At 52.3% G+C, this 544,026-nt stretch overlaps 155 protein-coding genes and 2 non-coding genes across 157 annotated transcripts; 86 read left to right on the top strand and 71 right to left on the bottom strand.

The window, feature by feature from the left end:
* Positions 1-1,440: 1,440 nt before the first annotated feature.
* On the top strand, positions 1,441-3,144 carry UHO2_06040 (putative ZWF1 - glucose-6-phosphate dehydrogenase; the record flags this gene model as incomplete). Its single annotated transcript, XM_041557754.1, has 3 exons — positions 1,441-1,489; positions 1,599-1,633; positions 1,720-3,144. The coding sequence occupies 3 exons, from the start codon at positions 1,441-1,443 to the stop codon at positions 3,142-3,144; spliced, it is 1,509 nt and encodes a 502-aa protein (XP_041413688.1).
* A 625-nt stretch (positions 3,145-3,769) lies between these two features.
* UHO2_06039 (uncharacterized protein) lies at positions 3,770-7,693 on the top strand (the record flags this gene model as incomplete). Its single annotated transcript, XM_041557753.1, has 1 exon — positions 3,770-7,693. One exon carries the CDS (start codon positions 3,770-3,772, stop codon positions 7,691-7,693), a length of 3,924 nt encoding a protein of 1,307 aa, XP_041413687.1.
* A 147-nt stretch (positions 7,694-7,840) lies between these two features.
* On the bottom strand, positions 7,841-19,819 carry UHO2_06038 (uncharacterized protein; the record flags this gene model as incomplete). Its single annotated transcript, XM_041557752.1, has 2 exons — positions 7,841-19,650; positions 19,738-19,819. 2 exons carry the CDS (start codon positions 19,817-19,819, stop codon positions 7,841-7,843), a joined length of 11,892 nt encoding a protein of 3,963 aa, XP_041413686.1.
* A 1,118-nt stretch (positions 19,820-20,937) lies between these two features.
* UHO2_06037 (uncharacterized protein) lies at positions 20,938-24,795 on the top strand (the record flags this gene model as incomplete). Its single annotated transcript, XM_041557751.1, has 1 exon — positions 20,938-24,795. The coding sequence occupies one exon, from the start codon at positions 20,938-20,940 to the stop codon at positions 24,793-24,795; it is 3,858 nt and encodes a 1,285-aa protein (XP_041413685.1).
* Positions 24,796-25,242: 447 nt separating this feature from the next.
* UHO2_06036 (uncharacterized protein) lies at positions 25,243-26,370 on the top strand (the record flags this gene model as incomplete). Its single annotated transcript, XM_041557750.1, has 1 exon — positions 25,243-26,370. One exon carries the CDS (start codon positions 25,243-25,245, stop codon positions 26,368-26,370), a length of 1,128 nt encoding a protein of 375 aa, XP_041413684.1.
* A 330-nt stretch (positions 26,371-26,700) lies between these two features.
* On the top strand, positions 26,701-27,560 carry UHO2_06035 (uncharacterized protein; the record flags this gene model as incomplete). The annotated part of the gene is made up of 3 exons (XM_041557749.1): positions 26,701-27,154; positions 27,232-27,356; positions 27,456-27,560. The coding sequence occupies 3 exons, from the start codon at positions 26,701-26,703 to the stop codon at positions 27,558-27,560; spliced, it is 684 nt and encodes a 227-aa protein (XP_041413683.1).
* Positions 27,561-27,698: 138 nt separating this feature from the next.
* UHO2_06034 (uncharacterized protein) lies at positions 27,699-29,072 on the bottom strand (the record flags this gene model as incomplete). The annotated part of the gene is made up of 1 exon (XM_041557748.1): positions 27,699-29,072. The coding sequence occupies one exon, from the start codon at positions 29,070-29,072 to the stop codon at positions 27,699-27,701; it is 1,374 nt and encodes a 457-aa protein (XP_041413682.1).
* Positions 29,073-29,671: 599 nt separating this feature from the next.
* On the top strand, positions 29,672-30,373 carry UHO2_06033 (uncharacterized protein; the record flags this gene model as incomplete). The annotated part of the gene is made up of 1 exon (XM_041557747.1): positions 29,672-30,373. The coding sequence occupies one exon, from the start codon at positions 29,672-29,674 to the stop codon at positions 30,371-30,373; it is 702 nt and encodes a 233-aa protein (XP_041413681.1).
* Positions 30,374-30,569: 196 nt separating this feature from the next.
* On the bottom strand, positions 30,570-33,836 carry UHO2_06032 (uncharacterized protein; the record flags this gene model as incomplete). The annotated part of the gene is made up of 1 exon (XM_041557746.1): positions 30,570-33,836. The coding sequence occupies one exon, from the start codon at positions 33,834-33,836 to the stop codon at positions 30,570-30,572; it is 3,267 nt and encodes a 1,088-aa protein (XP_041413680.1).
* Positions 33,837-37,276: 3,440 nt separating this feature from the next.
* UHO2_06031 (uncharacterized protein) lies at positions 37,277-39,385 on the top strand (the record flags this gene model as incomplete). Its single annotated transcript, XM_041557745.1, has 1 exon — positions 37,277-39,385. The coding sequence occupies one exon, from the start codon at positions 37,277-37,279 to the stop codon at positions 39,383-39,385; it is 2,109 nt and encodes a 702-aa protein (XP_041413679.1).
* A 112-nt stretch (positions 39,386-39,497) lies between these two features.
* Positions 39,498-40,922, bottom strand: UHO2_06030 (uncharacterized protein; the record flags this gene model as incomplete). The annotated part of the gene is made up of 1 exon (XM_041557744.1): positions 39,498-40,922. One exon carries the CDS (start codon positions 40,920-40,922, stop codon positions 39,498-39,500), a length of 1,425 nt encoding a protein of 474 aa, XP_041413678.1.
* A 428-nt stretch (positions 40,923-41,350) lies between these two features.
* UHO2_06029 (uncharacterized protein) lies at positions 41,351-43,348 on the bottom strand (the record flags this gene model as incomplete). The annotated part of the gene is made up of 1 exon (XM_041557743.1): positions 41,351-43,348. One exon carries the CDS (start codon positions 43,346-43,348, stop codon positions 41,351-41,353), a length of 1,998 nt encoding a protein of 665 aa, XP_041413677.1.
* A 461-nt stretch (positions 43,349-43,809) lies between these two features.
* UHO2_06028 (uncharacterized protein) lies at positions 43,810-45,126 on the top strand (the record flags this gene model as incomplete). The annotated part of the gene is made up of 1 exon (XM_041557742.1): positions 43,810-45,126. One exon carries the CDS (start codon positions 43,810-43,812, stop codon positions 45,124-45,126), a length of 1,317 nt encoding a protein of 438 aa, XP_041413676.1.
* A 154-nt stretch (positions 45,127-45,280) lies between these two features.
* UHO2_06027 (uncharacterized protein) lies at positions 45,281-47,353 on the bottom strand (the record flags this gene model as incomplete). The annotated part of the gene is made up of 1 exon (XM_041557741.1): positions 45,281-47,353. The coding sequence occupies one exon, from the start codon at positions 47,351-47,353 to the stop codon at positions 45,281-45,283; it is 2,073 nt and encodes a 690-aa protein (XP_041413675.1).
* A 16,992-nt stretch (positions 47,354-64,345) lies between these two features.
* UHO2_06026 (putative arginase) lies at positions 64,346-65,314 on the bottom strand (the record flags this gene model as incomplete). The annotated part of the gene is made up of 1 exon (XM_041557740.1): positions 64,346-65,314. The coding sequence occupies one exon, from the start codon at positions 65,312-65,314 to the stop codon at positions 64,346-64,348; it is 969 nt and encodes a 322-aa protein (XP_041413674.1).
* Positions 65,315-66,179: 865 nt separating this feature from the next.
* UHO2_06025 (putative ATP-dependent RNA helicase) lies at positions 66,180-68,131 on the top strand (the record flags this gene model as incomplete). Its single annotated transcript, XM_041557739.1, has 5 exons — positions 66,180-66,202; positions 66,385-66,478; positions 66,673-66,775; positions 66,949-67,478; positions 67,586-68,131. The coding sequence occupies 5 exons, from the start codon at positions 66,180-66,182 to the stop codon at positions 68,129-68,131; spliced, it is 1,296 nt and encodes a 431-aa protein (XP_041413673.1).
* Positions 68,132-68,784: 653 nt separating this feature from the next.
* UHO2_06024 (uncharacterized protein) lies at positions 68,785-69,462 on the top strand (the record flags this gene model as incomplete). Its single annotated transcript, XM_041557738.1, has 1 exon — positions 68,785-69,462. The coding sequence occupies one exon, from the start codon at positions 68,785-68,787 to the stop codon at positions 69,460-69,462; it is 678 nt and encodes a 225-aa protein (XP_041413672.1).
* Positions 69,463-69,546: 84 nt separating this feature from the next.
* On the bottom strand, positions 69,547-75,147 carry UHO2_06023 (uncharacterized protein; the record flags this gene model as incomplete). The annotated part of the gene is made up of 1 exon (XM_041557737.1): positions 69,547-75,147. One exon carries the CDS (start codon positions 75,145-75,147, stop codon positions 69,547-69,549), a length of 5,601 nt encoding a protein of 1,866 aa, XP_041413671.1.
* An 841-nt stretch (positions 75,148-75,988) lies between these two features.
* Positions 75,989-77,474, top strand: UHO2_06022 (putative 40S ribosomal protein S26; the record flags this gene model as incomplete). The annotated part of the gene is made up of 3 exons (XM_041557736.1): positions 75,989-76,014; positions 77,040-77,194; positions 77,287-77,474. The coding sequence occupies 3 exons, from the start codon at positions 75,989-75,991 to the stop codon at positions 77,472-77,474; spliced, it is 369 nt and encodes a 122-aa protein (XP_041413670.1).
* Positions 77,475-78,049: 575 nt separating this feature from the next.
* Positions 78,050-82,756, bottom strand: UHO2_06021 (related to cleavage and polyadenylation specificity factor, 160 kDa subunit; the record flags this gene model as incomplete). Its single annotated transcript, XM_041557735.1, has 1 exon — positions 78,050-82,756. One exon carries the CDS (start codon positions 82,754-82,756, stop codon positions 78,050-78,052), a length of 4,707 nt encoding a protein of 1,568 aa, XP_041413669.1.
* Positions 82,757-83,426: 670 nt separating this feature from the next.
* UHO2_06020 (uncharacterized protein) lies at positions 83,427-85,085 on the top strand (the record flags this gene model as incomplete). The annotated part of the gene is made up of 1 exon (XM_041557734.1): positions 83,427-85,085. The coding sequence occupies one exon, from the start codon at positions 83,427-83,429 to the stop codon at positions 85,083-85,085; it is 1,659 nt and encodes a 552-aa protein (XP_041413668.1).
* Positions 85,086-85,246: 161 nt separating this feature from the next.
* On the bottom strand, positions 85,247-86,379 carry UHO2_06019 (uncharacterized protein; the record flags this gene model as incomplete). The annotated part of the gene is made up of 2 exons (XM_041557733.1): positions 85,247-85,444; positions 85,705-86,379. 2 exons carry the CDS (start codon positions 86,377-86,379, stop codon positions 85,247-85,249), a joined length of 873 nt encoding a protein of 290 aa, XP_041413667.1.
* Positions 86,380-88,117: 1,738 nt separating this feature from the next.
* Positions 88,118-91,642, top strand: UHO2_06018 (uncharacterized protein; the record flags this gene model as incomplete). Its single annotated transcript, XM_041557732.1, has 1 exon — positions 88,118-91,642. The coding sequence occupies one exon, from the start codon at positions 88,118-88,120 to the stop codon at positions 91,640-91,642; it is 3,525 nt and encodes a 1,174-aa protein (XP_041413666.1).
* Positions 91,643-92,211: 569 nt separating this feature from the next.
* On the top strand, positions 92,212-92,704 carry UHO2_06017 (putative GRX1 - glutaredoxin; the record flags this gene model as incomplete). Its single annotated transcript, XM_041557731.1, has 2 exons — positions 92,212-92,394; positions 92,576-92,704. 2 exons carry the CDS (start codon positions 92,212-92,214, stop codon positions 92,702-92,704), a joined length of 312 nt encoding a protein of 103 aa, XP_041413665.1.
* An 84-nt stretch (positions 92,705-92,788) lies between these two features.
* Positions 92,789-93,274, bottom strand: UHO2_06016 (uncharacterized protein; the record flags this gene model as incomplete). Its single annotated transcript, XM_041557730.1, has 1 exon — positions 92,789-93,274. The coding sequence occupies one exon, from the start codon at positions 93,272-93,274 to the stop codon at positions 92,789-92,791; it is 486 nt and encodes a 161-aa protein (XP_041413664.1).
* Positions 93,275-95,096: 1,822 nt separating this feature from the next.
* Positions 95,097-98,414, top strand: UHO2_06015 (uncharacterized protein; the record flags this gene model as incomplete). The annotated part of the gene is made up of 2 exons (XM_041557729.1): positions 95,097-96,830; positions 96,921-98,414. 2 exons carry the CDS (start codon positions 95,097-95,099, stop codon positions 98,412-98,414), a joined length of 3,228 nt encoding a protein of 1,075 aa, XP_041413663.1.
* A 347-nt stretch (positions 98,415-98,761) lies between these two features.
* UHO2_06014 (uncharacterized protein) lies at positions 98,762-102,208 on the bottom strand (the record flags this gene model as incomplete). Its single annotated transcript, XM_041557728.1, has 1 exon — positions 98,762-102,208. The coding sequence occupies one exon, from the start codon at positions 102,206-102,208 to the stop codon at positions 98,762-98,764; it is 3,447 nt and encodes a 1,148-aa protein (XP_041413662.1).
* Positions 102,209-102,717: 509 nt separating this feature from the next.
* On the top strand, positions 102,718-104,700 carry UHO2_06013 (uncharacterized protein; the record flags this gene model as incomplete). The annotated part of the gene is made up of 1 exon (XM_041557727.1): positions 102,718-104,700. One exon carries the CDS (start codon positions 102,718-102,720, stop codon positions 104,698-104,700), a length of 1,983 nt encoding a protein of 660 aa, XP_041413661.1.
* Positions 104,701-107,580: 2,880 nt separating this feature from the next.
* UHO2_06012 (uncharacterized protein) lies at positions 107,581-108,534 on the bottom strand (the record flags this gene model as incomplete). Its single annotated transcript, XM_041557726.1, has 1 exon — positions 107,581-108,534. One exon carries the CDS (start codon positions 108,532-108,534, stop codon positions 107,581-107,583), a length of 954 nt encoding a protein of 317 aa, XP_041413660.1.
* A 334-nt stretch (positions 108,535-108,868) lies between these two features.
* Positions 108,869-111,667, top strand: UHO2_06011 (uncharacterized protein; the record flags this gene model as incomplete). The annotated part of the gene is made up of 1 exon (XM_041557725.1): positions 108,869-111,667. The coding sequence occupies one exon, from the start codon at positions 108,869-108,871 to the stop codon at positions 111,665-111,667; it is 2,799 nt and encodes a 932-aa protein (XP_041413659.1).
* Positions 111,668-111,836: 169 nt separating this feature from the next.
* UHO2_06010 (uncharacterized protein) lies at positions 111,837-114,230 on the bottom strand (the record flags this gene model as incomplete). Its single annotated transcript, XM_041557724.1, has 1 exon — positions 111,837-114,230. The coding sequence occupies one exon, from the start codon at positions 114,228-114,230 to the stop codon at positions 111,837-111,839; it is 2,394 nt and encodes a 797-aa protein (XP_041413658.1).
* A 1,050-nt stretch (positions 114,231-115,280) lies between these two features.
* Positions 115,281-117,513, top strand: UHO2_06009 (putative protein kinase Ukc1p; the record flags this gene model as incomplete). The annotated part of the gene is made up of 2 exons (XM_041557723.1): positions 115,281-115,491; positions 115,604-117,513. 2 exons carry the CDS (start codon positions 115,281-115,283, stop codon positions 117,511-117,513), a joined length of 2,121 nt encoding a protein of 706 aa, XP_041413657.1.
* Positions 117,514-117,769: 256 nt separating this feature from the next.
* Positions 117,770-119,848, bottom strand: UHO2_06008 (uncharacterized protein; the record flags this gene model as incomplete). Its single annotated transcript, XM_041557722.1, has 1 exon — positions 117,770-119,848. The coding sequence occupies one exon, from the start codon at positions 119,846-119,848 to the stop codon at positions 117,770-117,772; it is 2,079 nt and encodes a 692-aa protein (XP_041413656.1).
* A 971-nt stretch (positions 119,849-120,819) lies between these two features.
* UHO2_06007 (uncharacterized protein) lies at positions 120,820-123,291 on the bottom strand (the record flags this gene model as incomplete). The annotated part of the gene is made up of 1 exon (XM_041557721.1): positions 120,820-123,291. One exon carries the CDS (start codon positions 123,289-123,291, stop codon positions 120,820-120,822), a length of 2,472 nt encoding a protein of 823 aa, XP_041413655.1.
* Positions 123,292-123,972: 681 nt separating this feature from the next.
* Positions 123,973-124,479, top strand: UHO2_06006 (uncharacterized protein; the record flags this gene model as incomplete). The annotated part of the gene is made up of 1 exon (XM_041557720.1): positions 123,973-124,479. The coding sequence occupies one exon, from the start codon at positions 123,973-123,975 to the stop codon at positions 124,477-124,479; it is 507 nt and encodes a 168-aa protein (XP_041413654.1).
* Positions 124,480-124,846: 367 nt separating this feature from the next.
* UHO2_06005 (uncharacterized protein) lies at positions 124,847-131,152 on the bottom strand (the record flags this gene model as incomplete). Its single annotated transcript, XM_041557719.1, has 1 exon — positions 124,847-131,152. One exon carries the CDS (start codon positions 131,150-131,152, stop codon positions 124,847-124,849), a length of 6,306 nt encoding a protein of 2,101 aa, XP_041413653.1.
* A 629-nt stretch (positions 131,153-131,781) lies between these two features.
* UHO2_06004 (related to ARG82 - dual-specificity inositol polyphosphate kinase required for regulation of phosphate-and nitrogen-responsive genes) lies at positions 131,782-132,882 on the bottom strand (the record flags this gene model as incomplete). The annotated part of the gene is made up of 2 exons (XM_041557718.1): positions 131,782-132,309; positions 132,397-132,882. The coding sequence occupies 2 exons, from the start codon at positions 132,880-132,882 to the stop codon at positions 131,782-131,784; spliced, it is 1,014 nt and encodes a 337-aa protein (XP_041413652.1).
* Positions 132,883-133,161: 279 nt separating this feature from the next.
* On the top strand, positions 133,162-133,881 carry UHO2_06003 (uncharacterized protein; the record flags this gene model as incomplete). The annotated part of the gene is made up of 1 exon (XM_041557717.1): positions 133,162-133,881. One exon carries the CDS (start codon positions 133,162-133,164, stop codon positions 133,879-133,881), a length of 720 nt encoding a protein of 239 aa, XP_041413651.1.
* Positions 133,882-134,032: 151 nt separating this feature from the next.
* On the bottom strand, positions 134,033-136,615 carry UHO2_06002 (uncharacterized protein; the record flags this gene model as incomplete). The annotated part of the gene is made up of 1 exon (XM_041557716.1): positions 134,033-136,615. The coding sequence occupies one exon, from the start codon at positions 136,613-136,615 to the stop codon at positions 134,033-134,035; it is 2,583 nt and encodes an 860-aa protein (XP_041413650.1).
* A 5,832-nt stretch (positions 136,616-142,447) lies between these two features.
* UHO2_06001 (uncharacterized protein) lies at positions 142,448-143,851 on the bottom strand (the record flags this gene model as incomplete). The annotated part of the gene is made up of 2 exons (XM_041557715.1): positions 142,448-143,129; positions 143,187-143,851. The coding sequence occupies 2 exons, from the start codon at positions 143,849-143,851 to the stop codon at positions 142,448-142,450; spliced, it is 1,347 nt and encodes a 448-aa protein (XP_041413649.1).
* Positions 143,852-144,616: 765 nt separating this feature from the next.
* On the top strand, positions 144,617-145,252 carry UHO2_06000 (uncharacterized protein; the record flags this gene model as incomplete). Its single annotated transcript, XM_041557714.1, has 2 exons — positions 144,617-144,637; positions 144,743-145,252. The coding sequence occupies 2 exons, from the start codon at positions 144,617-144,619 to the stop codon at positions 145,250-145,252; spliced, it is 531 nt and encodes a 176-aa protein (XP_041413648.1).
* An 875-nt stretch (positions 145,253-146,127) lies between these two features.
* Positions 146,128-150,225, top strand: UHO2_05999 (uncharacterized protein; the record flags this gene model as incomplete). The annotated part of the gene is made up of 1 exon (XM_041557713.1): positions 146,128-150,225. One exon carries the CDS (start codon positions 146,128-146,130, stop codon positions 150,223-150,225), a length of 4,098 nt encoding a protein of 1,365 aa, XP_041413647.1.
* Positions 150,226-151,213: 988 nt separating this feature from the next.
* On the top strand, positions 151,214-153,641 carry UHO2_05998 (putative Transketolase; the record flags this gene model as incomplete). The annotated part of the gene is made up of 4 exons (XM_041557712.1): positions 151,214-151,262; positions 151,411-151,504; positions 151,614-151,678; positions 151,786-153,641. 4 exons carry the CDS (start codon positions 151,214-151,216, stop codon positions 153,639-153,641), a joined length of 2,064 nt encoding a protein of 687 aa, XP_041413646.1.
* A 1,031-nt stretch (positions 153,642-154,672) lies between these two features.
* UHO2_05997 (uncharacterized protein) lies at positions 154,673-155,188 on the top strand (the record flags this gene model as incomplete). Its single annotated transcript, XM_041557711.1, has 1 exon — positions 154,673-155,188. The coding sequence occupies one exon, from the start codon at positions 154,673-154,675 to the stop codon at positions 155,186-155,188; it is 516 nt and encodes a 171-aa protein (XP_041413645.1).
* A 21,949-nt stretch (positions 155,189-177,137) lies between these two features.
* UHO2_05996 (uncharacterized protein) lies at positions 177,138-180,191 on the top strand (the record flags this gene model as incomplete). Its single annotated transcript, XM_041557710.1, has 4 exons — positions 177,138-177,559; positions 177,626-178,742; positions 178,901-179,163; positions 179,249-180,191. 4 exons carry the CDS (start codon positions 177,138-177,140, stop codon positions 180,189-180,191), a joined length of 2,745 nt encoding a protein of 914 aa, XP_041413644.1.
* Positions 180,192-180,947: 756 nt separating this feature from the next.
* UHO2_05995 (uncharacterized protein) lies at positions 180,948-183,914 on the bottom strand (the record flags this gene model as incomplete). The annotated part of the gene is made up of 10 exons (XM_041557709.1): positions 180,948-181,109; positions 181,220-181,391; positions 181,463-181,512; positions 181,603-181,823; positions 181,891-181,925; positions 181,999-182,150; positions 182,243-182,626; positions 182,733-182,904; positions 183,060-183,459; positions 183,536-183,914. 10 exons carry the CDS (start codon positions 183,912-183,914, stop codon positions 180,948-180,950), a joined length of 2,127 nt encoding a protein of 708 aa, XP_041413643.1.
* Positions 183,915-184,591: 677 nt separating this feature from the next.
* On the top strand, positions 184,592-185,855 carry UHO2_05994 (uncharacterized protein; the record flags this gene model as incomplete). The annotated part of the gene is made up of 5 exons (XM_041557708.1): positions 184,592-184,646; positions 184,718-184,864; positions 184,972-185,030; positions 185,102-185,672; positions 185,770-185,855. 5 exons carry the CDS (start codon positions 184,592-184,594, stop codon positions 185,853-185,855), a joined length of 918 nt encoding a protein of 305 aa, XP_041413642.1.
* Positions 185,856-186,058: 203 nt separating this feature from the next.
* Positions 186,059-188,347, bottom strand: UHO2_05993 (uncharacterized protein; the record flags this gene model as incomplete). The annotated part of the gene is made up of 1 exon (XM_041557707.1): positions 186,059-188,347. The coding sequence occupies one exon, from the start codon at positions 188,345-188,347 to the stop codon at positions 186,059-186,061; it is 2,289 nt and encodes a 762-aa protein (XP_041413641.1).
* Positions 188,348-189,459: 1,112 nt separating this feature from the next.
* UHO2_05992 (putative mfs-multidrug-resistance transporter) lies at positions 189,460-191,342 on the top strand (the record flags this gene model as incomplete). The annotated part of the gene is made up of 2 exons (XM_041557706.1): positions 189,460-189,583; positions 189,814-191,342. 2 exons carry the CDS (start codon positions 189,460-189,462, stop codon positions 191,340-191,342), a joined length of 1,653 nt encoding a protein of 550 aa, XP_041413640.1.
* Positions 191,343-192,227: 885 nt separating this feature from the next.
* UHO2_05991 (putative OSM1 - fumarate reductase) lies at positions 192,228-194,231 on the top strand (the record flags this gene model as incomplete). Its single annotated transcript, XM_041557705.1, has 2 exons — positions 192,228-192,326; positions 192,456-194,231. The coding sequence occupies 2 exons, from the start codon at positions 192,228-192,230 to the stop codon at positions 194,229-194,231; spliced, it is 1,875 nt and encodes a 624-aa protein (XP_041413639.1).
* A 429-nt stretch (positions 194,232-194,660) lies between these two features.
* Positions 194,661-195,512, bottom strand: UHO2_05990 (uncharacterized protein; the record flags this gene model as incomplete). The annotated part of the gene is made up of 1 exon (XM_041557704.1): positions 194,661-195,512. The coding sequence occupies one exon, from the start codon at positions 195,510-195,512 to the stop codon at positions 194,661-194,663; it is 852 nt and encodes a 283-aa protein (XP_041413638.1).
* A 393-nt stretch (positions 195,513-195,905) lies between these two features.
* On the top strand, positions 195,906-197,009 carry UHO2_05989 (putative enoyl-CoA hydratase precursor, mitochondrial; the record flags this gene model as incomplete). The annotated part of the gene is made up of 3 exons (XM_041557703.1): positions 195,906-196,369; positions 196,489-196,784; positions 196,876-197,009. 3 exons carry the CDS (start codon positions 195,906-195,908, stop codon positions 197,007-197,009), a joined length of 894 nt encoding a protein of 297 aa, XP_041413637.1.
* Positions 197,010-197,420: 411 nt separating this feature from the next.
* Positions 197,421-197,768, top strand: UHO2_05988 (uncharacterized protein; the record flags this gene model as incomplete). Its single annotated transcript, XM_041557702.1, has 1 exon — positions 197,421-197,768. The coding sequence occupies one exon, from the start codon at positions 197,421-197,423 to the stop codon at positions 197,766-197,768; it is 348 nt and encodes a 115-aa protein (XP_041413636.1).
* A 1,098-nt stretch (positions 197,769-198,866) lies between these two features.
* On the bottom strand, positions 198,867-199,304 carry UHO2_05987 (uncharacterized protein; the record flags this gene model as incomplete). Its single annotated transcript, XM_041557701.1, has 1 exon — positions 198,867-199,304. One exon carries the CDS (start codon positions 199,302-199,304, stop codon positions 198,867-198,869), a length of 438 nt encoding a protein of 145 aa, XP_041413635.1.
* Positions 199,305-199,760: 456 nt separating this feature from the next.
* UHO2_05986 (uncharacterized protein) lies at positions 199,761-200,048 on the bottom strand (the record flags this gene model as incomplete). The annotated part of the gene is made up of 1 exon (XM_041557700.1): positions 199,761-200,048. The coding sequence occupies one exon, from the start codon at positions 200,046-200,048 to the stop codon at positions 199,761-199,763; it is 288 nt and encodes a 95-aa protein (XP_041413634.1).
* Positions 200,049-202,994: 2,946 nt separating this feature from the next.
* On the bottom strand, positions 202,995-206,699 carry UHO2_05985 (uncharacterized protein; the record flags this gene model as incomplete). Its single annotated transcript, XM_041557699.1, has 1 exon — positions 202,995-206,699. One exon carries the CDS (start codon positions 206,697-206,699, stop codon positions 202,995-202,997), a length of 3,705 nt encoding a protein of 1,234 aa, XP_041413633.1.
* A 533-nt stretch (positions 206,700-207,232) lies between these two features.
* On the top strand, positions 207,233-208,777 carry UHO2_05984 (uncharacterized protein; the record flags this gene model as incomplete). Its single annotated transcript, XM_041557698.1, has 1 exon — positions 207,233-208,777. The coding sequence occupies one exon, from the start codon at positions 207,233-207,235 to the stop codon at positions 208,775-208,777; it is 1,545 nt and encodes a 514-aa protein (XP_041413632.1).
* Positions 208,778-208,797: 20 nt separating this feature from the next.
* On the bottom strand, positions 208,798-210,261 carry UHO2_05983 (uncharacterized protein; the record flags this gene model as incomplete). The annotated part of the gene is made up of 1 exon (XM_041557697.1): positions 208,798-210,261. The coding sequence occupies one exon, from the start codon at positions 210,259-210,261 to the stop codon at positions 208,798-208,800; it is 1,464 nt and encodes a 487-aa protein (XP_041413631.1).
* A 383-nt stretch (positions 210,262-210,644) lies between these two features.
* On the top strand, positions 210,645-211,535 carry UHO2_05982 (uncharacterized protein; the record flags this gene model as incomplete). The annotated part of the gene is made up of 1 exon (XM_041557696.1): positions 210,645-211,535. One exon carries the CDS (start codon positions 210,645-210,647, stop codon positions 211,533-211,535), a length of 891 nt encoding a protein of 296 aa, XP_041413630.1.
* Positions 211,536-212,092: 557 nt separating this feature from the next.
* On the bottom strand, positions 212,093-213,208 carry UHO2_05981 (uncharacterized protein; the record flags this gene model as incomplete). Its single annotated transcript, XM_041557695.1, has 1 exon — positions 212,093-213,208. The coding sequence occupies one exon, from the start codon at positions 213,206-213,208 to the stop codon at positions 212,093-212,095; it is 1,116 nt and encodes a 371-aa protein (XP_041413629.1).
* Positions 213,209-214,530: 1,322 nt separating this feature from the next.
* Positions 214,531-216,618, bottom strand: UHO2_05980 (uncharacterized protein; the record flags this gene model as incomplete). Its single annotated transcript, XM_041557694.1, has 1 exon — positions 214,531-216,618. One exon carries the CDS (start codon positions 216,616-216,618, stop codon positions 214,531-214,533), a length of 2,088 nt encoding a protein of 695 aa, XP_041413628.1.
* Positions 216,619-217,038: 420 nt separating this feature from the next.
* UHO2_05979 (uncharacterized protein) lies at positions 217,039-218,169 on the top strand (the record flags this gene model as incomplete). The annotated part of the gene is made up of 2 exons (XM_041557693.1): positions 217,039-217,405; positions 217,538-218,169. 2 exons carry the CDS (start codon positions 217,039-217,041, stop codon positions 218,167-218,169), a joined length of 999 nt encoding a protein of 332 aa, XP_041413627.1.
* A 1,399-nt stretch (positions 218,170-219,568) lies between these two features.
* Positions 219,569-220,894, bottom strand: UHO2_05978 (putative LEU5 - mitochondrial coenzyme A transporter- member of the mitochondrial carrier (MCF) family; the record flags this gene model as incomplete). Its single annotated transcript, XM_041557692.1, has 1 exon — positions 219,569-220,894. One exon carries the CDS (start codon positions 220,892-220,894, stop codon positions 219,569-219,571), a length of 1,326 nt encoding a protein of 441 aa, XP_041413626.1.
* An 876-nt stretch (positions 220,895-221,770) lies between these two features.
* tRNA-Met(CAT) lies at positions 221,771-221,899 on the bottom strand. Its single transcript has one exon. It is a non-coding gene; the product is annotated as a tRNA-Met (tRNA).
* A 174-nt stretch (positions 221,900-222,073) lies between these two features.
* UHO2_05977 (putative PCM1 - phosphoacetylglucosamine mutase) lies at positions 222,074-223,750 on the bottom strand (the record flags this gene model as incomplete). Its single annotated transcript, XM_041557691.1, has 1 exon — positions 222,074-223,750. One exon carries the CDS (start codon positions 223,748-223,750, stop codon positions 222,074-222,076), a length of 1,677 nt encoding a protein of 558 aa, XP_041413625.1.
* Positions 223,751-224,453: 703 nt separating this feature from the next.
* Positions 224,454-225,173, top strand: UHO2_05976 (putative ORM1 - unfolded protein response protein; the record flags this gene model as incomplete). Its single annotated transcript, XM_041557690.1, has 1 exon — positions 224,454-225,173. One exon carries the CDS (start codon positions 224,454-224,456, stop codon positions 225,171-225,173), a length of 720 nt encoding a protein of 239 aa, XP_041413624.1.
* An 819-nt stretch (positions 225,174-225,992) lies between these two features.
* UHO2_05975 (uncharacterized protein) lies at positions 225,993-228,890 on the top strand (the record flags this gene model as incomplete). The annotated part of the gene is made up of 1 exon (XM_041557689.1): positions 225,993-228,890. The coding sequence occupies one exon, from the start codon at positions 225,993-225,995 to the stop codon at positions 228,888-228,890; it is 2,898 nt and encodes a 965-aa protein (XP_041413623.1).
* Positions 228,891-229,577: 687 nt separating this feature from the next.
* UHO2_05974 (uncharacterized protein) lies at positions 229,578-229,901 on the top strand (the record flags this gene model as incomplete). Its single annotated transcript, XM_041557688.1, has 1 exon — positions 229,578-229,901. The coding sequence occupies one exon, from the start codon at positions 229,578-229,580 to the stop codon at positions 229,899-229,901; it is 324 nt and encodes a 107-aa protein (XP_041413622.1).
* Positions 229,902-230,149: 248 nt separating this feature from the next.
* On the bottom strand, positions 230,150-231,182 carry UHO2_05973 (putative ODC2 - Mitochondrial 2-oxodicarboxylate carrier; the record flags this gene model as incomplete). The annotated part of the gene is made up of 2 exons (XM_041557687.1): positions 230,150-230,885; positions 230,980-231,182. 2 exons carry the CDS (start codon positions 231,180-231,182, stop codon positions 230,150-230,152), a joined length of 939 nt encoding a protein of 312 aa, XP_041413621.1.
* A 642-nt stretch (positions 231,183-231,824) lies between these two features.
* Positions 231,825-233,993, bottom strand: UHO2_05972 (uncharacterized protein; the record flags this gene model as incomplete). The annotated part of the gene is made up of 1 exon (XM_041557686.1): positions 231,825-233,993. The coding sequence occupies one exon, from the start codon at positions 233,991-233,993 to the stop codon at positions 231,825-231,827; it is 2,169 nt and encodes a 722-aa protein (XP_041413620.1).
* A 5,380-nt stretch (positions 233,994-239,373) lies between these two features.
* Positions 239,374-244,188, top strand: UHO2_05971 (uncharacterized protein; the record flags this gene model as incomplete). The annotated part of the gene is made up of 1 exon (XM_041557685.1): positions 239,374-244,188. The coding sequence occupies one exon, from the start codon at positions 239,374-239,376 to the stop codon at positions 244,186-244,188; it is 4,815 nt and encodes a 1,604-aa protein (XP_041413619.1).
* A 138-nt stretch (positions 244,189-244,326) lies between these two features.
* On the bottom strand, positions 244,327-245,137 carry UHO2_05970 (uncharacterized protein; the record flags this gene model as incomplete). The annotated part of the gene is made up of 2 exons (XM_041557684.1): positions 244,327-244,990; positions 245,094-245,137. 2 exons carry the CDS (start codon positions 245,135-245,137, stop codon positions 244,327-244,329), a joined length of 708 nt encoding a protein of 235 aa, XP_041413618.1.
* Positions 245,138-245,728: 591 nt separating this feature from the next.
* On the top strand, positions 245,729-248,698 carry UHO2_05969 (uncharacterized protein; the record flags this gene model as incomplete). Its single annotated transcript, XM_041557683.1, has 1 exon — positions 245,729-248,698. One exon carries the CDS (start codon positions 245,729-245,731, stop codon positions 248,696-248,698), a length of 2,970 nt encoding a protein of 989 aa, XP_041413617.1.
* A 49-nt stretch (positions 248,699-248,747) lies between these two features.
* On the bottom strand, positions 248,748-250,445 carry UHO2_05968 (uncharacterized protein; the record flags this gene model as incomplete). The annotated part of the gene is made up of 1 exon (XM_041557682.1): positions 248,748-250,445. One exon carries the CDS (start codon positions 250,443-250,445, stop codon positions 248,748-248,750), a length of 1,698 nt encoding a protein of 565 aa, XP_041413616.1.
* A 673-nt stretch (positions 250,446-251,118) lies between these two features.
* Positions 251,119-252,774, top strand: UHO2_05967 (related to UPF0396 protein UM04995; the record flags this gene model as incomplete). The annotated part of the gene is made up of 1 exon (XM_041557681.1): positions 251,119-252,774. The coding sequence occupies one exon, from the start codon at positions 251,119-251,121 to the stop codon at positions 252,772-252,774; it is 1,656 nt and encodes a 551-aa protein (XP_041413615.1).
* Positions 252,775-252,858: 84 nt separating this feature from the next.
* Positions 252,859-255,168, bottom strand: UHO2_05966 (uncharacterized protein; the record flags this gene model as incomplete). The annotated part of the gene is made up of 1 exon (XM_041557680.1): positions 252,859-255,168. One exon carries the CDS (start codon positions 255,166-255,168, stop codon positions 252,859-252,861), a length of 2,310 nt encoding a protein of 769 aa, XP_041413614.1.
* A 461-nt stretch (positions 255,169-255,629) lies between these two features.
* UHO2_05965 (uncharacterized protein) lies at positions 255,630-259,871 on the bottom strand (the record flags this gene model as incomplete). Its single annotated transcript, XM_041557679.1, has 6 exons — positions 255,630-256,757; positions 256,848-257,600; positions 257,641-257,704; positions 257,815-258,808; positions 258,839-259,278; positions 259,339-259,871. 6 exons carry the CDS (start codon positions 259,869-259,871, stop codon positions 255,630-255,632), a joined length of 3,912 nt encoding a protein of 1,303 aa, XP_041413613.1.
* A 503-nt stretch (positions 259,872-260,374) lies between these two features.
* UHO2_05964 (uncharacterized protein) lies at positions 260,375-262,981 on the top strand (the record flags this gene model as incomplete). Its single annotated transcript, XM_041557678.1, has 1 exon — positions 260,375-262,981. One exon carries the CDS (start codon positions 260,375-260,377, stop codon positions 262,979-262,981), a length of 2,607 nt encoding a protein of 868 aa, XP_041413612.1.
* Positions 262,982-265,704: 2,723 nt separating this feature from the next.
* Positions 265,705-268,659, top strand: UHO2_05963 (uncharacterized protein; the record flags this gene model as incomplete). Its single annotated transcript, XM_041557677.1, has 1 exon — positions 265,705-268,659. One exon carries the CDS (start codon positions 265,705-265,707, stop codon positions 268,657-268,659), a length of 2,955 nt encoding a protein of 984 aa, XP_041413611.1.
* Positions 268,660-268,917: 258 nt separating this feature from the next.
* On the bottom strand, positions 268,918-271,509 carry UHO2_05962 (uncharacterized protein; the record flags this gene model as incomplete). Its single annotated transcript, XM_041557676.1, has 1 exon — positions 268,918-271,509. The coding sequence occupies one exon, from the start codon at positions 271,507-271,509 to the stop codon at positions 268,918-268,920; it is 2,592 nt and encodes an 863-aa protein (XP_041413610.1).
* A 4,566-nt stretch (positions 271,510-276,075) lies between these two features.
* On the bottom strand, positions 276,076-277,918 carry UHO2_05961 (related to PPM1 ### carboxyl methyltransferase; the record flags this gene model as incomplete). Its single annotated transcript, XM_041557675.1, has 4 exons — positions 276,076-276,166; positions 276,297-276,460; positions 276,539-277,123; positions 277,211-277,918. The coding sequence occupies 4 exons, from the start codon at positions 277,916-277,918 to the stop codon at positions 276,076-276,078; spliced, it is 1,548 nt and encodes a 515-aa protein (XP_041413609.1).
* A 934-nt stretch (positions 277,919-278,852) lies between these two features.
* Positions 278,853-279,824, top strand: UHO2_05960 (uncharacterized protein; the record flags this gene model as incomplete). The annotated part of the gene is made up of 1 exon (XM_041557674.1): positions 278,853-279,824. One exon carries the CDS (start codon positions 278,853-278,855, stop codon positions 279,822-279,824), a length of 972 nt encoding a protein of 323 aa, XP_041413608.1.
* A 642-nt stretch (positions 279,825-280,466) lies between these two features.
* Positions 280,467-280,921, bottom strand: UHO2_05959 (putative hydrophobin 2; the record flags this gene model as incomplete). Its single annotated transcript, XM_041557673.1, has 2 exons — positions 280,467-280,691; positions 280,793-280,921. The coding sequence occupies 2 exons, from the start codon at positions 280,919-280,921 to the stop codon at positions 280,467-280,469; spliced, it is 354 nt and encodes a 117-aa protein (XP_041413607.1).
* A 1,835-nt stretch (positions 280,922-282,756) lies between these two features.
* Positions 282,757-284,203, bottom strand: UHO2_05958 (uncharacterized protein; the record flags this gene model as incomplete). Its single annotated transcript, XM_041557672.1, has 3 exons — positions 282,757-282,878; positions 283,419-283,632; positions 284,078-284,203. The coding sequence occupies 3 exons, from the start codon at positions 284,201-284,203 to the stop codon at positions 282,757-282,759; spliced, it is 462 nt and encodes a 153-aa protein (XP_041413606.1).
* Positions 284,204-284,845: 642 nt separating this feature from the next.
* Positions 284,846-288,619, top strand: UHO2_05957 (uncharacterized protein; the record flags this gene model as incomplete). Its single annotated transcript, XM_041557671.1, has 1 exon — positions 284,846-288,619. The coding sequence occupies one exon, from the start codon at positions 284,846-284,848 to the stop codon at positions 288,617-288,619; it is 3,774 nt and encodes a 1,257-aa protein (XP_041413605.1).
* A 143-nt stretch (positions 288,620-288,762) lies between these two features.
* Positions 288,763-295,341, bottom strand: UHO2_05956 (uncharacterized protein; the record flags this gene model as incomplete). Its single annotated transcript, XM_041557670.1, has 1 exon — positions 288,763-295,341. One exon carries the CDS (start codon positions 295,339-295,341, stop codon positions 288,763-288,765), a length of 6,579 nt encoding a protein of 2,192 aa, XP_041413604.1.
* Positions 295,342-295,917: 576 nt separating this feature from the next.
* Positions 295,918-296,462, top strand: UHO2_05955 (uncharacterized protein; the record flags this gene model as incomplete). Its single annotated transcript, XM_041557669.1, has 2 exons — positions 295,918-296,022; positions 296,190-296,462. The coding sequence occupies 2 exons, from the start codon at positions 295,918-295,920 to the stop codon at positions 296,460-296,462; spliced, it is 378 nt and encodes a 125-aa protein (XP_041413603.1).
* An 885-nt stretch (positions 296,463-297,347) lies between these two features.
* Positions 297,348-299,804, top strand: UHO2_05954 (uncharacterized protein; the record flags this gene model as incomplete). Its single annotated transcript, XM_041557668.1, has 1 exon — positions 297,348-299,804. One exon carries the CDS (start codon positions 297,348-297,350, stop codon positions 299,802-299,804), a length of 2,457 nt encoding a protein of 818 aa, XP_041413602.1.
* Positions 299,805-300,095: 291 nt separating this feature from the next.
* On the bottom strand, positions 300,096-301,232 carry UHO2_05953 (uncharacterized protein; the record flags this gene model as incomplete). The annotated part of the gene is made up of 1 exon (XM_041557667.1): positions 300,096-301,232. One exon carries the CDS (start codon positions 301,230-301,232, stop codon positions 300,096-300,098), a length of 1,137 nt encoding a protein of 378 aa, XP_041413601.1.
* Positions 301,233-301,757: 525 nt separating this feature from the next.
* Positions 301,758-302,632, top strand: UHO2_05952 (uncharacterized protein; the record flags this gene model as incomplete). The annotated part of the gene is made up of 2 exons (XM_041557666.1): positions 301,758-301,772; positions 301,898-302,632. 2 exons carry the CDS (start codon positions 301,758-301,760, stop codon positions 302,630-302,632), a joined length of 750 nt encoding a protein of 249 aa, XP_041413600.1.
* Positions 302,633-302,949: 317 nt separating this feature from the next.
* UHO2_05951 (uncharacterized protein) lies at positions 302,950-306,486 on the bottom strand (the record flags this gene model as incomplete). Its single annotated transcript, XM_041557665.1, has 1 exon — positions 302,950-306,486. The coding sequence occupies one exon, from the start codon at positions 306,484-306,486 to the stop codon at positions 302,950-302,952; it is 3,537 nt and encodes a 1,178-aa protein (XP_041413599.1).
* A 1,115-nt stretch (positions 306,487-307,601) lies between these two features.
* Positions 307,602-308,750, bottom strand: UHO2_05950 (uncharacterized protein; the record flags this gene model as incomplete). Its single annotated transcript, XM_041557664.1, has 1 exon — positions 307,602-308,750. One exon carries the CDS (start codon positions 308,748-308,750, stop codon positions 307,602-307,604), a length of 1,149 nt encoding a protein of 382 aa, XP_041413598.1.
* Positions 308,751-309,078: 328 nt separating this feature from the next.
* Positions 309,079-312,705, bottom strand: UHO2_05949 (uncharacterized protein; the record flags this gene model as incomplete). The annotated part of the gene is made up of 1 exon (XM_041557663.1): positions 309,079-312,705. One exon carries the CDS (start codon positions 312,703-312,705, stop codon positions 309,079-309,081), a length of 3,627 nt encoding a protein of 1,208 aa, XP_041413597.1.
* An 8,256-nt stretch (positions 312,706-320,961) lies between these two features.
* Positions 320,962-321,528, top strand: UHO2_05948 (uncharacterized protein; the record flags this gene model as incomplete). The annotated part of the gene is made up of 1 exon (XM_041557662.1): positions 320,962-321,528. One exon carries the CDS (start codon positions 320,962-320,964, stop codon positions 321,526-321,528), a length of 567 nt encoding a protein of 188 aa, XP_041413596.1.
* Positions 321,529-323,740: 2,212 nt separating this feature from the next.
* Positions 323,741-329,002, bottom strand: UHO2_05947 (uncharacterized protein; the record flags this gene model as incomplete). Its single annotated transcript, XM_041557661.1, has 1 exon — positions 323,741-329,002. One exon carries the CDS (start codon positions 329,000-329,002, stop codon positions 323,741-323,743), a length of 5,262 nt encoding a protein of 1,753 aa, XP_041413595.1.
* A 3,326-nt stretch (positions 329,003-332,328) lies between these two features.
* Positions 332,329-333,894, top strand: UHO2_05946 (uncharacterized protein; the record flags this gene model as incomplete). The annotated part of the gene is made up of 1 exon (XM_041557660.1): positions 332,329-333,894. One exon carries the CDS (start codon positions 332,329-332,331, stop codon positions 333,892-333,894), a length of 1,566 nt encoding a protein of 521 aa, XP_041413594.1.
* A 230-nt stretch (positions 333,895-334,124) lies between these two features.
* UHO2_05945 (uncharacterized protein) lies at positions 334,125-334,536 on the bottom strand (the record flags this gene model as incomplete). Its single annotated transcript, XM_041557659.1, has 2 exons — positions 334,125-334,175; positions 334,291-334,536. The coding sequence occupies 2 exons, from the start codon at positions 334,534-334,536 to the stop codon at positions 334,125-334,127; spliced, it is 297 nt and encodes a 98-aa protein (XP_041413593.1).
* Positions 334,537-335,003: 467 nt separating this feature from the next.
* Positions 335,004-337,954, top strand: UHO2_05944 (uncharacterized protein; the record flags this gene model as incomplete). The annotated part of the gene is made up of 4 exons (XM_041557658.1): positions 335,004-335,144; positions 335,233-335,410; positions 335,489-335,604; positions 336,134-337,954. The coding sequence occupies 4 exons, from the start codon at positions 335,004-335,006 to the stop codon at positions 337,952-337,954; spliced, it is 2,256 nt and encodes a 751-aa protein (XP_041413592.1).
* Positions 337,955-338,112: 158 nt separating this feature from the next.
* Positions 338,113-339,552, bottom strand: UHO2_05943 (uncharacterized protein; the record flags this gene model as incomplete). Its single annotated transcript, XM_041557657.1, has 1 exon — positions 338,113-339,552. The coding sequence occupies one exon, from the start codon at positions 339,550-339,552 to the stop codon at positions 338,113-338,115; it is 1,440 nt and encodes a 479-aa protein (XP_041413591.1).
* Positions 339,553-341,004: 1,452 nt separating this feature from the next.
* UHO2_05942 (putative SAM2 - S-adenosylmethionine synthetase 2) lies at positions 341,005-342,530 on the top strand (the record flags this gene model as incomplete). The annotated part of the gene is made up of 3 exons (XM_041557656.1): positions 341,005-341,054; positions 341,190-341,250; positions 341,472-342,530. 3 exons carry the CDS (start codon positions 341,005-341,007, stop codon positions 342,528-342,530), a joined length of 1,170 nt encoding a protein of 389 aa, XP_041413590.1.
* A 1,253-nt stretch (positions 342,531-343,783) lies between these two features.
* Positions 343,784-344,539, top strand: UHO2_05941 (uncharacterized protein; the record flags this gene model as incomplete). The annotated part of the gene is made up of 1 exon (XM_041557655.1): positions 343,784-344,539. The coding sequence occupies one exon, from the start codon at positions 343,784-343,786 to the stop codon at positions 344,537-344,539; it is 756 nt and encodes a 251-aa protein (XP_041413589.1).
* A 581-nt stretch (positions 344,540-345,120) lies between these two features.
* Positions 345,121-346,197, bottom strand: UHO2_05940 (uncharacterized protein; the record flags this gene model as incomplete). Its single annotated transcript, XM_041557654.1, has 1 exon — positions 345,121-346,197. The coding sequence occupies one exon, from the start codon at positions 346,195-346,197 to the stop codon at positions 345,121-345,123; it is 1,077 nt and encodes a 358-aa protein (XP_041413588.1).
* A 1,165-nt stretch (positions 346,198-347,362) lies between these two features.
* UHO2_05939 (related to PKH1 - ser/thr protein kinases) lies at positions 347,363-352,435 on the top strand (the record flags this gene model as incomplete). The annotated part of the gene is made up of 1 exon (XM_041557653.1): positions 347,363-352,435. The coding sequence occupies one exon, from the start codon at positions 347,363-347,365 to the stop codon at positions 352,433-352,435; it is 5,073 nt and encodes a 1,690-aa protein (XP_041413587.1).
* A 6,388-nt stretch (positions 352,436-358,823) lies between these two features.
* Positions 358,824-361,853, top strand: UHO2_05938 (uncharacterized protein; the record flags this gene model as incomplete). The annotated part of the gene is made up of 1 exon (XM_041557652.1): positions 358,824-361,853. One exon carries the CDS (start codon positions 358,824-358,826, stop codon positions 361,851-361,853), a length of 3,030 nt encoding a protein of 1,009 aa, XP_041413586.1.
* Positions 361,854-362,639: 786 nt separating this feature from the next.
* UHO2_05937 (putative monosaccharide transporter) lies at positions 362,640-364,277 on the top strand (the record flags this gene model as incomplete). Its single annotated transcript, XM_041557651.1, has 1 exon — positions 362,640-364,277. One exon carries the CDS (start codon positions 362,640-362,642, stop codon positions 364,275-364,277), a length of 1,638 nt encoding a protein of 545 aa, XP_041413585.1.
* Positions 364,278-365,044: 767 nt separating this feature from the next.
* On the bottom strand, positions 365,045-368,810 carry UHO2_05936 (uncharacterized protein; the record flags this gene model as incomplete). Its single annotated transcript, XM_041557650.1, has 2 exons — positions 365,045-366,272; positions 366,388-368,810. 2 exons carry the CDS (start codon positions 368,808-368,810, stop codon positions 365,045-365,047), a joined length of 3,651 nt encoding a protein of 1,216 aa, XP_041413584.1.
* Positions 368,811-369,369: 559 nt separating this feature from the next.
* UHO2_05935 (uncharacterized protein) lies at positions 369,370-371,136 on the top strand (the record flags this gene model as incomplete). The annotated part of the gene is made up of 1 exon (XM_041557649.1): positions 369,370-371,136. The coding sequence occupies one exon, from the start codon at positions 369,370-369,372 to the stop codon at positions 371,134-371,136; it is 1,767 nt and encodes a 588-aa protein (XP_041413583.1).
* Positions 371,137-371,516: 380 nt separating this feature from the next.
* UHO2_05934 (uncharacterized protein) lies at positions 371,517-373,595 on the top strand (the record flags this gene model as incomplete). Its single annotated transcript, XM_041557648.1, has 1 exon — positions 371,517-373,595. One exon carries the CDS (start codon positions 371,517-371,519, stop codon positions 373,593-373,595), a length of 2,079 nt encoding a protein of 692 aa, XP_041413582.1.
* A 66-nt stretch (positions 373,596-373,661) lies between these two features.
* Positions 373,662-377,987, bottom strand: UHO2_05933 (uncharacterized protein; the record flags this gene model as incomplete). Its single annotated transcript, XM_041557647.1, has 1 exon — positions 373,662-377,987. One exon carries the CDS (start codon positions 377,985-377,987, stop codon positions 373,662-373,664), a length of 4,326 nt encoding a protein of 1,441 aa, XP_041413581.1.
* A 2,606-nt stretch (positions 377,988-380,593) lies between these two features.
* On the bottom strand, positions 380,594-385,272 carry UHO2_05932 (uncharacterized protein; the record flags this gene model as incomplete). Its single annotated transcript, XM_041557646.1, has 7 exons — positions 380,594-381,147; positions 381,217-382,391; positions 382,419-383,315; positions 383,406-384,004; positions 384,100-384,117; positions 384,304-384,477; positions 384,562-385,272. The coding sequence occupies 7 exons, from the start codon at positions 385,270-385,272 to the stop codon at positions 380,594-380,596; spliced, it is 4,128 nt and encodes a 1,375-aa protein (XP_041413580.1).
* Positions 385,273-386,381: 1,109 nt separating this feature from the next.
* On the top strand, positions 386,382-387,794 carry UHO2_05931 (uncharacterized protein; the record flags this gene model as incomplete). The annotated part of the gene is made up of 1 exon (XM_041557645.1): positions 386,382-387,794. One exon carries the CDS (start codon positions 386,382-386,384, stop codon positions 387,792-387,794), a length of 1,413 nt encoding a protein of 470 aa, XP_041413579.1.
* Positions 387,795-388,276: 482 nt separating this feature from the next.
* Positions 388,277-391,483, top strand: UHO2_05930 (uncharacterized protein; the record flags this gene model as incomplete). Its single annotated transcript, XM_041557644.1, has 1 exon — positions 388,277-391,483. One exon carries the CDS (start codon positions 388,277-388,279, stop codon positions 391,481-391,483), a length of 3,207 nt encoding a protein of 1,068 aa, XP_041413578.1.
* A 5,630-nt stretch (positions 391,484-397,113) lies between these two features.
* On the bottom strand, positions 397,114-401,340 carry UHO2_05929 (uncharacterized protein; the record flags this gene model as incomplete). The annotated part of the gene is made up of 6 exons (XM_041557643.1): positions 397,114-398,476; positions 398,564-399,247; positions 399,359-399,644; positions 399,732-400,241; positions 400,341-400,747; positions 400,808-401,340. 6 exons carry the CDS (start codon positions 401,338-401,340, stop codon positions 397,114-397,116), a joined length of 3,783 nt encoding a protein of 1,260 aa, XP_041413577.1.
* A 726-nt stretch (positions 401,341-402,066) lies between these two features.
* UHO2_05928 (uncharacterized protein) lies at positions 402,067-403,728 on the bottom strand (the record flags this gene model as incomplete). Its single annotated transcript, XM_041557642.1, has 1 exon — positions 402,067-403,728. The coding sequence occupies one exon, from the start codon at positions 403,726-403,728 to the stop codon at positions 402,067-402,069; it is 1,662 nt and encodes a 553-aa protein (XP_041413576.1).
* A 532-nt stretch (positions 403,729-404,260) lies between these two features.
* On the top strand, positions 404,261-405,244 carry UHO2_05927 (putative PHB2 - prohibitin; the record flags this gene model as incomplete). The annotated part of the gene is made up of 1 exon (XM_041557641.1): positions 404,261-405,244. One exon carries the CDS (start codon positions 404,261-404,263, stop codon positions 405,242-405,244), a length of 984 nt encoding a protein of 327 aa, XP_041413575.1.
* A 909-nt stretch (positions 405,245-406,153) lies between these two features.
* UHO2_05926 (putative ribosomal protein L10a.e, cytosolic) lies at positions 406,154-406,857 on the bottom strand (the record flags this gene model as incomplete). The annotated part of the gene is made up of 2 exons (XM_041557640.1): positions 406,154-406,781; positions 406,805-406,857. The coding sequence occupies 2 exons, from the start codon at positions 406,855-406,857 to the stop codon at positions 406,154-406,156; spliced, it is 681 nt and encodes a 226-aa protein (XP_041413574.1).
* A 499-nt stretch (positions 406,858-407,356) lies between these two features.
* UHO2_05925 (uncharacterized protein) lies at positions 407,357-408,490 on the top strand (the record flags this gene model as incomplete). Its single annotated transcript, XM_041557639.1, has 1 exon — positions 407,357-408,490. One exon carries the CDS (start codon positions 407,357-407,359, stop codon positions 408,488-408,490), a length of 1,134 nt encoding a protein of 377 aa, XP_041413573.1.
* Positions 408,491-408,688: 198 nt separating this feature from the next.
* UHO2_05924 (uncharacterized protein) lies at positions 408,689-410,791 on the bottom strand (the record flags this gene model as incomplete). Its single annotated transcript, XM_041557638.1, has 1 exon — positions 408,689-410,791. One exon carries the CDS (start codon positions 410,789-410,791, stop codon positions 408,689-408,691), a length of 2,103 nt encoding a protein of 700 aa, XP_041413572.1.
* Positions 410,792-411,612: 821 nt separating this feature from the next.
* UHO2_05923 (uncharacterized protein) lies at positions 411,613-413,311 on the bottom strand (the record flags this gene model as incomplete). The annotated part of the gene is made up of 4 exons (XM_041557637.1): positions 411,613-412,261; positions 412,451-412,846; positions 412,965-413,143; positions 413,264-413,311. The coding sequence occupies 4 exons, from the start codon at positions 413,309-413,311 to the stop codon at positions 411,613-411,615; spliced, it is 1,272 nt and encodes a 423-aa protein (XP_041413571.1).
* A 3,069-nt stretch (positions 413,312-416,380) lies between these two features.
* Positions 416,381-418,204, bottom strand: UHO2_05922 (putative AGP3 - Protein of the amino-acid permease family; the record flags this gene model as incomplete). The annotated part of the gene is made up of 2 exons (XM_041557636.1): positions 416,381-416,528; positions 416,616-418,204. 2 exons carry the CDS (start codon positions 418,202-418,204, stop codon positions 416,381-416,383), a joined length of 1,737 nt encoding a protein of 578 aa, XP_041413570.1.
* A 1,202-nt stretch (positions 418,205-419,406) lies between these two features.
* UHO2_05921 (uncharacterized protein) lies at positions 419,407-423,954 on the bottom strand (the record flags this gene model as incomplete). Its single annotated transcript, XM_041557635.1, has 8 exons — positions 419,407-420,434; positions 420,536-421,624; positions 421,675-421,693; positions 421,782-421,958; positions 422,013-422,143; positions 422,221-422,287; positions 422,385-422,568; positions 422,675-423,954. 8 exons carry the CDS (start codon positions 423,952-423,954, stop codon positions 419,407-419,409), a joined length of 3,975 nt encoding a protein of 1,324 aa, XP_041413569.1.
* A 901-nt stretch (positions 423,955-424,855) lies between these two features.
* UHO2_05920 (uncharacterized protein) lies at positions 424,856-425,977 on the top strand (the record flags this gene model as incomplete). The annotated part of the gene is made up of 1 exon (XM_041557634.1): positions 424,856-425,977. The coding sequence occupies one exon, from the start codon at positions 424,856-424,858 to the stop codon at positions 425,975-425,977; it is 1,122 nt and encodes a 373-aa protein (XP_041413568.1).
* Positions 425,978-426,747: 770 nt separating this feature from the next.
* UHO2_05919 (uncharacterized protein) lies at positions 426,748-428,271 on the bottom strand (the record flags this gene model as incomplete). The annotated part of the gene is made up of 1 exon (XM_041557633.1): positions 426,748-428,271. The coding sequence occupies one exon, from the start codon at positions 428,269-428,271 to the stop codon at positions 426,748-426,750; it is 1,524 nt and encodes a 507-aa protein (XP_041413567.1).
* Positions 428,272-430,361: 2,090 nt separating this feature from the next.
* On the bottom strand, positions 430,362-431,693 carry UHO2_05918 (K, P-type ATPase (mediates high-affinity potassium or sodium uptake); the record flags this gene model as incomplete). Its single annotated transcript, XM_041557632.1, has 4 exons — positions 430,362-430,766; positions 430,841-430,902; positions 430,983-431,384; positions 431,435-431,693. The coding sequence occupies 4 exons, from the start codon at positions 431,691-431,693 to the stop codon at positions 430,362-430,364; spliced, it is 1,128 nt and encodes a 375-aa protein (XP_041413566.1).
* A 351-nt stretch (positions 431,694-432,044) lies between these two features.
* UHO2_10213 lies at positions 432,045-432,159 on the top strand. Its single transcript, XR_005960721.1, has one exon. It is a non-coding gene; the product is annotated as a ribosomal RNA (ribosomal RNA).
* Positions 432,160-432,393: 234 nt separating this feature from the next.
* On the top strand, positions 432,394-433,962 carry UHO2_05917 (uncharacterized protein; the record flags this gene model as incomplete). The annotated part of the gene is made up of 1 exon (XM_041557631.1): positions 432,394-433,962. One exon carries the CDS (start codon positions 432,394-432,396, stop codon positions 433,960-433,962), a length of 1,569 nt encoding a protein of 522 aa, XP_041413565.1.
* A 231-nt stretch (positions 433,963-434,193) lies between these two features.
* UHO2_05916 (uncharacterized protein) lies at positions 434,194-434,557 on the bottom strand (the record flags this gene model as incomplete). Its single annotated transcript, XM_041557630.1, has 2 exons — positions 434,194-434,275; positions 434,358-434,557. The coding sequence occupies 2 exons, from the start codon at positions 434,555-434,557 to the stop codon at positions 434,194-434,196; spliced, it is 282 nt and encodes a 93-aa protein (XP_041413564.1).
* Positions 434,558-435,267: 710 nt separating this feature from the next.
* Positions 435,268-437,301, bottom strand: UHO2_05915 (uncharacterized protein; the record flags this gene model as incomplete). The annotated part of the gene is made up of 6 exons (XM_041557629.1): positions 435,268-436,046; positions 436,205-436,267; positions 436,349-436,598; positions 436,701-436,816; positions 436,938-437,148; positions 437,260-437,301. 6 exons carry the CDS (start codon positions 437,299-437,301, stop codon positions 435,268-435,270), a joined length of 1,461 nt encoding a protein of 486 aa, XP_041413563.1.
* Positions 437,302-438,552: 1,251 nt separating this feature from the next.
* On the top strand, positions 438,553-439,572 carry UHO2_05914 (putative 40S ribosomal protein S7; the record flags this gene model as incomplete). Its single annotated transcript, XM_041557628.1, has 2 exons — positions 438,553-438,797; positions 439,230-439,572. 2 exons carry the CDS (start codon positions 438,553-438,555, stop codon positions 439,570-439,572), a joined length of 588 nt encoding a protein of 195 aa, XP_041413562.1.
* Positions 439,573-441,433: 1,861 nt separating this feature from the next.
* UHO2_05913 (uncharacterized protein) lies at positions 441,434-446,092 on the top strand (the record flags this gene model as incomplete). The annotated part of the gene is made up of 1 exon (XM_041557627.1): positions 441,434-446,092. The coding sequence occupies one exon, from the start codon at positions 441,434-441,436 to the stop codon at positions 446,090-446,092; it is 4,659 nt and encodes a 1,552-aa protein (XP_041413561.1).
* Positions 446,093-446,561: 469 nt separating this feature from the next.
* On the top strand, positions 446,562-447,842 carry UHO2_05912 (uncharacterized protein; the record flags this gene model as incomplete). Its single annotated transcript, XM_041557626.1, has 3 exons — positions 446,562-447,582; positions 447,663-447,707; positions 447,784-447,842. 3 exons carry the CDS (start codon positions 446,562-446,564, stop codon positions 447,840-447,842), a joined length of 1,125 nt encoding a protein of 374 aa, XP_041413560.1.
* Positions 447,843-448,372: 530 nt separating this feature from the next.
* Positions 448,373-448,663, top strand: UHO2_05911 (uncharacterized protein; the record flags this gene model as incomplete). The annotated part of the gene is made up of 1 exon (XM_041557625.1): positions 448,373-448,663. The coding sequence occupies one exon, from the start codon at positions 448,373-448,375 to the stop codon at positions 448,661-448,663; it is 291 nt and encodes a 96-aa protein (XP_041413559.1).
* A 792-nt stretch (positions 448,664-449,455) lies between these two features.
* On the top strand, positions 449,456-449,854 carry UHO2_05910 (uncharacterized protein; the record flags this gene model as incomplete). Its single annotated transcript, XM_041557624.1, has 1 exon — positions 449,456-449,854. One exon carries the CDS (start codon positions 449,456-449,458, stop codon positions 449,852-449,854), a length of 399 nt encoding a protein of 132 aa, XP_041413558.1.
* Positions 449,855-452,071: 2,217 nt separating this feature from the next.
* Positions 452,072-452,443, top strand: UHO2_05909 (uncharacterized protein; the record flags this gene model as incomplete). Its single annotated transcript, XM_041557623.1, has 1 exon — positions 452,072-452,443. One exon carries the CDS (start codon positions 452,072-452,074, stop codon positions 452,441-452,443), a length of 372 nt encoding a protein of 123 aa, XP_041413557.1.
* A 58-nt stretch (positions 452,444-452,501) lies between these two features.
* UHO2_05908 (uncharacterized protein) lies at positions 452,502-454,133 on the bottom strand (the record flags this gene model as incomplete). The annotated part of the gene is made up of 1 exon (XM_041557622.1): positions 452,502-454,133. The coding sequence occupies one exon, from the start codon at positions 454,131-454,133 to the stop codon at positions 452,502-452,504; it is 1,632 nt and encodes a 543-aa protein (XP_041413556.1).
* Positions 454,134-455,001: 868 nt separating this feature from the next.
* On the top strand, positions 455,002-460,548 carry UHO2_05907 (uncharacterized protein; the record flags this gene model as incomplete). Its single annotated transcript, XM_041557621.1, has 1 exon — positions 455,002-460,548. One exon carries the CDS (start codon positions 455,002-455,004, stop codon positions 460,546-460,548), a length of 5,547 nt encoding a protein of 1,848 aa, XP_041413555.1.
* A 2,312-nt stretch (positions 460,549-462,860) lies between these two features.
* Positions 462,861-463,406, top strand: UHO2_05906 (uncharacterized protein; the record flags this gene model as incomplete). Its single annotated transcript, XM_041557620.1, has 1 exon — positions 462,861-463,406. One exon carries the CDS (start codon positions 462,861-462,863, stop codon positions 463,404-463,406), a length of 546 nt encoding a protein of 181 aa, XP_041413554.1.
* An 801-nt stretch (positions 463,407-464,207) lies between these two features.
* On the top strand, positions 464,208-466,101 carry UHO2_05905 (uncharacterized protein; the record flags this gene model as incomplete). The annotated part of the gene is made up of 2 exons (XM_041557619.1): positions 464,208-465,187; positions 465,612-466,101. The coding sequence occupies 2 exons, from the start codon at positions 464,208-464,210 to the stop codon at positions 466,099-466,101; spliced, it is 1,470 nt and encodes a 489-aa protein (XP_041413553.1).
* A 1,588-nt stretch (positions 466,102-467,689) lies between these two features.
* Positions 467,690-469,224, bottom strand: UHO2_05904 (uncharacterized protein; the record flags this gene model as incomplete). Its single annotated transcript, XM_041557618.1, has 4 exons — positions 467,690-467,971; positions 468,067-468,135; positions 468,230-468,492; positions 468,885-469,224. 4 exons carry the CDS (start codon positions 469,222-469,224, stop codon positions 467,690-467,692), a joined length of 954 nt encoding a protein of 317 aa, XP_041413552.1.
* A 594-nt stretch (positions 469,225-469,818) lies between these two features.
* Positions 469,819-470,646, top strand: UHO2_05903 (uncharacterized protein; the record flags this gene model as incomplete). The annotated part of the gene is made up of 5 exons (XM_041557617.1): positions 469,819-469,915; positions 469,992-470,186; positions 470,262-470,317; positions 470,403-470,514; positions 470,621-470,646. 5 exons carry the CDS (start codon positions 469,819-469,821, stop codon positions 470,644-470,646), a joined length of 486 nt encoding a protein of 161 aa, XP_041413551.1.
* A 112-nt stretch (positions 470,647-470,758) lies between these two features.
* UHO2_05902 (uncharacterized protein) lies at positions 470,759-473,722 on the bottom strand (the record flags this gene model as incomplete). The annotated part of the gene is made up of 1 exon (XM_041557616.1): positions 470,759-473,722. One exon carries the CDS (start codon positions 473,720-473,722, stop codon positions 470,759-470,761), a length of 2,964 nt encoding a protein of 987 aa, XP_041413550.1.
* Positions 473,723-474,248: 526 nt separating this feature from the next.
* On the top strand, positions 474,249-475,859 carry UHO2_05901 (uncharacterized protein; the record flags this gene model as incomplete). The annotated part of the gene is made up of 1 exon (XM_041557615.1): positions 474,249-475,859. The coding sequence occupies one exon, from the start codon at positions 474,249-474,251 to the stop codon at positions 475,857-475,859; it is 1,611 nt and encodes a 536-aa protein (XP_041413549.1).
* Positions 475,860-476,070: 211 nt separating this feature from the next.
* On the bottom strand, positions 476,071-479,181 carry UHO2_05900 (uncharacterized protein; the record flags this gene model as incomplete). The annotated part of the gene is made up of 1 exon (XM_041557614.1): positions 476,071-479,181. The coding sequence occupies one exon, from the start codon at positions 479,179-479,181 to the stop codon at positions 476,071-476,073; it is 3,111 nt and encodes a 1,036-aa protein (XP_041413548.1).
* Positions 479,182-480,055: 874 nt separating this feature from the next.
* Positions 480,056-485,410, bottom strand: UHO2_05899 (uncharacterized protein; the record flags this gene model as incomplete). Its single annotated transcript, XM_041557613.1, has 1 exon — positions 480,056-485,410. One exon carries the CDS (start codon positions 485,408-485,410, stop codon positions 480,056-480,058), a length of 5,355 nt encoding a protein of 1,784 aa, XP_041413547.1.
* Positions 485,411-486,585: 1,175 nt separating this feature from the next.
* On the top strand, positions 486,586-488,940 carry UHO2_05898 (uncharacterized protein; the record flags this gene model as incomplete). The annotated part of the gene is made up of 1 exon (XM_041557612.1): positions 486,586-488,940. One exon carries the CDS (start codon positions 486,586-486,588, stop codon positions 488,938-488,940), a length of 2,355 nt encoding a protein of 784 aa, XP_041413546.1.
* Positions 488,941-489,699: 759 nt separating this feature from the next.
* On the top strand, positions 489,700-490,665 carry UHO2_05897 (uncharacterized protein; the record flags this gene model as incomplete). The annotated part of the gene is made up of 2 exons (XM_041557611.1): positions 489,700-490,167; positions 490,243-490,665. 2 exons carry the CDS (start codon positions 489,700-489,702, stop codon positions 490,663-490,665), a joined length of 891 nt encoding a protein of 296 aa, XP_041413545.1.
* A 6,369-nt stretch (positions 490,666-497,034) lies between these two features.
* On the top strand, positions 497,035-499,983 carry UHO2_05896 (uncharacterized protein; the record flags this gene model as incomplete). The annotated part of the gene is made up of 1 exon (XM_041557610.1): positions 497,035-499,983. The coding sequence occupies one exon, from the start codon at positions 497,035-497,037 to the stop codon at positions 499,981-499,983; it is 2,949 nt and encodes a 982-aa protein (XP_041413544.1).
* Positions 499,984-501,395: 1,412 nt separating this feature from the next.
* On the top strand, positions 501,396-505,742 carry UHO2_05895 (uncharacterized protein; the record flags this gene model as incomplete). Its single annotated transcript, XM_041557609.1, has 1 exon — positions 501,396-505,742. One exon carries the CDS (start codon positions 501,396-501,398, stop codon positions 505,740-505,742), a length of 4,347 nt encoding a protein of 1,448 aa, XP_041413543.1.
* Positions 505,743-506,242: 500 nt separating this feature from the next.
* On the top strand, positions 506,243-506,883 carry UHO2_05894 (uncharacterized protein; the record flags this gene model as incomplete). Its single annotated transcript, XM_041557608.1, has 3 exons — positions 506,243-506,293; positions 506,386-506,722; positions 506,837-506,883. 3 exons carry the CDS (start codon positions 506,243-506,245, stop codon positions 506,881-506,883), a joined length of 435 nt encoding a protein of 144 aa, XP_041413542.1.
* A 1,083-nt stretch (positions 506,884-507,966) lies between these two features.
* On the top strand, positions 507,967-510,003 carry UHO2_05893 (putative 5-aminolevulinic acid synthase; the record flags this gene model as incomplete). The annotated part of the gene is made up of 1 exon (XM_041557607.1): positions 507,967-510,003. The coding sequence occupies one exon, from the start codon at positions 507,967-507,969 to the stop codon at positions 510,001-510,003; it is 2,037 nt and encodes a 678-aa protein (XP_041413541.1).
* A 676-nt stretch (positions 510,004-510,679) lies between these two features.
* UHO2_05892 (uncharacterized protein) lies at positions 510,680-511,496 on the top strand (the record flags this gene model as incomplete). Its single annotated transcript, XM_041557606.1, has 2 exons — positions 510,680-511,107; positions 511,367-511,496. The coding sequence occupies 2 exons, from the start codon at positions 510,680-510,682 to the stop codon at positions 511,494-511,496; spliced, it is 558 nt and encodes a 185-aa protein (XP_041413540.1).
* A 419-nt stretch (positions 511,497-511,915) lies between these two features.
* On the bottom strand, positions 511,916-513,517 carry UHO2_05891 (uncharacterized protein; the record flags this gene model as incomplete). Its single annotated transcript, XM_041557605.1, has 1 exon — positions 511,916-513,517. The coding sequence occupies one exon, from the start codon at positions 513,515-513,517 to the stop codon at positions 511,916-511,918; it is 1,602 nt and encodes a 533-aa protein (XP_041413539.1).
* A 6,452-nt stretch (positions 513,518-519,969) lies between these two features.
* UHO2_05890 (uncharacterized protein) lies at positions 519,970-520,647 on the top strand (the record flags this gene model as incomplete). Its single annotated transcript, XM_041557604.1, has 1 exon — positions 519,970-520,647. The coding sequence occupies one exon, from the start codon at positions 519,970-519,972 to the stop codon at positions 520,645-520,647; it is 678 nt and encodes a 225-aa protein (XP_041413538.1).
* Positions 520,648-522,340: 1,693 nt separating this feature from the next.
* UHO2_05889 (uncharacterized protein) lies at positions 522,341-527,620 on the top strand (the record flags this gene model as incomplete). Its single annotated transcript, XM_041557603.1, has 1 exon — positions 522,341-527,620. The coding sequence occupies one exon, from the start codon at positions 522,341-522,343 to the stop codon at positions 527,618-527,620; it is 5,280 nt and encodes a 1,759-aa protein (XP_041413537.1).
* Positions 527,621-528,327: 707 nt separating this feature from the next.
* Positions 528,328-530,517, top strand: UHO2_05888 (putative CDC46 - cell division control protein; the record flags this gene model as incomplete). Its single annotated transcript, XM_041557602.1, has 1 exon — positions 528,328-530,517. One exon carries the CDS (start codon positions 528,328-528,330, stop codon positions 530,515-530,517), a length of 2,190 nt encoding a protein of 729 aa, XP_041413536.1.
* A 407-nt stretch (positions 530,518-530,924) lies between these two features.
* Positions 530,925-532,827, top strand: UHO2_05887 (uncharacterized protein; the record flags this gene model as incomplete). The annotated part of the gene is made up of 3 exons (XM_041557601.1): positions 530,925-531,233; positions 531,318-531,521; positions 532,651-532,827. The coding sequence occupies 3 exons, from the start codon at positions 530,925-530,927 to the stop codon at positions 532,825-532,827; spliced, it is 690 nt and encodes a 229-aa protein (XP_041413535.1).
* A 222-nt stretch (positions 532,828-533,049) lies between these two features.
* Positions 533,050-537,693, top strand: UHO2_05886 (uncharacterized protein; the record flags this gene model as incomplete). The annotated part of the gene is made up of 1 exon (XM_041557600.1): positions 533,050-537,693. The coding sequence occupies one exon, from the start codon at positions 533,050-533,052 to the stop codon at positions 537,691-537,693; it is 4,644 nt and encodes a 1,547-aa protein (XP_041413534.1).
* Between the last annotated feature and the right edge of the window lie 6,333 nt (positions 537,694-544,026).

Below are 544,026 nucleotides of genomic sequence, written 5' to 3'. Positions count from 1 at the left end.
CCCCTGCATGGCCCCTTGCTTTGTCCCTGCCTGCTCCCGTCTGGCTGACAGGTTAGCATGCCCCGGTCCCATCCACAGGGTAGACGCACGAAACACACAAGACTTAGGCATTTCGTTGTTCCATTAGAACCACCTCGAACAACTTTGCGCTGGCACAATGATGGTCTCTATCATTTGGAAGCCAGAGCGGGTGAGCGAGTTCAGCCATCGTAGGTCTAATCGGCTAGGCCACGACTAAGCCACGACTACGCCAAAGGCAGTTGCCATTGGCTCAAACTTGGTATCGGTGGCGCAGCGGTCTGACCTTTCGACTTGCCGGATAATTATTGGCCTGCAACAGCGATCGAGCAGGCGAGTCAAGCGCTTGACAAGGAGAAGCAGGATAATTTTTGCCGACGTTTTGAGACGCTCTAACAGAGATTTGATTTCAAGAAATCCGGAACTTCGAAGCCGGGGCCGCACACTGGGCTCGCTGCCTGATTAATCATGAAGAGACCTTGCTTGCCCTGCCAGTCAGCTGTGGCTTCCCGATCTGGCTGCCATCTCCAGATGAGTTGGTAAAATCAGCCGGTACCGTCGACTAGGTGCTGGCTTGAGCCGATCTTGACAGCGTCGCAATTCGAGAGCCTCTCACAACGCAATGCAACGTCTGGCACTGTCGAAGGAAGCTAGCTCAAAGTGGAGGAAGAGGAGCGCACTTTTGTGTGTGAATTAAAGATCTAACAAATATTCTCTGCGTTTGCATGCATTGAGCGGTCTCTTATCCATCGATTGGAGACTCGCACAGACACACCACTGCGAGACACAAAGGGCTCTTGCTCGTTGCACTTTCAAATTGTGCTCTTTGTGGATGGGAAAGATAGACAGAAATAGGTACTTGCTAGCTCGATAATCAGGTTCACTCTGTCAACAGACGCGAACAGGACCGTGCCTGATCAGTGCCTGATCAGATCGGGCAACCCGATGGAAAAGCCGAACCCGATCTTGGAAAAGCCGAGGAAATAATCTGCAGTGACGACAACTCGCTCTGAAAAAAAGAGTGAGCATGTGTCACTGTGACTGTAGGCCCGTGCGCAGGTGGAGTTGTTATTGTTGCCGTTGTGGCTGCTGCACTGTGACTCTTCGCAAATGTTCCGGGAGCCATGGCAATCCTTATGTCCGTCGCCCATGTTTCTTCTTTGCCACACTTCCATCATCCAAACACATCCGTGATCACTCGCAACTGTCGCAATCACCTCGGTCGCAATCATCTCGGTCGCAACCAATACAGGCTATCTACCCTCGACCCGAACCAAGGATCCCTTATCTGGACGCACTAGTTCTTGCGGCTCCTCTGGTCAAGCCTAATCATCTTCCCCATCGTCTTACGTTTTCAGTACTTGTCTGTCCCTGCAAACCCTACTAGGCACGTTCCATTGGATACCGAACCCATAAGCAATCATGCCTTCCTCCAACGCCCCCGCTTTCGACAATGATACCATCATCGTAGGTGAGTAACGCATCGCTGATGCATCACAGCTCAGTCAAGCCGATGCTGGCAGATAATATGTACTGACACTCTTTCTTTCCGTCATATTTTCTGTGCTCGCCCACCGCAGTCCTCGGTGCCTCGGGAGACTTGGCAAAGAAGAAGGTATGTCTACTCTCATCATCTCGATCACCGCCACATTCGACATGAGCTGACTTTTTTGTTGCTTCTTGCTATCCTTTCCCAAACAGACCTTCCCTGCCCTCTTCAACCTTTTCCGTCTTGGTCTCCTCCCCCAGACCACCCACATTATCGGCTATGCCAGAACAAAGATGGACAAGGACACCTTTGCAGACAAGGTCACTGGTCACCTCAAGAACGTCGATGATGACAAGGGCAAGCAGGATGTCAAAGACTTCCTCGAGATCTGCCAGTACATCTCTGGTCAGTACGACGAGGATGCCCCTTTCCAGAACCTTAACAAGGAGATGGAGCGCATCGAGGGCGAGATGAAGCACGATCACCCCAGCCGTCTTTTCTACATGGCATTGCCTCCCAACGTCTTCACTGTCGTTGCAAAGGGTCTCAAGAAGAACTGCTATTCCGAAAAGGGAAACAACCGTATCGTCATCGAGAAGCCCTTTGGCAAGGACCTTGAGAGCAGCCGAGAGATGATTGGTGCCCTCAAGGGTCTCTGGAAGGAGGAGGAGACTTTCCGTATCGACCACTACCTCGGAAAAGAGATGGTCAAGAACTTGCTCATCATGCGTTTCGGCAACCCCTTGATCGATGCTGGCCTCAACAACAAGCTTGTCGACAACGTTCAGATCACCTTCAAAGAGCCTTTCGGTACTGAAGGCCGAGGCGGCTACTTTGACGAATTCGGCATTATCCGTGATATTCAGCAGAACCACTTGTCCCAGGTCCTCTCCTTGCTTGCCATGGAACGACCCAAGTCTTTCTCTGCAGAAGACATCCGTGACGAAAAGGTAAAAGTTCTCAAGTCGGTTCCCGCGATTGAAGAGAAAGACGTTCTTATCGGCCAATACACTGCTGCCAACGGCAAGCCAGGCTACAAGGACGACGACACTGTGCCCAAGGACAGCAACTGCCCCACTTTCGCCGCACTTGCACTGTATGTCAACAACGAGCGATGGAAGGGTGTCCCCTTTATCCTCAAGGCAGGTAAGGCCCTCGACGAGGCCAAGGTGGCCATTCGCGTTCAGTTCAAGGACACACCACAGGGTCTCTTCCACAACATTCCCCGTAACGAGCTTGTCATCCGCATTCAGCCAGACGAGGCCGTCTACCTCAAGATGAACGCCAAGAAGCCCGGTCTCGAGATGGCTACTCTCCCTGCCGACCTGGACCTCACCTACAAGGAACGCTTCTCCGAGGTCCGCATTCCTGAGGCTTACGAGGCTCTCATCCTCGACGCACTCAACGGTGACCACTCCAACTTTGTCCGTGACGACGAGCTGGACGTCTCTTGGGCCATCTTCACTCCTCTCCTCCACGCCATTGACGCTGGTAAGATCAAGAACGAACCTTACGAGTACGGCAGCCGTGGTCCCGCTTCGCTCAACGACTTCATTGCTCGCTATGGCTACCAGCGAACCAACGACTCTTACGAATGGCCCACCACCAACATCAAGAAGGTCCAAGGAAAGATGTAAAATTGTAGCCTCATCTCCCAATTGGGTAAGCCGAGCATGTTGGAGGACAAGTTGATTCGTAACCAGCTTGGAACTCCATAGTACCGCAACACTTCCCTGCCATGCTTGTGCTTTACTTTCAAAACAGCCATCAAAACAGCCATCTGCAGTTTCAATGTACCATCTGACAGAATCGAGTGGTTCTAGACTGTGGCCTGGAGACTGTGAGGAGGGAATAAGGCAAGCAAGGTGCGAGACATTGCTCTCTTCCGTTTCGAAGCGGAAGCAGCTGGTGCCCACTCGCGCTCTTGGACAACCGTCATGGACTGTCACCTGACCTTTTTCCACAGTCTCCGCTTATGTCGACGCGGGCGGTCTAACAGCAGAGCTTTATTTCGCCTGTTTGCAAGCTGAGTCAGACAATGACGAGAGGAAATTCCTCCGGGATGCAAAGGCTGAGTTGGTGGAGCAACTGCCGACACGACTCTTTGCTGCTGAGTTCTTTCTGCCCGAGAGCCTGCTTTCGTCCATTCAGCTTCCTACCTTCACTCCCACCACAAGCAAAAGCGACGCTGATCCCATCAGCTCGCACAAAAGATGCCTCTTGGCATGTCGCAAAACGAGCAACTCAGGATAAGGCGTCCCCATGAGTTCCCCGCGTAGACCGGCCCGACGACAACCTCGAAAGCCGCCAACGCTTTCACATGACCTGCATCGCCCAGAAGCAGATCCAGAAGAGGTGTTCGAAGTACAATCCATTTCAGACGATAGTAGCGCTGCTTCTATAGCTGAGCCTCCAAAGATGACCTCAAGAACAAAAGCAGCTGCCCCAACCCGGCGCACGGGCCCGAGTGCTAAGGCTGCAAAGCAGCCACTTTCGCAGCATGTCATCGAGGTGTCCACAGACGGCTCTGTGGGGCATCAGGATGATACACACCAAGATATGCACCTCGAATTTGAGGATGTGCAAGTCGCCGATACCTACAATGCTGCCGATGCTTCCCAAGATGACGACGAAGGTCTCGACATGGAAGATGTCGATCTGGACCAAGATCAGTCAGCTCAGGACCTGCAAGACATGTACGCAGCCGCCTATCGAGACATCCAAGCCAAGTACGGTGATGGAACAACTGAGGATGATGGCGAACGAGTTGATGATGATGATGATGATGATGATGACGGTGCTGGCAACGATGCCTCAGGGTCCAAGGCTATCCCGATCTTCAAGGATGGCAAGGGCCAGCATCGCGGTGTCGAGATCTCAATGGGAAGCCGCAGTTTCAAGCAGGCCGACACGCCCAAACAGAAGTCCAACAACTTTCTCACGCCTCGCGATCGACAGAACCGTATCACGGCACACAAGCTTCTGGTTCTCTCCATGCTCGCACATGCACGAGTTCGCAACAAGTGGTGCAACGACGAAGACCTTCGCGACACTCTGGCAGAATCGGTTCCAGACTATCTTGTCACTAAGCTGCGGTCGATTCATCCTAAGAAGGTTACAGAGCAACGCGAGAGGATACGCATGTTCGAGAGCTTTCTCTCCGACCTGGTCCGGTGGTGGTCTCAAAGGTTTCGCCTAGACCCGACAATGGTAGCCGACTCAGCTTTGCGACAGCCAGACCAAGATATTGCAACAGGTGTCATCCCGGGTGCAGGGAGACGGGTCGATGGTTGGATCGTGGAGACCGCAGCTGAGCGAGAACAGAGGCATCGCCGCGAGCGAAGGGAGCAACAACGCTACAAGGAAGCTAAAGAGCCTCAGAGTAAGAGCGCTGCCGAGGCTGATGGACGGAGTAAGAGCAAAGGCAAGGCACGGGCAATAGATCAGAACAGCTCTTCTGCTCTCAAGCCGCCAAGTAAAGCAATGGAGATCACCATCTTTGCCCCAGGATCGGCCGTTCGTCCGATCTATCTACGACTTTTGCCAGCATCCGAGCAGATTGACTCCCCAGCAGGGCTGAAGCAGCGCGCTCAGGAACGATCAGGCTCGAGAGAGACGAGCGCACAGCTCTTTTGTGCCCTGTGTCGATCCATGGGCATACCCGCAAGACTCGTAGTGAGTCCCCAACCACTGTCATGGAGTGTGGGTGCCAGCAAGCTCGCCAACACTGCCCAACCAGGCAGCCAAGCCGAGAAGAAGCCTAACCCGTTGCGAGCTAAGAATAAGGGTTCAGGGTCGCGCCGATTCACCTCTAAGCCGGTACATGAGTTCACATCGGACGAGGACGGTAACTATAGCGCATCAGGTGCGTCATCGGCTGCACGTAGCAAACGCTCGCAACGTTCCATCAGCGTCGACTCGCTGTCTTCCGCCGAGGAAGCGACGGCGAGTGATGTAAGTCATGGCAAACACAATAGTTCTCCCAGGGGTCGTCCAGCAGCAAGAGACACGGAGGATCTAGCCAAGAAGGCTGTGCTAGGTGCCAAGGCGAACTCGAACGCTGCGGGCAAGCCAAGTCCTCGGGGCAAGCGCAACCAACCGATCACAGTAGATGATTCTGCCTCAGATGCGTCTTCCAGTCGATCTGCTCCCAATGCTCAGACAAAGGCCGGCAAACAGACCAACGCCAGCCCTTCGACACGCGCCAAGGGGAAGGCAAGGCAGTCCGAAGCAATCAATGTCGATGATGTGGCAAGCAACGGTAATGAAGACGAGGATGAAGATTATCGTCCCGAAAAATGGAAGAATCTCCAGGCCCCGCTCAAGGTCGAACACAAGGTCAAGCTGCGGTCCTTCCGTCCCAAACAGCTCAAGGACTCTGAGATTGCCGGCGAAGACACCACAGCCGATCCAGTCGACCTGCAGGCGCCTCCAACGATGTGGGTCGAAGTCTTCTCCAAGCCTTATCAAAAATGGATCACCGTCGACCCTGTTCGATCTCTTGTGCGTCCATCTGGCAACCGACACATGGAGCCACCTGCCTTCGATCGTCAGAACAAGCTCATCTACGTCGTCGCCTTTGAGGAGGACGGGTATGCTCGAGACGTTACTGCACGATACACAAAGACGCTCAATTCCCGAGTTTCTCGCTTGCGGCCGCCAACACGTGCGAAGGGAGAGCAAGATTGGTGGAGTAAGGTAGGGCGTGCCATTCATCGCCCACAGAAGCTGGATCGTGATGCGATGGAGGACGCCGAACTGCAAGACAACAGCTCCCGTGAGCCCATGCCCTCATCCATGAACGGCTTCAAAGACCACCCCATTTACTTCCTCGAAAAGTTTCTCAAGAGAGACGAGGTTATCTTCCCTCGACGTCAGATTGCCACTTTCCAAGGCACACGCGTGTTCTCCAAGTCCGACGTCCTCACACTGCGGTCTTCACGTCAGTGGTACAACGAGGGCCGGGTCGTGAAAGACGGTGAAGTCGCGCTCAAGTTTGTCAAAGCACGCGGCTATACCCTTGCAAACAAACGAGCTGAGGAACAGGCTAGACTCGAAGGTCGCGAGGTTGCCCAGGAAGGTCTTTACGCTGAGTTTCAGACCAAGCTGTACGAGCCGCCACCTGTCGGATCGGATGGCACCATCCCCACCAACGGGTTCGGAAACATCGACCTCTTCGTTCCATCGATGCTTCCCGCCGGAGCAGTCCACCTTCCGTTCTCTGGTGTAGCAAAAGTAGCAAAGAAGCTCGGCGTTCCGTACGCAGAAGCAATCACGGGTTTCGAGTTCCGCAAACAGCGCGGTATGCCCAAAATCACCGGCGTCGTGGTTGCACAGCAGAATGCAGAGCTCGTGCAAGAAGCTTTCTGGCAGCAGGAGCAGCAAGATGCGTTGAAGCAGCAGACCAAGAAGATGGAGAGTGCAATGAAAAATTGGAGGAAGCTGATTAATGCTGTTCGTATTGCGAAACGTGTTAAGGAGCAATATGGAGACAAGATTGGTTCAAGTTCGAAGAAGACAGATGTATCGCAGAAGAAAGCTGCAGAAGAGCAGAAGACTGATGAACAGGCAGAGAGGAGCCGCTTCTTCGCGCCAAAAGAGAACACAGCGCCTCAAGAAGATGCCTCAAATGCAGCTTCCACAGAGGATGCTGTTGGTGGCGAGGACTTGAACATTGACATGCATCCCGAAAAGGAACCCAAGGTTGCTGTTGAATCCGCTCCATCAACCGCACCCTCGACTCGAGGCAAACGTAAAATCGTCTCGCTCGCTCAGCTAGCCTCCAATGCGGGCCGAGATGCTAACGACGACGAGTCCGACTCTAGTGTTAGCCCAACTCGTGCCACTCGACCTCCGGCAGGCAAGCGTCAACGCAGGTTGCCACAGAAAGTGGAAGTGCAAGAACCGACCAGTGTCAAGCGACCCAGACGCTCGACTGCATGGGCAAAACCCAGGATGGAAGCGCAACAGACAGAGATGCCTCAGCGAAGAAGCTCGCGTCGATCAGGCAGACAGCAGTATGTCAAGTCAGCCACTGACGATGAGATTGAACTAGAAGAGCAAGTCAAGCCCGAAGAAGTGCAGCCGGAAGTAGAGACCTCATGGGCTGATGAGAAAGGAAAGCAAAATACTCCCCGTCGAAGCAGTCGTAGGATCACAGTGAAGCTTTCTACGAGCAAGAAGTGATGTTCCGGTTCAAAAGGCTCTCCGTCCTGTTGGCACCTGCAATCTAACTTGTCACGATCACCAGACTTGACAAACATCATGCTATGATAGCGGGAAACATGAAACATCCTATTGTACACCATATCAAAACATCTGCATGGACTGCGCCTACAACCATGGAGCCCACGTAGGATCCTGCAACGCCAACTTGGACGGGTTGCTAGCCGAATTAATCAGATCCAACACAACCGAGCTTACTGGCGTTGTCGCCACCACACCTACGGGCGTAGTACCGTTGGCTCCGGTCTGCAACTTGTCAAGTTCATGTCTACAGCTGATTAATTTTGCCCTCTTTACGATCTCCAGCACATTCGTCAGAACGACTTCTTTTGGCGCCTCCGTGACGAGCGTCGGTGCAGCCGCAGATCCACCTTGAGCTTGCGCCTGTGCTTGAGCCTGTCTCTGCGCTCCTTGCAACCAGAAGTTCATCTCGTCACGAACAAATATCCCGAGGTATTCTTCCAGGTTTCGTTCAGGTTCGGTGAGTGTGCGACCGAGAGCCATGAGTGCAGATGTGAGTACGCCTTCGATGCCAACCGGTCCGATGAAGTTTTGAAGGTTGGGACTCAGACGGAAAGGTGTTGGGTCTGTCGACTTGAATTGGGGTGCGGTGGGGTTGAACGTGGGAACGACGTCCGACATTGCCACTTGACCAGAGGAGCGACTGATGTGGATCCGGTTCGGAAGACGGTTCGAGACAAAGAGACAGTAGGTGACGAAGGATGACGCCGCGGTTTGCAGTGTGAACTGCTTGCGAAGCATGTATAGATCCGATGCAGAAGGCATGGATCGGGTGAGGTAGCGAGATAAGACCGTGTCGGGGACGTACTTGGTCGAGATCTCTTCCATAAGGTCCATGCGGAGGTTGGTGAAGTCGACGTTGCCTCTTGTCGGTGCGCTCGCTCCAGCATTCGGTCCCAAGTTACCGCCATCCCAAGTACTCCTCATCTTCTCAACCCAAGCAATTACCGGATCGTCCTTTCCAATTCCAATCTCCTCACAATGCCTCTCATAGATATCCTGTAGGCTGACGAAACTCGAATCATGGTCAATCAACCTCACCTGCGGAGCCAACGGCAAGGCCAACGGAACATGGAAAGCCAACCCTCTCTTCCTCGTCTCCTTCCTCCTCTCCAAGATCCTATTGAAGAACCTGAGCAACTGGAAAATCCTCTCTTCCCTCCTACAGTACCTTCCACTAGGCAACTGCACTGCAAATGAATGCGTAGTACCCTTGTTACTCAAAATCGTCAGCCTCCTAGTACACATACCGGACGATCTGACCATCTCGAACACTGGCATAAACCTAGCGATCTTCACAAAGTCCGAATTGTTATCCTCCAACTTGAGATACTGACCAGGTACTTCGACCTCGTCAAACTTCTGATGCTGGAACTCAACCAGGTAGTGCGAACAATGCTCGAGATGCTGCTTGCTGGGTCTGCGGTCCAAGCTGGTTTCGTATCGGTCTCGCCAGCGTTGAAGCTTAGAGACGTAATCGCGAAGGGTGGGTTTGGATTTGACAAAGTCTTCCTCGAACGAGGTCTTAAGTGGACCAGGTGGCAGGTTCTCGGCGAAACGAATGACGTTGGCTTGAGAAGAGGCTGGGAGGACACCAGAGTCGTTAGGTGAGACGGCACGCTGGATGTACTGCTGAAGAGCGTCGTTGAGGAGGGCGTTGGTGAGACGATAGATGTCTTCCTCGTTGGTGGGCTTGAAACGCTGCTGAATCTGCTCGGCGATGTTTTCCATCGTGAGCGTGAGCAGAGGGAAGGCGGTCTTGAGGATGTTGAGGATCTCATCGACGTACTCCCATGGCTGTCGGGGCATGTTGGCTGCTGCAGCGGTGGCGGCAGCCGCTCCTGGTGCTGCGGGTGCTCCTGGCGCAGCGGCTGGAGTAGCCGAAGTGGGTGCAGACATCTTGTTGGCTTCCGAGCCAGCAGCTGAAGTACCTCCAGGTGCGGGAGTAGCACTGTCTGCCTTTGCAGGACTGCCTGTAGCCTGTGCTTCCGTTCCAGCAGGCTTGCTTGCATCTGCGGCGCCAGCAGTTGCGGCCTTGCCATTGGTAGCGGCCGCAGCCTGTTGCTGACGAGCCGCCTGCTGAGCTGCACGCTGCGCAGCCATGATCGACTGCCTCTTCATCGCCACAAAATCCTCCTTGGTCGTACGCAAGTAGAAGTACAACGACTGCGGGAAGGTCTTTGCGATCGACATGAGGATCTTTCGTGCAAATCGAGCCTCTTTGTGACTAAGACTCTGCAACAGCTGCGGGATGAAAGTGATCCAGTACCAAATAGGTGCATCGCCTTTGAATCCTTCAAACGCCGACCAAACGGTTCCCTTGCTGTCATCGTACGACAACAACCAAAGCACGCGAATGAGCACCTTGCGCACCTTGGCATTCTTGTACAGACCCGCCGCTTGCAAGTAGCAGCTGACTGCATTACCAGCAGCCGACAACTCGTTGGGCCTGTCACGGAACAGTCGGTCATTGTATCGGCCCCACTCTGTCCACGCCTTGGCCAAGTTGAGATCCATTTGAATCGCCGTAGCAAACGCATGGTTCGCCTCGTCATTGAGCCCAAGACGAGACATGAACATACCTTTGAGCGTAAAGAACTCAGCCTTCTGCGGAGCTGCGAAGAACATCAAGTTGGTGTTATTGATCACATCCAAACCCTGGGTGAGCTCGTTCGGGTTCTGGAAGTGGCATTTGGCCTGTTCGCGCAGCTTGAGGAACGCTTCCTGGATCTCAATATTGGGCAAGGTGTAGATCTTGGTGAGCGACGAGATGCAGACGTCGTTGAGGTAGTGCTTGCGTGCGACGTGGGCGAAACGGTTGATGATCCAGGCTGTTTCGTGGTAGCCACGGTAGGCGTATGAGTTGGTGGATGCGTTCTGTCCATCGCGCTGCTGAATGACGGGGACGAGCGGCAAATATGCTTTGTTGATGGCGCCAAACACGTGCTGCCTCCAAGCGACCAGGTCGGACCAGGCATTGATATCGTCCCACAAGTTGGGGAGACGTTCGCGCCAAGTCTGCATCTGAGCCTTTAGCTCAGCAGAGCGCTGATCAAGGTTCGTAGCGTTGGTGTTGGCGAGACTGGCGAAGATGGTGCTGGCCTCTTGCAACTCGACAAACTGCTGGAAGATCTGGAGCAGCGGCACGTGTGCGACAGTGACAGCTGTGGGCAACGAATGCCACTTCTTGAGCGTGAGCTGGATCGCCTCGTCGCAGATGCGGCCGAACTCGGCAGGCTTGTCTTGCCCTGACTGCGACTTGAGCAAAGCCATATAGGCCTCGAACACACGCCGTCGTGGAGTTGCACTGCTCGATAGACTCTCGAGTGCCTGCTCCAATGTCTCCCGCTCTGCAGTCCAGTCATACAGCCTCCAAGCGCACTCGAGCAACAAGTCGTTGTCGCCCTCCATCTTGGCAAGGTCGGTGAGGATATCCCACTGCTGCAGCTTTTGAGCGCAGAACACCCATTGATCCTCCCACAGGTGGTACTCGGCTTCGGTGAAGTTGAGCACACCGGAGCGCGCCTTAATCTGAGCCGTCTCGTACTGCACCTGAGCCTGGTTCCACATGCCAATCTGCTCGAAGGAGATGGCACTGTTGGTCTCGGCGTAGACGCATCGTCGGCGCCAGAGGCCGTAAAACATGTCTTCCTCCGATAGCTCGGCGTAGAGCTCGGTGAGGGCATCCTGGCCTGCTTCGCGAATCGCATCGTCTTGGCGGGGAAGAGAGCGGAGCAGGTTTTGCAATAATTCGATCGAGGTGTGCCAAGCATTGAAGTTACGGCCCAAGTACTTGACAACGTGAGGAGGCAACTCGAGCTGCGGCTTGCAGGCAAGCGCACCTTCAAGCAGAGTCTGAACAACATTGGGTCGCTTGCTCACCTGTCGCAGGTTGTACTCGCGAGTTAGCACGCCAATGAGTGCGCGTGTGATGTCGTCGTGGTCCTTGCGGGTCATCGAGCGCCAAGCAGCTGCAAAGAAGGATACGAAGATCTGGTGAGCAAGATCGCGGTCCGTGTACAGAAGCGCACGGATCGACGAAATCATGTCGCCGACCTGAAGAGCCTTGAGCGTTGGTACGAAGCTGCTTCCACCCTTGGCGAGCTGAATTGAGCTGTTCGTCAGCAGAGGGAAGTGGGTGTCGACAGAACCAAGCATGAGGTCAAGCACTTGACTGATCCAGTAGTGTTCTGCGAGGTACTCCCAGCTCTGATGTCCAAGCAAGTACTGCAGACGGCCTGCAGCGCTGCGAACGAGTGTGCGGTCAAAGATGTCAATGAACTTCTGTCGCACTTGGGCATCCTTGTGACGACATCCAAGCAAGAAGGCGTTCTCGAGTCGCACCGTCAACTCAGTTCGGGCAAAGGCGGGCGTTGTGTAGATGGCGTGGATGAGATCAAGGTAATCGCGAAGCAACTGATCGTTGTCGCGGGACTCGAACGACATCATCTTGAGCAAGATACCTGCCTTCTCCTTGACGGTTGGGAACGTCTCGCGCTGCTCCAAGATCCACTTGGACATGCTCGACAGCAAGAAACGGCAAAGCTCAAGCGAGGAAGAACGCTCGACCAGCTGGACGAGAGCTGAAAGCAGCCAGCGTCGCTGATCACCAAGGTTCGAGATCCGACGCTTGAGCAGCTCAAGAACAAGCATAAGCAACTTGAGGTTGGAGTCGTTGGCTGGCTCAGGTGCAGTGGCAGCGAGATGTTCCTTGGTCAACTTGCTCAGGGCTTTGCTGAGGGCGGGAAGGTGTGCATCGATCTTCTCAGGCTTGCTCTGACTCCAAGCATCGAGCATGCTGAATACGCTGTACAGATGCTGGCTCTGCTTGAGACCGTCGGCGATGAGGCTGTCGGCAAACTTGCGGAATGCGGCCAACTCGTCGGTGGCCTCGGCGTCTTTGACGTCCTTCCTGGCAGAAGCGTCCTCCTCCTCGGACTTCTTGTCGTCGCCAGTGTCCATCTCCGCTTCGCCATCAGCATCCTCCTCGGGCGGTGGATCAGGGATAACGCGGAATATGCGCTCAAGCACAGGCTTCTGTGCTTCAACGAGCGAGACCTCGTCGGTAGCGGCACTCTTTTCGAGCAGCTTCTGCAGCTGGGGTACGTGAGGAGCAATGTAGGCGTCGGTCTTGTCCTCAACAACGATCTGAAGCGCGCGCAAGGCGTTGCAGATGACAGGCGTGTTCTGCTCGTTGATCTCAGTGTGAATGAGAGGACGCTGGAAAATTGAGAGTCGCACCTGAACGTCGGACCAGTAAGGAGCCTTGAGGATCTCAGAGAGCAGGTTGGCTGCCTTGGAGACGATGCCTGCCTTCGAGATGGGCTCCATCGAGAGCGAGACGAAGCGCACGAGGAAGCCAACTGTCATCTCGCGCAAGTTCATGGGCATGAGGTACTCGTGATCGGCAGTCGACAAAGCAGCGTCGACGGTGGCAGCGGCAGTGGACGGCGTCGCAGTGGTGGTGGCAGCCGCGGGCGCAGCATGCGAGGAGCTCTTTGATGCAGCTGGTGATGCTGAGATGCCCGACTCGTCGATGCGGACCTTCTTGACCGTCGCGGCTTCTTCAGGTGCGTCGAGACCACGCTTGGCAGTGCTGGCGGCGGGAGCGCCCTCCCCTTCAATCTTGCTGTCAGTGTTGGCCTCCTCGGTCAAAGGCTGCTGGGATTGAACATGCTCTTGACGACGCTTCTCCCACTTGTGTAGCAATTCGACAAGGTCGACGGCCAGCATCCTCGACTCGACATTGACGTTGGCAACGAGACCGAGCTTGGTAAGGTTGCTAACGATGTGAGGGATAAACATCTCACGGCTGCTGTAGAAAAGATCGGCATGACGCACGAGCAAAGTAAGGATGGCGAAAAGCTGGCTGACGTTGTGGCCCTCATCGACGAGCTGTCGCTTGGTCCACTTGGCCCACTGTGGCGGCTGACCGTTCTCGCTAACACCGGCACGCTTGGGCAGTGCTGGAACCAGAATGTCGAGCGCCTTCTTGACCATGCTTCGGCCCTCGGACTGATGAGCACGGAGCAAGCCGAAGTAGACTTGGCCGACGATCTTGATAGGACTCTCAAAGACTTCGAGGAAGCGGGCGATGAAGATGTAAGCGACATTCTTGACCGTGACGTCCTCGGCTGTGAGGTTAGCCCAGCCGAACTTGATCGTGTCCTTCTTCAGCTGGCCGTTGGGAGCGAGGTGGTCGGAGCAGTGCTCCAGAATCATGGTCGACATGTGGAGTAGCTCGATGCGGAGTGCGTCGTCCGAGCAAAGCTCGTTGGCCTGCTTGGGGTTCTGGAACGGCTTCCACATGCGATTGACGATCTGCGTAACAAGGTCTGCGTCAATGACCTCGACATCATCGGCTTCGGCCGGCTGTGCGGCGGGTGCGGGCGCAGGTGCGGAAGAGTCCTTAGTCTCACTCTCCTTCGATGCATCGGTCGAAGAGACTGTCGTCGGAGCAGCAGCAGCGGCGCTGGCACTCTCAGATGCTGCCGTCGGCTTGGTGGAAGCTTCACTAGCAGCGGCCTCGGTCTTCCTGTCATCACTGGCGGCATCCTTCATCTCCACATCGCCATCTTTCTGAACAGCCGCAGTCATCGTGGAAGCAGCGCTTGCAGTCGGCGTGCTGCTGGCGGCAGGCTTGTCAGCAACCGTGGCTGCGGCGGGCTTTGGCGAAGAAGCTGGCGTGCTGGCCGGATGAGGTCCATAGGAAGCAAGCAGCATCGGGTTGATGAGGACGCGAAGTGCCTGCGTCTTAAGCGTCTGACTGGTATCCTTGTCCTCGAAGAGCGTAAGGAAACGCGAGAACATCTGCTTCTTGAACTTGTTGGACGCCTTGATGCAGAGGTGCTCGTAGATGAAGCGAGTCGCAAAGGTGAGGTCAAATGCAATCTTGTACGTGTAGGCGTCAAGAAGAGCAATGTAGGCCTCAACGTGCGGTTCGAGGCGAAGGTACGAGAGGAAAAGCTCGATGAGCTGCTTGGTCTCGCTGATGCTGCGTGTGACGGCAGGAGTTGTAGCGGTGCCAGCAGGAGTGGCTGGAGCTGCAACGGCGTTATTGGCGCCGTTGTTTGCTTCCTCGCGCCTGCGCTTGCTGCTGGCAGGGCTGTTCCAGAGGGCGATAAGCTTCTCGAAAATATCTTTGTTCGTCACCAGCCATTTGGGGTCGCGCTCGACCAGTTGCTGGACGATCGAGACACCGGCCTGTACCTGTGCAGCTGTTGCTTCGTTGGTGAAGAGCGGGAAGAGCAGCTTCTCGCGTCCAGCAGTGACCTGACTGCGAAGTTCGGGTCCATCGTCCGATGCTAGTGAGAGCTTGACCACGCGTAAGAACTTGGGGTTGCTAAGCTTGTCGCCTTCGAAGAAATAAGTGACGGCCTTCTCCGCAAAGCGGTTCAGGAAGAGCGTCAGCGGCTTGGTGAAGGGTGTAGGACCGGCGCGTCGCAGCTGTGACTCGATCTCGGCGACGGTGGTGGTGAGACGCGGAAGGAACTGGAACGACGCTTCGGGTAGCAATCGAAATACATTGACGATGGCTACCAGCGTCTTGATCTGCTCGTTGTCACGGAGCGAGCCAGCAGCTGCGCGGTGCAGGACAGCAGGCTCGGCAAGACTGGTGAGGTGGTCAAGCAACTTGGTGCCGATTTCGACCTTGAAGTAGTTGGTAAGCAGCTGCAGCAACCTTGCAAGACCTTCGAGACCGGACGCAGTGAGACGGTGGCGGTCGGCAAGGGTCATGAGGATGGGTCGTAGACCGCTCTGCAGCAAGTCCTTGGGCAGCTTGCTCTGTTGGCTCAACACGGTTTTCAACGACTCGTAGGCCACCTGGACCACCTCTTCGCTGCGCGAGTACAAGCTCTTGAAGTAGACCGAGATGATCTTCATGCGCATCTGCGTGTGCTTGGCGGAAAGGAAGTCACCGCAGGCCATTGCGGACGACAGCAATCGAATAGCCACCACACGCAGCTTGATGACAGCGATCATGTTCTTGTACTGAGACGTGCGTCCGATCAAAGCCTGATCATCGGCATCAGCGAGGGCCAAGGCTTCGGTCAAGACACGGTACAGCTCCTCGTTGAACTCGGGCAGAGGTGGTGTTAAGTTGAGCGCGAAGGTGATGGCATCAATGTGGCCGATCTGCATGCCGAAAGGCAATGCACGCAGAGGCTTGGTGAAGATGGGCTGGAGCAGACGATCCTTCTGCGGCGTCAACAGCTCTGTGACGCTGCACTTGCGCAATTCTGCTAGGAGCTTGAACGCTGTCTGCGTCGTGGTGCGGACGGTCGCGTTCGAGCTTGAGAGCTCTGGCACCAAGATACCAATAAGGTAGGTAAGGTGGCTTGGTCTCTCGGGGAGAGGAGGCTCGGGCTTGCCGTCAGCAGCAGGTGCTTTAACCGTGTAGGCCTGTCGAATGACCTGGAGCAGTGTCTCGCTGACCTCGTCAATGTTGCCGGGTGGGTCGTTGGGCATGTCCTTGAGCATGAAGAGGAGGGCACGCACGATCTCGAGTTGATGGTCGCGAACCCAGATCTGACCCAGGTCTGCACGACGCACAAGCGTATCAACACCGAGCCAGCCACCCGTCTTTCGCTGCCACAGCTGTTCGTAGCATTGAGAGCAGAACTTGCTGGCGAACGAGTGCATGACGATGTGGCCGAGGTCTGGTCGTGTAGCAGGTGCCTTCTCACATGCAGTGAGAAAGTCGCGGATGATCTGGAGCTGCAACTCGATGAGCGGCGCAGGATCGTTGCCGGCTTCATTCAGCGCCAAAGCGTTAGTGAGGCCTTCGAGCAAGGAAGTGGTCATGGGCCATAAGTGACGACTAGATCCACCTGACGAGGAAGGCATCTCGCGCTTGATCTCAGCATGGAAGACGTGCTTGCAGATGCCAAACAGGTACTGGACTGCCTCATCTTTCAAGTCGTCGGAGCGCGTGGCGTCAAAGAGACCTTTGATGAGCTTGCCAAAGACCGTCTCGCGATCGGCATCCATGAGGGAGCCATCAAGGAAGAGAGCAGCCGTGTGCCGCAATAGCTCGAATGCGTGCTTGCGATAGTAAGGATCGGTGCGTCGGATGTTTGCCAACGCCAGCTCTGTGACAGGCGTGAGTGTGATTGATTGCGATTTGCCTTCGAAGTGGACAGGGAAGGTGGGACCCTTGTGCGAGGTGTACGACAGTCTTGGTGGGTTCTGCAGCAGTTTGCGGTTACGTCCGCCCATCTTACCGAGGATGCGCATGGTTGTGTGCGAGTGCTGGTGGTTGTGAGGGAGGGGCTGCAGGTGCTGCCACAGGGCCGACATGATATCTTGTGCGTACGGAGCCATGATAGGATCGAGGAACTCTTGCGTCAAGTTGTCGATGCAAAGCTCGAGTGTACGGAGACCCTGGCTGACGAGCTCGGTGGATGATTGGAGCGCCAGAACTAGCGGCTTCATCAGGTAGCCTAGGTATGGCAGCAGGACACTAAGTCGGACTGGCACCGTCAAGCAGAGGTCGACAAAGACCTCGCGTCTGCTTGGCTCGGCAGCGTTGAGTAACGCATTAAGGTTCTCGAGCAGGACCGGAAGAAGGGGAAGCACGTCCTTGTAGAGAAGCTCGAAACGACCACCGCCGATACTGCGGAAGAGGGCACGTAGGAGCAAGAAATAGTTGGTCGGCTCATCGGCCTTGCTGGCAAGCTTCATGGACTCCATAATAAGGTGGCTGAGGTGAGGCTGCAGGACCACCTCGTTCTCTTCGGGGAAGATGGTGACGGCCATGAAGGCCATCTTGAAGAGACGAAGGCTGATGGATGCATGCTTCTTGTCGGATTTGCCAAGCTCCTCAAGACGATCAACGAGGAAGCGCAAGAGGATGCCAACAAAGCGCTTGGAGACTGCATCGTTGCTGAGCAAGTTCTGCGGGATGCCGAGCAATGTGGGCGAGTTGAGCATCTCTTGGAAGAGGAAGGGCATGTGTGTTGTGAAGGCCTCGTGGAAGACTTGCGGTTCCAGATCGATAAAGATTGTGGTGAAGAGATCGAGCACTTCTTTTTCCTCCCTGCCATCACGATCCTCGTGGAGCGACCAGCACTTGACACCATCGACGAGCAGCTTGCCTGCAACAGCACCATCCGGATGGGCGGCGTTGCGATGACGCAGGACGGGGATGAGGGTCTTGAAGCCGAAGAGAATGTTGCGGAAGAGGAAGCGGGCGTCCTTGAGCGGATCACCGGCTGTGTCAAGCATGGTGGCTGCGGCTTGGATAGGCTTGCCGCGTTCGATGGCGACGGCATCGACAGCACGCTGGGCTTCTGCTGATGCATGGTCCGAGTGCTCCTTGATCTGTCGGATGCGGTCCATATCGGAACGGAGACGATGCAAGCTGGAGAGCTTTTCGACGAAGACGTCGAGGATCGAGGCAAGCGTCTGCGTGGCGCCTTCGGGATGCTTTGTGAGGATGGTCTCGACAAGATTGAGGAGCAGCTTGACACACATGGTCTGAATGCTAGGCGCCAAGGTGGGGTCGTGAAGGATCTGCGAGTGGATATGAACGACACGGACCAGCTGAGCAGGCGAGAGCTCTTGACGGACGTGGTGGACAAGATCGGCAAGCATGCTGATGGCGAGGGGACGCTGCGTCTCGTGTGATGTGACGCCGGTGCCGATGAGGAGGCGCTCGTCCAAAAGGGTATCAATCTGGCCAACGAATTGAGCGCGGTACTCGGTGGAAAGGACGTGTCTTGTGGCGACGAGGAGCTCCTTGCGTGTTGCCGATGCTTCGGGCGGACAGTCTGTGAGCAGACGAACGCTGATCTCGGGGAGGACATGAGCAAAAGGACGCATGACGGGCGCAGATCCACGCAAAACGTAAGCGAGGAAGGACATGGTCTTGACCTGGGCCACGATCATGTCAGTGTAGAGTGATCTGTTCTTGATGCCTGGTGCGACACCGACAAAGATATCGGCCTTAGCCTTGGCAGCCTCATGAGCCTCGCGCTGCGGTTTGGCCTGTAGCGAGAGACAGCTCTCGATGATGAGTGGCACAAATACATTGATGGCCTGTGCAACAACGGTGCGATAGCTCTGAAAGATGAGGACTATAACGATAGGGCACTCTGTCAAGACCTTGAAGCTGGACATAGATTTGGGCAGCGTCTTTGAGGCTGGCGCAGCTGCGGAAGAGGTAGTGGCTGACGAGGCGCCCGGAGTGCATGATGATGTTGCACCTGTTGAGGCAGTGGTGGTTGTGTTGGTCGAGTCTGATGCATTGGTGGCTGATGGTGTAGTGGCTGATGGTGTGGTGGCTGATGGTGTGGTGGCAGAGGTGGAGACTGCATCTGTTGATGCTGTGGTGGCAGTAGTTGAAGCCGGTGCGATGGTTGCAACGTTTGTGTCGTCTGTTGCTGATGCTGTCGTTGCAGCGGCTGGTGCAGGCGAGGCGGTGGTGGAGCCGGAAGCACCGGTCGCTGCGGGTGCTTGGAGCTGCGAAGCTTCGGATTCGAACGCCTGCTCAACAGTGTTCTTCATGTTGGTGTAAAGCTCCTTGACGAGCTCGAGGAAGGGCTGTACCTGATCCTGTAATACGGCTTTGAAAGAGCGGTGAAGGTCGATAATGACTTTGAGTGCAAGAACGGCATTCTCTTCGTTATCTTGGCCGAGAACTTTGAGCATGGCGGTCATGAGGGGGTCGGCGTAGGGTTTAAGGATCTCTTGTTGAGGCAGACGATGTGTCGTCTCGAGGACAATATGGCGAAGACGCTGCTCTGGGGCCTCTGCCGTGAAGCTGCACGGTGCCGATTCGAGCAGAGAGACAAATGCTGGAACGACGTGTTTCAGGAAGAGGGCATAGTCGAAGTTCTGGAAGAGATCGAGCAATTCTTTGAGATCGAATGCAATTGCGAGCTTTGCCTTGACATCTGAGAGTGCAAATGATTACAGGAAAGCGATGGTCAGTTTCGATGGATCAGAACAAGTATAGTTTCTAGTCGAAGCTAGATGCATACCTGTCGACTTGTCCGAGAGCTTGCTGGCGAGCTGCTCAATGTCGGGCATGGAACGCCTTGATGGCGTGTCTGTCGACGCCATGGTAAGCAAGCTCTTCTATCGAGTGGAAGTGGCCGCGACGGTGAGATTGATGGTGTATTGAAGGCGATACGAGGGCTAGCCCTGGACAGGCTTCACTGCGGTTGCAACTGATGTGTGGGATTAGGAAGCAACTGGCTGCGATATGCTGAGCATGCAATCCTTTCAATGGTCCAGTGGTAACGCTTCCTGGCGTGTCCGAATGCGATTCCTTGAGGCGACGAAGGTGGTCTAAGAAGCCGATTGCTCATCAAAGGTGAATGCGAACTCCGCTCCGAAAGGGCGAAGAGTGAGCTTTCGGATGGATCCAATGGCAGTTGGCGTTGGTGGCTTTGAGCTGATGATCGAGCCTTTGTGGGATGTGCCGACCAGAGGGTATGGATCGTTGCAGGGTCGGTCCAGTGAGAAGCGAGTATGGAGAAGGAGCGGATCTCAAGATTGGATCACCAAAACGCCAATCCCGAGCGCGGAAATCGGCCCTAACCCATGGAGCCCTCTCGTCACGTGATCTGAAATATTATTACTTCCCCCCCCCCCCCCCCCTTTTTTTTTTTTTCTTAGTCAGCCTGACATAATGGCGTTTCCATTTCCATAGAGGCGGTCTAACATTCACTCTTCGCTTTAGTTCATTTGGCAAGCTGGTATGTGCGTGCGTGTCGCTGAAGGGACGAGAGAAACAGAGGGCCACAGCTCAATCGACTGATCATCACCACCACCATCACCATCATCACCATCATTACCATCCTCGCGGACCCTTCTTCGACACACCAATAGCCACCTGCTCGTCACTTGGAGCGCCGAAAACTGTCAAATTGTTTCAACGTAAAGCCGCTGGTCGCCTTTCGTAGCAGGCCTTCAAAACACTTTGGCATCCCGGTCAGGCACTCGAATATCTCGCCTCCTTGAATCGACGTCAGGCATGCATTCATAGCTCTGCCTTCCTGGGCTCTACCACCCTCCTTCGCAACGATCACACGGCTTCGACGGAATCCACAGCGACTAGGATCGATGCAAATCGCTACGACTAGGACACTTTTGCAGCTCTTGATTTCATCCTCCTCCTCCTCTTCACAGCCCTCCGTCGGAACGCGGACAGGAGCTCTGCTAGCTGATACAGCACGATGGCGAGCCTCTTACTCCGTCTCTTCCACTCGGACTACTTCTCACCTCATCTCGCCCTCTCCTATCTCCGCACCTACTCGGACAACATTGGCATCACATACTACCTCGTCAGCCAGCTCGAGTCTGCCTTCCCTTCGCACCAGGTCGAATTCTACTGGCCGCAGCTCTGTCATCTGCTCATCACAAAGCCATCCGAGTCAAGAGCGTTAGAATGCTTCATCCTACGACGATGCAACCAGTCCGTCCACGTCGCCCTTCTCACCCTTTGGTACTTCCAGGCAGCGCTCTCAGATCTCTCGTCTAACCCACACACCGCCTCCTTCCACATCTGCCACCGTGTCTTCAACCAGTGCCAGCGCATCCTCTTCGAAGATCCTCTCTCTTGTACAAACTCCGTCTATGCGCTCGGTGCAGCTGCAGCCGCCCACAATGCTGCCGGACCTTCCAACTCCCACTTTCTTCATTCGGGCCTTCAGGGCTTGTTGGCCGCTGCCACCAGCTTTGGCCGCCAGAAGGTCTCACCGCACTCTCCGCTCAGCAACATTGTCGGCATCGGCTCCGTGATGGCCAGTGTGCCAGGTATGCCTAAACTCGCCTCCATCACGGGTAGCATTGCAATTGAACAGGCACGTCAACCTGCTGGCGCAATGCAGGATGCGCTTGCCATTCGTGGCGCTGCAGCTGACAACGACGACGACGACGACGACGACATCGTTCAAGACGATGCAGAGCACTATGGAGAGAGTCATGACCGAGCAGAGGAAGATGAGGTAGATAGCTCCGATAACGACTCGCTGAACGAGAAGACCTCGCGCAACAGACAGGAAGCAGCAACAGCAACCTCAACCAAAGCGCAAGATGCTCAGCCAAGTCAATCTAGTTTATCTTCGCTCGCTGGGTCTTTAGTCAAGATGGCTTCTTCCGTCTCAATGTCCCGCGCAGAGACGGCTCCAATTCCACCACCCAAGGACAATCCGGTGTCGCCAGCTCAGAGAGGTGCTATTGTTCCAGCATCCACATCCGACAGGGAGATCACCTCAGGTGGTTCGCTACCTGCAGCTGACACGCCAAAGAAAATCGAGAACCCTTTCGCAACCTTCGCCGCAGGATTCAATGCCGGCTTCAACGACTTCAGGGGCAAAGCAGCTGCTGCTGTCGGCGAAGTATTCGGACAAGCGCAGGAAACAATCGCCAACACCAGCTCGTCAGCGTCTTCTACTGCAGCGAAGAACAAGTCAAATGCAGCCATTTCGCCTCCACCCTGGTCTCCGCAGAAGCCCCGCCAGCTCAATTCGTTCCGTCAGCAAGCCGCCACTTCACGCTCCGTTCCCAACTTGGTCTTGACACGTGGCAGCATCTCTTCTGCTTTCGCTTCGTCAGCCACACTTGACCAGTCAGCAGCCAAGACCGAGGCAATCCTGACGCTGTACAATCCCGAAGCTCGACGCAGCCTTCTTCGCTCCAACTACTGCAAGGTGCAGACGCAGTTCTTGCTATCTTTGCAGGATATCTCGGCTCGCTTGCTTCTGCTTCCCAAACCAGCCAGACTTTCGGCACTTCGAGCCGAGCTGACTGCACTCAACCACAAGCTCCCTTCCGACGTCTGCTTCCCGCTCTGGTGCACCGCCGACGACAAGGATGTTGTATCTTCTTCAGCCCAAAAGCAGTCGGATGGCAAGGCCCAACCTCGTCGTCACCATCGTGTCATCCGCATCAACCCAAGCGAAGCCGTCGTGCTCAACTCAGCAGATCGCGTACCCTTCTTGCTTCATGTCGAAGTGCTCAACAACGATCTCGACTTTGATCCCGATCGCAGACAGAACCGCGAGACATTGCGCCGTCTCGTCACGGAGGAAGATGTCCGTCGACGCAAGGTCGCTGCCTCGTCAGGGCGATCTTCCTTTGTGCAATCAGCTCAAGAGCATGCAAGGACCGACTCCGAGCACGACACAGAGACGCGTACCGGTACACTCGACGCAGCTGCTGCCCAGCAAGCACATGTTTTGGCTTCGGATGACGATCCAAACGCACTGACCAGGACCAGCACACCAAAGCCAATATCGCAGCCACTCACGCCCACTGTGGAGCAGGGAGATGGCATCGGTGAAGCTGTGCCAAAATTTGTTGCAAAAGACGTCAACGACAAGGACCTTGCCCAGGCGGGGGAGGAAGAGATCGATCTCACAGAGCAAATGTACGGATCGGATCTGGCTGGATTTGGTGGCGAGCGCGTTTCGTCTTCTTCAGATGACGAAGAGGAGGACCTTGCCTCACGCAATCGCATGCACGATGCGGCCGCATGGACTTCTGCTCCTGTTGGCTCTGGTTCTGCTTCCCGCAGCTCCGCAGGCAAGGGAATCAATGGCGATACCGACCAGCTCGCAGCAGGCCATCGTCCTATGAAGGAGTTCTCTCTCGACGAGTACGCCCAACGCATGCGCACGGCAGCTATCATGCTCTCTCAGCTCAACAAGTCCACTAACGCCTCCAAAGCACAGGCCATCGTCAACTATGGCCCCAACCTCAGCTCAAACGCTCAAGGCGGCTGGAGTTCGTGGATTGTCCCCACCAATTGGTACGGCTCGTCGAATTCCGCTGCACCTGCGAATGGCACAGGTGGAGGAGCTGGCGACAAGTCCGAGGTCGGCCAAGGATCTGCTGGTGTCACAACACATGTACGAACCAGTATTGACCCAAGACGAGCGGTGGCAGGCATGCCGATGGGCGGTGGTGGCGGAGCCGGTCAGAGCTCACGGCTCGTGCACGCAGAGACCGAAGCCATCCGCAAGAGGATCATGGAAGAGATGATGGCGCTGGAGGAAGAGCGTATGCGTCGTATGAAGACTGGTGGACGCAACGTTACCGCTTCCCGCCAACGCGCTCGTTCCAAACAGGGTCAGATGCCCGAAGACGAAGAAGAAGCCGTCCTTCGCGCTGTCAACAAAGACGACCCATCAGCTGCCATGTTTAGTGAGTCCTGGGCTGCCAAGAAGCAACGCATCCGTGCTTCCTCCCCCTACGGCCATCTTTCCAACTGGGACGTATTTTCTGTCATCGTCAAGACCGGAGCTGATCTTCGACAGGAACAACTCGCAGTACAGCTCATCAACGAGTTCGGCCGTATCTGGAAGGAGACTGACAACAGGTGCTGGGTTCGATACTTCCGCATCCTTGTCACTTCCGAGAACAGTGGCTTAATGGAGACCATCACCGATGCTGTTTCTGTGCATTCGATCAAAAAGGAAGCCTACTCGCGTATGTCGGAAGAAGACAAGTCTGCAGGCTATACACTGTATGACTACTTCCTGTCCGCTCATGGGCCTTCTACTTGCGCATCCTTTAACCGCGCTCGGGAGAGATTCATGGAGTCATTAGCAGGGTATAGTATCATCAGCTACCTGCTTCAGATCAAAGACCGACACAACGGAAACATTCTCGTTGACGGAGATGGTCGCTTGATTCATATCGATTTTGGTTTCATGCTCGGCATCAGCCCCGGAGGAGTTGGGTTTGAAGCTGCACCGTTCAAAATGCCTCAAGAGTATATTGATATCCTCGGCGGACTCGAGAGTGCTAAGTTCGAAGAGTTCAAAGTGTTGATGCGCCAAGGTTTCAGGGATGTTAGGAAGCATGCGGAGAGGATCATTATGCTGGTTGAGCTGATGGCGAAGGATTCGAAGCTGCCTTGTTTCGCGTTGGGTGATTTGACAGCGACGAACCTGAGGGATCGGTTCCAGTTGGCGTTGAGTCAGACGCAGTGCGACGAGTTCGTGGATAAGTTGATCTTGTCCAGTGCTGGAAGCGCTTTTACGAGATTGTACGATATGTATCAGAGATTGACCGAGGGCGTGCTCTAATTGTCGCCGCTCCTTCATCTCGGACGATACAATGCAAAGGGTTCTTACAAGAGCGAGATCAGAAGCTTGTGCTTCATATGCGTTGACATGTCTGGCAGAGCAAGGTGTGTATCGAGGTGAGAGCGTTGCATCACGTGATCAGCCATGAAGGCCTGCGCCTCTGGTTCGTCGATATTTGCCCTTGCACGGGTCTTTGCCTGCAAATCCACTTATTTTGTTCGTGTTAGGTTATACCTTTTTAGTTTTGTTTCGTGCGATTGAGTCCAGACGGGACGCGAAAAAAATGCGTTCGGTGAAAGCCCGGCTTCTTACCCGGAGAAGCGCCCTGTCCAACAACAAGGGTCCGAAGGATCACTGCATCCACTTGCCCGTTCCTTCCCTCATCATCGATCATTGCCAACACTCTCGCACACTGCTTGAACCTCGTTTCGAGCGAGTCGTATCACCATGCACAACAACACGATCAAGATCGTCTCCTCCATCGACGTCGAATCGCACATTCTCCCGCGCATCACCCTCTCTTCCCTGCTCCGTTCTCAAGCGATTGCATTGCACTCCCTCCTCCGCTCTTCATCCTTCACCTCAACCCCATCGCAATGTCCACCACGTCTCTCACTCACCGCGCCCGACTACACACAATTGTTTATGCCAGCCCGCATCTCCTCTTCTCCCGGCAGCGTGATCAAATGTGTTTCCGTTCCCAAACCTTCTTCTTCTTCCGCACGCTCCGGCATTCCGGGCGTCAACCTGCTTTTCGACGATGACACGGGCAGACTCAGCCATGTAGTCAACAGCACCTGTCTCACAGCGCTTCGCACGGCTGCTGGCTCACTTCTGAGCTCAGTACTAGCATTAGGCAAGGTGAAGGACCAAGTGAAAAGTATACTTGTGTTCGGTGATGGAGCGCAAACTGTGTTTCACATTTGGTTGCATCTGCGCTACTTTCCATCTATCAAGCAAGTGACGGTGGTTGTAGGTCAACATCGAAACCTCACTGCAGAAGATGTTAGAGTGAAAGAGGACAAGTTGCAAGCACAGCTATCCGCACTGCTACACAATCGATCGCTTTCGAAATGCAGCCTCACTTTCCTCAGGGCCGACTCGGAGAAATCACAGGTCGAAACAGCGTTGGGAACAGCATCGATCATCTGCACTTGCACCCCCTCAACAGTTCCTCTATTTGATCACTCCTCAGTAGTATCTCCCATTAGAACACACATCTGCGCAGTGGGATCATACAAGCCAACCATGTGCGAACTTCCACCAGAAGTCGTCAGATCAGCTTCCAGCCAAGGATCCCTGATGGTGGACAGTAAAGAGGCATGCAGCCATGAAGCCGGATGTCTGATTCAAGCTGGACTTCAGGTCGAAGAAGGAAGTGTAGAGCTGGGCACACTGCTGCCTGATCCGACAGTGGGAGAAGAGGAGGCGTATTTGGAGAGATTGGAGAAGCAACAGTGGAAAGAGGCGGAGGTGAGTGTGTTCAAATCCGTCGGAGTCGGCTTGCAGGATGTTGAGGCGACAAAGTTAGTTGTGAGATTGAGCGAAGGGTTTGGTGTTGATGTTCCCTTTTAGCACTTAACCATGAGATGACACGTATGAGGGTGTACCGTTGTCGGATGAGATAGGGGCGTTGGTGGGTGATGTTGAGCGTTGGTGGGAGTTGACGGGTGGCGACGCCGAGTGAAGTTTGCGGTCGTGTTAGAGCATGAACACGTCATGTGATTTCCCTGGCGAAACTTGCGTACATGTGAGATCGGACTAGAAGTCACATGCTTTTTTCACAGTGGGTGTTAGACCGAAATCTCAAACAAGGCGTTGAGCAGTGCGCACCAAACTCAACCTTGACCACCATCATCATCTTTCCCTTCTGCCATCCCTCCTGCAACATTAGCTCTGTCCAGGATGTCAACCATCGCACCACCACCACCCACAGCACCAGGCGCAGCCTCCACCTCAACCCAACCCCAACCATCAATATCACCCGTCCAATCAGCGACCCTGCGTCTATCCACCGTTCAATATGTAATCGGCTCCTCCCCAAACCCTTCCTCCAACAATAGCGCTATCCTCCAACGGCTAACATCAGCCATTTCAGCACTAGAAACGATCAAATCCAAGTCCGGCAAACCACTGACCCGCCTAGTCGATGATTGGGACTCTTATGCCGACCTTCTTCACCCATTAGACCCTTCTGTTAGAAGCGGAAGGGAAGAGGTGTGGGATGCGAAAGAGCAAGCGACCTATCTTTTGACGCAGTATGATGAGCTGAAGGAAGTGCTGAGGGACTTGACAAAGATGGAAACATTGTTGGAGCAGGGAAAAGTGTTGGATGGTGAATCGAGTCGGATGCTCTCTCGTAAGTCTGCTTTCTTCGCATTGTGTTCTGTGCTGGAGAGAGTTGCTAAAACTTTCGATCTGTATGGTGTAATGTAGGAGCGATAACAATCGAACAAAGACAAAAGCTCCAAGCATTGCAAAAGGAGGTCCGATCACAAGATCAAAGATCAAAAACAATCCAACAAAGAGTGCTGAACTTGGTCAGCGATTGGAGCCATTACGTGAGTCTCGATGCTCCCTCTCTTCTCTCACCTTGGTAGTTGCGGTTGATGTGCTGACAAACATCGTATATTGGACATCGAAACTATGGCAATCAACAGACAAGTACAGTGTCACAAGCATTCACACTGCTCGATCAAGATCTTTTACATCTTGAACGTGCAGTCTTGGCCTTGGAGCGCGAATGCAATCGCGACACCGAATAGATTCAGCAGACTTTGATTATACCCGCCAATACCAACATATCAGCCAGACAAACGGGGATTCGGATAACTTGTGAATGCTTGATTAAACATAAGACTGCGGTGACAAAGCGGAACTTGAGAACCAAGCCAGAGGGGAAGTTAGTCGGTAGCATTACCCGCAATCCCACTCGCGTTCCCCGTAGCAGGATTCAGCGAATCACTTTCGCCATCCAACAAGGAATACTGCTTCATCAAGACACATTCGCCTCCATGTTCCAAATCGATGTTGTACGAATAGAAATATCCTTCGCTGGTAACCACCATGACATGTGGAGTTGTGCTGCTTAACGCAACTACACTACTTACCCCCGGAGTTGGCAATTTGAGGAAAGCGAAATCTCTAGACGGTTCCCACATTTCCGTTAGACTATTCGGCAAATATCCTCCAACTGAACCTGTGATCCCCCTGCCCAGAGCCATACTTCTTCGCCTTAAGGTTCCTGATATCCCGCCACTGGAGGAAGAAGGTTTACGTCTACCCATAAACGCTTCGTAACCCCCGGCCCTACCTCCACTAGTAGCAGACCCTGGAGGAGAGGAAGAATCCGAATTGCCATCAAACGAACTTAAGCTTGGAGAATGATTCCCATTGCCCGCACTCCCTATCATCCCTCCGGCACCTTTGGACCCAGCAAGCTTGAAAATATGCACGGTCTCCGTATCGCTCGATACGGCCAACAAGGTACTAACTGCATTGAAGTTCAAACTGTAAATCCTTGCGGCGTAACTTCCTCTTCTAAACTGATGCAACTTTTGAGCCGCAGGAAGGGAGAAGACGCGGATTACCGTCCCTTTATCGCTTGCTGTTGCGAGTAGTGTTCCTGTGGAATTGAGCGCAAGAGCGGAAATCGGAGTCTTGTGCGCTTGGATAACGTTTGTCACGGACAATGATAACAAATCGAAGATGAGCACATCCCCTGCTGCTCCCCGGCCTTGCCCCGCACCACTAGAGCTGGAAGTGTTGGCGAAGGGAGAAGTCGGACTAGCCACGGGTGAAGGATATGCCAAGAAACAGTTCTCTGAGCTCGGGGAGAGTGCGCAGATTGCCATAGGGTTAGGACTGGTTTCGATGGTGTGGAGGAGCTTCATATTGCTTATGTCATAGATGTAGATCTCCTGCTCCAGTACGACTACTAGGCGTCTCCTGTTCAACTTGACTCCCAAGATTGCGGTGGGGAAAAGCAACTCGCAGATGACGGATTGCCGTTTAGTGTTGACGATCTGCAACCGACGCGGAGAAGCATTGGATTTCGGGTCGGAGTCAGAGGTGGCTACTAGCGCAACAAGGGAAGTGCAAAAGAGCATCTCGACGAGCGAAATAGGACCGGAATGGTTGGTATACACTCGACCAAAAGGTTCACAGTTGGTGATGGAGTATCCATCTCGTGTGCCGACTGCTACGCAGGAGTGGTCTTGGTTGAAGTTGACCGAGAGAAGGGCGTTTGAGGATTTGGTTGGGAGTGAAGTTGACATGGAGGCAGAGGTGCTGCGGTTTGCGAGCTTGTGAGCGAGGAAGGCCAGGTGGGTAGTGTGTCGAAGGGATGGATGCTGTGATGAAGCTCCTCGCAGATTAGAAGCGTGTGATGCGTGCAGAAATCCTTGTAGTGACCGAGTAGATGCCAGGGCGTTCGTAGGCGTGGGATAGGATGTGAGCTGAAGATGAGAGTGCTGAGGATGAGAGTGCTGAGGATGGAAGCGGAGTTATCCAAAGGTCGCTCACCAACAGCAACGATATAAAGTGGAGCACGACACTGCCCTGTTCTAAGGAGGCTCGTGCTCTGTCCTTTCCCTTGCGCACGCACACGCAACACAAGCATTTTCTTCCCGATCCCATTCTGTTAATTTGCTAAACCCTAACACGCAACACAAAGCAGACGCTCAGCCCTCAGTCCCGATCTGTCGATTCAATTGGCGATCCGCACTCATTTTTATCCCGATTCTATTCTCTATTCTGTTAAATTGCTAACACCTAACACCTCCCTCCTCGAGCTCGGAAGGCGGGCGACCCTTCCAACACTGCCAGCACCTCGAACAAGCCTTGCTTCCTCAGACACACATCTCCCAACACCATAATGGCTGCCGATCCCCCACCACCTCAGCAAACGAGGGCCCGCCTGTCTTTCGATCAATTCCAATTCCTCTGTCAATCCTACTTGGACCGTCGAGATAGCCTTCGCTCTACACCCTCAGCATCCGAAGCGCGGACACTCTCCTGGCTGACCTACGCACAAGATTGGACCTACCTTGCACCTATCCACGCGAATTCACCAGCCTTCTATTCTACTGCATGTCTCCATCGCTCCTTTCCCCTTCTTACCTTTCCTACTGCCGCTCGTGACCAGGAGGAAGTTCTCGAAGAACCTACACTCGACCCTTCAGAAGCAAATCCAGATATAAGAGAACTAGTAACCATCACTCAGTCCATTACCTGGTCTTCCGTCTGGCAGCTACCCATTTTGTATTTCTACGCAAGCGATTCCTCAGGTCAGCCATTGGGTCTGCAGCAGATTAAGGAGGTAAATATAATCTATACCAGGGGAACCTTGCCAAGCCAGGGAGGGGAGGTGGTGGGTGGAGGTGTGAGTGTTGCAGATCATCCCAGGAATGGCTTGCCTGTGTTCTACTTGCATCCTTGTGAGACCGAAGGTGCGCTGTCCATCCTTCTGATACAGGAGCAAGGTGAGGGGGGAATGCAGCAACGGCAGGAAGGATGGAGATACATGGCAGCATTTATAAGTCTGTGCGCTTCTGCTGTTGAGATGCGTGCTTCCTGACTCCAAAACCATCTCGTAGAGCTCATTATACCCCGCAGAGCACATTCAATAGTATACCCGCATGCAATCCTACTCATAACCAACCTTGTCAACAGTCACAGACTCAAAGAAATTGGTCGCAACGAGGATGGACATAGTCCCATAATACTAAAATACAGTACACTACACAGTTCTACAAAAGAGTGTATGCAAAAGATTACCACAAACCAGAGCGCTTCTTAGTGGCACTTCTCCCCAAACTAGCAGTCCACTTCTTCTCCCCTTCCCCTCCCTTTAGCACACCGGTGGACCAGAGCTGAGGCTGCGAGATCTCGACCTGACTAGCGCCAAACATCTTAGTCAAATCTTTCCTTCCCCTGACCTTTGTCATCTCCATCTCTGCCTCATCCCAACTTTGCTCAGACTCATCGCTAAGTTCGATGAAGGAAGCCAACTTTTCCTGCTGTGCTACCTTTGCATCAGCTGTTCTTCGGAGCGAAGAGTTGGATTGCAGTGTTCCCAGGGCGGACTTGGGAAATTCAAAGGCGTTTGCAACCAACGCTTCCAGTGTCTTTACTTCTCCTGAGTCCTTGCTGTCAGTCTCGGTGGAGGTGGGAGGCCAGTCGGAGACGCCGGTGATAGAGATGAGCATCTTACGGAAGCCAAGGCTTGAGCGAGATCTGCCTTCGTCTCTGGCTGTTGGGAAGAGAGTTGAGCCTTTCGCAGCTTGAGTTGCGACGGCGGTGGTTGAGCAGGAGGAATGGGTAGTGCAAGTGATGTTCGAAGTGATTGATGCGATACTTGGTCGACGCATGTCCATCGAAGGTCGCTTGGCGGCCGAGACAATGCGGTCTTTCCATGCGGCGGGAAGTTCTGCTGCTGTCAAAGCTTCAGCGGAGGACAAACGGGCACGATCGGACTCAGACTTGCCGGAGGAGCGGCGCATACGACCCAACACATTTGGCTTCGAGGATGACTCAGACATCTTACGTTTGCCCCTGATTGATGACTCAGGCGTGTCGGGGATGGCTGAGATTCCGAGTCGACCTGAAAGCTTGCCCTTGAGTGTCGTCGATTTTGTCATACCTGCCGAAGAAGGGAGAGGGGCAAGTGGAGCGTCGGAGAGAAGCCAAGGCGAGGGCTGCAAATCCAGTCGCTTACAAACATGAGTCCGAGCGTAGACTGGGATCTTCAGCATCGGGACGTCTGGGCTGGAGGCAACTATCTCGCCAATGCCTGGAAGATAGGTCGTACCGTCCGCTCTCTGGATCCTCTCGTTCAAAGGGATGGGCTCGACGCTGACATTGTCGATTACTTGCTCGGCTGATGCGGCATTTGAAGTTGCTGCCATCCAGTCACCCAGCAGACGATCAGGGAACCCTTCCTTGACCTGCTGCTCCTTAGGCGCAGCAGCAACGACGGCATCGAGGCTACCAAGTCGTGCTGGAAGCTGCGGGTGCTCAGCAGCCTCTTTTCTCCTCCTGCTAGCCTGTCGGAGGACAGAAGCGCGGGGCTTTCCCTCGACCGTCTCCTGAGGTAGTGGTGGCAGAGGCATGGCATTCATGCGAAGGGGGCTGCGAGGAGGCTTCACCAGCTGCGCCTCACCCTGGGAGAAGCTGGGCTGAGGCGTTTCGCAGTCCTCACCTTGCTGCTGAGGCAAAGGAGGAAGAGGCATCGAGTTCATCCTGAACGGACTCCTAGGAGACTTGACCGGACCCTGCACCTTCTCGTTGCAATAGCTGCTAGCAATGGATGAGCGAGTGCTGATCACGGTGTCAGCCGACTCTCGGCGCTTCATGCCCGGAGCGGCAAGGTGAGAGCTGTACAACAGCGAAGATCCGTGGGAGGCGATCGAGATGTCTACCGATGCGGTGGAGTCTGTTGAGAGGTAGCTTGCTGCACTTGCGCGACGTTCGCCAGCTGAATCGGTGAAAAAGGACATGTCATTGCTAGGGGTAGAATGGCCCATGTCAGCCATGGTGCTCATGGATGCATCGTCGGTGTCTTCGCCGAAGAGTGCTGCAGAGTCTGAGCATTGCGTCGAAGTAAAGTCGCCGTTGGAGGTGGCATTGCGAAGTGCAGGGTGAGGGAAAGAAGGAACAGTGAGGCTGCTCATTCGGCTAGGCATTGATGGCAGGCCTAGGCCTCTATTCGAAGCGCAGGCGGCAACAGCAGCAGCAGAAGCTTGTTCTCTCTCCTCCTTGCCGAGAGATCTGAGAGTTGCAATGCATGCTTCGTGCATCGCCACCTGCTCCAACAAAGAGTCGCACGCCTTCTCCTCTTTTGCCGCTCCGGGTAGTACCAAGGATACATCTTGAATACCAAGGCCCATGATCTCGACCTCGGGTGCAGCCGTCAGGTTGACAGGAGACAACAAAGGGCTACCATCAGGTGTCAGATACTCCTCACCCATCGAGTGTCTCACAGTACCCTGTGATTCATATTCATCGCCATCCTCTTCGTCACTCGAGCACCTCGCAAGCTCCTCCTCAAGCCAAGTAGCCTCTTCGTTGAGTGTAGGGCTATCAGCCTTGCAGAGCTTCGACTCGTAGACCCTTTTCCTGTTCGACATGGGAAAGGCCAAGTCTGTGATCGAGATGGGACCACGCATCTGAACAGGCGCAGCAGCGTAACTCCCGCTGACAAAGGTGTGCCAGTCGATGCTATCGTCGTCTGACAGACAAGGAGACACTTCGATCCGGTTGTGCGTGTTTGCGATCGTGGCGATACCTCTAGCGTTGGTTGCGTAGAGAGTCCCACGGATGGGCTCTGTGGACGAGCAGAGTCTCAGATGCATGCTTTCTTCAGCAATGCTTTGCTTGAGTCCACTCGATCGACCGCGGTATGATGGGTTGGCAAGTGTCTTGCTTCGAGGACGACTTGCTTCGAGTTTGGCGGTGAGCTCATCGAGTTCGGCGAAAAAGGACATGCGAATCGTTGGTGGGTTAGCGGTCTTCTTGATGCTGGTCGTGTTGGGTGTCTCTTTGGAAAGCATGGGGTCCAGAAGGCTGACGTCGCTTCGAGCACGGCGGTGCATGGGAGTGGAGACGCTAATTCGGCGAGCATGCTTGATTATTGTAACCACTGCAGTCTCTAGGCCTTCATGCGCAAGTGTTACACCGGACGAAGAAGTTCCTGCTTCAGAGCTTAACAGCACAGGTGAAGAGGCAGTGTACGTGGTAGAAGGTGCTAGCTCGGATGAGATCATGGGTGGAGAGTTGCCAGTGATGCTGTTCGCTGGTCGAGCTGGTTTGTGTGTAGATGGAACCGCGGTGGTGGTGGTGGTGGTGGAGGAGGATAAGGAGGAGGAGGAGGAGGAGGAGGAGGAGGAGGATAAGGAGGAGGAGGAGGATAAGGAGGAGGAGGAGGATAAGGAGGAGGAGGAGGAGGAGGAGGAGGAGGCAGACTGAAAGCGTCTCGCACGATCAGCCACACTGACTGCGCTGATCATCGAGGTGCGCTTGACTGGTGATTTTGCGGACATGTTGGATGTGCTCGCTGAATTGCTGATGGCAAAGCGAGAAGGACGAGCTGGTGTTGGTGCGACGTCTGCTGTCGATGGTGACATTCTATGTTGATGGTCTGATGAAAATGTTGGTAGTAGCAAGGAGATAACAAGGATGTCGTCGGGTTCTGTTTTGACCTCTCGAAAGTCTTGAAAGAGTAGGATGGCTTTATGTCGCTAGAACGAGGTGTAGCTGATGGGTCCGGAGGGTCTGCAGAGCTGTTTGCTATGAGGAGAGGTGAGCATGTTGGCTTTGCATTTGCTGCTTGGGGCCGAAGGGACCGTGCGGAGGGGCTTCTAGAGGGAATAGAAGTGGTAACTCATCAGTACCTTACTCCTTGTTCGGCATCGGTGTCCATTCAAAACAATATGAGCAGACACATGGTCGCACGCTGGAAAGGCAACTAGGCGCCAAGAGGACAACAAGATGGTGCTGAGAGAACAAAGCAGCTTGTATAAAGAGAATGCCAAGCTTCTGCCGATGCCACCATTCTCCATCAAAGAACGCGCCATGGTATACCAAAAAGTGGCAAAAAGCGATCCAGGAGTCTCGCTTCCAGGAACCGAGGGCACAGCGGTAGTCGCTACTGTGCGGACAAAGCGAACAGCAGAGGTATTGGCGAAGCAGACCAATGCTAAGCGGGATTATAGCGTGTGAGCCGCTGAGGCCCAAACTTTGTCCATGCGTTTGCGACTTTTGTCTCTGCTACGGCAACGATGTAGCTGTCCGCGAGAGTTGGACTCTCGGAACCGCAACACTCCCATTTCTTCCGGCGCTTTGTGTCCTCCAGGATGCCCTGACCTCCACCAAGGCGTGCCAAGTATCTTTTCCAGGAACGGTGGCAAGACATCGAAGAGGGGACTGAGATGAACGTGTGCGATCTCCAGGGCAGGGGCTCGCGTTTAGATTCACAATAGAACTTGCCTAGAGTGCTACGTTTGCAGATACCTTGTGGTCTGTTTGCTCAAAGGTGGGGTAGATCGCTTTGTTGAGCCGGAAAGGGCGAGCCAGAGAGAGCTATACCGCTCGGGCCGACTGGTATGGTGTTTGCTGAGAATGGAACACCAAGACGAAAGGGTGAAGATGGGCGAAAAGGAAAGGTTGACTTTCATTCTATCACAATGCTCACTTGTTTATGTACTCTCCGCCTATGTTTGCACAAGAGGGTATGCTCTCTTCGAGCCTGTCTGACGAGGCTTTGACAGGCAACGGATGAGCTTTGCTGAAGAAACACGAAGGTCTTGGTCTTAAACGACTGGCAGCTGTCAGGGCGCTCAGCCGAGATGGAATGCGATCTCATCAAAACGTCAGCGCGACCTGCCACTTACAACAGCCCACCCTTTCCCGCCAAGCGGCATGAGCGGGGGGGAGGCATAGCGGCTGCGGAAAGGAGGATCTCGAAAGAGAGAGGGATAGAGTGTACTGTACTGTCGAAGGTGTCTGCCTGAGTCACTGCGATGCGACGCAATGCCATGTCTTGCCATGCCGTCCAGGAGCAAGTTCGTGGCAGACTTTCCCTAGCAAGGGATGGCGCACTTCTGATCAGCTTTGGCATGATGTTTGCAGCCACACCAATCTTTTTTCGATGAGTTCGCTTAGATGTAAGTGTAGGAGACGTACATTAGCCGCTCTATCCGCATGAACTACATCGAGCTGCCTTGGTAGTGAGGGCTTGTTCTTCTGGTTCCCTTGCTCTCCGCTGAGGTCATAGAGACAAACGTTTTGTGCCTGAAGGAGAAATGCATGGTTTCTTGAGACCTCAAAGTTACTGAGTGAAGGTGGCTTCGATCGCAAGCAAGCGCTGCCTGTTGCAAGCAGTTGCAGAGCGTGTGACAGCGTCGGGAACGCTCTTGGGCGGACACTTTTCTTCGTTAGTGCCCGTCTCTGGGCGGCCACTGACTATGTCCGTATCAAAGGAACATCACCATCACTTGGCAGTGGTACTGCTGCGTGTGTAGATACTTGGTGGGACATACCCGCTGTGTTGCACTTGATCACAGTGGCAGCATTCTTCGGCCCACAGTGAGCGGCTGAACGCGATGGAGAGGCCCGTCGCCACACGGGACACGACGCGAAGCTATGTCACTCTCTTTCTGCAAGGTCAAGAGTTGGGCTCAAGACGTGTTCCTCGCCAACTTTGTGAGCCGATCGAATGGACTAAGATCTCTCCGGATGCCAAACTCAAAGCTTTGCAATCGTTCGGCAAGAGGTTCAACTAGAACTGTCATCGAGCGAGCATGCTTAAAGCCGGTCAGGGATCGTGCAAGCAGGGACCGAGGGTGGGAGGAACAGGTGAACCTTGCACGCGCACAGGTAAGACAAGGCACGCACACATATGCGATGCATCGAACCAACAATCAAGTCTCCTGTTCACACGACCGTCAGGGGGCTGGAGAGGATGAGTGCAAGCAGGCGGGCGAGGGGCAGACGATAGAATCAGACTCCTGCGGATGTCAGTCGGAAATGAAAAGGAAGAACATCATGGCCTCTTTGTCAGGCGGATTTCAAGCTCAAGTCCCTCAACTTTGGTGCTGTCCCCGCCTCCTCTGCTTCTCGATAATAGGACCATATCACGAGCCACCTTGCTGTTTGGCACATACGACAGGCTGTGGGTGTGCTGTTCTCGATGAGACACGGTGCTGTTGATGAGCAACAAACCAACTGAGAGCAAACGACGCGCAAAGAGGGGCGAGGATGCGTGGGAAGAGCAACACGCTCTATCGCGTCCTCTACCATCCCTTACAGAAGCCACGAAGGGCCAAGGCGCAAAGGGGTCTCCTTATCCTTAAGCATCCTCAGAATTGCAGAGTGACAGAGAGCGGAAGAGAGGGGGGTGGTTAATGTCCAAGTGAGGAGAACTTGCACCTCCTGACATCTCGCCTAACCAACCGCAAAGTGACACTTTTCCTTTCCGCACCCTCTCAGTGTTTTGTCTTTGGCTGTTTCCAGCCCGCTTCCAAGCTGTACCGCCGCATAGCGCTGATAGTGGCCATGGCACCAAGGAGAGAAAAAGCAGCATTCTTGCTACCATCCATCGCCAGAAACCGCCTTGTCACCGACCTCTTCGTCTGTCCAGAAATGTGAGTGTTAGATCTGTCTGCTCTGGATCGGCTGGATCGGCTGGATCGGGCCCGGGGGTCGGACACGATTGACTTCCGAGATGCGAGATTTCTCGCTGAAAAAGTGGAAATAAGTCTTGCATTTTCTCAAAAAGTCGCTGACGAGTTACCGAAATTTTCCAAGGAAAGTTTGCCTTTCTCAATCAATCAACACCTCGTCCTACTCAGCCTTCATCGTCCTACTCAGCCTTCATCATCCTACTTGCCCTTCACTCACTTCTGCACCATAACCTCAACGATCACTTTCAGCAGCGAACTCCCGGTACCGCAACAGTGCAGTTCTGTGGCATATAGCACAAATGCCAGACGCCTTCTTCCAAAAGAAGCGCAAGCGCTCCACCGGCGGAGCCTTATCCTCCTCCTCCTCTACCGCCGCTGGTTCATCAAGTCGCGCTGGTCCATCACGCGCCAAACCCTCCTCCAAGTCTTCCTCTCGTATGCGCAAAGGCGGCAAACATGCAGCTTCCGACTCGGACGATTCGGACGACAACACTCCAGGCGGAGGTATCGACGAAATGGACCTCACTCACAACTACAACCTTGCCTTGAATAGTGATGAGGAAGCCGAAGCTGCCGAAACACCCGCCGAGGCACGCGTCCGTCTAGCTAAGATGTACCTTCAGGGGCTCTCCTCGAATAACAATGCAGCTACAGCAGGCGGCCAAGGAGGTGGAGATGACTTTTTCGAATCTGCCCAAGCACCCACTTTCGGCCTAGCAGACGCCGCACAAGCAGATAAAGACAACATCGCAGCTCGACTTGAGAAAGATGTTGCTGAACAGAGTGGCAGGCTTCATATTTTCCTTGCGAATCGTGTTGCACCACCACATCTCCCCTCCAACGTGGAGGAAGAGCAAGTTGAGGAGAGCAGTGCAGGAGGGCGGTACGAAAACTCAATACTAGCAGTCCGTGGGCACCGACTCAGTGTTACATCAGCAGTCGCTTCCTCGGACGCAAAGTGGCTTTTCACAGCGAGCAAAGACGGGACTATCATACGCTGGCGCTTGAAAGATGGAAAACTCATCCGCATCCTCCCCAAACGTTCAAAACACCTCGACGAAAACGGCGACCCAATCCCACCCACCTCGTCCAACAAAAGCAAGTCTTCTGGCGCAGCACGTCGTCGTGCCCGTCTTACCAAATCCTCTTCCACCAACAACCACAACACATATGTCGCAGTCGGAGCAGACGCCGGTCACACCGACGAAATTTGGTCCCTCTCCCTCTCTTCCGACAACACCTACCTTGCTTCTGGTGGGAAAGATAAGCGAGTTTGCATCTGGTCTACCTCCCCTTCCGCCTCCAATCCTGAAAAGTTCTTAAAGTCCTTGGGTGGGCACAAGGATAGCATCACAGCCCTCTCCTTCCGTTGGGGCTCACATGAGCTATACACTGCTTCCCTCGATCGAACTTTGAAGCTGTACGACGTTTCACAGCTGAGCTATATCGAGACGCTTTTCGGTCATCAAGAGTCGATCCTCTCGCTTTCCTGCTTATCCGCCGAGACGGCTGTGTCGGCAGGTGGAAGGGACCGCACTTGTCGATACTGGAAAATCCGAGATGAATCGCAACTCGTCTTCCGTGCAGGAATCAAATCTAAACTTCGACAAGTTTTGGAAGGTGGAGAGCTGAACCAGGAGGAGGCAGGCAAAATGTCAAATCCGCACGAGGCGATGGAAGGAAGCGTAGAGGTGGTCAGTATGATCGATACACATCATTTCTTGTCTGGAGGAGACAGCGGCAATATCTCATTATGGAACTTGGGCAAGAAGAAACCCATCTTCTCAGTGCCAGTTGCACACGGATTCCAAACAACACTGAGCGAGACAGAAGGAGAAATCAGAACTCCAAGATGGATCACCTCTTTAGCCGCTCTTGCCTACTCAGACCTCTTCGTATCCGGTAGTTGGGACGGCCAAGTGAAACTTTGGGGTCTGACAAGCCAAGGAGGACAAGTGAAAGGGTTTAGACAGTTATTCTCACTGCCTATTCCAGGAGTCATCAACTCGCTCCAACTTGTCTCTCCACCGCTCACCTCAGTTCGTGTGGACGAGGAGACAGGTACAGTGCGAACCACAGCAATCGCAAAGGCAGAGTGGAAGAGGAAACAAGGTCTCAACACAAACCTCACTTCTCAAACCAATTCCAAAGAGTTCGAGGAGGAAGAAAAAGCAGTAGACGACAAAAAACTAGACAAACTACAAGCGACAAAAGACAACTCTCCACCAATCCTGATCATCGGTGTTGGACAAGAGCATAAATTTGGACGTTGGATCAATCTCGGTTCTAGTGACCAAGGAAAAGTTAGCAACGGAGCTGTGGTGATTCCTTTATCGCTTACAAGGACTGTTCAACATGAGTCCCAAGGCAACGGGAATGGTCGAAAGGCTGAATTCAAACTCGTCTGACCACTCTCTTTGATCACTCCTCCAGATTCGCAATAGCGTAGCATTGCATATCATACACACACACGCTTTTCCATGTGATCCAAATCGAGTAAGATGGAGAAAGGATGGACAGCTACGAAATGAAAACCTTGCGCAATTCTTCACTCCTACACTTGTCGCCTGTTCTAGGACACTTTACTTGCGCTTCGCCACCTTCGCCTCCACCGCCTCCACCGGCTGCCTCAAGAAGTTCAATGAGCGTACTCTGAGCATAAACTCTGCCATTACTCAGTGCCAACGGTGGATCGTTTTCATCCATAATCCTACCACTCTTTGAACAAACCAAGGTCGAATTCTGATGATGACTCCAAGGAACCTCGCTCGCTAGCTTTCCCAAGCCGGCTTGATCGCAGATGGGACAATCGACATTGCCGCCACCTCCTCCCTCCTCTGCTCCGTCTTTCAAGTGGGTGTAGCATTGTGGAAGTTTCAACGAGCTTAAGCCTGCGCTTAGTGCAATATGAAGTATAGGCTGCGGTGGGAGGGAATGGATTTGTAGAGCAGCAGCTCTAAAACTCTCCCGTAGCATACTCCATCGGTTGAGCGAATAAAGATCTGCATAAGGCCAAGAGTTGGGACCGCAAGCTAAAAGACCGATTGCTCTTGAAACTTCTCGCCGAATTGCTTCGGATGCTAGTTTTTCGTATTCTGCTTCTTTCTCATCTCCTCCTCCCGCTCCTGTTGGGGTTTTTGCTGTAACCAATGGCAGTAGGTGTCGTCTAGCATAGCTGATCGCCTCCTTGAGCGACTCGCCACTCCTATTCCTCGTCAATTCCACAAACTCTTGTAGACGAAGATTAAACTCCAAAGGAGTCCTAATCTTTCGTAAAGACGCTTTGTTCTCACTACACCATGCCAGCGCTAATCCGCAACTTGGTTTGCCCACCTCGCCCGCTCCCCGCAGCTCCATCCCACTCTTCAACGCCCGCTCCCAAGCCGGGGGACATAACGAATCCTCAATCTTGGCCACCTGCTCAAACAGACTTATATCCACCAGATCCTCAACCCCTCTACTCTTTACCAACTCCTCCGCTGCACCTCTGTATCCTCGACGCAGCATATAATCGACAATCATTCGATACAGCCTAGTCTTACTCCATTCGGAAAACTCGGGCGAGTCAGTATCGGAGATCTTGTGGAGAGCTTGTAGGTGGTCTGTACGAGATTGTGCCATTCGAAGCGAAGATTTGGCTTGGTGGGAGAGTGGTTCGAGTTTCCGTTTGAGACCTTTCAGACGGCCCAGGACCGCATCAAGGTTCTTTTCGAGCTCAGATGCCGATGCTGACTTGGATGTATCGCTGAATGTGGTGGTAGCGAACAGCAGTTCTCGTTCAATCAAACGCTGTTGAGTCTTTTGTTGTCTACGGAGCTCGTCGAATGGTACACGAGCGAATGGTGCTTCTAGTAGCAAAATGCCGTCTAGGTTTGGTGCATTACCTCCGGTAACCGCTTGTTCGGCGGAAGGAGGGGTGGGATCGACAGCCATTGCTTCTGCCATCGTCAACAACGCTCTGCTATGCTAGCTTGGATTCTCGTTGTAATTGGGCCAGATCAGTGGCTGATCGTGATGATGCCGGTATGAAGTGAGACAGCGCTAAGAAGGCGGTGATAGGTACGAGTTGTTGCAGATGGTGATGAGCGATGATGATGATGATGATGGTGGTGGTGGTAGAGAGCGATGCTTGTATGCGCCTGCTGCGCCTCCGCTTTGGCCAAGTTGAGCGGCATCAAGTCACGTGCATCAAGTCAAGTGCATCAAGTCACGTGCATCACGTCAGTCGGAATGATTTTCTCTGCCAAGATATGCTGCCTCGACTTAACACTCAAAGTGGAGGCTTTTTCAGCGTCCTTCTCCCTCGCACTCACACTCGATGTATATACACCATGACATCCAGAGCATTGCGTTCAATAATCAATCTAGTGCAGTCAGAGTAGAGCAGCAGTAGCGTTCGCAGCCTCGCCCGGGACCCAAGCTTTCACTTGAATGCCAGCCTCCTCACATGCTTTCCTACCCTTCTCAGCCCAATACTCGGGCGTGTTTCCGTGTTCTACGTTTGCCCCCTTCTGCTTCTCATTGAGCGCCGTCGTTGGCTCGCCATACCCTTTGATGCCGCCAGCACGAATGAAGCTGCTGACATTGGACTGATAGCGGAGGACAGAGAGGACCCCGATCGTCTGCAGTAGCACATCGTCTAGTCTGCTTTCTGGGATTGGTTTCTTCTTTTTCTCCTCTGATTTGGGTTGGATCTCCTGATCTCCACCATTGGTCGTGGAAGAAGGAGGAGCTTTCATTTCGGGGATAGAGAGATCAGAAGCATACTCCAGCTCGCCCTCACTCCCCTTCTCCTCCGCATCAGATGGCAGTTGTTGTAAAATGAACTTGCGCATCATAGCAGCATCCTTCTCCCCGAACTCCGGAATGACCAACTGATTATAAGGTTGCAACCTCGCCTTCGTCACACTATCATCCACTAACACGGTATTATGCTGTCCCCAAGGCCCCAATTTCTCCGCTTCCAGCGCTGCTTCTAGTGCTGCTGAAATCTTCTCCCTCTCCTTCTCCTTCGCCTCTACCTGCTTGTGCTTGTTATGCTTCCCTTCATACTTGTTCCCACCACCACCACCACCACCACCACCACCACCAGCAGGAGAAGTAGGAGCCACATCGTCTGGTCTCTCCCTATCCAGCCTATCCCTATACTCCGCAAGCAGCCTCGCCGGACTAGGCCTTTGGCTCGCAAATGCATTTAGCTCGGCCCAGACAATCTCTAAATCCTTTATACTTTCGGCCTTGAGTGCGAAGAAACGATTGGGTACGAGGGTGTCTCGTGCCCAAACGCGTTTCAGTTGGGATCGGATGCTGGGGTCGAATGAAGCTTTGACCATGCTATCGACGTTGAGGGGCTGGGCGGAGGACCAGACTACAACTTCTGCTTGACCGGAGGATTGAGGTTCGGAGCGGGTTGACCAGAAGTGTGAGCCGTGTGGTTTATCCCGCTTCCCCTCTCCCTCCGATCCTTGGTTGGGATGAGCAGGGGTAAAGGAAGGAGTTCCAAGACAGTAACGCAAGAAACAAAAGAGGTAAGGTCGAGGAACAGCTCGTACGGAATCCACTGCTCTACCATTACCCCTTTTCGCCCTGAATACCAGCGTTCCATTCAGATCCAAAATCACCAGTAGCTTTCGAGCCCCAGCTTCGGCATCGGAGAGGAGGGTGGAAGGCTGGCTTGCTGTCAGGATATAGCTATCACGAGGATAGGATCGGATCGAAGCTTGAAGGATTCGAGGGGGTGTCATCCTGACGTCGGAACTGTTCAAGGAGTTGAGGTTGTCGTTGTTGCGTGTGTAAGGAGAGTAGCGTGAGTTGGAATGATACTCTCGTTGTTGTGTTTGCTGGTAGTAGTTGGCAGGAGGCGGAGGATAGGAAGAAAGGTGTTGATTATATACATATTGCGAATGCTGCGCAGCTTGACGCATTTTCTTGGGTGCTTCTGGCGCACCCTTTATTGCGCTACCTGCGCCAGCTCCGTGTCGGTGCGGAGTTTGCGCTTCCCACCCATTGTTTGCTCTGCACCCTCCTCCGCTGCCACTCCCGTTTGGCCCTCCAGGATTGCGGTGACTGTGCGGATAGCCTTGTGCTCGGCCATAATAGGGATGCTCATAACGCTGCTGCTGTGAGGGATAGTATGCGGCCGGATAAGACTCGTAATACCCGCCACTGCCGTATCCTCCATAAGCGCAATCATCCTGATACTGCGATCCATAGCTGACATACCCATAGCCAGCGTATGGTTGGCTCTGATATTGTTGCGGGCGAGAATCTTGACCTCTCACCGCCTGTCTATGTCTGCTACTACCCGAAGCATATCCTCCGCTTTGATGTTGTTGATGTTGGTGGTGAGGGGTTCGATATGGACTTGACATGGCTACTTTTACCATTCTGATAGCGGCTCTGGTTGGGAGGGCGAAGGCAAGTGCCATGCGTCTGCTCTCTGCTGATGGTTGTTCTTCGCTCGAGTCACTCTTGCAGGTAGGGGAGGCGAAGGAAGTCAAGAAGCGCAACAACAAACTCTACTAACTCTCGCACTCTGCGCACAAATCTAATCCGAGTTCCGAACAATTGTGGAGCAAAATTCCAGCCTAACTCACACGGCCGTAAAGATGAGGATCAGTCAGACGATAGAGAAGACGATAGGCACGTCGTGTTAGATTATGGGTCGGCAAGATAGCTCAGATGGGCACGCCATGTCACGTGCAGCAAAGACGAAACGCGTCTTTCAAATGTCACTATTCTTAGCATTGTTCAGCACCTTGACCATCAGCACCACCATCACCTCCACATCCATATCTCCACATCCATATCTCCACATCCATATCTCGCAAAGATGCGTCAACGAAGACCATCCCCGCCATCAACCTCCTCCTCCGTCTCACCACCTACTTCACCATCTACTTCGCCACGTCGTACCCACACGAAGATACGATTGCGTAGCAGCATCGACGGCCCAGAACCAGCAGTGATTGGAGGGATTGGCAAGTTATTACGCCTAGTTCTCTATGCTGCTGTTTTGGCTTTGATTGTACCCTACATCCACGGATTTCTCTTCGGTAGCACGGAGGTAGGGATAGATGGAGGCAATGCGGCCAAGGCGGGGTCCAATGTTAGTGTTGGAGGACCAAAAGCTGTTGTTAAAGGAGCGAAGGGTGTGCTGGAGCAAGTTACGGAGCAAGTTGATGTGTCCAACTTGAAACACGACGATTACCTTGCTTCCACAGCTAAACATGCTAAGCAAGTCTCGAATCCTTCTCCCACCACTGTCATCGCTAAACCTCTTCCACAGAAGCAACAAGCTCAGAAAGCAGCCCGGCCTAAACCTCCCACTCGACGAAGCCAGCACCACAATGAAGAGGAAGAGGAGTACATCCACCCATCACCCCCTTCCAACAGCCCCAACTTGATCTCAACCCTCCTATCGATGCTTTCAGCGATCTATGGCCTAACTCTATCACTTTTACATATCACCTCCATCCCCTTTCGCCTTCTATTCTCCCTTGTCTTATCACTTCTTACCTCCATCTACGGCTACTCGCGCTTAGCGCTATCACACACCCTTCGACCAGTCGTAACCCTGCTGGCTCCACTAACCTATCTCGTATCCGGGATAGTGTACGTGTTTATCCAAACTCCAGCACAACTTATCGGTGCAGTTCTCGCCGAGCTTTATCCGGTTTACATCTTTTTGGGAGCAGCAACAGCCGTGGGGTTAGCAATGGGTCTTGTTGCAGCTGCAGTATTGTACATCACTGCGATTGTTTTTGTTGATCGTGTACCCAAGCAGCAACGAGAACAGGCGAGGTTGGTGGAAGCGAACAAAGGCAAGCACAGGATGAGGGGCGAGCGTGAGCAGGATGACCTTGTGTTTGCAAGAGGAAAAGGTCAAAGCGAATGTGGTTTGCGAGAATCTACTCCACCAAGCGAACGATATCAGAGGTATACGAACAATCCACAACTTTCCCATATTCCCCAATACTCAAGTGGAGGAGGGGGATACTTTGCAAGCAATCCACAAGGGTACGCTTCTTCGCCGCTAGTCTCCCCAACAACTCCTTATCGAACAGGCAGAAGTGACAGCGAGGCAAGAAAAGGCAGTTACTCTTCCTATTCTGCACCCACTTCTTCCTTACAGGCTGGTGTCGCTTAGTACAATGGTGCAATGGTTTACTCAGTCTAATCAAACTCGATCTTGTGTGTGTGAGCAAAGTGCGATTGTTACTTGCATGCTAGAAAGAAAGAAAAAAAATAGAGTTACAAGATGAGAACCAAAGAGCCTTGTCAAGTACGAGAGCTGAGAGCGATCACTCATCACGATCGTCATCGTCATGATCGATGATACGAGTGCGTCGTCTGCGGACACTGTTATCCGTACTACCGCCCAAGTTTCTCTCCGTATCCGTGTCCTCTTCATCCTCCACATCCACATCACTGCTGCTCTCGCTATGCATCACTTCATCTTCCCCTTCACTATCACTATCACCGCCATTATCCTCGTCATCATCCTCGTCATCATCCTCGTCATCATCCTCGTCATCATCATCATCATCAACAACCCTTTTACCACCCCTTCGACCCCTATGCTCGATACTTGAACCTCTCCTTCCCCCCATCTCATCCTCTCCTTCACCATCGCTACTGCTAAGAATCTCAATCGGTGCAGCCTGTCGACCCCTCCTCGGCCCTGGCAGGAAATGATCCCCCTCCTCGCTATCCTCATCACTAACACCATTCACATCGCTCCCACTATCACTGGCACCACGGGTCTCATCCTCCTCATCATCCCTCACAATAAAGTCGTCCATCTCTTCGTCTTGCTCATCCTCTTCCTCCTCCTCATCTTCCGTTTGCACAACCTCGGCTCTCCCTCCACCTGCACTTCTCCTCAACTCCCTATCCCGCTCCGTATAGTCTTGGGCAATATGCTCATCATCATCCGAGTCAATATACGTGATGCCGGAAAAGTCATCCGGCACCTCCAACCTATGCCTCGCTCCGCCTCTGTTCACATGCTCCGAGGGTCCATGTCTGTCCTGGAACCTCCTCAACCTCTCTGCCAGTGGCGCATTTCCCCTCGATTGCCTCCGAATCGCTTCTGGGTCCGGACGGTACTCGCCACCTAAGCTATCCAGATCACTATCAAATTCACCAACGTCATCCCAGCCGCGCCTCCTCAAATCTTCATAATCCGACTGACTATCATACTCAATAGCACAGGAAGGATTACTACAGGTACCATCAAAGATCTCGGATGCACAACTACCACACCTCGCCACACCATCCACTTGATCGAAAATGATCCTTCTCGGTCCATCCTGATCAAAGATGTCTTGCCATACCTTTGCTCCCTTCGGCAGATCTTGCGCCTTGGACCGTGCCTTGTCGTCAAGGTTCAAGGTGGCAGCGCTAGACTCAGCAAGATCTGCGTCGAGATTGTTAGCCTCTTTGCTGAGCTTCAAGCCGGCGTCGACCTTCTCGAGCATATCTCTCACCAAGTAGACCTCGACAGGTGGACAGGCCAACTCGGTTCGACAAGAGGGACAAATTTTTTTGCGTTTGAGCGTACGGGCGCGTTGATAGCGTACGATGGCTTCCTCTGACCATCCTGCAGTTGGATCAGGCTCGCTGGCGAGCGGCTTGGTGAACCAAGAGCAAAGACAGTTGATGCAAAAGACATGGCCGCAAGGTGCTAGCACGCAAGGACGGAAGGCAGGTTCAATGCAAATATGGCAGGTGCACTGATTGCGAAGATCCTTGAAGATGGTGTGCTGAGCAGTGATGAGCTCGGTGTGCTCTTTGGCTTTTGCCTTGGTTTGGGCAAGTTGAAGTTCGAGTTGGCGGATGCGGAGTTGGAGTGAAGCGGCATCGGTAACATTTGAGGAGGTGGAAGCAGCTGCGTTTACTTGAGCTTGCGGCGTCTGCTCCGACTCGAAGGCGGTGGTGAAGGATGCGGAGCTGGGCTGCGATTCGATCTGAGAGTCTTGAGTGCCAGCTCTCCTGCTTCTTCGGCGAGTTGTCAGAACTGAATCGACCTTGGTGGTGCTGGTACTCGCATCAGCAGATGTGGTTTCGGCGATGGTCACTGCTGCTGCTGCTGGCTTCACATCTTGATCCTCGTCGTCACCAAAGAGTTGGCGGGCAAGGTCAGCAGGACGTTTGCGGGCAGGCGATGCTTGTGCTGTATCTGCTTTCCGCTTCGAGCTGTTGCGACGCGGGCTTGGAGAGGATAGATCGACCACTACGCTGTTCGATACGGGGTGGGATTGCTTTTCAGCGCCATCGTCATGGGTCGAAGAGGTCAAAGGGGAGACCGGTTTAGCAGGTGGACCGGCTTTGGAGGAGTGAGATGCAGTTTGCTGGTCTTTGCTAGGGGCCATCTTTCTCGCTGGCTCATCCGTTGCCGGGTGAGGCGTGAGAGAGTTGCGGCCTGTTGGGATGCGATGATGGTAATCAAGATACAGGTCAGTCAAAGTAGATCGGGGGAGAGCTTTGGGTGGTCAAAGCGTGTGAATTCGCAATGGTACGCAATGAGCCGATCGATCAACAAGGACGCTGAATACCACTGCGTTGGGTGTTGGGGATGAATTGCAGTCGCTCTCCTGTGCTTGTATGCGGCTTTGGTGCGACCGGACGAGGATGTGGTGGAAGCCGGAAGATGAACTGGAGAAGGAAGGTGTGGATGGAGCGGAGGATGCGTGGCTCTCTATATAAACAAGAAGCACCTCGATGAAGGCTTGGTGGGCTGAGCTGTTCTCCTTCAGAGTGGGCGCTTGTGCCTGTGCGTTGGCTTGGCTTGACTGGCTTGAATGATGAAGAACGAGGCAGATTGCCAGTGTCTGCTAGGGTCGATATGAAATGGCGGCTGAAAGCTTTGTCGTGTGCAGAAAGCGAAATGTTGATGATGATGAGGGAGATGACACTTTGTAATTCTAGCCTCGGAGAGGGAGAGAGAGAGAGAGATTGTGAGAGGGAAAGAGTGAGAGGGAAAGAGTGAGAGAGGGAAAGAGTGAGAGATTGTGAGAGATTGTGAGAGGGTGATGGGTTGGAGATTGCGATCTAGTCCGATCTAGGAATAATGTAGATCAGATCTGTAGAGGATCGGGCGGAGCAGATTCAGTCGGCGATCAGGAAAAATAGATCTGATCGGGATCAGGTAATGCAAATCAGACAGGGAATCGGGCTGAGCCGATACAAGAGAGAGATCGGATGCATCCCGTCTGGACTCAATCGCACGAAACAAGAATCAGAAAAACTAAGTGGATTGCGGACAAGGACCCGTGAAGTCCTCGAAGCTCGACAAGGAGGCTCCCGGCCCACCACTAGCTGCAGTGTTGCCTGTGCAGCAGACAGCAGTCACAGCAGAGGGGCCAGAGGCTCCACCCAGCCTAGAGGACTGGGTCCTGCCAAGAGGGGCCCACAGGGACAAGGGGTCCCCACTGTCATGGGCCTGGATGCGCAGGAAGCAGAAAGGCCCGTAAGTTCATATGAAGGGAGTGCAGGAATCGAGGAATTGGGTAGATTGTGGGAATTACAGAAGAATTCAGTGAGATCAGTAGTAGACACAGTTCTATGACAGATCTCATCGAGATCTGCACAAACAAAGCCGATATCATGAATTCTGCCAGAATTGGTAGTAAGCATGATTGTATGGCAGATTCCACAGAGATCAGTGACAAGGATGTTTGTATGATGATTTCACATGTGAGGAGGACCAAGCTCACAAGTGAGGAGGACCAAGCTCTGCCAAGACGGGGACCAAGCTCAGGAACATGCAGCTGGTTACCACTCAGGGGGGCTCACAAGATAAGGGTCAGGAGAACCATTGCCAGTCGAAGGAAGAGGAGCTGTGTAGAGGACACTGGCAAGCAAGTCATGAGGAGGAGGAGCAGTGTTGAAGGAGTCGACACAGCTCAAGAAGGACAGGAGTGACAAGCAAGCAGGGCTCAAGGAGGAGGAGGCGCCTCATCGGGGGCCCCTGGATAGTACTCGACGAAGAAGGTACTCTCTGGAGAGAGAGAGAGCTGGAGCAGTGTCGCAGGCGACGCTGCAAAGATGTATAAAAGCATGCCTCCTTGTCATCAGTGGACGAGTGGATCCTCATCCACTCTACACACCATAACTAGTATTACTTCAGAAGCATAAGTATTCATTAGTTCAGTCAGCATAGTAGTAATCAATAGATTGCTCCTCATTGTAGTGCATGTGTCATATCACCACTCACTGATGTCTGAAGGTGGTTCATAGCAAACCAGTGGTCCAGATAAAGATAGAACCAAAGGCAGTAGTCCACTGCAGTCTGGGGATCACCTCAAGCGATAGTTGACACACTGGACACTTGTGTTGATGCCACCAGTACCCACACTCACACCAGACCTTTGGTGTCATCATCAAGTTCACCACCAAAGTATTGATATTGATCATGCCAGGCTACCTCTGGATGGAGTGTCCACAGCAGTTAGTCGAAATCTGCAATAGCATTACTACAACTACAGATTCGAGCGAGAAAAATGATAGAGACAGCTCTATTGCATATCACACCAAGAATCATAATACCACTAGTGTTGTCGCATAACTCGACAGAATCGGTAATAGTATCGATACTACTACCGATCTCAGGTTTCAGGCACGTGACCGCTGACACCCACCAGGTCGAGTAGAGGGCAGCAGCAACCATTGCGCATTGCTCAGTAGCCGAGCGGTCAATGTATCGGCGATAGCAGTCTGAGTTCCACCAACTGAGGAGCTTGATGGTGTCTGCATCAACACCCTGCAATGCTGCCCAAGTGGCCGCTCCCAAATGGAAGGAGTGTCCCATGTACTGAGATGTGTCCCGTGTACTGAGATGTGTCCTGTGTACTGAGATGTGTCCAGCCCGAGGCAAGAGAGTGCCGAGCAAAGGTGCTGGAGGAAGGTCAAATGAGTGAGGGGTTTGTACCCATCATGCAGCCCAAAGAGGGGAGCATCAGGCCTATGGATGGTAGGACAGAGGAGGCAGAGTGCAGCATATGGGCACTCCACCCTGCCAACTTTGGGGACCATGATGGGGGTCCCAAGCCTGAAGGGGTTGGTCTTGGATGCCAGGAGGAGGAGTATGGTGTAGTCAGCTTGCCATGTGATGGACCTGACCAGCAACTGAGTCAGCAATGGCTGGTTCCAGGCAACCTTGCCACATTGAAGGAAACAGGCAAAGGAGACAGCAAAGGCTGCAGCAATGACCTGATGGTCCCAGCCACTAAGGGGCATGGTCTGGAGCTGCTTGAGTATGGCCCAGAGAAGGGGGAGGGTGATGGGGAGCTTGGATGCAGCTGGGTGAAGGCCATGTGTGTGCTTGATGCCTGAGACCACTCTTTCCAACTGGCCATGAGTGAAACCATTGAGGTTGAAACCAAGGTCAACATGCCAGGACCACAGGGCATCAAGCTCATGCTTGATGCTGTGGAAAGGGTGGGACTGTGCCATGTCACAAGCCCACTCAGTGAGGAGCAAGTCCAAGGCTGGAAAGGGGGGGGGGGGGGGTACTTGGTCCAAAGCAGAGGTGGACAAAGGCCTGGTAGCAGGTGGGGACACCAGTGCTTCACTTGTGGCTGGATTCAGCAAGACCTCACCAGATGTAGGAGGCTGTGAGTGCTGAGCAGCCAGTGGCAGTAATGAAGGCTTGGGGTGCTTTGTGGGGGCAAGGGAGAAGAGGAGCTGATGTGCCAGTGGGAAGCACTGCTGTATAGCACAGAAACAGTGGCAAGAGAGAAGGTCAGCCAGGTGGTTGTCCTCCAAAGCCACACAAACTGGTTGGAGGGTGATTTGCTGCAGGAAACAGAGTCCAAAGATCTCGTGGAGCAGTGTCTGAGTGAGAGGGTCCCTGGAATGGCCAGTTCAAAGTCCTGACTCCACATTGGTGTTGTCAATGTGGAGGACAACGAGGTGTGGACTGCTCCAAAGGGGGGAGAAGGCATGCAGCACCTCCAGAACAGTGAGGGCTTCTAGGAAACAGATGTCCTTGGAGCAGTGGCAATGAGGGACCTCTCAGGAGAAGGCTGCAGTAGGGGTCTGCATGAGCCTGAGATGAGCCCCATAACCCCGTTTGGATGCATCAGTCCAGACATACTCAACTGTGAGCAGCAAGGGTTGTAGTAAGGAGTGACTGGGCCAAGCATGGAGGGTGGACCACCACCATTTGAGCTCTTGTGCTGCTGGATGAGAGAGGTGACAAAGAGACAGGGGGTGGCAGTGAGCAGCCTTGGAGGCATTGTACAATCTGCACAGGTACACTTTGCCATGGGGGACCATGAGGGAAACAAACTGGAGAAGGCTGGCAATATGCTGCCAGTTGATGAGGCAGGCTGAGCATCAGGCCAAGAGGTGGTTGATGGTGTCTAGGATGTGGGAGTGGCACTCAATGGTAATCCCAACACACTGTCAGACAGTGTCGACCTCGATGCCAAGGATCTCCAACTTGGTGCAGTCCCAGAAGGTTTTCTGGGGTGCCAGTTGGAGGCCAAGAGCTGAGCATGCCAAGGCGAGCACATGCAGAGGCTTGCCAAGGTGGTTGGTACTGGGATGGCTCCAAAGAAGTTGTCCAGATAATGGTTGACAGGATGTTGCATTGTTGACTGCAGGATCCAGTGCAAGGCCTCTGCAAAGAGGCTGAAGTTCCAAGGAGAGCTTCAGCCCCCAAAGGTGAGGCCCAGCTCCATGTAGAACCAGCTGTTGAAAGTAAAGCCAAGCAGGTGAGCATTGTCAAGAGTGGTGACAACATGCCGAAATGCATCAGTCAGGTTGCTCTTCCAGAGGCAACAGCCCTGATTGTCCCACACAAACTCTAGGACTGTGGTGAGGGAGGTATCACAGGGACGGCTGGCCTGCGCAAGAGAGTGCGCCAAATGATCAGCAGCAGCTATGGTAATGTCGTGTAACGGAGCAGTATATGAAGGGTGCGCAGAAGATCAACATATGAAGGGTGCGCCAGATTGATCAGAGCCAAAAACCATCGGGGATCAACAAGATTAATTGGGTTGGTGTCATGGGCCTGGATGCTCAAGAAGCAGGAGGGTCATGGGTTCATATGGAAGGAGCACAGGTATCGAAGACCTAGTCGATACCAGTAGAGAGCATGGTCGTAGTGCAGTCTCCATGGAGACCATGGACTCCTATGGACTCACATGCAAAGGAGAACCGAGCCACATGCGAGGAGGACCAGGCACAGCCACAAGGAGGACCAAGCTCAAGGAGCAGGCACAGCCACGAAGAGGACCAAGCTCAGATGGTTACCACTCAGGGGCTCAAGAGACAAGAGTCCTAGGACACTGGCAAGCAGGTCCTGAGGAAGAGGAGCAGTGTCGAGGGAGTCGACACCAGGTCATGAGGAGGAGGAGCAGTGTCGAAGGAGTCGACACCACTCAAGAGGCACAGGGGTGCCAAGCAGGAGAGGCCCCTGAGCAGTACTTGATGAAGAGGGTACTCTCTGGAGAGAGAGCAGGAGCAGCATCGCTGGCGATGTTGTGAAGAGGTATATAACCATGCTTTCTCATCATCATAGGTCGAGTGGATCCTCATCCACTCTACTCACCATAACTAGTTATCACTTCAGCATAAGTATATATTAGTTTCAGTCAGCATAGCAGCAATCCATCAAAGGTTGCTCCTCATCGTAGTGTGTGTGTTGTATCACCACTACCTGACGTCCGAAGGCACCCATAGCAGGTTAGCGGTCCAGATCAAGATAGAACCGAAGGCAGTAGTCCACTGCGGTCCGGGGATCACTTCAAGCATCAAGTCAACACACTGGACACTCGTGTTGACGCCACCAACCTTATCACCAACACCATCAACCTCATTATCATCGACATCACCAATCTCATTACCAACACCATCAACCTCATCATCAACAACACTCACACCAGACCTTGGTGTCATCATAACATTGATATTGATCGTGCCGAGCTACCCCTGAACAGAGTGTCCACAGAGGTCAGCCGAAACCTACGATAGTATATACAACGAACACCACCTGTTGTCACTGCACAACTTGATAGTCACCGATACCGAGACAATAGCTGTCGCACAGTTTGATAGTCACCGAGTATCTCGACAGACTGACCTGGGTTTCAGGTGTGAGACCCCTGACATTAGAGTGGATCGTTCAAGCAGCTCCTCACGATCACCATGATGGACCCAGACCTCAACAATAAGCTCGATAGACTACTCACTCTATTGGAAGCACAGCTAGAGCTTACCAGACAGGGTCATCAAGAGGAACGATTACAACGAGCTCAACTGAGCAGGGAGGAGACAATGGACCTCTCTCACTCAGAAGACCAAGCAGGAGGAGGAGATGAGTCTATGATAGGAGACCCACATACTCCTACTCCAGCTCCACAACCAAGACGATCAGTCTCATTCAACCTAGATGAGCAGGAGGACATCAACTATGAGAAGTATGCTTCACCTACTGGGCCAAGATATGTCAAGACTAAGGTGGACCCCTACAGCAGGACTAGGACGGACCCTTACCCCCTGGACCATGAGGAGGACACCAGCATCATGGCAGAGCTTAACCGGTCAAAGCCCATCGCCACCCCCTTCCCAAAGTTCAATCCCCGAGACATGGAGATCTTCATTCTAGAAGCCGAAGCATGGTTTAAGTTCAACCAGGTGTATGAGCAGACTAGGATGATCAACCACATGGGTGCTCAACTGGAAGGGACAGCAAGAGAGTGGTGGACCTCCAAGCTCCATATTGATAGAGCTAGAGAAGGAAGGTTGTTCAATGATTGGCACTACTTCACAGAGCGACTGTCAGAACAGTTCAACCCACGCAATGCTAGGATGGAGGCATACAACAAGCTGTTGGCTCTCAGACTCACAAGTGATGCTCCTGGTGCCGCCACACGTCATGTAGAGCGGTTCAGAGACTTGGAGGGACAGGTCAACCTAGATGATAACGAGCTAGTAATTGATCTCTTCAGAGGAAGTCTCACTCGTAGCATACAGGAGAAGTTCGAGAGGAATCCACCTGGGAAGAGATGGGAGTGGTATCGAGAGGTTGAGGAGATCGATCAACAGAGGATGCTACTACAGCAGTCCTCGGCTAGACACTCACTCCCAAATGCCACGTCACCTCCACTAAGAACTGGGTCTTGGCCAAATCAAAGTTCGATCCCCATCCAACAACCCACTCAACCTTATCCAGCTCGATCACCATCACAAGCAACTACACAAGCAACTATACAAAACCTAAACTGACCCCTTCCTCATCATCCCACCCAACCCTCGAAGCAAGGAAGCCCTGCTCCATCAGGTATCAACACCTGTCATGTATGCAAGGGTATCGGCCATTGGGCCAGAGACTGCCCCAGCAGGAGGGTAGACCCTCTTAGCTCTCGACCCATGGGACCAAAGGTTATGGTCACCACAGCAGACCCCTTTGAGGAGGCCACCGACTCAGGAGATGGCCACACAGGCAGTACTGAGATGGGTGACCCCGAGGCCATGGACCTCAGCTCATACCAGCAACCCATGGACCTCGACCATGAGGAGGAGGAGCATGATGATGATGACGATGAGGGAAACGTCAGTGGGGTGATGCACTGATGGCATGCATTGCTCTACAAACGTCCTCACCATCACTCTGTATATATCAAGATTGTCAAGTATGTTTCTCTACCAGTGGAGGCAAAGCAGTACTGGAGCTCTCTGGAATGGTTCAAGACCATCCTGCTTGGATACTAGCTGATACCGGTGCTGGTTTGTCCATAGTCTCAGATTCTTTCATTAGTAAGTACCAAATACCCACAAAACCCATAAAAACAAGATCGATCCATGGTGTCACCGGGCACCAACTCTCCATCAATAGTTCTGTGAGCATGCAGGTATCTATTGGTACACACAATCTGGGTGTGGTCGAAGCTTCAGTGGCCGACACTGCAGACTATGACCTCATCCTGGGGTTCACTGAGCTACGGAGGCTCAAACCCACCATACAATGGGATACGGGCCAGCTAGAGTTCAAGACTCAGGAGCAGGACCGACCCCCAAGAAGACCCCCTGAAGCAGTAAGAGCAGGGGACCTAACCATGAGGAGACCAACCCTTCATGGTAACGAGTTTGTCTCAGCAGAGCGCATACTACGAGCAGCTCTGGAAGATGGACCCATAGGGTTCATGCTGTTGGAGGAGCCACCATCATCACTCCCAGCCTTTGGTTTTGTACCTACAGGCGCAGACAAAGGAGTCGAGATGGAGGTGGAGGTAGACAAGGTGGTGATGGCTGCAGACATACCAAAGCCATACCAACACCTGCGAGATGTGTTTGATGAGGTGGAAGCAGACAAGCTGCCCCATCATACCGAGCATGATCTCCACCTCGAGTTGATAGAAGGAGGTAAGCCACCTCAAGGGCCCCTATACCTTAAGGGACCCAAGGAGATGTCTGAGTTGAGGAGATACTTGGATGAGAACCTCGAGAAGGGGTTCATAAGACCATCAAAGAGCCCGGCACGATCACCAGTGCTCTTCGTACCAAAGAAGGATGGAGGTCTCAGACTCTGTGTGGACTACAGAGGTCTCAACGAGATCACTGTCAAGAACAGGGCACCATTGCCCCTCATCAAGGAGCAGCTGTTCTTACTCAGGAAGGCAAGGATCTATACCAAGCTAGACCTTAGAGCAGCATACAACCTCATCCGGATTGCTAAAGGAGATGAATGGAAGACAGCTTTTGGCACTCAGTTGGGACTCTATGAGTACCTAGTGATGCCCTTTGGCCTAGCCAATGCTCCAGCTCACTTCCAGTCATTCATCAATGACATCTTCCGAGACATCATTGGGATATATGTGGTAGTATACCTAGATGACTTCCTGATCTTCAGTGACACTGAAGAAGCACATGTGAAGCATGTCACTGAGGTCCTCACTCGCTTAAGGAGCAACAGGCTCTTTGCTAAGCTGTCGAAGTGTGAGTTCCACACCAAGACAGTCGAGTTCCTGGGGTACATCATCAAGCCAACGGGCATGGGCATAGAGATGGACCCAGAAAAGGTGTGCACTGTCAAGGAGTGGCCAATGCCGGAGTCAATCCATGACATCCAGAGGTTCCTGGGTTTTGCCAACTTCTATCGAAGGTTCATAGCCCACTTTGCTTGCATAGCCAAGCCCTTGACAGCACTGGTAAAGCCTATAGAACGGTTCAAGAAGTTCGAGCTACCAGAGGAGGCCCAACAGGCCTTCCACAAGCTCATCCAGGCCTTCACATCAGCAGGAGTGCTTCAGCACTTCGACTACCACCTTCCAACAAGGTTGGAGACTGATGCAAGTGACTTTGCTATAGCAGGAGTACTCAAGCAGGAGCATGAAGGATGATGGCATCCAGTGGCCTTCTACTCTAGGAAGATGTCTTCTGCCGAGAAGAACTATGAAATCCATGACAAGGAGCTCCTAGCTGTGGTTGCCTGCCTTACTCAGTGGCGACACATGCTAGCTGGACTACCGAACCAACTGGTCATCCTCACTGACCATGAAGCCCTCAAGTACTTCAAGTCACAGAGACGCATCACAGGTCAACAGGCTCGATGGGCCATACTACTAGCAGACTTCGACTTCATATTGCAGTATCGACCAGGAGACAAAGGTGGTGAACCCAATGCTCTCACCAGAAGGACAGACATGCAACCAGCTGGTGAAGAGCAGGATCACAATGTGAGGCAACTACTGCCTCCTCGAGTGTTCAAGGAGACAGCAGACCATGACTCGACCCTGGTGGCCCCTATGCTCTCGATGGAGTCCATAGCATCAAAAGGTCTCAGAGACCTGGTCAAGATCTTCCAGCCCTTAGACCAAGAGCTACAGGAGATACATAGGAAGAAGCCCTTCGAACTCAAGGACGACCTATGGTACAGTGGAGGAAGGTTGGTTATCCCCAAAGTGATCATGCCAGGGAGGACCAACAACCGACACTCAAGGAGTGCCAAAGAGGTAGATGGACAGTCTCTCTCTGTAGAGCATCTGCGATTCATGGTGATGACCCAATGCCATGATGGTATCACTGCTGGACACGTAGGAAGAGATGCTACCATCAAGGCAGCTCAACGACATTACTGGTGGCCAAACATGACAGCTTGGATTGCAGACTATGTAGCAAGTTGTCCTGTATGTGCTAGGTACAAAGCTCCTCGTCACCGTCCATATGGTTTGCTACAGCCACTAGCAACACCAGACAGGCCCTGGGGCTCCATATCCCTCGACTTCATTGAAGGACTACCACCATCGAAGAAGTATGACTCCAAGACCTATGACTCTATCCTAGTCATCGTCGACAGGTTAACCAAGTTTGCTATACTAGCTCCAACCCATAAGACAGTCATGGCCAAACAGACTGCAGTATTGCTATATGGACACATGGTTAGACTCTTTGGATATCCAGATCACATGGTCTCGGACCGAGGCAGGCAGTTCATATCAGGAGCATGGAAGGCATTTGCAGAGCAAATGGGTGTGAAGCACTCACTTAGCACAGCTTACCATCCTCAAACTGATGGTCAGACAGAGAGAGTCAATCAGGTCATAGAGCAATACCTCAGGATGTACTGCAACTATGAGCAGAATGACTGGGCCAACCTGCTGGACACTGCGGCCTTTGTATACAACAACACGGTCCACAACAGCATTGGTGTCTCACCATTCTTTGCATGCTATGGATGGAACCCCAAAGCTCATCCTGACATCCCTCAATGACTAGGAGTCAATGATCCAGGTCGCTTCGAGTACCTCATGGATGGAAAGGAGCGTTGCAAGTACCTCCAGGAGCAGATCAGAGAGGCACAACGTAGATCAGTAAACCAGTATAACAGGAAGCACAAGGACATCGAGTTTAAGGTGGGTGATATGGTCTATATCAACCATCGAAACTGGAAGACAAGGAGACCCACACCCAAGTTAGACACCCGGTTTGCAGGACCCTACCCAGTTCAGGAACGGGTAGGACACCAAGCTTATCGAATCACATTGCCAGCAAACCTTAGGGTGCATGATGTGTTCCATGTCTCCATGCTCGAGCCAGCAAGAACAAGTTCTCTTCCTCAACGTGCTGAACAGCCCACCATACCATCACTTCCAGATGAGGACCTCGACTTCGAAGTCGAAGCACTCATCGACAAGCGTTCACACAATGGGACTACAGAGTACAAGGTGTTGTGGAGAGGGTACTCAGAAGAAGCTGCTTCATGGGAACCAGTAGAGAACCTCAACTGTCCCGACCTCATCCAGGAGTATGAGGTGTCGGAGGGGGGACGAGTGAGTAGACAAAGTAGAGAAAGGAGGAGAGAACAGGAGGAGTAGAGAGAGGAAGAGGAAGGAGGATGATGTGAGAGAAGGAGGAAGGATGATGTTGGCGATGTTGTCGAGGAGGAGGAGGAGGAGGAGTCAGCATGGACCAGACCAGAGCATGCCTCGACGGAGCTCGGCTCTTAAGAGGGGAGTAGTGTCATGGGCCTGGATGCTCAAGAAGCAGGAGGGTCATGGGTTCATATGGAAGGAGCACAGGTATCGAAGACCTAGTCGATACCAGTAGAGAGCATGGTCGTAGTGCAGTCTCCATGGAGACCATGGACTCCTATGGACTCACATGCAAAGGAGAACCGAGCCACATGCGAGGAGGACCAGGCACAGCCACAAGGAGGACCAAGCTCAAGGAGCAGGCACAGCCACGAAGAGGACCAAGCTCAGATGGTTACCACTCAGGGGCTCAAGAGACAAGAGTCCTAGGACACTGGCAAGCAGGTCCTGAGGAAGAGGAGCAGTGTCGAGGGAGTCGACACCAGGTCATGAGGAGGAGGAGCAGTGTCGAAGGAGTCGACACCACTCAAGAGGCACAGGGGTGCCAAGCAGGAGAGGCCCCTGAGCAGTACTTGATGAAGAGGGTACTTGTCAGGGGTCTCGCGCCTGAAACCCAGGTCGGTTCGTCGAGATACTCGGTGACTATCAAACTGTGTGACAGCTATTGTCTCGGTATCGGTGACTATCAAGTTGTGCAGTGACAGCGGGTGGCGTTCGTTGTATATACTATCGTAGGTTTCGGCTGACCTCTGTGGACACTCCGTTCAGGGGTAGCTCGGCACGATCGATATCAATGTTATGATGACACCAAGGTCTGGTGTGAGTGTTGATGATGATGAGGTTGATGGTGTTGGTGATGGGATTGGTGATGTCGATGATAATGAGGTTGATGGTGTTGGTGATAAGGTTGGTGGCGTCAACACGAGTGTCCAATATGTTGACTTGATGCTTGAAGTGATCCCCGGACCGCAGTGGACTACTGCCTTCGGTTCTATCTATATCCGGACCGCTAACCTGCTATGGGCGCCTTCGGACGTCAGGTAGTGGTGATACAACACACACACTACGATGAGGAGCAACCTTGATAGATTGCTGCTATGCTGACTGTAACTAATGAGTACTTGTGTTTCTAAAGTATTGACTAGTTGTATGGTGAGTAGAGTGGATGGGGATCCACTCGACCTATGATGATGAGAAAGCATGGTTATATACCTCTTCACAGCATTGCCAGCGATGCTGCTCCTGCTCTCTCTCCAGAGAGTACCTTCTTCATCGAGTACTGCTCAGGGGCCTCTCCTGCTTGGCACCCCTGTGCCTCTTGTCGACACTGCTCCTCTTCCTCATGACCTGGTGTCGACTCCTTCGACACTGCTCCCCCTCCTTTGATCAGTGACAGTTCCTTTGGCTCTTGTCTCTCGAGCCCCTGAGTGGTAACCATCTGCATGCTCCTTGAGCTTGGTCCTCTTCGTGGCCGTGCTTGGCCCTCCTTTGCATGTGAGTCCATAGGAGTCCATGGTCTCCATGGAGACTGCACTACGACCATGCTCTCTACTGGTGTCGACTAGGTCTTCGATACCTGTGCTCCTTCCATATGAACCCATGACCCTCCTGCTTCTTGAGCATCCAGGCCCATGACAGTACTCTCTGGAGAGAGAGCAGGAGCAGCATCGCTGGCGATGTTGTGAAGAGGTATATAACCATGCTTTCTCATCATCATAGGTCGAGTGGATCCTCATCCACTCTACTCACCATAACTAGTTATCACTTCAGCATAAGTATATATTAGTTTCAGTCAGCATAGCAGCAATCCATCAAAGGTTGCTCCTCATCGTAGTGTGTGTGTTGTATCACCACTACCTGACATCCGAAGGCACCCATAGCAGGTTAGCAGTCCGGATCAAGATAGAACCGAAGGCAGTAGTCCACTGCGGTCCGGGGATCACTTCAAGCATCAAGTCAACACACTGGACACTCGTGTTGATGCCACCAACCTTATCACCAACACCATCAACCTCATTATCATCGACATCACCAATCTCATTACCAACACCATCAACCTCATCATCAACAACACTCACACCAGACCTTGGTGTCATCATAACATTGATATTGATCGTGCCAAGCTACCCCTGAACGGAGTGTCCACAGAGGTCAGCCGAAACCTACGATAGTATATACAACGAACACCACCTGTTGTCACTGCACAACTTGATAGTCACCGATACCGAGACAATAGCTGTCGCACAGTTTGATAGTCACCGAGTATCTCGACAGACCGACCTGGGTTTCAGGCGCGAGACCCCTGACAGTTGGCAGCACACATGAATTACGAGATCGATCGAACCCTGGGAATCCAGATCGATCTCATGGGATCAGTCAGAGTCAGCCAGATCAGCATGCTTCAACTAGTCGGCTGATCTGAACAAGTACTCGGAGCTGTGCCAACATCGGAGTCAGCCAGATCAGCATGCCTCAACTAGTTGGCCAATCCAAACAAGTATTCAGAGCTGTGCCGATGTCGGAGTCAGCCGGATCAGCATGCTTCAACTAGTCAGCCAATCCAAACAAGTATTTGGAGCTGTGCCAATGTCAGAGTCAGTCAGATCAGCATGCTTCAACTAGTTGGCCGATCCAAACAAGTTGAGATGGAACTGTGCCAACATGACCACATGACCAGGGGGTATGGTCACAAGGTTCAAAGGGAATTCACACAATTAAGTTGAGAGGGAGCTGTGCCAAAAGGGGGCATCACACATCAGACAGAAGGAGAGCATGTAGGCAAGAGGGCAGTGTTGCATAACCCTTATGCTGAGCAAACGGTAGGAGCACAGTATCGAAGGGGTTGGTGCCAGTAGGGCAAGGCAATGCCTAACAGGGGACAAAGGCCCCTCAAGAGGAGCAGGATGTCAGGGGTCTCGCGCCTGAAACCTGTCATGGGCCTGGATGCTCAAGAAGCAGGAGGGTCATGGGTTCATATGGAAGGAGCACAGGTATCGAAGATCTAGTCGAGATCAGTAGAGAGCGTAGTGCAGTCTCCATGGAGACCATGGACTCCTATGGACTCACATGCGAAGGAGGGCCAAGCACAGCCACGAGGAGGACCAAGCTCAAGGAGCAGGCACAGCCACGAAGAGGACCAAGCTCAAGGAGCATGCAGATGGTTACCACTCAGGGGCTCGAGAGACAAGAGCCAAAGGAACTGTCACTGATCAAAGGAGGAGGAGCAGTGTCGAAGGAGTCGACACCAGGTCATGAGGAGGAGGAGCAGTGTCGAAGGGTTGACATCAGGTCATGAGGAGGAGGAGCAGTGTCGAAGGTGTCGACACAGCTCAAGAGGCACAGGGGTGCCAAGCAGGAGAGGCCCCTGAGCAGTACTCGATGAAGAAGGTACTCTCTGGAGAGAGAGCAGGAGCAGCATCACTGGCGATGCTGAGAAGAGGTATATAACCATGCTTTCTCATCATCAATAGGTCGAGTGGATCCTCATCCACTCTACTCACCATAACTAGTTATCACTTCAGCATAAGTATATATTAGTTTCAGTCAGCATAGCAGCAATCCATCAAAGGTTGCTCCTCATCGTAGTGTGTGTGTTGTATCACCACTACCTGACGTCCGAAGGCGCCCATAGCAGGTTAGCAGTCCGGATCAAGATAGAACTGAAGGCAGTAGTCCACTGTGGTCCGGGGATCACTTCAAGCATCAAGTCAACACACTGGACACTCGTGTTGACGCCACCAACCTTATCACCAACACCATCAACCTCATTATCATTGACATCACCAATCTCATCACCAACACCATCAACCTCATTATCATTGACATCACCAATCTCATCACCAACACCATCAACCTCATCATCATCAACACTCACACCAGACCTTGGTGTCATCATAACATTGATATTGATCGTGCCGAGCTACCCCTGAACGGAGTGTCCACAGAGGTCAGCCGAAACCTACAATAGTATATACAACAAACGCCACCTGCTGTCACTGCACAACTTGATAGTCACCGATACCAAGACAATAGCTGTCGCACAGTTTGATAGTCACCGAGTATCTCGACAGACCGACCTGGGTTTCAGGCGCGAGACCCCTGACACATAGTAGTAATCAACAGATTGCTCCTCATCAAAGTGCATGTGTTGTATCACTGTTTCCTGATGTCCGAAGGTGGTTCATAGCAACCAGTGGTCCAGATAACCATAGAACTGAAGGCAGATGTCCACTGCAGCCTGGGGATCACTTCAAGTGTTAGTCGACACACTGGACACTCATGTTGGCATCAACAATCCATACTCACACCAGACCATTGGTGTCAATATCAAGCTCACTTAGAGTCATATTATAGTTTGATCATGCCGAGCTACCTCTGGATGGAGTGTCCACAGCAGTTAGTTGAAATCTGTCATAATGATAATACAACTACAGATTCTAATGAGAAAGGTGACAGAGAAGGCTCTGTTGCATATTTCACTAAGAATCGAAATACCATTAGTGCTGTCGCATAACTCGACAGAATCGGTGATAGTACTGATACTACTACTGATCTCAGGTTTCAGGTGCGCGACCGCTGACAGTACTCACCGATGCATGTGGGAGGGACTGGTAGGTGTTGGACAGGAGGGGGGGCCAACAGTGCAGCAGGGTCATCTGTGGAAGGGGCTCAGAGTGTGGGGGCCAGTTGTGATGTTGGGAGAGCACTCATGACCATGTGGATGGCTGAGACAATCTCATCCTGTAGGAACTGACAAAGCTCACCAATACCAGCAGAAAAATTGGAGTGGGTCATGAAGTTGTGGGAGGTGTCTGCCAACAGCACAGGAGGGGCCAAGAGCACAGGGTCAAGAACTGGGGTGGTGGCAGATTGTGCTATGATAGGATTTGGTGCCAGGTCCATGGGAATGGGGGGTGCAACACTGCAAAGGAAGGGAGAGGAGTTGGGGCTGGGAACCCCAAGAATGAGGAGGTGTCTGGGTACTGCAAGGGTGGCTGAGAAGGTGCCCAGGAGGGGGTGTGTGCCATTTGAGGCCTCCCAGTTCAGCAGTCAAGGCACAAAGCAGTGACCTGGTCAGGAAAGCACTGGTGAACAAAAGAAGAGAGTGGTTTGGAATGTCTGCAGGAGTGGCAGTGTCATTCCTTGTTAGCCATCATAACACCAGGTGGCAAAAAGTACAGTTGTCAGAAGGAGATGGTCCAAGGCTGGGCCATGGTGTCACTAGGCAGGATCAGGAGCAAGGGGCTCTGGCCAAGATACCACAGGACCCAAGAAAAACAAACCAGGCAGCTAATAGTGCACCTGGCTTGGTGATGATGGAGATGATGGTAGCTAAGAGAGGAGTGACAAAACAGAGAGTCTTGGTGAAGAGTGTCTCTGCTCTGCTCTTCATAGAGCAGAGCAAAAAAAATTCGATTGTTTTGAGTCCAGCCCAGATGCGCACGCCTTCATGAATGATCACGTGATGCAACCATGTCCCACTCGTTGCTACACACTGTCATTAGGTAGGATACGCCCACAGTCGGGCATGTGCCAGACGTTTGTATATAAGTCTAGCAGGGAGCTCGAGGCTCGCGCCACATTCACTTCTAGCATGTCAATATAGTATAGTGTTTTGCTCTTTAGCTTGAACACCGTACTTTGGCTGATATCTCCCGATCATCGTCGCCGAGTGTCTCCTTTATTATAACAGGTGATGGCTTGCAAGCAAGGCAAAGTGTCTGAGCTCAGACTCTCTGACTAAGTCTGCTCCTGCTTTTGTCACTTTTCTCAGAAAAGGGATGGAGACTTTGGCTCGACTTTGCTCAGATCGCAAATCATCATGATCATCATCATTATCATCGTCTATGCCGCACTCATCCATACTCCTGTCGAAGAGCGTTGCGAGCGTTGCGAGCGTTGCGAGCGCAAGAGACGGTAGCAGTGTGAAATGAATGCGAGGCCAGGCTTGAGTCAAGGCTATGCTGGTTGCGTTGAAAGATGATCGTAGCTTGTCTATATTACAGATGCACACGACAAAGATAAGACAAAGAGCTGCATAGATGCCTAAAGAAGAGTCTCGCCCATTGCAGCACGGATGAGCGAGCATCCAACTGCGATCGTCTGCTGTGCATCGCCGTCTTGGAGCAAAGAAGGGTTGACTTCCATCAAGTCGAGCGCAACCATACAACCCGTCTCGTAGAGAGCTTCGCAGATGTAGTGACCTTCACGGAAAGTCAAGCCACCTCGAACGGGTGTACCTGTGCTGGGCGCGACACTGGGGTCAAGGGCATCGACATCGAACGAGAGGTGGATCGGACGCTCACGCTTGCCTGGTGCGCCGTTGAGGTGATCGAGGGCCATTTCGACGACCTTGCCGATGCCATACTTGTCGATGTGGTGCATGCTGAAGGCCTTGATGTTGTGCTCCTTGAGGATCTTGCGCTCGCCGGCATCAATGTCTCGCAAGCCGATGTACACCAAGCTGTCAGGACGCAAGAGAGGCTTCTTGGGGACCCACGAGTTGAAGGGCTCCACATCCGTTCCTTGCAGCCCGAGCAAGAACGAGACAGGGCAGCCGTGCAGATTTCCCGATTCAGTGGTCTCGGGCGTGTTGATATCGGCGTGAGCATCGATCCAGATGAGTGCTGCCTCAGGATGAGCGCGCAATGAGCCGGTCACCGTGCCGAGTGCCAGACTGTGGTCACCGCCGAGAGTCAAGGGGAGCTTGCCCTGCTTAGCGTGCCGCTCGACGGTCTCGGCAACCTCGTTTGTGACAGCCGAAACAGTGCGGGGAAGCTTCATGTTGCCAATGTCGCTATCGTGTTCGAGCAGCTCGTTGTGGTGGTCGAACGAGTGGTGTCCCTCAAAGTCGACCTTCCAACCAAGCGATTCGAGCTGCTTGCAGATACCAGCCGAGACGAGCGAGACAGGGCCTGTGTCGACACCCTTACGCCTTTGCCCGCCCGAGAAGGGGCAGCCGACGATGGCGACCGTCTTTTCCTGAAGGTATCGTTCGTGAAGTGTCCTTGCCATTGTGAGCGTACGAGGATCGGGAGTTTTGCTTGAGGGAGGCATGTGCGGTGATGGTGGTGAAGGAGCAAGATGGAGTTGCTCTTTTCAAGTAATTCGCACTCTTGCTCAGTCAGTCAGGTGACCTCAAAACGATGGCTTTCCGGACCTTGCTTTTCTCCTCCTTCATTGCCGGCAAAGGCAGAAGCTGAGCTGGAGTAAAGGAGGCTTCCAACAAGAATGCTGGCCTTCGGCTAATAGTCCGGAAATCAAACCGGATGGCGGCTCAAGCTTGTCCTCTTGGCTTTCCGCCCAAGAAGCCGAGGGCGGGCATCGTCCAAGTTCTCAAGCCGATGTGGTCTAATCGGGGGCTGCCCTTTTTCTCGCTTGATTTTCGCCGCCTTGATTTTCGCCGCCATGATTTTCGCCGCCTTGATTTTCGCCTCCATTTTGCACTTTCAACAGGAGGCGAGCCGGCAAGTCTCTCGTACGAGAACAGCCGAGATCGAGTTCAAAATGCGCTTGACCGACGCGATCACTCGGCGTGAAATGGCGGTGTAAAAGCGCAGGCAATTGAGCAGTGTGTTGGATAACTTGGTGCGCAGGACGCGTCCGGAAGAAAACAAAGTGCGCTTTTGACAGTTCGAAGCGCGTTTCTTCCCTCTTGGCTCAGTCCATCCATTTCTAACATCGATCATCCTCCTCACCACCACCACCACCACCACCATTACCACCACCACCATTACCACCACCGTCGTCACCTTTTCTCATTACCCGCGCACTCGTTTCTTTCTCCACACAGGTTTCAGTCTCTTGTTTATTCTCGTCTCTCGTGCATATACCACCACCTACCAACAAGCAACAAGCAACAACCAGTACTACAGCCATCATGTCTGCCATCGACAACGAAGAGTGAGTGTTCCTCTTCTCGGCCCTCTACACGCGCCAATTTCTCTCAGCCAAGCCAGCAATTCGCAACTGCAATTGACCTTCAATGAATCAATGCATAACTAACCTTGTCCGCTATCCGACCACCTCTTGGCTGTCCATCGCCGCGATGCCTCTTCTTTCCCCTTCATCCATCGGTGACATAGTCTTATCGACTACGAGGAGGAGGTCGCCGTCGCCCCTTCTTCCACTACCAACGCTGCCGCTGCTGCCACTGCGGATGCCGACAAAGACAAAAAGGCAAGCATCATCTTTTTCTCCACTTGGCGTCCCAATCGATGATCCACAAGGATAGCCTCGCTCAACTTTAACGACATCCCCATTCTTCAACGCACTGCAACTACCGCTACGAAACGATCTCCTGTCCACGCACGTCAACGCGCTCGTGTCATTCGCACCTTTGCTGCCGATACCCGCCTCTTGGCGCAAAACAGGGATCCTACGTCGGTATCCACTCTACAGGTTTCCGTGATTTCCTCCTCAAGCCCGAGCTTCTTCGTGCCATCTCCGATCTCGGTTTCGAGCACCCCTCCGAAGGTGAGTCTCCGCCTTTGCATTCATCCCAAAGTACAGCAAGCAACATGTTTCACTCACTCACACAATTACACACCCCCTCAACCCCTCAACCCCTCAACCGCTGTCCTCCATAATCAACCCCCCCTCCCCTTGCCACTTTCGATTGGCCACACTTTTCCCTTCCGAGCACATAGTCCAGCAGGAATGCATCCCTCAGTCCATTCTCGGCATGGACGTCGTCTGCCAGGCCAAATCCGGTATGGGTAAGACGGCCGTCTTTGTCCTTGCTACCCTTCAACAGATCGAGCCTGTTGACGGTGAAGTTTCCGTCCTTGTTCTCTGCCACACCCGAGAGCTCGCCTACCAGATCCGCAACGAGTACCACCGTTTCACCAAGTACATGCCCGATGTCCGCACCGGCGTCATCTACGGTGGTACCCCGGTTGCCGAGAACCAGGCGATGCTCAAGGACAAGTCCAAGTGCCCTCACATCCTTGTCGGTACCCCTGGTCGTATGAACGCTCTCGTTCGTGACAAGAGCTTGAAGGTCTCTGGCGTCAAGCACTTTGTCATTGACGAATGTGACAAGATCCTGGAGCAGGTCGATATGCGCAGGGACGTTCAGGACATCTTCAGGGCCACTCCTCACCACAAGCAGGTGATGATGTTCTCTGCTACCCTTGCCAAAGAAGTTCGTCCCACTTGCAAGAAGTTCATGCAGAACGTGAGTCCACTCTGGAATCCTTGCTTGTCAATCGACCCCAACATACGACTTGATCACGCTCACACACCTTCTCTACATCCTTGCCTTGCTTGTTTTCACTGGTGCAGCCCCTCGAAATCTACGTCGACGACGAAACCAAGCTGACCCTGCACGGTCTTCAACAGCACTACGTCCGCCTCGAAGAATCGGCCAAGAACCGCAAACTCAACGATCTGCTCGACTCGCTCGAATTCAACCAAGTGATCATCTTTGTCAAATCCATTTCGCGCGCTAACGAACTGGACAAGCTTCTGCGCGAATGCAACTTCCCTTCCATCTGCATCCACGGTGGTCTTGGACAAGAGGAACGTATCAAGCGCTACCAACAGTTCAAGAACTTCGAGAAGCGTATTCTCGTCGCCACTGACATCTTTGGTCGTGGTATCGATGTCGAGCGTGTCAACGTTTCCATCTCGTACGACACTCCTAGCGATGCTGATAGCTACTTGCACAGAGTTGGTAGGGCTGGTCGTTTTGGTACCAAGGGTTTGGCCATCATGTTTGTTAGCAGCGATGAGGATGCAGAGGTGTTGAAGCAGATTCAGAGCAGGTTCGAGGTGGCCGTTCCTGAGTTGCCAGAGACTATCGAGGCCAGTTCTTACATGAACGCTTAAACGCCGCCCAATCCAATATGCTTTGCTGGGCTCTTTGAAATACAAAACAACCTCGCCAGCCGACGATGATTACGAGCTTGCAATCCAACAGACCTGTGTGTCAAACAGACCTGTGTGTGTGCGTTGTAGAAGCAGATAGCAAAGTGTCTGACCTGTTGATGAGAAACAGCAAGCAACAAAACTCGCAAGTTCCGCCACAGAAAGGCAGGTTTTCTTTTCTCCCGTCCAGACTCAACCGCACGAGAGACTGAAAATTGACTAAAAATAATGTGCAGATAAACTGCGTGGATTGCAGGCAAAGAGCCGTGAGGTCCTCGAAGCTCGACAAGCAGGCTCCCAGCCGGCCGTAACAGGGGCACAGGGAGGGCAAAGAATCGACTAACCAGGTTATCGTGTACCTGGCTTTGGAGAAGGAGATGGCAGTGAAGAGCAGAGCGGAGAGAGAGCAATGCGATGGCTGAGTCCAGTCCAGACAGGCACGCCTTTTCGATGAAATCACGTGATGCAAACTTGGACCCTTTCTCACCATCATCTCGACCTATTCCATCTGCTACTCGTCATCGACTTACTCGACCATCTTGCTCACTTCTGCAACACTCGACCGACTTTGATAGCATCTCTGACCCAACAAGCCCGCCCAAAAGCGAGAGACAATGTCATTGACAGCAAAAAGCAACGAACAATTCTCCCAAAAATCCTATTGGGAAGAACGATATTCCAGTCAAAGCGAACCTCATTTCGATTGGTTTAAAACTTACTCGGACCTTGAACCGCTATTGGAGGAGCTGATACCTGACCGATCATCCCGGATCCTAATGCTCGGCTGCGGCAATAGTACTCTATCCCCTTCAATGCACGATGCTGGCTATACTTGCATCGTGAACATCGATTATTCCTCAACCCTAATCTCTCGCATGTCTTGTCGATACCCAGAACAAAAGTGGCTCACGGTCGACATTACAGAACTTACCCGCCCTCAAAACCTATCTCTGCTTGGAGGCGAAGGGAGCTTTGATATAGCGTTGGATAAAGGTACAATGGATGCACTTATGGCTGAAGGAAAGGGTTCCTCACCGTGGAGCCCGGGGGAAAAAGTGGTGCAAGATGTGAGCAAGATGTTAGAAGGGGTGGATAGGCTTTTGAAACAAGGTGGCAGCATGGTTTATATTACTTTCGGCCAGCCGCATTTCAGGAGAAAGTATCTCGAGGCGATCGAGGGGTGGAAAGTGGAAACAAGAACGTTAGGGGAGATGTTTCATTACTTTGTATACGTTGCTACTAAGCTTCCCCGCTCACAACAGGAGCAAGAGGAGAAGAAGAACGAGGCATAATCAATCAGAACCACTCATAGAGACACATGGTCACCAAATCAGTCTGTGATTGCAGTGTATCAACAAAGAATGTAATGCTTGCATCTATCGACGAGACAATTGACCCGGACGTCTCTGTTGAACAGCTTCAACTGCAGCTCTGCAACTAATCACATCTGCTAATGAGGAGCAAGACGTGCTTCCATCCCCTCTACTTGCCTCTCTCCCACTTCCACTGCTATCAGCTCGCTCCACCTGCTCCTCTCTTGTCCCCCTTCGACCGCTTTCCTTTCCGCCGTTCCAAGTGGTCCTCGTAGTCTGTCCGGCCGCGATCGACCTAGTTCTAGTAGGCTGCTGTAGCCTTTGTTTGCGAGGACTGAGCCAACCTCTCTCCCTCCTACTTTGTCTTAATTCATCCACCTTTTTCGCTGCTGCACGGTGCGTGTTGGGGGAAAGCAAAGAAAGTGGTGTGTGAGAGACTCCTGATGATCCACCAGCTAGGTTTAGGGAGGAGGTGAAACCCTTTTGTCCTGCAATGCGTTGCCCTCTGGGTTGCGGTCCGCGTTGCGGTAGATCGACGATCACCCTCGGCGCAACTACCGTTCTTCTCTCTTCTGCTGGTTGTGCGCCCGTAGAAGTGGCGATAGGAAGCCTTGACTGCTTGGTCGGAGGAGGGCAAGCGGTAGTGTCAGGCTCGATCGAAGTCGCATTGGTCACCGAACCACCCAACAGCGAATCAACAAACGAATCTCGACCAGAGCTAAGACTAGCGTTCGTAGAAGCTGATACATCCGCTTCCTCTACCATGCGTCTCCTCGTTGAGACCGACGGTGAAGCAGCAATGAGTTCTGCCTCTGTCGCTTTTCTCTTCCCCTTCCCCTTCCCCTTCCCCTTATCGCCTCTTTGTTCCTCCTGCGATGGGCGCGGACTTGATACCAAGCCAGCAAAACTTCCACTCAGCCTCGAAATCAGTCGACCTGCTTTTCTAATCACTCCATCATCGCCCTGACTCGGGGTTGCAGGTGAAGGTGAAACGGGTAATTCAGGATACAACCTTTCCGCTTGCTGCCGGCAAGAAGCCTGTGCAGCATTCTGTGTGGCACGTTTGAGCAAGCCAACAGCGGGAGTCGAGTGCATGCCCATGCGAAAGGGTGTTCCAAAACTGACCCTCCCTTTTGCTCCCTGCGGAGGAGGAGCAGTGGCGGCGGTTATGTTTGCTGTGAGACTCCAGTCTAGATCGCCACTTGGAAGAGTCTCTTCCCCCCCTTCCCTCCTCTCCTCCAAGTGATGCGATTGGAAGGCATCAGGGTACTTAGCTTCGACCTTGCGCAAGTATTTACGCTGAAGTGCTTGCAACCTATACTCCAACTTCTCCACAGACCACTCGTGTATGCGAAGAGAAGAAGGGATGTGCAGCTCGCTAAGCAACGCAGAAGCAGCTCCTTCTAAGTTGGTCGAGAGGAGCGCGTCGACATATCGACGAGCTTTATCCGTACGCGAAGCACTATGCTCTCCCATTTGAGCCGAGGTTTTGATGGAACAAGTAAAGTACTTTTCTAACCTCGCCCAATCGCTCGTATCCCAGGAGCGAGGGTCCAATGTTCCAATCGAGATTTCAGCAATGCTAGAAGATCGGCGGCGCGAGCGTGTGCTACGATCCCGAGTACCGACGGGAAGAGCATGAGGCTCTTTTCTCTTGCCCAGCATCCTTCCACTGACGCTTGCTGAGGTTTGCACTGGTGTACCTCTAAACCCACCCGGTAAGAAAGGTGTAGCTGGCGACCTCACCCCGATACTCCCTCCAATAAGAGATCCGGATTCGGCCCTCTCATCCTCCCTAGCAAGCGATAATTCTGCATCCATAAGTAACGTCGTTAGATCCCTACCTCCCTCCCCCTCTTCCTCCTCCTCCTCTTCCTCCTCCTCCTCTTGCCTCCGTCGATCGGCATCACGTATAGCATCAACAACCCTCCTCATCCTACCCTCCGTCACCTCCCCCATCTCCCCCCCTCCCGCAATATATCCTTCATCAACATATTTATGGAACAACTTCAATATAGCCGTTGCCCTCGCCGCAGCCCTGGGGTCCAATGAAGAGATCTCGACAATAGGAGTAGAGGTTGGTTGGTTGAGCTTCATCACCCGACTCCTCGAGTGGGATGCATCTCCGGTAACGTCAAGCTGAGAGGTGGAAGGATGATGAGGTTGACGAAGGGAAAGAGTATGGATCAGAGCTGAATCGGTTTCGTCGAATACACTGTGGGTTGTTGAAAAGCGATCGCGAGAGTCACGGACTACTGCTTCTACTACGTAACCTTCCTCCTCCTCTTCGTCTGATTCGGAGTTGCAATGAGCAGAGGGAGAAGTAGAAGGAGAAATAATCACAGCTTCTTGAAGTGATGCTGAATTTGGCTCTTCTTCGTCCAGTTGCGAAGATTCGTCTTTTTCCTCCTCGCTGCCCTCTTCTTCGTTGTCGCTCTCTTCTTCCTGTTCGTCATGATTATCATGATCTTCGGCTTCAGAGCGACCCTGTTCGACAGCGGAATTGGAAGACGAGGAGAGATCATCCGCTTCCTCTTCCTCTTCCTCGTCACTCTCCTCTTCAGCAGCGGGTGTGGCGATAGTGCTGGAACGGTTTGTCTTGGTACCTCTGCCCGTTTCTACATCTTCCCACTCGCCGTCACTCTTCCCCTCCTCTTTTCGGGAAAGATCTGGTTCGGAATCAGTACTCAAAGATAACCTCCTCGACCTATCCACCAGCGTATTTCTACTACCACCCTTGCTTTCATACTTCTTTCGCATCTCCTCCTCATCCTCCCCTTCACCCAGATCCGCGATGGAAGACAGAGCAGAGAGCTCAGACGAAACAGATTCAGAATGCCGCATGCCCAAACTCTCCACAGAGACATTGCTAGTGGAGAATTCGATCTCGACATCTTCAGATTCTTCCCCAGCGGCGAAGCTAGCTTGAGGTTCACGAGGAAGAGCATCGATGAGGACGACCGGGTGAGGAGGTGAGATGATAGGATCACCGTGAATGGCGGGGAAGGCACGAATGGCTTCGACGAACTGGAGTGAAGTGCGGACGGGTGAATCGGCATCCGCAAAGGAAACGGTTTGCTGTTCATCATGCTGGTCAATGGGGTCTTGATGGCTGGCGGATTGGTCAGCAACGTGCGATTCGTCAAAAATGAGAGAATCGTCGACGACAGAGACGTCATGAGCTACTTGAGATTCCTCAGCAGCTCCCTCGTTATCTTTTCCCAGGTCTGAGCTGTCGAAAGAGGCCTCTGCTTCAGACAGATCTGTGCTGGCCATGGAGCTCTCTCCTGCCGCTTCTGATCGGAGGGAAGGATGGATTTGCTGCGACGCGTCGACTTGTAGCGACTCGTCCACACCTTGGTCGGATGCTTCGCTGTGGTCTGAGCTTGCCATTGACTCGTCTACAATGACTGATGTCTCTGCTGCTTCTTGGCGGGACTCGTCAAGTTCTTCGCCCGGGTTGCTGAGGGTCGAACTCGCCATGGACTCGTCTGCCACTTGGTGCGAGACATCTACGTCTCCTGACTCATCTGCGTGAGTGCTAGCGTGGCTGGTCATGGAGCTGTCCATGCTTTGGTCCGCGTCCAGGGAAGCAGAAGCAGAAGCATGCATCTGTGACTCGTCCGCTGCATGCGAGGCTTCGGGTCCCTCCTCCTCCTCCTCCTCCTCGCTAACCTCGTTCGATTGAGAGACATTCACCGCGTTTTCTGCTACATCGCGTGTCGTATCAGCGCGGGCCGAGTCGTTGAAGTCTGCGGTCTCGTTGGGTTCGCTATCGAGAGTTTGGCCGCTATCGAGGGTTTGGCCGGCGAGCGAGACGTCCGCTGCGACTTGCTGTCCTTCAGCCTCTTCGGATTCATGGTCCTCGCTTTCGTCTGTGTGGTCAGGGTTTGCGTCCATACTGGCGACCACGCTGGTGTTGTGAGTTGTCGCCTCGTCCTCCTCGTCCTGATCTTCAGCTTCGCTATCCACTGTGGCGCTAGCATCAAGGCTCTGCTCTCCCACGCTGGCGTCCATACTCTGAACCGGACCTTCAGCTAGCACCTTCTCGTTCACCATCCGTATCGAAGCCTTCACCTCGACCTGCTCTTTGCGCAATGCCGACTCGTCAGCAAAGCTTGGTGAGATGTCGCTCATACTTGCAATCTCCCGCAGTACCCCCTCCTCTTGCACGGCTGTGGCATCTTGTGCGACAAGTGGCCCCGCTTCATCATCAGACTCGGAGGCAAAGCCTTCATCGTCAAAAGGCAAAAAGGGAGATGCTGTTGCACCTTCCTCCTCTTCTGCGTCATCGAATGAAACTTGGCCCTCAGCAGCAGCTGCTGTACGACCGGACATATGGGCATACAAAGATCTCTGACCGCCCGAAGAGGTATCCGAACCATTACTATCCCTTCTCTGCCCCGCCGCCGCAGTCGGAAGAGGAGTAGAATGGGTAAGCGACATACTGGCATCCCCTTTAGCCCTTGCAACACGGGCGTGCTGCTTTGCGCTGGGTGTCCCCTCATGGTAGACGATGAAAGTATCTGGACCAGTCAACAGCAACGGATCATCTCCTGGCGAATCCGGCAGCGAAGGATGATCTCTTGTCAAATCAGCCACTACTGGAGGTTGAGCTGAACTTCTAGCAACCGACACTCTCCCTCCTCTTCTGCTCCTACTTATTCTGCTGAGACTGGTGAGTTGAGAAGTGGAGCTTTTGATAGATTCATCCGACACCCCCTCCCCATCTTCCTCCACCACCATCGAAGAAGCACGAGAAGGAGCAGATACCGAAGGAGTCTTCGATCGTGGCCTAGACCCCACACTCGACTGCCGTCTAGTTCGCGGAGGATCGGGCTGGAGGTACGTAAACTTAATCGGCGAGGGAGGCAGGGGTTGATCCCACCCATTCTCCTTAATCTCGCGGATGAAGGTTGCGTCTGGTCCACCACGTCTAATCCCAACCAACTGGATCTCTTCCTCCTCCTCCTCCTCCTCTTCTTCTTCTTCTTCTGATTCGACTTCAGAAAGAGCATTTAGTCTCGTGGGAGTGCGATCAGTGGACGATCCTTTGAATACATCATCTTCGTCCTCATGCGTATCTTGATTATTGCTGGAAAGCAAGCGACGGTTGCTTGGCGTAGCAGGGCCATCCCGTAAAACTTTCGCCGGAGAAGCTCTGGCTGGCGAAAGGATAGCATTACGGATACGCGATGGCGAAGGAGAAACAGGTTCGCGTGGCAGCGCTGCAAGAGTATGCTTCCCCGGACCGGCGGGAGTGGTGGTTAGAGCTTCCGATGAGCTAGGCGGAGTAGGCAGACCACCAGGAGCGTTTAGGTTTGCTTGCATAAGTTTTGCGACGTCCGTGCTGAAAGATGGAGCAGGAGCTGATTTTGGAAGCTCTTGTGTCTGCTCTCGTGGAAGCGGTTTATTGAGCGAAGCGATAGCCGAACGCTTGAATGGACTCGGAAGAATGCTGCTTGAGGCAGCTGGAAAGCCAAGTGTTGGATCGGGTAAGTTGTAGAGGAAAGTATTCGAGATTAGAGGTGAGGAGGGTGGTTCGGAGGGTTGCAGAGAAAGCGAGGATTCGCGGTAGGGAGAGACGTTTTCGTCGTTGATGATGGTTGGTCGACTTGTTAGAGCTGCTCGCCTGGATGGGGCTCTCTTTGTTGGTGAGGCCATGTTGGGAGTGGTGCTGTACGCAGGCGACGTAGCCTTGGATGCTGCAACAGGATGTGCGCGTTACTAATACTCTGATGGCTGCAAAGATACCTCTTGCAAGATGGTGTTCTAATGAAAGGTTGCGGTCTTGGGATGAACTGGTTGAAGTGTTGATGTGTTGATCTGCGAACCAAATGCGACGAGATGAAGTCCACACGGAAGAAAGCGCGTGTCGATCCAGGTGAGGTCTGATGGCTACTGTGTCGGATAAGCGTTTTGCGCAGCAAAGCGGGAGATGAAGTGCGCGGTTGTCACTGACCAGTGCAAAGCTAGAGGGAAGTTGGAAGTTGCGGATGTCTATGAGATGGATGATGGTGAATCAGATTGAGGATGACAACAAGACCCTTTACACGAATGATGAGAATCCTGATCTGAGCACTGTTACACAGAAAAACACACAAAAGCACTGATGCACAGACCCATCACAACCTTGTGCGCAAACAGGTCAACGCGAGACCCTGTTTTCGAGCGCGGGTTCTATCACGTGCTGTTGCGGCCCTATCTCCCGATTATCCATAAATCGATCCAAGATCAGATCTGTCAGATCTACATTTGCGCAACATCGGTATATGCTTTAAAGCCAAAACTACAACAGGCACGTGACTGTATTTCATCGGCCGAAGTGGGTGTTAGACTGTGCTGTCGAGGCAGCAGGACAACAGTGTCTGTCTGAGCTCCAGCGACGAAGAATGGCAGAGAGACCGACAGACAGCACGCGGGACCGAGAGAAGGCGCAGTGGGTCAAGATTGTCAATCGCGCTCCTCACCACCTTCTTGATCTTCATCATCAAGACCATCCAAAATGACTAAGAAGAGACGATCCGGCGGGTAAGTTATTCGACACTCCTACACAATGCACAACAACACAGCAGCAGCAACACGCATCAACAACAGCACCATGCAATCAACGTCAGAGCCATACATACAGCACGCCAGTCAACAGAAGCCAGTCAACAGAAGCCAAGTCGCACCAGCAAAGCACGTATATCTGACACGAAACAGCAAACCGCTTTCAGCATCCACGACAGCTCTCGATCTGATGACACGGAAGAGCACATCGGAAAGACGCTCTTCATCATCCGCGACGCCCGCAGACCTACGACACAGTAACAAGATCGGCGGTCTTGCAGTGTCTATTCCATCTAGATTCAAGACGCATTAACCCATCTGCGATCACCCCTGGAACCAAAGGACCTACACCCATGTTCCACTGCCCGCTGCCTGGAGCAGATTGCAATGGAGAACTACAGACGAGAGATGAGTGGAAAGCGAAATGAAAGAATAGTGAAGGCCCAAGGTACAGGCAAGGCGCCGGACTCGATGATGTAATGCCACGGCAGAAGCGAACAGAGTCCGACTCTGCGCTATTGATGTCGGAAGCTTGTCTCGACGGCATTGCAGAGCTGAGATGCAGCTTCGTTGACCGCAACGGTCATGCCAAGTCTCGTTCTCTCTCCGTCCCTGTTCTCACCTTGTCTGTTCAGCCGCCGCGTATCTTGGCCGACAAGTGCTATCCATCTCGTGACCAGTCCAGGCGCACCCCATCACGTCCTATCCCTCACACGACACAATCAGCACGCTCCGACTTCGAACCCCTACAACTCAATCAACACCAAGCCATTCATTGGCAACCCGCGACTCTACCTCACCTTACCTCCAACAAACTGTCAACTCCCACTTGTCTCTGCCTTGGCTGCATATCCGCGGCTTTGTCTCTGCTCCGACGTTGATTGCATCACTACAGTTGTTGTCGTGCTGCTTCCTGCTTGTTCTCCGCTCCACGCTTTCCTCTCGGCGCGTGCAAATCTGCTCACACGCTCCCCAACCTCTACTTCTACTTTGTGTGATCATAGCCGCAACAAGTCCGGCCGAGGCCACGTAACTTTCGTGCGATGCTCCAACTGCTCGCGCGCTGTCCCCAAGGACAAGGCTATCAAGCGATTCACCGTTCGTAACATTGTCGAAGCCGCTGCCATCCGTGATCTTTCTGAAGCCTCGGTCTACCAGGGTAAGCATCCCCCCCCCTTTATCTCGCTTTCCTTCTTTGCCTTTACTAACGTGACATTATCTTTCCTGTACTTGATTGTTGGAATTTGGCAGAGTACGCTCTTCCCAAGTTGTACATCAAGGTGGTATACTGTGTTTCGTGCGCCATTCACGCTCACATTGTTCGTGTGAGGTCTCGTGAGGGTCGTCGTAACCGTTTGCCTCCTCCTCGTGTTCGCTTCAACAAGGACGGAAAGAAGGTCAACCCTGCAGTTGCTCAACTCCAGGCCAACAAGGCCTAAAGTATGCCAACATAAAGCATATCTTTCTGGTGCGCTTTCAGTTGTAGCATTCATGTATCATTGATAAGCTTCTTTCTCACCTCCTCGGGGGAAAGGGAGAAGTGGAAAAAGGTGTCTTAGCCACCGAACGCTTTGGTGAAACACTAAAATCCCGCACACAATAGCACACATCCTAAATGCCATTCTCTTGTAAAACCCATGCGCTACCCAACATACTGTCTCTGCCTCGTTCCAACGCCAGCTTGTCTCGATGGAGAAGGAGTAACACTGAGCGATGGAGTGGAATTCTTAGTGTGCCTTGGACCATGGATTGTCTGCCGCACTTGGTAGCTTTCCGGACAGTCTCAGGCAGGAGCCTCTCTTTCATCCCTTCCTTGTCCCCGCACGAGTATTGTGTTGCAGCAAGGAGTCAACTGAGAGCAGCAATCTTGTCAACATCTCTAGACTCGCTTCAGCGTCGAAGCTCATCCCGCTTTACCAAACAAAACTGACGCACTCACAAACACACTAACAGATCATGATGCTCGCCGTCATCGTATTCGACAACAGACACTCTGCAATGATGATGATGAAGCCTATACCTGCTCAAAGCCAACTCGCAATCTAAGCAAATCCTTCAATACCAACTGCACTCTCTTGTGCTCCGATTGCAACCGCAGCTGTTCTTGCTTCTCGAAATCTTCCTGCTCCTCCTCTTCCTCTTTCTCCTGCTGCTCAGCCTCCTGCTGCTCAGTCTCCTCAGTATTCTCTTGCGCTTCTTGCGCAGTCTCTTCATCCCCATCTTGTGTCTTCAGGCGGACCTTGTTGCCTAAATCTTCTCCTCTCTTCCGCTTAGCTTGGTCGGACTTGACGACATCCAATGCATCAAACAAACCTGCTAACGTCCTAACCGCCTCTCCCATCTTGGGTCTACTTAACCCTTTAAAGGCATCTAGTAATCTTGCGTCCAAAACACCTTTGTAGAGTGGACGGGAAACAAAGTCGTTCCTGACCTGTCGAAAAGCTCTTGGATTGAGTGCAGCGGTGTGTAAAACACTCCTTACCAACTGACCTTGTAAAAGATGCAACCTCTTGGCAACTTTTTCTTCTACGCTTGCTAGACTGTCCAATGAACCATTCGACTTGGAAAGTAAGAGTTTATTCCTGAGTTGTTCTCTTCCTCTCAACTCGGAATCACTCAACCATCTACCTGGTGCAGAAAGAGAGCAAGTAGTAGAAGAAGGAGTAGAATACTCTGTCCTTAACAATAACCTTTGCCCTCCCAACGATGTAGGAGAAGAAGGATTATACTCGTACAACCTAATCACCCCGGAATCTTGGCCAAAGCCACTAAAGCCTCCCAATGCAACACCACTAGTGGAAACAAGGGAAAGCTTATCATTATATACCAAAAACTCACCCAAATTTGCACAATGTCCATCCAATGCACTGCCAAGATCGACAAAACGATACGGATCTTCCTGGAAAGCCAAAAACCACAAACCCTTCTTTGCATCAGACAAGAGGACAAAGTTCTTCACCACCCTTATACTTGTGATGTAGAAAGGACAATCCAAAAACGCCACCGAAATCAACCACTCTTCCTTCTCCAATGCCCTCACATACAACTTTTGCCCACTGGTGCTTAGTAGAAATCCATGCAACTCAGCCAATGCTGTCACTGGAGCATTCGATCCATCTCGACAGATCAGTTTGAGTCGAAGATCTCTACCAACTTGAAAACGCCGAGAGGAAACAACTTGGATGATCTCGAACAAGTAGACTGATCCTTTGCAAGTGCGATCTTCTCCATGGTAAGTAGTCGTTCCTACAGCAATGAACTGTTTGCGACCAGTGGCGGAGGAGGGCGAATCGAGAGTAACGGTCGTGAGCGAGGTTACCGTTTCGGATTGATCGAATTCGTAACCATCGATGGCGGTGCAGGCGTCTTCGGCGATAAACAGTTCGATAGAGCCGCGGTTGTTAAAGGTGGGATGCGAGTTGGTGAGGTTTGAGATGACCGAGGAGGCGGAAGGGATTGCTTCTCCTTCATCATCGAATAGGATAAAAGGGTGGGGGTTGACCGAGGAAGCGATCACTGTGGAGGTTGCAGGATGAGTTGTGATGTGTGTGTATTGTCGACCTGTTCGTACTACGCTCGAGATCCAGGAAGTACTGCTATATAGGCCGCGGGGATGTCGTCCAAGATAAAGAGAGCCTGATCGAGTGCAGTATGCATACTCACCACTCCATTTCCCTTCGGAAGTACGGATGGGGAAGAGAGATGTGAGATCCCCATCATCCCAATCGAGTAGTCTATATCCCCCAGCTTCAGTCCAACACAATATACTCGCTTGAACCTCCCTGCCCCCTCCCAATACCACTATCGCATTCTCCCCCACCCCTTCCTCCGCCTCTCTGATTGGAACATAGCAAGGCCTCAACTGAACCATCCCACCCCAAACACCACCCACAGGTGCATTCAGCACCTCCACCAGTACCTTATTAAACATCAAACCTCCCTCGGCACCCCAAGCACCCTTATAAACCGTCAAAAAATCATCACTCGTAAGCGAAACGACACTCAACGTATCTCCCACGTGACACAACCTCGCAGAGGTAAGCTCGGCAACTTGTTCCCGGGCGAGCTCGGTGTGGGGGGTTCTTTCCAACCGTAATCGCTGCGGTTGGGCGGAAAGGGAGGTGTTTTGCCATACGAGGGTAAGGTTTGGGAGAGCAAAGATCCGCATGATGGAGTCGTGCGTCAGAATGAAGAGGTATGCTGGGGCGGATGCTACTGTTACGTAGCTGGCAGTTGGGGCTGTGGCGGTGGCTGGGTCTGGAAGATCTTCGTCGTAGTCTACATCTTCGTCGTAGTCTACTTCTTCGTCGTCGTTCGGGAGTGAAGAGTCTGGGCGTGATGCGGAGGTGGCTTTGGACGTAGGCTCTTTATGGTTTGCAGACACTACGGTGCCGGCGAATGTAGATGCAAAGTTCGGTTGTAGAGCGCTCTGCATGTGACCGTAGCTGTCTCTAAAGACGTTGGCGGAGAGCAGAGAAGCGCTGTTGAGCGCAAGGGGTAGGGTGAGAGGTTCGAACTTGCGCTGTGTGAGATGGTAGTTGTAGACCAGCGTTTCGCCGCTAGTGGTGTGGAGGACTAGGTACTGTTCTGCGTCGATGCTCGCGTGTTGGATCGCATCGACTGCGACCTCGTCGAGAAGCTGGAGCGAATCAGCAGACAGCACCTGAACACTGTTCGCAGTGATACGTGCTACTTGGTTCCCACCTAGCAAAGCCCCTGCGCACAGCGTCGCACCTCCGAACTCTACTACATTCGACCAGGTAGCTTGCCCTTGCCTCGAAGTCGGAGCATAAACATCCGCTGGAGCGGTAAACGCAATCGACGAGTCCCGTTCATAATTGGTCGCAATCATTCTCACGCCCTCTGCAATCTTTTGGACAACAAAGACATTCGAAAAGCTCTGCTGCCTCTCCTCCCCGCCCTCGGCAACTAACTTAGTGCGGTCTTGTGGAGTGTATCTCGGATCCAAATAAACAATGCCAGCCTGATTACCGGATCCACAAGCACCGACCAACCCGTATCGCTTCCCACGGCTCGATTCATCCGCTGTCAGCTTTCTTCTTGCTATACTGTGCAGTCCACCATGGGAGCGAATCTCGTCGACCTTTCGAAGGGTGAGAACTGTCTTGTCCTTGTTGCCACCCCTCATCTGTACATTAGCGCTATTGACAGCGTCGGAGCTGCCGTAGAGATCGTCATCCAGGTCAAGATCCATATCGTTTGCCGCGGGTTCAGGTTTTGAGGCTTGTGCAGCGGCTTCTTGGTCGGAAAGGGGCTTGTTAACGGGTACGAGGTTGTATAGGGTCGAATCGCCCGCCATTGATGCTGCGAACAGATAGCCTGCACCATTCGAAAGTTGCGAATCATGAGGTGAGAAAGCGAGACACGAGACAGGTGAACCAGTCGCAGGCACCAACTCTTCTGTTCGGGCGAAAGACTGTTGCATCCGCTCCAATCGGAAACCTTGAATGTTTCGACCGTCCATCTGGCAGGTAAACGTATAGACATCTCCATGGACGAGTGTCAACACACCCTCCGTCTCTGCGGTAAATACCAACTGCGAGCCTTGCAAATCAGCGATCTCTGGCAAATCCAGCAAGGATTCAGGCTGGATAGCGGAAACCAAGTTAAACCAACCATTAAGCGCGGTAGCTACCACCCTTCCACTCTGATCGACGTGCAAGATGGAGGACATACACACGACCAATACTCCACCTAGTGTTTGAGGACAGGGTAGCATGTACAAGCAGTCATACGGCAGCGAGGAACTAGTCGTGAGGACAGGATGCATGGATCGCAATGTGGCATCGTCAAATGAATAGGATGCCGAGCCTAGCATGGCGCCATCCAAACTCGCTGCTAGATCCAAGGTGAACAAATAGACGGAAAAGTTATCCTTCCGTTCGGCCAACAAGCCAGTGCAAGTCGGCGAATGAGCGAAGAGTAGGGCTACCGTTGGTTTCTGGAATCCGGGCAAAAAGCAAAAGTCTTTGAGATTTCTAATCTTCGGATCGACCTCCCGCATTGTCAGTACGAAGGAAGGGGAGTACGGCAAAGACTCGATCTGCACCGCTGCTTGCATCGCTGCTTTATCCTCGCCTGCAAAGTCGAGATTGAGATCGAGATGGAGACCATGATCGAACTCGAACTCTGCCGCATCGCGGTAGAAGGGCAATATGGCCAGCGCATCGTGCGGGAGCAACAAGGCAGCACATCGCGAGAGAGGGTCGATGTTGAGATTGGGTTGGAAAAGGTGTGGGATACCGTTGAGGAGTTGGGGAGCACGTTCGTAGGTGTGGATTGAGACAGTTTCGAGGTCGTCGGTGGTATGGTTCCATTCCAGCAGGGCGAGTTTAGCGTCGGTGAAGGAAACGAGGAGACGATCACGAGAGTCTTTACTGGTGGAGAGAGTTTGAATGCGTTGTAGGCCGGTGACTGTACCGAAGAGGGAGTGCTTGCGGATGAGGACCAGTCTGTGTGATGTGGAATCTGGGGAGGAGTGGCCATTGCTGGGGTTCGCACTGGCAGAGGGTCGTTCGTAGACGTCGTAAATGGAAAGAAGATCGTCTCGTGCAGTGACGAGTTGTGTGCGTAGACGACCTCGATGTTGATATGACTGTTGTACTTTGGATGGTGCGGGGCTATGGTAGTGGAGGTGGAGCAAGACCGCGTGGCTGCAGCCACCGGGGGTTATCTCTTGCTGATGATATCCGCTCGCCATGACGTCTATCTAGTGAGGGTGTCGAGTTACACCGAGTTACACCGAGTTACACCGAGTTACACCGAGGCCCTGAGGCTCCTATGATTGGTGCGAGTTGCAAAGTGATCTCCTTAGAAGGACGTGGGAGGGCGAAAAGGGCTCTGACGTCGAGTGGGAAAGCAAGAAAGCAGGAATGGCAGATGGTGTTGGCAAAGCGCACGACCATTCTCGCTTGTCTGTTTGACAGCAGCGACAGACTTGTCACTTCCGAATTCCGAATTCCGAATTCCGAATTCCAACATCCGAATTCCGACATCCGATCATAGTAAAGCGACCGTTTACCACAAAAAGTGAAAAAGAAGAAATAAAAGGGGGGGAAAATCAACCCAAAAAATCAACCCAAAATTCAACCCAAAATTCAGGAAGAAAAACAGTTTACTGCTGTCGCTGATCCGTCTGGATTGGAGACTTGGTGAGAGATGGTCGTCTTTCGAAATCCTTGCATTGTCATGTCGGTCCTTTCTTCAACGACACCAAGCCATTCGCCGCACCACACCAGCAGATCACCAAGGTAGGCTCTGATCATCTTTGACACAGCAAAGCATAGACGGAAAAGACACGACCGGCCTGGAAGAGGGAGTGGAGATAGCACGCGCCTAGACTTGTACACCAATCCGAACCGACGGGAGCAATGTTGGACGATGAAGAAGCCATCGACTATGGAGAGGATGAGGTGAGCCTAATGTTGGACGAAGAGGCGACGCTGGCAGAAGTCGTGTCAGAAGCAGCGACACGGGCAAAGAAAGCAGAATTCGAGGCAGAAGCGGCTCAAGAGGATACATGGGCACCTGCTGTCGACGAGTCCGCTGCTGCAGCTGAGGAAGCGACCGAGGACAAGCCCCAAGAAGCAACTGTCGAGGACAAGGAATCTGGAAAGCATGAGGATGCGGCCACTTGCACCTCAACAACAGACAACAAGGATCCACCTGGTGACGCCCGGGACAATCGCACAAAAGACCACAGAGACGACCTCGCCCCCGGCTGGAGAACCATCGAATCGCGCTCCGGCAATGGCGAGGTATACTACTACAACGAGCGCACTGGCGAAAGTAGTTGGACAAAGCCTACCGTCGCCAGCGAGTCTCGCAGTCCTTCCAGCCAAGGATGCAAGAAGAACAAGAAGAACGCATCTTCCGACTCCAAAGCCGCTCCAGGCGGAGCCAATCAGCAGGGCAAGAAGAAGAACAAGAAGAAAAGGAAAGGCAAGCAGGCTCGAGATGCTGAAAAGGCAAAGAACGCGGCTGCTGCAAGTGAGCAACAGCGCGAGCAAGGTGGATGTGGAAGCGAGGGTAGGAGACAGGGGGAGCAAGGCGGAAAGAAGAAGGGCGACTGTTCAGAGGCCGAGAGGGAGGCCCAAGGTCTCAGCATCAAAGGTTCTGCTCAGCGCAAGACGGAGCCTGGTCAAAAGGATGATGGTCAGTCAGCAAGGCAAGAGGGCAACCAAGGCTCGAATGGCGGGCAGCAAAGACAAGGCGACCAGGGAGGAAAGCGCAAGAGAGGCAACAATCCTGCATCGGACAACGCTAAAGGCAGAGGCAAGGGCGACTCGAAACAGACATGCCAGGCTGACTCGAACAGCAGAGGGAATGCGAACGGCGCTGGTTCTGCTGATTCTAAGCGACAGAAAAGGGATGGGGACGAGGGTGAGAAAGGTACAGCAGTGCCGAGGAGCAACTGGTCGGAAGACGCGCCCCGAGATCGACGAGTAGGTGATAGCTGGCGTCCTGGTGGAGGCGACAGTAGTCGAGGAGCCTCAAGACATGGAGACGATTTAAGATGGAGTAGCGACCGACGTGATCGTGATGGGGCTCCAGGATCTGATCGACGACGCGATGCCGATACGCGGGAGAGAGATAAGAGTGACAGGAGAGTTAGGAGAGACGAGCGCAATTGCGACAAGGGCCGTGATGGGGAGGAGGAACGTGATAGGGAACGTAGTCGTGACCAAGATCGTCGACCAGCACCTCGAAATCAAGGATCAGGTCGGAGCTCGGAGAAGGCGACAAAAAACGTCGACTCGGATTCGCAGAAGAACAACGAGGCAAGAAAAGGAAACGCCAACGCCAACGCCAACGGCAACGGCAACGGCAACGGCAACGGCAACGGCAACGGTCGAGATGGACGTGGCAAAGAAGATGGAAGGAATCGTCAAGCGCAAGGACAACAGCAGCAACATAGACAACGCCGATCAAAAGGACAACCGAGCGAGTTGAGCTCGATCAACTCGACCAACTCGCAGAACAAGCGACAGTGGGGCGGTAACTCGGGCAATTCAGGTGCTTCGACATGAGAGAGGCGCGACTTGGTTCTGATGATCGCATCACAAGGATAGACACTGGCAAATGTCGTGTGCAGTTACAATAGAAGTCTATATTGTCACCCAAGGATATGATGTCTGAGCGATGGTATTGCGCGTGGATGCTGGTTTCTCGTATCGATGAGCGAGCTAGGTCATACGAGCCAACCGGAGAAGATAGTGTTACTTGTAGCCTTGGTTTTGATCTCTGGCTGGGCCTCGGATGGATCTCGAGGCCATTGCAAGAGGAAGCGATCGACAAAGGGTCGTATCAACTTTGCTGTCAGTGAGGAGCTCTTGACTCTAGCGAAGGATTCGACATAGATGAGCTTGGGCGAGCGTAGGCCCAGTATCTGCCAGAGTGTGAGCGGTGATGGAGAGAACGGTGTTAGGATCGACTGAGCTTTTCTTTTTCTTTTTCTTTTTCTTTTTCCTTTTCTTTTTCCTTTTCTTTTTCTTTTTCTTTTTCTTTTTCTTTTTCTTTTTTCTTTTTCTTTTTCTTTTTTCTTTTTCTTTTTCTTTTTCCTTTTCTTTTTCTTTTTCCTTTTCTTTTTCTTTTTTCTTTTTCTTTTTCTTTTTCTTTTTCTCTCTCTCTTTTTTTGGGCAGACTTACTCTCAAGAGATAGACAGCGACGACGATAGGCACGCAAGTCGCTGGTCCATTCATAAGGATGAGATCCGCAAGAATTGGCTTTGCTGGGCGGCCCTTTTGGGAGGATGGGAAAGGTCTGAGCAGTGGTCGGAGGGCGAGATGGTCGGCGCAGAATGCAACGCTTCTGGCGAGGGTCAAGGGCGTGGTGAGCAAGCTTTGGCCTACTCTTCTTGCGCGAGGGATTTGTATCACTTTCGCTGAGCTTGGCCCATCTTGCCGCTTGTCCGGTGAAGTTGAGCAGAGGCGACGCTCCAGATCCTTGGCTTTATCCACACTGAATCGATCGCCAGAAGAGACAAGGTAGATGCGCTGTGGATATCGATCGGTCGGAAGTGCCGATAGGAGTTGCAGCAGCTCAGCAGTGTGTCCGCCTGATCCGAGAAAGACTGCCACGCTGTGCTGAACAGAGGTCTTTGCTTGCTCACGTGAACGCCGAGCTCCTCGGCTCTTGCGTGAGGGCAAGATGGACGATAACCGGAGCAGAAGGATGGCTGCAATTGCAAAAAGGCACAAGACCAGTCGAAAGGATCGCAATCCTGGGACCAGATCGAGCACAACGCTGGCCGGGAGCATCTGGTGGAGAGGCCGTTGCAAGTAGAGCTTGCCTGCTTGGTACTTTGCTGCAATTTCCTCCATCCTAGTCCATCACTGCTGTGTCAGAGAAAGGTTGCTTGTTCATCGTTGTGCTCGAGTGTCAGCTGCTAGCGACTTTCCTTTCTTACTTTATCGGGAGTCGGAGCTGTGTTCGCCGGCAGCAAAAGTGTCGATGAATGTGGATGAACTGATTGTTAAGTTGATGCCATGTTACAGAAGTTAGGGCAAGTGAGACGAGGTGGCATTCAGGCACAGAGTTGCAAGCAGACAGATGTTCAGACGGCAGCCGCTGGAGACCAAAGCAAACATGATGCACGCTGAGCCAATGTCCAGGCTTGACGGGCAGCAAACACTGGCAAAGAGAAATGGCGCGCGCAGCTTGGCTTTCAAAGCCTGCTTTTTTCTTTTCTTTTTTCTTTTTTCTTTTTTCTTTTTTCTTTTTTCTTTTTTCTTTTTTCTTTTTTCTTTTTTTCCTTCCTGGCAATTACGACTTGTTTCGAGTCGGATGTCTCGGATGCTGACCTTCTCTGACCGGCAAATCGGCGGTGGGCGAAACACGAGCAAGACCAAGGACAGCTCTGCTCATTCAAATACTGTCTCCAAATTGGGAGCAGTTGCTCTTGGCGTTTTTTTGAAATTGATTACATACGCAATCTCATCTCGGCGCCGCCCGTTACTCTCTCACAGTCGGCATCTCACTGGCGGCAATTCCGAGAGGATTCGGCCTCGCCTTCTGCCGCCATTCAACTCTCCCTCTCTCTCAGTCAGAGTTGAGCTGACCATCAGGACTGTCCCCACCCCATCCACGCTCTCGACTATATCCGACCGCCTCTTTCCCACCAGAGGGTTTTTTGGGTTTCGGATACGCCGACGGTTTACAGAGAGTCGCAGCGAAATTGTATTGCAGCGAAATTGTATTGCAGCGAAATTGTATTGCAGCGAAATTGTATTGCAGCGAAATTGTATTGCAGCGAAATTGTATTGCTTCCTCCGCCTCTCCATCTCGAAACTTACAGAGGGTGATTGTGATTACCTTTTTGCGCCGCTCGCTTACGACACTGTTCTATTCTCTAACACCTGCTGCTCTGCTGCCCACTCCTCACTCGCAGAGAGACTGTCAGTCTAGACTCTTTTCCCACTCCACCGCCAACAGCAGCAGCGCGCAAAAGCAACTTGAGAGGAGAGGAGAGCCGAGCCGAGCTGAGCCGAGCTGAGCGGAGCTGAGCGGAGCTGAGCCGATAGGATAGGATAGGATAGGATAGGATACAGTCGTACGATACGATAGGCTGCTCGCATCACCACAGCGGCATCTCTTGGCTAAGCAGCCTCGACCTTGCCAGCTTACCAACTACGCTTCTCTCTCCCGCCCCTCACCATACTCGGCCACTGATATCGCACGATCTTTGCCACCAACAGGGCATCCTCTAACGAGAAGCACCATCCCACACCACATCTACCAACAATTTGGTGCAGCGAAGCGCTAGGCTTGTTCTCAACCCTCCTCTACCACCAGTCAGCTTATCCTACAGTCGCTGCTTTCCATCTAGACGTCCCACGCAAGCCAGCTATCAGCATCACCACCAGCAGCCCTCTTGAATTGGCAACAGTCGTCGCTCTTCTTCCTTCACCACATCAGCAACTCAGATACAACTTGCAACGTCTCAACACTCGTTGATACACAACAGAATCTCAATACGTTGGCGCTCGTCGCCTTCTTCAGCCCCTCATTTCCTCACATACCGGCCACTCGCCTTGTAACCACGAGCATGTTGCAACCACAATGAGCCCAGCATCAACACAACACTTGCAACACGCCTGCACTAGCAGCGGCAGTTCCAGCCCTTGTGGTCAAGCCCACGCTAGCTCCTCCATTCGCAGTCGTCATCATAGTCCAGTTTCACCAACTGCTCCTGCCTCTCACGACTACCACATGGCCGCTCCTCGACAATCATCACAACGCTCGGAAACAACCATGCCTCACTCCTCCGCAGAACTCGAAAGGACACAAGTCTCGCAATACACCGACATGCCATCCTCACAACCTAATACAACAGAATCAGCTACTCGACAACTTCAGCCACAACAACAAGCACAACAACAGCACAAGTCGATCGCATCTCGATCTCCAAGTGCACAACAACAACGGCAACCACAACAAATGCGTCTGCCCACTGCGCCACAACGTCGACGTGCTCCTGAACTTGCTACCGTGTTGTTGACCCTTGCCACTTGTCATGTTTGTCAACGCCCTCTACACGATCCTGTCACTCTTCCATGCGGCCATTCTTCTTGTCTTCAATGTATCAAGGATCGTCTTTTGCCCAAGTCGATCCCGCCTGAGGAACAGGTCAAGCCCCTTCCCTGTCTCAGCCATCTTCCTCCACGACTTCCTCTCAGTCCCATGACAGTAGCTTGCCCCGCCCATGGCTGCCCACGCTCTGCCATTGGTCGCGGCATTGGTGCATGGGCTGGTCACCAGCCTAGGTACGGCCTTATCCCTACCTACACCGAGAGACTCCCCGTCGGTTCGGAAGACGTCGGTCCCGGAGCACCCCCAGCCGATGGCTTCGTCATGGGCGTCGCTGATCACCCACTTCGACTCACCGTCATTGGCCCTCAGACACGATCCAAGGCTCATCTCTTCGCCCTTCCACCACACGGCGTTGACTCCAACTCAGCAACCGCAGCTGGCCAACAACAGATGGCTGCCACTCGGCTACCTTCCCTCGCTACCTGCAATTTGCTTCGCCCTGACGTTACACTCAGCAAAGCCGTTGCCATCTTGATGCACTATGCTTCCTCCCCACTGCCCCGCCCTCCTCGGCAACGTCGTGGTGCAGCTGGCTCAAGCCGACCCTCTTCCAGCAGCAGCTCGAGCTCACAATACTCTCGCCCCGGCGCAGCACGCGATACCAACGATCAGTCGGCTTACTCGGCCCGAGCACGCGGCGCAGTGCCCAGTCGTCGTTCTTTGCAATCTCGACCTACCTCTCGCCGTCTCGCAGCCACTGCCCCTTCCTCCGCTGCTGCCTCTTCCCGCAGGTATCACCCATCAGGAATGTCGCAAGCTGGCATGGGCATTTTTGGCAGAAACGAGTCGGACTTGGAAAGTGGTACTGTTGGTGGAGTTCGTGCTGCTTACGAATCCGACGACCAACACATTCCTGCTGACGGCACTTTCTTCGATGACAGCGACGACGATCCTAGCACTGACACGGCACATCAAAGGTCCACCCCTCATGGCCGTACTCACTCTATGCACATTCAGGTGGACCGCGACCAAGACAAAGAATGCTGGACCCTTCACGCCGGCACTGACGAAGAGCACACCGAAGAGGAGGACGATCGACTTTGGCCTGATCATGTTGGCGGAGCCTTCTCTCGCCCTCCCCTCTCTGCTGCTGCAATTCGCCGACGTGACAAAGCTCGACTGAAACGACGCCGCGGCCGAGGCAGTGATGACAGCACTTTGAGCGCCGCAGCATCCTTCAGGAAAGGCAATGCAGCTCACACCAAAGGCAAAGTCGCTAAACGAGATCCTTCGCATTCGGTCGAAGAGGCAGTTGGATGTCATGTCGATTCGGCTGTCAGTCATGGTTTGCATGGCGAGCATGCTTCTGAAGCTTTGGTTGACGCCGTCCGTCGACGTCGTGCTCAGCAAGCGCTTGCAAGTAACAGCAACGCCAGCAAAGTCGAGTCCGATGCTGATGCAGACGACGCCATCGCTCGCAACCGCAACATTGAAGCCAAGCACAGTCTTGCGCTCTCTTCTAGAGTTGGCGTCAATGGCGAGCCTCTTATCCAGACCGTAGCCACGCTTCACTCTGAGCTGGCTGAGGTGCTCGAATGTCAGCTCTGCTACTTGCTTCTCTACGATCCTCTCACCACCCCATGTGGTCACACCTTCTGCAAGTCGTGCTTCGCCCGCAGTCTCGACCACGCTGACAGGTGTCCCCTGTGCCGTGCCGACATGCCCAACTTCTCCTTTTTCCAGGATCACCGACCCAACACTGCACTGCTCAAGATTCTCACTTCGGATACAGCTACCTTCTCGGATGAGGATGGAATGCACTCGGACTCGACACAGGAGGCCAAGCATGTTGCCCCCAATACCTACGCAGGCATTTCGATTGCCATGGGTTCAGGAGGCGATGCTGCAAAGCATGTTGACAATGCTTCTCGACGTGCTGGCTACATGATTGATGATGATCCAGAGACAGCACCCCATCACTATGGCTTCAAGCGTCTCTACGAGCAACGCAAAGCCGCGATCCAGCAGGAAGAGCGGGAAGCTCGTTTGTCGACACCAATCTTTGTTTGCACTCTTGCCTTCCCTGGCATGCCCACCATCTTGCACATCTTCGAGCCTCGATACCGTCTTATGGTTCGTCGTTGTCTCGAGAGCGGCAACCCACGATTCGGCATGGTGCTGCCTTGGAGAAACAACGGCGGCACCGAAGAGTACGGAACCATGCTCGAGATCAAGTCGGTGCAGATGCTCGCCGATGGACGAAGCATGCTCGAGACCGTTGGATCGTACCGCTTCCGTTTGTTGGAGAAGGGATCGCTTGATGGATACACCGTGGGCCGCGTCGAGCGAGTTGACGACATTTCGCTCGAAGAAGAGGCAGAGCTCGAACGTTCAGTGCTCATGCGCCGTGCAGAGCTGGACAAGAAGAAAGCTGCTAAAGCAGTTGAGCCTCCTCCTTCTCAGCCCATGTCTTGTTCTTCCTCTGCTCCCGTTCGCACCGTGCCTAGCGGTAGCAATGAGGCTGAAGAGCAGCAAGCTTCGTTGACACGACCCGAGATGTTGCGTGCCGAAAGGGATGTTCTTTCTATCTACCAATCCGACCCTTCTGCTCCTCAGCACCAGGACGACTGGCACCCTGAGGATCCTGATGCGAACACTCCTGCCGCTGACACTGCCACCAATAACAGCAACACTGCCCCTGAAGAGCAGGAGCAGGAGCAAGAAGAAGAAGGAATGTTACCTTTCAAACCAGTACCTGCGGAACCATCGATCGAAGAACTCACCGCAATCTGCACTTCCTTCATCGAAACCCTTCGTTCAGGTTCGGCTCCTTGGCTTCTCTCCCGTCTCAACCACACCTACGGCCCGATGCCTTCCGCTGACCAAGTTGAGAGGCTAGGTTACTGGATGGCTCTAGTTATGCCAATTGACGAACATGAGAAGGCCAAATTGCTTCCCATCAGAAGTCGAAGATTGAGGCTCTGCTTGGTGGTGCATTGGATCGAACAGTTGAGGCAGAGTTGGTGGTTCAATAGCGGATGCACTGTTTCCTAAATACATATACACGGTTGAGATTATACCTTTGCTATCATATATCACACACACACATACACACACAGACGGTTTCTTTAGTTTGTTTCTCTTCTATCATTGTTCTTGTCTTTTCTGGATCTTTTCTGGATCTCGGTGCAATTTATGTTTTGGAATCGATTGTTCTTTTGTGGATTGAGAGAAATGGCTATGCTGTTTGTGCTGAAAACATCGACTACTTGGACTTGGTCGGCTGAGATTGAGATTGATTGGGTGTTAGTGTCGGTGGCAAAGTATTGGCCTAATTCAATCGGCCGTAAAACTCTGCCTGCTCGGTGTTTTTGATCAACGCTCTGCACACATTCCGGCACTTTATCAGTGTCGTATTCCAGCCTCCACATTATTACGTCATCCATCCCACTTGCACAAATCTTAAGCGCTTCCTCTCTCTATTCCTTCCTTGACTCCCTTCCACGACATGATCAATATCCCTTGACACTCGACAGTGTCCATCAACCGACAAAATAGGCGCTCTAATCTCAGCTCTTTCATCCAGTCCTTCCAACTGGCCTACGCTAGAAGAATCTAGGAAAATGGCAGCTAAACAAGCAGCTGAAAAGTTCATCTCGGAACACCTTGTCGCTGTTTTCAGCAAGAGTTACTGTCCTTATTGCTCCCAGGCCAAATCACTGATCGATAAGCAATTAGGTCTCGACAAGAGTCAGGTTGGTGTGTTGGAATTGGACCAAATGGGTTCTGAAGGGAGTGATATTCAGGTATGTATCCAACCCTTTTTCATCCGAACAACTTGTCACTTGGGCACCCTGTCAGCTCCCACCGCTATTCAACGTAGAAAGAGAAAGAGAGAGAGAGAGAGAGAAAGAGCTCCTTGCTTCCAGCTCTGCGCTCACATACTAACAATCTCGCTCCTTTCTGCTGCTGTGGATCGATGTACAGGCTTACTTGATGGAAAAAACCTCGCAGCGTACAGTTCCGAACATCTTTATCAACCAGAAACACCTAGGTGGTTGCTCCGACCTATTGGACGCTCAGAAGAGTGGAAAGCTGCAACAACTTCTCAAGTAACCCCCCCCCGGCATCCGTCTTGTTTGCCTGGTGCAGTCTTTCGCCTCTGTCTATGCATCTCCTGTGCAATTGAACCAAACCCAATCAACTTGAATCGCAGTGTGAGAGAACGCACCTCTTGAAAAGCTCGCTACAGGAATCCAACTCGGCGCCTACAGTCGGCGTTATGTTGTCGAAGCGAGCTCCAAACATCTCACAGTCAACGAGATCATCCGGAGTGGAGCCAAGTCGCTTCTCAACGTAACCACAATCCAACCCATACTCGTCAGAGATGATTATACATGAGGTCGTATGCCAATTTGGGTGCGGCAGTGGTCTTGGAAGTGCCTGACCTCGGCTTGCGTATGGACGTTGCCCTGGGTTTCTTATCTCCTGTGACCGAATCTCGCAGTTCCAGCAGGTGACCTGCTTCCCTGTCACGGCGTTTGACTGATTCTGGCTCTGGGTAGGTCGTAGGTGGCGCTGTTGATAGCCGCCTTGATTGTGGGTTGTAAAGCAAGTGACTAGCGTCACATTATCGACCTCTCGCTCCTTGAGCTGCGCCGACTCTTCGTAGTTGCGCAATCCCATGGCTGCTGTGTCAAACAAACGGTCGAGCTCTGCATTGGATGCATCGGTGCAGTTACTTGCCTTGTTGAGGGCGATTGATTCCCACATGGATTTGTTTTATCTACACAGCCTTATATATCCACACTATGGTGCAGAGCATGACGGGAAACAATGACAGGTAAACCTCCTTCCTCCTCGGATGTCTGTTAGTTAGTATGCCGGCCCCTTTTACCCGACCACCGGTCTAACGCGAGTCGGTATCCCTCTAACATGCTTCCGGTGGGGAGAGGAGGCTCGTGTAAGACCAACAGGCAGCGCCCAAGCCCTTACCTCGAGCCCGTTTCAGAGTCGGTCTTGTCGGCGAGTGTTGAAGGTCTGACGGCTAACGAACTAGCAAATCGCCACCTGGCTGTAGGGGGAGACGGCTCATGTGGACACTAAGCATGCATTTCAGCATGCTATATAGTCATTGTGTTTGTTTGTCGAAACAAAAGGGACACAGGTAAAGCCCTTACCGATGACCTGTTACCGTAGTAGCCATCCTGGAGGCTTGCCAGTGCTGTCGAAGGGCTAAAATGGCATCCTTGCGCCCGGTTGCAATTGTCGCTCAGTTGCTCCCACTCTTCCGTCATGCATGAGGTATCAGGTGGCTGGTGCAGGACGACAATCACCCGCTATGGGCGTCAATCAGATGCTTTGCAAGCTACGATCGCCGGTCAAAGCAATGATCGGGGCGCTTCGATTGCCAAGCCGACTAGCATGTTATTTGCTGCTTGAGCCGATAGCATCTTTCCCATTCCTTTGCAAGATCTCGCTTTGGCCTTCGTCCATGTTGCAGACCGGAGCCAAAACTTCGGGAAGAGGTCCGTGACCACGACGACGATTGCAAGTTTAAAAGCATCCCGACCTATTCGGCACAGCGATTCTCATCTTTGACGACGTCGATCGTAGCTCAAGAAATCATCACCACGTTTGATAACGCATCTTCATCTTTTGCCCATGCTTGATCAAGTCCTTCATGTCGATCACAGTTGGTGTGGTCATGCGCTTTGCCAAAGATCGACGCTGGGTTACGCTGATATTATGGGCGATCGGACCCCTTCCACATGCACCACATGTTTCATATCTTTGCATGTCGGTAGGTCTCTTCCGTCCGTGCTTGGACCTCAGCGTTGTCACGAAAACGACGCTACGGGCATAACCCAGACCGCATGTCGCGGAAGCTTGGGAAAGTCAACAAAGCTTTCAACCCGAAAAGTCTTCTTCGTCCATGGATGCATGCAGGTCATCGTCAAGAGACAATAATCAAGAGCCTATCTTCTCACGACGACGGCGAAAGGCATGTGAACTTTGCAATGATTGCCGCTGCCGCAGCCCAAGGCAAGCCCTGTTTGCAGGACCTTACGATCTATCACACTTTGGAAGGGCCATGGCAAACCTCGAAAATAGTCTGTCCTCCCCGGTGGCGGTGCTGCAAGGCATGTGTACAAGACTACAAAGAATGGCTTTTCATGCTTCTGACGATGAAAACTTACCAAACCCTCTGCCCAAGGCAGCAAGCGAGGAGGTCGAAGCTGCAATCTCTCCGCCTCACTCGTATCGACGCAAATCATCAGCTGCACCTCCCGAAAGCAAGAAGCTCTCTGATCTCTATATAGAGACCTAGGTCGCGGAAGAGGAGGATCCGGTTATCGCTCCTCCAGCACCATCACTCCTCTCCCCCTCTCCTCCTTTCCCTCTCTCCTTCCCTTCTTCCTCCATATCACGGTCTCTACAACATCATCGACTCCCGACTACACTCTATTCTGCCGTTGTCCGTCTCGCATCCATCCATCTCTCAAACATGCCAAACATCTTCGCATCGCCTCACCTATCACACATGTGGGAGCTTCCTGACTTTCCTTTGGCTGACAATGCGACAGCACAACAAGTCATGACCTTGATGGACTCCCTAGCGCTCAAAATCCACCCAGAAGGATACTGGCATCTCTCCTGGGTCACCAGCGTCAGCAACGTCATCATCTTTCTGTTTATCGCCATGGCGATGCGTATTTACAGATCGCAAAAGAGTCCAGTGCCTTTGTGGCTGTTTAAGCTCGAACAGCGGCCGTACAAGGTTTGGCGTCGTCGAAAGAGCAATTCGAATCCCAACAGAAAGGCTCGCTTCTGGAAACCCTTCAGATCGAGCATTGCCAACGCCACCTCTGCTGCCGAAAAGGCCACCGCCACGACCGACGCTTCAAACACAGACAGGGGTGAAGAGAGCGAAACACGAATGGGCTCCTTCATCACCGCCTCATGCGTCAACTGTCATCTCGTCCTCACCAGCGGTTACGTTCTACTTTTCTTCGTCCGTGTCATCGAAGGATACGTGACACGCGATGCATCCGACTCACCACCGCTCATCGAACCATTCATGATCGACGCAGCGATGCAAGCGGCCATTTTCTCAACCGCCTACTTTGCTGCCCTTGGCTACATTGCCATTCTGCTACCCAACATACCACCCTGGATCTGGAACAACACTGTCATCAGCGTCTATGCTACGACTATACTTGTTGGTCTCGTCTGCCTCATCAGTATCGCTGCTTCTGCCAGCAAGATCAATTATTACCGAACTTTGGCCTACAATGATCTCTTTACACTACCTTCGCTGTTCAACTCTATCAGCACTGTCGAGGGGACAATCAATTCAGCAGCAATTCAGATCGCAAGGGTGGCCTACAAGGAAGCAATGGATCAAAGAGTATGGTTATTAGGTGCACATGGACTTGTATCTATTGGCGGAATTCTCCTTTCGCTGGCATACCTGCTGATCTTTGTGACGCTGACCAAGGAAGTTGCTGGAGAGCTGGTGCAACTTCGTCATGAGCCGCCACAAGGTCGTGGGCATGCGCTATCTTCGCAAGTTGGGAATAATGTTGTCACAACATGGCCTTCAGCTGCAGTTCCATACAGTGCACCTGCTTGGCAACCTAATACTTTCCTAGCTCAACCAAATCGGTTTAGCTTACCCCTCAGAATGGCAGTTAGAACTCCTCCTCCTACTCCAGCACCGAAGGGACCTCTTCCTTTGCCGCCTGCTCGGACGCCAACCAGCTCAACTTGGCGATTTTCGGCTTCTGATTCTATCGGTCATGACACCCGAGAAGTGATTGCTCATGCATCAATACCGATGTTGCGAGCGAAATCTTCCATGTCTTCCATTACAGAGTACGGAATAGCAACTAGGACAAGAGGCAGCGTTCAGCAGCATACAGTTGTACGAGAGGCATCTCAAACAAGCTTTCCACCTACCCTTGAGCAGTTTCGCGAGGATTCAAATCAAGCCATTCTCGACAGAACGCATTGCACTAGCTATGCGCATTCATCATCACACTCTATCGAAGAAGATGAAGAGTTACATTTGGGTCCACGCATTCGCCTTGACTCGCAACCAACACCTTGGGTGATCGACACACTTCATGAGGACTTAGCTTCGAACGAAGGATACGTCGCTGTCTGTCGCTTCCTCTTCAACTGCATTATTGACCATTTGGCTTTAACGCTACAGTGTTTCGCTTTTGGCGTATATTCTGTAAGTTCCGCCCGATTACCTTTGCGCCTCCTTCTTTTGCCTTCTCTAAGCTAAGCTCAGGTTTTTGTTTGTGTTGAAACATTGGTGCAGATATATCTGTGCATAATCTTCAGCAAAGATTACCCCTACGACGCCCAAAAAGCTTCTATGCAAGCCGCTCGAGTCAACATGGTTTTCTCATGTTCCTTCACCTTGCTTTATCTCGTTAACTCGTTGAATCTTTTTGCGCCATTCTTGTTGTTTCCCGCGAGCCAGGTAAAGTTGGCGACTATGTTGGCTTCCTTAACTTCTCCCAATGCTAGGCTGCATTTGGATGGGTCAGGCGAGAGAAGAAAGATAGGTACCAAGAAAGCAAAGATTGGCAACAATCGAAATTCCACCAGATTGGATAGAAAGGAGTCGAGTAAGCAGTTGTTGACCTCGGGTGGCAAGGTGAGAAGTGATACATATTCAGAGAGGCAATATCGAAATCCGGATCCTTTGCCTACTCATCCTTATTCTGCTGGCTATCATCCTAGTAACAATCATGCTACGATGCAACATTCTGTGGGGGGATTGGCCAGTATGCAGGCGATCAAACGGGTCGAAGAAGAAGAAGAAGGTGATGTTGTAGCGATCAAGGCGAGTAGTGCTCCCGTGAAAAAGATCGTTGCTGCTGTAAAGATCTTCCATCCTCGTCCCACCTCTCCGAGTAGCACTGAGACTTTACCCAAACCAACCGAGGACCAAGGGCAAGCAAATGGTTTAGGGCTCTTCTCGACCATCGTCAAACACACACCTTTTTCTTCGCTCCTAACCGGCTGCAATCGACCTTCTTCTTTCCCCTTCGCCACTCAAACCACTCCTGAGCCAAACCCCACATATCCAAAATCATCCACGGAGGTAACGCGACGTCCAACTAAAGGTCGCCAACTAGTCCTCGACTCGCTCATCTCTTCCCACGCACTTCCCATTCAGGGGTTTTACTGTCACCATTCCACAGCCTCGTCCAACACCAAGGGTGTTGGTGTCAACATGTTGCAGGTAAACGAAATGGTGGAACTAGGACTCACACCTTCTCGCTATGAAGCTACACTTGCATGTCAAAATTCAAAACAACAGGAGGTCCAAGAAGAACTTGAATGCCTACCCTCAACCACCCCCACCTCAAGAGGAGTTTGGATGGGAAAAGAATCCAACCAACGTAGACAAAAGTTTAGACAGCAATTGCGAGGACAAGTGGTACAAGAATCTCAGATCCTTTCTCCACTTTCACCGACCTGTTTAAATGTTAAAGATGACGAGCAAGAATCGGTGGAAGAGGGAGCAAGAGGAAGAAGTTCTTCCTGTTTAACAAGGGGTCCCATCTCTCCTAAAACGCCGACTACTCCCAACCCAATTCAAGAAGAAAAAGACAGAGAGCAAGGTGAAACACATATCTCGCTCCCACTTTCACCTTTCCCCCCTAGCGAGGAGAGTGAAAGAAGCACTTCCAGCGACAATGCTTTTTTGAGAGCATACAAAGCGGCTGACAGTGTTGGTGGGAACAAGGACGAGGAAGAGGAGGAAGAGGAGGAGGAGGGAACATTTGGCGGTAGTTTCTAAAGCCCATTCTTTCATCTGCTCCTTTTTTTTTTTATTTATGTACACATGTAGTTCGGTTTGGTTTATACATTCATTTCCTGCATTTCTTGCTGAGAGTGTGCTTTCATGAGGCTTGGTTTCTATCACTGTTTGCATTGCAATCGTTAAATTGTTCCTGGCAGTAGCATCTTGGCAAGTTGCACTCTCACCCCTGTCTTTTGTTCTTGAAAAGACATCCGAGAGCACTAGCCAAGCCAACAACACTCGAGAGAAGGACACTGGTGCCCAACGTTTCTCGTCTGCTCGCAGTCGATACCTTGGTGCGGATGATATAAATTGGCATGACATTTACTGGCTGTGAGCTTGAGCTAGAAGGAGGTGTAAGGATTGCCTCCACCGCCATTATTCTGACCTCTGGGCCCACTTGGAGCACCCGCTCCGGGGTTAGGTATAGGTGGACGAGCAGGTAAAGTGCTGGCAGGGTGCATTCTCTGTCCTTGGCCTTGTTGTTGGTGTTGTTGATGGGTCGAATAGCCATGTCGCGCTTGTTGGTGCTGGTGTTGGTTTGGATGAGCGAATCTTCCCCCTCCACCACCGCCTCCTGCTTGGGGTTGGTTTGGGTATGCAAGGCGACCAGTACCACCTAAACCCCCACTTGCGCCGTAAGAAGGGTTCGCTGGACCGGTAGGATAAGCTCTACCCTGACCCTGAGGAGGTGTGGGGTAGGGTACAGCTGAACCACCCGTCCCTGGTCTCTGCTGTTGCTGTTGCGCATCCCATCCATCCCCCACACCACCAGCACCATTTGGATAGGCTCTTCCAAAAGCCGGTGGTCTAGTTTGCATCCCCATGCCCACTCCACCCACTCCTTGTATCGGCCTCGCCCCGCCCATCTGCACCGGCATCTGTTGCGGCATCTGTTGCTGCACCTGTTGCTGCACCTGTTGCTGCACCTGTTGCACCTGCTGTTGAGGCTGAGGGGCGGGCTTCCACTCCCTCCTAACCCTATCAATCTCCTTACTATGTTCGTACTTGGGCAAGGTCGCCTTATCAGCTGGCCAAGGTTTCGTCCAGAACCATTCATGCTCCAACGCTCCTTGCGCAGTCAATCTCTTCTTCGGATCGAGTACCAACAACTTATCAATCAAATCCGCACATCCAGGTCCAGCATCATAAACGTTCCTAAACATCTCCTTGACCTTTCTCGGATACTCTCCAAAATCGTGTTGTCCTTTCACCTCCGGATGCGGATCCGGCCTCCCTGTCGGATCAGCATCTTTCACACCTGGCAAGCTACGCCAGCCTGGAAAAGAGGATTCGTTCGGACTGCCACACAGCTCGGCTATAAGCTGCAACTGGTTTATCTCGCTAGTCCCCTTAAAGAGCGGTTTCCCCATAATCATCTCTGCCAAGATACAGCCTATACCCCACATATCAATCGGAGGACCATACTTTTTCTCCCCAGCCAACAACTCCGGAGGTCTATACCACCTCGTAACCACCATATTGGTATACTTTTGCATCCCACCCTGCCACCCTTTCCCCGTCCAACTCTTCCCGGGATCTCGATAGGGTCGAGCCAAACCAAAATCGGCAATTTGCAACTGACCACTGTTATTAATCAGCAGATTCGCCGCTTTCATATCCCGATGGAGAATCCGATTCTTATGCAAATACAGAGTCCCTTCGAGAAGTTGCTTCATGTAGAGCTTAATCTGACTATGTTCCAACCTAATCGAGGGGTTTTCCAACATCCCGTTCAAATCGTGATCCATATACGGTTCGACCATATAGACATCACCTAATTTCCCTCTCTCTCCACTCGGACGGTAAGCCATATCGATAACCGGCACTATACTTGGATGCTTGAGTTTCTTAAGAAGCTTGATCTCGCGAAGAGCGGTAATGGGCAGTCCGTCTTTCGCGTCATGGATGGTAACCTTTTTAAGTGCGACTTGAGTGCCAGTGAGGATTTGTCGTCCTTTGAGAACTTGGCCGAAGGTTCCTTGGCCGAGTTTGATGGATATTTCATAGTCGTCGAGTGAGGAGCATCCAATGAACTTGCGTTGGTTGAGTGGGATCGGTGCCGGGCGGTTCTTCCTTCTCTCTCGTCCACTCAGAATCTTCTCATCGGAAGAGGTAGAGGTGGAGGAGGGTTTGCGTGGTAGACAAGAAAGTCGAACAGAAGGACAATCAACATGATCTAGTGCTTCGCACATAAGTTGATAGTTCGAATCCGCCGATTGCACTGCTGTCGTGGATAGGGTGGAGGTAGTACCCGCCAACTCTGATCCCATCCTCAAAGGCAGTACGGGGGACTGCATAGTACTACTAGCAGCAGGAGGATGGGGGAGAGGTGCACCAGGCGCAACATTATCCTTATCCTCAATCGGTTTCTCCATTTCCTTTCCAGGGGAGAGCAGGGTTGGAGGAACAATGGCAGAAAAGTTCGGTTTCCGTTTAAGTAGTCCTGCTGGTGGAGAGTTTCCTCTTGCTCCAGAGGGCGAGCGAGGTCTTTTCACCCCACCACCACCACCTTGCTCAGCGATGAGAGGGGGAGGGGGTTCAGTACGACCCATTCTAGAAGGTGGGCGTTGATCAGCATTGCCATTCGAATGGGGAGCGGCGGGGTCGGCGGTGGATTGGTGGCTGGTGGAAGATTTGGTGTGTGGTGGAGTGGGTGACCATCCAGCATACCTTTGTTCAGGTCGAGTTGTAGTGGATGGTGGAGAAGCTTCTCTTTCCCAGCCATTCCGGTTGTACGAGTGCCGATCACGATGGTCTCTGTGCCATTGCCTTTCCCGGTCACTTCTGGGGTCGGAGCGATCCCAACCTCTATCTCGATCACCGCTGCGCCAATCGCTACTACTCCAGCCTCGATTTGGTTCGGCATGCCATCCATCTTCAGCTCGATCTCTTCCACGTGAGCGCTCGTGATCCCTCGGATGGTTGGTGCGAGATGGCAGATTTCCATTTGCCCCTCCGCCTGCGCGATGGTCGTCACGAGAATAACGTGAATCTTGAGCTGGGTACGAATCTCGACTGCTGCGAGGAGGAGAAGGACTGCGAGGATAGTATGATGCAGCTGCAGAAGACGATGGCGCTGGTGGTGGTGGTGGTGGTGGTTGCGATTTTGGCGGTGAAGCTGACCTCGGTTGGTAAGATTGGTATTGGTCTCTACGACGATGGCGATCATTGCTTGCGGCAGAAGGAGTTCGCGATGGATGCAGTGGAGTTTTTGGTGGCGGTGGATTGAATCCAGAGCCGAATGCAGATGCTCCTCCAGCCTGCTGCGCTGGCTGTGCGCTACTGTTGTCATCGATTGCTCCTTCTTCTTCCTCATCATCATCCCCAACTGCTGTTGCTGTTGCTGTTGCTGTTGCTGTTGCTGTTGCTGTTGCTGTTGCTGGAGCAGGTGCTGGTGGTTGAGCACTACCCGTGCTGGTGCCAGCACTACTTGGATGCTGTGGAGCTTGTGGGCGCTGATGTCCAGCCCTAACGGTATCCTTGACACTCGAGCTGTTCCTCTGTACAACCGGTTCCTTCCCCACCTCACCTTGGGCCGGTGCGGGTGCAGTTTTCGGCGGCAGTCGATGGGCATACGCCGTATGCGGTTCTCTATCCAGCTTCACCGGTGGCTTATTGCTCTCCTTTCCCGGCGTGTCGCGGGGGGAAGGTGTTGGGCCAGCTAATGCAGAAGCAGAAGCAGCACGACTTGCAGCGCCAGCTATACGAATCCCCCCTGGCACGTCGGCGGGCCTGCTACTGCTCGACGACGAAGGTGGGTCCCGATTCGAAGACGGTGGTGGCGGCATGATGTCGCAATGTCGCAAGGAGGGTTAGAGGCTGGTCATGAGTGCGTGCTGAATGAATGCCGTTGGTTCCAGTCGTTGGTTCCAGTCGTTGGTTCCAGTCGTTGGCGACGACTGATGCTGAGCTGCTGTGCGTGAGCTGCTGTGCGTGAGCTGCTGTGCGTGAGCTGCTGTGCGTGAGCTGCTGTGCGTGAGCTGCTGTGCGTGAGCTGCTTGTGAACGAGGGTAAAAGGTCGACAGCGAGCGAAGAAGGAAGAGAATGGAGATGGAAGTGTGAAGTGTAGCATCGACATGGCAAAGAGGAGCAGTTTCCATGACATTTCAATGACATTTTTTTTTTCGGAAGACGGAGATTGCACCCGCATTTTTGCTCAATGTTAGACCCTGTTTTCTAACAAAGTTGCTCGAAAATTCAGCCCAGGTGGAGTCGAACGCTTAACTTTCTCCGACTCAGCCTGGCCAAGGTTCCCTTAGATCTTGCACTACCATCACCCACATACCACTTTTCCGCCATGTCGTCCACCCCTTCATCCTCCTCCGCACCGCCCGGAAAGCTATCCCGCACAGAGTTCCGGCGGCTAAAAGACCTCGAGGAAGACCGAAAAGCAGGTCGAGCACCCGCCGAACTCGACGAAGATGGAAACATCATCAATCCCCATGTTCCTTCTTACATGGCTCAGGCACCCTGGTATATGGATACCGGCTCAAAATCCCTAAAGCACCAAAAGAAGCCTGTCGACCCCAACGCACACAAGGCATCCATCAACGATTGGTACAACCGCGGCTCCTCCTCCTCCTCCTCTACCTCCCTTCCCGCTCCGAACAAGTTCCGAAAGGGAGCATGCGAAAATTGTGGTTCGCTGACCCATAAAACTCGAGACTGTCTCGAACGGCCGCGCAAAAAGGGTGCCAAAAAACTCGGCAAGACTCTAGCAGGCGATCATATCCTCTCCGAACCTCAAGGGTTAGACTACGCAGCAAAACGTGATCGATGGAACGGATACGACCCCTCGGAGCACAAGAAAGTCATTGAAGAATTCGAAGCAATCGAACAAGAACGTCGACGCCTCAAAGAAGAGCAAATCGATCATCAAACATCCTCCGACCTCAAACACGCCCAAAAACTAGCCCAGAAACCAAGCAAATCCACCCATAACCACAACAACGGCAACAGAGATGCTCTTGATTTCAGCTCGGACGAATCGGATTCCTCCAACGAAGACAAATACGCCGATAAAGCAGATGCTGTCGGTCAAAAAGTTGACAACCGCATGACAATCCGCAACCTACGCATCCGAGAAGACAGAGCTAAGTATCTCTACAATCTCGATGTCAACTCTGCATATTACGATCCGAAAACGAGAACCATGCGGGAGGCTCCCAACCCGAATATCAGGCCGGAAGATGCTGAGTATGCGGGGGACAACTTTGCTCGTGCTCAAGGTTCCCAAGCTGGTTCTCTAGCCAATCTTCAACTCTTCTCGTGGCAGGCCGAGACGAGGGCGGCAGTAGGGGGAACGGATGTTAATTTGCAAGCGAACCCAACAGCGAATGAAAGACAGTATAGAGAATTTAAACAGAGAAGAGATCAATTGAAACAGGATATGAGAGGCAGTATACTGGACAAGTACGGGGGTGAGCAACATTTCGATGCGCCACCGGAGGAACTGCTCAAGGGGCAGACCGAGGTCTATGTCGAGTACAACCAACAAGGTAAACTAGTAAACGCACTTGCAACGAGGGGGGTGGTGAAGAGTAAATGGCAAGAAGACAAAACAGAGAATAATCACAAGCAGGTTTGGGGAAGTTGGTATGATATCGAACGAGGCGAATGGGGTTATGGGTGTTGTAGAAGTTGTGTTTGCAACAGTTACTGTACTGGCGACGCTGGAATCGCTGCTGCACAAGCCAGTTCTACCGTCCCTTCCATTTCGAAGAAAGAAGAGAAGCTGGCTGAGAAGGATGAAAACGAAAAAGAGTCGAGAAACAAACGTACCCGCTCTCGATCCCATTGCACATCCTCTCGCCTCTCCTACTCAAATTCCGACTCGGACTCATCCTCCTCCAACTCTCGCCACCATGGTCGACATCACAAACATCCTTCTTGCAAACCTCACAACCGTCGCTCAAAATCGCGTTCCCCCCCTACATGCTTCATCTCCCGAAAACACCTAGGCTCCGGAGCCGTCTCCTCCCGTCTCGACAAAGACAAACTGGATAGAGCGATTTTAGCGGAACGTGCGAAAAACGATCCCGCTCTCGCTTCCCAGCTGCAAGCTGAAAGACAAAAACGCTTCGATGCTCTACCAGATTGGGCCAAAGAGGCTGAAATCATCAACTCCAAAGTCTACCGAAACCCAAAGGTCGACCCGGATAGAGGCGACCTAGATGTAACAGAAGAACAGTTGGAAGCTTACAGGTTGGTCAACAGACAAGGTCGGGCTGGACTAAGTGAGGATCCGATGGCCAACTACAGGGATGAGGAGGATGAATGATTTCAGTCTTAACTTGTGCGGGATGATGTTTGGTTGAGCGCATTCTTGGAGATATGCAAACTCGAACCAGTGCGACGGAGTACGAGTGATGCTGATTTGATGCAGTTCGACTTTCAATGAGTAGAAATACAGATGAGGTATGCAAATGTATGCTTTCAGTGCAACATCAATCCCTGCAAAGGCGAGCGACGAAGAAAGTCGGAAAAAGTGATCAACGTCAGTATCTTCAATAACCTCTCCTAGATGACGACTAGTCTCAACAAGCCTCCGACCAACGACGAAAAGTTTTGGCAGAGCAGTGATGCATCCATCATCCCTCCTTCTAGCCGCGGTCAGTAGCTCAGCTTGCAAAGCCCGCAGCAGAGCCTCTCTGAAATGGAATAAGCGTCTCAGATCTCTGTTCTGATGTATATCTGCGCAATGGGCCCAATCAAGTTCCCTTGCTAAGTTTATAATAGAGGCGAGCACGACCTCCTTAACGCACGTCAATTATCCAACTCTTTCCACCTTAAACCGTTGGTGTGTGTGTCTCCCTTGTTCCGAGCAAGAAGCCAAAGCGAGGGGAGTCTAGGCGGTTCGCCCCTTGATGCGGCGCAGCATCAAGACATATATGCAAGGGGAAACAATGTGACAAAGCAAAGCAGCAACAGAGAACCGAAAACAAAACCAAAAGAACCAAGTGGGGAGCAATAGGTCTTTCTAATTGCCTATTCCCTTATCCCTCCCCTTTCGGAGGGAAAGGAGGGGATAAGACGGCGGTCACCTATAAAAGCATCCCGCACCACCTCCCACTCCCTAGAGAGAGGGGAAAGTGGGGAATGCTCCAACGTCAGGGTCGCCAGAGCAGAAGTATGAATTGGCAGTCGTGGCAGTCGCTGTTGGGCAGACGTTCTTATCATCGGTTGTTCGGTCCGGTCGCAGTCGTGAAGAGGCTAGTCCAGTCGATTCGAATCACCACAAGGCAAAGAGGGGAGTTCTGCCGCTTGAGCGCATCATTGTGTTCGCAAACGACGACGCAAACACACAACCACAAGCAAAGAAAACAAACGCAAAGAGCTGGCTTCAAAGCCGAGTCACCATGCATCCTTTTTCTCTGATGTAATCGCGAGTATGCGTATTCCGTTGTCGTTGCAGACGATGTCCAAGTTCACCGTGGTGGTCTTTCCCCAAAGACTTGCTGAAAGCCCGCAAATGGTTTCTTATCACACAGTAGCAGCAATCGGCGCATCTTGGGGTTTCAACAAACACCCGCTGATCTTGAGCTCGGCTTGGGGTTGCGCTAATCACGAGATCTTCATCGAGGGTCGGGTATCGCTTGAACGTTCTTCACTAACTGATCGCTTTCGTCCTCGTACTTCAATGTGGGAATCGGGAATCGGGCCGCACTTGATCACGGGTCGAGCGCTCAGTCGGAGCACTGCAAGTCGGTAGCGGAATGCGGGTTGGTCGTGAGTGAGACAGTCGGTCAAAAAGCACGCCAGTCGTTGGGTCGGAAAAGTTGAACAGCCGATCAAAGCATAGCATCCACCATAGTCGACCCCAGGCTCTCCAAAATGACCTTACATTTATCGATCGGTCCGAGCCAGAACAGCCAACTATAGCAAAACACCAGCTTGACAAACAACAGTCTTCATCATCATCATCATCATCATCATCATCATCATCATCATCATCATCATCATACTCTCCAATCTATGTCGATCTATCTTGATCTTCTCTCTCTGTAACATGGTCGTCGTGGTGGTCATACATCGGTCGGCGAGTCGATAGTCGTGGTTCAGTGTGACACAAAAGCAAGCTTTCCTATCCTAGTTTTTTCATCACCCATCAATCCAACCAAACCGTGAAACCCTCTCTCATCATCAAGAAGGTGCTCCCGGCGCTGAATCAATAAAAGCTTCAAGAAACTTAAAAAGACGGAAAGGAGGATTTTGAGGAACACCAAACACGCACACGGCTCTGACTCGACGAGCGGTCAACCCTTCCCCAAGGATCTCGACGAAGGAGATCCGGATCAAAGGCCAACCCCGCAGCATACTTAGCCTGCTGGTTAAGCAGGCACCCATTGTAAATCTCACTAGGGTTGCGGTCCACGCCACCAATCGGGGCTACCATTACGGCGAAGCTGCCCAATCGACGACGGGATCTCGCCTCGCTGTGAGGTGACCGTCTCCCCATGCTTCCCCCCATTTGTGTGTTGATCTTGATCTAGACAAATGTAGTTTGGGGGGAGGGAAGAATGCGGGGGGGGGGCTTGGTCTCTAGCTTTGTTTTTCTTTTTTCGGTCCTCGAATCTCTGCTGCTGCTGCTGCTGCGACAAGGGCAATCCGCAACTTAGACTCCCGCTACCGCCTCGATATCAGATCCTGCCCAGCCCATCGGTTCGACAGGATGCAGCGATACAAGGATTTGCGAAAGAGCGGATAAGGACAAGGTGCGCCAAGGAAACTCTTGGTACGGTGCTCGTATAGTGCGTTTTTCAAGTCATCAACGACGCTTGCAACTCTCAAGAGAAAACGTGCTGCTGTCTCTGTGCAAAGTCACTGCCAAGACGGAGAGTGACGAGCTTCGTCGCAACCCAACCGAATGCCGGTCTGGAAGGGAGAATGTGCGGAAACTGCTGTGCTAGGTGGATGTGGTAGTGGAAAAGAGACGACTCACCTTTTGTTGTGTGGTAAGGCATGTTGATGCGGATCCAGAATGCTGAGCGCTGGGAGTCGGTTTTGATTGGTCGATAAGTGCCAGGGTCAGTTGGTGGTGTTGCTAAGAGGGCAAGAGCGATTGAGACCAGCGATGGTGAGCGCAAGGTGCGGTGCCGTGGGAGGGAGTTGGCTGACGTTCAGTATCCATTGCGATAGATCGGTTCGAGGTTGTGGTTGGCTAGTACAAGACACTAGCAGAAAGCTTAAAGCGTCCGCCAGTAACCTGAATATCAAACGTCGCTGGAGCGAAGAAAGTATTATGCCATCTCCTAACCAACCTCATCGCCTCAACCGCTGTTTGACACCTAACCAAAAACGCGGTCGTAGTAGCATCCGGATGCCATTTGGGCAACTTGAACACGCCGCCCAACACTGCATCATGACTTCCGCCATAACCCTTCTTATCTATTTCCCAGCCGGCATAACTTTCCCTCTTCCCTCTCCATCGATCTTGCGGTTTTAAATCATACCTGACCGCTAACCTCTCCTCTAGTCTCGCTTCGGTTGTCTCTTGCGGGATATTGTTCAACAAGACGAGCTTGCCACCTTCATACTCTATCAAGTCCAGTGGGAGTTGATATTCTTGCGGCCAGCTGGCGTAGGTCCTTTGAAGGAGTCTAACGCGGTCATCAGGTGTGTATAGAGAAGCAGATAGCTGTTTGCCTCCCAATATACGACCATGTACATGAGACTCGTAATCATGAGAGTGAATGGGGGAAGAGAAGGAAACAATGGCTTTGGAGGAAGGACTAAGGGACCTGGTATAGATGTATTCGATACGGGAGACGTCGTTAAATGTTTTTTGACCGAAGGCGAGGGAACGGAGGTCGGTGGGGGTGGCGGTGGTGGGAAGGTTGGAGACCAGGACGTATTTGGCGCATTTGAGGCGACGAACGTAGTTGCGATACTTTTCGGCTTTCTTTAAATCGACAAAGGTGGCGGGGAGTCGTTGACCGACGGAGGCGAGGGGTGTGGTGCTGAAGGTTGCGGAGGTGGAGGTGGTGGAGGGGTTGGGAGAGGGGATGGGAGAGGGGTTGGGAGAGGGGGAGTGGAGGGTGAGGCGAGATGTGGATGCGAAAGCGCTGGTGGTGAGGCGGCAAGGGCGCAGAATTGGCGGCCTGAGAAACGCCATCTTGATGATGATGGCGGCGACGAGTCAAGTGATGAGGAGAAGGGAGAGGCGAGGATGAGATGGTGGAGCAAAGGGAAAAAAGGGGTGAAAGCTGACGATGAGATAGCGGTGGCGAAGTCGGACGAAATTTCGATCTCCGATCTTTTATGCCCGATTGCCCCGATGCTAAATGACCCGATTTCCCCGATCCCTCTCCCCCCGATCCCCCTCCCCTCCCCGATCCAAAAGCCTCGCACGTGATTGGATCAAAACATCGTACAGAAGAACAACACAAGAGACTCACACTTGGCACTTGCTCTCACCTCAACACCATCAACAAAGATACTTTGCCAAAATGACTGCTGGTGGTTCAGGTATTCCTATGCGATCAGGTATACCGAGACCTGGCACCTCAACGTCGGCGGCGTCCATCTCTGGCAATGCTGAATCTGCCATCCCTCGCCCTTCATCTCGCATGTCCGGTGCTGCCTCTAATCCTCCCCGTCAGGCATCCGGTCCTATGGGGGCATACCGTTCCACCACCACTGCAGGCCGAAGCTCCACCGGTAGCAACTCCGGCGCTCCTCCGCCCTCCTCCGCCGCACCCTCCACCCACACCTACGGCGGTCTAGCTGGTCGAATCAGCACCCTCCAACCTCGACGTCCACTCGATCCAAATCCATCCAACCACCTCCTCTACTCTAATTGTGGCGCTGACGACGCTTCCAGCCAATCTATCCTCCTCGATACATCCCTCGGCATGGGTCTGGGTCACAAGCGAACCCTCTCAGCCGCCGGCTTCACCGCCGATGATAGCAACGTTTCTTTCTCCGCTTCCGCCATCAAACGTCGCCATCTGCGCAAACTTTCCATGGATGGAAGGTCGCCTCTTCTCCTCCAAGCGGAACTTCACCCCGCCTCAACGCCTCGCCCGGAATCGCCCGCATACGAAGTCGCCCTTCTCCGCACCCACTACGACCAACAACTCCTCTCTGAATCCCTGAAATACAAGAAGCTAGAAAAAGACTTTGAATCCAAATGCAAAGAACTGGATCGCTTCAACCGCCAACGCATCGAACTTCTCGACGAATGGGATAAACATCAGCAATCCACTTGCACCAAAGAAGCAGAGTTCAACACCAAACGTCAACTTCTCGAGGATCAAGTGGCTCGACTTGGAAGCCTCAATTCCGAACTCACGCACAAACTTGATGAAGCGACATGCAACTCTGCTTTGGAGCTTTCGCAGTTAAGAGAAAAAGTTACAATCTTGGAATCCGATTTGGGCAAGACCAAAGCTGAAGCGCAATCAGCCGAGGTTAGGGCCAAGGTGTTGGAGGATGATTTGGGAGCAAGTAAGGCAGAGTTGGATGATTTGAGGCAAGCACTCGAAGATGAGCAACGAATGAGGCTAGCAGAGAGAGATCAATCCAGATTTGGAGGAGAAGAGGGGAGCAAGATTGCAGAGGAGTTGGCGAGGCAAACTTGGCATCTGCGGAAGCTAGAGGCTGAAAATGCGCATTTGGTGGCTGAAAACGGTCGATTATGCCACCAGGCAGCCAACGTCGAACTTTTAAAAGAGGAGAAAAGATCGCTGGAAGCGAAACTGCGGACGCTTGATTCGCTACGAGACCAACTCGCTGCTGCCGAGTCAAAGATCGAGGAATCACGGCAAAGAGAGAAGGAATGGGATGCGTTGCTTAGGACTGGTAAAGAGGGGGATGTCGAGGCAGCTTTTAGTGCTGCTGCTGCTCATGTCGATTCTGCTCTTCCCACGATTTCTCCTCCTGAAGTTGTGGATCGGAATACGCTTCCGAACTATCTCTCCGCATTACGAGGCACGGTGACGGGGTTGGAAGCTAGGTGTCGAGCGCTCACTACCACCGTCGAGAAACTGCGAAAGCGCAACGGTGAATTGCAAGAAGAAGCAAAAGACGTCGACAGTCACTCGCGCCAATCTCAAACGGAACTCATCTCGCTTCAAACTTTGCTCGCTCGAGCGCAAAAAGCCGAGTCGAGAATGCAGGATGAAACGACTCGCCTCAAGACGATCCTCGCCTCTTATGAGGAGGAAGAGAAGAATCATACCGATTCCACTTGCTACTCTGCTGCACATACCCAAAGGATTGCCTTGCTTGAGGGGGAACTTGAGCAGGTGCGATCGGAACATGCAAAGCTGGTGGAGGAATTCGAGACTGTTAGTAAAGCACTTTGTGAGAAAGAAGGCAACGTTGATGGTGGTGAGCATCTCCAGTCGAAAATGGATGCATTGTTGAGCGAGAAAGCAGTGCTAGAAGGCAAAGTGGCTCAGCTGACAGCAGGCACGGCGCAAATGGCTAAAGAACTCGAAGGGCTGAGTAAGGAGAATGAGAGCTTATGGCTCAGAGTTGGTCGAGGAGAATTCGATCAACAACGTCAACGCTGTCTCGTCCTCTCTCAGAATCCAGTGAGTCTCGATCTGGATTTGAGGAGAAAGACATTGGATGCTCTCAAACTTGAAAACACGGCTCTGCTTGCCCGAGTCTCGCAACTCTCGACGCAACTAGCAACCAACCCTACGACCAAGGCTACTACCACCAACCCTACCACCACCTCAACCAACTGCGATCAAGCCCTCATCCCGCAATCAGTCGTTCACAACCTCCGCTCGGACCTGACAGCACTACAAGTTTCGATGGCAGCCAAAGAAAAAGCAATGCTTCGCCTCAAACAAGTCTTCTCGGCGAAAGCAAAGGAATTCCGGGAAGCAATCGAATCTCTATTCGGCTACAAAGTTAAGTTTTTAGAAAACGGAAAGGTGAAAGTGACCTCTACTTTCAACCGATCCAAGAATTCGACTAGTCTCATCTTTGAAAGCGAAGGAGGAGATGTGGGCAAGATGAAATTGATGGGGGAGGCGGTCAAGTCACCGGGATTGGTCAATTTGAAGGGGTTGAAAGAATATTGGTTGCATCCCAACGGGATTAGGCAGAGCGTTCCGTGCTTTTTGGCAGCACTCAACTTGGAGCTCTATGAGGGATGTACGATGGCGGTTAGGGGGGTCAAGTTCGACGGCGAGGGGGAGGAGGGGGAGGAGGGGGAGGAGGGGGAGGAGGGGGAGGAGGGGGAGGAGGGGGAGGAGGGGGAGGAGGGGGAGGAGGGGGAGGAGGAGTAAAGATGCAGAGTAGGTTGAGGAGCAGGGTGAGGGGAGAGGGGATGGATTCAGTTGTTCTCGGTTGGAAAGGGTTGTACATACAATACGAAATGCTTCCCCTTGATGGCGATGGCTTATAATTCTATTGTATTCATCAAACATGGTTTTGGTATTGCGTGGAAGAGGATTGTTACAGGAGGTGGATCTGTTTAGCGCACAACTCGACGACTGAACGATATCCTAGCCATTCAGCTTCTTGTTTTACTTGATGAAGGCGACACGTCAACTGCAATTTGAGTGCTGTCAGTGCGCAACCTGGCTCGTTTCTACAGGCTGAACTGGATTCGGTAGTATGAGCGATGCTTGCCACTTGCAAGCGATAGGGCAGTTTACGAGTGCGAAGAATGTCCAAGATGTCAGAATAGAGCTCGGCATTGCGGTCTAGGAAGATTCGAGAGGGCGTAATGACGCCTGACGATTCCTCATGTGTTGTTGCAGTGGGAGCATTTGCCTTGGACCAAGAGGAAGCATCCGACAGATCGCTCGTTCGGCGAGTCGAAGTACCAGAGTCAATCTGAGACGTTGAGGAGGAGGTGACGAGGGAGCTACTGCTGCTGTTGGTGGATAGAGGGTCGGGTAATGCAAGTGATCCCACGCTCGAGGTGAGGTTGGAAGCGTGCGTCGGACTGGCCTCTTGGTCAACGGTGGTAACAGAGACACAAGTGGGGGAGTCGAAGCTGCTTTCTTGGGAGCCTATACATTGATGTCTTGTGCCTCGGTCTACTCTTTTGCGGCGGGTAAGGTGAGTACCTGCACACAGGGCTGCCTCGGAAGTGTTCTTGTCAGTCATCTCTCTGTGGGGAGAGAGGTGGTCGATGAAGCGCGGATCATCACCAGGTGCTCCGAGTAGAGTAGTGAAGAGTGTGACAAACTTTGTGCCACCGACATTCAGCTCGATCTTTGCACGGGAAGAAGTGCACTGCATACGTTGGGGAACAAGTTGTTCTGCCTTATCCAGCGAAGCCTGCTTGTTCTGCGAGCGGACAGACTCGATGGACTGCTTAGGCGACAGGCTTTGCTTTTCGCTGCTGGCTGAACTTCCGGCCGATGAGGTCAAAGACGGCCTACCGACCTCGACGGAAGACTTTGCTGAGCTGTCGGCAAAGATGTGCTGCTTGGAAGCAAGGGGTGGAGGAGGCGGAGGCAAGGTCTGCGGAGGAGGTTTCTGCGGTGGAAGACGTTGTGGTTTGTGCAGGCTACCTCTCGGTGGTGAGTCAGGAAGACTGTTTTCAACCCGAGCGATACGACCGCAGCTCTCAAGGCTGCTGTGATCATCGACTGTACTTGGCGGGGTGCTCAACATGACTTCCCATGCGCAGCGTTGAGTGTATGCAGCCGACTTGACGCTTACTGCTGCTTGGACTTGAGAGGGAGGCGAGGGCAGCTTTGGTCTACGAGAAGCATCAAATCGGAGGGTAGATAAAGATTGCGACTTTCTCAGGCTGTCTTTGCCATTTTTCAGCTCGACTTGTTCAGAGAGAGAGTAGTAGGGTGGGGGATCGATGCAGCTTACCGTGCCATTCGCCGACTGAAGCGCGACACTGCTCGAAGCTTGCCGATGATGAGAGATGGCGTGCTCCTCAGGAGTCTTGGGCAGACTCTTGTTCTTCTCTGCTAACTTGAAACGAGGCTTGACTGCGGCACCCTTGAGACCGAGAATGAGATCTTTGTCGGCTGGAATGGGGCCTCGCGACTTGTTGTTCAACATCTGGTGGGAGCCAAATGAGAGCTCCGAGGGTGAGGGACGATGACCAAAAACGGCTTGACGAGGGTGTGGACTCGTGCCATCACTAGTGGAAGGACGATGGACTTGCTTGTCACGCTGCCTGCTAGACGGTTTATCAAGCTGCTGAAGAGGGGGCGGCAGACCTTGGTTGTTGATACTGTCGGCGGTGAGACTGGCAAAAGAGTTGCGACTGTGACGCCTGCCCTTGAACAAACGACTTGCCGTACCAATGGCTGCCAGACGCGCTCGGTGAGGAACTCCGGCCAGAGCTTTGGGAGCCAGATCAATCTTCTCTTCGTCCTCCGAGTCATCGTCGAACTGACTCTTGAAAGGGTTGGGAGAGGCAAGTGGTGGAGGAAAGGGAGCGGATTGGGATGGTACATTGTTCCGAGAAGCCAAAGTGCTGCTCCTGCTACGAACCATTGCGTCTTGGAAGGAGCAGTCGTCAGTCGCCGGAGAGACCAACGAGTCGGCAGCAGCTTGGTATGGCGACTGGCAGGTAACGTCGAGGTTGACGAAGGTGGCGCCAAGCTGCGAGGCGTGGGCGTTGCAAGATGAATGGCTGCTGGTGCTTGCGCTGCGTGATCGCTGGCTGGCTTGGTGATAGGAGGGGTCTGACTCGACACTGGCGTGGCTGGATGCTGTGTAGCTACTGGAAGCAAAAGGGTGTGCCACAAGACGAGAATCACGCACGAGCTTGGGCGAATTGTAGGTCGGCCTGGGAGGATTGAAGGATTTTGCGGTGCTTGTGCTGGATGAGGAGAGGGCAGAGAGACGGGATGAGAAGGAAGACGACATGTTTGCCAGGGACGATGAGCGTGCGATCAAGATTGGCGACAAAGGATCTGTGCAGAGATTCAAGGTGAGCAGAGAGGGGCCGAGGAGAGCTTTTAAAGCAAGTGGCGGAAGTGAAGGAGGGAGGAGCATTCGGGATGGCAGGTCACAGCGGCACTTTGGCTGGCTTGCTTGCTTTGCACATATGAAATGCCATCTTCTGCAGGAGTAAGCAGCACTCGACAAAAGGAATGTGGAAGCGGATGCAGTAAGAAGCCGTTTGTCTTGATTCAAGAATAGCAATCCCAACTGCGCCCTGCGATCAGATAGGCTGAGATGAGAGACAGTCCTCACACCATGGCGAGCCAAGCCCGAAAAGGCGGAGAATGCAACCCCTTTGTTGCAGGCAGAGACTATTGTGAGCAACAAAGCTTCAAGGGGCACCTAATTCGGCCTTCATCTCGCCTCCAGCACAACCAGAGGTTACCACGCCTAGTGCAGACCGAGATTGGAAAGGGTGGCAATCCAGACCTTTGCGTGGGCGACAGTCGACCACAATGCCAGAGAATGTGGGCGGCAACGTGTGGCTACAGAAGCATTCCAAGCACAATCGAGAGCTGTCAAATAACGAAAACAAAGGGAGCTCAAATCGGGCTATAAAGGGAGTCCCGATCGGGCACCAAATCGGGCCCCCCGCTCCTTGGCCTCGAATGGACACTTTCTCGTGCGAATAGATGCCGCACGAGAGAAGCTCGGATTGCTAGGGTCGCTTGGTCACTTTGTACGACTTACTCGAACCAGCTTTGCCTCTAGATCCTTGCCGCAATCTACTTGGTTACTTCCTTACGACATGCATGTAGCCTGCGCATGTAACACGGTGGCTCAGTGATGCTTCTTCGCCTTTTCTTCCTCGACTCAGCCATTGTTACCACGATAGCGCCACCTTTTCGACCTTTGCAATCCATTTGATCCGCTTCCTTTCCCTCCCACCTCGCACCTCGCACCTCGCACCCACCTCGTCCTTCATCTCGAAGCCTTTTGCACGTCAATCTCTTGCCTTTCCCCTTAACAGCGATGGCATACCAGAACGGCGTGCCCCAGTCGCGCCGCTCGCCTCTTCCACAGGCCCGTGCGCTGCCACAAGTGCAACAACCCACCAACCAGATGGCTTACGGTGCACAATACGCTGCTCCCATGGGCTACGGCATGAACCTCGCCTCCAACCAAGGCCCTGTAGGATACGGCTTCAGTGCTGCTGGTCAAGGTGGATTCGCTCAAAGTCAAGGTTCGTTGTCATCATCTTGCTCGCTCTCTCTCGCTCTCTCTCTCTCTCTCTTTCTTTCTTTGTGTGCACAATAGTGGCTGACTCTCTCGTTGCCTTGCTCCTGCCCACCCAGCCTACGCACAGCAAGCTTCCGCTGCTCACCACTACCAAGCGCCTCCTCATCTTCAGGCACAGATCTACCAAGCTGCCATTGCCGCACAGGCACAGGCTCCCCCCTCCCAACTACAGCATCCCGCCATGTCTCAAGCTGCTCAGCTTCAACAGCAGCAGATCGCCGCTTCTCAACAACAGCAGCAGATCGTTGCTTCTCAACAACAGCAGCAAGCTCTTCAAGCTCCTTACCAATCACGCGCTCAAAGTGCTTCCCCCATCAACAGATCCCCCTCTCCCTCTGCTCGTCCAATCAACGCTGCTCCGAGATCTCCGCAATACGCTCAAGCGCAAACCTACTCCCAGCAACAGCAACAGCAACAACAACAACAACAGCAACAACAACAGCAACAGCAACAACAGCAACAACAGCAACAACAACCGCAGCAATATTACCAACAGCAGCAGCAATACTCTCAAGCCGGCGGCTCCACCTCCCCAAACCCCACCAACGAAAAACCAGCCGACTATGTCTACTTTGAACGTTGCACCAACGGGATGCAAAAATCCACCATCGAAGCAGCCACGGGTGCCAAGCTCAAACTGGAAAACTTCTACAAGGTCTACGTAGAACAGGCTGTAGAACGTATCAAGCGTGCTGCTGAGCTCGAAGATCGTCTGAGCAACCCTGCTGACGGAGTTCATCTCTCGGACGAGCGTAAAGCACGTCAGCTTGCACAACTTGGTCGGAGAGAGTCGAATTTCCTACGGCTCAGAAGAACTCGATTGGGTTTGGACGACTTCCGTACTGTCAAAGTGATTGGTAAAGGCGCATTTGGTGAAGTTCGATTGGTGCAGAAAACCGATACTGGCAAAATCTACGCCATGAAAACCTTACGAAAGAGCGAAATGTTTAAGAAGGATCAACTGGCACATGTTCGTGCCGAAAGGGATGTTCTTGCCGAGAGTAACTCGCCTTGGGTAGTGCAGCTGTTCTACTCTTTCCAAGACACGGCTTACTTGTATCTCTTGATGGAGTTTTTACCCGGTGGAGATTTGATGACAATGTTGATCAAGTACGATACCTTTTCCGAGGATGTTACGAGGTTTTATATGGCCGAATGTGTCTTGGCTTTGGAAGGCATTCACAAGTTGGGCTTTATTCATCGAGATATCAAACCCGACAACATCCTCATTGATGCCAAAGGACACATCAAGCTTTCTGATTTCGGTCTTTCCACTGGATTCTATAAGCAGCATGATTCGGCCTACTATCAGCGTCTGTTCGAAGGCACTTCAGCTCAAAACCCAGCTCAAACCGGAAGGAACTCGGTGGCGGTCAACTCGATCAACCTCACACTCTCTTCCAAAGACACAATCGCTACCTGGAAAGCTAACCGTCGTAAACTGGCTTACTCCACCGTTGGAACGCCGGACTACATCGCACCGGAGATCTTCCTGCAGCAGGGATATGGCAATGAATGTGATTGGTGGTCTCTGGGAGCTATCATGTTCGAATGTTTATGTGGCTATCCACCTTTCTGTTCGGAAAACGCACACGATACATATCGCAAGATCTTAGCTTGGAGGGAAACACTTCAATTCCCAGATGACATCCATCTTAGTCCCGAAGCAGAAGATATGATTAGAAGGTTGATTACAGCTCCAGAGGATAGATTGGGCACCAACTCGGCCAGCGAGATCAAAGAGCATCCTTTCTTTGCCGGTGTTGATTGGTCTAGTATCAGGCAGATCGATGCACCATTTATTCCACAGTTGAAAAGTGTTACTGATACGAGTTATTTCCCTACAGAGGATTATCAGGATGTTCCTGAAACTCCGCAGGGTGCAGATGTGGGAGTCGGAAGTAAGGACTTGGCCTTTTTGGGTTATACCTATAGACGCTATGAGAGTAATGAGACTAGTCTCTAGGGAGGAGAAGCAAGAGCAAGGAATGGGGAACGGGGGACGAGCAAAGAGCAACGTGGGTTGTGTTAGATGCATGCAGTTTCAAAGACTTTCTTCTCGACGCAGACCTTGCTGCTCGTGTGTATATGTGTGAGTCTGTTCAAGCGGAGCCAAAGAGAGCAAGGAAAAGATGCAATTGTCCATGTTTTGTGTCCATGTTTTGTGTCCATGTTTGGTGTTCAAGATGGATGCAAAGAAGCAAGAAGGAGTTGGTCGTTTTTCATAACATCAAGCTAGCCGAACCCAAAAGCAGCGACAAGACAACACTCGCCATTGTCGCTATGCATACCGCCCTACCATTCAACGTAGTACCCGCACCTACCTCTCCACCACGGACACTGCTACCACCATCACCACCACCATCACCACCACCATGAATAGCACTAGTATTCCGCTCGAACCCTTGCATACCTTTCATATAATCGTGCAAGACTAACTCTGCTCCCAATTCAGCCAATCCATAAGTAACACTCATCAAGTGTGCACTAAAACTAAGCGGAGGAACACTTGCATCTATAACCCTAACATTCCTCGTTCCATATACACGAAGATTGCTATCAACAACTCCTCCTTGATCCCTTGGTAACATGGAACATGTCGAAGATGGGTGGAACTCGGTACTGACAGCACTTCTGATCCATTTTTCCCACTGTTCGTCTGAACTGACATCTGTTCCCGGTGTGGTTTCGGAGGAGGTGAAATTGGAAAGCGGAGGTGTTGTAGCTAGACGACGAGCGAGTTTGAAACCTTGTCGAAGAATTGTCATATCAGCAGGGTTGCTAAGATATGCAGGATCGATTATAGGCGGTGCGAAGGGGTTGGTGGAATTGATAATAATAGAACCGCGAGAGAGAGGATGTTGAAGAGCAGCTTGTACTTGCATTGTGCCGAAGGAGAGTGCGAAGAGAAGCTCAATCGGACCTATGTGCTTGGGGAAGAATTGTTCAACTTGGGCAGTGTAGGTAGCCTTGTAGCCTGCTTTGACAACCGATGGTGCATGGTAAGCTTGGATGCTCTCCTCTCTAAGAGATCTGATTTGGTCGATGATGCTCTTCCATTCGGATTGATTAAAGAGAGTGGATGGTGGAACGTAAGCTATAGCACTGTTGACGTATGAATCGGTAATTGCATCTCCAGTGAGTTTGGTAGGCGGCATTTCTGATCCGGCAGAAGGAGAAAATACAACTCCGGTAGAGAGGTGGTCCTGTAAGTGGTAGCCTACTCCGGGAAGATCGACGACTAGTGGGATACCGAGGTTGGAGAGAAGAGAGGCATCTGCGATACCAGAGAGTTGGAGGATTTGAGGATCGTTTACTGCTCCACCGGCAAGAATGACCTCCTTCCTCGCATAGACGGTTTGTTGAGCTGCTTCAGGGTTGGCAGCAAACTGAACACCGGATGCAACAGCATCACCCTGGCTTGTACTGTTGAAAATAAGTTTGGTAACGAGATGGCCTGTCAATACATCGAGATTACTCCTTTCCACCACTGGATCTAAGTAGGCAGTTCTGGAAAAGCTTCGGGTAGAGTTGATCGGATTGATATTACTGGTAGCCAGAAAAGATCCCCAGCTTTGACCAGCATAAGGGTTAGCATTGCTTTCAATGCCAACGTTCTCTGCACTATGCAAAAACGCAGAAACTTGCGGATAGGTTCGCTGAGGAAAAGACACATGCACAGGTCCATGAATACCATGACTATCTTGAACCCATTCAACACCTGTAGCCCTAATAGTCGCTTGATTGGGGGGTGTAAAAACCTCACTTTTCTTCATAGCCTCCAACATACTTGCCCACCGCCACCTCTCTCCCTGGGTATCCCCTATCAAGGCAGCCCAAACATCCTGCTCTACCTCACTGTGCCGAACATAATAAAGCCCATTAATCGCACTGCTGCCACCGAGAACTTTGCCGCGAGGCCAGGGAGTACTGCGACCAGACAAGCCGGCTTGAGGACTGGTTATAAATTGCCAGTCGTATTCCGTGCCGACTGAGGAATCGTACAGGTTTGCAGAAGGTACAACCAATTTGTGATTTGTAGAGTAGCCGGAGGAGCCAGCTTCGATAACAGCAACTGAGATTGATGCGTTTGAGGAAAGTCGGTTGGCAAGCACTAAGCCTGAAAGCCCACCGCCGACAATGATGTAGTCGTAGCTCCCATTGACGAGGCGGGCGGGCGAGGCGAGTAGGGTGCGCTTGAAGAGTGTGTAGTCGATAGATGGGGGAGCGGGGATTGTGGCGGATAGGGCGGTTGAGGCAGCGAGTAGGGCGAGTGTGGTTGCTGCTGATGGCGATTTCATCGTGCCAGTTTCTGCTCGATGTCGTCGTCCACGGGTTGTGTGTGAGGGAGAAGAGAGGGGGAACAAGATAGAGCCGACCTGACGAGAGACGTTGAATACGAAGCTCATGTATATGCCTGAGAAAGCGTTGCAGGGGAACCAAGGGTTAGGCCCATCAAGCAGATGCTGATATACAGTTTGAACACAGAAGCTTTCGTCTCATCCTCAGGAACATCGAGAAGCAGTGACACCCGCCTCGAAGTTTTCTCACAACACATTCTTCTACACAGAAGACACTGTTGAGATTGGCGAAAGCCTTCTTGCACGGAAGAGCGACAGCGACAGGCACGGACAAAGTTAACTCTAGCACTAAAGCTGACTTGTGCGAGATAGCAAGAGCTTGGAGCAAAGTAGAGTGTGTGGTGGATATGGATGCCAAGTGAGTTGCAACTCAGTTTTCCATGTCAGCAGTGCAGATTCTAATTCGATGCCAAGATTTCTTTTGTTTTTTTTGAGGCTTGGCAATAGTCGCATCACCACAGCTACAGCACAGCACAGCACGGAGAAGGAAAAAACAAAAAAAAAGGAAAAAGAAAACAGAAAAAAGAAAAAAGAGAAAAGAAAAAAGAGAAAAGAAAAAAGAAAAAAGAAAAAAGAAAAAAAAGAAAAAAGAAAAAAAAAAAAAAAAAAAAAAAAAAAAAAAAGAGAAAAATACCCGCGTTCACTGCGGAAATTATCCAATCAAAGAGGCTTTTCTTTCCGCCACCTGTACGAGGGAAAGTGATCAAGTCTGTCGGATCTTCTATTGGCCTGTTCGGGTTGAATAGAAGAACACCGCGGTGCATTGCATGGAGAGCCGGTTGGCATCATCGCCGTCCGAACTTTGCCCCAACAATAGATCATCAACACACAGCACCAATACCACTTGCACACGCATCGAGGAATGTTGATGAAATAGATCGCATACTTGTAAACACGCCAGGACCAAGCGGCTAGAAATCATATCCAGGAACCTTAAACGCACTAGCATATGCAAAGTAGTTCTGCATCAACCTCGCAATCGTCTCGGGCGCACCGATGGATACGAGGGTATAGGAAACCTTTGCCAACCCCTCAGACTTGATCAATTTGAAAAGACACTTTGCGACGGCGCCCGGAAAACTTGCCTCCATATACCACCGATGATGGTAAGCAGTCAATCGAATCGCAGTCCACAGACTCCTGCGAACATCCCCGGCCTCGGTGTAAATCTCGAGTAGCCTCAGGTAGGCTTTTGCGGAAAACTTGAGATCGACACAGTGTTGGAATGCATCTCTAGCTTCATCTTTGTGCAGAAGCCGAAGAGCGAGTTCTCCGAGGATTTCCCATTCCGTTCCTGTCTTGCGGTAGGCGAGGTTTTGCGTGCGGAAATGCGCGATTTCAGCACGCCAGATTGTATAGACACGTAGATCTTCGTAGAGAACCATGAAGAGATTGTCCAGCCATCGTTCGCAGAGACGTTTGTCGCGGAATGACGAGAATTCGCCAGTGTTCTTTTGGTTTTGGCGAGCTTCGGCGATTGCGATCGATGCATCGTGTTCGCCGTTCACAATGGCCCCAGGCGGAGGCGTTTTGTTGCCGTTTGCATTGCAGCTGTGCAGATCAGAGGGGAGCAGGCCCGTGGTCCTCGTCGAGGTTTCCGTGCCCTCGTGACTGGATGATGCCAGCGCCGGTTTTTCCAGAGGTGGTGCTTCGACTTGGATTGAAGTTGAAGTGCAATCTTGGCTTTGCGATTCATCGGTAGTGGGCAAGCAGGGTTGGTGCATTGCTTTCATGTAGTCTTCCAGTTCTTGCTTTTCTCGTTCGTGATCAGATTCCGTCGAGATTTTGATGGTGGGAATGGATTGGGAAGAGGCCTTGGCGGCCGAGTTGATGCCTAGCTGCGACTTTTGTGAAACAGCAGCAGCACCAGCACCAGCACCAGCACCATTGCAAGGCTCCTGAATCTCGCTGCTGTCCATCTCATCTTGGCTTTGTTCTTCCGAATCTTGCGCTTCACTGTCGAGTTCCTTGGCGCCAGCTGAAGCAGCAACTGGCGGCGGCGGTGTCGAGGAAGCCAGCGGAGGCGAGTCATGGGGAGCTACAGCACGAATCGAAGCGTCATCATCTTGAGCGACATCAGTGGCAGCAGCCTTCTGCGCCCTATACTCTTCCTCCATGACAAACACCTTGGATCGATACTTGAGCAGCTCATCCCAACCAATCGAGCTGACCAATCGTCCGAGCAGCGCATACGCTTTTGCGAAAGTTCCTCGCAATGCAGGTGCTGGCAATCGCAAGAGCGCAACATCCGCCTCGTTATCACGTGCACTCTCTTCATCCACCAGTCCACTCTCCGTGATAAAAGCCTTGACGGGCAAATGGCTTCGTGCTGGGGTGGGCATCCTGTGCAAATCCCTCTCGTTGTAGGTAAACATAGGACAGGAGTTGAGTGTGTACAAGGCCGACTGCCACTGCTCCAAGTCGATGTAGCATTCCGTGAGTTTAGCCCATGTAACAAACTCTGAGGGTGCACAGTTGACAGCTTGCTTAGCCACCTTGAGCGCCCATTCGAACTTGCCTTTGCAACGCAACAAGTCGACTTGAGCATGCAAGAGCGCGTACGACTGAGGCGTCTCCTTGATAGCAGTGTGCATCACTTGAACTGCCTTGATCTCTTGGTTCATGCCGATGTACGACTGGGCTACCAGAGCGCCAACTTCCGCTTCTCTCGCCCATAGCTTCTCGAACAGGTTAACAGCCTGCTCGTATCGAGATGCTTCGCCAAAGTACTTCAAGATAGCGGCAGTGAGATGGTTGGAAACGACGGTGGCCACTTGAATCTCGGGATCGGAACCAAGCTGCCATCCTTTGAAGAAGAGGTTCTCCGCTGCCTGAAGGAAACGGTGCTCTGCATCTGGACTCGAGATTGGGTCGAGTTTGCGATAGCCAGCGAGTCGATAGTTGGCATCATCTGCATATAGTATAGCACGCAGAAGAGCTGACAGGTAGACCTCTTGCCAGATTTCCGGTGTCGTTTCGTGACGCTCGCCACGAAGATCAACGAGGTAAGCATCGACACTGCCTGGAATGCGCACCTCTACACGTACATCGACGCGAGAGAAGGCGTTGAAGCAGCAATAGGCGCCGCTCTTGAGCTTGTAAGCCGCTTTGCTGGAGAAGAAGCCTGGATTCTGGTCGAGCTCGTAGGTGAGGCTGTTGATGTAGGCGGCAAGGGCGGCAGAAGAGGAAGCATCGACACCCGAGACGTAGTGGTAGGAACCCATGTCGCGTGTTCTGGCGCTGGTGCCTGTAGACTTGATCACATGCACAAGATCCGGTGGGCCGAGCTCGCGGAAAGAGGCGAGCGTCTCTGTTCTCGATAGCAGAGATTCGCCGAGCTCCACCTCGAAGAACTCGGGCTGCGAGAGGAAAGTGTCACCCATGATGTCGGGCCGTCTAGAGTATAGAGATGCTGCCTATGTGTCGACGCTCTATTGGGACTCGCAACCAGGGGCGGCTATGCAGACTCTTTCAGCGTTCAACGTTCTTGTCCAAGAGGGGAGATGGCCAAGCGCGCGGGTTGCGGTGTCAGGCTGCGATTGAGCCAGGACGATGTGGTTTTGAGATCTGTGTCGACTCTGCTGTTATTCTAGGCAAGTGTCTGATGGTTGGGATGATGAGGAATGGAAGCAAGGATATCCTCTGGGCGTGTGTGTGTGTGTGTGCGAGTGAAAGACTGACAGGTTTCTTGGCTCGACCGCAGCCGAAATTCCAAGCGTGTCCACGTGAGACAGCAACCTCGTCCATTTCCATTTCCATTTTCTTTTTCTTTTTCTTTTTCTTTTTCTTTTTCTTTTTCTTTTTCTTTTTCTTTTTCTTTTTCTTTTTCTTTTTCTTTTTCTTTTTCTTTTTCTTTTTCTATTTTATTATGCGGTGGAATGTTAGACCGTGTCTGTAATCATGTGATCTCCCCAAGACTTAACACCTTTTTTTTTTTACCTTTTTTTGTTTTTTTGTTTTTGCGTTGGCTGACGTCTTCTTGGCCTTGTCACCATGCCACCGTACTACCGTACCTTCTGCCACCACCTTATCTATCCTCTCCTCACTCATACATCTCCGGCACAATGTCTTGGACGATGGTCTCCTCCCTCATTCGCAGCGCCATTGCTGGACCATCCCGCCTACCCATCAACGCCGTCACTTGCATCTCCCCCTCGATGCGCGCCTTTTCCACATGCCAACCTTGCTTGGTGACTCTGCAACAAAACCTTCGTGGTGCACGCAAAGCCCATCGACCAGCGGTCAACAAAGTGCCTGCTCTGGAATCGAAACCTTTCGTCAAGGGAGTTTGCAGCAAAATCTTCACCACAAAACCCAAGAAACCCAATTCGGCTATTCGCAAAGTCGCCCGTGTCAAACTCTCCAACGGTCGTTCGGTAGCCGCTTACATTCCGGGTGAAGGTCACAACTTGCAGGAACACTCGGTCGTCTTGGTCCGTGGTGGTCGTGTACAGGATTGTCCAGGTATAAGATATCATTTGGTCAGAGGTGCTCAGGATTTGGCCGGTGTTGCAGGTCGTCAAACCTCCAGGTCAAAGTACGGCTCCAAGAAGCCCAAGGCTGCTCCTTGATCCAGCCTCTCACTCGCTTCCGCCTTGTCGATATTGCTTGGATCAGCAGCTTCCTACTTTTAGCTTCCTCACCATCAATCCAGCCTAATGCTCTCAGCTCAGTCCAGTCATCCACTTGGCTTTCAAAAGCATTACATTCATTCACATTCATTCACATTCAGTCCCAGCCATCACACATTCACACATTCACACAGAGGACGTCACTTGTGGAAAACAAAACTGTCTATTGCCGCTGAAAAGTTTGGTCGAGAGGGCTTGGGTATACAAACATGGTCATCAGCCCTCTCATGTCGCCGCATTCGCAACAATCCTTCCAACTCCATCACCTTGCAGCCACACACCTACAGTTAGGTTTTCAAGTGTGACTCTACTTACGGTCCTTATAATCGACCCTGCCAATGTTCTTGAGCTTCTTCTCGCGCTCCACGTCCTCTCGCACAATCTTCTCGATCTCGTACGTGATGCAGCGCACCCACAAATCCCTCTCCGTCTTGCAACGTGCCCGCATTGCGATGTATTTGTGCCTCTTGTCCTCCAGCGCTGGCACACTAGCACTCGAGCCTGCCGTCTCTGTCCTTCCTGCTGCTGATGAACTTCTCTGCGCAGCAGCCTTCCCTTTCTTGGTCGTAAGACTGCCCACGCTAGGGTCCGCTGGCGTATTGACCCTCTCGGGACGATAACGAATCACAAAGGTACAATCCTCGTCATCGTCCACCGAAAAGAGTCCATCAGCATAGACTCTCGGCACGCGATGACGCTTGCCGCTGTTAGACCCGCCGCCAAAGAGCCCAGATACCGCTTGCGCTGGCTCCGATCGTCCATTCTTGAGCATGTCTTCGCTCAACTTGCCGCTGTAGACGTATGCATCGCGCAAATGGATCACTGTCTCCTGTCGACGATGGAAGATACCGTTGTTCTGTCTCGCTCGCGATGTTCTGACGGAACGGACCAACTTGAAGCAGAGTAGCCGACCAGCGATCAGAACATAGTCACGCGCCTTGAAAGCGCTGTAGCTGCTCTTCTTATGGAAGAGCCGTCCAGATCGAATGATGTTGCGACAACCTTCGATCTGACACCAGTTCCAAACATTGCCAAGGATGGGCGATAGCTTCTGCTCCTCAACGCCGTCGAAGCTGTGAGCCATGGTCTTGCGCCCTGAAAGCTGCTTGTTGAGTTCGGTCATATCGATACCCGAGGCTTGCATGAGCTCGATCGCATCGGCTCTCTCCCTACGTCGCCAGTACTTGACGAGATCCGAGATGCACTCCACCCACTCTCGGGCAACAGTTGCGCTAAACGCTTCCAGTCGAACGCTTTTGCCGTTCGTGAGCGTGATCTCGATCTGACGCGCTCGTTGCAGATCAATGCTCTCCTTTGCGCCGTCCTTGGCGCCTTCCTTTGCCTCATTTTTGGCACGTTCAAGCCCTTCTTGTCCACCAATGTCGACAATTGTGTCTTGCTCGTCCTTGAAGCCCGACTGTTTGTCATCGCCTTGAGCTGCAGCCGAATCCCCTTGGCCCTTTGAGATCAAGGATGTCATACCTTTAGACACAGGACGGCGGACATCATCCTCGCCTGGGCAGCGTTCGGGGCCTTTGCCGACCGTCTTGATAGTGTGGATCGTTTTCAGGTCGATAAATCCATCCGAGCCTCGGATCTGCTCAAACTGCCTACGTCTCTCGAAAGACTGGTAGGCGTCGATCTGAGCTTGCAAATCTTCCTCAGTCTCGGCTGCGTAGCTGATGAGCTCCATAACATTCTGGCGGAGAGTTTCCACATCTTCGTCACGACGCGCGGCCGTGTTGTTGCCGACAACCTTGGCGAGAGCGCGTGCAAAGCCGCTTCTTGAGTCAAGCGCAGCAGCTTTGCCCTTGTTGTTTTTGTCCTGAGTTGAGCTGCTTGGCTTAGGCACTCGCAGACACAAGGTCTCTTTCATCTTGTCCGCCAGAACACGGTCTGGTGTGAAGGCTCGAGAGGCGCGGCAGACGTAGAGGTGACCATCGTAGGTCGTCAAGTATAGACGGGTGGGTTTGCCCGACACTTGTCTGAGACGCCACAGGTATCCTTCCACAGCAGGTGGTTCCTGCATGTACTGACCAGGCGAAACTAGGACCGAAGTCGGATAATGCGCTGCTGCTCTTAGCTCCAAGATGGAAGGATGCTTGTAGTCCCTCAGCAGTGCACCGCAAAGAACAGCCCAGTGGCAAGGCTCGTTCTCGACGGTCCGCTCGTTAATGACCCAGTCCAGCTCTGTTCCTCGACGCCAAGCAAGCTCGAGCCTGAGACCACTTTGTCGAGAAAGCTCCATGAGATCATGCCACTGCGGGATGCCGCAGAATAGCTTCCAGGTCATGGCGATGACGTTGTCGCGGTTGATGAGCTTGAAGCCCTCACCACCTTCCTGGGATTGTCCGATCGAGCTGAGTGCAAACAGGCCACCTTTCTCGGCGCTCAGCTGACTGCCAGGTGTATTCATCGTCGACTGAGCTCGTTCCACTGGCATGCTTTCAGGAATTGGGATCTTGACCTTCAGACCGAAAGATGGCACGTGGATCTCGAGCGACTCAGGGATCAGGCCGCCCAGCTCCCTCCACAGCTCCCACATCCAATCAGCTGCAGCCGAACGAGCTCGACAGTCAAAGAGCACGATGTCGGTTCCCTGCCTGCGGAGATGAATCCTTCTTTCATTATGCTGCGCCGAATAGAGTTTCCAAGGCTGGAAGGTAAGGCAGAAGATGCGGTCGATGGGCGAGTACAGCGAGACAAAGGTGGAGCCGCGCGAAAGGGGGATGGTCAAGCGGAGCTTGAGACGGTCGCCGTGACCGCGCAGCTTACTTGTTAGCGACGAGTCTGCGTAGAGCTCGAGCTTGCCCATTCTGAAGACTACAATGAACTCTCGCCATTCTTCTTCGCGGATCGAGTACTTGCGCGCTTGCAGTTCGTCGAAATCAGTTGGAAGATCTTGATGCGGCGTCCAGGCGACCTTGACGAGCATGCGATCTTTCTTGATCACACTTCGGCTGGCGATGATGCTGGCCTCGCTCGACTGCCCTTCACTGATGGGGGTGGAGTTGCCAGTGGAGAGTGGAGCTTGGATTACGTTGGGCTGTGGTCTGGTGAGGACTTCCTCGGGAGGCTTTGGCTCTGCGTTGCCCGGAGCGGTAGGAAGCACTTCTGCAAAAGGTGTGGCGTTGTCTTTGGCTTTGCCGGCGAAGAGCGAGGCTGTAAATCGCCCCTGAAGCGGAGTCCGTGTCGAGCCAGTCTCGAACTTGACTGTCTTTTTTCGAGCGGGGCTGCTGGCGAGGCCAACAGATTTGAAGAAGCCCGAGGCCTTGGGAGCGGGGTCGAGCCTCTCATTGGGCGGGCTCGAGTCAATGGGAAAGGGGCCTTGCTCCAACAAGGGCATCGCGTTTGGCGAGACAAGCTCTCGTGTCGGTGTCATACGGAGAGGCGATGCCACAGGTCGGACTGCAACAGCATGGTCGCTTGCAGCGTCCGACATGACATCGGGTCTTTCTCCTAAATCGCTCTTGCGTCGTAGCAGCTGATGAACCAGCTCTGGATTGTTGGCCTCGACCGAGGCTGGAGGAGCTGGGTGCGAGAGCGCATCGCTCCTCGTCATGGTAGGCGCCATACGGGAAGCCAGGCTCGAAGCTCGAGGCGCAAAGCCGTTGATGTGTGACGATGGGTGTAGAGAGGCGTAGACGGACTGAGATGCAGTCGAAGACTTGTCAGACTCGACTAGGCTTGTTGATCTTGCACGAATCTTGAAGTCCGAGTCAGCGGGTGCCTTCAACGATCCGTTCTGCTCTGGTGTTTTGTTCGGCAGATCGTCAGCTAAGCGAGAAGAGGACTTGTCTGCAGCCTTGCTTTCGAGCTTCGAGGAGGGACTGCTCTTGCGATCGAAAGTGCGCGTCTTCAAGCCGGTGCTGAGCTCCCCTGTCAAGGAGGCCATCTTGGACACGATCTCGCTCCAGCCTTGACGGGCTTCGATGGCGAGAGGCGTCGCCTCATCCGGATGGACCGCCTGAATTGAGGCGAGCGACTCATCGATGCTGAGCTTTCGGCGCGTGGGCGTCTCGCTGCCGGACTTGTCCTTCCGCATCTGCGATGATGGCTCTGTCGAAGAATGCTCGCGTGAGCGAGTAGCCTTGTCCATGGCAGATGCATGCTGATGATCTGTCCCTGCTTGGGCCTGCGCCTGTGCCTCCGAGGCCTTGTGGTCCGAAATGTCTTGAGCCTCCTGCGCAAGCAATGTAATGACGCCATCTGGGCTTTGCTTCAGATGCTGGACTTTGGCAGCATGCTCTTCGGCCCACTTTTGATCGGAGTGCTGGGCGTCAGCGTCTGGTGAGTGTGCACTGTCAGTTGAGCTCTGATGGTTACCACACGAGCAAGGTTGTGATTGTTGCAGCTCAGCGCGGCGTACGTTGACGACATCCCAGAATCGCTTGCCGACTTGGAAGCTCTCACCGACCCACTTTGAACCGCCGGTACTCGTGCCGACAGCGCCTGGCGGCACGCCTCGAGCATGTACTGACGAGATTGTATCCGCAAGAGAAATTTCGGTACCGCTGGCAGAGATACGAGGCGAAGGATCTCGATGCATGGACGCATGGCTTGCCGATCGAGTCGGACGGCGACGTCGGACGACAAAAGGAGACGCAGTCTTTCGTGCGCGGATGGAAGTCGGAGAGCTTGGACTGAATGGATGGCGAATGGAATTGGTGCGTGTAGGACCAAACTGAGTATGCAAGTTTCGATTCTGTATCGAGTCGGTGCGCTTCGGGACGCTTCGGAAGCTACCGCCGGCCAGGAACTTTCGTGCAAAGGTCGAAGGGGCACCAGCCGAAAGGCCGAAGCTGCCCTCAGTGCCGACGGTGTTGAAAGTGCCAGCGGTAGATGCTCTACTCATTCGGCTCTGACGTGAAAAGTCACGATGGTGACTGTCAACAGCTCGCGGCAAGTGAGTGGTTGCCGGATTGGTGGAGCGACGTGCTGCGCTCGGCTCCCCACTGAAAGTCAGAGAGCGCTTGGTTGGCAGGCCCCTTGGGACAATGTTGCGCCAAGGCGCTGTGAGACTGTGCTGGTTGTCCTCCGTCTCCATGGCCGTGAGTGGGTCGGCCAAGGTGGCTGATCCGTTGGCCAGACTCTCGTTGGCTGCATGCGTGCCGTTCACTCCGTTTGTGGACTGCTCCCAGGCGGGATGTAGGAGATCCTGACGTTGAAGATGTGCAGAGGCGCCATGATTGGGTCCAGCTGGATACGACTCGGAGCGGCTAGTGAAAGAGGATTGATGTCGCAAATGAGGGGCACCACCATCCCGGCCAACTTGCTGACCGTTACGAATGATGATGGTAGTGTCATTGCTGCTGTTTAGATCTCTGCGCTCGTTTTGCAAAGCTGGAGCTTGGTGATCCGGATGGGAGGTGTTTGGCTGCGGGGACATTGCTTGTGCTTCCGAGGCGTAGTTGGGCCGAGAATTTGGCTCACTGGATGACTGCACGTGGTGGGGAGTGTCTGAATCGTTGAATGCCTCTTCGATCTGATCGAGTGGAAGCTCAAGGATGGGCAAGGCTTGTGACAAAGTGCCGTTCGTAGCAGCGGCTGTGGCAGAGAATTTGGAGCCTTCGGAGCCTGTCCTGCGCTGTTGAGGCAAAGCTGCAAGACGTAGGTTTTCTGCGCTCCGTGCGTCTCTGAGAGTTGTCCTCTCGCTTTGCACATTTGATTTGAGGATGGAAGGAGGAGGATGGAGGTTGGAGCTGGCTGCAGCGGTAATGGGAAAGGATCGATTGAGCAGGGCAAACCTCTTCTTGGAAGGGCTGACGGAGCGTGAAGGCGAGGAAGAGGAGTGGGTTGCTGTGGAAGGGTCAAGATCAAAGATGGTCCGTCCCCGCTGGGCGGGCTCGGAGTCGCTAAGGGCGGAAGGGGGTATAGACTGTGCGCTAGCAAAGGAGGCATTAGAAAGCACTGAAGCGGACGATGGATCGCTGTCGACGAGACGAGGCTTCCTCAGTGTGGATGGTGAAGAAGGTGGCGACAAGGCTTGGCGCTGTTCATGTGCTGGAGGTTGTGTTGGGCTGCAAGTGCTGAAGGGGTGCGTAGATGTATGCAAGGGAGGAGCTGGCCTTGCAGGTTGTGACTGCACTGGCGGCAAGGAGGCATAGTCTGCTGCCGCTATATCGTGGGCTTGCTCAGGAGGATGCGGACTGAACGCAGATTTGTCGTGGGCTGAAGATGTGGGTAGATCGGTCAGGCCGTCGTGGATGATGGCCAGTGCCAGTGCTTTGGCAGTGGATGCAGGGACGATAGTAGGGCCGAGATAGTAACGTACGGTGGCATGATTGGACCGAGTGACGAATCTGGTCGAGTGGGCAGGATGATTGGTGGGCACACTGGCGGTGGAATTGGAATGCTGGAGGATGGGCTGGCATTTGAGACAGCATGGTCTAGAGGGTGGCATCCGGACTGAAGAAGAGGTGGTATTGTTCGTAAAGGTAGTGGTCGTAAAGGTAGTGGCCGTAAAGGTAGTGTTGTTGGACTGCTGTGCTGCTCGAGAGGATGAGGCCTGCCTTGTTGGGGTGGACTGCTCAGCAAACTGTAATGGTGGCTGTAAAGGCTCCAAGGCATGGTCGAGATGGTGTTGCTGTGGGCTGGCGACGACGACGACCATGGTGAGGGAGCCAGAGCTAGCTGCGTAGAAACCTTTCGAGCCGCTGTTGCCACAACGTTAGGCCTCTTTCCTAGCTTATCGACGATACGGATAAACGGTCATGCTGGGATGGTGATGGTGAGTGATGAGAACGGCTCAGCCGAACAAGTGTTAGCAAGGTGTTTTTAGGCGAAAATCCTCGAAATCTGCCAAAATTGTATGCATTCGGCTCTTCCGATGCTTTCCCACGCCAACGCCAACTCCTAAGCCTAACTGTTGCATGAGCACATGACTGATGAAGAAAGGCTGTGCATGTATCGACTGCTATCAGACTGCTATCAGGCTAGTCGTCGGGATGGCCGACGTTTTCCTATTGGGCCCAACGCTTCGGTCCATCCGATGAGCGTATCAGGCCGAAGACCTCGGCTGTCCGACGACCGTATCAAAGAGAGATAAGCGTCTGAGCTCTGTTGGCATTGTTTTGAGTTAGTATTGATGGTTATACATATCCTTCCTCCTCGGCATACGTAATACAACGGCTCATCCGACAATGCTCAATCATCTCTCACTCTATCTCGGCCGAGTAAGGCTTGCACACAGCGGGCAAGGGCGCAAGTTGAACTTGGAAGCTATGATACAAAACATACCAGCTATGGCGCCTTGATCTGCTCGAGCCTCTCTAGCTGTCTACGGGCCAAGTCGAGCATGGTGCTGAGTCCAAGCAAAACGCCTTGATCGGGGCCTTGATCGGGGCCTTGATCGTCAACCAGGGTGGCGTGTGCGAAATCGATCAGTCGCACTTGAGGTCGTCTGCCTTTTGATATCTCGCTCTTGTCTGCTGAGAGGCTCTGTCTAAGATGTCCTGCCTCTCCTTCGTAGACAATGAGCAGCGAGGCGCCTCGCATCCGCACTTGCACTTCTGAAAAGATGGCATGGATCTCGTCCAGGTCGTTTAGGATGTGGTCTCGCAGCATTCTTGCCACCAGCTCGGTCGGCAGGCTCGGAAGACGTCGACCATCCATACTGCTTCCTTTCAGAGCCTTCTCGGCTTGCTGCGCATCCCCATCTTCTGGACAGGCAAGGACCATCCGCATTCCCAGTTCCAGATGCTCGGGCTTGATTGTCTTGCCAAACGTCTTGGGTATGCTGTGATAGCTTTGCGATTCGGCATCAAATGTCTAAAGGCAGTGGGCAAGGGTAGAAGAGGAGGTAAGCAGCCGAAGCTCCTATCTTCTCGCAGCTGGATTTCATAGGGTCATGCTTACCTGCCATCCTGTCAATCGAATGCCATGCGAGCCGCTAGTTGTGCTTGCCGCCGCCTTCTCCATCCTCTGCCGCTTTTCTTCGCTTGCCTCTTCGTCCCAGAGCTGCGTGCCCAGCTTGATGTCGCACACATTCGGCTTCTCGTATCCAAAGGTCAGGTTTTCCATCACGATCCTGGGCCGCTCATCCCTCCCGTTCGTGGACAGAGTTGAACCAGACTGGCGACCGATATAATCTTGCCAGCTACCTAGGCATTCTGGCATCACCTTGAGCAGCCTCTCCAGCAGCCTCGCCTGTCGAGAGTCAAGTGCTGCTTTCCCTGCCACCGCCTGCTTGACTTGCTCATAGAATTGCAGTTCGCGTGGTAAGCAGTCCTTGATCACCAATCGCCCTCCTTCCAGGCTCTGTACACCACCAGCATGTCCGGCAACCTGATTTGTTAGTGGAGCCAGTTCGGCACCCTTTGCGCTCGTCCTTGCGTCCTCCATCTTCTGCTCCAGCCTCTAATTGGAAAAGCGGTGGTGGTGAGCATGTTTCAAGCCAAGGTGCACTTCTTCTTTCAAGTGTTGGGCCCTTGGTTTCCTTTCCATCCTCCACTTTGCAGATTTCAGGGTCTTGCGTATCGGCACTCGGAAACCGGCACTCGGAAACCGGCACTCGGAAACCGGCACTCGGAAATCGGCAACGCAATCAGTTCTTGCACTTCTACAGCCACAACGCAAGCTCCTCTTCGAGTCCATATCAGCGCACCGCACATTCGACTCGCCATGGCCATCATACAAGACGCATACGTCTCCGAGGAGATTCATCAACTCAAGGTAGAGGCGAATGGAAAGTTTACTGCCAAGCACTACGATGCCGCACTATCCACTTACCTTGACCTCTTGGCCAAGCTTCCACCACGAGAAGGTACATCGGATCCCGAACCTTGCACTTCAGCGTCAGAAGTACACGCAACAGAAGGAACCACGTCGAATGACAAGAGCTCAGAAGAGACCGATGCAGCATCACCAACTCGATCAAGTCCAGTAGCTGAGACAGAAGAACAGGAGCAGATTCGTCTCTTCCGTTCGGTCATCTACGCAAACATCGCAGCGACACATCTTCGTCTCGAGCAGTACCGCGATGCAGTCAAAGCATGCAACCAATCTTTGCTCGACCAGCCAAACTACGTCAAAGCGCTCTACCGGCGAGCACAAGCAAACGAGCAAATCGGTGGTTGGTCTGCCTACTCTTCTGCTGTGCAAGACAACAAACTTCTTCTCACTCTCCCTGATCTTCCAGCACCTACCAAACCACAAGTTGTGGCAGCGATAGAGAGGTTAGAAGCCAAAACTCAGGAGGCTGCAGAAAAGGAGAAGGACGAAATGATCTCCAAGTTGAAGGGCTTAGGCGATAGCATCCTGGGTAACTTTGGTTGGAGTACGAACAACTTCAATTTTACCCAACAGCCTGGTGGCGGATATTCAATCAACTTCGCTCCTTAACCTTCAGCCCTTCATTCTTCTCCTTGATCTGCTCTTGCTCGGGGCATCTTGTATTTGTACGAGTGATTCATCTTTACACACTGCATCAAGCATACGACGTTTGATGATCTTGTCGTTTGGAATGAGATGTGCCACTTTGTGAAGACCAAGATCAGTTGTTCATCAGAGACTTGATGCGCTCTTCTGCCGCTCTTGCACGCTTCTCTCGCTCGATTCGAAGGCGCATTTCGGGTGTCAGACCTTGCTGTTCATCCCTCTGCTGCAGCAATGTTCTAGGAGCAACATTGGTGCCACCAAGACGGTTTGTCGTTTGGTGCGAGCTCTTCGACTCAATCGTCTCCGCCTTGCCCACTTGGTCCTCCGATTGAACAGGCGTGAAAGTCGCTTTTTCAGCAGCCTTGTTGGCACGTTCTCGAGCTTTCTCACGCATCGCTGCACGTCGATCTTTCTGCTTAGCATTCTGGTGGTCTTGCATCTCGTCTGTCAAGGCGCTTGGCACGCGGGCTCCTCCGGATGTCATTCCTCCCCAGTCGTATCGGTCAGGGTGCTCGGCCATCATCCGTCGGAAGACGTTGCGCACTTCTTTGGTGTTGCAAAAATCGTAGGCTGTCCGGTGAGGCATTTCTGCAGAGGCCTCGTCTTGCCTCTTATCAGCGGCAGAGAAACGCTTTCGAAGCTCGCCTAGACGCTCCGTGGGGAGTGTAGGATTTGCATCCTTCTCTTTGAGCAGGTAGTGAGTTACATCTTCACTTCCAGCTTCTGCTGCCAGCTGTAGGATCGTTGTTGGCATCAACCTCGAAGCTGGAGCTGAAGGACCTGCTTCATTCATCTCCTGTTCCAGCAGCCAGTCTGGCAGTCTTGTATCCATTTTCCCATCCAGTATATCCTCCTCGTTCTTGCTCAAGAATGTCATGAGTGCTTCTGTTCGGTTCTTGCGTACCATCTCGACGAGTCGCGACCACTTGTTGCGTTCCGCCTGCTCCTCTTCCGTCAGCCGAGCCGGCTTGGCAGCCTTCTCTGCTCGGCTCTTGTCCAGAGCTGCAGCTCGTTCTCTCGCTTTCTCCTCTCGACGCTTGGCTTCAGCTTCCTTGCGAGACTTGTGATTGATCTGCTGGAGCGCTTCTTCTTGCTCAGCTGCCAATTGCTCTTGCGATTTGTGCTCGACCTTGACCTTGGTGAGTTCAAGGAAGCATCGCACTGTCTCGCCGATCGTTGGACGTCGTGTAGGGAATGGCAGAGATGCGAGCCGTCCATCGTTGCGTGCCACTTCGAGTGGGCTGCCCCGATTAGCTTTGGCGCCTTCCCAGGACCAAAGCAATCCACGCGCTGCTCGAGCTCCAGCTCGAATCCAGATTTTTTCACTGCGCGAGATGAGTTCTCGCCAACCAGGCGTGTCGAGCAGGCCACGCACATCATCACCAAGTGCAGCTTCATTGTATCGTCGCAATTGAGCACCAGCAGACTTTGCGAAACGTCCGGTAGCGTCTTGAGCCGCTTGTCCACCTCCCTGCTTTCGTCGAGTGGTATATCGGTGGAATGCTTTGTGCGCCAAAAGAATCAAGGACCGGTCTTCTCTAGCACCAGTTTGTTTTCGACCTTGCAAGGTGATCACATGCGGGTTGAGTGCAATGACTGAGGTTGCAAAATGTCCTCCGCCGAGCAGAAGTACCGTCCACATGCGGAGTGGAGGATCAGGGTTGGGATTGCGGCTGATGGTGGATGCAGACATGGTCTCATCGGAAGATTCACCGTCTTCAGAGCCTGAAGTAGCTTCATCGTACTCGTCGCTGCTGCCAGCGCCTTCCGACTTGACTGCTGTAGAAAGTCCTGGAATGAAGCCTTGACCGTCCAGAACGGTCATCATGACGGACTTTGCTGCCTCTTGTACTTCCTTTGACTTTATGCGCTTCCCCTTCCATGCTGATTGCTTTGAGCCTTTGCGTGTGATGCGACCGGCTTGCATGGAGGCGATACAGGCTGCATACCAGTCGTTGATGGAGGATGAAGGCGACAGGGTTGGGGCTGAGGATGTTCCTGGATCGGGGAAGACATTTCGATGGAATCCGAGTTGAGTCTGAGGCAGCTTGTCCGTGTCGGGCGCGCTGTCCTTGGAGACGAACCACAACAGAGGCGCACGCAGCTGAAAAGCATCTAGCGCATCAGCTTCCGCATCCTCCGAAGCAGCAGTAGACGCAGAGCTGCCAGCTTGAAGCGATGTTCGAGCCAGAATCTTGGTGACGAGGTCTGTCTTGACGGCGGTAGAGCGAGACTGCTGTGCGTCTTCGTCTGATTCGACTTCGCTAGCTGACTCAACCTCTTCCGAAAGACGTTCAAACGATTGCTCCGAAACGAGCACGGAGCCGTTCTGAACATTGAGTTGAACATTGTATCTGTGCCAATCAGATCGGAAATGTGCTCGTTGCGCTGTGACAGATGGGAAAGGTGGACAGCCTGGACAGAGCGAGCAAGGAGGCACACGAAGATGCGAAGGGTTGCGCACTTGGCTCTGGTCGTCCGACTGCGTTTGGTCCTGCGATACTAAAGACTGTGAAGGAGCATTGCTGGGTGCGAGTAACTGAGAGGCTTCCGCTTCCTCTATGCGTGATCGAAGCTTGAGTGTGTTGTGCAAAGCTGGAGGTAGGTCGAAAGCATAAAGGGGCCTGACGAGGGAAGGGTGCTTTGCCAGACGAGCATTCTCGTCCTTCTTGGCCGGGTTGACCTCCGCTTGCGACATGATGTATCTCCCGTAGCCAGGTTGTGAGGGTCGTAGAGACAGGATCGACTTTGCTAGGCCACGAAGGCACGTCGAGCTGCGTCGGGAGAGTATGGTTGTAGCTGCAACGAAGTCTGTCCCTTCCACCTGCGCTCTGTAGAGGAATGTCTGGGAAGATAGAGAGAGGATTGTTGATAGAGATGATTGTTGATAGAGAGGATTGTTGATGGAGATGATTGTTGATAGAGAGGATTGTTGATGGAGAGGATTCAAGACAGACGTCGACTCAGCCATACTTGTGCACAGACGACATTTTGAATGACGTTTAGTTGAAGATTACAGGTAAAACGCGACTGTTTAGGAGCTACTAGCAAGCTCAACCTTTCAGGCATATAACGGTTGTTATGTTTTAATTGATAGGTGCTACAATGTGAACATATATATACTTGACTGCTATCTTCAGCCCATACTAGATCATAATGAACTATTCTTCATATCACCCCTGTGTTGTCACCTCCTGAGCGTTGCCATCTCATGAGTGTTATTGTTGAAGTACTTATATATCCCACATGCATATCGATGCATGTTGACATGCAGTTCTGACTCACCAGTGTCTCGCTTGTGCTCTGCAAACCACATGATTTGGTTTAGGATGCCGACACATCTTCAACTCCCCCCCTTGACGGCATCGTCAATCCTATTAGGCATGTGATCCGAGATGTGGCCAAGCCCTTTAATGGCTTCGTGAGGATGTCCGTGACATTGTCTGTTGTCCCGGCGAAATCGATTTTGACTTCTCCTTCCTGAACATGGTCTCTGACGAAGTGGTACCTTGTGTCAATGTGCTTCAACTTCCAGTGCTTGGTGGGGTCTTTGCTTACCTGGATACATCCTTGACTGTCTGTCCACAATGTTGGTGGATGGGCCTCAACTCCCAGGTCCCTGAGAAGGTATGAGAAGAAAAGAGCCTCTCTCATTGCCTCCAAAGCAGCTACGAATTCGGCCTCGACTGCTGACAATGCCATGCACTTTTGAACATGTGATCTCCAGCTAACCAGGCACCCATACATGTATGTTACTCCCCCTGATGTGCTTCTTCATCCATTCATTGGGTCCGATGCCCAATTTGCATCAGTATACATAATGATTTGCTGTCCCGAGTGTTTGTTCGCTTCATCTCCGAAGAGTAGCTTATATTCGCTGGTTTGATTGAGGTACTTCACCAAATGTAATGCTGCCTTCCATGCATTGCTCGTTGGGCTCGACATGTATCTTGCTAGTGTTCCTATGGTGAATGATATGTTGGGCTGTGCTGTGTTAGATACCCATAAAAGCTGTCCAACTAATTCTTGGTACTGTTTTGCTGCCAATGAGTTGCACTTGTCACCACCCGTAACACCCGTCAGGCTCTGCATCAGTACCCATGACTTCAGATCAGTTGTTTGTAGCCACTTTCTCACCATAGCCTTAATGTAAGCCATTAGATCGAGTGTCATCCTTCTCCATATTCTGTCTTGATCTATCCTTATGCCTAAGAACTCCTTCACAGGTCCTTTATCTTCCATTCCCCATTTTGCCATTATCTCATCCTTAGTGCAGCTTACCTCCATATGACTGGGTGATGTTATAAGCATGTCATCTACATAGGCTGTGATGATTGTCATGCTATCACCTGTTCCTCTTGAGTATAGGCATGGAGCGCTTGGCATGCAATAGAAACCTATCTTTCGTAGGTGTGAGTCTAGCTCCATATTCCATTCTCTACCCAATTGCTTTAATCCATATAGGCCTTTCATTAGCTTCAGGGCCTTTCCAGGGGGTACCTTCATTCCAAGCAGTGGCTTTAAGAAGATACTATGATGTAATGTCAAGTTCAGGTATGCCTGTTTAACATCGACACAATCTACTTCCCAGTCTCATACAGTTGCCATGGCTAGAACTCCTCAAATTGACTGGATAGGTGCTACAGGGGTGAAAACTTCTGTGTAATCAATACCCTCTCTTTGAGTGAAGCCCCGTGCCACTAACCTTGTGTCATGGGCCTGGATGCTCAATAAGCAGGAGGGTCACTGGTTCATATGGAAGGAGCACAGGTATCGAAGATCTAGTCGATACCAGTAGAGAGCATGGTCGTAGTGCAGTCTCCATGGAGACCATGGACTCCTATGGACTCACATGCAAAGGAGGGCCAAGCACAGCCACGAGGAGGACCAAGCTCAAGGAGCAGGCACAGCCACAAAGAGGACCAAGCTCAAGGAGCATGCAGATGGTTACCACTCAGGGGCTTGAGAGACAAGAGCCAAAGGAACTGTCACTGATCAAAGGAGAAGGAGCAGTGTCGAAGGAGTCGACACCAGGTCATGAGGAGGAGGAGCAGTGTCAAAGGAATCGACACCATTCAGGAGGCACAGGGGTGCCAAACAAGCAGCAGGATAGCAAGGAGGAGGAGCAGTGTCGAAGGAGTTGACACAGCTCAAGAGGCACAGGGGTGCCAAGCAGGAGAGGCCCCTGAGCAGTACTCGATGAAGAAGGTACTCTCTGGAGAGAGAGCAGGAGCAGCATCACTGGCGAAGCTGTGAAGAGGTATATAACCATGCTTTCTCATCATCATAGGTCGAGTGGATCCTCATCCACTCTACTCACCATAACTAGTTATCACTTCAGCATAAGTATATATTAGTTTCAGTCAGCATAGCAGCAATCTATCAAGGTTGCTCCTCATCATAGTGTGTGTGTTGTATCACCACTACCTGACATCCAAAGGCGCCCATAGCAGGTTAGCGGTCCGGATATAGATAGAACCAAAGGCAGTAGTCCACTGCGATCTGGGGATCACTTCAAGCGTCAAAGTCAACACACTGGACACTCGTGTTGATGCCACCAACCTTATCACCAACACCATCAACCTCATTATCATCAACACTCACCAACCTTATCACCAACGCCATCAACCTCATCATCATCAACCCTCACACCAGACCTTGGTGTCATCATAACCGAAGCATTGATATTGATTGTGCCGAGCTACCCCTGAATGGAGTGTCCACAGAGGTCAGCCGAAACCTATGATAGTATATACAATGAATGCCACCTGCTGTCACTGTGCAACTTGATAGTCACCGATACCAAGACAATAGCTGTCACACAGTTTGATAGTCACCGAGTATCTCGACAGACCGACCTGGGTTTCAGGCGCGAGACCCCTGACACCTTGCTTTGAACTTGGTCGGGATTAGGTTGGCATCCATCTTTATCTTTAGTACCCAACATGTGTCAACGGTGTTCATACCCTTCGGGAGATCAGTGACTTCCCATGTGCCCATGGCCTTAAGCCCATCCAGCTCCTTATGCATCACTTCTTCCCAATGTTTCTTATCTTCTCTGGATAGCACCTCACTAACGGTTGGGTCCAGGTTCTTTCTTTCATTGTTATTGGTCACCATAAATCCATAAAGTTTATTATCATTCCATCTATCAGCAATGGTATTGTGTTCAATTGCTTCCTTGGCAACTTCGTCTGAGGTCTGTCCTCCATCTGTTTCATCGACATTATCCATGTCCATGTATTCCTGCAATGCTTCCTCTTCCCTCTCGTCAAAAAGGTTCTCATCTGTGTACCTCAGATCGCCAAAGTCTTCCTCATTTGTTAACGCTGGTGGCAGCTGTGTAGTCACTGGTTGCCACTCCATCCTATCAGACCAGCATTTGGTCTCCATGAACTTTGCCAAATTGCTCCAGAATATATTTGGTCTATAATCTGGGCTGTAGAAAAGCCAGCCTCTTCTCTCCAAACTATATCCTAGGAATATGGATGCTACAGCCCGTTGGTCAAGCTTCTTATTGTCTCTTTTAGCTTTAGGAATATTTACCCATGATAAACATCTGAACACACATAGAAGCTTCATAAGCCGTTCCGGCGATCTCCCAAACATAGCCTGATATGGGACCTCACCATCTATACTTGGGGTGAGATTCATCTTGAATGCCGCAGCCCATATTGCATACAGCCAGAACCTCTTCGGCAATCATCTCTGCATGAGTAGGGCCTGCATCTTCTCACTTATGCTCCTGTTCATCCTTTCTACACGTCTGTTCTGTCTGCTATCATATCCTACTGTCATTTGCCACTCTATGCCTTTATCATGTGCCCATTCATGGGCATCGTTGCTCCTCCATTCAGTACCTTGTTCAGACCATATTGCTTTTAAACTCTTTCCTGCCTGTGTTTCTAGGTATGCAATTATTGATTTTAGCTCCTTAAAAGCATGGCTCTTTCATAATAGAGGTCATATGTACATGTACTTGCTGTGGTCATCAATCAAGACCAAAGTGCACATGTACTCTGTTGCATGCGATGAATTGACTATCAAGTTGATATGAATGAGGTCAAGCAGAGAGATGGACCTTTCTCTGCCACCCTGACCCATTCGAGCTGCTGTGCTTTTAGCTCAGATGCAATGCTCACATGTCAAAGCAGCATTTGGATTTAGGTTTGCTGGGTGGTCACCTTTTAGATGGTTGATGATGGCTCTCATTTTGTCTTGGCCCAGATGGCCTAGACACTCATGCCATAATTGTTGTTCAGATATCTTGACTTTGTTCTCAATATGCTCAAAATCTTCATCAACACCTTCAAATAATGATGCTGATGTGATCATTGCATTTTCCTGCCATGTGTTGCCTCGGAACTCCAAAAGTCCTTGCTCGTGATTCTTGGTCATCTTGAGTAACATGCCATTTGCTAGGTATATTTGCCCTCTGGTTGAATCTAGTATCACTCGTGCTCCTTCATCTGTCAGAGAATTTGTTGACAATAGGTTAACATTGAGATGCTGAACATACAATACATTTTGGAGAAGAACATCTCTGGTGTTTGTTGATATGCTAGCATCTCCTATAGCAGTCACTTCCAGAACCTCGCTTCCAGCAGTGAGTATGCACTTTCGGCAGGTCCTCAGACCAATGAGCATGCTATAGTCATTTACCATGTGATAGCTGGCACCTGAGTCTAAGATCCAATGAGAAGTCTCTTTTGAATCTAAAGTGCTTGGCCAACTATGTGTGAGGGAGCACCAGATCTCCTATTTGAGCCTGGCAAGGGGAGAATTTTCTGGTATAGTCACTGATGCATCGCATTGACTGATCCCATGTCCAGGTCTTTTGCAGACCCAACATCGAAGCCTTCTGTCAGGGGTCTCGCGCCTGAAACCCAGGTCGGTCTGTCGAGATACTCGGTGACTATCAAACTGTGCGACAGCTATTGTCTCGGTATCAGTGACTATCAAGTTGTGCAGTGACAACAGGTGGTGTTCGTTGTATATACTATCGTAGGTTTCGGCTGACCTCTGTGGACACTCCGTTCAGGGGTAGCTCGGCACGATCAATATCAATGTTATGATGACACCAAGGTCTGGTGTGAGTGTTGATGATGATGAGGTTGATGGTGTTGGTGATGAGATTGGTGATGTCGATGATAATGAGGTTGATGGTGTTGGTGATGAGATTGGTGATGTCGATGATAATGAGGTTGATGGTGTTGGTGATAAGGTTGGTGGCGTCAACACGAGTGTCCAGTGTGTTGACTTGATGCTTGAAGTGATCCCCGGACCGCAGTGGACTACTGCCTTCGGTTCTATCTTGATCCGGACCGCTAACCTGCTATGGGCGCCTTCGGATGTCAGGTAGTGGTGATACAACACACACACTACGATGAGGAGCAACCTTTGATGGATTGCTGCTATGCTGACTGAAACTAATATATACTTATGCTGAAGTGATAACTAGTTATGGTGAGTAGAGTGGATGAGGATCCACTCGACCTATGATGATGAGAAAGCATGGTTATATACCTCTTCACAACATCGCCAGCGATGCTGCTCCTGCTCTCTCTCCAGAGAGTACCCTCTTCATCGAGTACTGCTCAGGGGCCTCTCCTGCTTGGCACCCCTGTGCCTCTTGAGTGGTGTCGACTCCTTCGACACTGCTCCTCCTCCTCATGACCTGGTGTCGACTCCTTCGACACTGCTCCTCTTCCTCAGGACCTGCTTGCCAGTGTCCTAGGACTCTTGTCTCTCGAGCCCCTGAGTGGTAACCATCTGAGCTTGGTCCTCTTCGTGGCTGTGCCTGCTCCTTGAGCTTGGTCCTCCTTGTGGCTGTGCCTGGTCCTCCTCGCATGTGGCTCGGTTCTCCTTTGCATGTGAGTCCATAGGAGTCCATGGTCTCCATGGAGACTGCACTACGACCATGCTCTCTACTGGTATCAACTAGGTCTTCGATACCTGTGCTCCTTCCATATGAACCCATGACCCTCCTGCTTCTTGAGCATCCAGGCCCATGACACCTTCGGGGTCTGGTGGCGACCTTGGCACTGGTGCTGTTGGCATCCTTCTCATCCTTCTCATCATCTCTGGGTGTCTCATTCTGGTCATCGCTGCCAGCAACTCTGGCACTAGCTTGGCAGGGATCAACCCTCAAAGTGGGGTTGTTCTCGATCGCCGATTGCCAGATGGATAGGGTGGTGGTGAGGGCACTGAAACTAAGCTGGCTTATGGTAGCAACAGTTTCTTTGTACATTGGGTGTCAGATGGTGCACTTTTGTAGATTTGAAAACAGGGTGTCATCAGCAAATGGCTTTCCCAGTAAGCTGCTCTCTGTTTGGATGGTTCTTATTTCTTGGATGAGCTTTTGTATGTCTGAGTTGTACATCCTGAGTTCTCCTAGCTGAGTGATCAATGCAATATGACGAGATATGGTGGTGGCCTCATTGGTGAGTCCATTTTCAATCTTCTTCCATACATTATTGAATGTATGTTGTTCCCTGATGATGTCAAGAATCAGGTAATTTATGTTAAACTCTCCAGTGGTATCGATGGTACTGCATAGTGCATTCGTTAAGGCATCATTGAATGTGCAATTCCACTTGGGATGTTTCTTGTCATATGCTCCATCAAGATGCTTCATAGCATGGGGGACACATTGTAGGAAAGACTTGATATGGGTGCTCCAACTATAGTAGTTGTGTGATGTGAGTTTTGGAACTGGCTCAAGTAGCTTCACTAGGGTATGAAAGTTGTATTGCTTGCCATCATTGTCGTGGTCTGAGTCAGAGTCAGTTTCTTCATCAGCATTGTCATCGATCACCTTGGTGTCTGACTCATTGGTGGCCTCATTATCAGTGACACGTGGTTGTGTTGTCTTGCCCTTTCTTCCTCCTTTGACCTTGCTTGCTACAGCTTGAGCTCCGGTTTCTTGTACCATGTTATTGATGGTCCCAGCTAGCTCAGTCGGTAGAGCTTCAGACTCTTAATCAGTTGAAGATTACAGGTAAAATGTGACTGTTTAGGAGCTACTAGCAAGCTCAACCTTTCAGGCATATAATGGTTGTTATGTTTTAATTGATAGGTGCTACAATGTGAACATATATATACTTGACTGCTATCTTCAGCCCATACTAGATCATAATGAACTATTCTTCATATCACCCCTGTGTTGTCACCTCCTGAGCATTGCCATCTCATGAGTGTTATTGTTGAAGTACTTATATATCCCACATGCATATCAATGCATGTTGACATGCAGTTCTGACTCACCGGTGTCTCGCTTGTGCTCCGCGAACCACGTGATTCGGTTTAGGATGCCGACGCATCTTCAACTCGTTTGGTCCTGTCAATTCTTCTTGAAATGTCCGCAAATTGACGTGACTGACGTCGCTGCGTGGAGGCGAAGCACAAATCTGAGTTTTAGCAACCCAAACAAGAGCCCGATCGATGTCAAGATCCGATTCCCGAGCGAAAAGCGATGCGAGATGACCAAAGCTGACATAATCCCCCCCCCCCCCCCTTGTCGGCTCCTTGGCTTCATCAAGAACGGTTTGTTTACCTGCACCTCCGGCCATTCCCGGCAACAAGCACGTCTCAACAAGGCTTCCAGCAACACTTTGGCTTTCGGGACCTCGTCTGCAGTATTCACCATCATCATCTGACAAAGTGCACAAGGCAGCAAGCCTTGGCGAGATCGATTGAGATGGCAGTAACTAACGAGCAGGTAAGCAGTTCCACAGCATCGATATGCTTATCGCAAGTCGAGAGGCATGACAGAACTGATCAACCCATTGCCTTATCATGTCGGCCCTTGCTTTCGCTCTTGCAGTTCCTTGCGGAGCTGAGAAAGCTCTTCGAGCAGAGCACCTCGAATCACTCGGTCTACATTACCTCGAAAAAGGCACCAGCATCAGCAGCAAGAGATGACGACGTTGACATGACACCCTCATCTTCGTCTGGCCTCTCGGATGCTATTCTTTTCAGGGCTACCAACGGTGTCTCGGGGAGCGGCAAGGTCAAGATCAGCACCTTAGTCGCCGCTAGCAAACTTGCATCTTTCCAGAGCGCATACCTGCCATTGTTAAGAACGCAACTTTCAGCTGGACTCAAGAAGCGTGACAAGGCTAAGGAGAGGAAGATGGACAAGGCAAGGGAGCAGAGCCGAAAGAAGCTCGTGCAAGTGGTGGATGGCAAGGAGAAGGTCATCACCAACAAGATTGGCAGTAAGCGAGGGGCAGGTCGACGTAAAAGACAACGTGCACTCAAGAAGGGCCTTGCACTACGCAAAGAGAAGGCGAAAGAGGCGAAGCGAAAGCTTCAATCGGCCAAAGCAGCATGATCGAGCACAGTCAGCTTCTGTCATTCATCTCTGTAGAACACGGGCCCCAGGAGCACGCCAATGTGCCACAGCATCGCAGCATTCATACGACTTCACGCCGCCCAGGTAATCACAGACGGGTTAAGTGCAAGAGACCTTACTCCAAAGCCTTGTGACTTGCGAAAAGGCACCAGCCGTGTCCGTCTCTGTCTTTATGCAATACTTGCTCAGTCGGGCCTTTCCTGATTGTTGCCACAAATTGTAATGCAGACAAGTGCTCGAATCAGGCTAGAGCTAGTTTTGATGCTATAGCTGGAATGCTCACCAGCCATCTGATCGTTGAGATAGCTAAGGTATGATCCATGAGCCATCTTGCGCGTCCACCCAACTTATGATTGTCAAGACGCAGTTTCCTAACATTTCCAAGATAATAATTGCGAAAACGAGAGAGCTGAACTGCAACAAAGCGACGGGAACTAGGTTGTACCCGATCTTTAGTGAGATCGGGGCTCTGCCCGATCTCTTTCGTATCCGCTTACGTCAACTCGCATCATCATTTGGGATACTTTCCTTCAGCATCGGCGTGATTACAAAGGCTGACACTCAAATGAACCCTCACGTCTCAGTTCGTTTACAAAGCTCGGTTCTTATCGCAAGCTCACTTTCTCCCTCTGCACACCATCATCCCCGCCTGCTCGCCATCGACATCCTCACAGCCAAAGCCTCAGCTCGGTCTTGTTTCTCCATAGCCTCTGGCAACAACGGCGAAACCGGGCAGGCCTCCTTGACCCCTCTCCCAACAACCTCCACATTCAGCATCAGCATTACAGTCTGGTCGCTCCTATCCTTCTCTCGCCGATCTAGCTTGATGTCTTGAGAATCTCCTCTTGGCGACCATGAGCTCGTCGCACAAGCCCTTCCCTCAGGGCCCAGCCGCCAACGAGGATGATGACGGCGACGACGACGAGTGGCAGTCTATGCCCGTTGAAGAGTCCAAACCATCCTCCTCAGCATCTATACCCCTCAGCGCCTACTCCAACCCTTACGACCTTCCCTACGGTGACGAGCAAGAGGATGACTCAGATCCGGACGACCCGCGCAGATTCTGCTCACTGCCTTCTCGCTCATCTGCCCGCAATCAGTCCAAGCGTACTGGCAGCGCCATACTCTACAAAAACAATCAGGCCAAATCTCAATACCTTACTGACAGAAGCTCTTCCTCGTCCAAAGCAGCCAATTCCCGCTCCCACAACACCGCCACCAACGCAACCGGCAAGCTTCTCGATATTGACGACGCAAGAGGCTACGACTGGCGTTCAAAAGCAAACCAAGACGATGATAGCGACGAGGAGAAGGGATACACTCAGCTCAGACTCGATGAGGATCAAGAGGCCGAAGAGCTTCATGCTGCCACTGAGTATCTCTTTCAGGACGGCAACCGCCACGACCCATATGGCGACAATACTGCTGCTACGCCCCTCAATCAGATGAAAACGACCAAGCAGCTCCTCTCCGAAGGCCAGAAGATTGCCTATGTAGGTCTCTGCAGCTTGATAGCAACCGAGATGGTCCGTCAGATGCGCAGAGTACCCGGCAAGAACCTCGAAGAAGCAAAGCAAAGCATCGAGAGCTGGAAGCTCAAGGTCATCGCTCGTCTCTACCAGCACATGGACATCGAAAGCTCGGAGCAAAATATGATTGAATCTTTGGCTGAACACGGCGTCCTCGCAACCGACCTCGCCCCATCTCTCATAACCACTCAGACCATCGACAACCCCGACTTTGACCCTGAAGCGCTCAGGGAAAAGCAACAAGAGGAACAGGAGAAGCAACAACAACAGAGAGAACAAGAGGCTCAAGCCAAGGCGAACCGATCAGTTTCCTCCAAATCCACGAATCCCGACGATTCCGACACGCCAGACACTGCATATTCAATATCAAAAGTATCGGCTGCTCCCTCAGCTCGCAACCAAGACCAGGAGAAGGAAGCAGATCAAGATGACCAAGAAGATTACCAAGACCAAGATGCCGATGGTGACTTAGGCGCCACGGTCCGCAAGCCTCCGAAGCCCTCCTCGCAACCCCGGACAGATCCCGAAAAGCGACTAAAGCCAGCAGTATCGAGTAGCAGAGTTTCTTTCATGGACGACGAAGGGTTCGACATTGGGATGCAGCTGGAAGAGTCAGACGATGCCAAGAAGCCGGCGCAAACTGACGAGCAAGGCGACATAGGTTCCGGTCTGGCCCGTGCCAGCCGCGGAGGATGCACTGCTGCGTCCAAACCCTCACGGCCATCTTCGATAACATCCACGGCCACCGTGATTGCTGATCCCAACACCGCCGCTCAGCTTGAGAATGCTGTCGATGCTGTTGACGGCTGTGCGGTGCTTCCAGACGCGGAAATAGGTCCAGGCTCGGTTACGACGACTCTAGGCCTCACAAAGGAGCCTCAGACCATGGAGCCACCACCGGGCGCACTTGATGGTGTCACGACCAGTATCAGCAGCGCCGATGCTACCATCACGCTTGATCTGCGATGGACCGTCCTCTGCGATCTCTTCCTCGTCCTCACCGCTGATAGTGTCTATGATGCCCGTTCGCGTGTTCTTCTCGAGCGCGTTGCATCCTATCTCGAGCTCACCTGGATGGATGTCACTCAGTTCGAGAAGCGTATCACCGATGCGCTCGAAATCGAAGAAGGCGTCGAGACCCTTAGCGACGAGTCGGCCGTCAAGCGACGCATGCTCATGGCTCGCAAGAAGCGCATGGTCATGATGGGTTTGGCTACTGTCGGCGGTGGCCTGGTCATTGGTCTTTCGGCTGGTCTCCTGGCACCCGTGATTGGTGCCGGAATGGGCGCTGCACTAGGAGCCGTCGGTATCAGCGGCACGAGCGGCTTCTTGGGCGGTGTGGGAGGAGCCGCTCTTATAACCTCGACGGGAACTGTTGGTGGGATGAGTCTTGCTGGACGTGGTATGAGTCGTCGAACTCGTAGCGTCAAGACATTCGAGTTCAAGCCGATCCACAACAACAAGCGTGTCAACGCCATCGTTACCGTGTCCGGCTTCATGAGCGGCGCACAGGATGATGTGCGACTGCCATTCAGTATCATCGACAGCGTCATGGGCGATGCCTTCAGTGTCCTTTGGGAGCCTGACATGATGCAGGAGATGGGTAATGCGCTGGGCCTTCTCTGGAACGAGACTATTGTCCAGGGTGTCCAGCAGGCTTTAGCTTTGACCGTCGCCGGTGCCGGTGCTATGCTTAGCGCGTTAGCCTGGCCACTCTGGCTCACAAAGCTCGGCTATCTGATCGACAACCCTTGGTCGAATGCTTTGGATCGAGCTCAAGCGGCTGGTCTGATTCTTGCGGATACCCTGTCGAAGCGACAGCTCGGTGTTCGTCCGATAACACTTGTAGGTTTCAGTCTCGGTGCCAGGGTCATCTTCTACGCCTTGGTCGAGCTGAGCCGCATCAAGGCCTATGGTATCGTCCAGAATGTCTACATCATGGGAACACCGGTGACCGCCAAAGACGAAACGTGGAAGGAGGCGAGAAGTGTCGTCTCGGGACGATTCGTCAGTGCTTTTTCGCGAACGGACTGGATTCTGGGCTACCTGCATCGAGCTGCCTCTGGTGGTCTGCGCAGTATTGCAGGTCTTCATCCTGTTGAGAGGGTGCAAGATATTGAGAATGTTGATGTCACACACGTTGTGCCGGGACACCTTGGCTATCGACCTCTGATGCCGCTTGTCCTTGGCGAGCTTGGCTTCCGCACGACAGCAGACTACTTTGACGAACCCGAGGATCTTAATAGCATCCCTGAAAGGCAAGTGGTTCACGCCGAAAAGGCAGATGATCTGGAACTCAAGACGATCGCGACCAAGACAGGAGGATTCGGCAAGATCTTCCGACGCAAAGGCACGAGCAGTCAGAGCGCGACAGGAGTCGGCTCCAATTCGGCTGCTGGATCATCGTCAGCCGTAGCGGCAGCAACAGGCCGTGCTGAATACGATGAGTACGAGGACGATGAGCTGCCACCTAGGGTCGAACACAGTGCTGCACCTGCAGCAGAGGTCGTCGAAGCTAAGCAGAACCAAGATGAGATCGTGCAACAGGCTGCGTCTCGTGTTGAGGCGGTGCGAGCGTCGCATGAGGGTTCTGGTCGTGCTGCAACACCAGAGGTGGATCGTCCGAGCTGGATGAGTGCGCATTTTGACACCGAGGCGATTCTACGGGAACTGCGAGAGTCTGGGATTGAAGTGAAGGAGCTAGAGAGTTCGCTACCTCCCTTGCCGCTTGCTGCCAACACGAAAGGATCCGCAAGTACTGCCACTTTGAATCATAACCAGGATGAGATTGCAAAGGCTTCTACACCAGCACTGCCAACTGAGGAGGACAAGAAAGAGGACTACGCGCACACGCCGTCCACATTCGCAGCGCAAGATGATTTAGGCACACCGGTGTTGCAGAACGGTGGCGTTTCTCTCACATTTGCGTCGTATGACGAGGATGACATCCAGCCTGCTGCCAGCACCGTGGCGACGGCGCCAACGCTCAACGGAGGACAGCAGAACGAACCTGAGCTGGCAGAGTGCAGTTTGCCATCAACAGCAGCCAAGAACCTAGCGGAGGGATTCAAGACAGGCACCAGGGCGACTGTAGCTCTGGGAAGCGGCGCGTCTGCACTGCGGGACGAAGGTTGGAGACCTGCCGAGGAAGGATGGGGCATAGCTCGACCAGACTCGTCGTACGATGTTTCGATGGGGACCAAGAGGGTGATGCATTCACTGCCTCCAAGTCTGGCAGTAGGAAGACGCTTGGACTTTTCGAGTGCGCTTGGCACGGCGCCAGGTACTTCTCTTTCGGACCGCAACCTGTCTGATCTCACTGCCGGTGCCAAGCCGTCGCCATCAGACGAGCGAAGCCAGCGACGAGCTGGAGACAGCGGTCTGGGTGGTGAAGCAGATCCGTGGGCTGAGAACCCATGGTGAGTCTGGCTCGTTCAATGCGATCACCGAAGTTTGCGGTGCTTGATCTTTTTTTTCTTTTTTCTTTTTTCTTTTTTCTTTTTTCTTTTTTTTTTTTCACATTTGATACTGTTTGTCGTCTTAGTGCAACGGATAGTTTTGTCATGCAATTGCAAGCGAGCTGAACTGCAACATGCGAAGAACAGGGTATGACATTCGATGCGAACGCTTTGCTGTGCGATTGCAAGTGCAGCTCACTGTCTGCATCTGGGCTGAGAATCACTGCAAACTGACGGCAGCGGAAAGCACAGTGACGTGTTGCGAAACCGAAAGAAAAGATCCTCCGAGATTGGTTGGCTAGAGCATGCCAAGACAGTTTGTACCTCAACCTGCAACCCGGAATCTGTCTGAGATGTAGGGTCGACAGCCGTTGCCTTACTGGAAGCGAATGGCTTTGGTTGCTGCAGGTCTGACTATGCTCGACATCGTCTCGATCCGAGATGGCGTTGCTCTCTTTATATATTTTTGTTGCCTCGACGGAGCATGTTAGATTAATCAGGCATCAATGAGGCACCGAAGCCCAAAGTGTCCTTGCTCATCGAGAGCTGAGACTGGTCAGGGTTACGTAAGCAAAACAGCATTATTGGCAATACAAATGTGGACAATTTCGAATCTTGCACCTTGAATTCCAGTTTGAAATCAGAGTCAGACGTATGACGGTGCGGTACAGCCCAGGCAAAGCGCCAGCCCAGGCAGAGCACCAGTCAAGAGACGCTGCGAATTTGGTTGAATTCCTTCCTGCCCCAATGATCTGGTTCGAAAAAGTGGCCCGTTCGCAAGCCATAGCCGCAAAACAAGTGGCGGTTGGATTGGCCAACACTCTTGCTTGTGTCTCGTCTGCTCTCCTCTTCTTCTTTCTTCACCATCATCCTTTTCCCATCTTTCCCATCTTTCCCATCTTTCCCATCTTTCCCCTTCCCCTTCCCCTTCATCCTCACACAGATTATTCAACATGTCCTTCACCAAGGCTGCTAGCGACGAGAAGGCCATTGCCACCATCCGTAGGTTTATCTTTTTCTTCTTGGTCCTGAACAGCTCTGCCTGCTTTCGGTCGGTGCGCAGTAGCTTGGCAGCAAAGCTCCTCGATAGTGTGCTAAATCGACTGACATACTCTCCTACTCCCGCTTCGGTTCATTTTCAATTGGATAGGTGTCTTGGCCGCCGATGTGGTCGCCAAGTCCAACTCGGGTCACCCTGGTGCTCCCATGGGCATGGCCCCTATGGCTCACACCCTCTTCTCTCGGTAAGTTCCTGCTCTCTTCCAGTCTCTCTGCTCGAGATCTGCGCTGAAACCAACAGTCCACTGAACTTGAGATCTCGCCTCCTTTTGCTAAATGCCTTGTATTGCACAGATTCATCAACGTCAACCCCGCTCACTCCAAGTGGATCAACCGTGACCGATTTGTTCTCTCCAACGGTAAGTATCTTGCTCTGAGAAGCTGCATGAGGATGGTAGTCTGAATCCCGAGCAGCTCAACTGACACTGTGCACCTTCTCTTCATCTCGGTTGTCACTTGTTTGCAGGCCACGCTTGTGCTCTTATCTACATCCTCAACCATCTCCTCGGCTACAAGGACATGCCCATGGAGCAGCTCAAGCAGTTCCGTCAGATCGACTCCAAGACCCCCGGTCACCCCGAGGCCGGTCACACCGATGGTATCGAAGTCACCACTGGTCCTCTTGGTCAGGGTTTCGCCAACTCGGTCGGTCTCGCTATCGCCCAGGCTAACCTTGCCGCCACCTTCAACAAGGACGGCTTCCCCCTTTTCACCAACCACACTTACATGTTCACTGGTGACGGCTGCTTGCAGGAGGGTATCTCCTCCGAGGCCGCCTCCCTCGCTGGTCACCTTAAGCTTGGAAACTTGATTGCCCTCTACGATGACAACCACATCTCCATCGACGGTGACACTGCTTGCTCCTTCACCGAGGACGTTGAGCAGCGTTTCCTCTCCTACGGCTGGCACGTCTCCCACGTCCTTGACGGCGACAAGGACCTCGAGGGTCTCCACAAGGCCATCTCTGAGGCCAGGAAAGTCACTGACAAGCCCTCAATCATTCGTGTCAAGACCACCATCGGTTTCGGCTCCAAGCAGCAGGGTCTCGCCGCTACCCACGGTGCCCCCCTCAAGGCCGACGACATCGAGGCTGTCAAGACCAAGTTCGGCATGGACCCCAAGCAGAACTTTGTCGTTCCCGAGGACGTCTACGCCGCCTACAAGGACATTGCTGACCGTGGTGCCAAGGCCGACAAGGAATGGACCGACATGTTCAAGGCTTACGGCGACAAGTACCCCGAGGAGCACGCCGAGATCGCCCGCCGTATTGCCGGCAAGCTTCCCCAGGGCTGGGAAAAGTCTCTCCCAACCTACAAGCCCAGCGATGCTGCTGTCGCCTCGCGAAAGCTCTCTGAGACCGTTCTCGGCAAGGTCGCTGACGTCGTTCCCGAGCTCCTTGGTGGTTCCGCCGATCTGACCGGTTCCAACTTGACTCGATGGGGCAACGCTGTCGACTTCCAGCATCCCAGCACCCAGCTTGGTGACTACTCGGGCAAGTACATCCGATACGGTGTCCGTGAGCACGCTATGGGTGCCATCTTGAACGGTCTCGCCGCCTACGGCATGCACATCCCCACCGCCGGTACTTTCCTCAACTTTGTCTCGTACGCCATCGGTGCAGTCCGTCTTTCCGCCCTCTCGCACCACCGTGTCATCTGGGTCGCTACCCACGACTCGATCGGTCTTGGTGAGGACGGCCCCACCCACCAGCCTATCGAGACTGCCATCGCTCTCCGTGCCATCCCTAACCTCATGTTCTGGCGCCCTGCCGACGGTAACGAGGTCTCTGGTGCTTACCTTGTTGCCATTGAGAGCAAGTCGACCCCCTCCGTTCTTGCCCTCACCCGTCAGAACTTGCCCCAGCTCGAGGGCTCTTCCATTGAGAAGGCTAGCAAGGGTGGTTACGTTGTTGTCGAGAACGAGTCCGCCGACATCACCCTCGTCGCTTCCGGTTCCGAGGTTGCTCTCTGTAACGAGGCCGCTGCCAAGCTCGGCGAGAAGGGCATCAAGGTCCGTGTTGTTTCCATTCCATGCTTCTCGGTCTTTGATGCTCAACCCATCGACTACCGTCTCTCGGTCCTTCCCTCGGGCAAGCCCATCCTTTCGGTCGAGGCTTACTCGACTCTCGGCTGGTCCAAGTACTCGCACGCCCAGCACGGTATCAACACCTTCGGTGCTTCCGCCCCTGCCAAGGAGCTCTTTAAGAAGTTCAAGATGACTGGCGACGATGTTGCTGCCAAGGCCGAGCACGTTGTTAAGGTCTTCCAGGGCCAGAAGCTCGTCAGCCCTGTTGAACTCGAGGCTCAGCTTCTTAAGTACTAAATGCAGTGCAATCTCTTCTCTCTCTCTTTTACGTCCCGCTCCTAGATCGATCAATCTGATTGCCTCTCTCATCTCATGATACTATTCCCTCTTACCCTGTGATCTCTCGTGCAACGTTGTAATGTCGAAAATCAGATTCTAGTTACCAACATCTGGCCTACCTGTGATTGTATAATGCATCCTTTGCCCTGCTTAGTTACGAGCCTAGGTGTGGTGTTGCTACGACCAAGATAGCCTGCTTTGGCCCTTTTGGTCTGCACAAAGTCTTGGTCAGTTCCTTCTTCCCCTTCTTTTTGTTGGATCGAGTGGCACACGGCTGACTATGCTCGCTCCTCGACTCGCGTCCATAGACCGTGTATCCAGGCCACATCTCATAACCGTTGCCTTGTCAATGCTTCATAACCATTATCATGCCAACATACTTCCTACATGCCTTGATGTCAATCCTCGATAGACTGCATATGCTCCCACGAGCTTTGCGTCTATCTCATCTCCGTTGGCACTTGGCATTATTCTGGCCTAACGGTGCGGAATACTAAGATCTAACATGTCCTTCTTTAGAAATACCGACGTATCTTCAACTATGCGTCTACCCTGTGGACGATACAGAAACATGACGGGGCAATGAAAGGGGTGATGCAGCGGTAGTGATGAGACCCCTATGTTTTCCTACTCGGCATGTAGGATAGTGCCAAGTATTCGGCATAATATGGACATCCCGACAACCGGCCTAATACGTGCCGATATACTCACAGGCCTAAGAATAAGAGGATCACAAAGCATGCATGCAGCTTGGAAAGAGCGCAACGGTGGGCTCTTGTGTCAACTTGAGTGGAAGAGTTGCTTATCAACGACGTCGATCGAGCAGAACACGAATGAAGTTGTACGTGGCAAGCTTCAAGCTTTGCTGACAACAAATTTGACCAACTCTGCCCACGAAACAACTGCCCGATAGCCTTATAACGAGAGTGCCTCTACACAAACCACCCGTCCCTTGCAACTTTCTGTAACACGTACAAAGTTCGTCAGACATGAGGTCTCTTGGTACACTCAGCATCACGATCGCCTTGCTCGGCCTCATCGTCTTCTTGACAAGTACTACTAAGGCCACCACTTTTCCCTTCGAACAATTCGACGATCATCCATCCCAATATGCCCATTACGAAGATCTAGAACGTGGACAATTCAAAAAGGCTTCCATTCTTAAACCCTTCAACGAGGAACAAATAAAACAAATAGAACAAATTTACAATGACAGGCCTTCATACAAAGGCATGCCCATCATCTTTTCCAGTCCAGAAGGCTACAGGCTTAAAAGTCTCCAGGAAGCCTTCGCTGCCTTCCCGACGGTGCATTTGTCTGGGCGTCACGATATAGGTCAAGACTCGCTGACTATTCGTAAACACTACTTGGATGCCTCAGAGATTGTCAAAGCGAGTCCAGATGTCCACGAATATACCCGCGATGTCATGGCCGCTCTAAAGACTTTTGGCGAACCGGCAGCGATTGTCGCCTACGGTCACAAGCTTAGCGACACTAAAGATTAAGCTGGTGGGTCAACCAAGATGCCTCCTGACTGGGAAGAGGTGTGGAAATCGTCTCCAGCAGAAGACGGCATCACGGTCCAAAAGGCTCGAGAGCTTCTTAATGAGAATCGTCTTCTCAAGTTCAAGTCCGTAAACAATCGTGCCGAAATCGGCATCCGCCTACTTCCAGATGGGACGGTGGAGCAGAAATGGCTCAAGAGCCTCGAGCCTGTTTTCCATGTCTAAGCAGGGGCTAAGCTACATACAGCGTTGAGCTCAGCCAAGATGTCCAGCCACATTCCGAGTCTCGCGCACACAGCGGTCCTGTTTTAGACTCGTTTTGAAAGAGAGATCCCATCACGATGCTCTAGAACTCTCTGTCGACACGCATCGCAGGCTTGCACATTTTTCACATCTGCAACTCACCTGTTTCCTCAGTCAACTAGAGTAACGCCTGACTCCTGCCAGATCTGTGTGAGGCTAGCATAGTGGTTTGAGAGACCTACCTTCTGAGTGTTGGAGCAAATAGCGTGGTCGCTTGTCACTTGCGACACAGACTTGATTGGTAGGATGCGGTTATTATTACGTGTGTTGACAACGAACGGTACAGTCCCTGCCCAAAGTTTGGGGACAGGGTCCAATAGACAATAAATCAACCGTCCAATAGCATACCTTCCATCTGCTTGGAGGAGTGATCTCTCATAAGTGTCAGACTGAGCAAAACACACAGTGAGCAAGCTCAAAAGAAGAGCTTTCGATTGCAGTGAGTTTCGGAGCCGACTAATACTTGAGCGGACCTCCATGCTTAGTAAGCACTTGATCTCACGTTACAATCTTCTTGGCCGCTCTGACAAGCTTATCAACTTTCTTGACAGGTATGCATCAATCAATCATAGGATGTATTGTGGACTTGTTTGCATGTCCCCTGAAGTGTTCGAGAATCTTGCCATTTGACTCCAGCAAACACAAGCTTTCCAGTGGAACTACAGCAACTCAGATAGGATGTCTCTCAACAGAGTGCAAGAGATCCTTTTGGTGGCTCTGTATAGAGGCCATTCTGGAAATGGAGGTGGTGAACATGATGCTGCATTGCAATGTGGCTGCAGTGTTGGGAGCATTGTTGCATACACCAATCACACAGTTGCTGGCCTCCTTGAGATGAATAATGAGGTCATGCAGTTTGCATTGGAGGAAGAGAGAAAGCATGCTGCTGCCTGGGTGTGCAATACAACTGGGGTTGAAGAGTGGGGTAAAGGCTGGCTTGTGGTTGATGGCACACATGTCCCTCTTGCCTGGAAGCCTGGAGTGTGCAGTCAAGAGCACTTCTGCTACAAAGGCTTCCATAACATGAATGTAGCATTGGTGATCCTGCCACACTCACTCCAGATTGTCAAATTGGTTGTTGGCCAGCCTGGCAGTGTTCAGGATTTGAAAGCTTGGGCCTCAGGAAGCAACATCATCAAGAAGCCTTGCCTGTACCTTGACAAAGGTGAGTTCATCTGGGTTGATGGCAGATATGGCCATTCTGCCATCACAGTTGGACCATTCTCTCACATTGCCACCAACAAGAGTCAAGACCTTTGATACTTCAACTACATGCTCTCTCAAGTCCAAGTACAAGTTGAAAATGCCATTGCATACCTGAAGAACCACTTCCAGTGTCTTACAGGCTATTGTGGTAACATCTACTGTGTCAAGGACTGCATCACTGCTGCACAGATGATCCATGCCTGCATTGTTGCACACACCTTTATGAGTCAATATGACTGTCCTGCCAATATTGCTGACCTGCTGTTGCCCTCTTTCTCTGAGGATGAGGTGCATGAAGTTGCACAAGGCCTCCAACTTGATGTCACAGATGCCCAAGATCTCAGGAGAACAAGATGCTCAAATCAGCAGGAATACAAACTCAATCTTGCCACTGCAACACAAGGAATGTCACAGTATGCACTGTCAAGACATTGAAGTTCTGCTGCACATGATCTTTGAGAGGAAATGTTCCAGGCACTATTCAGATCCACTGGCCACAATGAGGAAGACACTACTGCATTGTCTCAACATCATGAGAAGACTACTGTGGACTACAATGCCATGACTCAAAGCGCTTCAGCTCGGAGACAGGCGCGAGCCTTGACGCAACCATTCTCAATCTGACAATTCTGTCTTCTAGCAGCAGTGACATCATACTCAGACTCTTCCGATCGCCAGTTATCGGGACCAAACATCTTCACATTGTATCAGTGGTGAGAGCCTCGAGCTCTCCCTTTGATATATATGCAAAGTGTCAGTGCATCCACATGTGGGAGCATCATCCTTGATGATGAAGTATGACAACGAGCGGGACCCAGTATCCGATTCCTCACTTAGATCGGCTCTGCCCGATCTTCAGGGTCGTGCTGGATCGTTACCTTCAGCAGATATCAGTTAGAGCACAGTATTCAAGCTATTGAGCAGAAACATTATACTATATTGACCTAAAGGAATGTGGTAGCAGCTTTGGGCTCTCCGCTTGATATATATTGTTGAAGATGGCGATCCAGAAGATCCAATTGGGGAGCAGATGGACCCAAGCTAATCGGAGAGAGAATAGATCTGATTTAATCAGGAATCAGACACAGCCAATCAGAGAGAAAGGATGGATGCTATTGGGTCCCACCCGTTGTTGCACTCTGACATTGAGGGTGATACTCCCATGTATGGGATGAACCAGCACTTTGTATATATGTCAAGCAGAGTGCTTGAGGCTCTTGCCATGTTCTTCTCTCAGTCAATTGAGTATATTTGTTTCTGTCTACAAACTAGCAGTGACATCATACTTGGACTCCACCCAATTGCCAGTATTGGGACCAAAATGTCTTCAGTTTTTATCAGGTTATGAGCCCAAATAGCCAATATGCTATCATTAAGAAGATATATTATCAACATGTCAAACCACAACTACTCAGCATATGAAGACTTTGTCCAGGATGCCAAGGAAATCATCCATTGCCTCCCAATTAAGCTTCAGAGCCAATTCTGCAGGATGATCAAAAATAATGTGTACAGCACAATGGAGGAGCCAAAGGACAGACAAATCTTCACTTACACCAGTGGGACAAACAGAAAGCAGGTAGTGACACTGCTCACTATCCTAATTGAGTGTGCTAGTCACCTCTACTTTGTGACTCATGAACTAGGCCCATTTCATGATCACTTCAACCTTGGGAAGCAAATGAGAGCACACATCAACTTCATCATTGCAAACCAAGAGAGCAACACCTCACAAATCTTAGACCTCAAGATCAAGAGCAACAAGCCCAGTACCATGACTGGTACAGGCAATGAGCCCTACTATCATGCAACAGATATCAGTCAACATGACACTCATGATGCCATGTCACCAGGCAGCAAGGCACAACACACTGAGATGTCCAAGAAACCTCTGTGCAGCTGAGAAGCAACATCTGACATACCTCTCCATGGTAGAGAAGCAACACCCACTGCAACACTGGAGCTGACACAGCTAATGAACCACCACCTCAAGGTGTTGACCCACCTTAGCAACAAATTGAGGTGGGATGAAAAAGATCTACTTGACCCTAAAAGAGTTTTGGTTCATGCATGGCAATGACAATTACATGAGAAGCTATCCATTGTCCCATTTGCATGTGATGTACTTGACCACAAGGTAACAACATTCACTGATGTGGACTCCTTGCTGCACTCCATCATCATGGGTAGCTTCTCCCCATGACTACAGTCAGAATACTTCTCTAAATGAGGCAATCAACCCATTGAGATTGCAGTTGACCTTTTCGACTGGGCCATTGACCAGTGCACAATGCACTCAGACTCCAAGGAATACAAACTCCTCAAGGCAACATATGACCTCACATGGGACCAAGTAGGAAGTCAAGCATATGACTTCCTCACAAGGTGGGAGGCACACATCTCTGAGCTACATGCCTACATGACTGAGCCCTGGACACTGGCTCATCAATACAAGACCCTGAAGTGTGTGCTCCCTGGTGATAGGAATGCACTCTTCAACTTGATTTTTGTACTTTATGAAACATTAATTGATGAGCATACAACCTCAAGTGTCACCAATGTCCTGTGCAAGTGCTACAAGTTAGCAGCTGACAGTGCCCCTGCCCACATCTCAAATACCACTGCCAATGTTGATCTGAGTGCTTTACGAGCCACCACACTCATAAACTGCTGGGTATGTGGTGATGACAGACATCCAGCAAACCAATGCCCCAATGAAATTGCATATGAGAAATGGAAGAAAGACAGGGTTAAGGTACCTCTGAAGAACTGGGCAAACACTTGTATTGTATTGCCACTTGATCAACCTCGAGATGAATAGGATAGGGTGCCAGAACTTGCATTCATTACTGACCTCAAGCCAGCACCCCCATATGTACCACCTGGCCTGATACCATTTGTATTCAACTCTGGCACATCATGTGTCATGGTCAACTTGGAACAGTATGGAAAAGGCTGGTGTGATGCCAATGATTCCATCACCATCACCACTGCTGATGGAGGGAAGCTTCCAGTCCTGAAAATAGGAGGTACCATCAGCCTACTCAGTCTCAGCCCAATGACAAAACAATGGGAACAGATGACTTACAACAACTGTCTCTTAGTCCCTGGATTGGTGACAAACCTCATTGGCACCAAAATGGTCATGCAGGCAAAGGGAAAAGTGACCTTCGAAGACAAGTAGGTCACTGTCCAAGATTGCCATGGCTGCACCATAGGAGTACTGATAAGCAGCAATGGGTACCTGGCTGCTGGAATGATCCTTTGGGACAACACAATGCCTAAACCCAAAGTGTCACTAGCCTTCACAGGAACATGACAGTGGCAGACACATTCAAGCAAAGATGAAGCCAAAGCCAACCTCTGGCACCATTGGCTTGGCCACCCAGGACATGATGCCACCCTGCATACATGTTTGGAAACCACCACCCATGACATACCCACAACACCAGTGACACAATGTGAAGCAGTCTGCAACATGTGCATATGCAGCAAGGTGACAGCAAGAACCACACCACACCCTCAGCATGTTGAGCAACTGCTCGCCCTCATCTCCATGGACATCATGGGACTGCTACACAAGAACACCTGGTTTTCTTATGTCCTCACCATCCATGATGCATTCTCCAGGATAATCTGGGTCTGGGGACTGCACGATAAAGCCCAAGCAGCCACTGAGGTGTCACACTGGGTCTCCGAGACTCACCAACCCACTCAACAGCAACCTACCAGCATAGCAAGAAGGCATGACATCAATGAGATCTGGGTTGACCAAGGTGAACTCTGGACGACATCCTTCTGAGACCTCTGCTTGTCCTCTGGCATCAAGATCACCACATCCCCAATGCAACAACACACCAACAATGCCTTTGCCGAGTGCACCATCCAAAGACTGCAGAAGATCGCATGCTGCATGTTGTTTGATGCCAACATTGCCAAGAGATGGTGGCCATATGCAATCTCACAAGCAGCTTACATTCACAATTGTCTTGCTGGAGTAACACAAGGTGGCAAAACACTGTATGAGCTCTTCCATGCCAAGGTCCCAAGTCTCCAACATATCTGTCACTTCAGATGCACCACTTATGTCATTCTGCATGGCAACACAAGAACCACATGGCTCCAGGACAACCTATCTATATCTGGACCACTGACCTGCTTTGGGCTGCCTTCGGACATCAGGTAGTGGTGATACAACACACACACTACAATGAGGAGCAACCTTGATAGATTGCTGCTATGCTGACTGGAACTAATATATACTTATGCTGAAGTGATAACTAGTTATGGTGTATGTAGAGTGGATGAGGATCCACTCAACCTTTGATGATGAGAAGGTATGGTTATATACCTCTTCACAGCATCGCCAGTGACGCTGCTCCTGCTCTCTCTCTCTCCAGAGAGTACCTTCTTCATCGAGTGCTGTACAAGGGGCCCCTCTAGCACCACTCCTGTCCTCCTTGAGCTATCCTGCTTGCTTGGCACCCCTGTGCCTCTGTGTCGACTCCTTCGACACTGCTCCTCCTCCTCAGGACCTGCTTGCCAGTTCCCTATACACTGCTCCTTCTCCTTTGACTGGTGACAGTTCCTTTGACTCTTGTCTCTCGAGCCCCTGAGTGGTAACCGTCTGCATGCTCCTTGAGCTTGGTCCTCTTCTGCATGTGAGTCCATAGGGGTCCATGGTCTCCATGGAGACTGCACTATGACCATGCTCTCTACTGGTATCGACTAGATCTCTGATACCTGTGCTCCTTCCATATGAACCAGTGACCCTCCTGCTTCTTGAGCATTCAGGCCCATGACATCTGGCTCCTGGCCCTTGATCGCATTGTCATCATCAAGGACATCCACTTCTCAGAGCTCGAGCATCTGGACGAGAGTGCTCCTCCCTCTCACACACCTGTCCTAACTGGTGACAACCAACTCCTACAGACATACCACTGGTTACCAGATGGTGACCCTCCACACAACTCTGGCAATGAGGATGATCTCCCCCTCTCCTTGCCTCCCTTTTCCCAACAGAGAGAGGCCAGCCCTGTAGCTGATGACAGTGATGCTCCCCACCCCTGCCCTGAGTGGGATTGCATCATGTTGGAGATCCAAGCAGCTGGAGAGATCACCACTGATATGGATGGCATTTGCACTGATCTCAATGCTCAGCTCAACGACACGTCAGCCGAAGGGGGCACTAGCACAGACCTAGATATCTCTAATGCCATTTCTCCACTCGAATTCCCCCGCCTTGGCCTATACGACAACTGCATGTTGTCTTCACTGGACCCACTAACCCTGCTCAACTTCACGGCCTTCGCTACAAGATGTGCTGACAAGCCAGCAATGACATATCTTGGACATTACCTGGATCAAATGGCATTTGCAACTACAGTAATGAATGGCACAGCCCTAACTGCCAGCAGTCAGCAACTTCATAGCACTGATGGCATCCTCCTGGAACCATCATTGTTATCAGAAGTGCAAAGTTGAGACAACTGGACCAAATGGAAGGAAGCAATGATAGTGGAGATGGCCAGCATGCAAAAGATGGATGTCTTCGAGCTAGTTGACCTTCCTGCTGACAGTAAACTCATTGGTGTATGGTGGGTATACAAACTGAAGCTCAACACCCAATGACATGCCACACAATACAAGGTGAGACTTGTGGCTCAAGGCTATGCACAATGACCTGGTCTAGATTACAACCAAACCTTCAGCCCAGTTGTCCACCTCCAAACCATACAAATCCTGCTCACTCTTGCCCACAGATACAAGCTCCACATTGCTCAACTCAATGTGAGTACCACATTCCTGAATGGGAAAATAGACAAGGTTGTTCACTTACAAATCCCTCCAACATTTGAGTCATGCAAGAATAGTGGCAAGTGCTATTGCCTCAAGAAAGCCCTCTATGGACTCAAGCAGGCAGGTCACCTTTGGCACACTGCATTGTACAAGCAACTCAGAGCATTCAGCTTCAAGCAATGTCACACAGAGCCATGTGTCTGTGTACAAGGAATCAGAGACACAATGGTGATACTCACTGTATACATGGATGATCTACTTGTCATTGAAGTGACACAACCCTGCATTGAATCAGTCAGACAACAGCTGTCCAGCATGTTCAGCATCACAGACCAAGGGAACATTTCCCACATCATAGGAATGAATGTTGAATATGATTGAGAAGCCCACACACTCTCAATTGATCAAAGTGGGTATATCAAAGGCACCCTAGAGAAATTTGGTATGGAAGGTACACAGATGGTCCAATTGCCTGCTGTAGAAGGAATCAACACAATGGGACCACAGCTAAGTGGGACAGCTAGCACAGAAGAGACAAGATACTATGCCTCCCTAGTCAGCTCACTACTTTGGGTCACACAAGGAACATGTCCTGACATAGTGTTCACAGTCAGTCGATGTGCTTGATTTGTTGCCAACCCATCAGACAAGCATCTACACACAGCCAAACAGATACTCAGGTACCTAAAAGGAACCATCAATGTTTGTCTGATTGCAAAAGAAACAAGCAATAGACAAACACTAACAGGATGGGCTGACTCCAACTGGGCAGGATTGCAAGACAATTGCTGATCAACATCAGGGTACATATTTGTGGTTAATGGTCTCATTTGCAGTTGGTCTTCATGCCTCCAACCAACCATAGCAAATAGCTCAGTGGAGGTGGAATATGTTGCATTGGCAGCTGTGGCAAGGGAAATGCTGTGGACATCCATGTTCCTGGGTGAGCTGGATCAATTGCTAACAAAGATGCCAGCGATCCACATCACAGAAGTGACTACCACACTGCACTCATACAACAGGGACCTTGTTCTTGACCCAACCATCCCAAAGCTGTATAGTGACTCCTCAGGTGTGTGCACAATCACAAATGACCCACAACATTTCAAGAGAATGAAGCACATTGACATTGTGCATTTCTTCCTATGGGACGAAGTGGCAGATGGCCATCTTACAATTGCATTGATACAAAGCAGCGAGAACCTTGCTGACATCTTGACAAAACCACTTACAGCACCGATGCTCGTGCATCTTCGACAACTTTTTGGTTTGAAGACACCAAAAGAGCATTCTGGATCGAGAGGTGTTGAAGATGGCGATCCAGCAGATCCAATTGGGGAGCAGATGGACCCAAGCTAATCGGAGAGAGAATAGATCTGATTTAATCGGGAATCAGACACAGCCGATCAGAGAGAAAGGATGGACGCTATTGGGTCCCACCCGTTGTTGCACTCTGACATTGAGGGTGATACTCCCATGTATGGGATGAACCAGCACTTTGTATATATGTCAAGCAGAGTGCTCGAGGCTCTCGCCATGTTCTTCTCTCAGTCAATTGAGTATATTTGTTTCTGTCTACAAACTAGCAGTGACATCATACTCGGACTTCACCCGATCGCCAGTATCGGGACCAAAACGTCTTCAGTTTTTATCATATATACATAGTAGCGGCACATGCCAATCCTTCTTAATGACGGAGTATGACAACGAGTGGGACTAAGTGGTACCCGATTCCTTACCAAATCGGCTCTATGTCATCTTTTTGCATTTTACTGAATCGTTTACCTTCAGCAGCCAAGTGTCATCTTTTATTAGCGTGATCACAAAAAAGCTGTTGCACGTGCGAGATTTGCCCAAACCTAGACACTGAGTCACTTTTATTTTTTGAGCAGCTCTGCATTGTGACACAAGTGTGTTTGAGCGAGAATTATAAACATCTGGTAACATTTGGCCAAAAACGTCGTGCGCTTACTTTTCGTCGTCCATCCAAGTGTCTTCATCCGGTCTCGTTCAAGCAGGTTTTTAATGATTATAATCGCAGTCGTTTGTGTTTTCCAAGCAATACGAGCAGCAAAAAGTCAGATCCGGAAATCATTGACTTATTGATCTCCTTAATATCATTGTAATTAAGCATTGTGGTCACTAAAATCCCTTTTACAGTATTTTTTACAATCCTTAGTCGAATGCGTAGTTGGATCTGTTGAAATAATAGAAGGAGGAAGGGTCTCGACGCTTGACGGTCGATATTGCTATCAGAGATCGAATACATCTTAGTCCCGCTCATTGTCACGCTTCAACATTAAGTAGGATACTCCCTTATTCGGCATGTGCCACAAAGATGTATATATATCGAGCTGAGAGCACTAGGCTCTCACCACGTTTCTTTAGTCATTTGAGTATAGTGTTTCTGCCCTAATTGTTTCAGTACTGACTGACGTCGACCGCTGAGTGACGACTGATGAAAGATGTGACACTTAGCGAAGCTTATCAGGAGATATCAGTCTAAACACAGTGTTCAAGCTATTGAGCAAAACACTATACTATATTGACCTAAAGGAAGAACATTGTGGTAACCTCGAGCTCTCTGCTCAATATCTATATACAGTAGTGGCACATGTACAACGTTGGGAGCATTCCACTTAATGACCAAGTATGACAACGAGCGGCACCCAGCAGTCCCCAATTCCTGCTATATCAGCTCCGCCTGATCTCCGATAATATCGGCTTTCCCGATTCCTTACCAGATTGGTTCTACCCGATCCCTAGTCACATCGACTTATGTCACTTTTAGAGTCCTGCTGGATCGTTATCTTCAGGCTTTACTGCGTACGCAGGTGTCACAAAGTATGCCAAGGTGGGAGCATTTCTTTCAATGATAAAGTGTCACAACGAGCGGGACCAAGTAGCGCCAGATCATTTTACTGCATCGCCTTTGCCCGATTCCTGATCAAACTAGCTCTACGTCATTCTTTAGCATCTTACTGGATCGTAATCTTCAGCAGATCGCTATCTTCAGCAGGATCTGAGTCACAATCCGGCAAAAAAAAGTCTCTGACAAAAATTGGACCGAGTTAAGTTATATGGCTTTTGAGAAGCGACAGTGTTGGATTTTCCAACTTTGCAAAAGTTTGCCGACACTTCATTTCAAAGCGCATTTTGATATTTCAGCAGATAAGAAACTGCTGAAGGTAACGATCCAGCAAAGAAATTAAAAGATGACATAGAGCCGTTAGATAAGGGATCAGGCAAAGGCGATGCAGTAAAAAGATCGGGTGCTGCTTGGTCCCGCTCGTTGTCATACTTGGTCATTAAGTGGAATGCTCCCAACGTTGTACATGTGCCACTACTGTATATAGATATTGAGCAGAGAGCTCGAGGTTACCACTATGTTCTTCCTTTAGGTCAATATAGTATAATGTTTCTGCTCAATAGCTTTAACACTGTGCTCTGACTGTCGTCGACCGTTGAACGTCGACACCCGTCTTGAGGTATGTCAAGCTACTCAATGCCAGGCCAACAAAGTGGTGCTAGCTCAAGGCATCAAGAAGGTCCAAGTCAATCAAGGCAAACTTTGGACAACATCCTTCTGCAACCTTTGCCCATCAACCGGCATCATGGTTACTGCCTCACCCACACAACAGCACACCGATAATGCATTTGCCAAAGGCACTATCCAGATCATTCAGAAGATCACACAATGCTCGATGTTTGATGCTAACTGTCACAGGGTCTGCGCAGGAAGCATGCGCAGAATGATCTGAAGCAAGCATCGGGTGTCGACAATCTGATCAGGTTAGTGGTGTGTATAATTTGCGAGATCAACCAAGATCTGGGGTTCTGAATAGTCTCATGAGGAATGATCAGAACAAGCCTATTCAGTATTTTTTACCAAGCATGTGTCAACAAAGCACCATTGGTACAGAATGGGTCATTTGTCACAATGAAGTGATGGGAGGATCAGGAAAGGAGGTTCCCAGCATTAAAAGGCAAGGGAAGCATACAGGAAACAATTGCATGTGAGGAAGAGGACCAAGCTCAGTATCACACAGATGGTTACCACTCAGGGGGATGTGCATACAGCCACATAGAGCCAGCCACAAGGGTGACCACATGATCAGGGAGCATGACAATAAGGTCCAGCATGTGATCAAGGGATTCACAAGATAAGGGATGAGAAGATGGTTGCTGGTGAGAGGGAGAGCTGGGGTAAGGAGAACAGGGATTAACCATTAGGAGGAGGAGCAGTGTCGAAGAGGTTGACATGCATCACCAGGAGAAGAGGAGCATAGAGGCGAGGGGGCAGTGTTGAACAAACCAACACACTGTCCAGGCAGTAGAAGAGTAGCATTGAAGGAATCAGCACACAGCTCAAGGAGAAGAGGAGTAGTGTCAGAAGGAGGCAATAACCCTCTTCAGAAGGAGCAGGAGAGGTGTTGCAGGCGACACCAAACAAACACATAAATACTCTCATTTCACCATAGCATATGAGTGGATCCTCATCCACTCTACTTTACACTTACTTCTCTTACTTAGTTATGATTCACATCATTGCAATAGCAGGGTTTTGCAACGACCTCTCAATTGTATATGTTGCATCACCATTGGAAGTCCACTGTAGGCAGTGTTATCTAACACTTGCAGTCCAGTCAATCACTGAAGGCAGTGTCTAACACCTGCAGTCCAGTACCTCCTGTCATCTGTAGGTAATAACCTTATTGCAGTCCAGGTGATGACAAGAGCATCAAGCAAGCAGCACTATGAATGCTCATGCTGTATCAGGGAGTTGTATCTTATACTATTCCCAATCAATGTGTTATGGATGTGCCACATAGCCTCTGAACAGAGTGTTCAAGGCAGTCAGTTGAAACCTACCAGAACCCAGTCATCTGGTCACAATCATCAAAAACTACCAAACAAAGCTTACTTGGTTGATCTCATCAATATCATCCAGAAACACCAACCCTGGTTTCAGGCGCATGACCGCTTACACTAACATTGGTGAACAATGGTGGCCCTATGCCATATCACAGGCAGCATATGTCCACAACTGACTTGCTGGGACAACACAAGGAAACAAGACACCCTTCGAGATCTTCTATGGCAGGATCCCTGACCTCCACAATGTCCACCACTTTGGTTGTGTTGTGTACATTGTACTATGCAGCAATACCAAGACTACTTGGCTCCACAACAACCCAATGGTGAGCAAGCATGTATATCCACATGCCCTCTGAGGTACCTACCTAGGCTATTCAAGTGCAGCCCACACAATCAAAGGGCACCAAGTCTGGTTGCTGGAACTTGATCACATTGTCATAATCAAAAACATCCACTTCTCAGAACTTGAACCCCAAATGAAGGCACTCCTCCCTCACATACACCAGTCTTATCTGGTGAGAACAAGCTGCTGCAATCATACAGCTGGTTACCCATAAGCAATGCTTTGTTGGATTCTGGTGACAATGATGGTACCACCCTTTCCTTGCCACCCTTCTCTAGACAGCAAGAAGCCACTCTACCCACAATGGCAAAAGTGAATCAACATCCTATCCAGAATGGGACCAAACCATATCCAAAATCTGAGAGGCCAGCAAGATTGTCATCAATATGGATGCTATTTGTGCTGACCTTCATGGACAGCTAGACAAAGCAATAGCCAAAGGGGCATCAGCACAAACCTAGAAGGCCCCAACAACACCTCTCAATTCGAGTCTCCTCAGTTTGGCTCCTACAACGAGTAAACACTGTCAAGACCCAAAGCACCAAATAGTGAGACATCATGCCAGCGGTCGCACACCTGAAACCCGAAATCTATTGTAAAGGTCGATTAAAATCAACCTTAGCGAAATCTATTGTAGAAGCCTTCTATTATCTTTCTCACTGGAATCAGTTGTAGAAGCTCCTTGGGATCTTTCTTGCTTGGATAGATTGTAACTAAAGGTTATCATGAATTTTGACTACCACTGTGGACACTCTGTCCAGAGGTAGTGCAGCACAACCAATGTCCAGATGGACTCCTTGGACAATACCAAAGTATGGTGTGAATACATTTGTCTCAACACAAGCATCCAGAGTGTTGATAGTTGGATGAGTTGAGTGATACCTGGGCTGCAGTGGAGTATTGCCTTCAGGGTGAAATCGAGAGAGCCAGACCACAGTATGAGACTGCCTTCGGTGTCAATCAATATCCGGATGTCATGGGCCTGAATGCTCAAGAAGCAGGAGGGTCACTGGTTCATATGGAAGGAGCACAGGTATCAGAGATCTAGTCGATACCAGTGGAGAGCATGGTCATAGTGCAGTCTCCATGGAGACCATGGACTTCTACAGACTCACATGCAAAGGAGGACCAGGCCCATATGTGAGGAGGGCCAGGCACAGCCATGAAGAGGACCAAGCTCAAGGAGCATGCAGATGGTTACCACTCAGGGGCTCGAGAGACAAGAGTCAAAGGAACCGTCACTGGTCAAAGGAGAAGGAGCAGTGTTTAGGAGACTGGTGTCATGGGCCTGGATGCTCAAGAAGCAGGAGGGTCACGGGTTCATATGGAAGGAGCACAGGTATCGAAGATCTAGTCGAGATCAGTAGAGAGCATGGTCGAAGTGCAGTCTCCATGGAGACCATGGACTCCTACGGACTCACATGCAAAGGAGGGCCAAGCACAGCCATGAGGAGGACCAAGCTCAAGGAGCAGGCACAGCCACAAAGAGGACCAAGCTCAAGGAGCATGCAGATGGTTACCACTCAGGGGCTCAAGAGACAAGAGCCAAAGGAACTGTCACTGATCAAAGGAGAAGGAGCAGTGTCGAAGGAGTCGACACCAGGTCATGAGGAGGAGGAGCAGTGTCAAAGGAGTCGACACAGCTCAAGAGGCACAGGGGTGCCAAGCAGGAGAGGCCCCTGAGCAGTACTCGATGAAGAAGGTACCCTCTGGAGAGAGAGCAGGAGCAGCATCGCTGGCAATGCTGAGAAGAGGTATATAACCATGCTTTCTCATCATCATAGGTCGAGTGGATCCTCATCCACTCTACTCACCATAACTAGTTATCACTTCAGCATAAGTATATATTAGTTTCAGTCAGCATAGCAGCAATCTATCAAGGTTGCTCCTCATCATAGTGTGTGTGTTGTATCACCACTACCTGACGTCTGAAGGCGCCTATAGCAGGTTAGCGGTCTGGATCAAAATAGAACCGAAGGCAGTAGTCCACTGCAGTCCGGGGATCACTTCAAGCATCAAGTCAACACACTGGACACTCGTGTTGACGCCACCAACCTTACCACCAACACCATCAACCTCATTATCATCAACACTCACCAACCTTATCACCAATGTCATCAACCTCATCATCATCAACACTCACACCAGACCTTGGTGTCATCATAACCGAAGCATTGATATTGATCGTGCCAAGCTACCCCTGAATGGTGTGTCCACAGAGGTCAGCCCAAACCTATGATAGTATATCCAACAAATGCCACCTGCTGTCACTGCGCAACTTGATAGTCACCAATACTGAGACAATAGCTGTCGCACAGTTTGATAGTCACCGAGTATCTCGACAGACTGACCTGGGTTTCAGGTGTGAGACCCCTGACATTAGAGTGGATCGTTCAAGCAGCTCCTCACGATCACCATGACGGACCCAGACCTCAACAATAAGCTCGATAGACTACTCACTCTATTGGAAGCACAGCTAGAGCTTACCAGACAGGGTCATCGAGAGGAACGATTACAATGAGCTCAACTGAGCAGGGAGGAGACAATGGACCTCTCTCACTCAGAAGACCAAGCAGGAGGAGGAGATGAGTCTATGATAGGAGACCCACATACTCCTACTCCGGCTCCACAACCAAGACAATCAGTCTCATTCAACCTGGATGAGCAGGAGGACATCAACTACGAGAAGTATGCTTCACCTACTGGGCCAAGATATGTCAAGACTAAGCTGGACCCCTACAGCAGGACCAGGATGGACCCTTACCCCCTGGACCAAGAGGAGGACTTTAGCATCATGGCAGAGCTTAACCAGTCAAAGCCCATTGCCACCCCCTTTCCAAAGTTCAATCCCTGAGACATGGAGATCTTCATTCTAGAAGCTGAAGCATGGTTTAAGTTCAACCAGGTGTATGAGCAGACTAGGATGATCAACCACATGGGTGCTCAACTAGAAGGGACAGCAAGAGAGTGGTGGACCTCCAAGCTCTGTATTGATAGAGCTAGAGAAGGAAGGTTGTTCAATGATTGGCACTACTTCACAGAGCGACTGTCAGAGCAGTTCAACCCATGCAACGCTAGGATGGAGGCATACAACAAGTTGTTGGCTCTCAGACTCACAAGTGATGCTCCTGGTGCTGCCACACATCATGTAGAGCGGTTCAGAGACTTGGAGGGACAGGTCAACCTAGATGACAATGAGCTAGTGATTGATCTCTTCAGAGGGAGTCTCACTCGCAGCATACAGGAGAAGTTCGAGAGGAATCCACCTGGGAAGAGATGGGAGTGGTATCAAGAGGTCGAGGAGATCGATCGACAGAGGATGTTACTACAGCAGTCCTCGGCTAGACACTCACTTCCAAATGCCACGTCACCTCCACTAAGAACTGGGTCTTGGCCAAATCAAAGTTCGATCCCCATCCATCAACCCACTCAACCTTATCCAGCTCGATCACCAGCACAAGCAACTACACAAGCAACTATACAAAACCTAAACTGACCAACTAACTGACCCCTTCCTCATCATCCCACCCAACCCTCGAAGCAAGGAAGCCCTGCTCCATCAGGTATCAACACCTGTCATGTATGCAAGGGTATCAGCCATTGGGCCAGAGACTGCCCCAGCAGGAGGGTAGACCCTCTTAGCTCTCGACCCATGGGACCAAAGGTTATGGTCACCACAGCAGACCCCTTCGAGGAGGCCACCGACTCAAGAGATGGCCACACAGGCAGCACTGAGATGGGTGACCCTGAGGCCATGGACCTCAGCTCATACCAGCAACCCATGGACCCTGATCACGAGGAGGAGCATGATGATGATGACGATGAGGGAAACGTCAGTGGGGTGATGCACTGATGGCATGCATTGCTCTACAAACCTCCTCGCCATCACTCTGTATATATCAAGATTGTCAAGTATGTTTCTCTACCAGTGGAGGCAAAGCAGTACTGGAGCTCTCTGGAATGGTTCAAGACCATCCTGCTCGGATACTAGCTGATACCGGTGCTGGTTTGTCCATAGTCTCAGGTTCTTTCATTAGTAAGTACCAAATACCCACAAAACCCATAAAAACAAGATCGATCCATGGTGTCACTGGGCACCAACTCTCCATCAATAGTTCTGCAAGCATGCAGGTAACTATTGGTACACACAATCTGGGTGTGGTCGAAGCTTCAGTGGCCGACACTGCTGACTATGACCTCATCCTGGGGTTCACTGAGCTATGGAGGCTCAAACCCACCATACAATGGGATACAGGCCAGCTGGAGTTCAAGACTCAGGAGCAGGACTGACCCCCAAGGAGACCCCCTGAAGCAGCAAGAGCAGGGGACCTAACCATGAGGAGACCAACCCTTCATGGTAACAAGTTTGTCTCAGCAGAGCACATACTATGAGCAGCTCTGGAAGATGGACCCATAGGGTTCATGCTGTTGGAGGAGCCACCATCATCACTCCTGGCCTTTGGTTTTGTACCTACAGATGCAGACAAAGGAGTCAAGATGGAGGTGGAGGTAGACAAGGTGGTGACGGCTGCAGACATACCAAAGCCATACCAACACCTGTGAGATGTGTTTGATGAGGTGGAAGCAGACAAGCTGCCCCATCATACTGAGCATGATCTCCACCTCGAGTTGATAGAAGGAGGTAAGCCACCTCAGGGGCCCCTATACCTTAAGGGACCCAAGGAGATGTCCGAGTTGAGGAGGTACTTGGATGAGAACCTCGAGAAGGGGTTCATAAGACCATCGAAGAGCCCAGCATGATCACCAGTGCTCTTCATACCAAAGAAGGATGGAGGTCTCAGACTCTGTGTGGACTACAGAGGTCTCAACGAGATCACTGTCAAGAACAGGGCACCATTGCCCCTCATCGAGGAGCAGCTGTTCTTACTCAGGAAGGCAAGGATCTATACCAAGCTAGACCTTAGAGCAGCATACAACCTCATCCGGATTGCTAAAGGAGATGAATGGAAGACAGCTTTTGGCACTCAGTTGGGACTCTATGAGTACCTAGTGATGCCCTTTGGCCTAGCCAATGCTCCAGCTCACTTCCAGTCATTCATCAATGACATCTTCTGAGACATCATTGGAGTATATGTAGTGGTATACCTAGATGACTTCCTGATCTTCAGTGACACTGAGGAGGTACATGTGAAGCATGTCACCAAGGTCCTCACTCAATTAAGGAGCAACAGGCTCTTTGCTAAGCTGTCGAAGTGTGAGTTCCACACCAAGACAGTCAAGTTCCTGGGGTACATCATCAAGCCAATGGGCATAGAGATGGACCCAGAAAAGGTGTGCACTGTCAAGGAGTGGCCAATGCCAGAGTCAATCCATGACATCCAGAGGTTCCTGGGTTTTGCCAACTTCTATCGAAGGTTCATAGCCCACTTTGCTCGAATAGCCAAGCCCTTGACAGCACTGGTAAAGCCTATAGAACGGTTCAAGAAGTTCGAGCTACCAGAGGAGGCCCAACAGGCCTTCCACAAGCTCATCCAGGCCTTCACATCAGCAGGAGTGCTTCAGCACTTTGACTACCACCTTCCAACAAGGTTGGAAACTGATGCAAGTGACTTTGCTATAGCAGGAGTACTCAAGCAGGAGCATGAAGGACGATGGCATCCAGTGGCCTTCTACTCTAGGAAGATGTCTTCTGCCAAGAAGAACTATGAAATCCATGACAAGGAGCTCCTAGCTGTGGTCGCCTGCCTCACTCAGTGGTGACACATGCTAGCTGGACTACCGAGCCAACTGGTCATCCTCACTGACCATGAAGCCCTCAAGTACTTCAAGTCACAGAGACACATCACAGGTCGACAGGCTCGATGGGCAATACTACTAGCAGACTTCGACTTCATATTGCAGTATCGACCAGGAGACAAAGGTGGTGAACCCAATGCTCTCACCAGAAGGACAGACATGCAACCAGCTGGTGAAGAGCAAGATCACAATGTGAGGCAACTACTGCCTCCTCAAGTGTTCAGGGAGACAGCAGACCATGACTCAACCCTAGTGGCCCCTATGCTCTCAATGGAGTCCATAGCATCAAAAGGTCTCAGAGACCTGGTCAAGATCTTCCAGGCCTTAGACCAAGAGCTACAGGAGATACATAGGAAGAAGCCCTTTGAGGTCAAGGACGACCTATGGTACAGTGGAGGAAGGTTGGTTATCCCCAAAGTGATCATGCCAGGGAGGACCAACAACTGACACTCAAGGAGTGCCAAAGAGGTAGATGGACAGTCTCTCTCTGTAGAGCATCTGCGATTCATGGTGATGACCCAATGCCATGATGGTACTACTGCTGGACACATAGGAAGAGATGCTACCATCAAGGCAGCTCAACAACATTACTGGTGGCCAAACATGACAGCTTGGATTGCAGACTATGTAGCAAGTTGTCCTGTATGTGCTAGGTACAAAGCTCCTCGTCACCGTCCATATGGTTTGCTACAGCCACTAGCAACACCAGACAGGCCCTGGGGCTCCATATCCCTCGACTTCATCGAAGGACTACCACCATCGAAGAAGTATGACTCCAAGACCTATGACTCTATCTTAGTCATTGTCGACAGGTTAAACAAGTTTGCCATATTAGCTCCAACCCATAAGACAGTCACAGCCAAACAGACTGCAGTGTTGCTATATGGACACATGGTTAGACTCTTCAGATACCCAGATCACATGGTCTTGGACCGAGGCAGGCAGTTCATATCAGGAGCATGGAAGGCATTTGCAGAGCAAATGGGTGTGAAGCACTCACTTAGCATGGCTTACCATCCTCAAACTGATGGTCAGACAGAGAGGGTCAATCAGGTCATCGAGCAGTACCTAAGGATGTACTGCAACTATGAGCAGAATGACTGGGCCAACCTGCTGGACACTGCAGCCTTTGTCTACAACAACACAGTCCACAACAGCATTGGTGTCTCACCATTCTTTGCATGCTATGGATGGAACCCCAAAGCTCATCCTGACATCCCTCAACAACTAGGAGTCAATGATCCAGGTTGCTTCGAGTACCTCATGGATGGAAAGGAGCATTGCAAGTACCTCCAGGAGCAGATCAGAGAGGCACAATGTAGATCAGTAGACCAGTATAACAGGAAGCACAAGGACATCGAGTTTAAGGTGGGTGATATGGTCTATATCAACCATCGAAACTGGAAGACAAGGAGACCCACACCCAAGTTAGATACCTGGTTTGCAGGACCCTACCCAGTTCAGGAACGGGTAGGACGCTGAGCTTATCGAATCACATTGCCAGCAAACCTTAGGGTGCATGATGTGTTCCATGTCTCCATGCTCAAGCCAGCAAAAACAAGTTCTCTTCCTCAACGTGCTGAACAGCCCACCATACCATCACTTCCAGATGAGGACCTCAACTTCGAAGTCGAAGCACTCATTGACAAATGTTCACACAATGGGACTACAGAGTACAAAGTGTTGTGGAGAGGGTACTCAGAAGAAGCTGCTTCATGGGAACCAGTAGAGAACCTCAACTGCCCCGACCTCATCCAGGAGTATGAGGTGTCGGAGGGGGGACGAGCGAGTAGACAAAGTAGAGAAAGGAGGAGAGAACAGGAGGAGTAGAGAGAGGAAGAGGAAGGATGATGTTGGCGATGTTGTCGAGGAGGAGGAGGAGGAGGAGTCAGCATGAACCAGACCAGAGCATGCCTCGACGGAGCTCGGCTCTTAAGAGGGGGGTAGTGTCATGGGCCTGGATGCTCAAGAAGCAGGAGGGTCACTGGTTCATATGGAAGGAGCACAGGTATCAAAGACCTAGTCGATACCAGTAGAGAGCATGGTCGTAGTGCAGTCTACATGGAGACCATGGACTCCTATGGACTCACATGCAAAGGAGAACCGAGCCACATGCGAGGAGGGCCAGGCACAGCCACAAGGAGGACCAAGCTCAAGGAGCAGGCACAGCCACAAAGAGGACCAAGCTCAGATGGTTACCACTCAGGGGCTTGAGAGACAAGAGTCATAGGACACTGGCAAGCAGGTCATGAGGAGGAGGAGCAGTGTCAAAGGAGTTGACACCAGGTCATGAGGAGGAGGAGCAGTGTTGAAGGAGTCGACACCACTCAAGAGGCACAGGGGTGCCAAGCAGGAGAGGCCCCTGAGCAGTACTCGATGAAGAAGGCACTCTCTGGAGAGAGACCAGGAGCAGCATCACTGACAATGCTGTGAAGAGGTATATAACCATGCTTTCTCATCATCATAGGTCGAGTGGATCCTCATCCACTCTACTCACCATAACTAGTTATCACTTCAGCATAAGTATATATTAGTTTCAGTCAGCATAGCAGCAATCTATCAAGGTTGCTCCTCATCGTAGTGTGTGTGTTGTATCACCACTACCTGATGTCTGAAGGCGCCTATAGCAGGTTAGCGGTCTGGATCAAGATAGAACTGAAGGCAGTAGTCCACTGTGGTCCGGGGATCACTTCAAGCATCAAGTCAACACACTGGACACTCGTGTTGACGCCACCAACCTTATCACCAACACCATCAACCTCATTATCATCAATACCCCCCAACCTTATCACCAACGTCATCAACCTCATCATCATCAACACTCACACCAGACCTTGGTGTCATCATAACATTGATATTGATCATGCCGAGCTACCCCTGAACGGAGTGTCCACAGAGGTCAGCTGAAACCTATGATAGTATATACAATGAATGCCACCTGCTGTCACTGCACAACTTGATAGTCACCAATACCGAGACAATAGCTGTCGCACAGTTTGATAGTCACCGAGTATCTCGACAGACCGACCTGGGTTTCAGGCGCGAGACCCCTGACACAGTGTTCCTCAACACCTGCAGTCCAGTCCCTTACTGTAGGTGGTGTTTGCTCGACATCTGTGGTCCAGTCAGTTATTGTAGGTGGTGTCCAACACCTGCAGTCCAGTAACTCCCATCCTCTGTAGGTGATAAGCATATCATGGTCCAGACAATGTTTAGAGAGCATTAGCAACAGTACTACAAACACTCATACTGTAAAGTAGAGTGTACTACTCTCCCTTCAGAGAATAATGGACATGCCATGCAACCTCTGAACAGAGTGTTCAAGGTGGTCAGCCAAGACCTACCAGTACAAAGCCATCTGGTTACATTAGTTGAAACATCCTGAGTAGATCTTACTTGATTGACCTCACCAATACCAATCGGAAACACCCAATCTGGTTTCTGGCATGCGACCGCTTACACCCAACACCCGCAACGTTGCGACGATGGCGTGCACTGCCTCCAAGTGTGCAACGGCGAGCACTGCCATCAAGTGTGCACAGGGGGTCGGCATCACCTGCAATGTCCTCCCCCCAGTCAGGCACACCATCGACATCCTATACCTGGCCACCACTGCCATCAAGCATGCTTCCTCTTGCTGCCCTCCCCAGGGGCCTTGTCAACATGCCACCTGACTCTGCTGCCAACCTCCTTCTCTCTCTGCTCACAGGTCCACCTCCTCCTCCCCAACCAAACACCCTCTGCAAGTTGCCCATCTTCAATGAGGCCAACTTCCCAGCTTCGGTGGGCTCCCTTCAGCTCTGCATCTGGTTGCAGTTCCTGGCCTTCTATCCCAACCAGGCTTTTGCTGACCAGCTTTGTGGTGCACTGTGTCACAGTGCCAAGCTCAGCTATGAAGGTCCTCTCTGCTCTGCCACCAGGCTCAACATCCCCAACCTGCCTTTGGACAACCACAACATTTTCCACCTCCATCAGGAAATCACAGCACATCTTTGGGAAAGTCACCTATGGGAGGTGCCCCATCCCCAGGTGACAGGACTCATTTGCTCTCCACTTGGTGTCATCCCGAAGCCCAACAGCAACAAGTGACACACCATTTACCACTTGTCACACCCTTGCCAACCTGGGTCCTGGCTGCTGTCCATCAACAGTGGCATCCAACCATCCTATGTTGCCATCCATTATGACAACCTGGATGCCATCATGGACTTCATCCACAAGCACCCCAGCACCTCCCTCTGGAAAGCAGACCTTGAAGATGCCTTCCAGCATGTCATTGTGGCTGAGTCTGACATGCACCCCATGGGCATCCATTTTGACAGTGTCTACTACCAAGAATGCACTCTTGCATTTGGTGCTCGCTCCTTGCCTTTCCTCTTCAACCTGTTTGCCAAGTTCCTGCACTGGCTTGTCACCTTTGCCTTACAGTTGGTGACTGCCCACTCACCCCTCTCCCATTCTGGTGTCTCCCACTATCTCAACAACTTCTTTGGGGCCTCAGACACCACCACTGACCCTGCCACCCCTGTCCAGCTCCTCAGTCTCACAGCCACAGCACTTGGGTTCAAGATTAGTGCCAAGAAGACCTGGTGGGCTGCAACCAGGCTTGAGATTCTGGGTATCGAACTTGACATGGTGGCCCAGATGGCTTCAATCACTGCCCCATGCTGCCAACACATCCTCCAGCTGTGCTTGCACATTGTGGCACATGGCTGCACCTCACTGCTGGAGCTGCAGCAGGTGGCAGGCCACTTACAGTTTGTCACCTGTGTTGCACCTCATGGCTGTGCCTTCTTGTGTCACATCTATGATGTGGTGCAAGCCCACTTCAAGGCCCCCTTCAGCCATTGCATCAGCAAGAACATGCAGGCTGAGCTCCTTTGGTGGGTCGCCACTCTCACCTCCTGGGACAATGTCTCACTGCTTCAACCCTCACCTCTAATGGTGGAGCACATATGGACTGATGCTTCAAAATGTAGCATTGGTGCTCATTTGGGTTGCATGGACAGTCCCTCTGCTGCCTTCTCTCATGAGCTCCCCTGCTGCCACCAGTGGAAGGACAACCACTTCCTGGAGGCTCTGGCAGTCTTGGAGGCCCTCTGTCAGTTCTCCCCACTCTGGACTGGTCATCATCGTGTTGTCATCCACATTGACAACAAGAACGTGGAATACAGCCTCCACAAGGGCTCCATTTGTGACCCTCAGACCCAGGTTCTTTTCTGGGAGATCTTTGCCCTCTGCCTGCACCTCCACATCGACCTGGTTCTGGTGTGCATGAGCTCAGAGGACAACATTCTTGCTGATGCTCTCTCTCACTGACAGTTCGCTTTCATCCAGCACCACTTCCCCATTGTGTCATCACTGCTCCAGTTCAACACCACTTGGTCCCCTTGGCCTTTGTTGCAGCATCTGGTCTCTCTTGCCAGGCTGCCTCCCTGCTCTGGTCTGGGCTCACCCACACCACCTGTGCCCATTCCACCACTGTGTACAACAACTTCAGCACCTTTGCAGCCTCTCTCTGCATCACCAACCCACTTCTGGCCTTGCCAAACATGCTCATTGAATGGGTCACCCACCACCATGCCTCAAACAAGTCCCTCAACACCATCAAATGGGACTTCTACATGCTCAAGTCTTGGCACATCGACCTTGGCCTCCCCATCAAGGCCTTCAACTCCCCCCGACTCAAGTGTGTGGTTCAAGGTTTCAAGCAAGTTGTTGGGGACCCCCTCCTGGTCACCAAGCTGCCAATCACTCTACCACTCTTGTGACAGCTCATTTGCACTCTCCCCACAGTCTGCCCCTCCCAGCATAACTGCCACATGTTCTGTGCCACCTTCTGCCTCACCTTCACCTGCCTCCTTCGGGCAGGTGAACTCACATGGGAGGCCTTTGGACCCAACACCCTTACTGTGTCTTCCATCACCTTCGCTGCTGACCACTTGCACACAACCATCATGCTGCTGGCCAGCAAGACAGACCCTTTTTGGCAAGGTGCCACCCTCCTTGTGCCTGCTGTTCCCCTCAGCACCTGTGCAGTGGCCAGCCTCCAGCTCATTTGTCACCACTGCACCCTGCAGGAGCCCCTCTTTGTGCTTGAGGGTGGCCAGCCCTTCAGTTGTGGCTCCTTCATCACCATGCTCTGGCACTGCCTGGGGGCCTGCAGGGTGGTGCTGTCCTCATACTCAGGCCATTCTTTCTGATGAGGTGCTGCCACATGGGCAGCAGCCAATGGGGCTGATGCCAACACTATCTGCGCCCTTGGCCACTGGTGCAGTGATTGCTTCTGACACTATGTTGATTGGTCTACAGCAGAGCATGCTGCCACCTCCAGGGTGGCCCTCTACTCAAACACCTCTGCTGTCCTACACCTCAACATCCCAGCCTGGCAGGATCTGTAGCCTGACTTTCTCTCTGGGTTCACCTGCATCTATGCCCCAGCCTCAGCTCGTGACTGTCACACCTTACAGTATGCCACTTGCATACAGTGTGGCCATGGCTGGGAGCTCACCAGCGACTCTCCCACGAGTTAGGCAATCTCACATTTCCCATGTCTCCAGTCCCGCATGTGGTGCGTGCACCTGGCAACCAAACACTGAAACCGGAAACACCAAATCTGGTTTCAGGCGCGCGGCCGCTTACAATGGTCTCAAGCAGGCAGATCGACTTTGGCATGCTGCGCTCGATGGGCAGCTACAAGCATTTGGGTTCAAATGATGCCGTGCGGAACCATGCGTCTACGTACGGGGAATCAAAGACACCATGGTGATGCTCGCAGTCTACGTGGACGACCTAGTTGTTGTTGGGGCAACATCGTTGCCAACCCATCAAACAAGCACCTAGTTGCTGCCAAGCGGGTTGTTAAATACTTAAAGGGAACCATCGACATGAGTCTATCTGCGAGCAAGACTAGTAATGGACAGATGCTAACAGGTTGGACAGACTCTGACTGGGCGGGGTCATGAGACTGTCAACGCTCAACGACAGGATATGTCTTGACCATTAATGGATTCATATGCAGTTGGTCCTCAAGGTGAAGTGTGGCCTTGAGCAGGATCAAGCAGTGCTCGATCTCTCAGGGTATCGGCTCATATTTCCATCAACATCTTGCTGGATCGTATCCTTCAGCAGACCTTTCCTCCAGGACCGTACAGAAGTTGCGATCTGAAGTGATGAAATGAAAATTGAGCGTGTGCGTGCACAACAAGATCAACCGCAGTGACCACCCAGCATAAAATGCGCGATCGTTTGTGAGTGTAAAGGCCACCAGGCCCTTCGTATCAAGGTTGAGATGAGGCTTGTGAAGGCTTGAGCCATCCTGACATGTATGTGCAATGCTCGCTCATATGAAGAAACACGAAGGATGCTGACGACTGCCATTGAAGCTCGTTCTGCTCGGACCATTACTCAGAAGCAATTGACAGGCAATGGACTGGTTCAGAAGAGGTTAGCATTGAGACGATACTTGTTACATCAAAGATTCCAAGGACGCCGGTGATATTCAATAGCCAGGTCTGTGATGTCCGGATTCAGGTTGGAAACAGGAGGTATTGGTCGCCGTTGAGTCGACTTAACGTCGTCGGCTGCGAAGTGTGCGATCAACCAAAGAGATATACCGCTTGAAGAGAGCTCCAGCTGTTTGTGGCACAGCATAGATCGGAAGGACGGGTGGAGCGGAACGGATTGCGAGTCAGCTTGCAGCACTGCGCATCGCTACAGGCGATCGTTGCATTACCTTTACTTACCTGGACTGCTTCGAGTAGGTCTGTTCGGGCGACAACGGCATCTTGCGGCTGCATGACGAAAGATCCGACTGACACGGCTCGTGAATCCCGGTCGGTAGACTTGTTGGTACTTGAATAGCTTGGTGGGCTTGGTCTGTCGCGCCTCATCGAGACAATCGTAGACTCCTCCAGACTGAGGTGTAGCAAAGGGAAGGCCGTCAGCACTGCATCCGCCGAAGTCTCGTCAGAGATGTACCGACTTACCAAAGAAGACCAAAGTAAGAGCTTCCTGCTGGGAAGAGCGACCTGTCAATCTGCTCATCAGCCAAGTGTGAGCAACCGAGACCATGCGAAACAGTAAGCAAAGCGAAGCGGTTGGCACACAATTGTCTCCCAAGCTTTACCTTGAGCTGGCCGTTTTGAAGCACGAGAAGGATACAGCCGAGAGGCTTGCCTGGTCGCGCGTTGACATCGTTTGCGATGGTCGCAATCTGCAAGGATCGCCTGAGGCTCGCAATCTGGCGCACAAATTCTTCAGAGGCCGAAGAGAACGGCTGATTGACGATACTAGGAAAGAGGTCCTGTGCCTGATCCCCGAAGCCAAGGGCGTATCCCCGTATCCGAACTACAACAGGAGGAGAGCTGGTCAGCCGTTGGGACTCTGTTCACGCTGACGTGCGGAAAGTACTTACATTTGTACTCGACTTGAAGACTCAATCGCTGTAGACTGAGGGAGAAGGACAGACGTCGCATGAACATGTCTGGTCAAATGGAAGGTGTAAGGACACAAACATACGTACGGGGCTGCTGGAGAAAGAAGAGCCTCGATTGAGGGCGTGTCTGGCTGACCTGGTCTCAGCACATGGTGCAACGTAAGCGTTGTGGCCTTCAGGTCGTGAGTGCCGGAGCAGGCAGTGTCTGCAGCAGCACTCGCAATGTGGTACATGCACACCTGTAATTTCGTCGGACCGAGGCGGGCTTCAAGGCAGTCAGATCGACATCCGTGTAGAGGCAAGGAGTCGGCGGACTTTGTGTGCAACTTACCCGAGTCCCATCTGAGAAGGTAGACACTGTACGTTCTGTGAGGTCGTCATTTGACAAAAGAATATTTGCGTGTCCGAGATCACTGCGGGAACCAGTGAAAGAAAGCTCCATCTTGCGTCCGCTAGGTAGCAACTTTGCTGCATCCTTGTTCTGGAACACTGATGACGTTGAGCAGTGCACGCAGCAAGCGAAGCTCCAATCTGTTTTGCGATTCGCTCTCCCACATACACTGCACCGAAAGCCCAGAAAGGTATGTTTAAGGTCGTTCAGAGGGAGCAGGCTGGCTGCTGATGAGGTGGCGCTGGTGCTAGGCTTGCCCGCATGGTTGCGCATTCGCGTTGTGTTGAGCGTCAAGGAGATTTCTGTGAGCGAGCCGTTTTGACGCTGATTAGCCAAGAAAAGAAAGGAAAAAAGGGAAAGCCAGAGCTCCGAGTTGAGCATCAAGTCCGAGTCAGGTGACAGGCTAGTATGCTAATGCTGGATTACGTACGGCGATGCGGCTGATGGTGCAGACCCCCACGAAGAAGATCTTGACCGTTGCGACCGAATTGTCGACAACGCGGCACGGCCTGCCGAGATCACCGAACAGATGATAGATCCTAAGTGGAGTAGCGGCAATGCTGGCCATCTGCAATCTCTCGAACATTGTGGCATCTGAAGATACGGATGAAGCAAATTGTGAAGTTCTGAACGCTGTTTTCCTCTAGATCGATTTGTGAGGAGGAGGGTGACATACCTGCGGATCTATTATGTGTGTAATGTCGTCAACGATTTGCACTCCGGACAGCCAATGGAAGCGGATACAGGCTACACTTACATATCTGCTACGAGTCGTTCTGGTTCTGACGAGCCATGTACTTTCGCTCGGTCGAGCAGAAGAGCGGTGATTGCGCCAAGCTTGCTGGTCCCTGTTGGATCGCCGATAGACGGGCATTGTGGATCGCAGTGACGCATCTCATCGATTGATGAGGCCCAAAAGAAGCAACGAATCTTCGGGTTGCCAACTTCTCTATTCTGTTGAAGTTTGTCGTTTCGCTCGAGAACAGGATGTTGGGTGTCTTGCTTGTGCCGGACTTTCTTGCCAGTGATAGCATCATAGAAGTCCCAGGGACTGGCACGAGAGCAGGGCAATCGACTTGCAGCACAGGAGCTACACGTCCAGCCAGCTCTATTGCAAGACCTCTTGAGCTTCTTGCATTGTACACAAGTTGGTGTCACTAGTGTTGAGATGTGCCGGCGTCAGCAAGCGTTGTCCGAGACAAGTCTGTATTCCGCAAGAGGGGGGATTCTTACCTAGAAGGAGATCAGGGTTGGTGGGATGAAGGTGAATTGCATCGCGAGAAATGCGATCCTCGATAACGTTAGCTGTGTCTGGAGACGCACGACGGATGACGACGTCGAGAAAGGGAGAGAAGCGCAAGGTCGGAGCGATAAGCGCCCTTGCTCTTGCGCTCTTGGATGACTTTTTGGTCGCTGTATCAGGCACGACGTCACTTGACGGTTTGAGGCCTGTGGAGCAGGCATTCAGGTGTTCGCGAGACTTGACCTGCTGCTGCCTTGGCAGTGACGCGTTGGCGGAGCTACGCAACTTGTGCGACTTGGACTGACGTCGAGAGATCTTGGCTCGGGATGAGTCTGACGCAGATGGCGCCTCGTTTCTTTTACGCTTCATAGTTAGGTAGTCGAAGAGCGGAGATAGCGAAAGCGCTGTGGATCACAAAGCATTTTCGGTGATGCTGATGAAGGAGAAGAAGAAGAAGAAAGAGAGAACAAAAAGAAAAAACAACAATTGGACAGCTTGCAAAAGAGTGGGGGAACTGGAGGCGCTGTCCCGCGGAAGGCGTAACGCCGTTGCCGCTTAAGGCGTCACGCTGCCGCCGTACCGACAAGATTGACCGTGAGGTGGACCGTGCGCGTTGGACCGTGAGGTGGACCGTGCGCGTTGGACCGTGAGGTGGACCGTGCGTTGGACCCTGAAATTGGCAGCAACTCCCGAGAGCCGAGCCAGACTGGAATCGGCTCGGAACTTGGAAGTCTGTGTATCTCCGGACATTAGCGACCTTCTGTCTTTGTGACATGACACACCCATTGCTTTCGAGCCTCTCGTTTGGAAGCAAACCTCGAAAGGGGCCCAATCTGGCAAGTAGCATCGCTTGCAGCAGGGTGTCAGCTTCGTTGTTGCCACATCTGCTTTCAACTCAGCCCAATCTGTATACCACACCGAGCAAGTCGTGAATGCTTGCACCACTAACGACTGCACTCACCATCTTCGTCACCGTGTTGGCTTACTTGACGTCTCGCAACTTCATCAGTCGGGCTTCGCAGTCGTCGTCGTCGGTCCTGTCCAACATGGTGAACGCGACAAAGGCGCCGGTCTACTTCATCAGCCATGGTGGCCCACCAAGTACGTAGCAAGCAAGTCATTCTCACCATGGACATGATCGGAACTGACTTGAGCTCTTTATCCGCATACAGCTATGTTCGAGCACACACACCCCGCCTACCAGCACTGGCTAGAGTGGGGTAAGGAGGTGCGCACACTCCATGATCAAGGCGTTATTCGAGGACTTGTCTTTGTCAGTGCCCACTGGCAGGCTGAGGATCTCAGTGAGGGTGTCTACCGTACGTTCTATCCCTCTACTCACTTGAGTCGCGTGCACCACGCACTTGAATCCCACACCTGAGCAATCTGACTGACAGTGAACCTCTGCTTGTCTTCACCACGATAGTCAATGTCGATGAGAAGAATCCGCTCGTCTACGACTTTTATGGCTTCCCGGATCACTTTGTACGTCCTACCCTTCTTCGCGTGTCGACCTGTCATCTTTGCTGACTATCCATCCCTGTCTGCCTTTCCAGTACAAGCAAAAAGTCGAGTCTTCGAACCCTTCGAACCTTTCAGCTCTCGTTCTTGAACACCTTCGCGATAGTGGCCTTCCTGTATATCCAGTCAATCGCGGCATCGATCATGGCGTGTGGTGTCCTCTCAAAGTGGCTTTCCAGAGGCCTTACCTCGAAGACCTTTGCCCCGAGCAGTGCAAGTCGCAGCGAGCCTCGATTGATACTCCTTCGATTCTTCCTTCCACTTTGTCGCTCACGCAGGTCTCTCTACCGGCCTCGGACTCCTCGATGGACTCGCTCAAACTTGGCGCATCGCTGCGAGGGCTTCGTGAGCAGGGGTTCGCCATCGTTGGTGGTGGCATGTCTGTCCACAACCTGCATGACATGATGAGGTCCTTCGCATCAGCAGATGGTAGGGGACTGGGCAAGTTGCAGCCAAACTCTTACTCCGTCACCTTCCTCAAGGCGCTTGACGAGGCCATGACCGTTCCATCGGCAGCAAGAGATGAAGACAAGTGGAGCAACGCATTGAAGCTTGAACAGAGAAGCGACTTCCTCTCGGCTCATCCCACACCAGAACACTTTTTGCGTACGTGTCGTGAAACGCAACCCTTGAGTTTGCTAGACACAGATAACAGAGCTGACATGCATTTCGCCTCTCTTGATGGACACTTTCTCCTCGACAGCTGCGCTCGTAGCACTTGGTGCTGCTCATGCTGACGAGCAAGGCAAGCTTACCTTTGCCCATGACGAAGGTCCCATGGGCTGGTGAGTGCTTCCATTCTGGCTTCGGGACCACTTTTTTTTTTTTTTTTTTTTTTTTTTTTTTTTTTTTTTTTTTTTGGTTTTTTTTCTTCTTCAATCTGCAAAGCTGACACACAAATTCGACTGGAACGTTTTCAACACTCTATGGTTACAGGAACATGTACAAGTGGGGATGAATGAGCATGGTCCTCAGTTGTCAACTTGTCAACATCAGCCCCGTGGCTCCTTCTGCAGAGCCAGTTTGGCTTGTCTGCGATCTTCTTCTTCCTTCTTGTCTCTCTCCGCCTGATCATGCAATCCAGCGGCAGCACTCTTTGCATTCTCTGCACTTCCACCTTTTCCAACTCTGTTTTTGCCGAATTGAACAATCTTCTTGCAACGTGCACGAATGTCTAATGCCGTTTCGATGAGAGCGAGTCCCCGGTAGAAGTAGACGTAAGACCACCAAGCACGCAGGTAGTCTTTCCACAGCGATAGTGAGGTGAGTAAGCTGGCTTTGCCGCTCTTTCGACGTTCTCTGAGTTGCTTGAGGTCGTCGCGGTAGACTGCTTTGGCGCAGAGACGAGCTGCGATCAGGAAAGGGCGGGTGGGGCCGTGCGTTGTATGCAAGCTTGCGTCTAGAGAGCGAGTCAAGTCGTTGAGCTTGAGTACCATGAGCATACGACGAGGTAGACGGCGAAGGAGCTCCATGATGGAAACAAAGAGGCCTTCCTTCTCCATGACTGTCTTGCGGATGTGTTCTTGCTCATCGTCAGTGAGGTTGCTTCCGCCGTCGATCTCAAGGAGACTTCCTGCCCTGTGGCGGTCCTTGACACCGAGAGGGTTCTTGGGATCGCTGCCTTCCAGACCAGCCCTGCCGGTGATGGCACTTTCCAAGATGGGGTAGAGATCATCGTCGATATCAGCAATGAGCTTAGCATATCGGCGTCGCTCTGCTGTGACTTGAGGGCTGGAACGCTGAAGTAGCGAGAGCCAAAACCTAGCGTAGTTGGCCCGAAGCTCTTCGTCAATGTCAAAGTACAGTCCGTGGTCGAGAAGGACGACTTCAAAGTTGTATCGCGATCGGCTACCAGGCTGAGCGGGACGAATAAGGACATTTCCGCCATGTGGATCTGCGTGGAAGAAGCCATGAAGGTAAAGCATCTGCGAAAAGACACGAGAGAGCTCCTGGCTGACACGGTTGCGGTCGATGTTGTGCTCTGCGAGGTAGCGAAGATCATCTGGACGACGACCGTCGATGAACTCCATGGCCATGACACGCTTGAAGACGTACCTGACCTTTGGAATGTAGACCGAGGTAGTAGGATAGTGGGCAAAGTCGTCATCAGCCCTCTTTGCGTTCTGAGCTTCGTGTCGAAAGTCCATCTCGAGGGGCATGTTCTCGTTCATCTCGTCGGCAAGCCACTCGAAGCTGAAGTCGGGAAAAAGTCGTTTGACCCATTTGACGAGCACGGTGACGGTCTGCATATCGACTCGAGAAAAGCGTTCAACATGAGGGTGCATCATCTTGATGGCAAGTGGCTCTCCTGTTTTGCGATCGACTGCACGGTGGACCTGCGCTAAGGAGGCAACACCGATAGGCTTGGGATCGATCTCGCTGAAGGCCTCGTCGAAGCTCATGCCAGTCTCGGTTCTGAACATGGCCTCGAGCTCGGGAAGTGGCGTTGGAGTGTTCTGGTCTTGAAGCGGGCGCAGCGTTTGTGTCCATTCGACGGGCAGCAGGATGACGGCGGAAAGATGTTGACCAAGTTTGACGTAGAGACCACCGTTGGTCTGCAACGCTTCTAGAATGCGGTGAGCCGAACGTAAATGACATTGTCGCAGCTCTTCCGCTTCTTGTTGGCGCGATTTGAACTTCTTGCCAAGGGTGGAGCGGTAGTCCCAAACACAGAGAGCGACAGCCTTGGCGATAGTAGTGGAGCGCGTCAGAGCCAAGAATGCGAAGTTGGTACCGTTCGCCTGCGCCTTCTGAGCCTCTCGTACATTTCTTTCCATCTCATCGTGAGGAAGCTGCAGGCCGTTGATCGGCGCTCGTGGACCGTCGAGATGGATGCTGTCTCCAAATTGATAACCGATAACACCGACGACAATCGCGACCAAGGCGACAAGTGCGACACGCTTACTGTTGCGACGGAACTTTGCATGTGCTGCGGCAGTCTCGTGTGGGTTGGGGATAGCAGGCTGATCAAAGCTGATCGCCTTTGGCTGAGGTCGTACAGGTGGATATTGCTTTCGGAATGGCCTTGCGTCGGATGACTTTGGCTTCACCTCTTGGCTCGCTGAAGCATCTTGCGACAAAGTAGGTCGGCGCTCTTCTGGAGTGTTGAGAAGGCGAGTGGATGTGGAGAAGGCGCTGACGTGATGAGCAATGCTTGTGCGTGGTGACCAAGTCGTGCGGACGGATTGGGGGACGGGTTGTGCGGGCGGCAGTGATCGAGCGAGTTGCGAACGCGAGAGTGTCGCCCTTGCGACAGCAACAGTTATTCCTGACCGCAACATAATAGATCCAAAGAGCGTATCGACGGCCGCCACCCGGTGCTCTTGAGCAAGTAGGAAATCAAACGCGCTCCTTACGATGACGGGCGTCCAATGAGCATGGTACGTTTTGCCGGCTAGATTTGCAGGGTCGTGCTGCTCGAGGATGGCGAGAGCCAGAACCTACTGGACTGAACTTGAGATTGCCCAGGGAGGTGTTGCGAAAGCAGTTGTTGTTGTTGTTGTTGTTATTGTTGTTGTAGTAGTAACAAGTAATCAAGAAGAAACCGGCAAGAGATGGAGTGTCAATCCGGTCTGCTGCTAACTTTAGCGTGCTTGAGTGGAGAATCGCAGTCTCCGAACCAACTCGAAGGGACAAAAGGCAAGCAAATACGCACGAAAAAACGACGTGAAAAACACAGCTTGTTTCCAGCTGTCATGTTAGCAAAGCGATCTTAACAGAGCTTTTTCTCCCGATCATCGCAATACATCTTCCGATTCCGCAAGATTCGCGATGTCGGACGAAGAAATCCGAAGGCCGACTTTGGCATTTGTTTTACCGGCGGAAATGGTTGGTATACCTCGTCATCAGGGCAACTCGCAGCCAGGCACTTGACACAAGCAGTGCTGGAAGCCTGTGATAGAAGCCGACGTAGGCCGTGTTGGAAGGGATCAGATCTCTTCTCCACGCTGCGACGGATGCAGGAGTGCATGTGTGTAGTGACAGCATAGCCGGTGTCCTAGATGGTAGCCTGTCAAAGACTTGCACCATGCCCGCAGTCAAACGCACTCCATATCCTTGTAGCCGCCGTCGCTCCTTATAGTTACCGTCGGAAACTTGTACCAAGCATCCCTACCTCGCCATACCTTGGAGAGCTCCTGGTCTATATATATTCAAGCTGCCTTGTCGGCGCCGACATGACCTTCCAGATCAACTCTATATCAACTATCTAATCACACCTGGCCCCAGGTGCATGCATGATGACTTGCACCTATGTCAAGACATGCCCGATCAACGTCAAAGAAGTATCTCAGCAGCTTATCCTAGCACTTTCTGCCTAGGTTCACACGTTCATACTCTGTCAAGTCAACTCTCTTCTCTTTCCACCAGACGCCGATCCAAAAAAACCAACACGATGGACAAGTCAAGGACATCCTCGGCACCGGCACAGGCTCTTCTCCCAACTCCAAGCCGACAAGATGAGTTTGATACAAGATCGCATTCGTCGCAAGACGAAACATACCAACAGTCTCCGCCAGGTAAGTTGATCGCCGCTCTGTTGCAAATGCATCTCTCGGAATGAGGTTGGTTCCAAAGTGCATCTGGTGGAAGCAGGTCCAAGCCCACCTTGATCTTTCTTCCCCACATTTGTTCATTCAGCTGACATTCAAACCCCGCTCTTGTGATTGCTTTCGCACCTTGGGCACTGCTCTGAGCACAGTGAGATCACGAGGTTCCTCGAGCATCTCGTTCCAATGTGGCCCTACAGAAACAAGTTCACGCGACCTCAAAGCTGCCCAAGACCATCGTACCGAGAAATTGGCGCAAGTTGCGAAGAAGGAGGAGGAGGAGGAGGAGACCGATTCAAACCTCGTCACTTGGGGCAGCCCTGACTCGCAAGAGAATCCACGTAACTGGTCAAAACGCCATCGATGGGCGGTGACGGTACTCGTATCTAGCTACACCTTGCTCAGTCCACTAGCGTCATCCATGATTGCTCCAGCACTTGCTCTGATCAGTCAAGAGTTCGGTGTCAGGTCGAGCGTCGAGCAGAGCATGATGCTGTCCACATTTGTGCTTGCTTTTGCTTTTGGTCCGATGGTACTTGCTCCGCTTACCGAGATGTTTGGACGCAGAATCGTGCTGCAGACGTCCAACGTCATGTTTATTGCTTTCAATTTGGGCTGCGGAGCGAGCCAAAGTTCAGCACAGCTTACGGTGCTTCGCTTCTTTGCTGGACTCGGCGGATCGGCGCCATTAGCTGTCGGCGGTGGTACGATCGCGGACCTGTTCGAGCCAGAAGAACGTGGAAGTGCAATGGGACTCTATAGCTTGGCGCCGTTACTTGGACCAGCGATCGGCCCGATTGTTGGCGGCTGGATCGTTCAAGAACTCAAGCAATGGAGGTGGATCTTCTGGATCTCTTCCATGTACGGCGGTCTGACGGCCTTGATTGGTGTCTTGCTGCTTCCAGAGACTTACCCACCCGAGATCCTCAAACGCAAGGCACGCAAGCTCAGAAAAGAGACGGGCAACCAAGAACTTTGCACGGCATACGAGAAGCAGGATGCTTCTGCATGGTATGAAAAGTTACGCCACAACATGGTGCGACCTTTCGTACTGCTGGCAACACAGCCGATCATTCAGGTCTTGGCCATCTACATGGCCATCTTGTATGGATGCATGTACATTCTGCTCACCGTATTCGCCGAGACGTTTGGGAAGATGTACAAGGAAAGACCGGCAATCGCATCACTCAACTACATCTCCTTGGCGATCGGCTTCACACTAGGTGGGCAGATCGGAGGAAGGGTTGTCGACTACTCATATCGCACCTTGACCGCTCGTAGACCAGACAAGAAAGGAGAACCGGAGTTCAAGTTGCCATTACTGATGGCGACCTCGGTGGTCTTCCCGGCTGGTCTGCTGATCTACGGCTGGACAGCAGAATACAAGACACACTGGATCGGCCCGAACATCGGAGCAGCACTGTTCGCAACAGGTGCGATGGGGACTTTCTTGGTCTGTCAGAGTTACCTGGTCGATGTACTGCCGCTGTACGCAGCTTCAGTGCTGGCGGCGGCAGTGTTTGTGCGGAGTTTGGGTGGATTTGCGTTCCCCTTGTTCGCGCCCTCCATGTACAGGGCATTGGGACAGGGATGGGGCAACACGGTGCTGGCATTGGTGTCGGCACTGATCGGCATCCCCTCGCCATATGTGCTGTATAAGTTTGGATACTATCTGCGAGCCAAGAGTAGATACGCAGCGGGTGATCGCAACGCGGCTAGCATCAAGTGATACTCCTCACTCGTGACTATGTGGAAGGATTGTTTCGCATTTGACTGTACAATAGACATGATCAGAATGACATTGTTGATGCTCATGCCTACATGAATAGACAGACGCCGTTGTCCAATCCTTCTCAGACGGATGCAGTATGTCGCTCTGATAGCTTTCATCGTGTTCGACGCAAGTTGCGAGACGGCGGACAAATGGCGAGCGTTGTGTTTGTTACGTGCGAGAAAAGGTGTCGCCTGGGGGGCCTTGCCACAGCATACACACAGGCCTTGCAGCGTTCTGTGTATACGTGTAGGGATGATAAAAACTATGTCGGCTATCTGTTAATCGGCATCCCGATGCCAGTCGCGATAGTCGATCGGGATATCAGGAGTGAGCCAAAAAAAAAAAAAAAAAAAAAAAAAAGTGTGAGATCGGAGTAGAAGTCACATGCTTTCACTGAGAGGCTTGGTTTTGAATTGAAATGGCTAATTAGTTGGTCTGTGCCTCCAAGGGAACTGTAATTTAGGCTATTCAGCTCTCAGGGTCCTCTATTTCAAATCGAATGTGGGGAAACCCCGCTTTTTCCTTTTTTTTTCTAATCGCTCGATTCTGGTTGGCGCGCGCGTGAAACACTGCTTGTCCCCACACAGACTGGAGACAAACTCTCTCAGGCCGTCCGCTCTCCTAGCCGCTCAGCTCTCGAACCCTTATAAACGCCAGTCCAGCTCAGCCCTTCTTGTCGCTACCGATACACCACACATACCTACCTGCCCCACCACCACCTGTTGTGCCGCCTTTACCTTCCTTCTTCACTGTAGGCTCTCGTTTCGATTCTCTGCTTCGATCGTCTCTAGCATCTACCCCAGCTTATTCCCAGAGCACAACACATCACTTTTGCACACCATGTCTCGCGTCATTGTCGTCGGTGGTGGTCTCTCCGGTCTTAGTGCCGCTCACACTCTTTACGAGCGAGGTGCCAACGTCCTCGTTCTCGACAAGAACGTAAGTTCCTTCTTTCCTCGCCTTACCTGTTTTGTACTATCATCTTACACTCTAGACAGGACATGCTGACATCTTTTCAAACTCCTATCTGCCTGCTTCGATCTTTCCCTTTTGATACTTGCTTCGCAGCCTTTCTTCGGTGGAAACTCCACCAAGGCTACCTCCGGTATCAACGGTGCCGGAACGACGACACAGTCCGAGCAGGGCATTCCTGACTCTGCCAAGACCTTCTTCGAAGATACAAAGAAGTCCGCCCGTGACCTTGCACGAGATGACTTGATCAAGGTCTTGACCGGCAAGTCTGGTGAAGCTGTCAATTGGCTTATGGACCGTTTTGCTCTTGACCTTTCCAAGGTTTCCCGTCTTGGCGGTCACTCGCAGCCTCGTACTCACCGTGGTGGCGCTCAGTTCCCTGGTATGACCATCACCTATGCACAGATGGAGAAGCTCGAGGATCTTGCCGAGGCTGAGCCTGATCGTGTTCAGATTCTCCGCAAGGCTCGTGTTACCAAGCTCCTTCACCAGAACGGTGAGGTCACTGGTGTCGAGTACGAGTACCAGGGCCAGACTCACAAAGAGAATGGTCCTGTGATTCTTGCCACTGGCGGTTACGCTGCTGATTTCGACGATGTTAACTCGCTTCTCAAAAAGTATCGCCCCGATCTTGTTCACTTGCCCACCACCAACGGTGATCACTGCACTGGTGACGGTCAGAAGATGGTTGCTTCCATCGGCGGCCGTCTTATTGACCTCGAGAAAGTTCAGGTTCACCCTACCGGTCTCGTTGACCCTAAGGACCCAGATGCCAAGGTCAAGTTCCTTGCCGCCGAGGCTCTTCGTGGTTGCGGTGGTCTGCTCATTGACAACGAGGGCAACCGTTTCGCCGATGAGCTCGGTCACCGTGACTACGTGACTGGTCGTATGTGGGACAACAACAAGTTCCCCGTCCGTCTCATCCTCAACGAACAGGCTTCCAAGGAGATCGAGTGGCACTGCAAGCACTATGCCGGTCGTGGTCTCATGAAGCGATTCGACAGCGCTCACGACCTCGCCAAGGAGATGGCTATCCCCACCGACAAGCTGCAGAGCACTTTCCAGGACTACGAGGCCATTGCCAAGGGCGAGAAAAAGTGTCCTTGGGGTAAGAAGTTCTTCTCCAACTCGGACCTTCGAATGGACCAGGCGTTTTACGTTGCTCTTATGACCCCTGTCCTTCACTACACCATGGGTGGTCTTGAGATCGACCCCGAATCTCGCGTCGTTGACAACCAGGGCAAGTCCATCCCTGGTCTTTTCGCCTGCGGTGAGATTGCTGGCGGTGTTCACGGTGCCAACCGTCTTGGTGGTTCGTCTTTGCTCGGATGTGTCGTTTTCGGTCGTGTTGCTGGTGATTCTGCTTCCAGCTACTTGCTCCGTAACCTCGCTACTGGCAAAGCTACCGCTCGTCTCGGTCAGATCTCGAACCATCTCGAGACACGTGTTCGTGCGGATGCCAACACTAAGACCATCACTCTTGAGTTTGGTTTCGCTGATGGCGCTTCTTCGGCTGGCGGTGCTCAGCAGCAGAACTCGGCTATGCCCCAGGCAGTCGCCCAGGGACAGCCGGCTCAGACCGACAAAGCTGCCCAGCAGTCCGGTAACGCAGCTACTGCCCAGCAGACGATCGAGGAGAAGGAGTACACCATGGAGGAAGTTGCCAAGCACACTGCTGAGCATGACGTCTGGGTTGTGGTTGAGGGTCAGGTTCTCAACGTTTCCGGTTTCTTGGATGACCACCCTGGTGGAAAGAAGGCTTTGATGCTCTACGCTGGTCGTGATGCTACCGAGGAGTTCCTCATGCTTCACGACCGAAAGGTGATTCAGAAGTACGCTGCTGATACCGTTATTGGCCGTGTTAAGGCTTGACCGTTCCCCCCCCCTTTCCCCGTTGAGATTATTGTTATTCTTACCATTCCCTTTGACGAGAAGATTTGAAAATTCCAAAAAGCTTTCTCTTGATTTCCTTGGCCCAAGTGGCAAGTATCTGCCCTTTCTGCCGTTTCCTAACGTCTGTGTCGCTCGTGTTGAGATTGTGATCATGTTGACGATGAGTACCAAGTTGAGCTGAGTGACGATGGTCTTAAGCTGACCTACCATTTCGCAGAGACAAGCCTAGGTGTGAAAAGGGACAGAACTCAAGACGCTTCAGACTGAGGCGGACAAACACGACGGACAAGGTATGGTTTGAAAGCGACAAAGCTCAGTTGGAGAAGTTAGTGTAAGCCAAAGCAATTGAACCACTTGAAAAGTAAAGTACAACCGACGCTTGCAACAGACATGACATGCAAGAAAGGCCTACAGAGAGAAGCCCAAGTGATTCTCCTTCTGTCTATCTTTCTCGAGTTTTTGTTCCAACTTTGCAAACTCGTCCAAGGCAATCTCATCCTGTGGATCCAAAACCTGTTGCACGCCCTGCACTTCGGGTATGTAATGCTTCAACATCCTCTCGATCCCCGATTTCAAGGTAACCGTTGACGAGTCACAACCTCTGCAACTTCCTTTCAACTTAACTTTTACAATCCCATCTGTATCCTCACCGAAACCTCTGTATTCCAAATCACCACCGTCTTCTTGGATTGCCGGACGAACACGGGTGTCGAGTAGCTCTTTGATCATTGCCACAACTTCCGAGTCTGTGTCGAGGATCACAGTGTCGCTGCTACCGTGGGATGATTCTGAGTCGGCGAATAGGGGGTGGCCGGCGGTGAAAAATTCCATAATGCAAGAGTAGATTTCGGGTTTGAGAGTCGACCACTGATGTGAGGCGTCTTTGGAGACTGTGATGAAATCCGGGCCGTAAAAGACCGAGACGATTCCGGGGATGGAGAAGAGTTTTTTAGCGAGGGGTGAGGCCATGGAGGATCGGGTGTCGAGGAATTCGTGCGTTCCTGATTCCATCACTTGACGACCGGGAAGGAACTTTAGTGAGTCTTCGTTCGGGGTTGATTCGGTTTGGATGAACATGGTTCGCTTTTGCACTGTGAGAGGGGTGATGGTGCCGGTGCGAAGGGATGGTGTGAGAGAGGAGGTGAGCATTGGGCGAGAGAGTGGGGCGATGCGGGGGACGGTGCGGCTGGTAGAGGCAAAGGCGGCGGTGCGAAGTGCCGCTCGAAGCATTGTGGTTGTTGTTCTCGATGCGACCGTCATGGTATGGTCGATGGTTCTGGTAGTCGATGATGGTGTGTGATAGGCAGGCTTGTGAGGTGGAGAAGAAAGTGAAACAAAGTGGCGAACAGGCGGTTTTGTCATAACTACTCAGCTACTTTCCAAAAATCGCGGATTTAACCTTCTGGGAATTTGTCAGCATTTGTCAGCATTTGTCAGCATTATAAATTATGAGAGAGCTCCAATTCCAACGATTTTCACGGGTTTTTGGGTCCGGTTGAACAGCTCTCCGAATGAGCCGGGCAGCAACCAGCTAACAGCCGCTCAGACCACCTCTCACACCGCTTCTCTCACACCATCATCACCTTGGCCCACACACACACACACACACACACACACACACACACACACACACACTGCTATATACACCCCAAGATGCTAGCCTCAACCATCCGCACAGCCCTCGGCACCACCTTTCCTCGCACTGCACTCTCCTCCACCCGATCCCTCTCCACCTCTCTGCCGCATCTATCCTCTGCTGCTGCTGCTTGGAAGGAATACCAAAACATCCTCGTCTCCTCCCCTGCCGCCGGTGTTACACTGATCACCCTCAACCGACCCAAAGCACTCAACGCTCTCAACTCTGCTCTCTTCCACGAACTCAACGAAGCAACCGAGATCGCAGACAATGATCCTTCCATCTCTGCCATCGTCCTCACCGGTTCCGAAAAGGCCTTCGCAGCAGGCGCAGACATCAAAGAGATGAAAGACAAGCAATACGCAGATGCTTACAAAACCAACTTTTTGGGTCATTGGACCAAATTGGCTCAGGTTAGAAAGCCGATTATTGCGGCTGTGAGCGGCTTTGCGCTTGGTGGAGGTTGCGAGTTGGCGATGATGTGAGTTTTGTCAAGCTCCTTCTTCCCTTTTCTTTGCTCAAGCTTGTGTTTCGCTGGAAAGCTGACTTCTCTCCCTCTCTCTCTCTCTCATTTGTTTTCTGGCGGTGATGGGATTTCAGGTGCGACATCATCCTAGCCTCGCCAACAGCTAACTTTGGTCAACCCGAGATCAACCTCGGCGTCATCCCCGGTGCTGGTGGTACTCAACGTTTGACCAAAGCCGTAGGGAAGTCGACTGCGATGGAAATGGTTTTGACCGGACGCAGCCTTAGCGCTGATGATGCCGAACGTCGGTGTTTGATCTCCCGTGTTGTTAGAGAGGGTAGTGTTGTTGATGAGGCTGTCAAAGTTGCTAGTACTATCGCAAAGAAAGGCCAGATCGCTGTTCAGGCTGCTAAGGAGGGTGTCAATGCTTGTAAGTAATGCCCAACCAAACGTTCGCTGGCAAGTGGTGATAAGGGAAGAGATTCGGCTGACTAGATATACTTTTGTTTTTGCTTGGACAGCGTTCGAATTGAACCTGCAAGAAGGAACTCGATTCGAACGACGTCTTTTCCAGAGTCTCTTTGCTACCAAGGATCAGAAGGAAGGTATGGCTGCTTTTGCTGAAAAGCGTAAGGCTCAGTTTACGCACGAGTAAGCCCATATCCATAGCCATAGCCATACCCCATACCTACTATCTCTACCAACACTTGTTCTCATTAGCGCCAATACCGTGTGCATTCTTCGCACCCAAACGGACTGTGTCATTTCTCGTGCGGGTTTGGAGCCTTTTATTTTTTGGCCCCGGTTCAAGTGTTGGACCCTGCGCTGCACGGACCATGTTGAATTGCGCAGCAGAGTGGGTCATAGCCTTGATTGGAGGCAGGAGCTGAGTGTGAGACAGCTCTTGCTTCCACGTTCCGCCTGGCCGGCTGAGTTCTATCTGCTTGTCCTAAACGCGGAATGCAAAGTATATAACCAGCATCCGCCCTCCCCTCCATCTCCCAACTCAACACGTCAGCTTTCATCATCCGACTCTCATCATCACTTCAAGCTTGCAACAGCAAGAATGTCGAAAGCACGCTCAAACTCGAACTCGTCGACCTCTTCCACTGGCTCAGACACCTATGCCAACGCTTCAGTCTTCCGTTGCTCACCACACTACAAGTCTGACCAACTAGACGATCTTTCTCACGGATCCACAACCAAAGCTCGTCATTGGTCCCGTGGTAAGAAGAACCTAGGCGAAGGTCGGTCTCATTTCGAAGCTAGACTTTACGATAATGGTCAGATTAAGTTGTCTAGGCAAGAGGTCAGAGTTTCGTTGAAGAAGAATATGGATTTACCTACAAAGATCAAGAAGAATCATAGTCCACAACAGGCTGCAAGGGTTGTGGGTGCTGTCGATAGGCAGTAGAGTAGATTCTCGTTAACCTTCTGGCTTGTTGCTGTTATGTCAAGGTCTCGTCAAATCGTATCGAATCTGTTTGGTTTCTTGGTTGTTCTTTCGAAGTTCATGTATCATCGTCCCGTTTCGTCAGTCGAGTCCCGTTAGTGATGCAATCGTATCACATTTCCAGCAATTTAAGATCACAATTAGTATATGGCGTTATTGGGGCCATGATCAGGCTCCCTTACTACAGTTGTATGCTTCTTGTAATGCTTGGTATTTGTCATAGTGTGAACCTAAATGACAAATGCATATATATACCTTGCTGCCTTTCTGATCACATTTGAGCAGAATGAGTCACTTCCCTCATACCCCTATGTTGCTGCTTCACAAGGTGCCCTATGAACTGTTGCTATGGCAACCTTCATATGTTTCATTGTGTTTCTTGCTTATGCAGGCACTTGGTACTATGGTGTCTCAGCTGCAGCTCATGCATCCCTCTTGGGATGCTGACACATCTTCAACTCCCCCTCTCAGTGGGATCTCCAGTCCTATCATCCTAGCTAATTGTGAAGTATTAAGACCCTGTAAAGGCTTTGTTAAAATATCTGCAACATTGTTTGCCATTCTGATGAATTCAATCACCACATTGCCTTCTTGCACATGGTCACAAACAAAGTGATAACATGTGTCAATGTGTTTTAACTTCCAGTGTTTAGCTGGGTCTTTACTTACCTGGATACATCCTTGACTATCTGTGTAGAGTGTTGGCCAGGCATCCATGATTTCCAAATCCCAAAGCAAGTATGAGAAGAATAACACTTCTCATACTGCTTCAGAGGCTGTGACAAATTCTGCCTCAACCACAGACAATGCCACACATTTCTGGACATGAGACTTCCAGCTGACTGGACATCCATATATGTATGTTATTGCTCCTGAGGTGCTTCTCCATCCATTCATGGGGTCTGACACCCAATTTGCATTGGTATACATCATTACTGGTTTATCCACATGTTTGCCTGACCCTCCTCCTAAGTGCAATTGGTACCTGCTCATCTGATTTAAGTACTTTACCATGTGAATTGCCACCTTCCATGTGCTGTCAATCAGGCTCAACATGTATCATGCCAATGTACCCACAGCAAAGGCAATATCTGGTTGAGCAGTGTTGGAGACCCACAATAGTTGGCCAACCAACTCTTGATACCTCTTCACTTGTTGAGGGTTGCATTTCTTGCCTCCAGCGACGTTTGCCACACTCAACATAGGTATCCAGGATTTCTTGTTTGCTCCTCCTAACCATTTGTTTACCATTGCTTTGACATATGCCATTAAATCCAGGGATATCCTCCTCATTCTTCTGTCATGTGTGATTTTGATACCCAGGAACTCCTTGATTTCCCTGTTGTCTTCCATTTCCCATTTGCCCATGATTTCTTGTTTGGTGTGGTCAACTTCATTACAACTGGGTGACATTATCAGCATGTCATCTACATATGCTGTAATAATTGTGATCTTGTTGCCTGTCCCTCTTGAGTATAAGCATGGTGTGCTTGGCATACAGTGAAATCTGATTGTCTGGAGATGTGAATCCAGTTCAATGTTCCATTCACAGCCCAATTGTTTCAGACCATACAGACCTTTCACTACCTTTAATGCTTTTCCAGGTGATACTTTGTTTCCAATTGGGGGCTTGAGATATACATCAAGGTGTATGGTAGAGTTCAAGTATGCTTGTTTGACATCAATAGAATCTATTTCCCAATCTCATACTGCTGCAATGGCAATCACCCCTTGAATGGATTGAATGGGTGCTACTGGTGTGAAGACCTCTGTGTAGGCAATGCCCTCACATTGGGTGAAGCCTCATGCCACAAGCCTGGCTTTGAATTTTGTTGGTATGAGGTTTGCATCAGTCTTGATCTTGAGGACCCAATGCATGTTGATGATGTTTGCACCCTCTGGAAGGTCAGCAATCTCCCACATGCCCATTGCCTCCAATCCATCCAGTTCCTTTCACATAGCCTCCTCCCAATGTTTCCTATCCTCTCCACTCAATGCTTCACACACAGTCAGATCCAAGTTCTTTCTCTGTTCCAGGCATGTTGCCACAAGTCCAAAGAGTTCATTGTCAATTTGGGTTTCAGTGACTGGTTCATGTTCCACCATCTTTGCTGTTCCTCCACTTAAACTCTCTTCTGAAGCTAGTTCCATATCCATGTATTCCTTTAGTGGCTCCTCATCTGCTTCATTGAATAGATTTTCCTCAGTGTACCCTAAGTTTTCAAAATCTTCTTCAGTCATCATTGCTGGAGGTGTCTTTGTGTCAACTGGTCACCACTCTGTTCTGTCTGACCAACACTTTGACTCCATGAACTTTGCTGAATTACTCCAGAATATGTTCAGATTGTAATCTTGGCTGTAGAAAAGCCAGCCCTTTCTCTCTAGGCTGTATCCCAAGAAGATGGATAAGATGGCTTGCTGATCCAGCTTTTTGTTGTCTCGCTTGACCTTGGGTACATTCACCCATGCCAAGCATCCAAATACTTGTAAGAGGCTTATGAATTGCTCCAGCAACTTTCCAAACATTGCTTGGTAAGGGAACTCATTGTTGATGCTTGGAGTGAGATTCATCTTGAAAGCTGCTGCTCGGATCACATATGGCCAGAATCTCTTTGGCAGTCTCCTTTGTGTCAAGAGCATCCACATCCTTTTGCCCAGGCTCCTGTTCATTCACTCCACTTGCCCATTTTGTCTGCTATTGTACCCTATGGTGGTTTGCCACTCTATACCCCTTTCTAGTGACCATTCTAATGCATCATTGCTTTTCCCCTCAGTCCCTTGATCAGATCAGATTGCCTTTAGCTTCCAATCCATCTGTGTTTCCAGGAACAAAACAATCCTTTTGAGTTGTGCAAACATGTGGCTCTTTTGCAACAATGGCTGTGCATGCACATACTTGCTATGATCAATGACTAGCACCAGTGTGCATGTATACTCTGTCACATGGGATGAGTCTATTATCAGATTGATGTGAATAAGGTCTAGGGGCCCCACAGCTCTTTTGCTGCTACCCTGCCCCATCCAGGTGACCATACTTTTGGATTGTATGCACTGCTCACATTTCAGAGCAGTGTCTGGGTCCAGATCCACAATGTGTTTGTCCTTCAGTTTGTCTATGATTGCCTTTGACTTGTCTCAGCCTGGGTGTCCTAGGCATTCATGCCATAATTGTTGTTTTGAAATTTTTGGCTCATTCTTAATATGTTCAAACTCCTCATCAACACCTTCAAACAATGGTGTTGATGTGATCATTGCACTCTCTTGCCATGTATTGCCTCAGAACTCCAAAAGTCCTTGCTTGCAATTCTTTGCAACCTTAAGTGTCATGCTGTTTATCAAATAGATTAGTCCACCAGTATTATCCAATATCACTTGTGCTCCATCATCTGTCAATGAATTTGTTGACAGGAGGTTGACATTGAGATGCTTGACATACAATATGTTTTGTAAGGGAATGTCCCTGTAATCTGTTGATATGTTAATGTCTCCTATAGCTGTCACCTCCAGAACCTCATTTCTGGCAGTGATTAAACACTTTTGGCAGGTTCTTGGGTGGATGAGCATATCATAAGAATTTACCATATGATAGCTCACACCCAAGTCCAAGATCCAATGCACTGTTTCTTTTGCATTCAGAGGTTCTTGCCACTTCGACATGTGAGTGATGGAGCACCATGCTTCCTATTTAGGTTTAGCAAGGGGGGAATCTTTGGGGATGGTGACCAAAGCATCACACTGACTGATACCATGTCCTGTCTGTTTGCAGATCCAGCATTGGATTCAATGTGGTCTGCTTGTGTTCTTCAGGTTTGTGTCACTGCTACCAGTTTCAGGTTCCCCAGTCTGATTGTCTTGATCATCATTGCTGGTGGTCCTGGCACTGGCCTGTCACGGGTTGACCTTTTGCATGGGGATGCTCTCAATGGCTGTCTGGTGAATGCTCAATGCAGTGGTGAGAGTGTTGAAATTGATCTGGTGAATGGTGGTGACTGTCTCTTTGTACACCAGATGCTGGATCATGCATTTCTGCAATGCCAAGAACAATGTGTCATTGGTGAATGGCTTCCTGAGAAGACTGCTTTCCATTTGAATGGTCCAGATCTCTTGAATTAGCTTCCTTGCATCAGAGTGGAACATCTTTATGTTGCCAAGCTGTGAGATGAGCATGAGTCTATGAGATGCCTTGGTAGCTTCATTTGTGAGTCCATCTTCAATCTTTCTCCACACTTGATGAAAGGTAAGATACTCTTTGATTACATCTAGAACAAGGTAGTTGACATTGTGTTCTCTGGTAGTGTCAATTGTTCCATGGAGTGCATTGGTCAAAGCATCATTGAGGGAGTGACTCCATTTCAGGTGCTTCTTGTCATATGTTCCCTCGAGGTGTTTCATTGCATGAGGCATGGATCAGAGGAAAGACTTCACATGGGCACTCCAGCTGTAGTAGCTGTGTGATGTGAGCTTCAGTATGGGTTTGAGAAGCTTTGCGAGGGTACGAAAGTTATATCGCTTGTAACCATCATCAAAATCTGAGTCAGAGTTGGCTCCTTTGTCAGCTTTGTTGTCAATGGCCTCTGGCTCATTCTCATTTGTGGTGTCATTGTCAGCTTGTACCTGGGTGGTCTTGCCTTTCCTGCCTCCTTTGGTCTTTGTGCTGGTGCCAACCTGGGTTTTGGTGTCTTCTACCATTATTGTTGATGGGCTTTGATTAGCTCAGTTGGTAGCTTCTTCAGACTCTTAATCAATTTAAGATAACAAATAGTATACAGCATTATTGGGGCCATGATCAGGCTCCCTTACTACAGTTGTATGCTTCTTGTAATGCTTGGTATTTGTCATAGTGTGAACCTAAATGACAAATGCATATATATACCTTGCTGCCACTCTGATCACATTCGAGCAGAATGAGTCACTTCCCTTGTACCCCTATGTTGCTGCTTCACAAGGTGCCCTATGAACTGTTGCTATGGCAACCTTCATATGTTTCATTGTGTTTCTTGCTTATGCAGGTGCTTGGTACTATGGTGTCTCAGCTGCAGCTCATGCATCCCTCTTGGGATGCCGACGCATCTTCAACTCCAGCCCACTCTCAATCCAGTTGCATGTTTCGCATCACATGTCTGTGCTTTCGAATGGCGACAAGATGCTTTGTATTGCCTCCTGCTTCGACGCTACTCAGCTACGACCTCATTCCAACTCGGCATAAAAGCCACTAGCATTCAACCTAATCAACAACATCTCCACACTCTCCACCCCGCCTTCCCCACCTTCGGCAGCGCTCCTAGCGAAAAAATCAGCAGAATCAGCATCCAAGATTTTCAAATCTTGCAACTCCTCTTGCGCCATCCGCTGTTTTTCCACTTCTACATGTTTTTTCCTCTTGCTCCAGCCTTCCCCTTCCCTTTCTCCGCTTGGTTGGCTATCCGGATGAGTAGAAGATGATGCATTTCTATCCTTGAGTAGAAGGAGCGCTTGGATTAGGGTTTGGATCCGCTTTTGGAAATAGCGATGCAGGTTATGCAAGTCCTTGTAGGTCGCTTGTTCGATCTTCCGGTGTGCGCACCTCTGAAGATCGACGCAGAGTTGCGTGAAGTCGAGGATGGATTGGAGGAGCGAGTTAATGATGGCGAGGAGGGGGGATTGTGTTGTTTTGAGGAAACAAGTTGAAAGCATACGGTCGAGGATTCGTTCGTGATATCGAGCGAGAGAGAAGACGTCTTTTAGTTCCAAAGAGCAGGTGGAGAGTGCTGTTCGTTCTTCCTCTTCTAGCGGTTCTTCGTTTAGGTCTGCATCCCCTTCCTCCCCTTCCCCTCCCTCCCTTTTTGCATAAGGGTCAGCAGGGGAGGCGGCAGAGATAAGTTCCTCACCAACCTCCATCTTAACTCTCTCCAACCTCCGCATAAACCCAAGCCAATTTGCCTCTATCCCCACTTCATTTACAAATGCACCCCAAGTATCCAAAAAACAAGCTGCTTCCCATCGGAACCTCTCCATCAGCGCCCTACTCCTGCCATCAAATGTCAAAGCAGCCGAGGTGGATTTAAAGGTACAGTTGAATGCTGTACGCATTGCCACTTTACACCTTTTAATCCTCAACAACAAATTCCATAATCGCTGATACCGTGATTGCGCCACCTGCGTGAGTAGCGGAGAGATGAGGGCGGGAGGGTGGAAGGATAAAGTGAGCCAGTCTAGCGCGTCGATTGAAGATGGGTCTGTATATGTTGCTTTTCCTTTCTTCCCGCCTTTGTTTTGGGCAGTGCGAGTGGAAGCAGATCGCGGTTCGACGATGGCGAATGATAATCGCTCGTCTAGGTCTTTAAATGCAAGTGACACCGCGTCTTCCTTTGCTCGAACAGATCCGCTACTGGTGCGAGAGAGGCGATCTTCATGAGCCTGACGCATACCTGAGACTGTCTCAATGACGGCTGTGTTTAATGCGGAAGAGAGAAGCGAGTCGTTTGGTGGCCAGACTCCTTCTGCTGTTAAGCGTCGGTTCATTGCTACTACTGCTTTCCCACCGCCACCCTCGCCGGCGCCGTCTTCGAGCGCGGACCCATGATCTACATCGAACAAGCTAGAGACGACTTGACGTTCGAAATGAATGCTTCCGAGGAGGAGGAACCGCTTGCAGGTCTCCAGGTAGGTTCCCAGACCGAGGTCTTGGAAAAAGACGCTGATGAGGGACATGTTGATGAGCCGTGCCCAGGATTCAAATGGTGCAACGAGGCTGGATTGGGTTACTCTGTCGAATGAGTTCTGAGAGATGGAATGCGAGGTGTTGGAAGCGCACGCGGCGGTGGCGAGGTAGATGAGCAGAGAGGACTGCTCGTCGTCAGTTGGAGGAGTGCTGGTGTCGAATGTCGGCTTAGGTTGCAGGTCTGGGAGTGCTGAAGCAGAATCTGTGGGGTCGGTGATGCCGGGTAGAGCAGTGAAAAGCTGCGACATTCGTTCGAACTGATCTTGGGTCGAAGTGGCCGGCTCCATACTGTTGATCGTTGCTGTCTGTGAGATTGTCGCAGCAGCAGCACTTGGTTGATGATCGAGTAAGACGCTGGAGCTGAGAGGCGAACCATCCACGCCTACCCCAACACCGCTTACTTTCCGCCCCCGCCTTCTCCACCTAGCAATCTCACGCTTGAACTGCGTAATGTGCTCCTCGACCGCATTCACCTGCTCGCGGCTCTCTGGAGAGGACCACGTCCAAGTCGGCAACTCCACAGCCTTCCTTTTGCTCTCTTCTACCCGCAAAGACCACTGGCTCACAAGCGGATGATCTTCCGGAGCAGCCTTTTTGAGCAACCTCAACGCCCTACCTGCCTCCAAAAACGCTCTCGCATGTCGGAAAGCCAAAAAGCTGGGCACTGCAGAGGGCTTCAACGTATATCCTACATCCTCTTCTCCCCTTTCATCCAATGACCAGTCCACCAGTGCGCCACTCCAGGGTATAGAGATGTTAGCACCACTTGAGTTCGATCCAGCTTTGAGCGCTGCAGGTCTGTCATCCAGCTCTCCAGTCCGGTCAGACTGGAATCCAGGAAAGCCAATCCATCTCGCCACCTGTTGACGCCAAGTCAAACTCGTTCGATCCAACAAATACGCCAGCACCGCCGAAGGCAATGCATCGGCACCAGACGCAAGCGAAGCAGCAAGATGCGCATGCAGATGCGAAAGGGTCGCATGCGTCGACCCTAACCATGTCAGCGGGCGGAAGGGTGGAAATCGAGGCTGGCCACAGGAAAGGAGATTGCCGAGCGTCTTGAGAACAGCATAGCACGGTTCGAGCTCTGCGTACGCATTCAACATAGCCAGTGAGGTGGTATGGTGCGACGTGATGCGGCTTGTGAGGGTGGAAGTTTGAGATGTGAGTTGGCCCTTGAACCACGTTACGACGACATCGAGTGCGGCTACTAGAGCAGGAGCTTCGTTGCAAAGTCCAGCTGCAGAGCGATGGATGGTAAGAATGCGGTCATCGATACGACGCAAGAGCGCGCCAATGTCGAGGAAAGGACGGACGATGCTGTCTGATGCAGCTTCGCTCCAGCCCATGATGCGTTCTGAGCCGATCCATGGTTTCAGCATTGCTGTTGGAAGTGGCGGCTGCTCGTCGACGTGTTCGCCCGCAGCAGTGAGCGAGGCGTTGAGTGCGGATTGCTCTTTGACGAGTTTGCGTAGTCGACGCACTTCTTTGCGGTGCTGCAGCGTCGCAGACCAGACGAAGGATGCTGTGTCCGGATGCCATTGAAAGTGGTCGGATGACGTGCCTGTCGTGGCTGTGACGACGAGCGAGCGTAATACTTGGTGGGACGGATGCACGGGAGCCAGATGCTGGTCTGCAGATTGTTCTGGTTCGTTGATAGCTCTCTCGTGGATCGCTTCGAGCAGTGTTGTCCTTGGATGCGTGCTGGTGCCTTCTCCAAGGGCGAGGTCTAGCACTCGCTGCTTAGCGGACGAGCCTCTGAACTTGACCGTCGCGGGTTGAGCAGGCTGTTGAGAGTCATCGTCCCAAATGGAAGAGTCGAGCGTGTCCGAACTCGAACTAGACACAGATCTGCGTAGGGGACGTTTTGATGTTCCGGGAGAAGAGACAATGTCGACATCGCTATTAGAGAGACGGTCGAGGGTCGGGAACGGCGACGGCTGGGCTTTTGAGTTTGCTTGCTCGTCCTCGTACTGATAAGTAATGTCTCGTCTGGTGAATGAGTCGAGCACTGGGTCCAATCCTGGCCGACGATCGAGATGTAGTGGTTCGACACGGAGCGTGCTAAATGAAGCGATCGGTGATGAGGAAAGGAATGTTGAGGAGACGAGCTGATCGCGCAGCTTTGTTGAATCCAGGTTGAGAGGAGCAAGTGGTGGCACGTGTAACACGTCCAACCGCTCGAATGACATGATGCTGGCTAGGCTGATCCGATCTGGCCGACTGATCGAACGATTTTGGCTATGAGAGGCAATGCATGGTCGTCAGTTGTGCTGGTATGATGATGGCGTAGTCAGCGAGGCAGTTATTGATGGATGCGAAGCAACTCGAGGATAGTTGAGGTTCGACGCGGAACTCGGAAAGTCAAAAAAGTGTTGGTCTCGAACTTCTGAAAAGTGTTATCGTGCGAATGGAGACGTGCGCATTTTTCCAATGGCGAGCGAAGGGATCACGTGACCAGCACTCGTCCGGGTTAGGCGATTTAACATTCCTTTTTTTTCTCTCAATTTCTCAGCCTCCTTTTCCAACAACAATTTTCTCGCGTTGTCAAGGGCAATAAAAGGGCGATAAAGTCACGGTTGAGTAATTTACGCGCTCAACGCGTCAAAAACCGCGTTTCTCAAGATCGGCGATTTGATAATCTGTGACAGCTGAACACAAACATTTCTTCTTGTCCTCCTCGTCTCGCTCCTTGCATCCTCCTCATCGACTGAGCTACCTCACAATGCCAGTCCCAATCGAGCGTCTCGCTCCACCACCCTCTATGGACTCCTTCAATGACGACCTCGCCAAAACCTTCCTCGTCCCCCTTGGCTCCCGTTCCTACAGCAAACAATTCGCTCAACTGTACGACTACCGTCTAGCCTATCTCAAAAAACGCATCCTTCCACGCGCCCATTCCCGCTGGATCACCAACTTGGACTCATTCTTTCAATCTCAATCCCAACCTGGCTCCGAACTTGACCCTTCCCCCTCCTCCTCCTCCTCTGCACGGGGTAGAATGCGAATGGAAGATCCACCGAAACTCGTCGACCGTATCCTCGACATCCGGCAAGGCGAGATCTGTTATGTCGTCGGAAACATCTATTGCGCAATGCCACTCAAACCTGACGTGTTGGAGGATTTGACGCGGGAACAGTGGCTTGCTCCGCAACCGGTGCGGGCGAAGTTTGTGGATTATGCCAAGGATGAGCTGTTTATTGAGGATCAGAGTGGAAGGGTTAAACTGGTGGGGGAGGCGATAAGGGGTGGCACTGCCTTAAGGGAGATGTTGATCACCGGGGTGGTGGCTGCTGTCTTGGGGACGGAGACGAGAGCGGGGGATTTCGATGTGGTGGATGCTGTGTTTGCTTCCCTTCCCTCTCCTGCTAAGGCAGCGAGCAGTGGGAGGGATGGGAAAGCAAAAGGGGAGAGTGGGGGGACGGATCAATGGGTAGTGCTGATCAGTGGCTTATCCCTTGGTGGGGGAGAGAGCGAACTGGATTCTGAACTCTCTCTGCAACTCTTAGTCGAGTATCTGACGGGTGAACTCGGGTCGGATTCGGATCGCAGTTCCACATCCTCCATCGTAGCAGCCATTATCGCAGGCAACTCTTTAGCCCCTCAGACGCGAAACGAAGATGAAGAATCATGCAAACCCAAACGTTACGGTCAGGACCAACCGACGTTCTCCTCCGCACCTACTCTAGCTCTCGATCAGCTGCTTACGGATCTTTGTAGCGCTATGCCAGTCCACCTGCTCCCTGGTGAAAAAGATCCTGCTTCAGTAGCAATCCCTCAACAACCCATCCATTTCGCACTACTCCCCAGAGCGGGTAGATTCGATTCGCTACACAGACATACGAACCCAGCATGGCTCAGGATCGGCGGTAAAAAGCTACTTGGCACAGCGGGGCAGAACATCGATGACATTTTCAAATACGTACAGCAAGCCGACGACGGTAGGTTGGAGATGGCCGCCCGAACCCTCGAATGGGGCCATTTAGCTCCTACTGCACCCGACACGCTGTGGTGCTATCCGTTTAAAAGTACGGATCCGTTCGTGTTAAAGGAAAGACCAGATGTGATGTTCGTTGGGAACCAGCCAAAGTATGCCAGCGCAGTGTATAGGTATGACGATGACGAGGCGGACGAGAATTCGCAGGAAAATGCGCAGGATAAGGGCTGTAGAGTAGTCCTAATTCCGCAATTTGCAAAGACGAAACAAGTGGTTTTGCTCAACCTCGCTTCGTTAGAGACGAAGCTGGTTTGCGTCGAAACGCCGCTGTAGGACCTCTGCTCAGCTGAAATTCAACGTTTCAAACAGCGTTCCTCAGAGGTGTGTTTGTGTTCCGTGCGAATTGCATTCATGGTATTGCGATCGAGGCGGAGGTGGAGGGGGGGACCAACATCGCTTATCCGCTCCCAAACGTTTCTCTGTCTTCGTAGAGCATTTCCTGCGTCGACTAGGGCACTTTGTTCGCCTTGATCGCAGATGTCGAGGTTTGTATACTGACCTCCTGCGTTATTGATTAGGTCTCGGAGTGCGTCCCATTCGTCCAACACTACGGCTGCCAATACGGTTGGGTGGATGATTGGGACGTTTAAGCTTGCATCTGATTCGCTTTGCAAATCCTCAAGTGTTGCGTCTAGGCCTGCGGCTAGACCTCCTGTCGGGTCCGTTGGAGCGAGAGGGGTAGATGGTTGTGGGTAGAATGGATAGGCATCCGATAGCAGATGTCGGAATTCCAAACACCTGTTGTAGGCGGTTTGGATCGTAAGCCGTCTGAACTTGTCGTTTTTGCTAGGACGAGCGGGTGCGAGACCCTCGCTGAGTTCAAGTGCCGATAGATCCGACCAGACTTGGCCGAGTGTAGGGATAATCTCCTCCTCCATCATTCTCCCCAGTGCAGGAGGCTGAGTAGAGAGGCCGGTCCCTACTTCCGAGTTGGTTGTTGCTGAAGTCGTGGGCTCCGACCCTGGTGGGGGCGGTCCAAAATGTCTCCTCGGTCTCTGCAACAGTCTCCTCAACACTCTACTATCCCTACTAATATCGCCATAATCCTTTGGAGCGCTCCACACCAACCACTCCAACTCGGCCAGCGTCCTTATCTGATCCGCCTCTTCAAAGGCCAAATTTGTATCTACAATCCTCAACACCTTCACCTTCCTAAATATCGGTGCTGAAAAGCCTGCTACAAAGCTATGCGGATTGATACTAGTCAACCTCACAGGCTGACAGGCCGAACCGTAGGTATGGGCTGCATGCAAACTCAACAGTTCCCCCGCCAGCGCTACATCTTGCAGCTTGCGACAGGAACGGAGAATTGTGCGGACCGATGTGTGGATATGCTCCCGCATATCTGTGATATAGCCTGCTTCGTTGTAACAAGGTGGGGAGAGGGCGGTGATTAGGTCGGAAGAGGAAGAATCGGGACCGACCCAGAGCCGGCGGACATGACGGGCGAGTTTGGGGTTTGACTTGACGAGGGAGGCGAAGGAATGGATGGCGTTCGAGGAGACGAGGGTGATGGTGGAGTAGATAAAGGGGGAGAGGTGGGAGGTGTAGTATTTGGAGAGGAGGAGCAAGGTTAGTTTTTGACGAGGTTGGAAGGAGGTCGATGCTGCGAATTCGAGGATGGAGGTGATTAGTTCTTGTGGGAGGGGTGAGGCGAGGGATCGGAGTCGAGAGGCAGCTTGATCGGTGACGGTGCAAGCTGTGGAGGTTGCAGCGCCGCCGCCGGGGGAGCTGAGCTTTGTTGGTGCGGGCACCATGCTTGCCATGTTTTAAGCTGCAGGATACTATGGCGACATCCCTACTGCTGTCGATCGCGAAAGCTGTTATCAAGGCAAAGGTGTTGGTTGGTTGTATGGTGGCAAGCCAGAGTTTGTCAGATGCCAGAAGCATTGCAAATAAGACTCGCTTTCCTCCACTTGTCCGTTTCCCGAATTCCGATTCCCGCTTTCCTCGGCTATATCCCTTAGAATCGGGCATTCCCGATCCAAAAGTCCGGCTCAGGGTTCAGACACATTCTCAAACTCAGCCTGCCACCTTCATTGCCACCTTGCCCACTTGCCACCATCACCACCATCTCCATTCCTCCTCCCAAACTACATCGTACTCGCCGCACGCAGCACCCCTCCCTCTCCTTGCCGCCATGGCAGACCGTAAAGCGCTCAACCACTACTATCCACCCGACTTCGATCCATCCAAAATCCCACGTCGTAAACAAAGCAAAGATGCACAACAAACTGTTCGTCTCATGGCTCCCTTCTCAATGCGCTGCCTCCTCTGTGGCGAGTACATCTACAAAGGCAAAAAATTCAACGCTCGAAAAGAGCTCGTTCTTGGAGAAGACTATTACGGGATCAAAATCTTTCGGTTTTATATCAAGTGCACACAATGTTCGGCTGAAATCACGTTCAAAACCGATCCTAAAAATGCCGACTATGTTGCCGAACACGGCGCGAGCCGCAACTTCATCCCGACCAAAGATGACGGTGGAGGAGAGGAGAAGGGGGAGAGTGGAAGACTGTTGACGGAGGAAGAAAAGTTGGAGAGCAAGTTGGAAAAGATGCAAGCCGATCCGATGAAACAGTTGGAAGAGAGGACGATGGATAGTAGGAGGGAGATGGAGATTCTGGATGCGCTGCAGGATATAAGGACGAGGAATGCGAGGTTGGAGAGGGTGGATGCTGAGGCTGTGTTGGCGAGCTTGCATGGTGGTGGTGGTGGTGGTGGTCTGAGAAAAGCGGAGCGTGGAGCGGGAGGAGGCGAAGAGGGGAACTTGGAAGAGAAGGAGAGGCGGAAGGCAGAAGAAGAGGATGAAGAGTTGGTGAACAAGTACTTTGGTAAAGCGTTGGACTCAAACGGCGGCGATAGTAGATTGAAGGTGAAAAGGAAGCTGGAGAATGAGACCGAGGCTGAACCTGATGTGCATACTTTGTTGGCGATGAAAGGTGCGGCGGTTGCGACGGCACCGACACCATCGTCAAAGAAGAAGAAGAACGGACGTAATGCACTTGGCCTTGTTCGAAAGAAGAAGTAAGCCTTGTACTCTGGCTCAGCATTGCATCAATATACGCCTGACGATCTCTCGCAATGGAGTCGTTTCCTGTTGCTCGCATCACTCATGCTTGCTGGAAGATGAGTCTGAACAACGAGCTGATCGTGTCTGCTTGCATCCCAGCTCCCTCCTCGCTTTTCCACAGCGAGACTCGCTCTTCTCACACCACAAGCAAACATCAAACGCAGGATGAACGAACAACGAAACAAAGGAACGAGATCAACACCAAGCACCAAGCACGAAATTCGAAAACGAGTGTATAACAGCAACCAAAAAGGGAGGGGACCTAAACAAAGAATGTGTACAGCATAGTCATGGAAAACCAAAAGCAAACCGAAAACCTAAAAGAACCAATGTCGAGGAGGAGAGGAGGGATGCGAGACCAAGGTGCGACCATATCAGAGAGTGTGTGTGTTGTGCTGGTGGTGGGAGGAGTGGAGTGGGGGGGGGCAAGTATGTGCGACTGAACAAAGCTACAACGTTGACAAGGTGAAGGGGGTTCAGCTTGAGTCCTGCATACTTGCCAAAGAGTGTTTCTACTATCGCTCGCTATCTTGCTCTCTCAAATGCCAACCCGACTCTTCATCGGACAGTAGGCCTCTCCTACTACCACCTCTACTACTCGCCCTGGCACCTCCACCGCCCGCGGCGGCAGCCGACGCAAGGGGCCCGCCTGCCACCCTATCCTCGCTATCCACCGAAAGCGGTCTACCAGCGATCTGACTTTCCTCATCTTGGCTTCTTTCCGCCATTCCGCCGTAAGCTGTACCTCTTCTACCCCTACTACCTAGCGAGATTGGAGCGGTGGATGCGCTCGATTCCATTTCTGGATCTGCATAGGCTGCTCCTCTTCTGCCCCCCCGACCACTGCTGCCTCTACCTGAACTTGAAGCGGCGGAAGTAGTAGGGCTACGTCGACCGGTATCGCGGTAACTAGTCGCACCCAAAGCTGCAGCGCGAGGAGGGGAAGAGGGGGAAATGGCGGCTTGACGTTGGGTTTGTTTTGCTTGTTGAGCGTAGTTGTACGCGCGTCTACCCCATTCAAAGTGAGGTTCGTTCAGACTCTCTTGATCGAGTAGGAGGAAGATGTAGAGGCCGTAGAAAGTTTCGATGACGAATAGAAACGCTTGTACACCAAAGGTGGCGTAGGCGAATCCAACCGCATAGTTGATAAGATCGCAAACATGGTTGAAATCCTCAGGCTTCTCATAATGCCAGTATGAATCAAACTGACAGTTTTCCTTTCCCCTAAGATCGCAGGCATATGCTAGTGCACCTGATATCCAGAGAACGCACATTGCGAATTGGAGCAGCAGCTCGATCTTTACCATGAACAAGGAGTAAAGGAAATCGCCGTAGTTGATAAACGGCATCAAAGGGAGGAAGATGTTGTATCCGAAATAGATCATCGGAGTCAAGAGGCCGAGGACGATGAGGAAGATCAGAGATCCCCATGAAGGTCGGATAATGGGATCATGAGAGTTGTAGTAATCGACGACGAGAATGCAGATGATTGCGGTGGCGAGGGAGAGGAGGCAGACGAGACCGGTGACGAGGAATCGGACGACTAGCATTAGGTTTGGATGGGGAGCGGGGGGCAGTTTGGCGGAGGTGGGTTGGGAGACTGTTAGGGAACGACGGGTTGGCATACGCATGGTGGAAGAGGCAAGCGAGTTGACGCTGGGCGTGTCAACTAGCTGGGAGAGAAGGTGGTAAACCGGATCAGCGTTGAAAGAAGGGAGAAGAGGAGATTAGGGACGGTCTCGAGGGTAAGGGATATACGGACGGATGGATGGATGAAGACAGGAGGGAGGGAGGAAAGATGATTACGACGAGCACAAGTACAACGAAGCTCTCAACCTACGGACCAAAGGGGGGTTGGGGGGGGGGGGGGGGGGGCTCACGAAGAGGGCAGGGATGTATCATCCACCGTTGGGCAAAGCGGAGCGGGGAATCGCACCTCGCTCTCATCATCGACAAGGGCTCGACCACCAGCCTGCACTTGGGCCGTAGAGGGGAAGCGGGGAAATCGCCCTCTACCTTCGCTCAGCCGTTTCAACCAACTCAGTTGGACCATCCATCCAACCCATCCATCCATCCAACCCATCCAACCAACCATCCAATTGAAAAGAGCTGGGCGTTTGGCTTGGGTCTCTCGCTTAGCATCCGTTGTTGCAGTCTGATTGCAGAGGAGATGGAGCTAAGCGAGGTTTATTCGAAAACAAAAAGAAAAAGAAAAAAGAAAAAGAAAAAGAAAAGGAAAAAGAAAAAGAAAAAGAAAAAGAAAAGAAAAGGAAAAGGAAAAGGAAAAGGAAAAGGAAAAGGAAAAGGAAAAGGAAAAGGAAAAGGAAAAGGAAAAGGAAAAAGAAAAAGAAAAAGAAAAAAGAAAAGAAAAAGAAAAAGAAAAAAGAAAAGAAAAGAAAAAAGATTTTCAATCAACCCAAGCACACACACACTCGAAGCAGTCCGAGCGCACAATTCGACAGACATCAGCCTTGGCGCTGGAAGTGAGAGGGTGCGATTTGGCTATGCAAGAGAAGGATTCTGCTCCCGCAATTCCCAAATTCTGCAACGCTCCTTCCTCTTCCTCTCCCCTTACAACATTTGCTCTTGGGCCTCCTTTCTATGGTGCAAGTGGATGAGATTGTGGACCGTGCTAATACAAGATCAGGCTCGTGCGCGATTGAGCTTGGCTAAGCGAGTAGCTGCGAGCATGGGGGTGAATGCGAGAGACACCTCTCGTGCGAGATTCGTACGCCTCTCTCGCCTTTTGGCGGCGCTTGTGTTTTCGTATCCAAGTGATCCGATGTGATCGGGTTGGAGTTGGGCCCGATTCAATCACTTCCCTTGCCTTGGTCGACGAGGTGTCGCCCATGAGACACAAACAAACCCATATCGCACTCAAACCAACATTCATGGTAGCATCTGTTTCAACAACTGAACCATCTATAAAAGCTTGGCGAAAGGGGGAAGGGGGTTAGGGCAAAGCATCAAAATCACCCAAACTATCCACAACATAATCCGGCACAGTCTTTGCCCCCACACCCTGTATCTCGTCCAAGCTACTGATCCCGGTAAGCACCAAGAGACTTGCGATGCCACCTTGCTTGGCAAATTCGATATCCGTGTCCAACCTGTCCCCGACCATGATGGCTCTTTTCGGATCGAAATGTTTGGTTGCGATGATGCAGTCTAGCATCGGTTTGTGCGGCTTGCCCACAATCGTTGGTGTTCTTTTCGTCGAAAAGACTAGTGGGGCGGAGAGAGATCCTGCACCTGGCCAAGGTCCACCTTTGGCTGGGAATGTCGAATCGTCGTTGGTCAAGATGAAATGACAACCACCACCCGAACAGTTTGCTTCGACGGGCCCGTCAAACCCGGGCCTGGTGAGGTGTTTGAACGCTTTAGCGAGTTTCAGATAGGACATGTGCATGTCGAATCCGCACACCACTGCTCCAACCTTTGGATCGATAGCGTCTTCGGTTTGGAGAGAGGTAAAGTCTAGGGCTGGTAAGAACTTGTTATCCTCGGCATTCGTTCCTCCGCAGTGCTGGATGCCGAGAGCGTCGAGTTCTTCTTCAATTCCATGCATGCCGATTACATATACCTTCCGGTCCGAGGGGAACTTGAGCACCTTTTGAAGATAGACAGCAGAGGCGTATGAAGAGGAAAAGACTTGATCGATATCAGCTTGAATGCGTAAACTCGCAAACTTCTCGAGGTATGTAGCCCGAGATTTGGCCGCATTGTTGGTGACAAAGATGATCTCTTTCCCACGGCAACCAAGTTTTTCGAGGACGGAAACGACTCCGGGGATCGTTTCGTCGCCTGACCAAAGAACTCCGTCGCAGTCGAATAGGAAGGTGTCGTATGCCGAGAGGAGAGATTCGTAGTCGGCGGTATTTTGGAGGTGTTTGTATCCAGTAGCGGCGTTGCTTTCGTTGGTGGCAGCAGTAGCCACGGCGGCGGTCGAGCCACCAACAACAGCAGCAGTAGCAGGGATTGTGGCCCCTTGTTTTCCCTCGTCTGTCAGCTGTGTAGCAGCAATTCTATCCGCATGTCTTTCTACCGCATGTCTTTCTACCGCATGTCTTTCTATCGCATCTCCGTTCACCTCCTCCTTCTTCCCCGTCCGACTTCCATCCTCAGCAATACCGCCAATCCTTAGAAGTGTATCCCAATAGGTCTTAAAATCCCATTCATAATTATACCTCCCTCCTGCGAACTCTGCATCCAATTGCTCTTTCGGCACGTACTCTGTCAGATTCGCATTGAACTTGATCTTTTCCTTCGTCACCGGGTCCAAGAACGGCGTGACTGCGCTGAAGAAAGCATTGATGAACCAAGGCACGTTCACTATAAACGCCTTGCCCAATCTCTCGACATAGTGATTCTGCAGAATGTTGGCCACTGTCCTCGCCGTCGAAAGCGAAGGGTTCGATTGCGAAGTAGCAGATTTGTAGTCGATCACGATTGCATAGTTCTCCACACCTTGAGGCATCATATCGATCGCCCGCTCCAAAGTGTATACGAGGTAACGGACCTGATCGTTAGAGGGACAAGTGTTCTCACGAGCAGGGCGAAGGTATATGAGGGGACGACCTTCGTTGTCGAACCCAGAAACGACCTGTTTGCCTGTTTCAGCCTCGTGTGCTACACTTGATGGGGGAATCAAATCGGGTTTGAATGAGCGGCGCCATTCGAGCGTGGACTGCAAGCGTTTCTTGGCGTTCTGGAGATCACCTTTTGCAGCGCGGAGGTAGCGTTGGTAGAGATTGTATTCAGAGAGCCATTTGTTTTCCCAAGGCGCATAGTCGGAGCGAGGGGGGTTGGTGGAGGCGAAGGAACGAATGAAGGTTTCGAGCTCGGTAAGTTTCGTTTGTTGGTCAGAGGTGAGGGTGGGCAGTGGTTTGGGCGTGCATCCGGGAGCAGGGGTGGTGAGGATGGAAGAGGTTTTAGGGGGGAGTGGTTGCGAGGAGGAGGAGGAAGAGGGGGAGGAGGAATCGACGGTGGAGATGGATTGGGAGGAAGGGGTGCGTGACAGTCTGCCTAGGAAGCGCGACATTGCGAGTCGATGCCGCGCTGGTACTTGAGATTAGGCTCGAGTAGGACAAGGAGGGAGGGATGGAGCAGAAGTGCCTATGGTGGTGGTGGTGATGACGATGGTGAGAAGTCCCCCACTTTGATGATGCTGTGTCAGATATAATCTCTGCGTTTGCGAAGGATCGATTAAGCAAGGGTCAATGCTCAGCTTACTCGGCCGGGAAATGTGTGGCAGATCGGGACACATATCGGCGATTCCACCTGGATCTCCACGGCAAGCTGAGCTGCTGCAGGGACCAAGACAAAAAGACACTCCGCTCATCTCAGTTAGGGTAATCCATCGACATGATCACCAACAACCATCATCGGTAGAAGACATCTAAGTCGAGCATTCATATCCCATCACCAACCTCGCACAACCCGCTTTTATCCGCGGGCAAGGATGACAGACACCGACACAGGCAACCTGATCCACGACCTCCTCTCGGACTTCATCCCCTACCCTTTATTCCGCATCCTCGCCGGCTTCTCAAATCTAATCTACCGTCTCCTCGGTTCCTCAAACGATCCATCATCTTGGTCCTCCACTCTTCTTCCACCTCTCGTCACGCTATGTCTCGCCTACTTTGCACTCCTCGCAGCATATCGGACGGTGAGAAACATGCTTTCGTTGGCATGGTTCGGGATGAAATGGGGAGCGATCATCGGTGGCGCAATTGCGGTGTGGGCTTGGTGGACTGAGAATGGGGATGCGGTGAATAGTACCGGTGTTAATCAGGGAAGGGGAAATGCCGGGTTGATTGGTCAACGTAAGTACAAATTCTTCGGCTGAGTGGGTCTGAGAGAGGACAGAGGCTGATTCTGTTGCGTGATGGGAGGAAAACAGTGTTTGGGGGCAAACGCTGACGAGAAGATCTTGCTTCATTCGAATTGCTACGCAGTGCAAGGCTTGAGTCCAATGTTTAATACGCTCTACACTCAACTTCCGGGGTTAGCAGGCGGTGCCGGTGGTGCTTCGCCGTATAACAAGCGCCGAACGAACAGGAGAAGAGGCAATACGAGATCTCGCACAGGCAACAATCAAGACTCCTTCTCCCTCGATCCTACCGCGGATCTTCCGGATGATTTGGGAGCGGGTTTTGGCGCATTCGCTGATATGTTCGGTCGCAATTCCCGCTCCACTACCTCTGATACTGATTCTGGGGTTGATTTCTCCTCGCTCCTCCGCACGCTAGTGACCGAAGGGCAGAGACAAGGAATTGACGCGCTCTCAGCGCTTCGTGCTGCCGGAAGGGTTCAAGAGGAGCTACGCAGGTTCCAGGCAGATCCAACAGGGTGGTTTGATGGTGTTAGTGACCGCTTTCGCACCTCTAACCCCCAAGTAGGAGGTGCTGGGGCTGACAATATAAGATCAAATACAAGAGCGAGAACGAGAGCTGCTAGAGGTGGTGCAAACGTAGCAGACGACAATTCATGGTGGGCTAATGTTGCTGCTGGAGTAGAAGGATTCTTCAAAGCTGATCCAGACGCTGCGCCTCAAGCTGGTGCTCGTCAAAGACCTACTCACACATAACCAGCCATTATCTGCATGGCGTATCTTTTACTGTGCGAATGTACATCTATTACAACGCGATCAGTCGTTGCTGGTTTCACAGATCTCTTCCAAGCCTGGAACTTTATCTGTTCGAACTGCCAACCGTTTGGCGATTGCCATTGCTACCTTTTGCACTGATTCCACGTCTTCTCGTGTCCACCCAGCTCGCAAGGCCCCACGCATATGCCAAAGCACCTCAACCCTGCAATTCTGTGTTATCAGTGCAGCTAGAACGACCAACTCTGTCTCTCTCCAATCTATCACCTCTTCATTGCTCAGGTTGAATCCGTAGTTGATTTCGAGGGTGAGGAATTTGAGATCTTGCATGTTCTCGCCCATTTTCCTGTCTAGGATGTCGGGTAGGTTGTGTTTGTAGATCCTATCCAAAGCTACGCGGGCTGGGTGGGTGAGGGAGGAGATGGGTTGGGAAACAGTTGAAGAGCGGATGAAATCGGATGATGTTAGCAGGGGTTCGTTGTTTTCGCGAAGGAAGGAAAGTAGGGCGAAGATGGTGTCTAGGGATGGAGGGATGCCGAATAGAACCGAGCCTTTTACGAGGCTTTCTTGGATTCGACGCTGAACGAACTTGGATTCTACAGGATCGCTGGGAGTAGAAGAGGTTTGAGATTTGCATAGGGCAAGTTTGTAGAGAGATACGATCGATTCCGGTCCATGGTGACAAGATACAAGCGCGCAAGTAAGAACAATCAGCCAAGTAGGTGAATCGCGAATCGCAGGGGAAAGCTGGGTGCGGAAATGGAGGATCTCTTCCGAAGTTATGTTTGGCGGGACCAATGCGGTTGGTATGGATGGGGCCATTTTGGTTCTGCGCTCCGGACAGGTGGCGTCCTTGGAGATAGTTGGCGGCAGTATGTCAATGACTGAAGGATGCAAGGTAGATGAGAAAGCGAGTTGGCCACTCGATAGAGGAGGCTACAAAACATGAGTATATATACCTTATCACCGCCGCTTACACTCGCTGTGTTGCTCGAGAGGAGTCGTGTTTCCTTTCCCACATAACTCTCTAGACCGTCTGTCCAGTGACAACCCGCTTTCATAGCCGTTGCCATGTCAACGCAAAGCTCGGCGCCATCCCTCGAGAGTAAGCGGCGCACGTTCTCACGAACTTGGCCCCTATCTCGGTTGCGCCAACATGCTGCAAAGTGCGACTTATCTTCAGCTAGGCAAAGATCAAGGGTTGAAAAGCTGCACTTTCAGAGGCTTCGATTCGGGTGCTTTTGCAAGCCGACTGCAAACATGAGCATCAACCCTTGCACTCGCCGCTACTCACACCATCTCCTCACATCAGCAATCACAGCTCTTGACACGCTTACGATGATGGCATGCATAGGATGTCTGTTTGTTCTTATTGTGCTATTCAAATCCCCATCTGTCGCTTCATCCCCAACCAAACTGCAAAGCTTATACTTGTCATTGGAACCACCTTGAGAAAGCCAATGGTCAAGCCCACGTAAAAGCCTCTGCAACCACTGGTTTTATAAATCCATCCTGCTGTTTCCCACATTCCCAACATGGCGCCTGGTCTAATTATGCCTCCTACCTGTTGTCTTCTTCTTATCACTTCAAATGGATATGCTGCTGTTTGTGAGAGCGCACCTGCGAGAGCTCCCGCTGAGAGATCGACAAGAGTTTTGCTCGGCCAATACCACTGTCTTCTACTTCCCCAAGTATCTGCTGATGGTTCTGAAGACGGGAACAAATCCTGGAGAAGAGTTTTACATCGGCCAAAAACAAGGAAAGATGTTCCAGCATAAGGGATCATTCCCATTACAGTTACGCTAAAGCCTCGGTAGAATTTGAGGATGGGATGTTTGGATAGCAGTTTATTTCCTGCTGGTACGGCGGATGATGGGAGGTGTGGATCTGTTGCGCGAAGGGCAGATTGCAAAGTGCTGGTTGAACTTGAGCCTGATACAGCTGCGGTGGCGGAGGTGGAAAGGTAGGCTTGCTGTGTCATCCTTGCCGCTCTTTTGCGGGCGTCACTACTGAATGGTGCTTCGGTTGCTCCTTCTCGATAGATCATTGCTATAATCCTCCTCAACCCGCCCTTCTGCCTCTTTCGCTTTGTTTCAAATGCCAATCTAACCCTGATCAATTCCAAGGGATAGGTGAGGAACACTGACAAGACACCACTTGCTGAGCCTGCCAAGAACAACCTCGCTGAGGTCTCCATCTCCTTGGTAGGCATTAGGTAGAAATGCAACTTGTCATAAGCCATGTACTTGATGGCCGCATAAGGAAAGATTCGCATCAACGTCGCACTGTGTCCTTGAAACAAAGCGCAAGGTCCATCGGATCGAACAATGTCTCGTCCTGCTTGGAAGACGCCTAGCCACTTGCCCGAGTACTTTTGAAACTCGGGGTTCTGGGCTTGAAAGAGGATCTTGACTCGATCGAGCGGGGCGATGGCGGATTTGGCGACACAACCGGCAATCCCGCCTGCGAAGCCTGAGCGCAGAACGTAGTTCCATGAGGTTTTGTCGGTGGTCTCGCCCAGAAAGGAGCGTGGTTGGGGGAGAGACGCTGCGGATGCTGAAGGTGCGAGGGATGGTGGAGAGGTGGATATTGAGAATGCTTCTTGAGTGTGGTCGTATGCTGCCGCCTGTGGCTGTTGGTTTGGATGGGAGAGAAGGGTGGAATTGGTCTCACACAATAGTGGATGTGTGGGACGTGGTGCTGCCATCCTGGGCGAGCTACTCTGTGATGGATGCAGTCCGCTCCTGCTACCCTGACTGGGTCAGAATACGGCTTCCAATCGATCTCAAGGGAACCCGAGTCGTGATGATCCAATGCTAGTAGAGACTTGATATGGTCCTGAAGCGTGTGAGCGGTGCCGAGGAGGTGCTCAGTTGTTCCGGGTCGTGCCAAGTTGATGACCGTGTCAAAGCCGAAGAAGGTCCTGGCATTCGGGTGTGGTGTTCTTCCAGCGGGCTGCTGAGTCGCGGGTGCAGCTGATCGTTGTTGTGCGACGGTCGTTATTCGAAGCCTGTCTCGTCTGCCGTCGACAGTCGAGCTGTATGTGTTGGTGGAGAGAAGGCTGAGTCAAAAGAGTCAAGATCTTGTGTGTGTGTGTGTGGAGAGAGAGAGAGAGGTGTTTTCAACGGGAAATTTGATTGCCATTTCCCGCGCCTTTCAACGGTCACTTATCGCCCTTTTATCGCGCGTGACAACGCGTGAAAATTTGTTGGCAAGGAAAGAATGTTAAATCGACTACCTCGAGTGAGCCTTGGTCACCTGCCCCTTGGCTCACCATTGAAAAATGCTCATCTATCCATTCGCACGATAGTGCGCAAAAGGGGAAAAACAGAAAAGCCGAAAGATGCGATCTCACATTGCCCATTTATGAGAAACAGATTTCTTGGCACGTGATAGCCTGAACCTGACAAAACACACCCGCACGCCTCAACTATGCCCCATGCCCCCCTCACTATGCAATACCATATGATTATTACATACCCGACTCATGCATGAGGTCTGATGACCACTCTCGCCCAGAAGAAAAGCAAACGCGCCATCATCGCCAACAGTCTGCAACCGCTCCGTCGACTGCGACAAAAAGTGTCCTCGGCGAGAGTCGAACTCGCGATCTTAGGATATCTGAACGCATTGCTGCAATTCGTAGGTTGATTCCTGCTAAACAGGATCGTTGGTATGAGACCTACGCCCTAACCAACTAGGCCACGAAGACAGTATTTCCCACGCAGCTTTGGCATTGCAAACATGTTGGGGTGTGCTGTTTTGTCTCGAATTTGTCCATCTTTGTGCTTTTCACTTGGTCTCGTCGAGCTGATTCAGAGGATGTTTGAGGTGGATAAAGAGAATGATATTGCAACACGAAACAGAGAGGATAGCAGGTTGCTTTTTAGATGGAGCCATAATCACTAACCAACTTGGCTACGCCATTGGCTAGCGGTGCAAGTTCAGAGTTGATGGCACATTCAGCGTAGACGCGGACACAATCTTCGGTTCCAGAAGGTCTAACAAAACTCCTAGCATCTTTATACTTGCCCACCAATTCATCTATCCTCTCCTGCAGTCCTGCTGGACTGATCAACCTGCGCTCTGCATCTTGGGTTTTGAAGAGGAACCTATCTTTGACGCTGACTTTGAGGATTTTATTGGGTAGATCTTGGTATGCTGCATCCCATTCCACCGGTCCCCACTGTCGAGACCTGAGGATTACTTCGACGAGCAGCATGTCTGAGATTGCGTCTCCCACGGTTTGGTTAATCAGATCGATCAGAGCCGAGAGTTGGTCGAGTGCCGTTTGTGCTGCAGGAGAGCAAGGCGTGCAATCGCGAATCTTTCGTTGGGCAGAGGGAGAGAAGAGGATCGTTCCGTGTCCGTTTGCTTCGAAATATACACCAATGTCGAAAGATTCGGCTGCATGGTGTAGATGTTTTACACCGGTAGGGGTGCAAGTTACAGGGACACGCTGTTGGAGGTATTTTGTAGAGGAGCCGTTGGCGTAGGCGGTTTGAACACACCCTAGTTCGAGATTGATTCCTGCTGCTTTGACCAACTCGGATAGATATCCAGCGGCTAGGGAGGCGATTTTATCTCCATCCAACAACCTAAATGAATCCTTTGCACCAGGGGGTCCGGTGAGGTAATAGTATACGATACGATCTGCGTCTCCATCGAATGAACATAGACGTTGACCGGGGTGGAGGTTTTCTTTTTCGAAACCGATGGGCAGACTTTGGTTAGTTTTGACATAGTCTGCACCACATCCGTTGTTCAACGCTCCGGGAGTGGTGGTGTTTGTGCGGAGAGGACGGAATGCGATTTGATCTTCAGGAAGGTACTTGATGAGATTGGTGAGCGCGTACGCGCCAACACCGTTAGCACAATCGACTACGAGAGGTGGAAGGTCTGATTTGGCTGGAACTAGCTTCAAAAATGCCGCGGCCAACTTTTTGTAATAACCTTGCTCGGTAGCTTCACCATAACTATCGGGCGTTCCTTGGGTGTTTAAACATCTTACCAAGTAATGCAGCTGAGGAGTCGTCTTCAACCCAGCATCGGTGGTTTGTGCACCCATAGCGCTCAAGCCGTCGACAATCGCCTCGACCAAAGACTTGCAGCTAGGCCTGGTATCGTATGCGACCATAACACTTGCTGGTTGAGTAAGGTCGATCTTGAAATGCGACACCAGCTTCTCTAGGGCAGCAATGAGATCTTGGTCGGTGACGGCGTTGGCGATGGTGGTGCAGAAGGGTTCCCAACTGGATTCAAGCATTTCTCCTCTTGGATCGACCATTTTGACACCATTATCGTGTTCAGGGTTGTGGGAAGCGGTGACCATAAGACCGATGCTTTTGCCTTTGAGTTTTTTGGAGCGGAGAGCACCTATGAGTCCGATGCGGAAGCAGGTGGAATCAAGCATGTCGGCGCGAGTACGGAGACCGGCGGTACCGTAGGTGAAGGTTTGGTTGATGGGTTTCGGGTGCGATTGGGAAGCGGTGGTGATGAGCTGGATGGGCAGGCCTTCACCGAGGTGGGCGCTTGCGGCGGAGAGGGTGGTTGGGAGAGTCATTGTTGCGTAGAGGCAGTGAAGATGGCTGTTGGGGGGGAGGGAAGGCAACGGTTGCGCTGATCAGTATGGAAAACAGGTGTGTGTGTGTGTTGTTCTCGCTTGGGCCTCTTTTTTATTTATTTTTCTTCTCTCGATGAACTGGCGTCGGTATTATATTTGTGTGTTAGATTTTGATGAGCAATCGGATCGGACCGGACCAGATCGGACCAGATCGGACCAGATCGGACCAGATCGGACCAGATCGGATCGGGCTCTGTACTCACTTTGTGCCCAAAGTAAGATCAGATCGCCTCTCGTTCAAAGGTAAAGTCTGAGGCTAGAGAGGTGCAAAGCATCTTGAGCTGTCACAGCGCAACTCAACAATGACAGGTGGCTACCATCCAAAGCTGCTGTTCGTCGAGGGCAAGCTGTGGATTGGAGGGCAGGGCACAGGAGCAGACAACAGAGGGCGACGTTTGTGCTGTTTGTGTCTCTCTGCTGACGATTTGCGCTGTCTGCTAAAATGGAAAAAGGCGCAGTTGACAGTTTTGTGTCATCGTCATGATCATTCGCATTGCTTCTTGTGTTCTGCTCGCGACCATCATCCTCGACATCGACCTCTTCTTTTGAGTCGATCGCGGCAAGCTAGCAACAACCACGGACAGTAAGATACAGAAGCCACCCTCGCTTCTAGGCACAAACAACTCACTCTAGGGCCGTCGCCATGGCTTCAACACAAAATGGCGCCAACGCCGCACCGCCATCACTCCACATCAGTCCACCTGGCGCCCAGGATTACACCAGCTCCTCCGTCCACACTTCAGGTTCTGGCGCGCCACCACCGGTCAAACGGCCACCGCACGGTCGAGCTCGTTCTTCCTCGCTCGTCTCCGTCACCCGAGTGGAAGAAACTGCCGAAGAACTCATCGACCAATCCACCGGTTTCAACGCCAACGCTGATTGGGTCAACTACAAAGGCGCCTGGGTCATCCACGTTGTTCTCATCCTTCTCGCCAAAATCCTCCTCGACGTCATCCCCGCTATGCAACAAGACACTTCCTGGACCCTCGTCAATCTTGGCTACATGGCCCTTTCCTATCTCATGTTCCACTATGTCACTGGAACACCGTTCGAGTCCAACGCTGGTGCATACGACCAGTTGACTCTGTGGGAACAGATCGACGAAGGTGCACAGTATACACCTGCCAAGAAATGGTTGACCAGCGTTCCGATCGGCTTGTTTTTGGTCTCGACCCATTATACAAAGTATAATCCGTTGCTCTTCGGCTTGAACTTTTCCGCCTTGTTGTTTGTATTGTTTCCCAAACTGCCGGTGTTGCATAGATTGAGGTTTAGGTTTTTCGAACCTCCTCCCACGCCGAGTCCGCATCCTAGTCAACCGCCTACTCCCACTGCCTCTAGGGCTCCCAGTCAGATCTTTTAGCGCAGTCTCAAAAAGGGCCATGTAGATCTGCTGCAAACACGGGGCTGAAGAAGATCTAACGCCATTCCATTCCATGCAGCTGTGGGGTTTCCTATCTCGATCTGGTCATCACCTGCTCTTACGGTCGTCTTCCCAATGTAACCGCTTCGACAACATCAATGTAATCGATAGGAGATAAAGCTTTGCAAACCATTCGTCTAATCTGCCTATTTGCACCTCGATCAACTTGCACCTTTACTGTATGAACCGCTTCAACCCGACCGGGACTTGCTCAAACATCTCTCCGTCGCAGCTGAAACATGCTCTCACCGACAGCGAGTGATAATCATGATCCTCTGCTCGACCAACCAACGGAACTTGTTTGCCCATTCACTTTCAGATCGTACAGTCACCACAGCCGCAGATCGTCATCTCCTCATCTCATCTTTCTTCGTCCAGCAGGTCCTATTTATTGGGATTGCTCCTCCCAGCGTATGCATTCTATCGGCCAGGCTGAGAGCAATCTATCAGAGCAAAAGAGTGCTGTATCCAAACGAAGCTTATCCTTGGTTCTTAGCAGCCAGAGTCTTGGCTTGGACGAGATAAATCGTAAATCGGAAATCGGAAATCGGAAATCGGAAATCGGAAATCAGCAAGAAAGGGTTTTCACAATTTAATTTTTTTTTTTTTTTTTTTTTTTTTTTTTTTTTTTTTTTTTTGCGTGGGTTTCTGCCCTTCAGCCTAAAATTTTCTTTTCTTCTCAGAATTTTCTCCTCCCACCACCACCACCACTACTACCAACAACTCTATCTACCAACAACACAAGAGAGAGCTTACAAGATGCCACATCATCATCGAGCATCCTCCCTCCGCCAATCCAATAAAGCATTCAAATCCAAACACGCCACCAAAACTTGCCTGCGAGAAGCCTCTAAAGGTCGATCCGCGTCTGACGCCTCTTCCCACACCTCCCGTCTCTCCTCACATAAATTCTCGCCTCTGTCCGCCGCTGGGAATGAGAGTGGTTCGCGACAACATAGACGTAATCATGCCAAGCAGACGCAGATGTCCAAGAGGAATGCCTTGATTCAGTCCAACCGCATCTTTTCTAGCGCTCGTCTGCGCGGCTTGCAGAGCGAAGGGCAAGATGGGTTGGGAAAAGGGTTTGCTGGCGCAGGTGCCGGTGCGCCTAGGATTTGTGCCGTGGTTGATTTGGCCGAGGATGGAGATAGTTGGGAGGCTGTCAGGAGGATTCAAGAGGAGGGAGAGCAGGGTGGCGTCAAGGCGGTGGAGGGGAGAAGTGTGGAGGATGCGTTGAGCGAGGGTAAGGCCTACTGTGAGTTGGAAGCGGTTAGGTTTAGACAGACGATTCAGTTTTTACCCTTGCCTTATGGTGCCTTGTATCCGATTCTGGATGCCTGTAAATGTGCCGATTTCGTTCTGTTGGTGCTCTCCGCTAGTACTGCGATCGACCCAGGATCTTGGGGTGAGCTGTGTCTAAGGACGTTGCAAGCTCAAGGTTTGCCGACCGTACTAGTTGCTGTTCCGACTCTATACCCGGACGGAGCCACAGGTGTGGGGGGAAGCAAGAGAGCAGGTGCCGCACTCAAAGCGGCTAACGAGGTACGAAAGTCTTTGCTCAGCTTTGCGCACTATTTCTCGCCAGATGTGGACAAGATCCATGCGTTGGACGATAGAGCTGAACGTGGAGCATTGATACGCACTTTGGCCACCGCTACACCCAAACGTGTCGCTTGGAGAGATTTTAGAGCTTGGATGGTAAGCGAGGCTGCTGACTGGCAACCCGACCCCTCCTCCTCTCCTAGCGAGATGCAAAACGGTAACAGCAATGCAGAGGCTTACCAAGAAGATCAAGACAAGGGAACGCTCGAAATCCAAGGCTGGATCCGAGGAGCCCCACTCTCCGCTGACCGTCTCATCCACCTTCCCGACTTTGGTGATTTTGAGGTTGACCGAATCACCTATGCGCCTCCACCCAATGCACGTACGAAACGGAGCAAAGCCAGCGCTACCACCGCCTCTGCCGATGGCCAAGAGGCTGCGATGGTGGATGCAGACAAGCCTGCCGAAGATGTCCCTCTCGTCGCTGGGGATGTATTGCAAAGCCGCGAGGAAGAATTCGCCGACGATCTCGTCTCGGAAAACGAAGCGGATGATATGGGAAACGAACAGACTTGGCCAACAGAAGAAGAAATGAAAGCTGCACAAGAATACGCGCAATCCCGCGCAAATGGTGAAATGCCCCCTCCTGCTCTTCCTGGTACGACGCCCAAGACGATCGTCAAAGGTGGTGGCTCGCGGGATGCGAAGGATAATGCAAAGTACAGGGCCGCCTGGATTATTGAATCGGACGAAGAAGACTCCGGTGATGATGGGATTAGTGAGGAAAATGAGCAGGACTTGGATTCGGTCATGGCAGATGAAGGGGAGGAGGGGGATGCAGAAGTGAATCAGGCGATTGATGACTACGAGAGGATGAAGGCAGCTGCGATCGCACAACAATCCGCGGGTGAGGATATGCAAAGCGAAGCAGGTGATGAGAACATGGACGACGCTCAAGCAGCCGCCGATTACCAAGCCTACCAAGCTCAACGTCAACGCGAGAAAGATGAACGACTCGATGCTCAATTCCCCGACGAGGTTGACACTCCACTTGACATGCCAGCTAGACAGAGGTTTGCTAGGTATCGAGGATTGAAGAGCTTCCGAACTTCACCTTGGGATGCTTATGAAGACTTGCCACGGGATTATGCTAGGATCTTCCAGTTTGAAGATTTCCATAAGACAAGAAGGAGGGTCGAAGGTGCAGCGTTGCTTGATGGAGTTCAACCTGGATTGCGCGTTACTGTTCACATTAGACATGTTCCTCGTGCAGCTGCTGTCAGAGCCAGAGCGACTAGTCTGGAGGAGGATTTGCCAGAGGTGAAAGTAGCTGTACCTTTTGTTTTGTTCGGGTTGTTGCGCCACGAACACAAGAAGAGCGTAATCAACTTGACCGTCACTCGTAACAGCGAGTACGAAGAACCTGTACGATCCAAAGACGCTCTCATCCTCTGTCTCGGCCCACGTCGGTTGAACATCAAGCCGATCTTCAGCCAACATACGCGCGGAGGAGGGAAAGGAGTCAACAATGTGCATAAATTCGAACGATTCCTTCGTCCAGGAGTCTCTGCTTCGGTCGCTACGATCTATGGGCCGATTACATTCGGTGGTTCTACAGCTCCTGCCGTTCTCCTGCGATCTCGATCACTGGATGGGGAATTTGGATACGATCAGCGAGGTGTTTCTGCTTCTCAAATGCCTCATCTCGTTGCATTCGGTAACTTGATCGATGCTGGTCCAACTCGGATCAATGTTAAGCGCATTTTGCTTAGTGGACATCCGTATAAGGTGCATAAAAAGACGGCTACCGTTAGGTTCATGTTCTTTAACCCGGAGGATGTGTATTGGTTTAAACCGATCACTTTGCATACTAAGTTGGGTAGGACAGGTCATATTACTGAGAGTTTGGGTACGCATGGATATTTCAAGGCTCACTTTGATGGGCCGATTAGTCAGATGGATACTGTCCTGATGAATTTGTATAAGAGGGTCTATCCGAAGTGGGCCAAGAACTTCGATGGCGGTTATGGCGGTCTGCCTTTGCCGAGGAGGGAGGTGCTCGGTGGCGACGAGGAGAAGGAGGAGATGGAGGAGATGGAGGAGATGGAGGAGTGATCCATGCACGCAATCATAGATCCACTTTCTGTTCTACTGTAGCTATGATATGATTGCAGTGTGGTTTAGGTGGCATCTGAGCCTGGGATGGTATGAGAGGAAGCATGGAAGCCGTTGGCATTTCGAAAGGGTCTGAACTCATATATCTCGCAATCGGACGAATCGTGCTTAGCCGACGTCGCAATCGCAATCGCAATCGCAATGCTGTCTAGATGGATCGCAATTTCGCAGCGTCTATACAGCGAACAGAAGGAGATAAGAGCTTCGACATATGCGCAACTTGCCGAATCAGGCATTCCACGTCACAAGGCGGAGAAGCATGACGTGATAAGCAAGGCAAGACAACAACAACACAGCCACTGCTTTCTGCGCTCGAGCCACCTGCGATGACGTTGTCTCTCGCCTTTCTTCGCATCCTTCTCCTTCCTGTCTCAGTGCGAAGATGCAGGTGAGACAAAGAGGAGAGGTGGGGGGTGGGGGGGTTGCAAACGGGTCTGTGCGAAAGCGGTGAGAGGTGGATCCTGCGTGTATATGGGATGTTGTTGCTGTCCAATTGGCTCGTTTTGCAGCCATATCGCTATATAAACCTTGCCTTAATCCTCGATCTTGACCTCTTCTTGGTCCTCATCCCAGTCTCTTTGCTCCATTTCCAACCGATCGGGCGGAACAAAAGTTAAGTCGAACAACATGTCTTGCACAATCCCAATCCGAACCAACGCCAACGCCAACGCCAACGCCAACGCCAACGCCAACGGCAACGGCAATGGCAACGCCACCTCTTCCTCCTCAGGCACAGGAGTTGGTACACCGCGAATCTCATACTCTCGAGACCAACTACTCTCTTTAGCTTCTTCTCCACTCTCGCGCTCTGCACCAACCTTCCTTACACTGCCAGCGGAAATATCAAAAGTTGGACGCAAGCCAACCTCGACCAAGTTGAACGGGGATGATTCTCCAGAACCGGATTCATCCGAAGATGGCGACCAGCCTGCATTCCGACTTGAACTCTAACCAATCAGGCTATCGCAAGAGATACCAGTTCAAGCTTAGCAGGCAAGACGAGTTGTGGGGTTAAGCATTGGTGAGGATTGTATTTAGAAGCGCAAATCTCAAGTATTGTTTGCGTCTTTGCTGCATGTTCGCTTGACTGGGGTGGCGAGTAGGAGGATGGTGATGAGCGGTTGGTGCAAAGAGGGATATCTTTTAAGATTGCCAAGACATGTATGGAATGTACTAAGCGCCTTGATCAGCCTGTGCTTTCACTTGTTCTGCACATCCGGCACCACATATGGTGGACCAAGGAAAGATCGAAACTGACCCAAGACAAGCTCGACAACCAAGAGCAGCACACCACCACCGGGTGCCAACCTAAGGACCTTTGGGGTAAAACCTTTGTAAAGTGCTGAGAAACCTTCTTCCTTGGCAATGAGGGCAATACTTGGGAAAGTCCAATTGTACTTCCTCACCTGACCCTTTAGATTGGGTGTGTTTTGAATTCTTGACTTGACCACATCTGCTGGAGTGTTGATCATAGTTCCTACCATACCACCGATCGAACCAGAGATGAAATCCATTGTAAGCTGTTCTGTTTTAGATTGAGCTTTTGGCATTTGTGCCCGAACGGCAAAGATGACTGAGAAATAACCACCATTCCATAGAACATGACGCCAGAATGTGCTTTCCAGACCAGCGTACAGTCCGAGCAGGCCATCGGCAGCAACGATCTTCCGAACAACGTCCATCGGTCCAGTGTAGAGATGCGCTTGCGCCTTGTCTTGGAGACGAATCTTGACGAGTTCGAAAGGTACGACGACGATCGATTCTGTCGCACCAGCCGAGCAGCCGGTAAGGAGGGAAAGAGATTGGTTCATCTGGTATTGTCCAGTGAGGGAACGGTATGTTTTACCCCAGAAGTCGTTGGCAGCGAATTTGACGGCTCGTTTGGGAGCTTCTAGCATCAGCGGTGCTACCAGACCTCTATATAGGCGACCCGCTCTGGAGGCAAGCAAAGCCGGAGCATGAAGCAAAGGAGGCGATTTAGTAATGCAAAACAAGAGATGCAGAGCATAAGCACGCCCATCCTACTTACCCTTCAGACTTGATAATCTTTCTAAAGGCATCAACCATACCATTGTAACGTTCTGCGCCGACCTCTGCTCTTCCCTGCAACTGCATTCGCGTCTTGACGACATCGAGAGGGTAAAGACACAAAAGCTCGGTAACACCAGCAATCGCTCCGGCTGTGAACTGTGCGTAGAATGGCAACGGCTTTGGTTGGGTAGGAGAGGCCATCTTGCTTTCTTCTTGCCTTGACTATCTTTCGTCAAGATGGAATGGGAGGGGGAAGAGGTACAAGGGGAAGAGGTACAAGGGGAAGGAAAGATGGATGACAAGAAAGAAGGCCTTCTTGTGTCTCGGCAATCAACTCGATCGCTCAACAACTGAGAGAGTGTGTGTGAGGGAGATGAGAGTGTGAGGGAGATGAGCGAGTGATAAGTAGGTCGATTGCTGTGAGATCGTACTACTTTGATTCGTTCGTTTGTTCGTTCGTTTGTTCATTCGTTCATTCCCTTCCTCCCTTCCTCCTTTCTTCCCTTCCTCCCTTCCTCCCTTCCTCCCTTCCTCCCTTCCTTCCTTCCTTCCTTCCTTCCTTCCTTCCTTCCTTCCTTCCTTCATTCCTTCCTTCCGCGGGTGGACGGAATGCTGGCGCAATTCAAGACGTGGAATATTTGGGTCACTTGAAAATCGCCGATCTTATCATCTCGAATCCGGTCCGGTCTTCTCCGTTCTCTCCACACACAACCACGAGGGCTGTCTGAATGACTTGTAGAGCTAGATGCGCGTGTTCTGCTTGGTTCGAACATGGATCGAAGCAGTTGAAGAGATGAATGCTAATGCTAAATGCTACAGAGAAACAAACAAGTGCTTTTGTGACTACGACTGTCGAAGAAAAGCAACACTAGTCGCCGCTGCTGCTGGTCTTGCTGGCGCTGCTCTGCCAACCTCGCCTTGATTCGCTCGTTTGAGACCCCTTGGCAGTGCAGTCTCGTTCGCAGCCAGAAATGCATGCTGTACACTCTCACCTACGCTCTTGCCCGCCATAGCTGCTTCCCTGTTGACCGCCATTCCTTCCACGCCTCCTGTCCCACCCAACGTTGATCCCATACGACGAGTAATACCATTCCCCTGCCCATTCGCGCCGCTCCACCCATTCGAGCTGCACCCATTCGAGGCAGCCGAAAGACTAGTCGAACCATTCCTCATCATCCCCGCTCCGTTCAAGGCACCAATGGGCGGCGCAGGAATTCGAGGAGAAGGAGGTGGTGGTGGTGGTGGAGGGGAAACAAATCTGCCCACACTGCCTGCTCTTCTTGGTTGCTTGGCTGCTTCGCTTTTAACCTGCTTGACTGGGCTTGTTGAACGACGCATTTCCAGCGGCTTGGCTGCTGCTTGATTGATCTTTTCCTGCTTGATGTGAACCATGTTCACAGCAGGAGTGCCCCTTTCTGAGGCAGGGAAAGCAACACCACTGTCATCAGCAGCGTTGTAGTTTGCATGCCCTACCTTTTCCTCCTCTGCGGACGGACGTTGAGATTGGGCCTGATCAATTTCCATCTCGATCGCGTGGGATGCTGCTTCTGCATCGCCCATCTCTGTTTCGTCGTAGGTGGCGAGAACGTGGTTGAGACCATCATCGAACGAGTCCGAGTTGAATTCCAGCTCGGCTGCTGACCCTTGATGACGCTGTGTGCTGTTGGCTGATGTTACGACTGAATGCGACGGTGCAGTGGTGGCGACACTTTCGGAGCTATTGGCGCTGGTAGCTTTGCTGTTGCGCGCTTCGGCCTGTTGTCGCTCGAGATAGGCTTGTCGGGCTAGCATGGATCGTTGTTGGCGTTCTGAGACATTCAAGTGATCTTCCGCTGCTGGCTGCGCTGGACTGTTATCCTTCTCCCGTATGCTGATTTGAACGTGATTTGGCTTGACCCGGAGTGGTGCTCCATCTGTCCGTGTCGGCACGGGCGGGTTTGTGGCAGTCGCTGCAAGCTCGTTAGCACTTGACATCCAGCTCGCAGGAGCAGCGGCCTGAGCCTGTGCTTGCTGTGGTGGAGCTGCTTGAGGTGCTGGCGCTGGTGGCTGAGGCGGAGGTGCCATCTGAGCGCGCAACTCAGGTCTCCTATGCAGTTCAGAGGCATCGAACTTGGGCGCAGGATTGCTCACCTTGAGCGCATTCGCGGAATACTGATGGTCGTATGTACAGTTGCCCAGCAGCTTGCCAAAGTTCTTGAGCGCTCGCTTGGTGGCATCGGTGACAGCCTCCTTTTTGCCCTTCTCGAGGGCGGCATGTTTCTGACGAGCATTCTCTGCACTGCCATAGCCAATATCCTCGTGAAAAGCGCCATCTCGGAGCGTCACTCGGATTACGCAGCTGACGCCGGCATTGAAGCGGGAGCCATCGGGCGAGCAATCCAAGAAGTCAACGTCGAGACGTACAATGGTAGTCGACCAGCCGTTGAAGCCAAACACCTCGTTGGCCAGATCGACGAGCTTCCATCCTTCGATGTAGGTCAGCTTCTTGCCTCCGCTGGGACCGGGACGTTGGGAGAGATATTCAGGGCCGAGGCGTTGGTTTAGTTTGGCTTGCAAGGTTGCGATACGAGATGCACTGTCCTCTCTGAGACCTCCGACAGCGCTGAAGGTTTGTGCTGCCCATCCCGCTGGATAGTCGTACTGGGTCAGAGGACGGGGCTGATAGGCGGTGGTTGTGGATGGACGAGGTTGTGCGTTGTAAGTCGTCATGTCGGTCGAGTCTGCCGCCGCGGCAGCAGGACGAGGGTAGCTAGTATCCCATCCGGCAAAGTTGCTCATCTCGTTGTCTGCAGTGAAGGCGTTAGGCTGCGATTGAGGATGATGGGCTAGAGATGCAAAAGGGGCGATGTTGTTCGTCTGGTTGCCAGAGACTGATGCACCGCCGAAAGGTCCAGGTTTGGAAGCGCCAAACGGATGCTCGGATGGGTATTGGGGGATGGCTTCTTGCTCGCCAAGTTGCTGCTTTTCAAACTCTGCGATGAGTTTGGCGGAATGGAGAGCGGCCGAGTTCATCGAGTGTCAGCACGAGGTTTGATAGCCGAGTCGATCAGCCAAGAGAGAGGATGCGCAAGAGGCGCGATGTAGATATGTGCGTATGCTAAGCTGGCTTTTGCTGTTGGGTTGGTGGTGAGATGTCGAGATGCGAGCAAGAACGAGGGGGGGGGGGAAATCAGCTGGCTCAGCTCAACCCGAGTTCCGGAGCAGCATCGGCCCCATCCGAGCAAAGGCGACTCAGCATTTTCATATAAACTTTTTGCGGCAGCAGAGCGCGGTCCTTACTTTCCACTCGGCACACAGAAAAGGCGCCGAGACGCGCGGAAAGGCGCTTGTGTTGCGAGACGCGTAAATGGCTCACACCGACACGTGACCTCAAGGAGGCATACAAGAAAGAGATCATGTGATCTCCCACTCGATTCTGTGCCGAGACAAGCTTGAGTTGAAGCGGCGTCGAACGTTTTCACTCAGATAGGCGCTGAGAGCCTGCCAGATTCGCTGAGCGAATCAAGCTAGAGTCCGACTCGGGAACAGATAGGCAGCCTTTGCAAGCCCAACGTGAATGATGGCATCCCGCAGTGAGGCACTCACAGTGATCATCATCCCCGCTGTGGCAACCGCAATCGCAACCGCAATCGCAACCGCAACCGCACCCTCAACACAGCACAGCGACAGCACAGCAGCTCGACGTTTTCGATTTTCTGTTCCAGCTGTTGCGCCTCTGATTCGCTCTCTCTCTCTCTCTCTCTCGCTGTCTTCAAGGGACCCTTGCATGCTCGTTGCTGTTCCCGAACCATCTTTTCTTCCATTCCAACACGCAAATGCATCTCAGATCAAAGGATAAAGCTACTTGGAGCAGCTATACTACATGTAGTAAGAGGATAGCAGCCAAGTCAAGCTTGACCGTTGGCTGTCGCTCTTGCTGCTGCTGGACTCTCTCGATCCCACTCGCTCACCGAGAGTCGCCGTGTGGGCTTTGCTTTGCTGTCTTTGTAGCCCTGTTTTTCTTTCATTCTCTGGCCTTTTTCAATTCTTAGTCCTGGAAGACTTGCTTGCCTCCTTTTTTGCTTCGAGACTGTGTCGCAGCGGATGGGTTCAAGTCCATCCGACGACCCTCTTTTCTCAGCGGATATGGCTTTGCTGTCACATATCATCGCTGAAAGAGAGAGCAACCTAGAGCTCACACACACACACATTCTTTCTCTCTCTCTCTCTCTCTCTCGCGCCCATTTTCTTTTCTTTTCTTTTCTTTTTTTGTTTTGCAGCTCCGACTGACGCCCTCTGAGAAAAAGAAAATACAAATGCACGCAACACAGCCCACACACACACACACACACACACACACATTCATCACGTAATCGTCAGGAAGGCATGCACATCTGGGCTAGACTCAACAATCAAATTGAGCAGTGTTGCAGGCAACACTATACATTCATATACATACATACATTCACTTTGTCACAGTGCAAGAGCAAAGCTCATCCACTCTACTTGCACTTTATCTTACTATACCTTACACTTGTTGTGACTGGCTATAAGCACAGCATCACAGTCTTTTCATCAAGTATTGTCTTGGTTACAATTGCAGGGCACTGCAACTACTCCACACTGGTGTGTGTTGTATCACTGCTACTAGACATTGTCAACACCTCAATTGATGCTACAGCACTGTCATGGGCCTGGATGCACAGAAAGCAGGAAGATCCAGCAAGTCATATGAAGGGAGCACAGGAATTGAGGAATCAGGCAGATTGTGGGACTTGCAGTAGAGTTCACCAAGATCTGTAGGAGGAACAGCTCTAGGGCAGATCCCAGCTAGATCAGCATGAGCCATAATGGTATCACAAATCCCACCAGAATCTGCAGTACACAAGATCATAGGACATATTCTGCAGAGATCAATGGCAAGGAGGATTGCATGATAAACAGAGTAGTGGCAAGGATGGCTGGGGTTGCCACTGGATGAAGCAGAGGCCTTACACAGCATTGGAGTGGTGCCAGCAAGTGGGCACTGATGACAGGGAGTAATGAGAAGGGGCAAGTTGCCACCCAGATGAGGTGGGACTGACCCCCTGATGGAGAGGAGGCAACAGGAGGCCCATCCATCCACAAGGGACAAGGAAGTGGTGCCAATGAGGAGCATTGCAAAGTGGATGGGGAGCATAAGGGGGACAAGGAGGAGGAGCAGTGTTGCAGGCAATGCTACACAAAAGGTATATAACCATGTCCCCTGCCACAGCAAGTGAGTGGATTGCTATCCACTCTACACCATACATAACTAGTTATCACTTCAGCATAAGTATACATTAGTTTCAGTCAGCAAAGTTGCAATCAAGTAGATTGCTTCCATTGTAGTGCATGTGTTGTATCACCACTTACTGATGTCCAAAGGTGGTTCATAGCAAATCAGTGGTCCAGATAACGATAGAACCAAAGGCAGTCATCCACTGTGGTCCAGGGATCACCTCAAGCTCTTAGTTGACACTGGTGCTACCAATCATATCACTCACCCCAGACCTTGGTGTAGTCACAACACATGTCATGGGCCTGAGTGCACAGGAAGCAGGGAGAACCGCTAGTTCATATGAAGGGAGTGCAGGAATCAGGGGATCGGGCAGATCGTAGGATTTGCGGCAGAAGTCGCCGAGATCTGCAGTAGAATCGGCTCTATGACAGATCTCAGTGAGATCAGTATGAACAAGGATGATATCACGAATTCTGATGAGATCAGTAGTAGGAGAGGTTGTATAGTAGATTCCACAGAGATCAGTGACAAGGATGTTCATATGATGAATCCACATGCACAGAGGACCAAGCTCTGCCAAGACGGGGACCGAGCTCAGTAGATTGCAGCTGGTTACCACTCAGGGGTTCACAAGATAGGAGTCAAGAGAACAGTCACTGGTTAGGAGGAAGGAGAACTGTGTCAAGGACACCAGCGTATAGTTCATGAGGAAGAAGAGCTGTGTCGAGGAGGTCGCCACGCAGCTCAAGAGGGACAGGAGTAGGGTTACAGGGACTCCTGCATAGCACTCGACGAAGGAGGTACTCTCTGGAGAGAGAGTTGGAGCAGTGGTGCTGGCAGCACTGTGAAGAGGTATAAAGCCATACCTTCTCATCACTAAGTGGTTGAGTGGATCCTCATCCACTCTACACTCATCAAACAAACTAGTATTACTTCAAGCAATAAGTATCATTAGTTCACAGTCAGCATAGTAGTAATCAACAGATTGCTCCTCATCGAAGTGCATGTGTTGTATCACTGTTTCCTGACATCCGAAGGTGGTTCTAGCAAACCAGCAGTCTGGATATCGATAGAACTGAAGGCAGTCATCCACTGCGGTCCGGGGATCACTTCAAGCGTTAGTCGACACACTGGACACTCGTGTCGACGTCATCTATCCATACTCACACCAGACCATTGGTGTCAACATCAAGTTCACTTAGAGTTGTATCATAGTTTGATTGTGCCGAGCTACCTCTGGACAGAGTGTCCATGGTGGTCAGTCGAAATCTGTCACAACATCAATACAACTACAGATTCCAACGAGAAAAGCGGCAGAGATGGTTCTGTCGCATATTACACTAGGAATCGTAATACCACTAGCGCTGTTGCATAACTCGACAGAATCGGTGATAGTACTGATACTACTACTGATCTCAGGTTTCAGGTGCGCAACCGCTGACAACACATTTGTCATTATTGATTGTGCCAAGCTAACTCTGGACAGAGTGTCCACAGTGGTCAGTCGAAATCTGTTACAACATCAATACAACTACAGATTCCAACGAGAAAAGCGGCAGAGACGGTTCTGTTGCATATTACACTAGGAATCGTAATACCACTAGCGCTGTTGCATAACTCGACAGAATCGGTGATAGTACTGATACTACTACTGATCTCAGGTTTCAGGTGCGCAACCGCTGACAACACATTTGTCATTATTGATTGTGCCAAGCTAACTCTGGACAGAGTGTCCACAGTGGTCAGTCGAAATCTGTTACAACATCAATACAACTACAGATTCCAACGAGAAAAGTGGCAGAGACGGTTCTGTTGCATATTACACTAGGAATCGTAATACCACTAGCACTGTTGCATAACTCGACAGAATCGGTGATAGTACTGATACTACTACTGATCTCAGGTTTCAGGTGCGTGACTGCTGACAACACATTTGTCATTATTGATTGTGCCAAGCTAACTCTGGACAGAGTGTCCACAGTGGTCAGTCAAAGCCTGCAATAGCAATCAATCTTTCACATATTCAGGTGAGAAAAGTCATAGAGGCCTTCTACAACAGATTTTGACAAGAATAATAAAGCATGGTATTTTACCACATATCTTGATGGGATCTGTAATGGAAGTGTTTCTACTACAGATATCAGGTTTCAGGTGTGAAACCTCTGACATCAGGTTGGTCACTTGGCAAGATGATTATGCCATCCTTCTCCTCCCAGTGTCAAAGACTGACTCCTTTTTGGCTTGGGACCCTAACCCCACTTGTTGTCGCAAGGGTTGGTGGGGTGGAATGTCCTACACTGTACTCCACCTCCTCTGCCCTCCCAATGCATGCCACTTTGGGTTGTATGATGGTTACAAGCTGCTCACTTGATTGTTCTTCCTCCTGCACCTTTGCTTGGCACTCTCTTGGCTTGGGCTGGACACATTGCAGTATGCAGGACACTCCTTTCACAAGGGAGCAGCCACCTGGGAAGTGTTGCTGGGCATTGATGCAGACACGATCAAGATCTTCGAGGACCTCATGGGTCTTTGCCTGCAATCCACTTGGGTGGGTGGGTTTGTCATGTTATGTATATATAATTTCGGTTATGTTTCGTGCGATTGAGTCTAGGCGGGACTACACGCACGCACGCACGCACACACGCACACCACGCACACCACGCCACGCCAACACGCTCTCCTTTGTTGAAATCACTGAAAAACACGCAGCCAGTAGGCAGTAGGCAGTAGTAGGCAGTAGTAGGCAGTAGTAGCCAAGGAGCCGAGGAGCCGAGGAGCAGGCTTCTCCTTTTAAGAGGCACACACCCACGCCAACTCTCTGCTTTTCGCTTCGAGTGGCAGCGAACAATGCTGAAACGAACGACACGTCGACTGTCATTTGCACCCATTCAGTCACTCACAAGAACCTGTCGCGCTCTCATCACCATGGCCAAGCTCGGACACTACTAGTATCACCCTTACCACCATTTACTTACCACCACTTACTTACCACCACTTACTTACCACTTTCAGCATCTAGTTGTGCGTCTACTCCTGCTCCATGATCCTAGCAAACCACTTGACATAGATCCTACCTTGCCAACAAGTCTCTCGCACCGCTTGGCGTTCACCTCCTGCCTGCTCTCTCTACCGCATCAGTGTGTTTGGGCCACCATGTCATCGCACTCACACCATCCTTCGCCTCCGGCCTCTCCCGGCTCTGGCTCTGGCTCTGGCTCTGGCTCCGGCTCTGGCTCCGGCTCTGGCTCTGGCTCCGGCCTTGGTCACAACCCAGCCCCGAACGGATGGAAAATCTGCGAGGCCAAATCGATGCGCTCGCCTGGATACCCCTCCCCACCTGCCTCTCCTCCTCACGTCATTCAAGACCAAGCCGCGACACACTCCTTCCGAAATGTCTCTGGCTCTAGTTCTGCCCTGCCTGTTTCGGTCACTCGTTCTGCCTCCAACTCCTCTCGCCACGTTTACGCTCCTCAATCTGCTTCGGCCTATACCAGTATGACTAGTGCAGGCGCTGCCATGCAGCACGCCTTCAGTGCTATGCAGCCACCACCCCTTGCCTCTGATGCCTCTGATGCCTCCAATGCCTCCGCCTCCACCTCGACACCTTACCCTCCCCAACATCCTCCAAGCAAGCTCGCTACCGGCGGACAGTCACACTCTCACCGACCAGTCTCGGCCATGCCTACCCCGACCGAACACCACTCCAGCTCTGCTACGCGCAATGCCGCTCAAGCTGGTCCAGGAGCCGCCTCCAATGTCTTTGCAAGCATGAACGCCAACTACACCGAGCGAAGAGCCAGTGCTCACCCAACTATGACAAGCAGTCACAACCCATCATCGCCAGCCACTCCTGCTACCATCGACCCTACTACCAGTCAGGCAATCTCTTCAGGCATTCCCATCACTTCTCCCGCTGCCCTCTCTTACTTTGCCGCTCACCCGCGTCGACAGCAAGTTCACTTTGGCAACTACCTCTTGCTTCAAACCCTCGGTGAGGGCGAGTTTGGCAAAGTCAAGCTCGGTGTTCACAAGGAATGGGGTGAGGAAGTTGCCGTCAAGCTCATCAAGCGCGACAAGGTCGCCACCGACGCTGCTCCTCTCAACCTCGACGACACTCGCAACAAGGATCCCGCCAAGATGTCCAAGGTCGAACGCGAGGTCCAGGTTCTCAAGGATGTTCGCCATCCCAACATTGTGCGTCTCTACGAAGTCATCGAATCGGACCGTTACATTGGTATCGTGCTCGAGTATGCTTCAGGAGGCGAGCTCTTTGATCACATTCTCGCCCACAAGTATCTCAAGCAAGAGCACGCTTGTCGTCTCTTTGCTCAGCTCATCTCCGGTGTCTCGTACCTTCATCACAAAAAAATCGTCCATCGCGATCTCAAGCTCGAGAATCTCTTGCTCGATCGCAACCGCAACGTCATCATTACCGATTTCGGCTTTGCCAACAACTTTGAGGACCGACGCGACGACCTCATGGCCACCAGCTGTGGTTCCCCATGCTATGCTGCCCCCGAGCTTGTCGTCCAAGACGGTCTCTACGCTGGTTCCGCCGTCGATGTCTGGTCCTGTGGTGTCATTCTCTATGCAATGCTTGCCGGCTACCTCCCCTTCGACGATGACCCGGCCAACCCAGACGGTGACAACATCAACCTGCTCTACAAATACATTCTAGCTACTCCACTCTCCTTCCCCGAGTACATCACTGCCCAACCGCGCGATTTGCTTTCCAAGATGCTCGTACCCGATCCCACACGCCGTGCTACCCTCGAGCAAGTCATGCAGCACAGCTGGCTCCGCAACTACCGCGAGCTCTTCAAGTTCTCCGTCGAGGATCTCGAACGTGCCGCCATGGAGCAGCAGACCAAGAAGCGTCAGATGTACCGCCAGCAGATGATATATCAGCAACAGCTCCAGGAGCAGCAGCGTCGCCAGCACATCGAACGCAGCCAGTCGGTTCGCCAGAATCTCTCGCCCCTCCCTGTCGGAACTGCCTACACATCCAACACTGCTGTACCTGCTGCTTCTGTTGCTTCTGCTGCTTCTTCTGCCCATCGTCAGACACTTCCAGTCAGTGCCACTGTGCCCGACCGTCTCTACGAGCCTGTCGGCAGTGCCAGTCGTGGTGCCGAACCTGGCGTGACTGCCTCGCGCATCAGCGTGCCTACTGTCCCTGCTCCAGCTCCCGTTCAGCCCGCCACTCCAGCCTCTGTGCCTCGCGCCACTACGCACAGCAACATTGTCACTGCTGGTGTCGCATCGCACATGGATCCTGTCACGGCACTTGGCAACGCACGTGGCGAGCCACGCACTCGTCTCGACGACCATGTTCCTCAGCCGGCTAATGCTGCTGCTAATGCTGCTAATGCTGCTGCTAATGCTGCTAATGCTGCTGCTAATGCTGCTGAGCAGCGTCGACCTGCCACTCAGAAGGGGCAGCGTCACACCATCCAGCTCGAGTATGGTGGAGACGAGCGTGCTCGCAAAGAGTCGGCATCAACGGTCGTCGCATCTCCTCCTGCCTCCCACCAGACTTGGCAGTCGCACCGCAAAGTTAGCCAGGGCAGCACCACTTTGATTTCGAGGGCTTCCGAGAACGGACGTGCCAAAGCTGCCTCCGAGAAGCTCGCTGCTGCCGCTGTTTCACCTTTGGTGCTTCAGCCAGCACCTGCCAAGGCCATCGATGCTGTGCCTGCCGTCGTTCCCGAGAGCGACAAGGTCACTGAGAACAAGGCCGAAGCTCAGGTTGGTGCTGCTGCTGCTGCTGCTGCTGCCGCTGCCCCGGACATGATGCGCTCGGTCTCGGCCACCTCTGCATCGCGCGTGTCGGTTCCTTCGCCCGTCATGGAGCAGAATCAAACCAACGGTTCGGCTTTCAACCGCATTCCATCTGCCTCCTCGTCCTCGTACGCCAGGAACCGTGTGCCAAGCTCTGCTAGCGCCAGCAGCCGCACCAGGATGGAGAATGGCAGCAGCAGTGCTGACAAGCCAGCTCACATCCCTACAAGTGCCACCAACAGTCAGCGCATCGTCTCAAACCCACTCCCTGCAGGCGAGGCTGTTGGCTTCCCCTCGGCAACCAGCACCACCGCCAACAACAACGATCGCACTGTCTCGAGCCAAGGTGTTACAACACTTACCAGCGCTTCTCGCCAGGGCAGCATTGCCGCTGATGCTCCAGCTGCATCTAATGCAAGCCGTCCTCCCTCCGCCGCTCGACCTGTCACAGGCGACCAGGCTGCAGCTTCCGCCTCACGCCACCGCAAGGGCATGTCGACTGACAAATTCTTCCTGTCGCGCCTCTTGGGCTCGAATGGTACCAGCCAGGCCAACGGTACTGGCGCAGCAGGAGCCGAGCCGCCTGCTTCCAACGGTGCAGAGGCCAATGCAGAGAAGAGCAGCAAGAGGAACAGCGTCACCCGACCTGCCATCGATCGCGCACCCAGCTCTGGCGGCGCTAGCAAGAACAGCCGACGCAAGGCCATGAGTCTGGTTGTCGGACGCCAGAACGAGACCTCGCCGGCCGCTGCAGATCGTCGACGCGCTTTAGAAGGTGGTGTTCCTCTCCCGCAGTCAGCCACTGAAGCTTTGTTCCCTACATCGCTGACTTGCTCGTCGCGCAGGAAGGAAGCCCCTTCCACTGCTTCTCAGCACCGCACAGCCGCAGCGTCCAAGTCGAGGAACGATTCGAGCAGCCTGGCTGGTCCAGGCAGCAATGTTTCGACTTCACGACCTGTGTCCAGCGGCACTCGTCAACAGCAGCAGCAAGATAAGACCTTCTACGACGGTTCTACCATCGCCAGCACTTCAACTGCAGGTCCATCGAGCAATGCCGCCAAAAAGGTCATGGACTGGTTCCGCAAGAAGAGTCTTTCGCGTGGAGGTACCTTCAACGAGCAGCCTCCTCTGGGACCTTTTGAGCGTTCGCCCACCTCATCGCAGATCAGTGCTCATTCGCCTACGGCTCCTCTGACGCCCTCGGTGATTGTCACTGGTGCTGCTGCCGCCAACGGAGCTAGTCGACATGCTGAAGCCAACACGGGTAGCGGTGAGGGTATCAGCGGTGCTTCGTCTGTGCCCTCTTCGCGATCGGCTTCGGGTACGCATAGCGAGAACAGCGAGGCGACCGAGTTGACCAACATCACCAAAGTCAGTGATGCTTGGCACACGTCGCACACCGAGAGCCAAGGTCTCAAGTCGAGCGCTTCGACTGTCCAGCAGCAGGCTACGCCCAAGGCTTCGCTTTCGGCTGTCTCCAATGTCTCGAACGTGTCTGGAGGTGAAAGCTCCTTGCAGCAACAATCTCGAGACTCTCCTGCTGTAGCATCAACCAAGGCTGCAGCTGTCCCCTTCAACGAAGCTCGATTGCGATACCATCTCGGCGCAGTCGACCAATCCGCCCTTACCTCACGCTCACCCATCGAAGTCCTCAAAGAAGTTCATCGCGTACTATACGAAATGGGAATCGACATCCGTAAAGAAAAGGACGAAGATTTCAAACTCGAATGCATTCGTCGCAAACGTGCAAAAACGCTCATGTCTGCCACTCACACCATCGGCATGAGCATTCGATCCTCGGTCTTCCCGCCCACTCAAGCTGACGTCGAACGTTGTTCCCGTATGTCTCATCGCGATTCCCTCACTCCTTCGGTTAGCACTCCTGGTGGAGGCTCGTTGAGAAGCTTGCTCCGTAGAGGATCGTATCAACCCGGTATTGGTTTGCCCACCTCATCTACCGTTGCGAGTAATATGGTTTCTTTGCAGCAGGATGAGAATCAGCCTTCACCCCTTTACGGAGATGCATCAGTAGATGGAGGTCAAGAGATTAGGTTCTCGGTCGAAGTGACAAGGATTAAGAATCTTGCTGGACTCTATAGTTTGGATATTAGAAGGATGAAGGGCAATTTGTGGGCTTATAAGTTTGTTTATCAGGCTCTGTTGGATCGGTGTCAGTTGGCTGCTTAAGTTTTCGCACTAGATCCTATCTTGAGTAGCTGTTTTTTACACTCTATTGATGCATTTGCAATTCGGTTTTCGTAGCATTACTATTCGAGCGTTTGTATGTTGCGCTATAGGAACAGATAGATGGGCAGTAATGGCAAATTAGCAAACAACACAACCACCACCACCCTCACTCTTCCCACTCTTCTCTTCACTGGCAGACCTCTCGATCCTAACCAGCATCTGCTTAACACCTTCCAAAGAGGTAGCAGCAGTTCCTTGATCCCAATTGACGATGATCGGGCCATCTTTGATTTCTGGCATTGCACTGTCCTTTCGCGCAGGAGCTGAACTGGTTGCAAGATGATGTGGCAGGGGAAATTTTATTTTTTCGTGTTCTTCCATGTTGAATGCAGTGTTAGTAATTTTCTCTCTGTCAGGCTGAGCAATTCTGGTGTCTGTGGGGTTTAAACCGGCGGCACTGCTTGGAGTTGAGGTAGTGGCTGTGGTGCCTGAAGCAAGATAATCGATGATACTGCGCATTTGATCTGGTGTAGGAGGATTAGCAGTCCTATCCACCACTTCTAGCTGGATAACCGAGTTAGAAGGCGGATCAGAAGCAGCATTACCGAGGTATTCGCCTACTCCACCGCCATTTGCTTCTATCACGCAGCTCTCGCCATTGTTAGCCGCTGATCCCGAAGAAGAAGGAGCGGCGGAAGCAGAGGGAGATGGATGATGTCGGTTGGAAAGGCGGCTGTTGGTCTTGTTGTAGGAAGAGAGAAGGTTGAGGATTTGCTTTGAAGTTGATGATGATGGATCGTGACTATCAGCGAACGAGTTATGCCAAGGTGAGTGATAGGAAGGAGCGAAAAGAGTGGTTAGTCAATCCAACAAAGTGCATGTGCGCCGGGAGAGGGTGCACTTACAAAAGAGTTATGATAGATGGTCCTTTATGATAACGAAATGACATTCTTGCTGATCTTGTCTTTCACTAGTATGGGCTGTGAGTTGGATGTCGAGCAGCAGTTGTAGTGCTAATCGGGGGTCTGGTGTTGAGCTGTTGACGATGATGATAATGATGGTGGTGGTGGTGGTGGTGACTGAGAGGGAAAGGGATGTGCGGGGTAGAAATGTGGAGGCTGAGTTCTGAAAAAAAATAATATATATATATATATATATATATATATATATATATAAAACACACAATTTAGCCGAGGTTAACCGCGCATTGACGTGGGCACGTGACTTGGTGTGCGCATCTGAGCACGGACCACACCTGTCGCAACCTGCTCAGCCACTCAGTTTGTATATATAAGCTTCGTTTCACTCCTGGCTCTCTCTCTCTTTCCTACCACCATCTCCTCTTCTCGCAAGAGTCGCGCAACACCGACCTTGCTAATCCTTCTTTTTCCCCACCTGATTCCCTCCCTTACGTTGCGCCTTTACGACCAGCTCGATAACCCCGACCGTCCACTAAGAGGATCATAGCACCATCGTACCACGACATCCAGCGATAACTCTCTTGGACAAACCAACTCCGACTACCTCCTTTGCTTCAAGTATGCTCGACACCGGCACACTGCCAACAGGCAGCGCGCATCAAACAGCGCATACAGCCACTTCCGCCACCGAGTTCCAAGACTTGCACGCACCTGCATGGGTTCGAATGCTCCTTGAGCAGCAAGCTAACGCCAATCGTCTCATGCTCGAGCAACAGGCTAACGTCAATCGTCTCCTCGAGGGCCTCTTGGTTGGTCAAGGCCCCCGCAGTCAACACTCGCAATCGATGCCCGATCGCAACACTCCTAACTCTCCGCATCTCCCCGATGATGCACGCGACGAGCGCAACAATGCGCGCGACCAAGGCAACATTGTGCGCGACGAGCATACCCCGCCGGCGCCCCAGCTTTTCGTACGCTCTCTGAGGCCCGAGGAGATCGCCACCTTTAATCCCAGCTCGGGAGACGACGTCGAAGTCTTCTGCCGGCGCATACAAGACATGGCTGCCGTCAAGAGTCAGGCTGCCATTTGCGAAATTCTGCCGCAGTGCCTGCGATCGACCGCAACCGACTGGTACACTAACTTAAGCGAGACTGAACACGCCCAGCTACGGGCGAGCACTTCCGCTTGGACCCGGCTCCTTCGCGACCGGTTCGGAATGAGCGTTACCGAAGCTCATAGCACACTCAGTAACCTCTGCTACGACATAGCGAGCGACTACCATGCTTACCATGAGCGCAAGATACGATTGGCGCGAATCGCTGGTATTAACACGGAACAGGTCGTCCATTATATCTTTGCTGGCTTGCCCTTCGAAATGAGGAACGCCCTTGCTAGCAGCCTGGAAGGCAAGGAAGCTGGAGACCTCAATGTCTTCCGTCGTCGCTGTCTGGCGCAAAGAGCGACACTGCTCACACGTCGGTCCGAGCAGCGGCAGACGCCAGCTCCGGCTTTCAACCAGACGGTACAAGCACCTCGACCTCACCAAAACGTAAGCTCTCCGCCGGACCTACAGCGGCGCGCCTTGGCTGATCGCGTGGTACAAAGACCGCCCCCGCGTCCTTGTCGTCATCGCGGCGGCTCACATTGGGACGTCGATTGTACCAAGATGGAAAAGCCCTCTGTCGAAACTCATCAAAACCGAACGCCAACAACTCCTCTCTTCCGACTCCCAACAGACGTCTGGTTACATATCTTCATCCATCTCTCGCCCTCCAACCTCTCTTCACTCTCCCTCACATCTCGACATGCATTGCGGCTGGTAGACGTACACGCATTCAAACACATCTTCACCTCGCAATACCCTCTACTTTCGCCGGACCGGATCGAATGCTACTACCAACATTGGCTACAAGGAAGGAAGGGTGGAAGGAGAAGGTCGAAGTGGTGGTTTGCTTGTCTTTATGCACATGCACTCAGACTGTGCTGGGATAAGCTGATGTTGCGGCGTAGATCGATACCGATTCCGGTCGCAGAGAAGAATAACAATGCGGGCAGAGGTGGTGGGAGGGAGAGGAGCACGTTTTGGATGAAATTTGCGATCCCCACTCTAACCCTTGGTACAGAGTACGCTGTGGTAGGGGTCAGGTCTGAGCTGATGGTGTATAGTGCTAGGGACATGAAGATGCTAGGTAGGCTGAGGTTGAATAGTAAACCACCAGATACAGCGGCAGAGGGAGAAAAGGGGGTTGATGATCCCTGGTTAGACATTACAGTTTTACAGAAGCTAGATGAGGCAGGCAGGAGGTTGGGGGTTGGATTTGCTAATGGTGCGGTTCAACTCATAACCTTTTCCAGCAAGAAAGACCAGCTGAAGTTTGAGGTAGAGCATCATCTCCTGAACAGCAAAAGACAGGAGATAGCCGGGCTATCAATACAACCTTCCATCCTACTAACAGGGTCAGAGATAATCGCCTCTCTTTCAAAGAGAGGCAACCTTCGCTTGCATCACATCAAGAAATCAGGTTCGGTAGAAACACAGTCATGGGGTATAGATTCAGAAGGCGTCGCCACACCATCAAGTTCTTCTGTTCAAGTGTCCGAAGAAGAAATGAGGCCAGGAAGCAATACTCCTTCGAGGACTACTTATCGTGGTGCTGCGTCCAACAATGCCCCTTGGCAACTTGAGGATATTTACAGAATGAACTGGGCTGGTGGAAGGGGCGATATAAGAGCTTGGAGTGTTCTTTTGGGTAGTAGTACCGACTTGCGGCACGATTCAGACGGGAAGAATTGGGAAAATCAAAGATGGGTTGCAGTCGGCATTACGGCTGATCCCGCCGTCTACATCTATCCCATACACCAAACTCAGAGCGGGAAAGGTGTAGAGCTAGGGGAAGCATGGCGCATAGCATCAACAGGAGAGCGAATGAGCGTTTATGCTTTGGCCACACCTCCCCCGGGATCACTTCTACCTGCGTTTTTGTTGTTTGTTGGCTTCTACGACGGTGTAGTACGCGTTTACGACACACGACAGCTACACCCTCGCTCTACCACCGAGGGCGAAGGAGAAATAGAAGCGCTGAATGGAGCATTAACCCAGCTCACACTCAACGGTACACCCCGCCGGCGCAGAATTAGGCGAGAACTAAACCCTATAGCAGTGTTTAAGGAGGAGTTGGACGCGGACGCTATCTATAGTCTTTCTTTTGGTGGACCGCAGGGAACAATGGTGGTTGTGGGTGGGGCTAGACATGCCAAGGTCAAAGTGTTTGATGCGGAGATGCTGAGTGGGTATGATTTGCCGTTGCTCTCGGCGCCAGTGGGTGTGGAAGGGGAGAGGCAAGGGAGCAGGGGTGGAGATTGGACCGCTTTTGCGTTGCATAGTACGGATAGTCCTGTGTATGGGGTTGTGGGCGAAGCGGAGAGGGTCCTCGGGGTTACGGACAGCAGGATTTGGTGGTTTGACTTTGCCCCATCCCTTTGCGCTGCTATAGAAGGGAAAGATGGGAAAGGGGAAGGAGGAAGAGTTGCATATTTCAGACACCAAGATGTAATCCTCTCCTACTCTACACCACACTTTGTACACTAAGGCAAATAGGATTGCATTCTTGCATACCATTCTATATACATTTCTGAGATCAATTGTTCTTCTTCACCCCACTAGGATCTTCCCTAATCGTCAACCAGATCGCAGTAAAGACAAGAAAGCCAAAAACAGTACTAAATGCACCCGTAATATAAGGCCAACTACTACTCAAAAACCTCGGATACTCATCATGATTAAACGGTCTAACTGCAACAATATCCTTCTTCTCCACAAAACTCAATCCCTGACGTTTCAACTGTACATGAAAAGTAAACACTCCATGACGATCTGGGATTTGAAAGCATGTTTCGAACCTCCTAAACCCCTCCGCTTCGACCTTACTTTCACTTTTGGTGCTAAGTGCGTTAGAGGTGAAATTGGACAAGTCGACCGGAGTAAGATGCGCGGTAATGTATGGGTCAAGCATTTTGAAAGCAACCTGAATATCCAGCGTTGAGGCAGCAGGAATCCAGCCAAGTTCAGGCTCATGTTGGGCAAGGTCGAGATGGTAATGAACGTGATCTTTGATACGATACATTTTGGTTGCTTCGGGTGTTTCTTCGTAGTCTTGTCGAACATCGGTTTGGTTGGAGCAAATACGATGATGATGGGTAGAGATGATTCGAAGGACTGATTTTTCTTGGAATACCCAACTAGTAATATCTTGCGCTACTGCTTTGTTGAGCGTGTTAGGTGTGGAGATGAACGTGTTGCTGAGCAGATCTGTTGAGCCGAGGAAGATGACACGTGCCGAGTTTGATGCCAGTTGGAAGCCTGAGATGAGAGATACCACTGAAGAGAAAGGGGAAGTGGGGATGCCAGCAACGAGTTCCTTGCGCGATTCCAGCGGTTCCAGTGAGGCACGGTTAGCGATCCAACCATTTTCGCCCAGTTTCGAGGGGGTTTTGGATTTGATGACCGCAGGGACGGGAGGAGGAGTGGAGAGAGTTTCCGAAGTGATCGTCTCGCCCTCGGTGATGCGCGTGGTGGTGATCGTGACGGGTGCCGGGGTGCTGTATGAGGTGGATTCGACTACGCTATCTGCCTCCTTCGTGAGCTTAGGTACTTCAGAAGAGTAGCTCGTGGCTGGAGGCAGAACGAGAGGGAAAGCGAGCGGGTTAGCACCCACTCGGTGAACAATCCCTCTATACAGCAACGGCTTCTCCTTCGCAGCCTGCAACGTCTCGTGCGAGAAAACGTTCAAGTTCTGCACAACACCACCGTGGCTGAGTCCAGCTTGAGTAGGCTTCCCACCAACAAGCACGGTCGTGTGGTTTCCAGCATCGAGCTCGCTACTGTATCTGAAGTGATCCACGAGAGCGGAATCTCTGCCTTCGAACTCGAGCGAGAACTCGCGTGCCAGATCTCGCTGCATCTCGCTGACGCTAGAGTCCAAGCCGACGATCATGTTTCCTCCATTTTTGAGGTACTCTACCAGCTGCTGAGGAGCAAGGTCAGCAGCTAGCAACTTGGAGGAGGGCGAGAGAAGAACGAGATGGTCGTATGAGAGAACATCATGTTCGACGAGGTTCGGTTTGACGTCTCTTGGCGATTTGTAATCGATGGTGTATCCACGAGAAGTGAGGGTGGAGAAGAAGGTCGAGTAGGTGGAACGAGAGGTAGAGTCGAGGACCACGAGGATTCGGTTGCCGGTGGATGAGGGCAGAGCTGATGTGAGAGTTGCTAGGAGGCCGAGGATGAGAGCCGAGATAGCCAGGAGCGCGGAGCTCAGTGATGATGTTCGAGACATGGTAGCGGACAAAGTTGTTGGAGAGGGTGATGAGGATGGTGAGAACAAGGACAAGAGGAGAAGGAGAGAAAGAGTTGAAAAGTGTGTGTCTGTGCGCGCAATTGCTTCTTTCTGCTCCAGCTCACCGTCCTTTATCTTCCACTCGCACGGGTAAGCCAATTTCCCAAATTTGGCAGAAATAAAGAGAGAAAATCTAACAACAGTTGTGGAATACTTTGCCGAACTGTGCCATGTTGAAGATTACGATCCAGTGATGACGCTAAGAGGTGACGCAAAGACGACGAGATCGGAGATCGGAGATCGGGGATAACCGATCCTGTTAAGGATCGGGTACAACCAAGTCCCGCTCGTTGTCAGGCTAGATCATTAAGTAGGAGTACTCCCACCTTCAGCATGTGCCGCTCACATGTATATATATATCTCACAGAGAGCACTAGGCTCTCGCCACATTCCCTAAGTCAATTGAGTATATTTGTTCTGTCTATCAACTAGCAGCGACATCGTACTTAGACTCTCCCCGATCACCAGTATCGGGACCGAAACGTCTCAAGTTTCTAACAAGCCAACCTTTTGAAAATCGGAATGCATTTCTCCACTCTTCTGAACCCTTGCTCGTCTACATCAACCAACACCATCTCCGCTCACAGCAGCAATAGCAGCAACAGCATACACAATGCCAACACTGGCAGAGAGTCTCGGCGGTGCAGCGGCTTCAGAAGAGGCCACGGGCTCGAGCAACTTCAAGGGCCAACTCGGTCGGGAGCAGGAACTACGATCTCGGCTACTGGCGTCCAAGCAAAAGCCTCAAAGCAATGACACCGACGATGCCAGCCGAGAACCACTCAGCTCGAGGATAGGCCGCAGCAGGTCAAAATCCGCATCACCACGCTCAGAAAGAAGTCGCAGCCCGAGACAGCGACGAGGCCCACCATCGTACGAAGCGGCAGCACCTTCTTCTGGGTCTAGCGCACAACCACCACCCCGTCCATACACCCATCCTGACCGACGACCACCACCGCCGAGACCGCAAGTGGATCGATGGGTGCCGCCTCCTCGTGAGGATCGGGGGGATGACGATAGGCCTTATCCACCTCGACGAGATGGTGATGACAGAAGAGAGCGGGATGACTGGGGTCGCGATCGAGCGCAGAGGGGACCACCACCGAACAGCAGCGGAGGACGATACTTGGGTGCGGGAAATAATGACGAGCAGGACCGCAACGGCTCGAGCGAGTATGGTGCAGCACAATGGAAGCGCCTTCCTCGCGATCCTTATGCATCGTCCATGTCATCCCGTCCTCAAGGTGGAGCAAGTGCGGGTGATGGAGGATTCTTTCGCTCTCGGGATGAGCAGCGCAAAAACTCGACTCTTTCCATTTGGCCACCCAGCCCACCGCATCCCACCATCGATAGCGAGCAAGAGCGCGAAAGGGAACCAGAGAAACGCAAACGCAGCAGTAGACACAAAGACAAGCACAGAAGCGACAAGCACAGACATTCTTCCAGCTCAAAGAGTCATCGTCATCATTCCAGCTCTAGCAGGCACCATCATTCGAGTCGACACAAGGACGGGAAAGAGTCAAGTAGCAGTCATAGGCATTCGCGCTCCTCCAGATCTCGTCGCGATGAGGAGGAACGTAGAAGGAGGCGGTCCAAGAGATCAAGATCGAAGGTTTCTGACAATGGATCTGGTTCGTCTGGTTCAGAGAGCGATTCAGATGACGGTAGAAGGCATAGACATCGCTCGAGTCGACACCATTCTCGAAACGGTTCCGACAAACGACATCGTTCAGGTCGTCATCGCTCCGCATCCGTCTCGTCTTCGTCTTCCGACTCCGACGCAGACCGCCGCCGCAGTCGCAGTCGAAGCAAGCACTCCGCCTCACCCTCCAAGTCCCACCGTTCCCCCTCACCCTCCTCTTCAAGCTCAGATGTCCAAGTGGGCCCCACGCTCCCCGTCTCTTCGGATGGCAAACCCATCGATCCTCGTTCCTACGGTAGTGCTTTGCTGCCTGGTGAAGGTTCAGCTATGGCATCATATGTCCAAGACGGCAAGCGTATCCCACGTCGTGGTGAGATCGGCTTGACTTCTGACCAGATCGAGTCGTTCGAAAAAGCAGGTTACGTTATGAGCGGTAGTCGACATCACCGTATGAACGCCGTCCGTATGCGCAAAGAGAATCAAGTCATTAGTGCCGAGGAGAAAAGGTCAATGCTCAGATTGCAGGCGGAAGAGAAGGCGAAGAAGGAAAGGGAAATTGTTAGTCAGTTTAAAGAGTTGGTTGATACGCTGCAGCCTCCGCCGCCGAGTGGTGGAAAGAGTGCGTAGGATGGCCAAGGGATCTCGCCCCATGCACAGCTGTGCGATGACAATCGTATACATGCAATGTATTAATGTGTGATTCTGTGGAGATTAGATGCCGTGCCATACAAGTGCCAAGTCTACAGGTTGAGCAGTTGTGTCGGAAGCGAGACTGGTGAGTAATAAACATGGCGTGCGGTGGGATTGCTCCAAGACCGCATTCGCTTCTCGGCCCGAGGCAAGGAGATCGTTGAGCACATCCAGAGCTTTGTTCGAGGGCGTGCAGAGAGGTTGGAAGAGTTGTGTAGCGTAAACGCTTCTCACCAGACTTTCTATTGATGTCTTGAGCATCTCGATGGACTTCTGACTCTGCTGTGCCGAGGCGTTGGCGAGTTGTCGGAGAGTAAGAACACCGAACCTGCTCTTTGCTGTATTGGAGCTCGTGACAGTGTGGACGACTTCGAAAGCTGCTCCAGTGGAAGAGTTGAGAAGAGCTGAAGTCTGAGAGATGCCGACATCAGCCACATCGCTTCCGATGGATTCTTCCTCGTCGTCGCTCTCATCGCCTTTGGTCTGCTTAGGCTGGCTATTAACAACAGGAGGAGGTACGCGACCAGTATGAGCGGTGATCTGCCACTCGATAGCTGCACTCCTCGGTAGCGACCCCTTCGGCAACGTGACGAAGAGCATTGGAGGCATTGATCCTTCTTCATCTTCAGGTGTCGTTTGTCCTAGCCAGTGCTCTTCCTCTTCCCCCTCTTCCCCCTCTTCCCCTTCTGCCTCACCGCCCAGAGCCGGGTTTTGGGCGAGCCAAGCCCGTCTGCCAAGCTCCACCATCGCCTCATCTTTCTGCAACCAGCATACGCCACCTTCGACCCATCCACTCTGCACTTTCCTACCAGCCATATCATTCATCGTCGCCTTGAGAATTCTTCTTGCATGCTGCAAACTCAGACTTGCCTGCAACGCCCTATCCTCAGGAAGGGTGAGATCGGAAGGGATAAGGCCGATCTGACCAGCAACCCAAATCTTTTCTGCTTGAACCAAACTTTGTGAGTAAGGTCCGATGTTGGCCGGTGCCCAGAAGGAGCGGCCTTGGACGTGTAGTGCTCTTCGATCAAACGGAACGGAGGCGGAAGAGGAAGAGGTCTCGTCGAAAGCGACGAGATTAATCATAATGTCGCAGCCAGGAGGTAGGTTGGGCAGTGCAACACAAGCTCGGCTGGGAGGGGAGACGCCGAATAAGGTGCGGTAGATGGAGTTGACAGAGGCAAAGTCGGTTTGGGAGCCAAGGTAGAGGTTGATGTGTGAGATGTGTACCAGGTTGAGTGGGGTAGGGGATATGGAAGAGAGGAGGTGGGAGATGGTGGTGAATGCTTGGCGGACTTGGTCCTCCACCGAGACGGGATGAGAAGGAGTGGTATTGGGGAGGCCAGTGATATTCGATAGGACTACGTATCTGCTCTTGCGTGATATCGAAGGCGTTGGTACCTCCATTTCCTTGCTCAAGTGTAAGATACCCAGCTGCTCCGATATGCCTTCCGCCTTTGTAGTGCTGCTCGCCTTTTGAACCGCCTTCAACGTCCGTCTTCCCACAACATCCAGCAACGGTGGAGTCCTCGCCTTCCTCCTCTGGCCCTCCCCTCTCTCCTTCTCCACCAGCCTCGCATTCACCAGCCGCAAATAGCTCACACTACCAAAGCCACTATCCGAATGTAGAACCCTCTCCACATCCCCCACATCCACCTTCTTCTCAAACAGCGGCGAATCGATCGTCAAGGTTTCATACTCCCCTCCCTCACCACATACATGTGCACCGTAGATGCTGTTCAACTTGTCCAACTTGCCCTGCATCTGGCCCAAAGTTTTCCCCAAGTCTCCCTCATCCAGCCCAATGCCCGCCACTTTGATCAATATCGACACCAGTCCCGCTTCCAACATTTCCGCGTATAGCTCCGACTGCTTTCTCTGCCAGAGATAGGTTAGCGGCGTAAGGTTGAGATCTGGTCTCAGCGCAACATGCTCTACACGTACACGCTGGTAGTTGGATAGAATAGCGCCAACGGAGACAGCTTCAATGTCAGGGTGGTGAGATTTGACTGTGTGGAGTAGGTGGTAGAGGTCTTCTGTTTCATCTTCCAAAGTTGTTGCTGAGGTCGAGGGCGTGCGGGAGCCGTATTGGGACCGTTGATTTAGCGCGGTTCCGACGATAGTGCGACGGTAGAGAGGAAGTTTCATAGCTTGAGCTACGAGGTGAACCGCATCGTGACCAACGGTTTGGTACATGTAGGAGTCGAGTTCATCTTTGGAGCCGGGTGGGGAGAGGGTGGCGAGTGCGACGAGTTGGTGGCCTTGTTGGAGGCAGTGGAGGAGGTTGTAGCATGAGTCTTTGCCGCCAGATAGCAGCCCGACGACCTTCATTGCGGAGAGGAGGCGCAAGAGTGGGTGAGAGGAGGGTGCCAGTGATGCTTACGAAGATTGCGAGAGAGAAAGGGATGGTAGAGGGGAAGGGTCCAAGAAGAAAGGTCAAGAGAGTTGGATTACGTAATCCAGAAAAGAGCTGTATTACGTAATCAAGAAGGAGTTGAATTACGTAATCCCGAAATAGTTGGATTAGTTAAAGTCATTTGTCAGTAGTTGGAGTTGAGGCGTTTTGTTGATGATGATAGTAAGAGGGAGAGAGCGAGAGAGCGAGGAGAGAGAAGGAGTCTATATATATACAAAAGAAGAGTGGCAGAGAGCCGCATTGACTGCGGAACATAACAAAGCATTTGTCTTGAGTAGGTTGTGACACATGTGGTCCGTGCTCAGATGCTCAGGCCTTTTACTCGGCCATAAGCATTACCTTCACTGTCTCTACGCTTTGTGTAGCTTTATCTACTTCAACTCCCCCCCTCAACAGTATATGTACCCTGTTCATTATGCTGTTGTTTCAAGGTGTGACCTCCGTTCTTCAACACTGTCGCATAGCTCAGGGACCCCGTTTCGTACACTGCTGCCGGTATTTGCAGGTGTAGCCCAGATCTTGCTTGCTGCATTGCCTGTTTCCCAATGGGCTTTGTGAGTACATCTGCCAAGTTTCTTGTGGTGTCTACGTACTTGATCTGCACCCTTCCCTCTTGGATGTTGTTACGGATGAAGTGATACTTGGTGTCGATGTGCTTAAGCTTCCAGTGCTGTGCTGGGTCCTTACTAACCTGTATGCAACCAGTGTTGTCCAAGTAGACCATCGGTGTGCCTGTGGCAATGCCAATTGAGCGTAGCAGCTGCTTGAGGAAGAGCACCTCACGTGTTGCTTCCGTGGCTGCAATGAACTCTGCCTCGACAGCGGACAATGACACACATTTTTGTGTCACTGACTTCCAGGCTACTGGGTTCCCGTACACTAACGCCACTGACCCCGATGTACTCCTTCTCTGTATGGTGGCATCGCTCGCCCAGTTTGCATCGCTGTGCGTGACCAGTGGCTCTTGCGACTCACTTGCCCTATAAACCAATCCAACCTGCCTTGTGCTTTCGAGGTAGCATAAGACCCTTTGTGCTGCCTGATAATGCTCCTGTGATGGTTCACACATGTGCCTAGCGAGAACACCCATGGTAAGGCTAAGGTCGGGCCAGGTGCTGTTGGCAACCCAGAGCAGCTTGCCAACAATCACCGGATACTCCTTCTGTTGTGCTGTGCTTGCGACAAGGGTTCCCTCCGGTATGCTCTGCATTGGAACCATGGTCGGCTTTGTACGTTTGTCCAGGTGCTTTGCCAGCACTTGGTCAATGTACCCTGACTGACCAATCGTCATGGTGTGCATCGCACAGTCTCGACTGATTTTGATGCCCAGGAAGTGAGAGACCTCACTGCTATCTTCCATCTTCCATCTCTGACCAATCTGCTTCTTAACCTTTAGGACCATTTCCAGCCATGGTGCTATGACTAATGTATCATCGACGTAGATGACCACAATGGCCATATCTTTACCCTGTCCCTTGGTGTAGATGCAGGGAGCGCACTCTACCTGGAAGAATCCCATGTGTCACAAAGACCTGTCGAACTCCTGATTCCATTCTCGCCCAGACTGCTTTAGGCCATATAGACCCTTGACTACCTTGTACACCTTGCCAGGTGCTACTCCTGATCCTTCTGGCGGCTTCATGTAGATTGCTTCCTTTAACGTGGAGTTCAAGTAAGCCATAGTGATGTCCAGAGCATGCACCTCCCAGTTGTTCTGCACTGCTAGTGCTAAGATGGCTCTGATCGCTCCGAGGGGTGCTACTGGAGAGAAGGTTTCTTGGTAGTTGATCCCCTCTCTCTGTGTGAAGCCCCTTGCAACCAGTCGCGCCTTGTGCTTAACAGGTACACCATCAGCGTCAAGCTTCAGCCGAAGCACAACCTTAGAGTCCACAAGTGGTACTCCTGGCGGTTGGTGCACCACCTCCCAAGTCCCCATTGCCTCGAGTCCTTCTAGCTCCTTTCGTATTGCCTCCTTCCAGAGCTGGGCGTCCTCACCGTTCATTGCTTCCCCAAGCATTGGGTCCAGGTTCAGTATTGCTGTGTTGGCAGCGCCTACTGTGCTGTCTACGGCTGGTAGGAGATCCTCCACTGCGGCCTCTGATTTGGTCTCCTCCTCCACTATGGCTGGCATGACACCCTCCTCCTCAACCTCTGCGGTCACCACGGGCCTGACTGCCTCCTGTTGGCGATCACTCCATCCTTTGTCCTCATGGAACGTTGCTGAGTTGCTCCATTGAATTGACGCAGGCTGGTCCGGGTTGCAAAACTTCCATGCTTTGTGTTCGTCGTCATACCCAATCATGATGGCTGGCTTTGCTCTAGCCCCATACTTGCCTTGCTGGTCCTTCTGTTGAACATGAACCCATGCCAAGCATCCGAAGACTCACAGCTGCTGGGCCAGCTTGTGCGCGGTGGTTCCATAAAAGGCCTCGTGGGGGATGGTCTTGGTGGCTGACGGGGTAAGGTTCATCACGTGTGCTGCTGCTGTGATTGCATACGGCCACAACTCTCTGGGGCAAGCTCGACCAATCAGCATCAAGCGCATCTTTTCTTGGACTGACCTGATTGCTCTCTCTGCCCGTCCATTTTGGACGCTGATCCCCGGGATGCTCTTTTGCCACTTGAAACCCTCTTGAGTTTGCCAGTCTTCGGCTGCTATGCTGCACCATTCTCCTCCATTGTCGCTGCAGAGTGTTTTGAGTTTCCTGTCCGTTGCCCATTCCATCCTGGCTATCCACCTCCTCAGCGCCGTGAGTGTGGCACTCTTGGTGCAGAGTGGTTCCATGTAGATCAGAGAGGAGAAGTCGTCCACAGCAACTAGTGCATAGTGGTAGTTGGCATGTCCTTTGAAATCTGTCATCAGGTCTATGTGTACCAGCTCTAATGGTGCCTCCATTCTTTCTGACTCTGATTGGCCCATCCGTGCTCGAGTCTGTTTTCCTTGGCTGCACACGTTACAGTGCTTTGACTCATGTTCCATTTCCTCATTGGTACCTAGGTAATGAGCCCGGATTTGTCTTGTTTTGTCTCGTCCTGGGTGTCCGAACCTCTCATGCCATAGGTAGCTGTCTCGATGCTTCGTGTCCTTATTGCCCTCTGGGGCATTATCTAGTTTTCCTGTGTTCTGGTTGTCCTCTGGGACGTCATCGAGTGTCTCTTCCAACTCCAGGGCTAGTGCCTTTCCCTGTACTTCGAACCACCCTTTTCTTCTGTTCCTCTTGTATTGTATTTGTGTGCCATCATTTTGCTTAATGATGGTTCCAAACTCATCGAAAGTTACCCGTGCACCATTCTCGATCAAGCCTTGTACTGATAATAAATTAGAATTAAGTTTCGGCATGTAGAGCACATCCAATAGCTGAATGGTTACATCGCCAACCCAAAGGGAGGCATCTCCTATGGCCTTCACTTGAAGCCTTTCATTTCCAGCCGTACAGATCTGACCATCCTTGCACGTCGAGGTGAGCAGCATTCTTTCATCGTTCACCATGTGATGCGTCGCACCCGAATCGACGATCCAGGTGTCCGATGTTGGTTGCTCATCCCCGCCGATCGCTAGGAGGGTGCACCCAAGTTCCTACCGACTCGCTTCTTGTGCTGGATTGGTGGTGGGTCCGTCCCTACTCGGTGCGGGGTTATTGTTGGTGTTCGTGCAGTTCTGAGCAATGTGATTAGGTCCTCCACAAGCGTAGCACTTTGGGGGGGCCGAGGGGTTGCGAGGATCGTGCCTGCCCCTGGGTCCTTGCTCTGCCTGGTTGGTGCTCCCCTGTTCCATGCTTGTGGCAACCCTTGCTGCTCCTCTAATACGGCCAGTGACCTCACCATCCTGCTGTTTCTTGGCGAGTGCGTGGTAGGCTTCGTCATACTTACAGTCTGGTCTGGCTGTCTTCAGTGCATCGATGGCGTTGGCATAGAACCAATCTTGGGCCATGCAGCGATAGAGAGTTGATTTCTTGAGGTCCTCATTGAAATGCTTTCCCAGGCGTGCCACATCATTCCAGATCGAATCGAGTTCCTTGCCTAGCCTGACAACGTCTCGATTGTGCAAGCGCACTGTGTGAATACGATCCTGCAGTCCTGCTCACTTTACAGCATCGTTCAGTGTTAGTGCCTTCTTGAGTTTGGCATAGAGTGTGCTACCGAGCTGGACTTCTTCATCCGCTCCCCTGACGGTGTAGGTGTCAATACAGCTGTCTGGACTGTTGTCGCAGCAGGCGTGGATGAGGCCCACGAGGGCTTTATCCAAGTCTTCGTTGTATTCCTTGTTTCCAGGCGCCACCGTGCCATACAGTATCTCCTTCGCATTATGTACTCTTTGGAGGCAGTCGATGAAGGTAGGTTCCCAAGTGTGCCAGTTGCTGTCGCTGAGCTTTTTGATGTGCGCAATGGCGCTCGACACCTCCTTGGGGATCTTCTCGGTCTCCCTGCATGGGGTCTGGTTGCTAATGCTGATGAGGCCCATAGCTCGCACGATCGCTTCCTCGGCCATTAGTGCTGGGTTCGCCAGCTGGAGGATCCTGACTACCTGCGTGAGCCATCCTTCCTCCTGTCCGTTGCCTGTGGTTGTTTGATCATCATCGCCCCTTCCCATCTGTCCAGCTCTTGTCGATGGCGGCATTGCGTTGAGTTTCAGACTCTTAATCAGTTAAAGTCATTTGTCAGTAGTTGGAGTTGAGGCATTTTGTTGATGATGATAGTAAGAGGGAGAGAGCGAGAGAGCGAGGAGAGAGAAGGAGTCTATATATATACAAAAGAAGAGCGGCAGAGAGCCGCATTGACTGCAGAACATAACAAAGCATTTGTCTTGAGTAGGTTGTGACACATGTGGTTCGTGCTCAGATGCTCAGGCCTTTTACTCGGCCGTAAGCATTACCTTCACTGTCTCTACGCTTTGTGTAGCTTTATCTACTTCAACTGGATTACGTAATCCTTTGTGTTGTATTTTGGCCCTCGTCACTTTTTTTTTTTTTTTTTGTTTTTTTTTTGTTTTTTTTTTGGCAGAAATCTCCACTTTTCTTCTTGTGTCAGGTAAGGCTTTCTTCTCGATGCATGTTGGTCTCTCTGCACCACCATCAGAAAGCGTGTTTCGTTCACACGGTAAGCTTGGTCGCTACGAAAAGGATGTGGAGAAGTTCGCTTGCTGTAGCAAGCCTTTCCTCTGCGGCGGCATTTACCGCTTCAACGTCGTCAAGACGAACCGTGGCGGTGCTTGCTCATCCAGGATGCCTGCTCTGCACCGCGATCTCTTCCTCGGCTTACCCATCCTCATCAACCGCCGCAGTCGCGGCTCGGCCATTCAGTAGCACCCGCCTCACTTGGAGAGGCAAACAAAGCAGAGGGTCCTCAGGCAAATTCAACAACAGCAAAGGCGGCAAACCAGACGGTTTCAGCAAAGGCAAATTCCAACGGTTCAGCAAAGGACCAGTCAAAGCAGCCGACTTCTCCATTCCCGAACCTCCCACGGCACAAAAAGTAGGTCGAAAGCTTGTCGAAAAGCTCAGCGCGATATCACAAGATCCGGAGCTACCTTCACAACTTGTTGCTTATGGCATCAAAGGGAAACCCGCACAACTCCTCTTGCAGCACCATACACAGTCACAGGCCCTCACAAGCGGTGCTATAGCACGGCTCGAAAGGCAAAATGACGCGGCGACGGCAATTCGACTCTTCCGTGCATGGTCTGAGGATGCGAAAGACGCGATACCCGATCTTGCGGTGCTGTTAGACTCAGGCAAGGAGGCCAAGAATGATGTGTTTGGAGATCTGCCGGATGCGCTTTCGTCTTTCGGTAGCGAGGGTGACGAGTGTTTGGGGCGGTTTTGTGTTTCCGGATTTCTTGATTGGGTGCATCGTGGACTGAGCGCTCTGCTCAGCATCAACTCTTCGACCCTCTCTGCCGCTGACCAAGGGCAAGTCTCTCTGGCACGGTCGCAACTGAATCTGCTACGCAACACCATGGATCTTCGTCGTCCCTATTATCAATATACTCGCGCCCGCTCTCTAATCCGAAACATCCACTTGCACGTCGGACCCACGAATTCAGGTAAAACGCACGGCGCACTCGTTGCGCTCTCCAAGGCTCGTACAGGCATATTTGCCGGTCCTCTGCGTTTGTTAGCACATGAAGTGTGGGATCGATTCAACAGCGGTACTGTCTCACCAGGGGTGCCTGCACGAGCTTGTAACTTGATGACAGGTGAAGAGCAGCGTACGGTGGATCCGTTAGCAGGCTTGGTCAGTTGTACTGTCGAGATGGTTTCCACGATGAGTTCGGTAGACGTGGGAGTGGTGGATGAGATTCAAATGATCGCTGATCCGCACCGAGGATCCGCCTGGACCAACGTCGTTTTAGGGCTTCCTGCGAAAGAGCTGCATCTTTGTGGTGAGGCAAGTGTCATTCCTCTCATCGAAAGCCTGGCTAAGGCTTGCGGCGATCATTTGACAGTTCATCGCTACGAGCGATTGACGCCATTGAGCGTAGCTGAGGAGAGTCTGGACGATGATCTCGGAAAGATCGAGAGGGGAGATTGCATTGTTGCGTTTAGTCGTTCAGCTATCTTTGCGCTCAAAAAGGATATCGAGAGGCGTACGGGACTTCGTTGTGCAGTAGCCTACGGCGCGCTTCCACCAGAAACGAAAGCTGAACAGGCTAAACTCTTCAACGAGGGCAAACTGGACGTAATGGTTGCCAGCGATGCAATTGGTATGGGTCTCAACCTCGGCATCAAACGAGTCATATTCGATACGCTCACCAAATGGAACGGCAAAGAAGAAATCACTCTCTCGGCCAGTCAGATCAAGCAGATTGCCGGTAGAGCAGGACGTTACGGCACTCAGGACAAGTCTACCAAGAAAGCCGACCTGGGAGGAGTCGTTACAACGCGGCACGAATACGAACTGGAAATCCTACGTTCCGCTCTCGCTTCCCCCTTGCTTCCCATCACGAGAGCGGCGATTCAGCCGACTTCGGGGACCTTGTCGAGTCTATCTGCAATGCTGCCGGGCGCAGGTGGTGGCGAAGGGCTAAGAATGTTAAGCCAGATCTTTACGGATGTAGCATTGTTGTCGAGGATCGATTCGGGCAACTTCTTCATGAGTGATTTCAGTCAGCAGTCGAGCATTTCGCCTTTGATCGAATCTGCTTCCTCCGGCTTATTGACGTTGGAGGAGAGGGCGACGTTTAGTAGTTCACCTGCTAATAGGAGGGATGAGAGGCTGATGGCGTTCCTCAGCAATATTGTAAGACAGTTTTCTCGTGGTGGCTTGGTGGACTTTGACACGGCTGCGAAAGACCTTGGTATGCTCGAGGTTGAAGATGAAGTCGTTACTCTCATGCGTCAAGCGATCGCTGCACGAGAACAAGATGCACAACCAACGAAAGAAGGGAAGGAAGAACTACCACTCATCGCATACCTCAACAACGTCTCCGGCTCCTTGACTCAGGGAAGCTCAGCTCATCCGTTCATCAACGTCACTACTCTGCTTATGCTCGAGTCATTGCATAGGTGTTTCACTTTGTATCTCTGGTTGAGTTTCAGGTTCCCGCTGGCGTTCTGTTGGAGAAAGGATGTGAATGAGAGAAAGAAGAAGGCGGAAGAGGCGATTGACTTTGTCTTGCAGGGAATCCGGTTTGGTAGAGCAAAGAGGTTGCAAGCGCTTGGAAGGGATCCTGAGGGGATCAAGGGTAGTCCGACTCGATTTGGAGCGGATCGTAGTCGATTTCAATAGACGTCCCGTAGATAAGCATGTGTTCTAGTTCACCACAACTCAAAAGCACCATACGCAGACGGTGATTGGTGTGTGGATACTGTATGGGAACACGCTATACCCTGGTGTTTGCGGTGGCAGCAATTCTGGGGTTCCATGTTGCACCGACGAAGGGCAATCGCACAGCCTCCAAGCGCCATGCACAGCAACAGAAGCAGAGGCAGTTGATGTCGATGTTGATCATGTCGCTTGCAGTATGCGCTGGTGTAAGAGATGCGGAGAGATGCTTGAGTCGCCGGTGACATCAGTCTCTTGTCCACACCGATCCTCTGATCCAGATGGAGGAGTGGAGTGGCATCATGGCGGAGAGCTTCAGTAGTGTGTGAGGCTGGGAAAGATATACGTCACGCTTGCATGCGCCACTGTCATCAGGAAGCGTATCATCCAACCACGCCGACAGAAGTTGTATTCACAGACAGCGACAGCGCCATGTGGAACCGGCACGATGGAGCGAGATGCATCAAGGCAAGAATGTGGGATGGGGAGTAGGTAGGTTCGGGATTTGCTCGGCGCCATTTCAAGCTTTAGTGTGCTCTTGGCGTTAAGATGGTGGGCGTTACAAGCGAGAACGTGTCTAGACGCTAGTACTAGTAGTACAGCACAGCATGGCGTGGTGTGGCGTGGCGTGGCGTGGTGTAGTGGTAGTGACATTCCAGTGCAAGAAAGCGTTCTTTTTTGCTTGGCAAAAACAGCTTGTTTCCATAGATGGTTGCCAGTGAGACCCTTCTGTCTCTACCAAGCGACCGATATCAGAGAGAAGTGCTGATTGGGATCATACCCTGCAGAGACACGAGAGAAAGATTGTTGGTCGCCGTTCTTCGCGCACTGCTCAAGTGAAGGTGCTTCTTGGCACCTTCCGCGAAGTCTGTGGCTGGGTGAGGTTCAGTGGGGGTTCAAAGCCTGGCTTCATTTAGCTCGACTACAGAGCGGTGGAAGCGAGCTCAAAGCGGAACTTGTTCATCATCGTCCCTATCGCCCAGGATGTACTGGAGGATCAGAGGTGAGCGAGAGTGGCAAGAAAGCAGCAGCGTGGCCCGCTTTGTCTCTCTTTTTGCTGCTCCGACGGGCCGGTATCCCTTCTTTCGTATACACAGCATGACAGAGTCGCTTCTCAATAGCACAACGGAAAGATCCTTCCTACCCCACTTTTGAGAAGCCCTTGGGATCGTTGCAGCCCACAGAGATAGTGATGCGCATCTGATGAGATGTCCACTTGCTCTTGGCATTCCAACGCTGACGTCTTATCAGTATCGCGTCCCTATCAAGATGCTTTCTGAATGGCTTTTCACACACAGGCGAAATGGGACTACGAAGACAACGAGATGTGTTCACCTTTGGTCACCTTCGGTCGCCTTCGGTCAGCAATCGCAGCAGCAGAGTGGATGTTTGGGCGGTTCCCATGAAAGCTGCGCCTAGAACTGACTAACGACATTCGGCTGCCACTCTTGGCTGCTTGCAATTATCTCTGCGTATTATATTATTCATAGCAGATCTCTTGGCAAATCGCGACGTTGTCGACTTGTGTTTTTCGCCACTTCTTGGCAGCTGCAGTCCCACAACACAGTGGCATCTCTGCCCAAGCCTGTATCACTTGGTGGTGATGGAGGCCGCAATCATCCTCAGAACCATGCTGTGCTCTTGCTTCTCTTGCCGAGATCGGTTGATAGGCATAGAATTGACCGAGATGCAAGCCAACAAGTGCCATCTCCCCCCCCCCATCTCATCTCGCTCTCGGATTCGTATCGAAAGGGCAAAGGCATGATAGGCATCGATGGAAGGTGTGGCTGTGTACTATCCCCGCTCTCTCCTTGTACTCACATCCCCAGACTTGATCAGCCTAGTGCTCTTGCATCGATATGTGAAGTTGCATCTCGGGTAGCTAGCCAATTTCTGGTGCATGAAGAGGACTGTGCTTGAGCAAATCTGATGCACAAGCATGAAGAGGAAGAGCACGTTTGCTTGCATCTTGCCGGCTGGCCAGCTTATCCTCCGGTCTGAGTGGGTCAATAACCAATGCCAAGAAGTCCATCTTTGACGTTCCACTATCACCTTCCTTTACCGTAGGCTTCAGACCGAGAGCGGGATCGGAACCCACTTTCTACGACGGCCTTTGCAACACAATCTTCTTGCATGACGCTAACACTTGGCTCTTCATCTCCCAAGCATTCCTGAGACGACGTGCTATTGTATCTTGCTCTGCATCAACGTCAGTGTGTCTCTCCCAAAGTGCCTGTTGGAAGTGTAGTCCCACTGCTCTCCGTAACGAGAAGCCGGGACCCACCGGGCAATGTATGCCACGTCTATCTATCACGCAACAGAACTCGCTTCTTTCCTAGGACAGCAGCCTTCACTGAGTCTTACTCTGCTCTCCTGTGGTGATGCAGTGTTTGACGTGAGATCAAAGAAGCGATCTTCGGCGATGTACATATATCATTCGATTGGCCGCTCGCAACGTCTTATTCAAGTCCCGACCCGTAGGCTCAGTCTTCAACAGCCCCTTCCCCCCCCCCCCCCCCCCTCCCCCCTTAGCTAGCTATCGCATTGCTCAGCCAGCTCTTGTCTCTATACCATAAGATCATCCTTCAGCATCACAAACCACGCCTTTCCGTCTCGCTTTGATGGTCACCATTGAGCACAACTTGTCTGGCCAGTATCTTGGCTCTTCTTCACCATCACCACTCAACATGAGCCCACCGCCAGCCAAGAAGGCATCAACCTCAGCACAGCAGCTCACGCCTGCACTTGTCGTCGCTGCTCCAACAGATCCCAGAGCCAGTGCCACTGCAGAAGAGCCTCTTTCACCAGCTTCTCCTTGTCCAATAGCTTCGTCCTCAACGGCCCGCGCAGGATCAAGCAGAAAAGTCGTCGACTCCACAAAGCCCATCATCACCACCATTGAGTCCTCATCCGAGTCCACAACCGAAGCACCAACTCGTCGCGGCTCAGCAGACGGACCATGCGAAGCATGCACCATAGATCGACCCTATGTCGACCGCATTAGATCCCCTTCCCACACCATCCTCGCCCTTCGTCTGCTCTTTAGCGACAAACAACGTCGGCGTCAACTCTTCACCAATTGGGTCCACGTACCGATTGGCATTGCTTCTCTTCTGTTCCTTGTGTGGATGATCAAGCAAGCGATGGATAGGGCTCCTTTTAGGTTCCCCTCTCCAGTGCTTGCGATGGTCTTGCTGTTTGTCATGCTGCTCTTTCTAGACTATCTTTCCACTCGATCCTTCGTGCAAGCCCGTTTGGAGAGGGGTACTGAAGGCAAGGTACTCCTGCAACCCATGCTGGCCTTGTTGGAAGCACCATGTGACTTTTGTCTCCGTTACATGAGTGTTATGTTCACTCCGAGTTTCATCCTCATCCCCGCTCGAGAGATCATCAATGGCAAAGAGATCGGTCTGATCACTGGCTGGTTTGCAGCTTCGCAGATCGCAGCACTAGTCTTCCCCGTACTTCTTCACAAGCTCATCCATTGGACTGTCGCTAAAACTCGATACCATCTGATTCAACGCAAAGATCGTCAATTAGAAAAGTCTCGACGCACAGAAGAACAACGCAGGGCAAGCATAGCCACCCTGGTCGCTGTCATGTCTAATATCAATCCTCTTCCGCCAACTAAAGCAGAAACTCGGATTAGCTTTAGTGACCTCGAAGCAGGATGCAAGCCCAGATTGGTTGGTGGAGAGAAGTTGGGTAGTGTCGCTACAGGCTTGTCTGGAATGACGGCTATTGCTACTGCTCCACTCACAGTCAGCATTGCTACTCCTGCAGTGGAGACGCGAGGGCAGGTAGAGGCGAGACAAGATGCGCAACGACAACTTGAACAGGTCCAGCTCGAAACAGCACGCCAACAAGGTGATCCCTACGCCATGGTCCACACTCGGCTTGCCGATGCTCATCATCATTACCCGACCCCTGCTTCGCCTAGATCTGCTAGCTCGCATCACAATCACCGCCTGCATCAGAGCTCGGATTACTTTGCATCTCGCCGTACCGCTGGCCGAAGAGCAAGTGAAAGAGGTGAGGGAGCGCAAGGTGTAGGAAGGAGTCGATCTCTAGCTCGCTCATGGGCCAGTCGCGTCGCTACAAGTCTTTCTCCCACACGCGCACCCCGTCCAAGCTCTGGAGATGCAGACGGCACTCGATCAGATATAGACATGACTGCAATGAAAGGCAAGTTGGGAGCAGTAGTCGTCGGCCCAGGGAGCGGACTCAAGAGCTTCTCTCTGCCTGGTAGTAGGAGACCGCAAAGTGCAAATGCAGCTTCTGATGGATCAGGTAAGCTCGGAGTAGGTACCATTGTCGACACCACCCTGTCGCCCACTTTTGATGAGTATATCTTCAAGGCTCGTGAGGACCTTATTCGACGTAATTCGCCTCTTGCCAGTAACGCTGGGGATGAGGAAGAAGAGAGTGTTGATCCAAGCGACGAGGGAACAGGAGCGGAAACACTCGTCATGCCAACGCTTGTTCCTCCTACACCCATCCGACTCAGTCAGGAGGTCGAGCTTGCTGGTCCTCGCTCACCCACAAAAGCCAGCAATGGTGTCAGAAGAGCCAGTAAAGCAAATAGCGAAATGACTGCTAGTAACGATAACGAGAAACTCAAATCGAACGCCACTCGCACTCCAACACCTGCACAATCGCAAGAGCAAGAAGAGCAACTGGACGCAATCGACACCCTAATTCAACGCCTTTGGACTCTTATCCCATGGGTTATCTTCACACTCGTATTGATCGCAGGTGTTCCTATCTTTTACATCCTAAATGTCTCCCTTCCTCTCTTCCTGGCAGTGAACCTTCTCACTTTTCTATGCTCCATCACTCTCGTTCCGGCAAAGATCAGAAGGTACGCACATCCAATCCTTACCACCTCCGTAGCTACAGTTTTTATTTTGTGGGCTATTGGTGCTATTCGAGGTTGGACTTTGCGACGGACACTTGAGAGTTACTCGGTTGATGCCAAGTATACGGTTCTTTGGTCTCTATCGGGCTACACTGGTCCGGTTATCGGTGCGGGAGATGTACTTTTCTCCACGCTTGATGTGGGAATTGTCTCTCTTGCTGTACCGATGTACCGATATCGATGGGATCTGTGGTTTCACCTGATCGACATGCTAGTCGTACTCTTCCCTTGTTCACTCTTGTCGCTATTCGTTTGGCCCACGGTAGCAGGAGTTATCGGAATCGCACCCGAAAGAGCCTTGGCATTCGCTTCTCGATTCATGTCTACGCCTCTAGCCATCGAGTTATCTCTCACCATCGGTGCAGATGACAGTATAACCGTCGTACTTGTCGTCATCACAGGTATCTTAATTTCCATCTTCAAAGATCCTTTCTTCCGTCTCTTCGGCCTCAATCCTGATTTAGACGGCCCGCAAGAAGACTCGAATTGCGGAAATGTAGACAAGCGCAACCAGGACTACCTCACTATCGGTATCGCAATGGGCTCCACAGCAGGCGCAATAGGCGCTTCCAGTTTGATCTCTAAACCGAGATGCATGGCTATCGCATCCCTGTCTTTCGTGTTGTTCGGTGCGATACTGTTGATCTTTGCTGCTATCCCGCCAGTGGTGGATACGATGAGGATGCTTGCCAGAGCTCCGTTGCAATTTCTACCCGCTTCCTAAACTTTCTTGATACAGCTCTAGTATAAACTCCATGTAGATGATCGTCGACTCACTCACGAATAGTAATGTTTTATGGGATCATGAAAGTTTTTCGGCTATCTAGAGATTGCATGTGGTGTGCTGATGTATTGAAAGGGCAGCAAGTTGTGGTACAAAGATTAAAGGAACAAGTGTATATGTGTATGGGAATGGTGTCTCTCATCTGACGCTTTGAAAATGAGTTCTGTGCTAGCGCTCGATCGGATGCTCCAATCTCGACTACATCTCATCCGGAATCGGATCCATTGCGCCCGTGACCATGAAGGGCAATCCATGCTTGCTTAGCTTAGCCTCGAATGTCACAACCAGCTTACGACGCACTACTGCTGGGCTTCCGTCCTCACAGAGACCGTCACCAAACAGCTCTCCTGTCCTCGGATCAAAGCCAGGCTTGTTATACAGGAGCAAGCTCCTATCGACCTCCATCATGGCGGTCTGAGCTGGAGGTGCATCCAGCTTGCCCGTCGCTTCATCGGCATACCTTGCCCACATCTTGACGCAATCCTGCTCTGTCACTAGCTGGTAATGACAGATCTGACCGCCTTCGAAGATGGATTCGGGAAGCTGCATGAGTCTGCACGCATGAGAGTTGGCTGCGTAGATCTCGCCTGTGCGACGGGCGACAATCATCGGGATTGGGATCATCTCGAGTACGTTGGCTTGGTAGTGAGCGAGGAGTTGGTAGAATTTGTCTTCGACACCGATCAGTTCTGCTTCTGGTAAGCTTCGGGACAAGGCCATGAGCTTGGGACGGATCATGGAGAGACTGCGGTCGACTTGTTCGCAATTCTCAGGCGAGAAACGAGTGTACATCCATCGAGCTAGCTTAGCGTACCCATAGGTGTACGAATAGGCGGGAGGGCCACCACGAAGTTCGGTGGCAGTAGCTGCTTCTTCTTGCAAGAGATGCTTGGGTCGTGGAGGCAGCTTGAAGCCAGCTTCATCGACTTGGCATTGACTGGAGGCGACGGTCATGGAATGCGATCGCTTGAGGCGGCTATTGTAGTCGTTGGAGCCTGTTCGGTGGGGAGAGCCTGGAAGGTCAGCTGAACCAGGACGTAAGATAGCTTGACCTCGAAATAGTTTGGCCATGGCAGGTGTCATGAGCAGAGAAGTGGGCATCTCGCCAAAGATGTCGTTCAAGTCACCAGCAGCAGGACCTGCTTCGAGCATCTGTTTCATCTTGACCTGCGTGGAAGGATCCATAGATCGGTTCCACGCTTCTTCCTGCTCCTTTGCCGATACACCTGGTGACAGACTGCGTTTGGGAGGACGCCGTTGCAGTTCGAAGTTGGCTGGACTAAGAAGATTCGAGATGGGCATGGTGGGTCGTATGTCGGGATCTCGAGCAGTGGCTCCGGGCATCTGGTTGACGTTGTAGGAGTGATTGCGACGTTTAAAGATGGAAGAAAACTCGGCATCAGAAGCCATGCGATTACGGAACGAAGAGGCGGGTGACGACGACATGCTTTCGGCGTCAGAGCCAGACTCGGTCTCTAGCGCCGTCTCGCCGTCTCGTCGTCGTCTTGCACGTGAATGGTCACGAGCCTCGTCGATCTTGTTTTTGAGACCTTTTGCATTGCTATCCGTCCCCGTAGGCGTCGACGAGGTAGAACCGGATGCGGAAGTTGAGCCAATGGGCTCAGCGTCTTTGCAGAGGTGCGAGATGCCTCGTTTGACACAGCGCTTACATGGTCTGGCCTCTTCACAAGGCATATGACTGCGTTTGCAAAAGACACAGGCCTTCTTGACCTTCTTCCTACTCTCCTTGCGCTGTGGAGCGGCGGCAGAGCCCTCAGCCGCTCCAAGCTGGTCAACACGTTCTCCATCGTCGTCATCGGCAGCGCCCGAAGAGGAAGGCTTGGAGGCATCAGCGCCGTCCAGCTCGAGCATATACTTGAACTGCTTCTTTCGCTTCCTGGTAGCTTGTTGTGGTGCAGAGGCTGTCGATGAGCTAGAAGTGGGATTGGTAGAAGAGGAAGCAGATGGAATGGTAGAAGAGGAAGCAGATGGAATGGCACAAGTCGAAGCATCGTGTTGCCTGTCCTGAGATGTGGAGGTGGAAGCGTAGCGTGCGTAGTCGTGGACGCCGGAGGGATATGCATCGCGATGTGAGCCAAAGTCGCCTGATGGCGAGATAGGATGCCTCTGGCGATTGGATGCGCGGGGCGATGGTAACTGAGGTCTTGCGTGGCCCTGGAAGCTGTCTTCGAGACGCAAGTCACGCGAGGGATGACCATGTTGTTCGGGATGCTGTTGTCGAGGAGGATAGGTGTGAGGCTGGTGATGGCTCGAGTGAGGAGGGTGCTGCTGTTGTTGGTGGTGCTGGTGCTGGTGCTGGTGCTGGTGCTGGTGCTGGTGATGATGCTGGAGGTCGTCTGAGGGACTGTAGTGAGGGGAAGGGTACTGGTGCTGAGGTGGCAGAGGTGGTGCTGCGCGTTCGTCATAGTATCGCCGACGGTGGGATGGATCGGAAGCAGCGGATTTGTAGTCGTCGTAAGGACGATTCGGACGAGAACAAGGCTGAGCCATCGGTGCTGCAACAGAATGACGGTCATGTGACTGTGCCATTCTGGAAGGAGCACCTTCACGTGATGATGAATGAGCGAGAGGTGGCTTGCAGTGATAAGCGTGAGGATTGGCGTAGTGATAAGCAGGATCGATATGACCTTGCGGCAAACCCGAAGGTTGCATCGGCACAAGCCGACGGTCGGGTTGGCCGATGCGTGCATCTCTTCTCATGGCTGTGTGACGCTGTTCGGCTGCGCTTCTATCGGCATGTAGGTCGTAGCCGGAGCGATGCGGATGCATAGTGAAGAGTGGCGCCAATCACTTGCTCAGAGAACATAGGAGTCACACAGCCGATCAACGTGGGAACCGACAGACTTGGCTGAGCGGCAAGACTGGAGCCGCCGATGGCGTAGCCTACTCAATCGGATGCGCCACCAGCTCGATATCCAGGGAGCAGGCCGATAGAAGGAGAGCCGTCTCCTGTATGCAGACAGCGCCGGCAGACAGGAAGGATGAGAGAAGCAGCGTCAGCCCGGGCTGGCCTTGACTTTTATAGCTTTCGCGCGACTTATACCGCTTCTCGACGCTGAAGATTCAGCCGTGAGCCGTTGACTGTACGTGACTTGTGACTGTAGAGAAGAGGCTTGGCGCGCTCTGAAAGCAAAGAAATGCGCCGTTCCGAAGTAGTCTAGGGCGTTGGTGTAGAGGCGTAGCGAAAGCGACGATGCAGTCGGGAGGGCCGAGTGATAAGAGCGCCCGCAGCTGGGACGCCTCCTGCAGGTCCTCCTTTAGGACTGCCAGGGGCGCAAGATGGAAGCGAGCGACTGTTGAGAGTCGGAGAGAGGCGATGGAATGTCTAGAATTGTGTCCAGACAATCAGGCTTGTTTGGCGCTGTGCTGCAGACCTTAGAGAGAATGAGACGGAAAGCAGATGGCCAAAAGAGCATCTACGCCAACTAGCTGTGATTGTGAGGGTCGCAGCGAACTTAGGCGGGAGAAGCAACGCAAAGCAAAGCAAAGCAATGTCGAGGCCGATTCTGCAGATGGATAGCAAGCGGTCCAGTCGCTGAGGCGTGCAGAGAGGCGCTTAGAACGGGACTGACAGTCTAAGGATATGGGAGATGGTCTAGGGAGTCTCGGAGAGATGAGCAATGCAACGGCATGGATGCAGTTGTTGTTGATGGTGATACTAAAGCACGAGCTCTTGATCACGCTTTGACAGTACAAGTCGCAGCTGGACGGGCGGAGGGACAGACGGATTGTCGGCAGGCATGAAAGTAGGGCAAGCCTCGTGCGCTTTTCCGAAAGGGAGGAAAGAGTAGCATAGACTTGGGTTGATCGTCTGATGCTCCAGAGTCGGAGAGTAACGACGGGATCGCGAGGCTATTGCCCGAGTTGTTGCTCTTCGTCTACGTCGGCAGCGGATAAGAGACCCAGATCTGGCAGAGAGGTCAAGGAGCGTGGACGAGGCGAAGAGAGTTCTTAAATCTGGTGTCTCTGTTGAGAAGCCAGCGCAAGTTGTACAGCATATAGTTCGGAAAGGATCGAGGAGGACAAGGAACGGAAGGGAGGAAAGTGACAAATTTAGAAAGCAAACTCAATCAAATGAGTTGGACGGCAACGAGGAGCGAGGGTCCCTCTCGTCGGAGAAGAAAAGAGAACAGCAGCAGCAAGAGGTTTCAGACAGAGTGACACAATTGTCATCGGTGTCGGTGTCGGTGTCAAGGACCAACCGAGCCAATCGACGTGACGCACTGGCAAGCGAGTCGAGGGAAAGAAGAGGGAGGCCGACGGTGCGCCGAGCGAGCGTCAGGTGGAGAAAGTTAGCGGCAGCAGCAGTGTGATTGTGATGCACGCTTGTTCGGATGTTCCAAAACAAAAATAAATAAAAAATAAATAAATAAAAATAAATAAAAATAAATAAAAATAAAAAGAAAGACGAAAACAAAATCACGGATGAATCGAAACGAGGAGAGCAGAAAGTGAGGCTGCAGCTCAGGACAGCGTGGGAAGAAACAAGGGAGAGCGGACCCAAAAGAAGGGATCTACTGAAACTTGGATTGGTCCTTCTTTCTTTCCCTTACTCTAAGTTGCATGCAACGCAAGGAGGAGTGGCCAGGCAAGTTTTTCAGGTCGAGCAGAAATGATGAATCGCCTTGGCCCTTTGGCAAACTGGCCGAAAGAAGGAAAGGAACAGCGGTAAGCAGAGGAAGAACAACAAGAAGAAGAAGAAGAAAAAGTGTGGCTGTCGGGGACCGACGCATAAAACTAAAGCTTCTAAGCGAGACAAGATCCAAGAGTCACAGAACGAAATATATCAAATAAAGGTAAAAATAAAAATAAATAAAAAACTTGGCACTCGAGATGAAGTCAAACTCCTCTCTCTCTCTCTCTCTCTCTCTCTTTCTCTCTTTCTCTCTCTTTCTCTCTCTGTCTGTCTGTCTGTCTGTTCGATTCAAAAATAAACAAAAATGTAAATTAATCTTGAAAAAGAGATTGCAGTTCGAACGAGCTGTGCGATGGGCATCGAGACGCCGAGGAGTAGTTACTGCTCAAAGTCGAGCTACTGAGCCGCCAGAGAGAATGAGCGAGGGCGGAAGCATCAGAACGTCCATGTGATGGCTCTTGCCTGTTGCTGGTTATTGATAGAAGGCGGCTTGGATGGTCAATGGCAAGATCTTGGCTATACAAGTAGCGCCGTTCTAGGCATTCAAGCCCAACGTTAGCGTTGAAACTAGTGAATTAATTGTGAAGTTGATGTTGATGATGATGATGATGATGATGATGATGCATGACAATGACAATGACCGAAAGAGCACCGGAACGGTGTATCGGAATGAAAATTCCATCTGCATGTGGTCGCAGCGGACACAACAAGAGGGACTTCGGGGATCGCGGCCAGCGGGAATTTGGATTAATTACAATGGAACAAAGACGTAACTGTATGCAATCGTACTAGTGATACTGTATGTAGACACGAGACACCACGACCCACTTTACTCTCACGATGCTGGATCACCGGCAGCGTTGTGTGTTCAACGCAATTCAAAAGACATGGAGAGGCTGCATTCCGAAATCGAGTCTAGACCTGGAGTTGGGTCAAGTTAGGTTCATTCAGCTCTCGACGTCCCTCCGGACCGTGATTCGAGGAGCCTAAGCCCAAGATTGCGGTAAAGTGGCGTGCAACTTGTCGGCTGTTTCCGAACTGCAAAGTCTGAAGGTTCAGCGAGCTCGAGTTCTCTCATGAAGGGAAGAATGGAGCGAGATGCGCCAAAGCTCCCACTGCGGAGACCGGGATGGAGGCCGTGTCGAGTAGGGGCCATGCGAGACAGAAGGTCAAGGCAACATGCGCAAGTGACGAGATAAAGACACTTGTGCAGAATCCGTGAGATCAGGCATGTTGCATGCAGAGCGGGTCAGCATAGCCTAATGAATCTGGTCAGACGTCCCCTCGGATCAGCCGCTGCAAGAGAGATCGCAGGGAGCATGTCGACGGTAGAGCGGCGACCAGCTGGCTCCTGCATCTTGACTTGCTGCAGGAACTGAAGAGCACTAATAAGGATCCAAAGAGGAGCCAATCAAATCCCTTTGCCTCTAAAAGCCTCTTGGAATAGGCCGAGTGCAATTCGCAGTGTGGGGCTGGCAAGCAAATCGAACCGATTCTTTGTCCTTTCCTTCAGATATTCAGACAGTCGCCATCTCATGGCGGACGCTTGATGCTCAAAAACTTATGGCCTAGCCGAGACCAAGCTTGTATTTACGCTTTCTTGAGTTTTGATGCCGAATAGCATAGAAGAATGTTGCAAGCCAATCTTGGCTGCCCTTTCTTACATCGCTCAACTTTTTTCGGCGATCTCGTCAATGCCTTATTGTTATCCGAACAACAATACCATCTTGCTTTGTCATGCCGAAAACAGGGTCCAATTCTGCCAAGGGGCACCGAGGTCCATTGTCTCTTTATAGCCTCTCCAGCCGTCCGTGCCGATCGAACTGCCTAGCATTGTCATCCAACGGACCGGCAGCATAGCAACGCTTCTCGGAGCGGTACTGACGCTTGCCTTGTCTGTGCAGGAAGCGCTTTCAATTTCTCGGAACGCAGTCTTCCCTTCGGCCCAGGAGCTGGGGATCGCTGCCCTCCTTATGTCTCGATGTCTTTATGCTTTCTCTTTACTGAGATAGTCGCTTCTCATGTTGGCAGCAAACAATGGAGGCGGCGAGTAACACGGTCACTGGTGAACAATTGTGCCGAGGATCGGGTAGATCGGGCTCACACTGAACACTGTCCAGAGGTTCGATCGGCAACGTCGTCAGGGCGACAAAACACAGCTGACGTATCTGAAGGAGGGGGGGGGGTATCGACTCACACCGAGAGTCCGATGAACGGTCTCTTACGGGACAGCCGACGGAGGTTCACACGATGATAAGCTTCATCGGATTTTCCGTCGAGTAGTCCCCGTTGAAGTGATCGGCGCACCCGACGGGACGGCCGACAACCTTTCTCACAATGATAAGAGTTGTCGGGCTCTCCGTCGAGTGGTCTCCAACGATCAGATCGGCGCACCCGACGAGGCGGTGGACAACTCTGCTTCAGATGATAAACCTCCGTCGATACTCCTCTTGAGGGCCCTCATGCCCTTCATGCTTCAGACCTCTCTCCTACCTTTCGTCAGTGTCAAGGTGTATATATAGAGTGCTCGAAGTCGGCTAGTTCGTTTGTGTTGTCATCCATCCATTGTACTTACTCATCAACGCCGAGTGCTCAATACAAACCGTGTCCTGCCACAGTCCACTAGCCTTGCAACAGTATCTACTGTAAGGGCGATTCCAATTGCGTTTTTTGAGGCAGTGAGAATTGCTGTATTCCTGTCAAGACGTCCTCTGAGCCTTCACAATACAATAGTGCTTGAGGAGCATATCAATCTCTTCGACCTCATCCAGGCCCTCCAACCGCGAGAGCCTATCAATGGCCCAATCCGAGTCAAACCGAAGATGCGGGTGTCAGTGTGAGTCTTTCATGCTGTGAAACTTTGCGTGGTGCGCGCGCGAGAGAGAGAGACAGAGAGAGAGAGAGAGAAAGAAGATCGTACCTGTTTTTCTGTTCAGCATCCAACGCAGACCAAATGGAAAACAGACTTCTCCCACAAGCTTCGACTTGCGACGAGCTTGTGCTAGACCAAGCTCGGGTGAAGCGCTGACTTTGCGCACCAATGGTGGGGTACGCTTTGGCACCAGGGAGCGATAGTTTTCGAATCTACGTGACAACGGAGACACATAAGAGAACAAGTCAGCAACCGATGTTCGAGACGCGGTATCGCTGTGCGGCACTTACTTCGAGATTCTGCAGCATGACTCGACCGAATCGTGAGGGCGGTACATCAGAACTTGCTGAGGTAGCTGTTCCTTGGCCGAAAGCAGCAGAAATTCCGTGTTGCACTTCCGCATCTCCAGCAAGAGCGATATCATAGCTGACTGCAGTAATGTTTGCGAACCTCTTTCCTAATAGCTCGACAAGCCAATCAGCTTTGTTTGGAGTGATGTAGGCCAGCACACATTCGAATAGGATCAGTGTCGGTCGGCCCGGCTGGAGCGCGGTGCTGTGAGAGCCAAAGAGGAGGTCAGGATCGATTCGTTGCTCGGATGGTGTGTCTGGATGCAAGTTTCTGAGATCGGCGGCGAGAAGCGAATACTTTGATGAGCGTAGCACCTGCATCCGCCTGGCTCGAGCCTTGTTGTCCTGCTGCGTAGCGGCGGTGGGCGAGAGACCGTTTAGAGGAACACCGTGCACTAGAGAATCAGAGTCGAGCGAAGATCGCAGTATTGGGCTTCGCAAGATGCGTGTGAGCTTGTGCGATGTGTTCTCGTCAAAGTCGATCTCAAGGTAGTGTCCCAGATGTCTTGACAGATCGGGCTTGGTCTATAGTTGTGGCGGAAAAGTAAAGGGAAGAGTGAGATGCTATTTCAGTCAATGTCTGGGGCGGATTTCAGGCGAGCAGGCACCTACCATGATCCTCCAGTAGCGGCTGTCACTACCGGCACCGATCGAGATGATCTGTTTCGGCGTGTCTCGCTGCTTCAGGAAGGCTTCGACCTCGCTATCGATCGTTGTACAGCGTAGGTATGTGCCAATGTTTATCAGTGGGGATCTCCTGGCTGCGGTATTGCACTGATCTGAGCGCGAGAGGGGGGCCCCATAGTCGGAATGTGAGCTTGTTGAGAACTCTTGTGTGTATGGTTCGGGTGGTAGATAGCCAAGTTTCAGTGCAGAAAGACGGGAGAGCAGAGCATCCGAGTCCGTATTTCGAACCGCTTCGTCTGCTTGATTTGCAGCGATCGGCACATTGGCAGATACTCGGGAGAGTGCGTCGTTGTTACCGCTTCTTGCCGCCATTCTGTTCCTAGGTAGGCCCAAAGATAGACCCAGAGAACGAGGGGCGGCGCTTGGGCCAGTGCTTGCTGCATCGTTTGGATCCTGTCGGGAAATAGATGAGCGCAGTGCGCCTAAGCTGACGTTTGGCCTTGATGAACCTGGCACTGAATCGTGTGAGGGCAGCGAGCGAGATGAGGATGATGTAAGAGTCTCCGTTGGATGGCGTAGTGGTGGTGCTGGTCCAGATCTTGGCAGTCGAGGTAGTGGTCCACCTGCTCCAGAATACGGCTGCTCCTCTTCTTCTGGAGCGTATGGATCTCGCAGCGGAGCGTTTCGTTGCATCGTGTCGCTGTTGTCGGCTGAACACTTCCGAGGAGACGCTGTGACGTGGTAACTCTTAAGGACGGAGAAGCGTAACGACGGGATGGCGGTCGAAACAAAGTTGGCAGCTGAGCAGCGTCTGTGCGAGAGGGCGGCGAGAGGTGGAGGAAGAAAGGACCCGATCTCAGGGTCCACGGAAATCGCCACCCCGATCGTTGACGGAAATAGCCTTCCAGGGCCATGAACTGCAACCGGCAACTCACACTCACTCCTCAACCTTTGCAACGGAGAGATCGCAACGGACTAAGAGATCAGTGGAGCGGATCAAGGATGATGATCATCCTCGTTTTAATTCAAGCGAGAGAGAGGCTAGCAAGCGGAGTTGATGGTGCGGCAATCACATCGGGCATAACTCTTTTGCAGTGAAAGACCGGTCAGATTATGTGTGTCTGTATCAGCTTAACACCACCGCAATAAAAGCTTCAGTCGCGGGAATAAGCTTGGAGCAATTTGCATAGCCGACTGAACGCCTTTGACTCGCAACTTTGATTGCCGATGTCTGCACTTTCGGTAAGCAGTGACATAGTGACACTCGGTGCAAAGTGGAAAGGTTCTATGCTACCTTGTAACCGCTGCAAGGCTATGTCCGCACGCATATCCATGCTTCGTCGAGAATGTGTCTCTCATGCAACGCGCGCAGAGCATATCTCTGAAGCAGAGTCAGCTCCTCTCGTGAAATCTATAAACAGAGCAGCGCCTCTTCTCTATCGTCTTTGCCCACCATCACCAACCCCAAGACACTACTACCTCTTGACTTGTCGTCGACACGAGCCTTGGCAACTCGCCAACACTTGCAATCCTTCAGCGCACAAGCTTTCCTCAAGTTGACGATAGCACTTCGCACGCCTCTTCGGACTCAGCAGCTCTTCCGCGCATCAGTAGCAGTACCGCAGCAATGTCGTCCACCGCTACCGCCACCGCCACCGCCACCGCCACCGCCGCCTCCTCGGCATCCTCGAGTATTCAGTTTGCTGGTGCACGCAAGGTTCCTGCCAAGATCAACTACATGTCTCGTACCGTCAAGAAGCCTTTCACCGCTCTCTATACTCCCGAGGATGGTATACTTGACAATCACCTCTACGACTCGCCCACCGTAGAGATCACCGACCTCCGCGGCACATCTCGTGCCCAACGCGAACAAGCCGGCCTCAACGTCCGCCAAGCTGGTTTCGAGATCATCTCAGGCTTTGGCTCTCCCGAGACCGAGAAAGCTTGGGCTGAGCACAAGTGGGAGGAGACCAAGTGGATCGAATCAACTTACTATGCCGATATCGACAAGATCTTCAAAGATAAGCTCGGCGTCACCTCCACCTTCATCTTCGACCACACCGTTCGCAAGCGTCGATCCAAGGAAGAAGAGGCTCTTCCCGAAACTCCCGACTCGCGCAAGCCAGTGCCCATGGCTCATTCCGATCAGAGTCGATGGGCCGGTGAGAACCGTATCCTTAAGCATCTTGGTCAACAGACGCTCGATAAGGTCAAGCGAGGCGAACTTCAGGCTCAATTGATCAACCTTTGGAGACCTCTCCGTGGGCAGGCTTGGGATATGCCTCTTGCTTTTGCCGATAGCCGAACTGTTTCCAGAGGTGAGAATGGCGAGCCAAAGGACTGGATCCAGACCGAACTTCGCTACCCGACCTGGTCTGGAGAGACTCTTTCCATCTACTCCAACCCAGCTCACCGTTGGTACTACAAGTCTGGTCTCGGCACAGATGAGGCTATCCTCCTTAAGTGCTACGATTCAGTCGATGAGACAAGGACTCCTCATACTGCCTTCGAGGACCCAACGACTCCCAAGCATGCAGAGCCCCGATGGTCGGTCGAAGTCAGAGTCTTGGCGATCACTGATCCTGCTCTCAAGAAGTGAATGCGATCAAACGCCCATTCTACTCGCAAGCTCCTCTGCCGCATCTCACGTTTCAGCGCAGTCTCCCGTCCCCATCTTTGCTCTCGTCCCCATCTTTGCTCTCGTCCCCTATATTTTTGCCTATCTGTATCCTCAATTTTCGCATCGTGTTGTCCCGTACGCCCGTCTTTCTCTCCAATGCATTGTTTTCGCATATGTTCCGAACCGTGTCTTTGCGAGTGAGCAATCCATCTTAACAGCATACAAGGCCAGCCATTTGAGGCGACTCTGTTGCCATTGTGAAGTGTGAGGAAGCAGCACAATCACAAGTCGATCAAAAAGCAAGTGCACAGACCTATTGCTCTATTGATTGAAGAGCTGTCAAAAAAAAAAAAAAAAAAAAAAAAAAAAAAAAAAAAAAAAAAAAAAAGAGGCCGTTCAGAGTTGAAACAGGAGCGCTTGCAAACACAAACAGCGCAAGCAAGCAAGAGTGTGTGTGTATATGGAAGGTGAGATTAGGTTGTAGAACGAAGAAAGAAGGGGTACAAGTGATTAAACGGAAGAGACTATGAGAGAAAAGCGAAGGTATCAAATGATTGAGTTGGGTCGCGTCGCGGCAGTCGTCATCAAAAAAGTCGTTTGCGGTCACCATCATACCAGCGCTTAGTTGACGGAGATGGGAGTGCAAGAAGTCTGCACCAATCCATTGTTGGCAGAACCCTCGCAACAAACAGCCGTGTTCTTGCAAGTGTTCTGGAGGGCAATAGCGCCGCCAATAACACCGACGGGGATCTGCTGGCAGTCGAGGCCGATAGCACCGTCAAGGATCTCGTTGAAAGCGAGACCGAGACCGGCAAGGGCGTCCTGGGCCTGCTTGCCCTGCTTCTGCTCGTGTGAAAATGTCAGATGGAAGAGAGAAGGCTGTACCGGTCAGATCACTGTCTAAGATCAGAAAGAGAAGAGAAGCGAGAGAGGCGTTGGATACTTACCACCTGGGAACAGCACTGAGCGGTACCAGTGGAGCACTGACCGTTGCCATTGGTCTCATGGGCGGTGGGGAGAGCCGAGGCGACGGCGGCCAAGGTGGCAACAGCGGCCAAGATAGTCTTGAACTGCATTTTGAAAGATTCGATTGGGGAAGCTGAAGAGCTGAGAGAGTGTAGAGAGTTGGGAAGAGTGTAGAAGAGTGGAGTGGAGTGGAGTGGATGAGTGGATTGATGATGAAAAGGAGATGGAGAAGACGCCATTTGTCTCGTTCTTTATAGCTTTCGAGAGGGTGTTGGATGATCTCGTTTGAGGAGGGGGGGGGGGGGGGGCATAGCGTGCTTGACGGTGGCCTTGGGCAGAGGCGCGAGGCGCGAGGTGATGCAGCTCAACGGAATGGACATTGGCCAATTCCAGGAAGATCAAGAAGCGACGCTTTCATCGACTTGAGGAACAAGGTCCAAGGGCAGCAGGCAAGATGTCAAGATTTGCAAAGCGTCCAGTGTCAACAAGGGGGAGGAGCAACGTAAAGTGGTGCGCGAGCGTGGGGTCAAACGCCATGAGAAGTTGTGGTCAACAGGGCAGGATCGAGACAAGGCATCTGTAGGGTTCTCATACCGCCAAGGCTGCTAGCTGCGTTCGACAAGCTGACTGGCAGAGGAGCATTCCCGACTGAGGTCCAAGAGACGGCGGCTGCGTTGCATATCATAGCATAGCTTTGGCGCATCAGATATTTTGAGCGCTGGCGTGCGCAGTTTGACATCCGAGCAATTTCACATAGCGACGCCGCGCTTTCCCTTGCCGCCTCCCATCTCGGCAGAGCAGGAGATCGCTAGGAGAAGCTTTCTCCACTTTCGCAATACATCTCGTACATTCCTAAGATCGGCCGGAGCATTCGAATGCGCATACCCTACATCCTGGCTCCAGAACAGGTACACAGAGCTCGGGCAGAATAGTTAGCCAAGCAAGGCGAGAAGAAGAGCTGCTTAGCGGCCACTGAATATTTGTAACAGCAGAAAAGGGCGCTGGCACACTCAGTCATAGTTACGATGGTATATTATATTAGCATTTCCAGGCTTGCAATGTGAACCACAGCAAACAGCGGCATAAGGCAAGCTCGATTCGATCCCCACATCAGCATCATCATCGTCTCTGTGCTTCCCTGTGTATGCAAGCCTGACAGCCGGACCAAGTCAACTGTGTGCGTGTACTTTCATGCTGCCCTTTCCCGTACCATCCAAGAGGGTTCCTGCACTTGCCGACCCACACCAAGGTTCAGCCCTCACTGATGATTACGTCCCTGTTCTGCAAACTCTTTCCGGTGACGTACAAGCTCTCTCCGCAGTTAGGGGCCACTCCCAACGCAGAAGCACTGCACAAGGATGACCGAGCGTTGTGCATGCGGCGACAATTGCGATCGCTCGGGGCTGTGTCCGGGATTGCAAAGAGGCGGAGGCGAGGCTGGATGTAGGCCGGGGAGAAGGGCCTCTCGACGCTCTACTCAACATGCCAAATCGTGTTTCAGACATGTGACCGACACCATCAACCCTCTTGCCACGCTCACTCCAACACTTGGATCCGAGTCAAGCACTCTCTGTCTTGCTTCGGTGGCGAGCATTCAACTGCCTCAGAGCGGACTTGTCCCCTCCTCCAACTCGCGATACCTGCACGTGCTGGTCAACTTGACAAGAAACATGCTCATACTTCACCTCCGACTTCCGAGTCTTGAACGTCACAACATCAAGACAGTCACCTCCGACGTTCTCGACGTCCATCATCAAGGTTCTCGCAGCGCTGTCGATATCGGTCGGTCACGCAATCAGTTGCACGGCCACTGAGTCACAGTCGTGATAAGGACGAGGAAGGCCTGCTGCAGATATCTGTCGCATTCATCGTGTAGTAATCAATGTGGCAGTCGGCAGCTGCTCAGTTTTGGCTTTCAAGGCAAGACGAGAGAGACACGACGCACTTAGGCGACGGGCTCCTCGACCTTGACGGTCTTGCGCGGGCCAGCGCCACGGACCTTGCGGGCAGGGGGCTGCTTGCGACCACGCTGCGATCGGAGGATGGCGGAGGCACGGACAACGGCGGCTGTTATCGTCAATGACCGCAAAGAGGAGCGAAACGCACAATCGTCAGTAAGGCTCTTCCGGATGATCTGCGACGGCATTACGGCAGCCATGACACCTCGGCAGACATCAGTGTCGGTGATAATGAACATTAGTCCAGCTTGACCCTAAATCCTTTCCCCGACTCGCTGTCCTTCACCCCAAACCGAGGTCAAGAGGCGAGAGACAGCGATGAATGATGTACGTCGGACAGTCGCACCACTCCAGAAGAGTAGCACAACGTTGGTGAGCCAGCAGCGCCCGAAATGGACGACAGGGCCCCACGAGAAGCACGCAAAACGTGCTCCGTCCAGACGCATGTGATCGATCTTGCATCGCTATTACGCCCAAACCTTCAAGGAGTTATGTTTGTATATCCGGTGGGTTCTAGCGCGATGCATTGGTTTCGCCAGACCTTGTTCCCAGCTCTCCTTTGTTTGCTTGCCTGTCTCAGTCCGGCTGGCGATTGCTTCCATTTGTCCTTCTCTGGTGCCATGATGCATGCTGTAGATATGATACGTACCCTTGGTCAAGTCAGCACGGTAACCCTTCTTGGCAACGATGTTGGAGACAACGCCGGCGGCACGACGGCTGCCACCCTTCTTGATGGTGGAAGTGTTCTTGGTGCCCCTGATCGAAAAGGGAGTCTTCTTGGAGTTCTTGGTGGTAAGAACGACACCCTTGCCAGACTGGGCGGGCTCAATGCCGACGGCCTTGGAGTTGACGAGACCAGAGTACTGTATCAAGCGAAGAGGTGGAGGTGGGCAGATGTCGGGATAGTGGTCAGCTCAGATGTTCGTTGTCCAAGTAAAGGCAATGCTTTCGACCTGGAACCTTCAGCTGGTGCATGGCCGTAGGAAAGAGCGGTGGTGGCAACGTTGAGCTGATGTTCCTGCTGGGTGATGATGACCAAGCGTGGTAAAAACGACGAGCAAGGACTGTGAGCGCGGCTCGCATAGATGACGCCGAGATGACTTTCTGCTGGGAAGCCGGAGGTTCGTGCTGGAACGTGCTGGCAGTACAGTCTCTCTGAACATCGATTGGGTGGTCCGGGCACATGCCCTGTATGAGGCTGTCGCAGATATGCTGCTACCAACCTGTGCTGACTCTCTGCGCTTTTCTATGCTGATTGCAGTGCTCCAGGTTTGATGATCCATTGTCGCTGTAAGGCTATGGTCTTACCTTGTAGCTGTGGAGCTGGGTGAGGTTGCGGGGCTCGCGAGAGAAGATGCGGCCGAGACCCTTCTGCTTCACAATGAAGCTGGAGTTGTTGCGAACAAGAAGCCACTGAAGATCCTGGGAAGCCATTTTGTCGATATTCTAACGAGGTTGGTAGATGGTATGATCGTCTTCGGAAACCAGACACTCTGATCGCGACGACCATGTCCAGCTTCTCGCTCACAAATCTGTGCCTGGCGTGCTCGTGGATCTGCGGATCGGCAACGATCTCAGTTGCGTTTGTCCGTCAGATTGGAGACTTGGTGGCCCGATCTAGTTCTTCTTTCTTACCCTTCCACACGCTATCCTGCTAGATTGGTTGCTGTCGGATCCGCCAAGCACTTCCCTCGGCCGAACCACACCATCGATCGGCTCTTCTGTGTGATATCGGGCCCGATGCCACTTAGCGATCAAGAAGGTTGTTGGCAGTGCAACTCGTCGAATATTGCGACCTTGATTTTTGGCTTCTTTTCTCTGAAACGCGTATATTATCCAAAAATTCTAAATAAGGCTTGCTGAGCATTGACCATCAACCAATTGTCAAAATCTGTGCAACACCTTACTCACTATCGTCTTACCATCATATCAAAGCTCATCGCAGTCTTCACAGCTCTCGGCATACATCGTGCTTCTAGCAATCCTCTCGATCTCTTAACTGCCAGTGACTTCGTTGCATCGACGCCCACGCATTTGCTGTCGAGCTTAGAACACTCGACCTCCACTTGCCAGTTTATGTCTCTTGACCCGCATCAGCATCATACACACGAACAACAACAACTCAAGGAACGAATTGCATCCCTCCCATCTCCTCCAAAGTCTGCCCAGCATGTCTCCGGTCTCGACAGCACGTCGTCCAGCATCTCTCGGGACCTTGGCAAGGTCTCACAGTCGCAGGAGATCAAACGCGACAAGGGCAAATCTCGCGAGACTGACCCAACAGAGGTTGCTGACTCTTCGACCGTAGTTCGTGTTACTGATCCAGAAATCGCCGAGGATGTTCTTGCAGGAGCAAATGGTGCCGCCAACACATCTGCACGCTCATCTACGGCCATGGATATCGCGCAGATGGCGCCAGAGTTGCTCATGCGCATCTTTGCATTCTTGGACCCCGTATCGCTCTCGCGTGCAGTCGCTGTGTGCCGTCCTTGGGCATCGATCGCACGCGACGACGCAACATGGCGAGCCGCATTTGCGGCATACTTCAGCCTCGAAGCTGCACAGGCTCATCGTGCCGCATCTCTCGAGGTTTCCGCCACACCTGCGCTCCGACGCCTCGCCAACGCTTCCTGGCGACAAGAGTTCCAGCAACGCGTTGATCTGCTTAGACAGTGGCGCAAGTCTCGTACACCAACCGTGCTCTCAACGCCGCGCATCGACATCATCAAGAAGATCTCGCTTTCTAAGCAGCATCGCCTGCTCATATCTGCCACGGACACCTATGGCGTCGCTTCACGCTCTAATCCATGGACTGGCAAAGTGATCAAGGGTTACCTGGACGCCGAAGGCACAGCCAATGGCAACCCAAACCTCGAATTCAGTCCCAACGTCTCTGCCCTCAATACCAGCTCTGATGCCTCTAACATCTTTTGGGGTTTCCGTTCGGGCGAGATCGGCATGACCACCATGTCCAGGCAAGGCACCAATCCTCGTGGTCTCATCAGGAGTATTCGCTTCACGCCTCGTGCTTCGCATGCAGGTCCCGTAACGGCCATTGCCATTCCTTTCGCCAGCGATAGCGACGGTGCCCACGGTCCTGGACGTAGTCCAGAGCGTCTGCGACAGGCCATTACCACGCTCGGAGGCGTCGCTTCGACCTTTGTCACTGCCGGCTTTGACGGCACAGTACGCATGTGGTCTTCACTTCGCAGCTGGCCTCTTTGGATCGCCAGCACATCGACAAAGACGTCCATCTCCAATGCCATCTCATCCAACACGCAGGTTGAGAAGGATGCATCGGCCGCTGCACCCATCTGTGCCCTCGCTTATGACGCCAAGAATGGTGTCGTCGCAGCGGGTAGCACCACCGGCAAGGTCTTCGTCTGGACCAAGATCGATGTTGCAGCGCTTCTTCGCATCCCTCCTGAGGCTACCGATCCAGAGCATCTTCGAAATAATCCTCCCGAGCCAGACACACTCGAGGCTCAGGCGCTATATGCTCGACTTTCACAGTCCACTCGCTCCACGACCATCGATCTGCCTCCTGGTTCCAGCACTGAGGTTGCAATTACCTCGGTATACATCGATGCTTCGTCTTCTGCCACTGCGAAAGGCACCGACACAGTAGCTAACGCGGAGGAGTGCTCGCTTCTCGTGCATCACTCAGGCGCAAGGGTGCTGCTGCGACATCGCATCTTTCAAGAGGCCTCAATTTTTGTTGAGACAACCGTGCTCGGCGCGGCAGTAATGGACGAGATCACTGCCATTCGACCCGACTTTGAGCCTCGCTTGCCAAAGCGCGATGCTCGGTCATCAGCTGCTCAAAGCCCATCTACGAGCGTGTACTCCTCGCCAACGCTTGCACCAACACGACCGAACCTATCCGGGGCTAACACTGCTCTACACCCACAAGCCCCGACGCTCGTTCTTGGTCCGGACCCATTCGAGAGTTACGACGGCTCCGGTCAGTATCCTGAGCGCAAGTATGTTTGCGTCGGCACCAAAGCTGGATCTCTATTTCTTTTCGACTGGGAGAGTGCAGGTACGGCCTTCGAGGAAGCGACGCAGGAGGAATGGCAAGGTCACAGTCCACCACGCTTCCGAGGCGAGAAGCAGCTGCTTCCTTCCATCGGCTGGGAAGCCCATCACACCACTGTTACCGCGCTCGATGTCACACCCTTGCACATCTTTGTTGGCACCTCAGATGGGACCATCAAAGTGTTCGACTCGCTCGCAGGTGATCTCATTCGTACCATCAACGATCGTACCGCTACACGCCATCCTGCACGCATGCTTGCTGCTGGAGAGTTCACCGAGAACGAGGCAGCAAGGTTCCGCGTCACCCAGATCATTGCTGACAACGAATGCCTGGTGGCTAGTATTGGGCATCAGACGCTTGCGTTCCGGGCCGAGCCAGTCTTGAGCAAGCGCGCTGCGGCTGCAGGAGGTAAAGCGAAGGGTGGACGGCCCAGACTTGTGGAGAACAAGTATGCGATGCAAGTTGAGCTCAAGCGTGACTTACGCGACTCAAAGGCAGAGCTGGAGGCCGAGAATGAGGAGAGGCAGACTGAGTACAGCAAGATTCGTAACAGACATGGCTTCGAGCCCGAAGGCTTGAGCGAGCAAGAGGCGCTAGAATATGCACTGATGCTATCGCGCGATGAGGAAGCAGCTACGGCGACGAACAAGGCTCGACACATGGGCGCAAGTGGGTACGTACCGGGCTGCCACGCTTCCAGCAGCAGGAAGCAGATCGAAGTACCGGAAGCCGTTGTTGACGACCCCGAACTAGCCGATGCATTGGAGCAAATCGCTTTAGCCGAATCCAAAGCCGAAGTAGAAGAACAGTATCGTCAGGCACGCCAACCTCCTTCCTCCTTCTACGATCGGCCTTCCCAAGGCAGTAGGCGAGGCAGCTCTTCTGCATCCTCTTCATTCAAGACTACCGGTGGTGAGAAGTATCGCATGTTAGAGGATCAAGGTTTTGGCTCAAACGACGATCTAGATGAAGAAGACCTGCACGGACTTGAAATGCACGAATACACGAGACCTTCTCCGTCACCTTCGCCATCCGCTTCACCATGCATGTCAGGTCTCTCCTCCCCGCCCACCTCCCGCGCTTGGACCATTCTTAACCAGGCTGGGTCAAGCGCTACCACCCCAGCTCATTCCTCGGATAGGTGGGGGAAGAATTCGAAAGTGCGAACGGTGAATGTTCCTCGCAGTGCAAGGTTGTCCTCACCTACGCCAGCCGAGGCTGCTTCTATCTCGTCAAGTCTAAGCAGCATCGTGGGGGAGAGCCTTGGTGCTGGGACAAGGCTGTCACCACCAGAACTGAGCTCGCCACGTGACTTCCCAGCTATGGGCTCTTTGCATCCTGCTTCCATGTCTGCTTCTCCGCATCACGGGTCTTTTTCCACAGCGATGAATGAAGGACAGATGCCGCCGCTGTTCCGTAGAACTAGTTCCGCGTTTGGTGCAAGTCCGATGTTGTCGCCGCTTGGAACAGCAGGGATGGGTAAGTGGAGTAGAAGCCCGAATCTTCGTCCTGTTCCCTCACCTTCGCCACCTGCTCCGAGTGCAGTGCGAACACCGCAAAGGCAAACCGCTTGGACGTCGAGATCCCCTTCTTTCACCTCTCCACCAGCAGCAGGAGGGCAGAATTCAGCACCTTCGTTGCTAGCTGCGTCTCTAAGGTCTACTCCAGCACAAACGGATGTTGCGCGAGATAAAGGCAAGTTGCCAGTTCGTCAACCTGCCATCGACCGTGCCGAAGAAGAAATGGATGACGATCTCAAATTTGCTATTCAACTCAGTCTTGCTGAAGAACGATCGCGGAACGAGCGATGATCATCCCTACACAGTCACATAAATTGCTTTCATCGTACACAGTAAGATCAGACGTCGCTTATAATCCAGGTTTTGCAACGAAATCAATTTGCTTGACACGATGTTCACCAACAGTCTGACACAACATGCGAGTAAGAAAGACTTCATCTGAATCCGGCCCAAATCTTCCTTGCTGATCCAGGATGCAGTGTCCACTTTGCCATAAATCCTCTCTCAACCTCTCCTCCATCGATCGTCTGAATCCGATCAGTCCTGATCTCCACAATCCTCGACTCAACCAAAGTCTGTGTTGCCAACCAAACATCAGCAAAGCTCGTCCCAATGACCCTCTTGTTCGATCCATCAGCTGTGTCAAGTGTGGTACTGAATCTGGATGCTAGCCAAGCAATGTTGAGTCCTGGACGCTGGAAAACCAATGCGACGATCGTTTCGAGCAGGTGCCGCCACGCTTCAAGAGAAGGAGAGGAGAGCGTAGTCCAGATGTGTGGTACTGTGAGCTGAGATCCTTGAAGATGGGCGCCAGAGGGGATGTTGAGGGCGTAGGTGTGGACGAAAGGAGAGGCGATCAGTACGGCATCCGAGGTGAGAGGTGAGAAGAACGCCAGTGGGAGCGGACTTGCTGTGAGGGCTTGTACATCGACTAGGGTCGATCCTTCGTTGAGAGTGAGACCTAAGCGGCCTGCCTCAAAGAGTTGCGTTCCGAAGCTTTGCAAGCGCTCAGCAGCAGCAGCGTCGGTCGCTCTGAAAAATGTGAGCATCGATTCAAAGCGTTCGAGCCACTTACTGCGGAGGCTCTCTACTTCGTCTTCCGGAACATCGGTGCCAGCTCCGACAGCCGAGACCCACTCAAGTGCACCATCTTGCGGGATAGCTGGTAGAGGCAACACTGCTGCATCAAGCGCGTCCATGGCCCCGTCCCTTCCTTTGATGCTGATGAAAGCTTCCAGGTCTTCATCGTTCAAAACCCTAGCGTTGAAGGCAGGATTCTGACGTAGCCTGTCAAAAGCCCGCCCGTCAATCTGAGCATCCATCAATTCGAGTTGCATAAGCAGGACGGTGGCTGCTGCCTCTCCATCCGCCTGTATTGGCTCGACCAAAAGCCCGTTCGATGCATCGCACACCTCTTGGAAATCAGATCGCCGATTTGTCAAGGTGGCTTGCAGATCTGCACCGCCCAGACGATCTGCAGCGCTCGAATCGGGAAACAGCTTCTGCAGCTCTTCAGTGAAAACAAAGTTGGTGCCTGGCTTGCGACGAATCATCGGATCGACTGTGATTGATCGAATCAGCTTGGCGTCGAGCAGGCGCTGCATGGCTTCTTCGATGAGAGTGTCGCCGACTGATTTGCAGAAGTCGGCTTTAGTCATCTCATCGACCGGCGTGAGCGCAGAGTGCTTCACATTGGTGGATGCGGGTGCGGACAACGCTCCTGCAAGTGCCTCCGCAGTAGCGTCCTGATCCGCAGCATCGGGAGAGCCACTTGCGATGACAACCCGCACCGCCCACTCTGCCATGAGATCTGCCACATTGGCGTGCCCTTCGCCGCCGCTGGAGTCTGCCTCAGCTCCAAACGATGTGCCAAGAAGCGTCTCAAAGCGCCTGGTCGCAGCGCCCAACTCGGTGCTAGGGAAAAACTGCTCGAAGCGTCTTCCGACTGGCTCCTCCACGAACTCGCCTTTCCAACTGTTGGTAGGGTCGGTAGACAGCTGCAGCTGCAGAGGAAGATGGTGTCGCGCCACCGGTTTGACTAGCGAGCGTTGCACTGCGTTCTTGTCAATCTTGGCGCGAAGCAACTCAATCTGTGCATTGAGGTCAAACCCTGTCGCAGCCGGAAAGTTGGGATCATGCAGACTTCCGTCCTCTCGGGCAGCGAGGTAGACAGGAATCCAGCGGCTCTCCAAAGCAGCTAGGTAAGACTCTTCGCCGTACAGCGAGCGCATGCGATAGTATTGGTTGCGCCATTGCGCCATAATGACACCTTTGGTTTTGACACGTTCTCCCTCGTCGATGACCTGGAAGAGCGCCGACCAGTCGCTCCGTCCGCGCATCTGATCGCGCACGCGCAGAATGACTGCAGCATCGCGCAGCAATTCCTTCTTTGCAGGCGTCCAGAAGTTGACCTGGTCAAAGTTGCGCCGGCTTCGGCGATCGCGCGTCGATCTACCGCTTCCACCAGCTGCGGCATCCTCGTCTCCGTCATCATCCCGATCTTCGTCAAATAGATCACTTCCTTGACGGTCTTCAGTCTCAGCTCCTCTTGTTCGACGCTTGCGGCGTCCCTGCGCGGAAGCACGAACAGCAGGCATCGTTTTGATCCCCGAAGCAGATCGGATGGCACGCGAGATTGCCCTTCGCACCGCTTCAGCATCGAATCTGACATCTCCAGCGACGAACTTACTGCGAACGACAGTCAGCGCGGTCTCGATCTTGGGTCGAAGAGTATCTGCTCCCGGTGCGTTCTCGAAAGCCTGGTCAAGGATCATCTGGAACTGTTCATCGCGTCGTTGACGAAGCTGACGGGCTTTGGTAAGAGTCGTCATGCGGCCCTGTCTTTCGCGTTCGGCGGGCGTGGTCTTGCGCGGTCCGGCGGTGCTTGCGAGGACGGCCTTGTAGGCTTGCGTTGGAAGTGAAATCGTCGTAAGCTTCAGCGGCCAAGTAAAAAGCGGCTTCTTGCGTCGCAGACCTGGTGCTCTCTGGATATCAACTGGCTCATTGGCATGTTGCAACTTGACTTGCAGCACAGCTCGAACGACCTGCTGAGGGGCTAGCGTGACGTATGCAAGTCGCTCGATGTCGTGCTGCGTCGCTGAAGAGATGTCTCGATCATCAACGCGCCAGAGATATTTGATCTGCGAGGGTCTGAGCTGATGATAGGGCCGCCATGACTTGCTCGCGTACATTGCGGACTCGAGCCCTTCCGGCACCGTCTTGAAGACATCGACGTCATCCAAGCTGCTCGCATCAAGCGCTGAAGCGTTCCCTTCCAAATCCTTCCGAATCCTGAAACAGCTCGACTGCATCTTGGCCCAGAAGAGATTGATCTTGTCGGCATCCAGACCAACATCCATGACTTCTGTGAGCGGTTTCTCTTGCTCTTCAGAACCCCAGTCGTAAAAAGCGATGTGGTCAAGAGGCACTACACTTGTCGCTTGCGGATCTAGGTGAGCCTTCTGTTTGCCCCGAGCATCTGCATTGATCTTGCAGACACCCAGGTCAGAAAGCTGTGTGGCAAGGCTGTAAAGCGCAACGAATGCATCGTTCGGAACTCCAGACGAAAGGCCGAGCGTAGCCTTCAGATTGTTCGTTACCGCATGGACTGGAAGCGAGCGGACGGTGGGGTCGAGCGCCAATCTTTCTAGCGACTCTGGTATCTGGAAGAAAGGGACGAAGGCGAAGTAGAGTTCGAGTGGCGCTTCGGTCCAGAAGAAGCTAAGAGGAAGTCCAGCAGAAGCGGCAACGGCGTTGGAAGATGACTGTCGCAGATTGATGAACTTTGCACATGCGTGGTGAAACGCCTTGAGTCGAATCATTTCTCCACCCAAAAAGCCAAAGTGTTGTCGATAGACGCTGGCGACATCGCAGAAGGACTGACGAAGCGCGACAAGCTGTGCGTGCTGGTTCGGCAGGTCGGAGAGGCGGAAGGCATCTTGCATATGCCACGGCTTGGCGAAGCGAGTGGCATCGTCTACGTCCACCTCCACGTTGTCTGTCACGCTCGTTAAGATCGTTTTAGCATTCTTACCGTCGAACCAGCCTTCTCGGCGGTCCTTGACAGCTTCACAATAAGCTTGCAGCTCTTTTGCGGGTAAGTCGGCAAGGTAGACGATCTGGCGCCTTGGGAAGAGAACGTTGGGGCGATCAATGCGAATGTAAGTACGGCGTAGCAAGCCGTTATCAACTGCGCTCGTGAGTGCCTTTTCTCTCACTTTCCTGTCACGCAAGTTGATGAGCTGCGCGTTCGAGGCGAATCCGTGCGTCTCGACGAAAGTGGAGAGCTGATCGGGGATGAGAAGTGAATCCATAGCACCACCTGCCTGGCGGATGCACTGAACGAGTGCCTTCGAGTTTCGCAGCTGCGTCAAATTCGTTTTCGCTTTCCGCTCAGACGCAGATGGGGTTGAGATCGACTTTTTGAGCTTGACATGGCGCGGGGTGGTAGGAAGGGCGGTCTTAGCTTCCACTTCCATTTCGGTCGACGCAGCAAGCAAGTCTGCCACGCGAGACGTGTCATTCGGAGCTTTGGCTGCATAAGGGCTGTCCTGCGTGCTCTGTCCTGTCTGTGTCGTCTCTTGCACAGCCGCAGCCTGCTTTTTTGGTTCCAAAGTGGCAGGAGCAGATGCGACGGTAGCTTCAATGGTGGTTGATACCGCTGTTTGCGCATCGTCAGGCTCGGGCAAGATCGGGCAAGATGCTAGCAACGAGGTGGGTTGAGCAGGGGTACGATCCTGCAGCAAGCGTCGACTGCGACGGGTCGCTGCACTTACCGCAGGGGATTCGGGAGCCGGCATTCCGTCATGGTTGTCATTTGGGGTGTCAGTGCCCCTCTTCCGCTTGGCGCGCGACGTACTTTCTGGGACCGGAGTGACAGGAGACTGAGCGTCTGAAGGCGTGGGGCTGCTGAAGCGAGAGGATGAGGCACTACCTGCTGCACCAGAAGCGGGAGTGCCGGCTGGTCTGGTTGCTGCGGATTCGATCGATTGCTTGCGGGGACGGCCTCTCTTGCGTGGCGTAACAGGTTCATCAGGGCTGGGTTCGACAGGATGTTTACGGGGCCGGCCCCTTTTGGGGGGCGGCGCATCGGGTTCGACAGGATGTTTGCGCGGTCGACCTCTTTTGGGAGCAGGAGTGTCGGGATCGGCGTCGATAGGGAGCTTAGTTGGAGATCGACCTAGCCTTGGAGCCCCCTTGCGCCGAGTGGGGGTGAACAGATCCTTGCTCAGAGACGCCAAACCTTCGGATACTTGTTCTGGTGCAGTCCAAGAAGTAGACAACTGATGGAAGCAAGAAGGCCCACCGGCGGAAGCGAGTAGATCGAGGTCATCCTGATCAAGGTAGCCTTCGTTGGCGCACTGCAAGACCCAGGCATGGTGGCTGTAGATTTTCGTGCTGCGAATTCTCACCTTGTGCTCGTGGAACTCTCGGATCTGCATATCGCTCATCGAGGGCTCACCGTCAGCTTCTTCGGCGCGCTGTAGGAGCTGCTCAATTGTACGGGAAAAATGGCCGTTGGCGTGGAGCTGCGCCATGAGCTGGGCTGTGGTGCGTCCGGAAGGACCGGCGCGGGCGACCTGCTCGTAAAGAAAACGCTCCAAGGTGAGTTCGCGAGGAAGGCACGAGTCAATTCTGGCAAGGTCCTGCGCGAGCTTGAGATTGAGCCTGTTTGCTTTGGCTTGTGCCTCTAAGGATGTGGCATGGCTAAAGTCACCGCGAAGCAATTCTTGCATCTCGTCGTTGCCTTTGGACGTCATCCTGAGACCCTTGTGGGTTCTTCCTGTGCTCGCAATAAAGATGTTGACGACTTGGAGGAAGCCATCTACGATAGCATGTTTGAGGAAGTTGTGAAAGGATCTGCGCTGAGGTTGGGCGGATGCAATGTTGATGCGACGCATGAGACCGAGACGGGCAGTGACTTTGGAAGAGGTAACGTCGCAAGCCAGATAGATGCGGAAGCGCAAGAGCTCGGGACGACTGTTGTTCCACAAAAGGAATTTTTCAGCGTCGAGGTACTCGAAGACTGGAGCGCGCGGTGGAGCAATGTTCTGAGAGTGATATTGCTCTTTTTGATGCTCGCTTGATGGTAAGGTGTCTTGAGGTCCTTCCTCTTCCTTGACAGTGACGGTAGGGGCAGAGGCATCTTGGTCGATGTCTTGGCCTTGAGCATCCTCGTCGGACTCGATGCCGATTTCGTCGGGGCCAGCGACCATCGTTGAGGTCGAGGTGGAAGGAGCTTGTTCACTTGCTGGCGCTTCAACTGCAGATTGGCGCAGGTCGGCAGCATTGTCGGCGTTCCTCTGCTGAATGAGAATCTCGCAGCGATCCTCGAAGCTTGTTGCGACAAAGTAGCTGGCGAAGTTACCGGTCTCACGAGCTCTGATCTTGGTAATAAGACCAAGGTCGGCGAGTCGCTTGCAGATATAGAAGACGGTCTTCTGATCGAGGTGGAGGGCCGAGCCGATTTCCGTGCTGAGCACGGGGACCTCTCTGGAACGGCAGATGAGTTGAAGAGCTCGATAGGCGGAAGGAGGCAACAAGCCATCACTGGCGCCTACTAGGAGGCGCTTGATGAGCGCATTGTTGAGGACTAGCCTGAGTCGATCGCCATGAGTCTGCTGGAGCTGGAAGAGACCTTGCTGCTCTGCAAGAGGTTGATCGGGTAAAAGTTGGACCCAATCGTACTCGGATGGTGGGTGGGCTCGACCCTCTGACTTGATGGATGCCGGACTATCGGGAGCCGAGAGCTTCCTGAAGATGCCACTCTTTGCACCGCCTTTGAAAGGGACGCCAGACACAAAGAGGCCCACGCCGACATCAGGATGGCTGACCAATTGACAAAAGACAAAGGCGTGATAGGAGGCGTCGACAAGCTGATCAGGTAGCTGAGAGCGAGACGAGTGCTCAGCATGGAAGTTGCGAATGTAGTGGGTAAGCCTATCGATTTCGGTGCCGGCCTCACCATCGAGACCGATCTGCTGGATGCAGTAGTGGATGAGTTCGTCGATCATGGTGGCGAGTGCGGATGGATGGGAGAAGATGGATGGGAGAAGATGGATGGGAGAGCTTGCCCCTGATCAGAGAGCTGAGGTGGGCGTTGGATCCGCGACTGAGCCACTCATCCTCATCGAAGTTCAGGATGGCTGAGTCGATTGTTCGGACTAGCCGAATATGTGATGGATCGTGGATGTGATACGTTCGTGGATGTGATACCTTCAGGGATGTGATACCTTCAGGGATGCCGGTGGTCGGAACTTCCGACTTGGGATTCAGGGTCCACTTCTAAAGTCACAGACCGTCTAAAGTCACAGAGGCCTCTGGTGAAATTTTTGACAACTGCTGACCTAGCATGACTAATCGATATTTTCTCTATCCAAATCTTCGAAATGGGACTGCAGCATTGTCTCTTGTCTCAAGGCTTCTCCATATCAATCCGTATGGCTATCATCTTCTCCGAACCGGACTCGCTCCTTCACATTTCCAGGCTCGCACACGGACCGCATCACAATCCGGCGCATCATCAGCAAAGGCCAACGGCAGATACAGGACACTAGGGAGGTGTCGTGATCAACACACATACAACCAAGATGGTGGTGCAAACAATCGAGGGAATCGTCACAAAAGCAGGCGTCATGGCTAAAACTGTCACTGTCGCTGTCGAGCGTCGCTTGATACACCCAAAGCTGCTCAAGGTAAGTCTCGGAGCAATATCTCGGTCCTGCGTTAATCTTGACACGAAGTGCAAGAGTGTTGATAGGGTCCATGCCTTCGACCTGTTCCTCTTTGATCATTTAATCACTAACTTTACCTCCTTCTTGAAACGCAATCGTAATCTTTTATCCTCTCGTGGCATTCGCAGCCATATATCCGCCACAAGAAGTACCTCGTTCACGATGAAGAGAACTCGCTTTCCGTAGGAGACAAGATTGTTGCCCAAGCATGCAGGCCACTTTCAGCACGAAAGCACTTTACACTCTTCCACAAAGTCGGCACGCAAGCTCAGGCGGAAGCACGAAGAGCCAAAGCAGAAAGTTTCATTTCGGCAGAGGAGAAGGAGAAGATCCGCATCGAACAGCTTGTTAAGGACGAACTCGCAAAGGGTGGAGGTGGAAGCGGCTCAAGGAAGGCATGATCCTCCACCGGCTCGATTCCAGCAGCAGCATGACAAGCCAGCGTGGAGTCTCCCTCATTGGCTCTCAGCTGTACTGTGCTGTGCAACGGGCTTCTTGCGCTTTTGAAAGCCTGTTCGTCTAGCTCGGTGTTTCTCGATTCTCAATCGCCACTGTTACAACATTACGCTTTCCAGGCATCATCCTGCTCTACGCGGTTCGATCCGCTTCTGTATTATATCCTTGCACCTATGCTGCTATTATGGGATCGACAGTCACATGTGCTTGCTTGCTTTGCTAGACAAGGAGCGGCCAAAGCTACGAGCAAGATGGTCAGCAAAAAAATTATTGCGTGTGTCTACGAGTAAGAGCTAACATCCCTCGTGGATCGCCATGCCTCGGCCACACTCAGCGTCTGAGCTTTGAAAGTCGCTCTCTTCGGTAGAAAGATTTGGCTCTTATCGACGCTGATCGGGCGATGTCAATCTAAGCACAGTGTTGACGCTATTCAGCTAAAACACTATACTATATTGACCTAAGAGAAGAACGTAGCGGTAGCCTCAAGCTCTCCGCTTGGTATCTATATACAGTAGTGATATGTGGCTGAAAGTGGGAGCCCCTGATCGCTATCATATCGGCCAGCCCGATCTCCGATCAGATTGTCTTTTTCCCGATTCATTGTCAGATCGCGTTCTACTGGATCGTCACTTTCAGCATCTTCATCTACACGTGACACTACAGCTCGGCGAGATTCGGGGAGTTTTAACCGGAAACATCGAAAGACACGCTTGGACCTCGTCGAGAAACACGTTGCAGTTCCATCTCTCTCCTCTTCCTCCCAACACCACCACGAGCTGGCCACTACACTCGAGTCCGCTGGTCCTCTCCAAGACCGCGCCTGTATCAACATGGACGGGCAAGGTAGAGCAGTCGACGATACCGCTCAGCCAGGATCACCCACCGATCAGCTCCACAATACCAACTTGCCAGTGCCGCCGTCCGCATCATCGCTATCAGTCCGCACCGACTATGACGACAACAGCACCGGCTACATTACCGCCTCCTCAAGCCGCCTCTCTCAACTCGACAATGAGCCACTGACCAACCTGCCACGCATCCATCTCCACTCTTCTACACCGGTCAAGCGATCGTCCATCGCAGGCAGCTCTTGGTTTGATTCGATGGCAACAACAGCAGCCAGCACCAGCAACGACACCAGTCATGCCAACTTGGCCTCTCTCAGCTCCGTCACTACCTTTGTACCAAGCACTCTGACTGACTCGGACGGTTCTGACCAAGATGACAATGCTGAGCGCACAAGTTCGGATGGTGACACTACAACCCGCAATCGCACGGAAGAGTCTACTCCTAGCTACGACTTTGACCTTTGTGGTCCCCACGAGCGTACCCTAAATCATATCGGCCAAGATGAGGAGGAGGATGCAAGCATAGATCAGGACCAAACACTCGCCGTTCGCGATGCGATGGAAGGCGATATCATTACCATCAGCCATTCACATTCGACTAGTATGAACACCTACAACGACTCGATCCCCCACTCTCGCTCCGCTTCTCAACCCGATACCTCTCGACATCACCAAAGACACAACCACTCTTTCTTACCTGCAAGCCTTTCCACATCATGGCCATCCCTCGCTCTGCCACCTTCGGCAATCAAGCTACACAAGCGCAGACGCAACATTCTCCTCCGTCTTCTCAAAACATGGGAGGGCCGAGAACAGGTCCTGCACTTCAGCCACTCGCTGATCCTCCTCCTTTACTCAAGCTTGCATCATCCAGTGCCCCAGACGTATCGCGGAGCGATGTTGCGACCAGCCGGTACTGTGTTGGCTCTGTCCTTCCCCAAGCCGGTACGAGTTGCACTGATGCAGCGCATCTATACAACTGCAGAGGGCGTCGACAATTTCCGACGTGTCATCCTGATTGCGAGATGGGTTACAGCCGCGACAGAGGCTGCTATGGAGCATTGGCAGCAGCGACAGGCCAGCAAGAAACGAGCTCTGAAGATGGGTGATTCGGTGGCGAGTCGAGAAGAACTAATAATCAAGCTTACGGGTGATGAGCCGTTTGGCAAGCTATCAGATCATGTCGAGCATGGCTTGCATTGGCTGCAGCCGCCAAATCTTGCAACCTTTGATGCATCGGAAGAGGGACAGGGTGGTGCCGAGAAGGGGTTCACGGATGCTCCTGCGGCGAAGCTCGGCAAGATTACAGGCAGAGGCGACGCAACAGGTGCCATCGGTGCAAATGCTGCCGAGGATGCTGGATCAGGGTCGACAGAGAAAGACCTCAGTGAGAAGAACAAGACAAAGCAATCAAGTACGAAAGCTGCACCGACATTTGCCTCATCTTATGTCATTCGCACCTTGGCCCGACTCTGGACGAGCGTTTGGAAGCCATCGCATCTTGAAGCAGCAGCCGAATCCTTTGCCGTTATAGGTGAAGCATGCGAGACAGCAGCGGCCCTAGCTGGTGGTGGCATGTTTTGGCGTGCGGTTGGCATTCAGAAACTCGGTATACCTTTCCTTTCAGGTCGTCGAAGGCAAGGTATTGAGCGACTCGGCATTGTTCTGTCCCTGTGCTCAGTGCTGCTCAGCCTGCTCGTGCTTAGGATTGAGCGCAAAGTACTCAGATCTGAGCTCACATCAGCACATCGACGTATCATCCGCGCCAATGACAAACTCGGCTGGGCATCCGATCTAGCCGGCAAGACTATCAATCGAGATCAAGCTCTGTCCAATCGCAAACGAGATCCATCGCGGTCCTCAAGGGGAAGGATAGCTGGCTCGGAAGCAGCGCCATTGGAAATGCTCGGACCGGACTTACAGAAGGCAGCACGCGATTTGGACGATCAAGCGTTGCACCTTCAAAGGCAAAGCGCAAGCGATGAGAGCTCATCGTTGTCCAGTTCCGAGTCAAGTCTGTCGGACACATGGACGGTTGTTCCTGATGCCGACGATGCACAGACTCACCCCACTGCATATCCTCTCGTCCCTGCTAGACAGTATCACTCTTCCCAAAATCAGGAGCACGGAGAGGACCCGCCTCGAAGACGTGGTCATCGCTGGCGAGATGCTGATGGAGAGCCAAAATCGATCAACGTCGACTCTCTGATCAAGTCCACTGAGCGATCGCTGATCCGTGCCGAGTCAGATCTACGCAACACTCGCAGACGGATGCAACTCAATTTTTGGGAAAAGGTCGCCAACTGGTCTCAAGTCATCTTCTTGTCTTATGAAGCAGCTATGCCACATGTTGACAAGGATGCTCTTGAAGGCTCGACAGGATTAGTGGCAAGTACCATCAGGCTCATGGGATTGTGGAAGGAGCTCAGTTGGAGTTGATAAGGTGTATGCTGCGATTCGATTTCGAATAAGCCACGAAAAGAGGTGCAGTGAATTGTGTGTACATGTCTGAGCATTGAGTTTCTCTTCTATGTGTGTGTTAAGGGGAGATTACAGGATGGTTGGTATAAGCAAGGGATCCAAGCAGTAGCGCGGGCTTGAGAACAAAGTTCCCTTCTGAGCGGTCTAGGTACAGTACTAGTTTCGTCCCTGGTCGGTCGCTAGCAGTTGCAGGCTGCGACGATGATCAAGTGCCGAGATTGCATACGCAGTGGTTTTTGATGCGCCACTTCAATTGCCTTTCGGAAGCAAAAGCCAAGCAGCAAGACCGACAAACAGGCCCGAAACCTTCTCCTGCGGCGTGTGGAAATAGATTGCAGTGTTCAGCAGCATCCAGCTCCACAGTCCCACCAGACCCAGCGTCGCGGCAACAGCACCCTTTGCTGCTGGAGTCCAATTTGTCCTCGCTGCTGCTTGCAACCATGTTCGCTGGGGCAACAGCGACTTGACGATGGGCGAATCGGGACCGAGAAGAGCGGCAAGATAAGGAGCAATGTCTTCTAAAAGCAGTAAGGCGGAAAGAACCATGATAAAGGTGTGACCCGAGATGTCGTGCCCGCCTTTCCAGATTGCTTGGATGCTCTTGGATCTCAACGAAGAAGAGGAGAAGAGCGCAGGGTGGGTGGAGGAGGAGAGAGGAGTTCGAGTGCGGCAGTAGAGCTCTTCGACAGGAGAGGATTGTGGATCGCCACTGGGCACGCAGACTGCACCAGTGGCAGTGAGGATGCGCTCAGAGAGGGGAGGGCCGAAGAACCAGTCGGCAAAGAGAAGCCAAATGCCTGTAGCGATAGCATAGCGCAGCACCGAAATGGACAGAGGGCTAGTGATCGTTGCTTGCTGAGCTGCCTGGGAGATTGCATCCTCGTCTTTCTTGTTGTTGATGGTGTTTTGGCTTGCTACTGCGGCTGAGGTGCGGGGCCTAGCTGAGGTGGAGGTGGGCGTTGTGGAAGCTGGTGCGAGTCTAAGAAAGAAGAGCTGCAGAGCCCAAGCGAGGGTCGTCCAGAGCCAAGCATTCTTAACAAAGATCTGATTGACAATGTTCTTGCGGTTTGCCCAATAGTTGAGAGCATGATGAGGCAGAAGCAGGATCGTGGGTGGGATCGGGCCGAGATTTGTGTTGCCCTCGACGCGATTCTGAACGGGGGCTACTGTGGCGCCTGGAAGGGTGGAAGGGAACTGCGAATCCACAGTACTGATAGCGCCTGAAGAAATGCGTACGTTTTGAAGATGTGTGCCATACAGAACGCTATATGCTGTACCCAGAATGACGATCGTGCTGAGATAGAGAGCAAAGGTGATGTGATACGGCTGCAATCCCAAAGGCAGCTTGGTTTGTCGCCGTTGCGATGGAGGAGTTGTGGTGCTCATGATCCTTCTTCAAGCTGGGTTTTCGGGTGGTAAATAGGGGGGTCTGTAGGTAGTGAGGTGGTTGTATGAGAGTATCAAGCTGAGTTTGCGGATGGGAGGTGGGGAAGGTGTCTCACGAAGCAGCAGTTGAAGGTACGTCGGAAAATGTCCAGAGTTTATCCAATTGCCGAAGTTGGTGAAAGCACAGACCACTTATTCACGAGCTGACTCAGGATGTGGAGGCTGTAAAAATTATAAAAATTATCAATGTTACATCGACGCTCCAGACATTTAAAAGAATGCTTCGTCACGTGCCCCTCGCCGTCATCGGAGACTGAGAAGATGCGAACTCTTGCGAAATGTGCTCCACACGGGAAGAAGAGACGAAACTGCTGTTACCTCGCCAAGATGATCGACATGATCATTTCTACATCATCTCTACATCAGTCGAACACCGACTGCCAACACCGACTGTCGATCGAAGACAGAGCATACGCAACCTAGTACCGAACAGCACAGCGGGGACCTCCACTTTACACAACATCCATGATCGCAGCTTCGGTAAGTGTTCAGCAAGTGATCTCACAAAGCTTACATGTAGCAGCTTGATTGACGCTTTCGCTCTTCCTTGTCTCTCTCGTGACAATCTCACACACCATTCCGTCGCTGCTGAACTCGACTCGCAGGCACGTGCTTCTGCCAAGCTGGCAGCTGGTGCATCGATCGCCATTATCGCATCAACTTCCTCGGCACTCATGTCCAAGCCAATTTACTGCGAAGAGGGTCCCAGCTCCAGCGGTGCTTCCAAGCTCTCGATCTATCCTCAGTCAGATCCCAAAGTCGAGATTGTTCCCGTTCAGACTGAACTCGAGCGACAGATCGGCTCTGCACGACGTAGCCTTGCTCACCTTACCACCGACACCCGACACTCTGTTCGCTCTCTAGTCGACCGTTGGATCTCCATCGAGCGCTCGGTTGAGGGCGAGGTCAGGTCTCTCATCCCCGAATGCGAACCTCTCACTCCTGGTCTTCTCTACGTCGGTGTCGCAACGTTGGCTGGAAGCATCTTCACCCGATACCGTGCTTTCCCTATCCGCATCCTCACTCCTCCTCTCGCACTGATCGCCAGTTTGAACTTTTTCAACCCTCATCTCGCCCACAACTTGGCAGCATACTACACCGAGGTTGAGCAGCAATACTTGCCAGCACTCACTGAACAGCGTCGCAACCTCCAGAAGCAGGGCAAAAAGTACCTTGACTCGACAACAAAGAACATTCACGAGCTGAAGGACAAGACCGAACAGGGAGTCAGGTCAGGTTTGGAAACGGTCGAGCAGAAGACCGGTCTGAAGGTCGGTGATGTCGTCGTCGCAAAAGACGAGGCAAAATATGCGATCAAAGACCAGATGAAGGCTGTCTAAGCGCACCATCGAACAGTTGCTATCGGACTTTGCAATCGTCATTCCATTCTCATACCCATCTATGAGAGAGAGAGAGATGTGTGCATTTTTCAGGAGTCTGCCCGCACAAAATGCTCCACCTGAGCTTGATCACGCATGGACACGCTTCGTCGACTGCTCCTCTTCCGGCCAGACATGGTGTGTTTGTGCAATTGCATCGTTTGTGTTCAGTCGACTCGACTCCTCATTTCAGCTCTCTTCTTCACACACACACGGTCACTTTCGTCTTTGACGGTGGACACTAGACTTCAAATCTTCATGTTGCTGAGTATGAATCACTACGTGGCAACCTCTGGCCCAAGCGACGACTGACTAACACTCTTCTCCAACAACATAGCATAAGATCGTTCGATGGTCTCCAACCTTTTCCTCAAAGCTTCGTTCTGCTTTTCGAGTGCATCGAGCAACTCTACATCAGCGACGCGTTTGTGCATCTTCAGCCACTGGTGTCCATTCGAGTCGTTTGCTGCAAATCGACTGATTAAACCCGAAGCCTTTGATGTCTTGGCAAAGGCAGAGCAACTGAGGCTGGGCGAACAGAATAAAGCGGGAAGAGCTGCGCAGAGCGGTGCGCCGAGGCATCGCGCTGGCATATCTGCGACAGTGTCAAGTACGCAACCTTGAACAGAGCTGCAAGGATCGACGAGACGCAGAATTCCTTCGACAGCTGCTTCATTGTCTCTCGATACACCAGACTGAGCTTTGCATTGCAGGTGCGACAAAACGACCGTGTTAAAACGCACAGCCTGTGAAGGTGTCGTCGAACGAGATGCGTTGTTTTGGACAGCCAAAGTACTAGCCAGACCGATCAAGGCCATCGTGCACATTGTCGTTTCAGCATCTGTGTCTGCGCCGTCAACGTCGGCAGCAACCGCCGGCTGAGACTCGTAGACAACGTTGACCACGCTCAGGGCTTGTTTCGTCGACGTTTCGGAAGAAAGCACAGCTCCGTTCCGTGCCGACGCCTGATGCTTGAGCAAGCTCGACACTGCGGTAAGCCGCTCGATACTGAGCTGATCGAAAGCGTTGACAACGCAGTCGATCTGACCTTCAAGCTTGCTGATGGCCTCTTCCATCAAAGTTGCCCAAGCGTTGTCAGCACTGATGTCAAAGGAGACACAGTGCACACCACGACTTCGCATCGAGGCCGAAGCTGCACGTGGCGACGAGCCAGACCAGACTGGTGTGGCCAACAAGACCTGGGTCAAACCCAGAGCGGTCAGCTTCTGCACCAAGGCAAGGAGCAGTTTTCGATCTGTGCCAATCAGCAGAACACGCTCGTCGACAAGCGTCGATGGTGGTGCAGCAGCACCGTGTGCGAAACGATGGACTGAACAGCGGAAGAGCTCTTCGTACGCCAAGCCAAGCGCATCGTCCGACGCGTCAGATTGGTTCGGACGACCTTGTAACAGGGCATAGCGTCGGAGTTGCGGTAAGAAGGTATCGGCAGTGGTAGCAAGTGGATCCTCCAAGTCACCAGCAAGTTCAAAGAGCACACTTGGCGGTCTGCCATCCTCTCTTGCGCCAGAGACGGCAAGGCCGAGTGAAGTGCCAGCCAGGCTCCCGCGTTGACTTGCATCCATACTCCTATCAGTAGACGGGTCTGCCTCTTGCTCCGATCCTTCACGGAACGCATGCAAGCCAGACAAGGAATTGTGATACTGCTTCTCACGCAGCGTCAGACCCAATCCGAGAGCAAAAGCCTTCTCTTCCGCCAGCTGTTTGGAAAGACAAACAGTCTTGAGCATCGCATCTGCTTTCACTGCCTCCGTCTCTACAGCCGCAGCATTCCTCTCTCTTGCGATCTGCGTTGCGGTAGCCTCTCCCAAATGTCTCATATCCTCCTCTCTACTCACAATCTGCTCGGAGAGGGAGCCGAGCTGGGAGCGCAAATGTTTGTTCTCCTCCTCCAAGTCCTCCACAGTATCCTGTGTCACTTCAAGCCGACTTCGCAAATTTTGTGCCTCGGCGAGCTGCTCTCGCCAGCCGAGCTCGAGTTTGAGACCTACTTCTTTGAGCTTGGCGGGCGAATTGTCGGTCTTGAGGATATGACGAGCGTCGGCACAGGAGATGATGAGATCTGCAAGCTTGTCTTCATCCACCTGTCTGCGCGGTAGGCGGATTGGAATCTCGTCATCCTGGGTGACTGACGAGGCGTGAGTATCAGAGGTGCAACGGTTGGTGAGTTTGCGACTGAAGAGGGAGAAGCCCGAATTGGAGAGAAGGTTGCTTGTCGACAGGTTGTCGACAACTGCAGATGATGTGGACCGAGGCACAAAGGAGGACGCCGAAGAGTACGACGAGGCCGAGGTTGATCTTGCCATAGCAGCGGCTTTCGATGATGGAGAGGGAGCGCGGAGGAAACCCCATAGGCCACGCACACCTGTGGATGTACCACCTTCGGTGCCGGTGATCTTAGCAATTTGTATTGGAGCGAGCGGTGCAAGCTTGTGTTGTGTCGGCTGCGGCGCAGGAGCTGCAGGGACATCTTGGGTGTCCTCATTCGAGGCAGCCGGCGAAGACGAGGCCTGGACCACCGCAACTTTGATGCTGGGAGTGCTTTCATCCGCTTGAGGTGCCAAGACAGTTGGGAGGGCAACGGCCTCCCTGCTTGCGCCAGCTTGACAGCGGTGCGGAGTGGCAAGGCAACTTGCGAGGTCCCTGCCATCACCAGCAGCGGACGCTTGCTTACTTTTATCAAGCCAGTTCTGTGATCTCGGTGGAGGAGGTTGAGTACTGTTGGATGGCTCATGGCCCATACCAAAGCGTAAATCGGCCATCAAGCCGCGGACAGAGTCAAAGATACCTTGGACTTCGTTTCGCTGAAACTTGTTTGGACTGTCGTCGATCATCTCTTGATGGCTGCGAGAGATGGCCATGGGTACAGGCGTGAGTAGAGAGGCGCGTCTCGGCGTGCTTGCTGCGATGGCAGCAGACTCAAATGCGTCGCTGGCAGCAAAGCGAGAGCGTGAGAAGAGGGCATCGTGCGACTTTGCGTGGACTGGCAACAGCAGTTGAGACTTGTCAGGAATGGAAGTGGCTACGGAAGAGAGCGATGTGGGGGAACTGTCGTCTTTTGACTGGATATGGCAAGCCGTGTCTGTGTGGTCGAGTTGGCTGAATGTGGAGGCGGAGGCGGCATGAATGCCTTTGCTGCTTGTTGAGGAGGATGTGTATGTCATGCAGGTAGACGAGCGTCGAGAGCTGGATGCTCGTCTAGGGAAGCTGGAGTGTACTGTCGAGATGCTTGGAGAGAGAGGCTCTGGCGAGTCAAAGTCGAGGCCAATACCTTTGACAAAGTCGTCTCTCGAGGAGCGGGCCGTGATGGACGGGGTGATGGAGATGGGTGGGTATGGCGGGGATCCGGGTGAATGTACCGAGTTTCTGTGCCGACTCTTAGGCGGCATCGTGGGCGTGCTCGCTGCTGAGAAAGGCGAGTTGGAAGATGATGGCTGAGCAGCCAGGGGCGGTGTCATGGCTGCGTCGGCAGTGACAGGACGGGAAGCCTTGTTGCTGGAGATCTTTAATGGCGCAACAGATGGCATCGAAGTTGACGTCCCCGTACTCGCACGCTTCAACCTAGAGCTCTGACGGGCATCCTCGTTGGATGAGAGTGTCATCATCGAGGTAGATGCTGTGATGGTCGGTGAAGGCGCTGACAGAGGGGGTGAGGGAGGAAGAGGAGGAGGCGTTGCACTTACGAATGATCTTCTGTGTGAGCGTTTGGGCAGGGCGGGCTTGGTTATGCTAGGAAGAGTCGGAGAAGAGGCAGCAAGGACGCTGTCTATGCTGTTGGAGAGTAAGAGGGACATCATGTTGGAGGGGCCAGAGCTGCGTGACGCGTTGGGCGTTTAATGAGAGGGTTGCAAGAGGCGTTGCTGCAGTGCAATGAAGTGCGGCAGCCTCGGCTTGACTGTGGTGGCGGGTTGAAAATGAGCCATTTGTCGACATCCATCCGAGTGATGATGGAGGTGTAATGTTCGCCTGCGTTGTTGAGGAGGTATGTAAACAAGGAGCAAGATGGTAAGGGGGAGCAAGACTGGCTCCTTCAAAAGGTCGAAACATAGCTAAGCCTCTACCGGCCGGCTGAGCCGAATGAGCTGGATAGCATCGAGTACAGCTGTTAGATTCTTGTTTTGCTACAATACTAAGCCCACCGCAAAGTCCGAAGGAACAGCGCTGCTTTAAGCTTTAAGCTCACTTGGCGTGCGAAAAACCATCAAAAACAAAAAACAAAAAAAAAAACAAAAAAAAAAAAAAAAAACAGCGGGACCTTAAATTACCAGCTCTCAGGGTCCATGTTCGGCTTCTTTTTTCGCCGTCCCCGTTTGGACTCAATCGCACGAAACAAAAGCCGAAATCGTACACGCCTTCATGACTGATCACGTGATGCATCCCGCCTCGCTCATCCTCGTGTTGAAAAAGTGAAGACGTTTGAGTCTCGATAACTGGCGATCGGGGAGAGTCTAAGTACGATGTCACTGCTGCTAAAAGACAGAAACATGTATACTCAATTGACTAAGTGAACATGGCGAGAACCTAGTGTTCTCGAGCTAAATATATATACATCTCTGAGGCTGATACCGAGCGTGGGTGCTATCTACTTAATCACGATGCCTGACAACGAGCTGGCGTGATCGTCTCTGTCTAATCTCTGATCAGATCTGCTTCGCCCGATCTCTCTCATATCGCCTTATGTCTGCTTACATCACCATGTTGGATTGTCTACTTTCAACACCTCGGTCCGCAACTGAGGATTCAGTCCTCCTCACTTTCTCGTCCCGCTCCGCCAACGACAGAGACCGAGATGCTTTCAATCGCTCAACACACTCGCGCTCATTCTTAGCATCTCACACATTTGCATCTCATACATTTGCATCTCATACATTTGCATCAGGCCGGAAGACCATCGCAATCGCATATATTGCGATCAAAGTCTCCTTGCACTACCAAATCTTTCCTGCGCCATAGCTTTCAACATCTCCATCGTCTTTGCATCCTTTTCTTTTAGCGCAGATACCTTTTCCTGCATCTCAGCTTTACGTTGCTCCATCCTCTCCTGTCGCGCTTGCTCTTTCTTGCTTGTAGCTCTCTCACCTCTTTGGCCTCCTGCTCGTGATGCACTCGATAGCGAAGGAGTCTCTTGCTCATACAGATCTCGGTCATCCATCTCGATACCGTCATCAGCTTGTCGACGGGATGCAAACTCGCGATTAACAGCGTTACTTTGCCGTTTCTTCTCCAGCACCCGGTCGCGCCCTGTAGCTCGTCCGTGAAACGCCTCCTCTTCGTCTCGTTCATCTTGGCGTGCCCTACGGTGGCTTTCGCTTTGTGCGATACGAGAAAGGTCTTCCCTGTGCTCTCGGTCGAGTTGTGAGTCGGCGTAGCTTTTGGATGATGAGGCGGCAGATCGAGAGTTCCAGCCCGAGTCTCGTCTTGGTTCTTCCTCGGCATCAGGCGCTTCATTGCTTTGTGCATGACGTGTTTTCCTTTCTGCATCCCTCGCTTCGATTGCTCCTTTGCTAGATCCATTCGTCAGGGTGTCCACGTTGTCTCTGATCATTGCCAGTTGCTCCTGCTCCTTCGAGGAGTAGGTGGACTTGTTTATGAATGACCATTTGTGCCTTGTTTGGCTCGAGGCTCCAGCTGCAGCAGCGAAACTGCGAAATTCTCCCCTATAGTATAGATCTGGCAGCTTGCCTTCATTCCATCGATGGACAAAGTGGTCAAAGTATCGTCTTGCCTCTTTGCTCGAGATCTCGTCCAAGTATTTGTGCTTCGACTCGGATAGCCACGCTTTGAACTCAGCTGAGCGGATGAAGTAGTCGTCAGGCGTCAGCTTGTCGACGCCTAATCGAGCCAGGATGGGATGAGGCCCCTCTGAAGGAGATCGATCGGATCGGCGGGGACGCGGTGAAGGTGACCTTGACCGTCGGTGGAAATCGCCTTGATCTCTGTCTTTGCCCCTATCTCGATGACTACGACTGCTTCGGCTGGACTCTTGATGTTCTCGATGCGAACGTCCGTGTTTTCGACCGCGATCGTCGTGACGACTGGACCTGGCCTCATCCCCTGCCATGCTAATTAGTGCTTCGCAGCGACTTTTTGGTGGGATAGCTTTCAGGTGACCGAGGCAAAAGAAACCAAGTGCAGTTTAAGTTCAAGGAAAGGGCACTCAACCTCCACTCAGCTTGCCCTGCCCGAATCCCGAATTTCTCACCTCAAAGGAGCTCTGCTTCCGAAACGTCGATCCAGCAAAGAACACACACAGTTGCACATCAAGCTTGAGGCCAAGAACAAGACCGAATGCTAGTTGAAGGATAGGCTGGCAGATGCGATAATGGACAGATCCAGAAACATGTTGTGTTTGTGCAGAATGATGTGATCGAGAATGCATTGAGAGGGAGTCAGTCTGCCGCGCTGTTTTCTCTATCCTTTCTCGCAATACCACTGCTAGCGGCTGCCGTCGCCGCAGCTGCAGCGACGGCATGCGGCTGCGCCTTGCGACGCAACTTGGCTTGTTGTAGGATAGATTCCGGAAGTCGAAGCGAGGAGGGCGTCTTTCCGCCCTCGCTCTCACCACCTTGGCTTGAGGAGTGCTGCTGATTCTGCTGCGAAGACGCATCAACAGCTCGCCAATCAGGCGATGCTGTCGAGTCAGCATCATCGAGCTCAGACAGTCGTGCAAGCTCGTCGAGTGTTCCTTCACTGATCACAGAGCCCGTCTCGTGCTGGTTGCGACTATCTTCATCGTCCTGCTCATCGACCAAAGCATAATCTTGTGAGCGCAAACCCAGCTTGTCAGCATCAATGGACAGCATGGGGTCAGCACCCAGCTGCGCCGCCCCACGGAGGTACTCTTGCACCAGAGCATGTGTATCTGCCTGCTGTTGGTGGTGAGAAGGACGTCGACCATCGACCACTGCAGGTCCAAGCGACCACGGCGAGCTTGCAGATGAGCAGTGCAAGGTACTGGCACTGTTACTGTCAAAGTGAGCTGATGAGGAAGCATGACTCGAGTTGGACAGTCTGCGCAAGCCTCGTCCCGATGCTGAGCCTGCCTGCTGAACCGAGAGCGTCGCAGGGGCAAGTGGCAGGGGCGACCCTGGCCCGTAGAAGGTGGCTCGAGCCGGTGTTGGGATGCTTGCATGAGGTGCAAGGGAAGCAGATGCAGGCGGCGTCGCGTTTCCAGTTCCATCAGCGACCTGCTGTACTCGGTGCCCGTTGGCCATCGCACCAGCCCTGAGAAGCGATTTGGATCGGTTCAGTGTCTCGGAGAAGGAGCGCGACGTCTTGCTGCGTGGTGTACTGTCTAGATCGTCTCGCGTCGACGAAACAGAAGGAACCCCAAAGCTGATCTCGGCGCCATAAGCGAAGGCCTCTTGTGCCCCCATGCCATTGGCAGAGGAGAATCCGCTCGGCACAGCATGCTTGAACGAGGGCGAAGTGCGAGCTGAAGCATGTCCAATGCTGACACGTGTAAAGTCCAATGGAGCATATCCTCCCGAGTCACTCTGAGCAGAACTGAATGGAGTTCCTCCATCTCCGCCCTGTGTGTTCGCCGAGGCAAAGCGGGGAGCTTGCGGTTTGGGACTCAGGCCATGTGTACGCGACAACGGTGCGAGCATAGCAGCCGTTGGAGGATATGCAACACCTTGACTCAAGCCGCGAGCCATCTGCTCAAACGCGAAGCTGCCTCCGTAGCCGCTGATGTTGGACACATCGTAGCGTCTGTTGGTGCCATAGGTATCACGATAGTGACGCGTTCCGTTGCTTCCTGAACCATAGAAGCTGGTGCCACCTGCTCCACCAACACCAAGGTGGGGATGATAGGGGTTGCGCTGCATGGTACCGGGGCCATCTGGTGCGCGGCTGAGGCTGTCCTCACGCTCATCCGTCAGCTCGGCAATGAGAGCCGAGACCTTTTGACCGCGAGTATTAGTCAAGATGCGACTGGCACGCATGAATTCGCCGCGAATGGTGTACAGACCGTCCTTGGTGACGGTTCGTGACACATTGTAGCCCATCTGGAAGGGATCCTCGATACAAAGCTCTGCATTCCAGTCCATGCTATCCTTCGACACCAGACCTGTCTCTGACTTGAGACTGATGACATCGCGACTGTAACTGAATTCCTTGGAGAAGTAGCGGAAGAAGTGGATGAGAAGTTCACCGACGTTCTCCGTGTTCTGTGAGCTCCACTCCTTGCGAAGTGCTGCAACGTCATCGTAAAAGTAGATGTTGTTGCCGTTGAGCACCATCTCTTCGGGCTCCATGGGACGCGTTGGAGGCATCCGCTGAAGGTTGGGCAGAACCGCAGGCTTCTTGACGTGTGCAAGGAAGAAAAGCACCAGGAGTGTATAACCGTAGGACGAAAGGGTGCCCATGTAGGGCGAATTAAGCTTCCTGCGCTTCGCCCACACCTTGACAAAGAGCACAAGCGTACGCAGACGAGGCGGGTCCACCATGGCATAGCTGAGCAAGAGACGTGTGTTCTCGAGCGCCAGACGGTTTTCGAAGCCGATATCACATGCAATCTCGTAAGGCAGATCGGCGGTAGGTGAGCGGTTGATCTTGATGATCGGGATCCTCGCCTTGGGCAACGGCATCACATTGAAATCGGTTTCCTCACGAATGAGCTGACCGAGAATCTCTACAAGCTCGGAAGCAGTATGCTGCGTGGTGGGATGGCCATCATCGCCCTTACCCATGAGACAGCAGAGATCCATGTCCGAGTTGCGCAGTGCAAATCCGTTGGCCATACTTCCAAAGGCGAGGAGCTTAGCACCCGGACTGACACGGTTGGAGAGTCTCTCAAGCTGACGTCGGGTTGCCTCCTTGATCCTGTACTCCTCTTCAGTAGGTAGGATGGGCGAGAGGAAGGCGACGATGCAGTTGGTCAACTCGGTCGTGTGACGCTCCCAATGTGGACCGGAGTGCGAATGGTTGGGGCCAGGACTTGTGGCTGCGGCTCCAGCAGTGGCGCCGCTTGCGTTGTGACTTACACCGTAGACGGAGCTAGGGGCGGAAGCCATCATGCTGGCTCCCAGAGTCTGCAAATTGGAGGTCTGCACGTGGTTTTGGTGCGGCAAAGCGCGCATTTGCGGACTGGTGCGCATGCTGCGGGAGCCGTGGTAGGAGACGTTGGATCCGTTGGTAGCGTAGCTGGCAGAATGCGCTGAAGCGCCATTGGCGATAGCGGCAGTTTGAGATCGGTTCCGACCATTTGGCGAGGCAGAAGGCGTCGTGATCGTGCCTGTATTCGAAGGATGATGCAAGGCAGGCGAGGGCGCAGAGCGTGAGGGAGATGTCATGAAGGGAGCGGAAGTGGCGCTCAGTTGGGGCGGCAGATGGGCAGCTGTGTGAGAATGCGAATTGGGATGGTTTGTGTTCGTGTCAAGGCCTTTGAGATGGGTGTTCGGAGCTGCGTACGCCTGTACAGGAATGGCGGGCAAGTTGGCTGCTTCCGTTCTGAAAGCGTTGATAGGGTGGCCTGATAAAGAGTCGTCCAGGGTCGTCGATCGCTTGACGGAGGGTCGAAACTGGCTGCTGTCTGGCGCAGCTGTGCGGCGGTGGGGCGTAGTTGAGGTCGAGGATGGGTGCGTCGCGCTGGTCGTTGCTCGATCCTGGTTCAAGCTGGAGGCCTGCAGAGCTGCGGGCGAAGAGCGCTCAGTGGCTCGCTGAGATGAGGCTTTTTCAGAGGACGCGGCGGAAAGGGTGGCTTTCATCTTGGCCGAGGCTTCTGACCTAGCTGCGCTATGTCTGCGCGCGGCAGGAGAGTGTGGCTGGGACGCAAGGGGATCAGAGGCATTGGAGTTGGCCGAGCTGGCCGACAGGGAGCGGGAACCAGAGGCAGACTGCTCTGACGACAAGGTCGAGTTGGAGGCCAGAGCCTGGCTAGTAGGTACCTTGCGTCCCGAGGTGGCGCTGCTATCTCTCAACGATCCAAGGGCTGGCAAACTCGAGGAAGAAGCTGCGTCCTGGGATCGACTACGCCGTCTGGGCGCGCTCTGGGCTGTTGTTGGCGCATGCATGACTGCGATGGTCGTGCGAGTTGCGGTTGGAATGCAAAGAGGAAAGGCCTCCAAAGTTCCACTGGGTGAGAGCGATTAGCCTGACAATGCGAACGAGAGCCTCGCAAAGTGGGAGGAGATGAGCGTTGAACTGAATGAAGGCGCTAGGTGAAGAAGATGCTCGTATCTAGGTACGCATCGACAGGAAGATCAGCGAAGCCAGGTGCGTGGTTGAGGAAGGCTTGCGAGAGAGAGCTGACTGCGGTATGAGCAGAAGTGTCTATGTCTTTGTTGGGAGCTTGACGAGGCGAAGAAATGCTTAGGATGTGATTTGCGACTCGGTCAGAGCTTCCAGAAGCGTAAATGCTGATGGTATGGAAATGTGTGTGTAGAAGCGAGAAGATGTACTGCGTGGCCTAAACTAAAAGGTATGCAATAGGTGTAATGCCGGTATGCCGAGGGGCGACGAGCTCTGAGTAGGAAAGGCGATCTGCGTTGAAAGTATGCAATAAGGATTATGCGAGGTGGCGGAAGAGGAGAACCAGGAAGAGAAAGTGAGGAAAGTCGACCGGCGACTTGCACTGAGCGTGGCTCGAAGAGAGTCGAGCTTGCAGAGATGAATCGTGGGATCAGGGTCGATGACACTCCTTGTCGACTCCAGCTGGAATGTCTGGTAGAAGATTTGAGATACCTTTTTGCTTGTTGGTAGAATTGATCGAGGCTTTGGAGAAAGAGGGGGCGATGATGGTAGCTTTTGGGTGAGAGAGAGAGGAAGGAAGGAGCCGATCAACTCGTGGCGGTAGGTGCAGGATCAGGGGGGGGGGGGGGTCGCAAGGAACGAAATGAAGCAACGGTTGACCAGCAGGGAACAGCAACGCAGTCTTGTCGCGGGGCACGGAATGAATGATGGTGAGGTGAAGAGATGCAAAACAGTTAGCAAATCACCGAGAAGGAGAGTGTTGAATGGACCGTAAAGCAAGCAAGGTACTGTAACAGGATGAGGAAGCTCAGCCTGCTGTCTGGCTTGCTTTCTTGCTTGCTTGCTTGCTTGCTTGCTTGCTTGCTTGCTTGGTGTGAGTTGATTGATGAATGAGTAACTGAGCATTTCAAGCCAGCATGTTCTGAGGCCAAAACCACCTTACATTCTCACAAACTGCAACCAAACAGAGAAGAGCTTCTTCCTTTTCACGGCCGACTGAGAGAGACACGCACACGCACACACGCCACACCGACGCTCAGTCAAAGAGAGAGAGAGAGAGAACGGCAAATTAGGCCTTTTTTGGACCTTTTTTTTGGACCTTTCTTTGGACCTTTTTCTTGGACCTTTTCTGGAAGCGCTTTCTTTCCTGGCTCTCTTTCTAGCCGGCAACTTGGCTGATTGCCGTCTCCGCCGTCCTTGGCTTGTTAGATTTAGTAAAAGTGTGGCGCGAGGCGATGGCTCAGCTGCCAGAACGCACGCCTCGTTGCTAGACAGCATCCTTGTCCCTAATCAAGTTGGTTGTGTTGAGGAAAGCACAATCAGGGCGGTCAAGTAAGCGGCAAAATCGTTGGTGATTTAAGAGAGCTAAGTACAAAGGAACATAATGAGTATACATTGTGGAAGTTTGGGTCCCGATACTGGCGATCGGGGAGAGTCTGAGTACGATGTCACTGCTGCGAAAAGACAGAAACATATATACTCAATTGACTGAAGGAATGTGGCGAGAGCCTAGTGCTCTCTGTGAGATATATATATATACATGTGAGTGGCACATGCCAAAGGTGGGAGTACTCCTACTTAATGATCTACCATGACAACGAGCGGGACTGTGTTGCACACGATCTCTGCTGAGATCGGCTCGGCTCGATCTCTGATCAGATCGGTCATCTAACTGGATCGGCTCTGCCTGATCTCCGATCAGATCGGCCATGCGTCATCCTTTGGCATCACACTGGATCGCAATCTCCAGCATATACAGCACATGCATAAACTGTCCCATAATTTTACATGTCACCATACATCACTCTAATGCTCAATAGCTATAAGTTGTATTGCCACACTATCTGATATCATCTGAAAGCCTTGCTTCTTCTCTCCAAGACTGTGGAATTGATATTGACATTGACTAAAAAAATTGTGCTATGAAGAAGAGCTGATTTTTATTTTATTGTGGGACAGTTTATGGAGTGCTCCTCGACAACACCTTAGTACTTCATATTCCCTCCTTTGGCCTTCAGAACTGCCTTGATGCAGTCTGGCATGCTCTCTATTAGTGTCCTACATGTCTCTGGAGTGATCGCTGTCCATTCAGCTTCACATCTCTTGAGCAGTTCATCCCTGGACTTTGCAATTGTACTATACTGTGAAAGTCACATTTTGAGATGGTGCCAGAGGTGTTCAATTGGGTTTAAGTCCAGCAACTGTGCCAGCCATTGCATAACCTTAATGCTATTGCTTTCCAACCACATTATTGTCTTCTTCAACATGTGTTTTGGGTCATTGTCTTGCTGAAACATGATGTTGGTGTATGCATGCTGAAGCCACAAATCTGAGATTGTTTTCAAAAGCTTGTCATTCAAGATATCAATGTATTGGTCTGAATTCATTGAACCCAGCACCAAGCACATACCTCCCACCCCTTCCCACATCATACAGCCCCAGATCATGATGGAGCTGCTGCCAAACTTGACCATCAGCCTGACAAGCTTGCTGTTGAAGCTGGCATTCTTAATCCAACAGAACTGCTTACCATCCAGTCCAAAGAAGTTGATCTTTGTCTCATTGGACCATACCACCTTCTTCCAATCCTCAACAGTCATGTCCTTGTGCTCATTAGCAAATTTGAAATGGGCTTTGTAATGTCTCTTGAGTAGCTGCAGTTTTTTCACTAACCTTTGTGCTTTGTAATGACAGTAATTAAGTGCTTTTCTTACTGTGGTTGGGCATGCTTTGATTTGAAATGTCTCCTGCAGTGCATGACATGCTTTCCTGACTGTGGAGGTTGAATTGAGCTCAAAATAGTGATCCAGGAAGTGAACATGATGAGGCTGGAGTTTTCTCAGCCAGCCCCCCTTTGACTTTGGAACATCAGCAGAGGTGCTTTTGCTGATGCAATTCACAGTAGACTTGCTCATACCAAGTTGTTCTGCAACTGAATAGATAGATTCCCCATTTTGGATGTGAAAGAGTGCCAATCAGCACCTCTCTGGGGTGGTTTTTGGCATGATGGTATAGATATGATGGTGTCATACTGGAAGTGCTGCCAGATTGCTCACAGTCATCTGATTGAGCTGAAACTTTCCATGTCACTACTTTCAATGTGTATGAAGGTGCCCACCAAGTTACATTGCAAGTTTTATTGTAGTCAAAAGCCCACAAGGTCAGGAATGGAGTGGTGTCGCTATTTGGGAGCATGCTCCATAAACTGTCCCACAATAAAAAAAAATCGGCTCTTCTTCATAGCACAATTTTTTTTAGTCAATGTCAATATCAATTACACAGTCTTGGAGAGAAGAAGCAGTGCTTTCAGACAATATCAGACAGTGTGGCAATACAACTTATAGCTATTGAGCATTAGAGTGATGTATGGTGACATGTAAAATTATGGGACAGTTTACATGCATGCTGTATATGCCTCTACTGTCAATCGATGTGTGTGTTGCTGGAATACACGATCCAATGACGACGCTAAGGAGTGATGCAAGGATGACGAGACCAGAGATTGGGGATAACTGATCCTGTTAAGGATTGGGTACAACCAAGTCCTGCCCATTGCCATGGTAGATCATTAAGTTGGTGTACTCCCACCTCTGGCATGTGCCACTCACATGTATATATATTGCACAGAGAGCACTAGGCTCTTGCCACATTCCTTTGGTCAATTGAGTATATTTGTTCTGTCTATAAACTAGCAGTGACATCATACTTAGACTCTCCCTGATCACCAGTATTGGGACTGAAATGACTCAAGTTTCCAACAGGTTATGAGCCCAATAAGCCAATACACTACCAAAATTTGATATCAACCAGAGGTATCGCCACCAATATGTCTAATCCAGACTATTCGAACTATGACAACTTTGTCGAAACGATCCAGGACCTTCTGCCATGCCTGCCAAAGATCCTCCAAAACTGGTTCAATCAGGAGATAGCAAACAAAACCTATGGTACTCCTAACACCCCAAAAGATGGTCTACTACTGAAGTATGCTATGGGGGAAGGTGATGAGGAGCAAATCATCTCACCTTTATCTATCCTGATTGAGTGTGTTGGTAACCTTTATAAGGCAATGCACAATCTTGGTCCATTCACTAGCTGAATCAAACTTGGTAGAGGAATGTGAGCTAGAGTGATTCTCTTCCTTGCCAATGAGGGGTGGGATGCAAACCACATACTTGACCTCAAGATTGAAGGTTCAGTTGAAATCATCCAGAATACAGAACAATTTAACCATCTGGTTAAGAGTGAAGCCCTGGCATTGGCTAGAAGCGACACTCCCACCTTCAACTCAAATGCTACGAATGTCACCAACTGTCACCTGATTGGTCATGATGCTACATGAGGCCCCACCTCTGAACTCAATGCAATCACAAACCATCACCTAAAAATTCTTTCAAGCCTTAATGAAAAGATGCAATGGGATGAGAATGACCTTCTTGATCTGAGAATGGCTTCTGTGCATGCATGGCAATGCAAAATTTTCGCAATGCTATCTGTTGTCCCTTTCACACAAAACATCCTTGATTGAAAAACAACTACATTCAAGGATGCTGACTCAATGCTCAGTTCAATCATCATGTGGAGCTTCTCTAACAAGCTGTGTACTGAATACTTTGCTGAGCATGGTGACAAGCCAATACCAATTTCTGTGGACCTCTTTGATTCAGTGATGAACAAGTGTACAGCTCATTCTACCATCAAAGAATATGAACTTTTCACAGTGATACTTGATTTGCATTGGGACCAAGTGGGCACCCATGCATATGACTTCCTCATCAAATGGGAGGCTCATGTATTGGAACTGCACACATATCTGCAAGACCCCTGGAAGCTGGACTACTGCTACAGGACCCTCAAGTGAGCACTCCCTTTGGACCAGAATGCTCTGTTTAACTCTGTGTTCATTCTACACAAAAAAGTTCATGGTAAGGAGCAGACCACTGAGAGCATCTCTGATGTCCTATGCCAGTGCTACAAACTAGCTGCTGAAAATGCCCCTACAAGTCGTCATCACATGGCTGAGGAGTCTGAGCTCATTGCATTGCAAGCTGCCACCCTTATCAACTGTTGGGCATGTGGCAAGCTTGGTCATGCAGCCAATCATTGCCCCAATGACATAGCCCATGCTTGCTGGAGAGAAGGCAGGGTGAAGGTACCACCGAAAGGTCATGCCAACACATGTATAGTATTGCCACTTGTGAACCCTTGGGAGGAATAGGATGCTGCACCAGTCTTGGCCTTCATTGCAGAGGTTGAGCCAGTGCCAATCAATCTACCACCTCAGCTGATACTGTTTGTGTTCGATTCAGGCACATCTTGCATTATGGTCAACTCCACTCACCATGGGAAAGGTTGGCGAGATGTGGAACAGGCAGTTAACATTACCACTGCTGATGGAGGGGACCTCCTCACCACCAAGACAGGGGGAACCATTAGCCTACTGAGCTTCAGTCCCAAGCTATGTCAATGGGAATGAATGACATACCAAAACTGTCTGCTTGTTCCCAAGCTTGTGACTAATCTCATTGGTACCAGGTCTGTCACATGCATACAAGGCCTGGTGATGTTCAAGGATGAACTAGTTACAGTTCAGGATAGGCATGGACATGCAATCAAAGTGCCCACAAGTGGAGATGGTTACCCTGCCACTGCCATGATCATTTGGGATGACAGTATGCCTGAGCCTGCCATCTCTCTAGCCTTTGCTGTGACAATGGTGACAACCAGTGTGGAATGACTGCACAGGTTCAGCAGCAAGGCAAGTATCTGGCATCGAAGACTGGGTCATGCTAGTCATGATGCAATCATGCATACAAGAGTGGCCACACTCTCTCATGACATACCACTAACCCTGGCAATCCACCCTGAGGATCTATGTGACATATGCACATGAAGTAAAGCTGTTGGATGGACTGTTGCTCACCCTCAACGAGTCAGCGATCCACTTGAACTGGTGTCGATGGATGTCATGGGTCCAATGCACAGTGCAACCAAATACCTGTATGTGCTCATCATTCATGATGCTTATTCTGGTATGATCTGGGTGCAGGGACTAGCAAACAAAGGAGCAGCATCCCAGGAAGCAGCTTGGTGGTTGTCAGAGATCCATGTTGCCAAGCTTCTGAGGCTGTCTGAGGTACTTCTGGACCAAGGGACCCAGGAGGTCTGGGTGGACCAGGGAGAACTATGGTCCACAGCCTTCAGGGAACTGTGCTCCATGACGGGTATGAAAATCTCAGCCTCACCCACACAACAGCATACAGATAATGCCTTTGCTGAATGAGTGATCCAGACAATCCAGAAGATCGCTTGGAGCCTACTCTACAACTCAGGCATGGAAGAACGGTGTGTCATGGGCCTAGATGCTCAAGAAGCAGGAGGGCCACTGGTTCATATGGAAGGAGCACAGGTATCGAAGATCTAGTTGATACCAGCAGAGAGCATGGTCGTAGTGCAGTCTCCATGGAGACCATGGACTCCTATGGACTCACATGCAAAGGAGGACACGAACCACATGCGAGGAGGGCCAGGCACAGCCACGAGGAGGACCAAGCTCAAGGAGCAGGCACAGCCACGAAGAGGACCAAGCTCAGATGGTTACCACTCAGGGGCTCGAGAGACAAGAGTCAAAGGAACTGTCACCAGTCAAAGGAGAAGGAGCAGTGTATAGGACACTAGCAGGCAGGTCCTGAGGAAGAGGAGCAGTGTCGAAGGAGTCGACACCAGGTCATGAGGAGGAGGAGCAGTGTCGAAGGAGTCGACACCACTCAAGAGGCACAGGGGTGCCAAGCAGGAGAGGCCCCTGAGCAGTACTCGATGAAGAAGGTACTCTCTGGAGAGAGAGAGCAGGAGCAGCATCGCTGGCGATGCTGTGAAGAGGTATATAACCATGCTTTCTCATCATCATAGGTCGAGTGGATCCTCATCCACTCTACTCACCATATAACTAGTTATCACTTCAGCATAAGTATACATTAGTTTCAGTCAGCATAGCAGCAATCTATCAATGTTGCTCCTCATTGTAGTGTGTGTGTTGTATCACCACTACCTGATGTCCAAAGGCACCCATAGCAGGTTAGCAGTCCGGATATAGATAGAACTGAAGGCAGTAGTCCACTGCAGTCTGGGGGTCACTTCAAGCATCAAGTCAACACACTGGACACTCGTGTTGACGCCACCAACCTTATCACCAACATCATCAACCTCATCATCATCAACACTAACACCAGACCTTGGTGTCATCATAACCAAAGCATTGATATTGATCGTGCCGAGCTACCCCTGAACGGAGTGTCCACAGAGGTCAGCCGAAACCTATGATAGTATATACAATGAACACCACCTGCTGTCACTGCGCAACTTGATAGTCACCAATACCAAGACAATAGCTGTCGCACAGTTTGATAGTCACCGAGTATCTCGACAGACCGACCTGGGTTTCAGGCGCGAGACCCCTGACACGGTGGTGGCCACATGCTACCCTCCAAGCCGCTTTCATTCACAACAGGCTTGCAGGCACAACACATGGAAATATTATGCCCTTCGAACTCTTCTTTGGCAAATGACCTGAGCTACACCACATCCGAAGATTTGGTTGCATAGCCTACATCATACTTCAGGGTAGTACTTGCTCAACATGGTTGCAAAACCACCCAATGGTCAGCAAACACCTTCGGCCACATGCTCTCTGGGGAACATACTTGGGTTTCTCAGATGAACCATGTGCTATCAAAGGCCACAAAGTTTGGCTCCCAGAACTCAACCAGGTGGTTGTTGCCAAAGACATCTGATTCTCAGAACTGCAACAACTGGGTGCAGACCCTAACCCTTTCCTCAAGCATGTCCTTGCCAGTGATGATGAGCTCTCACATTCCTACACCTGATTTCCTTCAGTTGCAGCTTCAGATGATACCAAACCTAGTGATGAAATGCCACTATCAATACCAGTGTACTCTTGCCAGCATGACCACAAATCTAATTCATGTTCTTCACATAACTTGAGCTTTGGGCATGAATGGGACTGAATGATGGCTGACATTGAGGAGGCTGGTGAGATTGCTATAGACATTGATGCAATCATGGCAGACTTACAGGCAGAGCTCGATGCAGTGCTGTCAGAAGGGGGGGATACCATGCAGGGTCTTCCACCTCCACACGCCAAGGTCCAGGAAGACACGTTGCTGCTGGACACACCCCATAGTGATACAACAGCAGATGTGTATGATGGCATCTCTGTACTCAGCTCCACCCACATGGCATTGCCAGACTCAATGAACTTGCTTGGTTACATGGCCTTTGCTGCAACATGCTCCATAACATTGAATGCCAACATCCAAATGCTGGCAGCCAACAGCCACCATCTCGATTGCATGGCATTTGCAGTCACAGTGATGGAGGGTACAGCACTAAATGCAAGTGGCCAACAACTGCAAAGTGCAGATGGCATCCTACTGGAGCCCTCATCACTCAATGAAGCCAGAGCATGTGATGACTGGCCCAAGTGGCAAGAAGCAATGGCCAGTGAGATGACTAGCATGCACAAAATGAAAGTCTTTGAGCTTGCAGACACACCAGTGGATGGTAGACTCATCGGCATTCATTGGGTATACAAGCTCAAGCTCGATGCCCAATGCCATGCCATGTGATACAAGGCATGCTTAGTAGCACAAGGATATGCACAGCACCAGGGGCTAGACTATGACCAGACTTTCAGTCCAGTTGTTTGCCTCCAGACAATATGAATTCTACTTGCCATTGCTTGTTGATATGGGCTGCATGCTATCCAACTTGATGTTAGTATGGCATTTTTGAATGGAAAGATTGACAAGGACATATATGTCTGAATCCTGCCAATGTTCGAAACAGAGCAGACTGAGAACAAGTGTTACAGGCTGAAGAAAGCCCTGTATGGACTCAAACAAGCTGGATGACTGTGGCATGCAATGCTCGATAAACAGCTTCAAGCATTCGGTTTCAAATGCTGCAGAGCTGAGCTGTGTGTATACATGCACAGCTCCAATGATGTGATGGTGTTACTTGCAGTCTACATTGATGACCTATTAGTCATCAGAGTGACTGAATCATGTGTCAAGTTGGTAAGGCAACAGCTCTCAAGCATCTTTACCATCACAGACCAAGGTAATGTATCACACATCATTGGTTTAAATGTGGAGTATGACAGGAATGCTCATATGCTCTCGATCAATCAGAGTAGATACATTGAAGGAGTATTAACAAAGTTCGGGATGGACAAAGTGTGGGCAGCCTCAACACTGGCTACTGAAACCATCAATACCCTCGGGCCATGAGAAGGTGACACAGCTAGTGCCAAAGAAGTCCATCACTATGCATTGCTTGTGGGGTCATTGTTGTGGGTTGCACAAGGCAGCAGACCAGACATCGCATTTGCAGTTGGCTGCTGTGCATGGTTTGTCACAAACCTGTCAGGTGAGCACCTCACAGCAGCTAAATGTATACTCAGGTACCTCAAGGGAACAATAGGGATAAATCTCTCAGCAGGAACACACACTGGTGGATGGATACTGGCTGGATGGGCAGACAGCAATTGGGCTGGCTCATGTAGTTGTAGGAGATCAACATCAGGATATGCCTTTATTGTTGATGGGCTAGCATGTAGCTGGTCCTCACAGCTCCAGCCAACAGTGGCAAACAGCTCAGTGGAAGCTGAGTATGTGGCCCTAGCAGGAGCCACCAGAGAGCTCCTGTGGATGTTGATGTTCTTACATGAACTGCAGCAGGAAGTGCCACAGATGACAGGGATCAACATCAGCACTGGGACATCGACCATCCACTCCAAAAATGGAGGACTAGCCTTTGATCAAAATGTTCCAATCCTATACAGTGATTCTTCAGGAGCCTGCATAATTGCAAATGAACCCCAGCACTTCAAGAGGACAAAGCACATTGACATTGCCCATTTCTTTCTGCAAGACAAGGTTGCCAGTCAATGAATCAAAATTGCCACAGTTCAAAGCAGTGAAAACATAGCTGACATTCTAATGAAGCCACTCATGGCACCAATGCTTGTACATGTATGAGAGTTGTTTGGTCTGATTGCACTGAAGGAATCTGCTGGATCAAGAGGGGGTGCTGAAATACATGATCCAATGATGATGCTAAGGAGTGACACAAGGATGATGAGATTGGAGATTGGGGATAACCAATCCTGTTAAGGATCAGGTACAACCAAGTCCTGCCTGTTGCCATGGTAGATCATTAAGTTGGTGTACTCCCACCTCTGGCATGTGCCACTCACATGTATATATATTGCACAGAGAGCACTAGGTTCTCACCACATTCCTTTGGTCAATTGAGTATATTTGTTCTGTCTATAAACTAGCAGTGACATCATACTTAGACTCTCCCCGATCACCAGTATCGGGACCGAAACGACTCAAGTTTCCAACATGTGTATGTATGTCGATGAGGTGACACATATGAGGGCGTGCCGTTGTCGGATGAGATAGGGGCATTGGTGGGAGTTGACGGGTGGCAACGCCAAGTGAAGTTTGCGGTCATGTTAGAGCATGAATACACGGTCATGTTCATGTGATTTCACTGGTTGGACTAGCGTAGATGATGTCGCCAGCCTTTGTGGTTCCATGAAGTCAGGCAAAAGACGATCGAGCTTGTAGGTGCGTTTGTGCTGCGCTTGCACCGGTCCCGTTCGAAATCAAATGCTTGTGATGTTTCTCATAACTCTGCGTGCTTGACCTGAACCTTGTGCTCCGCACCTGGACAGGACATCCTCGTGTCGATGACGCTCAACACTGATTGATTGTATTAATGCGATAGTAAATGATAGATGCTGACCATGTTCGACGAAACAGCTCGGACTCACCCTTTGGTCGTCGAATCGCTGCTCCAGCTGTCCCTCTGACGCAACCCGATGCCACGGCCTGCTCCACCAATCAAATCTTGGGTATCATTAGCGGTATCTTTGCTTGCAACCTCGGAAGAGTCGGCCGCTTCCAGACGGGCAGCTTCCCTCTCGGCATTCCGCGCCTCGTCAAGCATTGCAACTATACTCGCGCGACTGCAAGGGTCCGAAAGGAAGTCGCTCATTGCGAGCGTCTCAGCGCTTGGTCGCTTCTCGGCATCCATCTCCGTAGCCCAGTGAAGGAAGGACTTGAGCTCGTGCGATAGCGACGATGGGTCCTTCAACGCCGGCAGTCCTAATGTAGCTGTCAACGTGATGGCTCGCAGAGGTGGGAAGTCGACTCGAGGCGGATCTCCTTCGATCATTTCCCATAGCACTACACCCACCGACCAAACGTCACATCGCATGTCGTAGTTGTTAGCCTTGATCACCTCGGGCGCCATCCAGTACGGTGTGCCGATGACAGAGTGACGCGTGCTGACACCGGCGCCAAGCTCGCCTGCATGCGTGAAGTCGCTCAGCTTGCATACGCCTGAGCTAGAAATCATCACATTGTCGGAGCGCACGTCTCGATGCAAGATACGCTTGCTATGCAGGAACTGGAGCGCATCGAGCAGATCGCCCATGATGCGGCTCATCCGCGCCTCGTTGAGATCCACTCCGCTGTCCTTCCAAGCGATCACATCGGCCAAGCTTCGTTCCGCTAGCTCCTGAACAATCCAGATCGAGTTGTCCGTCAGAACCGTCGAGTAGAGATCGAGAACATTGACGTGTCGACAACGTCGCCACACGCGCACCTCTTTGACTAGCCCCAACAGTCGGGCTGAGGGCTCTTCATTGACGTCAGACGCAAACTGCACCATCTTGATAGCAACACGCCGATTCTTGACGACATCGTTGGCAGCAAACACGGGCCCACTCTCACCATCTCCGATCATCTCCATGTTGCGCAGCACATCCTTGCGCATTGGTTGCAGGTCCATCTCTTCACTCAGATGAGACAGTTTCGGCGGCAGTTTGTAAGTCACTGCTTCCAGCTCGCTTTCCGAGAGACTTGGCGAGGCTGCAGCGCTGGGCAAGTCCTTGGCTTCAGCGATGGCTTTGCGCTGACGCGCGTCCTCGGAACGCATCTGCTCGGCTGCTGCTACCTTGGCTTCGAGTTCCTTCATACTAGGCAAGGCGGGCACGGGCGGTGCCGATTCCAAACCCATCTGCATTGGCAACATCTCTTCCAGGTCCATCGATTGTCGAGCCAGCATCAATTCGCGAAAAGAGCGAATCGCCTCGGAATCGTCGCCTAGCATGGAAGCCATGTCGAATCCACTCGCATAGTGCATTGAGACGGGGAAGCGACGAGCATCGTCCTTAGCACGTGGCCCGATCGAGATGATCGATCTGGTATCGTCGCGATCGTGTGGGCAATCCACTCGAGCTTTTCCTCCCGCCTTCCGATCACGACCGCCTTCTCCGGTTTGCTCGCTGGCTTCTTCTGGGCCGTGATGGTCATCATCCAGCATCTCCATGAATTCGGCAGGCGAAAGCGGGGGGAATTGTGGCTCGAAGCTCGATGCGCGTGTGACCGCTTTGCTCAGTTCTAGTCGCGGAGGGACGTCGGCCACCGAACGTGCACTGAAGCCCGACGACTGGTACGTGTTCGACAAGGCTGATGATGCTTTTGCTGGGTCGTCAGATGATGGCGCTGGGCTTGCAGGCTTGACCTTTCGCCATGCGGAGTCTGATGCATGCATCGTCTCTGATGAGTCTGTGGAGGCTCCAAACGCTCCAGCATTTGAGGGCCGTCGCAGGTAGGGTGATGCACGCTGCGACGCATCCATCTCGTCTTCCTCCTTCGGCAAGGGTGGGAGTGGTGAGTCGCTGCTGCTGCTTGATGGACTTGGCGAGAATTCCGAGAAGGTGGTTGTTGCTGGAGAACGATCTGAGTAATCGTCGCGCATCCACTCCTCGATCGCGGCGTGGTAGTCAGATGTCACTGTGGAAGATGCAGGAGAAAGGGCAGGAGATAGAGGCGGAGGGCGAAGATGATCCTGGTGGAGCGTTGCTATAGGGCTTGCTGCGTCGCTACGACCCGTCGCTGCACTGCTTGACGGCATCGTGTAGAAGCCATCTGCTCCTGGCAGAATGTAGTCGGGCTGTTTCCGTATCGCCACAGCAGGCTTGGGTGGAGGAGGCGGAGGAGGCCCCATGGAGTCGCGAGAGGATGCAAAAGAGCCGACACTACCACGTCCTCGATCCGACAGCGGCGCTGGACTGACGGCAGGCGAGTTGAAGCCAGAATGAGGCGAACGACTGTCCATATTCACGGGCGAGGCGCTCGAAGGCGGGTGCTGTTGCCGCTGATGATGATGCCGACTATGCCCTGGAAGCGACGAACGAGTGCTGTGTTCGAGAGATGCCGAGCCGTGAGAACGGTCGCTCATCGGACTGCAGACCGGCCTCATGAGGCTATCTGCGGATGCCTTCCTCTGCATCGGCGCAATGATGATGGGAGACTGTTGCAAGCGCCGATTCGAGCTAGCTGCACTCGTCAAGCTGGCGCTATCGTCATTCTGGGAGATGCGTCCCCATCGCGTTGAGGTGGACGGCGGATAGATCCTCGGTGGGGCTTGTCGACGCTCGCGCAATCCGAGACCTCGGTTGGCGCTATGGCTGCCTTCAGAAGACGTGATGGATGGCGCTGTGCTCTTCCAACTATCCTGGGTATAATGTCCAGACCCGTGAGCGCTATCTGGGGAAGAGGGCCCTCTCTTCCCGTAGCGCCAACCTGCCTGAGTCCCGGACGGTGAGTGAGCACCGTCACCGGATTCCGAAGCGGAGATGGAGAGAGAAGGTGAACGTGATCTCCAGTCATAATCCTTGGGAGGCACCTCTGGCGACGCCGAGTCTCGAACTGACAGACCTGGGGATGAAGAGGAGCGATTCGGATAGGCACCTTGGCCTCCGTGACCCATGGATGAAGTGGCTACGGTGAGGGCTGGACTTCGTATGCGCATCGACGAGTGACCGGAGGAGCTGGTGTCGAGAGGCGAGCTGGTGATTTCGCGGTCTGCAAACGTCGAAACGTTTTCAGTGTATATCTTTGGCGGAGCATTCGAGAAACTGCTGCGTGATATAAAGGCTGGACGCGAACCCGCGGTAGCGTAAGAATCAGTAGAGCCGCAGTGTGACGTCCTCGTGTCGAATTGAGACGATGGTAGTCGAGAAGTGTCATGGTGACGGGGCGAACGGGGCGAACGGGGCGAACGAGGCGAACGAGGTGAACGCGCCTGGAGATCGGAGATACTGGTGCTGGGACTCATGCGCGGACTGCCAAAGTCTACGCTGCCCGCTGAAGGAGAGACCTTGGGAGCGCTCAATTGACTGGCACGAATCGGGCGAAGGACGCCTTTGGTGGCGATCGCAGCTTGAGCAATGTGAACGTGCTCGACGTCTTCTTCGTCGTCATCTATGTTGACACTGTTCCTATTTCCCACATCGAGACTTTCGCGGAGTCTCTCCTCCACCTCGTCTTCTACACTCTGCATAAGCTTTCCGGTTGTGAATGTAGCTGCAGATTTGTTGGTGATGTTCCTGGAAGATAGACTCGGATGGTTGAGGGCAGGACCATTTTCTGCATCGAGAGCGATCGAAGCGCGCAAATGATGTGAGGCTTTCGGAGTAGCGTTGGACGCACTCAGCAGGTCTTGCTCGCGTTGAGCTGTACGCCGTGGAGTCGCATCGGCTCCAATACCGATACCTAGTCCGTTGAGTGAATTGTCACCGACCAATTGGCTCAGCGATCTTGATCGACGATGCGAAGCTCGCTTGGCAGCTTTAGAAGAGCTTTGCGGCGATGTGCCACTGTTTCCGATAGCGGTGGAAGGGACGGAGTTGATGAGCGAGTCGGCCCAGTCGTCGTAGTCCTCGGCAGCGAAATCCGGCAGAAGTGGACTTTTGGCAGGTAGAGGAGAGAAGCGTTGGGCAGCTTGAGGCTTGGGTGGAGAGCTGAGGTCCCAGCCTTTGTCGAGGACGCTGCTGTAGGAGCTGCTTGCATTGGACTGCGAGCTGTCACGCCTCGGCTGACTTGGTCTAGACGGTGTTGCCGAGGCCAGAACAGCGCTGAGATCTGCATCTGCAGCGAGGCGTTGCGAAAGGATACGACGCGTGTCCTCGGCGTCGCCACCACTCTCAACGGCATGCTGGACGAAGTACTCGGTTCGCTCTTGTACGAATCTGGCAGCTGCCTGCGGGTCCTGATGAATATCCATGTCTACGGAGAGGAGGACTTGCGCCCAAGAATAAGGTAAACCTGTGTAGCCGTGGGGACCAACATCAACGTGAACGTTGTGAACGACATGGTACGGGAGGCCGATGTCGGGATCAGCGCGGTCCACAAAGGTGTTGGTGGTGTTGGAGAAGGCGTAGTGCATTTCTGCGTCACTTTGGCCTGACAGTGTCGCTTCTTCGCTAGCACTGTGAGGAGAATAGGCGACGATATGAGGAGTTGCCTGAAGGGCGACGTAGCTTGCTTGGCGTTTTTGTGCCTGTTGGGCAGTATTTGGACGACGTAGACGCGCGGCAGAAGCTTTCTTGCCGAGCTTCTTGAGCCCGAGTCCTGCGGAGACGGCGGCAGAAGTAGAGGCGCTTGCAAAGCGGAGCGCCGCCGATTGCATGGCGTTGGTGGTAGTGGTGGTGACATTCGTTTCCGCTTTGCTGGATGATGCAGAAGCGGTGAAATAGGCACTCGGAGCAGGCGAAACTAATGGCGTCTCATACCGGGAGAGATGGCGGGAGCGGACCTCATCGTCACCTCTTGTGTTGTCTCGAGTGGCGGGCTTAGTGCTGCTGAGCTCGGATAGAGCGTCAGGCGGCAAATCGGGAAGCTCTCGATCGTAGTCGATGTTTGGTGAGGCGGCATGGCTTGAATGCGGCGATGTGGAAGGTTCGGACGAGACAAAGTCGGCATGGCGTCTCTCCTCGGGCGAAAGATAAGCGTGCTTGTTAGAGTGTAGCGTAGGCGACTTATCGTTTGGCGGTAAGGGAGATGGAAAGGGAGATGGATTGCTGGAAGATGGATTGCTGGAAGATGGATTGCTGGAAGATGGATTGCTAGAAGATGCGTTGCTGGAAGATGCGTTGTTAGGTCTGCGATATCTGGCCATACGGCTGACCAAGGAAGCAGAGGAACGGTCCTCGTACTCCCTTTGTGGGTTTCGCAGCATAGCCCAGTTGGGAAGCGGTGGATATGGAAATGAGATTGAACCGTGCTGTTTGTTTATGTCGAGGAGGAGTTGGTAGTGATGGTGTTCATGATATATTGAGCGGAGCTGATCTTGAGCTTGACTGGGCCGATGGAATGCGTTGCAAAGGGTATCAATAGGATGGGTATAGTGCGAATGCCGCGAATCAGATTGTTATGGTCTACAGTATGTATCGAATTGCGCTGAGATGAAGTCGACGAAAGTTGCTAGCCTTGAGGATGTGGTTGCGAGGAGCCAAGCAAAGATGGGTGGGTCTCTTTGATGCAGAGACAAAGGGAGATGCACTTTGGTGTGGGTCGAGGTGGCGACGAAAGGCTGCTGAGTCTTGAGCGGCTGTTCCGATTGAAAAGCAACGTCCGGTGGGATCCTGCAGTATCGGATGATGCCGAAGAAAGATCACTTGGCGTGAGAAAGTGTCGGATCAAGTGCCAATCGTCACGAACCCAAGACAGGAACGAGACGTGATGGTGATGAGCAGATGACGCCGGAACACCTCGAATAGACCGTGAGAACAAGGTAGGAGAGGAAGATAGTGTCAGAGATCCCAGAGCCACTGTCGCTGTCAAAATCACACACACACACACACACACATACACCGAGAGAAAGTTTGGTCGCGTGTGCCACCGATAGAATACATACACTCTAAATCACTCACATCTTGACTCGCGGCTTGGCGCTGTGCTGTGCAAACCCTTGAAAAGGCTGCAACGCAACTCAAAAGAGACACACAGAGAGAGAGAGACACACACACAGACACACAACAGGCCAATTGTGGGCGAAGAGCAGGAGCAGCAACAACGACGCGTTTCAGAGCCAGAAAAGACTGACACAGCAAGCCGGCAGACACATAGCAAAAAGCAGCGAAAAGATTTTATCCTTTGCCTTTGAAAAAAAGAAGCAATCAGTACGACTCTGCTATACCTATTCTTACCGTCTTTGAATGATCAGCTGAGCGCCAGGAGTCTAGGATGGGATTTCAACTAAAGGAGAAGACACAAGCTGCAATGCGCCAATCCAAGAAGAGGGCAACACTAAGACCACAGACAAGAAAAAAGCGTGTCTGCTGCAAAACACCGATCCTGGAGAAGCACCGACTGACTCTGATATGGGCGACGCCTTTCAGAGCTCTCTCAAACTGGTTGAGCAAAGAAGCAGTCTCGGAATCAGCGATTGCTATCATTGGCTCGCCGGTCTGACTGAGCTCAGCCTTCAGTCTTATACTAACCTAAGTCTCCGGTCATCAGAAGAACTGTCTGAGCAAGAAGAGTGTTGATCTCTTTCGGAATCCTTCCGATCAGATCATCCTGAACAGCGCAATCTGTCTGAGACCAACACCTAAATCAAAAATCAAAAATTAAAAACCAAAAATGCGTAGTAAAATAATTAATAATAATTATATATATATATATATATATATATAATAACAATAACAATAACAATAACAATAACAATAACAATAATAATATAAATAAAATATAAAAATAATATAAAATAATAATAAAACAATAATAATAATAATAAAAAGTATGCTAACAGCTGCAGAGAAGGAAAAATTGGACTCGCCTCTGTAACCATGAGCACAGAACTGCCTCTTTCGGTGGGCTCGCTTCTGTATCTCTGTGCAAGTTTGACTTAGCGTGAACAAGCAGAGGAGCAAGCTGCATGGCATGCACCCTCCAATGTGACTCTCAGCCACGTTCGATTGCAACACTGAGAAGATGGTCACCGCTGACGAGGCACTTCTGAGAAGGTGATCTCATTGTTTTTTTTTTTTTTTTTTTTTTTGTTTTTTTTTTTGGCCCCGCACACGCCGGCAGCAGCGCCAATCACAGGTCGTCATTGTCGTCTTCTCATTGATATAGCACATTGTGCGCCTTTCGGGCCTCCCGAAACGTTGATATTACAGGCTATAGAACCGCCAGTATTAGCGTCGGCGCTTCCGCATATGCCACAAGCCAAGCACAAAAAATCATTGCCGCGAGCCGTTCAATCGGGTCTTCCGGACTCTGAGTTCGCTCCATCAGATTCATGCCAAAATGCTCAGTCAAGCGGACGACCAAGACAGATGTTGTAGATATAGAGACACATATTATAGATATAGAGACACATATTATAGATATAGAGACACATATTGTAGATATAGAGACCTAAGTTCTCAGAGAGATCCCCTCGGCTCCTCGTCCAACAATCAGTCGACACGGTCGCCATGCTTGACGAGCGTAGTCCTCTTGGCCGTCAAATGTATCACCAAGACTAGCGCTACCACCACCACCACGGTCGACATTCTACTATATTGACTCCTTGAGGTCTGCATGGAGGACAGCTGACAATGCTGGCACATCATCCTCGAACCTCCTCATCCCGGACGGATCACTGTCACCGGCCTAAGTCGACGCGAGCCAAGGGCTCAATACAGCATGCGGTTTGCGCTGAACAAGGCCTGCCATTCGCTCGCCTCCATTTTTAGCGTAGAATCTCCTTGCATTTCGACCTCGACTACGATAGGAACTCTCCCTTCCAGTACTGCTGTTCTTGAGGCCTATCAGCAGCGACTAGTCCACTCCCCAGCCATCCGCCTACCTGCCACAGCATCATCGACCATTACCATGGCTGTTCCTTCTTGCCGAATTGTCCCACATACCCTTCGGCTAATCTGCTCCTTCTCCTGTCGAAAGAAACCTCTAGAAGCGAGCACCGTCGCTTCCTGCTTAGAGCATGCGATGTGGAATCCCTGACAGCTACCTCTCGCTAGCCAAACACTGTCCCGATCTGACCTCTTCCACCGTTCTCCGGTCGCTCAGGCAGCAGGAAGACTGAAGCTCTACCTTTTCCTTGCTGCTTTCCTTGCTGCTTTCCATCCTCTCTTGCCAACCCGCCTGCATCGCAATCACTGCCTCGCATGGCTCCAAGCAGCAAGCGAGAGCTTATGGCAGAAGCCCCGTACAGAAGCTCCGTACAGAAGCTGTCGCATGTCCAAAGCAAACACCGTTCCGGAGAACATCTTATGACAGTCAAGGGTGGAGACAGCATCTCCATGCTGTGTCGCCTAGTGTTTTTGCCCAATAACATGTCAACATTGCCCCTTGCTTTGCAGCTGAACGAGATGTGTTCCAAGCATCAGTGTGGCTTCCTGTTATGGTGTTGATGTAAATGATTCAACTCTGCTGATAACTTGGAGGGATCATCTCCGACCTCCTCCAATGACCGACAACCATCATTCCGAAACCTTGCCCTTCTGTTCCCCACCCTCATCAATATCAGCCAGTTTAGAAGACGCCTTCAACAGAATGCCGGCAATCGAGCGCCGCTCTCTTTCTCAGTCGCTGTCGGCCGTGGCAGTCAAAGGTCGTCGTCTCTTCACTCGCGAGACAGCGCCCTCGAACGCAGAATGGCCTCCTCGGTCCTCGCCACTCAACCTCAATGAGGCGCTCGAACAAGGCTGGACAGCTGCTACTTCCCCGCACTGTCTCAGCAATCAGCTCCGGTCACCAACGACATCCGCTTCAGCCCATGCCAATACTTGCGGCAAAGACTTTGGTCGACGACGCTCTTACAACACCACCACAGCCTCGAATTCGAGTGGCGGCGCTACAAGTGAAGGCCCTCAACGACACCGCAAATCGTTCTTCTCCAAAAAGCCTCGATCGGAACAGCAGCAACTCCAGAGCTCCGCAGTCAACAGCACCGTAGTCACAAGTACTTCCTTCGTTGACCCCTTCGCCAGAGATGCGGCGGAGCGGCTCGACGTACCATCACAAGCATCCAATGAACCCAGCATGATTATGTCTTATGCCAGTCATGTCAGCATCAAGCGTCAATCGAGCCACCGCCTCGCGACCCCGCAACACCAGCAGCTCAAGAAGAGAGAGGCGTTGGATCGCATTTCGGATCTCATTTGCTTGTCAGTCGAAAGCCAGAATCAAGTGCCCCGCTCTCACGTTGGTGCAATGTCGCCGACATTCCTATCGCCCTCAACTACTTTATGCGACAGCCATTCCTACTCGGTCCAAGGGCAACCCTCTCCGAGGAGCTTGACCTTTGGCTATGATGCCAACTCGAGCATGGTTGCTTTCCCGGTCCGGGAACACGCCCAGAGTGTGCGGCATTTGGTAGAGAGCATCGACTCGAGTAACTCAGATTACTTCTCGAGCGCAGCTTCACCTTCGCTCTCCACCATATCCACTAAGCCGGACTTGTTTGTGCCAGAGTTACATCCGGAAGGGTCGCCAATGCCCTTCTCTGCAGAAGATTGCGCAGGTGGACCAAACCGGATCTTGCTGCCTTCCTCTATGAGGCGTTTTCCAAGTAGCACGACTGGCACGGACACCAGCACAAGATCCAGCGCATCCCTGAGGGCCGAAGTTGGCCATGACTTCGGAAGCAAGCCAGCTTTAAGCACAGCGTCGAGATACAGCTCCGCCATGCAGCATATATCTGAATGGTCACTCTTCGAAGAGAGTAATCTTTCTCTGCCGCCTCCGCCACCGCTCCGACCTTTGCGCAGTCCTCTACGCAGCAGATCCAAGAGTCTCGGCGCGGCGGCAGCGGCAGCGGCAGCAGAACGCAAGACTGCTGGCAAACCTTTGCCGGCTAGATCGCCATCGCCTCCTCCACCGCTGCCGTCTTTATCCGCAGCAGCTGCAAAGAGGGAAGCGAGCAGGCTGGTCATGCCATATCAGCTAACCCCTGTGCATACCCCGGCTCGATCCAGACGATCGTCAGGGCAAGACCGAAGAGGTAGTGATGGTTGTGACAGCGGGGCTTCTGTCGCTTCCTCTGATTCTCCTCCATCAGCGCCGTTCCACACTGCAACTTTCGGATCACCTCGATGGACAACTCTCTCTCCTTCGTGACTTGCGACGAAAAATGTATAATTAGTGTCGATGAGCTTCCAGGTGGAATGGTGGCCAATGCTTTGCTTCGTTAATCGATCTCGCCCTCCTCTTGACAATGCTGGGGGTGCTATATAGCTTCTGAGAGCGTTTGTATCACATCATCCGAGCACGACGAAGCCGTCAAATGCAGTGTGTCGAATTGTCGGTACAAATACAAGACGATTGAGTCAGAGAACGTGGCGAAAAGATCATGCTTCGCGAAGGAGCTTTTTCAGAGTATCGCGTTGCGGTTTCGAGACCTGTATTCAATGGAAATAACGAGGTGGACCAGTTGATTCATTAGCTTCGTAGGAGAGGAGAAGCGTGAGAGAGGCTTGTCGGCTGATGGCGCATGCCTCTGCATTGCAATCTTACCTTCCAGTACAAATCCTTGTTGATGATGTTCTTCGAGATGCGGACGTTCTCGCCGAGACCTTGGCGCGCGACAACCCTCTTCTCTAGCTCGGCAGCCACATCTGTTGTCGACGATTTAAGGCCCTTCGATGCTGATGTCACGGAGCTGGCTTGCTTTGCCGATGCGGAAGGCGGCAGACGCACCGACGAGAATGCCCAGGCAGGAAGAGGCTTGACCTTGAGAAGTCTGACAGCTGTTGTCCTCATAGTGTTGTCTAACGAGGATCGACGAGGACACTTCGGACCGTGTTACCTTGTGATATACAACGTTGGGCCTAGTGGAGATCCGGAAGAGATAGCGGAAGGCAGGTGAGGTGTAGGAGAGAAGATGGATACGATGGTGTCCAGAGAACCAAAAGTGAGGTGCAAACCAAAAGTGAGGTGCAAACCAAAATCTCAGAAGAAAGCTCGAATTTCATATCGGCCGATACAACGTCAACTCCACATTCTCGCGAAATGTCAAAAAAGTGTTAGTTTGCGCATTGACCCACTCTCGGAAGCCGCATCCTCTTACTGTCTGTATCACCAACACCAAGATCATCAATATCTCATCCTAGAAGAAGACCATCTTCGGGTCGCAAAATAGACCAGAAAGTAGCCAGACTCCTGCTGCTCGCGGTCTTTGCAGTTTTTGATTAAGCTCGTGGCGTTTCGAACGGCGACGGAAAGGCATCATGAGCGACCGACCCTCATTGATACAGCAGGTTTCTGCCATCACAGGCTGCAATGACTTCCAAGCCACACTGGTGCTCGAACGAAGCAATTGGGACACGGAGAGGGCTGTAAACTTCTTTTTCGATGACCCACCACCAGTAGTAAGTCGTGCGTGCTACCACTGAACCGTCAGTGAGACCAACCGGCTGACTCTCTCTTCTCTGTCTCACTTCCCGCTGCATCTTACAGAAGCCGACAGCAGCCCCGAACACACAAAGCTCTTCGACCGCAGTGGCTCCTTTCCAGAATGTCACGGACAGTCAGGCCGCTGCTACAGCAGCATGGGACGCCTCAAGCTCGCAATTGTATGCTCCTCCACCTCGACCGCCTCCCGCATCCGCCCGGGGCTGGGAACCTGAAAACAAAGGTAAGTCAGCCGGCCTCCTGCCTACACGACCGCCTCATACCTACAGACCTGATACGACTCTTTCTCTAGATTTGATAGATTTGACGAATGATACAGATGCAGACGACGATCTCAGACGAGCCATGGCAGCCTCTTTGCAAGATCATCAATCACAGCAAACCTACCGACCTCCAGCTCCGTTAAGCACAGTCGGCGTAAGTGAAGCCTCGACCACCTCACAGTGGCAGGACTCAACACAGAGGGCAAATCATATCGAGAAAACGCGTTGCAGAAGCTTGTGGCTCGACGACATAGAATACCACCCTTCATCTCCTTCAGCAGAAATGCGTGCCGGCGAAGACACCTCACACGATGCAGTGACGCATGGGGCGATGGATGAAGATGATGAGCATGCACCGGAGAATGGCATTGGTAGACATGCCTATCGCCTTCGAGATCGCCGCAAACTTGTCCGACCTACTCATACCGGACTGATCTTTTCAGAGATGGGTCGGCAGGCCAAATTGCAGAGAACATACAAAGACCGTCCCAATCAGACCAACAGACGACCAGGACAGCGGCGACGAGCGAGAAGAGTACGGACTCGAAGAGGATGTAGTTGGACCATGGTGCGAGCTTCTCTCCTGTTTTGCCTGCCTGCCTCTATCAGCATCTGATCCGAGCTAGTACTGACGCCACCGTGTCTCCTTTCCTGAATCCTTACGACGATGCATTTCATAACAGGATGTAGGCATGTCCGAAGACGAACAGCTACGTCAAGCGCTAGAAGCCAGTGTTCAAAGCCATCATGATCTATTGCGGTCCAACGGATCCGGCGCACGAACACCAGCATTACCTCAGCACTTAGAAATCGATTCACAGACTCGTCGCAGTCCTGGAGCACCTATCGTCATGGTAGCGCCTTTCGCCTCTCTTGAAGTTGTAGCAATGTTGCTACAAGCTCTGTTTGCGGCACCGCCGGTACGAAGAGCATATCTAGCTGCAAGGTCCCCCGATTCTCGCGGATCCGACCTGTCCAGCTACTGGAAAGGCGCCTCGCCCACTGATGCGACCTCTGACCGCGTTACTCGCCCGGCCTTGGAAGCGCATTTCGACTTGTCACAGCGCATCCAAGCCCTGTTTGCCTTTGCACAGCTATCGCATAGACCTCTGTGCGTTGTCAAGGACGTTACGTCGCTAGCTCCAAGCGAAGTGGTGGCTCGGGGAGCTGATCTTTCGCCTCCTGTTAAAGTGGCCAGCCTCTTCTACGAGTTTGTGGTAGAAAGCTTCACCAAGCACGTGCGCGCCGTAAGCGAGCTGATCTTGAATACAGAAGGTGCCGAGGCTACTCAAAATGACGCTTTGTGGATGGATGAAGGTCTGTACCTTTCGAGCGGTGGCCCTGCTCTTACCAGTCCACCGTCTCCCCGCACCAATGGCCCGCAGGAAACAAAGGATACACCGATTGCGGTATCCCGAACTCCAAAGCTCGAGCAGCAGCGAAGCTTCCTCCAGCTGCGGCATGACTCGATCAACTCGGACATCTACTCCTGTCTGCGCGCGGCACTCGCGTCCGACGGGGAGGGCGCACTTCTCACACGAACAGCTCGCACCATCAGTATGGGCATCGAGCATGCATCGCCGACGGCGGAGGGCGGGCCGCCACCCTTGACCATCAACGAACGCATTTATCTCGACTCGTTGATGTGGGACCGCAGACAGGGCGTCCGTCTCGATGCTGAGCTTCGAGATCTTGAGATGGCTTGTCTTGATGCTTTGAGTCAGGAACTGGAAGCTCGCAAACGCAAGCTTCTCGGTGATGGAGGTAGGCCATCTTCCGAGGTGCTTCAGGGAGCCAAGCGATACTTTGCAGAGGTGGCCACGCCTGGCGATGACATGGACTCGATACGATCTTGCTCTCTTGCCGAAGCTGCGCCGCAGATCAGCAAGATCATGGAGGCAGTGCATGCAGATCTTGCATCAACTGACCAGCTGATTGCCAAGGTACGCGCGCAGATCGATGCAAAACGAGCCCTCGTTGCTGCAAGAGCCAAACGCGAGGCTGTGAATCCAGAATGGACGCAGCTCGCCTACGATCTTTGCGCTGTCTTGTGCCATGAAGCTGGACGATATGTGACGATGGTAAAGCAGCCAGATGGGACGTGGTGGAAGACGGCCAACGGTCGAGCGATACGGGTAGATCGGGAGGATGTAGTGATGGGTCGAGCGCAAGATCCGTCTCTGTCGGTCTTCTGGGTAGTGTATGCTCGAGCTGAAGATGTGACATTGAGCGTGGAAGAGGAAGGGTTGATATCCGAGAGAACGAAGGCTGCGATCGGGGATGACAATCTCACGAACGAGTCGGAGTCGCTATTGCTCATACGTTCAAATGCAGCAACACCTTCGTCGACAGCAGATGACGACAACATTCGGATGGTAGGCGAAGAGCCTAAGCAGGCAGCGGACGAGGTGGTAGATCTCACAAATACCACAGATGGCTCCCATGATGTCACAATGCTGGTCGACTTGACAGACGACCGGCCCGAGTCACCTCGCACGACCTAGATAGAGCAATGTAGACTCATGTCGCCCGAGGTCGTGATGCTGCATGATATGAAAACTCTGCTGCAGAGACAGGCAAGCTTTCTCTTATCTTTGGTGTCTTAGCGAATACTGTATTGCTGTGAAAAAGTATAATTGCGTCATGAGATGGCTATGGAGACTCAAGCAACGACGCGGGCTACCTGGCACTGCTTTTCGGCCCTGACCGTAGCGGCAGCGAGGTGCTGCCTCCATCCCTGGACTGGCTTTGTCCTGCCCCATCCTCTCCTTAGTGCTGATCGTTTTGTGTTCTGATCCTTGGCCCTCTGCGACTCAAAGCCGTTCCTGCCGACCTTGGCTTCCAGCTTGATGCGGCGTGCGTCGGCACGAGTGCGTGGAGCGTTGCGAGTGTAGTGTTCCCATGCCATCGAGTAGAGCTCCCCACTGGCGGGGTAAGGCGATGGAAGATCGGTACGGAAAGTCCATCGACTTTTACCATCGTTACCAACGGTCTTGTAAGGGACGATGGTGGGATGTCGGATGTAGATGGCGGAGCAGGTGATGAACGAAACTTCGAGGTAAGGAGGGATGAAAAGGAACGGTGCTGCATAGTTGGGAAGAGTAAATGGCAACACGCCAGGTGCGAGTGTCTTCTCTTTCTCCTTGCCCTTCGATGAGGCATTTGGTGCATCCTTGCTTGCTGAGTTTTTTGAAGTAGCTGCCTCCTCACTCGATTGCTTCTCTGAAGTGGCTGCCTTCTCACTCGATTGCTTCTCTGATGTTGTTGCTGCATTTGTAGTAGCGGCATCGCCCTCCTTATTCTCGGTCTTGGCGGACGCATCTGCAGAAGCTTTGACGTCTGCAGCCTCGGACTGAGCAGCTTCTGTTGCCTCAGCCTCATCCGAGTCGGCGTCATTGACCTTTTGTTGGGCTGCCTTGGCCGCGAGCTCCTTGCCCAGCATGGGGACGGCCGATGGCTCTATACTGATGAGATCGCCTGGTTGCAAAAGCTGGTTGGGGTTGGAGCACTTGACGCCATTGAGCTTGATCTTGCCTTGAACAACCATGGCTCTTGACTCGTATGCCGAGCGGGCAAAGCAGCAGCGGAAGACAACGACATCGAGTCTGCGCTCGACATCACGCATGAACAGCGAAGCGGTAGGCATCTGATCCATCTCTTCCAAGACCTTTTGCTGGGTTACGGTTGCATAGGATGTGCCTGGCGCGGAGTCGGTCTCAGTGGCAGCAGGAGCATTCGATGCTCTGCGCGCTTTGAGTGCTTCGTCGAAGAGTCCACCTCGCCTTGGCCCGGATGTTGAAGAGCCGGACGAGACACCGGAAGCAGAAGAGGCCGAAAGCTGAGGTGGTACGAAGCTTGGAAGTTCGGTGGGAAGGAACCAACGCTTGAAGCGCTTTTCTGGAATCCAGTCACCGTGGTAGCCACGCAGGAAGCGTTTAGATCGCCATCGCTGCTGATACATTGTCAACGAGGTTTTGGTGAAGGAAGTCTGCGAGGCGTGGAAAGGAACGGTGGAACGAGCGATCATGTTGTAGAGGTTACGCGAGGACCAGGACATGCGTGGCATGATGGTCTCATGACTAAAGACCTTTGCTCTGCGCATCTTGACTAGCTTTGTTGAACAGCTCTGGCGAGTGTAGCTACGTGGGATGGGTCGACTGGCAGTGCTGAGAGAGACTGAGGAATCGTAATCGTTGTGACGCAATATGAGACCGCCTTTGTTGTCTCGCAAGCCCCAGATGGTCGATTTTTGGACGACAACAAGTCGAGCGCCGTTGTCCTTGTGCGAGATGATGCGAAAGTGAGGATGAACGTATAGCAAGCGATGAAGGGAGCGTTTCGATGAATGTCTTGCCGCGAATCATGGCCTTGATTCAGAAGAATGCGCTCTTCCTAAGCAAGGCCAACTTTTTCGGAAGAAGAAATCGAGGAGGACGAGATCACGTGGATGGGTCGAGGATCGAGATCGTCATTGATCGGGGAGAATCGGTCGATCTCCTTTTTTTTCTTTCTTTTTTTTTTTTTTTTCTTTTTTTTCTTTTTTTTCTTTTTTTTCTTTTTTTTCTTTTTTTTCTTTTTTTTTTCTTTTTCCCAATTTGTTTGCTAATTCCAGTCTCACACTTTTTGGATGTGAGGGAGGACCTGGCTCAAGCACGCCATCGCCGCTGCGCTGATGCACGGATCTACAATTATTGCTCAACACTCGAGGCTCGTTGCTCTAGTTAAATGGGCAGGAAGCCGCACAAATGCTTCAACTGTGGCTTGTTCTGCGCTTTCCAGTTGCGCATCGAGAGAACAGCTCTTCACATGACGATTCAAGTGGGCCTGAAAGCTCGAGCGAAGCTTACTGGGATCCATGAGCGGGCGATGGCGGATGATGTTACAGCTGGTCTGTGCATTCGGCTTTGGATAGCAGCAACCAATGAGGTGGACAAAAGGACCATGCTGAGTGCGGCTACGTCGGTGGTGCACGTCGGTGGCAGCGGATGAGCACGTTCTCGATTGATCTGCGTTCAAAGACGTAGGCGGCCAACCATAAGAAGAGGGGCCGTCATACACACGCACTCTCAGGCAGGTGAAGAAGAAGAAGAAGAAGAAGAAGAAAAAGCAGAAGAAGAAAAAGAGGATGCGATGGGTTGATTTTCACCCGCTTTCGTGTTTTTCTGAATTTCATTTTTTTTTTTTTTTTTTTTCGCCCATCGAAAGCTCCAGTGCCATAGATGTCGCACGTCCCTGCTTTTTTTCTTTTTCTTTTTTCCTTTTTCCTTTTTCTTTTTTCCTTTTTCCTTTTTCTTTTTTCCTTTTTCTTTTTTCCTTTTTCTTTTTTCCTTTTTCCTTCTTCCTCTTCTTCTTCCTCCTGATCTGCCAACCGCTGCTGTCACTCTGTCGAAAGCTGCTCTCTATTCTCGCAGATTCGTGTTGGTTTTGCTATCCACAGATCTGACATTTAGTGCCTACCTCGTTCTGACGCTTTTGTCCGTCCATACTTTCTTCTTGATCTACCATCACCTCACACATCCCTCCTCGCCCACCTTCCGCATTGCACATAGACAAAATGGCTCCCGCTGTCCGAGTTCTACCCGAGGGTCACTTCCTCTTCACCTCGTAAGTCTCGACGGTACCTATGTTTTCGCAAGGTGCTCCAGCCATCCTGGAAACGAAACTCTCACTTCAATCCGTAGCACGAAAGCTGACTTGTTGTCTTTTTGCCCTTTTCCCTCACTTGCTCACTTCCCACAGCGAGTCTGTCGGAGAGGGTCACCCCGACAAGATCTGTGACCAGGTCTCCGATGCCATTCTCGTAAGTATTTCCGCTCTTCAAGAACGCCAAATTGAGGTCAAGCTGTTGCGGTCGCTTTTGCGCTTCAGCCTCCTTCTGAGATCGTCTTGACTTAGCTTAAATCTGCTGATGCTGCTGCTAGGTCCCAGCATTGATCGATGAACCCAGAAAAGCAGCCTCTCGATCGCTGACATTCTCGCCACATTTCCATCCCCTTGCCTGCCCTGTTTGCTTTGCAACAGGATGCCTGTCTCGAGCAGGACCCAAACTCCAAGGTCGCTTGCGAGACCGCCTCCAAGACTGGTATGATCATGGTCTTCGGCGAGATCTCCACCAAGGCCCAGATCGACTACCAGAAGGTCATCCGTGACACCATCAAGAAGATCGGTTACGACTCTTCCGAGAAGGGTTTCGACTACAAAACCTGCAACGTTCTCGTTGCCATTGAGCAGCAGTCGCCCGATATCGCTCAGGGTCTCGACCACGGTTCCCTCGAGGACCACGGAGCTGGTGACCAGGGTATCATGTTCGGCTACGCTACCGACGAGACTCCCGAGCTCATGCCCTTGACACTCATGCTCTCACACAAGCTCAACCTTGCCATGTCCGCTGCCCGCCGCGACGGCACCCTCGGATGGCTCCGACCCGACTCCAAGACCCAGGTCACCGTCGAATACAAGAAGGACGGTGGTGCTACTGTTCCTCTTCGCGTCGACACCGTCGTTATCTCGACCCAGCACGCCGAGGAGATCTCGACCGACGACCTCCGCAGCGAGATCATGGAGAAGATCGTCAAGAAGGTCATCCCCGCCAACCTCCTCGACAACGACACTATCTACCACATTCAGCCCTCCGGCCGTTTCGTCATTGGCGGTCCTCAGGGTGACGCCGGTCTCACAGGCCGTAAGATCATTGTCGACACCTACGGTGGTTGGGGTGCTCACGGTGGTGGTGCTTTCTCCGGTAAGGACTTTTCCAAGGTCGACCGATCCGCCGCCTACACTGCCCGATGGGTTGCCAAGTCGCTCGTTGCTGCCGGCCTCGCCCGTCGTGTTCTCGTGCAGTTCTCGTACGCCATTGGTGTCGCCGACCCTCTCTCGGTCTTCGTCGACTCTTACGGCACTGGTAAGAAGTCGGACGAGGAGCTCGTCAAGATCATCCGTGACAACTTCAACCTCCGTCCCGGCATTATCGTCAAGGACCTCGGTCTTCAGAAGCCCCAGTACCTTGCTACCGCTGCCGGTGGTCACTTTGGTCGATCCGAATTCTCGTGGGAGCAGCCCAAGCAGCTCAATTTCTAAGAGCATAATCAATAATGACATCTCTGTGATCTCTTGTTCTGCTTAGGATTCACTCCTTCATACCATACCCAAAAGTCATGGTCGATTCAACATCGCACCGCCGCATTGGTTCCTTTTCTTCTTCTTCTTCTTCTTCTTCTTCTTTTTCTTTTCTTCTTTTAATGTGTTACCAACTTCTTTCGTATCGAACGGTTCTTGAATCTGTTTTGTAGTGTTGTCCGGTCCTTTCTCTCTCTCTCTCTCTCTCTCTCTCTCTCTCTCTCGCTCCTTGCATAGATCCGCCATCTCTTCTTCAACTTACCCACATCTGTACTACCTTCTGCAACTTGTCGCTGGCGCTCGTCCGCATACATACTCGCACTTTCACGCATCTCGACGTTAGCCGGCCGGAATAGCCTTTCTACGTCACCTCGCAGTAATACCAATACCACGTCAACCGTGTCTCTTTAACACAAGTTTGCGATTGTTTGTCGATGACAGCACAGAAAACAATACAGCCGGTGCGCTTTTGCATCAGCGTTGCAAGTGTTGAGGCATCTAGATCTAGATCGAGCGTAATCGGGCGAGAAGCTGGCAGCAGTTCCGATCTTTTCAACGTGCCCGTCGTCTCGGCCGGGTGATACTACTGAGTGGGGCAAGCTCGTGTGGTCGCGTCGCGAAACAGCAAAGCCATTCCGCATTGCAGGCCTTGGAAATTGAACGCGTAAATGCAGTTGGCGACAGCAAACCGCGAAGAGCGAAGAGCGAAGAGCGAAATTGCTGCAGCGCCAAGAAGCGGCTCGACTGCAACTTGAAATAATTTCTATCACTTGGGAAATTTTTGCCGGACGGAACGAGAGACACTGAGAAGAGGCTTCTCTCTCCTCGGATGGAGGCTTCTTGCATTCCCGTCTTCCGAGCTGCGAAAATCAAGCTGCAAGAGGCGTAGAATCTTGAGGCACAAGACAATGGCCACTTTCTTTGCTTCACTTCTTCCTTCTCACCTTCAACTCCTTTCTACTCTCATACCTCATTCTCATACCTCATTCCCGCTCTGCTCGCTCTGCTCGCTCTGCTCGCTCTATCGCCTCTTCCCGCATCTTACAACTATATCAGACCCACACATACTTAGCTCGTACATCAGCTCAATCTGCATCCTCTCAGCAAGTGCCGGTCATTTGCTCTTCCGCTTTTCACCGCATCGCCTCCACTCTGGCCTCCCACTGTAGAAGATCTCGAACTCAACTTGTCCACCACCATCCATCTAGCTCGAAATGTTGCTCTCGCCTGCTGTCAAAACTTCTTACCTCAACACCATGGCTGCTCGCTCATCGCCTACTCCTAAGCGAAGGGCCGAGGCCGAAGAGAACCTCGAGACTTGCCCTCTTTCAGGCAAGCGTGCTCGCCCTACCATTCCTCTTCGAAGCTCTAGATCCGGTAGCTCCTTCCAGGTGCAGCAGTTTCAACAGCAGTCTCAGATGCCTTCTCAGTTCACTCAGCATCCCTTTGCGAGCTCATCCGATGTGACGCTCGATGATCTAAGCACCCAGCAGCAAAACCAACAGCCTAGCATCTTCACGCACTCATCCGCCTCTTCCGACAAGGGCAAGGGCGCGGAGAACACCTTCTCGTTCGCCTCGTCCTCGAACGATAACCCTCACTGGCTCAAAGTGGTCACTTCCTACGGCTACACCTTTATCAAGTCCGACGAGCTTCACCTTCTCCAAGGCAATGCCGATATTCAGATGGTCATTGAGCCTTCAAACCCAGCTCATCAGAACCAAGTGCCAGCCTCTCCGCCAGCACAGATGCGTTATCCCATGGGTGTCGAGTTTCCACCTACACCTTCGCCCTCCGATGATGGCACCGGTTCCTCTTCGGCTAACCGATACTTTGCGCAGCAGCATACCACGGGCAAACCCCTCTGGGAGCATGTTGAAGGCGATCAAGAGGCTGCACGAGCTCAGGCTCAGGCGCAGATGGCAGTTGGGGGCGGTGATATCAATGAGATGATGACGGACGGATGGTGATCACCTCGGTCTTGATCCCTGTGTTGTCCTGTCTTGCCCGCTTCGACCCTATCGTCACTGATTCCGTTGTCCTCTGCGTACCGCCTTGCAATCCCTCCTCGTCTCCTTTCTGCGTACCGCCTTGCAATCCCTCCTCGTCTCCTTTCTGCATCTCTCAAACTTGGCTCCTTCTCACCAGCCGCTTGTTCTCTTCTGCTCGTCCCTCGTCCCCGCCTTTCTCTGTCCTGTCGCCAAAGTCATGTATTCTAGTCTCCCTTCTCACACAAAACAGGCCACTTTTGATGCAACAGTGGCTTCTCCAACACGCATCCCACACGTTTTCTGCCTCTTTTCCTTCTTGGCATCTTCGTGGTTGTTAGCAATATGAAACGAAATTCGATATCTTGTTCATCCGTCGTTCGTATGATGGAGGAATTGCCATCCACTGAGGCGATGCATGCCTGAAACTGTCCTGATCCCTAACTCCGGGTCAACATCAAGGCACACAGGCTCGATGATGCTTTGAGGGATACTTGGAAAGATGGATAACATTGCTATGATGAACAAACAATTTCCTGCTCGGGCGACAGTCCATGGTCTGTTTAGCCAGGGGGAAGGGCGCCGGCGTCGATAGTCTCGACCTCCTCCTCAGTGAGGTCATCAGCACCAGCGTATGAGGATGGAATGGGCGAACGTGGCAGAACCATCGTACCCGAACGAGCGCACTCGAGGATACCGAAAGGTCTGACAAGTTTCAAGAAGGCATCACACCTGCTGCTCTTGCCCGACATTTCGACAATGACGCTTGTGGACGAGACATCGACGACACGACCGCGGAACTGTTCTGCGAGAGCAATGACGGAGCGCATGTTGTCCGACTTGACACGCAGCGCTTCTGTGGGAGTAAGGGGAGTCATGTGTGACTGGGCCTGATGAGCTGCTGCTGCGCCGACCGAGCTGGGACCAGAAGGAGACTTGTTGGAGTCAGTCTCACGTTCGGCGATGAGCTCGGGAGCGTTGGCTGGGCTGGCAGCCTGTTGCGACTCTTCGAAGTACTCGGGCCCGAGGATGGACACTTTGACGAGCATAAGCTCTCGCTCGATGACCTTGGTGTTGGTGTAGTCGAGCACGGCCCAGACAGGGACAAGATCCTCGAGTTGACGACGGGCCTGTTCGATGACGCCATCCTGACCACGGAGAACGATGCACATGCGCGAAAGATCGCGAATCTCGGTACCACATACAACGAGCGAGTCGATGTTGAAACCTCTTGCTGCAAGTGTACCAGCAACACGGGAAAGAACACCTGGTTCGTTCTGGACGAGACAGTTGAGCGTGTGACGCTTGAAGGGGGCCTTGGACGGAGGAGGTGTGTTGTACAAGATGTTGGATACGGCTTGTGGTGCGTCCAGCGAAGGAGGTTCAAGCGAGGGAAGAGGTGGAAGCTTGCGAAGCTTGTGAGCGAGCTTGTAGTCAAGGGCCGAGGTAGAGTCGGATTCGACGGGCTGCTGCGGCTGCTGTCGCTTTTCTGTCGAGTTGGGAAAGGTTGTAGCGAATGACGATGACAAGTGGCGAACAACGGTGGATTGTGCTAGCAGACGCATTGCCGACTGTGATACCGACTGTGATGCCGACTGTGAGGCCGCCCGCAGCAGCGAGCAAGCACCTCTCGAGATCATGTTGAGCAGGATAAGGAGGCTGGGGCTTGGTGGTGAAGAGGCAAGTAAGATGACTTGGCTGTCAACTCCGGGTCAAAGTCGTGTGGTGAATAGGTAAGCCGCTTGTAGCTCTCAGAACAAGCTACGATTGGCTGGCTCTGTCACTTGTGCCTTTCTTGCTTTGTGCGGCTGTCTGATTGATTCAGGCATGACTCCAAGTGAAGGGCCACTTGAGTCTAAACTGTCGTACGAGAGGCGCTAATTTCTGGAGACCGTCACCACAGAGTGTTAGACCTTACAAAGTAGCAAAAAGCATAGCAGCTCCACTGGCGGACGGACCTCCACGCGGAACGCGTGACATTGCAAAAGGAACACAAAATCGCCTCCTTTGAGGCAAAGGCAGAAAAAAAGAACAGAAATGGGCGCTGGTGAACTGACAGTTGAGCAACTAAGTACTGTTGAAGTTGGACGGCGTTTGGGTCCCGATACTGGCGATCGGGGATAGTCTAAGTACGATGTCACTACTCTTTTAAGGCAGAAACATATACTAAATTGACTAAAGGAATGTGGCGAGAGCCTAGTGCTCTCTGTGAGGTATATATACATGTGAGCGGCACATGCCGGATGTGGGAGTTGCCATATCTAATGATCTAGCCTGACAACGAGTGGGACTTCGTTGTTCCCGATTTCCAGGGAAATCGGTCTGTCCTCGATCTCCGATCAGCTCAGTCCTCTGACCGGATCGGCTCTCTCTGATCTCCGATTGGATCGGTTCAGCGTCACTCTTTAACATCTCGCTGGATCGTAATCTTCAACAAGTACAAGTCGGTGGTTGTATGCACCATCAGTCACAACAGGTCGTACAGTCGACTCAGCAACCATCATCGTCCATCCATCCTCACCCTCCGTCGTCTGGAAACAGCCACGCCACATCTAAGGTCGACTGGAGCAGGTCCAGGCCTGGATGCCAACAGAACGCAAACTCGACACTATTGCATCGCACAAAAGGTGCCGCACCAACATGTTAATCGCCAACACAGAGCCGCTGCGGTGCCTCTGAAGCAGCTTCATGATCACCCTGCTGCCCCTGACAAACACCTCGCTATCACCACTGAACAACCAGAGGAGGACCGCCGTAGCCAATACCAGTGGCGAACCACACAGATCAGCTCGCGTCACTAGTACAATGTCGGAACCACCAACTTTCAAAGCTACGGCGGCAACAGCAACAGCTTCAGCAAACGCTCCCCAACAGAATATGTTTGCCTCTCCTACTTCCATGGACAGCGGATTACCACCCTCACCGCCCAGCGTAAAGGATGCCACAGTAGCAAAGACGTCGATAAGCTCGACCCTAGCAGCAGGACCTCCTCCCGCCGCTCCTTCCGCTATCACATCTCCCATCAGCCTTCCGACACCGCTTCATACTCAGTCCATCGCACCTTCTCTGTCGGCCGCCTCCAACGCTGCCGTCTCTCGCGGAAGCAGCATTCGCTCCAATGCCCCACCTTCTTCGTCCGCTTCCACCACCCGCATCCGCAAAGGTCTTCTCTCTAGAGCTGGAAGCGAGGCTGAGGATCGAATCTCTCGCGCAGTCTCTGCTTCCCAACATCCACTCACCACCGATGACGATGACGATGAGCTCATGGTCAGCGATTCTGGGCCCATGCCCAGACGCTTTGCCTCTCAAAATCGCGGCCCAATAGCAGCGTCGAGCACCTCTCGACAATCCTCCCACTCATCCTTCTCTCCGACCACATGGGGCCAACGATCAGCCGTTTTAGGTCAACAGCCGCATTCTTCTTGCACAAGTATCGTCTCAGGCAATCGCAGTGGAAGTGGCGATGCTAGCGAAGGCAGCGCCGGCGTCGGCGGTGTCAGTCTTGGCCGTGCCATGTCTGTCTCATCTGTCAGCTCTGTCAATAGTACCAGCAGTCTGGAAGCCGTCCCTTTCCGCGAAGCCCCTCTCGGCAATGTCAGACTCGGCTTCGGTGGCGCTGGACCTCGTGCTGCGGGTCGCTACGCCCGCGCCAGTCCATACGGTCCGCTTTCCACGTCAATGCAGCCCTCGACTCAGCTTCCACGCTCCGCACAGGATCAGGCATCTATAGATGGCGTCTCAGCAGATCTGCTCGACCCTGCTCCTCTTGTACCAGGCGCACAAGATCCCACAACCTCTGCCGCTCTCAGCACTTCGGCAACAACTTCCGACAGACACAAAGGCGTGCCCAAGCTAGCTTCCGACGCTTGGATGTACCGTGTTGGACCCGGCATGCGGACAAACAAGTCTCGTATACCCTCAGCAGCGCCCTCACCAGAATCAGCCGAGCTGCCACTCGATGATGCCACCTCATCCTCATCTTCACCCGCCAAGCGTTCGCGCGATGTGTTGCGTCAAAAGTTTGCCAAGGGTGCCGGTCGACTTGGCGTTAAAGCTAGCATCGTCACCGGTCTCGGTCCCACCCCCTCGGATCAGTTTGCAGTATATAATCCTCTCGACAGCTCCGAAGATGAGGTCAACCTCGTTCCGCCAATGCGAACACCTCTCGCCCGAAACTCGAGCTACCTCTCTTCCGCTCCTCACAGCGCCAACTGTTTGGCAGCTACTCCTTTGCATACCAGCCTCACTCCTGTACCGGCCGACTTTCGCACCAGCTCCGTCACCAACGCACCTTTGTTTGTGCCGAAATTTGCCGAAGATTCACTGCCTGCAAGGCTTACGCCAGAGCCATTCTTGATGCCCAGCTCCGCCTCTGTTCCGCACAACGGTCGTCTTGCGCCTACCGCAGCATCGAGCCAAGCACCTTCTCTGCCTCCACCGAGCTACGCCGCTGGATCAAGCCTCGTTGCTCCCGACCTATCTCCCTTCTTCACCGCCAGTGATGCAGCCAGAGCGAGCGGAATGGGCCATCCCCGACGCAGATCATCGGCCACACAGCGACCCCCACTCACGAACGCCCACAGCAGCAATAATTCCCTCGACCGCACCGCTTCACCAGGTCTGATGGTAGAGGATCCAAGCGTGGCCAGCGCACCAGCCGCTCAGCCCTCACTCTACACGATGCCTTCACCTGTACTGTTAGCCCAACGTCCTCCACAGGTCGAAGCCGCTGTCACCTCTCCACCTGCGCCGCATCTCACACCTGCCGAAGTGGTCCGAATGGAAGCTCAAGCTGGCATTGCTTGCCTACCAGACTCACCTAGCGAGCCCTCGCCCATCCCTGCCAGCTACTTGCCCGCCCTTGGCGAAGAGACGGTCTCGGTCGCGCCAAGGCGACTGCGGGACTCATCGCAACCTCGGATCAGGCGTCCAAGCAGTGGCGCTGGTAGCGAGGCTTCGCTTTCGATGGCCGCAGCCGCTGGTCCTTCGCGTCAACCAGAATCGCTTCAATGTCAACGAATGTGGTCCAACGCTAAACGACCTGCGATTCTGCGAGCCTGTACGAGCGAAAACTCCATCAGTCGAGGTCGGCGCAGCCAAAGCCTTGACCGCAAGGGATCCTCTCCCGCTCCTCAGAGTCCTATCGAGGAACCGATGCTGGAAGGGGCATGCGACAGGCCGGGCATGCATTCCAAGCATAGCTCCGGCAGCACGGTCCCTGGCAACGATTTCGACACGCGTGTTGCGCCACAAGTCTCGGTGATTCCCGAGGATGACGACGGCGGTAGCAGCACTATCGCAACGCCGCAGCTTCGTGCCGTTCATGCTGCTGATGTTGGATCTATCACCTCTTCGAGATCTCCCTCGAGTATTGAGGTGGATCAGAGCATGACCCTGTCGCCTGCAAACGGAAGCGCATTGCCATTTATGGCTCGATCGAGCCAAGGACCACGCTCTGCCTCGCCTGCTTCACAACTAGGCCGATCTCCGGAGACCATACGTATTGGCCCGGCCCGAGTCACGGACTCGATCTACGGTCGAAGCCCGGCCTCGATCTCCAACTTACGAAGCCCGCGTCTGGCACCTTCGTCCGCCTCGATCGGCTCGGAACATCCCAAGTCTCCTTCGCCTCGAACTTGGTCGGCCAGAGGCCCCAACGACTTTCACTTTGGCGAGACGTTGGGTGAGGGTTCCTACTCGACCGTACTTGAGGCATGGGATCTTTTGTCAGGACCAACGCCCAAGGAGCCAGGTGTCGTCGATCCGACTGCTACGTCGGCGGCAGCGGCCATGGTCGGATCCGACTCTTCACGCAGACGACGTCGCAAAGTTGACTTGAGAGATCGTAAGGCTTACGCAATCAAGGTGCTCGATAAAGTACACATTCTCAAACAAGGCAAGCAGAAGTATGTTTCGATCGAAAAAGAAGCGCTCAGTCGGATGATTCGACATCCTGGAGTCGTCACGCTCTTCTGGACTTTCCAGGATCGCGAGAGTCTCTACTTTGTCCTCGAGCTGGCCAACAACGGCGAGCTGCTCAACTTTATCCGCAAGCACGGCAGCTTCGACCTGACATCGGCGCGTTACTATGCAGCTCAACTAGCTGATACGATTGATGCTATGCATCGCGCTGGAGTGGCACACCGTGACGTCAAGCCAGAGAACATCCTCCTTGATGCTCGGAACCGCATGAAGATCACCGACTTTGGAAGCGCCAAGATTGTGCACGCGCCCGGCGAGGCTGACTCACAGAATGCATCAGCGAGTGCACCACATCCCACTACACCTTTGCCGAATCAGTCGAGAGCTGCCAGCTTTGTCGGAACGGCCGAGTACGTCTCGCCCGAACTGCTGGTAGAGAAGGCTCAGCCTGCTGGCAAGCCAGCAGATTGGTGGGCATTCGGCTGCGTGCTCTTCCAGATGATTGCAGGACGACCTCCATTTAAAGGAGTCAACGAGTATCAGACGCTGCAGAGGGTCAAGAATCGCGACTTCACCTTTCCTGAAGGCTTTCCTGAGGATGCACAGGATCTCATCGACCGAGTTCTGACTCTCGATCCAGCAAAAAGGCCGTCTGCTGCCGAAATCAAGGCTGATCGCTTCTTTTCTGACATCGACTTTGGCACGTTGTGGGAAGTAGATGCGCCAGAGATCAAGACGGGACTTGTGCAGCCTTTGCCGACGCCTCCCCAGCAGCGCGAGTTGGCTGAGACGAGCGATTTCAGCTTTGACCAAGGTTTCGGCAGTTCCCAGGAGTCACAGGCATACAACGGCGACACGCAGAGCATCGACTATCAGTCTCGAGGAGGAGCAGATGAGAGTTTTTTGAGCCTCAAGGCAGCTTGTTCAGGTCAGCCGGATGATGCAGATGATTCGGAGCTGTCTGACGCAAGCTCTGACCGTCATCGAGAAGGACGAGAGAGTGCCTCAAGCTTGCCTAGGCGCCAGAGCGGCTTGCAGCGTTTAAGCGACGGCTTCCAGAACCGATTTATGTCCAACAACGCTGGTGGTTCGTTGTCTGGGAACGGTGGTAGCCCTGCTTTGGCTGAGCAGAATGGAGGTAGTGGAGCGCCAAGACGCATGTTCTCGACCAGGTCGATTGATGGTGCTCATCCAGCCTCAAGCCAAGTCACGTCGGAGAAGGGCTCAGAAGGTGTAGGTCAGGCAGCGTCGAGACCGTTGCGTCCCTTCTCTCGATCGATGCAGACCATGGGCGGCAATGTGAGTCCGAGTCACAGCCCGGGGCGCGATGCTGTGGTGAGGAATCAGGCATCGACAAGCGGACTAGGATCAACTAGGAACGGCGTACAGCAGAGCTGGGCAGCGCTATTGCTGCCAAAGGAACTGATGCTGCATAGCCTTCCGGTAGCACAAAAGAAGACGGGAACAGGCAAGATGTTCACAAAGCGTCGACAGCTGGTGCTGACCGACTTTCCCAGGCTCTTGTGTGTCAAGGAGACCGCCGCGGCTCTCAAGGTCAAGAGTGAGGTGATTCTCGCCATTCCTCCGAACAAAACGGGTGAGGCGAATGCGACAGCAGCGCTCTACGCAAGCAACGCGAGCGGGAATGGAGAGACGGGGCTCAAGGCGGGCGACTTTGAGAAGATCTCAGGAAGGCAGGCGCCCTCGGCGGCGTCGGACGACGAAGCGGAGCAGCAGGACAACTCGACCTCTGCTGGCAACTTGCGATCGGTTGCCTCGCAGCAACAAGGAATCCCCAATCTGTTGACAGGGCTCGAGTATAGGGGAGGCAAAGCGTTCACAATCCGGACTGCTAATGGAAGAAGCTTCCTGTACGAGACGATTTCAGGTGATGCATCTGGGTTAGTCAAGTGTATCCAGGAAGCCAGAAGGTCTGCATCAACCTACCTACAGTAGCTTGAAGCAGGGTTTACATACAAGCTCAACAATGAAAAACGTTGTAATTGTCCGACCCGTCCCTGACATGCTCCGCTCGACAAGGTAGGAGAGAGAGACTGTGATGATGAGTACGAGGATTGGGTTCTATCTCACCTCAGATGCATCAATGCACAGTTCAGCAACAGGCGAATCTTAAAAAGGTCCAGAATCGATATGAGATCGTCGTTGACGACAAAGATACAGTTGAGGATCACAGAGACACAGTTGAGGCTCCGAATCTCGGGCCTCTTGATCAGAAAAGGGAGAAGCAAGGTTGTTGGGTGCCGGTTGAGATGGGGCGAGTGTAAGATTAAGGTCAGCAACACGTTCGAGCGAAGGAGCAATGATGGCTTAGTGCGGAGAAAGACGATTTGACAGAGTTCAACTTCAGCACTGCGGGGTCGAAATCAGATGCTGCGCTAGGCAAGCCACTCAAATTGCAGCAGAAACCTCAAGGATCTAGCTTGCTTATCGCGATCGGATCTACAAAGATGTTGAGCGTACAAAGGAGCAAGTTGTTGGTGGTGGTGCGTGCGAGGTTTGTCTGGGGTAAAGTAAGGCAAAGAGTGCCGCAGAATGTGGGGGTGGTGAGTGTGAGGAGGTGGCGCTGAATAATCGCATCTGGCACGGATGATATTCGGACGAACCCTGGGCATAAAATTCTGGTTGCCACTGCCGACCTGAGCTTGTTGCAAGCCCTTGCTCTCCAAGCCCTTACGCCGAGGTGTTCGCGAGGGGCAACGCAATGGCCAATGCTGTTGTTGCGCCAGAAGGTGAAAGGTGTAAAGCCTAATGATACAGCGAGGCTCTGGACAGCGCCGCCACTGAAATGCTCAGAAGACATAAGTTACGCAGAGGTGAGTGGCATTGCGAGTTTGGCAGCCCTCCTTAGTGCGGCCGAGAGGTGCGCAGCAAAGGAGCCTTGCGTTGCGTTGGTCGATGGCCTTTCCAGAGAGAGGCGAGTTGCCAAAGGCGAATTGCCAAAGGCGAATTGCCAAAGGCGAATTGCCAAAGTCAGGTGGACATATTTGCCTTTCCCATTGTTCTTGGTCACTTTGGCCGACTTGAACGGCGAAAAGGACGAGGGAAATCACACAGGAAGGGGGGCTTGTCTCCTGTTCCGCTCCTCAGTGAGAGTTGAGGATTTAGGGGCAAGGTCGACACCCAGAAAAATCAAGGGGACAAGGGGAAAAAGGATTTGTTGCAAGTGCAGTTCGGGCTTTGCGACACGGGTGCAAAGTACAGCCGAAAACTTGTGTTCATCTGCAGTTCGAGTGCATTGATGAAAGGACACACAGGAGACGAGGAGCGCGTTTTGCTGAGGTCTGCGCAAAACCACAACCGAGGTCTCGTTGCCCAAAGTCATAACCTTATGAACGCGAGAGCACTGGAAGGAGCGATTGCATACAGCATTTCGATGCCACGGCTGGCCTGTTGAAGTCAGTGTCAGGCATCGAGATCGAACCTCACTGTTCCTGTGTTTCAGTGCTAAGAAGCTTGCTCCAGTAAGGACATCATCGACCTGGTCAACTTGAACTCCTTCTACACATCCATGTCGGACGAATTTCGAATCGAACGATGCAGTTCAACTGAGGCTTGCAGCCAATTTCGTCCGAAAATTCTCCTTTTTCAGAGGTGCGCGATGAACTGGAAAAAGAAAGAGAAAAAGAAAAAGAAAAAAAGAAAAAGAAAAAAAGAAAAAGAAAAAAAGAAAAAGAAAAAAAGAAAAAAAAGAAAAGAAAAAGAAAAAAAAAGAAAAAAAGGCTCAAATTTTGGAGTGAAAAAGATTGTGAAATTTTTCTCACATGGCAGGCACCCTTAGTGAGAGCCTGAGTCGATCCCCATTTTATTCTTGGACGAATTGTTTAATTATGGCGGGTTGCTGCTGTTGCGGAGAATTTTCGTTGAAACTTCGCTGCAATCTCGTTCGGCCTGCTCCGAGCGGAAGTGTGAGTTGCAAGGAACACTTGAAACGGCCTTGCGGATGACCTGTTTGCTGCAATCATTTCTCCGAAAGACGAGGCATCTTTATGACAGCAAGATGCACCAATCTGTCGCTTCCTTCGGCCGAACTTCGGTCATCGAGTCTCACTGCAACAATCCCGACCCACTTGTTCACCATCATTTTCGCTCGAGATCAGATGTGTAAATCCAGTTTGACACCCCGCAAAGCGCCTGGTACCAGATGCAAGGAGTGATTGTAGCAAGGAGGTGGGGCACCGCCAACATGATTCAATGATGAAGCAGAGCAGTGGGGGAGATGACCTGGGGCTCCCACATTTGTCTTTCATGTAATGGGCCCCGCGTCACGATCCAATCGAGGTCAGCGAGGTGACCTTCAGCCAGACACTGAGCAAGCAGAACGGACGGGCAACCTAGCACGCTCTCTGTTCCTGCAGCTCGATTTGAACCTTTTCTCTTTCTTCTTGTTCCGTCGCCTCCAAAGCGGCGAACCTCCAGTCCAGAGACCGCAAGCAAAGTCTCGGATGCCGAGGGGAGAATGCCACATAATCCCTCGAGTCTAAGCGAGACCTGGAAGAACAAGCATGACCGTGCTAAGCCGTGCCTGACTTTGATCTGCAGCACGGTTGTTCGATTGCTGTCTATCCATCCTTGAACAGACAATGGCAACAAACGTAGGCTAACCTTACTGGAAATGCTCCGTCCAGAACCGGACTCTGACTGCCAATAGCAGCCGGTCAGCTGGATGCCATTGAGACCTTGTGGTGAGCATACACCAGCCAAAGATCTTGAGCCATTTAGAATAGCGATGGACTTGCTTTTGATGAGCCAGCATTGCAGCTTTTCGAATTCTTGTTGCTTTCTCTCGCCTAGGCCATCCGATCGTCTACCGAAAGATCAAGCTTTGACATACGGCAACAGAGTTTTCATTGGCCCGCAAACTTGCTGTTCTTGAGATGTATTTTTGCTTCTGTGAATTTCGATCGTTTTCTTTGTCAAATCTCGGCGGATTTGTGCAGCAAGTGAGACTCGGCGACCGACGGCGGTCCTAGCGAACTTGTCAAAACCTGGGCGGTGAGAGTGTGTCCCCGCGCTGTTCTGGAGCCCCGACTTGCTTCACTTGGTGGAGAACAACGGTTGACTGTCTCTCTCCAGACTCGCGTTGAGGGTTGTGTCATCTAAGCGAGATCGCTTTCCCCCCCTCCTCCCCCGCTCCAAGGATACAAATGTGGATACAAATGTGGATACAAATGTGGATACGAATGTCGGTTGCTCCAGAGATGGATTCGAGGCAAGGCAGTCTTGCGGTGGTCATCAGTGGTGGCGTTGGGCTCTCCTGCTGCTCGGAACTGCCGACGGATGGTTGGAAAGCCAAGCTTCTGGCTTGCCGAAAATGAGCGACCGGATGGAAATTGACCGGCGGAGAGGCCTGAGTGGGCGAGGATTTGCAAGTTTGAGGAAAGAAGAAGGCATTTGAATTCGATAAACGGTGGCTTTTACCGTTGCCAAACGATTTCCCGCTTCCTCTCTTGGCGAGCTCTCTTTTGTTGAGAGATGCCGACACTCGCTTTTGACTGCCCGGAAGCATGGTCTCAATAGAGCTGAGTCTCGACTTGGTAGCACAATCAACGGCATATCTAGACTTTGGTCACCTGAACCCGAATCCTGAGCCTACCGCTGCGTGGGGGAGTGACATGAAATATGACTAGCCTCAATCATGCAGCGCCGCGAGACTCGAGATCATGCTTCAGAAGAGTCAAGAGTAGACAATCCAGGCACCAACCTGCACCTACACTATGGCTAGTCAGGAACTTTTCTGCTGCTAGCTAGCAATCGCACATGGGCAATCAGACAAGCCCAAGGGTCGAGAACAGCAAGGAGCAGAATCTTCCGTATGCGGCACTTGCACTTGCATTGCTATGGTAGTGCATACACTCCAATCAAAGGGGCCATCATACTATGCACTGCCTTTGCCCGGCCTGCAGGATGAGCTGACGTTTCATCAATGGCGGCAGATTGCAGATGAGATTGCGGGTCGCACAGCAATTGAGGGCGTTCAAGGTGGGGTGTGGGGTCTATTAAAGCCCACCCTGCACAACCTTAGCAGCTGGCAGAGAGGTTCAGTGGGTGCAACACGACAGCATCACAAACAGAAGTGGCGACCAAGAGCCGAATCGTCGACACTCTCAACCCTCTGCTCGACCTGATAGTTGCGAATGAAATCTAGCGCGACTCAGCCAATGGTTGCTTTCTTGCCTGGAGTATAAGCAAGCCAAGGCCATGGCTCGAGTTCAGCTGACAGGCAGAAGCGCCGCAGAGAGCGAGAGACGAACCAAGCCAACCGTTCAAACGTCTGCCTCGGGGACTGTAAAGTGTGTAAAATCTTTAAAATCTGTAAAATCTTTAAAGTCTGTAAAATCTGTAAAATCTGTAAAATATGTAAAATATGTAAAATATGTAAAATATGTAAAATATGTAAAAGTTAGTAAAATCTGTAAAATCTAGGCCTCCATTCGAACGCGTGCAAAACACGGAACCTGGGTCATCTGGGTCCTCGCTTTGTACAGAGCAAAAGTGAGATGGGGAACGCTTTTCCTCTGCTCGCGTGCCGCGTGCCGGGCACCGAGGTCAGGTTTCGTCTTCTTACCCTCCGAAATTCGGTCGATTCAGTTGAAGATGCGTCGGCATCTCAAGTAAGATGCACATGTTACGGCCGAGACATTGAGACACGGGAGGCTCACGTAAGCGAGAAGTACAATGAGGTACGTAATTGTTGTCATGGTGACAGCACAGTGGCACCCGGTATCATAGCAACACAGGAGTACAAATGAAGAGACACATCCTGCCTCGAATAGGACCAGAGCAGTGAATGGAGTATATATATGTGTTTGTCATTCAGTCTCACATCATGAAAACTAAGCATTACATAGAACATACGGCTGTGGTAAAGGGAGTCTGATCGTGACCCCGATAACGCCGTATATTAATTGTTATCTTCATTTGATTAAGAGTCTGAAGAAGCTATCACCGAGCTAACCGAAACTCGCCGACAACCATGGTAGAAGACACCGAAACGAGGACCAAAGGAGGCAGAAAAGGCAAGAACACCCAGGTTCGGGTCGATAATAATGCCACGAGCGAGAACGAGCCGGAGGCCATCAATGATGAAGCCGACGAAGACACCGATTCCGACTCCGACTTTGATGATGGTGACAAGCGATATAACTTTCGCACCCTAGCAAAGCTCCTCGAACCCGTGCCAAAGCTCACGTCACGAAACTATCATAGCTGGAGCGCCCACGTGAAATCTTTCCTCCGATCCGTGCCTCATGCGATGAAACATCTCGAGGGAACGTACGACAAGAAACACCCGAAATGGAGCCGCTCCCTCGACGATGCTTTAATCAACGCCCTGCGTGGAACAATCGACACTACCGGAGAACACAATGTAAATTACCTCGTTCTAGATGTAATCAAGGAGTACCTTACTTTCAACCAAGTGTGGAGAAAGATCGAAAACGGTCTCACGAATGAAGCCACCAAGACGTCTCACAGACTTGCGCTTATCTCGCAACTCAACGATACAAAGATGTTTAACTCGGACGCCAGAAAGCTAATTCAAGAGATCCGGTCCATACAAACCGAAAGCAGCCTCCTCGGCAAACCATTCGCCGATGATACATTGTTCTCGGCTCTGCAGAAATGCACGATCCGGCATCCGGTGTACAAGGAGACGGTTGCCACCGTCCATCAAATCGATTTCAACGCCCTTGCCACCGCACTAAGCATCCGGCAGACCGCTGTCGAGAGCGTCCCCGCACAAAGGATCGACCCTCGACAAGCCAGTGCTAGAACCGCCGGCAACGACGATCAAAACGAACGGGCCGGAGAGACCGAAGCCGAAGCCGACAACAGCCACACGAGCTCGAGGAACGCAAGCAAGTCACGCCGAATCCGATGCTGGGTCTGCAAGCGACCGGGACATGGTATCAGTCAATGCGACGCCTTGGTTACCATTCCCAAGGACTCCCCCCTCGCTGAACCTAAATAGGAAGCGTGGTGCTCCCTCACCCTCCCAATGAAATGGCAGGACCCCTCGAACACAAAAGAAACAGCTCATTGGATCTTGGACTCGGGGGCGAGTTACCATATGGTGAACGACTACAGCATGCTCATCCACCCGAGAACTTGCCGAAAGCGGATAATTACCGCCGGAAGCGAGGTCTTGGAAGCGGCAGCTATAGGAGATGCAAGCATATCAACAGATTACGGGGAAATCTCTCTGCAAAATGTATTGTATGTAAAGCACCTTAATGTTAACCTTCTGTCAACAAATTCATTAACGGATGAAGGAGCACGAGTGATATTGGACACAACCGGCGGCCAAATTTTTCTAACAAACGGCATGACACTTAAGATTGCAAAGAATCGCGAGCGAGGACTTCTGGAGTTCCGAGGCGACACATGGCAAGAAAGCGCGATGGCCACATCAGCACCATTGTTTGAAGGTGTTGATGAGGAGTTCGAGCATATTGAGAATGAGCCGAAAGTTTCAAAGCAACAACTATGGCATGAGCATCTCGGGCACCCAGGAAGAGATAAAGCTAAGGCGATCACAAGCAAGTTAAAGGATAAGCATACCATGAAATTGGATCCAAACACTGCTCTGACATGTGAGCAGTGCGTACGATCCAAGAGCACAAGCACTCAGATGGGGAAAGGTAGCGGCGAAAGAGCCGTAGGGCCCCTGGATCTTATCCACGTCGATCTAATAATAGACTCATCCCACGTGACGGAGTACACATGCATGTTGGTGCTGGTCGACAATCATAGCAAGTATGTGTATGCACAGCCATTGACACAAAAGAGTCATGCCTTTATGCAACTTAAAAGGATTGTTTCGTTCCTGGAGACACAGACGGATCGGAAGCTAAAAGCGATCCGATCCAATCAAGGAACGGAATGGAAAAGCAATGATGCATTAGAATGGTCGTTAGAAAAGGGCATAGAGTGGCAAACCACCGTAGGGTACAACAGCAAACAAAATGGACGGGTAGAAAGAATGAACAGGACCCTTGGAGAGAAGATGAGAACGTTGCTAATGCAGAGGAGACTACCGAAGAAGTTCTGGCCATACGCGATCAGAGCTGCGGCGTTCAAAATAAACCTCACTCCGAGCGTTGATAATGAATTCCCTTATCAAGCGATGTTTGGCAAGTCGCCGGAACGAGCTTTAAAGCTCCTACGAGTGTTTGGTTGTCTGGCATGGGTAAACGTACCCAAAGTTAAACGGGACAACAAGAAACTGGACCAGCGAGCCGTCGCATCCATTTTCTTAGGGTACAGTCTAGAAAGGAAGGGCTGGCTCTTCTACAGCCTGGACTACAATCCGAACATCTTCTGGAGCAACTCAGCAAAATTCATGGAATCAAAGTGCTGGTCAGACAGAACAGAGTGGCGACCGGTTGACACAAAGGCACCCCCAATGATGATGACAGAGGAAAATTTCGAAGATCTAGGATACAATAAGGAAAATATATTCGACGAAACAGATGAAGAGCCACTACGAGAATACATGGATATGGAGACAGATTCGGAAGAAAGATTAAGCGAAGGAACAGCGGAGGTGATGGAACAAGGACCAATCGCCGAAACTCAAATTGACAGCGAATTCTATGGACTCGTAGCGATGCGACCGGAATGGAGAAAGAACCTGGACCCAACCATACATGAAGCAATGAGTGGAAAGGACAGAAAACACTGGGAGGAGGCCATGCGAAAGGAGCTGGATGGATTGGAGGCGATGGGCACATGGGAGATAGTCGACCTCCCAAAGGGTGCAAATACTGTCGACACACGTTGGGTACTCAAGATCAAAACCGATGCAAACCTCGTGCCGACAAAGTTCAAAGCCCGGCTCGTGGCACGAGGTTTCACTCAACGCGAGGGCATCGACTATACAGAGGTCTTCGCACCAGTAGCACCCATCCAATCCATTCGAGGGGTGATCGCTGTCGCAGCAGTACGAGATTGGGAAATGGATTCTATCGACGTAAAGCAAGCGTACCTGAACTCCACTATACACCATGATGTATACCTCAAGCCCCCAGTAGGAATCGAAATGCCACCCGGAAAAGTGTTGAAGGTAGTGAAAGGACTGTACGGTCTGAAACAATCGGGCCGAGAATGGAACATTGAGTTAGACTCACATCTCCGGACGATCGGATTCCATTGCATGCCGAGCGCACCATGCCTATACTCAAGAGGGACAGGCGACAAGATCACGATCATCACAGCATACGTGGACGACATGCTAATAACATCACCCAGTCGTGATGAAGTAGATCGCGCAAAGCGAGAGATCATGGACAAATGGGAGACGCAAGACAATGGAAGGGTCAAAGAATTTCTGGGTATCAAGATCACACGTGATAGAAGACGGAGGAGGATATCTCTGGGTCTAACGGCATACATCAAGGAAATGGTGAACAAATGGTTAGGAGGAGCAAACGAGAAATCTTGGGTACCCATGCTGAGTGTAGCGAACGTTGCCGGAGGCGAGCGATGTGAACCTCAGCGAGCAAAGAAGTATCAAGAATTGGTCGGCCAACTATTATGGGTCTCCAACACAGCCCGACCAGATATTGCCTTTGCCGTCGGCGTATTGGCGCGATATATGTCGATCCCGATCGACAGTGCATGGAAGGCAGCCATCCACGTGGTAAAGTACCTGAACCAAACGAACGAATATCAGTTGCACCTAGGAGGGGAGACAAACGAGCACTCGGATACACCGGTAACGACGTATACCGACGCAAACTGGGCATCCGACCCCACAAATGGACGAAGAAGCACCTCGGGGTCGATAACATATGTATATGGGTGTCCAGTGAGTTGGAAATCACACGTTCAGAAGTGTGTGGCATTGTCGGCAGTCGAAGCAGAGTTTGTCGCCGCTTCCGAAGCGGTACGAGAAACCTTATTCTTCTCATATTTGCTCTGGGATTTGGAGACCACGGACGTTCGGCCCGTACTATACACAGATAGCCAGGGGTGCATACAGGTGAGTAAAGATCCAGCCAAACATTGGAAGTTAAAGCACATCGACACACGGTATCATTTCGTTCGCGATCACGTACAAGAGGGCGATGTGGAAATCAAATATGTCGGAACGGCAAACAATGTTGCAGATGTCTTGACAAAACCCTTACAGGGTCTTAACACCTCACGATTGGCTAGGATGATAGGACTGGAGATCCCGCCGAAGGGGGGAGTTGAAGATGCGTCGGCATCTCAAGTAAGATGCACATGTTACGGCCGAGACATTGAGACACGGGAGGCTCACGTAAGCGAGAAGTACAATGAGGTACGTAATTGTTGTCATGGTGACAGCACAGTGGCACCCGGTATCATAGCAACACAGGAGTACAAATGAAGAGACACATCCTGCCTCGAATAGGACCAGAGCAGTGAATGGAGTATATATATGTGTTTGTCATTCAGTCTCACATCATGAAAACTAAGCATTACATAGAACATACGGCTGTGGTAAAGGGAGTCTGATCGTGACCCCGATAACGCCGTATATTAATTGTTATCTTCATTTGATTCTTAACTGTTCATTCGCTAACCTTTGCTCTGGTGCCCGTTTCTCGTTTCTCGACCCAGGGGCAGGCTCATAGGATTTTTATCTTTATTTTCTATCCCTTTTCCCCCTTTCCCCTTTTGCCCACCCCACTTGTGGATCATCCCTTTTTGCTCGCATCACAGCAGCCTTTCTCCAGATTCGGCCCCTCAACTTTTTTTGTGGATGGGCTTTGGGGCCCCCATGTGTTGATTGGATGTTTGCCTACCGAATTCGGTCGTCTCTCCCTGTTTCTCTTGGATCCCCTCGTGTCGTTTGCTACCTGAACCCTTCCTTTCTGGGCGCACTCGTCTCGCCTTCCAGCTGGACAACACCCGCGTGTCAACACTTTTTCTTTTTTTTTTTCTTTTTTTTTTCCCTTTCTTCTATGGTTGACCAGCTCACGCAGCGCCCACCCTCCCCGAGTCCCATCTTGCAAGGCTACATAAACCCCCCATCTCGACCTCTTCATCTTCATCGTTCCCCCATCCTCCATCAAGCTTCGTGGTTCTTCCCCTTCCTTCAAGGCTAAAGCTTGTCCATCACCTCATTACTTCTGCTCCCTTCCCTCCAACACTCTCTCTAAATCTTTTCAAGATGGCTGGTGGTGCTGTTGCCCCCGTCGACACTGGCTACGCCTCCGCTGTGGTCAAGCCTGCCACCGTTAGGCAGTCGCTTCCCGCTATTCTCGTCGCCGCTGCTTCCGCTTTCGGTGGTGTTCTGTTCGGTTATGACACCGGTACCATCTCTGGTCTCCTTGTCATGGAGAACTTCAAGCAGACCTTCGGTCAGTTCTACCCCGTCAACGTCCCCTCCAACACCACTGGTGCCCCCAAGCCCGGTTACGACTTGAGCACCAGCGACACTTCACTCGTTGTCTCGATCCTTTCCGCTGGTACCTTCATCGGTGCCCTTGCCGGTGCTCCCATTTCCGACATCCTTGGTCGACGATGGGGTATGCAGATTGCTCTCCTCGTCTTCTGCGTTGGTGTCATCATGCAGATGGCCACTACTGATCTCGGTGTTTTCATCGGTGGTCGTGTCATTGCTGGTCTCGGTGTCGGTATTCTCTCCACTATTGTCCCCATGTACCAGTCCGAGACTGCTCCTCGCTGGATCCGTGGTGCAGTTGTTTCCGGTTACCAATGGGCTATCACCATCGGTCTCCTTTGCGCCTCGCTTGCTTCTTACGGTACTCAGAACCGCGACAACACCAGCGCATGGCGTGTCCCCGTCGGTATCCAGTTTGTTTTTGCTCTCATCCTTTGCGCTTTCTTCCTTGTCCTCCCCGAATCCCCCCGTTGGCTCGTCAAGAAGGGCAACCACGAGCGTGCCTCCAAGTCGCTTGCCCGCCTCAACTCCACTGACGTTGACGACCCCCTCGTCCGCTCCGAGCTCTCGGTCATCCAGACCAACCTTGACATCGAGCTCACCCACTCCACTGGCTCTTACCTCGACTGCTTCAAGAACAACGATCGAAAGTACCTCCTCCGAACTTTCACCGGTACCTTCATCCAGGCCTTCCAGCAGCTTACCGGTATCAACTTCATCTTCTACTTCGGTACCACCTTCTCCAAGAACGCTCTTCCCAACTCCGACCCCTTCATCTTCTCGGTCATCTACAACGTCGTCAACGTCGTTAGCACTCTTCCAGGCATGTGGGGCATGGAGCGCTTCGGTCGCCGCAAGCTCCTCATCTGGGGTGCCGTCTGGATGTGCGCCTGTGAGCTCATCGTCGCCGTTGTCGGTACCGCCGTTCCATCGACCAACTCCTCCGCCGGCAAGTCGCTCGTCGCCTTTGTCTGCGTCTACATTGCTGGCTTCGCCTCCACCTGGGGTCCTGCTGCCTGGGTCGTCTGCGGTGAGATCTTCCCTCTCGCCATCCGTGCCAAGGCTCTCTCTCTCTGCACTGCCTCCAACTGGCTCTGGAACTTTGCTATCGGCTTTGCCACCCCTTACCTCGTTCAGTCTGGTCCCGGCCACGCTGGTCTTGGTACCAAGGTCTTCTTCATCTGGACTGGTACCTGCGCTGGTTGTGCCATCTTTGCCTACTTTTTCGTTTATGAGACCCGTCTCCTCTCGCTCGAGGAGGTCGACGAGATGTACGCCCAGACCAGCGCCATCGCCTCGTCCCATGCCAACGCCGAGATCCGCGCTCGCCGCTCCGATCTCGAGGGTGGTGTCGTCCCCGTCAAGGACGACGAGCTTGCCACCCACGACGAGAAGAAGTACTAGAGCCATGTGGTGCTTGGTTCGCTCGCTCTCCTCCTCATCACTTCTGCTAGATCTCTCGCTTCGATGCGTGTTGATCAGATGATCTTTTCATGATCTCCATTATCATTTGTCACGGATGTATGAACTGTATCTCTCATGTTGCTTATCATCATTAGCTAGCCAACAGTTTGGCATAGCTCGGCTTTTTCAAAACGCTATCTTTATCTCAGAAGCAATCTCATACCCATCTCAGCTATATCTTCACCTTTTCTGATCTTTTGTGTGTGTGTGCCATTGAGGAGTATCACGAGCAACTGTAATCCATGCTGATCGCTCGTCAACATTTTGTCCAACATCGCCACCTTCGCGTGGATCAAGGTTTTCGCTCGAAACAACCTTAATCTTGAGCTAGCCCAACTGCAACTATCCTGTTGCTTTTCAACGGAGCGCGGTCATCTGTCATCGTACGTGTTTGAATGTCAGGGCCCTCTTCATCCGAAACTGAATGCAACAATCCTATGCCGATTTGGTGCATTGTACCCTCAGTCAGTCTCATAACGTCTAAGCAGGCCCACATTCGTCATCACAGACCGGGGTATATGAAGGCGCAGCAGCGGTGGAACCACCAATATGCAACGTCACACCTCATCAACCCCACACCGGTCATTCTGTCCGAAGCACATGCACAAGATCACGGTGGGGGAACTGAACCTTCATCGCACCCAGATGCCTTGTTGCTTTGCGAGAATGAAGCGAGGCGGGGTAAGAGTCAACTAAGATACAAAACGTCATTGCGACCGCTGAACCCGCCAAACTCCCCACCAGTTACCGCGTTCCCACCCACTTGCCTCGCTCACCACCTCGACCTTTTCCTTCCTTCCGCTCGGTTCTCGACGACGGTGGACAAGAGGCATGGTGGCTGCTGCATCAGCGACAAGCGCCTCGAGCTCTCCTGCACGGAACATGTGATAGTAACGATTGTAGACCGGTCGCTCGGCGTCCTTTTTTGTCGTCTCCGCTTTGCTGTCTTCGTCGTTCGCTTCCACTTTGATCTCAGCGAGGCTGGCTTGGATCTCTTTCACGCTCCCGCTATCCGCCTCTGTAGGTGATGTTTGACTTTTCTTGCCCTTCTTCTTGGATGGTGATGCAGGTTTGACCTTTTTGCTCGCCTTGGGTGTGGCGGTGGTGAGCACCCAAGGAACGAGGACGTCTTGGTCGTCGGTGACCTTTGTCTCGGCTTCGAGCGACTGCGCCGACGCTGCCTGCAACCCGCTATATGCCACGAGACGATCTTTACTCTTCTGAGCATGATTGGGGTCATCGATCTCTGGCTTGCTCTTCAAAGCCTCAGGATCGCAAGCCTGGAACTGTCGTTTGCCTTCATCTTTTTGCTCGAGCGCCCAGACGAAGATCATGAACCTGCCGCGACCGGATCCGCCTTTCAGGCGTGGGTCGACCGGCGTCGACGCCTCGCCACCGTCTCCGCTCGTAGATGAAGATGATGCATCCACAGGCTCGATGAGACGGATGAGCTCCTGCACAGAAGCACGTCTTCTTTCCCAGGTGGAAAAGTGATGGATGGTGGCAATGCTGATCGCGTAGTCGAAGAGACCAGTACGCAGGGATGAATGAATAGCGTCTCCAACTGCGACCTCCTGACGCCTTGTCGTTGATGGCACTACATCCTTTCCACCGGTAGGCTTGGACTTGGCATTTTCGAGCATACCAAAGTTATCGCGCGCTAAAGCGACCAAGTTCGAGGAGCGGTCCACGCCGAAAGTGAGGAGGCTGTTCAAACGTTTTGAGGCCTCGAGATTCTCCGTGCCCTTGTCCTGCCCGCCAGACGTGGAGGGAGGAGACAGTGCGAGGGTCGATCGTATCGGAAGATACTTGCCATTGCCGCATCCGAGGTCGGCTCCCAGACTGCCGGCTGGGATGGTGCTCAAGAATGCAGGAATTAGCGGCCATGGTTTGTATCGTGTGCTGGAGAAGTGAGGTGCGATCGTCTCGTAGATTCTGTCGGGATGGAGGCAAAGGTCACAAAGGTGTCAGTCGAGGATCAAGGCAGATGAGATGCCATTCCGGCCTAGTGTGAGGAACAGTCGTTCGGGGGAAACAGTTACGCACTTACGCATGAACGTTCTGCTGCTCGTACGACAGCGGGTTGAAGCTGGCTGCTGTCTCTGCTGGCTTTTTAAGACGGACTGCGAATTGCTTCTCGGCCCAGTCTGCCAGACCAAGCACCACATCCTCAAGAGAATCCAGGTCGGATAGCTTTGACGCTATGAACTGAGCTTCTGCCGACGAGCTTTGCAAACGAGCTGTCTTGCTGTTGGAGGCCGCTGCTGAAGGAAGCTTGACATCAGCGGAGAGCGACCAGCCAATCTCGGATGCTTGCTTCGATGGCGAGACGGAGGCCTCGAAGCCGACGGTTGAGCCGTCCTCCGCGAGGATGCGGAAGGTGAGCTGCAAGCTCAGTGATTGACGGGCCTCTTCCGTTGCATCACGGACGGGTGTGCGGAAAGCAAGAGTAACAGGAATCTTGGACGACATGTCTTCTGATGCTGCAGATAGTATATCATCCAGGTTGAGCTCGTCTGATGTGGTCTGATTTAGCTTGTTCAAGTCTGCGGTAGCATCACTGGAGGCGATAGCAGAGTGCATGAGCTCGGTGACTTTGACTTCATCTCGCAGCACCTCAATAGCGGCAAAGAATCTGGCCAATGTAGATGATCGGGGCAGTGAGGCGTCACTCTCATCCATAGCATCAGCGGATACAGTGGATGCGCTTAGCAATGGCAAAGAATCAATGACGAGTCCCTGCGACTCGGTGCTGCGAACGCTTTCGACTGTCTGCGCGAGAGTAAAGGTGCATCGAGAAGCTTTACGCAGGTCTTGATGGGCAACATGTTTTGGTCGTCTAGACCATGAGGAAGCCAATACGTCTTCAAACCAAGTTGCGCCGGTGGATGGTGCGGCGGCGGCGTTGTGAGGCGTGGCCTGTTTGAGGTTGCAAATGGCTACGAGCTTGGCAGCAGTCGGCCTGGTGACCACGACAGGTGGGGACAATCGAACAACAAAGTGCAAGGGGACGCGCTTCTGCTTGTCAATCGGCGATGCAACTGATCCTAACGATCTGGCCGGATCTGAAGTTGCGGAAGCGGCAAGGATATCGTTGGCGGCCTCAGAAAGCGGGAATGAAGGCGAGGTGGCGCGAGGAGCAGAATGACTCGCGGCAGGAAGATGGAGCGCTTGCACGCCGAGCGACACTGTATACTCCTGCTTTGATACTGGGTCTTTTGCGAACACGGAATGGAGGAAGGGCTTGTTGGAGTGTAGCTGGTGTAGTCCATGTCCACGATCGAGCAAAGCTGTGGAAGTAAAAGAAGAAGCTTCGGCATGAGATAGCTTGATGACAGCCGCACAAAGCTCTTGCATAGCAGCAAAGAGGTCTTTAGATCTTGAACCTGCTGGTGCAGCTTGGCTCGCCTGAGCTTCAAGATGATCGAGTAGAAGAAGCTCGTTGAGGTTGTTGGTCCAGCTTGCAAGAGCTTTCGAGACAGCAGACCTGTCGTGTTGAAGATTGGCGTTGTTAAAGAGGCCAAAGAGATTGTCGGCAATTTTCTGTACCTCCTGCTCGAGGAGGAGACCGAGGCGAGGGTCTCGAGTCTGCTGGGAATCTGGAGAGTCTGTTGCATAGGATAGCTTCAACTTGCACTTTGGACGGAAACCAAGGCCTGCGCTGTTCTTGATTATATGGAACTCGACATCGATGACGAGGATCTTGGCTCCGAGCGTCAATGTGTGGGTGAGTGTGTCTGCAGACTGTGGATGGGATGGTGGTGCGGCAGGATCTGAAGAGGGCTCTGAGAACGTTTCGAGACCAAGAGATTGCGCCCTCTTCTCGAGCGTGTCGCAGAGGGCTGCCAAGTTTTGCAGCGCATCCTGCCGATTAGCACAAGGCCCTTGGCAAGGTCCGCTGCGCAAGAGGCCGGCTTGCAAGCGTTGTGGCAAGGGAGCCGAAGCATTCTCACCAAACGCTGCTTCCTTCTGCGATTGGCCAGCTGACTTGATCGGCGCGATAGAGTGCGCAAGTGCTGCGGTGTGTGTTGAAGTTTCGGTGAGCAGCGAGATATATCGGTGCAGCTGAGCAGAAGTGCTTGCATCTTCACACTGCGGCACCGACGCCGAACAAGAGTTCGAGCCTTGTGATTTGAGAGCAGCACTCCTTGCCGCAAATCGTGAGACAGAGTGACGAAGCTGAGAAATGAGATGCCGATACTGCTCGCGTGACAGCTCTCCGTCAGTGTTGCAAGGCGAATAGAGCGACTGCAGTGATGTGTTGAGAGGATGCATCTCAGCCCAAGCTTGCGATTGCTGTGATAAGCTGCTCTGAGCCTGGCAAAGTGCGTCGAAGAGCCCTTCTTGCGATATCGGCCCTTCCGCATTTGCAGAGCATGTCGTCGGGAGAGCCGATGCTGATCTTTCTCCTCCAAAGTCACCTCCGACGGACAAGCCGTTTGTGGCGTCCACAGCCATATCGGAAGCGCTCATCTTTTCTCTACCACCTACCACCTATCACCTCTACAAGTGGATTTGAGCGGTGTTGGCAGCAAAGAGGGTCGACAAAGATTCTGAAGGAAATGTAGGATAGCAAGCCGCACAGAATAAGGTTTTTTTTTTTTTCTTTTTTTTTTTTTCTTTTTTCTTTTTTCTTTTGCCTTTTTGCTTGCCGAAATGCGAGCTCACGTCCGTGCGTGGAGTAAAACGTTGCTCGACTGCCGAGCCACCTCCACGAGAGACCAACACACACACACACACACACACACATACAGCCTTACTTGCCGAACACATTGCGCCGTCATAATCTCAGCTGCTTCTGCCAACCATCACAAGCTCGCGCAGAGCCACACTTTAGCTCGCTCGGAGCTCCTAACGAGAAGCGGACAGGCCAATCGGATTTCTTACAGACCACGCCAGAACCATCATCTCTCAGTGCGAGGCTAGTTCCGAACCCGAGCAGCAACAGTCGGTTGTGCCTCGAACTTGGCGTCGTCTTCTCTTGCTGATACAACGGATTCGATCTCCATCAACCATCTGCTAGCCTGCCACGATGCCACCGACAGCAGAATACAAGGCGCCATGGCCTGTCTTTGCACTGGCATGGTCGAACCATCCGTCGACCTCTACCGCTTCGTCATCCTATCATCCGCGAAATCCATCCGGCTCCGCAAGATACATTCCTCCTTCTCCATCGCCGCTCGGCCGTCAAGATGAGTTCGCCGGGCCACCTCCAAATACCACTCCAGCTCCACCAGATAGCGCCAGGGTAGCTGTCGGATCCTTCATCGAGCAATATACAAACCGCATCCAGATCCTCGGCTTCCACCCACGAGACCCATCCTCTTTAACTCTGCTGGCAGATGCTTCTCATCCATATCCTCCAACAAAGCTTGGGTTTCAGCCATCGACACTCTTCGATGCTTCCTCGGGCGAACGTCGCGAAGCATCACTGGACAGGGAGAGGGGCTCAGGCGAGCGCGGGTACGCTTCGCCAACCTCGAAACTCGCTAGGCGCGGCAGCTGGGGTGCAAAGGTGCGCAACTCACTCTCAGGCCAAGGTGCGGAATTGCCGGATCACTATCCAGATAGGGAGCTGCTGGCAAGTACCGCCGACTGTCTGCGCATTTGGGAGATCTACCGGAACGAGTATGCTGATCCTTATCAGTCTAGCTACGTTGGCGGTAACGGCGGTGGTGCACCACAAGGCGAGGCTTCACAGCTACCCTTCTCGCTCCGCGAAAAGAGCGTCTTAGCACATTCAAAGAACACCAAGAGTCCGCCAGCCCCTCTCACGTCCTTCTCATGGAATACACCATCACCAAACCTCATCGTCACCTCCAGTATTGACACAACATGTACCATTTGGGATTTGCCAACTCGAACCGCCTTGACGCAGCTCATTGCACACGATCGCGAAGTTTACGATGTGGATTGGTGTCCAGGCTCAGCCGATGTGTTTGCTAGTGTCGGTGCGGACGGAAGTGTACGTGTCTTTGATCTACGCAGCCTCGAACATTCGACTATCATCTACGAGACGGGCACAGCGCCAGGCGCCACCGAATCTCGGCCAGGAACCAGCATGTCAACATCATCGAGAGCGACATCTACCCGCAGTGCGCCAGCCGCTCCTCTGTTACGCATCGCCTTCAATCCATGGGATGCCAACTATCTCGCTACTTTTCATCTAGAGTCGGAATCAGTACAGATCCTTGATGTTCGAGCCCCTGGCTCGCCCATTCTCGAGCTTCGAGGCCATTCATCGGCAGTCAATGCCATTGCTTGGGGTCCGCCATCCGTCGGAGCTGGAGTACTTGGGCCAAGCAAAGGCATGGTTTGCTCCGCTGCTGACGACGCGCAAGTCCTGGTCTATGATCTCGCCTCGACCACACTTCGAACTGCATCTGCACAAGGCAGACGCAGCAGGAACAGCCACGCACCATCACCAGCACCAGGCTCCATCGGCTACTCGCACTCTTCATCATCCTTCGGAGGTACCGCTAGTCCTGCACCCACTGCCAGTATCGCAGGTAGCATTGGTATCGGTGCAGAGATCCCCTTCCTGGCATATACCACACCAAATCAGGACATGGTCAACAATGTCTCCTGGCTACGAGCAGGAGGCGGTGGCCTCCCGCCAGGTGTCGGAGGATACAGTGGGGGAGGAGGATCCAGTAGCAACAAGAGCGTTGTACAGGAGTGGAACGAGTTCACCGCAGGCAGTACAGGCGGAGGCAGCTCTTCCTCCGGCTTCGCTCCTCACGACTCGGACTGGATCGCTATGGCAGCGGGCAACTCAGTGCGCGCTCTCAAAGTTTAATCAGAAGTACTTTCAATCCGGAACATGGCAACTCTACCGATACCCCTTAAAAGTAGTCTTGGTCGAAGCGAGATAAGAGTAATGTCTGAGAGTGTTCGAAGCCTTCGGTGCAGAAATGGTTACCCGCCAGTATTGGAACATCTGTGGAATCGGATGCAGAAATCGGGCGCGCCGATGCTTTCTGAATTGAGATTTCGGCGAGCATTCTCATCAAGTGTCCATGAGCCCAAGAAGAATTTCGATCCTCGCCGACATTCTTCTTGTCCATGCTCTGTCGTATGAAGCGAGTCTCTCACACACTCTGAACAGCATTTCCATCACCTTCTAGCCTGGACACAACTTCTTCACAACAACACAGCAGCCACAGTTGTATCGTAAGGATGAAGCGACAAGCCGAGAAGCAGATCCGAAGGGAGGATGGAGACGATGGATCGGACGACGACTCGCCATCCTCACAAGGATCGATGCCTGCTACTCCGACAGCTGGTAGAGTCATCCGCGGTCTTCCCAAGCGAAAGGGGTTGCCAGGTACATCAGGATCATCTGCTGCCAGTCCAACTCCCTTCGGCGCTCCAGCAGCGGCATCATCCTCACCGTTCAGCGCACCGGGAGGCTCTAATCCTTTCGCTAGTCTAGGTGGAAATAGCCAGTTCGGCGGCGCTTCATCAACGGCTCCAGCAACATCAACACCGACGTTCAGCTTTGGTGCCACCACAGTCTCCAGCACAAACACAGCTTCACAACCACCAGCGAAGGCCAATCCGTTTGGCGGCTTCTCTGGCTTTGGCGCGGCCAAGTCTGCTGCTCCTCCTGCTGCAAGCTCTTCTAAAACCTCCTCCGGCACCACCGCTTCGGCGCCGACATTCTCTTTCGACGCTTCTGCCCCAACCTCTGCATCGCCATCTGCTTCCAATACCTCGTCAGTGCCATCGAAGAGCTCGACCATCGTTTCTGGCATTCTCGGAGACATGTCGGCAGCACCTAAGTCCACTGACTCGTCCTCGAACACGTCTGGTGCATCTACCAACGGTTCAAGCGCTTCGACATCCACTGGCAGCAAGGAGACACTTCGCTCGCTCCGTGGTTTGAATGTCTCCATTCAAGCCACAATTGCACAGAAGATCAAGGAGCAGCTCCAAGCAGACCCTTTTGCCGACCTGACCCGTCTCATCGAATCTTTCCGGGACCAGTACCGCAAGCATCGGGAGAGCGTTGATAAATCTCCTTCCAAAAGCTCTGCTCCATCATCAGGAAGCACAGGCTCCTTCAGCGCGACAGCAAGCCCGTTCAAGCCGGCTACCAACGGCTCATCTTCCACGGCAGTCCCTGCTCCTTCCGCTGCTTCCACCTGTTCGTCCAGTCTGCCTAGCTTCAGCTTCAGCAAGCCTGCCACGACGCCTGCTTCCACGTTGAGTGGACCTTCTGCCAGTGCTTCTGCTTCAAGCGCACCCTCCTTCTCCTTCGGGTCCAGCTCGAGCAGCAGCAGCACCAAGCCCGCCGGCACAGGCTTCTCCTTTTCGCCTCTTCCCACTTCGAGCTCAGCCCAGTCTTCCGCAACTCCTGCTTCCTCCTCGTTCTCCTTCGGAGCATCTAGTTCTGGCCCAAAGCCAGCGAAACAGGATGCACCGGCTGATGACGAGGACGACGAAGGGGGCGACAATGAGGACGAAGACGGAGATGACCAAGACGAAGACGATGATGGCGATGGAGATGAGGATGAAGACGACCAAGAAGAGGATGACGAAGACGAGGACGACGGTCAAGGCGACGAGGACGAGGATGAGGAGGATGATGGCGGTGAGGAGGACGAAGATGATGATGACGACGACGATCTAGTTGTGACTGGCTCCAAGTCTGCTTCGGATTCCAAGTCGACTGTCAAGCCGCCTTTCTTTTCGCTCCCAAGCGGCGGCTTCTCGTTCGGTGGCAAGCCGATCATCACATCGTCGGAAGAAGACAAGAAGAAGGCAGAGGCAACTCGCAACATGCCAGGTGCACCTAAGCTGCCAACCAGCTCAGGCGGATTCTCCTTCGGCGGCAAACCTGTCAACTTTTCTAATACTAGAAGCAGCAGCAGCAGTGACAAGCCGACATCCACTTCAAGCGAGTCCAAACCAGCCACAGCATTCTCCTTCGGCAGTACAGCAAGCAAGGACAATGGTACACCAGCCTTCGGCGGCTTCGGCTCGTCGACCAGCACGCCGTCAACAACAACGCCTTCGTTCTCATTCGGTGCTGCAGCAGGTGGCGAGACTCAACCGACAGCATTTGGATCGACGGGTGCCTCGCCGACCTTCTCTTTCGGCGCGTCGTCCTCGCCACCCTCCGGCAGCAACTTTGTCAACTTCTCGGCAAGCACGGCTGCAAAGCCGGGTGCTTTCTCATTCGGGTCTCAAGCGATCAAGTTCGGCGATGCTAACAACAATCAGTCTGACAAGGACAAGAAGGAATCGTCATGATGTGTAGCCTTGATCGAATTGCAATGCCATCTTACATCACTTTCTAAACCAACCACGAGCGATGTCTCAAATCTCTGTGATCCAACCCTCTCGCTCAAGTAAGCTTAGGAGCGGCTTGATCACTGTTGAACTCTTGAGCGTGGCACTATGTCCGATCATCACCAGCTTCTTTTTGGCCCTCGTCAGTGTCACGTTGAGTCTGCGCAGGTCGTTGAGCAGCTCGCCTGTGTTGCCAGCAGCATCCATAGCGGTGCTGAAGTTTGCCCGAGTGAAAGTGACGAGGATGACATCTTTGTCTCTTCCTTGACTCTGGTCCGCCGTAAGCAGCTCTATCTCTCCGAGATCCTCTCCCCTTGCTTGTGTCAGTTGCGTCTGGCTCTGTGTGAGAAGCAGAGTCCGCAAAAGCTTGATCTGCTGACGATAAGGCGTGACGACAGCAATCTGATCTGGCTTGCATCCGCCTGCGACTAGTGCCCAAGCTAAACGGACGACGAGCTCTGCTTCGAACTGGTTCTTGACAAGTTCGCCATGCTTGCTCTCTCCGACTTGCTCCAATAGTCGCTTGGACGTGTCCAAGAACCGAACCTTGCTTTCCGGCCGCAGCATGTCCTGCAGCCATGCATCTTCCCCAACATAGTTCAGCGCTGCTTGGAAGTTGGGCAACTCGAGCACTCGATCCCTGACACTATCGGTACCTGCCCTGAGCTCACCTCGATACACAAGCTCGTTCGAGAGCTTCATGATGTCGTCGTTCATCCTGTACTGTGACCTCAACGCCACCATCGCTTCTGCTCCATGTCGATCGGAGAGCAGCTTGAACAGAGACATGTCCAGTCCGCCTGCTTTCGCCTCTGCATTCTTGACAAGCGGTGGCAGCTGATGATGGTCTCCGACCAGGACAAATTTGTCTGCGAACCTGAGCGGACCCAAGCATGTCGGCAGTGGGATCTGCGAAGCCTCGTCGACGATGCAGTAGTCAAAGAGGTAGGCAGGAACTGATGTGTCGTCCGTGTCGGCGCGGCCACGGAGCTTCGCCAGACCCGAAGAGAAGAAGGTGTGGTGGACACTGAGACAGGTTGCAGCGACGACGTTTGGAGACTCGAAAGCATCCTTGAGCTCTTCGAGAGTTGTACAACGCGGAAGCAAGAACTGTCTGGCATCAGGGTGTACCTTGTCCTTGTTGCCGAGTCTCAAAATCCGCATCTCACTTTGCCTGCCGCCTTCTGTCTTTATTTGATCTTCAGCGAGCTTGCGTAGGATTGTGTCCACAGCGGAATGAGTGTAGCTAGTCAACAGGATCCGCTTACCCAGCTTGACGAGCAACTCAATAAGCTTGGCAATCGTCGTGGTCTTTCCTGTTCCCGGCATACCAAGGGCCAGAGCATAGTCCTGAGCCGAGAGAACCTTGTCAATGGCCAGCTTCTGATCTTCGTTGACACTTGGATCCGCTTTCACTTGAGCGACAACATCGCGTACGGACATCTGCGGAGTGGGTGCAGAGAATGCATCCTCGTACTGAGCTGGCTGAAGAAACCGTGGGGGTCGCATCTCAACAACCAACTCACGACGCTTAATATCTCCACCTTTTTGTGGCAACAAGAAGAGGGAAGCGAGATTCGCTCGGATGCGGCCCATTCCGCTTCCAAGCTCGTCCTTGTCGATGCGGAAGACGGTCGCTTCTGCTGCAGACGCTAGGTCGAAAGACTGTGCCTGTCTTCTGTGACGACTCTTCTCCCAAGCTCTTCGCAAAGCCGCATCAAGCGAGTGGTCTAGTCCGATCTCAACCGCCGTTGGCGTGAGCTTGGCCACGAAGCCTTGGGCGACTGAGAGCATGTCTGGCTCGATCGAGATTGTGACAGGGTCATTGACAGTGATGTGACCGGAGAGTAAGCCGGCTTCCGCTTCCTGAGTTGGGTCATGGTGACGAACAAAGCGATGCACGACCTTCCGCATCGAGCCGGAGGGACCAGGCGAGGAAGTGTCCGGGACAATCTCGAGACGCATGTTGCCGAAACATCGACCGACCTTTTCGCGTTGTTCGGCTGTCATGGTCCACATCTCCATGCGAAAGCGTACAGCATCTTCTTCCTCGAGATTGAGCAAGCGATCCCACTTGCGAAAGAAGTCCAGATGGACATCGTTGAGATGCTCGGTCTTTTGCTCATAGACGTCAGCGATAGGCGTCCTCCTTGGCAGCAATACCTTGCCTGCTTTCTGCATACCTTTGCTTTCAATATCGGCAACAGCGACGTCGGATGGCTCAACGACATCCTCGATGGCCCGGCGAAAGAGCATGCAGCCATCGACCGCATAGCACCTTCGACATTTGTGCTCACTGTCGATCGTGGGTGGCAGCACAGGTGCTGATTCTGCCTCCGGCTCCTCGAACTTGGCTTTCCGAAGTCGATCCGTGTCGTGACGGAGGTAGTGGGCAAGCTCGTTGCGGCCGATGATGAGACTACGCACCTCGTTCCTGCTCCGACTGATGCGATGTAGCTCTCCGGATTTGGAGTAGTACAACAACCCGTCACTCACTGTAACGCCGTAGCGATCAGACATCATCAGCGTGTAAAGCATGGTTTGAGCACGGTGCTCTGTCGAGATGACCTCAGCTCGACCTGTCTTAAGCTCGAGCGGCACCACCGACGTCGTAATGCGCTGGTTCTGTCCCTCGCTTGCCGCGTGCTTTCGCTTACCTCGTGAGAACGCTTGCTTTGAGGATGGTATGTTCTGGTTCGACGGATGAGAGTCAGCGCCCTCGAGGATGTCGCACTCGACAGACACGTCGACTTTGCCCTTGAGGCCGAAGACAGGACTCCAGATCTCTTCTTCCACGTCAAGGATGCGGCTGAGCCGAACCTTAGCCTGGGTGGCCGCTGCCGTTCGGCTAGACTCGCGCAGGGTGGCTTCTGGATGGAATGGTACATCGTTCTCTTTGAACAAGAAGGTACGTGCAAAATGAGCGAATGGAGCAGCTTTCTCTCGCAATTGGGTTGCTGCTTCGTCAGCGCTGAGCTCGGTGGCGTACAAGCTTTCGATGTTGGAGCGGACTTGCTCCTGAACCTGGCTTTCGACGAAAGACCTGCTGAAGTCACCAATGCCTTGCCACTGTTCCGGCCAGCAAGAGACGGCTGGAATGATTTCGACAGCTTGACCATGTGGGGGATCGTGATCATGATGCAGTGATGGCTCTGAGCACTGTTGGAAGGTCGACGCCGTCAGACAGACTTGCAGCAGCCCGTGTAGCATGTTGCCCATGACGAGGCTGACGGTCACATCTGATGCGCCGCGCAGTCGATCTTGGACGACAGGCTTGCGAATGCAGGAGGCCACATCTGCGACCTTAGTCGCTGGAACCAAAACATCGGGATGAACAACCAACAGGTTGTCGAGGGCGTGATCGGCCTGTGTCAGGTCCCGCGACGGAGCAGATCTTGAGGCAAAGATCATCACAGCTGCTCGAGGTGCTTCCTCAGAGGCTAGCAGCTCCTGCGTGGCGCACTGCGACAAAGAAGGCATTGACTCCAAGTCATCCCAGAGATCATCGTCATCGTCCATGTGGTTGACTTTGGAGTGTTCGTCGGCTGCACTGTCGTGTCTCTCTATGGTCACTTCGATCTTTGGCGACGACCTGAAATCCTGTGTTGCTTTCCTGTCCGACTGCGCTCTTGATTGGGCCAGAGCGATTGGTATCTTCCGTGCTTCGTTCTCAAAGTGGCCGACAAGATGTACGATGTTGCCGACCGAAACGATGGTCTGGAGCCAGTCATCACGTAAGGATGCTAGCAAGGTGATGACTTGGTCGCCTGAAGCTGCTTGACCTACTGTTCCCTCTCTCGGACCGACCTGTCCGCTGTTCTTGCTGTGCTTGTCCGTCTCTAGAATGAGCAGCTTCTCCGGTCGCGTACGCTTCGAGGCACCAGGCACATCTACAGCGATCTCGTATTCTCCTTCGACTATCGCCACAACACGACAGCGCGTGTACCGACACTGCTCGCATGGCTGATCGGAGGCCGAGTGGATGGATTCGCAGGCTGTCGCTTCGACATGATCGATCTTTTGGCGCTTGATGCCGGAAGCTGAGACGACACGGCGAGCTGGATGCACCTGAGAGAATGGCGGCTCTTTGAACAGGTCCTCAAGGTCGCGTTCGACTGACGGCTGGGACTGAAAAAGGGTCGAGTCCTTGGGTGGAGATCTATCACGAGCAGCATGTGGGCGAAGAGGTGTGCCGTTCGTCTTGGGTGTTGTGTGCAGTTGCTGTGACGATGCTGGTAGTGAGAGGGGTTTCTTCTTTGGCGGACTCTGAGATGGCGGTATAGAGAAGTGAGAGGCATCGAGGTCAGCAAAGAGCTCATCCATGAACAGAGCATCGACAGCGTCGAGAGTCATGACGGTAGCTTTTGTCAGGAAGCATCCGCCAGGGTGACAGAGCAATCGATCGGATCAGCTGTCAGGCATTTAGGGAGTCGGTTCCGCCCGAGACTTGTCGCTTATGGTCGGCGCGAATCCGTCTAGGCGTGTGGCGATGGAAAGAGGCAATGTCAAGGTAGGGACCATAGGGGAGTTTGGCGTCAGAGCGCCAACTAGTTGGTAGCTGGGAGAATAGCTGGAAGTGGCCAAGACCATCATTGCTTCTTTATAGCCACCTCTTTCAAAATTTGAATGTGTTGGTCTTCTGCGCAATTCCTCCACTCAACGCCTTTGCAAGTCTGGACCCTGAAGCGAGGCTCGTGTCGTGTCGCGCGTTTCAAATTCTGTTATCCCGCCTGGACTCAATCGCACGAAACAACACCGAACTTGTATAACAACACGCCATTTTCGCAGAGATTCAGATCAGGCAAGCCAAACGTGTCTGCCCCGCAGTTGAAGCTGCGTCAGCATTCCAACCTGGATGCGCTAGCATTAGCTGAGACACTGAGAGGCCAAGAACATGCACAGGCAATGAAGACAATGAAGCACATGAGGGTTGTCATACCAACGGATCATGTGCTATACTACAAAAGGTGACAACTCAGGGGTATATAGGAGATAGCTCATCTCATTTGGGCATGATCAAAGGTGGCAACAAGGTATATATATGACCATTAAGATGTAACTAATGAGTAAGAAATACAAGACCTTTCTCAAGAACATACACCTGTGGACCCAAGCTTGCTGGTAGCTCTGGACAGCATATAGCCTTGGCATTCTTCAATTGATTAAGAGTCTGAAGCTCCACCAACTGAGCCACAGAGCCATCCAACAGCATGGCAGAAGAGACTGAAACCCAAGCTAGCACAAGCAAGGTGTCATGGGCCTGAATGCTCAAGAAGCAGGAGGGTCACTGGTTCAGACAGAAGGAGCACAGGTATCAGAGATCTAGTCGATACCAGTAGAGAGCATGGTCATAGTGCAGTCTCCATGGAGACCATGGACTCCTATGGACTCACATGCAAAGAAGGACTGGGTCCATATGCAAGGAGGGCCAGGCACAGCCATGAAGAGGACCAAGCTCAAGGAGCAGGCACAGCCACAAAGAGGACCAAGCTCAGATGGTTACCACTCAGGGGCTCGAGAGACAAGAGTCATAGGACACTGGCAAGCAGGTCCTGAGGAAGAGGAGCAGTGTCAAAGGAGTTGACACCAGGTCATGAGGAGGAGGAGCAGTGTTGAAGGAGTCAACACCACTCAGGAGGCACAGGGGTGCCAAACAAGCAGGATAGCAAGGAGGAGGAGCAGTGTCGAAGGAGTCGACACAGCTCAAGAGGCACAGGGGTGCCAAGCAAGTGTCAGGGGTCTCGCACCTGAAACCCAGGTCAGTCTGTCGAGATACTTGGTGACTATCAAACTGTGTGACAGCTATTGTCTCGGTATCAGTGACTATCAAGTTGCACAGTGACAGCAGGTGGCATTCGTTGTATATACTATCATAGGTTTCGGCTGACCTCTGTGGACACTCCATTCAGGGGTAGCTCGGCATGATCAATATCAATGCATAGGTTATGATGACACCAAGATCTGGTGTGAGTGTTGATGATGATGAGGTTGATGGTGTTGGTGATAAGGTTGGTGGCATTGGTGATAAGGTTGGTGGCGTCAACACGAGTGTCCAGTGTGTTGCCTTGATGCTTGAAGTGACCCCCGGACTGCAGTGGACTACTGCCTTTGGTTCTATCTATATCCAGACCACTGACCTGCTATGGGTCACCTTCAGATGTCAGGTAGTGGTGATACAACACATGCACTACAATGAGGAGCAACCTTGATAGATTGCTGCTATGCTGACTGAAACTAATATATACTTATGCTGAAGTGATAACTAGTTATGATGGTTGTGTGTAGAGTGGATGAGGATCCACTTGACCTTTGATGATGAGAAGGTATGGTTATATACCTCTTCACAGCATCACCAGCGATGCTGCTCCTGCTCTCTCTCCAGAGAGTACCTTCTTCATCGAGTACTGCTCAGGGGCCTCTCCTGCTTGGCACCCCTGTGCCTCTTGAGCTGTGTCGACTCCTTTGACACTGCTCCTCCTCCTCATGACCTGATGTCAACTCCTTCGACACTGCTCCTCCTCCTCATGACCTGATGTTGACTCCTTCGACACTGCTCCTCCTCCTCATGACCTGGTGTCGACTCCTTCGACACTGCTCCTCCTCCTTTGATCAGTGACAGTTCCTTTGGCTCTTGTCTCTCAAGCCCCTGAGTGGTAGCCATCTGCATGCTCCTTGAGCTTGGTCCTCTTCGTGGCTGTGCCTGCTCCTTGAGCTTGGTCCTCCTCGTGGCTGTGCTTGGCCCTCCTGCTTCTTGAGCATCCAGGCCCATGACACTACCCCCCTCTTAAGAGCCGAGCTCCGTCGAGGCATGCTCTGGTCTGGTCCATGCTGACTCCTCCTCCTCCTCCTCGACAACATCGCCAACATCATCCTTCCTCCTTCTCTCAACATCATCCTCCTTCCTCTTCCTCTCTCTACTCCTCCTGTTCTCTCCTCCTTTCTCTACTTTGTCTACTCACTCATCCCCCCTCCGACACCTCATACTCCTGGATGAGGTCGGGACAGTTGAGGTTCTCTACTGGTTCCCATGAAGCAGCTTCCTCTGAGTACCCTCTCCACAACACCTTGTACTCTGTAGTCCCATTGTGTGAATGCTTGTCGATGAGTGCTTCGACTTCGAAGTCGAGGTCCTCATCTGGAAGTGATGGTATGGTGGGCTGTTCAGCACGTTGAGGAAGAGAACTTGTTCTTGCTGGCTCGAGCATGGAGACATGGAACACATCATGCACCCTAAGGTTTGCTGGCAATGTGATTCGATAAGCTCGGCGTCCTACCCATTCCTGAACTGGGTAGGGCCCTGCAAACTGGGTATCTAACTTGGGTGTGGGTCTCCGTGTCTTCCAGTTTCGATGGTTGATATAGACCATATCACCCACCTTAAACTCGATGTCCTTGTGCTTCCTGTTATACTGGTCTACTGATCTCCGTTGTGCCTCTCTGATCTGCTCCTGGAGGTACTTGCAACGCTCCTTTCCATCCATGAGGTACTCGAAGCGACCTGGATCATTGACTCCTAGTCATCGAGGGATGTCAGGATGAGCTTTGGGGTTCCATCCATAGCATGCAAAGAATGGTGAGACACCAATGCTGTTGTGGACTGTGTTGTTGTACACAAAGGCTGCAGTGTCCAGCAGGTTGACCCAGTCATCCTGCTCATAGTTGCAGTACATCCTGAGGTATTGCTCTATGACCTGATTGACCCTCTCTGTCTGACCATCGGTTTGAGGATGGTAAGCTGTGCTAAGTGAGTGCTTCACACCCATTTGCTCTGCAAATGCCTTCCATGCTCCTGATATGAACTGCCTGCCTTGGTCCAATACCATGTGATCTGGATATCCAAAGAGTCTAACCATGTGTCCATATAGCAATACTGCAGTCTGTTTGGCTGTGACTGTCTTATGGGTTGGAGCTAGTATGGCAAACTTGGTTAACCTGTCGACAATGACTAAGATAGAGTCATAGGTCTTGGAGTCATACTTCTTTGATGGTGGTAGTCCTTTGATGAAGTCGAGGGATATGGAGCCCCAGGGCCTGTCTGGGGTTGCTAGTGGCTGTAGCAAACCATATGGACGATGACGAGGAGCTTTGTACCTAGCACATACAGGACAACTTGCTACATAGTCTGCAATCCAAGCTGTCATGTTTGGCCACCAGTAATGTCGTTGAGCTGCCTTGATGGTAGCATCTCTTCCTACATGTCCAGCAGTAATACCATCATGGCATTGGGTCATCACCATGAATCGCAGATGCTCTACAGAGAGAGACTGTCCATCTACCTCTTTGGCACTCCTTGAGTGTCGGTGGTTGGTCCTCCCTGGCATGATCACTTTGGGGATAACCAACCTTCCTCCACTGTACCGTAGGTCGTCCCTGACCTCGAAGGGCTTCTTCCTATGTATCTCCTGTAGCTCTTGGTCTAAGGGCTGGAAGATCTTGACCAGGTCTCTGAGACCTTTTGATGCTATGGACTCCATCGAGATCATGGGGGCCACTAGGAGCGAGTCATGGTCTGCTGTCTCCTTGAACACTCGAGGAGGCAGTAGTTGCCTCACATTGTGATCCTGCTCTTCACCAGCTGGTTGCATGTCTGTCCTTCTGGTGAGAGCATCGGGTTCACCACCTTTGTCTCCTGGTCGATACTGCAATATGAAGTCGAAGTCTGCTAGTAGTATTGCCCATTGAGCCTGTTGACCTGTGATGCGTCTCTGTGACTTGAAGTACTTGAGGGCTTCATGGTCAGTGAGGATGACCAGTTGGCTCGGTAGTCCAGCTAGCATGTGTCACCACTGAGTAAGGCAGGCAACCACAGCTAGGAGCTCCTTGTCATGGATTTCATAGTTCTTCTTGGCAGAAGACATCTTCCTAGAGTAGAAGGCCACTGGATGCCATCGTCCTTCATGCTCCTGCTTGAGTACTCCTGCTATAGCAAAGTCACTTGCATCGGTCTCCAACCTTGTTGGAAGGTGGTAGTCAAAGTGCTGAAGCACTCCTGCTGATGTGAATGCCTGGATAAGCTTGTGGAAGGCCTGTTGGGCCTCCTCTGGTAGCTCGAACTTCTTGAACCGTTCCATAGGCTTTACCAGTGCTGTCAAGGGCTTGGCTATGTGAGCAAAGTGGGCTATGAACCTTCGATAGAAGTTGGCAAAACCCAGGAACCTCTGGATGTCATGGATTGACTCTGGCATTGGCCACTCCTTGACAGTGCACACCTTTTCTGGGTCCATCTCTATGCCTGTTGGCTTGATGATGTACCCCAGGAACTTGACTGTCTTGGTGTGGAACTCACACTTCGACAGCTTAGCAAAGAGCCTGTTGCTCCTTAAGTGAGTGAGGACCTCGGTGACATGCTTCACATGTACCTCCTCAGTGTCACTGAAGATCAGGAAGTCATCTAAGTATACCACTACATATACTCCAATGATGTCTCGGAAGATGTCATTGATGAATGACTGGAAGTGAGCTGGAGCATTGGCTAGGCCAAAGGGCATCACTAGGTACTCATAGAGTCCCAACTGGGTGCCAAAAGCTGTCTTCCATTCATCCCCTTTAGCAATCCAGATGAGGTTGTATGCTGCTCTAAGGTCTAGCTTGGTATAGATCCTTGCCTTCCTGAGTAAGAACAGCTGCTCCTCGATGAGGGGCAATGGTGCCCTGTTCTTGACAGTGATCTCATTGAGACCTCTGTAGTCCACACAGAGTCTGAGACCTCCATCCTTCTTTGGTACGAAGAGCACTGGTGATCATGCCAGGCTCTTCAATGGTCTTATGAACCCCTTCTCGAGGTTCTCATCCAAGTATCTCCTCAACTCGGACATCTCCTTGGGTCCCTTAAGGTATAGGGGCCCTTGAGGTGGCTTCCCTCCTTCTATCAACTCGAGGTGGAGATCATGCTCGGTATGATGGGGCAGCTTGTCTGCTTCCACCTCATCAAACACATCTTGCAGGTGTTGGTATGGCTTTGGTATGTCTGCAGCTGTCACCACCTTGTCTACCTCCACCTCCATCTCGACTCCTTTGTCTGCACCTGTAGGTACAAAACCAAAGGCTGGGAGTGATGATGGTGGCTCCTCCAACAGCATGAACCCTATGGGTCCATCTTCCAGAGCTGCTCGTAGTATGTGCTCTGCTGAGACAAACTCGTTACCATGAAGGGTTGGTCTCCTCATGGTTAGGTCCCCTGCTCTTGCTGCCTCAGGGGGTCTCCTTGGGGGTCGGTCCTGCTCCTGAGTCTTGAACTCCAGCTGGCCCGTATCCCATTGTATGGTGGGTTTGAGCCTCCGTAGCTCAGTGAATCCCAGGATGAGGTCATAGTCCGCAGTGTCGGCCACTGAAGCTTTGACCACACCCAGATTGTGTGTACCAATAGATACCTGCATGCTCGCAGAACTATTGATGGAGAGTTGGTGCCTGGTGACACCATGGATCGATCTTGTTTTTATGGGTTTTGTGGGTATTTAGTACTTACTAATGAAAGAATCTGAGACTATGGACAAACCAGCACCGGTATCAGCTAGTATCCGAGCAGGATGGTCTTGAACCATTCCAGAGAGCTCCAGTACTGCTTTGCCTCCACTGGTAGAGAAACATACTTGACAATCTTGATATATACAGAGTGATGGCGAGGAGGTTTGTAGAGCAATGCATGCCATCAGTGCATCACCCCACTGACATTTCCCTCATCGTCATCATCATCATCATGCTCCTCCTCCTCATGGTCGAGGTCCATGGGTTGCTGGTATGAGCTGAGGTCCATGGCCTCGGGGTCACCTGTCTCAGTACTGCCTGTGTGGCCATCTCCTGAGTCGGTGGCCTCCTCAAAGGGGTCTGCTGTGGTGACCATAACCTTTGGTCCCATGGGTCAAGAGCTAAGAGGGTCTACCCTCCTGCTGGGGCAGTCTCTGGCCCAATGGCTGATACCCTTGCATACATGACAGGTGTTGATACCTGATGGAGCAGGGCTTCCTTGCTTCGAGGGTTGGGTGGGATGATGAGGAAGGGGTCGGTTTAGGTTTTGTATAGTTGCTTGTGTAGTTGCTTGTGATGGTGATTGAGCTGGATAAGGTTGAGTGGGTTGTCGGATGGGGATCGAACTTTGATTTGGCCGAGACCCAGTTCTTAGTGGAGGTGACATGGCATTTGGGAGTGAGTGTCTAGCCAAGGACTGCTGTAGTAGCATCCTCTGTCGATCAATCTCCTCAACCTCTCGGTACCACTCCCATCTCTTCCCAGGTGGATTCCTCTCGAACTTCTCCTGTATGCTGCGAGTGAGACTTCCTCTGAAGAGATCAATTACTAGCTCGTTGTCATCTAGGTTGACCTGTCCCTCCAAGTCTCTGAACCACTCTACATGACGTGTGGCAGCACCAGGAGCATCACTTGTGAGTCTGAGAGCCAACAGCTTGTTGTATGCCTCCATCCTAGCATTGCATGGGTTGAACTGTTCTGACAGTCGCTCTGTGAAGTAGTGCCAATCATTGAACAACCTTCCTTCTCTAGCTCTATCAATATGGAGCTTGGAGGTCCACCACTCTCTTGCTGTCCCTTCCAGTTGAGCACCCATGTGGTTGATCATCCTAGTCTGCTCATACACCTGGTTGAACTTAAACCATGCTTCGGCTTCTAGAATGAAGATCTCCATGTCTCAGGGATTGAACTTTGGGAAGGGGTGTCATGGGCCTGGATGCTCAAGAAGCAGGAGGGTCATGGGTTCATATGGAAGGAGCACAGGTATCGAAGACCTAGTCGACACCAGTAGAGAGCATGGTCGTAGTGCAGTCTCCATGGAGACCATGGACTCCTATGGACTCACATGCAAAGGAGGGCCAAGCACAAGCCACGAAGAGGACCAAGCTCAAGGAGCATGCAGATGGTTACCATTCAGGGGCTCGAGAGACAAGAGCCAAAGGAACTGTCACTGAGCAAAGGAGGAGGAGCAGTGTCGAAGGAGTCGACACCAGGTCATGAGGAGGAGGAGCAGTGTCGACAAGAGGCACAGGGGTGCTAAGCAGGAGAGGCCCCTGAGCAATACTCGATGAAGAAGGTACTCTCTGGAGAGAGAGCAGGAGCAGCATCGCTGGCAATGCTGTGAAGAGGTATATAACCATGCTTTCTCATCATCATAGGTCGAGTGGATCCCCATCCACTCTACTCACCATAACTAGTTATCACTTCAGCATAAGTATACATTAGTTTCAGTCAGCATAGCAGCAATCTATCAAGGTTGCTCCTCATCGTAGTGTGTGTGTTGTATCACCACTACCTGACGTCCGAAGGCGCCTATAGCAGGTTAGCGGTCCGGATATAGATAGAACCGAAGGCAGTAGTCCACTGCGGTCCGGGGATCACTTCAAGCATCAAGTCAACACACTGGACACTCGTGTTGACGCCACCAACCTTATCACCAACACCATCAACCTCATTATCATCGACATCACCAATCCCATCACCAACACCATCAACCTCATCATCATTAACACTCACACCAGACCTTGGTGTCATCATAACATTGATATCGATCGTGCCGAGCTACCCCTGAACGGAGTGTCCACAGAGGTCAGCCGAAACCTACGATAGTGTATACAACGAACGCCACCTGCTGTCACTGCACAACTTGATAGTCACCGATACCGAGACAATAGCTGTCACACAGTTTGATAGTCACCGAGTATCTCGACGGACCGACCTGGGTTTCAGGCGCGAGACCCCTGACATTAGAGTGGATCGTTCAAGCAGCTCCTCACGATCACCATGACGGACCCAGACCTCAACAATAAGCTCGATAGACTACTCACTCTATTGGAAGCACAGCTAGAGCTTACCAGACAGGGTCATCGAGAGGAACGATTACAACGAGCTCAACTGAGCAGGGAGGAGACAATGGACCTCTCTCACTCAGAAGACCAAGCAGGAGGAGGAGATGAGTCTATGATAGGAGACCCACATACTCCTACTCCAGCTCCACGACCAAGACGATCAGTCTCATTCAACCTGGATGAGCAGGAGGACATCAACTACGAGAAGTATGCTTCACCTACTGGGCCAAGATATGTCAAGACTAAGCTGGACCCCTACAGCAGGACTAGGACGGACCCTTACCCCCTGGACCACGAGGAGGATACCAGCATCATGGCAGAACTTAACCGGTCAAAGCCCATTGCCACCCCCTTTCCAAAGTTCAATCCCCGAGACATGGAGATCTTCATTCTAGAAGCCGAAGCATGGTTTAAGTTCAACCAGGTGTATGAGCAGTCTAGGATGATCAATCACATGGGTGCTCAACTGGAAGGGACAGCAAGAGAGTGGTGGACCTCCAAGCTCCGTATTGATAGAGCTAGAGAAGGAAGGTTGTTCAATGATTGGCACTACTTCACAGATCGACTGTCAGAGCAGTTCAACCCACGCAATGCTAGGATGGAGGCATACAACAAGCTGTTGGCTCTCAGACTCACAAGTGATGCTCCTGGTGCCGCCACACGTCATGTAGAGCGGTTCAGAGACTTGGAAGGACAGGTCAACCTAGATGACAATGAGCTAGTGATTGATCTCTTCAGGGGTAGTCTCACTCGTAGCATACAGGAGAAGTTCGAGAGGAATCCACCTGGGAAGAGATGGGAGTGGTATCGAGAGGTCGAGGAGATCGATCGACAGAGGATGCTACTACAGCAGTCTTCGGCTAGACACTCACTTCCAAATGCCACGTCACCTCCACTAAGAACTGGGTCTCGGCCAAATCAAAGTTCAATCCCCATCCGACAACCCACTCAACCTTATCCAGCTCGATCACCATCACAAGCAACTATACAAAACCTAAACCGACCCCTTCCTCACCATCCCACCCAACCTTCGAAGCAAGGAAGCCCTGCTCCATCAGGTATCAACACCTGTCATGTATGCAAAGGTATTGGCCATTGGGCCAGAGACTGCCCCAGCAGGAGGGTAGACCCTCTTAGCTCTCGACCCATGGGACCAAAGGTTATGGTCACCACAGCAGACCCCTTCGAGGAGGCCACCGACTCAGGAGATGGCCACACAGGCAGCACTGAGACGGGTGACCCCGAGGCCATGGACCTCAGCTCATACCAGCAACCCATGGACCCCGATCACGAGGAGGAGCACAATGATGATGACGACGAGGGAAACGTCAGTGGGGTGATGCACTGATGGCATGCATTGCTCTACAAACCTCCTCGCCATCACTCTGTATATATCAAGATTGTCAAGTATGTTTCTCTACCAGTGGAGGCAAAGCAGTACTGGAGCTCTCTGGAATGGTTCAAGACCATCCTGCTCGGATACTAGCTGATACCGGTGCTGGTTTGTCCATAGTCTCAGATTCTTTCATTAGTAAGTACCAAATACCCACAAAACCCATAAAAACAAGATCGATCCATGGTGTCACCGGGCACCAACTCTCCATCAATAGTTCTGCGAGCATGCAGGTATCTATTGGTACACACAATCTGGGTGTGGTCGAAGCTTCAGTGGCCGACACTGCAGACTATGACCTCATCCTGGGGTTCACTGAGCTACGGAGGCTCAAACCTACCATACAATGGGATACGGGCCAGCTGGAGTTCAAGACTCAGGAGCAGGACTGACCCCCTAGGAGACCCCCTGAAGCAGCAAGAGCAGGGGACCTAACCATGAGGAGACCAACCCTTCATGGTAACGAGTTTGTCTCAGCAGAGCGCATACTACGAGCAGCTCTGGAAGATGGACCCATAGGGTTCATGCTGTTAGAGGAGCCACCATCATCACTCCCAGCCTTTGGTTTTGTACCTACAGGCGCAGACAAAGGAGTCGAGATGGAGGTGGAGGTAGATAAGGTGGTGACGGCTGCAGACATACCAAAGCCATACCAACACCTGCGAGATGTGTTTGATGAGGTGGAAGCAGACAAGCTGCCCCATCATACCGAGCATGATCTCCACCTCGAGTTGATAGAAGGAGGGAAGCCACCTCAAGGGCCCCTATACCTTAAGGGACCCAAGGAGATGTCCGAGTTGAGGAGATACTTGGATGAGAACCTCGAGAAGGGGTTCATAAGACCATCGAAGAGCCCAGCACGATCACCAGTGCTCTTCGTACCAAAGAAGGATGGAGGTCTCAGACTCTGTGTGGACTACAGAGGTCTCAACGAGATCACTGTCAAGAACAGGGCACCATTGCCCCTCATCGAGGAGCAGCTGTTCTTACTCAGGAAGGCAAGGATCTATACCAAGCTAGACCTTAGAGCAGCATACAACCTCATCCGGATTGCTAAAGGAGATGAATGGAAGACAGCTTTTGGCACTCAGTTGGGACTCTATGAGTACCTAGTGATGCCCTTTGGCCTAGCCAATGCTCCGGCTCACTTCCAGTCATTCATCAATGACATCTTCCGAGACATCATTGGAGTATATGTAGTGGTATACTTAGATGACTTCCTGATCTTCAGTGACACTGAAGAGGTACATGTGAAGCATGTCACCGAGGTCCTCACTCGCTTAAGGAGCAACAGGCTCTTTGCTAAGCTGTCGAAGTGTGAGTTCCACACCAAGACAGTCGAGTTCCTGGGGTACATCATCAAGCCAACGGGCATAGAGATGGACCCAGAAAAGGTGCGCACTGTCAAGGAGTGGCCAATGCCAGAGTCAATCCATGACATCCAGAGGTTCCTGGGTTTTGCCAACTTCTATCGAAGGTTCATAGCCCACTTTGCTCGCATAGCCAAGCCCTTGACAGCACTGGTAAAGCCTATAGAACGGTTCAAGAAGCTCGAGCTACCAGAGGAGGCCCAACAGGCCTTCCACAAGCTCATCCAGGCCTTCACATCAGCAGGAGTGCTTCAGCACTTCGACTACCACCTTCCAACAAGGTTGGAGACTGATGCAAGTGACTTTGCTATAGCAGGAGTGCTCAAGCAGGAGCATGAAGGACGATGGCATCCAGTGGCCTTCTACTCTAGGAAGATGTCTTCTGCCGAGAAGAACTATGAGATCCATGATAAGGAGCTCCTAGCTGTGGTCGCCTGCCTCACTCAGTGGCGACACATGCTAGCTGGACTACCGAACCAACTGGTCATCCTCACTGACCATGAAGCCCTCAAGTACTTCAAGTCACAGAGACGCATCACAGGACGACAAGCTCGATGGGCAATACTACTAGCAGACTTCGACTTCATATTGCAGTATCGACCAGGAGACAAAGGTGGTGAGCCCGATGCTCTCACCAGAAGGACAGACATGCAACCAGCCGGTGAAGAGCAGGATCACAATGTAAGGCAACTACTGCCTCCTCGAGTGTTCAAGGAGACAGCAGACCATGACTCGCTCCTAGTGGCCCCCATGATCTCGATGGAGTCCATAGCATCAAAAGGTCTCAAAGACCTGGTCAAGATCTTCCAGCCTTTAGACCAAGAGCTACAGGAGATACATAGGAAGAAGCCTTTCGAACTCAAGGATGACCTATGGTACAGTGGAGGAAGGTTGGTTATCCCCAAGGTGATCATGCCAGGGAGGACCAACAACCGACACTCAAGGAGTGCCAAAGAGGTAGATGGACAGTCTCTCTCTGTAGAGCATCTGCGATTCATGGTGATGACCCAATGTCATGATGGTATCACTGCTGGACACGTAGGAAGAGATGCTACCATCAAGGCAGCTCAACGACATTACTGGTGGCCAAACATGACAGCTTGGATTGCAGACTATGTAGCAAGTTGTCCTGTATGTGCTAGGTACAAAGCTCCTCGTCATCGTCCATATGGTTTGCTACAGCCACTAGCAACCCCAGACAGGCCCTGGGGCTCCATATCCCTCGACTTCATTGAAGGACTACCACCATCAAAGAAGTATGACTCCAAGGCCTATGACTCTATCCTAGTCATCGTCGACAGGTTAACCAAGTTTGCCATACTAGCTCCAACCCATAAGACAGTCACGGCCAAACAGACTGCAGTATTGCTATATGGACACATGGTTAGACTCTTCGGATATCCAGATCACATGGTCTCGGACCGAGGCAGGCAGTTCATATCAGGAGCATGGAAGGCATTTGCAGAGCAAATGGGTGTGAAGCACTCACTTAGCACGGCTTACCATCCTCAAACTGATGGTCAGACAGAGAGAGTCAATCAGGTCATAGAACAATATCTCAGGATGTACTGCAACTATGAGCAGAATGACTGGGCCAACCTGCTGGACACTGCGGCCTTTGTATACAACAACACGGTCCACAACAGCATTGGTGTCTCACCATTCTTTGCATGCTATGGATGGAACCCCAAAGCTCATCCTGACATCCCTCAACGACTAGGAGTCAATGATCCAGGTCGCTTCGAGTACCTCATGGATGGAAAGGAGCGTTGCAAGTACCTCCAGGAGCAGATCAGAGAGGCACAACGTAGATCAGTAAACCAGTATAACAGGAAGCACAAGGACATCGAGTTTAAGGTGGGTGATATGGTCTATATCAACCATCGAAACTGGAAGACACGGAGACCCACACCCAAGTTAGATACCCAGTTTGCAGGGCCCTACCCAGTTCAGGAATGGGTAGGACGCCGAGCTTATCGAATCACATTGCCAGCAAACCTTAGGGTGCATGATGTGTTCCATGTCTCCATGCTCGAGCCAGCAAGAACAAGTTCTCTTCCTCAACGTGCTGAACAGCCCACCATACCATCACTTCCAGATGAGGACCTCGACTTCGAAGTCGAAGCACTCATCGACAAGCATTCACACAATGGGACTACAGAGTACAAGGTGTTGTGGAGAGGGTACTCAGAGGAAGCTGCTTCATGGGAACCAGTAGAGAACCTCAACTGTCCCGACCTCATCCAGGAGTATGAGGTGTCGGAGGGGGGATGAGTGAGTAGACAAAGTAGAGAAAGGAGGAGAGAACAGGAGGAGTAGAGAGAGGAAGAGGAAGGAGGATGATGTTGAGAGAAGGAGGAAGGATGATGTTGGCGATGTTGTCGAGGAGGAGGAGGAGGAGTCAGCATGAACCAGACCAGAGCATGCCTCGACGGAGCTCGGCTCTTAAGAGGGGGGTAGTGTCATGGGCCTGGATGCTCAAGAAGCAGGAGGGTCATGGGTTCATATGGAAGGAGCACAGGTATCGAAGACCTAGTCGACACCAGTAGAGAGCATGGTCGTAGTGCAGTCTCCATGGAGACCATGGACTCCTATGGACTCACATGCAAAGGAGGGCCAAGCACAAGCCACGAAGAGGACCAAGCTCAAGGAGCATGCAGATGGTTACCATTCAGGGGCTCGAGAGACAAGAGCCAAAGGAACTGTCACTGAGCAAAGGAGGAGGAGCAGTGTCGAAGGAGTCGACACCAGGTCATGAGGAGGAGGAGCAGTGTCGACAAGAGGCACAGGGGTGCTAAGCAGGAGAGGCCCCTGAGCAATACTCGATGAAGAAGGTACTCTCTGGAGAGAGAGCAGGAGCAGCATCGCTGGCAATGCTGTGAAGAGGTATATAACCATGCTTTCTCATCATCATAGGTCGAGTGGATCCCCATCCACTCTACTCACCATAACTAGTTATCACTTCAGCATAAGTATACATTAGTTTCAGTCAGCATAGCAGCAATCTATCAAGGTTGCTCCTCATCGTAGTGTGTGTGTTGTATCACCACTACCTGACGTCCGAAGGCGCCTATAGCAGGTTAGCGGTCCGGATATAGATAGAACCGAAGGCAGTAGTCCACTGCAGTCCGGGGATCACTTCAAGCATCAAGTCAACACACTGGACACTCGTGTTGACGCCACCAACCTTATCACCAACACCATCAACCTCATTATCATTAACACTCACACCAGACCTTGGTGTCATCATAACATTGATATCGATCGTGCCGAGCTACCCCTGAACGGAGTGTCCACAGAGGTCAGCCGAAACCTACGATAGTGTATACAACGAACGCCACCTGCTGTCACTGCACAACTTGATAGTCACCGATACCGAGACAATAGCTGTCACACAGTTTGATAGTCACCGAGTATCTCGACGGACCGACCTGGGTTTCAGGCGCGAGACCCCTGACAAGGGGGTGGCGATGGGCTTTGACTGGTTAAGCTCTGCCATGATGCTGGTGTCCTCCTCATGGTCCAGGGGGTAAGGGTCCGTCCTAGTCCTGCTGTAGGGGTCCACCTTAGTCTTGATGTATCTTGGCCCAGTAGGTGAAGCATACTTCTCATAGTTGATGTCCTCTTGCTCATCCAGGTTGAATGAGACTGATCGTCTTGGTCGTGGAGCCAGAGTAGGAGTATGTGGGTCTCCTATCATAGACTCATCTCCTCCTCCTGCTTGGTCTTCTGAGTGAGAGAGGTCCATTGTCTCCTCCCTGCTCAGTTGAGCTCGTTGTAATCGTTCCTCTTGATGACCCTGTCTGGTAAGCTCTAGCTGTGCTTCCAATAGAGTGAGTAGTCTATCGAGCTTATTGTTGAGGTCTGGGTCCGTCATGGTGATCGTGAGGAGCTGCTTGAACCATCCACTCTAATGTCAGGGATCTCGCGCCTGAAACCCAGGTCGGTCTGTTGAGATACTTGGTGACTATCAAACTGTGCGACAGCTATTGTCTCAGTATCGGTGACTATCAAGTTGCACAGTGACAGCAGGTGGTGTTTGTTGTATATACTATCATAGGTTTCGGCTGACCTCTGTGGACACTCCATTCAGGGGTAGCTCGGCACGATCAATATCGATGGTATGATGACACCAAGGTCTGGTGTGAGTGTTGATGATGATGAGGTTGATGGTGTTGGTGATGAGATTGGTGATGTCAGTGATAATGAGGTTGATGGTGTTGGTGATGAGGTTGGTGGCATCAACACGAGTGTCCAGTGTGTTGACTTGATGCTTGAAGTGATCCCCGGACCGCAGTGGACTACTGCCTTCGGTTCTATCTATATCCGGACTGCTAACCTGCTATGGGCACCTTCGGATGTCAGGTAGTGGTGATACAACACACACACTACGATGAGGAGCAACCTTGATAGATTGCTGCTATGCTGACTGAAACTAATGTATACTTATGCTGAAGTGATAACTAGTTATATGGTGAGTAGAGTGGATGAGGATCCACTTGACCTATGATGATGAGAAAGCATGGTTATATACCTCTACTCAGCATCGCCAGCGATGCTGCTCCTGCTCTCTCTCTCCAGAGAGTACCTTCTTCATCGAGTACTGCTCAGGGGCCTCTCCTGCTTGGCACCCCTGTGCCTCTTGAGCTGTGTCGACTCCTTCGACACTGCTCCTCCTCCTCATGACCTGATGTCAACTCCTTTGACACTGCTCCTCCTCCTCATGACCTGATGTCGACTCCTTCGACACTGCTCCTCCTCCTCATGACCTGGTGTCGACTCCTTCGACACTGCTCCTCCTCCTTTGATCAGTGACAGTTCCTTTGGCTCTTGTCTCTCAAGCCCCTGAGTGGTAGCCATCTGCATGCTCCTTGAGCTTGGTCCTCTTCGTGGCTGTGCCTGCTCCTTGAGCTTGGTCCTCCTCGTGGCTGTGCTTGGCCCTCCTGCTTCTTGAGCATCCAGGCCCATGACAACGCCTTGGTAGAGACCTCTACCACAGTGTTCGACAAAGAGGGTACTCTCTGGAGAGAGAGCTGGAGCAGAGTCACAGGCAACACTGCAAAGATGTATATAACCATACCTTCTTGTCATAAGTGGTCAAGTGGATCCCCATCCACTCTACACCATACATTACTAGTTATCACTTCAGCATAAGTATACTTAGTAGTTTCCATCAGCAAGTTGCAATCACAATTGATTGCTTCCATTGTAGCACATGTGTTGTATCACTGCTCACTGACAATCCAAAGGCAGTTCATAGTAACCTGCGGTCCGTATAACGATTGACATCGAGTGTCGTAAGAGAAACCATGAGGACAAGAGGAGGAGGAGCAGTGCTAGAGGAGGAGGAACAGTGTTGAAGAGGCATGCCAGAGTGAAGGCAGTGTCGCAGGCGACATTGCGCAAATGGTATATAACCTCACTCCTTGTCATAGTTGTTGAGTGGATCGCTATCCACTCTACACCATATCATACTAGCTATAACTTTCACATAAGTATATTTAGTAGTTTGTCAACAGTAGCAATCATAAGACATTGCTCCTATTGTAGTGCATGTGTTGTATCACTGCTTATTGACATTGATTGACATTCCAAAGGCAGTTCATACTGTGTGTCATGGGCCTGGATGCTCAAGAAGCAGGAGGGTCATGGGTTCATATGGAAGGAGCACAGGTATCGAAGACCTAGTCGACACCAGTAGAGAGCATGGTCGTAGTGCAGTCTCCATGGAGACCATGGACTCCTATGGACTCACATGCAAAGGAGGGCCAAGCACAGCCACGAGGAGGACCAAGCTCAAGGAGCAGGCACAGCCACGAGGAGGACCAAGCTCAAGGAGCAGGCACAGCCACGAAGAGGACCAAGCTCAAGGAGCATGCAGATGGTTACCACTCAGGGGCTCGAGAGACAAGAGCCAAAGGAACTGTCACTGATCAAAGGAGGAGGAGCAGTGTCGAAGGAGTCGACACCAGGTCATGAGGAGGAGGAGCAGTGTCGAAGGAGTCGACACAGCTCAAGAGGCACAGGGGTGCCAAGCAGGAGAGGCCCCTGAGCAGTACTCGATGAAGAAGGTACTCTCTGGAGAGAGAGCAGGAGCAGCATCGCTGGCGATGCTGAGAAGAGGTATATAACCATGCTTTCTCATCAATAGGTCGAGTGGATCCTCATCCACTCTACTCACCATACAACTAGTCAATACTTTAGAAACACAAGTACTCATTAGTTACAGTCAGCATAGCAGCAATCTATCAAGGTTGCTCCTCATCGTAGTGTGTGTGTTGTATCACCACTACCTGACGTCCGAAGGCGCCCATAGCAGGTTAGCGGTCCGGATATAGATAGAACCGAAGGCAGTAGTCCACTGCGGTCCGGGGATCACTTCAAAGCATCAAGTCAACACACTGGACACTCGTGTTGACGCCACCAACCTTATCACCAACACCATCAACCTCATTATCATCGACATCACCAATCTCATCACCAACACCATCAACCTCATCATCATCAACACCCACACCAGACCTTGGTGTCATCATAACATTGATATTGATCGTGCCGAGCTACCCCTGAACGGAGTGTCCACAGAGGTCAGCCGAAACCTACGATAGTATATACAACAAACGCCACCTGCTGTCACTGCACAACTTGATAGTCACCGAGTATCTCGAGACAATAGCTGTCGCACAGTTTGATAGTCACCGAGTATCTCGACAGACCGACCTGGGTTTCAGGCGCGAGACCCCTGACACTGTGGTCCAGCTCTCTCAATTATTAGAACTGAAGGCAGTCATCCACTGTGGTCCTGGGATCATTTCAAGCACTCAGTCGACACATTGGACACTCGTGTTGGTGCCAACAACATCAAACACACCAGACCATTAAGGGATTTGTTTGTTGATGTTCAGCAGGACATTTTTGGTGAAGACTGCTGCCTCAGTGGCAAATGGCCAGAATGTCTGTGGTAGGTTGTGTGTCTGCAGCATTGTCATGATCATGTTCTTGATGGTCCTGATGGTTTGTTTGGCCTTTCCATTCTGCTCACTGTTGTATGCTGATGTCTTTTGTCATTGGAATCTGGCATTGTTTTGCCATGCAGCTGCTGCTGCAGAGGCCCATTCTCTGCTGTTATCCAACCAGAGTGTCTTCAGTTTGTTGCCAGTCTGAGTCTTGGCATAGTTCACCCACTCTTTTAGTATGTGTAGGGTGTCTGATTTTGCTTGCATTGGTTTGATGTATGTGAGACTCAATGCATTGTCCACTACTACCAGTAGGCAAGAGAATTCTGTCTTTGTTGAGAAATGAGTGGCCAAGTCAACATGCAGTAGTTTGAGGGGTGACTTGGCATGTTCCCCACTACCTCATTTCATTCTAGCTTTTGTTGATTTGCTTGCTATACAATCTTGGCATTCACAAGGCTTGATCTGGATCTTGTAGATCCTCTTGATGGTTTGAGTCTTGTCTCACCTGGGATGACCACATTGTTTGTGAAAGAAGTTGCTGCTGAACTTACATGCCTTTGGCTCCACTTCGGGGTTGAATCGACTTGGTAGGTCAGCAATCCCGAGTCGCATGCTTCAACTATCAAAGATTTTATTAGGCTCAATTAGTTGAAGTCCTTCGTCAGTACGTTGAAGTCATTCGTCAGTGCGTTGGAGTCAGTCGTCAGTGGTTGGAGTTGAGGCGTCTAGTTGATGATGATGGTAGGAGAGAGAGAGAGCGAGAGAGCTAGGAGTCTATATATACAAAAGAAGAGCGGCAGAGAGCCGCATTGACTGCGGAGCATAACAAAGCATTTGCCTTGAGTAGGTTGTGACACATGTGGTCCGTGCTAAGATGTTCAGGCCTTTTACTTGGCCGTAAGCACTACCTTCACTGTCTCCACGCTTTGTGCGGCTTTATCTACTTCAACTCCCCCCCTCAACAGCATATGTACCCTGTTCATTATGCTGTTGCTTCAAGGTGTGACCTCCGTTCTTCAACACTGTCGCATAGCTCGGGGACCCCGTTCCGTACACTGCTGCCGGTATTTGCAGGTGTAGCCCAGATCTTGCTTGCTGCATTGCCTGCCTCCCAATGGGCTTCGTGAGTACGTCTGCCAAGTTTCTTGTGGTGTCTACGTACTTGATCTGCACCCTTCCCTCTTGTACATTGTTACGGACGAAGTGATACTTGGTGTCGATGTGCTTAAGCTTCCAGTGCTGTGCTGGGTCCTTACTAACCTGTATGCAACCAGTGTTGTCCGAGTAGACTGTCGGTGTGCCTGTGGCAATGCCAATTGAGCGTAGCAGCTGCTTGAGGAAGAGCACCTCACGTGTTGCTTCCGTGGCTGCAATGAACTCTGCCTCGACAGCAGACAATGACACGCATTTTTGTGTCGCTGACTTCCAGGCTACTGGGTTCCTGTACACTAATGCCACTGACCCCGATGTGCTTCTTCTCTGTATGGTGGCATCGCTTGCCCAGTTTGCATCGCTGTGTGCAACCAGTGGCTCTTGCAACTCACTTGCCCTATAAACCAATCCAACCTGCCTTGTGCTTTCGAGGTAGCGTAAGACCCTTTGTGCTGCCTGATAATGCTCCTGCGATGGTTCATGCATGTGCCTAGCGAGAACACCCATGGTGAGACTAAGGTCGGGCTGGGTGCTGTTGGCAACCCAGAGCAGCTTGCCAACAATCACCAGATACTCCTTCTGTTGTGCTGCGCTTGCGACAAGGGTTCCCTCCGGTATGCTCTGCATTGGAACCATGGTCGGCTTTGTGCGTTTGTCCAGGTGCTTTGCCAGCACTTGGTCGATGTACCCTGACTGACCAATCGTCATGGTGCGCATCGCACGGTCTCGACTGATTTTGATGCCCAAGAAGTGAGAGACCTCACCACTATCTTCCATCTTCCATCTCTGACCAATCTGCTTCTTAACCTTTAGGACCGTTTCCAGCTGTGGTGCTATGACTAATGTATCATCGACGTAGATGACCACAATGGCCATATCTTCACCCTGTCCCTTGGTGTAGATGCAGGGAGCGCACTCTACCTGGAAGAACCCCATGCATCGCAAAGACCTGTCGAACTCCTGATTCCATTCTCGCCCAGACTGCTTTAGGCCATATAGGCCCTTGACTACCTTGTACACCTTGCCGGGTGCTACTCCTGATCCTTCTGGCAGCTTCATGTAGATTGCTTCCTTTAACGTGGAGTTCAAGTAAGCCATAGTGATGTCCAGAGCATGTACCTCCCAGTTGTTCTGCACTGCTAGTGCTAAGATGGCTCTGATCGCTCCAAGGGGTGCTACTGGAGAGAAGGTTTCTTGGTAGTCGATCCCCTCTCTCTGTGTGAAGCCCCTTGCAACCAGTCACACTTTGTGCTTAACAGGTACACCATCAGCGTCAAGCTTCAGCCAAAGCACAACCTTAGAGTCCACAAGTGGTACTCCTGGTGGTTGGTGCACCACCTCCCAAGTCCCCATTGCCTCAAGTCCTTCTAGCTCCTTTCGTATTGCCTCCTTCCAGAGCTGGGCATCCTCACCATTCATTGCTTCCCCAAGCATTGGGTCCAGGTTCAGTATTGCTGTGTTGGTGGCACCCACTGTGCTGTCTACGGCTGGTAGGAGATCCTCCACTGCGGCCTCTGATCTGGTCTCCTCCTCTACTATGGCTGGCGTGACACCCTCCTCCTCGACCTCCACAGTCACCACGGGCCTGACTGCCTCTTGTTGGCGATCACTCCATCCTTTGTCCTCATGGAACGTTGCTGAGTTGCTCCATTGAATTGACGCAGGCTGGTCCGGGTTGCAAAACTTCCATGCTTTGTGTTCATCGTCATACCCAATCATGATGGCTGGCTTTGCTCTAGCTCCATGCTTGCCTTGCTGGTCCTTCTGTTGAACATGAACCCATGCCAAGCATCCGAAGACTCGCAGTTGCTGGGCCAGCTTGTGCGCAGTGGTTCCATAAAAGGCCTCGTGGGGAATGGTTTTGGTGGCTGACGGGGTAAGGTTCATCACGTGTGCTGCTGCTGTGATTGTGTACGGCCACAACTCTCTGGGGCAAGCTCAACCAATCAGCATCGAGCGCATCTTTTCTTGGACCGATCTGATTGCTCTCTCCGCCCGTCCATTTTGGACACTGATCCCTGGGACGCTCTTTTGCCACTTAAAACCCTCTTGAGTTTGCCAGTCTTCGGCTGCTATGCTGCACCATTCTCCTCCATTGTCGCTGCGGAGTGTTTTGAGTTTCCTGTCCGTTGCCTGTTCCATCCTGGCTATCCACCTTCTCAGCGCCGTGAGTGTGGCACTCTTTGTGCAGAGTGGTTCCACGTAGATCAGAGAGGAGAAGTTGTCCACAGCAACTAGTGCGTAGTGGTAGTTGGCATGTCCTTTGAAATCTGTCATCAGGTCTACATGTACCAGCTCTAATGGTGCCTCCATTCTTTCCGACTCTGATTGGCTCATCTGTGCTCAAGTCTGTTTTCCTTGACTGCACACGTTGCAGTGCTTCGACTCATGTTCCATTTCCTCGTCGGTACCTAGGTAATGGGCCTGGATTTGTCTCGTTTTGTCTCGTCCTGGGTGTCCGAACCTCTCATGCCATAGGTAGCTGTCTCGATGCTTCGTGTCCTTATTGCCCTCCGGGGCATTATCTAGTTTTCCTGTGTTCTGGTTGTCCTCTGGGACGCCATCTCGTGTTTCCTCCAGTTCCAAAGCCAGTGCTTGTCCTCGCACTTTGAAGTGGCCCTGTCTTCTGTCCCTTTTGAATTGTACTTGGGTACCATCGTTCTGCTTTATGGTAGTTCCAAACTCATCAAAGATTACTCGTGCACCATTCTCGATCAAGCCTTGTACGGACAATAAGTTAGCATTCAGTTTTGGTACATAAAGCACATCCAATAGTTGGATGGTGGCCTCACCGACCCGAAGGGAGGCATCTCCTATAGCCTTCACCTGAAGCTTTTCGTCCCCTGCCGTACTGATTTGGCCAACCTTGTTCGTTGAGGTGAGCAGCATTCTCTCATCATTTACCATATGATGGGTTGCACCTGAATCGATGATCCAGGTGTCACATGCTGATTGCTCGCCCCTGTCGACTGCTAGAAAGGTGCACCTGAGTTCCTAGTGGTTCACCTCTTGTGTCATACGAGCGACAGGTTCGCTTGTGCCTCGTGCGTTTGTGCAATTTCGAGCAATGTGATTTGGTCCTCCACAAGCGTAGCACTTTGGAGGGGCCAAGGGATTGCAAGGATCGCGCCTCCCCCTGGGTCCTTGCTCCGCCTGGTTGGCACTCCCCTGTTCCGCATTTGTGGCAACCCTTGCTGCTCCTCTAATACGACCAGTGATCTCACCATCCTGCTGTTTCTTGGCCAGTGCATGGTAGGCTTCGTCATACTTGCAGTCTGGTCTGGCCATTTTCAGTGCATCGACAGTGTTGGCATAGAACCAATCTTGAGCCGTGCAGTGATAGAGAGTTGATTTCTTGAGGTCCTCGTCGAAACGCTTTCCGAGGCGTGCCGCATCGTTCCAGATCGAATCAAGTTCCTTGCCTAGTCTGACAACGTCTCGATTGTGCAAGCACACTGTGTGGATATGATCCTGCAGTCCTGCTCACTTTACAGCGTCGTTTAGTGTTAGTGCCTTCTTGAGTTTGGCATAGAGTGTGCTACCAAGTTGAACTTCTTCATCCACCCCTCTGACGGTGTAGGTGTCGATGCGGCTATCCGGGCTGTTATCGCAGCAGGCATGGATGAGGCTCACGAGTGCCTTGTCTAGGTCTTCATCGTATTCCTCGCTCCCGGGTACAACGGTACCATACAGGATTTCCTTCGCATTGTGCACTCTCTGGAGGCAGTCGATAAAGGTGGGTTCCCAGGTGTGCCAATTGCTATCGCTGAGCTTCTTGATGTGAGCAATGGAGCTCGATACGTCCTTGGGGATCTTTTCGGTCTCCCCGCATGGAGCTTGGTTGCTAATGTTGACCAGACCCATGGCCTGTACTATTGCTTCCTCTGCCAATAGTGCCGGGTTCGCCAGCTGGAGGATCCTGACTACCTGCATGAGCCATCCTTCCTCCTGTCCATTGCTTGTGGTCGTTTGATCATCATCGCCCCTTCCCGTCTGTCCAGCTCTTGTCGATGGCAGCATTGCGTTGAGTGTCAGACTCTTAATCAGTTGAAGTCCTTCGTCAGTACGTTGAAGTCATTCGTCAGTGCGTTGGAGTCAGTCGTCAGTGGTTGGAGTTGAGGCGTCTAGTTGATGATGATGGTAGGAGAGAGAGAGAGCGAGAGAGCTAGGAGTCTATATATACAAAAGAAGAGCGGCGGAGAGCCGCATTGACTGCGGAGCATAACAAAGCATTTGCCTTGAGTAGGTTGTGACACATGTGGTCCGTGCTAAGATGTTCAGGCCTTTTACTCGGCCGTAAGCACTACCTTCACTGTCTCCACGCTTTGTGCGGCTTTATCTACTTCAACTCAATTTTATAGGGCACTCAGGAAGAACTAGATAAACTAGTTAATATTGGACCTATAACAACTCTGCTTTCTGACAGCGTTAGTGCTATTCGAAAAGCATTTCAAGCTTATTGTAGGGGTTGGACATAGCAAACTTGAATCTAATAAACGTGTGGGCGGTGTTTACGTATTAGACGCGCACGCCTTCATGACTGATCACGTGATGCAAGCTTCAACAAGCTGCAAAGTAGAAGAGTCCGTCTAGAGAGGGAGCATACAAGCACACTGCTCAGCTGTCTCAAAAGCTATACAATGTGGACATTGACCATTGCAGAAGCTTTCTAAAAGTACAGTGTGGATGATCGGAAGTTCCGACAGGATGAGTGATGCCCGTTAAGTAGCACGATTCGAGCCGATTTCAGGCAGCAAGCTTGACAGCAAAAGCTTGATTTGGTCCAGCCTCGTTGTAGTTCTGTTTGGTGATGAAGGCCTTAGCCTGCGGATCGCCAAAGATGAGCTTGGCATAGATCGTGCCTCCGAGGAACGAAGCGAGGTCGGTGCGCTCCTTAAACTCTGAAAAGTAGTCGGGCACACGCAATGCACGCACGTTGCGCGCTTGCAGGGGGTTGGGCTCAGCAAGCACTTGAGCTGCTTCAGTCTGTTCCGTAGCGACAAACTCTGACAGAGCCGAGATGGCCTCGATCTGAATCGTCTTGATCTTGGCAGGCTGGCCAGTGAAGATAAGATTCTCCCACAATTGAGGTCGACGGTCGGCATCCTCAATGCGTGAGATAGCGCTGGCAATGGCCAGCGGAAGTGGTACGGCTTGACTCCAGTCAGGTGTTGCAGTTGCGATCGGAAAGTTGTCATGACTTGCTGGAGACTGAGCCGCATCGCTGTTAGTACCAGCGCCATTGGTCTCTGCCACGAACGGACCAGCTCCGAACGGCTCGTCTCCCAAGTGCAAGTCGGAAGCACCGGCGACATCCTTGAGCAATTCGGGTCGGAAGAGCGGTTCAAGGAAACGGAAGCGTTCTGGACCGACTTTGAGCTTGAGACCGCGGAAGGTCACCAGTGTCGCTTTCTCGTCCGTAGATCCGCCTGCCTGACCGTCTTCGCCTGTGATGGAAGCGAGGATGGCCTCATCGATCTCCTCTCCTTGGTTGGCCTCCATCGCTCGACGTCTCTCTTCCTCCTCCTCGTCGTGCTTCTTGGTCCCTTCTACAAGCACAGCCGCGATGTCAAAGTTGCCCTCGTCATCTTCGCCATCCGCAGCCGAGACCAGACCTCCGGCACCTTTCTTCACGGCATCTTCGTCGAGCACCAGTCCCTCCTCCACAAGCTGCTTAGCGAGAGAAAACATAGCCTTCCTTAACGCTGTCTCTTGGTCCTGGCGCGAGGACGCCTTGCGGGTATATCGGAGTAGCGTCTGGATGGCCTTGACAAGGCTCTGGTCGCGGCGCAGGAGGTGAGCTAGGTAGAGAATGCAGTGACGAGCCCCAACATCTGTTTTAACATTGGCATTGGACTGGACGAGGCATTCGATGACCGGTGTCACGTCGCACCCCTCGTATCCAAGGTCAACAACACATCCGTTCATGGTACCAACACCGTAGCATGATAGCAACGGCTTTTCCGCAATCGTGATTGCGGCAGAGTTGAAGTGTTCGAAGAAGATTTGTGTGAGGTAGGCATGCGTTGCTCGAGATATCGGAAGCGGAAGGCTGATCAGAACGTTCGAGTCGTTGTGCGATCGTCGGATGGGTAGTAGATGGAAAAGCACATAGTTCCAGAGCGCAATCATCTGCTGCCAGTCACGGACATATCCTTTCCGCATCGGCCAGAAGACGGCGACGTCATCTCCTCTTCGTTCCGCTTCATCGAGCGCAGATCCAACAAGGTACTGAGTATAGTCCGGAGGTGAAGAGGCCGAGGAGCCGGATGCTGTGGGTCTTGGAAGACCAACGCGTGCTGTCAGTGAGATGGATGGACGTTTGAGAATCTCGTGGATACCATAGCCGGCTGTAATGGTGTGCGAGCCAGTGACGACAATCACCGTCCTCGCTTCTCGAGCCGTCATCGTTGTCCGACCAGCAAAGTGCCTCGGATGTTAGTATAGAGAAGAACTGTGGATGTGGAGAGCTAGTGAATTGAGAGTGTCTGTGCTCAAAGGATGTCGGGTTGCGGGTTCAACCTCGCGTCTTGGTTGCTTTCTTCGCGTTCAATTTATTCGGGCGAGAAAATTGTGATCGACCAGTTCTCTCTCTCTCTCTCTCTCTCTCTCTCTCTGCTAAAATGGCTGAGCCAATCCGCGATTCTGGAGATGTACGCTTTGGTCAACCAACCTCTTGAGAATTCTCAAAGGGCACAGGTATTTCACTCAATCGCTGAGTGTGGACAGTTCCTCTTCATCGTTGTCGTCGTCATCAACGTTTCAAACACCTCTGCCGGTCTTCAGTTCCAAAGCAATAGCCGTGAGCCCTACTCGCACGGTCTGCTAGCATTCCATCCTCGATCCTACTCATCAGTTTTGCTCCGCTAGTCGAGCGACCGACTGGAAACGCATTAAGGGTAAAAGTACAAGGTCAACACCCCGACATCCCTTTCTCACAATGAACCGCGGATCAGGTCCTCAGAACATCTTCCGCGCGCTCGATCGTCTGCGCCAGCAAGCTCAGCAGGCGTCACAGCAGTTCAACAATGCTGGCAAGCCCGGCGGAAGCAGCGGTGGCAGTGGAGGCGGAGGACGTGGAGGCCCTCCCAACCTTGGTAACATTTTTGGCGGTTCCGCTGGTATCATTGCGCTAGTCACCCTTGGTTTCGGTATCAATATGTCGCTCTTCAACGTCGATGGTGGTCACCGTGCTATCAAGTACTCTCGTCTCTCAGGTATCAAGGAAACCATCTTCAACGAAGGTACCCACTTCATGATCCCCTGGTTCGAGAAGCCTATCGACTACGACGTCCGTGCCAAGCCTCGCAGCATCGCCTCCCTCACAGGTACTAAGGATCTTCAAATGGTTTCTCTCACTTGCCGTGTTCTCTCTCGTCCACGTGTTGATGCGCTTCCGACCATCTTCCGAGAGCTCGGCGCCGACTACGACGAGCGTGTCCTGCCATCCATCGTCAACGAGGTGCTCAAGTCGGTCGTCGCTCAGTTCAACGCTTCTCAGCTCATCACACAGCGAGAGATGGTCTCGAGATTGGTGCGTGACAACCTCACTGCGCGTGCGCAGCGCTTCAACCTTGTCCTCGATGACGTCTCCATCACCCACGTTTCCTTCTCCCCCGAGTTCACCCACGCCGTAGAGGCCAAGCAGATCGCACAGCAGGCTGCTCTCCGTGCCGCCTTCTTAGTCGACCAGGCCATTCAGGAGAAGGCTTCCATCATTGTCAAGGCACAGGGTGAGGCTAAGTCTGCCGAACTCATTGGTGAAGCCGTCAAGAAGAACAAGGGTTTCCTTAAGCTTCGTAAGCTCGAAGCTGCTCGTGACATTGCTACCATCCTCTCGCAAGCCGGTACCAACAACAAGGTATTGCTTGACGCCGACACGCTCTTGCTCAATGTTGCCAACGAGGACCCTAACCACTCGTAAATTCGGGCCCCGGTTGTATGTGAAAAGCAGCAGCATACCCTTGCATTTCCTCAGCGTCTCGACGCAAACGCTCGCTCTCTTCTTGTATTCTATCCTTACTCGTTGCGCGCTCTTGCATTCTCCACTCAAATTCAACACTCTGCTCCACTCTCCATGTTCTTTGTGCCAACAGAGTTCCCTCACGATTCCATTAACTGGTAGTCGTCTAGACCGATTTCACTGATTCGAACAACTACCATTGCATCAACAGTTCCTGAATACAAAACACAAGCAGAACTCGGCAATAACTAACTAAAATTTGTACAGAACGCGTGGGATGCTGACCCTGACAAAGTCTCCTCCCAGTCAAAATGCGTGCCTCCCTTTGACGAGAGGATGAGAAGTGAAAGTGAGCTTTCTAACGGCTTCCTCCGTGACGCAGCGGTTACTCTGTCCTCGCTACCACACGGCAATCACGTACTGCGCCATGTACCGTGACGATTACGATATCGGTGTGCTGCAAAAAATCTCGAGACTCATTTGGGATAAGACACGTTATCTCACAGTCAACACACGCTTGCTGCCTCCACAAGAGGCCAGCCATGAGAGTATCCGAAAACAGAGAGCACAACCGACGCTGCTGTGCAGACGACGGCTCCACCTCCAACGGCAGTTTTGTATTCTAGAGGGTGAGATGAGAAGGTCACAAGATTAGCTCCCCTCATCCCAAGTCGACGCCTCTGTGAGGCATCAAATGGAACTGGGTGTAAGCGTGCGTAAATGCTTTATAGGATGCATGTGACCAGCAAGGGATCATTGAACCCAATCGAAAAGGAAAGAGACACGACCCTCACCACATCAGAGGCGCCAAAGCGGCCAAGAGGTTAAGCAAAGAGTCGAGGCACTCCAACGTCGCAAAAGGCAAACCGCTTAGAAGAGACGGTAGACCTTGCCCATGGTGGACTTGACGTGGAGCGACTTGATGTTTTGCCACTGCTTCTTAAGAAGCGAAATGAGGAAGTTGATGGCAAGCATGACGTTGGCGAGGAGCTGGTCATCAGACATCTGGACGTGGCCGACGGCGACACCGAGGCAGAGAACTTTCTTAAGCTGGAACTTGATGGTGCTCTTGACCTCGGTAACCTTCTTCTCGAGGTCCTCGCCGTGCGAGACAGGGGTGGGGAACTTGCCGGCCTTGGAGAGACCGGGGCCCAAGAGACGAGGGATCTGCTTGATAAGAGCCTCGGAAGCAAGGAAAGCGTCGTACTTCTTGGCGAGCTTCTTGACGAGCTTCTTGTTCTTATTGAGCTTCTTCAAGTCCTCAACGGTCATGAACTCGAGGTCGATGAGCTTGGCACGGTCGACATCGGCGGCGTCGGCAAGAATGCACATGCTCATACGGGGTCGGGGAACATGGGGAAGCTTGACGGTACCCGAGAAACGCTTGTCACGCTGGGGGTCGTAGTTCTTAAGGCCGATCTGGAGCTCGACGGTCTCGTTGAAGTTTCGGCGCTTGTCCTCAGCAGCCTTGATAAGCTCCTTGAGAGTGTTACGCACGCTGGACACCTGGATCTTGCTCACTGCGAGATAGGAGAAACGTCAAGATTCGGCGGCAAGTTAGCAAAGATGTTCATATTATGGACGCTGATGCAAGGCGAGTGTTGCGAATGCTTGCGGTGACGCTGGTCGAAGCACGCTAAAACTTACTCTTGACGTTGTCGTTGGTGTGACTGGTGAGGAGAGAAGAGCGAAAAGCGTACTAATCCTCCGACCAAAGCTGTTAGCCGCTCGCTCTTCCCGCCCAGCCTGCCACAAATTTGCTGCAAATCTCGCGGATCCGAAACTTCTGCTGCGGCAATGAGGACCTTTGCGGACAGGGGCAAGTGAAACAACTTGTTGAATATACTGATCTAACAGCTCTGTCTCATCGGTGGGAAAACCTTTCATCGGCGATTAGATTGGTTCTGCTTGCAAATCATCCAGTGAATTGGCCGACACCTCAAGCTGCCCCGATGACACAAGTTGGCAGGGCCGTTCGAAGCGTTGTACTGAGGTCTCCACTCCAAAGCCTATCGTTCCTTAACTGCTCCTACCAAACAAGGCACCATTGGATTGCAATCCTTAACGCTCAAGATGTCGACGGCACCCACTCTATCGCTACAGAAGACCTCGGTCGCCCTAGTGCAGCTCGGCTCGACCTCCTTCGACAAAGCCTTCAACCTGAAGCGAGCTAGGGATGCTGTTCTCCGCGTTGCTGCCACACTCCCCAATGCATCCTCGGCTTCGGCTTCCTCCCCCACTCCCGCGCCAGTAGGCATGGTTGTTCTGCCTGAATGCTTCAACTCTCCCTATGGCGTCAAGTATTTCGCCGAATACGCCGAGTCGTTCGGAGGCGCCTACCAAAAGATTAAGAAGCCGCTCCCTTCTGCACTTGCACGTATGGGCAAAGGCAGAGAGGAGATCCGCTGGACCATCGATGCCTCCACTGATCCCAGCGCAGAGTCAAAGCTGGCCCGGGAGAAGGGCATCGGAAAGCCAGTCGAGATTGACGACCGCATCCAAAAGCTCTCACCAAGTCTGAAGATGCTGTCGGAGACAGCTCGCGAAGCCAACGTCGTTCTTGTGGGTGGAAGTGTGCCCGAACGCGACGATCTCACCGGAAACATCTACAACTCTTCATGCGTCTTTAACGGACAAGGTCAACTCATCAGCATTCACCGCAAGCTTCATCTCTTCGACATCGACATCCCCGGCAAGATGACATTCCAGGAGAGCGAAACACTGTCCGGAGGCGATCGTGTAACCGTGTTCGACTGTAGCCTTGGAAGATTCGGTCTTGGCATCTGCTATGACTTGCGCTTCCCAGAGCCGGCCATGATCGCTGGTCGTCTCGGTGCAGGATGCATCATCTACCCCGGCGCATTCAACACTACGACTGGACCTGTCAGCTGGGAGCTTCTGCTTCGCGCACGCGCTACGGATAACCAGGTCTACGTGCTTGGCTGCAGTCCCGCACGTCCCATCCAAGAGGCTATTGACGGCACTCTGACCGAAAAAGATGGATGGCGTGATGGTGAGAAGGCATATCCAGCTTGGGGTCATTCAAGTGTCGTTGGGCCCCTTGGTGATGTCAAGGCCAAGCTCGGCGAGGCGGAAGACACACTTGTCTTTACTTTGGACCCAGAGGAAGTGGAGCAGACTAGAAGGAACATCCCGATCAGCACGCAGCGCAAATTCGATGTGTATCCGGATATCACATGTGGTTAGTCGACGTGGTTCGCACAGGGATATATTAGCATACATCTATCATGATCAATCCAACGTGAGATCGGGGAAGAAATGGAAACGAATTGCGATGATGAGGACTCAAACGGCAATCAAAGCAGCTTGAGTGTATATCTGCGGCAGAATCGAGTGGTATTACTGCTTCGCACTTGCCTATCTTACAGAGCAAACAGACACACATCATCGTCTAGAGTGCGTAGATGAAGAAGGAAGGCCGACCTTGCGGTCGCTCGCCGGTACTACAGTTTGAAGCTCGAACTCGCCTTGTTGTGGAGCAATGCTAGGTGAGTTGAGTCTCGTGTCGTTAGCAGAGCTGCTGTCTTCCACCTTGCCTTCCATTCCACCTACAATCCCAATGGATCTGAGCCTTGCCAAAGCTACTACAATAGACAGCACTGAGCAGGCGAAGCAAAACCAGCTCGCTGCTTTGTACCCCTCCAGCAACGCCTTGACTGGAACAGCATCCTTCACACTGCCGCCAGATGCTCCGACAGCGGCTCGCGGTGCGAGGTACGAGCCTGCAAGCAGCATTGAAGGGTGATGCACCAGGTCTCGTGTAAGCAGCCGAGCAGCCTGGCCAGCAGACTTGGCAACAGCAGCCTTGGTGACTGACGTTGATATGGACGAAGAGATGGCAAGACCTAAAGATGTAGCTACACGAATGGTCGTATTGAACAGCGAGCCAGCCAGAGCTTGATACTGTCGTCCAACCGACTTGCTTGCGAAGAGTTGTCCGGCGGGGAAGAAAAGGTCAGGACCGACTTGCAGAATCATAGTCCACAACATGGCTTTGTAGTATGGTGTGTCTGGCTCGACACCCACCGACAGGATGACACAGGCTGCCGCACCAGCGATTGCGCCACAAACGATGAGCCAAACGGCTGGAATTCTTCCAACAACAAGCCCTGCGAAGACATTGAGAGCGAGACCCATGGCAATCATTGGCAGGAAGTACAAGGACGTTTTTGTGGCCGAGATGTGCTGTACTTCCTGGAAGACCAGCGTACTGAGATACGACATGACGTTGAAACTGAGCCATGCCAGGAAGATCACAAGCAAGACAGCTCCAAACCGAGGTACTCGCCAGATTGCTGGTGGCAGCAATGGTGCAGTCGGAGGTGCCTTAAAGAAGGTGGCATTTCGACGCTGTTGAGTATTGGCAGCAGTTGAGGCACCCAGCTCGTATGTTCGCTGCTTTTTCTCCAGGAAACGCTCCCAGGAAATAAAAGCGCCTAGCAAAGCAATCGAGGTCGGGAGCAATGCCAGAACATACGACGTCTTCCAGCCATGCGGTGCTGTTTCAGCATCTGCAAGTGCGAAAGTGAGCATGACAAGACCTGATGTCGACATCAGAGCTCCGAACCAGTCGAAGGTCTTCAGGCGAAGCGAACGACTCATGCTGGCGTTCGCTGTAGCGTTCGTGTTGCCAATGGTGTTGATGTTGTGAATGCTTGTCGCTGTGCTCGTAGCGTTGGACGAGGATGCTGGTATGCTCGATGTGACAGCCTTGTTCAGGTTCTGGGGAGCAGGGCTCGTGGAAGCACGAGGATCAACAGAAAGCGCCGCAGCATCGGAGGTCAAATCGATGACTGAGGTCGCTCTTGAGTTACTGGCTGTTCGAATGAGCTCTTCGCCCTCGTTTGGCAAGGATACATATGCGCATAGCCCACAAGCAATGGCAAAGGCACCCAAGATCCAGAAGATGATCCGCCATCGAGCTGCAAGGAGACCTCCCAAGACAAGGCCAAGGATGAATCCAACTGGCTGGGCAGCTCCGATCAGAGCGAAGCTTCTGTTCTTGATCGGACCTTCAGGTATTGAACTACCCAGGATGCCGACACCAGCAGGGATGAGCATCGCTGCTGCGAGGCCAAGACCAGCACAGCAGCCTATCAAGCCTTCGCCTGTGTTCATGAATGTAGTCGTGATACAGACTGCAGCAAAGCACACGATTCCAAGAAGGAAGACTCGTCGTCGGCCGAATGCGTCTGCCATTGCTCCGGCAATGAGCAAGAGAGCACCACTGACCAAACTGAACATGGACAATGGCCATGACAGCAGTCCTTGCGATAGATTGACCGACTTAGCAATGGAGGGCAATGCGACCGTCAATGCGCCGCTGAGGAAGCTGGTGAGAATGGTAACACCACTGATCGCTGTAAGAGAGAGGATGATGCGGGTGACGGCTGAGAGCTTTGGCGTTGATAGGATGCTCGAGAGCTTTCGAGACGAGAAAGCGCCTCGACGCAATTCAGACAAGCTGCTGGATCGTTGCATGCTCATCGTTGCTTTTACTTTGCAATCTTACTGTGCTTGGTGATGGATGATGGTGGTCTGCTGCCAAGTAAGGGAGACGGCATGGAGTTGATCTGGAAAGACCGCGGAGTCATACCACCGAAAGTTTCTCAAGAGACTCCTTTAATGCGCCGTGAATAGCCGAGGAAAGCCGGCAAAGAGGTCGCACAGAGGAATATGAGTTTTATCATGCGCCTTATCTCGTGTGCTCGCTCCCTCGCGTTCAGTCGATTAAGTTCAGTTGAAGTAAAATAGAAGACATCCTTCGCACAGGTGTATGCTATCTGAAATGCTTACTTGATTTCGATGAGTTAAGGCTACAAACATGAGCATATATATATATATATATATATATATATACAGTATATGTGTTGAGAGTCTCGCATGTCTGAGTCAGCTCGTGAATAAGCGGTCTGTGCTTTCACCAACTTCGGCAATTGGATAAACTCTGGATATTCTCTGGCGTATCTTCAATTAGTTTGAGTTCACGGCTTTTAAACCCGGACCCCCGCACTTGTCCAGTTTGTTGGAGTTTGAGCAACCACGTGGCGCAGCTGTTCTTCCCTTCCAGCTTCAGCAGGCTCGCACACTGGCGTGAACAATGACGATTTGACAACGCATTCACTTTGATCAAAGCGAGCATTTGTGAGATTCTCATGTGAGGCAAAGGATAACAGAAAAGTAAGAGCCCTAGGAAATAAGTACAGAGAAGCATGAAAGCTGCAAAAATCCATACAAACAGTCGTCAAGAGCGGTTTGCTTCCCTCCAACTCCCACATACTCGTCCCAAAAAGCTCGAAGCATGCATCTTAGTTCCCATAGGGAACGGTCTCGTAGGTAGGGCTGCACTGGTCAACCTTGATGTCCTTGTCAGATCCAGTATGCGCTGCGTCAGAAACTCGCTGCGAAGCAACGCCCATTGCTGTCACCTTGTCGAGCTTCCTCCAACTCCAGTAACCCTGCTGGCGGCAACCGCGCATGTGCATGTACAAACCGTACCATGCCACAACAGCGAAACCAGCGATAGGCACGAAGAAAGATCGTCGAGTGCTGGTGGCATCAGCAACTACGGCTTGAACACTCGGATACCATGCTCCTCCTGAAACACCGGCTGCAACGAGAGCACTACCGAGTTTCTGCTTAACACCGAGGTTAGAGGTTGAGAGGGTGAAGATGATAGGGTAGCAGACCGACTCGAAGAAGAAGATGAGCATCAAGCATGCGATACCACCAACTCCAGGAACAACAGCGGTCAAAATCGACATGAAAACACAACCAAGACCGCAAACGAAGAGCATGAGCGCCGAGTCAACCTTGGACAAGATCGGAACACCGGTGAACCGACCAATCGTGAAAACAGCGAGTGTGACCGAGAAAAGATCCGCTGCTCTGGTGACCGTGGTGTTGAGATCTGGCTGCTCGACATAGAAGTTGATCGTAAGGGAGGCAACGGCGACTCTGTTGGCGGACGATCAGCAGCATCAAAGTCAGAGCATGACGGCAAAACGAATGCGACGGTAAGGCGGAAGAAAATTTGCGGGGAAGAAAAAGAGATGGTATGAGTGGTTGTCAGCATTTGACTCCTTTCTGGAATGACTCGCGGAGCTCTAGGATGGGTAGTAAGACAAGTACTGGCTGCCTACATACATGAACTCAGCGAAAGCTCCGTATAGGAGATGACGCTGGTTCCAAATGTTCACCGGCTTCTCATCGAGGGAAGCATCGACTTCTTGCTTGACTTCGGGAAGTTTTGCGATGAACAAGAGGGAATTGATGACACATCCGAACCCTGCTATCCCCAGATACACCCACTGAAGGTGGTTGAGAATGTGCGAGTGACCGGTTTTGAGGAAGGTGCGACCAGCAATGATGGGGCCGAAGATTGAAGCGACACCGTTCCAAGATTGGGCCAACACGAGACGGAAGGAGGCGTTCTGAGGTGGACCCAAGACTGTGATATAGGAGTTGGCAGCCATTTCAAGCCAAGCGAGACCTGAGGCGGTGACGAAAGTGCATACGAGGAAACCAGGATAGGAGTAGTAACTAGAAGTAAGGACAAAGACGCAGCTCAAAGGTCAGTAAGCTCCTCTAAGAAATAATGATTACGATGGACATTTAGTGCTTGTAGCATCATCCAGAGGAACCTTTTGCCTCTGCTCACACCGCGCAAGGCCAGAAGAGGATGGTACCAATTGAGAAAAGACCGAGACCACCGTGAATGCTGAAACGGTATCCGTACTTCCTGGCGAGGGGACCGGAAATTGGACCGTTCACAAAGTAGGCACCAAAGTAACAAGCCTGGAGTCCGGTGGACTGAGCCTTTGTGAGGTGGAGTGAGTCCTGGAAGGTCTTATTGAGAGAGTCAAGGAGACCATAAGACAGACCCCAGACAAAGAAGAGGGAAGAGACGAGAGCGAAGCTGAAGTAGATCTAGCTCTTGCTGAGATTGTCGGCAGTCACCGCACGTTGGGTGGCAGCGCCTTGGAGCTTGCCAAAGCGACCCATCATTGATGTAGTTAGAGTCTAGAGCTCAGGGACGTGATCCGTCCAAGGTAGTAGGAGAAGAATTGGATGAGGAGACAGGCTATGATACCGGGACTATGAGGAGCAGATCCGACCATACGTTGAGACGGATGAGGCTTTATATCTCATGAATACAACAGTGTCATGGAGGACGTGTCTGGGAACTGCAGAGAGCGCGGACGCTATGCAGGTTCGAGCTACAGCGCCCAAGAGCAGCAGACCGTACTCGAACTTCAGTGCCGGCGAAAGCAACACAGAGAATGGCACGGTTTCTTGCACGACCCCACACCTTGGATATGCGGCTCTTCCCCACAACTCACTCAGCCGACCGAAAGAACACCTTGCATTGCAGTCTCTGGCGCTATGCGAAACTCATTGTCATCTGTCAAAGCGCTGTTCAAGATGTAAGACGCACTGTGATTGAATGTGACCTACGGACGGACGGAAGAACAAGAGGGACGATGAATCCACGCTAGGGGCTCGGATACTCTCTTTGTCGCTAGCTTTCGCGCTTTGCATCACAGCACTTTCGTACCTTCATGTAGCATATCCATGGCTTCACCAACTCAAGTTCGCAACTGCACCAGATCAATCTCGTCATTGTACCACTTCATTTTGCATTTCTTGCAAACCATGAGACGCCTTGCAGCCACAGCAACAGACTGCTTCTCCTCATTGACAGCATGGAGGGGCTTGTTTCGTATGCGCAAAGCTCACGCGTCAAGTTGTGCCCCCACAGATTTGTTTCAGCGCAAGAGCAGTGTGAAAATTTGGTTCTTGAAAAGATTCATCGCGCGGCAAGAACGCGGGGGAGACAGGCCAAGTGCCTCGAATGAAACAATGGCCGTTTCACCGACAGAAGACCCTGAGCGGGAACAGTCTTAGCTCGTGTAACGTTCCATCAACACTCATTAAGAGGAAGCCGTTACACTGCAACGGTCCGGGATTGAGGCTTGACCAGGTCGACTGGCGTCTGGTGACAGTCAAAGTGGGTACTCCGTCTCCTGAGAATCTGCGAGCAACGAATGACGGTCATTTCTAGCGCCGCTTTACGGCCAAAACCCTGCACCGAGCACCAGTACGGATGCTCCTCCAGCCAATCGGTGCTGCCATCGGAAACCCGTCGCGGACGAACTCTCTGTATTGTGTGTGTATATGAGCAGACTTGAGACGGTCGAATGGCTGCACTAGTAAGTCGCTCAGATGAGCAACCTCTCAATCAGACAATTCTGTGTGTACCATTGGGCAAGCCAACGTTCAGCGGCAGACGGGGAAGACTCATTTGCTTGGCCACGCCCCTACCAAACCTTGGACTGATATACATACGCAGTGAGGCCCAGGCTTTTGCATGATAGCAGGCACCTAACCATCTTGCCATGCATCGACGCAGCAACATCACGTTACCAATGATTTGAAAGTCTTCCTTTCCAGAGCACAAACACCACTTCGTTTCTACTAGGCCGGCACAGATTCAGATGGTGAACAGAAGGCTCTCTAGCTTTGGCGCTGTTCTCCATGTCAACCTGCCTTCTGCTCTGTTCAGAGACTGGACGGCGTGGCCGGTCGATGTCAACGGAGTCGAAAATCGTACCAATTACACCGACTCTATTCCGTGACTGCAGCCCGTATATTCATGCTTTCACTGCGGAAATGCCCCCTTCACGGCATATTCAGCCAGCACTCGATCAAGTTTCGTGCTGTTCTCTGTCATTGATACTGCATAGCAATGGAAACAATGGAGACGGTTTGCTTTTACCGTGGTATAACTCGTCATTTGCCCGAGAATCGTCCATTCTCTCCGTGTATGTTGGGACACAAAATCTGTCTTTCTAGATTATATACAAAGTGGACACAGATGAGAATGCGATAAGGGATCAGATAATACCATGCTGAGATTTGAGGGAAATGCTGATGCTTGCAGCGAATGGATCGGACTGATGGTGACAGTGCTCAATTTGGGATGGATCCCGGGCGCTTCTTAGGTTTTCACGCACACTATGAAGCGCGGCTTGCGGCTCCTCCCCGCCTTGGGACGTCGCCACAGCCCTGTCGCCTACTGGTGACTCTGCCTTATACTTTACACCACCTAAGTTTGCTCTGCTTTTCCAAGTGCCTTCATGTGATGCTGTCCTTTTGAATCTTCTGCTTTGACTCGAGCCACCACACTGATTCTCTCTCTTGCGTATCCTCTGTGCTGCTTCCGCATTTTTGTGCTCCATCGTTGCTTATTCAGCATCGAAAATGTAAACCGTTCGAGACTGTCACCTTTGCGAAAAGAAGGCAAACTTCAGAGTGACGGTGGACGAGGCTGGAGTTCCTTTCAATGTGTGCGAGTGCAACACAGGCGGTAAACGAGTCAAAGTCCTTCTTGATGACAAGTCTAGCGCATGGCCACAGCAGCCGGTAACAACCTTTCTGCCGTGATCAAGGACGGCCACATCCTCTTGCAGTTTCTGGCATTACCGATCCAATCCGGTGTTGGAACGACACTTGAAACGAATTGTCTTTGGTGGCACCGATCACGGCGGATGCGACTACATCTCGTTCAAGTCTTCTCGACATTCGCATCGTCCTTAGCGAAGACTTTCTTTCGCGATGCGGAGTAACTCGGATGCAACCTGCACCAACTCGGCGAACAATCGTCGGTCACGAGAATAAGACGACCTCAGTCGAATATCGAGATGATCTAGTGCTTCCCATTCAACTTGTCGTCGAGACTGGGAAGACTTGACAGGAGGTTGAATCATTCGAAAAGCCTCCGCAATACATTCCCCAGCGGCGGAATGCACCGATTAAAAAGGGCAAAACCTCAAAATCAATGATCGTCTTCATCGCTCTTTCGTTCTGTCGGACCAAATGAATCGCTTTATAGGACTCATGAGCGCCCTCCCAGAACTTTGGCTTGTTTCTTCAAGGACCAATATAGAGACGACGGCGTGAAAGTTCCATTGCAAACTCTAGAGCGTGGGATAGCAAGCCAGAGCAAATTAACGTTGCATGACATTGCGATTACCTAGAGGCAAACCCTTGAAAAGATACATATCGGAGTACGCTCTACGCCAGGACTCGACTGATGACCTTAGCAGGTCTCTTGTACCATGGCTTCTTCTCCACAAGTAGATCATCATCAGCTGCCGTGGGCTCTTCAAAGTCTTCAATGAGACGACGTCCTGTATCGAGATCGATGTCATCGAGACTGACGCTATTGTGAGCAAAAGCAGAAGAGCAGAAGAGAAAGGGTGTCAGTAGTCTGAAGCGACGAGATGGAATGGAATGATTGTGTACGTACATCTTTGTCCTATGATAAAGCTTCCATCCGAAGTACAATGCCACTGCAACAGGAATGACAATGTAAGCAACAATAATGTCTGCAGCTTTTCTTGGATTCAGGAAAGTCGTGTAACCCTGGAAGAAAGCTAGTACGACGTTGAGGATGAAAGCTCCCCATGTTCCGTACGGAGCGAGCCAAGCCCTGAAGGGAAGATCGTTGAGCGAGTTACCGTGATGCAACCAAGCCTGTCTGAATCGAATGTGACACAAGCAAATGATGGCAAAGATGATAAATGTGCTGACACCGGAGATATTGATGATGTAGGTGAAAACGGTGGAAGCGCCGGAATTGATCGAAAGCAAAGAGATGAGGGCGACCAAGTTCGACAGGACCAAAGCTGGGATAGGTACCTTGCCCTTTCTGGTTGTCCATCCAAAGATCTTCGGAGCTCGGCCAGTGGCACCAAGGGATTGGAGTGTTCGAGATGCGATGTAGAGCGAAGAGTTGCCGGCTGAGATCACCGAGAGGATGATCAAGGCATTGATAACACTGGCAGCTGCACCGATGCCTCCTCTTCTTAGCGCAATGGTGAGAGGCGAAGCTGCCGCCTTGCTCTCGGCACTGACAAGCGATGTGTCATTCGACGGGACGTTGAGGCCAATGAAAAAGATCGTTCCCAAGTACAGGAAGATGATTCGGTAAAAAACCGACCTGATGGCAACCGGAACAGCTCTTGCTGGATTTCTAGCTTCAGCTGCTGTGAGAGCAATCGCTTCCGTACCTGAGTAGAGCGTGCTAGCCACGACAAGAATCTTAGCGATGCCATTGAGAGCCGGTAATCCAGTGTTCTTGAAGGGCCCAGGGTCTCTGAAATAGCGGAAACCGATGTATCCTTGATCACCGCCCGCGCCGCCGACGTTAATGACAATACTAAGAATGAAGAATACGACAATACCGATAACTTTGATGGTTGCAAGCGCGAATTCGACTTCGCCGTATGCTAAAACCCCAAGACAACTGAGTCCCATGAAGAGAACCCAAAAGATTGCGATCCATGCACCGGTTGGAACCACCTGTGCGCCATCCCAGTAACGAATGACGATTGCAACGGCGTTGTATTCATTGGACAGTACTGAGATCCAGAGCTCCCAATAGATCCATCCAGCAACAAATCCTAGTGCTGGGTCCACCCATCTTCCGGCATACTCGATAAATGATCCACGAATGGCAAAAAGGGTTGCCATCTCACCGAGAGCTTGGAGCACAAAGTACACGATACCTCCTGTGATGGCGAATGCAATGAGAGCACCAGCTGGGCCAGCATTTGCAAGAGCTGTACCAGAACCAACGAGTAAACCTGGACCAATGATACCACCGATAGCGATCATGACCATGTGACGAGTTTGAAGTGCTCGACGAAGATCCTCGGCAGGAGGCTCGTTGGAGTTTGCTGATGCTGCATTGGACCGTGTCTTTTCGATATGGTCAGCATCTGGAGAGGATGGGTGCGAGCTTGGGAGCTCCTTGAATGCTGAGCCTGTCTGTGCTTGGTTGGATGTTGTTGTGATGTGGTCGACGCCACCGCTGCCTGTGTATGGAACAGACATCGTGGCGGTCGGTTCGATCCAGCTCCTATAGAGAAGCCGGCGATTGAGTGAGAGGAGCCAAGAACGTCCGCAGAAGTTGAGAAATGCCTTAAGCAAGATGTCGAGATGAAAGAAGGGAAGCTGGGATTCTGGAAGCACAAGCAAAGAAGCAAATTCAACTCATCAAAAGATCGATGTTCATCAAGCAGAACCCTGTTGAGGCAGGAAGCAGGAGGGTTTTATAACGATAAAAATCGATTGGATGGCTGCCAAGACCCGCAAGGGAAGCCGGTCCGAGTAGCACCTTGTTCTGTTAGCACGCTGCTTCTGACAGGCTGTTCAGAAGGCAAACACGTGCGGTGCTAAGGGGTCAAGCAGACAGATTGTAAGCAGTCATGCGTTTTTACTTGAACCTCCGACGATTTGCTTCATCGGGTTGAGAAGGGGTTCCTTGCCTGAACCTCCCCCAAGACACGCAGTTGGCAGGCAGGCCGGTGACACAAAGGCAGGAGAGCTCAAGACAGGCTGACTGGTTCGAAATGAGATTGGCCCTGCATCCAATGCGAAGAAACCTTTTTTTTTTTTGGCGTGCACAGGTCTCACCCACTCAGCACGCAATTATCTTTTCCGATCGTCCCGTCTGACCTGTCGGCACGGAACTCACTCGTGCGAGAGACATGAGACACTGACGTGGATTGCAGGCAAGAGACCCGTGAGGTCCTTGAGCTCGTTGGAGGCTCCCGGCCTGCCGCAAGAGGGGCCGGTCGAGCGCTAGGCAGAGCGGCAAGGGTGTGGAGATACAGGGTGGGCAAAAAACAGCAGCCAACCAAGCGATAAGCGCTGTTGGCTCAAAACGAGATGGAGGAGAAGAGGCTAGACGATGACGAGAGAAAACCAGATAAAAACACACAAAGGAACCACGTAGCATGTGGGTTACGGCCGATAGGCTCAGCCCAGATGCGCACGCCCTCTACCGCACGTGAAGCATCCCGTCTGACCTGTTGGCATGGAACTCACTCGTGTGAGAGACATGAGACACTGACGTGGATTGCAGGCAAGAGACCCGTGAGGTCCTTGAGCTCGTTGGAGGCTCCCGGCCCGCCAAGGACTGTCGCGTCGCCTGCGCAGCAGGTAGCGGTCGCGGCAGAGGGGCCATGGAGGCACCGCCATGACTAAAGGACGGGGTCTCGCCAAGAGGCGTCGACCGGGACCAGAGGGCCATGTCAGACGCTGTAGAGAGCCGAGGCGACCATAGTCCGGCGCTCGGTGGCGGTACGGTCGACATAGCGCCTGTAGCAGTCGGAGGTCCATCGACCCAGTAGCTTGATGGTGTCGGCGGCAACACCCTGTGCTGCCGCCCACGTCGCCGCACCCTGGCGGAAAGAGTGGCCAGCGTACTGCCTCGTGTCAAGGCCGAGGTGAGAGATGGCTAGCCGCAGGTGGTGGAGAAAAGTCGACCGTGTGAGAGGACGATGGCCGTCCTGGAGCCCGAAGAGAGGCACAGAGGCATGTCGCTCTGGTGGGCAGATGAGGCGAAGCGCCGCATAGGGGCACTCGATGCCGCCCACACGAGGGACGACCAAGGGGGCGCCAAGGCGGAAAGGGTCCGTCTTGGAGGCTGGGAGGAGGAGGATGGCATAGTCATCATGCCACGTGATCGATCCCACGAGGAGGCTGGTGGGATTGGCGGCGTCCCATGTGACCTCCCCACAGCGGAGGAAGCAGGCAAAGGAGATGGTGAAGGCGGTGGCGACGACCTGCCGGTCCCAGGCGCTGAGGGAAGACGACCGCGGGAGGGCTTCCAAGATGGCGTGCAGGAGGGGAAGGGTGATCGGTAACTTGGGCGTGGCCGGCCGGAGTCCAAGTGACCGTTTGATGCTGCGGACCACGCGCTCGAGTCGGCCTTGGGAGAAGCCGTCAAGGCTGAGACCGAGGTCAACATGCCACGACCTGAGAGCGTCGAGCTCGTGCTTGATGCTGTGGTACGGCTTCGACTGGGCCATGTCACTGACCCATTCCGTGAGGAGCAGGTCGGTCGCTGGGTAGGCGGCGACGTTGTAACCAAAGCGACGGGCGACAAAGGCGGCGTAGCGACCGGGGACGCCAGAGCTGCGTCGACGGCTGGACTCTGCGAGGCCGCGCCAGATGAAGGTGGCGGCGAGAGTTGAGCAGCCAGTGGCGGCGACAAAGGAAGGGGGAGGGGCGTGTCTCGTCTGGCCAGAAAGAGGAGGGTGTGAGCCCCGGGAAAACGCTGTGAGATGACGGCAAAACGACGGCGGGAAAGGAGGTCAGCCAGGTGGTTGTCCTCCGAGGCGACACGGACGGGGTGGAGTGTCAGCTGGTGTCGAAAACAGAGGCCAACAATCTCGCACAGGAGCGTCTGTGTCAGTGGATCCCGAGACCGGCCGGAACGAAGGCCATGCTCGACATTGGTGTTGTCGACATGGAGGACAACCATGCGGGGCCCGTCCCAGTGCGCCGAGAAGACCCTAAGGGTGTCAAGGACTGCCAAGGCCTCGTGGAAGCGGATGTCCTTTTGCCTGTGCCATTTGGACACTTCCTTACACCACACGGCCGACGGCGAGTCCATGAGGCCCCAATGTGCGCCGTAGCCACGTTTGGAGGCGTCTGTCCAGATGTGCTCGACGACAAGTGGTGACAGCTGCAGGAGAGAGTGGCCGGGCCAGGCGAGAAGTGTTGATCGCCACCATCGCAGCTCGGCCACTGCTGGTCGAGAGATGCGACGAAGGGTGAGGGGATGGCGGTGAGCGGCCTTGGAGGCGTCGTAGAGGCGTCGCAGGAAGGCCTTGCCATGGGGGACGACCTGCATGACGAACTGTAGGAGCCCAGCAATGCGTTGCCAGTCCAGTAGATGCGCCGACCGACGTGACAGGAGGTGGTCGATGGCGTCCAGGATGCGTTGGCGCCGTTCGACCGTGATACCGACCGTTTGTCGTATGGTGTCGACCTCTATGCCCAGGATCTCCAAGCGCGTCTGGTTCCACGACGTTTTGGAGGGGGCGAGTTGGAGGCCAAAGGCATGACAGGCCAGTGCGAGTGCGTGGAGAGGGAGGTCGGCAGTGGCAGTGGACGGCGTGGCACCAAAGAAATCGTCCAGGTAGTGCTTGACCGGGTGGGACGTGGTCAACTGGACGACCCAGTGAAGCGCCTCCGCGAAGAGATTGAAAAGCCACGGCGCGCTGCGCCCACCAAAGGTGAGTCCTGTCTCCATGTAGAAGAGGCCATCAAAGGTAAGGCCAAGGAGACGGGCATCGTCGAGTGCCGTGACAACATGTCGAAAGGCATTGGTCAGGTCGCTCTTCCATAGGCGACAGCCAGGGTTGTCCCGTACAAACGACAGGATGGACGCCAGGGTGGCATAGCGGATGGCCGTGAAGTGGGTGGCGATGCCATCATTGACGGCAGGGAGCTGGCCAGCTGCTGGACGACGAGGATGCGACAGGTGATGGATGGTGCACAGCTTTATCGACCGTGGCTTCGGTACAGTCCCTACAGGTGAGCAGACAAGGTGACAGTCTTGCGGGTTGACTGTGACAATGCATCCTTCAGCGAGGCGGGCAGAGAGCTCGGCTCAGACGTGTGCTGCGCCGACAGCATCCATGGGCAGGTTCTTGATGTTGCTGAAGCGGCTGCCATGTCGAAGAGGCCCGGTGTAACCGATCAGGATGCTGTGCTGGATGGCACCAAGGAGCTGGTCGACAAAGGCTTTGTCGGGGTAGTCGGCTAAAGCCACCCCCCAAGCGCTGATAGATGCCTGGATGGTGCCGTGTCAAGCAGGCTGGGATGATGGCGAGAAGATGGGCTCGACCATGGTGGTGTTGGGGCGAGCGGGTGGGCGGAAAGACTGGAGAGCCGAGAGGGAGACGAGGGAGAGGTCAGCCGACGGGACTAGCAAGGGGTCTGCTGACGTGCCTGCCGCAGTGGACTGAAGAGGAGCCGCTGTAGTCGACAAAGAGGCACAGGGCGGTGACAACTGGGACTCGAAGGTGCCACTTTGTGACGACATACACGCTGACGGGCAGGCTGCATGGTCACAGGGCAGGAGGAAGCCGCTTTGTGGCGACGCGCACGCTGACGGGCAGGCTGCGCGGTCACAGGGCGCGAGGGTGCCGCTGAGTGACGACACACACGCTGGCGGGCAGGCTGCGTGGTCACGGGGCAGGAGAGGACGTGGGTCGACCGCTGTGGGCAGACGGGACATGCTGAATGTCACTGTGTCCGGCCGGGATCGGGTGGAGCCGCTTTGTGACATTGCACACGCTGGAGGCCAGGCTGCGCCGTCACGGGACTGGGGGGTGTCGACTGCTGTGGAAGGCGACGGCATACCGGAGGCGGTAGCGTCAATCCGGAGTCGGGGGGTGCCACTGTGTGACGTCCCACGCGCTGCTGGGCAGGCCGTAAGGTCACGGGGCTGAGTCGACCAGGCAGGCTGTCGACTGAGTGGGGCGGACTCACTGGATGATGCTCTACTTGAGAGCTTTGGCATTGGTGCCGGTGGTGTTGGAGGCGGTGGTGGCGGTGGTGGTGTCGACGTTGAGATGGTGTGGGCAATCCTTGCCCATGTGCTTGCCACTGCAGGAGCGACAGATGTGCCGGCGCACGCAAGGTCGCTCGGTGGTGCCGACACACCTGCCATTGTTCCAGGACGTACAGACCTCCAGGCGACGTGGGTCGTCGTCAACGCGTGACCGCTTGGATGACGTGGACGCAGCTGATCGGGAAGGCTGCTTGGTGGGGACACCGAGGAAGTGTGAGTTGTTGAGCTCACTGTCGTAGTGCGCCCACTCGGCTGCTGATGCTCGTCCCAGCCGAGCAGTGCAGATTGTGACGATATAGTCGACGACACGCTCCCACGGGTAGACGGCCTGCTGCTCTGCAATGTGCAGGTAGAAGCGGCCGAGGCCGATTGGCAAGTCGCGGTCCGGCGAACTGGCGGCGCGCAGCGACGTGTATATGAACCAGAGCTTGGTGAAGGCGTCGAACGATGGGATGGCTCGGAGGAAACCTTTGTTGGATGTCGATGGGCCAGACCGCTTGCTGAGCTTGAAGCCGTCGATGAAGACGTCTGCTGGCTCCTCGTCGGCAACAGTACCGGGCCAAGCTGGGTTGGCGAGCTTTGGCAGCTCGTAAACGGTGATGGTGTCATTGTGGACCTTGTCGACAATCTCGGGAGGGATCCACGTGTAACGGCAGCCGGTCTGGTACTCACCGGGAGGGGCTGAAAGGGCTGGTGGTGGACGGGGGGCGGCGGCGGCGCCAACTTGAGGGGAGGGGGCTGGTGGGGTCGCCGGGGTCGAGGGGTTAACAGCAGCCTGGATGGCGGCCTTCAAGCCTTGGACGGCGTGGTGGAGGTCGTCCTGCAGCAGCTGACGCAGCTCGCTGACCCTGGTCTCGACAATGTCTGTAACGAAGGCCGGCGTAACGGAAGGAACTGGTGTCGGGAGAGTGGGAGGAGGGGGTAGGGATGGTGGCGACGGAAGAGCAGCAGCTGCCGGCGAAGGTGTTGTGTTACGACCTGGAGCTGGTGTCGACAGCGGCAGAACAAGAGGTGCTGGTGTTGACGGCGGCAGAACAAGAGGTGCTGGCGACGGTGCAGAAGGCGTCGATGATGAGGCCGGTGGTGCCAATGGTCGAGCAGGGCGGCAGGCGAGACACGAGCGCACTACCTGCGTAGTACGAGTGCGGTGGAAGAACTCGTTGAGCGGTTTCAGCTGCTTGCAGGTGCGACAAGGCTTGAAACCGTCCGACATGGCAGCGGTCAGAGGGGCTGACCGAAGAAAAACAGCAGCCAACCAAGCGATAAGCGCTGTTGGCTCAAAACGAGATGGAGGAGAAGAGGCTAGACGATGACGAGAGAAAACCAGATAAAAACACACAAAGGAACCACGTAGCATGTGGGTTACGGCCGATAGGCTCAGCCCAGACGCGCACGCCCTCTACCGCACGTGAAGCATCTTTGCGAGTAGCTGCCTTGACGCCTTGGCTTCTCATGGCAATGCCAATGACCCAAGACACAATGAACCACAATGCAACAGCTGAGCAGCTCTGATGGTCCGTGGCAACTGATGGTCCGTGGCAACATCTTTTCCTGATTGGGCAGACCGAAAGAAGCAAAAACTTTGATGGCACACAAGCCTTTCAACATAAGCGAGGTCGCTCTGGAGTTTGTCGAGATACCTGATTAGATTTCAGCAAGCCTGAACGGTTCCAATTCCTGAGTACCATGAGAGTGAGGTCTGTAGCATTCACGTTATCCTGTCTCGCATCCCTTACATCGCTCAATCTCAGCAACCTCAGTTGCAATCATAGGAGATACGTTGCGATTTCGTGCGAATACATGCTCTTGTGTAACGTAGGACACGGGATTTGATTTTCAAAATTTGCCGCGAAAGCACGAGAAAATATTCTCTGCCTTGACCATTTCTTTTCTTTGGTGAGTTTATTGGCGGCCTAACAAACTTCACCATGGCACGAGTGTCAGTTCAGGAACACGAGCGTTTCTGCCGGCCAAAACGCCGAAAGCAGGTGCCAATATGGGGGAATGCAACAAGGTGACCCGCCTCACACGATCAAGCTCGCCTGCATTGCGGCTGAACAACGTCACTTCTGCGAACGTCGAACAACCAGTTGTGGGGTACGAGCATCAGCAAGATGACTTCGAGATCTGCCGGCGATTTGCCAAAAATCGTGGCCATGTTTGAAAGCTTGCCGTCCAACATCCTGGACAGCTTCTCAACACAAGGTCGGATCAATCTCGTCTATGCTCCTCATGGCCTTTCATTTCCCGAGCTTAACGAATGGTTTCTGAAGGAGCTCGCTGGAGCTCACGCGGCGATCGTATGGCCAGTTGCCGGACGATTCGGTCCAGAGCAGATTGCGGCTGCAGGGAAACAGTTGAAAGTTGTGGCTACGTACAGCGTCGGTACCGATGCTGTTGACAAGGATGCTTGTCGTCAAGCAGGAATCAAGGTCGGTTACACGCCCTACATCGGGGACAATTCAGTAGCAGAGTATACCATAGCTATGCTTTTGCATTATTGTCGAAGACTTGCTCCGTTGCAAGAAGTTGTGATGACGAATCGCTTTCCACAGGCAATGAGCGATGTCGTTCGGGATCCAACGCTCGACTGTGGCTTCAGTCCGGCTGGCAAGACAGTGTGCTTCTACGGTTTTGGCCGGATAGCCCAGAAGACAGCGGAAAAGCTTCTTGCATTCGGTGTCTCTCGGATACTCTATACTACCTCTCGATCCAATCCTTTCTCTCCTCAGAGCTTTCCCAGGTTGCATGCTTTGCGAGAAGCCTTCTACCCAGACACAACCATCGAGAACCTACCAGACCTCCTCGAACTCGCAGCACAAGCAGACATAGTCATCGTCCTTTGTCCAGGCAACGCTTCCACCAACGCAACCATCAACTCAACAGTCTTTTCAAAGATGAAACCCACCTCGGTACTTTTGAACGTGGCTAGAGGTACCGTTGTTGTCAACGATGATCTTGAGAAGGCACTCAGATCCAACCAGATTTCAGCTGCATTGCTCGATGTGGTGCAAGGCGAACCGCACATCAATGCAGAACATCCTCTGCTGGCTCCAGATCTCAGACATCGAGTTATGATACTTCCACATGCAGCTTCGAGTATAGTCGAGACGAGGACCTTGATGTGCGAAGTGACTGCGCGTAACATTCTTACGACGCTTGGGTTTGAGGATGGGTTACTGGGAGATAAGGAAGCTCTGGTTGAACAGCAAGCTTGGACACACTTTGCGGAATGATCAACTGCAAACTCTGTTTGCATCAACTTTGTCGTTGCAAGAATGAAAATGAGGGCTGAATTCTTCGCCAGCGACTTTCTGTGCATAGTAGTGATTCGCGATCCGGTACGATGCCGTATTGACACCATAAAAAAAAATTCTTCCTGCAGGGTGTCGCCTTGATCAACTTGTGAACTGGCGTACGAGGATCAACTTAAAGGCCTCGAAGGTGTGCTCACCATCCTACCCAACCAAGAGCTCGACGTCGTTCCCCACCTGCATCGCGAGGAGGGCGTACATGTCTATCAGATTCGTGACCTCTGTGCTGTGGTCACCATCAGAGACTGACACCATCACATCATCAGTCTGCACGCGACACTGGTAGCAACAGAGAACACAGCGCAACTCACTGTGGATATTCTATTGTAACTCAGACTGTTTCACACGCTGATCAAACTTGTAAAAGAAGTTTTGAACGAATGTTCGATGATGAAATGCAAATTGCAAAAGGATGAGTTTGAGAACTGCGGTCAGAGAAACCAGCCTCGACGACGACGCAGAAACTTGAAAAAGTGAATGAAAAGTGAGCAAGAGCGCCCGCCTTCTCTATCAAAGAAAAGTGCGAGCCTACATTGCAATGATGATGATGATGAGAGGAGAGAGAGAATATGGGTGTGTGTATACATGTGCGAAAGCGAATCCATTACGATGAGAGAACAACCCCAGTTCCAGCCAGGGGTTCTCAGCTACACCTTTGCGAGAGAGAAAGAAACGAGATGGTTGTTTGCCGCTTAAGATCGACGAGAGGTCTGGTAGATCTTGAGCGAGTTGATGGTCCAGTAGGCATCGCTCATGTCTGGGTTGTTGCCAAGGTAAGCCTGGCAGGAACCTTGACCGGTCATAGCCTGGCAAGACTGGGATTGGCCGTTCATGGCGTTGCCCCAGACGGAGCCGGAACCGGCCCAGTCACCGCAGACAGTGTTGGTGAAAACGACGACGTGGTTGTAGAAGTAGTTGCCAATGTTGCACTGAGTAGCGGGCCAGTGTGCTTGGGGCTGACCCCAGTTGGACGGGTCAGGAGAGCCAGAGCTGATGTCGTCAGGAACGTTGCCCTTGCTGAAGAAGTAGATCGAGATACCATCGGACTCAGACCAGTACATGACGTGGACGCCACCGCCGTTCTTGTTGTAGCTAACACCAAAGTCGTTACCCTTGGTGGATGTGACACCGCAACCCTGGTTGCCGGTAGCGTCGGAAGCACAGTTGTAGGCACGGTTGTCCTGGAGGGTGAACTTGCCAGACATGTTGGGCTTGCTGGGGACAGTGCAACCGCCAGTGGTGTGGACCGAGTAGGTGTTGTACGAGTAGTCGTTAACACCCTCGATGATGTCGATCTCACCTCCGTTGGGCCAGCCACCAGAAGGGTTAGTGGGGGTGGACCACCAAGCGGGCCAGACACCACATCCAACGGGCATGTGCTCGGCATCGAGGACAAAGATACCGGTGGTGAAGGAGTCCTTGGTGTTGATACGGACGGACTGGGCCCAGCCGTTGTTTGCGGTGATCTTCATGGTAGCCTTGCCGTTGTTGCTATTAATGAGACCCTGATTATAGGCCTGGTCCTTGCCGACGTAGGTGATGGAGCCGTGGGTGGGGTCAGCGCTGGTGAAGAAGTCCATGTCGTCAAAGAAGGAGGAGCCGGCGTACGACTTGACCAACTTCCACTTGGAAGTGGAGGCGGAAGATGAAGCAGACGAAGACGAGGAACTGGAGGAAGAACCGTTGCCAGAGTTGGAGTTGGAGGAGGAGGAGTTGGAGGAGGAGGGGGAGTTGGAGGAGGAGGAAGACGACGACGAGCTGGAGCCCGAGTTGCCGCCGTTGCCGGAGCTAGAGCTGGAGCTAGACGAACCAGAGCTGGAATCGTCGCCGTTCGAGTTGGAGTTGGAGTTGGAGCTTGAACCAGAGCTGGAGTTGGAGTTACTACCCTTAGCCTTGTAAGCGGCGGAGGTCTTTTTGGTCTTGGTAGAGCAAGTGTTGCGCTTGTTGTGAGAGGCGGCGATGGCGGCAACCTCGTCGTCGTCAGCGTTGGTGGTAGCGTTGTTGAGCCTACGGTCCATGTGAACGAGGTCGACATGGTGGTGCTGCCTGCGCGAGTGGTGAACGTGGGATCGAATCTTGTGACCGGTGATGACGGAACGAACACCACGGCTGGATCGACCTTGACCAGGAGGGATAGCAACCAAACCTTCGGGACCAGCCGAGGCGACGGAGATGAAGGCGGCAAAAGCCAAAGCGAGAGCAGAGAGGTACTTCATTGTGATGGTGATGGTGTTCTTGAAAGATGAGGCGAGATGGAGGTGTCGAGATTGAGGAAAGAGAACAAGGCCGGCTTGAACTAGAACGAAAGTCGATAGATAGACGCAGATAGCAGAAGGATAGATGAAGGTGAAAGAGACTTGTGCTTTGGATCAACTTGAAGCGCAAGAAGCGAGAGATGAGGAGATGTTCGAAATGATGGTATGCTACAGCAAAGAGGATGGATTGGGAGGATTGAAGTAGGAGAGAAAGCGAGAACCAGCTCGTCGAAAGGGGTCGAGGAAACGCAGAATACACACGAGAGGGAGAGGGAGAGGCAAGGATGAGGGAAAGATGGAAGAGGAAAGGAAGCAAGAGGCGAGGTGAAAAGGGAAACGCGATCAAAAGGAGGAATGTGTGAGGAGGCTTGAAGGAATCCATGGTGCGCCTCTTTAGCGTAGGCATCGCAGGCTGTAACCCTTGAAGAGACGCTCTGTATTCAGACAGTCCGGCAAGTATACTGACTCGCCAAAGCCCGTTTGTCTGGAGTTCTTTCACCTCTCTCCTCCTCTTGCTCTCCTTTGCTCCCTCTCCTCGCTGTCTCAGCCTTTTTTGAATGGATCGGAAGCACCGAAAGTCAAGCTCAAGCTTGGCTGTTCATGTGTGTGTGATCCCGTCGGAAGGTCACGTTTGGCGCATTGTCACAATCGGTGGGGCAGTATACGAGCGTAAGAACAGATGGGATGCGCAATGGCGAGAGAATGCCTTTGTCGGTGCTTCCGAACAAGAACCAAGGCGAAGAGGTGCATCGCTCGGAAGCGTTACCGACATGACAAGCTGGCGTGCGGCAATGCTTGGCCCTGCAGTGATACAAAGAGCAAACGAATCGAGGTCCTCACTGATGAATCCTCCATCGCATACAGCCTTCACCGACTGCAGTAGGGAAGGGGACTGCGTGTGGCACAGCTTTGCCCGGAGCTCAAAGTTCGCCGAGAAGGGAACAAGGGAACAAGGGAACAAGGGATGGCCAGATAGGTGATCGATTCTGCTGACAGCTGCCAGCGGTGGGGGTTCAGGCTCGGCTGTGATGCATGCGACAGCTTGTATGCATCGATGCTGTTTTGCGTCCGCGTGCAAACAAAATCTGCCTGCCAATCTGGACAGGCAGGTGGGCTTGCTGGCAATTTCGTCTAGTGAAATTCGAAATGAATCAAAGGGCCCTTTAAGCGCCTGCTTCGATTTGTGCCCCTTCTTGTTCTCATGACGCCATGGATCGCTCGCTCTCGGTGAGTCCGAATCAGAGCGGCCGTAGGACTGTGAGAGTCCAAGGGAAAGTGCTTGGCGCATCCGCTACGCCACAACGCGCTCTCCAACCTGTCAGAAACTTCCCATTCGCTGAAATTTCGGCTCATCCGCTAGCACTGCGGCATTGAAGCCTGCAAGCGGCACACCAGTCAAAGAGGCAGCATGGGACAGTCTTTCTTGTTGCCTTTGTCACATGGACCCCTTTGTCTTTGACCATCTTGAAATCCCGAAGCTTGGCGGCTGGATACCCGATCGTTCGTTCCCCTTCCACTCCTTTGTCGCACTCTCCCAATGCATACAATGCTCATGCTGCTACGCTCCTCCTTCTCTGCTTGTTTGTGTAAGCGCAGAGCCGAGTCGGATTGTGTCTTTTTTTTTCTTTTTTTTTTTTTTTCTTTTTTTTTTTTCTTTTTCACTGCCTTTCCCATGCGGTGCATCTGCCTCTTCAATATCCGCTCTAGTCGCACGAGAGATCCGCGTTTCACAATCTCACCGTTGCGCTGTCTCTCATGACTGGCAGGCTTGATGCCTGTTCAGCAGCAGCCCAACTCTGGTAACTCAGACAAGCGCGGATATGTGTGGCGTTGGCCATTCGAAAGGGGTAGCAAGGGGCAGGAAAGACAGCCTTGACGGTACCGAGCATAAGGCGATCCAGCGCGTTATTGTCTCAATTTGGCGGGAAAGGACACATCACCTCGCCACTGCTAAAACCCGTCAAATTCAAGTACCGCTCAACGCCCCGCGCTCCTTTTGCACACCACACTTACGATTCTACTCTGGACTCGACCGCATGCCTGTGTAAACATTATTCTCGTTGCCACTGCTGTGTTCGCCAGCCGAGAAGGTTGAACCATTGCTGAATGACCAAGTTGAAGAAATAGACTGCGTTGGCTTGGTTCAGGATCTCGTTCAAGTATTCGGGGTTGGTTGTCTCTACTCGACCAGCTCCGTAGGTCAACCACATGTCCCTGAACTTGATCCCCGCCCTGGACATCCACCAGAATCCCATGGCACAGCTGATGATAGTAAGCGGGATACCAACGAAAAGGTAAGCATGCAGCAAGAGCTTCCAGTCTGCCAATCGATCTTTCTTGACCGAACGAGGTTTGCGCTTCAACAAGTCGGCTTCGGGCTGTTCGTGGACCAAGCTGAGTGAAGAGATGGCCTCTCTGGGAACGCAGACGAAGATCATCTGCAAGTTGCTGAGAATCTGAGGCAGCACGAAGAAGAAGCTGATCAAGACAGGACACAACTCGGCGATGGAACCTGCAGGCAAAAGCTAACCGATCGTCTTCTCGAGGTTGACAAAAACGAGACGAGCGTAAAGAAGAGCATCGACGATTGAGCTGAAGTTCTCGAGCAAGACCATATCGGCAGACTCGAGCTGGCATGCGCCGCCCCTTTGTTTCTGAGCAGAACCACCTACCCATGGCGATACCGATAACGGCCTGCTTGAGACTGGGAGCATCATTGACACCGTCACCAGTCATATCAACGCATTCGTCGCGAGCCTGAAACTCGTTCACGATGCCGAGCTTCTGCTCTGTCGTGGTATGCGAAAAGACAATCTCGTCGAACCGGCAGACCTGCTCCCAATCAGCCTTGCTGAATTTCATCATATCAGGTCCCGAAAGCGAGAGAGCGTTCTGAGCACGAGCATCGGTGTCGGCATGCGTGTCGTAAACTGGCAACTCGATCGAGTGGAGGTCATCATATCGCAACGCCTTTTCCGAAATGACAATACCACACTGGCGAGCGATAGCTTCAACAGCGAGCTGCAAGTCACCCAGTGACCATGAAGAAGCGAATGCCGGCCCTCTCTGCAGGTCTTGACAACTTCCGGGATCTCAGGTCGAGCAAGAAGCAAGACACGCTGACCTCTTGAAGCCCGGAGAGACTGCATGGCCACGATCGAGTCCTTAAGATTATCAGACAGTGCGACGACCTCGCCCGATGCATCGAGAACCGAAGAAGCACGCTTGAGCAAGACATCGGGACCACCTTTGGCGAGCAAGATCTTGTCGTAGTCTGCGGAGAAGTTGACAGCTTCTTCGGTCGAAATGGAGGACGCGATGGTCTTCTGGGCGACGGCAACATCTTGCTGAGCTGTGGGACGCAGGCTGATGAGGCGAAGCATGAACTATGAGATTCACCTACAAAATCTGTATTCAGCGTCTGGTTTGGGTCCAAGTCTGCCGCCGGTTTCTTACTTTGACCCTCGACGCTCGTGTCATTGTCCGCCTTTCACCCTCGTTCCCTCTAACAGGCCAGGCAGTGCCTCGTTTTCTCCCCCGCCCAACCTCACTGCTCATTTAATGCTCTATGGATACTTTGAACTTCTGTAACTGATCGGACTCTAGTCGTTTTGGAGGTGACTTCAAACACCTGAGGGAATATAGCCGTCAGGCACAGCGATGTTGTGAAAGCGGGGGAGGAATGAGTTTGTTTTCTGTATTAATATATTTCTTCAGTCTCTCTATTAACATCTGCGGCCATAGAACCTTGAAAGCACCGCATCCCGTCCGATCTGCGAAGTTAAGCAAGGTATCGCCTAGTCAGTACTGCGGTGGGGGACCACGCGGGAATCCTAGGTGTTGCAGTTTCTTTTTCTTTTTCTTTTTCTTTTTCTTTTTTCCCCTCATTGAAGGTCTGTGCAGTCTGTGTTCAGGGTCCAACTCAGATCCTCTTGGTTGACATCCTTCCACCTGTACTCATGCTCGTTGTCAAACCTAGTTATCCGTTCATGTCAATACTTGCAACACAACGAGCGGACACAAGGACGATACTTGGTTGGAACTAGCATTGTTCGTAGCTGTTGAAGACGGTGATAAGCCACCATGCCCCCGACGCCGTTTCAGCCGAGTCATCAGACGCCCTTCAAATCGACGATCTCGACTTCGCAGCAGGCTCGAGTCCATCACACACCGTTCGAAGGCACAACCCAACTCTCTGTACAGGACCTTGTTGACCCTTCGGACTGGAGATATCACGCTGAAGGAGGCAAGAATGTCCTCTTCTCCTTCAGCCCTCGCAGTACCTCTCCGGGCGAAGGAGAGAGCCCGTTCGCAACACCAGCATGCACCTACGCATTGCGCATACCCAAAAGTCTACCCTCCACAAACCCTTTTGAATCTCCAGACGATGACGAGGAAGAAGCAGAGCAATTCACACAGCAAGTCATAACTCCTCTCCTCGGCCCATCAGCGATCCTACCTAAAACCATCAAAATCGCAGTCAGAACAGCCCGTGATCGCAGCATCATCGACACTCTTGCCGGCTCGATCGAAATGCAGCGCCCGGCAGCACGTCGTGCTCACCCAGCACGAATCAGAGCTGAAGCACTAACGTACATCTACGCTGTGCAGGATGTGACAGCTCCTATCCTCTGCTCCTCCGCCTTGACCTCTGCTGCAGGAGTACTTTCTGTCGAGATCAAACCAAAATGGGGCTTTCTACCACGTACTGATTCCCTTCCACCTAGCTCGCCAAACATCGAACTCAAGGCCAAGTACTCGAGGTATCGCATGCACAGAGTAGCTAATGCCAAGGAGCTAGGGGGGAGCATGACAAAGGAGCCAGGTGAGAGCATGACAAAGGGAAAGTTTGATGCGCTGTATGATCCGCTTGATCTGTACAGCCAGGATGAAGGTAGGAAGAAGAAGGCGATCAAAGCTCTTTGGGACGACTGGAAACAGACAGGCGGTAAGACGAACAACTTCAGACTGTTCTGGAATGGCCAACTTGTGCATCCTGATGACCAGGAGTCGCTCAAGAGGATCGCCAGCTTCCTCGGAACAGGGTCGGGAGAGGAGGAGCTGTTAGGAGCGTTGACGATGCATCTCTTCGCTGAACTGTCCAAGTCTTGGATTCCGTCTGGGGACGGAGCCCATTTGTCGAAAACGCCTCTTCCGCCTTCAAACGGAGGAGGTGGCGACAATGTGCTTTCCCGTCTCGCTCACCTGCAGGCGAGTCTCGATCCGCTTGATGCCGAAGGCCTTGCCCATCTTTGGCTGCAACGAACTCAGTCACACACACTCGGTCAACATACCGACCGGGCTGCAGATCTTCCTCCGGCTCTCACCTCTCTCCTGCCATCCTCGCAGCTCTATCCAATCCTCGAGACTTTCTTGAGCGCGAACAAGGTCGACACTGCAAATGTGAAGCTGGAAGACGCAGTGCAAGCTTTCCTCGTTTCGGCTAGTTTCAAGGACTGTTCCCTTCTCATCCGATTTTTTCGGCAACATGGCGGAGAAGCTGTGGTGGGAGAGACAAAGCTAGTCGATTTGGACAGGAAACCGTTCGCCAAGCTCGCTAGCATGCAAAAGACTGATAGCGAGGTGTGTGCTGCGTTCCTTGCCTGGCTGGAGACGTTGGATGCTGAACCAAAGGCTTCTGTTGCGCCTTGATCCTGCCTCCAAGCAATCTGATAGGATGGCTTCAAACCCATCGTCCGTGTGACCATTTCCTGGTGTGTCCTCATCCTTGCGTGACTTGAATCTTGTGTGACTTGAATCTTGTGTGACAGTGCGTGCGATGAGCGAAGTGCCCAGTCATATGAGACGTGTCTTGAGTTGATGGTATCAGTGGTGGTCAATCAATCCATTCTATAGTGTTTGTGCTTGATCGTTGCTCTACTATCATACGGTCTTCTCTCCATCTCCGCTTCTTGCCTGTTGCAAAAAAAGCTGTTTCTCCTTCTCCAACGCTTCCTCGCTCGTACTACCCCATTACAGCGACAAGGCAAAGCATGTCAGCACATCTCCCCCTACCTCTAGCAATTCGACAAGAAGCGATTACTTACTACACTCTTAAGCACTCGCTCAGCGCATTCTTCTGATCTCTACACGACCAGAGCATCGAGATTGTGCGAGGCTTGGAGCATTCGACAAAAGCTTCCATTTGCGCTTTGCATTCTTTTAGTGCTTTAGCTTTCTGTTGCTTCATCAAGGTATCGGCTTCTCGGTTTGAGAGAATACGTTGCTGTTGTTGCGGTGCTGACATCTTGACATATGATTGCAATGGAGGATCCCAGGGTAGGTGGTCGGTGCTGAAGACAGGACGAAGGTGCTGGACTAAGATAGTGTCGCGAGGATGGTGTGGACGACAAGTCACAAGAGTTGGAGAAGTGCAAAAGTTGGTGTGGAGGCAGAACGGTGTTCTCGCGCGTGTGTGTGCGCGTGTGTGTGCGCGTGTGTGTGCGCGTGTGTGTGTGTGTGCTAAGCAGAAAAACTGCTTCACGACCCTTTCTTCTCAACCTGGCTTCTGTTGCCGCGGACATCGTAGAAAGCTCCGCTGCTGAGATGGACCTCACTATCCTTGCTTTTAGCAATTCGCAGGTATGTACAGGTTCACATCGGCCCGCTTCCAACCGGATGCCACGACCCACTTGACAGTGCGTCACACATGAGTTGGATTTGGAGTCAATCCCTGAGATCATTGCATTTTCGAAAACAGGCGATGTAGGGGGCATCATTGTACAGAGTAGGAACGGCTCGCTTGGATGGGCATAACCGCTCTTTTGTTTGGTTTGGTGACCAAAGAATATAGGTGAGTGTGTGTGTCTGGAGGTGCTGCAAATGCTAGAAAGGTGATGATGAAGAAAGATGACGATGAAGAAAGATGACGATGAAGAAAGATGATGATGAAGAAAGATGATGATGAAGAAAGATGATGATGAAGAAAGATAATGTGATTTAGGATTGCGAAGGCGCTTAGACGGAGGCAAGAGGGGCGGGCTCCTTGAACTCGGTAGCCTTGGCCTTAACACCAGCATCCTCGGCACCAGCGATGGCAGCACCACCGTGAACCTCGAGAAGCTTGTTAAGGTCGTCCTTGGGTGCCTTGAGAACCTTGACCTTGCGGACATAGACGTCCTTGAGGGGGAAGATACCCTGGGTGGCCTTCTCGACCTCACGGCCAATAACCTCGGGGATGAGCTTGGCGACAAACTCGCGCAAGTCGCACGAGTTGGCCTCACGCTGAACAATCTCGAACATCTTCTGGCGGATAGCTCGGATGTGCGACGACTTGGCATAGGTGTTCTTCTTGACCTGGTTGGCACGCTTCTTGGTGAAAGCAATAACAAAGACTCGGAGGAGGTAACCGTCGGTGGTCTTGACATCCTGGTGAGCCTCGATGAGCGACTGCCACTTGCGGACGAGCGAGCGGAGCTTGTCCGAGGTGAAGTCCATGCCGTAGAAGTTGGTGAGGCAGGTGCGGCCTTGGATACCGTCAACCTTCAACTTGAACTTGCGGTAAGCCTGCTCATCGTCCTTGTTGAGGTCGGCGAGGGAAGCCTCGACGATACGGCCTTTGAGCGAGTCATCGGCATTCTTGAGACCCTGGGATCGGTTGACAAAGGTCTTGCCGACATTGCGGTTCTCGAAGAAGGTGGGAGCTTTGATGTCGTACCAGTCCTTACGGGTGAAGGGGTCGACAGCCCTCTTCTTGTTACCCTTGCCCTTGGAGAGCTTCTTGTTCTTTCCGACAGCTGTTGGATGGTGCAATATAGGATATACAGCATGAGGTCAGTAATGCTGATTCGGCTTTGTATATGGCCAGAGAGCGACACAAGAATGTGGTATCAATCGTGGCGTTCTCCGTTGGTGATGCAGCAGAGCCACTCTGATCGCATCCTATCTGGATCACTGCAGTCGACATAGTTGGACGATAAAGAAGACGCAGTCTTGTCGGGAAAGACGAAGAAAATTGCTAGAGGGTGTCGAGGATGCTGAAAAAGCTTTGTGGTACTGTCATTGCTAGATGCTGCGGTTTGTCGGGAGCGTCGTCAACTGCTGATCATGAGCAGGATTTTGTTGCGAGTGGGTCCACAGAATGTGACTGAAGCGACAAAGCTGAGGGCTACATCCGCGCTAGCAAGAACACGACCTGAGATATCCATTTGATGCTTGAGTTTGAACCCACTTCGATTCGATGGTGAGGCTGCTTCCTCTGTATTTCGCAGTCCAACGTCCAATTCATGGCCTTGTTCTAACCGCGTACGCATCTGCTTACAAGCACAGCTGTCTGCATCGAGTGATTCCTATGATATGTATTAGATATTGTCCGCCTGACTTTGCTATGATCATAAGTGAGGGTGTCCTGTCTTTGCGGCATACATGTGCTCTATATTGTATGATGCGACTAATATAGAGCGGTAATCCTTGGCGGTGCAATGGTCGCTGCTGTGGCAAGTGTCGTCCTCATGGCTATCATCTGTGTATCGAATGCTTCCTGGTCGCTTCATGAACTCGGGTCGTGCTGATATGCTTCAGAATGGAGCTGCGATTGTTGGTGATGGTGCTGCTGTGCTGGTGTATGACTGTCATCGTAGATAGGATGTGATAGTAGTGGCCGAGTGCTGTTTGCGGTGATGACTTACCCATGATGAATCGATATGTCTTGAGGAAGGATGGATCGGTGAGAGAACGGAGGATGTCTAGCTCGAATCTTGGTGTCGACCAGGCTCTTGGGTTGGCTTGCTTCGTTGCTGGCCTGCTTGCTCGATGATTGATTCGCTTGGCTGGCCAAGGGACTCGATGAGGGACAGAGCCGTAGACAGGCTTCCTAACCACCCAGGAGACTCTGCTCGCCTTCAGTTCACCAAGCAGGAAATTCTAAATTCGCTACGCCCAGATTGTGCTCTTCCCAAACAGGTCGCAAATTCGTCGCCGTGTGCTGCTGCAAATTTTTAGCTTGGCTACATTTTGGCCTCGGCCGATGCCAATTCTGCACGTGCCAAACATTTTGAATACATATTTTGTATTGGACTTGCCACGAAAAAGGACTTTTGTGTCCAAGCGTTTGAGTACTTTTGTGAGTCTTTTTCAACAATTCCAACTGGAGACTGCTGTACAGTGTTAAGGGTCGCGGACCTGAGCAATTCTGAGCCTTGGCTCACCCTGATGAGAAGGTTGCGTGGATGAGAGACGAAGAGGGGGAGAGAGCCGTGGGCAAGCACAAGTCGTAAACCGCAAAAACTGGCTCGTCAACAGTCAAGCAGGCAGGCAGAGAGCTGTGTGAGTGAGTGAGTGTGTGAGTGATTGTGTGTGTGTGTGTGGGTGGGTGGGTGAGTGAGAGCTGTTCGACATCGTTGAGCGAGCAAGCAGGTGAGTGCTACCACTTCCACCTTGGCCCTTTTGCTGTCACGATACCTTTCTCCACCAGTCATCACCCGGTGTTTCATCCTCAAGGTAAGTTGCGGCACCGCCATTCTTTCGTCACCATTGTCATCGCAATCATCAGCATCAGTCGCATCTCCCGAACGGAGGTTAGTATCGCCAGCAACCACGAAGCAGAACCAGCATCTCGACACACCACATCACATCGTCATTCGCCTCGCATTCTCGTATACAACCCGCATATATACATTCGGGCGGATTCTATCGTCGAAGTAAGGGGGAATCATCTTCAGAACCAGCAGCGCGCTCCGCAGTTCGTCTGGGAGCAGCGGGTCTCGGTCGTCGCAAGGACGGTAAACTTTGTCAGCGGGGAAAAGCAAGCACGGCAGGATTGGAGCTGCAATCGCCAAGATGAGCTACCGTATGGACATGGTATCGATGCACACGAAAAGCTCGTTTAACCTGCTGGCAAACTGTTGCTGTGACCACATGCGATTCTCGTTCAATGCAGGCCGGTCGGAAAGTTTTGATATTTCGGTCTACACTGTCTTCATATTTGGACCAACGGATGCATGCGAGGATTGCTGCTGGGATGTAAAGGTAGAATGCACCTTTCGCCCTAACCGTCTCACGCTCGACACTTGGGTTGCGAATAGCACTTATATGACGCCAGACGCAAACGGCGAGCCACCCGTACGGACTTGCGACAAGTCATGATGCGGGCAGACCCCCAACAATCAAGGGACTTTAGATGCTTCGATGGCTGCGATGACATTGCGCTGCCGACTTGCTTCCAGCTCAACACACCAGACCAGCTGACTCTTGCTTCCGTTCCTTCTTGGACTGTAAAACAGACTCCGTCCTCATATAGTCATCATGGCTTCCGTCCAGCAGAAGATCTTCCGCACGGCTAACGCCCCCACCGGCCCCGCCGACGAGGTCGAGACCGTTGTCGCTCAGGCTCTCCTTGACCTTGAGTCGAACGTCTCTGAGCTCAAGGCCGAGCTGCGACCCCTCCAGATCTCTTGCGCCAAGGAGATCGAGGTTAAGGGCGGCAAGAAGGCTATTGTCATCTTCGTCCCCATGCCCCAGCTCAAGGCTTTCCACAAGATCCAGCAGCGGTAAGCATCTACATGACCTTGGGCAAACAGCGACCACACGCAACAGCAGACAACATTGGCAATGACAGCAAGACAGCATGGCAGATTCAAAGGAGGATAATCGCAACAGATGGCTCAAGGGTTATAACCTCGGCACAAATGCAAACCAAAACGGCTCACTGCAGGCGATGGGAAGACAATCAATCTACAGCAATGACGCCGGACACGGACAAAACTACAATGGACCCGGTAGGACGAGGGTGGGCAGATCCTAGCTAAACTTGTTGAACCGCCCTGTGGTCTATCAGGGCTCGTTGGCAGAAGTCGGAAGATTGCACAACTTGGGATGTGGTTTCTGCAGCAGCGTCGTGGTCGTTGGCAAGGGTCTCGTACACAACACCGAGAGAGCGATACTGATACCTCTTGTCACATGTTTGGTCTTGCATCTCGCAGTCTCACGCGCGAGCTCGAGAAGAAGTTCTCGGACCGCCACGTTGTCTTTGTCGGCCAGCGCCGTATCCTCGGCAAGCCCAGCCGTAAGACGCGTAACCAGCAGCCCCGTCCTCACTCACGCACCCTTACCGCCGTGCACGAGTCGATCCTTGAGGACCTCGTCTACCCCTCCGAGATCACGGGCAAGCGTACTCGTGTTGCCACTGACGGCAGCCGCTTGATCAAGTGCTTCCTCGACTCAAAGGACGCCACCTCGCTCGAGTACAAGCTCGACTCGTTCTCGTCGGTCTACAAGAAGCTCACTGGCCGTGATGTCACCTTTATGTTCTCTCAGGACAACTAAGCGTGTCTTTGTACGTAAAATAGCGACCTCTTGCTCCCTCCTTCAGCACGCTTCTTCCTTGATACGGAGTCAAGTCGCCAGCACTCATTCGACTTGTTTATCACGACTTGTTTATCAGACCACCATTACCATCACCACCTAAAAAGTTCCCGGAGCGTCTCGACATTGATAGGGCCTCTGTGGTCTGTCGTGTACCAAGGTTGTCGCTGATCCTGGTCATGGCTTTCATCTAACGTCCATCAGGACGTTGTGTAATTGTTTCTCTTTTCCTCATCATTCCCCCATTTACGCACATGCACACACACACACACACACCAAGCGACAAAAAAAAATCCAATCTTGCTACTAGAACCCTTGTCTTGGGAGTGTGCTATCTGCATTGTCTGCAATTGAGTTTGCCTGATGCTTTGGGTATTGAAGCGGAGTCCGATTCAGTAAACGGATCGTTCCCGATCTTGCAAGTTCAGAGATCCGCGGCTCAAGCCAACGTCTCGTGAAAAAAGGGGGAAAAAAAAAAGAAAAAGAAAAGAAAAGAGAGAACCAAATAAAGTATCAGATCTGCCCGATTTTGCTCAGAGCGGGATTAGATGTATGCGAGATCTCAGAGTCTGGCTTTGGAATTGTCTCTCTAAAGACAGCGTGATAGGCAAACGTTGGACCCTCTCCAGTGACAAGGCTTGCTAAAGTCACACAAGCGCCTCTCTCTCTCTCTCTCTCTCCCATCACACCCTCTCTCCTAGAATCACATCCGCGGCTGAGTTTCGAACTGGATCGATTGCGACAACCTCGCTCGTTGTATCGTCTTCACCACATTGACCGTTGCGATTGAGCAGGAAGGAAGCATCGAGATAGATCGACACCAGGCTCGTTTCGCCAGTATGCGAGCAAACATCCCGCAAAGTCCGAGAAGATCATGAGTGGCGCACCTCCTCTCTGGCCGGACTATGTTCCTGCAGCACCAGCTCTGCCATCCTTATCATCATCGTCCTCATCAACAACACTACTAGCAGCAGCTGCCACATCTTCTTCGTCTTTGACGTCTCATGCAGCCCCGGCCCCCTCATCCTCATTATTCTTGCCTCTTGCTGGCGATTCTGCAGCTCCTTCGTCATCACAGCTGCCCAACTCTGACTCCTCCAGCTTCTCCTCCGCATACATGGACAGGCATGTCTCTGTAGATTCCAATACCGACAGGCGGTCAAAGCGCACCAGCATGGATCGCGTCTATCCACAAGTTCCTGCTCATGCCTCCTCCTCCGCATATTCGAGCTCAAACAGCAACGCATTGTCCTCTTCTGCCACTCCACCTGCATCTCGACTTTCGACGGCGCAGACAGCGCGCCATGCTCCTTCTCCGGGACACGAACATCGCTTCATGCGCTCGTCTCCATCCTCTTCTAGTGTTGGCGCTCAGCATGTCAGCCGCCTACCTTTCTCCTCCTCTTATTCTTCCACCACCACTACCACCACCACCACCACCACCAACACCAACACCAACACCGCCATTTCCTTGTCCTCCTCCTCTTCAACTGGTGTCGGAGCCTCCAACCGAGGGCCAGACTCAACCCTGGCTGCCTCTCACTCTTTTCCCTCTCAACCTAGGCAGACGTCGAACATCGATGACTCGGTCCCCGCCTATATCCAAGCTCAACTACCATCTACTTCATCCTTGTCCAGCCCATCTAGTCGGAGCGTGCACTCATCATCTCCATCAAGCTATCCTTCTGCCTACGCCAACTCGCTTTCGTCGCGCTTCGCAGTCCCGATACCCAGATCGAACACCGCTTCGCACATTGCTTCGCCTTCCTCTTACTCTTCTTACAAGCACCCTGCGAATGCATCATCGCCAAGTACTGCCGACATGAGGCACAATCTCGCAGCTTTCGACTCATCGGTCCCCTCCTCTTCCTTTGCAGCTCGTCGTGATGCCAACTTTGCCCGGTTTCGCTCTGGCTCCGGTTCGATAAACAGCAGCCCACGCTCAACGAGTGCTGCCAATGCCGAGATCGCAATCAACGTTCTCATCTGGTGGCCCTCACAAGGAAAGAACGCCTCGTCTACTTTGGCAAGAGCGCCTCTCTTCCGCGACGCTGCCAATGTCAAGCAGAAACTCTCGTTGCGTGCTTCTGCTTCCAGCAATCGAGCAGCCGAACCCGGCCATGAAGCTTTGTTTGAACGCGCCTCCTTCGGCTTCCGACATGGTGGATCATCCTGGTTGCGCGAAAAGCCGAGCAAAAGTCGTCTCAACACACCCTCCTCGTCCGTTGGGCCCTTAGGTCAATGGAAGCGCGCCGTCCTTCTCTTTCGCGAAAACGCAAGTCTCTCGATCTTTGGTGACAGCAACGCTCTTGCTCACACGCTTCATTGCGGTGCTCTGTACACCTCAGATATCCGGTGTGTGGACGACTCGCTCTTCGCTAGACCATACGTCTTAGCCATTCATCCTCGACAGACACGCGCCAAGACCCAAGTCTCTATCACCACTCGCAAACAGGAGGCGGCCATGCTCAAAGAACGATCTCAGCGCTCCGAGCCCATATTCATCCAGTTCAAGAGCGAGGAGCAACGTCAATACCTTCGAGCATTGCTGCGCATCTATGTCCGCCCCGAGATCTATGGCTCGCCGGCTACAATCGATGCTGGCGGTACCCACCGTCTCTTCCGTCAGCTCGAAATCACCATCTCTGACGCCAAGAACATCATGCCCAGGTGGCCCACTGAGATCTTCGATTCCAGCCAAGAGCCTACATCTGCAAACGCCGCATCATCCACCAACCTTTCAAGAGCGCATAACTTCTATCCCGCCTCACCGACTGGTGGTCTCGCAGGCGGAAGCGCGACCAGCAGTGAGGTGCCTCGCTCTCTTTCCCACCATCCATCGTCCTTACGCTACGAAGATCAGGACGATTCTCCTGGCTCAGAGCCATTCACGGAAGACGCAATGTCGGGATCGTCACGCGCAGGCTCGCGTTCGGGCTCGCGACCTAGTTCTCGATTGCGTCACAACGCCAAGTCCTCCGTCAGCAGCATGCATGCTCAGCACGATTTCGACGACAATGCCGGCAGCGGCTCCAGTCGCCCTGCTTCATGTGCCGCTTCACACTACGACAATCAGTCGCAGGCCAGCGAAGACGTCAACTCGAATGGCGACCACCTCTCAGGGCCTCTGAGCGGACAGTCGGGTGCAAATCGCTTCGCCACCCTTCCCTCGGCTACGAGCGAGACGGCACCTAGCATTCATCCCAGTACCAGTGCCACGTCCGCCTACACCACTGCGTCACGGCCATCCAACTTACGCCGCATCGATGACAAGGATCGTTTCGAAAAGGTGCGTTTCGACCGCTACTGTCGTATTCGTCTCGATGGCGAATTGATGGCACGCACCAGCCTGGCACACTCGGGCGCCAGCGCCTTCGCCGTCGACAAGTTCCAGCTCAAGGATGTTGGAGATGCCAAGTCACTGGTGGTGGAGGTGCTACATCCTGTGCAAAAAAGCTCGAGCTCCCTCGCTGGTTCTCCATCGCAGACCGCCCACAAGTACATCCTACTGGGACTCGTCGAGATTCCCATCGAAACGCTCAGAAGGAATGAAGAGGTCGAGGGCCGGTTCCCGATCTGGTCCGTTTCCACCTTTCCCTCCATGTCGCAGCAGCATCCTTCCTCGCCGCCGGGAGCAGACGAAGATGACGGCAGAGCTCCGACGAACTTCCAACGTGGCATCGTGGGCGAGCTCAGCATGTCCATCCGCTTGCAAGAAGGTGCCGTGATGCCGCTGAGCATGTACGAAGAGGTCTTTCGCAGGATCCATGACACGGATGCACCCGAGATCGTGCGCGAGCTCGCCACCACCATGCGCGAGGACTTGATCATATCGCATCTGATTCGCATCTATGCTGCCTCGGGTACCATAGCCGAGCGCATTGTATCGCTCATTGAGGCTGAGAGCGTCAATTGGGGCGAAAAGATGGAGCCAGAGCTGCTCTTCCGTGCCAACACACTCTTATCCCGCTCGGTGGATCACTTTCAGAGGTTACTAGCTCTCTCCTGGCTCGATGACTGCTTGGGACCCACTGTCCGCAAGATCTGTCATGATCCCAATGCTCCCTCCCATCCCGACACAGCTATGTCGAATGGCAGTGCTGGCTCTGGCGGAGGCGATGATGCCCACTTCGATTTTAGCACTTCCATCCGCTCTCCACCTTTGCTGCCGGCCAACGCCATCGATGCCATTCCCGACGGTCCCGTGACCACCAATTCGCTTCGCAAGTTGAGCGAGACCATGTGGCAGAACATTTATCGCCAGCGTCACAGCTGCCCACCGGACTTGCGTACAGTCTTTCATCAGATTCGATGCAAGGTCAACGAGCGCTACCGAAGCTCCAAGTCGACGCGTCCAGGTATTCAGGGTGTTGGTGCCTTTGTGTTCCTGCGACTCTTTTGTGCAGCTCTCAACGCTCCTCAGCTGTACGGTTTGACACCCTCGCAACCTGGTCGAGGCGCACAGCGCAAGTTGCTGCTGCTCAGCAAGGTCCTCCTTGCTCTCGCCAGCAAGAAGACGGCTTTCGACAAGGACAAGGACTGGGAGCTGGTTCCGCTCAGCGATTTGCTACGCACCTACTCTTCCGCCTATGACGACTACATCAGCGTAGTCTCCACGGAGCCGCCTACGGCTGCGCCCGTGCAGCTTTTGGGAACGCGCATCGAAGATGACTCGGAGTTGCAGGCAGCGGCACAACGCAGACTAGCCTCACTATCACCATTGCATCGGGAGGCCATTCCCAAACCACCGTACATGCTCGACCAGCCTCAGACTTTGGCGTCCTTTGTCTCATTCATCGTTGATGCTGCAGAGGAGCGTGAAGGCACGAACCTTTACGCCGGCGCATCTGGCATCAACGCGTGGGCTGAAGGGCATCAGTCTGACTCGACGACAGCCTCAAACAATGGTGAGAGTAAGGCTCAAGGAGCCCTCAGCGACACAGCTAGGATCAAGCAAAAGACGTACGAATTCGTTCAGATCTGCTGTCGCATCGAGGATGCCGCAGGCATGTGCATCGAGCAGGCTGGCTACGATCCGCGCCCGATTCCGTTCGAGCGGTTACAACGAAGCGTCATGCCGTCGTTATCTCGCTACGGTGGCTCTTCAGCATCGTCGACTGTTGGCTCTTCGCCATTGCGAGGTGTCGAAAGAGGTGACACTTCAATAGGATCGTTCTCGTCTTCAACGTCAAGCTTTGGCACAGTGATTGTGCCTGGAGATGGCGGCGATGCTTCGCCAAGATCCTCACCAAGCTGCATGCGAAGCCGCCGAGCTACTGTCAGTGCTGCCAATGCTCGGTCGAGGATGGCCGACTCCGCCTCCGCACGTGACGCATATGTGGAACGCACTGGCTCCGACATGGAGCGCGATTCTCCTCGAAGCAGTCGAAGAAAGAGTCTTGGCATCTCGCGATCGAGTCGCAGGCCATCCCAAAGCACAGTAGAAGCTTCATTGCCTGTCTATCCGAGCGGAGTCGGTCTGGAGCAAGGCTTTGCGGCTGGCAGAAGGATTGGCGAGATGAGCGAGAGCAACACGATGACGCCACGCCAGCCATCCCCTGCTCAACCTTTGGCTCCCACATCTGCGGCCTCTTCGCCGTATCGTCACACGTTTTCTCTACCTCGGGGCGAAGAAGATGACCATGGCTCGGATGACGAGCTTCGTCAAGCTTACCGAATGCTGCGCGCGGAAGAAGAGGCTGCAGTCGCCTCCAGATCTCGCTCGCAAAGTATCGCGGCGCCTTCAGGTGTGCCTATCGGTGATCTGTCCGCAACCGAGGAGCCTGCTTCGTTTGCTATGGACGACGGTGAGACAAGACCGGCACTCGGCTTAGAGCCAATGGGTGCCTTGCTGGAAGCAGACGATGGCTCGACCTTTGAGCCCGTGTACCCACAGCGCGGCTTTGCCTCACCCAAAGCTTCGTCGCCGCCGTTGTCCAGAAGCGCACGACAGTCAGTTGAGTTGGCAGGATCTGGTGGACAAACGTCGATGCTTGCCATGTCTCCCGCCACTGCTACTCGACACATTTCTCAGCTGAACAACACTGGTGACGCTGCTGGAGGACAGAGCTATGATGCACAATCAGAGGCAAGGGGGCAAGGCCCACGTGCTTCGTTTACCGCTGCCCCAAGCACGCGCCACCAGGGAGGCACCCTGCCGAGTAACGGGCGGTCAAGTGAGATCGAGTTCAATCGAAGGCATTCGTCGGATCAGCAGCCTGTTCCCCGCAACTACTCGTTTCCGCATTCTCCAGCAGGCCGCAAGAGCAGCATAAAGCATGAGATACAGGAGAGCTCGGATGGGTTCGGGTCGATCATGGAGGATGCATATGCTCAGACCCGCGCCTCACTGCCACCGTCGGCCTCCATGCCTCTTGTCCCCTCGTCAGCGGCAGCTTCGGCGGCGAAATACAGCAATGGTGGGAACAACAGCATAGAGTCTGCGCAGGGTAGCAAGAAGAAGAAGTGGTGGAAGCCATAGTTGCCGGTCGCCTGCAGGGAGTGCTGCCGTGTGTGTCGGCCTTTTGCAACCTTCAGCTACACACAGTCATGTTCCAAGTATACCTTCTGTGTCTCGTTTAATTAGACTTACATATATTCAGCTACGTATTAATTGTCTGCGATATCTGTTCGCAGCTGCCGGACTGCTATCAGAAACATTGGAATGAACAACTTAGCATCTAGGATTGTCTGATGTTGATGAACTTGCAAAGCTTGTGCGCTAGTTCTGCTTTGTGTTCTTGACGAAGCAGAGGGAAGAATTCAGGGTCCGAGCTGTCAAACATGTCATATGGCGGCGGAAGATAAGTAACAGGAAAATCGCCAATTCGAGCCAAGCGCTCATGCGCACGGTCCACGAAGCCTGCTTTCTTGCCTCCCAGCTTGCATCCTATATATTTGCTTTACCTGCTCGAGCCTGTCCTGTCTCGACGATATGGCTGCGAACCAAGATGCAGACAGCTCCTTTAAATCTGCTCCCAGCGCTGGATCATCTCATCCTGCTCGTCAACGATCCGCTTACCGCTTCTTTGCAGCGCGAGTCTGCCATCGAACGCTCGATCCTGATCTTCTCCGAGCTCGGGTTTCAGGTTGTACGTGGCGGTACACATGCAGACGGTCTCACATCAAATGCGCTGATCGTCTTCCCGGATGGAGTGTACATCGAGCTGATCCAATTCGAGCCTGCGCCTGCACCAGGGTCAAGAGAGAAGCAGCACGATTTTGAATCACGACGCAAGCAGCACTGGTGGTACAATACGCGACCAGGATGGATTGACTGGTGCCTGTTGGATGGCATCAGCGATGGAGCAATCGAAAGCATCAATCAAAATGCACGACGGCTGCGCGAATCTGCAGAGCAAGAACTGCAGAGTAGGCAGGAAGGGAAAGGTGAAACGAAAGTTGTCGCTCCTCGACTGCTGTACCAAATACCACAAGAGGGCGGAAGGAGAACAATGTCGGGAGACGATATCAAGTGGAAAGTGACCTTTCCCTCTCCTCCTTCCTTGTCTCCTTCTTCGAAGCTGCTGGTCGGCAACATTCGTTCACACGTTCCGTTCTGGTGCGCAGATCTTACACCTCGTCATCTCCGCGTACCAATGAGGTATGCCCACCACGAAAACCATTCACCAGGAATCGCAGAAATCACACTGATCTACTCCCAAGACACCGTCACAGCCTACCTTGACGCCTCGCTCGCTCTCAATCAACCAATTCAGCCAAACACTCTTCCTATCACTTCCGACTTTCAGCTCGTACCCAACGAAATCCCACACCGATTAATTTCTTCACCAGCACTAACGCAGAAACCTGACGCAGACGTAGCAGCGGATATCGCTACCAGCTCGCATCACGAAACACCTGCTGGAGGAAAAGGTTTGATAAGAGTAGTGGTGAAGGTGGCGGAAGATCAGGAAGATAGAAAGTGGATTGAAGAACATGGAGAGGGGCTGTATGAGGTTGCTATTTACGGTGAGTATCAAAGCTTGGCTGTGCGGTGAAGGAGGGTGAAGAGCTGACAAAGACGATTTGGTTGCCGGTTGCGGAAATAGTGGCTGCGGATAAGTTGCCGCCTACTGCTCCTCCTGATGGTATTGGTAAGTACAAGTTCTCGGGAATAGGGCGGAAATGTGATTAGATGCTGACACCTTTGAACGACGGTATGATTGACAGAGAGATCAACTTTCGAAGCTGGATTCGGCCGAATTCGGCTCAGTCCGATCCTTCACTAAGAGTCCGGATGCCGACGGAGCGCCTTTTGAGCGGATGCATACCTCCATCACGACACGCAATACAAATTCAAGGTTTAGACAGCGACGCCAGAGTGTGGGAGCGGAAAGAGGGTGATGCGGAAAGGGTGAGGCCGCTAGAGAGCGAGTAAGAAGTGCGGAACCAAAAAGCGCGGGTAGAGGATCGATGCGGAAAGCGCTGTCTCGTAAAACGTTTGACAAGCCCTGTTTTGAGAGTGAGTGAAGGTATATATAACTCACCGTGTTCGACCTATCTCCGTCCCCACACCAATCACTCGCCATCCACCTTGTAGAGCTTATTCAACTCGAGACGGAAACCGATCCATCCTCAAGCAACCAAGTCTCTACAGAACTACAATCCAAGCCAAACACTGTCTAACTCGACGAAGGTATATTGCCTCGCCAATCTGACTCCCTATCTGTGAGCTGATTCAAGACCCTTCGTCGCTCTCAGCGAACGTTTCGAGCCACCTTTCTTCTTCCTTTTACTTCCGCCGCCCATCAACAACAAAATGAGGCCACACATTGCCAAAGATTTCAAGAAGCACTGCTGTGAATGTGGGGAACGAATGTGGAATGGAGAGTTCGAGCAAGATCATGAGCCGAATTGCAAGGACTGCAACGGTGTGCGTCGCGTTGAGATGGAGAACGCCGTCAAAAACTTCATCATTTCGCACACTCGCGACAAGGATAGTCCACAGCAGCCCTGCTCGTTGGCAGCATTTACCGCTGTCATGTCTGCACTTCAGCTTATCAAGCCTAAGACGGAGGATGCTGCAACTGCTGAAGCCCAGCCCGAGTGAAAGGACAACGACAGCCATAACCCTGCTTCCTCAAAGGTAAGTGACCTCACCTTTATGCACCTTCTACCAGGGTCGTCAATGGTGCTAACAACCATCCTTGCTTGCTCGCAGCATTCTCCTCCCCACATCTTGCATCTCGAATGTCTCGCGAATTCTACACCCTCCGCCTACCTCACACTTCCTTCTTTGCGTCTGCCACCGTGTCCGTAGCTTTTGTTCTAGCTGTTCAGAGATCGAGGCTCGCTCTCGTCGCTCCGCGTCATAGTGTTCCCCTCTCCGCAATTCAAACTTCACCTTCCCCCTCCTTCTCGTCGAGTCTGTGCTGTGACATCCAATCAAAGCTCCCTGCCTGTTTCTCGCCTGATCTGAGCATAAGCGTTATCCTAAAAGCAGAGGACCACGCTATTCCAGCAGCAACCTAAATTGAGCCTCCTGTGTTCAGCAACCATGCTGTCAAACCCCTCATCACACCGCTCCGCATTGGCTCGTATCCGACCTCAGCCCCAAACTTATCCGCTTCTTGCAAAGTGTCACACTCTAGTCATTTCTGCTGAATGTGATCTCAGACAGGTAAGCTCAGCCTGTTCCCACGCTGCGCTTCCTTTTCGGCAGCTGCTGCGATGCGGAATAAGACAAGTGCGGAAGTGGAAGGAAAGGTTTCAAACTGCGCTTTCTGGGTCTGTTTTGAGACCTCATCACTTTGCTTCAGTTTCTTTTACTTCAAGCTTCTCAAACCATCTACACAATTCAACAACAACAAGAAGCCAATCAGATTCATTCAATAAGGACACGATGAAAGACGAAAGCGCTTCCAATAGCGGCGGTAACCCTGCGCAGCAGCCGCCGTCTCAGCAAGATGACTTCACCTCGCTCTTCACCAATCTCTCCCTCAGTCGGCAGCAGACGACTCCTCATGACCCCGACCGAACACCTAGAATCTGCAACCCTTGCAGCTACGAAATCGGACGTGATGCCGAAACTTGCCAAGCACGCTGCTTCTGTTTGCTCTTGATCGATGCTCAGGAAAGTATTGAGCTTATTTTCAAGAAGCAACACCTTGATGAGGATGATCTGGCTGAGGAGCAGAGGTTCTACCAAATCAGGGACGATGCAATCACAAGCTTCTTTGATGCGATAGGACGAGGTGCAAACAATGTTGGGCTGCAGCTCTTGGGACATCTGAACGCGTGAGTTAATTGCGCACGAGGGAGAGCAGTGGTGGTTAGGGTTCATTTCGCTTCAAGAGGCGATTCAGGGTGGTGCGAAGGACAAGAGCTTGATGCATGCGGGTTGAGGGTTTGGTTAGTAGACGCATAAAAGCGCAAGACTTAGTTGGTTTCTTCTTCATTAGTACCACATCCATCCGCTGTCTTTACATACCGTTCGTCGTCGCCATACGTAATAAAACTGCGTCCTACCATTCAAGTCCGTGTCGCAAGTGACAAGCGACCATGCTATTCGCTCCAACATATTGTTCGACCCTGTTGTAATCTCGAGACGATTACCTCCGACTTCTATTCCGCTTCAAGCACACTGACTTCCCGCTGCTGTCTAGCGCATCCCTTTCATGCATCGTTCCGGACTTCTGATCGCTCCACCTCTCATCCTGTCACCTGCCATTTCCAAGCTCATCTCCGACAAATCTTGTATCCTCAATTAATATTCAGAATACACTTTCGTTTATCTCATCACAAATTCGTCCCTGATCCTGCCAAAAGCCTGAACTCTGCGTTCGCCTTGATTCTAGTTGACGAGAATGAAAGAATGTGGCATGGAAAAATGTTTACGCGTGACGATTCGTTGCAGTCTCTCGCTTCGACTTGGGCCCGGATTTTGGCTGAGCTCTGGGCTTGGTTCACAATAATCCTAAGTGAGTGCGGAGGAGGACGAGTTCGGAAATCACCTGCACGTCTGCGACAACACAGGGAGGTGTCTTACTCGCCCATAAGGGTGGGCAACAAAGGGAAGCTGCAAGTCGCCAACCTCAAAGTGTGCGTACAATGGGCCTTCATAATGCGAGAAATTGATGAAAGAATGTCAACTTCTGCCCTTACGGTCGGTCGCCTTGCCCATCCTTTCCTTGTCACACGCCCTTCAGACCGGCGAGAAGTAATAAAGATAGGCTCTCGTGGTCGTTGCCATTGTCTCCACTCCCTCCAACATCCACGCGCAACTGAGGTTTGGGCATGTGTCAGAAGGGTGATCTCTCTTCTGCGTACAGAAGTTGGTCTTCCCCTACTCCCGATTCCTCCTCCTACCAACCCTCTCGTCACCACTTTATCCTCTTCTCCTCTCATTCACGACTCTTCCGCGATGACTTCAGCAACAGATCTTAGACCCATCCTAACCTGTAATCTCTGCTCAAAGCACATTGAAGGCCATCTTTTTGGCTCCGACTACACCTGTCGTTCTTGCCAACATGATTGTCGACGTGTCGGACCACTATTCCGCTCCTTCGCTACCCTCCTCACTTCACCCCAGAAAAGAACACGCACAATCGGTCAAGTCGGCTAAAGAATAATTAACTGGACCCAAAAACATGCTATCGAGTCGTCAACAGAAAGAATACAACACGCTTAAAGTTTTGAAGGACGATCTCGCCCAGATCAAGTCAGAAGTTGACGTGTTGAAACTGATCAAGACGAAGGGGCCGGATGAGGAAGGGTGGAAGAGGGTTACTAAGAAATAGGAGGAGGTGAAGAAGCAAGTGAAGTGGTTAGATCAGGAGCTGTCCAGTTTCTGTGCTACTCAGGAAGAGGAAGAAGATGGGTTGAGGGAGACGGTAGAGGAGATGGAAGATTTTACGAGGAGGCTGAAAGAAGCGTTTGTGGGGTTGGCTGCACCGGAGAAGAAGGAGAAAGAAAGGGAGAACAAGGAGAGATTGAAGGAGGCTAGAGGGACAAAGGAGGGTCTGAAGGAGGTTCAAAGGTTTATGAGGCAGAGGCAGAAGGTGTTTATGATGTTGCCTACTCAAGGGGTGCAAGGGGGCGTTGGGTTGGATGGGGCTACGAAGGCTTCGTAATGAGGATTGCATGCTAGTACAGAAATAGAAGGATGTCAGGGGTAAATGGCGGCCTGTGTTGTGAAATTGTGCGTAAGAAATGGGACCCGAACTGAGCGCGCCCATACCGCGTGATGGTGGGCATTTGCAGCTCCCAGTTGTATGGCGGCGACAAACAGGGCGTAAACACTACTTCATCACTGCAAGAGCTCCTGTGTGGGGTGTTGCCAGCATGACCCTCGCCGAGCGAACCTCTTTCCAAGTGAATAGTTACTGGTCCTTGCTTCATCGCGGGGAGAGACAGAAGGCATATAAAGAAGCTGCATAGCTTCTCTCCCATCCACCTATCCCTCGCATTCGAACTCTAATCCCCTTCGACGCAACAAGACCTTACCTTCAACCTCAAAATGCAGGACCAGCCAACCATAGTCACTTCAGCGGCCGAGACTGAGAACACAGCCGAGCCTCAACAGCCCCAGGACCAAGCTAGTTTGTCACCACCACCAGCCGATACCAAGCGCGAGAACCGCAAAAGCCTGAAAGGAGCTCTCGCCGGCCTCAAGACACTCGTCGAAAAGACCAGAAAGTCCGTCCACAAAGTTGATCTCAAGTACGAACCTATCCACAACGACCAGTACAAGAAGGCTGAAGCGTTCACCTCGCTCAAGAAAGATCTTGACGAGTTGGAGGCCATGTTGCCTAGAATGCGCCAGGCCGCCGCTATTCTTGCCCTGGACGATAATGTCAAGCCCAGCGAAGACGCTCCACCCAAAGTTTGAGCGCAGTTCGACCACGCTTTCATGCATCTGTGTGTTCAGACAGGCAATGATATTACGTTCATGTCGAGTTGGCAGCAACAACCTTGCCATACGTCATCCACGCATCTTTTGACCCGTTCAATCTCAGTAGAATTCGTTCGCCGTTGTTGCCGAAGTAGCCTTGTTCAGCCCAGCTTATGATATCGGCGAGTGTGAAAGGACCGAATGTCTGGATTTCGGGATCGACGGGTGTGCCTGATTCGCGTGCTGAGGTTGCGAGGTAGGATGGTGTCCAGCGGTATTCCCATTCGCCACCTTCTGAATCTCCGTTATTGGTAGCGGTGGCAGACTCGGTCGAGTTTGTGGTTGAAGTTGCAGTGGTCGCAGGTGCTAGTTTGGGTGCAGGAGGGTCGAACTTTGCCGCAGGGTCAAAGGTCTGTCTGACAAGCCCAGATTTGTGTACATCACGCAAAAGTTGTTCGTAGGTCTGTTCATAGATGTCCAACCTCCCGAACCGGGACATGAGCACAGAAGAGAGATGCGTGACGGTCTCTACATCGGAAGCTGCCTTTTTCGCTTCTGCCTCGTCTTCTGGTGCTCTGCTTGCCTTTGCAGCTTTCTTCTTCTCCGAGAGAATCTTGCCTAATCTTTGCAAAGTTCGCTGAACGCTCTCTTGACGATGCATGAACTCGACTAACCTCTGTTTGACTTCATCTTCGTCTCCATCGGCTTGCTGCGCAGCTTGCTCCTTCTCTTTTGCTTCCTGATCTCGCTTTTGTTGCGCTTTGCGAGCTTCGAGGATCTTGGACTTTGAGTAAACTCCGGTTAGCCAGGCATCGTGTTGGGCGTGAGGATCGCGTTGATTCTCGTGATAGTTGCCGTCTGCGTCGAATTTGCCAGTGCGCATCTCTTCTTTCATGTTGAAGCCGGTGACTTTGGGCGCTTTGAGCTTGTTCTTTTTTGATTTCGATTTGCGAGTGGTGCTGCGACCGGGTGATGGAGGCGAACGCTCGGCGTAGGCGTTGAGGTCGACAAGGCAGTTCTGCTGGTCTGCATCTTGGTCCTCTTGGTCGTCATCATCTTCTTGATCTTCGTCTTCTAACTCGAGATCTGGATCGAGATCATCGTCGTCATCTCCAGCACCTTTGAGCAGTTCTGCATCGTCATCGGCGGCATCGACACCAGAGCGAGTCTTTGACCCAAAATCTTGGCCTTCTTCCAACTGGCCCAGCTTGAGATACTTGTCCTTTGCTCTGCCCTTTTGCTTACCCTTGCTCTTTGCTGGCGCATCGTCATCATCTGCTATATCGAACATATCTTCATCGTCATCGTCGCCGCCTGCACCTGCAGCATCGGGCCTGCGCTTCCTTTCTGCTCTTCGCCGATGTGATCCTGCATCTGCCTCTGCGTCGGAGTCGTCCTCGTCGGCGTTGAATAGATCAGCACCGTTGCCATCGGATTCGTCAGACTCTGAAAGGTCCTCGCCGCGATCATCGATGCGTCCAGTCTTCTGATCTCTGCGTATCCGACGTCGTTCCTCCTCTTCGAGCTCAGGGTCGCCATGGAAATAGTCGGTATCTTGACGTCTGCGTTGACGCCGGGGCGGCTCGTCGATGCGAACACGCTTTGATGATGAGCCGGAAGCAGCAGCAGTTGAGCTGGAAGGGCTCGCTACCGCTGCCGAAGCTTTTCGCTTGTCTAGTAGCGACATGTTGGCGGTCGTTTCAAGGTATATGGTGTCTAGAAGAAGGGAGCAAGGTGGTCGACATCAACGGTGAGTTATCTCACGCGCCTGAAATCTGTGTCAGAATGTTAAATTGCCTAACTCAGGTGAGTCGCTTGCGGGCTCCCAGCCGTGGCCGTAAGAGGCACGGCCGGTCGAGCGCCGCGTGAGAGCGAGGCGGAATGCGCGTGAGAACGAGGTACAAAAGAGAACGAAACGTGAGAAGCATGAACAAGCGTGAGAAAGGTAAGGGAGGGACGGAAGGGTGAACTTGACGAGAGGGAGGAGAGAAGATGATGGAGAAGAAGCAACGAGAGCGACAGGAGATGAGCAATATCAAGTGACACGACTCAGGTCACGTGCCTTCGCCCACCATTGAAACGAGCGCACGTGCCATTCGCACGACTCTCAGTGTTGTTCGGGCTGGTGTGCTCGGAAGTCGGGTGTTGGTGTAGAGGAAAAATGAAGAAAAAGAAAAAAGAAAAAAAGAAAAAAAGAAAAAAAGAAAAAACAATGAATAAAAAGAAAGGAAAGGAAAAGTCGCCGACTTTCTGTCCGTGCGTTGTTGAAAATGCCGAAGGAAGAGACACAGAAAACAAGGTTGGAAACGGCGACAAGCGTGACGACAACTCAGCTTTCCACCACCATTACCGACCGATCGACTCTCATATATACCTTGACAACACCCTTGGAGATGCCCGTCGAGACAAGCCTTTAACCAGCTCCACGCAAGTGGAGTTGCCCATTGGCTTCATGAAGACGCAGCTGAGCAGCACACTGCTCTCACTGACCTGCATGCACGCATCTTGATCCCACCTCAAACATCGTCAAATGATACCATAGCTTCGAGCCCATCATGGCGCCCTCACTCACTCCGCAGGAGGTAGCCGAGCTCCAGCAGACCGAGATCGAAGCTATCGAATCCATCCTTGACCAAGATTTTACAAGAGTCGAGCAGAAAGCATGGAAGGGTGCTGCCACTACACAGCTACACGAGTTTCAGGTCGTCGTACGTCCCGATGAGGAGCGGTTGAAAGCGCTGGTTTGTGCCTACGTCGTGTTTCGTCTGCCCAAGAACTACCCTCTCGTCACACCAACTATCGTTGTTAAGCAGAACGATGGCCGACACAAAGGTTTGTCGACAGATCACATCAACAAGCTCGGCGATGAGCTCAACCGAAAAGCCAAGTCGCTGTTGGGCGCCGAAATGATCTGGGAGCTAATCACGGCAGGGCAGGACTTCATCAGCATCAACAATACAGTCCCTAAGGAAGTCAAGGATGGCGCACCGTCGCTCAGCTTGGAAGAGGAGATGCAGAAACGTGCCAAGGAACAACAGGAACGTCAACGAGCAGAACGGCAGCAGGAGATCCTCCGAAGACAGCACGCCGAGACCGTACGTTCCGAGCAGCTCGCTCAGCTCATTCAGGAGGAAGCCAACAAGAAGGCTGCTTTGCTCAAGCAAGAGAAGGAACGCAAGCGGGAAAGCAGCTACTTTGGTCAACATGGTCCTCTCAGCCCCAACAAAAGCGCAGGCAGCTCTGTTTCTCCCTCTGAAGCTGAAACGGCAGCAGCTGATGTTTCTCGCATCGAGACTCTCCTCGAGCCCATCGAACACAATGGCAGAGTAACTTCGGTGCTTCGTGTTGGCCCTATTCTCAGTAGCGCTGGTCTAGCAACACGTCATCTGGCCGAGCCTGCACACGATCCTCCCACCGACTCGCGTGCACCCTCTCATTCCTGGATCATTGAGCACTACCTCGTTACTTCGCCTCACTATGCTTACTCGGCTGGGAAACGCAAGGTGGAAGAGGTCGAGTTCGAGTTCGACAAGCTTGTCAAAGTGCGCGAGCCTGGTCTCATCAACGTGCTTGCCAGTGCCGTCACCCGTGTCACCGATCCGCAGGGCTGGAAGCTGAGCGTTGTCATTGAACGCACTGACGGCCTCTGTCTGCGAGACCTTCTCGAGCAGTGCGACTCGTTGCCGTGGAAGCGTGTCCGTCACTACCTTCTAGCCTTGCTGAAGACGGTCGACTCACTTCACACACGCAATCTCGTCCACCGCGGCATCCATACCGACGCAATTTATGTCGAGGGTCGAACACCTGCTGGCGTTGCTCCTATCGTTCGTCTTGCCGGTGCTTGCTACGCTCGACGCTTGAAAGACATGCACAAATCTAACCCGCTCAACGACCTCGTCGGCCCACTGGAAGATGAAGCACCACCCGATGCGTGGAAGGCGCCTGAGTCCATCGACCAGCCGTTGTCTTACAGCCGCAAACGTGACATTTGGGATCTTGGTGTTTGCGCCTGCCAGATGCTCTTCGGATTGGACTGTCCAATTGAATATGACGTGCCAGAGCATCTAATTCGCAGTAACAATGCGCTCGCTCCACATGTACAGGCTTTCTTGCTGCTCATGCTGGATCGATCGTCCAAGAAGCGACCCACTGCTGCCGCCCTCGTCTCTCGTCTCGAAGAGTTAATTCTGTACGAAGACACGGAGCTGTCGGAGAGTTCAAATACCAAGATACCTGCACAAACAGCTACACCCGCTGCTGGTACCGCTGCAAAAGCCATCAAGGCTGCTTCTCGTCCCGGTACGGCTCGACAGCAGAGCGATCCTGCAGGCATGAGCCTTACTTCGCCTAGTGGAAAGATCGGCACTCCTCTCGACGCCGAAGGCTTCCAGGGCTTTGGGTCATTGTGGCCCTTCCGTGCATCTTCGGGCCCGGGAGCACCACCAGCAGCCACCACTTCTCGCTATCTCTCCGACTTCGAAGAGGTCGAATTTCTGGGTAAAGGCGCTTTTGGTAGTGTAGTCAAAGCACGCAACCGTCTCGATGGCCGCTTCTATGCTGTCAAGAAGATTAAGCTGTCCAGTTCGCCTGACGAAGACGAGAGGACGCTGCGGGAGATTTCAGCGTTGAGTCGACTTGACCATCCACACATCGTGCGATACTCGACTTGCTGGATCGAAGAGACTCACTTGCCTATCGCTGGCTTAGCAGGTAGCGACACCGATGGCTTCACGTCTGGTCGAACGCTGGAAACCAACACTACCAGCAAGACACATGCGTCTGGGCCGAACCTCTCCATGTCTGCATTTGGCCACGGCTTTCAACGGCCTGACGATGCAAAGAAGCCGACGAATCGAAGAGATGACTCATTCCGGGCTGTTCCCGACTTTGATGACGAAGATGACGACGACGCTCTCGCTTCAGGTGCTAGCTCGTCACGTCTGACAGGGAGCTACAGCGACATTCGCTTTGCCGAGGATGGTGACGACAGCAACGACCTGCACAATAGTATTCTTTCTAGCCGGCCAAAGGCAGAGACGTCGTTCAAAGGTGGACTGCTGGCACTGCGCACGCCTTCCGATGGCAGTGACGACGACGACGACAATTCGAATCAAGACGACGAGGATGGTGACTCGGACGAATCGAGCTCAGATGACGACGACAGTTTCGGTGGCGACGACGATGACTTCAGTCGAATTCCTCTATCGTCGCGCCGGGCATCTCGTGCCGGTCGATCCGTCTCGAGAAGCGTCAGTGTGGCACGTCCCCCCGGTACTATTGCCGTACAACGTGTTCTCTACATCCAAATGGAGTTTGTCGAGAATCGAACACTACGCGAGGCCATCGAGAAGGGGTTGACGGAGGATGAAGCATGGCGCATTCTTCGTCAAATGGTGGAAGCACTCGCTCACATCAGCAGTCTTGGCATTATCCATCGCGATCTCAAACCTTCGAATGTGTTGATGTACGCCAATGGCGATGTCAAGATTGGCGACTTCGGTCTGGCGACAAACGCACTTCAGATTGCGGATGGCAATGCTGGAAATTTAGGTGGTACGGCGGAAATGGCCGAGAGCACCGATCTCACCGGCGATTTGGGGACATTCCTCTACACAGCGCCAGAGCTCCGCGCCAAAGGTGGAGTCAAGTACAACTTCAAGGTTGACATCTACTCACTGGGGGTCATCTTTTTCGAGATGCTGGCCAGTCAGCGTGTGTATCGCACAGGTATGGAACGTATCCTGCTCATTCGCGAGCTGCGAGATCCCAGCGTTGGTTTGCCAGCGGTCTGGCCGCACAGCAAACTCGAAAAGCAGACAGCACTCATTCGACAGATGCTCGATCACGATCCTGAACGTCGCCCCTCTCCACTTGAAATCCTCAAGAGCGATCTGCTACCACCAAAGATGGAGGATGAGTACATCGAAGAGTGTTTGCGCTTGATGGCCAATCCGACGAGTGCATACAACCATCAGCTCATGGATGCGCTCTTCAGTCGAACTGCCGCTGATCTCGTTCGTGACTTTACCTTTGATACTGGAGCAGAGAGGGATCGTGACACGTCATTGACAACTGTGGTCTGCGATCTGATTCGCAAAGCTGCACGCAGACATGGTGCTGTCGAGTTCACTGCGCCACTCATTGTGCCGCCGAACGGGTTGTACACGGCCAACGAAAAGATCGTGCAGATGCTTGACCGTACCGGACGGGTCGTGCATCTGCCCTACGATCTGACGGTGCCGTTTGCGCGTGTCTTTGCTCGCAGCAGCAATCAGCGTTTCAAGCGATACGAGATTAGCAATGTCTACCGAGAAAACGTTGTAGCTGGAGGCCAGCCTCGAGCTGTGTTGGCTGCTTCATTCGACATTGTCTCGCCGGAGAAGTCGGCTGCGGCTGAAGCTGAAGCCTTGGCTCTGGTGGAAGAGGTGCTTGACGAGATCCCGGGTGTGGCAAGCGAGAATTGGGTCATTCACATCAACCACGAGGTGATGCTCTCGATGATTCTGGAGAGAATACCTGCAAAGCATCATACGGCTGTGCTCGGCGTTGTTGCCTTGCTCGCTGGGTCCAAGACGATGCAAAGTGCAAGAACGCAGCTGTTGCAGCTGGGTCTGCCACGTTCGACGATCGAAGAGTTGGAAGCATTCAATCTCAACGATGAGGTTGGAGCGGTGCATCGTCGACTAGAGCGACTGTTCCCGCTGGATCAGAGGACAAGGCTGGCGAAGGCAGTATCGCAGATTCAAGACGTTGTGGCGACGGCAAGATTCTTTGGCGTTCAGCGCAAATTTCTGTTTTCGCCACTGCTGGCACAGTCGAATAGCTTGTACAAGGGAGGTGTGCTGTTCACTGTCGTACGAGCTGGCAAGCGTCGTGATGTGGTGGCAGCTGGTGGACGATACGACTCGCTGCTCAAACACTTTGCCAATCCTTCGACGGCTTCATCTGCACCTCTGCATGGTGTCGGTGTTCAGATGGCGGTCGGCAAGTTGACGCTGGGGCTGTCCAAGTATCAGGAAGTACAAGTGGCCAAGCTTCTCTCTAGAACGGAAGAAGAACGCAGCTTTGGTCTCTACACGCCACGACGATGCGATGTCTACGTTGCCTCAACCCCTGGATTGCTCGAAACGCGAATGGAGATCTGCCGCGAGCTGTGGGCACACAACATCGCCGCCGACTTGCAGTACGAGCACGCGACCTACGACACACCCGAATCGGCAGCGGCGACGTGTCGAGCCGAGGGCATCTTGTTGTTGGTGTTCGCGAAAGCGCGATCACCGGTGCTCAAGGTGAAGGTGGTACTGCAACGCGCTGAATACGAAGTGGCGAGACACGAACTAATTGGATTTGTTCAGGATCGCATTGCGAAGCAGAGAAGTGTCGATGTGCAAGTGGCTGCTGGCTCAGCAGGGTCTGGGTCGGCTGTCTCGGCAAGGTTCGGCCAAGCGGGATTCGAAGCAGGATCGATGCGAGCCGCCACCGCAGCTTCTGGTGCTCCCGGCTCACTTGGAGGGTTGCATCATCATCACCACCACCATCACCCGCACGGTGGATTCTCACGAATGTATAGCGGCAACGAAGTGATGCCTTCGGCAACCATCGCTGTGCGCGAACGCGAGATGCTATTACCTGAACGGCCCATCGAGCGATCCAAGAAGGGCGACAAATGGCAACAAAACCGTCCGAAACCTTCCTCGCGTCAACTCGTCCTCGATAAAGCCTCCCGTCAAGTCTCGAAGTTTGCAGATCAACTTCAGTCAGGCAACGTCCCCATTCTCGCAGTCGATTTCACGGGGGCAAACTTTGATAGGCTAGCTGCAGCTCTCACTGCTTGTTTGGGTAGCCATGGCGAACGTACTGGCTACAGCTACCCCAATGGCGAAGGCGGGGATGGGGAGGATGAAGGAGCATACATGTTTCGAGCTTTCTTGGAAACGCTTTCTGCGGATGAAAGGGAGTATGCGAGATTGATCAAAGGCAGAGCGATCGCATTTGCTTTTCCCGATGCGAGTAATTCGGCGGGGAATACGGTGGGTTGTGGAAGAGTGTTTTTGTATTCGTTGAGGGAAGATCGGACTGCGCTGATCGGGTGTGGTCGCTGAGAGACGACTCGCACTATTTTGTTGTTTTGCTATGAACCGAAATGGTTATCTAGTTGCGTCACTGTACGAGGTCAGGCTGCAATAGCGGCTGTGCAAAGGTCTGTGTGTGCGGCAGCTGATGTAGTGAGCGACGGCGGTGTGATCAGAAGGTCGACTCGGCGCCAAAACTAAGACTTGCTGAGAGGCCTGAGGCAACATTCACGGTCAAGTCGATGTCTTGCCTTGATTCACCTGGCCTCTCCCATCCGCTCGCTTCTGGTCTCTTCTTGACGTAATCAGGCCTTTCTACTATTCTGCCAATCAGTCAAGAACAATGAAGAAGGAGAGCAAGGGTAAGGAGAAGAGATGTTGCATCCGCACGATCATGCCGGCGGGAAGGTTTATATGCTAAAGAGGACGATCCAGCACGACCCTGAAAATGATCGGGCAGAACAGATCGTAGCTGAGATCGAACAAAAGGGGGTATCAAAGTTTTTGCGTTTTTAAAAACGCGGGTTTTTTGAAGAGCGCGTTTTTCCAAATAAACGCAAAAGCTTACATAAGCTGCGCAAAGGGGAAAAAAAAAAAAAAAAAAAAAAAAAAACCGCGTTTTTAAAAACGCAGCTCAGGAGACGCTATTGTGAAAACGCGGAACGGTTATCACTCCACATCTCTCTCCTCTCATCACTCTCGTCGCACTTTTGCTCACTCCCTCTTCCTTGCGCTCATTCAACATGACCTCCTCCACTGATGATTCTCGTGACATCTCTGCAGAGTTGTTATGCCAGTCCACTACACGATCTGACAGGCACTCTCTCTTCTGCTGTTCAATACAACTCTTCTCACCACCATATGAAACATTACATTGTGTGAAGAGGAAAGCAAGATATAAGCAAGCAATGGGTGATAGCGACGAGAGCAGGACAAGTATCATATGCTCACTGTTAGGTTACGTCTCTTATCGGCCGTATAATTCATGTTTCATATGTTACTGTTAGGTTACACCTCCTTTCGGCCGTATGATTCATGCTTCCTATGCTTACTTTTAGGTTACGTATTTTATCGGCCGTATGATTTCATCGCGTTTTTGGAAACCCGCTTTTCCTTGGGGGGTTCAAATTCCCTCCAAAAACGCGCTTTTCAAAAAACCTGCGTTTTTAAAAACGCAAAAACTTTGATACCCCCTTTTGTTCGATCTGGTCGAACATCGGGCAGCGCCGATAGGAGAGAGGAATCGGGTACAACTACGTCCCACTCGTTGTTGCACATTGTCATTAGGATGCACTCACACTTGGGTATGTGCCACACATTTGTATATATACTTAGCAGGGAGCTCGAGGCTCCCGCCACATTCTTTTCGTATGTCAATATAGTATAGTGTTTCGCTCTTTAGCTTGAACACCGTACTGTGACTGATATCTCCCGATCATCGCCGTCGAGTGACTCCTTATTTCCACATTATATCGCTTGGGCTGCCAGCACGACCCGTCGGTTAGGACATTTCACTCCAGCCATCCTTGCATTTATTCCTGATTTTTATTTTTATTTTTCTGTGGAGCGGGGAGCGGGGAGCAGGGAGTATGCTGTTCAGCCTGCAACCATCAAACTGATTGGGTGGGAACGGCTGATAGTTGCAGTGTGGGAAGGAGCACCGTGCAGCTCGTAGCTCCCAATCACGGTTTGGGATGCTGACAGTGGGAGGAGACTGGATCGGCAGTCGTTCCGCAGAGAAAGGCTGGGTGATGTGTGATGTGCGATGTTCTGGATCGTTACTTCACTGACTTGTCCCCACTCAAATCCATGCAGAGCCAGTCCAGTGCGCGAATGAGAAGCGTCGGTCGGCTCCCTTCTCCGTCTCATGGTCTCCACATCACTCGAAAGTCGTGGGATGGATCCACGCCGATCTCGTCTCGAGCGAGCGAAAGAAGATCGGAGGGAAGGAGGAGATATATTCCATCCGATGCACCGCCTTTCAGCTCGAAATTATCATCTTTATTTTTAGTGTCGCTGATGGTTGATGTTTTGACCCCCTCTTCGCACTTTCTTGTGGTGGTATATGCATTGTGCAGGGGGTTGCACAACATAACAGTACCGCAGAGTGCGAGTGAAATGAGTTGATCGATGGTCCCAATCCCAAGTGTGCGTGTGTGTGTGAAAAGCAAAGACGCAGTTGGCGGGTTTTGTGGCACTTGAGTGGGTGTGAATGTTGTTCTTTCCATATATAACCCAACCCCCCCCCCCCCCCCTACCATCCCTCAAGAAGAAACCATCATCATCATCACCTCCTCACCACCCAACGACCTTGTTTCGTCTCGGAGGCTATCCAAGACAAGATGCCACGTCTATCTCTTCCACTGCTCTTCGCAGTCCTACTCTCCACCCTCTTCCTCCTCGCCTCAGCCGAACCCATCCGACTCTCCTCTCCCAACCACGAACACCACATAGGCACAACGGTCCCTCACATTCCCGCCCACCTTGCATCCCGCTCTTCCTCTCGCATTCCCTCTTCCCCCCGGAAACTTGAGAAACGACGTCACCTTCAGAAAAACAAAACAAAACCCAACTCGCCTTCTTCCACAGAGATCTCGGATGGAAAACTAACCTACTACTCCGGCTCTCAACTTCTCAACCCCGCCTGCCCCGGAGCACCCGCTCCAAAAGATGGCAGTATGATTGCTGCTATCAGCTTCGACTCTCCTTTCAAGTGCGGAGATAGGATCAGGATCCAAGATGGTCGGGGGAAGGAGGTGGTTGTTACAGCGGTGGATAGGTGTGCAGGGTGTAAACGTCATTCGATTGATGTCACTAAGGGAGTGTTTAGTCTTTTTAGCCCGTTGGACAAAGGCGTTTTGGAGGGAATGAAGCTTAGCAAGGCATAGAGCGAGGTCAAGTCGAGGTAAACATGAGCCAAGATGAACAAGTTGTGGCTAGGGAGGAGGGGGGTTAGTAAGAATGTATAGACGATAAAAAATGTTTTCGGTTCAGTTTCCATTGTCATGGTTCCTTGTTTTGTCTCTCGTACTCTTTCAAGGTATCGATCGTAGACAGATCAGATAGTTTTCTCCTTACCCTCGTCATCGTTTGTGAGAGTTTGGGTTTGATGTGAGTAGTGTTTCTGAGACCAAGTCAGAGTCCAGCGGCGAGACGGGGGCTGCACGTGACATGGCGTTGCGCATCTGAGCTTACCTCGCTGACCGGAAATCTAACATGGCTTTCGTATCGTTTCTGTATCGTCCGACTGAGCCTCATCTGTACGGCCGTGTGAGTCAGGCTGAGATGTCAGAAAACGCGCTTTGACCATCCAACCTTTACAACACACCTTACTCAAACTCATCTGTTTGTCATCCTCTCTCTCACCTTGCATCTGTACGTTCGACAGCTTACAGTCCCTGAGCTCGCATTCAAGCTCGTCTCGTTCAAGGAGGGAAACGGCGGGAATGACAAACGCGCGTCTCCTCGCTTCAGGCTCAAGCTCTCAGCTTCGATCCCTGTCAATCATCCCATCCACTCGCTTTTTGCACCGACTACGAGCAACACCAGCATTCAAAACACCCCATCAACCGACGCTGAAGCCACCGATCCCATCCAGCTCCCTCCATTGTCGCTCACCAATACCAATACCAATACCAATACCACCAGCACTAACCACCATCCGTCAACTCTGCACAAGACCATCAGCCATGCTCTCGAAACCCTCAACAGCATTCACACCCTCCTCTACCTCAGGAACAGCATTTCCCGAGCTTTCACCCCTCATCAACCCATCCTCCACCCAAACCCTCACCCAGCTTCTTTCGGATAACCACGTCACACATCACTGCTTCTTCAACTCTCTAGGGATGCATAATCATTCATCGCACCAGCTCATCGCTGATTTCACCCTTGGAGCTAACCCTGCTCAGCTCAGCGCTCACTACGAGTATCAGAAATCGCATTATTTGAACAAGTTCAATTTGCACGATCGGACTAAGTTTGGTCCGAACATCCCTAATGCTGACGTCGCGCACAGTGATAAAGATAAACAACCTATCGAACCGATCAACGAGAGCAATTGGAAAGATCACCTGGGCAATTCTCGGTATTACTGGGCTTACCTCCATTTCTTCGATTCCTTTGTCGAAAAAATGGGGGCAAGAGAAGCACTGGAAGAATTGGTGTTTAGTAAAGAAGCGAACGAGGGGGAAGTGAAGATGATAACAAGATTCTACGGCGGAGTGCTCCACGCGCTAATTCACGTCGGATATGGGTTGGAAACGGGGATGAAAGGAATGGTCAGTGAGGGATTGGCTATGGCCTCCGTAACAGCCGCTTCGCACTCTTGGCTTTTCGACCATAAATGGCTCACCTCTACTCGCTCCAAACAGGCTGGACAGCAAGATCTGTTTTCGCTAGTAGCCGAACTCCAAAGAGATCCCAGGGTCAGTCCGGACAGTTTGAAGCTGAGGGATGAGGAAAGTTCACTACCGGACAAACCCTTCCTTCCGGGTGGAAGCGGCGAGGGGGTGATATGGGAATACGTCGATCGATGGCAAGCTCTGACGGAGGGAAATAAGGAAGGTGAAGAGAGAGCAGTAGGAGAATTAGCAGTGCTTGGAGGACTGCTGTTAGGTGCGGTACCCAAGAGTGAGAAAGGGAATTGGTTTAGGCATGATTTTTTCCTGTGAGTTCTCTTTACACCTTGAAGTGATCATGGGCTTCTTTGATGGTGTGCGGTTTTGAATACTGATATTGATGCTCTTTCCTCGCCTTTCCGATGATTTATATGCGCTTTTGCAACTGCTAAACGATCTCTTTTACGCTCAACTTGTTCAACATCCTGCCTGCACCCGAACTTTCGCCTTTCAACGCCATCCTCTGCAACTCGATCTGCTACCGCTTCCGGGTCTGCCTCCGAACGCTCACGCCACGTCAACTCGAATCGCTCGCCACTCATCCCTGTCTCCGCCTGTCTCCGCCTTGCTCCACGTCACACGCGCCACGCACTCCGTCTCGCTCTCGCTCTCGTTCACTATCTTTCCCGGCATCCGCTCCCGTTTCCGCCTCGCCTCCCTCGCTCCCGCTCGATCGGTGCGACGGAATCGTAGAATGCACCTGAACAACGCCCATGTATTCACACCGCTCTACCTATCCCTTTTCGCCTCCTCTCCCTCTTCTCTTCGCCTTCGACCCATCTTCCTCCGCGCCTTACTCGCCCAATTTATGTATTACTACATCTCCCGAGGTCGCCCCCTGCTTTCCCTCTCGAACTTGGCCTCTACCGACCCTCTTTCTTGGGGACCGATGTTGGAGGTAGCGAGGGAAAACGTCGATGAACATGTGCCGAAAGCAGTGCGTACGCTGTACGTCTACCATCAACGACATGGACATTTGCTGCCGGAAGTGGTGCAATCGGGCCTGGTAATAGGAAAAGAGACGGATTCGGTGGAAACGCTGTTCCAAAGGACTGCAGAGCAATTGATTCGGATGCACAGAGGAGAGTTGAAACCGAGCAAGTACGCTGATGAACAAAGTAGCAGAAGGGGGGAGAGCGTCGGGGCTCATCAAGAGTTTTGGTCGTTTGAAGAGTTTTACTGATTCAACGCACCCTTGGACTCCCGCGATATGGTGTTGATGGCCGAATCTGCTTTCGTTGATGTTTGGTTGCGCGGAATTCGTTGTTCTTGGTACCATGTACTTTTTGCGCTGCTTGCTTTTCGAATGTGGTTGTTTGCGATCGATGTTGTGCAAGCCAGCGCAGATTTGGACAGGTGTCATGCGCTAATCTGCTCGGCATCCACAGAGGCTAGCCAAGGTGTGTCTCTCCGACCTCTAGCGACGTCTTCAAGAAAGCATCGTCCACGATACCGAAGAACTGCTTCTCGATCCAAATCTTGCTTCCTGCTGGGTCGACCTTGGAAGAACGCAATCCTGAACGAGGTCCATGGCTGCATTTCTACCGAATCTTGCTTCGCAACAAGTCCTCAAACGAAAGGCTTGGCACGATGGACAGGTTCAAGAAGCTTCACATTGCAGCACCGATTGGGAGCGCCCGCTGTTCACAAAATCACGACCTGGAGCGCGCTTCTGTCGGCACTCATTTCCCAATCACTGAACAGACAGGAAGAATGCGTTCTAGTCAACACTGACCATGCATCAACCAAAACAGTAAATCGACCGAGGTTGCAAGCCGCACACACCAATCAACAGCGCATACAATCAACGGCAAAGCACCAGATAAGATCGAGATTGCATTAGCCACCACAGCGGAGCCAAAAGATCTGCGAAGCAACCAGATCACATTCTGCCCACGAGCACACAGGCAAAACGGCTAAAAATGCTGCAAAACATATGCCTCCATCAGCCCAAACCCAACCGAGTGCAGTTCACTGCGCCAAGACTCGACTCGGCACGACAGAGCGAAGGCGATTAAGCCTTCAAAGGGTCGTGGCCCCAATCTACACCAACCGCCAAAAGGATGAAAGGAATCAGTCTGTGTCAGCTATCGGATTGCCAACGGTTTGTCCCAAGAGGGGGAGTTGCGGACCACGACTAAAAGCAGGCCAAGATGCCACGGCTAGATGAGGGAAGCGGGTATAAAGGAAAATAAAAATAAAAAATAGAAGTGTATGCCCCAGTTGCAGAAAAGTAAAGAAACAGAACGGTTGTGCCTCCGATGAAGCCGAAAGCTTGCGCCAAAGGATGCAGAGAGTGCGCCTGTGGTTGATTGCTGGAGAGACGGCCCGCGCCGTGGTTGGCGGTGTTGTGTGCGTGCCAAGTGCAGACTGATGTAGAAGGGCGCTCATTCAGCTCGGTTGCAAGGATGTGAGCGACGATTAGCGCCCAAAAGACGACGAAGGGCGAGCCAGTGGTGTGAGGCGAAGATTTGAAGCGTTTGCGGAAGCGCTTTCGGCTGTTAGCGTTGCGATTCGCAAAGACCGCCGATGCGAAGAGGTCGTGTGTGAGTGGTTTCGATGCTCGCAAGCGCTTTTTGGAGGCGGGAGGATGCAGTGCGATCCAGCGGCGCGTGCAAAGAGGGCGGAGCGGCCTTCACTTTCCGAACCTCTTGTGCGACCTCCGTTGAGAATGCGTCTGCTGTTCGCTGTCCGTTTGGGTGCGCTGCGTTGCGATCCGTTATGGTATCCAAAAAGAAGCTAACAAGGTGCCAAAAGATGAAAAACTTGGTTCAACCAGCGCTCACATCCTCCATCAGCTCATCATCTTCCATCTCCGTATCCCCCAGCTTATCCACCAAACCGGTATCTAAATCCTTCACCAGCCCCTCACTCTCGCCCGCATCCAATCCCAAGACCTCTGCTAGCAAGCTTGCAACACGCATCTTTTCCCGCTCGGTACTCTCGATCAGCTCCAATGCTTCATCGTTGAGTGCTGGATCGGGGGTTTTAGATAGTAGGAGGGAGAGTTTGAGACTTTCGGACAGCAGTGTTAGGTTCTGCACTGCTCGAACCTACACATTTCACCCAATAAACAAAGAAGGGGGTTTGGGGTTAGTAGGAGCGCAAAGACAGAGGTGGGATAAAAGGGGCGTGGTGAGATACGAACCATAATATCAGCCCTAGCTTCACTTTGAAATCCTTCTTGAGCTAGTCGGTGCTTGTCTTTGTCCGCCACCTAGATCACCACCCACAAACACAACCGAATCAACATGAGCATTACATCCCTCTCCTTGAAACAACCTGCACGGTGGTGAGGGGGGTTGACTTACACCAGCTAGCATCACCAATTCTTTATAAGAACCAAGTAAAGTCTCAATCTCGCCATCGATCGTCTTATTAACACTCTCCTCCAACCCATCTAAATACGCCTTTGATGACTGAGCAGCGCTACTGCTGGAGGTAGTGGAGGATGCGGCTAGGGTGGATGCGGTGGTGGAGGCTGTACCTATACGACCTAGGTTTAGAGCTGTGGGTAGGGGTGCGTCTGATTTAAACTGGGGTTGGGTGGATGACGATGATGAGGAAGGGTCATCTACATGTGTTGGAAGGAGGGGCGGTTGGAGGTGTCAGAATACGAATCTTGCTCAGGGGTTTTGGCGGCTGTGCGATATGAGCGTGTGTTGGTTGGTGGTTTGGATTGGTCGTTGAGCTCGAGTTCTGCTGTAGACAACACGTTTGCCCCTCGTAACGGGCGCTTTTAAGGCTTCCACTTTGTGTTTTGGGCAGCTTCAGAGCGCTCCAATGCAGTAGATTCCATATCGAGCTGCAAAGAAGACAGGCTAACCTTGATACAATACCTGTTCTCCCACATCCCTCTCGGGGGCAAGATTCATCTTCAACCGAAAACTCCAATCCACCATCGAAACGAAAAGGGGAAAAAAAAGGAAAGCACATCTCGGGAACATTCGGGGCAAGGGTACTCACTCTTCAAACTCTTATAGCTCTTGGTTTTCTTCAATTCCTCTTCACCCTTTTTCTCCTTCAAATGTCTCTCCTGTGCCAAATGTCTCTTGTTATAGCTCACAACTTTGCGCATGTGTTTGATATCCTCTTCGGTATACTTGTCCTTCTTCTTGTCGGGGTTCCGTTTGAGAATATCGACGATTTTAGTACCAGAGTTGTGTCCAACAGTTTCGCCGGAGTCGCCGTTCTTCCAACCGGAAGAGATCGAGTCGGAGGATTTGAGCCACTTCTCAAGCTCGCTGGCGGACATGTTTACGAGATCGTTGAACTCTTTAATTACCTCTGCGTCCTGTTTGACCATTCTGGGCGAGATTCGGATGGGTTGGTGGAAGTGTACGGTCTTGGTGGTGAAGGCGGTGCAGTCGGAGTGATTAGTGGTGATCTTGGTGGGGTTGGTGATGAGGGAAGGTGAAGGACGGAGTTGAACAGAATTGACAGAAGGGGCGGCGGGAAGAAAGTGGAGGCGGATCTTGCTAGCGGCGATGAAGATCAGTCACTAACACCGACAAGACATCACCACCTTGACCCTGACCTCTCCAAAGAATCTGTGGGAGTTGCGTTTTGGTGCCGAAAGCGATAACGAAGCGAGGCGAGGTGAATGTCGTGAGTGACGGAAGTGAGACAGTCATCTCTTTCGCCAACCTCGCTTCTCTCCGCAGTTGCTCACGGCGACTTTGAATCGGGAGATTCAAGGCCAATCATTACTACGAATCGGCTAGATTAGCGCAGGGAGAAAGGGTCTTGTTGTAAAATAAGCAGCTGGTGTACAGACCTTGGTTGGTGGTTCGGGTTCCCATATATAAACCCTTCTTCCCCTTGCCACCCTCACCAGCTCTGTTCGCACTTGCCACACCATCGCCTCGAGCCCATTCGCAAAGCCAGAAGGAAAGCAAAAATGGCACCTCCAAGCATCAACCTCACCCACGCATTCACTCTCAAACTCCGTATCGAGGCAGGTTTCGATATTCCTGGAACTCCCCTGGGCGATCGATGTAAGTGCCAAGCCTTCTTATCCCATCATCCTCCCTCACTAACACCTGTTTAACATCCTTTGTTGTGGCTGGATAGCCTATATCCCAGTAACAGACGGATCTCTAACCGGGCAAGGCATAGCGGCAAAAGTAACTCCAGGTGGCGATTATGCCATTCTTAAAGACGGTTGGGGGAAATTGGATGTTCGTGTTCATGCGGTTACTGAGGATAAGGAAGTGATTTATATCCACTATTATGGACAGTTGGAGATTACGCCCGCTGTTGGGAAGAGTAAGTCTCCACGAATACCATATTCGTAATCTTTTGGGATATATGCTGACGATGCATTCATTCCGGATGGGACAGTTTTGGGCGGTGAGCCACAAGCCAAGTCGACAAACTTTGATGACGGATATCTGCTCGTAAGTCACCCGATCCAAGCACAAGTGTCTAGTGGAGGAAAGCGGGAGAGAAGCTGACCGGTGCATGTTGTGCTGATGTGGACAGACTACACCGGTATTAGAAGCTCCAGCAAACTCGAAGCATGCTTGGGTCAACCGTACCATTTTTGTCGGGAAAGGAAAGTTGGAGGTTGGAAATGGTGGGGCTGTTACTGTCGGTAAGTTGAAACTCTCACCCCCCTCATCCCCCTCGCGCTTTGTTCGATATGTAAGCAGGAAGAGTGATGCTGACGAACAAGTAATGCCGGTTCCGCTTCGGGATAGTGTATGAGATCTTCAAAGCCAAGTAAACCCGGGCTTTAGGCATACTGTAGCACAGATCGAAGCGAATTGAGCTATGTTGTTGCGTTTCGCATCAAGGTTACGCTATCGAAGCACGAGGATGAAGATCTGGAATGAGACCTATGCACTAGCAGCAGCGGCGCCATTGGGGCTTCCATCGAGAACGAACTGCCAAAAGGAAGGATCGAAGTTGAGCAATTCGTCCAGTAGTTGTGAATCTGACATTGGGATCTGCCCCGTTCCCGCACCCGACGTAACACTTCGGACGCCGGCAGCAGCTGCGGAAGTTGGCATCTCCTGGAAGGAGGATGGTAAACGTGCTTCCCACCACATAGGCTCGCTCGTCGTCGGCTCATCTGCCACCCCTGCTGCAGTGCACGTTGGTGGGTAAGGCTCTCGATTGAACGGCACCAGATGGGAGTGCCAGTTGAGGTTGCTCGCGCTGTGATTTGAAGCCCTGGCAGTGTTTGCATCCCATGCCATCCCCACAGGCGAAGTATGACTTGCATTACTGTTCGGACTCGTTGCACTAGAAACAGAAGCACTTGCAGCGGATAACAATGCCAATCCTTCCGCCGCATTCTGCATCTGCCCCGCCCCTTCCTGCTGCTGTTGCGTTTGCAACTCCTCCATCTCCCATGCATCCTCCATCTCCCATGCATCCTCCATCTCCCATGCATCCTCAATTTCTTCTTCCCCTCCCCACCGCGTAAACCCCTTAATAGTTTGTGAAGCAGAAGGGGCGGGATCAATCCCAGTACTAGGCATAGCCTTATTCATTATCCTCGCCGTCCGCCTTGCTGCTATGTGATCCGATAACTGACTAACCGCTCCAAATATAGTTATCATATCCCTCCGCAACACATCCGTCCCAACTCCAGCAAACAGCGTCTCCCGAAACCCATGCGATTGGCGACGATGCGATCGGATCAGCGGAATCGCAAGATTCACCGCCGCCTGTAAGCAAGCTTGACAAGTCCAGCCTGCATAAAAGTGCGAGCTGGACTGAGCCTGTAGCGTGCGTATCAGGGGAATCGAGCGGATGCATCGTTGAACGTTTTCCAACGCTGCAGCTTCCATTTCCGCCAAGAAGGTAGACGGAAGCCAAGCAACGTGGGTCTGTTGAACGTGATCCATCGAACGTTGTTTGAGATGCGCTAGGAAGTTTTGGTTTACCATTGTTGAAGGGTGATCGTATTCACTTGCTTCTTCCTTGGCTGCGTCATGCAACGATTGTAGGCGGTCCGAGAGCAACAACCACGCTCTGCACAAGATGGAAGTCATATAGAAATTGGCATGGTTGAGCATCAACACTGTCGCCATTTCCTTTCCCTTGACAGGATCTGCCGAGGTGACTTCCGCATTGAGGATTCGATCGAAGCCAACACCGACCCGCGGAAGGAGAGTGGTGTGCCATTGTTCGAGTCGGGCTAGGATGGAGCGTGTTGAACGGGCCATTTCTCGCATTTCTTCTTTGGTGACCTTTGCGAGCGATTCGGGGTTGAGCAGTTTGGCTTCGGTTTTCGAGGCTAGTTGGACGATCGAGGGGAGCTCGTTGGAGATGGAACATGAGATGCGATGGTAGGTGCGGACGAGGTGACGTTCAAAATCGGATTTGGTACGCGATGCGAAGAATCTTGCCGTTCCCTGCGGCCCATCTTGTAGGGGTTTTTGAGATTGGGCAGCAACAATGCGCGCAACAAACTGGTCGGACTGCGGCCAAGCGGAAAGCGGTGGTAATTGACCAACATGCCTCATATGCGCCTGTCCCAGGTTAAAGGAGAGGACTGGGAGATGCGCTTTCTCTTTCCTACAATGGAAAGCTAACCACTTGGCCGACATTGCCGTTTCCATCATCAACAATCTCCTCCTTTCCACCTGTTGTTCGCTTAAGCCTAGCCAAGAAGGCCGCAACTCATTATCGAATTCGGCTATCATACTGCAACTCACTGCTCTCTCGGTATATCTCGCCATAAGCGCGTTCTTGCCTAGACAGCGGAAGTAAAAAGAAATGTTGAGCATAAGTTGGATCATGTCGCATCTCTCGGCCTCACTGCTAGCCGAATGTAAAGCTGGCATTGAGTCGACCATGCTAATCGCCTCCTTGATCAGCTTTGTATGGAGGGATCGGATGGGCACTGCGAACTGTATGGTTCGTTTGTGATTATCCGAGAGAAAAAGAGCTGAGCAAGCCACTAGAGTTAGCACTTGGACCGCGAAAACTTGGGCAATAGATTCAGTTGTGTAGGCGTGTTTCCATCGAGCGACAAATCGAGGGGCTTCGACACAGGTCATGAGCCAATCTGCTTCGACGAAGAGGTAGTGCATCATGAGGTGGGTGTCGATGAGTGGGGGGAGGAGGGTGCGGAGATGGTGCCATCGTGTGCGGGATTCGAGGCAAGGGGGGTCGCTTTCGCCGGGGAGGTCTTGGGTTGGGTCGAGATTGTATTCGTGCGTTGTTGAGGTGGATGAGGAGGGTGATGAGGATGATGAGGGTGATGAGGGTGATGAGGCAGGAGGCGGAAGACGGCGGTGAAGAAGCTCTTCTAAGCGGGAAAGGGTTTGCCTGATACGGTGCATTTCTTGGCTGATTTCATGGTCGGGATTGCCTACAGCAGCGGTGAGCGAGGTTGAGTGGGAGCGAGAAGAACAAGGCACTGCTTCCGTGCGTCGCCTCTTGGACTGTGAGCCGCCGTTGAGCCTGCTCTCCGAGTCTAGACCCGTATCAGCCAAGGAGGGCATCGAGATGGAAACAGGCAACGATCTCGACTGAGCCATGGCTGTCGGCGTCACTGTTCCCGATCCTGATCCTGCGGCTACTACTACTACTGCTGCTGCTGCTTCTGATGATGATTTTGCTGTCGGAGCGGCTGCGTTGGGATCAGCGCACTGACTCGCTGTTCCTCGCAATACGCACGAGGAACAAGGCCTGGCATGGTCGCACTTGGATTTGCGAGTCCGACAAGGGAAACAGCTGACTTTTGTGCGTTTCGGTAGGGGTTGATGCGATGGCCAAGGCGATGCTGGTGTCGAGCGCGATTCTGCCCTTGCATCCCTTGCTGTCTCTGCTAACCATCCGTTCATTCTTGCCTCGTCGATATCGAGGAGAGAAAGGCGATGATAGTGGAGACGGAGGAGCCGATATGGCTGACGATAGTCGTGGGAACTTGCGCAGCCACAAAACCCAAGTTTCCGAACCTCCACTTTGCTACTATCTGCGCAGTGGAATGTATGCAGATGTAGAGAGAGCAGTGTGGCAGAGAGAGCAGTGTGGCAGAGAGATATTGGTGCGATGCAGAAAGGGAAAAGTGCTTCGGCTTATCCGATAGGAGCAACAGAAAAGCAAAACCTGGCTTTCCAATTCAGCCGCGGGAATCGGCTCATCCGCGGGTCTTTACTCAAACCCACTTTACAAATTTCATTCTTCACCTTTTTCCTTTTTTTTTTTTTTTTTTTTTTTTTTTTTTTTTTTTTTTTTTTTTTTTTTTTTTTTTTTTTTTTTCTTTCCTTTCTGTTGTAAAATTCCTTTGCCCTTTTCTCACTCAACTTTCGGTCTCTCTTCCGATCGATTTCACATCCATCTCCGTCGGAAGGAGCAGCACCGATGATCATGGCAGGTCTCGATCTGGATCAGCTCCAGGCTGAACTCGAGCTGAAGCGATCGGCTCTCGCGGATAGTATTCTTTCCAAACTCCCTGGCCTAAGCGCACCGCAGCAAGAGAGTGCGAGTAACTCTCGTCCACGACAAGCCAACCTCGGACTGGGAGCTACTCCAAAGCAACAGCCTAACGATGATGCCAGTAGCAATCGTAGAACAAGAAATGCAGCAGATTTGCGATTGAAAGGTGCATTGGCGAGCAAGAGGAAACGATGGCAGGATGACGAGTTGGTTCCACAAAGGAATGGTGGTGCGGAGAGTGAGGAGGAGCAAGCGAGTAGGGCGGATGCTATTGGTTCTAGTAGCAAGAAGGCGAGACAGAATGGCAGTGCGAATGGGATAGGCGGAGGGAAGAAAGATCCATTCGCAGCCAAAGGCATCGAGGCTCAAAAAGCGGCTCAAAATCAACCACGGATTGTCGTTGTGGATGGGGAACAAGTGGATCTTAGCAAGCTTAGCAAGACTCAGAGAAAGAAGATCAACAAGCAGCTCAAAGCTCAGGAGCGTCTCAGTACCACTCCTTCCGAGCAGGACAAGCGAGCAGCAACGACACCAACGAAATCCAACTCCGCACAATCGCCAACCAGAATCGCAAGCAACAGCAGCACAAGCGTAACAGGACCAGCAGTGGCAGGAATGACAGCACTCCAAGCTCAAATGCTATCCAAACTCTCCGGCTCACGTTTTCGTACTATAAACGAAAAACTCTACACCACAGCCTCGGAAGAAGCTGTAAAGATGATCGATGCTCAACCGCACATGTTTGACGAGTATCACCAGGGATTCCGCGAGCAAGTTCGGGGTTGGCCGAAGAACCCACTCGATCGCATCGTCGAGTTGTTCCATCCTGCCTCTGCTTCTACTACCAAGGGTAAGGGCAAAGCGAAATCTTCACCAGCCACGACGAGCACTAGCAAATACACAAAAGCTATCAAAGCTCGCTTCACACCCGGAGCTCTCGTTGTTGACTTTGGCGCAGGTGAAGGCGGTCTAGCAAAGAAGCTCATCGCCAAAGGAGGAGGAGAGAAAGTGTTATGCTACGACCTGATCAACACTTCCGACGGTTGGGTAAGAAAGCAGGACTCGGCTTCCATCGGCGGTCTTCCTCTGCCTGGCTACTTCAACTCTTCTGATCCGCTAGGGTTGACCCTTGCGCCAGAAGCAAGTGCGGATGGCCAAGCAGATGTAGCAGTCTTCTGTCTCTCGCTCATGGGCACCAATTGGATCCATATGCTGCTCGAAGCAAAGCGAGTGCTTAGAACAGGAGGAGAATTGATTGTGGCAGAGGTAAGCAGTCGATTTGATGGCGCCTTTGATCGATTTGTTGCCATAGTGAAAGCGCTCGGGTTTGGATTGGAGGTGATGGATAGTAAGAATACTCATTTCGTCTTGTTCGAGTTTATCAAATTGACGCTGGGTGAACATGAGAAGATGCTGAAAGAGGTAGAAGGGGGAGCAAAGTTGCAAGGATTGGGCGAGGGGGAGGTCAAGAGCCTCGGCTTGCACCAGTTGGCAGAGTTTGGCAAGGGTCTGTTGAAGCCTTGTATTTACAAACGTCGCTGAAGACCTTGCATCTCATATCGATCCCCTATCAAGGTGTGAAGCTATGAAAGAGAGACTGATGCATATGAATGATATTGAATATGAATGATATTGAATATGAATGCTACAAGAATGAATCCATGATCTGCTTATTGTTCCTTCTTCAAACATGAATGTGTACGATGAATGTGTACGATGAATGTGTACGATGAATGTGTTACGATGTTTAGTGCTACTTGTTCAGTTCGCCAGCAATCGCCTCTCTCACCTCATTCAATCGCCACAATCTGCCTGTACCTTGATTATTGCCCACTCTCACATACTCTTTCCCGCCTTCGCCCAGAACCACCAAGAAGCCGGGTGCGATCGTCCTCAGTGCATCGATGGCAGTTCTACACTCCTTTGTACTCATCTGAATCTTGACACTCTTGCCCAACTTTGCCAGCAACTCTTGCATCGGGATGGTGGGCGATCGGGTAACGCCATTCGAGCTTAGGGTTGTGCCGTTGGAGAAGAGCATGAACAGGATTGAGGACAGTTCCGGAAGACGAGAGATGAGAGCGCGTTGAGAGAGTACTTGCATCGGCGTTAGATGTGAGGAGGAGGGGTGAAGAGAATTGATCGAGGGTAGCGAGGAGGTGCGGCGCAGGCTTTCTTTCGCTGCGATGCGCTCTCTGAGACTGAGGCCTGCAGTGCATTGAGCTTGGGGTGTCGAAGGGGCAACAACGGCAGCCTTGCTGGTGAATCTCACTGGTTTGTGCGGAGTGCTGGGTGATTGGAGTAAACATTTCTCTCGAGGTCGGTGGGGGGTGGCCGGTGGAGCGGTGAGGGAAGGGAGGGTGGCCGGTGGGATAGGATGCACTGTACGAGCGTCGTTCAGTGGGAAGTCGGGGTGCCATGTTCTTATTTCGCTGCCTTCCCGTGGCATTTCTCCTTCCACTACATGCACCGCAGAAGGGGCAGCACGCAGAGAAGGAATAGACTTGGAACTTCGCACGATAGTATGCGATACTTCATCGATGAGCAATGCTTTTCCTTCCCTACGTTGCAGTTGCGGTCCAACTTCCAGATCTTCCTCTTCTTCCTCGGAAAGAAGCTCGGATGGATCAAGATGGAAGATACGCTTGTTGCCCGGTTTGTGGCCACCAGAACGAGTGGCTGATGGAGTCAACAGTCCGCCTACTCCCATGATTGCTTCTCGCGGTAGGGCATTCTCAGCGTCGTGCTCTTCGTCATCGCTATCTACTGATGCAACGCCCAAACCTACCGTACCCCTGCGAGACGGCGTTGCAGGCTCTTGCGCAGTGGCACCGTGAGTGACAGGAGGAGGGACAGATATGCCCTTCTCATCCAACCACAACTGATGATACCTCGCACACCTTTCCCTCAGTCTCCTTCCCACCTCAGCCTTCCTCGTCTCTAACCCATTGTTCCACATTGCAACCACCGACATGCCCTCCCTCGCCTTCTCTCTAGCCATCGAACCCAATCCCGTACTACTCCTCACCTTGGGCGAATTCGGCGTCGGAGAAAGAGCTCTACCCTTTCCTCTCCTCTGCGGCGATGCAAGTAGAGGCGAACTGGCAAACTGTCCCTTTGAGCCCCTCGAAAGGCTCGGAGAGGGAGGAGGGGTGGTAAATCGACTACTAGGCAGCTTCGGTGTCCCTTCCACCGACTCATCGAATGCTGCATCTGAAGCGAGCATCGGAGAAGCTTGTACTTCCACTCCTCCGAAGCCTACTTGAGGTGGTGGAGTGCAAGCTCGGACTGTCCTTTTGATCTCCAACTCTATTCCAATGCCCCAGTCCAAAGCTCTGCGCCCTGTACGAGGATTGATTGAGCGTGTTTTGGAGATGATAAACCCGAGTCCTCGCACCTCCTCCTCTTCTTCAGCTCGGTTTTGCGAGCGTTGGAAATCAAGCCAGACGCTGGCGAGACGTCCAAGTTCGGTAGGTCCGAGACGACGACCGCCTGATCTCTCTACGAGAGGGCGAAGGGCGGTGTAGGAGATCAGGTTGGGTAGACGCACTGTTTTATTCAGTTTGCGTTCGGTGCCGTTGCGCGAGGAGCGAGTACGGTCCATGTCGGATTCCTCGTCGGAAGAAGAGGAGGAAGAGCAAGATTGAAGAGTAGAACTCGCCGCTCCAGCAGTGGCAAGGTGGACGACAAGTGCGTGTTCCAAGGCCATGTGCAGAGTGAGGATGCTCGAGTAGAACGAAGGAAGCGCAAGGTCAGTCGAAAGGGTATGCTTTGGTTCTGGCAACTCGACTTCTGACGCTTTCGTTTCAGATTCGATTTCTGTGTGCGTCAAGCTGTTGCTCGGCAGAGCAGCAACCTCCCGTTCAACTTCCTTTCTTTGTACGAGCTGAGGCCCACTTGAAGAAGAAGGAACGCTCGCTCCTCTAAACACAGCCGCAGCATTCGCTGTGGCCATCGGCGGCAAAGCCTGCCCTTTCGCTCTCTCCCTGACACTCCTTGGCGTAATGACGGCTTCTTCATCTTCTTCGATGTCTTGCGCTACAATTCGTCTCAGCGCTTGCTCCCTCGCACTCCCACCCTGAGCTCGTGCTAGGAGAGGACTCTTACTCGGACTGCCCAGCACCACCCTCGTGCCCTTGGATCGACCTGGTGTGAGGACTAGTCCATCTTCTTCCTCTGTCCCTGGCAGTTCTGGTTCGCCGGTGATGAGTTGTCGCGGTGTGCTATCGTTCAGTGCATTGCGAGGCGTCTTTGTGGGAGAGGTGGACTTGGGCGGAGTCGTAAGCTTTCGTTTTGTCGGAGAGGAGGTCGCGGGTGTAGCGACAGAGGCAGCTTTGGAAGGCGATTTGGGTAGCATGAGAAACATCTTGTTCCTATCCGGATCTGTACGAACAGAGATACGCGATGTTGTAGTCGGTTCGAGAAGTGGCGATGCAAAGCGAGTAGCACGATTGCCTGGTGTGCAAGGTGGTGTACCCAGCAAATTTACAGATTTCGCTTCTGTTGCTTGAGGAGGTGGTGGGATGCGAGTCGGTGAAGATTGAAGCTCAGCCATGATGCGATCCACTTCGCCTTCTTCTGGCGTGCGTAGGCGACTTCGTATTTGTCGCCGTGCTGTGGGCTTCTTTGGTGTCATTGGCTTCGCCGCCGTCGATGCACAAGTTGGAGCCGCAGGGAGCTCAGCGGCGGCTGCAACATCGTCCAGCTTCGCCGACTTTGCTGCTGATTGCTGTGTGATAGGGACGGAGGTGGCATCTTCGGTAGTGGAAGGTTTGGCAGCTTTAGCAGACCTGCTGCTTTTACTGCGGCTGATAGAAGCTTTGGATGCAGAAAAGTGCGCTGCGATGCCTCGATTCGGCGCCATGATGGCAAGTGACGGCGAGAGAATCAGGCTCGCTCCTTCCCTTTGCGAATCAGATGAAAGTGAGCGTAGAGCGCTCGATCCAGCCGAGGATGAAAACACTGTCTATGTAGGTGAAGAGAGAAAAAGTCCGTTGAGCAGATCAAGGGGAAGATGTGCTGCTGAGTTGGAAGACCTGAGGTGATGGCAGCGGACGGTGACGAAGCGGAATCGTACAAAGCGTCGGATAGGTTGCACAAAAGCGAAAGATGCCGAGTGCGTGTAGAAACTGACACAACCTTCTTGGACCCTGAATAGTGATTTTTCGATATAATGTTATCAAGGATGGCCTAACAAGCCATTTTGGAAATCTTCTCCACATTCCATGCTGTTCATGCCTTGAAACCTTGAACCTCATCGTTCCATCTGTCGATCATCCGGAAATAACGTTTCCCTTCATCTTCACCATCACGGAATCCCACATCCTCCATAAATATGGCTTCCAGCACTATGGCAGCACTGGCAGCTCGAACATTCGAAGAAATCCTTCGCATTCCACCCTGGGCGAGAAGATAGGTGGTCCGTTTTTGGAACATGCAAAGGAACATAGAGAGGTCATTACAAGGTTTGGTAGCTTTTGTCACCCGAACCAAGTCTTGGCAAGAGAGACGACGGAGGAAGAAACCCAAGTGGGCTAGATCATAGCTGCTTTTTTCTGATGCACGCGATGGAATTACAGATCACAGTGTTGTTCCTGTACCCGTTGTACTGTAACATTACGAGCATCAAAACCGCTTCTACACTCGCTTGCTGTAGTACAAATACATACCTAGCTTTTCTTACACCAAATGCGCAATACGGTAATCTACCCTAAATACCTCCTCAATGCTTGCTTTTCTCAGCCCGCTTTAGGCCCAGGTGAGGGACTCGGACCGGCAGGAGCAGGCGAACTCTCCTGTCCACTTGGTCCTGGCGTTGCTGTACCTTCTCTCGTTCCTGTGCCCGACCCTGAAGCTTTCTTCTTCTTCTTTCCACTGCCGCCCTTCTTGCCTTGCTGAGCAGCAAGCTTGTTTGCCATCTGTAACAGCTGTAATTGCCCTGGTGTCAATTTGGCCAACTGTTTGCCACCGCTAGTTCCACTTTCCTGCTGCTGCTTGCGAAGAAGAGCGATGAGTGCTGCTGCTTCGGGGTGTGCGGCGAGAGCTGAGAGTGCGGATAGTGGGTCCTCGCTGTCTCCGCTGGCTGCAGGCGTTGATGGCGTGGCTGGTGCGGCCGAGGTGGATGCGGCTGCTGAAGTAGAAGCAGAGGTCGATGCTGCGGGAGCTGCAGGTGTAGCAGGTGTGGCAGCTTTGCCAGTGGCTCGAATGCTTGGAGCGGTGACTGTCGCAGCACGAGTGGCTGACAAAGGTGCTGGCGTCTGTGGTTTGGCCGGCGTGGCTGCTTTCTGCGGCGAGCTTGCAGTTGAAGCTGCAGTGCTTGGCTTTGCCGGCGCAGCGGCTTGATCTCCAGCACTGGTAGCAGCTCCACCAGCAGCAGGAACGTTCGTTCGCAGCGGTGTGCTGGGCAGGACGGGCGCCTTTGGGGCTACAGATACTGCAGCTGAAGGGGTTGCCGTGCTGCTCGTGACCGCAAATTTGGCGGGCGTCGTCGCTGCCGAAGCAGACGTCGTTGCCGCACTTTTGGCTGCCGCATTCTGAGCGGTGGTCGGTATGGCAGGCAAGACAGGCTTCGGAAGTGTCGTCATTGAATGCAAAGGTGTTGCAGTGCTAGGTGGTCGAGGCAGCGCTGTCGTTGGTGTGACCGTAGCAGTTGTGCTGGTGCAAGAAGCTGGTGTTGTAGGTTTGACAGGCGAAGAGGCCTTCCCGTTCGTGCCAGCCACATTCGGCTTGGACGCAGCTGCGGCGGCTGCAGGCGAGGCAGCAGGAGTCGACTTGGCAGCGGTGCCAGTACCAGGGGTAGTTGCTGGCTTGGCATCGGCTGTAGTGGCAGCTGGAGTAGCAGGCTTGCCCGGCGTCGTCGCTGCGGTTCGATCCTTCTTCTGTGCCGCAACCTGCTGCAGTCGCATCCTCTCTTTCAGATGCGTCACCAGATAGGCCTGCAGCACCTGCAGCGCTTGCTGTGCTCCCAACCCTTCGATCTGTGCCAGCTGACCAGCGTTGAGATGGCCAAACACTTGAGGACTGAGGTAGAGCTTGCCGTTGTGATGGACGATCGGAGGCGTCTCGAGCAGTGATTCGATCGTACCGGGTGCAGCCTTGGGCTTGTCTGTGGCAGCAACAGTGGCAGAAGATGGCGGTGTACCGATGATGAGCGGGATGCGGATAGCAGGCAAAGAGCTAGGTGTGCCAGCTGCAGCTGCTCCTGCCGCTTTCGCAGCAACGGTCGCAGGGTTGGGTGCTGCAGCCGAGGCACCTTGAGCCAATGAGCCAGCCGCTGTTGTTGCGGCGGGCAAAGTAGTTCCAATAGCACCTGTGACGCCGGCAGTGCCAGTCGCACCAGCAGCAGGACGAGCTGCTGCAGCTTTGGCAGCTTCTTCCTTCTGCTTGGCGAGATTGGCACGATGCTCTTCTGCCAGCTTCGAATCCGACATGGTGTAAAAGATACCTTTGCCTGGCTCATCCGACCGACGTGGAATACGGGTAAAGTCACGCGACGATCCAATGGCATGTCGAATGGAGCTCTGCCAATCTCTGCCTGTGTGTCTGCCGTTGCGCTTGAACCAGACCCATCGATTTGCGATCCACTCGTACACCTCCTGCAAGGTGAGCTTGCCTCCCTTCTTGGTGCAGTGGTCGGAACCAAGTGCTTGTGAGATGAGCTCGATGTTAGACAGATCTGGCTTGTCTTCTGGACCAGGTGGCGGCTTGGCAGGCGTGGGCGGTGGAGCGGACGTCGGTGTTACCTTAGTGGTAGCCTTGCCTGTGTCGGTGCCAGGTCTGCTTCCCGCTGCTGCTGGTGGTGTGCCCGCCGCCGCCTTCTGCTGGTTCTGCTTGGCCTGCGCATTGGCAAGGCTGGCGGCTGAGGCGATGATGCTGGCTGTGGTTGGGTATGACGAAGGATCTGAGCCTGATGCAGGAGCTGCCGCGGTTGAACCTGGTGCTGGTGTCGACGTGGATGCGGGCACGGAAGTCATCGAAGGGGGCATCGATGCACCAGCATAGCCACCAGGACCTCGTGCAGCTGCGGCAGAAGGGATCATAGGCAGAGGAGAGGCCATCTGACCAACGGCATGCGGTAAGGCTCCAGGTTGAGGCTGGCCATAGCCAGGCATCGAGCCTGAGACTGCATTCGCAGCAGTAATAATGGATGAGGCGGCCGATGCAGAGCTGGTGTCATACGGCATCGAAGTAGGGTACGTGCCTGAAGCGCCGTACGAGCCTGCGAAGGTGCCCATTGGTATCGGAGAGGTGCCGGCGGCATCAGCAGCGCCAGCTGCCATTGATCCAGGCGCTCCAGTGTTGTTGCCCGCGGGCGTCGAGGCCGCTTCTTCTACAGCAGCGCTTTTCTTCTTCTTTGGCTTTGTCGTCTTGGGCTTGGCAGGCTTCGCTTTGGCTTCAGCGCTCGAAGCAGCAGTCGTAGTAGCATTTGTGCCCTTCTGATCTGCTTTGGCTGTGGCACCATCGGGCGTCGCTTTCAATCTAGCCCTGGCGGTAGTAGTCTTGCTTGTTGCATTGGCGGCTGCTGAAGCAGGAGCAGGGAGGATGGGTGTTGCATCCGTAGCTGCAGATGCAGTACCCTTGGCGGGTGTTGCCGTTGCCGTTGCCTGTGCTGCTTCTGCTGGAGCGGGTGCGGGTAGGGATGTTGTTGGTTTGACATCGACCATAACGACGTCTTCGTCGCCGGCTGCAGTGTCGGTCGCTGAAGTCGCATTGGATGCTGGCAATGTTGGTTCTGTTGCAGCGGAAGTGCCCTTCTTGGGACTAGCAGAGGCAACGTGAGTGGAAGCATCGGCGCGAGCCTTGGCAGATTTGGCACGCTTCGCAGCGTCCAGAGCCTCAATGCCGATGGGAGTGCCCACCTTGAGTGCAGGTTCCTCGTCAGCAACTGGCTCGCCTCGCTTCCTCTTACGTCCTGCAACACCAGCACCCATCGCCCATGTCGGTGTCGGTGACTCTTTCTTGACAGATCTGCCTGTCTCTGCATCCTCTATAGCATCACCTGCCTCCTTGCCTTTGCTAGCTTTGGTGTTCTTGCCTCCTTTGGCTCCTTTGACAGCCTTGCCGGGCCGCTTGCCTGACGTGCTGCTGGGTGGTGGCGGTGTAGTGATGTCGTGATGTGCACGTTCTTGGTCGCTGCTCTGCTCGCCTCCGCTTGGAGTGCCAAGACTGTCGCTGTCGTCACCATCGGGTCTGTGATCAGGAAGAGGACCCTTTGTTGGCATCTTGCCACGTCCTGCACCTTTGCCCTTGCCCTTGCCTTTGCCCTTGCCTTTGCCAGAAGCTCTGCTGGCGAGAGCGGCCGCTGTGGTCTTGGTAGCTGGCTTCGCCCTACCTTGTGCTTTGCCGGATCCTCTTGCTTTTGAACTTGTGGTCCCGTAGTCTGCGTCCTCATCCACAGGCTTGTCTGCGGCAGAATCATGGGCTGCTGATGCTTTGCCGACCTTGCTCTTGGGCTTAAGCACGAGTCTCCGTTTTGGCTTGTCTTGGCGACTGGCAGGATCTGACTTGCCCTTGGCAGTAGCTGCAGATGATGTTCTGCGTCCTTTGCCGTCCTCCTCTGGACCTTCGTAGTCGTCGCCTCCGCTTTCTTCGCTGGAGACTGAGCTCGATGGGGCTGCTTGCTGCTCTTGGTCATCTTCCTCCTCCTCCTCCTCCTTCTCCTCCTCCTCCTCCTCCTCCTCCTCTTCATCATCATCATCATCGTCGACTATCTCTTCATCTTGGCTGCTGAGATCAGAGAGCGAGTCGGAGTCGGAGTTGTGAGCGCGTTGACTGTCACCGTCGATGCTGTACGAAGCTGCTCCGGGAGGCGGTGGAAGGACAAAATAGAAGACACGTTCTGCGATCTGGATCTTGGTGCGTTTGCCGAGCACGACGAGACCTCCTTTTTCCACCCAGACATCATCTACAAAGGCACCATTGCGGCCGACGACCATGAGCACGAACTGACCTTGACCCTGTTCGGGATCAGTGGCAGCACTCGCACCGATCTGTGTTGCGATGTTGTACGGGTTGTGAGCTGCAGCGTCTGCTCCAGTCAGATGAGTGCCGTTGACGCGACTTAGTGCGGCGGGTGATGTGATGCGATAGGGAGCAGCTCCGTTGCCGCTCGAGACTCGACTGTGTGCCGGAGTGCCATTGAGAAAGGCCGAGTTGGGTGTATGGATGGGACCAGTGTAGTAAAAGATACGTGCATGCAGCCTGGAGATGGACTTGAGCGGACCTAGATCGACGTCGACGTCGCCTTGAGTTTTGGACTCGGATGTGATGTGAGCTTGGGAAAGGCCGGATGCAGCGTTGGGCAGTTGTGGCGGTAATGCACCAGGTCGTTGGTTGGGCTGAATCTGACCGGGCCGACGGCCAATGGTGACATCAAGCGTCTGGATGTAGTAGGAAAAGCCTGGGAACTCAAGCTTGGCATAGGCCTGAATGGGACCCTGATCTTGGCCATCCTCATCCTCGGGCTCCAAGTCGTCGAATGCTTCATCATCCCAATGCATGTCTTGTCGAGTGAGAGCTTCGTTGAGATCGACGGCACCTTGAAAGGCTGCAACATCAAAGTTAGATTGAGGCAACGGCATGCCCGAGGCGGAAGGATGGAGCATGAGACGGTCTGCATAGGCGTTGATCAGATCGTCGGAAACAGCGTTCTGTGCAGCTAAGTTGGAGAGATGCGACAAGAGGCCATTGCCTTGGGCTAGAGAGGCTAAGAGCTTGGCATCTTCTTCATTGAGACCTGCAGTGGCAGCTTGTAGTGATTCTGACATGGATGTCGGTATTGAGCCGGCGTTCTCGGTGGTGGGTTGCTGTGCTGTTTGTAAACTCGAATCAGTGGCAGCATTTGCGTTCGCATCAGAGCACTGGTTCCCTGAAGCATTCGGCTGATAAGTGACTGTGGATGATGTCGCTGTGTCATTTGCGCCCTTGGATGTTGTTGATGCGGGTACCGATTGGGCCTGAGCTGGTTTACGATCGAGTGTATGCGCTGATGTCGACGCGACTGGGTTCGGATTCTCGATGCCCGGTGGTGAAGCTGCTCTGCGAGTCGGCGATGGTTGTGAGGCCGAGGCCGCAGCGGAGGCTGTGTCGGCCATCGTATTGGTTGCAAGAGCTAGCTGTGGAGTAGCGATCCTCGTTCCTGTCAAGGGTGGTTGATGGTAAAGCGACGCATACCTGGATGGACGGTAGGTGACAATGCAGCAGCGTATCCGAGAGTGAGCTGTAGCGAATCAGAACAACATCCTGGCTATTTGGACGCGATCAAGGGTATGTGCGTGGCGGATGATGGAGCTGAAGAAACGCGTTGACGGTGGAATAGAGAGAGAAGGAGGAAGCGACGCGGCGGTGATGATGTTGATGTGAGAAGTAATGGTGATTGAAAGTCAAGATTAGCAATGATGGTGTCGACAATGATTTCCGAAATCTGCAACGCCGTTTTTGCATTTAATTCGCTTTCTCGCTCCCCACGTTCTGTGTGAGTGTCCATCCGCTTTTCCTCGCTGAACTCACTCATTCATTTTGCTTCATTTCCGATTTCCGAGTTCCGATTTCCGAGTTCCTTTTTCCCTTTTTTTTTTCCCCTTTTGGGGGTTTTTTTTATCAAGATTTTTTTAGGCTCTGAAACTCACGCTCAAACAACAGTTCTTAGCGCGTTTCTTTTTTCGAGCTGTCGAAAGTTGGTCAGCCTGCCGAAATCGAACATCATGAGCACAGGGCAGGCGGTCTTCGCAGAACTTTTGATATGCAACGACGGATGAGCTTCCGGTCCTCGACTTGTATGTCTGTACAAGTGAGCGGCTTAGTACTTCGCTAGCTTAATCTTCCGACCGGATTGCGTGTCTGGCCCGTGACAGGTCACTTGAAGCATAAATCGTTCAAAAAAAAAGAAAAAAGAAAAAAAGAAAAAAAAAAAAAAAAGTGGCGTCAAAAAGCGCACCAAAATTCACTGAACTGGACAGGATCGCACGCTGCTGCCCTGCCAATTCATTCCCGACTTCCGGTCGTTCTCTCAGCACGGATTTCCTGTTGCACCCTGAGCGAATTAATCAAGTAAAGAAAAATGCAACCAGCAGCAAGAAGAAAAAAGCTGGAAGAAGGTCTTGGGTGAGCATTCACTTTTTCTCCTTCATCACCACTTGCAACCTATAGCTCTCGATCCCGCAACGGCACGGAACAGCCACGGAGGGAAACCTGCCTCATACCTAATCATACGATGCAGATTCCATAGACGACTTCAGCTCTTACCCCTTCTGCAGCAGCAACGGGAGAGATGACTCGAAGTAGGGTGAAGCTCGATCTTGGCCCTCATGGCAAAGTGCTTGCCTCGGTCGTCGACTTTGAGGATGCAAGAGCTGTAGCAGCGGCTCGCTTCAATGTCCAACCAAGCAGTGTGCAGCTCTTTGTGAGCGATGGCGAGGATCTGTGGGAGCTGCATCCCTCTGCTTTTCAAGAGGTGGTCGCAGAGAATGGCGTCATTTTTGCAAAGGCTTTGCTTCTTGCTTCTTCAGCTTCCTCTCCGACACAGGCAAGCGCATCATCATCGGCGCCAATATCATTACCAGCAGCATCAAGCTCGACATGCACGGTTGCTAGAGCCGTGTCCAAGCTCGGCTCTCCACGAGCAGATGCAGCGATCGCATCCCCCTCATCCTCACAACCACTCATTGCTCGCGCATTGAATCAGGCCGGTCCAAGCAATACACGAGTCAACCGCCATCGAGCATCTTCGATCGCTAACTCTTCTTCAACAAGCGACACCAGCTCCTCATCTTCTTCAGCATCCTCGTCCTCATCAGCAAGCTCGCACTCTTCCTCCTCCTCGGACTCAGACCGTCGATCGGAATCAGTCCAAGACGTCACCGCCACCTCTGCCACCGTTCGTACCATCATCGGTCCGAAGGGACACCCAATCTCGTCCAAAGAACGCTGGGATGCCAAAACCCACCGTCTGATGTTTGAAAAACTCAACGAGATCATCAGCAACGAAAGGATCTACTACACGCGCAAATACACTGAAGAGCGATATCGTATCTTTCAGCTGCTTATCGATCATTATGGTGATATGGGCATCAAGGGCAATTTCTTGCGCGGCAGGACGGCTCAGGCGTTGATATCCAGGGTTTCGGGCGTGTTGAGAACCGCAAGGGACAGGGGAGAGAAGATTAAGCAGCCGTTCAAGTTTTTCTTTCCAAATAAAAAGGATGATGAGGTTGAGTCGAGGAGTGTAACTGCTCCTGTTGCGGGTGGCAGTAGTGGCAGCGGTGCGAGTGGAAGGCTAGCAGCAGCAACTACACGGACAAATGATGAGAGAGGTAGGGCACAGACGCTGCCGGCACAAGCCGACGCGGTTGCAAGAGGCAGAGGCCAGGGCAAAGGCAAAGGCAGGGCTACGAATGGCGCTGGCGGCGCTCAAGATGTCGCTCCAGCATCAGCACAAGCAAAGAACGGACAAGGCAAGAAGAAGGGCAAAAACGCAAAAGGTCAGCAGAATGCCATCGCCGCAGCCAATGCCAACACTCGAGGCAACAATTCTGCCCCAGCCCCAGCCCCAGCCCCAGCCGCCAACACGAACCCACCAGAGATCCGTAGAAGGACTGCTGCTGCGGTTGCTCTCCCACATGCCTCACCCACATCATCATCACGCAAGCGTCCTGCCAATGGAGCAGCAACGACCGCACCACCGCAGTCGAAGAAGCAGAGATCGCCGAACAAGCAGCAGCAGCCACCACCGAGGAGACTTATATCCAACAGCAATGGCGGTGCAAGCAACAGAGGTAGAGTTCAACATCGCACCTTCTCGCCAGAACCATCTGCAAGGGATGCCTACCGATCCAGAGCCGCCCAGAGTAGATCCTTGTCGCCTCGTCCGAAGGATGCATATCGCCGCGACAACAACGACGACGAGAGGTACTCTCAAAGGGCAAGTAGATCAACAGATCACCCAGCAACACCGCGCAGAGGGGATTCGTGGACGCGTGCAGATGATAGAGCCCCTGACGATGGGTGGGATTACGACGATAGACGGTGGTTGCCTCCGCCAAGTTCTTCACTGCCAAGACGGCCGAGTTGGGCGACGGAAGATGCCGATAAAGTTGGTTCAGGCTGGGAAACTCCCTCATCGTCTACACAACGGCCTGGCAGAGGAGGTCGCAGCTCAAGTCGAGCTCGCAGCGAAGTGTTGTTCCGAAACCAATCACGCTCACCACAATCTCGCCCGAACGAGCGACTTTCGTCATCAACCCCGAGATCGAATCGCTGGAGAGGAAACAAGCCACCTCGCCCCCACCGAGCTTCTCCTCCACCACCACCACTCAGCGGCTCAGGCACGAGAAAGAACGCTGTAGAACGAGCACTGGAGAGTCTGGCTGCTGCTGGAGCTGATACCACTCGAGCTTTGCCAGCTGTGGATGGCGATAGGCAAACGGATAATGGTTGGAATGGCAGCGCGAATCGAAGCTGGCATCGAGATTCATCGGCGCCCGATTTTCGACGGTCAGGGGATAGACAGAACCATCAACGTGGGCGAGAAACGCAGCAGCAAGGCAGAGGGGATCGAGGCTGGCCTGATGAGTATGGAGATGGGGCGTCTCCTGCTAGTCCTAGGACTCCGCCGCTGCCTGAGTAAAGCGAGGCTATGGTCTCGTTGTCATACCTGAAGTTCCCTGCGTGCAAGTTGGAGGACAATCGGGTAATTTTGTAATTTAGCCGGAGGTAGTGCACCGAGATCGGTCGGAAGGAGCTTACTCGACAGATCTCGCTGAGATCTGCCCGATCAGGCGCGCGATCGCTGAGACGGCGCTCCTTGAACTTCTGGACCGCCTTGTGTAGAGCTGTCTCTGGATCCACCTCTTAGCTCCGCGATTTGTCGTACTCGCTGAGATCGTCCGGAAGCTTATGTCGCCACCGATCTCGCACCTTGTACGCAATGCGTCTCCACAGTAAGCGTGTGACATGCCGCTTATTCAGGAGCTTACTCAGGTATGTGAAATGCATCGAGCTTGACATTTATATTTCAACTGATACAACAGCAAGTCGAGATCTCTGGCTGAGTTTGAGTTGAGGGAAACGTAACAATGGTTGGAGATGCATCAGAACCAAACAAAGCCTATGGGGTCCATGGAGGGCAAGTAACTATTGATGATACAAAACCACACATCAGTGGCTATGCATGTGGGGTACATAGGTGTTACCATGACAACTCAGGAGCAATGTGAGGGATGAACTAGTCATAGATTGGCACAGACTGATGGTGACTGCCAAGCTTGTGCATATATATATGCTTATGTAAATAGCACTCAAAATGAAAAGAGAAAAACTAAGTGCCAAAATTCTCAACTGATTAAGAGTCTGAAGCTCGGCAGCTTCAAGGCACTTTGCCATCAAGATGCCACCCAGAGTAGACAGTGTAGCCCTACTCGAATGCACCATGCAAATGATCAGAGAGGTTCACACCAATTGGAATGAAGACCAAATCTTAGAGCATGCCTTCTCCATGATGAACCTCCAACCAAATACCAGCCAAATTGAAAAGATTCCTAAATCAGTACTCAGCATTGTATCACAGATCATCAAGCTCAACGAGAACAACTGGGCCATCTGGGAGCCCATGTTTATGGACTGCATATGGCCCATCAAGAATGCAAAACAGATCCTCACCAGGGAAATATCTAGCGACCACATGGACTATGATGAAGAACTAAACAGTCACCTGTTAGGCCTCATCCTGTCATCATGCGACCACAGTCCTGAGAGCAGTATTCATACATACACTGTTCGAGAACAAGGCGAAGAGGAACAACTTGGCTCCACACTGTATAAGAAGCTCAAAGCAGCACTCACAATCAATGATGAAGTCAAACTCTCTGCAATTCATGACTGAGTGCATGAGATCAAGCTAGTCCACTGAAATGTTGTTAACCTTGGAAAGGAACTAGATCAAATCTGGAATGATGCTGCAAGACTGGGCAGTTGCATGGACGAAAAGCTCAAGAAGTCCACCTTGTACTGTTGTGTCAAAGATGACTGGCTCTACACTCAAACAGTAGACTCCCTCAAAGCTGCACAGCCAGGCTGTAACTATGAATATGCCTACCATGCACTTGCCAAGAAACATCAAGAAGCTGAACTCTCTGGCTGCATCCAAGCCACAACCAGACTTGCCAGCAACAAGAACATAACCAACCATACCAGTGGACCTGACCAAATCCTAAACCAAGAAGGCTACAACAGAGGCAGACATGATCCTGCCAACCCCAACGAGCCAGCTAAGTGTTACATTTGCAGGCAACCAGGCCACATTGCAATCAACTGCACCAGCCGACAGGAACAAGCCCCAGCACAGCAAAAGTAGGAACTTGGGTGCACTCTGTTCATCAGTAATGCAACTAATCGTAAACCCAACAACACATGGGTCCTTGACTCCAGTGCTACACATCACATGGTACATGATGAAAGCAAACTCATTGCCCCGATGGCAAAACAAGGACCCATAGACACCACTGGGCAAGAACGACTACAGGTCCAGGCAATAGGAGATGCAACCTTGCAAGTTAGAAACATTAAAATACCCCTCACAGATGTACTTTACATTCCCAATCTTAGCAAGAATCTATTGTCTGTTCCAGCATTAACCGAAGACAGTGCATGAGTGATATTTGAAGAATCTGGAGCTACAATCCTCCAACATGATGGAAGCATGGTCAAAAGCAAGACCAACCAGCATAAGAAAAGATGGGAGATTCATGGCAACTCCCTAGCAGCCCAGCTCAATAACCTTCTTGAGGGCATTGATATTGACACAACCCCAGCAAAGCCTGCAAGCTACACAATAAGCAAACTATGGCATGAATGATTTGGCCACCCTGGCAGAAACAAGACTAAGCAAATCCAGGCTCATTACTTGGGAAAGGATACACAGCTCAAGCACAATGCAAGAGACTGCAACTGTTGCAGTCAAGCAAAACAAACACATGCAAGAATGGCAAGCAGCAAAATGGAACGAGCACAGGAGCCACTAGAGTTGATACACATTGACTTAATGACAGACTTACAAGGACATCCAAACTATCACCATGCACTGGTAATTGTTGATGACGCCTCATCCTATGTATATGTGAAACTGCTCCTAAGCAAAGCAGAGGTGTTCTCCACCCTAAAAGCATGGACCAAAACAGCAGAGATAGCAACAGATTGCACATTGAAGTGTATCTGCAGTGATAATGGAATGGAATGGTCAAGCTTGGCAGCAGAGGAATGGAAATGGGAGGCAGGGTTTAAGTGGCAGAAAACCACTCTGTATGTCAGCATACAGAATGGGAGAGCAGAGCGCACCATCAGATCACTCCAAGAGAAGATGCATGCAATGCTTGTCCAAAGATTGGTGCCAAAAGGACTATGGCCCTATGCCATTATGGCTGCTGGACATGTACTTAACTTGACACCATCAGCAAATGCCAACAGAATTCCATACAAAGACTTTCATTGCACGATGGCTCACAGCTTGGTTAAACAATTGCATGTCTTTGGCTGTCTTGCGTGGGTTCACCTTCCAAGGAAAGATCATGCAGGAAAGCATGGTGCAAGAGCCATACCAGGAATCATGATCGGTTACAATGATGAGCACAAGGGATGGAAATTCTTCACTCCAGATCACACGCCATCCATCCGGTGGAGCAATTCAGCTAAATTCCATGAACATAAGGGTTGGCATGACCAACCCAAAGTACAAAGCCCACTGCAGATCAGGTTTGAGAGCCTCAAAGCAGAAAGTGCCAAGCCAGAGGCAAACGACCTTGAACCTGAACCAGAAATTGAAGAGTTCGACATGCAAGACTCACTCCTACATGCACCAATTGGACAACTGATCGATGACACTGAAGACAACCAATTGGAGATAGCAGTCGAAGACATGATTGGGGGAGCAAACACCACCACCCTAAATCTCACACCAACGATGAAAGAGGCACTCACCAGTGAAGATGCACAGCAATGGCAAGAAGCCATATGCAAGGAGTTGGACGGACTGGAGGCCATGGGAACTTGGGAGGTCGTGGACGTACTGCCAAACACCAGGTGTCATGGGCCTGGATGCTCAAGAAGCAGGAGGGTCACTGGTTCATATGGAAGGAGCACAGGTATCGAAGATCTAGTCGATACCAGTAGAGAGCATGGTCGTAGTGCAGTCTCCATGGAGACCATGGACTCCTATGGACTCACATGCAAAGGAGAACCAAGCCACATGCGAGGAGGGCCAGGCACAGCCATGAGGAGGACCAAGCTCAAGGAGCAGGCACAGCCACGAAGAGGACCAAGCTCAGATGGTTACCACTCAGGGGCTCGAGAGACAAGAGTCATAGGACACTGGCAAGCAGGTCCTGAGGAAGAGGAGCAGTGTCGAGGGAGTCGACACCAAGTCATGAGGAGGAGGAGCAGTGTCAAAGGAGTCGACACCAGGTCATGAGGAGGAGGAGGAGCAGTGTCAAAGGAGTCGACACCACTCAAGAGGCACAGGGGCGCCAAGCAGGAGAGGCCCCTGAGCAGTACTTGATGAAGAAGGTACTCTCTGGAGAGAGAGCAGGAGCAGCATCACTGGCGATGCTGTGAAGAGGTATATAACCATGCTTTCTCATCATCATAGGTCGAGTGGATCCTCATCCACTCTACTCACCATATAACTAGTTATCACTTCAGCATAAGTATACATTAGTTTCAGTCAGCATAGCAGCAATCTATCAAGGTTGCTCCTCATCGTAGTGTGTGTGTTGTATCACCACTACCTGATGTCCGAAGGCGCCCATAGCAGGTTAGTGGTCCAGATCAAGATAGAACCGAAGGCAGTAGTCCACTGCGGTCTGGGGATCACTTCAAGCATCAAGTCAACACACTGGACACTCGTGTTGACACCACCAACCTTATCATCAACACCATCAACCTCATTATCATCGACATCACCAATCTCATCACCAACACCATCAACCTCATCATCATCAACACTCACACCAGACCTTGGTGTCATCATAACATCGATATTGATCGTGCCGAGCTACCCCTGAACGGAGTGTCCACAGAGGTCAGCTGAAACCTACGATAGTATATACAACGAACGCCACCTGCTGTCACTGCGCAACTTGATAGTCACCGATACCGAGACAATAGCTGTTGCACAGTTTGATAGCCACCGAGTATCTCGACAGACCGACCTGGGTTTCAGGCGCGAGACCCCTGACACCAGGCTCGTAGACTCCAAGATTGTCTTACGCCTCAAACTGGATGCAGATGGCTGTCAGGGGTCTCGTGCCTGAAACCCAGGTCAGTCTGTCGAGATACTCGGTGACTATCAAACTGTGCGACAGCTATTGTCTCAGTATCGGTGACTATCAAGTTGTGCCGTGACAGCAGGTGGCGTTCGTTGTATATACTATCGTAGGTTTCGGCTGACCTCTGTGGACACTCCGTTCAGGGGTAGCTCGGCACGATCAATATCGATGTTATGATGACACCAAGGTCTGGTGTGAGTGTTGATGATGATGAGGTTGATGGTGTTGGTGATGAGATTGGTGATGTCGATGATAATGAGGTTGATGGTGTTGGTGATAAGGTTGGTGGCATCAACACGAGTGTCCAGTGTGTTGACTTGATGCTTGAGGTGATCCCCAGACCGCAGTGGACTACTGCCTTCAGTTCTATCTTGATCCGGACCGCTAACCTGCTATGGGCGCCTTCGGACGTCAGGTAGTGGTGATACAACACACACACTATGATGAGGAGCAACCTTGGATGGATTGCTGCTATGCTGACTGAAACTAATATATACTTATGCTGAAGTGATAACTAGTTATGGTGAGTAGAGTGGATGAGGATCCACTCGACCTATTGATGATGAGAAAGCATGGTTATATACCTCTTCTCAGCATCGCCAGCAATGCTGCTCCTGCTCTCTCTCCAGAGAGTACCTTCTTCATCGAGTACTGCTCAGGGGCCTCTCCTGCTTGGCACCCCTGTGCCTCTTGAGCTGTGTCGACTCCTTCGACACTGCTCCTCCTCCTCATGACCTGATGTCAACTCCTTCGACACTGTTCCTCCTCCTCATGACCTGATGTCGACTCCTTCGACACTGCTCCTCCTCCTTTGATCAGTGTCAGTTCCTTTGGCTCTTGTCTCTCGAGCCCCTGAGTGGTAACCATCTGCATGCTCCTTGAGCTTGGTCCTCTTCGTGGCTGTGCCTGCTCCTTGAGCTTGGTCCTCCTCATGGCTGTGCTTGGCCCTCCTTTGCATGTGAGTCCATGGTCTCCATGGAGACTGCACTACGACCATGCTCTCTACTGATCTCGACTAGATCTTCGATACCTGTGCTCCTTCCATATGAACCCGTGACCCTCCTGCTTCTTGAGCATCCAGGCCCATGACAATGGCATACCCATCCGACACAAGGCAAGATTAGTTGCACGAGGTTTCACACAATGAGAGGGTGTCGACTTTGAAGAAACTTTCGCACCAGTGGCACTGCTTAGTGCAATAAGAGCACTATTATCACTGGCAGTAGAGCATGACTGGGAGGTTCATCAACTAGATATTACAATGGCCTATCTCAACTCCACACTTAAACACAAGATCTACATGAAACTGCCAGAAGGAGCTAAAGTGCCAAGAGGAAAAGCTTATTGGGTAATCAAGGGACTATACAGTCTAAAACAGTCAGGACGGGAGTGGAATATGGAATTTGACAAGTTCCTCTGACAATCCAACTTCCATAGACTTGATTGTGCACCATGCATCTACTCCAGAGGAAAAGGGGATGACTTTGTGATAGTGGTCATCTATGTTGATGATACATTAATCATGTCCCCAAAGCTAGAAACAGTCAAATGCATCAAGGAGGAAATAGGCAAGAAGTGGAAGATGGAGGAGGGTGGTGACGTGTCTCACTTCCTTGGAATCAAGATCACCAGGGATTGCCAAGAAAAGACAATGGACCTCAGGCAGACTAGTTACATTAAACAACTACTGGACAAACACCTAGACAAACACAGAAGAAAATCCAGCATACCACTCCAAAACATACTGGCCCCAGAGACAGCAGCAAGCACAGCCGAATGAAAGGAATATCTGCAAATCGTTGGCAAGCTCCTATGGCTTTTGAATGGAACACACCCAGATATCAGCCAAGCAGTAGGGGTCCTTGCACGCTATATGACCCAACCATCAAAGGAGCATTACAATGCAGCACAGAAGGTACTACAATACCTAGATGGTACCCAGGATGTCCATTTACGATATGGTGGCAACAAGGAACAAGATTTTCTAATGGTGCATAGCGATGCAAACTGGGCAAGTGATGCCACTGCACAACAAAGAAGCTCATCAGGCTCAGCAGTGTTTGTCCATGGGAACCTGGTTGCATGGAAGTCAGCACTACAATGCTGCACTGCTTTGTCAGCAGTGGAAGCAGAGTTCGTGGCAGCAACTGAAGCCGCACAAGAAGTACTCTTCTTCAGGCAACTCTTCAAAGCTATTGGAATTGATGTCAGCATCCCCACAATCCTTTCAGACAACACAGGCACCATTCAGGTAAGTAAGGATCCAGCACAACATTGGAAGTTGAAGCATATCAACACCAAGTATCATTTTATCAGAGATAATGTACAAGATGGAAATGTCAAAATCAAATATATCGGCACCAAGGACAACTTGGCCAACATCTTCACCAAGCCAGTGGGCAAGGAAGCATTACGACATGCATGTCAGGGGTTGGGACTAACACCACAGCAAGGTACAGTGGCTCAGCAGTTCCCTGCTTCCCTGCTGAGGGAGACAGTTGAGGGAAATGTAACAATGGTTGGAGATGTGTCAGAACCAAACAAAGCCTATGGGGTCCGCAGAGGGCAAGTAACTATTGATGATACGAAACCACACGTCAGTGGCTATGCATGTGGGGTACATAGGTGTTACCATGACAACTCAGGAGCAATGTGAGGGATGAACTAGTCATAGATTGGCACAGACTGATGGTGACCACCAAGCTTGCACATATATATATGCTTATGTAAATAGCACTCAAAATGAAAAGAGAAAAACTAAGCACCAAAATTCTCAACTGTTTGGCGCAGCAACATCGGCAACCTCCACTTTGTGTGCACATGAGCGGTTGAAGGGGAAAAAAATAAAAATATTTAATTCTCCGGCTGTAAGCTTGTTAGCGACACTCAGCAGAACAGAGAGGCAGCCAAGCTGAGCTTCCCGCGGAACAAAATTTCGGTAGCGTAATTAAGGATGACATTGCGTACCGAAAAGAGTGCCTTGAGCCTGTGGTTGGCTTGCTTGCTTGCCAGATGGACGCTCGACCCTGGATTCAGAGTTTCGATCTGGTTCCGTGTTTCGATAGCATACGTTGCTTGGCGGATCGGCAGTGTCGGTGCTCGGCCATACTGTAAAGCGTCTCGTCATCCCTTCTTAAACAGAGGTGGACTTGAGGATAGCAAGATAGCCTTCTCCTCCTTCTGGCCAACTCGATATCTTGCTTTGCGACCATCACACGTTCTGCTCCCATCCGGTTCCCTCCCAACGTCAGAAAGGGAAAGCTGCAACAGAAACACCGACTGCGACAACAAAGCACTCGCAGTCAAACACTCGGTCAGCGCGGCTTTGGGTCCTCTGTTTCTAACACACGCTCAAAAGCTCATATCGAAAAGGACAACTCAGTGCGATCAAGCAAACGGCCAAGATGCAGCTCGCAGGTTCGTCTGGAGGCAAGCAGCTTGGCCTGCTGCTAGCAGCAACATGCTTGGCATCGACAGTCTCGAGTACAGCTGTTCAGCCTGCTAGTGTCGAGCTCTCGCAACCGCCAAGTACTCGAGATCTCTCCTTGACTTCACAGCTGGCACTGAGCGCTCGCTCAGCGTTGCTCTTCAAGAGGCATGGCAACCACGGAGATCAAGAGGAACAAGAGGTAGCAGGACACGAGCACCGAGTGATGGACACGCCTCTCCAGAAGGTCGAGGTCATACAGCATGACCACCACCACGACGCTCACCATCGCATCTCGCACTCCCACGAGCACTCTCACACCCTAACCGATGAAATGCAACTCACCGCTCCTTCCCCCGATTCGGTCCCTGACGCCTCTATCACAGGTACCCATCTTCGCCAACTCCCCGTCTGGCACCACCACGGCGGCCACGGTCACTCCCATGGCTCCGGTCCAGTCCGCGAAACTCTCAACGAAACCCTTCTCTTCCGCTCCAAAGGTCCTGACCCGCTCAGCTATATCGAATGGGATTTCGGCTACTCTCTTGGCACCGCTGATCAGCTCCGACGTTTCACCTCAGACGCCGATATCTTGGCCGGCAAGGAAAAAATGGGCGTAGTAGATGGCCGCTGGAGGAAGCTCTTTGACGAAACCGACCCAGAACAACGATCGGTCATTGCCAACGACATTGCCTCTCGTCTTCCCCTCAACCATGGAGAGCCAAGCAGACACAGAGGCTTGCTGATCCTGCATGTTGTGACTGCCGTACTAAGCTGTTTTGTCTTGCTTCCCATGGCGTTGGTGCTGAGCGCTGCTCGTTCGAGTTTAGCCCCGCTAGTCTCGCTGCTCTATTTGGGCATGCTGGGCGGGTCCATGTTACTGTCGATGGTGTATAAGGCCTTGCTGCCCAGGCTGTATCCAAAAAACGCACATGGTTCGATGGGTTGGGCAATCCTTTGCATCTCGCTGATCACGCTCGGGTCGGATGGGTTTAAGTTGGTTGGTCAGCTTTGGGCTGCTGTGTCGGCTATGCGATTTAGTAAGCGCGGTGGTAGTAGCAGCGGCGGTGCTTGGTTGCCGACAAGTGATGTAAGTACTCCAACTCAATCTTGGAGGCATATTGTGCGGACGATGCTCGGTAGCGGTAAGCATCACGCACATGACAGTGAGAGTTATGATGCGTTGGAGGAAGAAGCTATGCTCAGTGAGGAGGCACAGGCTGATGCGCAGGAGTTGGATGTGGAGAAGCATCTTTCGCATCGACTTGGGTCGAGGGTGAGTGGGTCTCGTTCGCCTCATCGTGTGCACTTCAACGAGCAGCAGTACGATCTTGGTCCTGGTACCAGACGCACACGTGGTGCTAGTGCAGAATCGCTCATCGAAGCAGTCGATTGGGTCGGAAGCGGAAGCACTGCTGTCAGTAGTGCCGAGCATCATCATCAACGCGGCAGCCCCATCGCTTCCGACAACCTTCTCGTCGCATCTCCCCCTACCACTGCATGCAACACTCCCCGCAGCTCCATGTTTGGCGGTGATGCTATTCATTCGTTTTCACCCAGTCTCAAGAATATCTCGCTCTGGCGCAAAGAAGGCCATCAAGGCGAATCACACGAAAGCCTTGCTCCTGGCTCCGCCGGCAAGCTTCGATCGAGTCGCCTGGACACTTTCCGCGCCGTATTGCGCTACACACGTCTTGTAGCTTCTCGATCCCTCCCCGTCCTCGCCTTTGCCACTTTGTACACCGGTTTGGCCGTCTACACCGGCTCCTGCAGGGGTGGATACAAGAACGTTTGCTTGGCACACGGCATCAAAGGAGGCATCTTCTTCTGGTTTGGGTTGCTCACCTTCAGTCGATACCTGGGAGCATACGCGGACATTGGTTGGGCTTGGAATAAGCGCCCCTCCCCCGCCAGGAAGAGTGGCGGGGCAGGGTGGAGAGACAACATGCCAACTGCCGAATTCGTCGAGTGTCTGGTCATCTTTATCTACGGTGCGACCAATACTTGGATGGAGAGGTTTGGAGCTGCGCCAGGTGATCCCTATACGATCAAGCAGATCCAGCATATTTCGATCGCGGTCATGTTTTGGTTTGCCGGGTTGATGGGCATGTTGTTGGAGACTAGGGTGATTAGGAATATCTTGGGGTTTCCGGTGGCCTGGAATCATGTTTCTGCGGTGCCCTTGAGGGAGGCTAGGCGAAGGAGGAATGCCAGGGCGGGTGCTCGACAGCTTCAAGCATCGGGAGGGGAGGAGGCTGCCGAGTTGGATTTGCTGGTGGAAGCACAGACTCAACCTGCATCGTATTCGGCCTCCTTCAATCCCTTCCCTGCGTTGGTTATTGGCGTGACGGGTGTAGCAATGGCTGCTCATCACCAGGATTATGTCTACCAAGTGCAGATTCACATGCTGTGGGGTCAGCTGCTTGCTGGTTTTGCTCTGCTGCGTTGCTTGACATACTTTTTGCTCTGGTTGCGACCACCTACTGCGTCGGTGTTGCCTTCGAGGCCGCCGACAGAAGCGCTGGCGGCATTTTCGCTGTGCTGTGGTGGGTTGGTGTTTATGCTCAGTAGCGAGGAGGTTAGCTTTGCGGCCATGAGGAGTGGTTATGGCGACTTTATGGCGATTTTGAATGTCGCAGTTGCCGTCGTGGCACTATTGTTCTGCTGGACAACTGGCTTGATGCTGTTGAAAGGTTGGGCGGTGAGGAGGGAGGTCGGAAGGAGTTTGTACGGTGGGGAGGAGGAGATCGATGGGGTCCCTGAAAATGCTCTGCAGCTCAAGACGGAGAGGAGGGCACCAAGACAAATGCGAGCTAGTGTTGTGGGTGCTGCTCCCGAGGTAGAGACGGAGCCTGTTTTCGTGCTTGAGGATGAAGATGAGCGCGAGGATGACGAGCTCGCCATTACTGCTCCTACTGCCAAGTAAGCAGCCTCTTTCGGCCCTCGACGACTTTCTCAACCTTATCGCCTATTCCTGCTGGATATGATGGCAGGCGCTGTTCTGTCTTTTGGATATCTCACTTGTCTTTCTCTCTGTCTCTTCATTCTAACGATACCAGGTCAAGAAGCACACCACATGGATTCCATGACTCTTTTTCTCTTCGCTCTACTACTCTATGTCACATATCGTTTCTTCTGTACTTGTTTCAGCGGCGTTTAATCTGATCCCAGCTCGCTAGTCGCCCACCTTACTGTACTTTTGCTCTTACTGTACAGTACTTTTGCTCTTACTGTACAGTACTTTTGCTCTTACTGTACTTTGGCTCGGCTTGATGCAACTTGCTCCGAGGTCGGGATCTGTAGCGACTCAAGACGCTTTGTTGAGGGATGTGAGTGCTGGCGATCGAACACTGTAGAAAGGGCGCAAAAATGCGCCAAGCCTCCACAAGTGTGCGGTTTTGGAGCGTGAATCGCACTTTTCCCGTGTCTCTGAGTTGAAGATGCACCGGCATCGCCAACGCGTGATGCATTAAATGGGAGTTCACAGGATCGGGAAATCGGGAAGGTATCAGGCGATGAAGAGGACGAGCAGAATGCGAAGCTAGTGGGAGCCAATGCAGCGTATGCACGAGGATTAACGCCATGGTATGCAGGGGATGTGTTGACATGACAACACTCATAAAAGAAGATACGTGGCACATGGGCATGACTCGACATAGAGAGCACAGTCAGGTGGTTAGAACATGTATATATGCCCTTAGCTCAGTCGTTACCTCTTTATGACAACATAAGCCTTTTTACATAGAACATCAGATAAAGGAGTGCCTGACCGTGGTCTCCTAGTGGTGTATCTAAATTCAACTCTCTGGCTTTTCGCTGCGACTATCTCGACGCCTGAATCACTTTTGGCTGGCGATAAAAGAGAGCAGAAAAGACTCCTGGGCCGCCAAGCCTAACCGCGGTCCCCACATTCAAAGGTCAGTTTTGACAGGGCTCTTGATCGCCTGTGACATGTGCTTCTGCTGCCGATGCTGAACTGGTCAGCAGCGTCGGTGATCGACTACCGTCTTTCATTCCCACCATTCTGCCAACTCGCACGCAGTAGACTTTTGCACTCAACGATACCCATTGCATCACCGCATCTCACAATCGCTTCTCCATCGACGAGCATACATACTACTTTCTCTCATCTGGCACTCGACAGCGTCAATCAATACCTCTCTTCCTTTCTGCCTCCTCGTCTGTCTTGGATAACGCGCACGCTGCTAGCAGCTTGAGGAGAAGATGCACACCAACAGCCTCCTCTCCATCTAATCCCTCCATCGACCCCTCGCATCGTCGTCGTCGCAGCAATCGTAATCACACAATCAAACCTCGTGTGCGCTCCTTGTCGTCAACATGCTCGACCTCATTCGTCCAGCAACAAGCAAGCCCAAGCCGCCTGCTGCTACATCTGCTCCACCCTCTCCCATCGCATCCCCAGCCTCTTCCACCTCAACTCTCAAAGCATCTTCTTCCTCCGCCCACAACAAGCCATCTTCCACCACAGCACGTTCAAGAGGACAGCAGGCTCGACGTCAAAGCATCGAGTATGCAGTCTCTTCCTCACATCGACATAGAGATGCCCTTCGGGATCGACAGGGTCGTTTGCCAGATCTCAACCTGGGCGCTTCGTCAAGCTCCTCAAGATCTTCACCAGCGCTTGTTCCATTCAGACGTTCAACTCTCGCATCAGATCCAACTCAGACCGCTTATCGCAGACCAAAACAACTGCGGTCCAGCGATGCAGGCACAATAGCTGTTGCCACTCCTGCAAGTTCAACAGCAGATGCAGTGTTGAGCGAACAGCATAGTCGAACACGCAAACGATCTCGTGCACAGCAGCCGTTGCTAGGTGGGCTCTACCTTTCTGATCTCATCGTCGTTGCCTTCTTCTATGCAGTCAATCTGTTGAGGACGTGTGGGATTGCAGAGTTGGTGGATGTTGCGTTCAAGGCGCTTGCCTATGTCTGCACGCGGTTGCCCTTCGATTTCTATCAGAGATGGTCGCTTAGTAGACCTCCGCCCAATCTCTACCCTCGCTATCCGCCTTTTACAGCGCAGCAGCAACAGCAGTACGAAGCTCGTTCAGCCGGCAAAGATGCTCGACAGACCTCCAAAGCCAAAGCTCATGCGCAGATCGGAGATGTTCCATCTCCTCAAATGAGCCGTACATCCTCTACAGCAGTATCGGCGATAACTTCCTCCTCCAAGCACGAGGCATCCTCACAAGACCAGTTTGAGCAAGATGCTCAGCTTTCGCCCTTCCACCACTTGACGATCCTGCTGGTGAGGTTTGCATGTACCAGCTTCCCTCACTTGGTGCCTCGTGTCCTGTTTGCGGAAGAGACCATCGGTCCGCTGGTGCGGTGGAGGACGGGAGGCGGAGCGGCTGGTATCGTGCGCGAGTTCACTAGTGAGCAGAGCCCATCTCCAGCACTGCCGACTGCATCAACCAAGCACGCATCCCCTTCACCGCCTCACTCGGGGGACACATCCAAAGCAAAGCCGCATAGCAAACGTTTCCAAACATTCGCTCGACCAGGTTTCCGCGCTTTCTGGATCGGCGCTGACGCTCATGTACCCGTCGAAGTTCGTCGCTCCGACCCATCCTCTAAATCTGCTTCCACTCTGCTCTACCTCCACGGCGGAGGCTTTTCGCTAGGATCAGTCGCATTCTACGCCGAAGCACTCATCCGCATCATAACCAAGGTCTGCAGCATGGAAGATCGCGACAATGACGCACGCTGTATTGCTGTCGAGTACGACCTCGGTCCCACCTCTCGATTCCCTGGCCCGCTGCTGCAATGTTTGCGATGCTATGCGCATTTGATCGAGGTCGAAGAGATCCATCCTACCAGTATCACCGTCGCCGGTGACAGTGCTGGAGGCAACCTTACCATGGCCATGCTGCTATGTCTCGATGGGCAGGCGGGGGGAGATGAGAGCTTGGCAGAGAGGGATTGGAGTAAGTTGCCGATGCCAGGTAAAGCGGTGTTGATCAGTCCGTGGGCAGATTTGAGGCCATCTGCTTCGAAAGCGTTTACCCATTTGCGCGAGAAGCAGAGCAATGGTAGGCAAAAATCGAGAGAAGCGTCCTTCACGGACTCGGTTGGAAGCCGCGTTTCGACGTGGACAGAGGCGATTGGACAGCACGAATGGGATTATGTCGCAGCGGAGGCGTTGATGCATTTTGCTCAGCTCTACGCTGGTGTGCTCAAGACGCCTAGGAGGGTGAGGGGTCCGATGGGATGGGTTGCGCATATGTGTGCTGTGCTTGCTGGTGATCAGGAGGATACTGCTAGCGCTTCTTCTACCGATTCGGATGTCAAGACCGGTGGCAAAGACAGCTCTCCGTCCTCCACTGCGGCGTCGGCAAAGAGCGCAACTGCTCCACTCGCCATCCTCCGCACTCTACTGCTGCCTCCTTCGCAACGCATCGCACGTGTAGCACACAATATGCTCACCGAACCTCTACTCAACCGCGCCACTTCAGTAAAGTCGACCTTCTCATCCTCAGCCACCTCGAAGCAGCCAGCACCGGACGCATTCAATGCAGTCGAACATATTCGTCCTTCTGCTGTTGGTGCGCTTGACCCTATCTTCCCGGCCGCAGAGCGCAAGACAGATGCAGTCCCTGGCACTGCTGACTTGTTTGTTCCCATCTGGAACACTCCTTCATTCGCATCCGAGCAGAAGGAAGAGGAAGCAAAGCGGGACAGCAGCGATCCGGACTTGGAAGCAGCAAAGGCATTGCTGGAGACGAGCAAGTTGGTCAACCCGGCAATCGGTGATTGGAGTCGTATCCGTCTCAAAAGGGGTATGCTGGCGACGTGGGGCGACAAGGAACGACTTGCAGATGATATCAAAGTCTGGGTTGACCACGTACGACAGTCACAGTCCCAACGCGGTCGACAACACGCTACTGCCGCTGCGACGGCGCCGTATGATCAACCGAGTCAAGACCTCGACCCAGCAGCCCAACCCAAATCGCTGCAAGAACGACGTGCAGCCTCACGTTCACCTCATCGTGGCTCATCCGAGCATCTTCCTGAAGACGGCAATACAGCCGATTGGCTATGCACAGCTGTCGAGCACGGTCCAGGCGGAGTCCACGCCTGGCCGTTCGTCTCGATGTACCTAGCCGGCACGGAAGCCGAACGCGAAAAGGGACTTGAGGTCATCGCTCGATTCATTGCCGAGCCTACACTTAGTCCTGCGTCCACACATCAAGCCACGCCTGCGTCGTTGGCTGTTCAGCTACCAGTGCCACACGATGAGCGGTATCTGTCGGCGGCAGCAGCAGCAGCACAGGGGTTTGGTGCGGTAGGTAACTCGCCTCCGCACTTGAACTCTGTTTCGCCTGCAGGATCTATGCCGTCCGACATCAGTTCGCGTGGTGATGTTGATGATGGCGACTACCCCTTCTTGGGTGGGTCGAGCTATACTTGGTCCGAGGCGGAAGATTGGGATCCAGCAGGGGGGAGTAACGAGTTGGGTTTGGAAGGTGTTTATCCGCACGAAATAGTGTGGGCTGAGCCAACGCCGGCTCCTTCGACAGGAGTTGGGACGCCAGTGAGCCAAAGCGACGATGGAGAAGGGATTGGGCATGACGAACTGGTGAGGCAGGTTGGGCTGGGGCTTGGAGGCGCCGCTGCTAGTGGTCGGGCAGCAGGATCGATGATGGAACCTGTTCATCTGCATCGACCTGCCCACAACGCCAGCAGCACAACTGCGGGATGGGATCAGTACACTCACCTCGCCGAACAACAGCAGCGCACAACTCGCTCCTCATCCCGTCGAACTCGCCCTGATCCACCAGCATCAACCGCCCTCGGCAGCGCACCAACCGGTCGATCCCTCGCCGACCTCGAAGCAGAATCGGATCTCTCGGCCCCTCCCTCTCGGCCCGGCTCACCAGGTGGATGGCACAGTTCTGGCGCCAACTCCGGCTACACTTCCACCGACGACCTCTCGGCTGCTGCTTCACCACAAGAAGTGGACCGAGACGCATACTTTGGCGGACCGGTATCCTACGCTGACGACGAGATCCCCATGGATCCCGGGTTCTACGGTCTTGCTCATTATCATACCCTGAGGCCGGAGGGGTTGAGCGACATCGCAGAGGAAGAGAGTCAATTTGATACTTCGTCTGTATTGAGCAGTGGGAATGGTGGGATTCGATCGCCGGGGTTGAGCGAGAGTTTTTCGCCTGCTGATGGGTCTTCTCCAACGAGGAACCCGGGGAGGTTGGGTGCGGCGTATACCCCTTCGGCTTCGGAGATGGCTAGGTTGAGAGAGGCCCTAGAGGTGAGGGAAAGGCAGTACAGAGATAGGTTCGGGAGGGGGAAGGGGAGGAGGAAGGGGAGGGGAAGGTTTCCGATTGAGGAAGAGGAAGGAGCTGGGGAAGGAGGGGTGGATTCGATTGGAGAAGGTTCGGGCGCGGAAGAAGTGAGTTACGTAGATGATGAAGAGCAGAGACGGAGAAGTCCTTGGGAGTCTAGTGTTGAACTGCCAACCCTAGCCGATCCTCAAGCTGAGCGAGGTGTTGGTGACGCGGCGAGCAAACACCTCAATGTTGCAGTCAATGGCAATGTTACTATACCAGCAATGCCTTCGAGGAGAAGCACTGAGCTGTTTCCCGCTCAGCCGCCATCACCTGCTAGATCGACTTGTAGCCAAAACTCGAAGGACATCTGGTGGTAGTCGGTTAGCCTCTTCCTCTCTCTCTCTCTTCTATTGCTGTGTGTTACGCTGCCTCAAGCGTTGCTTTGTATAGATGTCATTCGTCTCTCGTTTCGCATTAATGGTCTCCTCCTTTGGGTTTGCAATCGTTACGTATAATAGATAGATGTCCTCTGGACGCTGTGTGTTGCGCTGACTTTCCGAAAGGGAAATGCGCTGTTTGTGTGTGTGAGAAAGTGCGACGCGTGCTGTAAATTGCAGATCGAACTGCCTAAACGCTGATCAAGGCGCGTGTCTGTGTTGAGATGTATTGTCACATCCCGCAGTCTGTGAGTCGCACTGACTAACAACGCGCGCGCAACTTTAACTGAGCATCAAAGGCGAAAACTGAACTCTAAAAAGTTTCAAGGCATCGACAGAAAGTATTGATCACCCTCATCCCAACTCTCCCTCCCTCCCTCCATCATCCCATCATCCCATCATCCATCATCCCATCATCCCGTCTCTTGGTATCACTAACGATGTTGAACCTTATCCCAACAACCAGGCAAACATTGCTGCGCGGCGGTCGCGTAAGTTTCTCCCCTAACCCCCCTTGCACCTCTCGTTTCATTGATTGACCCGATGACTTAGCCATGCACCTCATCCATCATTTGAATCACAGGCTTTCTCTACAACCGCCACGGCCGGCGACCTAGCTCGAATGCAAGTTCTCGGACGCCTCGCAGCAGACCCAGAACTCAAAACAACCAGGAATGGAAAAGATTATGTCCGATACACAGTCGCCACGTCCGACCCACCCTCTGGTCCCGCTGAAGATGGAGAGCGAGCGCCCACTACCACTTCTTACCACAGGTTTTATGCCTTTGGCGATAGGGGCGTAGACAGGATGAAGAATATCAGGAAGGGTTATCGGGTCTTGGTGGATGCCGAGTTCAGGATTGAAAGGACTCCTGGCGAGGAAGGCCAGGCTGGTCGGGATACTCTTCTGGCTATGCATCGTAAGTTTTGACCACCGACTTTTCACACTTGGTATTTTTTTGAGAGATGGCTTTTAGTGGTTGGAAGAGATAGCTGACAAGATTGATCTTCTCTTTTTGCTGTTGATTTTGTAGGCAGCATCCAGGTCATTTCGAAGCCTAAGGAGGCTGGTGAGGCCTAAGTCTCCCAAGAGCGATGCTATACCACTGGGGAAGGGCACACTGTTGCACACCGCACTGCCGCCCATTGCCTCAAGCTCAGCAGAGAGATGTGTTGGCAGGGCTGGATTCGCACCGTGTATCAAAGGCAATGATCCCACTGCACCACTCAAATAAGGAATTCACAAAGTCACAATCGCATTAGAGATTAAAAGAGCCATGGTTTGGTTCCGACCTGGTCTACGAAGTGAGATATAGGTGTATGTGATCTGCCATGCTCTGTCTCAGTCTCGTAGCCGCTCTTGTCATGAGAAACATGTCGGGCGGGGGCGTTTGGATAGCACCTTTGATGCTGTCGAGCGGTACGTGGTCTTCCAGTTGCGATTGATAAGAATCGACTGGACGAGACGGACAAAAGCGTCTTTTTGGGTACTATTTATCATGTTAGACCGTTATTTTCGACAATTGGTCTAACACGCCGCAGCGGACGGGAAACTCGTAGGTAGCCACCGACGAATCAGATCCACTGTAATTTCTCAGCAGATCCTTCGCCCGCGGCTGAAGCCCAGCTGATAGTTTTCAGCGATCAACTTTCGAGCAGCGCATGGATCGCTGGCTAGAATGGAGGAAAGCGTTCATTCATTCCGCAGCCTTTCTGTAAAAATTGCTTCAGTTGCTGGTGTAGCAAAGCCAAAAAGGGTCCGAAATCTAGCGGGAAATTTACAGTGTGGTCTGAGCTTACAACATCGCGCTCTGCTGTTGAAAATTTTGAGTTGCCCCCCAGGACTAGGACTGGCTGGCTTGGAGAGGGCTTTCTTGGAGCGAAAAGGCGAGAAGCGGTTGAGATCGCAGACAGCAAACAAACGGCGGCCCAATCCTCTCGCTTGTGTTTGTCGCCTTTTCCGCTTGGCCGCCTTTTCCCCTTTGCCACGCTTTTACGGCAGACACATTCTCATGGCCAATTCTCATGGCCAATTCTCATGGCCAATTCTTCCTTCTCACGCCACCATCTCTTCACCTCTCTCTGCTCTATCTTCGCCACAGGTAGAACTCAACATCGCCTACAGCCGACACCCTTTCATCCACCGACCTTTGATTTATCCACAATGGATCGCAGCCTCTGCCCTTTGAGGCAGATCCGTCAGGCTTGTCCTTACATGGGTCGAGTTCCGATGCCTCAACTTCGTCAAATGTCCACTAGTCCCGCTCGTCTCGTCAGCCAAGCTCAGCAATGCCCTGTCATGAGCCAGAGTCTCGCCATCAAAGCTGACGGCACCAACACCTTCAGCCCTACTTTCGGCGCTTCTGGAAGCAGCTTCTTTGCCAACAAAACCGTTGCTGCTACCGGCTGCCCCTTCTCGGGTCAGATGAATGGCGCAACTGCTCAGCAGATTCGATCCTACGTTTCGCGATCCGAGACCGCCCGTGCTGCTGTTGCTCAGCCTGACGACATCGAGCGTCTCCACGCCAAGGAGGGTATCAGCCTTGCCGACCCAAACGCCGGCGTCGACAAGTGCCCTCACGCTCGTAAGCTCGCCGAAGCCGCCGCCGCTGCTGCTGCCACCGCCAACAACTCGCTTCCCCAGCATCAACGTCGTAAGAGCATCAAGAACAAACAGGTTCGCACCCCTGGTTCGGGTCTTGGCATGCAGCCTCAACCCGGTCCCCTCAATCGCCCCGGGTTCCACTACGAACGGTTCTACCACGACCAACTTCAGGCTAAGCACGCCGACAAATCCTATCGCTACTTCAACAACATCAATCGCTTGGCTGGCAACGCCCCCAAAGGTCATCTCTCTGCCGAGGCGGATGAGATCACCGTCTGGTGTGCCAATGATTACCAGAACATGTCCCGTCATCCTGCTGTGCTCGAGGTGATGAAGGAGACCCTCGACAAGTACGGTGCTGGTGCCGGTGGTACGCGTAACATCGCTGGACACAACCGTCACGTGGAGAAGATTGAGCAGACGTTGGCCCAGTTGCACCGTAAGGAGGCTGCCCTAGTCTTTGGCTCCTGTTACGCCGCTAATGATGCTACGCTTACCATTTTGGGTTCGAAGCTGCCGGACTGCGTTATTCTTTCGGATGCTAGCAACCACGCTTCGATGATCCAGGGAATCAAGCATTCCGGTGCAAAGAAGGTCATCTACAAGCACAACAACATGGCTGATCTCGAGGCCAAATTGCAGGCTATCCCCCTTGAAACGCCTAAGATCATAGCTTTCGAATCCGTTTACTCCATGTGCGGTACCGTGGGTCCGATCGAGAAGACCATCGATCTGGCCGAAAAGTACGGTGCGATTACGTTCCTCGACGAAGTCCACGCTGTGGGAATGTACGGTCCGCGTGGTGCTGGTGTAGCCGAGCATCTCGATTGGGATGCTCAGGTGGCTCACGGTCAGAAACCTGGTTTGCTCAAGGGTAGTCTCATGGACAGGATCGATATTATTACCGGCACTCTGGGTAAAGCCTATGGAAATGTGGGAGGGTACATTGCCGGATCGAACAGGTTTGTTGATCTGATTCGATGCTTTGCTCCTCAGTTCATCTTTTCGACCACTCTGCCCCCTTCGGTGCTCACCGGTGCGAACAAGGCGATTGAGCTCTTGATGGAGTGCAACCACTCTCGCATCCTCCAGCAAATGCGCACTCGAGAGACAAAGGATAAACTTATTGCTGCTGGTATTCCGCTTCAGCACAACCCTAGTCACATTGTCCCCGTTCTCGTAGGTGACGCTTCCAAGGCCAAGGCTGCCAGCGACATGCTTTTGGAGGAGTACGGATGCTATGTTCAGCCGATCAACTATCCTACTGTTGGTAGAGGGCTCGAGAGGCTTAGGATCACGCCTACTCCCGGACACACCAGCGAGGATGTGGACCATCTTGTGTACGCTCTGGGCCAGATTTGGAAGCAGTTGGGTCTGCGTACTGTCCAGCAGCTCAGGGCTGCTCCGGAGGGTCAGGATTCATTGGCTGATTTGTTCAAGGAGAGTGAGAAGAAGGCCAAGGAGAATGCACTCTGGACGGATAAGCTGCTGGGATTGGACGAGTTAAAGAAGCAGGTGGAGCAGCATGCCTTCGTTGGCGGGGTGGCCGAGGCTGCTGTTGCTAATGCTGCTCGGACTGTGGTGGTTGCTGCCTAGTCGAGCCACTAGCATGAACTTAGGGTGAGGTCAACGGCGGGCGATTGATGGCGTGGTATGCCATTGACGAGGTGTCCTCCGCCCGGACCTTGCAAAGCCCACCACTTTTTTCTTGCTTTGATGATTCTGAACGAGAGTAGGGACCGGTGGTCTAACTCGGTGTGACTCAAGGACGAAATGACAAGTTCTTTTTCACATTTTATACTTCAATGCGTGACAATGTTCGAATGGTTGTATGGTTGTTCGAGTGCTGTTGATGGTTGTTCGAGTGCTGTTGATGGTTGTTCGAGTGCTGTTGATGGTTGTTCGAGTGCTGTTGATGGTTGAGAGCTGAAAGGTGTTGGGGAGATGATGGGAGAGGAGCGAGTGGTGGCAGTGTCTCGTGCGAGAACGGTTACAAGCAGACGGTTAGCGTGACCTGAACTGAAGTCAGGAAGAAGTCAAGCGAGCAAGAAGAAATTGGGCAGAAAAAGTTTGGATTGCCTGTCACCGCTTCCGACTTTTGGCGATTTTCTTTCAATCGGCCGGCAGGAAGATATCTAACTTCAGAGAGAAATTGAGATTTCTTCGGGTTTGCTCATCTTCGACATCAACTCTTCTAACAACACCTTCTCGTCATCATCTACCACCTTTCCACCGTCTCCACCCACCGATACCGGATATATTGATCGCCATGATGTCATTCACGAGAACAGCCATCGCATCCACCTCTCGCACCATCCTCTCTTCCTCCACCCGCACCAACCTTCCTCGTATTGTATCGCGCGCTCTCACCACCAGTTCGCCCCTTCGCAATGCCGCAGAACCAGTAGATGCTAAAATCTCCTCCATTGTCGATCAGATCGAAAAGCTCACTTTGCTCGAAGCAGCCGACTTGGTCTCACACTTGAAGACGAGGTTGAATATTACCGAAATTGCTATGCCTGCTGCTGGTGCCGCCCCCGCTGCTGCCTCTGCTGCAGCAGGAGGCGCAGAGGATGGTGCTGCGGAAGAGGCGGCTAAACCGAAGGAGAAGACAGTGTTCACGTTGAAGTTGGCCGGGCTGAAGGATCCAACGGCTAAGGCCAAGGTCATTAGGGAGGTTAAAGCAGCTAATTCTACCATGTGAGTACCACACCAATATCAGGCCGACCGAGGCACGATCTATCGAAGGCGGGCTTTTGTCGCTGTACAGCCACACAAATATCTAGCTCGCCACGCGGACCTTTCAGCCCTCAATTACAGCAAAGTGTGGAAGCAAAGTCACAGCCGAACCGCGCAGCGAAGCCTCGCAACAATACCGTCGCAGATCCCGACAGCAAGCGTCTCTGAATGTCCCAATGCTGACTCTTTAACGTTTTCGTTCACGTTGTGTTACAAACAGGAACCTGGTCGAAGCAAAGAAATTCGTCGAATCCACCCCACAAGTCTTGAAGGAAGGATTGAACAAGGAAGATGCCGAAAAGCTCAAAGCGGCTATTGAAGCTGCTGGTGGTGTTGTTGAGCTCGAGTAAACATCTCTCTCTTTCTCTAACACTAGATACTTGATATCAGCCTTGTTAGGCTATTGCGACCAATGCATCCGTGTTTACGCACGGATACGTAGGCAACACTCGTTCGGCGAAGACATCATTGTTCGTTTGCACCACCTTTCAGTAGTGGGCTCGGTTCTGTATCCATCCAAGCATTTGCCATCGACTTGACTCAAAATGTAACATTTTTGCGCGCTTTCAGACTCTGCGATGGATTGCTTCGATACGCAGGGAACATGAGCGCAGGCAGTTTTCTTCAGTCTTGGTTCTTTGGGACACAAAGCTCTCGTGCTGCGATGTAGACTTGGAGCTCGGACGGGGCGTGGACGTGACCCAAAAAAAGGGTCTTGGTCTGTCTGTGGATTGAAGTGACTGCATTCCCAAAGACAGCAATCGTGTGTCTAGGCCCAAGCATCAACGCGATGAGCACCATGCTCATTCCTTGCGCCCTTATTCTCACTAACCTTTCTCTTCGGATCCTCGGCATAAACGCCGTTTGCGACGATATCTCTTACCAACTCCCCGATCGCTAAACTGCTCGTCAAACCGGGACTTTCAATACCCAGTAGACTAAGCATCACACCACCACCCGTATCGCTTCTATCCATGCTCTTCCTCGCTTTGCTAATGCAGCTGGTGCTTGGTGGTGGAAGATAGGGAGCTCTCTGCCAGAGTTTTTGGGAGGAAAGCGAGGAGGAAGAGTGCCAGAGGAATTGGAAGTCCATAAATCCTTTTGTTTCGGGACCGATCAACTTGGGTCGAATGCCGGCGTAGTCGGGTGTGAGATGAGAGGGTTCAATGTTGGGCAGGTATTCGGTGATGGAGTTGTACATACTGGAAAGGCGGGATTCGGAGACTACTAGGTTTCGTTTCCAGAAATCCAACGCCTCGGTGCTAGAAGTGGAAGAAGGGGGAGGTGAGATCCATTCAGTATCAGGACCAAAACGGATGTTGCCATCTAAATCGAGCGTTAAATGTGTTCCTAGCGAGGTATGCTCATGTGCGCCCTTGTTCCTAGTATCAGGAACAGGATAAATAAGATGCTCAACATTCGTCGCTCCTAGCCCTTTGTATGCCGCATAGTTGCCTTTCGAATGCCACATTGGAATTGCATCCTGTTCCGCGCCCATCTCCTTCAGAAGAGAATTGAGAACCATAGGCGCATTCAACCCAGAAGCATTAATCAGAACTTTTGCTAACAAGGCATCCGCATCCTCAGCACCGGAAGTAAGCGTCTGCACAACCCACCCATCCTGACTTCCATCATTTCCCCTCTTACTGTCCCTCGCCGCTACATCCGGCTCATTGGGGTCAACTCTAACCACCTTTGTATCGTACACAATCTCTGCATTATCCGCTTCCAGCAACTCCTTCTCCAAATTCGCCATCAAGTCGTGGCTGCTAACGATTCCTGTCCTTTCCGACAATAGCGCCCATGCGATATCCGGTGAAAGATAAGGCTCTAACTCGCTCGCCTGCCGACCTGTTATCAATCTTGTCGGTGGAGCTTGCGGTCCCAAAGCTTGGCAGTGCGATTGAAGTTTCTCCAAGTACTCCTTTGCAAAGTCGGCACCGACAATGAGCTTTTTCGTCTGCTTATGTGGAATGCCATTCTCCTGGCAGTACTGATACATCAGCTCGCGCCCACGAAGGCATAGACGGGTCTTGAGAGAGTCGGCGGGGTAATAGAGACCCGCGTGGATCACTTCACTGTTACGAGAGGAAGTTTCTTCGCCAAAGGATTTATTCCTTTCGACAAGATAGGTTGTTCGGTCTGGCCAACGACGGGAGAGGGCGGAGGCGATAGAGAGACCGACTACGCCGCCTCCGATGATTAGGTGATCGATTGAGAATTCGGGTGTTTTTGGTAGGTAGCGGGAACGGGTGGGGAGGCTGGCGATTAGAGGGCGGATTGGACCGGAAGAGGAGGTGGCTACAGTGCGACGTCCTGCTAGAGATGTGCAGCATCGTAGGGCTGCTCTGGAGTTTGAAGCGACGGTCATGGTGGAGTGAGATAGTTTGGAAGGCTCTACCAGCTGCGCTCGAGATGTTGGTATATTGTCTTGTGTCTTGTGTCTTCTAGCTGGCCGCCTCAGTAAATTGTAATCTACTGACCTCTTTTATAGCGTGGACGAGCTTCTGCCTGACCCTACGTGGTAGTCAGCTGGTCCTGAGATGGTGTGACAGATAAGAATGCGAGAGGCCAAGGTCTCAACTTGAACTGCCGAACAACGCCGTTCTGAAAGCCGGTCATAAGCCATTTTGGCGACATGTAAATTGCTGACGATCTCACAAAGTGCAAAAAAACGAATTGTCATCATTGTGCGTAGAGCATGTCACAGCACAAGGAGAGCCAAAGCGGCGAAGTTGAAGATATACAAGTCCTGTACACTAAGTTGGGCTACTGACAAGCACCTAACATGAGTGTATAGTTTTCATGTAAAACATCTTAAAATTTAAACTGTATGCTACTATGTATATGGTTACATATATATACCTGATGACCACCTCCAAAGTTCATCAATCCACAATGAGTCACCTCTTATTGTTGCCCCTGAGTTGTGATTTCCTGTGTGTCACTATGACAACATATGTGCATCCCACACATGTTGCCACTTATGCACAGCTCCTCTTAATCGAGAACTAGCTTGTGTTCTGTGGACTCTGTATTATTCTGTGAACCCCATTGGGATGCCAATGCATCTTTAACTCCCCCCTTCGATGGCATTACCAGCCCTAACAACTGGGCTAGTTGAGATGTTGCTAGACCTTTCAGCAGCTTTGTTAGTATGTCTGCCACATTGCTTGCTGTTCCAAAAAATTCAATTGCTATCTCTCCATCCTGCACATGGTCCCTGATGAAGTAATATTGAGTGCCTATGTGCTTCAATTTCCAATGTTTCACCAGATCCTTGCTCACCTGAATGCATCCCTGACTGTCAGTGCGAAGGACTGGTTGGGTCATTCCCATCTCCAGGTCCCTGAGGAGATAAGAGAAGAAAAGTGCCTCTCTTGTTGCTTCTGAGGTGGCAACAAATTCTGCTTCCACAGCTGATAATGCTACACACTTTTGAACATGCAATTTCCAGCTAACGGGGCACCCATATATGTATGTTACTGCTCCTGATGTACTCCTTTGTCCATTTGTTGGGTCTGACACCCATTTCACATCTGTGTATGTGACAACTGGGCATTCCGAGTGCTTGCTTGATCTATCTCCAAAAATCAGTTTGTACTCACTGGTTTGGTTTAGGTACTTGAGCAGATGGATTGCTGCTTTCCATGCACTACTTGTTGGGCTTGACATATATCTTGCTAGTACCCCAACTGTGAATGAAATGTCTGGTCATGCAGTGTTTGATACCCACAATAGTTGTCCCACTAGCTCTTGGTATCACTTGGCCTCCATCAGATTACATTTGTCTTCCCTTCTAATATTAGCTATTCCTTGCATTGGTACCCAGGACTTCTGATTAGTCACTTGTAACCATTTGCTCACCATTGCCTTAATGTAAGCTGACAGATCAAGTGACATTTTCTTCTGTGTCCTATCATGCTTGATTCTTACACCCAAGAACTCCTTCACCAGTCCATTATCCTCTGTACCCCATTTTTCCATTACTTCCTTCTTGGTGTGGTCCACCTCCTCACAACTGGGGGACGCTATGAGCATGTCGTCCACATATGCTGTAATTATAGTTAGACTACCCTCAGTTCCTCTCGAGTATAAGCAAGGTGCACTCGGCATGCAATGGAAACCTATGCTTTGCAAGTGTGAATCCAATTCCACATTCCACTCTCAGCCTGATTGTTTTAGTCCATACAGTCCCTTAATTAACTTTAGAAACTTTCCTGGGGGAACCATTGTTCCAATTGGTGGCTTCAGGAAAACATCATGGTGTAGTGTTGAATTCAAATATGCCTGTTTTATGTTGATGCAGTCCACCTCCCAATCTCATATGGTTGCTATGGCTAGAACTCCTCTGATAGCTTGGATAGGTGCCACTGGTGCAAATACATCTGTGTAGTCTATCCCTTCTCTTTGTGTGAATCCTCGTGCTACCAACCTTGTGTCAGGGGTCTCGCGCCTGAAACCCAGGTCGGTCTGTCGAGATACTCGGTGACTATCAAACTGTGCAACAGCTATTGTCTCAGTATCAGTCTCAATGAGCTAGTCATTTGGCGACTATCAAGTTGCACAGTGACAGCGGGTGGCGTTCGTTGTATATACTATCGTAGGTTTCGGCTGACCTCTGTGGACACTCCATTCAGGGGTAGCTTGGCACGATCAATATCAATGCATAGGTTATGATGACACCAAGGTCTGGTGTGAGTGTTGATGATGATGACATTGGTGATAAGGTTGGTGGGTGTTGATGATAATGAGGTTGATGGTGTTGGTGATAAGGTTGGTGGCATCAACACAAGTGTCCAGTGTGTTGACTTGATGCTTGAAGTGATCCCTGGACCGCAGTGGACTACTGCCTTTGGTTCTATCTTGATCCAGACTGCTAACCTGCTATGGGCACCTTCAGACATCAGGTAGTGGTGATACAACACACACACTATGATGAGGAGCAACCTTGATAGATTGCTGCTATGCTGACTGAAACTAATATATACTTATGCTGAAGTGATAACTAGTTATATGGTAAGTGTAGAGTGGATGAGGATCCACACGACCTTTGATGATGAGAAAGCATGGTTATATACCTCTTCACAGCATTGCCAGCGATGCTGCTCCTGCTCTCTCTCCAGAGAGTACCTTCTTCATTGAGTACTGTTCAGGGGCCTCTCCTGCTTCGCACCCCTGTGCCTCTTGAGCTGTGTCGACTCCTTTGACACTGCTCCTCCTCCTTGCTATCCTGCTGCTTGTTTGGCACCCTTGTGCCTCCTGAGTGGTGTCGACTCCTTTGACACTGCTCCTCCTCCTCATGACCTGGTGTCGACTCCTTCGACTCTTGTCTCTTGAGCCCCTGAGTGGTAACCATCTGCATGCTCCTTGGGCTTGGTCCTCTTCGTGGCTGTGCCTGGCCCTCCTCGCATATGGCTCGGTCCTCCTTTGCATGTGAGTCTGTAGGAGTCCATGGTCTCCATGGAGACTGCACTATGACCATGCTCTCTACTGGTATCGACTAGGTCCCTTCGATACCTGTGCTCCTTCCATATGAATCAGTGACCCTCCTGCTTCTTGAGCATCTAGGCCCATGACAGTATATAACCATGCTTTCTCATCATCAAAGGTCGAGTGGATCCTCATCCACTCTACACAACCATCATAACTAGTTATCACTTCAGCATAAGTATATATTAGTTTCAGTCAGCATAGCAGCAATCTATCAAGGTTGCTCCTCATCATAGTGTGTGTGTTGTATCACCACTACCTGATGTCCGAAGGCGCCCCATAGCAGGTTAGTGGTCCAGATCAAGATAGAACCGAAGGCAGTAGTCCACTGTGGTCCAGGGATCACCTCAAGCATCAGTCAACACACTGGACACTTGTGTTGATGCCACCAACCTTATCACCAACACCATCAACCTCATCATCATCAACACTCACACCAGACCTTGGTGTCATCATAACCTATGCATTGATATTGATCGTGCCAAGCTACCCCTGAATGGAGTGTCCACAGAGGTCAGCCAAAACCTACGATAGTATATACAATGAACACCACCTGCTGTCATTGTGCAACTTGATAGTCGCCAAATGACTAGCTCATTGAGACTGATACTGAGACAATAGCTGTTGCACAGTTTGATAGTCACCGAGTATCTCGACAGACCGACCTGGGTTTCAGGCGCGAGACCCCTGACATCGTGCTCTTAGATTGAATGCATTGCTCACACATTTGAGCTGTATCCAGATTCAATTTAGCTACATTGTTGCCTTTTAATAGATTGTTGATGGCCCTTGTCTTATCTCAGCCTGGGTGCCCTAGATGTTCATGCCATAATTGTTGTTTGGATATTTCTGCTCTGCTCTCTGTCTGCTCAAAATCTTCATCAACATCCTCAAGTAATGATGTTGACATGATCATTGCATTCTCTTGCCATGTGTCACCTCGAAACTCTAAAAGTCCTTGCTTGCAATCCTTGGTCATTTTGAGTAGCATGCCATTTGCCAAATGTATTTGCCTGCCAGCAGAATCCAGTATCACTCATGCTCCTTCATCTGTCATTGAGTTTGTTGACAAGAGGTTAACATTGAGATGCCTGACATATAGTACATTGCAGAGTAGCATATCTCCATTACTTGTTGATATGTTGACATCTCCAATAGCTGTTGCTTCCAAAACCTCACTTCTGGCTGTGAACACATGTTTATGACAGGTTTTGGGATTGATGAGCATGCTATGAATGTTGACCATATGGTAACTGGCCCCTGAGTCCAGGATCCAATGGGATCTTTCTTTTGGATCTAGGGGCCTTTTCCAACTTGGTGTGAAGGAACACCATGGTTCCTATTTGGTCTTGGCAAGGGGGGAATTTTCAGGGATGGTTACCATAGCATCACACTGGCTAATTCCATGTCCTGGTCATTTGCAAATCCAGCACCAAAGCCTTCAAGGCCGAGCAGCAACCTTGGCATTGGTGTTATCTCCATCTTTCTCATCCCCCCCATCCTTCAGGGTTGGTTCATCTTGATCATCACTGCCAGCAACTCTGGCACTGGCTTGGCAGGGGTCAACCTTCTGAGCAGGGTAATTCTCAATTGCAGATTGCCGAATGGTTAGTGCAGTGGCAAGGGTGCTAAAGGTGAGCTGGCTGACAGTGGCAACTGTTTCCTTATACATTGGATGGTGGATGGTGCACTTCTGCAAATTGGAGAACAAAGTATCGTCAGCAAAAGGTTTTCCCAATAGGCTGCTTTCTGTCTGGATTGTCCTGATTTCTTGAATGAGTTTTTGAGCATCAGAGTTGAACATCCTGAGCTCACCTAACTGAGTGATGAGGGCAATCTGGCATGAGGTTGTGGTGGCTTCATTGGTCAGGCCATTTTCAATTTCCTTCCAGACCTGACTGAATGTATGGTGTTCCCTGATGTTGTCGAGAATTAAGTAGTTTACATTATATTCCCCGGTAGTGTTGATGGTGCCATGTACTGCTTTTGTCAAGGCACCATCAAAACTCTGTTTCCACTTGGGGTGTTTCTTGTTGTATGTTCCCTCAAGATGTTTCATGGCATAAGGGACAGATCAGAGAAAGGACTTGATGTGGATGTTCCAACTATAGTAGTTCTGTGATGTGAGCTTGGGCACTGGCTCAAGTAGCTTTGCCAGGGTGCAGAAGTTATATTGCTTGCCACTGCTGTCTTGGTTGAAATTGGAACTGGTTTCCTCGTCATTGTCTATCACTTTGACTTCTGTCTCATTGGTGACTTTGTTATTGGTGGCTTGCAGCTGGGAAACTTTACCCTTCTTGCCTCCTTTAGTTCTACTTGCACCAGCCTGCATCTCAGTGTTGTCTACCATAATGGTAAGGGGCAGTCCCAGCTGGCTTGATTGGTAGAGCTTCAGACTCTTAATCAGTTGAAGATATACAAGTCCTGTACACTAAGTTGGGCTACTGACAAGCACCTAACATGAGTGTATAGTTTTCATGTAAAATGTCTTAAAATTTAAACTGTATGCTACTATGTATATGGTTACATATATATACCTGATGATCACCTCCAAAGTTCATCAATCCATGATGAGTCACCTCTTATTGTTGCCCCTGAGTTGTGATTTCCTGTGTGTCACTATGACAACGTATGTGCATCCCACATGCATTGCCACTTATGTGCAGCTCCTCTTAATCGAGAACTAGCTCGTGTTCCATGGACTCCATATTATTCTGTGAACCCCATTGGGATGCCAATGCATCTTTAACTGGCGACCTTGAATCCTCCACCCATCCCTATCGCTCGTGTGCCGTGTGCTGCTTGGTGAGGCGAGGCGTTGGCTCAGTTGCGATTTTCCAAATGCAATTTCCGCTCTTACAGCCTGATCTCTACCTCTTTGCTCACACGCAAAGGCAGCAAAAGAGAGGCTGAGCACAATCTCAACCGTCACTTTGGTTCTCTCCACACTCGACGCTATCATCCATCCAGACCAACACCATCTTGACCAACACCATTCCGCCATCACATCCGCAATATCCTACTCGACATTGCATACTGAGCGGAAGCCATTCGCGGATCGATCTCCCTCCGTCAAACTCTTCATACGGGACCTCGACTGGAACTGCTTATCAGCCCCTCCTCGGCACACTACCTGGTCAAGATAGCAGACAACTGCTAAGCACTCATCGAAATTCACGAGACCATCATCGATTGAATTCTAAGTTGAGGATCAGCTAGGCTCTCACGCACTGCCCTCAGCTGCCGACAGGTTTCTCAGCCTCACGAGATCTGTGGACTGCTTAGACTTTGCAAGCGTCACCTCCCTCCACACCTTACTCATCCGCCAACATGTCGGGCTGGCTAAACTACTTTGGCAAGAAGGACAACAAGAACTCGGCAAGAGATGCGATAGTTGGCTTGCGGCAACAGCTGCTCATGCTCGAGAAGAAGGAGGAGCATCTCAACCAAAAAATCGATGACGAACTCAAAAAAGCAAAAGCCAATGTCACAACAAACAAGCGAGCGGCGCAAGCGGCTCTGCGGCAAAAGAAGGCGTACGAAAATGAACTCGATCGTATCGCAGGCACAAGGATGACGCTCGAGACCCAAGTCAACGCCATCGAGAGCGCCAACATGAACCTCGAGACCATGAGCGCTATGCGCAAGGGTGCCGACGCGCTCAAGACCATCCACGGCAGCTTGAACATCGACAAGGTCGACTCGACAATGGACTCGATCCGCGAACAGATGGACTTGACCAACGAGATCTCGGATGCTATCTCGAACCCGGTGGGTATGGGCCACGATATCGATGAGGACGAGCTGAAGAACGAATTGGACGAGTTGGAGCAGGACGAACTCAACGAGCGATTGGTGGGCGCCGATTCGGTGCCTTTGCACACTCCTGCGGTAGCGAGTTCGGCAGGGCCATCTCGTGTTTCGAATGGACCCGAAAGGAAGCAAGCCGTGGTGGAAGATGATGATGATGCCGAGCTGCGTGCGTTGCAGGCTGAGCTTGCTATGTAGGCAGGCCACACTCTCACACACCCTACAGGACATACTTCTGGCACGGCGGACAGGGAAGGAGGCAGAGCTTTCGGCAGAGCTTGGCGCAGTGATTGCTTTTGCGGCAAAGGCCCGAGCAAAAGCAAGGACGCTGCAACGGATGGATCGCGGAGCTCCTGGTGCGTTTGATTGGCGAGGCATCGTACCAATGTCAAGCTATCCTTCCGCTGGAACTAGGGATCCATGATGTACGAAGCAATCGCCTGCAGCCTGCGGTGGTCCACATGCGATGCTATTGACCTTGTTCTTCTGTCCGTCCAACGCCTTTTCCGACGCCGGTTCATCTGCCGCTTTGGCGGCTCAAGTCAACCTCTTGCCTCGTCACCGATAGGATTGCCTAGACACTCTACCTCGCGCGCCGCCCAGCGCTTCGATCCAACCATCGTGCCTGTTGTCTGACCTCTCTTACACACGTCGTTGCCTCTCTACTTGTAATTCTTTGCATCTTTGACTCGAATCGTCACCTGAACATGATCTGATACAAATCGATCTCGGGGTCTGTGTGCGATGGCAAGCTCACACATCGTCCTCGGTGCACATCCTTGCAACACGAGTGCTCAAATCCGAGCAACGAGTTGAATTGCCGACGATCTGCTCGGCTTGTGGACCGTGAATGTGCCAAGCCACGATGCTGCTCGTTTAACACGGTTGATTGTTCTTCCACGTCTGGGTGCCCACCACCCTACTTTACTATGGACATCAACCCACTACCATCTCAATCTTCTCATGTCTATCGTCTTCAAAGGCATTTCGCAGACAAAGGGTCAAAGACGAAAACAGAAGAATGTGGCGCTGACGGGAGAGCGTGAGAGTAAAGATGTGGGATACAACTGCATCGTGAAGCGAAGGAGCTTGTGCCAACCACGCTCTCTCTCTCGCCACATCAAAAGAGAGGACGCTGTAGAAACGAATCCACGAGGAAGGGGCTCCATCATCATCACTCACACTCTAGCCAACTCGAGCCTGCTTTTATTTTTTGTTTCTATCCAAGATTGTTAAATCTCATTTTGAAAGAAATAATACTGTGCTGTAAGAGCAAAAAATTAATCATGTCCATTTCTATTTCAGAGAAGCGTGACCTGTTAACGAACGCACTTTGCGCGCCTCTCTCTCTCTCTCTTTCTCTCTCCCTCTCTTTCTCTCTCTCTCTCTCTCTCATACTCCATCATCTACAACACTCGCCTTTACCGCGCAAGTGCGATGCTACCGATTCTCTAGCTCGCACCTCTTCACGACCTTTGACGACTTTGCTTCCACCACTCGATACCCTTTGCTTCCGTCTACTCAGCCGCGCCTTGATCGTCGGCCTTTCGTACCCTTTCTCCTTTCGCCCATCCTTGTATCCTTGATAGTAACTTTCGGTCAGCTCGCAATTCAAGCCAGCTCATCTCTTCGCGGCCACAATCCGCAGCCTCAGCGCTATAGCCCATCATATACACGCGCTCTTCATCTCTACGACTTTTTGCACTGCCCGCGATGGGCTTCCAAAGCCCCTCCGCCCTCTGCTAAAGCGGCGCTTCGATTGAATCTACCACTCTTGCTCCATCAGATCAGAAGCTAGCGGCGACCTTCCGACTCCGTGACCTGTGACCTGCCTCACCGAAACCTTCAACATCGTATATCGCTGCCTTGCAGCTCAGCCTGATTGCACACCATGGAATCTCCATATGCCAGCACATCTGCAATGCCGACTCTCTTGCAGCACTCTGCTGGTTCAGCCCACTTGGACGTCGAAACTACCAACTGGAATGCAGTCAAGATTCTCGCTGTGCAGCATCAGATCCCCCTCCGTCTTCTGGAAGCTACCCGTGAAGCTGTTTCCGCTCAGCCGGAAAAGTACGCGCCATCCCACGACTTTGGAGCGGCAACATCCTTGCACATTACAGCAGCGCGTCTCGAGTCGGGACGTGTCATCTTTCGCTTCCGATCTCGACAGCTCGCTTTTGTATCCACCTCTGACATTGGCCTCACCGACTCTCGTCCCTTCGCAGCAGGCACAATACAGCCTGATCGCATGCCACGTTCCAGCTCGTCCGGTGCTATCTTTACTCAGCCTCAATCAGATGCCATCGACAACACACCAGCATCGCAAAAGCTCAACAGCTTGTTCCGCAAAACGGGTAATCTCAGCTTGAAACACTCCAAATCGATCCCCGTCTTGCGTCGCAAAGCTTCCGCCGCTTTCGCCAACCCAACTCTTGTCGGCCAAGATGCTGGTCTTTCCAATAGCACAGCCACCAGTACCCTCTTGCCGACCTCGTCAGCAGCAGGCAACACATATTCACACCTTCCCGCTCTTCCGCTCGCCTCCTCGTCCAAGTTGACGCCTGCCTTCTACTCTCACCGCCCTGGTCCGAGCAATGCTACATTGATGGCGCGTACTGGAAGCTCTCCCGTCAACGGTCCTCATGCCAATCGCCGTGCTGCAGACCATATCCAGGAGGGTGACGTGCTCGGTGCCGTGCTCGGTCTTGGACAAGCCGATCTCTGGCCCAAGTCGCATTCGGGCTCGCTGCAAAACACAGCACAAGGACCCCCCAGACCCCCTCCATCCTCCAGCAGCTCTTCCGGCATGTCACAATCCAACTCAGCCGCAAATCCTCCAACGCAGCCACCGCCGCCAGAACTCCGTCTACCCGAGTTCAGCTTTGACTCCAATTTTGCCAAGTCGCCTCGCCTCCACCAGCTCAGAGAAGCTCAATCATTTGAGTCGAACGCCTCCGACACCACGGCTCGCGGAGAGGACAAGCAGGATTCAAATGATCAATACCCTGCTGAGCTCCAACCATTCTTGCGGATGAACAGTGGCGACACCACCTCCCATAGTGATCCAATAGCACTCATCTTTGATGTCATTCAGTGCTATCATCGACCATCTCCAGCCTCTATTCCACGGCAGCACGCCAACCTTTCGGCGTCTGCGCCCGCTCTCGGCGATTCGAAATCCCCGCAGCCTCCTAATTTCATGGCTCAGGCGCAAGCATTGCCGACTTCCGCTTCTCCCGGTGATGACCCGCGCTTTGCCATTTGGGCCGTCAAGAGCGACAGGAACGACGGCACTTTTGTCGTCAGCAACCGCCTGGGCCAGACCGATGCTGATCAGGCGCTTGCATCTGAAATCGCCTCTTCAGCAGGCAGCTCACCTGCATCAACTACAAAGCGACGCAACCGCAGGAGCGGGCTGCCCTTCAGCGACGATGCCGGGTCCAATAAGCGCTCCTCGGGCGTATTGCAGTCTCTCAGCCCAAGTGCTGAAAGGAAACCCGAAGCGTCATCAACTACAACCCCTTCACGAGCGAAAGCAGTGCTACTTGCCGCATCAGCAGCACGACTTGTTGCTGAGCTGACCGCTGAGATCGACCTCACACTCCGAAGTGAATTCTTCTACACCTATCGCGAGTTCATGACCCCACTCGATTTGCTCGAGCTGCTCATCCTTCGATTTGAGTGGGCCATCTCAGAACCAAGCTCTACTGCTGATGAGGCTCGTCGCCGCATTGTGCGTGTACGCACCTACGTCGTCATCAAGCACTGGCTTCAGCACCACTTCGACTTCGACTTCCTGCCCAATCGTGCACTGCGTTCACGACTCGCCGACTGGCTCAACACCATCGCTAGGGAAGAGCGCATTGCTGATCGCCCTGCCGATCTCAACATCGTCAACAGCCTGCGCAAGATCGTTCGGCAGCTGAAGGAGATGTACTCTCAGTCGGGCGTCGGAGGTCTCCTTTTGCATGACTCTGGTCGACTAACCGACAGTCCTGACTCCCGTCGCAAGACTGACAGTCTCTCCACCTTCGGCTCGTCTTCTCACGACTCCGAACCAGTCGGCAACAGAGCCGCTGCGAGTAACGCTTCCATTGCAGAACCTGGCATGACGAGCTCCGGTTCTTCATCGTCCATTGCGGAGGACGTCAATCTCGACTTCTCCGAGGATCGAGGCTCCCAGGATGCAGCCTACTTCAGATCGCCACCGACGGAGCAAACGAATCACGCCTCGCCGGGAGATGCAACGCGCTCTGCCCAGAAAGCTGCAGCGGAGTCAGTGCTTGTTCCGCATCGTCACACCCTAGCGCCAGCCACATTGCACGCACCTAGATCCAGTACCTCTTCTTCGGGAAACTCGCCAGCTCCTCTGCCGCACCTGTCCGGTACATGGTCGCGTGCCTTTGTCAACACCGTTGGTCGCTTGTCCAGGTTCAGACGTGTGTTGGGCAATCGTACCCTCGATGGCAACCATGAAATGGATGCCGAAGCAGAAGAATGCAGCGATCTGTTGTTTGTCAAAGGCGGACTCGACAGTCTCTTGCAGTACTTTGCCATTGATCAGGCTAGGCGGCAATCATCGTCTGCCTCGCGCCAGTCAGCAAGGAACCCACGACAGCGTCCACTTTCTCGAACTGACGAGGCCAACGAGGACGAAGAGGAGGGAGTCATCAGTCAAGCTTCGGAGGACAGTACTGGACAGGAGGAGACGCCTAGTTTGGCAGGTACATCGACCAACCGCTCTACACCAGCCAGCTCGATCGATTTGACAGGTCATCATGACAAGCAGTCCTCGCAAGATGCAGAAGAATCGCTTGGACTCGGCATCACCGAGCATGACCAAGGTGAAGGCGAGGTCTCTATCGTAGCGCAAGGTCAAGACCTTTTAAATCTGGATCCGAACTCGCTCCGACCGCTTGATTCGCTGGCTTGGTCAAAGACTAAGGGTGAGGATCATCTTCATCACGCCACTAGTGAGCAGACGCTGCGGTCAGTCTCGCGAGAGCCTATGGAGAGGACTTCTGAAGACGGCGCCTTTGCCAGGAGCTCCATCCTTGCGAACGCAACGATGCCTCACACTCAGCGCCGCACCTCCGTTCGTGACTCGATTATGAGCAACGGAGCACCACGCATCGTGCAGATCGACGACATTGACCTCTCAAGCGATGACGATGACTTTGCCGTCCGTAAAGCTCTACGCCGTCTACCTGGAGCGCGAGACTTGCGTCAAGCCAACACCATCAAGGACCTTGAACCTCAGCAGGTGGCGAAGGGCCGTGACAGCCTCGATTCGATGGCTTCTTCCTTCAGGCATCCAGGCGCGACGCGACATGCCCACATTGACTCGTTCGGGCTCGGACACACTCGAGGTGTCAGCGTCGACAGCGCCATGTTTGTCAACGAGCAGCTTGGAAGTATGTCTTCGGTCATGCCGTCAGCTCCACCTATGATCAGCATGGTGCAGACCGAATTGCTTGATCCTGATGAGGCTCTGCAAGGGTATGAGCTGGTGAAAGGATTCCGACTCGATGACCTGGAGAGTGATGATGAAGAGCCTGGCGATGTCGAAGCTGCGCTACGAAGGTTGGAGGGGATCATCGATGAAGATCGTCAAAAGCAGAAGGCAAAGTGCGTTGAAAGGCTGTGGCAGCGCTCCATGGCTCGCAATGCCGGCAAGGATGCTGTCGATGATGAGGACGGTCAGAAACGTACTAGTCAGGCATCCTATCGCTCCGAGGCCGATCGTACACTGTCGTCGTCTCTCACTGGCGGATCACTTGCCGATGCCGAAGATGAAGCGTCAAATGCATCAGTCCACCCTTGCGACCATTCCACGGAGGACCATGCGCCATTGCGATCCAGATCTCCAGTTCCACAGCAACAGAAGGTTCGGGCACAGTCTTCGTTCCTCGACCTTCAGAACACCAGCTCCGCATCCGAGTCAGAGGAGCACGACGAGCCAAAACCCACCCTTGCACCTGCCTTCCAGTCACCGCAAATGGCGAAGTGTACCTCAAAGGCCAACTCTGCAGACGCAATTGTGTGTGCCCCGGCGCAGCAAACACCGCCAAGCCCGTTATCAGCGAGGAAGCGCATCTCATCAGCAGATGGTGCTCACTTCGGCACAGGTATGCTCATGTCGCCAAAGAGGGGCTTGGCACCGCTGCCTCCCGTTCATCGCTCGTTTTTGCTCTCCTACCGGTCCGAATCGGTGGCTCGTCAGATGTGTTTGATCGAGGCCGAGCTCTTGCGTTCCGTCACCTGGGACGAGCTTGCTTCCTCCAGATGGCGCGAGCGACGCTTCGGTGCCGAGGTCACCGACTGGGAGGCCTTTTACCGCGATCGCGTTCGCGACCGTCTCGAAGCCCAGCGTCTGGGCGAGGTGCACCAAGAACGTGCCGTCGAAGCCATCGTTGCCCGTTTCAACCTCACTTCGAACTGGGTCGCAAGCGAGGTAGTTCTCACACAGAACATCGACGAGCGAGCCGCTGTCATCTCCAAACTCATTCGCGTGGCATGGAAGTGCTACCTCCATTCCAACTTTGCTTCGCTAGCTCAGATCATCTTTGGTCTTAGCACGCCATGGGTCGAGAGATTGCGCCGCACGTGGAACCGCGTTGGATACTTCGAGATGCGCATGTGGAGAGACCTCAACTCGTTTGTTGGTCCGCGTCACAACTTCAGGCATTTGCGCAATGCTATGTTGCAGCTTGCTGAAGGCAATGCCGGTGACAGTGGGACGCCTTCTGGTGCGGGCGAGGGGGGTAAGGCAACGTCTAGCCGTGGTTGTATTCCCTTCTTCGGTCTGTTCGTTTCGGATCTCATGCAGTTCGACGCCATGCCGACTTTCCTCGACCCTACAGCGCCAACGATGGCCGCTTCAACTTTCACATCGCAGAATGGCAAGACACGTTTGCACCCTACGGATCCCAATGCATTCGGCGACCTTGCCCCCTTACCACCTAGCGTGTCACTCGAGCCGCTGATCAATGTGCTCAAGTTCCGCAACATTGCTGAAGTGATCCGCCAGATCTCGGCGTTCCAGAACGCTTCTCAGAACTACTCGGTCATGTTCGAGGCTGAAAAGGGCGCCTATGTACGCTGTCTGAAGCTTCGATGCTTGCCTGGAGAGTTGCTTGCACGACTCAGTCACTTGATCGAGCCCTAGTTGCCGTGCATTCTGGCATAGGTGTTCATGCTGGATCGCCTCCATATACCCATCTTTCATTCACCCATCTTATCTGTCTTTTCACAGCTTCGTATTCACACACTCTCTATTACCAGTATCATTAGCCTTACCATCATTTAATCTAGCGCTTACTTTCATTCACGACAGTGTGAAGCGATCCATAGCATGAGTTCTCTGAGGGACAGATTGAGCAGGAGCGCGTACAGGTACCGGGCGAGAAAGGGGTCGCGCCGCAGCGCTGTTGAGCGAAACAGTCGCGCGTCTCTGAAGTGGAAGCGTGTTCGCGGCGTAAATTGAAGAACACGTCCGAACGCGTCTCTGGCGCGTCGTGTTAATTGCAGTGCGTGATTGGCAATTTGGCGCGAAGAACGAAAGCAACATAGTCTGACCACTGTCGATTCAATCAACAACGCGGAAAGACTCAGCGTTGCCTACAATACACAAGAGTCACTTGAGAAGACCAGTTCGTTGCTCTTTCTTTGCCTGATCAACACCATCATCTTCGAACCTGATACCGCCTCACTTCCTACTACCTTTCCTCTACCCAGTACATCCAGCGGAAACGAAACTGATTGGTCATCCATCGCCTACGCCTCGCTCTCAGGCTCGAACAACAACCCTCACAAGCGTCCATCGCAGCACCGAGAACACTTCAGGTCTCTATCTCACCCCCCGCACGACGAACCATGTCAGGCTTCGACTCGGGCCGTGTCTTCTCGGCACAAGCCCTCGCCGGATCAGAGGCATCTCGCGCCCCTGATGCTCCCGCACAGACCGAACAGACTCTCTTCAACTTTGTTCAGACTTTCCGCACAGGCAACGATTACATCTACCGTGATCGTCTACGAGCCAACCTGCTCGCAAAGCAGTACGTTCTTGAGGTCCAACTCGAACACGTCCAGCTGTGGAGCAACGACCTTGCTCAAGCTCTCCGCGACACACCTTCCGACATCCTCCCGCTCTTTGAATCGGCAGTCAAACGCGCGGCTCGTGCCATCCTATACCCCGTCATCACTCGCGATGAACAACGTCCCGAAGCACCCGACTGTCAAGTCACCTTGCGAAGTCATGCCAACCTTACACCCATGCGTGACTTGCACGCTGATAGCATCTCCCACCTTGTTCGTGTGCCAGGTATCGTCATTGGTACTACTACTCTTTCCTCCCGTGCGACGCATCTGCAGATCATGTGCAGAGATTGTCGCACCACAAAGGCGCTACCTGTTGTTTCAGGCTTTGGTGCTTTCACCTTGCCTCGATACTGCGACGCGACACAGATGGACGCCGGTGCCCCAAGGTGTTCGACCGATCCGTATGTGATCTTGCACGACAAGTGCCGATTTGTTGATACGCAGACGGTAAAGCTACAGGAAGCTCCGGATATGGTGCCTGTGGGTGAGCTGCCTCGTCATATGCTCATGTCTGTTGATCGTGCGCTCTGCGGGCGTGTGGTCCCAGGCTCGCGAATTATCGCTACTGGCGTCTACTCGACTTTTAACAGCGCTGGCAAGGGGTCCAAGGCTGGTGCCATTGCTCTGCGCACGCCTTACTTGCGGGTTGTGGGTCTGGAGGTCGACGCTGAAGGAGCAGGTGGTCGAGGTATGGCACGTATCTTTTCCGCTGAAGAGGAGGAAGAGTTTGCCCGTCTCTCAAGGACACGAGATCTGTACGAGAAGTTCTCAGCAAGTATCGCACCCAGTATCTTCGGAAACCAAGACATCAAGAAAGCCATCGCCTGTCTGCTCTTCGGTGGATCAAAGAAGGTCCTACCTGATGGCATGCGATTGCGTGGCGACATCAACGTCCTCATGCTCGGTGATCCTGGTACTGCCAAGTCCCAGCTGCTCAAGTTCGTCGAGAAGGTCTCCCCTATTGCCGTCTACACTTCAGGCAAAGGTTCGTCTGCAGCTGGTTTAACCGCATCAGTGCAACGTGACCCGCAATCGCGCGAGTTCTACCTCGAAGGAGGAGCGATGGTGCTCGCCGACGGAGGAGTCGTCTGTATCGACGAATTCGACAAGATGCGAGACGAAGACCGTGTAGCCATCCACGAATCGATGGAGCAACAAACCATCTCGATCGCCAAAGCTGGTATCACTACCATCCTCAACACCCGTGCATCCGTCCTGGCGGCAGCCAACCCTATCTTTGGTCGATACGACGATATGAAGTCTCCCGGCGAGAACATTGATTTCCAAACCACTGTCCTCTCTCGTTTCGATATGATCTTCATTGTCAAAGACGAACACAACGAGCAACGTGATCGAACGATGGCGAAACACGTTATGAACATTCACATGAACCGGGCCAACGATACCACTGCAACAGGAGAATTCGATATCGACCAGATGAAGCGATATATCTCCTTCTGCAAGGCAAAATGCGCACCACGTCTCTCTCCCGAGGCAGCAGAGAAACTTTCATCTCACTTTGTTGCGCTTCGTAAGCAAGTTGCCCAAGTGGAAAGGGACAACGATGAACGATCTTCCATCCCTATCACGGTTCGTCAACTCGAAGCTATCGTGCGTATCTCTGAATCTCTCGCCAAGGTCACGCTCTCGCCAACAGTTGGTGAGGAGCACGTCGATGAAGCAATGCGTCTTTTCCGATCGTCCACTATGGACGCTGTCCAAGCTGGCAACGTTGAAGGTATGACCCGAGGTGAACTTGCCGAAGAATGCCAAAAACTGGAACGAGAGATCCGAAGAAGGTTGCCGATCGGTTGGAGTACAAGTTATGCTAAACTTCGTCACGAATTTGTCGAAAGTCAAGGTTACACCAATCATGCATTGGAGAGAACGCTGTTCATTTTGGAGAAGAGAGATGTCATAAGGTTCTCGAACCAGCGTAAGGCGTTGACTCGTACTGGTGTCTAATTCCAGAGCAGGACGATGGCTTGGGTTTGCATTGTGATTCTTTTCTTTTACTGTACCATTACCTTTGTTTGTTTTTGTCTCCGCTCGGTCTTGGCTTGCATGTTGGTAATCAGATGGCATTGTCACATGGTATGGATCTTTCTGTGTTGCTTTCAGTGCGAGGTGTTGAGGTGAGGGGCTTTGCTGTGGCTCGCTTCTGACGCTAGTCTGGACGTGCCAAGTATCGGGCAAACGGAGCGGCGGACAGAGTGTCAAGGGAAGCGCATGTGCCTTGTCGCTTCTCAGAGCGGTCTGGAGGTGGTGCAACTATCGGGTGAACAGAGTGAAAGGACCATGCTCTATCGGCGGGACCAGAGGGTCAATCGGCCGTCCGTCTGGGCTGAACGGCTATCCTGGACCTGAAGAGGATGAACAAGATCCTTCAGGTTGATGAAGAGTCGAGATCGCCGAAAAGCTCAATCTCGGGTACTGGGGCTTCTACGGCACACTATACGGAACCCCCACGGATGCAGGACATGATTTGGGGCGCCATCTGGGGCTCTCTCTCTCTCACACAAATCAAAGACGCTGAGCACTTGTTCGAGGAAGACGTTGGACCTGAATCACTCCTGCACTCGGGTGCTAAGGCCCTCGCTGGTATTGCCAACCCTGTCGAACTCGACTGGATTAGCTGGTTGGACAACGGATCGCACTGCTTCTTCTCCCCTATCTGGAAAGTTAACGGTGATGCAGCAATGGGCCAATGGAACTTGCTGGAGGAGAAATGCAGACAATAGGGCTTCGACGCAATCTGCACACAGGCGATTGGTCTGCGAGAGCTTCACAATATCTGCTGTGTTGTCTACGACAGGAGGAATAAGGATCAGCGCGACCGCATTCGAGCCATGATGAAGGACTTGATCGACGAAGCAGCCAAGAAGGGCTGGAGCGAGTATCGCACGCATCTGGCGTTCGAGGATCAGGTTGCGGGAACGTTCAACTTTAACAACAACGCTATTCGCCAGGTAAGAATGGCGTTTGGGGCCAGAGATTGCGTCATTTGCGCAACAAGGTCCTGATTGGCGAAGCTGCCGTTGTAGGATTTGTATATTTGATGTTTGTTTCTGTTGCGAATGCAATCTAATACCATCGTTTTGTTATTCGACATGCAGTGAGTCTCGTGCGTCGATGTGTTGCTTGGCGAGTGCAAGACAAGAACAAAAGGCCGTGCTGTGTTTGCGTCTGAGTACAAAGGAGGGTCGCCAGCCAGGATAAGCGCCTATAAGCGCTTCCGAGACTGCCTGTGCGGCTATTTGCATTATCATGTCGCTTATCCGACGGATCTTGGCTGGAGGGAGAGAAAGGGAAGGAGCAGCCACAAAACGAAGCTGCATCTCAGGTTGAGAGGCTTGCAAATCCATCGGAACGGGCATCTCGGGATGGAAAGGGGATGGTCGTGGACGATTGTTGGAACAAGCGAGCAACACAAGCCATGCATACAGGCGAAGCTGTGCATGCAGCAGCACCGAAGCAAGCCTAGCCATCATGTGTGCATTAAGGTCTAAACTATCTTCTGGTATCAACCTGCTACGGCATGGGTGGGTCAGTGTTCGAGAACGGTCTGAACAGAACTAACGTGGGCATGTTGGCGACGGCGTGGATGGTGCAGGGCAAGCGACGCTCCGTTTTCCGAACCTTTCGCCTGACTCTGGGCAAGGTGATTTTGATGTTGCAATGATGGTGTTAGGGTAGCAACGGGGAGCTCTTTGCTCTACAAGATGGGCGAGGATGAGACTGAGCAGCTCTTCTTTGAGTGGCGACAGCTACCGAACAGCACACTAGAAGAGGTGCCAATCGAGTGACAAAACCTAACATCAGAAAGCAAACCATTAACCCTAGCCCCCAATTTCTCGCACGAAAAGCAGCAGCCGGGAGCAGCAGCGGAGCAGAACAAACTCCTAAGGGCTCCAGAGCAGTGTAAAATCAAGCATCAAAAGCACAGCACAACGGCACAGCACAACGGCACAAAGCCCCACACCTCTTGCTTTCCCTTGCTTCTCCCAACCCCACCCTAACACTTGGCTTGTCGCGTGTGGCTTTTCTACTTTCTGCCCGAGGCATCGCATTGCTATCTCTCCTCACCAATACCATCAGCAAGGATTCAAGGTCGACAAACCGCCATCCAGAGTTTGCCCTCTATCTGCCTCTTCTCGCATCGACGCATCCCATTCGTTCATTCTCAAACCTATCGTCTCGGCAAACCGAGTCTCGAACCGACAAGCTCACTGTGATACATCGACGGCCCACTTACGAAAGCTCCGACTCATCTGATACCTCGAGTGGGAAGCTCGATCGATTCATCTCTAACCAAGCGTCACCCCTTACAACTGTCTTGTTGAGCATTCTTTCGTCATCTCGTTGCAACCGCTCATTTTGATTCGCTTTCCCTCTCCTTTTGATCCGCTTTCCCTCTCCTTTTGATCCGCTTTCCCTCTCCTTTTGATCCGCTTTCCCTCTCCTTTTGATTCGCTTTCCCTCTCCTTACGGCCGGCCATGTCAACCAGCTTTGCCGGTCCTTCTCGCCACGCTCCTTCCAAACCTCAACTAGATCCTCACTCCAATTCTCCCCCCAGTCTCACTACTACCGGCAGCCCCACCTCTAGCGATTCTACCGGCGACGACGAGGTTTCGGCCAAAACTCGCGTCCACCGTCGTCGACCAGGAGAGGTAGCTGCACAATCCGCCAACTCCTTCTCGCCTAGCATCTGGAGCGAACATCCACACTCTCTCATACCCGGCCTCGACCTCAACGACATCGAACCACACCCAGAGATCAAACTCGGATTCGGAAACATGAACTTTGGTGGTTGGGACACCCAGAGCGACGCCGACCTCTCGATGGATATCCATTCCACCTCTAGCACTGAATACGGCTTTTCACCACACTCTATCCAATCACCTCCTTCATCTCATACTGCCATGGCCACTTTTTCCGGCGCATCACAAACCATGACGCAGGGCAGCCCCAGTGGGTTCGATAGCAAGACCGGCTCCATCTCACACCACCCTACCCACACAGCCAGCTCATCCACTTTTGCTGGTAGTGGCGAGGATTCGGATGGTCACCTTGCATGGACGGGCAAGACGAGCGACAATGATGAAGCCATGTTCGATTCTTTCCTTCAGGCAGGCTCCTTCGACTCGCCTGCTATCAAGTCCGAGCCCGCCTTCTCGCAGCCATCCTCGAACGGCGCCAACGGTCACTCTTTTGCAGCCATCAACATCCCAACGTCGTCAACCAGCACCATGATGCCGCCTTCAGCGCCTGCCAAGCCAGCTGCCTTTCGCTCATCCAAAGCCAGTGCAAGCGCTTCATCCTCTCGACGCAACTCAGGCTCTCGACGCAACTCAGGCGAGTCCTCCGAGCCAAGCAAGCTTGCAGGCACATCCAACGCAGCCACGCGTCGAACTGGCTCACAGACCGCAGTGCACAGCAACAACCTCGACGCTGACCTGGGCTTTTCAGCTTTCGAAATCATTCGTCCAGCACGCGAGGGTCTTACAGATCTCCAGGTTCACGTCCACGGTGTACCAATGCACGGTGCCAAGTCGCGCGTGGAGACGCAGATCAGGATGAGGATCGAGCTTGTCCGTCCAAAGACATCACCAGGCGGTTGGGAGCGCATCGGATCCTTCACCCACATTAAGCTTCCTCCTCTCAGTGGCACCAAGCGCAAGTCCAAGAAGTACCAGAAGACAGACGTCCAGCCCGAAAGGACGCTCTTTGTCGATGCCACTGTTGTTAACGCGACACCTCCGCACGACCGTGTCTATGTTTGCAAGGGTTGCCGTCAACGAGAGCGCAAGCGTGCCCACCGCAAGAAGGACCCCAAGACTCCACAGGACGGTCGTCCCTCCGAGGAAGAAATGAAGACACTCGGCGTCGATCCTAACGCTCCTGACGCCGTCGAGAGGACACAAGAACGAATGGAGGAAGAGGAGAAGAAACGCGTCGTTCTCTTCAACTGCGGTGACTTTGTTGAATTCGAAGAAGGCGAAGCCGTCCTTCCAACGCGTATCACCTGCTACTGTCGTCATCATAAGGAGAAGGTTGGCTTCTGCGTCATCTTCACCATGCGAGATTGGCAGGGTCGCTTGATCGCCACGGGCTCCACCCCTCCCATCATGATTACTGACGACCACAAGTCCATGGGTATTGCTGCTCAGGCCGCCGCCGCCGCCGCTGCTGCTGCTTCCGGTGGTGCTTCCAACGCATCATCACCCTCAGCGCCAGCATCTTTCGGCGTCATCAAGCAGGTCAACGGCACCAGTCCCCGCAACTCTGCCTCATCGCAATCTCAGAGTCAGGAAGATCAAGCCAGCGCAGCCGCTTCCACAAGTGGTGGTATCACGCCCAACGGTAGTGCCTCAATCGAAGCCCCCGCCAAACAAAGGAAAGAGCGTTCTAAGCCCTACGATGGCAATCGTCGTCGACGCAACACCTCGGGCAAGGACCTCAACATGACTCCTTACTCGGGCACAGGTCAGAATACACCCGCGATCGCTGCTACCTCCCCTCCTGCAACCGCCAATGGCAACGGAAATGGTGTCGACTTTACTTCCGCCGACTTCTGGAATGCCTTCGCCTACGCTGGTTCTACCATGAACGGTTTGGGCCGCAGCAACAGCACCAGCACAGGCACCAAGACGCCTGGCGATACATCGAGCCTGGGTGGCTCTCCCGCGCCTGCCGGCTTGGTTGGTGCTGGTACGATGCAGCCCATGCAGCAGCCTAATGGCCTTCCGCAAGCGCCTTTGCAATTACCACAGATGCCGCCTCAAATGCAGGCTCATCTCGCTCAAGGATCTCTCTCGCCTACCACATTGCAGACCAACCTCGCCAGCTTGCCCAACTTCGACCTCGAAGGCTTTTTCCGTAATGCTCAGGCTGGCGTCTCGAACAGTGCTGACTTTGCGCAGCTCATGGCCATGGCTGCCGCTGCAGCACTTCCTCCTCATCTTCGTCCCAACTCGAGCATTGTCGGCCCAATCCCAGCCTTTTCGCAAGCTTCGCCTCCCATGCCCAACCAGAACATGGAACAGGCGCCCGTGCCTCGTATCTCAAAGCTTATCCCAGGCGAAGGTCCGACCAGTGGTGGTATCGAAGTCACAGTTCTCGGAGAGAACTTCACCGAGGGCATCACTTGTGTCTTCGGAGACGTGCCAGCAGCCAACACCAAGGTGTGGGCAAGCAACACGCTCGTGTGTCTCCTGCCGCCCAGCTCGAGCCCTGGCCCAGTCGTTGTCAGCGTGAAGGGTGCCGCACAAGTCGTCCAGCCACCACCTGTCAATGGGCCCTTGCAGCTCTTCACTTACATCGACACCACCGATCGAGCGCTCATGGAGCTCGCGCTGCAGGTCGTCGGTTTGCAGATGACCGGACAGATGCGATCTGCTCGCGAGGTTGCGATGCGTGTGGTCGGCTCTGGCGCCGGTCAGCAGCCTAGCTTGCCGGTTACCTTCAGTGGCTCAAATGTCGGTAATGGCGGTATCAATCACGCACAGGCCCGCGAGGCTGTCGCTGGCATGTTCACCAGTCGATCGCAGAGTTCTAACTTCCAGGACAGTGTTGTACAGTTCCTTTCGTTGCTTGACGTTGATGTTGATGCGGCCGAGAGCACTGAGCGACGCACAGATGCAATCCGCCTCGCCAACAAGCAAGGTCACACTTTGCTTCATCTCGCCACTTTGATGGGCTTCCACCGTCTCGTCGAGGCTCTCATCAGCCGAGGCTGCCCACTCGATGCTCGCGACCGCAATGGCGAGACTGCTCTGCACTTTGCCGCCATCCAGGGTCGTGTCACGATCGCCCGTATGCTGCTGCGAGCCGGCGCACGCGACGATGTTGCCGACATCAATGGCTTGTACGCTGTCGACTTGGCTCGCAACCATGACCAGATTGATGTCGAGCTTATCCTTGACAACACTTCTCGCACAGGACACTGGCAGACACGACGCCTCACTTCACACGCAGCTTCGAGCCTCAACTACGACGAGGACGAGGAAGACATCGTTTCCGACGAGCTCAGCAGTGACTCCAGCGATTCGAACGTGGACGAGGACAACGTCAGCACCAGCTTCGACGAGTACAGTGACGATAGCTCCTCTGTCAGCGGTGACGAGGCGCACGAGCCTCGTCGGACACATTCCACCGAAGTCGCGGACGACATCGAAGTCCGACAGGCTGTCTCAGAGTTGCCGACGCCCGTTATCGATGAGAAGGCTTCCCTCAAGGCAGCCGAGGCGCTCAGCGAAAAGCACAACTCCACGAAGGCAGAACAGGAATCTGCCGTCAACAAGTCTTGGCTGTCCAAGGCAAGCGACACAAGCGCAGACTGGATGAACCGAGCGTTCTTGCCGCAGACGGTAGCACACAAGTTTGCTCAACTCCACATGCCTGCAATGCCGGCGATGCCAGCCATCAACGTCTTCCATCTTGGTCTCCCCGCTCCTGGTTTCATGCCGTGGTCTGGTGCTCAACGCTGCGAACGTGGCGACATTCCGGGAGCATCCATCAAGGAGCTTGGCGACGACAAGGGCAAGGCTCGATCCAAGGATGCGCCCACAGCGCAGGCATGGGAACAGGATGAGCGTGGTCGCCTCCTCACTTTGTGGAAGAACATCGTCGAGGAGGGTGCTTGGGGTCTCAACCCGTTGTACTCGCCGCCGCCCGCATATGAGTCGGTTGCTGCCTCCGAGGAACAGAGTGATCCAACACGCTCCACACAGGCGGCGACTTTGTCCGCAGCTGCAGTCTCGTCCGAAGCGACCTCTGAAGCCAGCACTCCAACCGCTGGTCCATCCCGCAGACCCTCAGCGCGACGACGCACAGCTCACAGCAGCAACGAGGTTTCCACGCAAGCGTCTACATCTGCACCGGCGCTATCCGCCAAGGCAGGGCCATCCGCCAGCAGCACCGGCAAGGGAAAAGCAAGCACAGTCCACAGCTCGAACACCTCTGTCGCACGTCGGCGCAAGAACCAGCTTCAGCTCCGCGACGACGCCATGCTTGTATGGTTCTGGATCCCAGTTCTGCTCATTGCCGCTGTTGTTCTCCTTTTCTCCAAGAGCTCGAGCATCTTCAGCTACGCCGACTTGATGAGCTACTTGGACCTGCCCGCCGTTGGACGCAACTGAAGAGCTCATATGCTCTCCTTGGAAGTTCTTTTATCATTACCATGAAAGCATCTTTGGATGTCGAGGACGCACGCGTCCTCTTGTTACCCACTCATGCATCGCTCTTCTCGCTTTGTATTAGTCTCCATTTTTTTTTTTCTTCTTTTTTTTTGGTTGGAATCAATCACTCTACCACACTGTTTTGTTGCATTGACTCGTGTGCTGCTGTCTTCTCACTCTTCCAGTCTGATGGTTTGACAGTGGGGTACAGTCCCTGTCCAAAGTTTGGGGACAGGGTCCAATAGACAATGATTTAACCATCTGATAGCATACCTTCCATCTGCTTGGAGGAGTGATCTCTCATAAGTGTCAGACTGAGCAAAACACACAGTGAGCAAGCTCAAAAGAAGAGCTTTCAATTGCAGTGAGTCTCGGAGCCAACTAATACTTGAGTGGACCTCCATGCTTAGTAAGCACTTGCTCCACATGATGCTCCATTGACTTGATCACAGGGTTGATATGTTCAAGTGTGATCTGGGTGTTCCACACCTCCTCTGCAGCTCTGGCAAGTTCATCCTGGGTTTTTGGAACTGGCAAGTGCTTACCAAGCAAGTTTTTGAACACATACCATATGTTCTCAATAGGGTTAAGGTCCAGCAAAGCCAGCAGGTGTTCCTGCATCTTAATGTTGTATTTGGCCTGCCATTGCTTGCAGATAGCAGCCTGATGACAGCTGCTGCCATCTTCGACAACTGACAGGCCATCAGGGTATGCACTAACAGCAGTTATGGTGTCCCAGAGTGGGCCGTCAATGATCCAATTGCAATATCTGACAGCTGTGAGGTTCTTGGTGTCACGGGAGCCGGTCAGCCGAAATGGAGTCTGCGCCATCAGCCAAAATGGAGTCTGTGCCATCTGCACAGACAGAGAGGTTAAATTGGCTGAGGGCCAGTGTAAGAGCCTGACTCAGCAGATTCCAGGGAGATCCAGTAGATGACTGTAGCTTGCTGGACATTGGGGACTACCAGTGGCAGGAACAGATGGGAGGGTTGTTGAGCAGTGCCACCCTGTTGTACACATGGGAAGTCGATGTTGTTGATCAACAATGATTAGACAAGTGATGTATTGCTAGGGAACAATCACTCTGGAAGTGTAGTTGGCTTGGCAGCTCAGGAAGGTGCTGAAGTCAGCATTACCAAGCAAGGCCTGAGCAGTGTCACATGCAGGTCATGTGGTAGTGCTAGATTGTGATTTCAGTATGGTTTTGTATATATACTATCTTTCCATGCTACTGGATGAGTGGAGACTCATCCACTCTACTATACCTTCACAGATATCATAACTGTACATTATACTACATGAACAGTAACATTCCTTATATGTCACACATCACAATACCATCTATTGCAATCATTACAAGTCTGAGTCTTCGTCATCAAATGGAGAGTATTGTATATGACATCATCAACACCTACATTGATGCTGTAGCACCTCAACTACAGGCAGAACCTCCACTGCAGGCCTGGAACCTCTACCAGTCCCTATAACCCAACTGCTGCCAATGACATCAACTGAGCACTAGCTCTGTCACTCTCAGTACTATGTTGACATCTTGACACTCACGCTGGCATTGTACTACACCATCGCTAGGAGCTGAACTTGCCACATTACCTCTGTACAGAGTGCCAACAGTGGTTAGTCAATATCTGTTCCCTGGGCCTCACTCATTGGGTATCACGGTTATCCATTGGGGAGAGCCTCCTCACCGGTTCTCCAAGAAGTACACTCAGTCAACTCTCCCTACCGGAACTCGCTGAGATCTGCTGAGACGGCCCATTCCGCAGAGAGTTGGGTGTTAGGCACACGACCGCTGACACTTGGCAGGATCCCTGTCATGGGCCTGGATGCTCAAGAAGCAGGAGGGTCACGGGTTCATATGGAAGGAGCACAGTGTCATGGGCCTGGATGCTCAAGAAGCAGGAGGGTCACTGGTTCATATGGAAGGAGCACAGGTATCGAAGATCTAGTCGATACCAGTAGAGAGCATGGTCATAGTGCAGTCTCCATGGAGACCATGGACTCCTATGGACTCACATGCAAAGGAGGACACGAGCCACATGTGAGGAGGACCAAGCTCAAGGAGCAGGCACAGCCACGAAGAGGACCAAGCTCAGATGGTTACCACTCAGGGGCTCAAGAGACAAGAGTCAAAGGAACTGTCACCAGTCAAAGGAAGAGGAGCAGTGTCGAAGGAGTCGACACCACTCAAGAGGCACAGGGGTGCCAAGCAGGAAAGGCCCCTGAGCAGTACTCGATGAAGAAGGTACTCTCTGGAGAGAGAGCAGGAGCAGCATCGCTGGCGATGCTGTGAAGAGGTATATAACCATGCTTTCTCATCATCATAGGTCGAGTGGATCCTCATCCACTCTACTCACCATAACTAGTTATCACTTCAGCATAAGTATATATTAGTTTCAGTCAGCATAGCAGCAATCTATCAAGGTTGCTCCTCATCGTAGTGTGTGTGTTGTATCACCACTACCTGACATCCGAAGGCGCCTATAGCAGGTTAGTGGTCCGGATATAGATAGAACCGAAGGCAGTAGTCCACTGTGGTCCAGGGATCACTTCAAGCATCAAAGTCAACACACTGGACACTCGTGTTGACGCCACCAACCTTATCACCAACACCATCAACCTCATTATCATCAACACTCACCAACCTGATCACCAACATCATCAACCTCATCATCATCAATACTCACACCAGACCTTGGTGTCATCATAACCGAAGCATTGATATTGATCGTGCCGAGCTACCCCTGAACGGAGTGTCCACAGAGGTCAGCCGAAACACCACCTGTTGTCACTGCGCAACTTGATAGTCACCGATACCGAGACAATAGCTGTCGCACAGTTTGATAGTCACCGAGTATCTCGACAGACCGACCTGGGTTTCAGGCGCGAGACCCCTGACAAAGAGCAGGACAGATCACTATGCTCTTGATCAGGAGGAGGACTCTAGTATCATGGCAGAGCTTAACCGGTCAAAGCCCATTGCCACCCCCTTTCCAAAGTTCAATCCCTGAGACATGGAGATCTTCATTCTAGAAGCCAAAGCATGGTTTAAGTTCAACCAGGTGTATGAGCAGACTAGGATGATCAACCACATGGGTGCTCAACTAGAAGGGACAGCAAGAGAGTGGTGGACCTCCAAGCTCTGTATTGATAGAGCTAGAGAAGGAAGGTTGTTCAATGATTGGCACTACTTCACAGAGCGACTGTCAGAGCAGTTCAACCCACACAATGCTAGGATGGAAGCATACAACAAGCTGTTGGCTCTCAGACTCACAAGTGATGCTCCTGGTGCTGCCACACGTCATGTAGAGCAGTTCAGAAACTTGGAGGGACAGGTCAACCTAGATGACAATGAGCTAGTGATTGATCTCTTCAGAGGAAGTCTCACTCGCAGCATACAGGAGAAGTTCGAGAGGAATCCACCTGGGAAGAGATGGGAGTGGTACCAAGAGGTCAAGGAGATTGATTGACAGAGGATGCTACTACAGCAGTCCTTGGCTAGACACTTACCCCCAAATGCCATGTCACCTCCACTAAGAACTGGGTCTCAGCCAAATCAAAGTTCGATCCCCATCTGTCAACCCACTCAACCTTATCCAGCTCAATCACCAGCACAAGCAACTACACAAGCAACTACACAAAACCTAACCCGACCCCTTCCTCATCAACCCACCCAAACCTCGAAGCAAGGAAGCCCTGCTCCATCAGGTATCAACACCTGTCATGTATGCAAGGGTATCGGCCATTGGGCCAGAGACTGCCCCAGCAGGAGGATAGACCCTCTTAGCTCTCAACCCATGGGACCAAAGGTTATGGTCACCACAGCAGACCCCTTCAAGGAGGCCACTGACTCAGGAGATGGCCACACAGGCAGCACTGAGACGGGTGACCCTGAGGCCATGGACCTCAGCTCATACCAGCAACCCATGGACCCCAATCATGAGGAGGAGCATGATGATGATGATGATGAGGGAAATGTCAGTGGGGTGATGCACTGATGGCATGCATTGCTCTACAAACCTCCTTGCCATCACTCTGTATATATCAAGATTGTCAAGTATGTTTCTCTACCAGTGGAGGCAAAGCAGTACTGGAGCTCTCTGGAATGGTTCAAGACCATCCTGCTCGGATACTAGCTGATACCGGTGCTGGTTTGTCCATAGTCTCAGATTCTTTCATTAGTAAGTACCAAATACCCACAAAACCCATAAAAACAAGATCGATCCATGGTGTCACCGGACACCAACTTTCCATCAATAGTTCTGCAAGCATGCAGGTATCTATTGGTACACACAATCTGGGTGTGGTTGAAGCTTCAGTGGCCGACACTGCTGACTATTGTCATGGGCCTGGATGCTCAAGAAGCAGGAGGGTCACGGGTTCATATGGAAGGAGCACAGGTATCGAAGATCTAGTCGAGATCAGTAGAGAGCATGGTCGTAGTGCAGTCTCCATGGAGACCATGGACTCCTATGGACTCACATGCAAAGGAGGGCCAAGCACAGCCACGAAGAGGACCAAGCTCAAGGAGCATGCAGATGGTTACCACTCAGGGGCTCGAGAGACAAGAGCCAAAGGAACTGTCACTGATCAAAGGAGGAGGAGCAGTGTCAAAGGAGTCGACACCAGGTCATGAGGAGGAGGAGCAGTGTCGAAGGAGTTGACACCAGGTCATGAGGAGGAGGAGCAGTGTTGAAGGAGTCGACACAGCTCAAGAGGCACAGGGGTGCCAAGCAGGAGAGGCCCCTGAGCAGTACTCGATGAAGAAGGTACTCTCTGGAGAGAGAGCAGGAGCAGCATTGCTGGCAATGCTGAGAAGAGGTATATAACCATGCTTTCTCATCATCATAGGTCAAGTGGATCCTCATCCACTCTACTCACCATAACTAGTTATCACTTCAGCATAAGTATATATTAGTTTCAGTCAGCATAGCAGCAATCCATCAAAGGTTGCTCCTCATCGTAGTGTGTGTGTTGTATCACCACTACCTGACGTCCGAAGAGATTGCGCTTCTCAGATTGCGTTGCTCCAGCTGTGTGTTGCTCTTGAGCTGTGTGTTGCTCTCAAACAGTGCATTGCTCTCGAGCTGTGCGCTGCTCAGATTGCGTTGCTCCAGCAGAGTGTGCGTTGCTCCAGCAGAGTGTGCGTTGCTCCAGCTGTGAGTGCGTTGCTCCAGCTGTGCGTTGCTCAATTTGCGCTGCTCCAGCGAAAATAAATTTGTTTGCGTTGCAGCACTTGAGCAGTGTAAATTTCGAGTGCGTTGGGGGTCAACGCAGTCGTGTGAATTTCGAATTTGGCGGAGCGCAATTGTGCGTTGCCCGCAAGCAAGACACACCAGCTAGGGCTAGGGCTAGGCAGAGTCAGGCAATCAAGCTCTCTGGGCACCAGACACTGTGAGGCGGGCTAGAGTACGACACACCAACCTCAAGAACCAGTTCAAGGCCATGGAGATCACACCACGCTCCATCATGGGTGGTCTCCGCCTCGAGGTCACTGTCACTGCACCCACACTCATGCTGGCCAAGGACATCATCCACAAGACTCCACTCCTCAACCTTGATGCCTACCTGTATGACAGACTGGAGCTGTTGCATCCCTACCAGCTCAGGATGATCACCATCACCAAGGCAGACTACCTGGCCAACCTCAAGCACCTCCTCACCAAGGCAGAGACAGTCAGGGCTTTCATCGGCAGGGATGAGTCAAAGCTGCATGGCAACAAGAAGCAGATCATCCTTGACCTCTTCAATGCCCTGGGATGGAACACTGGATGCCTCAAGACCACTGCCTTCAATGCTGCTGATGCCTGGTGGCTGGATCAAGAGGACCAAGAGCAGCCTGCTGCTGCACTGGTGCAGGAACCAGAGCCTACCCATATCACCCTGAACCACATCAAGGGTGTGCCAGCCATGAAGGCACTCTTCACAGCACTCAGGAAGCAGTTGCAATGCCATGCCTGCCCTGACCCAGGCTACACATACACATGGGATGGTCAAGCCCAACAGTTCCAAATCAAGTGCTCAGTGTGTGGCAGAAAGCTGAACCAGTCCCAGGCCAGGGAGCATATCCTCCAGCTTGTTACCCAGGATGAGTTGATCTTGCCAGAGGAGTTCCTGCCAGCCCCTGCCGAGTCAACTTGGTCTCCCTCCCCAGCTGAGCCAATCACCACAGTGGAGCATCTGCCCACTCCAGGGGCTCCAGCTGCCACCACCACCATGCAGCTGCATTCCAAGATGGTCCAGGACCCTACAACAGCCATGGAGATGTCTTTGGAG

This window comes from Ustilago hordei (genome assembly GCF_900519145.1).
Source record: "Ustilago hordei strain Uho2 genome assembly, contig: UHO2_contig_16, whole genome shotgun sequence".
NCBI classification, from domain to species: domain Eukaryota; kingdom Fungi; phylum Basidiomycota; class Ustilaginomycetes; order Ustilaginales; family Ustilaginaceae; genus Ustilago; species Ustilago hordei.
This window is presented reverse-complemented; position numbering and strand designations above follow the sequence as displayed.